Consider the following 576,716-nt stretch of genomic DNA (forward strand, 5'->3'; position numbering starts at 1 on the left):
TTCTGACCTAATTGTTAAGAGGTGTTCAAGCTTGGAGGCCTCGTTGTGAGCACTTCAATCCTGCCTTTGCTGTGGAACAACACACTGCTCCAGCCGCTGGTCTGACAATGAAAGAAGCCATCACATTTGACATTCGGCCACCCTAGTAGTGATTCAAGGAACAATAATAGCTCAGCTATATGTGCAGGACATCCTGTGGCCACATGTGTTGCCTCTCATGGCAGGGCTTCCAACTGACATGAGATAATAGTGGCTAGCACACAGATAGCAAGGGCTTCCCAGGAATGTCCCTTCCAGATTACAACGCTTTCTTGGCCTGTCTGGTCATCAGTTTTATCGCCAGTACAGCATTTATTGGACCAGCTGGGACATTTATGGGACAACAGCTTCGGCCTACAAGTGTGCAGGATCTACAGGCCCAGCTGTAACATATGTGTGCAAATGTGCCGCAGGATACCCAATGGAACCTATATGCCTCCACGCCCAACTGTGTCACATCTTGTATCCAGGCTAGAGGCAGGTCAACAGGGTATTAGAGACTCCTTCCAATTGTACCGTGTTCCCCCAAAAATAGTATCTTTTCACTCATATATTTTAATGACTTACATATATCATCATTACATTCACACAAAGAAATCTTCATTCGATTCCAATAACACCTTGGTGTGTTTTTTTTTGTCATTGAGTGTTTTTCATCTTGTTTTGTAGCTTAGCTTCACAATTCACATCCAAAGCTACTGTACATTCAAAATTCTTGATTTCCTTTAAGATATCTGCATGATGTGATTAGTTTCAGTCTCTCTTGTACCTCTTACACAGGACTCTACTATAGTATACTATGTATAGACCCTGAACCAGCAGGGACTGCAGTGAGACATCAGCTTGTCTATCTAAAGGTATGTTAACATAAGACGGAGTTGCTGCAGAGTTGTCACTGTGCACTTGCATATGGAAATTCTGCCGTATTTTACAGTGCCATCAAAGTGGGCGAGATTTTGAGAAATCCAATGATGTGAACTAACCTGTGGTGTTGAATTTAAACCCTGCTGCCTGACAATTTATTGTGTGGCTATCTACCACGATTGCACCCTTTGCAATGCATAAAATTGCTGCAAAATCAGCTGTGGAAATTTTTCTGTGAAAAATACAGCTTGTGTGGCTGAACCCTTAAGGTTTCTTCCTTTTGTTTTTATGACATTTTTTCCTACTTTTTGGGTACTGACAAATTGTAGCTTTTTTCATAAATTCATAAATGCATTTCATACACTTTTCCAGTCCTGTGGAGAAGTCTGTGGGAAAATGCATGAAAAAAAAAAAAACTACACCTACAGCATACAGTGCTTTGAAAAAACATCAGGGATCAAATAAAGTTTGCAGTGTCTTGTATTTTTCTATTGACTTCCAGTTAATGTCTGTCTCAGCATTAAAAAAAAAACAACAGCTGTACCCTTATACCTTTCAAAAAGGACCATAGTATGCTCCATATAGACACTGAACCAGCAGGAACTGCAGTGAGGAAAGAGGTCATAGTCTGTAAGAGCTGAAATATAAACTAGCAATTTGCTGGGGTTGTTTCCAGGGGTTGGCATAGGCCCCTTAGTTCCAGTGAAGAGAAATCTCAATGCTTAAGCATACGAAGACATTTCGAACAACTGTGTACTTCCAACTTTGTGGGAACAGTTTGGGGAAGGCCTTTCTCTTGCCCAATGCTCAAAACAAGGTTAAAAGGATGGTTGGGTAAGTTTGGTGTGGAAGAACTTGACTGACCTCGCACAGAGCCCTGATGTCTACCCCATCAAAAGCTTTCGGCATATGACGTGGGCAAAAAAATGTTCAAATTTCATATGTATCATGGAATAAATGGTGCTATAATAAAAAAAAACATCAATGTGATATTTTTATAGAGTAGGTCTTTATGGATTCAGAGACACATAATATGTTTATTTTTTTATTTTTATTTTTACAGTTTTACACAATAAAAGGGTTTTTGACCCCCAAAAAATCATGTTTTTGTCTCTCCCTTTTCTGAGAGACATGTTCTTTTTACTTTTCTGGTGATGGTCCTGTGTGAGGGTTCATTGTGCAATATGCTTTTTATGGGGCTGGAGCGGACTGTAAACTTGAAGTAGCCCTGGAAAAAAACTACAAGTGGCCCCATGTTCTAGGCAGGTCCAAATTGACAGAAGAGAGGGCCAATATTAGTAGGCTGGTCCAACCTAAATAGGCAGGGCCAGCAATACCACCTGCCTCAAGGGTTCTCACAAAAATTGCAGTGATGTGTAACTTTGCACTACCTCAAGATCAATAGTGGGAGCCCAGCCTGGGTTTTTTAAAGCCCATACCATTTACCATCCATGGGTCGGGAGCCTTCCTTATTTTTGCACTATATTTTTTGCACTTTAAAGTTCTACAACATTCAAGCACTTTTTACAGGTACAACAATGTGATCCTTTCTGCACTTTAAATGGACTTTATACTGTTAGCCAGATAGTTAGTATCCTTATGTTATTGCTCATACGGACTGCTTCGGAGGACGCTGAATACTAATACTTTGCCCTGTGTTAGTGTAGAAAGCCTAGGTATTGTAATGCATATTTGCATATGCCCTTAACCTTTTTCTCTCCACAGACTTGGGAGGGGAAGGAGCCAGTATGTCCTGTGTCTTTGGGATCATGTGCTGTTGCTACACAGGGAGGACTAAGTGGTAAAGTCACAAGCAGTCTTAACATCTTTAAAGGGTAACCCCACTGCCAAAAATCGAAGTTAAGAGGGGATCAGCCCTCACTGGAGCTACGGAAGGTAGGCTGGTTCCTCCTCCTAGTTCTAGGTGCCTTAAGGTACTGCACACTGCCTTAGGGAAAATGTGAAGCTACCAGTTCAGACATCAAGGTGATGAAGCATAAAGCATTATTAGACCTTAGTGCTAGGAAGGGATTACAGGATGAAGCCACCCTTCTATTTGCGGGCATCTCATAGTATTGTGAAGGGATTATAGTACATGACACCCCACACTGCCAGTGGTACTAGGGCTCGTTATCCACACAAAATGAAAGTATTTGAGCGATTGGTGCAGTCATTTTGGCTTTCTGGTTTTTACTGAGCGGGAAACAGGAAATAGACACCCTACTCAAACGGGCAGAGACCTGTAGGTAGCCATTGCTAGTTCAGCTTTTATGTATACGGTATTAGGAAAAAGTCTAAAGCAGCACTCTAACTTGAAAAGGGAACCCTGGAGCATCCCCTAAGCACAAGCCAAGGGCGGCTTGTTTTTAAGTAAGGGGATATGTAACACCCTGGAGTGGTGTTACTATTCTTTCACTTTCATCGGTGTATTTATTTCTAGGTCCTTCACAAGTGTGCATTGATCTTATTATTCTGAAACTGTTGTTCATGTAATACGCCTGGTTCACCAGCAGGTGACAGCGTATATGGCAGAGATATCTTTAGTCAGAATGGAACTTACCATTCCACTCTCCCCCCTTTTGGGCAGAAGTGGGCCAGTTCTGCTTCCTACCAGAAGGGAGGGGTTGAAGTACTAGATTGTTCCAGTTTATACTCCATGCTGGAGCAAAGAAGACCTGAAAGAAGTAGCAGTCAGAGAAAAAATGTTCTTGGGCTGAAAATAAGTTATTTGCTGAGTGTCAGGAGGGGAATAACAGCCAAAGACACCCCATCCAAGGATACTAGACTAGATCTAAAGTACAGAAACAGAGTTTAGTGCAGCACAGGGCAAGAAAGCAAAGTATTTAAAGGGGTTTTCCCATCTCAGACAATGGGAGCATATTGCTAGGATATGCCCCCATTGTCTGATAGGTGCGTGTCACACCTCTGGGACCCGCACCTACAATGAGAATGGAGCAGGGAAATGAACGGAGGGCGCACTGCACATGCTCAGCCGCCCTCCATTCATTTCTATAGGGCCGCCGAAAATAGGCGAGCTCTGGCTCAACTATTTCCGCCTGCCCATAGAAATAAATGGGAGCGGGGGCCACACGTACGCTGTGCACTCCCATTCACTTCTATGGGAGCAGTGCTTGGTGGTGGACGAACCCCAGGAAATCCGCGGTCCTCCAGCCACAGCTCTCCCCTCTCCTTTCTTGTTGTAGGTGTGGGTCTCAAGAGGTGGGACCCGCACCTATCAGACAATGGAGGCATATCCTAGCAATATGCCCCCCTTGTATGTGATGGGAATACCCCTTTAAGCAAGCATGTCAGTACAGCAGAGAGAAAGCAGAGTTATTGAGTTTGTCTGCCAGTTTATGCTGGAACCAAGACAAAGCCTGCAAATCGTTTGGATGAAAGTTTATTCAAGTAAAGCTGCCATTAAACTTCACATCAAGGTCTGGACTCCCGCTGTATCCATGTAGGAGCACCGTGACACATAGAGACTATTAAGGGCGGCTCCAGAGCACTCGGCATTCCACTAAACCTGGGACACGATAGGGACATACTGTATGTTTTCAATCATGTAGATTGTTACAGTCTACAGAATGCATTAGGTACTGCATATATAAAGCCTACTATCATTAATGAGTTTATCTTTCGATATGTATCTAGGTTATGCTGTGGTTTAAAGGGGTTGTCCGGGTTCAGAGCTGAACCCGGACATGACCATAATTTCACCCAGGCAGCCCCCCCCCCCCTCCTGCTCCAATGCTCTCCCTTGCCCTGCGCAGAATCGTGCATGGCAAGGGCTCTTTTATTTACTATAACACACTGCTTTGATGGGCGGGCTTTAATGCTGTCCTAGCCGTTTTACAGGCTAGGGCAGCGCTAAAGCCCGCCCATCAGTGCCGGTGACGCCTCCGGGCTCACCGCTGGGCGGAAGCCTCTTCCTGGCAGCCTGAAGGAGAGCCCCATTTGTCACCGGAACTCCACAAAATGCCTTTGACCTGTGCGATTCAGCTCAGGGCAAAGGAGAGCATCGGAGCATGAACTGCTCCGATGCTCCTGTCGGGGGGGGCTGCCAGGGTGAAATTCTCGGAATGTCCAGGTTCAGCTCTGAACCCAGACAAACCCTTTAAAAGATGCACATGGGAGACTAGAGAAATCTGGCACAGAGAAACCTGTATAGGAGAGGCAAAAGCTGATGTAGATACACCTAATTAATATCTTCTACCACTGGCTGAAGAATAGTCTGAAAAATCTGGTTGCTGGACAAAATACAGCAGTTTCCTTATATATTATTATATCACTCCTGATAGCAGCAAGAGCTGTAAGGGATTTCTGGCCTGAGCTGTGGGGAACTTCACATCTATCAGTGCATGTTTCTTATCATGGCAGCCGTTTGGCTATGTTCACATAGAATTGTTGGCCTCTATTTAAGGTTGTGTTCACATCTATAATGGAGGCTACATTAAGAGCTTCTGTCGCACATTCCATTCAAAAATCCAGAAAAAGCATGTGCTATTTTCCTGGTAAAATGGCAGACACCTTATTATGGTCAATGAGGTCTGTCAGGCTGTCATATGATGGATCCATAGTAGGTTAAATTCCATTCTTTTTTGCCTTTAATGGAACAGAAAAATGGACAGCCCAATGCATATGTTAACACGCCCCTACACATTGACAAAGAAAAGCTCCCAACATATACAATACATGGAGGCCGTGATGAATGCCTAACAGTGCAATCCATCACCTTTAGGATTAATGGCATCTGTTCAACAGATGCGACATCAGTTTTTCAATAACTTTTAATGATGTATGCATTGATGCCAATATAACTCATAAGTGACGTATGCCACTGTTAGGAATCCATTTAATGTATTTTTCACCCTTAGGCTATCATGGCATCCATTTAATGGATATATCATCCATACATCCATTTAATGGATGATGGAGTCCACTGTACAATCCCTGTGCTTCTGCAGAATGTCATCCTGACCTTTATGTTTTTCTTGGAGAAAATTTGCTTTTTTGCTAGCCTTCTTGACACCACGAATCCTGTGCCATGCCAACAGTAAAGCATTTTGAGACCATTCATGTGTGGGGTTGCTTCTTATCCAAGGGAGTGGGCTCACTCACAATTTTGCCTAAGAACACTGCGATGAATAAAGAATGGTATCAACACCCTCCAAGAGCTATTTCTCCCAACAATTTGGTGATGAACAATGCTTTTTTCAACATACTGGTCACCATGTCACAAGGCAAAAGTGTCTCAATAAACAAAACATTGAAATTTTGGGACAATGGTCAGAAACTCTCCAGATCTTAATCTCATTGACAACCTGTCAGTCCTCAAAAAATGGGTGGACAAACACACAGAAACGGTGATCAACTTCAAGCACTGATTAGGCAAGAATGGGTTGCCATCAGTCAGGATTTGGCCCAAAACCTGATATCCAGCATGTCAGGGCGACTTGCAGAAGTCTTTCAAAAGAAGGGTCAACGCTGGAAATATCGATTCTTTGTCAATAAACTTTAAAAAAAACTTATGAAAAGCTTATAGTTGTATGTCAGTATACCATAGAAACATCTGCCAAAAAGATAGAAAAACACTGAAGCTGCAAACTTTGTAAAAAATAAAATTTATGTCAGTTAAAAACTTTTGTCCATGACTGTAGGCTACTACTCTGTTCAACCTGTTTTTCTGCAGTATACTTATGTATACCAGCTAGAGGGAGACCAAAATGACACTGGCTAATGGATCCCTATGGACATGGCTAGCATGTATGTTGGGTGGACCCATCTATGTATATTGGGTGGACCATCATGGACCCGTCTGTGAATGGACTCCAAATTGTCAAATAACAGCTTGTAACTGATTGATGGCCTGGAAGAAAGTCCCCTAAAGATATGAAGTCCCCAGTCTCTGTACAGGGCTGTAGAATAAATGTGTGCTATGCAAGCAACAATTGTTAATAATTCTGTGTTATCAGGTTACTGTTGCTTAAGGTAACAATGCGGGTAACGATTGCAGGGAATTGTAATGTATGAGATTCACTAATACTTCAAAGTGACCTCAAAAAGTTGATGGAGATGAGTTCAGACATTATGGAAGTAATATCTGTTTAATTTACAAACATCAGTTGCATTACTGATATCAGTCCAGGTAAGACAAAGAACGCTGTATTACACATGTACACCTATTTTTTTTGTAAATACAAATTTATAAAATGCTGAACTTAACAAATATTTTTTGTACAGAGTGCCTGTTGTTTTCTTTATTTAAGGAAAGAAGAGCACAGCCCACTACCAACCATTAACAATCATGTACTGTAGTTTAGCAGCAGCATATTAACATGGGAACCACGTAATACTATGGTAGTCTTATTATAGGGAAATAAAAATCACAATTGAGAACAGTATAAACTGCTCCATAAGACAGATAAAACTTCATGGGGGAGGGGATAGAAAGGGTTTACTAAAGCCTAGAGACATCTGTATGCCTAGAACACAATTTTAGTTTTATGTAAAGATACATTATATTTATATTATAGCTAGGGAAAAATACTTCTATATCATTTCGATCTAATGTGAAGACACTCTAATGTACATTTTCTGGCATTGTTTCCAGAGTTTGACAACATTCCGGTTACACAACCACATTAGCGAACACATATCAGACAAAACAAATCCGTCAGACACTATTTGCTATGTTACTTCTATAAGAGAAAAAAAATCCTGACTTTGAGTCATTTTGTGTTTACCAAAATAGAAAAATATCAGGACAAATATAAATTAATATATATTAAAGCATTGCAAAAAGGGATAACCTAAAAGTGTTAAGAATGATGTACTCTGATACAATAAATATGTTTCATTCATATTCTGAATACTGTTTTATAAACATTTTGTAAAATTATTCCTAATTAAAAAACTACCAGACTTTTTTTTACTAATGGCCCAGTTAATTTTTATATTACAATAAAAAGATAATACTGGAAAATGGCTAGATGAAGACTTCTTTAAGCTTCTTGTGCTATCATGTGACAATAACATTTTTGGAACCAGAAATCTACTCTGGGCTAATGTCCGTCCCCATTACTGTTCCTCATCAGATGACTTGGAATGCGCAAAGTTCCTTAATACGCTTTAGCTGATCAGGTAGGGTAACCTCAATGCAAGAGACAGAATCAACTTGATCCCTTATCATTCACAGCTTGTCTTTGATTAAATGTGTGGCTCACCAATCGGCAGGGCTCATCAATGCTGATATGTTAACCACTTTATGACTCCTTGTCTGGGATAGATTTTTAGACTCATTTTCCAGCATCTAATGATGAGCAAACCCTGTCGAACAGCAGTTGTAGTTCTCTTCCATCACGAAACATCTTCGTAGACTTTAGAATTATTGTTCTTCTCTTCTCTGTGAGAAGTCTTGCTTTAGACTTTTTCATTTTTGAATTGCCAGTGAGGAAAATGTCATTTTCTTTTTTTTTTCTTAATAAAAATATGTCTGTTTCTGTATTTTACAATATATTCCAAATATTTTCCACTATCAAGTTTGAATTAGTCCAACACGGTCATAAAAGGTATACAACGTTTTCAAAGGGCTTCTGAAGGTTACATATTTAGGAGGGGCACTTTGTACAGCCACATTTTATGACTTTCTCAATTTCGTCCACAAATGAGGTGCCATCAGTGCACTCGAAAATGTATTTCCGTCGCTTACTTCTCAGTGGTCTGCAGCACTGACCATTTGTGCATCCTCCTCTGCATTCTAGTCGCGATACCTTCTCGGTCGTCTGGCAAGCAGCGTAACCTTGCTGCTTTTGGTAATAATCTCTGATCCGTTCCCCTCGGCAAGAGATTTCTATAAACAAAATGAAACCACATTTTAGCAAAGTTGTTTTCCAATTTAATAACATTGTATTATATTTAAAATACCGTACTATTTCCAATTTAGGCGAAATTTGGTCAAATATTGTGAAATATACAGTTCACCCACTGAATACAAAATTGTAAAGGGGTTATCCCATGGGTAAAGGCTATGTACACCTTTAAGGGCAATTTTTTTATTAGTCCATTTTACTCCTTATGTGCTAAAAATCTTTTTTTTTTCAAATAGTCTTTATTAAAAATATGGAGTCATTTTCTCTGTACAGAGCTGAGATGCTCTATTACCAGAATATGAATTTTCTCTCTGCTCAGTCAGACAGGGAGCTCTGCTCTGCCACCTTATAAACATTTATTAAAATTCAATCCTTATCTTACTGATAAGAATGTGGCTTAAATAAGTGTTTATGACCTCTTAGTAATTTAGAGAAAAGGTTTATTAGATGACTGGCACAAAGTAAAAGTAGGATGCACACAGCTAGAAAAAAAGTTAACCCTTTGTGACAGAACGTCTCAATATTTCTAATAAAGGCCAATTGAAAAAATTATTTTTAGCCCCAAATGAGTAACATGCAATCATTAAAAAAATTGTCTCTGAAGGTGTCCATAGTCTTTAATGTAAACATTTTTAAATCAGACATCATTTAGTACATGACAATATCGCATTAACAAAGCTAGAACCAACCCTGTACACCACATGGATCCATTCACTATTCCTATTGCTCTGCTAGATTTATATCAAGCTGGCAGCTCAGGGTGTGTCCTTTCTGCTGCAGCTCTGTCTCTATCACAGCTCAGGAGGCAGTTGAATGATGGAACTGAACACGTGCGTCCTGCAGCGTTTCAAAGAAAACATTTTAGAATGAGTTGGAAACAAGGAGAAGAGTCACAGGGCAGTTTGCTGATGTCGTCTCCCTGCTCGGCTTCATTGACAGATCTTCTCCTAGTTTGTGTATATATAGAAACCTGTCAATCATGCAATGCCAGGCAGGGAGAAGACGACAAAGAGCTGCCCCCCAAGACTCTTGTACCTCTTCCTGGCTCATTTTAAACTACATTTTCTTGAAAAACACTGGCATGTTTCAGAGTAAAATATAACTGTCTACAGTATAACTAGGGAACCTATCCTTGTGTCCTATAGCTCATACACTTGAGTCTCCATGGTAAAAGACTTCAAACTAATTCTGTGGAAGTCTGATATTGTTGGCATGTGTTATTTTGCACCAACTTTCCCCTACTTCTTGTTAACATACAGTTCATAAATTAGTAGACTGAAGGGAGAGTGACTGTAGGATCAGACTACACTGGGTTTGTTTGTTGTCTGTTACCTTGGTGATGCATTGGTCTGCATAGTAGCTGTAGACATACAATGTTTAGGCTATGTACTTTTTAATAAAGACTATTTGTAAAGTTGCTTCATTTTTTTTATTTTACATCTTTGCGGGACAATAAGAAGTGGACATTAGCTCCCTCAACCATACCATTGCATAATATATCTAAAGTCATGACGGACCACTGGCCACCAGTCTACTTCTATCATGTTACAAAATATTAAATGACTGTATGTTGCACTTGTCTTTTGACTCATTTCAATGGCCATAATTTCCTTAAATAATTCTCATAGTCTGTAAGCAATAAATACAATATTATTACAATGACAACAAAATTGGTGGCTTAAATCTTAGTTTTTAAATGCAGAACTACACATTTACTGTGTAGCCTGAACAGCTGGTTCTGTTTTCATGAGGGAACTGTTTCGGAGAGCATGCAATTTAATTTATTAGACCTCCAGCTCAATATTATTCAATCTGTTGCTTAATACAAGTAACATTCCACTAGATTCATAAATTACTAAAGTATAAACCAGCTAAAAATGAGCCATCTGTTAATCACTTCCCTGGCCCTGTTCCCCATTTTCCCAGTCACATTGATGCCGAAAAAACAATAAATAAATGCCAGCTGAGGAAAGAGAAAGGGGAAGACATTGATATATGGAGGAAGGAGACACCACAATGAAAGGAGGGAGGAAAAAAAATATATGATCCCTTGTGTTTCGACCGTCTCACCTGTGGAATTCTCTGTGATAAATCAGTGAAGGCTGAAGGGTGAAGAGCAGAGTTTGAGATAAGGTAAAGTGTGGAATTATTGTCCATTACAGAACATACATAAGAAAGGGAACATAACAGTATACAGGAAAGTACACATAAAGGAAAGGGGTTGCAAGAGAATACGAAAAAAAAAAAATGCCCACTTTCTTCCAGAAACACTGCCATTCTTGTCTATGGGATCTGTCTGGTATTGATGCACTGCCGCATTCACTTGAATGGTGGCTGAACTGTAAAAATATACATAGCCCAAAGGTAAAAATGGCGCTGTTTATGGGGGGAAAAAAGCAGCTATGTTTTTCTAATCTCATACAACCCCTTTAACACACTATAGTAAGCATGTGAGACATTTAGCTGTGACAGTAATTAGGACAAAAAACATCACATAACACAAATGTTAATATAAGACAATTGTAACTATTTAGTGAATACTAACAAAAATAAACATTAATAATTCTAAACATAATTAGCTAGGTAAATGTAGATTTCAGTTTTGTTGACAAATAATAAAATAGAGGAATAACTTACTTTTTATGAGTTATCAAAAAATTTAATTTTATTCACTAATTTATTTAATACATAAGAAAGGCAAATATTCAAGGTGTGACTTGTGTTTTGTGTTATTAATGAAAATGATTATGTCAATAATATACTATATTAAATTACAATTTCCTTTTTTAAAGAGGTTGTTTAATATTGATGACCCATCCTCAGGATTGGCGAGGTCCAACACCCAGCTGAGGAGGCTGCCACGTTCTGGCGAGTGCTGTGGTCTCCTCGCAGCTCACCAAGCACAGTGCTGTACATTGTATGGTGGCTATGCTATTCACTTGAATGAGACTGAGCTGCACCTAGGCCATGTGATCAATGAACCTGATATCACCGGCCTGGGAACGCTCTGATCTTTTCAAATAGCTGGTAGTCAGACCCCCGTAGATCTGATATTGATGACTTATCCTGAGGAAATGCCATCAATATCTCAGAAAACCCCTTTAATCTAAATGACCAATAAAGTACCACAGTCTTAAATTCAAACGTTTAGGCCCTGTTTGTATTTTGTGCTACAAAGTTTGCAATTTTTGGCAGCAACACTGTTTATGCCATTGGCCATACCATAACCCCAACAGAAATCCGACTGACCCCATATAAGCCACTGATATCCATAAGAATCTGCTGAAAAATTGACCTGGTGCAGCTGCCCTAGCTCTGTGCAAAAAGCAGGCTACTATGATAATGTGGCAAAATCTTAGATTATATTCACCCGTGCAGAAATGTAAGAGACTAAATTGGGCTTATACAAATCCATGTGTTTTTTGTTCAGTAACTAGGGAAAAGATTTCTCAGTTTCAAAAATTTCTGCAACCAATCAGCCTCATGTGAATGTCCCCTTGGCCATACATATTAACCTCTGGTCACATTACCACCATAGCATCTGAAAAAACTGAGCAAATTGATCCCAATGTATCCTGGTGAATCCTAATGACATGATATGGATGCAGACTACAGCGTTCTTGTCATTAAAGGTTTCCAGAGAGCCGAAAAAGTGTCAATGTGAACAGAAGATGGAATTAATTCTGGTATTTTATGCATTTAAATATGTTTAGTTGTAAAAAAAAACAAGACTGGTAACAAGAAAGCACACTGAGATAGATAAAACCCCAACAAAACAGAACTACAGTTGGTTAGTTTTGAGGACAGATGAAGTGTGATTTGCATGACATTGTAGATCTTCAGCCCCTTCTCCTCTAAGGGTTCTTTAAAAGAATTATACAAAAAAAATAGAACTATACAGGATGGTTCACTCTGTAAATGGTATAAATAGTGTAAACATTAAATGCCGAGTGCCTATACCAAACTCGTGCCGACAAATACAATAAAAATTAAAAAAAAGTTATAAATTGAATAGTTACGGCATAAATATTAAAACTCATTTTAAAACAAATGTAATAATAATGATGAAATAAATATTACGTTTTAAAGCAAATTTAATAATAATAATAAGTTTGGCAATACACAAACAAATAATAGAATAAAAAGAAACAGAAATAGTAAAATTGACGCAATTATCATCATTATTATTATATTATTCGTTTTGAATTATTTAGTTTTAATATTACTGCCTGGAGAGCATGGCCCTTTCGATAAAAAGAATAAAATAGATAAAAATATAGTTAAGCCTCCCACAAACAAAGTAAAAAAAATGACATAAAGAGATAGACATATGGGTGATACTAAAAGAGCAGTTTTCTTCTTTCTGAAGGAGAATTATTTTGCATACTTTTTCCCAGGGAGCATTGCCCTAAAGACCCTCTTTCAGCTGGATCTCCACTACAGTCATCACCATAAGGAGTCCTCAGATCAAATATCAAAGGTCCTTGTTTTGGTAGCAAAATCAGAGTTTCAATCTTAGCTATGTAGATTTTCATCCACGGGTTTATAGATCACTGATGTAAAGTTTAGGAGAACCAGGTAACAGGCAATACGGCCTCATTTATAGCTCCAACGTTTGCTACTCAGAGTTCCTAAACTTTTTAAAGGGATGGTCTTGTGACCACTGCTGATTGGAAACAATTGCTAGAATGAAGTGGCTGCGGCCACATGGTTGACCACTATAGCCAATGCACCTACTGATCAGCCATTGATGGTGCATCATAGCAATATGTCTGTCCTAATTCTGAGACTATGCATTTCGTTACACATCACCCTGGTTAGTAATGATCATCTGATCATCTTGACATGCATTTTATGCCAGTTTTGAGAAAACATTATGGAGTATATGTATGCAGTATTACGATCACTGTGTCTCTTCTTTCTATAAGTCAGATGAGTTACCTTTATCACAGCTGTCTCCGGTGTAACCAGTGTTGCACTCACAATAGGCTTTGTCCAGACCTGAAACCCTACACTTCCCATGTTTACACTTAAGAGACTGGCAAGGGTTAATCGGTTCTTCAGCTTCGTCACACAGGACTCCCCCATAGCCGGAGGAACATTTACAGCTATAGGAAAATGCATTGATTGGCAGACAGGTTCCATGGACACACCTGAAAAATAAAGCAAAGCACTATTTATAATACTGGCATACCCAGGTAGCAGCGGATGACCCTTCATTTTACTTTTTCTCTGCTTTTATTATTTTGTACCAGTTTAAAGGGTCATAGTGTGCTCTTCTCCATTCACATCCAGAGCAGCTTCCTAAGTTCTATGAGCTGAATTTGGAAACCCATTGATTTGCCTACGCTTCTTATCAATCATTAAACCTATCCTCCTTTATCTAGCAACGTACTGTTACATGACCTCCCATAATGCTCTGCTCTCTAGTAACAGGAGTTATGCAGAATTTTGATTGCAGCTCTGAATGTGAAGTAGAAACATCATGTGGCTGGTTTATGTCTTGAAATCTAGTAGCTGCATTTCTTCAATACCAATATCTCACTTTTGCAGCTCATTAAGGTTTTATCGTGAAAACTAGTGATGAGCGAAGTTTTAAAAAATTCAAATCGGCTGCTTCGCTGAACTTTGACAAGAAATTCAAATTCGTTACGAGGTACTTTGTCATGATTTGCATTACATTGTATGTAGTGGGCACAATGATGGGGAAGGCGATCGCGCCACCCCACGTTATTGAACCCCACAGATGCCATGTTCATCGCTGATTACGGCTTCTGAGAGTCACATTGACGCCTTTCAGGGGTTAATCAGTGGTTAAAAAAAATACATACTCACCTCATCCATTTGATAGCTGAGAGGCAGTCATGGCCATCTTGATTGAAGAAAACGCCCCAAATATTGTGCGCGCTGACGTGATGACGTCACCACGTCATCATGCTGGCCAGGCGTGGTGACGTCATCACTGATGATGTCACCGGCCCTGGTCAGCGTGCTGACGAGGTGATGTCACACTTCAGCGCGCGTGACATTTGGCGTGTTTTCTCAATTCTTCAATTAAGATGGCCGCGATGGCCTCTCTGCAATCAAATGGATGAGGTGAGTATGTATTATTTTTTACCGCCACTCCAGGAAATATGGATTCGTTACCATGAAGCACCAAGAAATTTGGACTCGTGGCAAATCAAATTTTTCCTGAAATTCGCATCGAATTCCACTTTGCTAACTTGAATTCGTTCAACACTAGTGGTAACTCACTCAAGTATAGTGAGATAATGCATGAAGATTACAGGTAGTCCCATGTAAAACAATAAATAAGACCTAATGGTATCAGAACGCAATTTGACAATCTCGGCTTGGCTACATTTGTCATGTGACAATACAGAGAAGAATAACATACAATGGCCCTACATCTGGAAACCATCTCCGACTAGTAGTCGCCACCACCAGAATCCTCCCTTAAAAAATGTTAGAGAGAATTTCACACCCTTCTCAACAATTATAATACACAAATAAATTGTCTCCAAGCCTGCGCTGTAATTCTGCCAAGAGCAGCATATGTGCTAGGTACTGCAAACATCTTTCAGCTGCGAGCTGTCAGAGCGGCATAAATTCTATATAAAAATGACATAGACGCTGGGGGGGGGGGGGGGAGAAGAAGTTTAGAATTGATAAGAAACGTTATGCCAAAACTTTCAAAAACAGACATTGCTCTTAAAAAGATAAAAGAGAATCTGTTCTAGACAGAGATTTGTCTGGCTGCTGCAAAAAATGTATCACGTCCTGAAAAACGCGTTCCGGTAAAAAGGATGATGCTGGGGTTCTGATGTCTGGCCGGGTTACATGTGCTGTCAACTGCTCAGTTAGCAGCCTCCATTGCAGACTCTGTCACGTATGATGGAAAAAATAGCACAGTATACGTGCTGTATATTTTACATAAAATGACAGACATCTTGACGGAACCCAATGGACTCCATTATATATCTGTGGTGCCTCTGGGCACCATTGGTGTCCCTCACAGCTTGAATTCTGTTTTTCTGCTTCCTATGATGGAACTTAGCCTAAGGCCCCATTCACACTACCATATTTTTGGTCCTCATCCGGGTCCGCAGAAAATGCGTACAGCACACCGTGTACTGTCTGCATCCATATGTCCCTTCCATAGACCCGCAAAAAAGATAGAACATGTCCTATTCTTGTCTGTTTTGGGTACAAGAATAGGCATTGTTGCAATGAATCCACAAAATAAAAACGTCATCCTTATTTTTTGTGGATCCACGTTTTGCGGACCGCAAAATACATGCGGTCATGTGAATGAACCCTAAGGAATAAAAAGTGAGCAAATTGTTCCGTTTTGCAATTTCTGGTTCACTTCTGAGGAATTTTAAAGTGAGTGGGGATATGGAAAAAAGTGGTGTCAAGTTAAAGATGGGGCCTCATCAATCAGGTATAATGTTATAGAGCAAGATAACAGCAGATGTCATTTATTGATGCAGAAGGCAGTCCTCCTTAATGATTGACAGCCTTCCCTGTAAGCTTACTGAGGTAACTGTCAATTTTTGAGCAGCACCACCCACTTGTTTAATTACCAGGTTATATAATGCTTTGGAATACATACTGTATATATTCCAATCTATTTTACACTGAACAAAAATATAAACACAACACTTTCGGTTTTGCTCCCATTTTGCATGAGCTGAACTCAAAGATCTGAAACATTTTCTACATACACAAAAGACCCATTACTCTCAAATATTGTTCACAAATCTGTCTAAATCTGTGTTAGTGAGCACTTCTCCTTTGCCGAGATAATCCATCCCACCTCACAGGTGTGGCATATCCAGGTGCTGATTAGACAGCATGAATATTGCACAGGTGTGCCTTAGACTGCCCACAATAAAAGACCACTCTGAAATGTGCACAGTTTTGCCTTACTGGGGGAGGGGGTCAGAAAACCAGTCAGTATCTGGTGTGGCCACCATTTGCCTCATGCAGTGAAACACATCTCCGTCGCATAGAGTTGATCAGGTTGGGTGACATGTCCGGTGAGTTTGCTGGCCATGCAACAACTGGGATGTTTTCAGCTTCCAGGAATTGTGTACAGATCCTTGCAATATGGGGCTGTGCATTATCATGCTGCAACATGAGGTGATGGTCGTGGATAAATGTCACAACAATGGGCCTCAGGATCTCGTCACGGTATCTCTGTGCATTCAAAATGCCATCAATAAAATGCACATGCGTTCGTTGTCCATAACATAAGCCTGCCCATACCATAACCCCACCACCACCATGGGCCACTCGATCGACAAGGTTGACGTCACCCACACGACGCCACACACGCTGTCTGCCATCTGCACTGAACAGTGAAAACCAGGACTCATTCATGAACAGAACGCCTCTCCAACGTGCCAGACGCCATTGAATGTGAGCATTTTCCCACTCAAGTCGGTTACGATGACGAACTGCAGTCAGGTCCAGACCCCGATGAGGACGGCGAGCATGCAGTTGAGCTTCCCTGATATGGTTTCTGACAGTTTGTGCAGAAATTCTTAGGTTATGCAAACCGATTGTTGCTGCAGCTGTACGGGTGGCTGGTCTCAGACGATCATGGAGGTGAACATGCTGGTTGTGGAGGTCCTGGGCTGGTGTGGTTACACAAGGTCTGCGGTTGTGAGGCCGGTCGGATGTACTGCCAAATTCTCTTAAACGCCTTTGGAGACCGCTTATGGTAGAGAAATGAACATTCATTGCACAGGCAACAGCTCTGGTAGACATTCCTTCAGCCAGCATGCCAATTGCACGCTCCCTCAAACGTTGCGACATCTGTGGCATTGTGCTGTGTGATCAAACTGCACATTTCAGAGTGGCCTTTTATTGTGGGCAGTCTAAGGCACACCTGTGCAATATTCATGCTGTCTAATCAGCACCTTGATATGCCACTCCTGTGAAGTGGGATGGATTATCTCGGCAAAGGAGAAGTTCTCACTAACACAGATTTAGACAGATTTGTGAACAATATTTGAGAATAATGGGTCTTTTGTGTATGTAATTTTTTTTTCAGATCTTTGAGTTCAGCTCATGCAAAATGGAAGCAAAACCGAAAGTGTTTATATTTTTGTTCAGTATAGCTTGTGCATGTAAAATGCCTTATACCTCATGTGTGACCTAACAGAGAGCATCTCAGGACAGTCCAGGGGGCCAGGATACATTAATGCAAGCCAGATCCAGCAGTACCTGAAGAGAGATGAACTAGCCTCTGCTTTACCTGCACACTGCACATGTCCCTGATGGTACCAACATTGATTGAATGGAATATCCTTGCTATAGATGTTAATAAAGCCAGAAAAAGGGGCAGCCACCATGATTATTCAGGAGAGCAGCAGCTCCCCCAGGACTGTACAGGAGAGCAGCATCACCTCCATGACTATTCAGGAAAGCAGCATCATCTCCATGACAATTCAGGAGAGAAGCATCACCCCCATGACTAGTCAGGAGAGCAGCATCACCCCCATGATTATTCAGGAGAGCATCATCACCTCCATGACAATTCAGGAGAGCAGCATCATCTCCATGACTAGTCAGGAGAGCAGCATCACCCCCATGATTATTTAGGAGAGCATCATCACCTCCATGACAATTCAGGAGAGCAGCATCACTTCCATGACTATTCAGGAGAGCAGCATCACCTCCATGACTATTCAAGAGAGCAGTATCACCTCCACAATTCAGGAAAGCAGCATCACCCTCATGAGTATTCAAGGGTAATTTGCGGCATGTCCTGTATATAAAACTTTTTATATAATGCAAGAACAAAGACTATATAGGGACAAGTCTAAAAACAGTATAACGTTTGGTAGAAGGTTCCCTTTAAGGCAAATAAACTGCTTTTTTCTATGTGTTGCTGAATGTTTTTGAAAAAAATAACTCAGATGAAGACCCTCCTCTAGATTAAGCATCCAGTCAATTAATATATCATCTCTTGTCTCTAGCAGTATATCAACAAACATGCTACATACTTGTGTCCTAGGCAAGGGTCGTTGGACTGCTGGTCGCAGAATGGTCCTGACCAGCCTCCCTCACACTCGCAGGTGAAGCCGGACTGACTGCTAGCTACACATGTTCCATGTATGCAGACTTTCTTGTTGCAGGGCTCACATCCGGGGACTATTCCTGTTTGCAGATTGAGCATCTTGAAGTCTTGCAGCTCGTTATTTAAGTACAAGTTCCGTATGCAGCCTTGGAAATAAGTGCCATTGTGTCCAGAAGATTGACGTAGCACAGCGACATTGTTCTTTATTGGCATACCTGCATTGTCAGAAAGTACAACGTTAAATATACACCACACAGCAACATTGTGCTGAAATAAACAAGTCGAATATTAGAAATGGTGGCCCAGTGGTTAGTGTCATGGCACTGGAGGCATTGGTTTTAATCCAACTGGTTAACATCCCTGTTGAATTTGTTGTATTTTTAAGGTCCCCCCTGGATACTTGAAATAGGTGAATCTGGTTCCATACAATTGTGTGAAAGGGAAATATGTTCATAAATCATACCCAAGACAGTAAATGATGTGAGCAAAAACATGTATTGCTTTTTCATATTTCATTTCACATGTAAATTACATATGCTGTTGTATTACACCGGAGGTGTGAGGCCTATAGTGGTACTGCAGTTCTACAAGTCTTTGCTTACCCTGCATTCCCACTCCCGGTACTACTCACATCATATGGGCAGCTGCTGGAGAACTACGCCAGATTAATATCTTAGATATTTCCAAAATACCGCACATATGGGGAGATTTATCAAACTGGTGTAAAGTAGAACTGGCTTAGTTACCCCTAACAACTAATCAGAATCCACCTTTCATTTTTTACAGCTCCTTTGGAAAATGAAAGGTGGAATCTAATTGGTTTCTATGGGCAACTAAGCCAGTTCTAATTTACACCAGTTTGATAAATCTCTCCCATAGTTTCTATATATCTATACAGTTGCTAGGTAGAAGCCAGAGTCTGAGTGATTCTCGGTCAATTGATCTTTTCAGTAACATCTGCCATCCATATCATAGTATCAGGCTTCATTCACGACCTTCTGTTGCAGGATTCATTAAACATTCCAAACAAAATAGTGCAGCAAAATGCTGGTCTCACTGATGGAAACCTTACAGAGCCCATTATAGTCAGTGGGGTCTGTCAGAAGCCGTTTATATCCGTCATGCATCTGATCCAGTGATTCAATTATTTTCGTTGTTCTGCTCCGATACTGAAGCAGAACATCAGAAATAATAGCGGAGCAAAGCCTAAAAGACTCCATTGGTAAAATACCCAGTAGATTAGAGGGCCACTGACCAATTCTCTTTAAATTTTAGGCTTGTTTCACACTACCGATACAGCTTTCCGGCAGGCAATTCTTGCATAGAATGCCGGGAATTGGGCGGAAAAAAACGCAGTGGATTCTCGGCATATTTGCTGGGTTGCGGTCAGATCTCCACCAGATCCCATTATGGTTAATAGGGCCGGATGGCATTCCAGCAGGATCTGGCAGTCTGTTCCCAGCTGGAACAACCTGCCGGATCTGTAAATGCGAGTGTGAAACTAGCATTACTTGAAGCACAGAGTGCCTATCGAGTAATGACTGATAAGTAAATTAGGGACTGTTGTAAGGCAGTAGACCACAAAACAAATTAGCCAGTAACCAATAGATGGGTTTCCATTTCCCTTCTAAATTCAAGAGCTGTACACGCTTGCTAATCTCTCTCCAGTGCTCGAACCCAATTGTTCTATTTATTGGTGACGGCATATGGTCCTGTCCAGTTAAAGGGTCTGTCTGGCAAACACATGCTCAAATACTAGGCAATTCAGAGTTATTAGTAGAAGTTCCTCCATTCACACATCTACCCAGCTATTAGCAACAGAGAAGAGCAAATATAAAAATCTTTTACTCTGGAGGACACAGAAGGTTTTCACAATTATGAACAGCTCACTGATTTCAAAGGGATCTACTATTTAATACTTTGCTTCTGCTGTGATGGTGTGCAGGGTAACTAAACCCTTGCTGCCGGTTCCCTCACAGATTACTGCAATGGGTCACCCTGCAACCAATTTACTGTCAACCAGTCTACCAATTTTCAAAAAGAGTTGCCCAAAATTGTTCTAGTTCATCTTGGTGCATAGGCGGGAGATTGTGCATGGCTGTGTTGTAAGCACCTCTGTCCACCATGCCATCCTGGAAATTTTTGGAGGTCTGAATCCAATGTCCCTTTTCTATCATGCTTTCTTTAGAATAGCACATTATGTTATAGTCTGAATTCTCAGTTTCCCCCTAGTGTTTCATCATAAAGCTGCAGATGATCATCCATAACATTATAAGAGTACACTATCAGTTATCTTCACTCTTCACTTTGTCTTGTTCGTGAAGAGGATTAGTTTAACAAACCAGCAGTGAAAGCTGAACCATCCATAACATTCCCTCCACATGTCTGATCAATACACTTCAGGAAGGGTTTGATGTGTGATCCAGGGGTCAGAAAACATATTAATCACAATGACGGGTGCTTAAAAAATGTACCTATTATCAGTGACATGACAAACCAATATCTTTTACCTCCTACGTAAAGCGGGGACTCGAAACCCAGAGAAGATTGTTTTGACAAATTAGTAATGGTCTTGGGGTTTCCGCCATCCACTATTAGTGACAATGTTTGATCCAGGCTTACAAGCTCCACAATGTGAAAATTCCCGTCATTTATTGTCTCAACGCTGTAAAGAGAAGAGGGAGATGTTTCAATCTACATGAAAAATCACTGTTAAGTTAGATCCCTTTGTAATCTATAAATTAGCAATTTAGTATTCAGCTTACACCGGTGCTACCAGGACACTTATGAGGAATCAGAGATGTAACTTAAAGCTTCTGGGCCCCAATGAAAAAAATTGTAAAAGGGCCTCTACCTTCCATGAGCCATTTGTTGTCTTTTCAGAAAGGCCTTTTATTTTAAGGAGTTATGCAGGTCCAAATTTATGGCCCATCCGTAGGATTAGATAGGTGGAGTTTTGACTCTGGGTGCCGCACCGATCAGTTGTTTGATGAGTTCACAGAGCTCCAGTGGGTGCCACATTTCCTTCTATGTTTGTTAGGCACAGCATCATACTTCTAATAGTGGTTTTACCTGGTATTACAGTTCATAACAGCTTTAATACCAGATATAGCCACTAATAAAATTAAGGGCTGATTGGTAGGGTGCAAAGAGTTGGACCTCCACCAATCTAATATTGATTGGAAGTCCCAGATTAAAACTTAGGTCATTTTAAAGGTGGTAACCTTGGACCTGTACCTTTGGGTCCCACCACAAAACGAATAAATCAGAAAACGCATGACATTTTTTCAGCGGTCATCAAGACACGAAATGCGACAAAGAGATCTAAAACTTACTGTCGGGTCTCAGCTTGTGGAACATGTACCTCAAAGGGCATATGCATTGTCTCTTGTACTGTACCTATGCCATGCTTTTAATAGGCAGCACAATCTTGAGGATACCTTGGTGTAGTTTGTTTGCATAAGGAGTCATTTTATCCAGGACAGTGATTTAGAATATCATTATCATTTCTTCTGTTACCGTGCATTTAAAATGGGGTATGTCCTAGAGCCAAATTTATCATATTGTTTTAGGACAAGAATGTCCTTCCATTTACACAGGACAGTTTGCAAGAATGACCTGATATCAAAATATGGTCCTATGGAGTATCGATATCTGAAGACTCCCTGATCATTGGGTTATATAATTACTATATAACAAGTCCTGATCTTATTTCTTATTCTTGGTGAATACAGGACGCCGTTCCCCCTGCTCTCTGCTAACAATAGTGTTTTTCTCTCCATGTCTATTTACTGCTAGTTGGAAGCCAGCACAGTAAGTTAAAGTGTCACGCTGTGTAACAGCCTCTGAAACTGCTGTTTTATGGCCATGGCTCTATGGTCTGTACCTGATTTAGTAATTAATTCATTGCTGGTGTAGCAATACACACAATAAGCCAAATCAGGGAGGCCAATCTGTTCCAATCATCAGAGCCTCATATTCTTCTCCTAATGATGGGAAGAATTACTGCATGGGAAGCTGACTCTGGAGTGATGCTGGAAAGCCCACGGAGGTGGAAGATCTGCCAAGTAGAGGGTTATGGGGCAGCGTAGCACAGCGCACACCACAGGGTTTAAATGATCACTGATGACAGAATGCTACTCAACTTGTCCGATTTTAGATGTTTGACTACACTTTAATACAATTTCTGCTACATCTTTATAAAATACATGTCTCCAAGCTGTTTTGAAGTCATTTAATACTATGACATATTGCTTACTAGGACAGGCTTCTGAGATCCCACAGATCCAGAGAATAAAAGGAAGAATATCTTTTGACATTGCTCTTGCTAAGGGAGAGATGCAACAAAACTACATGGGTCTTGGACAGAGCATGATTGGAAACATTGCTGATCAATGAAGGAGTCAATGCTCATTGCCCCTTCATTCTAAAGACTGTGGGGTCAAGATAGTCAGATCCACATTGAAGAGTAAGGGATGGCATATCCTATCAGGAGGAAAAAAGCATCAGACCCCTTGGAGTTCAGCATGCCCAATCAGGGTTGGACCGGCCCACCAGAGTACCAGAGGATCCTCTAGTGGGCCCAAGCTCTGACAATAATTGGCTCCTAATAAAATAGGGCCCTTAAGGTCCTATATACACAAAGTGTGGGCCTTCAGAATCATTTCCTCTGGTGGGCCCAAGAAACTTTAGTCTGACACTGTGCCCAATCTTTTGCTTACAAGGGAGATAAGCCACTACCAGAGGTGTCTGGTAGCAGCTTATTCTCCTCCTCCTGGGAACACCAGCTCAGCCGAGCCAAGTGTTCATGTGGATGGAGATTTTAGGAGGGACACCTATAGGTTAAACGAGAGTTTGGCGGACAGCTATCTAAAGGGTATGGCCACCTCAGCCTGGCATGGTGGATAACAGAGATCCATTCTATAGCACAGTGTATAATTATATTCATCATGCTATAGGTTTAGCCACCTCGTTATTTTAAGAAACCCGATGGACTTTCTACAGCCTACAAATGGCTTTGATCTAAGCATGGATACAAAACACGGCAATGAACCAGCACTAGAGATGGGTCAACATGTGGAAGTCATCTACAATATCATTGTGTGTTACATAATGAGTTTTATGATTGGATTACGTTTGAACAGATTTGTAAAAAAGAAATTTCGTGAAGGCAAGTGAATAAGGATTGGCATGGTCTGCAAACATGCCAGTGCCAGATGTTTGGAGCTCTCTCTTGCTGTGGAGAGAGGCACATCACACCACTGCGCCGTGCTTGCAAAGCTTTTTATATGGCTGTGTTTATATTGTACAATGGCCAAAAGACAAGTTTTAATGCTTATGAAACACCTAAAGAAAAGAATTTGGTGGATTCGGAATTTTGAGGCTGGTCACTCCACGCTAGCTTCACTCCATCACTAAGGTTGTAATAATGACGACTGCATGCCACCTGCACGTTCTCCTTTTCTTGTACTGTGGCCACCAGATTCCCTTCTCCAGCAACCTTTTATTACTCTCCAATCAATTAAACACAGTCTAGACGAGGCTGAGCAATCTCAGTTGTCATTAAGGCCAGTTACAATGTCATGAGGGGAGAAATTGAATGAGGTGACTGACGTACAAACCCTGATGGAGGAAATGTCTTAACTCATGGAAAGAGGTTGACTGGCATTAGTGCATTTAAAGGGCATTTGCTCCAAAGTTAAAGAGTTGTCTACAGAATTTTACCTTTTTTGAACAGAAGCCATGGTGGCTATTCATTTTCTCTAACCCATGGCATCAGCTGTTATCAAAAGATTGGGCATCCATGATATGCATGACGAACATTGGTCCATTCTAGCAGGTTGAGTACCAAGCAGAAGACCCCCACTATGATGTCCATATGCCCTAATAAAACATATTACTAAGCCTCTAAGAGTTGCAAATACATATGCGTATATATTCAAAATCCAGATCGAGATTTATACTTTAAGTCATCTTAGCTGAGTGGCCATGCCCAAGAGGGTAACATGACCATGAAGCGGGATTCCTGATCCCACATAATGACTAAGTCCGACACTTTTACATACAACTGCTCGCTCCATATAACTAGTACATGTAAATGTGCCACTGATCACCCAATGAATGAGCCAAAGCCAGTTAATCGGGTGACCACATCTTTTATGCAGCCCATAAAATCACCATTTGCCATCAGCACATTACCCTGTGTGACCTCTGCTCACAATGATAGTAAAAGTTCAGTTCCGACTGACTATTACCTGTTCATCAGCCCTTATAAAATGGCCTTTATAGGGGCATTTAATGGATATCCCTAATGTTAAGATCTATTTGATGATAAACTATCTTCATTACAGTCATAAAACTACATCTTTACAGAGTAATGTAAATGTAGAAAGCCATCAGATTGTGATGTGTTTCCAAATAAATGAAGAAGACAACATTTCTTCTCTAAAACAAATCAGTTGTACCGATCACCTGCCATCCGGCTCTATGCTTCACACCCAGGTAACTAGTCTACTACATTATAGGGTCACAGGACTGACTCAATTAATTTAGTTAACTTTTACCACCATAGGAAGAAATCTGTGACTAGCACAGAGGAACAGCTATAAACCTACCTGTAGATAGCAGATGCCGGGTAATTTCCAGTGTCATAACTAACCCGCACTCTGCCCCGGTAAACTTCCACTGCTACATGATCCTTGTCACCTTTGTAGAGGAGGATCCCACTGTCCTCATCTGTGGCCACCTGGAACAAGAACCACACGCATCAAGAGCCCATTCACAATATTACTTGCCTTCAATTTTTTTTTTTAGTAGTCAGAAAAAACAATTTTTATTATTGCATTGTACTCATTTTGAGCTAAATTTTTTTTTTTTAAATTGGTCTTTATTACAAATAAGGCGTCTGGATTTTCTCTCTGCTCCGTCAGCCAGCTAATCTGACGGGCTCCTTATTTCTGATCTCTGACATTATAAACACTTATTATAGCTCAGTTCTAATCTTACTGATAAGAAATTGGCTTAAATAAGTGTTTATGACCTCTTAGTAAATTAGAGATTAGGGTTATTAGATGAAAGTGAAAGTACGATTTACACAGCTAGACAGTTAACCCATTGTGACAAAGCAGCTCAATATTTTTAATAAAGACCAATTGAAAAAATGATTTTTAGCCCAAAATGAGTAAAATGCAATCATAAAAAAGGTATACATAGCCTTTAAGTTTAGACCTCCCAATGTTTAAAAATTCATAATACCAGGAATACTTCCTTCAAGGGATTGTTGCTAGGTCAGTTGTAGGAAAGTCTCTTGCTTGGGACCCCCCTTCGAATAGCTACAGAAGACAGCTACAGTACAGAGAAGCACTCACTCTTGGGAGCAAATATATATTTAATGGCCACCCATTTGTTAGAACAGGGATCATATAATACAACATTACACCTTCAGCTTTCCCTGCCAAAAACCCCCATCTGATCTTTGAGTGGAAATTTTTATTTTCGATTCATCTCATTAGCAAGAGCTCATCACCTCTGAGGGGCTGTCCCCACAAGAAAATAAGCACCCACCTACCTATTGATTGACAGGGCCAGACATATAGCCTGACAATATGGGTCCTGTTAGGCTAGATGTCTGCTATGACACCACTACACTTCCGAGTAGAAGCGCAAGCGCAGTTACTGCTCCTAAAGCTAAATTTGGGCTTCAGCGTCCGGCGCATGGCCTAGATTGTCATGGCAAGTCTAGATGTCTGGCCCTGTCAATCAACAGGTAGGAGGGTGCCTCTTCACCTATGGGAACAGACCCTCAGAGGTGAGGAGCATTAGAATCAATTCTAGAGGATAAAAATCTCTCCTGATCATGTGATGGACAGGGCTCTTTACAAGAGAGAGTAATGATAAACGTAACTTTAATGAGTCCTATGATCAACATCACATCTCCAGGACAGGATTTCATTCCCTGGAAGTAAGCCATGAAGGATTCTATACAATGATAGCAAACAGAGATATTTTGTTGTTTTTTTTTTGCTGGTCCTAAGATCCCCCTTTTAACATCCGCAATGATCCAGTTTATTTGACTTTACACCTGGTTAATATCGTATCATCCGTGTGATATAAGATATAATTCACTTTAAATCCATACACTTATTTATATGGTTTATGGAGTATTGTGACATGTTCTTTCTTTTACTCTGACATTCATCGACATCTGTATGATGTTAATAAAGAAAAAGCGGATTTCTGGAGCCGCAACAGAGGATCTCATTTCACAAGGAATTTCAATGTGTTCGTCTTATTAAACCTCCCCTTTATGTGCTGCTAAGATTCGGATCTAAATAAGGGTTTTATTGCAAGAGTGCTCACATGATACTGATATCTCCTCATGTTAAAAGTTCATGCATGTGTACTAGCTGCATACTTAGAGCAGTTTCTGTATGCTTCAGATAGCTGGAGCATATGATGACCCCACTTCAGACGTAATATGGCTGCATATTAGATTCCATATTAAGGCTGCAGCACTCAGACCCCTATGGTCCTACTGAACAAAACTTGGATTACAACAGAGTTTTAGGCTTCTGTGCACAGACAGATCGTCTAGGACTAGGTAATGCAGACCGCAATATGTGGTTGTGGTCATCTGAAGTAGGCCTCAGAAAAGAAAAAGCCCAGTTAGAAACATAACTATTGGTTGATTTGCTTTAAAGGGAATGTGCCATCAGAAAATGACCATTTGATTAAATAGCGCTTGTGTATAAATATATATATATATTTTATTTATTTTTTCCATGTCCCTGGCTATAATTCCAAAATGTATATAATCCTGCAAGTTTCACACTGGCTACTAGGCGATATTCCAGACTTCTGCACAGGTCACAGAGCATGCCTAGAAAACTCATCCACAGAAACCAATGAAGTCCCCTTCAGTCCATTGTATCTATGGCCTATGTAGTTGCTTTAAAAAAAAAAAGGAAGTCTTAACATATTTTAGGCATAGTGGCCAGTATGAAAACAGAGTCCATCAGAAATGAGGGGAGCTAGAACAAGGGCAATCAGAAATGAGGGGAGCTAGAGCAGAGGCAATCAGAAGTGAGGGGAGATAGAGCAAGGGCAATCAGAAATGAGGGGAGCTAGAACAAGGGAAATCAGAAAGGAGAGGAGCTAGAGCAAGGGCAATCAGAAATAAGGGGGCTAGAGCAAAGGCAATCAGAAGGGAGGGGAGCTAGAGCAAGGGCAATTAGAAATGAGGGGAGCTAGAGCAAAGGCAATCAGAAAGGCCGGGAGCTAGAACAGAGGCAATCAGAAATGAGGGGAGCTAGAACAGAGGCAATCAGAAATGAGGGGAGCTAGAGCAAGGGCAAATCAGAAAGGAGGGAAGCTAGAGCAGAGGCAATCAGAAATGAGGGGAGCTAGAGCAAGGGTAATCAGAAATGAGGGGAGATAGAGCAAGGGCAATCAGAAATGAGGGGAGCTAGAACAAGGGCAATCAGAAAGGAGAGGAGCTAGAGCAAGGGCAATCAGAAATGAGGGGAGCTAGAGCAAGGGCAATCAGAAATGAGGAGAGATAGAGCAAAGGCAATCAGAAGGGAGGGGAGCTAGAGCAAGGGCAATCAGAAATGAGGGGAGCTAGAGCAAAGGCAATCAGAAAGGCCGGGAGCTAGAACAGAGGCAATCAGAGATGAGGGAAGCTAGAGCAGAGGCAATCAGAAATGGGGTGAGCTAGAGCAAGGGTAATTATAAAGGAGGGGAGCTAGAGCAAGGGCAATCATAAATGAGGGGAGCTAGAGCAAGGGCAATAAGAAAGGAGGGGAGCTAGAGCAGAGGCAATCAGAAATGAGGGGAGCTAGAGCAGAGGCAATCAGAAATGAAGGGGCGCAACTCGTCTTTTGTTTTAGCAATCTATGGGGGTCTTAGCACCTTAACCCCTCTCAATAAAAACTTCTGACAGCCACTATGACTTTAAGAGCAGCAAACACAATATAGAAACATACTATATATAGTCAATTTACCTTTCCTAGAACTCCAGCATTATGTGGTCCATTACCGTGGTTACATTGACTTAGCTGAAATAAGCATCAAATATATTGGTGGTGGCCACCATAGTGGTGGACACCAAAAACGTTATGTCTATGTTTTTATATGTGTGCTCTGGAATGGGAGCCATCTTTAAAGACCCTACCACCGACGGATATAGTAATGCATCGGTAGGGAAGTGGTTATCCATACTTATCAGACTTTGTTCAGCCAGATCACCTGTTTGCCGATTCAACCCTCGGTGCATTGAAGTGCTGATTCACATATACAGGGTGGGCCATTTATATGGATACACCTTAATAAAATGGGAATGGTTGGTGATATTAACTTCCTGTTTGTGGCACATTAGTATATGTGAGGGGGGAAACTTTTCAAGATGGGTGATGACCAAGTCGGCCATTTTGAATCAAACTTTTGTTTTTTCAATAGGAAGAGGGTCATGTGACACATGACTTTTTGGGAATTTCACAAGAAAAACAATGGTGTGCTTGGTTTTAACGTAACTTTATTCTTTCATGAGTTATTTACAAGTTTCTGACCACTTATAAAATGTGTTCAATGTGCTGCCCATTGTGTTGGATTGTCAATGCAACCCTCTTCTCCCACTCTTCACACACTGATAGCAACACCGCAGGAGAAATGCTAGCACAGGCTTCCAGTATCCGTAGTTTCAGGTGCTGCACATCTCGTATCTTCACAGCATAGACAATTGCCTTCAGATGACCCAAAAGATAAAAGTCTAAGGGGGTCAGATCGGGAGACCTTGGGGGCCATTCAACTGGCCCACGATGACCAATCCACTTTCCAGGAAACTGTTCATCTAGGAAAGCTCGGACCTGACACCGATAATGTGGTGGTGCACCATCTTGCTGGAAAAACTCAGGGAATGTGCCAGCTTCAGTGCATAAAGAGGGAAACACATCATCATGTAGCAATTTCGCATATCCAGTGACCCCCTTAGACTTTTATCTTTGGGGTCATCTGAAGGCAATTGTCTATGCTGTGAAGATACGAGATGTGCAGCACCTGAAACTACGGATACTGGAAGCCTGTGCTAGCATTTCTCCTGCGGTGTTGCTATCAGTGTGTGAAGAGTGGGAGAAGAGGGTTGCATTGACAATCCAACACAATGGTGGGCAGCACATTGAACACATTTTATAAGTGGTCAGAAACTTGTAAATAACTCATGAAAGAATAAAGTTACGTTAAAACCAAGCACACCATTGTTTTTCTTGTGAAATTCCCAATAAGTTTGATGTGTCACATGACCCTCTTCCTATTGAAAAAACAAAAGTTGGATTAAAAATGGCCGACTTCAAAATGGCGGCCATGGTCACCACCCATCTTGAAAAGTTTCCCCCCTCACATATACTAATGTGCCACAAACAGGAAGTTAATATCACCAACCATTCCCATTTTATTAAGGTGTATCCATATAAATGGCCCACCCTGTAGAATGAAACACTTTTTTGTCAGGAACGCTACAAATGATTTGTAATCAGCAGAGTTAACTCTACCAGATAATATGACTGGTTTAATAGGGTTGATCCTACTGAACGGCTCTTTAATACTACACAGTCTGCATCCCAACAAACCTGTAGTGAGATGTTCGTCTGAGAGCGGATTCTTGTGGATGGGATTTGTAGAAATACTTCTTTGCTCACAAAGTTGATGCTTGTGAGTTTTTCACACTTGCTTCCTTGGTAGCTGGAGGTGCATTGACAGGACGGATCATTGCCCTTCATAATGCACTGACCTTCATTCTGACACTCATAGTTGTCACATGGACTTGTACGTGGTAGAACCATAGGAGGTGGGAATTCACAGAACAGACCACTGAAAGAGAAGATGTACAAATTGACTATCACAAGACATAGACAGATCATCGCTATGGCAGAGACCTTAATATTCAAGGATCCAGTCCCCAAGGTTTGGATGCAGGCTCACCTGTAGCCATCTGGACACACACACGTGTACCCATTTATTGCATCTGTGCACCGTGCCCCATTGCGACACTTGTTGTCCTGGCAATCATCATAATCTGTGTCGCAGTTATCCCCCACATATCCCGGGGTGCAGTCACATCTATGAAATAGAAGATCACATATGGTCAGATTGTCTACATGTGTCAGGAAATATAAATTCTTGAGTCGTTCATGGAGTGCTATGCCCCTGTCAGGGACGTACACGACAATGGAGTTTGGTCAACACCGTACATCGCAATTACTCGCCTTTACTCTGAACTTACTTGTATCCTCTCGGCGTCACTATGCATTTAGAATCATGCTGACACGGGTTTACTTCCGGGGAACAGAAGTCTAGCTTTTCTTCACAGAGTTCACCTGAAATACAACATAATCAGCACTTAATATACTGCACATCCTTTATTTCTACATGTCCATTGTACACAGAAGAAATAAAAGCTCTCATAATAGCTAGCGAGCCTCAAGTACCCTGAAGCAATGTGTTATTAATGGAACGGTAAATGTGTGAATGTAGACTACCATATAACCATATTATAATATAAGAATAAATAAATCAGGGAGCACCGCTGTAGAAAAAAAAAAAGCAAATGCTGCAGTGCCAGCGGCTGAAGGGCGATCCCTCAAGCCCAAAAATAAAGAAACTCTGCGGCACTTCTGTGAATGTGTGTTTATTTACCTGGTATCATGCGATGTTTCAGTCCTCTCAGTGGGACTATTCTCAACCACTGCTTGACAATAGTCCCACTGAGAGGACTGAAACGTCGCATGATACCGGGTAAATAAACGAACATTCACGGAAGTGAGGCGAAGTTTCTTTATTTCAATATTATAATATAAAAAGGCAAAATGTACGCTATAAATTACGAATTATAGGATAAAACTTTTCAATTAGCAATTACAAAAGACATGGTAATAGTAGATTCATTTGAATATTTTATGAGAGGAATGCATGTCATTATCTACTGTACTTTTATATAATATCTGTCGAATATCTATCTATTTATCTTATATTTTTCTATCTCATATCTATCTATCTATCGTCTTATATTTATCTATCTATCTATCTATCATTTCTTCTATCGTCTTATATTTATCTATCTATCCATCTTATATTTTTCTATCTCATATCTATCTATCTATCTATCTATCTATCTATCTATCTATCTATCTATCTATCTAATATCTATCTATCTCATATCATATCTATCGATCTATCTAGACCACATAAGAAGACACCATTGTGAAAGATTACACATGGTAGGGGGCACCTGTTATAGATTTTATATTGGGTCCACAATACGTAGACCTCTATTTGGGGGACACAATCTTTAAGGATGTGGCAAGGACACATAATTTACTACTGCGTTTCTACAAGTATCCCTCAGCTCACTGCAGTTTGTGATGACGCACTTTAGGCATTTCTGACAGCTTTATGAAGAAGCATGTAAAGCACTGGAGGAACACCTGCTTTAGCTTTCCCTTGTCGCTATGTACTGAAACACAAAACGTATCTTTTTATGAAGTGGAATAATTAACTTAGTGCAGCAGCATGCAGTCTCTGGATTATGAAGCTCTGCAATAGATGGCATGACTCCCATGAATGACTTGTAACATAAAATATATATTAACAAGCTTTACATCTGCTCTACGGCATTGCAGTGTGCGCTAACATTAGCCCTTTAAGACGAACTATCCATATTGCATAATCATAACAAAGTGGTTATTCCAGGAACTATGAGCAACATGGATTGCAAATAATAGGAGCCCAGTGTTATAAGAAGAACGAGATGGGCTTCTACCAAAGTGATATGTCCAGTCCTTAGAAAAGCAAAGCAATGAGCATGTAAACATGCAAGGTATGGATATGGATTATGGGTACTGTATGTGGGGAAGACCTAGGGCAATGATGGTCAACTTAACATTCAATGTCTTGGTTCCCTGTATGCTACAGAGAGGTGACTGCACAAGCATGTTTAGTATCCCTTATAGTCTCTCCGCTGTAAGCAGGGGGCCCTGGGCTCCTGTACATTGGATCAATGAGGGTCCCAACAGTCAAGACTCTAATTGCTCAAACATTTATGGCACATGAACAGTACTGTATGTGGGATAGCAGAGCGTGCACAGAACTGTGTACTGTGAAAATGGAACCAAGGGCCAACGGTAGGCACCAGCAGTGGCCCACCACTGATCTAGGTCAACAAGCAATTCTGAAAATTGATGTAAGTACAGTACGAATTTCCTATATTTTATTGAACCATTTGTATAAAGCCTGCTGACAAGAAGTATAAGGCCTACTGACAAAAAGTACTCTCTCTCAGAGGCTTATGTCCTTCACCTCGTCACAGATGTATGCTGATCTGGGGCGCTCCAGTAATTTATGATTTATTTAGCTCTTCATATGGCATCCTATTACCATACTGATACCGTTGGTCCCCTGATGAACCTTTGATTATCTAGAAGGGTAAACACGTTGGGACATTGTATGTTGTGTCAGAAAGTGATAGGGCTGTATAAGGACAGGTTAGCCTGTACAGAGTGCACCTACCTTTAAGGTGCATCTCTGGGCTGAGCAGTATTTGTAAGGGCATGAACAGGGACAGACATATTATATCTTGATTCTCTGTCCCAGATGTATTTTATTGTCCTCATTTTTTGCTAACCGTCCATTGTATTTGACAGCTTTTTGTACTATAGTTATCATGGTCCAGTTTGGACCACATTTATCTTTAGTATTTTAATTGTATGTAGATTAAAGGTTAAGTTTCAGGAAGTTGCCCTCACTGATTTATGTGCTGTTATAGCAACTGTCCTCTGTAATATCCGGATATTCAGTGATTCTGTTGTTTTCTACTGACAGAAGCAATGTCCAGCGCCGGACTGGCCCACCAGAGTACCAGAGGATCCTCTGGTGAGCCCAGACAATATTAGGCCCAAAATGTCCAGAAGAAAAAAAATCATTTGGAGCACCCTTTGGAGCCAATAACTTGCCTCTAGGGTCTATTTCTTTGAATCAAAATCTATTAGACTTTGTCGATGATATGTGATTTGGGCCCCAAGAAACATTTTCTCTGGTGTGCCCAAAGAACCCCAGTCTGACCCTGGCCATGAGCTTTATAATAGATGAGTAAAGGAAGTTCGAGATGATAAGATCGGAATGATCTGTGCATGACCTCTCCTTAGGTTAGGCTATCAATGTGTGATTGGTGATGTCTAAATCCACTTAGCCCCAGTTATCCTCAGAACTTTATATAATTGTGGCTGGGGTCCCATTGGGGCACCTTTTTGTGTTTCTTATAAATTGGTGTCCATGACTAGATTCCCACCAGTCACACATCGATGGTTTTTCCCAAAGATGGACTGTCCATATTTTTCCCAGAGAACCCCTATAATTTTACAAATTGGGTATAAGACAACATCTAAAATAAAAGATATCAAAGCAAAGCTTGGGGATGTGCGATCTAATTCTCTTTTTTCTTTTTTTAATGATGTAAAATAAAAAATACATTAATGTACAGGAGAACTAAACCTAAACAGCTGATTCAAGTGTGCACTATTAAAAGCTGCTAATATCATCCACTCATATGACATGAAAATAGATGTTCCTACTAGGACTAAAGATATATGTGATATAAAGTAGTAATCATTGAGGCATATGTTTTCAGAAGTCCCTGTCAATAAACAGATTGAAGAACACAACAGTCAGTCTCTCCACAACTTAAAATGAATGACAACAGGGAACAATAGATTACATTCAACTGGAAAGGAAATTTAGAAAAGACAGTCTTAGGTTTGGCATCCCTTTAAATAAAGATATGCCATGCAACTGAGATTAGGAGAAAAGCATTAAGAGAAACACTGACCTTTTTCCACCTCATTCAGATTAGCAGCTTGTGCAACAAAGACAGAAGAGACAAGATACGTATGTGTTTATTGGAAAACGGCACAAAATGTAGAGACAGAAGCAACAAGGACAAGAGCAGAGAAGCAGACACAGCAAGCTTAGCTTTATCTAGTAAGAGAATATATTGTACAGAGGTAAGGGGGTCCACACTCATCGACTGGAATGAAAATGGTGACAGCAAAAGGTTTATGATGGAAGACGACTGGGGTCGTTAGTGGTGAATGTGCTAAACCAGCCAGTTACTCATCGGAAGACCTATACATACAAGTCCATACAATATATCAATACAGTAAAGGTCAGGTATCTACATCTACTCCATACAATATAGGTTACGTGCACACAGTTTAGGTCAGGTTAGATACATACATGTACTTAAGGTTGGTTTTGGTTATGTACTGTACATACAAGTCCACACACTATAAGTCAATTACATACACATGTCCATACATTAGAGGTCACCACAGTGAAGTTTGCTAGAATATGTAGACCACTCATAGCTACCAAACCCTTTACTGCCCTTGCCTGATATCACTTGATAATTTTATAGAAATAATAATGAAACTCTAAAGAAAACACATGATAAGATGGCCCATTGGGATCCATTACTGTATACATACAATTATGAATAAGGGGTGGCTCTGAAGATACTGTATGACCTATGAAGCCATTATTATAATGACCATATCTCCATGATCTCACCTGTGTATTCTGGTGGACAAAGACAGGTGTAGTTGTTGATTCCATCCACGCAAGTGGAATTATTTTCGCAGTCATTATCTTCACAGTCATCAATGTTCACCTCACAGTTCTCACCTTCAAACCCATCTGGACATGTACACCTTAAAGAGAGAAGTTTCATAGAACAACTTATTTAAAGTCATTGGCAATCTGAAGAATGTGGACTCTGATTTCCATATGGTCTCTGTCATTCATTTCAAGTTTTATAAAATATACAAAAGTATTCCTGTGATTCTTAAGCATGGCCATACAAACCCAGATTTTAAGCCTCATCTAGCAGATGAGAACTAATCCACGTTGGATAATACCCAGCTAGAAGCATAAGGTGAAGCTCCCAGACCCAATGCAAAATGTGTAACAGACCCTCAACTATCATCTGTCTTTTAAAATACTGGTATCTTCTTACGTGTCAGAGGGAGCCTGATGACGCTGAAGGGCCAAGTTGCAAATGATACCTATGCTCACATATAGCTAAGCCCTTCAAGCTTGCACTTCCAATGATCAATTGAAGTCAACATGTTGAAAAGGCTACTGACCATTCCCTATCACACTGTCAGGTTTAGAGACATCAATTCAGCTCATGTATGGATCATTAAGCTGAGCATAATGCTCAACTGTAGAGTGCAAATGGTGCTGGTAAGGTAACCTAGCTGAGCTAGCTCCACAGTGTAACTAGTGGATTCCACTGATGTTAAGATAAGCAGACTTGTGGTCATAAATTATGGAGCTAAGGATGCAAAAACCTATGATGGGAAGCTTTCTACAAAAGAAAATATAGCTGTCCATGATATACCTGCCATATTTTTCTCTCGGCATGTGGAAGCAATGAGGGAAGGATACTATGGAACAAATTGCCAACATATGTGTAAAAGTGTCATTTCCTCGACCTGATTGCCTTTTGGAAATAGGTATGAAGAATGAAAAATATGTCTGGCTCCTAGCTAATGTAACATACAATATACATAAGGGTATGATAAATGCCACCTACAGTCCATTTAGACTAATGGCCTGTACATCATGGGCAAGATAGAAATGTACACTTGATACCATAAGGGTATGGGGTACACAGAGTTACAATATTTTCTAGTCTTTATTAGATGTTCATTCGAAGAACTGCAGCTCAGTTGACATAGGCTTACAGGGAACCTGAACATGAAGTCTGTCCTACCAGCAATATGTTATAGAGCAGGAGATGCTGAGCAGATTGATATCTGGATTTGTGGCAAACGATTCAGTATAACTTGGATATGTTCATTGAATTTCCTGCTGTTCATATATTTAGGAGTCCGGTGGGCGGTCATTGATGCCTTCTGTGCATACAGTGATACCTGTCAATCACTGAGCACGGCCACCACTGGACTCCTAAGCATAGAGAGATCAGTATACATAAAATGCAAGCTATACTGTCCAAAAATCTATATATCAATCTGCTCAGCATCTCCTGCTATAAAACACACTGAACTTCATTTCCAAGGTGACAGATTCCACCTCTTACTGCAACACATCTAATTACTAAACATACAAGAATTTCAAAGAATGTGTAAGTAGATGGTATAGTAACACTAATAAAATAACAACAAACTATTACTACTGACCAAAAGCCATCCTTCTCCCCTTCTTTCAAGTGACATGTTCCACCATTTTTACAGGGACTGTTGAAGCAAGCATGGATAGGTATATCACAGTCCTGACCCTAGAAGCATGAAAGGATACAACATGTATTAACCTAAAATGCAGAGTCAAGTTACCACGACAACAAAAAGTTCTTCTACTAACATTACCTTGAAACCATAGGGACATGTGCACCGGTAGAAGTCAACGGGGTCGTTTTTGCAGGTACCCTCATTTTTGCATGGGTTGGATAAACATGGATTACACTTGGCAAGGACTTTGACATCCACAGGTCCTAAACCAGAAGACGAATATAGCAATATTAAAATGAAAGCCTAAAATTTTAAAATCTAGATCTCAGTGACTCTCTAGCTTGAGTAAAACCACAACTCACAGCATGTTCCCATGAAGTCAGTGCTTGCTGAGAGTTATAGTTTGCAATGTCTAGAGAGCCACAGGCTGAGGACTAATGATCTAGATGACAGAAGTTTCTGAATGAGACGCTATCAGTGGAACACACTCGTTTCCCCAATGTATTAAAAAAGTTCCAAAAGTTTTAGCACAGATTTGTCAGTAGGTTCATGGCTGGTCAGGGCGGTGCAGATTGTGTAGTTATGTCGTCATATTTTTTTGAACACTTACAGTGATATAATAGACAATCAATAGACAAGGATATCTTCAGACAGCAAAGTCAATGATTTCAACTACAACTGAAAACTGGTTTGCTTTCAGTTGACTTGAAGATATAGCACAAAGACAGGGGTGTGGAAAAGTGACATGCGTGTTTATATTTAGGGGTACATCTTAGGGGAGGTAAGTAGGAGAAAGTCTGTTTTGATATCTTGGGGTTAGGGGTCCATGACCCTTACCTGCAACAAGAAAACCACATGGCCCTGGAATTTCTAGGGCAAGGATTATCACAAGGCCAAAAGTAAAAGAATGAGTGTTAGTTTTAATACATACACCAAAAGCATTTACTAAAAATCTGTAAATGTTAGACTTTTTCCCGAATGGGATCTATTTGGGTCTAAAGTGTGGTGAAATATACTGAGATACTGAAGAAGATATTACCATGACACGTGAACTTCTTGGATGGTGTAGTAAGGAGAAGTTTGTCAGCCATGTCTCCAGGTCCAGTGCACCGTGCAATACCAGGCTCCTTGTATTCTGACTTGACCCAGTCTGACAACCATTGCATGTTACAGTCACAGTACAGAGGGTTTGCCCCAATTGCCCTAGAACAGGATGAATGGGAAAGATTTCTCTTAGAACAACTCAACTGCAGATGGAGCATTGTGAAATATAGGATCTATTTCAGGGTTCCTGCTGTTTGTATTTTTAGTATGTCAGGTCTAATTTCTGCAAATGTACTCAAGTAATTGTCACTTTTTATTACAGGAAAGGAAGAAATTGTGTGGGATGTAAAAAAAACATACCATTCTTTATGAATCTAAATGGAATAATTCAATAGGAAAGTGAACATGGAACATCAAAGAACATCTGTAAACGACAGCATGTTATTCAATATTCCAAAAGTCTGAGCTCATGTCAAGGTATATACATGTAGTAATATAGGGAGGCTTCTTAGCAAAATGAACTAAAAGATAGCATTGCTTCATCAAAATTATATACAGGGGGATACATCTAGATGCTCCTTTCCTCACGGTATCAACCCAACAACAGAACTTGCAGTTTATTACTTTCCTTTCGAAAAAAGTGTTCATATTTTTTGTGCAAACAACTTACAAGTGTGACAGAGATGACAGATCACCAAAAGCCCCTTGAGGAATAGTAGATAAGTCATTGCCGTGGAGCGACCTGTAGGATACAAGAGCATGGTTGGTCAGCGGCAATCATCAGCTATATCTGACAATATATTATAAACAATACTAACGGGATGAAAATCGGTTTTCTGGAATATATTCATGGATGTTATGGATATTTGTATGAGGGATAGAAGTGAGCCACTACTTACAAGAGCCTGAGGGAGTTAAGACCATCAAAAGCCCGGAGAGGAATGCATCGAAGACGATTGTAACTGAGAATCCTGAAGAAGTAGAGGAAGGTAAAGCTCACAGTATTAGAAGAAACTTCTATTTTCTGTCACTACGCACTTTGTAATGGAAATGTGATAAATTACTTACAGAGTGAGGAGCTGAGTCATGTTACTGAAACTCTGGTTAGAGACAGTGCCGATTCTGTTATTGCTCAGGTCACTGAAAAAGACAAATCCATTAAGTCACCTTAATATGGCCCCCTATGTTGTTAGAGGACACGTAGACACCACAGAAGTTAGTAATGATGCTGTAGTATGATAGGTGCCAACACAGGGGTGTAGCTAGGTGAAGGGCTGGCGCTACGGGCCAGACTTCTGTTCTCACAATATTTAATTATTTATAATTATTACAATTATTTCTGTGTTGTTTTTAGAGTTGTTATATCTTCATCATTATGGCTTTTGGTTAGAAAGATAAAGATGGCCGTGTGTGTGGCACTACTGCTAATCCAGTATCACGACCACATGCCCACAATGCAGCTGGCCTTCATGCCATATCTCAGAAATACTTTTATTATTACCCATCAGCCAATATTATTTTATTACTTACTCACTTTAAACATCACTTGCCGTCCCCAATGGGGCTCATAATCTAACTTCCTTATCAGTGTGTCTTTAGAGTGGGGGAGGAAACCGGAGAACCCAGAGTAAACCCACGCAAATATAGGCAGAACATACAAGCTCCATGCAGATATTGTCCTTGGTTGGATTTTAACCTATTACCCCAGGGCTGTAAGGCGCCACCATATCTATACTCACATGAGCATTAAGTGCTTGTAATTGGACAGCTCCTTTGGCACCAGAGTAAACTGGTTTCCATCCAGGTACCTAGAAGAAGAGAACAAAGCGAAATCCATCACGGTGCACGAGATTTAAAAGATTTCATTACATTTTGTGGAGTTCCCAGAGGCTGAAAGATAAATGATGGTGAGAACACAATAAAAAATACAACAGTACGAAAAGTCATAAATTAATTTTCTGAGTCAGTAGCATGCATAATGGATTCACATAAAGGCTGATTACTTTTTTGCTATTTTATAACAGATGACATAAACCTAGAGACTGAACAAGTAACAATTCACCTGTGAACAATAAGCTGCAAAGCAACGGTACAATGGAATGATTTATGTAGGGACACAGCTAAAGACTATCCTTGAGGAGTAAGATAGACATGTTCCTGATCATCCTGGCACATATGTATTTAATAGACATTGCTTAGACTACACTAATATAATGAGAAGTACCTGATCTAGGGATGCTTACACTCTCACCCCTCCCCACCCCCTCAATATACACAAATCATTACATTTTCAAAATACTGATAAACTTTCTTGCTTTCTGTTTTTATTCCTCACGATTTTAACATCAGTGAATATGACCATTCTTGTTGCATCCAATGGCTGATATAACCTGTCCTGACCATGTCCTGCTCACATAAGCGGATGACTCCTTTAACATCTTGAGAAGCTGCACTCGCCTAGTATGCAGAACCTGCCAGAGTATCTAGGGGCTGTGTGTAAGCAAGAGGGAGGTAGAACCAAAATTCAGGAGACAGTTGGGTAAGTTTTAGGAGTGTACACACCACAGGTCCTGGACTGCAGTAGGTATCCTGGACTGAGAAACAGCAGAAACAGAGGTATCTACAGACTTAGGCCTCTTTCACACGACCGTATGGCTTCTTCAGTGGTTTGCGGTCCATTTTAAATGGATCCGTTGTTCCGTTTTTTGTTTCCGTTGTGTTTCCGTTTCGTTTTTTTCCGTTCCGTTTTTCCGTATGGCATATACAGTATACGGTAATTTCATAGAAAAAATTGGGCTGGGCATAACATTTTCAATAGATGGTTCCGCAAAAAACGGAAGGGATACGGAAGACATACGGATGCATTTCCGTATGCATTCCGTTTTATTACGGACCCATTGACTTTAATGGAGCCACGGAACGTGATTTGCGGCCAAATATAGGACATGTTCTATCTTTCAACGGAACGGAAAAACGGAAATACGGAAACGGAATGCATACGGAGTACATTCCGTTTTTTTTGCGGAACCATTGAAATGAATATACGGACCGTATACGGAACGCAAAAAACGGCCCACAAAACGGAAAAAACAAACGGTCGTGTGAAAGAGGCCTTAGAAAGTGGGAACTGCTGAATGCAGAGAGGAAGTGCTGTAAGTTAAAGACACAGTACAGAGAATAAGCTGTAGGACAGCCCCAACTCCGGGGAATTGGACTGCAAGAGAAGAACACGATCTCAACACAAGCAATGAGTCTGATGGCCACTTTACAGGGGCCAATATTGCAGGCGATTGCTGGGAAGGAAGCGTTCCTTTCCGACAATCTGCTGATTGCTAGAGGAGGAGACTGCTGCATTTTCATGCAGCAATCTCCTCCACGGTATGGGGAGGAGTGATTGCTAATGCCATCGCTCGTCTCCATACTGACTCATTGTTTGCCGGCAGCAGTTGCTCTTTACACAGCACAATCTGCTGCTGGCAAACAACGATTTTTGTGACCGCATGAATGATGCGATTACCGTTTGCTCGTTCATCAGATAATCGGCGGCACTTTTCCACCGCCAGATAATCACCAATGAGCATTCCTATAAATGCTTGTATGCGATCATCTGGGTGAGAATTGGCCTGTGTAAAGGGCCCTTGAGTCATCAAGAACAAAGGGCACCTAGTATAAGAACTGTATCCTAAGGAGAATATTTAAAGATCTGCATTGCTGTGGTTTCTCCAGTGGAATAGTGTTTCTAGAGACTGCTCACAATCAGGAGTTTTCTAGATATTTTAGTTGTGTGCCGATGGCATCCGCCATATTACTGTTTGAATCATACTATTATCTTCAGTAAAGAACTGCTAAAGTCTACCACCTGCCTCTGTGTTATTGTCACCATTAACTGCAGCATTTTAAACCCATAAAAAGTATTACTATGTAATGAATAGGGCATTTCAAATAAAGTATTCCCTCACTATATAAGCAATAAAAATATATATTTTTTAATGTACTACAGCAGGGGTGGCCAACCTGTGGCTCTTGAGCCGCATGTGGCTCTTTGCTTCTTCAAGTGTGGCTCTAGCTGTAGAGCTGGGAAGCAGTCAGGCGGACTCACTCTCCACCCCATGCTCAGATCTCTTTTCCTGATCAAGCACTGTAGCTTCAGCTGACTGTCCACTACGTCCTGATGCACAGTGTGAGAACGTAGTATGTGGGGTGTCCTGATCTGGACAATGGTGGTCTGGTCTGAGCATGGGGGTCTTGGTCTGAGCAATGGGGGTCAGATCTGAGCATGGGGGGAAGATCTGAGCATAGGGGGTCTTGTTTGAGCATGGGTTGGTCAGGTCTGAGCATGGGGGGTCAGATCTGAGAAGGGGGAGATCTGAGGGTTTGACACTGGGAGTGTGATTTGTGTTGTCTGATCCGAGCATTGGGGTTCTTATTTTGGGGGTCTGATTTGGAGGTCTGATGAGGTTTGGGGATCTTATTTTAGGTCAGATGATGATTGGGGATCTGATTTAGGAGTCTGATCTGAGGTCTGAAATATTTTTATCAGACTTCAGATCAGATGGAAAAAAAAATTTGTCTTATTTTTCTTTGTTAAAACCTAGGTGCATCTTGTAGGGCGAAAAATACGGTGACTCGTGTGTAAATGTATAGCTTGTGGCTCCTGATAGTCATACTTTTTATTTTTTTGGCTCTTTGTGTCTGTGAGGTTGGCCACCCCTGTACTACAGTATATTTTCAACTCTGGTTGCACCCCTTACTATTTCACCTGCAGTTGAAATTCTGGTCCACCTTCTCTTGATTTGAGTGGCGGACTTACACTAGCTAAGGTGGTATTCACTGTGAGATCCAATACATTTTTCTCTCTACACAACCGGGTATACTACTATTTAGTTCATATAACACATGCTTCGGAGGACCGACATGAGCAGTAGCTTCCCTGCTCTCTTCCTCATCTTAGTGCGGGTGTAGTGAGTCCCAGACACCTTTCATTCATTCATCCCAAGTATATAGCTTTATCTCTCTAGACCAGGGGTGCTCAACCTGCGGCACTCTAGCTGCTGTAAAACTACATCTCCCACCATGCCCTGCTGTAGGTTGATAGCTGTAGGCTGCCCGGGCATGCTGGGAGTTGTACTTTTGCAACTGCTGGAGGGCCGCAGGTTGAGCACCTCTGCTCTAGACAGTGGAGAAGTAAATTGTCAGGCGTTACATAGTGTTACAGTGGAATCTCTGTTGCTGTGAGTGAGGGACTATTTTCTATGCAGGAGAGGAAGTGGTGAATGACTCCAACTAATTGCAGTGCATCCTGGGAGATGCAGGTAATGATGTTCTGATGGGATGAGCTGCTGCCCACCCACAGAAAGTGAGGAGGCCAGAGCTGCAGAGAGGTGAGTAAAAGGCGTGAAAATTACTCTGGAGAGCAGCCATTTTTACACTGATTCCGTTACAATAATAGCATGCATTATTCCATATGTTTAAACCTTTTCATGTACATGGCTGGACTGCACTGTTAAAAAAGTAAATACTCATCTAGCTTGCCTGCTCTTCTAGCAAACTGCTGAATAGGCATGAGTTGGGCAGGCAGGCGCTGGCAATCGCTATCACCAGCTGTGCTCCTTGGCTTCATTTACATCTGCTGATGTCTATTACCAGTGTCATTGCCATGAATACTACAATGAACATGGTGGTGACTGATCAGCCCTTACATCATATTAGAACTCTGGGAACTAATCAGGATGAGTTTTCAGCCTCTGTTACATTGGTTTTAATATCCAATGGGCCCAGATTTTTTCCACAATCAGATGACCATTCATACTGATTCACTGCACATGGGGCTGACATATACAGCCCACCCATCAATGGTACTTACAGCTCTGTGACATCCTTGGGTATTCCCTTGGGTAATGCTTTTAGACCTTTGTTACTGCAGCGGACTACCGTGTCTAGACAGGCACACTCAGCTGGGCACCGAGCAAGTGGTGAGCAAGTGTTTTCATCATTCCCTGGTGTATACAAAGGAGTTGAATGATATTATTATTATTATTATTATTATAATATTTACGCTAGTGAAATGTTTTTAAGACCTTATCCAGACGGTTGCCAGACAGTCAAGTCATATAATGCCTGTCTGAATGAGGCCTTATTGTCTTACATGAACTACAGCGAGTAGACTAGAATATTGCCTCATTTTTACCTTCATCACAAGTAAAGTCCTGAATGGCGACATCTTGGATTGGAATCTCCTTGAGGAAGTAAGGTTTTTGGCATCGAGGGTTTCCAGTCACAATACGTTTCTTTCTCAGCCAATTTCCAAACCAGGCCAGGTGGCAGTTACAATTGAAAGGATTGCCCAGAAGGTTCCTACAATGCCAAAGAATTAGATTATGCTAGGCTTGAATATAACATATATACATTCTGTAGGACTGCATAACATATACTGTACAGTACCAGTATTTCTGCTAAATATTACATTTTCTGGTTTCTTCAGACAAGCAAAAGATGTTATGAATTGGTTTAAGACAGTATGAAGCAGAGAAGTTGTTTCCACCCTCACTGCCCATGGAAAGTAAGTTGTGGACAACATGAACTGGGTCCCAACTCATCCTTGGTCCTGAGTATCTACAGGGCCAGTGGCAGACTTTACCACCACGAAAACTAAGCAAATGCTTGAAGCCTCAGAGATCAGGGGTCATCTGCTGTCCAGAAGTGGTTGGCTGAAAAAAAAAACAAATGTAGTAATAGAGTAATGAGCGAGCACTCATACACTTGGCAACCAAATTGACATGTGCAGAAAATATTTATTATATCCCCATAAAATACAAGTAATAAAATTTATAAGAACAATGTAGCAATAATATACAACATTACAATCACATATATTGTGGTAGATATGATCAACACTATATTCATATGACTCAATAGTGTCGATAAATTCAATAATATATATCACACCAAGAAACTTCAAGTATATGCTGTTATTTGGGAAGAGGGGGTATTATCTTCTAGCGCTCTATCCCAATTTGGGAAACTGAATGTCACTAAAAATGTTGTAGGTGTATTCACTGGGAGCGCAATATGTTCATAAAGTGTCCACAGGAATCCTGATAATGTGAAAAGTCTCTTATAGCTGATCCTTTTAAGCTCGATATGAGCTTTGGATTGGAGAAAACTTTAAATCGATGTTTGGCTTACCGTCTAGCGTCTGCTGTCTCCCTATTGCTTCAATGGAGCTTTAAATATTTGCCGGCTTATTCAATCGCTCCATACAGCAAGCTGGTTTAAATTTCGCAGGAGTTCCAAAGATCGCAGGAGTTGCCACTCTGTTCCGCAATTTCCTTTGGTGCAGCTTTCGACGATAAGAATAGTTAATCCTTTACTGTAGAGATTTTCTTCTGTATGGCCATACAGTATTATCGGAGGCTTTTCAATGCAGGTACATCACTTGTTTCACCATACGCGTTACGGGTAGATTCACTCTCCCTTCCTCAGTGGTCAGTAGATTCACTCTCCCTTCCTCAGAGTTGACCACTGAGGAAGGGAGAGTGAATCTACCCGTAACGCGTATGGTGAAACAAGTGATGTACCTGCATTGAAAAGCCTCCGATAATACTGTATGGCCATACAGAAGAAAATCTCTACAGTAAAGGATTAACTATTCTTATCGTCGAAAGCTGCACCAAAGGAAATTGCGGAACAGAGTGGCAACTCCTGCGATCTTTGGAACTCCTGCGAAATTTAAACCAGCTTGCTGTATGGAGCGATTGAATAAGCCGGCAAATATTTAAAGCTCCATTGAAGCAATAGGGAGACAGCAGACGCTAGACGGTAAGCCAAACATCGATTTAAAGTTTTCTCCAATCCAAAGCTCATATCGAGCTTAAAAGGATCAGCTATAAGAGACTTTTCACATTATCAGGATTCCTGTGGACACTTTATGAACATATTGCGCTCCCAGTGAATACACCTACAACATTTTTAGTGACATTCAGTTTCCCAAATTGGGATAGAGCGCTAGAAGATAATACCCCCTCTTCCCAAATAACAGCATATACTTGAAGTTTCTTGGTGTGATATATATTATTGAATTTATCGACACTATTGAGTCATATGAATATAGTGTTGATCATATCTACCACAATATATGTGATTGTAATGTTGTATATTATTGCTACATTGTTCTTATAAATTTTATTACTTGTATTTTATGGGGATATAATAAATATTTTCTGCACATGTCAATTTGGTTGCCAAGTGTATGAGTGCTCGCTCATTACTCTATTACTACATTTGCCTTTAAGAGAGGGTGGGGTGATTCCCTCTATATGAGCTTGCAGCACCATACCTTAACTACTTGCTAGTGAGCCACCACAACCTACCACTATTTTTTGAAAAAAAAAAACAACTAAGGGGGAAGACATAACGCCTGTAAAGCTGCTCAGCTGCACAGAGGCCTGTGGAGCCCTTCCCAGCTGTAGAGCAGTTGCAGAATAACCCAGGCTGCTGAGAGTAGGGCTTAGCGGGACAATGGGGAGGAGCTTAGTGGAATGACATGGCAGAACTTAGTGGTATGATGGGGTAGAGCTTAGTTGTGTAACAGGGAGGAGCTTAGTGGTCCAATAGGTTGCCTCCAGGCATAACTTTGCTTGGGGACCCAGACATGCCAAATCGGCCTGCCAGGTTGCATACATTTTGTCTCCTTTCAGTGGCATGGAAAAGTCATGTCTAATGATGCAAATAAACAGTATGATGCAGTAGGCTAGGATTACTAGACTTGTGGTTGTTTGGCTTTACTATGGACACTAAAATGTGCCCACATTACAGCAGTCTGAATAAGCCTAAGAATTTAAAAAGGCCCCAATGCAAAGTCTGTATTGCTGATTTCTGTGTAAGAAGGACTTCTTAGCTCCTCAGGCACCTGGGCCTAGCTGAGGCTGCTACCTCTACACTTCCTATGCTGTGGCCCTGAAGTTGAACACAATGCCCCATCTACAACAGACCAGTTCTACCTGTAGCTTCTCAGTGCCTTGCAGTGGGTTAAATGGTGCAGTGGGTACTGTGTTAGTGTCAAGAATTCCAAAATTATATACAATCAACATTTATGTTTTCGCACTTTGGGCCATGACTTCCCTTCCAGGGATCCACATATGCAGACAACAGTATCAGATTACTGCTGTGAATCCATTCCAGCTCATTTAGCAGGTTATTTCAGTACCCCGTCCTCCTGGCTGTCACAGCGCTCCTCTCACACAATGCAGTAATATGATACAGGGATGAAGGCGGATTACTTTTTTGTTATTGGATTCTAACCGACAGGCGCAATTCCATTAATTTGTCATCTCGTGATTTCCATCTTTGGGTGGCTTCACGGTGCCGCTCTCCAATTCAAACTGACAGCTGAGTTGATTACATGCCAGTTATAAAAATGAATTCACTTGCAATTCTTGATACCCCTGGCATCTCACCACTTTATTTTTTCATCGCCGGCCTTCATAAACATGTCATCTTTAATTTTCACAAATTAGCTGCTAGGTGTAGAGTGTCACATTTCATATGCATGAGGTAGTAAGGTTTTCAGTGGCCGCTGTGTTACATGTAAATGGTTCTCAATTTACTGCAATGGCAATGTACTCTCCCTCACTTCAAAAAGCTGGAAATACCTGACAATCACCCCCGAATATATAAATTTTAGCACCAATTATAGGCCAATATTTAGCCACGTTTAGACAGAAAATAAAATTTTTGTGCCAATTCAAAAAAAAGTTAGGATGAGAACCTGTGCAGGGACCCCCTCTCAACAGGTCAAACATGGGACAGTTTGCCTAGTAACCTCCTATTGCTTTTAACTTTTTAAGCTATGGACATCTTTGGGGGCATATTTTTCTATTCCATTTCACTCATTTTGGAATAAAATATATTTTTTAATTAGTCTTTATTAAAAATTTTCAACAGTTTTTCTTCTACAGCTTTCACTTTAAGTGCATTTTGCAGACTAGCAGGCTTCCTTTTTACACTGAATCCATCAGAGAGCAGCTCTGAAGGCTTAACTTGTAGTCCTCATCTCTGAACTCCTGACAGCTCCTAAACACTCATTATAGGTAAACTCGTAATAGCTTAAATGAGTGCTTATGAGCTGTCAGGGCTACAGATTGAGCCTTCAGATCAGCTTTCTGACAGATTCGGTGTAAAACAAAAAGCCTGCTACTCTGCAAAATACACTTAAAGTGAAAGCTTTAGAAGAAAAAAACTGTTGAAAATTTTTAATGAAGACCAATAAAAAAAAGATATATTTTTTTGTCCCAAATGAGTGAAATGCAATCATAAATACAATTGTCTCCAAAGTTGTCAAAATAGCCTTTAAATTAGGAAACACTAGGCAAATTCATAGATTATTATATTTTTTTTTAAATAAAGATAACAATACCGAAGTATAGCTCGATCTGCTAATCCACCTAGCATATATATACCAAGTATGTACCATATGACCAGCTTAATATAAAGCAAGACACTTTATTACATTAATATTGCATATATATTGCCCCTAAAAAAAAAAAACATAAAATCTTATACCATTAAAATGGATAAAAAAAAACATCAAAACATATTACATATACATAGATGTGTGTTCACACACGGTCTCGGTCCCTCTGCCTTACTGCAGTGCGGAGCTCGCGCACTGCTAAATTGTAATAGAAAAAAGTTCCTTAGCGATGTCAATATAATCAATAGCCAGTGGCGTAGATAGAAATTACTGGGCCCCACAGCAAACTTTTGAATGGGTCCCTCCTCCCCCAGTAATTTTTTCGCAACCTTGTAATAATGTTGAGGGGGCCCTGACAAAATCTTTTAGTCCTCCTGGATGGGCCCCTTTTGGGTCAGGGCCCCAAAGCAGCCGCTTCCCCTGCTTCCCCTATAGCTACGCCCCTGTCAAAAGCCCCGGAGAAGACACTTGTTACTTGTAGTAGTATGGTGATCCACGTGTTACTACAATCAATCTCCAATAGTTTTTCAAGTTAAAATATAGATACAATGTCTCCTGTTTATATATAAAAAGGTATCAGGCTCTCACCGCACCTTGGATGCACCGATTTATCGATGTATACAGACGTATAGTGTTGCTGCTCTGTCCTGCGCTAGAGCCGGCGCTCTCTGAATTGTAGCGCTAATGGACCTTTGATACTTATTGGAGATATTGTAGATAGTTGTGGATAGTATGCTTGAAACTTTTTAGTCATCTTCTCGAGATTTTTTAAATATATACAGGTGAAACTCAAAAAATGTAAATATATCGCACAAAGTTCATTTATTTCAGTAATGCAACTTAAAAGGTGAAACTAATATATGGGATAGACTCATTACATGCAAAGCGAGATATTTCAAGCCTTTATTTGGTATAATTTGGATGATTATGGCTTACAGCTTATGAAACCCCAAGGTCACAATTTTGAGGTACCCTTTGCTCAGGGGATATGGACTAATTAGCTGACTAGAGTGTGACACTTTGAGCCTAGAATATTGAACCTTTTCACAAAATTCTATTTTTAAGCTGCATTAATGCAATTCCTTTTAATTTGCATTACTGAAATAAAGTTTTGTACGATATTCTAATTTTTGGAGTATTCACCAGACACGTTTCGAAACCTGGAGTGGTTTCTTCCTCAGTGGTGCTATTTGTAATCAGGGAGAGGGACAGAACCACCTTTTATGCTATGGTGATTCACAAAACTGGACCAGATTGGGTTTCACCAGTGTGATTGCTAAAATCTGGGACCGGACCATGTGAAGTGTATTGTTCAGATATCACGTTTTTTTCTTATACGAAAATACATTGCATTTAACATATTTAAAATAGGACAGATATTACATATGTACTAAGTCTGTTGCGGCACATACTTTCCATATCGCATCTCTCTATTAGAACATTACGTAGATGCGTTATCTGTATGTTGGGCAAACAACATCAAGAGTTTTTAGCTAGTTAATGCCTCCCGGGAGTGGTTTCTATTTTAAATTCCCTACCCCATATCTGACGTTCAGGTGTTTCATTTATCTTATTTCATTCAGCCATTTTGCTTGGCCTTATTTCAAAGTATAGAATATTGTTGTGTCTTATAATTTCCCTATTAGGGCACATATCATATTCTCCAATCTGCCTAAATAATAGAATATATTTCTGATATACATTATACAATATATTTATTCAAGAGTGTGAGTATATGTCTTAGGTCTTTATTTTCACCGCCCAGATTGAGCCATATAAAGGTATACACTCTGGTAAGGAACTTTCCTCACTCTGGTTACACCCTATTCAAATGCTGCCGTTTTTTCAATGTTAATTTATAAACATGTACATACATATACTATTTCCAAAATGGACTATCACCCCCTTATTTAATATAATAACTGAGAAAATATAACAAAAAAGGAAAAAAATGTTTTCTTTTTTTTTTCTACTTCTTTTTGGGGAGAAAGAAATGTAGGAGATCCCGTCGTCGAGGGGGCCGGTGGAGGAATGCAGGGCACACCAGTGTGTTTATATCAGTGGTGTGTCTTGAATTTCCCCCAAAGGTCCCATCATAGAAAACCAATATGGAAAGTATGTGCCACAACAGACTTAGTACATATGTAATATATGTCCTATTTTAAATATGTTAAATGCAATGTATTTTCGTATAAGAAAAACGTGACATCTGAACAATACACTATCTTCACATGATCTGGTCCCAGATTTTAGTATTCACACCGGTGAAACCCAATCCAGTCCAGTTTTGTAAAACACCATAGCATAAAAGCTGGTTCCGTCCCTCTCCCTGATTACAACTAGCACCATTGAGGAAGAAACCGCTCCAGGTTTCAAAATGCATCTGGTGAATACTCCCTTGCGATATCAACTTATATATTTAAAAAATCTGGAGAAGATCACTACAGAGTTTCAAGCACACTATCCACAATGATGGACTATCTACAATATCTCCAATAAGTATCAAAGGTCCATTAGCGCTACAATTCAGAGAGCGCCGGCTCTAGCGCAGGACAGAGCAGTAACACTATACGTCCGTATACATCGAGATATCGGTGCATCCAAGGTGCGGTAGGTAAGAGCCTGATACCTTTTAATATATAAACAGGAGACATTGTATCTATATTTTAACTCGAAAAACTATTGGAGATTGTTTGTAGTAACACGTGGATCACCATACTACTACAAGTAACAAGTGTCTTCTCCTGGGCTATTGATTATACTGACATCGCTAAGGAACTTTTTTCTATTACAATTTAGCAGTGTGCGAGCCCTGCACTGCAGTAAGGCAGAGGGACCGAGACCGTGTGTGAACACACATCTATGTATATGTAGTATGTTTTGATGTTTTTTTTTTTTTTTATACATTGTAATGGTATAAGCTTTTATGATTATTTTTTTTAGGGGCAATATATATGTAATATTAATGTAATAAAGTGTCTTGCTTTATATTAAGCCGGTCATTTGGTACATTCTTTTTGTAAAATAAACCTTAAAAACCTAAAAAACTGTGAATTCATTTGCACTAAATTCTCCCCGTGTGGAGGCAGCCTCATATAAGTGATGGAGAGATGGTATGCTGTGCAGGCCCTGCTACTAATATTCCATTTGCTGCAAATGAAACAGGTGTTTGCTGCAGAACAAGTCTTACCAACCCCAAGCAATTTTCAGATATGGGCAGGTTAGTAACAACTAAGATTACTTGGCATAAGGTGAACAGATCACTGGTGGGAAGGTATGCTTCAGGCTTTACTTACAATGTAGACAGAGAATGCAGCGTATCAAATGCTCCCGGGGCCACTGTGACAATCTGATTGTCATAGAGAGAGAGTAAGCGCACAGAACTCAGACCGGTAAAGCTGTCATTATTCACACAGGTAATGTGATTACTTCTCAGCATCCTGCAAGAAGCCAGAGAAAAAAAAAAGTTGTAGCTTTTTAGACTAGAAATATAATGTATTTACCATCACCTATGAACCATAAGAATCAGACATATAGTAATGGATTGTCCACATAACACATCTTGTGTGCCGCACCCAACAGAAAGTAATGACTTACAGAAATCTATCTATCTATCTGAGTTCTTCTAACTGATGACCTATCCCTTGCCAATCAGCTGTTTGAGAAGGCACTGGTGCTCACAGTAGACTAGGCCATGGGACATGACATTCATCGGTCATATGGCCCAGGCGGGGCTCAGCCCCATTGATGGGAATGGGGCTGAGTACAATACCAAGCATAGCTTCTATACAATGTACAAAGCTGTGCTTGGTGAGCTAAGAGAAGGCCACGGCGCTACTGCAAGCACTAGTGTCTTCTCAAAAAGATGATCAGTGGGGGTCCTAGGTGTCGAAGCCCCACCATCAGAGGATAGGTCATCGGTTAAAAAATCTCGGAAAACCCCTTTCAGTTCTCCCCCACTGGCATCCCTTAATGAACAGAAAGATCAGTCTGCTAGATTTCAATATGCCCAGGGTAACTCATCAAAGCGTACTGTACATGTTTATTATGGAAAGGGGTTGGGAGGGACAGCTGTCCCACAATGAAGCATTCAGCTGACAGTTATCTAAGATGTATGGCAAGCTGTAGACCCCTAAAATGAATGATTGAGGACAGTACGTGTTCACTTTTAGTCCCAGTCTACACACATAGGTCAATAATAATTAAAATTAACCCCGGCAGCAAATGACCTCTTCGCTGCCACCTACAGACTGGCTTGTCCAGTTCTTGACCTTAAGGGCCCTGTCATGGCTAGGCCAATTATCATGTCAAGGTCTGAATCCACCCAGAGATCCTCTGAGACTGATTCTTATAATATCTTGACTACTTATCTAATTAATGAAGAAAAACATAAAACACTCCTTGAAGAGAATAGTAAAGGACTAAATCACGAAGGAATTAAACCATGGAGATTATTAAAGCCTATAGTAATAAGTACGGGTTCTAGATGTTTGGGGTTCCACCAACAATAGTTTATCTATCGTTTATGGAAATGCAAGCTACAGTAGGTGGTAGAGTAATAGTCAAATACTGAAGAGAACTTGCAGAACAAAGTAAAAAGTCTCATAACATGATTCGGTTGGTCTTGTTTTTTGTGAAGGTTTGACTTAAGATAACTCATTGGAGAACTAATTAACTGTAGTTTTAATTTGAAGAAGTATAAGGCTTAAAAAATGCTCAACCAGATTTTTGTATTAAAGCTTTAAGAGATGTAACGTGGGCCCCAATGAAAAATCTGTACCAGGGCCCCTCACCTACCATGTGTTAGTTATAGTAATGGTGTCTTCTTATGTGGCAGAGGAGCCTTTGGGCTCTCTTAGGCATCAGGAGCTGGATGCAACTGCTACCTCTGCACCCCATACAGCTAAGTCTAGTTTCACACTAGCGGCAAGGAACTCCGGCAGGCTGTCATAGTTTTATTCTGGCCGCCTCTTGGTATGCTCTGCCGTGCTGCCGCCAGAACTCCGGCACACCCCCATTATAGTCAATGGGGCTGGAGCGGTAGTCCGGGGGCACGCGTGCACTAGCAGCAGCACGGATCCGACAGGCTGTTCACCCACCGGAACAGCCTGCCGGAGGTCCTTGCTTCTAGTGTGAAACTAGCCTAAGCCCCTGAAACCCCTTCTGAAGTGGTATAATTACTTGTTGATAGAAAACATTGAGACTATGTTGAGACCACATAGACTATCATTAGTACTACAACGCAGACATTTCACTACATAAGTCTCTTTTCTCAATTTGCAAAAAAAGCTGCTGATACATACAATGATTTGACCCCATCCAGGCCTTTGAACATTTTACGGTGTACATTCTCTATTCGGTTACTGGTCAGGATGAGTTCATTCACTCCATTTGCCCCATCAAAGGCTCCTTCCTCAATATCCGTGATCTTGTTGTTGCTCAGATTTCTAAAAAAGTAAGGAATAAAGAATAAATTTAATAATATAAAGAAATGTAGGAACGAACATTGGGTACAATGCCAATGTAACACATAAAAGTGGTTGAACTTCAACATACTGCAAAGCGAACATTTCTCCCTGGCAAGGAGAACATGACCTTATAAAATCCATCATCTTGATTCCCTCTGTCATATTGGATGAAGATCTGTGATGAAGAACTGTGCATTTCCTTTGTTGTTTCCTCTGTATGCATTTAATTTGGCAATGTGTATTATCTATCTCGGGTTTTAACCCCAGTTTTCTACATTCAAACCTTTTTCATCCTGTTAGTCCTTAGGTTTGGACTCTCATATGGCTTTATTACTACATTAGATGTGATTAAAAATCTCCTACCATTCTATGTCTGCAGCCTCAAGGCCAACTGTTAGGTTTCCCTGGTTACAGACTACAAACAGCCCTGTGTAGTCTGATCCTGTAGTCATATTTGTTTCCTCCATCTGCCCCTAACTTCTTATATATGTACAAGGTAGGTCAACACATAGTAAAGTGCAGATTAATGGGAGTATGACTGAACGTTATGACTGTTTGTAGTTTGTTACCATGGAGTCACATAGATCTGCATTGTAGCAGTAGACAGAGCAAATTTTTTTTTTTTAATGAAGCCCATTTACAAATCATCTTCTTTTTAATTTTATTGTTTTATTACTTAGAAAAATAATTAAAAAAATGTCATTAAGGAGGACCTATCCAAGAGCTATTAAACTTATATCTAGATACATGTTATATGACTTATTTTTTAGATGAATGAATGAGTTTCTCACTATACAGTATACTAAAAGCCAATACAATTGGTTCTCTCAGTTTCCTTTAACTCAATAGCAATAGACTATATCCGCAATACATGGAATGACTGAAAGGCAACTTTTGGTTTTCTCTTTAGTTGTAATCTATGTAAAACTCAATGACCCAAAATGAGCACCAGACCCCCCGAACCAGTCAATTAGGTACAAATTTAAGGGATTGATTGATTTATGTGTATTCTGCATGAGAGAGAAAATAAACATCTTCTATATCCTAACACTGAACTTTACTGGTGAAGCCAAGTTAAACATTGGAAAAGACGGCATCTTTCCAAATTCTGCTTAGAGGGAATCTGTCACAAGGAAATTTACTATTAAACTAGGCATGATGCCTTGTAGGTCTAGCTCAGCTGAATGTAATGATACCTTTCACTTAGTGATCCCTTGCTTCATTCCGGAGAGAATGTACTTTAAACCCATATGGAAATGAGCAGTTCAGTGCACTGATGGTGGGCCGAAGCCACGAAGTGCACCCTTGCTCATCCTGTTTCCTCTAACAGCCCCTCCTTCGCGTTTGTCAGGTGGGATGACTGAGCTGATAGAGATAGCAGGAGGAGCAAGGTTGCAGAGAGTGGCTTGAGCCCGCCCTCAGTGCACTTAACTGCTCTTTTGTATATGGATTAGATACACAACACCTACCACCAAGTGGGGAGGCAGAGCAACACTGAAAATTGTAGGCAAACTAATAAGTTTGAAGTTAAGACTTACATTTTTCGCAACTGGGGGAGTTTCTTGAATATACCAGTTGCTTCTAACACTGTAAATTCATTGTTGTTGAGACGCCTGAATGAAAAAAAAAAAACATTAAAATTAGTAAAACCGTCTGAAAAACTTGTGGATATACAGTTATCACTCAGTTGAGATAAAAAATCCCAATCTTCTGGAAACAATCACTATGTCTTGAGCATTGCTGTCTCTTGGGCAGTGAGCCTGTTAGGAAATGGTAGTAAAGTAGATGCCAGGGATTGAGCTCCTCAACCAGTTTGTGGTCAAGTTCCTCAATCACAGTCAATTACTTCTAAACATTTTTTTCATTCTCATATATGACCCTATACAGGGGTGTAGCTAAAAGTTCACGTCCCTGGTACAAGACTTCAGCTTGGGCCCACCTTCCCTCAGTTCTTTGTGGTCAGGGCCTGGGAAGCACAAAGCCTTCCTGCTGCCTGAGGCAAAAATTGAAACTGTACCCCCCCCATGCCAAATTCTTGACCTAACCCCTTCTCTCCAGCCAGAGCGGCAACTTGACCAGCATGCACTTTCTATAATACTAGTGTCTTCTTATGTGCACAAGGGTCTTTGGGCCCCCTCAGGCTCCTGGGCCCGGTAGTGACTGCTACCTCTGCACCCCCTATAGCTACGCCCCTGACCCTATAGAGTAAGGGTACTTTCACACTTTTGGCAGAGGAATCCGGCAGGCAGATTGCATTTTAAGACTGATTAGGATCCTGATCCGTCTTACAAATGCATTGCAAGAACGGATCCGTCTGTCCGTTTGTCATACGGACAAACGGATCCGTTTCGATTTTTTTGTAAATTTTTTCGGTCTGCGCATGCGGATTCGGCATTCCGGTATTTTGAATGCTGGATCCGGCTCTAATACATTCCTATGGGAAAAAATGCCGGATCGGCATTCAGGCAAGTGTTCAGTTTTTTTGGCCGGAGATAAAACCATAGCATGCTGCGGTTTTATCTCTGCCCTGATCAGTCAAAAAGACTGAACTGAAGACATCCTGATGCATCCTGAACGGATTGCTCTCCATTCAGAATGCATGGGGATATGCCTGATCAGTTCTTTTCCGGTATAGAGCCCCTGTGATGGAACTCTATGCCGGAAAAGAAAAATGCAAGTGTGAAAGTAGCCTAAATAGACTGGACCCTATAGAGTAAATAGACCCTAAAGTGCACTGCATAAGAGATACTGAGCCAATACTGCTGGACACGATCTCGCCATGTCACCATAATCAATGCCATTATAACCAAAGAAGATGTACTTACAACTCAGCAGTGTACTGGGGGATGTGGTCTGGGATCTTAGTGAGCTTCTGGTTTGAACAGTCCACCGTGGTGCCTTCACAGCGACACTTCTCTGGACACGCCAGGTCAGCAAAGCAGTCCCCGCTCAGCTTGGACCTATAGTCCTCTGTACCTGTGAAACAGGTTAACAAATTACAAGTGACCCAAAAGACAGGGGACACACGTAAATTGCCACTGCTGCAGAAATTCCATATTAGGGCAAGGAACAGGAAATGGTAATGAACTCAAAGGGGCACACTAGTTCTCTAAAGACAGACACGCCATGGCTTGAGGGCACATAAAGGTTCTCCACAAAAGGCTTCGGGGGTTGCTGGAAAATAGAAACGAGACTTGGGAAAACATGACAGGGTCACATACGGACTTGGAGCTTTGCACAGCCGTACTTTCTGCTGGTTCATAGTTTTATCGTTAAATTTCCATAGTGTTGTTTTCTAGTATTAGCGGTACATGCTCTTATATGAATAACCTTCACCAGTAACAAATAAACCGATCCAATTATTAGTCAAGACATATAGCATAACAGTGACCAGGATAGCTTTACAGTTTGAGCAGGCTTTGTTGTAGAGATTAGTGAGCTCAACCAGTTAATTTTACTGTTCTTAGGCTTCTTGCTGACAGCAGAGTTAGCACTGCAGAGCTGGTACCCCCACTGCCAACAGCGAGGCCGGGTATTTATATATATTTCCTAGGTGTACAAGCCTCAGCAGCTTGCCATGCTGTAGAAAGCTGCGAGACGTTCCATGGTGCTTGACAGAACCATGTTTTACTCATACCTGACAATCACATGGTTAGATCAAGCACAACAGAAAATCTCGCTGGGTTATCATAAGTGCATCCATAACACCAAAGAGAAGACCAAATAAAGGAGAGAGAAAGGGAAAAGGCAGGGGTCTGGTCATCAGAGGGTCTGCTTGGGTGTACTACTTGTATGCAGCAGGTCATTCTCATTCTCCAGAATGCAAATCCCCACAGCAACAGTATTAATTGTACAGACCAAGCGAGGACACAAGAAAATGCAGAGCTGAAAGGAAAAAAAAGCTTCTTTTTTTCTTTCTCTGTTTTCCGCAACATCAAAACCAGACATGGGTACGACAAAGTAAGAGCGTCTCTCTGTTAAAACACCTGTTCCTCGTAATGCACGGGATGAGACCACGCTATTGCACGGCAAGGTAGAGCTAGAAGTCCCTCCACAAGAGTTTTATGTGCCGAATAGAATGAAATGATTGCAGTTATTTACTCGGAAATGTTTTTTCTTTGGACTGGAATAGGTGAATTAACAGAGAATTTAGTACATACATCCACAGTTATTTCGGTTTCTTTGGGATAAGGTGAAAAAAAACGTCGTGCTGGAAAAAAGAGGATCAGAGAGACGATTAAGCTGAGGAGAAGAAATATTACTTACAGCCCAAGTGGTGAATGCCTGAAAAGTAAAGGTAATCAGGAGGAAAGAGAGCAAGACATAAACACCAGAGAAGCAATTCACTGACATTTGGTGTAAATTCAGAATAAAGGCACAAAGGACGTGTAGGATGAGGTATGAGAGATACCGGAGGGATGGAGTGTGTCTGAAAACACGATGGGGTCCACATGCTGGTCATGGACAATGTAGATGGATGTACAACTAAAGAACACAATGTACATAATCATCAAATAGACAGAAGTGAAATTCATGAAGATGTTTAAAAGAACCTTTCACAATGACTGCCAGAGACACATTGAGAGGACGGTAGGCCCCATAACCAAGCTCATCATGTCAACCCCTGCTGGTACCCCTGTGAATACCCCCTCCTACAGTGGTAGCAGAAGGCCTGGTGTCCAAAAAAGCCCTTTCACTACCGAATACTTTAGATTAGGGATTTGGTGGTTGAAGGGTTGGGGGGCTTTCAACTGACTTCATTGCCTATAGCAACCAATCAGATTTCACCTTTCATTTTTCAGCACGCCTTTTGAAAATGAAAGGTGGAATCTAATTGGTAAGCCAGTTTTCCTTTACACCACTTCTGATAAATCTCCCCCATAGTGTGAACGTATCTTTATACTTGGTTGTCATGTCAGGAACATATCCTCATACTTGGTTGTCATGTCAGGAACATATCCTCATACTTGGTTGTCATGTCAGGAACATATCCTCATACTTGGTTGTCATGTCAGGAACATATCCTCATATTTGGTTGTCATGTCAGGAACATATCCTCATACTTGGTTGTCATGTCGGGAACATGTCCTCATGCTTGGTTGTCATGTCAGGAACATATCCTCATACTTGGTTGTCATGTCAGGAACATATCCTCATGCTTGGTTGTCATGTCAGGAACATATCCTCATGCTTGGTTGTCATGTCAGGAACATATCCTCATGCTTGGTTGTCATGTCAGGAACATATCCTCGTGATTGGTTGTCATGTCAGGAACATATCCTCATGACTGGTTGTCATGTCAGGAACATATCCTCATGATTGGTTGTCATGTCATGAACATATCCTCATGACTGGTTGTCATGTCAGGAACATATCCTTGTGATTGGTTGTCATGTCATGAACATATCCTCATACTTGGTTGTCATATTGCCATGGTCAGCTGAACAGTAAAATATCTTTAAAATGACTCATTTATAGTAAGTGACACTTTGGAAGTCATGTCAAGTCTCCTGTCTCCAGTTAAAGGCTGAATTTTCAATTTTTGGCTAGAATTTAAATGTTATTGAATTCAATTACATTCTAGCCAGCAGATATATGTGAGAAAGGGAATAGATGAAGAAGCATAGTTTCTGTAAAGTATTTAGTAGATGCAGCCGTTGCCTCTCCTTTATTCGGTACATAACAAAGGCTTTTTTTGATCAGATCCACATTGAGGAAAATAAATGTATCTATGCTATTTTGACTTGGAAAAGACCTCTAATTCAAGAAATTAATTAGGGTCTTGTAAAGCACAGTCTCTTTCAGCACGCGGGCCAGCTGGAAGCATTTCAAGTGTACAGGTTATTCCAGGCCTCTTGAATTTAAGAAAAAAAAGGCCTGGGAATCAAACACTTGCTTCGTAGAATGGGTCCTGCCAGAAGTGTGCTGCCCGGGACTGGAGAAATGGTTAACACCGACACTCACTACAGTACATTTCCTCGCTTATTGCCTTCTAGGTCAGTATAACATCACTGCACTTAATACAGCACATTAGGACTCACCATAGGCTGTAGAGGGAATCTGCCCTGCCTCGAATATTCCCATATCCTACTGAGCCCACCATAAAAACTTAAGGCGTTTATTGAATGGGATTTACACGTTTGAAAGTAGTCCTCGACCTGTATTATCAGGACTGACAATACAGCTTTATTTTTGGTCAGCCTGGCATATGAAATAGCTTCACACCCGTCTAACCTTATTTTACTATTCAGAATCTTAAGAGGTAGCGATGAAAAAAGCCTTAATGCAATCCCTGAGAGCAAACTGCACGAGCCGCCTGAGATCGCAAAGAACAATCCCGGCCCTTATTTACAACCGGACAATAATAATTCACAAATGACACAGAAAGGGATGGGTCACACCACCAACCACATAACGTATGTAGATATAAAGGTTACAATCTTCTGAGGTTTATGCACATGTTAATATGCAAGAAAAACGCAGTACACCTAAAACGAGACACACAAGAATAAACTAGTACAAACAGCAAATAGAATCTATCTATCTATCTAAACATCTATCTATCTCATATCTAATCTATCTATCCATCTATCTATTGTTCTATAATCTATCTATCTATCTATCTATCTATCTATCTATCTATCTATCTATCTATCTATCTATCTATCTATCTATCTATCTATCTATCTGTTATTTCATATCCATCTATCTATCAGGGGCGTAACTACCATAGCAGCAGACCATGCGACTGCTATGGGGCCCAGGGCAAGAGGGGGCTCAGTTTTGGTTGGGATCATCTCCTCTTCTACTGGAGGTGAACACTTGGTCAGGATTCTACCCTCTAAAGGAGCAACTTTTAGCAAATGAGGCAGTGGAAAAATGGCCCATGGGTAATTAAAAGGGGTTTAGGCAGAAACCCTTCTGTCCTGTGTGGGGGGCCTAGTTTGATCCTTGTTATGGGGCCCTTACTTCTCTGTGTACGCCACATCTATCTATCTATCTATCTATCTATCTATCTATCTATCTATCCATCCATCTATCTATCTAATATCTATCTATCTAATCTATCATGTATTGTCTGTCTGTCTATTTATCTATCTCATATTAATCTATCTCTTTAGATATCAATCTATCTATATAATATCTAATCTATTTATCTATCCAACCATCCATCCATGTCTCTCGGTCCTATTTGTTATATATACATTCCTGTAACTATGCAATTGAGGAGGTTCTTTTCGATTCAGGACACATTGCTCAGTATGTGAAAAACATGCAGGGAAATGGATACTCAAAGGCATAAAAACAGAAGCCAGAGAAGTAAGAGTCCCTCAGGAAATTAAACATCTGACAAGTGCCTGTCTACTATGTCACATCTGTCAACGGATCGAAGAATGGTACAGTCACTTCATATTGACTTTTATAGTAGCCTGCGGAGGAAGAATTATTTATGAAATGTGAGGATTTTATGAACGGGTCATTATTTTGCTAGTTTTTATTTCGTTGTTTTGAAGATATTTTACAAAGTCTTCTGCTAGACCTTCACTTGCAGACCAAATAAAAGTTCAAAACGAATGAACACGGAACTCTAGCTCATGAATTTAGTATTTTTGTTCTCCTGAGAAATAGTGTCAGGGACATCATGAAAAATAAAACACCATTTAAGTACTGTAGGTTTACCTAAAGTAACTATTTTTTTGAATCTACAGTTGTCCATTTCTTTTGGAGGAGGGCATGGATGTAGCCACAGGGAGTATAGAAGTATCAGTTGCATCCAGACCCTGACACCTGAGGCCCTTCTGCATAAATCTGGACATGCTCTGTGTTGTTTCAGACTTTGCACTGGGGCTCAGGAACTTTAAGCTGTGCCTCTAAAGAAGGAGCTCCTTACTCAGGCCAGTTCCCATCTTCCTCTATGTTTACACTTTTTTTTTGTCTTTAGTAAGTGCGGGTCATGGGTAGACCTGAGCTGGTGGGATGCCAACCATCCAGAAATTTCTGGACAGTGTGAGGTAACTTTTTTCCTGCGTCCGTGGAAAAAATAATAATTATGTGTCCGTGATTTTTTATAACCCCTAACACAACAAAACACAAAACACCATGTAAAACATAACTAATACAGGGCTCTCTATTGGTAAATTATTAAGAATAAACAGACAAGGAGCACCATGCATACAGGTAGCGATCTTCGATAGAGGTGCATGCAAGACCTTATCTGGTAAGGACATGATAAGGGAAACCCTACTGCAGTTTTGCAACCTACCTGGGATGAAATATTGCTCTTTAGCTACATACACAAGAGAGAGAAACAAAATAGAAAGTTGCATCTGAATTGCAGCCGGCGGACAGATGTCACTTACTGGTTGTAATAGAATTGAAAAGAGACAATACTGATGTAAAAGTAAAATAAAATCTCAAATGGTGGTATGACAGCAACGCACACATCTGGTCATAAATGGCCACAGGACACAGACAGCAAACAACTCTCTACTGGAGTCTAAACCTGAATTTTAAAAAGTAGTAAAACATGAGACACCTGCAACAGCTGGATACCATATGACAAGAACAGGAGAGGACACGGCCTTCAAACTTCGATTAATTTCTGCTCAACAAAAGCCCTTCTTCATTTATTTTTATGATTTTGTCTGTTTTTCAGCTATGTATCTAGATGGTACATAAGAGAATACAGATGTAGCAGTGCTAAATTGGTTTTGGGCTATCCCTTGGCTTCACCATAAACATGATCTCTGCGGCCCCAACCATAATGAACATTCAGGAGGCCCCAACCAATTTAGACTGAGCTAGATTAAAATGAATGGAATTTGCTGACATTTTTCCTATGTGTATGGGCAGGCTGGATGACGTAGTAGGTTGACCACTTTGATTCTAATATCACAATGAATTGTGCCAAATCACAGGCTTAGCTTTGCTACGTCTGTATGCCTCCCATGCTGTAAAATAAGAAGTTAACAGCAGGGAAAACATTCTGTACAGTAAAACTTGATATGTAGAAATAATTATATGAGCCAATGAATTAAGAATCTCCATCAAGACAGCCAAGAACAAGTCAATATATACAAAGATAAATTAAGTTACGTTACAGAAAATGTTCTCAGTGCCAAGTCAATAGTTTATGTAGAAGATGGCACAAGTCTTAACAGAACATTGAGTTACGTCCCTCCCTAGATATGAATTGTCTTTTATCAACGTCGATTCAATGATCACACACAGGTTCCTTCCTTCTCATCACAAAGAACCTGACTGGAGAAGCTTCTATAACTCAGGGCAGGAGAGCAGCTGCTTTGAGGAGACATCTACTTGTTACTTGGCAAGAGAAAGGAGTTAAACTAAGTGAATTACCTGAGCAGCGGAATTTCTTGCTTTTGATCTGCCCAATCCTTTTGTTTGCCAGTCGACGGGGGCTGGTGCAGCGGGCACCACTGGTCTCAATAGGGTTTGTGTGCAGATAATCCGCCAGCCACTTCAGATGGCAGTCACAGATAAATGGGTTCTGAGCCAAATGCCTTTCAAGAATGAATGAGAATGATTTAACATGTTATTCGCAAATGACATGGCATCTTTTTTTTTTTTTTTTTACCATGAATGCAAAAGAGAAGATGGACTATTTGGAACAAAACCATTCCCCATAAACCAGATTTCCCATACATACAATCCCCACCACCACCAACCACAACATGATGAATACTCACAATGTCTGAATGGCACGCAGTGGTGCAAATGTGCCCTTGGCAATGGTTTGAAGTTTGTTGTCATACAAAGAGAGGAGATTCAGGTTGTGTAGGTCCTGGAAAGCACCTACTCTCAGACAATTTATCTTGTTGGCATTGAGCAATCTGTTGAACCAAGGATAATGTGAATTACAAAGTTGTCTCATGTTCTTTCTGGGGAAAAGTTCAATGACAACATTTTTTGCTTTTTCAAATCCGTTGTGAACTGTACCAAATAATCAGCAAAGGGTTCAGTAGAGTTCAGCAAATGTTAGGAAAGTAAAAATGACTGTTGATGTTTCTCTGGTTAAATAATGTCATAGAATGTTGTGGACCTCAGTGTCCCATTACTTTAGAACAAGGTTCCTGCCCTAATGTAAAGGGACACTATCATCAATTTATTTTATCACATATTAACAGCCTTTATGTGAATATTTTATGTAATTTGTAAAACGAGTGGATGGTTTTCTGGAAGTAATGCCATGTATTCTACTTCCGGTCCTGGCTCTTTATCTTCCTCCTTTGTTTGGGCTTTCAGCACGGCAAAGAGCCTTGCCTCACTCTCTCAACCATAAATTAGTAGCCAAATTGACCCTAACTGGGCATAGATATATTTAAACAATTAATATATACCAAACCTTTCGGGCTAAATACCAACTTTGCCCAGATATTTAATGTGTAGTTACATTTTATCTACACATTAAATATCTGGGCAAAGTTGGTATTTAGCCCGAAAGGTTCGGTGCATATTAACTCTCTCAGCCAGACCATCACGGTGGTCAGAGAAGGAAGGGGATGAGTGACTCAATTAGAGCATCACACATTACACTAAGAGCAATCATCTTCTGTGAATGTGTTGGCCTATCGAGAGAACAACAAACAGAGCTGTTATACTGTTACCTTAATTCTACTAATCTACTATTAAACATGCAAATAACATCTTTCTTTTACAGCAGCAGTAAACTTACAATGGATTACCTATCTATATGGGAGTTTTATTTCTCTGTCCTGACATCATAAAGTAACATCAGTGAGAGTTATCGATACCCTAAATGCCTTCTTAACAGGCTGGATCCATTTGGTTCTGATCATCCTCAAAGCTGGATGATTCTTTAGCTCAGGATTACTGTGCAAGGAAATCAATTAATTTTAATGGACCAATTTGTGGTCATCGCCCCCACTGATGGAAGGTGTGAAAGACAATGACTGATTGAGTCAGAAATTTATCAGGGCAAGGGTACAGCTATAATGGTGCAGAAGTGGTAGTCACATCTGGGCCCTAGTGATTGAGAGGTCCAAAAAGGCCCTTCTACCATATAAACATAAATGGCACATGATAAATCAGGAGCCATGTTAAGATTTTTATTCAGAACCAAAAGCTTCAAGGTACATCTCTGCATTAAGATTAGTGAAGTCTACCTGTTCACTGAGCAAGTGGCCCAAGCTTCTTGACCCTCAACCAGTATTATCCACTGAGATCTCCAAATCACTAATCTGAAAATACTGACACTGTATAACCCATTTAACACAAGTATCTATATTTTCTTGAAATTGTATAAGCCAATTCTCCAAGACTCAGTAGCTTAGATGGCCCACAGACTGTTTGCAGATGTCTTTGCCCTGCAATGGACAAGCATTTACAATGGTTGTTACTTGACTGACAGATTTTGACAACGAGAGGTAACATTACTTTTCCAAAGCTTCGGGAGGGGGCAATGACATTCTTAGTCTATCTTTCCATGGACTGTAAGACTAAAGAAGAAGGACACATTTCATAAAAATTTCTTAAAGTGGTTGTTTGATGATTATTATATATTAAATTACCTTGTCAAATCATGTGAACCGTATATTTTTAATAGGAATCATTTGCATAGTCACAAAAAATGACAGGTTAACAATGAAGATCATTGTAGACATTGATGTTATATACTTGTTATGGCGCCCCCTGGTGTTGTTATCATTTCCTCTCAGAACATACATATGCTGTTCCATGCGGGTCAGAATAAGCCATTTCTAGTGGGCAGATTCTCATAGCAACACTAGGAATCAAGGGATTGAGCTATTGGGCCTGTGTGACCACCATCACTAGCCACTTTTATTAGTACAAAAAAGCCGCAAAATGTGGTGCATGCCATATTTCGCTATAATTTTCAATTTTTGGGACTTTTTATAAGTGGTGAGAAAGTGGAGCTTAGTGAGAGGGGGCATGGCCCAACAGATTTACTATAATTGTTTCCAGAAACTTGCATAAATTATAGTTCAAATCCATTGGTTTGATTTTCATGGTGCAAAGACTTCTAGAAGGCATGAAGAGGTGTGAACCTCTGTGTATTTCACTCAACTGGATTTTAGACCGACAGGCACAGGAGACACCAGTCTTATCAAATCACACTCATTAGGTGGGAATCAAAATCACAGCAGGGGGCGCCATAACAAATATGTAACCGCAATATCTATACAAAGGAGTATGCAGTTTTTAAATGATTCCAATTTCCAAATATTTTTTTCTGTTTAGACTGAACTTAGTAAATGAATGCTTATTCATGGGACAATCCTTTTATAGAGGTCACCACCATAAGCCTCCTGAGATGACCCAAGAAATGTCAAGGTCAATTCTAGAGAGGTCTTCTGAGAGGGAATGACTACACCCCCAAGTCAGTAGATAACTGGGCTGGACCTTGTAACTTAGTGAAGCCTAAACCCCTTCAGATATATACATGCACAATATTCCGGGTTTGTAGTTGTCATGGAGGGAGTATATCTGGCCTGTAGAGTTGCTCTTTTTGCTGGTTTGCTTTTATTGCTTTCATTTGCTTACTTTACATTATACTGTTTGTTGAAGCAGAAAGTTCTGTGTGGTTTCCAAGGTACTGTCGGATATTCTAATTCCTTTCAAGTGTTTAACCGAATGGATGTGCTAAGGGAGAGTTTAGTAACAGGTATAAAAATGTTTTGCTTGTAGGTTATACCTGCTCATGGTAGATGAGAAAATCTGCCAAAGAGCCTTCAGGGTAGACCGAGATCAGTCACAATGGCCACAAGCCAGTGATTACTTCAAAGGAAAAGGTGGAGTAATCACAGGTCGGGCGCGTTATCCCCACATGTGGCAATATGCTGTTAAATAGGTGCCAGGAGGTAAAAAGTTCAGGTCAAGTAAGCAAGACGGCAATCCTGAGATCATGATATGGAACAGTAAACATAAAGGAAACATAAAAGATGTCTACGCTGGAAGGCTATGGCAAGAAAGACTAGAAGGCAAATATCAGGGCATCTGAATATAGAAGACGGGTATTTACTCTAGGGCATCTTTATGTAATATGTGTAGGGTAGACTGTTCTTCGTTCGGTTGGCATACAGATATAGCAGAGCCGTGTTTGCATTTGCCAAAACCTATTCATCACAATGTACATCTTACATATTTTAACTAATCTGTAGTTGTAAAGATTACTTTCAATTAGCAAGAGCTAGGAAAATGCATGTAGCATTCAATGTCCAGCATTAGTTTCTACTCCAGTCACATGGCTTTTTCAAATTAAGCAGACATTTTCCACCCTCAGTTTGGGCAGCATAGTGCAGGTGACAGGCTCCGCTTAAAGGGGTTGTCTCATCTCAGACAATGTGGGCATATAACTAGGATATGCCCCCATTGTCTTATACCTATCCCCTGTGTCTTGTACCTATATCGGGAACAGAGCCCCACAAAGTGGCAGCTGGAAGATTCCGGCTCCGGCCACCACCATGTGCATGACCGGCCACTGCTCCCATTCACTTTTTTGGGCCCAACGGAAATAGCCGAGCAAGTGCTCTGCTATTTTCGGCAGCCCCATAGAAAATGAATTAGGAGGGCTGCGCGTGGGCAGTGCACCCGCCACCACTTTTGGGGGTCCGTTCTCGGTATAGGTGCGGGTCAGACCCACACCTATCAGACAATGGGGCATATCCTAGTGATATGCCCCCATTATCTGAGATGAGACAACCACTTTAAGCCCTGTTTGTGGCAGAGAGGAACAGGAACACAGCGATTGTCATATAGACTGCAGTCATCAACCATATATACACATATATTTTTTTTTCCAGCTTCCCAATATATCATATAGAATATTATACGGTGTTATTAGAAAGTACAGGTTGTATCTAAAAAAATCAAGCCCTCACACAACTATGTGAACTAAAATACACAAAACTTTATATGCCAGGACTGCTCTTCCTGCTCACTGCAGATAATTAGAGCTAAATCTTCTAAACTGGACGGAAAAATGAAATCTGGGCTGAATGTTATGGAAAACAAGTATCTTCTTTCTAGGAGGCAGTTTTCTCTAGACATGGCTGCTTGAACCTGCTCTACTATTATTCTTCCAGTGACACAAGCAATAAGATGGTGTAGAGAAGTCCCCACTGATCTCGATGATAAATTCCATCTACTGCGGGTCAGATGTTGTCATGCGGTAAACACGTATTATTTATAAGCATGTGAAAACAGTGTGTTTCTCATTTATGGCTTAACGGTCTGGTTCTGGTATAAATTAAGACAATTTGTGGTTTTTTAATGACCTGGCTTTCCATCCATCACATAGACAGATTGCCAGCGGTGGCAGACACGAGAGCGCATTGCGTCATATTCCAGAGGTTAAAAATGACAACAGTAAAAATATTTGTATTCAATTAAGTTATAATTCACCCTTTTACAGCGGAGACAGTAAATGACGGAACAGATTCATTTATGAAATTTTACAAAAAAAAAAAAAAAGAGACAAAATCCTCAGGGAATTACAGTATAAATTCTCATATACTTACAGTAACTGCAATGAAAATAATCCTTCAAAAACACGTTGGGGGAGTTCTGTGATTTTATTTCCGTAAAGAACCCTGGAATTAGAGAGCAAAGCCAATCAGGAAAAAGGGCAGAGAGCGTCCATATTTAATTTTATATTGCACAATATTCTGTACGCACATTACATTGACTCACATCAGTCCTTGTCCAATTGCCCTATCTTGGCCCTACACACATATATGCATACAGGCTATACCCAATTTTATAGGAAGCCATTTAAAGGGGTTGTCCCACAAAACATATTGGCACCTGGATCTGAATACTTTTGTAATTGCATGTAATTAAAAATTTGGTATAGCCACTGATCTATTCAATAAAACGTATCTGTATAGCACCTCCTGCTGTTTGTCACACATCCATTCAGTTCACTTGTTGTATACGATTGGTGGAGCCCTATTCTTGCCTCCTACTTGTCCCAAGAAAAACGGTCACTTTTTATGGCTGATGTAGTAGATGGGGCACGTCAACCTCTAAAGTAGGAGCACTCTTCATCAATCTGCCATACTATAGTATTTGGCAAAAAAATGGATTATAATATAATAGATACAAGCAAATGATGAGATTCTAGTAATTTAACATCCCTTAAATTCCAACTGGATTGACTGGACGGAGTTCACTCCTGTACCTTGCAAAGTAGGGCCAAGTACATGGGAACAAGGCTCTTCCCATCACCTATGTCAGTGGGGAAGGCACAGGATTAATTTGGTGTATTCTCAAGGAGGGGAGAAATGTGAAAGGAATAGAAAAGGTATAAAATATTAAAAGATGCAATATTCTTCAGTGCTGTCCTACACTGATTCTCATTTTCTGCACTGAATGCTGGGGACATATAAAAGCTGTCATGCTAGGAAACCTGGAAAATTATTGTTGCGCTGAAGCAAAAAGTCTTTGACAAATCTTTCCCTGCGGAATAAATTTATCAACATCAAGCAAAATGAGGCTCGGATAATGTCTGCTAATTTGTCTAAGTGACTGGTGTTTATGGTGCGGCTGCTAGACGTAGTAAACTATTACCTCTCAGGTGGTGTGTGGGTATTAATAACTGTCTGCACTGGGGTATTCACATGGTGTGAAGTCTACAGACATGTAAAGCAGGAAGAAACTAGACAAAATGAAGACGTTTTTGATTTCAGAAGCTCGGGAAATGTACACAGTTCTGATTTGGGGCAAGAAATGACATCAGATGGATGCTAGACAACTGCGTAAAGTGGTTATAATATAACATGGCACAGATTATGTCTGCCAGCACTGCTACTATATGACAGTGCGCCATAATGGGCATCGCTGAGCTGTGAATGATGGTGGGCTTATCTTTACTGCTGAGCAAGCTCAAGCAATTACAAAACTGTAGCAACATCATTGCCTAAATCTGAATGCAGCCATCCTGGAGGGGACTTCACGGACATATTAATTTATTAAAACGGCCCACATTTCTAAATCCTAAAAAGGTTGGAGGTATATTTCATGTTCATATTTCTCAAGTCCAAAAGTATGCCTAGATATGCATTCCTCCATTTGTGTGTGTGATGTATGCATTCCTCCATTTGTGTGATGTTCTGCAATCGTTTTTAGCATGGGAGAAGAAAAATCAATGCATGGTAGAATTATGAAATGGCACAGCATCTGATTTATGATCAGCTCATGAACCCAACCAGACAGCCGTTAGTCAGACCTCAGTTTCATGGCAGACGTTTATTCTTCAGCTAATAGTTGATGTCAGTATGGGTCAGAAGTGAGGTTATTGCTTAGAATTGGTGAACATTGGCAAGGCAAAAAATTGGAATTTGGCCATAGCCTAAGGGTCATTTATAAAAAGACAGGTGTGGGGGGGCACACTACAAAAGGGAACACCAAACAACAAATAAATAGTACACTTTATTCCACTAAATTGTGGTATAATCCTAAAAACATACCCCTAAAATACAAATAAAATATAGACCATATACAAATCTATAAAAATGCACACAAGGGAATGACACGGTTAAATACCCAAATAGCAGCTAATGAACTTGAGCGGCACACCAATATTGTCCACAATCGCAGAATGTCCCATAGGTATCCAAATCTAGTGGATTAGTGTAACACAGTTCTTACTGGGTTACCCCCAATTCAAGCCTGTGGGGCCCAATAGTTTGCTGGGTATGGCCTATGATAAACGGCTCACTACCGCTGCCACAATACCTGCACGTGCTGTCTCTGCTCAGACTCAGCTCGGTCTTACCGGTCTTCACTGCTAATCCTGCAGCGGTGGTATGGAAGGCCGCACACCCGCAGCGTCCCACGAGGTGTGCTTCCGCCTGCACGTATCGTCCCACGTGACCGGGTATCCAAGGAGACCGGATGCTTTGCTGTTGTGACGTCAGTATGGTTAACTCCACCCCCATCTATAATTGACGGAGTGGATTCACCCTTGATATGGCTATACATCTGTGCATTGCCATTTGTATATATTTCAGCAATTCATTCCATAAAATATAAATATAAAACAATAAATTATTGTTTTATTTTTATTGTTATTATTGTTTTATATTTATATTTTATTGTTTTATATTTATTGTTTTATTGTTTTATATTTATTGTTTTATATTATTATTATTGTTTTATATTTATATTTTATGGAATGAATTGCTGAAATATATACAAATGGCAATGCACAGATGTATAGCCATATCAAGGGTGAATCCACTCCGTCAATTATAGATGGGGGTGGAGTTAACCATTTATAAAGAGTGAGGATCCGTTCACTCAGTAGGCCACTGAGGAAGGGGCGAGGGACCCCGAAACGCGTCTGGCGGTAGTTAGAGTGAGCGTTGATCCACCGCATACCAAAGAAAATAAAGCCGGCAAAGAAAAGAAGATAAAGTGAACTGAACAGCGCCGCTGTGAAAGCTGTCGCACAATACTGACGTCACTACAGCAAAGCATCCGGTCTCCTTGGATACCCGGTCACGTGGGACGATACGTGCAGGCGGAAGCACACCTCGTGGGACGCTGCGGGTGTGCGGCCTTCCATACCACCGCTGCAGGATTAGCAGTGAAGACCGGTAAGACCGAGCTGAGTCTGAGCAGAGACAGCACGTGCAGGTATTGTGGCAGCGGTAGTGAGCCGTTTATCATAGGCCATACCCAGCAAACTATTGGGCCCCACAGGCTTGAATTGGGGGTAACCCAGTAAGAACTGTGTTACACTAATCCACTAGATTTGGATACCTATGGGACATTCTGCGATTGTGGACAATATTGGTGTGCCGCTCAAGTTCATTAGCTGCTATTTGGGTATTTAACCGTGTCATTCCCTTGTGTGCATTTTTATAGATTTGTATATGGTCTATATTTTATTTGTATTTTAGGGGTATGTTTTTAGGATTATACCACAATTTAGTGGAATAAAGTGTACTATTTATTTGTTGTTTGGTGTTCCCTTTTGTAGTGTGCCCCCCCACACCTGTCTTTTTACATTCAATTTCTCACTCGGTCCTGAGGGTGGGACCTGGGGGTGAGCACCTTTTCCATATACTGAGCAGGTGAGCCGCTGTACTTCTTCTATATAAGGGTCATTTATACTTACAGAGAGTTGAGTGAGCGGAGGCCTTGGAAGGCATCTGGAGCTATTTCCGATATCTGGTTGTTGCTTAAATCACTGCAATTAGAAATCGTGATTAGACAACATTCAGATTGGAATCTCAAGTTAGATATAAGATTTCAGTGATCAGAAAAATGATCCAATAACTGATAGAGTCTTCTTCTGAAACACCACTGGGGGAATGGATCAAAGACTGGTGTAAGTGTTTGCATTCCCCCGTGTATGCAAAGATATTATCAATGATCGAAATAATTGCGGATAATTTAGACTATAAAAATTACAAGCGAACAATTTATTGTTAAAGCTACAGCTACATGAAGACTACTGACTTGTGACAGCTGCAGTCCACAGAAGTGCGTGCAATGCAAAGTATTCCTTTGGTCTGCAGCTGTAGCTGAAGTTGAAAAGTTGCACTACAAAAAGTCTTCATTACTGTGAATTAAACACATGAATGTTTCTTAAAGGGAAATATTAAAGTTGCACGAGTCATGGTAATGCTGTGACTACAACAACACCTAAATGATATCAATACCAAAGGGTTGAAGAGGTTGTCCATTCCTTTACTATCCTATCCTCAGAATAGTGATATCAATATCTGATGGTTGGGAGTCTGACACTCCACATCCTCACTGATCAGCTGTTTCAGTGTAGCTCTGGCACCAGAACTACTTGTGTAGTACATGTCCATTTTGTAGTGAATGGAGATGGTTACAGCAGCGCTGCTCCCACTGAATTGAATGGGAACAATGCTGCTTTTACAAGCTCCATCCAGTGCACAAGGCATGGAGCTGTGTAGTTCTGGCACTAACTTCCAGCACCAGACCTATGAAAGAACAACTGAGCATGCAGGGTGTTGGACCTCCGCTGATCAGATATTGACGTTATACCCCATTAAAGGAAGCTTTCATATATGCAGTTTTTTAAATGCGGTTTTTCAAGCCAATCTCAGGAGTGGATCATACAATCATGTTTGAAAATTTCTACTCTTCCTAGTTTTGCCTTCCAAAACTGCATCAAAACAGCATGAACATGTGAAAACGCACTAAATACGTAGTTGGACTCATGGAAAAGAAGTTTAGTTTTTGGAATCTACTTGGCTCCTGCTTTCCCATGCATAAAAACTTCTAACATTATGTGCAGGTTTCTTAAATACTGAAAATGAAAAGACTTTACAAGGTTATCCTGCCGCAATACATTATTACTTTATGAACTGCTATATAAATTGATCTTTTATACATCTCCAAATGTTGACAAATTGCATCAATTTACACCTAAAAGTAACTTATGTAGCTACTTTTATTACAGGATTAATTCATGACAACATGTAGGCAGAGCTGGCTTAATAAATAACAGTTAGGTATTAAATGCCTATAAATTAATGTTACAGATGATTAACAGACGAAGAAGACCCACGTCTCCAGCATTCTAACCATAATATTTGCCAATCAACCATCTGTGAAGAGCTCGCAAGGAATATTTTTGGATGCGTGTGACCATCATTAAGGTTCCAGTTTAGAATTATTACTTACATTCTCCTCAGCTTTTTATATGGTGAGAAAGCCCCCGGAGGTATGACCTTGATTGCATTTTGTTCTAGTCTCCTGCAGAGGAAAAGAATGTTGAGAACATAACTCTTCAGAACTTAAGAATAGCTTTAAACTCATGGGATAAGGACTTGTGTCAAAATAACTCCTCACAGAACATATCACCAAGTCTTGATGATGATGCCTCCCTAATGCCTTCCCTCTTCCTCATATTCACATATACATGTCACAATTGCATTATAGCCGAGTTAAGAAGTCCAAGACATTTTTAACATTCAGATCTGAGACTTCAATTGGTTGGATTGAAACTTTTGCACAATTTTTTCAATACTTATTGTCCATTGATAGCCTCCAGTCTTTTACTGGGATGAATGATGGACTAGAAGAGAAATCATATACCCTTGGTATACCTTATTCTTAGAATTGCTAAAAAATATTTTTTTTTAGGAATCGTATCTCTGAATATTCGCTCAGTCTTCATCTAGGTGCCATTTCTAAATATTCATGGGAATGAAGAGGCTGAAACAGATCGTGTTTCATGGTTGGTTTCAAGAAAACAAAAAAGGAATTGTGGTTCTTAAAGATGATTTGTGAGACGCTGAGCTCTGTACTGGATATCTGCCAGCCTTGTATTAATCTGAACAGCTGTAGGAAGAGATGTATTAATCCTACAGCACTTGATGTATACATGCATAGCCTGTGATGTAAACATTATCTGGAATGATTTTTAGGGAAGATCTTGATCAAGGCCTGATAAGTAGTGTGCACTGTCGGCAGAAATGAAGTCATGAAACAGATTCTTCCCCTGATGAAATCCTCTAGAATACCAAGCAGGAAAGTCAAAATGATGAATGTTTTGGGATACGCTTTGCATATTTTATGCTCGATATTTGGCTGCATGATGTTATATTGTACACCAAGGCACCAAATATTTAACGCTACATAAGGCCTTTTTCAGATGGGTACCCATAATTAGGTATCCATATTTTGGATGCAACAGCCAGAGCCCCCACTATAGATGTGTGAGTATGACCAGTTAAACATGGGTATTATACAAGGGTCTAACTATAATTCATAGGGCCCCATAGCGAAATAAGATGGGACGCCCACCAACTAGCGTATGAAAGATAAAACAGCAGCTTAAGTAGCAGTAATTAAAGGTATGTGTAAAAGCACCATATATGAGAAAACCCACATTAGAGCCAGAGGCCACCATATTGTTAATCCTCACAAAAAGGTGCAATGTTCTTGAACCTGACAAGTACTTTCTCTAAAAATAAAGAGAGAGAAAAAGATCCTAAACAAGACTAAAATAAATCAAATAAGATCCTAATCCGAGTGGATTGCAAATAGGTCATGGATGCCTAGAAATGGCAGAGGGTGAAGATGATAATATGGAACTCAGATATTATAAATGACAGAATAGCGTGTCCAATTATACAACAAATGGGTCCAAGGTGATATACGAGATAAACAAAATAAAGGGATTAGAAGTGGCACTGTGAGAGCATGTCACAAGTGAGAGCCCTTCAGTAGATGACAGACGGGTTACACCTTCAGGCTTCAAACTCTGTGGAGCAGAATAAAGTACAAAGGGAAGAGAATGATGGCTATTATTTCCAAGGATATAGCTCTATAATCATGACATGACTATCTTAGTGATCGTATAACAGCAAAGCCAAGTCTCATCATCCTTGAAGCCTGCTGCAAGTGACACCTTTCATCCCTTTTATATGCTTTTCAGAAGAAGAAGCCAAGGCGTGAAAACACTGTGGCCCTGATTTATTATACCTTCACTCCAGAATTCTGGCATCAAAAAGTCGCAAAATAGGGCTTTTGCACTCGCTTGCACATAATTTATGCGATTGCCCAAATATTTTCTACTTTTTACACTCACTTGCGCAAATTTTTGCATGTGTACACCACTCACTCCAGTTTTGTAATATGGGTGGGAAAGTGGGCGTGGTGAGCTATGTTAATGAGTTTCACTCCACATTTATCATTGAAACTTTTTTAAAAAGTCGCAAATAAGTCGCAATCTCACTCCAGGAGCAGGGTGGAGTAGGAAAATTGGAGTAGCTTCTCTAGACAGAAGTGTTAGGTTTAAGGACAAGCCAAATTTATCAAAAAACATGCAACATTTGATAAATGTAGCACAAAGTACTCCAACACAGACTGAAGCAAAACTGACTTCAAATATTCTCCTAATGATAAATTCCCCCCTGTGTGTTCTAGCCTTAAAACTGTCTTTCAAAAATGCACAATTCAGGAAAAGTACCATCATGTATGACCTAGTATTAAACTGAAGCCTGCACATAAATAATGTAATCATCCAATAAACCAGAAAGCTTTGCATTAAGTGAAACATGACCAGAGCTGTCAAAAAACAGACATAACGATGATTCAAAATGTTACCCGTATAAGGCTGGAAAATGGGTTCAGAAAACTCTTTTTTATATTCTAACTTTGCTTTTATAATGCAATAACAACTGTCAGAGAAAAGGACATAGGGGGAAATGTATTGACCCATGTACGCCAGAAAACTTCTGGTAAAAAGTTGCAAGGTTTGGCACATGTCATGGTTGCAGAAAATGTTGTGATTTTTTTTGGGAAGGGGTTGGGAGGTTTTGTTTGGGGGAAGGGGTACATAGAACATCCACAGGATATACCATACACATTTGATTTTCAAAAGAAAGAGCAGAAATCCAACTTCCAATATAAACGTGGCAGCTTTTATTAAGATTGAGTGCATTAAAAACCAAAATGGAAGTTTTGGATCATGAAATACTGATCCTTACTCATCTTAATAAAAGCTGCCACGTTTGCATTGGAAGCTGGATTTCTGCTCTTTCTTTTGGATATCGATTTCACGCTATGTTCCCAGCGTGCTCCATGCTTCCCCATTATTCACAGCCGGTGAGCGCAGCTCCTTCTCTTTTTCACATTTATACACATTTGATTGGTAGAATCAAGCCAATAGCATTGATGGCTTATCTTTCAATATCGACGGCTTACCTATTGAGCTGCTGTACCAGGTACAGCCACATTCATATGTAATTTGCCCGTAGCAAAGGGGATGTGAGTTTGCTGGAGAACTGCTTCCCCTTCATTCTTTTGATCGGGGGCCCATAGGCTTTGACCTTACCAATCAAACCTTCATGGCCTATCCTAAAGATAAACCTTTAGTACCAGGCACAGCTACATTTGTATGCACGCTACTATGCATTTGTAAAAAAAACTAAGAGGGTATGGGCTCACTGAAGTGCTGCATCTCCTTCCTTCTGTTATCGACAGGGGTTGGACTGCTTACTTATCAAATATTCATGGTCTGTATGGATGTTAGTTATGCATTGGAAAACATCTTTAACTCCCATAGACTTTAATGGACAGACCCATGAACATGTCTGGTGACCTGTCCATTACAAGGGTGTTCTCAATTTGTAAAGTGATAGTAAATCCTAATTTATGCCACCACTTTATGATTGTGGGGGGCCTGAAACCTTAGAATGAAGATGCCACAGCACTGATTAAGTGCTGCATCCTTTTCAACGTTTTCCCTGCACAACCACGCTCTCAGCCAAACAACTGTGAAGGGAATTGTAGCACGGGGCCATTTACTTGACCAGGTGGCTGGTCACCTCGGCTCCAGGAAAAAACAGAGCTATGACCTCTCAATTTTAAAGATTACTTGTATCTCAGAGGTCATACCCCCCACAATCCTAAATTAATGGTAAATCCTAGCGATATTCCATCACTTTACAAGAAGAGAATACCTTGTTAATGCTCAACTTGGAAGGAGCCTTCCACCTGGTGAAATAGGGGTCAGAAGTGTCTAATTGTGGAGGCCTCAGAGGTAAGACCCCCCACCTGATGTACATTATTAGGCTGTAATACACAAGTGATAGCCTATGCCCTTGGTTAATTACCTACACTGAGAGGAATGTTATATTTAGACCTGAAAATATAATGAAACAACACAAAATTATTATTAAGGCCAAATTATTATTCTGTGTATTATATTTAGTGTTGCATTGTGTTATTGTAGTGCTGTTCAGTTTTAGATCATTTAAAATCTGTGTATGTCTGAGCTTTCATATTCACATCCTGCACCATATGAAAGCAGATATAAAAACCAGTATGACAAGAATTTTATTAGGTGTAATACATCAGTGTCCTGACAAGGTATTCTGAACGCTAGGATATGTCGATTACACGGGGAGCAAGAAGAAATATATAATACGATATTATCCATCTAGGATTTCTTTGTCAAGTGAAATATGTTGGGATGGGATTTTTTATGGTTTTTCATATTCTTACATTTGGTAGTCTGCCACAGTTAACATAAGTACTATATATTAGATACAAAAAAAGGAATGTAAGGCTGGATTTCTACTCTTTAATTCAAGGGAGCGGAAGGGTGTTGTATGGACAAGTGATCTAGACACAAGGCAGGGATGAAGTGACTCCTGTATAACAAGGCTAACGAGAAATGAAAAAGACAGTAATGGGTGTGTTCACACATGGAAGATATATTGCAAATTTTCCATTGTGGAAATGTGGAGGAAAATCCACAGAGTATTACAGAACCAAGAGAGTGGATGACATTCTACCAAGTCTCATCCAAGAATTGCAGAAAAATATCTGCAGCGGAAAATTGACCTGCTACCAATTTAAGTTGCGGATTCTCTTTGCAGAGGAATTTACGTTTCGTGTGGACAAACCCTGAGAGAGTAACAGATAGAGGGACACAGAAAAAAAAATTGAAATAGAGATTGCCGTAGCCATGCACATGGCAGAGATGTGGAGTCTTACAGAGAAGTGTGGAGCAGTAGGCATGGCACAAGCTGTCTCATTCTGACTACATATAGCACTCAATTATGACATTCAAAAATACCTATATAGATGTATTATGGGGTCCTAAACATCTCTAATTATAGGAGGGTGAATATGATAGATACCAACCCCTCCCAATCAATGCTCATTTTCTCAAATAAAGGGAAACCACTAGCAATTTGCCTTTGCAACAATTTCAACCATATCTGGTAAACTTGCCCTAAAATGGAAGGAACCCTTTCGTATTTGGAAGTAATCCCTTCGAGATGACAAGCAATCGGAAGGGACAGAAAAGAAAGAGACTTGCATAGAAGAAAGGACTAGAGGGAGAGCAGTTTTGGTAATTCACATTAAAAATGACATGGACTCCCCATGTATCACACTGCACAAAGTATATAGGAGATCAATAAGTGATGAATGATAAGCGATGCATTGGTTTAGATACAGCGATGCGTCGAGGTGTACAGCTCAAAGGCTACACTATTAAAAATTCAGAACATCCACTTGTGAATCCTGATCTTCCATCTCTCTGCAGACATAATGCTCCAGGCTTTGCTTTGTCCATATAAATTCACTTGACTACTAAGCAGGTAAATCAAAGACACTTTAATAAAAGCTCTTCACAGCCCTTGCTGGAAACTAGAGGATGCACCATCTGGGCAACATAATTGAAAGCAGGAAAGGAAATTGAACCAACAGTGATCTTTGGTTGACATCTATGGTCTCCTTGCTTTTGCTTAACAAATACATTTTAACCTCTAGACTGCCTGTGTATAGCCAAAAACACATGGCGATATCACGAGATGTGCAAGTGACAAACTCAACTGTGCAGCATCTTGCATCTGCACCAGCTCCTTACACTATCACTGTACAGTCAGGTTATGTAGTGAGGTCTAAACTGATTTGAGGTAGTACAGTTTTGGAAAAATAATCATACTATGTTATTAATATTTCATGAAGGTTTTGGTATATATTTTGGTATATATCCCCTGCCATTTTTATTACGGTACCCTTAGTTTTGCGCATACACTTTACTGTAGCTGTTGGGCAAATGCTCATTTGGTGGACATCTATTCCACCTGATCCCCATACAAATGCATGCTTAGCTGGGCTCAGACAAGTATATACGTGTTCTAGGTAGGGAGAGGGAAATAAGCTTCAGACAGAAAATAATTCTGGCAGTGCCTTATCTCCCTTGGGTGCAAAGGAGTTCAACATGCCCAATCTATAGTTCCTCTGACATCTGGGAGAGTTGGGACAACTTTGCAATTGAGGCTCGAAAATGGCACTATGACATCATAACGGAGGTCTGTCTGGCGCCGATGGTGACAGTCATATTATGGATGTGACACCACTGTCATTATCACTATTCTCCTTCTATGATGTGTATGGTGCCAATTAGGCAATGCTAGTACAAATGCAAAGTAAAAGCTTTAACTATTTGTGGACCATTCATTGATCATAAACTGGGAGATCCACAATTACCTCTACAAAAATGTTTCTGAACATCCTTACAGAGATGGCAGCTGAGGGAACAGAAAGCTCACTGTCAGTGACAGCAGGGCTCTCCATCGAGAAGGTAGAGATGTTTTTTTACCATTCCTGCTCTACCCAGCGCTATATACATGGTGCTCCATGAGCACTGTGTATAGCGATCATGAAGAGGCAATGCCGCTAATAAAAGATAATAAATAAAAAACAACAGTTACGGAAGGGGGGGACATAATTTTAACAAGAATTTTATCTGCACGTTATGCTATAAAAAAAATTGAAACTATGTGAAAAACTTAATATTTTTTCCTTTTTATTAATTTTCCCAGATAAAAAATAAATAAAAAATAAATGCTAAAAAAAATAATAGAAACATAATGTCTCATATACAATATCACCGGAATAAAACAGGATAAAAAAAAATAAAAATTTAAATATATCTTGTAAGGAAGGGGGCTAAATGGCCTAGTCTTGAACTGGTTGTCCTTATCTATCAAAATGCGTCAATGAGTGGCTTCATTCAGGTAAGCAACCTCTGTAGGGTATTTCTGATTTGTCTATTATATTATATTATAAATTTTGCTAAATGAATGAATATTTTAACCAGTGACATACACAGAGAACAGAGGCGCACACCAAAGATAAACATGAGGTGAATTTTAGGTGCTGCTTGACACCATCATATCACACCAGGTTAATAATTTCCATGTCTTTAGTACATTTTCTGCATACTTGCTTTATAACATTAGAATACCTGTAGAGACCACATCTTGTACAGGTTCTCACCACTTATTAAATTGAAGACAAGACTAACCTGAAATGGGCCCCATCTCTTCAGGGGCCCCATAATAGCCTCATGGACTTCATTCGTGGTGTGTACTAACGTGGTTCTGACTATATTCACTATTCCTAAATATGTCTATTTGCATAACTAGAGGGACTGTCCAGTTTCGAAACCTGTTTACACTGTGTGGGTCCTTTGGCGACAAGTTACACACAAGGGTCTCTTACTGCTATGAGATGTGCCCTTGATCAGCTATAAAGTTCAATGTTCAATCTCAAATATTACATGGGGTCCATTGACATCCATAAGCACCCACTAAGTGTAATGGATATCAGAAGTCCTTCTTATATTTTTGTCCTAGCTAGGTACTATTAATGGGCTGGCCTAAAGCACACACGCTATATGTTTTGATAAGTCTTGTAGTTGATGTGTTACTAAAATGTAAAAATAGGATAGAACTACACTTACTAGACAACCATCATCATCATATACGTCAATAAAAGCATTAAAAAATTCACTGTACACAAGGGATACAAGTCAAAACCTTACATTTCTGTTATAGTCTCAGGGAGGTTGGTCGGAATCTCAGTTAAGCCTTTTCCTCGACAGTCCACAACATTATTACTGCAGGTACAAGCAGCTGGACAGTGCAGGACACTACAGGAGGACACCATGAACGACTGCTGACCTGCAGAAGAAATAGATCATTCACATTATTGTACAGAGACTATACAAGAAATTCTCTCTGTGATGCTGAACTGAAAGTTTTCAAATGTGGATTATCGGGAAGCTAAAAATATTCTTTTGCATTTAGACAAAGCCATCCTTGCTACGGAAATGCTAGATGAAAGCGGATTTAAGTAAGAAAAAGAGACTTGCCTTCATCCTCATCTGAAAGATATGTACAAGGAAAATAAACAGAGAAAACACAGTCAATTGTGATTTTTTTCTTTTTTTCGTAGACTCTATTATATGAAAACTGGGTGGAATGTTCTTGTAGATCATGTTTAGACAACCACAATCCCAACTGTCTTCTATGTCTTTACAATGGCCATACGCTGCCTTTATGCTTTGTGTATGAGTAGTATGAAATGCAAAAATAGAGATGAAGATTTAAATTTCCTACACATTTTACAAATTTGCAAAAACTGTAGAATTTTAGAAAATTCTTGTATCAAAGTTTTACATGGCCATAATGTTTAAATTAATTATATTAATGATATTTTTTTATAGTATAAAATTGCTATGTATTTGGAGGTCTAATTTATTAAGTTACGGTTTGGCAGAGGAGAATCATAGCAGTAAGATTCTTAAGATTATTACATCTCAAAATAACCAGTGACCAATTTTTTAAATTTCATTTGTAACATAAAACATTACCATTCCTTCCACCCTTACCATTGCATATGAATTCTCGCTTCTGAACTTCAGCAACATTGTGTCCTCTCAGGTGAGTGGGCCCCATGCACTGTGTGTACAAGCCAACGCGGGATCTCTGTCGTAACCAGTCAGATAACCAGGCCAGGTTACAATCACAATATAGGTTATTGGAATGAAGTCGACTGTGGGAAACAAACAAACAAAAATACAATTCAAAAATATATTAAAAGCAAAAATTATTGCAATGTTCTAGAAGTAAAACATTGAATAAACCACAAATATGCATTGTATTTGTTAGTAGACTTTAGTAAAGAAATCTAGAGCAAATCCCTAGAAAAGTAATAAGAAACAGGGCCGTGTTTGCCAACATAAAAAAATGCAGTCTGTCCAGTTTTGTCATTTCTTTACAGTCAGTAAAGAAAATCTACTAAGATTTCAAACTAGTTGCAGATTCTGTAGCTAAATAGCTGAACAAAAGCAGGGTGAAAGAAAGAGAAAAAGAAAAGACAAAACAAGTCTCAAGTAAATTGCTCTATAGGGGCAGCATACTGACAGCAAGAGTGAAAAAAGACCCATAAAAGATTTGGCTCCCAATTAGAAATATCACTAAGTCTTGCTTTATTAGTCTCTATAGAAACTGGCTGCAAAATCCTTTTAACAGGTCACATTCATTTTCTACTGAACAAGGCAGAAAAATAATTCAATATAAAACATCCCCTTGTATCCTTTTTCTGATTTCCTCTCTTTTTGTTTAATCAAAGAAAAGGGGATTAGTTGCTTTTAGCCCATCGGGGCCTACGCTCAATACGGCGGTTGAAATTAAAGGATGTAAGTGGCGACACAAAGACATTTGCTATTTCGAGATGGGCACAAGATCATGGCCAAATTCCAAGGGGAAGATTACATTTACAAATTAAGACAAAGTTTAGGCAAAGTTTTACAGTAGTTTCTCTTAAATTGGAAAAATGAACATATTCTATCCTTATTCTGATTATGAAATATTTCATATTTCCAAATTCTCCATTGAGAATGAGAATGATTCATTATACTCTTCCTTCCGTATTCAGATTTTGTAATATTTAACATTTCAACATTCCCCATTGATTTTTTCAGCCTTAAGGATGCTAAGATCAAGACTGTCAAATGAATGATCTTAAAGGGGTTGTCTTACTTCAGCAATTGGGATTTATCATGTAGAGAAAGTGAATACAAGGCACTTACTAATGTATTATGATTGTCCATATTGCCTCCTTTGCTGGCTTTATTCATTTTTTTCCATCACATTATACACTGCTCGTTTTCAGTGGTTACGACCACCCTGCAATCCAGCAGCGGTGGACGTGCTTGAATATTATAGGGAAAAGCACTGGTATCTCTGGTGGCCGGGACCGTGGCAGTGCAAATAGGCAAGCTACACAGCAGCTCCCATTCCAGCCACCTAGTATCTACGCTGCAGCGGTGGCTGTAACCACTGGAAACGAGCAGTGTATAATGCGGTGGACAAATTAATCAAGCCAGCAAAGGAGGCAATATGGACAATCAAAATACATTAGTAAGTGCCTTGCATTAACTTTCTCTACATGATAAATGCTTATTGCTGAAGTGAAAAAAAACCTTTAAAGGATAAATAGCTAACTATTTGCAAATTTCACAAGATGAAGAATCACCCTGACATTCGACCACGCAATTTTAATTTTTTTCCTTTAAATAACATAATCCTGACTAAAATATCTGTAATGGACATTGAAACGCACAACTCCATCTCTATGGCTAATTTCATGTAAGTTTGTCAGAGACATTTCACTTTTAATTAGGTCTATAATAAAAGACTAAGATTTACCAATTTATCATATGTGACAGCCAATCAAAGTCTGTGTCCTTAAATGAAATGTGACCTGCCTAATATGTCAAGGCAGTCTTTACTTATTCATTTGGAAAGTACATTTCTTCAATGTCAATTACAGAACTAGAAGACCTAGCAAAAAAAGTTTTAAAATGACGCAAACAATCATTATTTTTCAAGGCTTATTGTACTGGCAGATGAGCCAAATAATAAAGAAAAAGGGAACTTGATATCGAGAGATTTTACGCATAATCTTCTATTTGTTCTACAAAATGTCATATTTTTTATTTTTTCATCATTTATTTTTGCACTCATTTTATTATCTTGCATTTTCTCAAAGCGAACTACCTACTTGGCGTTGTTATGGGAAAAAAAGATGAATCAATATAATTAATAAAAAGGTAATTTACTGTAAAAAAAAAAATATAGATCATATTTTTGAATTTCAGCCATCCAATGCACTAGAGATCTAAAAAAATACAGTAATGGTAAAAAAAAAATCCTGCACTAAATTTTAATTTCCTTTACAAAAGCATGATAAACTTGATTCAGGAAAATGCACAATACACACTAGAGATCCATTAATAACAATCTTACTTACAAAATTCGAAGTTTTGGCATGTGGTTGAAGCTCGCCACTGAAAGTCGAGTGATGTTGTTATTGTTGAGGGTGCTGTAAAATATGAAAGGGGTGAAGTTAGATCAAGGAAAGCAATAGCGAGTTTGTAATATTTGTATTTTGTTTTTTGACAGCTTAAAGTTTAGGGCTCGAAAAAGCTCTTCAATATATTTCCCCAGCATTGGGTAATTGTGCACAACAACCACATTAATTGCAGCCAACCCTAAAAAAAATATATTGTTGGATTAACCTAAAGTATTTGAAAGTCTGAACTGCATTCCCCACGGGCATTTTCTACTTATTTAATGTGCTGCTAATGAAAACTGTAGTTGTGCAGCCCAATTAATACAGCGCTTAGTAACAGAGCACCATCAAAGCACTCAAAAATGAGATGCATTTTAGGAATGATAAGTCAAAAAAGGGTCACGATATATTACCGCAACTTCTAACAAAAAAGCCGCTATCTATGATAACCGTTCTTACTCCAAATTGTGATGTTATGTCGAAGGACATATCACAGGCGGTTAGGATAAGAAAGCTTACGTTCATTGAAAATGTGTGATTGCCAAGAATTTCTTACAAAAAGATATGCTCTAATGCATTAATAATTCCTCAGGATATATTACAGGTGGTTGAAAAAAAAAGAAAATATTAATAGACATTTTTGGATTAATTGGATGAAAAATGAAAGCATTTTCATTCATTGCAATACAATACATTTATCTATGTTTTATTGAAAAGATCAGATTAAAATTAATAAAAATTGTAAAAATTCAAATCAGAAAAATTAGAATTTTGTGATATTTACAACCCCCTAAACATTGAAATTCCCCAAAATTGAAATTAACTGCGCTAGAATTTCCTAACATTTTCTGTCAAAATTGAATAACCTCATTTATAAAATTAAAAAACTAGCATACTTCTATAGCAGTAACACAGCAAGAGAAAATAAAATTAAGCAATATACAATTATATGTCTTAGTAATCCTCAAACACTTGCCTTTGATTTGAGTAATCATATTTCCGCTTCTTTGGAGGTAAGCAATGTATAGAGGCGCTTCAGTGGCGGACCTTGTCACACAGGCTGAAGTGCGCATTGTGCAGGGAGACCGTGAGTGTGTCTTCCGCTTATCAAGGGTGGACTCGCCCTTAAAATTTGTAGACTATTCCATTCCTCCACTCCTTAAACATGTCCCTCCCACTAACGTCAGCAGATTTTTATGAGTCGCAGTGGGCGGGGGTGCGGGGACATAAATCCACCCACTATATGCTGCAGTAATTTTTCAAGTCAAAGTCTGACAAATATTTAAAATAGTTTCTTGATTTTATCCAAATTTATCATCACCGTACTACAAAATTCATGTAAAATTTAACATTAAATCAGGTCTTAAAAAAATACAACTTAACAATCAAAATAACATAACTGTGTGAGATGATATGGGTTTTTGTATTTATTAAAAAAATTTTTTAGTCTAACTTAAACTCATGGCAGCCATTTTACCACAAGTGTGCTGCAGTAAAATATGACTTGAATAAGATTATAGTGGGAAATGCCAATAAATTTCCAAGTTTATACTTTAAGTCAACATTGGTCTAACAAGTAGACAGATTTTTGTCCTTGATAGTCATCCTGTAATTTAGTAATTTTATATGATCTGTACCCCGGCCACATAATTTATACTATAACTACTTAACATCTATTTCTTGCTAAGAATCCTGCAAATGTTTTTGGCCCTCATTTTTCTCACTCACAGCAATTTTATGTTTCCTGTTCTAATACAATGCCAAAATATTACAAAGTGCTGTACAGAAATTGACATCACTCTCATCCGTCCCTGTCAGTTATGGGGTCCCCAATCTAACTTGGCCCACACCAGGGACAATTTCCTAGAAATTAAGATAATTTGTCAGTATGTTTTTGGAGTGTGCGAGGAAATTAGAAAATCTAGAGAAAAACCACACAGACATGGGAAGAACATATAAACTCCATATGGCCGAGACAAGCCAATACTGGCTGTAATGCTCACTGCTGAGCTTTTATACAAAGGCTATTCCATAAGCGTGAAGCTCATACCAAGATGGGCAACCAAAAGGTCCCAACTAGAGATGAATGAATTGATGAGTGTATAGACACATTTTTTTTTAAAACTTCAGATTCTATAGAATTCGAATGTCTTGTGTTTCGAAAGAGAAAAAGAGAAAGAGAGAGAGAGAGAGACCAGAAAGACCAGAATCTTGAGCACAGCTTTTCAGGGAGATTTGATGCAGGTAGAATTGAATGGGGTCCAAATCGGATCTGAAACAATTTTTTTTTTAATTCCCTCACTAGTCCCAATTCTTTCTTCCATGTTCTAGTATGACAGGTGGTATAAAGGCTAATTAACAAAAAATATCCTTGATATGGTTTTGACCCTAGTGGCAGTTAGTTTGGTTATATCAGTCAGCCATATAATGTAGAGGACTCACAGACAACATATGACTACCCAGTTAGGCAACAATGAGTTAGTGGACACAATAAATAAGATTTTTAGTACGATTAAATCTAAAAAACATTATTTTATCTTTTACATTCACCCTTTTTATAGAAGTGCATTTAAGAATAGCAAGAAAATCAAGTTGTCATATTGGGCACACCCAGTAGGCATCTTTTCCATTATATGAGTACCCTAGCCAGAACCTTCAAAACTGAGAAGATAAACTGAAATTTGGAAGTTCAACGCAACTCTAACATGGTGAAAAAACCATCTTATTCTTCCACACCTGATTGGACACTTGTGAGGCAATATCTTGCAGAGAGAGTTTTTATGTTTTTTAATATTATTGTGTTTTGTTGTCAAAATTAATGTTGTCTAAATAATGTAATTTTCTTCATTTAAAAAAAGAAAAAATGTTCAGTAAGGTCATAATGGGATTTTACTCAAGAGACTTACATGGATAGACTGCATGTGCAATGTAAAACAAACCAGGTTTTCGGCAATCTGAGATACAATATGAAACATACAGGACTATGAAATTTGCAAATAAATCTTGAAATAAGTCATAACTCATGATGGTTTTATGTGAGCTTTGGAAACCTCTTTGTGCCGGTTTAATTTAGCGAAACCTTGGAACTTATTTTTCTTAACATAAAAGGCTGTATGCGTAGTTTATGAAATAATTATTGAAGCCGTACTATTGCAGATACTGTTACGTTGCAGCAAAAAGCTAATTTCAGATTTAATTTGGACTTTCAAAACAGAAGTTTCTTTATTCTACATATGTTTTAAGATTGTATTCATAAAAGTGCGAGCGACCTTTGGTGTGGGCATGTGAATGGTACACGCACTGTTCTCGATTGCCATCTATTTACCCAGTATCCACTATATCAGTTGTACGCTAATGTGTATGGTTGTGTACCGCAGCACAGACAGACAGAGAAACAGATAGGGACAGATAGATAGATAATAGATACAGGTGAAACTCGAAAAATTTGAATATCGTGCAAAAGTCCATTTATTTCAGTAATGCTAATTAAAAGTAATTGCATTAATGCAGCTTAAAATTAGAATTTTGTGAAAAAGTTCAATATTCTAGGCTCAAAGTGTCACACTCTAGTCAGCTGATTAATCCATATCCCCTGAGCAAAGGGGACCTCAAAATTGTGACTTTGGGGTTTCCTAAACTGTAAGCTATAATCATCTGAATTATAACAAATAAAGGCTTGAAATCTCTCACTTTGCCTGTAATCAGTCTATCTCATATATTAGTTTCACATTTTACGTTGCATTACTGAAATAAATTAACTTTGCACGATATTCTAATTTTTCGGGTATCATCTGTAGATAGATAGATATTATTTTTTAAAAGAGGCAGCATTCCAAATTCCATGGTGGCGAAAAACACTGGAGATTCCTTTTATTCACCAATGCAATTTTGCAGCTCTGCTCAATGGGGCCTTTCTCAAGCCATATTGAGAAAGACCCCATTGAGCAGGGCTGAAACATTGCATGGGTGAATAAAAAGACTCTAATGTTTTCACCATTTGGAGTGCTGCCTCAGTTTCTTTTTAATATAATTAGCAGGGCATTGTCCTTGAGTCCTGGATTGATAGCACCCGCCAATTTGGAGCTGTGCTGCTTTCTTCTGAAATGATAGATAGACAGATTGATAGATAGACAGACTGACCAACTGATCGATCTATATGCAGTAGAGTTAAATTTCCACTCCTTAGGCCGAATTACTATATAGTCAATGGGCAGTGCACGGCATGTGATATTTGGGTCAACTATCTTTCCTTGGTTCAACCTAACCACTACCTTAAACCAATGAACTTGGGATATCATAAAGCCAATGCTTAGAGTGATCACATGATACAGGTCAGATAAATAGGGAAGAATACGTGAGTTTGACCTCACTTTCTCCTTGTGAACTGGTCATCAATATATATATATGTAGTGTCTGGTCATGAAAAGTTATAGTATTTACTACGTTCTCAGACTATATGGGGCTACTTTTAATTAATTTTACAGGTTAATTTAAAAAAAATTGCATCCCTGTCAAATAAATATATATATATATATAGATAGAAAAAATTGAGAGCACCAACTGTAAGTAAAATGGAGCGGTGCTATGTCCCAGGGTATAGGCTAATTACCCAAAAAATAATAAAGAAAATTGGACAGCACTCCAAAACTATAAAAATATGAAAAGTTTATCAGTGGCACTGCACTGTTCCACATGGGTAAAGAAACTTTTCATATTTTTATAGTTTTGGAGTGCTGTCCAATTTTCTTTATTATATATATATATATATATATATATATATATATATATATATATATTTATATACACATGCATGGATCAGATCTGTCCCAATCATGGGACATACTATATTCAGAAGAATGTCTCTACATATGACAAATATTTAAGGACACTGTATGTACAGCTGGACGTATATCATGTACATGTATGTGATTTATAATGAGCAATACCTTAAAAAGTATTTTAATAGTTTTTGTTAGTACAGCATAAAAAAATTCATAGCTGTCTCTGATCCGCATGGGGTAGGTCTATGTTGCCTTCTAAATGAATGAATTATGACATGTCCCGACACTGCCGCTTTTTATAAAAGTAAAAAAATATCCATATAATTTTTTACTAAAATAGTGAATATAGTGATCTAAAATCCTATAAAAGATTGTACAGACAGATATACTGTACCAAAAACTGAGAGAGATAGACAGAAACAATAGACATAAAGGAAAATGTACGCGATCAATGCTATGTGTGTAGCGCATCAATCTGCATTATAAAAGATGGCGCATATGAGGCATCTGCAATGTACGCCATTGCGGCATTCCCTCCCCCAGCTCTTTCAGGCGTGGCTAGGCTGGCGCAATATGATAGTATATATACATAGACTGGACAGATCTTTCCTATAAGTCTGAGGTCACACTCGTATTGTACAAAAGACCCCTTTAATACTATGCTTGTGTCTACAGTGTTGGACTTAATGCTATTGTCTATGTTAATGTGGAAATTATAGTATCATCTATGGCAGGGCTGGCCAACCTGCGGCTCTCCAGCTGTTGTAAAACTACAATTCCCACCATGCCATGCTGTAGGCTGATAGTTGTAGGCTGTCTGGGCATGCTGGGAGTTGTAGTTTTGCAACAGCTGGAGAGCCGCAGGTTGGCCAGCCCTGATCTCTGGCATGTGTCTATAAGTTGTGTTTACTTTTCTGTGTTTTTGGTTCATTTCCGCTTTCTCAGCACTGTTTAATTGTTTTTTTGTAATTATTCTTGAAGAAAATAAATCTATTTAAAAAAATATATAAAAAGACCCCTTTAATACATGACCCACCCAAGTATATTATTGCTAATATATAGTACCATCTTTATTTATACTTTACCAATATATATAAGAAATTATAAGCAATGCTTCTCTAAATTAAAAAAGTCAGTAAGTTGGATGGAGTTAGATTTAATACTAGAGTAATTGGACAGGATGGCTCAGTGGCTAGCAGGTGCCTTGCAGCACAGTGGTCCTAGGTTTCCATCCAACCTATGACAACATCTGTATGCAGTTTTTATGTCCTCCCTGTATTCACGTGGGTTTCCTCCCACACTGCAAAGACGTAATGATTGGGAACTCAGATTGTGAGCTCCACTGGGGAGAGTGACGGATGACAATATACAGTATTTAAAGCATTACAAACTATGTTGGTGCCATATAAGCGTCAGAGGAGACAGAGTAACCTGTTAAATGATTTATCTTTAGGAGAAGTGGTACAATTATAAATATGGAATCAATCAAGAGACATGTTTTATGTTATTTTTTGTTGGTTTTTTTTTTGCGTTTCTTTCCTTCTCTCTATTTATTTTTGTTCCTTTTTCACTCATTTTTTTTGTGTAGACATTTGAATGTTATGCCATGAAACATATTTGCCTATTAAACAAAATATTTACAATACCAAAGCAAAACATTATATAGAAATAGATACAAGGTAACAATGCGATGATAGCGAGCAGGGATTGACTTCCCAGACACGGTAGTACAGCACATACAGACAAGCTCATACACAGACGCTGCTTCTTCTACTGATCCCAAGATATAAGATGTACTCACAGCACTTCCAGGTCGCGCAGGGCTCTGAAGGATCCATCTTCGATGCAGCTGATCTGGTTAAAATCCAGTTGTCTGTGAACAGAGGAAGAGGGATCGACTTAAGACTCAAGCAACGGCATATGATGTACAGAGCTAGGCCTCCCTAGCTTAGCAGCTCTTCACCATGCACAGAGCTGATGCCCTTCTGTGCTGCGGCTGCTCGGGATAGCAACAGTAGCTCTGAAAAAGCTCTAGTAAATAATAACTGCACCTTATATTAAATGCCAAAGGAATGCAATTTCATTACTTCAAGTAAAGCCATCCATTAGAAGCTCTCAGCGTCATCTCGCTGAAACAATTTCATTAAGGTAAAGGGACTGTAAATCACTTAGTGTCACATGCATCCCCTCAGTGACCTAACCGAATCCATTTATCAGAGGAGCCAGCTGCATGTTAATTTTACTATCTTTGGCAAGAAAGGGGAAGATGCTATTCTTGTTTAATATGGCCTCTTTGCTTTAAGCCCCTGCGCTGTTTCCTTTGTCAGGGACAAGTTCAGTCCAGCTGTCGGGGAGTATTTTTAGTGCAATATCCAATGTAGGAAGCCATGATACATTTAAGGTCACAATATGAATAGACCTCTCCAGGGTAGAATGAGGTCTCTTTAATCTATTTCATAATCCATCTCTACAGAATATCCTCCAGTGACTTAGTGTCTTGGGAAATAACAATACTGTAGAGTTTGTCGCACTTATCCGCTGACGTCATCGATCAGATGCAATAATATGGAGATGCAATCAGGTGAAAGCAGATAGGAAGAGTTGATTAACTTCAGGCTAAGTCATATCTCTGTGTTTTTGTGAATCAGGTTAAAATACAGGGGGCTAGAAAGACTATTACCTTCTTGTATGTGTATGCAGATGCATGATATCAGTCAGTAATCATGAAACTTAAAGTAGTATTCTAGGGTCATTATTTTGATCAAAAATGGGGTCGGAGTGAGTCAAAGTAACAAATCCTCCATTACTCACCTGACTGATGCCATTGCTGTTCAGCGGCTGCTCCAGTCCCTGCATCTCTCCACTTCCTGGTCTCAGGTTCGACGCACTGGAAATGGGTTTTACTTCCTGTTTAGCCAATTACTGGCTGAAGCGGTCAGCTCTGTGGCCATTGATTGGCTGAGCAGCGGTTCAAGCCATTTCCAGCATCTTGAGCTCAGACCAGGAAGTAGAGAGGAGTGCAGACCAGAGCAGTGGCCAAACTCAGCGGCAGGGGATTGGTGAAGTGAGCAATTATGTTTTTTTACTGTAACCCACTCCGACCCCATTTTTAAACAAAATGATTAGTGTTGAGCAAATCAAAATTCACGAAGTGGACTTCGATCCGAATTTTAAGGAAAATTTGATTCCTGCAAAGTCGAATTTCCATGTGGTAATGAATAGATTTTCCCTGAAATGGCTGAAAAAAGAAAAAAATCATGCTTGCCTCATCCATTTGAGCGCAAAGAGGCTGCCACAGCCATCTTGCTTGAAGATTCTTTTCAAAATCTCGTGAGCGGTGATGTATGACATCACCACACTAGCCCATGTGATCTCATCATTACGTGCCGTGCAAGATTTCGCTCTGGATCTTCAAGCAAGATGGCCGCAGTGGCCTCTTCGAGCTCAAATAAATGAGCTAAGTATGATTTTTAATTTTTTTATGAGCAACCTCTAAAATGCTTTAATATTGATCTGAGATGCCGCGATCAGTGATGAAGGCGGCATCTGAGGGGTTCAATGATGGGGGCAGCGCAATCGACGTTCCCGGTCATTGCACCCGCTTACAAAAAATGAGCTTTGTGACAAAATAATTTGTATGGACTAAAATATGTATGTATATGTATGGCAGTATCTGCAAAACAATCGTTAACCAGATCAGGGGCGGACATACTGCCTGTGCAGCTAGTTCAGCTTCCCAGGGGCCCAAAGAGGGAGGGGGCCCATCCCAGTGCCAGTAAAGGTGTTTTTTTAATTTATTTTATTATTTTCTTCACTCGCTTCCTCTGCCAACAGGATCACCTTGGGGTAGAGTTCGGAGGGGAGGGGGGGGGGGGGCATTTTGCAGGGGGGTGGGACTGGATATTATAGAGGACTGGAGGGTAAGATGTGATGTTATTTACATAGGACTATGTGTTGGAGGGGCTGGAGGAGAGGATTTAAGTTATTTACATGGGGAAACATTCACTGTAATTAAATATAATGTAGTAGGTGTGTTCCATATTTCCATCACTGCAAAGTAAATCTACTTAAAACATAACTTTTAATTAAAATGTTCAAGATTTATCTTAAACATTTTAATTAAAAGTTATGTTTTAAGTAGGCTTATTTACATGGGACTGGATATTATAGAATATTGGATGCTGAGGGGTGATGTTATTTACATGGGACTGTATATTAAAGGGGCTGAAGGAGGGGATTTAGGTTATTTACATGGGTCTGTATGTTATAGAAGACTGTAAGGAAGAGAGGTTATTTACATGGGGCTGTATCATATAGAAGACTGGTGGGAGAGGACTGCCCTAGCCTGTAAAGCCATGCATCAGTGCCGATGACGTGGAACACTGCTAGGCTGAAGTCTCCTCCTAGCAGTGTAAAAATGCAAACAAAACAGCCCTTGCCAGGGGAGAGCATCGGAGCATGAAATGTCAGAGGGGCTGAGTGGGGGGAGAAGGGGATGTGTCCGGGGTCAGATCTGAACCCGGACAACCGCTTTAAAGGGCATCTGTCAGCAGTTTTGTACCTATGACACTGGCTGACCTGTTACATGTGCACTTGGCAGCTGAAGACATCTGTGTTGGTCCCATGTTCATATGTGTCCGCATTGCTGAGAAAAAGAATGTTTGAATGTATGCAAATGAGCCTCTAGGAGCAACGGGGGCGTTGCCATTACACCTAGAAGCTCCGTTTTCTTCCCATCTGCCACTCCCTGGCAGTGAAAATGTAATCACAACTGGCCATGTCAAAGTACTTAGGGCGCGACAGTTACAGAGAGAGCGGAGCCTCTAGGTTTAATGGTAACGCCCCTGTTTGCATATAATAAAACATCTTTTTTTTTTCAGCAATGCGGACACATAAGAACCTGGGACCAACACAGATGCCTTTAGCTGCCAAGCGCGCATTTCAGGTCAGCCATTTAATTGTGCAAGAGTATGAGGGAGTCCTGAGGGATAGCTGAAGGCCTAGGGAACATTTTACTGACAGCTATCTAAAAAATATGGATTTCAGTGGGGGAAGAAAGCCGGCACTAAAGTGCCTAGGACAGCATAGAGTCTAAATATGTCCCTGGCTCCACAGCAGCATGATGTAGTGTCAGACATCACACTGCTACTATGAAGGGGGGACAATATCTGGACCTGTGAGGGGGCACATATCTGGACATACAGAAACTACTGTGAGGGGCACATATCTGGACATAACTACTGTGAAGGGGGCTCATATCTAGATATAACTACTGTAAAGGGGGCACATATCTGGGCTTAACTACTGTGAGGAGGCAAATATCTGGGCATAACTACTGTGAAGGGGCACATATCTGGGCATAGCTACTGTGAAGGGTAACATATCTGGCATAGCTACTGTACCTTGGAACTGAACCCGAGTTCGGTAAAAGGTTTTTTACAGTAGAAATTAATTTACAAAGTTATTACCCAAAATATTGTGAGACTTTGCGAAGTAATATCTTCGGCTCATCGGAGCCAATACTTTCTAATACTGTATGGAACGCTCGCTGCGTACAGTATTCAAACGAAAGTTTATGTGAATCGACTTTGGATAAAACATCAGAAGTCGATTCACTCATCCCTAATTACTATTATGTGCAGGTAAAACGGGGAATAATTACTATGTGAGGGCATTAAGGGGACTAGGTGTGTTAGAGGTGTGGCCTAGTATGAAAAAAATATATTCATATTGTAAACATATTGACCCATATTAACAAGATATTTTTTATTTGCATGTATATGTTTCTATCTGTATGTGTGGTTTTGGGGGGGGGGGGCAGGTACATTCCTTGCACAGGGGCCTTCTGCTGTCTGTGTCCGCGCCTGCACCAGATGATTGTTTGCTCAACTGCCGCTTGACCATCAACCATCAGGCAGCAGAAAGGCCAGGTGCACCCCTGCTAAAACCCATTTGAATTTGTCATGAGCCAGTTGCACCATGTTTTCTACAGAGTTGAAATCTCCCAGCATGCCTTATTTGTTAAAGGATAACTGGCTCCTCTGCCAATTCATTGAGGCCAAAACTGCTTTCCCTCACTTCCTATACACACTTGCTGTAGACAGCAGCTCCCTGCCAGCCAATCAGATTGGATTACTGAGAGAAACACCTCTTTACTCTGAAGCCTAATGCAGGCATGCAGTGTGAAGGACCGCCCCTCCGTCTTCTGTTTATATCAAAGGGAAGACAGACAAGCCATAGCAACGGTCTTTTAAAGGAAAAAGTGGAAAGGGACAGAGGACATTAATGAAAGCTGTTATTATAGGTAATGACAGACCTTTTAGCAATCATTGACAGACTAACTCAGGTATACATGCCTAGATCTAATAAACTAGCAAATTAAAAAAAATATGACAGTTACACTTTAAGTATCTGCATGTTGCTGGTGTGTCTTCCTAATAAAAGGCACTGTACAATTCCAGAGTAATTGCGATCTGTGACCTGTCCACTGTAATCAGGCTCGGACTGGCCCACAGGGGTACAGGGGAATCCCCCGGTGGGCCCCTGAGCAAGGTGGGCCCCTAGTCTCCCACCCCCTGCACAAGTGGCACATAACACAGTAGACTTACTGCACTACATACATATATTCTATGTACAGCACCTCAACCAGCCTATGTTCATATAAAAAACTTGTTAGATTATTTATTATATTTGAATGTATCTGTACGGTGGGCCCCCAAAATAAATTTTAATGGTGGACCCTAGGTACCCCAGTCCGACACTGACTGTAATTACATCCCAGCACAAGACTCACAGGGAGTGTAGCATCAGGTCTCTGCCTCTACTTCCCCCTCCAGCTCGAACGTCAAGGTTCCAAGCCTGCTTGAAGCCCTGCTGGAAAACCCCCCTAAGACACAGCATCATTGCTGACATCACAGCTACAGGACGGTTTCCAGGAGAATGACCACCGCCTTGCAACGCTTCTGATGTAGATGTGTTGACATCAGGATAGAGAACAAACACAGATTAAAATGTCACGTGACCGCAGTGGAATGTAGGAAAATGGGGCGTTACAGATAAACTATAACTATTAGTAAGTGATACCTTGTGTTGTTTGTTTACTGTCAATTGATGAAAATTGCAAAACTGGAACACCCCTTTAACTTAGCCCTGGCCAGTAACTGTACATAATACATGGATGCTGATGGGTGGAGGGGCCCTTTAATTCTTATGCCGGTTTCCATACTATGGACATTTTTGTTTACCACTGAAGGTATAATGCACTGCACAGCTGCTCTACATGTATAATGTTTCCTGGCTTCTTCATTGCTCAGAATGTAAAAAAAAAAAATGCTATAAATGCTGTAAGAAACCAAATTGTGGCTTTAATACATTTCCTATCCAAGTTGGTGACTGTAACTGCGCTTAATAGTTTAATGTTGTAGGATCTCAGGAGACCTGCAGCATCAGAACATCCTGGAAGTGGAGCATAAAATGGAGAAGACCACCCCAACACAGCAGGTGGTGTTTTTATTGAAACTGTTATTTTTTATATGTTTGGCATTTAACGCAGAATTAATAAAACATTTATATGGTGGTTTCCTTGCAAATTCTTCTTAATTACAACCTCGCGCTATTGGAATCACATGAGCGGGATATATTATAGCAGACATTTTGTTTCAGTATACTTTAGAACATGGATGCTCAACCTGCGGCCCTCCAGCTGTTGTGGAACTATGACTCCCATCGTGCCCTTCTGTAGACTGATAGCTGTAGGCTGTACGGGGATGCTGGGAGTTGTAGTTTTGCAACAGCTGGAGGGCCACAGGTTGGGCATGCCTGCTTTGGAACATTACTGCGACACATTGGGCCTTGTGATTGGCCATTATTTGTCCTTATAGAGGTTGGCCCAGAATATGCCATCATAGTCAGATATCTCCAGAACGGAGCCCCCAAAGTGAAGGAGATGGTGATTTTGTTGTAGGAAATCCCCTAGGGGTGAATGTAGCTCTCGGGGGCCCATTCTGGTTCCCTGATGTGGAACTCGCACCTATCTGACGTTGATGATATATCCTATGCCATCAATGTTGGAGATGAGACAACCGCTTTAAATAATGTTTGCAAATCTGATTACTATTACGATAAGGGCTAATGCACACTACCGTATGTATTTTGCTGTCCGCAAAACACAGATCCGCAAAAAAAATGTATGACTTGCGAATGACGTACGTGTTACAGCCCTTATTTTTTTTGCGGATCCATTGTAACAAAGCTTGTCCTTGTCCGCAAAACCCACAAGAATATGATAGGAAATGTCTTTTTTTTTTGTGGAACGAACATGCGGAAATATGGAAACGGAATGCCCATAGAGTCATTTCAGGTTTTTTTAACTGAAGCATTAAAATGAAAGGTTCCGCATACAGACCTGTAAAAAAACGGAACGGAAACGGAAAAAAATATGTTTGTGTTCATGAGCCCTAAGAGACAGAAAACAGAACTTCCCCACTTTGCCTCCTTTCTGTCCACAGTTTAATGCCAATTCAGCCTTGATCTAATGAACATCCCTGGTAAGGGACGGTTGGCAGGGGTGCTCTACATGATAATCAGACATGTAGTAGTTGCCGGGCTGAATATCCATAGAAACCAGTCCGGCTCAGCTGTGTGGCTCTAGGTCTGAATCAGCACCATCCTGACATTAGAGAAGGGAGAAGCAGCTTTGGCAGCAGTAAAATCAGATCATCCCCATCTCAGCCAGCATTAATCAGATTTTTCCTAAAATCTAGTTAGCGAGGAAACCATTTTATCAGATGGCCAGAGCCCAGAAACCTAATGATTGGTCAAATGATGCCATCAGTAATGACCCATTGTCATAATAATAATTGGGGCAGATTTACTAATCTTGTCTAAAAAGCAGACAGCGTAAACTTAGGCTAAAGATGGGCCAAATTTATCACAGTCACTCCAGCTGAATGATACATGTCTATGATTATAGAAATGTCTACTAAATGTCAAACACATAGATAAGTAGATAGATGAATAGATAGACAGACAGACAGACAGGTAGATAGATAGATGTGAGAGAGATAGACATTAAGATAGTTTGATAGATACAGTTGGCTAGATAGATGAGATAGATAAATAAAATAACAGATAATAGAGATCTGACGATAGATAGAATAGACAGATAATAGACAGACAGACCGAGACAGACAGATAGATAAATAATTATATAGATAATTAAATCGATAGATAGATAGATATTAGTGTTGATCGAGCATGCTTGGCACATGGCGGTATTCGGCCGAATACCGCATGTGCTCGAGCGCAATGCTCGAGTCTACTCCCCGCACGTTTGTTCGCTGCTACGCAGCCAATAAACGTGCATGTGCCGTAAGTACTGTCCTTCACTGTAATGCCGTAGCAATGTTGGTTACTGGCATTACATTGATTGGCTAGCCGTAACGCATCATCGGGTGCTATATAGCACCCGATGACATGTGTTCGGCTCAGTGTTAGTCAGGGAGAGCTGTGCTGAAGAAAGGAAAGATAGTGTAGAGTGTGAAATATATATTTTTTTAAGTTGAAAAACTTGTTAGAGACCCAAAAGTCTATTAAGGACTATTGTTGTGTGTGGCAGCAGCAATATATATTTTTAGCGCAACCTGCGCTAAATTGCTAATACTTTACAGACCCAAAAGTCCTTTTAAGGACTATTGTGTGTGGCAGCAATATCTATCTTTAGCGCATCCTGCGCTATACAGCGTGCAAGTTAGGCCGCTGCAGACAGTGACATTATCTGCGCTACATCTCCTGTGTAACGTGTGCGCATCCCAAAAATATCTCTGACATCCAGTGTACTTTTTCCGTAGATGGTGTCCGCTGTGGACAGTGACATTAGCTGTAATTTTTTTTTTGTGCACATCCAAAAAAATATTTCCTGTAAAAAAAAATTAACCGCTGCTGACATCAGCAACATTATCTGCGGTATTTCTCCTGTGTAACGTTTCCACATCCGAAATACCTGTGACATTCCCTGTAATTTTATATTAGCCGCTGCTGACATCAGCAACATTATCTGCGGTATAGCTCTTGTGTGACGTTTCCACATCCCAAATACCTTTTTTTTATTTTTTTTGCGCATACACTTACAAATCCTACGCTACTGTACGTATGACATACTTTCAATCATATATAACATTTAATATGAAGAAGGTGAGCAGTAAGGGGCAGGGAAGTGGCCGTGATGCTGATGGTGCATGCAGAGGCCGTGGCCCTGGGAGCGTTGAAATTGTGCCTGCTGCCAGAGCACAAGAAAAACAATCATCCATGATACCTAGCTTCATGTCCCAGTTTGCAGGGCGGCGCAGGACAACGCTCTCGAAGTCAGACCAGTGCAATCAGGTGGTCGGTTGGATTGCAGCAGATAATGCTTCCAGTCGGTTAAGCACCACCCTGTCTTCCACCAAGTCCAGTCTCAGTAGCCAAGAGTCTGGTCAACACAATCCTCACCCTAAACCTCCTTGCTCCTACCATGGAGAGTCATGCCAAAGAAGTAATCCCACACTTGGATATTCCAAGGAGCTCCTTTCAGCACTATTCCTTCATTTGGGCCTCTCGACCAGCCCGCTTGAAGAGGGACATGAGATCTTGTGCCCTGATTCCCAAACTCTTGAGCATCCACAATCACAAAAAGATGACGGTGGGGAACAGAAATTAGTGTTTCACGAGGTGGATGATGATGATGAGACACAGTTGCCAATAGGTTAACGGCAATTAGTGTCTCAAGAGGTTGATGATGACGATGAGACACAGTTGTCAATAACTGAGGTTGTTAGGTCAACAAGTCAGGAGGATGACCAGAGTGAGGCAGTGGAAGAGGAGGTGGTGGACGATGAATTCACTGACCCAACCTGGGAAGGTGGCAAGCCGAGCGAGGACAGCAGTACAGAGGGGGAGGGATCCGCAACACCGCAACAGGCTGGAAGAGGCAGTGGGCTGGTAAAAGGGAGAAGGCAGGCCACACCAAAAGGGCCTGCAACTGTTCCCCGGAGCACACCCTTGACGAAATCTTCCTTGCCAAGGGATAGGTGTTCCGCAGTCAGTCGCTTTTTTGAGGTAAGTGCGGACGACAAAAGAATTGTAATTTGCAAGCTGTACCATACAAAAATGAGCAGGGGCATGAACACTAGCAACCTCACTACCACCAGCATGATCTGCCACATGGCATCAAAGCACTGTAATAGTTGGGCCAAACGCCTGGGTCCACAATCTGTGTCTGTGGGTCACACCACTGCCTCCTCTTCCCCTGTGTTACGTGCTGGCTAATCCCCTGTCAAAGGCGCAGGCCCGGATGCCTCCCGTCCTGCACCTGAACCTTTGCAAGCACCATCAGCGACCACATTCACTTCTGTGTCCCAGCGTTAATGGGCAGAAGAGGAGGAAAAGGATGAGGAGATTAAGAGTCATCCTCCTGATGACGACAGCGAAGTCTTGCCTGTTGGGACTCTGGCACACATGGCTGACTTTATGTTAGGCTGCCTTTCCTGTGACCCACGCGTTTTACGCATTTTGGACAACACTGATTACTGGTTGTTCACCCTTCTCGACCCCCGCTACAAAGAGAACTACTCATCTCTCATTACTGTGGTGGAGAGGATGAGCAAAATGGTGCAATACCAGAAGGTCCTTGTGGAAAAATTGCTCCAAAAATTTCCAGCTGACAATGCTGGCGCAGAGTACGTAGTTCCTTGGGCAACCAAGGAGGGAAGACGAGAGGAACACACAGCAGTTCCAACAAAGGCAGGGCAACACTCTCCAAAGCCTGGGACAGTTTCTTGACACCCCGCCAGCACCCTCACCCTAGTGTCACAAGGAGGGAAAAATTTTGGAAGACGGTAAAGGAGTACGTAGCAGATTGTGTCAGCGTCCTCAAAGGTCCCTCTGTGCCTTACAACTACTGGGTGTCCAAGCTGGACACGTGGCACAAACTGGTGCTCTACACCTTGGAGGTGCTGGCCTGCCCTGCAGCCAGCGTTTTGTCATAGCGGGTATTTAGTGCTGCTGTGGGGCATAATAACTGATAAGCGCATCCACCTGTCAACTAAAAATTCTGACAGGTTGACTCTTATAAAAATGAACAAGGCTTGGATTGTCCCTGACTTCTTTACTCCACCAGAGGAAAGCGCCTGAACATAAAGGCACTTTAAATGTGTTTTTTATAATGTACTGAATACACTGTATTCCCATGCACCCTTTTCACCACAAAAAAGGGTATATGGTTCTATCTTCTTTTTCTTGTCCTCCTCCTATTCCATTATATCAACATGCTTATTAGTCTGCCAGTCTGCCCTCGCTCCTAATGTAGTAGAGGGTCAGCTCACCTGCAGGCCCTCGCATATAATGTTTTAGAGGGTCAGCTCACATGCAGGCCCTCGCATATAATGTTAGAGGGTCAACTCACCAGTAGGCCCCCAACCATAATGTTTTACAGGGTCAGCTCACAAGCAGGCCCTCACCTACAATATTTTAGAGGGTCAGCCCACCAGCAGGCCCTCACCCACAATCTTTTAGAGGGTTAGCTCACCTGCAGGCCCTCACCTACAATCCTTTAGGGGGTCAGCTCACCTGCAGGCCCTCACATATAATGTTTTACAGGGTCAGCTCACCAGCAGACTTTCACCTACAATCTTTTACAGGGTCAGCTCACCTGCAGGCCCTCGCATGTATGTTTTTGAGGGTCAGTTCACCAGCAGGCCCTCAATCATAATGTTTTACAGGGTCAGCTCACCAGCAGGCCCTCACATATAATGTTTTTGAGGGTCATCTCACCAGCAGGCCCTTACCATAATGTTTTACAGGGTCAGCTCACCAGCAGACCCTCGCCTACAATCTTTTAGAGGGTCAGCTCACCAGCAGGCCCTTGCATATAATGTTTTTGGGGGTCAACTCACCAGCAGGCCCTCAACCATAATGTTTTACAGGGTCAGCTCACCAGCAGGCCTCTGCCCATAATTTTTTTAATGGTCAGCTCAGCAGCAGGCACTCTCCCATAATTTTTTTGATGCTCAGATCAGCAGCAGGTACTCACCCCTAATGTTTTAGAGAGTCAGCTCTGCAGCAGACCCTCACCCCTAATGTTTTAGATGGTCAGCTCAGCAGCAGGCCCTCGATCGTAATGTTTTAGATGGTCACCAGCAGGACCTAGCTCCTAATGTTTTTGCAGATCACCAGCACGACATTAATCATAATTTTTCAAGGGTGTGTATGATGCCATCCTTTATGTGTAATAAAGGGTTTATTGGAGTGCCGGTTCCTTGTAATTTTTGGCAGCACTTGCACTTTATATACAATTAAATATACAGGAAAGAATGTTTCCTAAGAATTTTTCCTCTAAAATCGATTAAATCTTCAGTTTTGTGCGTATTATTGTCAGTCTGTAAAAGTGGTGTACTACTCGGACAACATTGTTCCCAGCAGCGACCTGGGAGTCCAAGATGCATCCAGACATCCTCCCCGTGCTGTTCCAGAATCATTTCGGTGGTGTTTCCATCAATTTCTGACCTTTTCAGAGCAGGGGGTGCCTGGTTTAATGCTTGGGTTCTCCCATTGACTTCCATTGTGCTCGGGTGCTCAGTAGAGCACCCAAGCATCCCGATGTGTTCGGCCAGAGCACCTGAGCACTTTGGTGCTCGATCAACAGTAATAGATATTCTTCTGTGATCATTTATACTGCACCACAGATAGACAGATAGATAATTAGATAGATAAATAGATAGATAATAGATAGATAATAGATAGATAATAGATAGATAATAGATAGATAGATAGATAGATAGATAGATAGATAGATAGATAGACAGATAATTAGCTAGAGAGATAGATATGAGATAGATAGATAGATAGATAGATAGATAGACAGATAGATAAAAGATAGCAATAGATAGATAGACAGACAGATAGAAGATAGATAGATAGATAGATAGATAGATAGATAATTAGATAGATAGGGAGATAGATAGAGAGCGATAGATAGATATTCCTCTGTGATCATATATACTGCGGCAGAGAATAAGTACTGAATGGACATAATTGTAAATTATAAGGCGCGGGGTGAAGACGACACAAGAGCACTGAGGACACTCTCCCTGGCGGCAGCAGTTCTTTCTCCCTCTCTGCAGATTAATTCTGGCCAGCAATTAAGGGAATTGGCTTTTTATTGGAGTGATAATATAGATGTACAGTACAATACTTTCACCTCCCACACTATCTATCAAAGTCGTTTCAATTGCTCGGTGGCATGAAATGCTCCTCTTAGTACAGCACCAAAGAGGAATTGCTTCCAGACAAATTGGCAAAATCCTTTCATGCCATCAAATTTGCGTAATGCAGTCTGTAGGTTAATTTGAAGAAGGGCGAGCGGCGAGTATGGCCGTCTCTTATTATCCTTAGCTGTCAATAGATAAATCACTGCTGACACAGCATCTTGTAAATCATCCTGCAGAGGAGAAATCATTGAGGACAATCATCTCGCTTGGTTTTTACAAGATGCCAGTGGAGTATGAAGCACTTAGCGGCGTTTAGCACGGCTGATCTGAGATCGTCTCTTCTCATCGCCCATTTTCAGTTAGGTTTTATCTCGGCAACTATTAACAAGTTAGAAAAGGACATGGACCTCAATGCAAGGGCAAAGGCAGATTAGGAAACCTATCATCTGAGGGAGGTAGTAATCTCCATGCTGCTAAAGAACATTTATCCTAAAAGAGAGAAAAATCCGTATGCATCTGTTTCTGGGAAAGCTGGGTGGCAATATGATCACTAGTTTAGACCTCGTACACACAGTGAAGACTGAACAGAGGTAAATGGGCTCAGTGCGGCACTATAGTCAGAATCTGCAAGCAATTTATGGTGCCTTTCTATGGCGCAGTATTCTGTAGGCATTCTCCTCTAAAAGCATTACTTCTGTTATATGGCATCCAGCGGGATATGGCACCATTTTTTTTTTCTTCAGAAAACAATGGGGCACAATTATTAAGACCGGTGTTTTAATAAAGCCCTAAACTGGCAGAAGATCGCCGTTTTGAAGAGGCGCTGGCCTCTCCCTAATGTTGGCACATCCAGCGCCAGTTCTAAATGTAAGACAGCTGTTCCTGAAATACGCCTAACTTAGGCATATTTCAGCTTAGTAAATGATCCCCAATATCTGTATGTAGACTAGCCATCTAAGACTAACCTCCTCTATCTAAAGTAAAGACCCCTAAACCCAGCAGTCAATTATCATGAATAAACAGTTCATTCCCAATAATTGCCTGCTTATTGCAGGAACTGAGACCTGTATCTACAGTCCATGCAGCAATCACTTCCACATTTTGGGGATGAGGGATCTCTAGAGTGATCATTCCTCTCCATACAGATTCAATGTCTCTGGGCCGCAGATCGCTGTTTAGACAACACTATCTGCAGCCCAAAAATGACAAATTAGGTGTTTGCATCAGTGATGCCTTAGACAGGGCAATTATCGAAGGAATGCTCCTTGGAGTGCTCCTTCCCGATAATTGCCCCAATCACTGGTCCCAATAATTTTTTGGGAATAAATTTTAGACACCGCTCTTAATAAAGCCCCTGCGCTGGCGGTGGATCACTGAAGTTATGTAGAGGCGCCGGCCTCTCCATAACTCCGGCGCATGCAGCGTCGCTTCTAAATGTAAGACAGCTTCTTTGCTGTCTTACATTTAGATCCATTTTCTGCGCCTAAAACAGGCGTAGAAAATGGTAAATGAGATAGGCCTGCCGACTTGTCCCTTTCCCCGCCACGCCCAAATTTTTAGACCTGGCTTGAGCGGGGAAAACTCGCAAATTGCTCCTGAAATACACCCAATATAGGTATATTTTAGGTTAATAAATGACCCCCAAAGTCTTTTTATCTAATGCCTGCAGCCTCCCTCTGTATATAGAAGATACTTACTTACTTGTTCCCTGCAGCTCTAGATTTGCGCGCCTCCATGCTCCGGTCCCCAAACTCTGTTACATGGACATGGACACACAAGTGGCACATCACTGCTGAAGCCAGTTATTGCCCATGCACCTCCGGATGTAAACAGTCTAGGGACTGGAACATGGATCCTGCGGAGGCAGCACGAGGCACAGGAGCGGCAGGGAGCAGGTAAGTATGAATCTTCTATTTACAGAGGCAGGTTGTGGGCATGCGATAAAAAGTCCTTATTCCAAGAGAACGCCTAAGATCAAGATCCTCCACTACCTGAACCTTCCACTCCTGTTTCCAATACTTCTCTCAAGTTCTCTGAAATGTGTTACCCCAGAAAATCAAGTTACCACCCAACATCGACAAGCATGCCCGAAAAACACATCATTTTATGCAAATGTCATCTAAAGGTCCCCTTATGTCACCCCTAAAGCCAGATCAGCAAGCGACTGTCGGGAGGGAAACGTTCCCTCCCAGCAATCGCTTGCTAACTAGCGGAGGTGACCGCTGCTATTACATGCAGCAATCTCTTCCACAGCATGGGGAACAGCGATCGTTATGCCATCGCTCGTCCCCATACTGTCTAGTGGTTTGCCGGCGACAGAGCGCTATTAGACAGCACGCCTAAAAATCAGAATTGCCCCATGAATGAGCACTTGCTTGGTTATCGGGCAATCGGCTGCAGTATTACACTACAAGATGATCGCTAACGATTGTTCATGTGAGCGCTCAGTAACGATTATCGTCTGAAATATCGTCCAGTGTAATACAGCCTTAACTCCTCATAGATTGTCAGCTCTTGTGAGCAGGGCCCTCGTTCCTATTGTTTGACTTGTCCATTAGTTTTATCTGTACATGTACCTTCTGATTGTAAAGTGCCTTAGAATATGTTCAGGACACTGAAAAAGATGGTAGACAGCAGCGACGCAGTTTTTTTTTTTTTTTTTTTGGGGGGGGGGGCAGAGGTAGCAGTTTTGTGTAAGTGGACAAAAATGGAGAAAATAAAGAGAATACGGTAATTGTGAGGTCTGCTGACCTAGTGTGATGCCCTTAGCTCTCTCAATACCCTGGTATTTACCCGTAAATGCCACAATTAAATGACGGGATCTCTGTTTTTCTGAAATAAACCTAAATGTGGGCTCTCGGGAGCGCGGCGGCGATGGGCAGTGCTGTAGGTTGATTACTTAAGCACTTTATGGTCTCACTCTCCTCTGATTGCCTTAAAGTGCATTACATTAACGAAATGAAAAGGAGCCATTAAGAATTTACTGGTTCAATTAACCTGAAAAACGCCACTTCAGCTCCCTACATTTTATGTTGAGGAATATGCGAAGGAAATTCTATTAGCGGCAGTATGGCAGCTGCCACCGATGCGGCTAAAGGTCAGAGGGGCGCATTATATTGTAGCATTCAGGCATGGGGGCTCTGTACAATGACTAGGGCGACACTGGGTTACCTCTGTTCACATACACAGCACGCTGCTCTGAACCCGTGTAAGGTGACACGGCAGTTATCACGGATGAAGGCTATCATTGCTCTGCCACCTATGTCCTTTAAGGTATTGCAAAACTACAACTCTCAGCATGCTCCGGTCCCTTCGACTCTAGCAGACCATTGTTCTACACGTTAGGTTACATGCACACGAACGGTGTTTGTTTCCGTGTCCGTTCCCTTTTTTTTGGCGGATAGGATGCAAACCCATTCATTTCAATGGGTCCGCAAAAAATGCGGACAGCACACTATGTGCTGTCCGCATCAGTGTGTCCGTTCCGTAGTCCCACAAAAAAAAATAGAACATGTCCTAGTCTTGTCCGTTTTAGGCATTGTTACAATGGATGTGCAAAAAAAATGGCATATGGATGTCATCCGGTTATTTTTGTGGATCCGCAATTTGCGGACCACAAAACACATACGGTCGTGTGCATGTAGCCTTACCCTGATGACTCAAATATGCAAATTTTATATCACAGCTGCAGGAGTAGCCTTGTATTAGAGTAACTAGACCAAGACCGTCCACTTACTCCTCTTCCTGTCCAGACACATTTTCTCTATTTTTATTTTATTTTTTCATGCGTTTTTGAAAGCCACAACTTTTTTTCTGTTCGCTAATGGAAATAATTTTTGTGCCTTTTTTGGTGATAATGTATATGGTCCTTTGTTTTTATGTAATTTTTATTTTTGTCTCTTGGTTTATTTTTTATACCCATGAAAACCGAAAAAAAGGGAAAAAATTGCCTGTTTTTCACATTTTTATTTTATTATGAATTAAGTTTTCATATAGAGGATGTATGTAATATGGTAGCTGGGGTGGGGATAGAAGCTGCAGTGTGGTGGTGGTGATTTTTAATCAGTTTTTCATTTTGTCTATATATTTTTATTTTTCAGTCAAAGCCTTTGGGTGACGTTTAATATTACATTTATTTTTTATTGCTGATTTCTCCTGTGACTAGGGCTGACATTTTAGCCTCAATTACTGACTACTGAAACTAAGTAGCAGAACTGATCTGGGGCAACTAAGGCTACTTTCACACTTGCGTTCGGGGTTCCGCTTGTGAGATCCGTCCAGCCCCAATGCATTCTGAGTGGATCCGGATCCGCTCAGAATGCCTCAGTCTGGCACCGTTTGGCCTCCGTTCCGCTCAGCAGGCGGACACCCGAACGCAGCTTGCAGCATTCAGGTGTCCGCCTGGCCGTGCGGAGCCAAACGGATCCGTCCAGACTTACAATGTAAATCAATGGGGACGGATCCATTTGAAGTTGACACAATATGGTGCAATTTCAAACGGATCCGTCCCCCATTGACTTTCAATGCAAAGTCTGGACGGATCCTTCTGACTAACTTTCACACTTAGAATTTTTTCTGAAATATAATGCAGACGGATCCGTTCTGAACGGATCTCATCGTTTGCATTATAGGAGCGGATCCGTCTGTGCAGACACCAGACGGATCCGCTCCGAACGCAAGTGTGAAAGTAGCCTAAGACCTAGAATCTCGTGCAGACAGCCAACCGCCTGCAATCACATTTTTGCCAGGATCGGAGCAGGAAGTGGCATTTACTATATACAGCACTCGTTGAACACTGTGTATATGCAGCCACCCAGTTATAAGCAGTGATTTGTTGCCTATGGTAATGCATCAGTATTAGGCTAGGTCTACACGCCGACATTTGTCGCGCGACAATAAGGCGCGAGACAGATAGGGCACAACTACACTGCAACATTTGTCGCGCAACATTTTGTTGCACCAATGTCGCACGACAATTTTTATAATGATAGTCTATGGTGTGGCACTGCAACATGCGTTGCGACATGCTGCAACTACGACAGTTGCAGAAAAATCCATCTCAAATGGATTTTTGGCGACTGTCGCGTCGCAGTCACAGCATGTCGCATGTTGCAGTGCGACACCATAGACTATCATTATAAAAATTGTCGTCGTCTAGACCTAGCCTTATACTTGTGCCCCATGTATCCCTAATGGTTGTTAATAGTCACTTATTACTTAAAACTGACAGTCTCCCCCTGAGAGAAAGAGAACAGACATTTTAGATGGTTGAGAACCACTTTCAAGGCAGTGCTTGGATAAAGACAGCATGGTATTTGCTTGTTTATGGCAAAAGACTGCTGGAGAAAGGGTTAATTGCCTCTGGAGCCCGCCAAACTTTTATATGCACCCCGCAGAAAGAATTAAAGGGGTATTCCTATCTCAGACAATGGGGGCGTATCGCTAGAATGTGACCCCATTGTCTGATACATGCGCGTTCCACCTGTTGGACCCGTACCTATCTCGTAAAGGCAGCCAGCAAAGTGAAGGAGGGAGCACCGCGCATAAGTGACCGCCCCTCCTTTCATTTCTATAAGGCCGCCAAAAATATATACGGCTATTTTCGTTGGCCCCATAGAAGTGAATGGAAGCGGTAGCTGCACAAGCACTTTGCCGGAGTCCTTTTCGGCTGGGTTTATGAGATAGGTGCGGGTCCGACAGATGGGACCCTCACCTATCCTAGTGATATGCCCCCATTGTCTTAGATGGGAAAACCCCTTTAATGAGTACGGCATTGCACTACTGCAAAGTGTACTAAAAGTAAGACTCAGGGAGGATTACTACCATCATTCTTACTGCCTATACACTGGTATTGGGAAAAGCCTGCTCTGAAGTATACAGCACCTCAGAACGGTGCCTTTTGCTGCCATATGTACTACTACTCCCAGCAACTATTCAGGAAAGAGAAGCTTTTTTTGTTGTAACCAAACAACCATGGTCGTTGTCCACACCATCCATCTGCCGGCCCCTACTACTGTCCTTCTGCCTTACACCCAGCTATTCAACATCAAGGGCATCCCAGCCACCATCAGGCAGGAGCCCCAAGCTCAGGGTGTGGGGAAGAAGGGTTGATCCCCCTAAATCACTGCATGGCCCAAGGAGCGCTAGAGAGAGAGGTATTACCCACAGTGAGGACTGCCACCACCCTAATTCCCACCACCACCATTCCCATCCTCTCCAACTCTGGCCACTACGCCTTTCCCCGCGGGGTGGAAAAGGCGGGGACAGTAAAAAAGCGTCCCTACGTTTTCTATGGAGAGCCCAGCTGTCGCTGACAGAAGCACGATAAGCGTACATTCAGGAAAATCCTCTCAGAGTTGTATGCCGACTGCCAGGTTGCCTATGGCCGGTCAGAAATCGGTTAAGTACACAGATGCAGCAGGTTCTATCGTAATCCTGAGGCAGATCAGAGAAAGTTGTGTTAAATTAACAACTCAGCTCTGCTATGTCTTTACATCTTTTAACCCCATAATGACTCAGACTATTTTTTTTCTTTTTTTTTTATCTTCTCGCCTTCCAAGAGGCGTAACTTTTTACATTTTTCACGTAGTGATATGGGGGCTTCTTTTTTCAGGGACAAGTTGTATTTTTTAATGGGCTGGAATAAAAAATATAAAAAACATAATTCAGCCATGATTTTTTGGACTTTTTTTATGTGTTCAATGTGCACTAAAAGAAAGAAAAACTTCTTCGGAGGGTCAGTACGATTATATGACGATACCAGATTTATATCGTTTTTATTACCTGTGTTGTCTATGTTTGCTTTGCTGTATCCTCACAGATATAACTTTTTGTGCTTCCATTTACAGAGCTGTGTGAGGGTTTGTTTTTGCAGGACGAGCTGTAGTTTTTTTATTTGTTTGCGGGCACGGCTGTTCTCTCATGGCTGAGGTGGTGATCTATATCCTTCAATGTAGTGCAGAAGTACAACTCTCAGCATGCTCCGGTCCCTTCAACTCTAGCAGAACACTGTTCATACACGTTACCATGATGACTGAAATGCGCATATGTTATATCACAGCTGCCGGAGTAGCCTTTTATTAGAGTAACTAGATCAAGGCCGTCCACTTACCCCCCTTCCTGACCAGACACATTTTCTCTTTTTTGTGTCTTTAGTACAAGCGTTTTTGAAAGCCATGACTTTTTTTTTTCTGTTTGCTAATGTAAATTATTTTTTGTGCCTTTTTTCACGGATAGATGGGCCTTTATTTCTATGTCATTTTTATTTTAGTCTTTTTTGGATTTATTTTTTTATACTCAGGAAGATGTAATTTTTTTTACATCTTCCTGAGTATAAAAAAATAAATCCAAAAAAGACTAAAATAAAAAACACCAGTTTTTCTAATTTTAAAAAAAAATACTTTTTCAAATGATGTCTCCTTTCCTTATAGGTTTTCATATAGGGGATGTGTGGGCTATGGTAGCTGGGCTAGGGATAGAAGTTGCAGTGTGGTGGCGATTTTAATCAGTTTTTTATTTTTTTATTTTGTCTTTATATTTTTTAAACTCCCTAATGACTCAGACTATTTCTTTTCTTTTTTTTTTTTTTCTCCCCACCTTTCAAGAGCCATAACTTTTTACATTTTTCATGCACATAGTGCTTCTTTTTTGAGGGACAAGTTGTATTTGTAATGGGCTTGGGGTTTATTTATGTGCATTAAAAATAAAACAACACCTTTCTTTTGTGGGTCAGTACGATTATGGCGATACCAAATTTATCTCGTTTTTATGGAATAGCTTTATATGTTGTTTATGTTTGCATTGCCGTATTCAGCTGTAACTTTTTTGTATTTCCATTTACAGAGCTGTGTGAGGGCTTCTGCAGGGCGAGCTGTAGTTTTTTTTATTTGCTTGGAGAACATATGTTTTTATCACTTTTTATTCAATTTTCTTTTTGGGGGGCTGGATGAAACAACCCCCCCCCCCCCCCCCCCCCCAGCAATTAGCCATTTTTATTTTTCATGATGGCATTCTCTGTAACAGAAAAAATATTTTATTGATTATTATTTATATAATATTTCTTTATTTATTTACTTAATTGTTTATATTTATACTATATTAGTCTATATTATATTATTATTATGTAATATTATTTATATTTTATTTATTATTAAATTTTATTGTTTACTTATTTTTATATTTTTTTGCTTTATAAGTACTTTTTCTTATAAAGTCCCCTAAGAGGACTTTAATTTGCGACCTCATCTCTTGTACCATAGATTGCAATAGAATACTATTGCAGTCTATGGTATTTTTACTGGCTGCCCCTAAGGCCCCAGTCCGTCATAGAAACTGATTGGAACACCCTTACTAACTCGTGCCTTTGCTCGGATACATTTCTATAGGTCACAGGTCTGTGGGGGAGACTGGAGTAAAGGGAAACTGACTTAGTAGCTCACAGCAACCAATCAGTTTACAGCTTTTATTTTTCCAAAGGAGCTGTGAAAAATGAAAGGTGGAATCTGATTGTTGCTATTCTTTTACACCCGTTTTGATAAATCTCCCTGCGAGCGTCTCTACCGACTAAGCCACCTGCGCCTGTCTTTACTTCACCATTAGTGTACACTTTCTTCAGTCCCTCAGAACCGAAAATCAACAGCTGTGCGCACCAGATACAGCCGGGAACTGCGGAACAAGGCTGAAAAATGACAGGACGCCCAAGCAGCAAATATTTCATCCATTTTTCATGCAAGAGTAAAGGAAGGGGAAAGGGAAAAGGACCCAAAGTAAATGAAATAGGCGGTTTATAAATACGTATCTCTGCCTGGTACGAAATCATCATTGTCAGTATCAGAAGCCATTTACTAAATCATTGGGAATCAGATAATAAGACAGCGGGGCCATAAGCAGCGATGACTGATCAGCACGTCGGGCAGGAGTGAGGCGATGGATACAGATTATACGTGGTTCCATATATCTCCATTATCCACTCCCCTTGGTATATGTCTCTCACACATACTGTTCTGTAGGAATGAAGATTGATAGGAAGCCTGAGAGACACACATCTCCTGTTTGCACAGAATCAAATACATAAAAGATGTAGCAGAGCTGAATTTGTCATTCAACACCTTGCGTCTTTATCACTGCATATTCTTAGAATGCTTTAGACTTGTTTGCAGTCTTCTATAAAACCACATGTCGCTAACAATTCAGTTCTGCTACATCTGTATGTCAAAGGGTTCATACAGTATACTACCCTAGCCAGGTTATATACAGTATAATATATATATAAAAAAAAGGGCATCTTCACTCGGCAAGTGAAGCCACTGCGGGTCATTTACTGAAAACTGGCGTTTCACAAGCCCGTCTTAATAAAATGCTGAATGGCGAAAGATGCAACCGATTTATTAGGCCTCTTCATACATTTCTTGCATCTGCGAGGTCCGTGCGCCGGAAACTGACACCTTCTCCAGGTACTAGTTATAATTTAAGACATTTTTCTGGCGTAAATTATAATAAATATAGAATTTAAATATGCTGTGGTGGACCCGCCCTTTTCTACTAAACTCCACCCACTTACAAAAAATAAATGAAACTGGCAACAGCATCATAAAACATAAAAAGTTACAAAATTTTGGTGCAACATGCCATTTTCACCGAATTTGGAGACTTTCTTACACCAAAAACAGGCATAAAACATTTGTAAATGACGGACATTATTACTGAATCCTTCTTGATTTTGGGTCTTCAAATACCTCCACTATAGGGCACAGACATAGCAAAGTTTTCCTTCACATGGGACAAAGGTCTGGAGGGGAACCCTCCCTTCCCACCTAACACCTGGAGCACACGTCCTTCAATACCCCTCCTGCTTATTGCCCTGCACAAGGGGAACATTGATTTTTAATATGAATTTATGGCACGATTTATTGGCCAAGCTGTACACAGGGGTGTAACTATAGTGGCTACAGAGGTTTCAGTTGCACCAAGACCTTGAAGGCTAGGGGGAAGGGGGGGGGGGGATTTTTCATTGAGCTCCTGGAGCTACAAATAGGTTATCATGCCAATTAGGGAACATGGATGTCATAAAGGAAGGCCCCCCACACACAAGACCCCAGAATTGAAACACTCATATTACATTGCTTTTATATTGCATGGACGGCCGTTCATCTGAATTAATACTACATTTCTCCTGCAATGTCCAAAAATACCTGGCTGACCGTGGCTTTCCCCACCAACATTACACATTATACATTGAGTATCACAGTGGGGCATGGGTAGCCATTCAAACGGTAAAACATCACCAAGCTGGCATTTACAACAAGATGCCAATACTTTTTTCATGATACTGTGTGAGGGACACATAAAGGGGCATTATACTGTGTGAGGAACACGTAGGGGCATTATACTGTGTGGGGGCACATAAGAGGCATTAAACTATGTAAGGGACACATAAGATGCATTATACTGTGTGAGGGATCACATCGGGGAATTATACAGTGTGAGGGACACATAAGGGGGCATTATAATGTGTGAGGAACACATAAGGGGCATTATACTGTGTGAGCGACACATATGGGGGCATTTTACTGTGTGAGGGACACGTAGGGGTATAATACTGTGTGAGGGACACATAAGGGGGCATTATACTATGTGAGGGACACATAAGGAGTAGTGTTGATCGAGCACCAAAGTGCTTGTGTGCTCTGGCCGAACACATCAGTATGCTCGTGTGCTCTACCGAGCAGCCGAGCACAATGGAAGTCAATGGGAGAACCTCAGGCATCCCCTGTTCGGAAGAGAAGAGGGTGTCTGGTTCACAAAAAAAGGTTAGAAATTGATGGAAACCCTTCAAAATGGTTTGAAAACAGCATTAAGAGGATAGCTGGATGCATCTTGGACTCCTATTATCTACAACATACAATAGACAACCACACAAAGGCTATATGCCAAAAGCCACGTATGTGCAAGCCATCAATCTATCTATGAGACAGATGACAGGATTAGTCAGCATATCTTACAATGGCAGCCTTGTGCACTATGAGACATTCCAAACCAACTCTGTTGAGCAGTGTGCCCCACTTACTAGCGCCCCAACAAGATGAACAGCGCCATCTATTAGTTTCATAGTCTTATGACAAGAGTAATCGTCTTGTCATAAGACTATGAAACCAATAGATGGCGCTGTTCATGACTCATGAACAGCACCATATATTGGTTTCATAGTCTTGTGAAAAGACGATTACTCTTGTCATAAGACTATGAAACCAATAGATGGCGCTGTTCATGAGTAGTGTAGATCACACATTTTTCATGCAAATGGTTTTTCAGCTGAAAAACAAGGCATAAAAAAAAATATGTCTTTCCCATATGCCCATCTTTATGCAAATGAGTTTTTACATGACAAAACTGTATAGAAAGGTTATTGAATATTATGAGGCTTACTGGCTCTCAGTCAGATGAGAGCTGGTTTGGAATGTCTCATAGTACACAAGGCTGCCATTGTAAGGTATGCTGACTAAGCCTGTCATCTGTCTCATGGATAGATTGATAGCTTGCATATACCTGGCTTTTGTATGTGTGTGGTTGTCTATTGTATGTCGTAGATAATAGGAGTCCAAGACGCATCCAGCCATCCTCTTAATGCTGTTTCCAAACCATTTTGATGGGGTTTCCATTCATTTCTAACCTTTTTTTGTGAACCAGACATTCTCTCTTCTTCAGTGCAGGGGGTTACTGGTTTGATGCTCAGGTCTCCCATTGACTTTCATCGTATTAAATTGTACTCGAGCACCCGCAGTATTCGTCCGAGCACTCGGATGTGCCGAGCATAGCGATGCTCGAGCCGAACAGCAGTTCGGCCGAGCATGCTCGTTCAACACTAATAAGGAGGCATTACACTGTGTGAGGGACACATAAGGGGGCATTATACTGTGTGAGGGACACATAAGGGGGCATTATACTGTGTGAGGGACACATAAGGGGACAATATACTGTTTGGGGCACACATAGGGGTATTATACTGTTGTGGGGGCACATAAGAGGCATTACACCATGTAAGGGACACATAAGAGGCATTATAATGTGTAGGGGACACATAAGAGGCATTATACTGTGGGGGGCACAGCAAGGTGCATTATACTGTGTGTGGGGCATATACAGAGGTATTATACTGTGTGATGTGTGCATATATGGGGATATATCAGGAGCATATATATACAGGGGAATTATACTGTGCAAGGCATATAAGGAGGCATTATAGTGTGTGGTGGCATATGAGGAGGCATTATAGTGTGTGGTGGCATATGAGGAGGCATTATAGTGTGTGGTGGCATATAAGGAGGCATTTCTAGATTTTAATAATGCAAAACATTTAGAACCTGAGATATAAAATTCCATATACAGTATATATGGCAACAATTCTTTTTTGCTTCTACAGTATCTGCAAAAATAATAAAGATTAATTGAATAAAATAAAAATAAAATAAAAAATATCTATACTAAAATACAGCAAAAATAGATTTACAGTGCTCATAATTCCACTCTATATGTTCAGGTTTGTAAAAGGGGAAAAACTTTTACACAGGACTCCATAAACATCTCCCAGTATAACGATGAAAATAAGCAGCCACTTGTTTAGCTGCAGGGAAATTAAATGCTTGAATTTATCTTACAAAGAGTTAAAATGTTTATGGTATCTCTTAAAAATGCTTATGAAAAACAGGACAGCAAGAACTGGAATCGCATGCTCCAAATTTTACATGCAGGAATGATTTCCTGTGTAAGTCTTCTGCTGGTTTGCATTTATCAAACAGGTCAAAATACAGTTTGAATGTCATAAAACATTACAATTTTGTGGGGTTAAGGCATGTGCTGCATTACAATATGTCATAAAGGCCAAATGATACGGCTCCACAGGAAAATACTTACAGATTTTTAATATCTACCGCACCACGAAATGCTTTTCTGGGGATTGCTTGGATCTGGTTCTCACTGAGGTCACTGAAAAAGAAAAAGATAAAAAAAAAACTATTGAAACAAAACCTGGAAAAGTTAAAAAAAAAAAAATGGTCAAGCTAGATGTATCAATTTCAGAAAAAAAAAATCATACGTTCTGACAAATCATTATAGTTTGTTTTCAGAAAATAATCTTTATATAAAATCTTTAAATAAAATATAAGTAAAATAGCGTGTATAAATAATTACAGAGGTTGGATCTAAAACTAAAATTATTGATACGGTACATAGAACATATATTAAAAGTAATTTCGCCAAATTGAACGAAATATATACTTATCCTTCCAGACAGGCTAGAGAATAAATAATAAAACAAAGGACTAGGGTTTATATATTGCTGCATAATAATGTTTCAGAAAAGTATGTTTAATACAATAAAAATATACATACGTTAAAAATATATTTGCATCTATAAATATAATAAACTGGAAAAATTATTTAAAAAAATAATAATTATATATATATATATTTTATTTATTTTTTTCATTTTATTTTACATGACTTTTACAAGATTTTATGCTGCTTTCCCTGAGCCATTCTGTAGCTGTAAGCGGGCTGTGCTAGGCTGACAGTCAATCTCATAAGTAAAGGCAATAATGACCTTCAGCACTCTGAATGTCACTTTGATTTATATGTCCCTTAAATAAAAGTGTAGTATACATTAGCGGAGCACTGATTAATATACAGGCTAACCATAACAACTATGCAAATGTTAATCAGAAACACAAAAAGAAAGTTATGAGCAATCTCTACCCCTGATACTCCGTGTCGCTGGCCATATGTTAATTGTTACACCAAGTGCTGTTGTACAGATGTGTAAGACATTCGAGTTATGGACTATACTGTGTTATATCTGGACAGAAATCCAAACATCGGAACAACTCAGAATCATAGAAATACTGGAAGTTATGGCAAGAGTTTCCACTGCGTAATAGCAAGTACTGGGAACTGTGTATAATATATAGGGTATATACTGTGTGTAAGATGTGAGATTTATCTTCATTTATTGTACACACTTATGTAGCGCTGACATATTCCGCAGCGCTTTACAGACATCACGCTGTCCCAAGTGGGGCTCACAATCTAAGTTTGTCTTTGGAGTGTGGGAGGAACCGGAGAACCCGGAGGAAACGCACACAAACACGGGGAGAACGTACAGACTCCATGCAGATGTTGGCCTTGGTCGGATTCTAACCTAGGACCCCAGCGCTGCAAGGCACTAGTGCTAACCACTGAGCTACTATGCCGCACAAAGGTAGGTAGGTACGTAGGTAGGTAGGTAGGTAGACAGACATAGATAGGGGATAGATAGATTTAGACATAGATAGATGATAGATAGATAGATAGATAGATAGATAGATATAGACATAGATAGATGGATAGATAGATAGATAGATAGATAGATAGATAGATAGATAGATAGATAGATAGATATTAGATAAATAGATAGATAGATAGATAATAGATAGATAATAGATATACTGTCCCAAATACTCAGCAGTGAGGGACATCCACTTTAGGAGACTCTCTGATCTCTGCCCAGACTTCAGCTCCATGGAGGAGGAAGAGAACAGTGTGGACATAGCAGCACAATATATCAGTGCCTGCCACAGACTGAGAGGAGCATGATATGCCATGGACTCTGATACCCTGACCCGGGGCGTGTCCGCACCCCTTACCCCTCTGTCATGATATGCCACGGACTCCTATACACCGACCCCGGGTGTGTCCCCATTCCTCAACCCCCTATTTCCCACATGCTTTGGCAATACTAATGTATAATAGACCTGCCAATAAAGCTTGATTGATTGAATGATAATAGATAGATGGATAGATAGATATAGACATATATAGATAATATATAGATAGAAATGAGATAGATAGATATAGACATATATAGATAATAGATATATAGATATATAGATAGATAGATAGATAGCACAGATTTCACAGATTATGTCGCTGCCGTCCTCCCCTGCTAATTAATTCCTATGAAGCAGCCGTGCGACGTGCTGCAGTGTATAATAGGTGCGCCGCCATATGCTGAGGGATATTACCTAGCGCACTACTGTCCTGGAATAAGAGAGACATCTTGCCTAGAGCCGTCAGACAATAAAGGCCGGTGGCTATTATTCTAAGCCATTGCATCAAGTCATTACAATAATGTCCTTGCGGTAATGCCATTGTATTTCTAGATCCCTTTATGACTTCCCTTTAAATGCTGCTTCAGCGTTCTCAAAAAGAAGCTTCATTATGGAGAAGACAAAAAGAAGACGGCGCAGGACGAGTCTTCTGTGTTTTTGCTGTTGTGTTCCCAGGGGACGCACCGTCCACCCCAGAGGAGCAATAAATCCATTGGGGATGGCAACCCGCCTGCAAATTTAATTACTGGTAATTTTATTCCCTCGTCTATGGTTTAACCTTCCTAAAAGTCTGAGAGTGACATCATAAATCTCCCCTGCCATCCGCTTATGGCAAAAGCACTGACTAATGCGTAATGACTAATGTGTCCCCATCTCTTTTGGGAAGGCGGGGGCAGGGTAAACTGCTGATCTACTACTGGGAAGAGACACTGATGCCGCCCTCTTATCAGAAAGAAGGGGTCTGCAGAAATAAAGTGGCAAGATTGATGCCCCCCCCCTCCCATTTACGGAAAATCATATGATTTCCTCAATGTCGGAGGTGGGGAAAACATAAGAGCTGTCCTGTATATGATTTAATATGCAGTACCGTAAAAGAGCGAGGACGGGATAAAAACGACATCTGTAATTTATAATAATGCGGATGGAATGAAACGGGAAGATACCAGACAGCGGGCGGCGATACAGGAGGCACAGAAAACTGCTGGAATGAATGGTAAACTCACCTACATGTCATTCATTCAGCATGGAATAATACAGCGCCCCCTCTAGTCCAGGGTCGGGAAAATCCTGTGCTCAATGCAGTATGTAATCAATGGATAATATCTACCCGCTGATCATGGAAATCCATTAACAGGCTGTCTATCTATCTATCTATCTATCTATCTATCTATCTATCTATCTATCTCATATCTATCTATCAATAAAGCTTTATTAGCAGGTCTAAAATTATACATTAATATAATTCTATACTAATTAGTACTTATGAAGAAAGATCGATAATAGATAGATAGATAGATAGGAGATAGATAGGAGATAGATAGATATTCTGCATTAGTTCTGCACTTTATCTATCTATCTATCATCTATCTATCTATCTATCTATCTATCTATCTATCTATCTATCTATCATCTATCTTCTTTTATTGGCAGGACTAAATACATTTTAGCATTGCCAAAGAAAGTGGGAAATAATTGAGTAGGGTTGGGGGATGGGGACACATCCAGGGTGGGGATCTAGGGTAAGTTTGGGGAATAAGGTTGGGAACACATCCAGGGTGGGGGTATAGCAGTCCATGGTATATCAGGCTCTTCTTAGTCCATGGCAGGCAGTAATATATTGTGCTGCTGTGGCCACTGTGTTCTCCTCTTCCCCTAGCAGTATGGAGAGTCTCTCTTCCTCCTCCATGGAGGTGAAGTCTGGCAGAGATCAGACAGTCTCCTGAAGTGAGAATCCCTCACTGCTGAGTATTTGGGGCACCACAGCAGAAAAAGAGCATCATCCTCCACGGCCTCCTGGTAGCACTGCTGGCACAGTCTTCTCTCCCTGGGTTTGTACCTCTGTCGGTGCCACCCGGATTCAAAGATCAGGCTGTGGGTGCTCAGTCTGTAGAGGCTCAGGATCTGTCAGTCTCTGGGGTTGGGGAGTTTCTCCAGATATGGGGCAGTTTGTGCTCCCCCTGCAGGCCCTTGTATACTGTGTGTACACTCTATGATGTTTTTATGTGTTTCCTCCAGACGCTGATATACTCTTCTTTGCTCTTTTGTATCGTCCCCAGTCAGTCTGTCAGTCTATATTGGTTGGTGGCTTGGTCAGGCTGGGTTTAGGTGACTTTTTCTGGGGTGCTTTGTTGATGCAGCAAGGCTTTGTAGTGGTAGGAGCTGAGTTTGATGCTATGCAGATGGGCTCTGAATGACTGCGCCCTCTTCTGGACATCAAGGTATAGTGGGAATCTGCCCAGCTCTTCTCGACATGCACTGTTAGAGGTCCTCCGATGGACCTGGAGAAGGTGTTTGCAGAATTCTAGGTGGAATATTTCTGTTGGCCCAGATTCCCACTTTGACAAGTCTGGGTATAGTAATCCATCTATCTATCTGATATCGATTTATCTCTGCATCTATCTGTCAATCAATAAATCAAGCTTTGTTGGCAGGTCTAAATTTATACATTAGTATTGCCAAAGCATGTGGGAAATAGGGGGTTGAGGAATGGGGACACACCCGGGGTCGGTGTATAGGAGTCCGTGGCATATCATGACAGGGGGGTAAGGGGGACACGCCCCGGGTCAGGGTATCGGAGTCCATAGCATATCAGGCTCCTCTCAGTCTGTGGCAGGCACTGATATATTGTGCTGCTATGTCCACACTGTTCTCTTCCTCCTCCATGGAGCTGAAGTCTGGGAGTAGATCAGAGAGTCTCCTAAAGTGGATGTCCCTCACTGCTAAGTATTTGGGACAGTATATCAGGAAGTGGGCCTCATCCTCCACCTCCTCCAGGTGGTACTGATGGCACAGTCTGCTTTCTCTAGGCATGTAGCTCTGTCAATGCTGTCCGGATTCGATGGCCAGGCTGTGGGCGCTCAGTCTGTAGCGGCTCTGTATCTATCTATCTAGAAAAGAAAGCCATTACACTACTTTATTCACTGAAATTAGATGTGCTGCTGCTTCTTTTTCTTTTCTAACTGGTAGTTGGTGGGTCCTATCTAAACAGCTGGCACTCCGTTCACTACTACACCGACAGTGCTGCTGACTTTGGAATATATCTATCTATCTATCTATTATCCATCTATCTACTGTGATGATTCACTCTGGTAGTTAGGATTACCGGGTGCAGCACAGAGGCAAAGTACAAGTTCTTGGTTCAAAACATCAGTGTTTATTCACACGTGAAAGCAAAACAAAAACGTAAGTTGCCTGGTGATTGTTCACACACATGAAAAGTTCATATATAAAACAGTCACCTTTTCTCCTGGGTGTTACTTCACGCCCTGTTGGAAGTTCTGCCTTGTCCACAGGCAGGCGTTAGGCGGCCTGTTCGCCCTTACAGGGGTCTGAGCCCTCCAGCCCGGGTCAAGCCGCGGATCCCAACACAGCCCTCAGATCACAGCACACAGACCTCCTGAGCTCCACTGTCAGACCGAGGTAAATCCACCACACCTGGCAGTGCTGGCTGGTTTTTATACCTGGCAAAACCCAGCCTGGAACGTGGGCAGTAGTCACCCACCCAGCACTTTGACTACTCCCAGTAAGAGCCGTCCTAGATCAGTTATTACAGCCATACTAAGTATCAAGGTGTCAAACAGCAACTGCTGCTGACACATAAAAACCGGCTCTTACTCCACCGAGGCCAGGAACCTCAGTGACACGTACCTATCATCCATGAGGATTCCTTGTACCTTCTTACACTACCTATTATCTATCTAGAAAAGAAAGCCATTACACTACTTTCTTCACTGCAATTGAATGTGCTGCTGCTTCTTTTTCTTTTCTAAATGGTAGTCGGTTGGTCTCATCTAAACAGCTGGCACTCCGTTCACTACTACACCGACAGTGCTGCTGACTTTGGAATCTATCTATCTATCTATCTATCTATCTATCTATCTATCTATCTCTTATCTTTTAATCTATTTCCTATATATCTAGATTATATATCTATCTATTTATTTATATGTATGTCTCTCTTTTAATCTATGTCCTGTGTATCTACCTATCATCTGTCTACGGTATCTATCTATCTATCTATCTATCTATCTAATCTATCTATCTATCTATCTATCTATCTATCTATCTATCTATCTATCTATCTATCTATCTATCTATCTATCTATCTATCTATCTATCTATCTATCTATCTATCTATCTATCTAATCTCCTGTAGTACTCTTTGCTATTTCAGAGGCTAGTAACAGATTCCAGAGAATTGTTCTATTCTGTACTATGCATGTAACCTTTTTATAAACTGAAAGTTAATTGAATCTGACACTACAGAAAAACCTTTCATTCCACCCGGTGACATGGATCAACAATACTATTCTCGGATATCACAGACAAACATGTCTATTTCCGCAGCTCGGCGCTCTATGCATGGGAGAATCTGATTAAAATGTCACTGTACAGCTTCTAAGCAGATGTTTTACCAATACGGGGAGAACAATGGACGACACAAAGAGACGGCTTATAGAATCAAATACCCCATTGATTTATTCCCGTACCAAATAATGCATGACCTAAATCCGGTTATTTTCATTGAATTACGTGACTTTACCGTATGGACTGCAGAGTCAGGGTAATATTTGTAGATTGTATGTATACTGTACAGGATCACTCTCATCCCTTCATTAAGATACAGATGCAGCAGAACAGGATTGCCAGCTAACTCTGCATAGTTTGTGCGTGAGAGGACAGAAAGCAGATGTACTGTAGCAAAAACTCGACTCTGCTACATCTAGGACTGCAGGTGGATCTACGCCATTACTTACTGCATTATCCTAACTCTGTAAATGTCATCTCATATAGAGATAAGTGACGACTTCAGCTCTGCTACATCTCAACCATAACCCTATGCTTTAACCATATGCTACAGGCAATCATCATAAAAGGGTCATATATTCTATTTCAAATGCAAATGGAAATCACGGAGCGGCGTAATACTGTATACGCAGTACATTAGGGTAAAACGACATCAATCATCCCCATCTGAATAGATTATGCTTGCTCGTTAGCATAAAAAAAACTCTCAATCCTCAGTCTCGTCATGGAAGTCAATTCATTGACCACAAAATCAATTCTGTCCTGCCCTCTCTCTTTCCAAAAGTGCACTTAAATCAATTTGTTACAAGTGCACCGCATAAAATTAGATGTGGACAAAATGCGCTTTGTACTGATGTCATTATTGGAATACGCCCGCAACTTCTGGCTGCCTTATATAATAATAAGAAGGGAGCGCTCACAAGATGGCCCCCGCCCCGCCCACCATCTTTTCTAAATTCCTCAGCACTAAAGCCTGTGTATGACATCTGTTCCCAATATAACCCTTCATTTGCTGAAATAAACAAATGATCAGATATAATATATCTCACATAATGGGAGAAATGTATAAAAACTAGTGCAAAAATGACGGTTGAAAGGGTTGCCCATAGCAACCAATCAGGTTGCAGCTCTCATTTTTCAGAGGACCTTTTGAACATGAAAGAAGCTGTGTGATTGGTCAGGCAATTTCCTTTATTATTTTGCTGTAGCCATTCTGATAACTCTACCCCGCTGTACTGGTTGCCCTTTGTCATGTCTTACATACCCATATTGCAGGGGATTGACCAAAATTAGTGCATGGCAAAATGTAGGAAAGATGCCCATAGCAACCAATCAGATTCCAGCTCTTATTTTTAAGAGGACCTTTTGAAAATGAAAGAAACAGTCTGATTGGTTGCAATGGGCATCTTCATGGCAAAATGTAGAGGACTAATTTTGGTCAGTCCTCCACATTATGTGTGCATAAGACATGACAAAGGGCAATCAGTACGGCGGGGGAGAGTTATCAGAATGGCTACAAAGGGACAATAAAGGAAATTGCCTGACCAATCAGACTGCTTCTTTCATTTTCAAAATGGTAACTGGAAAATGGGATCTGGAAGCTGATTGGATGAAATATCCCTATGATGCCATTAGTCTGGGACATTGTAGCACTAGTATAATATATATAATAGGCTCTTGCTCCATGGCGACATATCGCTTGCAGAGCAAAACTCACATGTGTTCTGTTCATCACGTCTCAAAAGTAAGGAAGCAGCCATATAAAAAGAAAACAGTTTGGCAGATGCACATGACAGTGGGGCCACTGTTCCCGTGTTGCAGACCGCAAACCGCGAGTCTACAAAACATGAGCATCGGCCGTATGCACTGCTCATTGCAGAGTGGACCCATGGACTTCAATCGCTCCACTATCTGCAAGATGTGGTTAATGATAGGACATATTTTTGCGAGCGCGGAGGCATAGACCTGAAAGCCCATGGAACCATGCATAAACCCTTCCGTGGGCTTCCGGTCTTTGCCACCACGCTGCAAAAGAATATGTCCTGAAGTCAATGGGTCTGCACCGCTATGCGGCGTGCACAGGGCCGGTGCCCCTGTTTTGGGACCCACGGCCCTGCGGTCGTGTGCATGAGGCCTTAGACTCAATATGTGGGGAAAGGGGAAAACTGTCAGGTTGTGTCACAAACTTGGCACATAGTTTCCAACAGTAAGGATGTCTCTAATTTTCAGAGACAGTCCCAGAAAATTTGGATGGGGGACGCCTCCAGGTACTGACTGCATGCCGCAAAGTCCGGGGCGGGAACCGGAGCGGGGTGGTTTGGAAGTCTGGCCTTAGAGGGACGAAGGAGGGGACGATGTTGATGCACTACTTTTGTAGAAGCACCGCCCATTGTATGTGTTGCCCCACCCATTTATACAGAGCTCCACCCATTTTGTATGTCATCTTCCCCCAATGTACTTTGGGTGCCAGGGATGCATCTAATTTCCTGCATCTCGTTCATTTATAGTACAGGGAGGGCTACTTTTTGGACGTAAGCGGCTCTCCATGCTGTGCCTGGGAGATTTGCCAACTCTTCCGGAAGTCCGGAAGATCTCGCCCTTCTCCGGAAATCTGTGTGTGTAGTCCGTATTTTGAAGCTGTATAGTAAATGTATAGAACACATGTGTAAAGGAAGAGTAGCTTAAAAAAATAACCCATAATGTGAGTGAAAGATATGCCGGATTATCAGACTGTCTACGTTATCAGACATGAGGATCTGCACAACTTAACCACGTCTAGGAATAAGAAGCGCCATGCTGTACTTGTCACGTCAGGGGCATCTGTGTGTAATGGAAATGTAACAGCTAAATGACAATGATGTCCCCACAATAAAAAGGCCGGAGACGACAGCGGAAAATGGACGACCCCTGAAAGCACGAGACACTACGGTAAACCATCAGTCATGTCATTCACACATTCCCAGTCATGTTGTAAGGGTGCGGGGGAAGCATCCGCCATGTTGGGGAGAAAAGGATTCACTACATGATCACTTGTTGTAACAGTGAGGAGGATGGGTACAGCGCAGCCATTGGAGGGGTTAGTAGAGCAGATCTGTGATTAGGGGAATCGAGGACTGCTGCTCCGGTTTCTCAGCGTGGGCACGCAGGTCGGGTTAAAAAAAAAAGACCTTCAGGTGCGCGCCACCATGACTGCAATGTAAAAGATACATGTAAACACCGCTATACTTACTATATGAAAATGAGAAGCTTTTTGTGCTTATTTTAGATCAAAATTGTGTCATGCCCATCTACCAACAACAAGGTGGCTTCCACAGATGGCAAGGCCAAAATTGTAGCCTTTAGATGCCGCGATCAGCGATGAACGTGGCATCTGTGGGGTTCAATGACAGGGGACGGTGCGATCGCCGTTCCCCATGAAAGGAATTTCTTTGTGCAGCCGAATCGAATTCTTCAGAACTTCGCTCATCTCTACCCATCATCTTTGGCAGTTGCTATTCGAGCAAATTCTGCTACTTTCTGAATATTGCCTCACAGCGGAGCTATACTCAGCATCTTCGGCTGCTGTGCTACATCCTGTAAAGCTCCATGTAAAGGAACATGACCTGCGCTAAAGACGTAAGTGACAAGTACTAATCACTAGAAAGCCGCCCGCCATCGACTGATACAATCCAGTGCGCTCAACCGGTGAGGAATACCACAAAGACGGAGAGCTGTAATGACATAAACATGGCCTCCGGATGTCATACCATGATGGGGCTTCCCCCTGTAGGAATCCCGAAAGTACAAAGCCCTTCTACATCACAAAGGTGTCTCACATTGCAAGCCCTTTATTCCCCATGGCTCCTTCCCTGTGATCTTTACAACATCTTTGTGATGCCACATGTTTCGCTCAGTCTTAATATTGTGTTCACGTACGGGTCCTCATTAGATTTCAGGCACTCGCATCGCATGAGGGGGCAACATCTGTCGAGAAGGCTTCAAAAAAAAAGCATTTCAAATCACGTACAGAGCTATATATCTCAGCTGGACGAATGACACATGGGCTCCACATGGACATGAGGTTGCACATAGGCTTCCTGGAAGACGACGTGTTTCGAGTACAATGTAATGATGGATCAGGCTGCCCCCCTCAATCATTTCGACTGGATCCACTTCCATCTACGCTGCCATTCAAAGACGTGCCGCCACCTCCCCTCAAGGATATTATGCTGTTCTCAAAGGGTGACAGACATATGATGGAATTTTACGGAACAGGCGCAAGGACAAACTGCTTTGCAGAGAAGAATGTAATGGTTAGTTTTAACAAAAATGAATTGCTGTTCTGGCAAGACCATTGAAAATTAAATTACCAGACCTTTTGTATCCATTATAATTGTTTGACGGAATAAAAGTAAGAGACAATTAAAAGTGACAGGTGCGCAGCTTTCTGGGCGACTTTAAATCAAATCAATAACCTCCTGCACGAAAGCTTTACGAGATGGATTCCTGAAATTATTTCCATAATGGAGGACCTAAAACTAAATGTTTCTTTTTTTTCATTCAAGTCTATTAAAATGTAAAAGGATTTTCGTACGGCTTAAACAATGAAAGCAGACCTTAAAACGCGGGAAAAAGTCCCATCCATTAGTCAACTGTGCCGGTCACTGTGGGCCCGACCAATGTAAAAGTGTGTTTCCTAATTACCGAGGCTTGAGCTGTAATCTGCAGCCTTTAATTTATATGGGGCTAAGCTGCAATACCAGACATGGCCTGTGGACATGGGTGGTGCCGTTTCTGGAAAAGATAACACACTTTTGTTCTAATGTCACACAATCCCTTTAAAGGGTCTAGCCAATATTCTGTACTATGTCTGTAGATAGCAGGAGAACCTTAAAGGGGTTGTGACTAGTGTTGAGCGAAATTCTGTTTTAAGTTCGGCGTCTAAAGTTTGGCTTCCGGTTAGCGGAGAATCCCGATATGGATTCCGAATTCCGTTGTGGTCCGTGGTAGCGAAATCAATAATCGGCCATTATTGATTCCGCTACCACGGACCACAACGGAATTCGGAATCCATATCGGGATCCTCCGCTAACCGGAAGCCGAACTTTAGACGCCGAACTTAAAACAGAAGTTCGCTCAACACTAGTTGTGACACCATTAAATACTGTTTTAATATAATTCAGCATGGAAAAGTGTGTACTTTTGAAGTTTACTTGCGGTCCACATAACACAGATCCGCAAAAAATACAAATGACGTCCGCGTGCAGCCGGCCCCTAATAGAACAGAACAATCCTTGTCTGTAATGCGGACAATAATAGGACATGTTCTATTTTCTTGCAGAATGGGCATACGGAAACATAATGCACACGGAGTAACTTTAGTTTTTTTGTGGACCCATTGAAATGAACAGTTCCGCATAGGGTCCACACAAAAAAAACGGAACGGACTCGGAAAGGAAATACGATCATGTGCATGAGTCCTTAGAAAAATGCTCCAGTTGTGAGATATTCTCTTTACTTCATGACGGTGAAGGTGAAGGTCCTGGTGTTTACTCTTTATTAGTAGGATGCACGTCCACCGAATGAGGTGGTCGCACATGCTCAATTCCATCCTTCAACTGCCATCAGTTATATCTAGTGTTAAATGTGTGCGACAGTTATGGGGATAGAGCTGCAGTAGAAAGAACATACTCTCTGAGTTTTGATAGAAAAAGAGCTGCAGCAGACAGGGCATGGCCCCTGAGAAAGAACATGCCCCTGAGCTGCAGCAGACAAGGCATGGCCCCTGAGAAAGAACATGCCCCTGAGCTGCAGCAGACAAGGCATGGCCCCTGAGAAAGAACATGCCCCTGAGCTGCAGCAGACAAGGCATGGCCCCTGAGAAAGAACATGCCCCTGAGCTGCAGCAGACAAGGCATGGCCCCTGAGAAAGAACATGCCCCTGAGCTGCAGCAGACAAGGCATGGCCCCTGAGAAAGAACATGCCCCTGAGCTGCAGCAGACAAGGCATGGCCCCTGAGAAAGAACATGCCCCTGAGCTGCAGCAGACAAGGCATGGCCCCTGAGAAAGAACATGCCCCTGAGCTGCAGCAGACAAGGCATGGCCCCTGAGAAAGAACATGCCCCTGAGCTGCAGCAGACAAGGCATGGCCCCTGAGAAAGAACATGCCCCTGAGCTGCAGCAGACAAGGCATGGCCCCTGAGAAAGAACATGCCCCTGAGCTGCAGCAGACAAGGCATGGCCCCTGAGAAAGAACATGCCCCTGAGCTGCAGCAGACAAGGCATGGCCCCTGAGAAAGAACATGCCCCTGAGCTGCAGCAGACAGGGCATGGCCCCTGAGAAAGAACATGCCCCTGAGCTGCAGCAGACAAGGCATGGCCCCTGAGAAAGAACATGCCCCTGAGCTGCAGCAGACAAGGCATGGCCCCTGAGAAAGAACATGCCCCTGAGCTGCAGCAGACAAGGCATGGCCCCTGAGAAAGAACATGCCCCTGAGCTGCCAGCCTGAAGAGAATCTAGCCGAACAACTGGAGCAATAAATGGGGAGACTTCTGAATCCATGAGCGGTACAGGACTAGTTCCTTGTTAGGCCTGCGGTGTGAATTTCGGCAGGCTGTTCCGGCATAGAAAAGCCTGCCAGAATTCTCCGGGTCTGGCGCTGCCGGATGGCGATGGAATGCCTAAGTATAATGAGGTCAAGCAAAGATCCGGCCGCATTTCGGCAGACAATGCAGAGGATAGGCCAGACACAAACCACCGCATGCTGCGCTTTGTGCCTTGATGATTCCCGACATTGTGTGCTGGAACAGTGCAACGGAATTCACACGAGAGGTGTGAAACTAGCCTTAGGCCTCATGCACACGACCGTTGTGTGCATCCGTGGCCGTTGTGCCGTTTTTAGTTTTTTTTCGCGGACCCATTGACTTTCAATGGGTCCGTGGAAAAATAGGAAAATGCACCGTTTTGCAGCCGCATCCGTGATCCGTGTTTCCTCTCCGTCCTAAAAATAGGACCTGTCCTATTTTTTTGACGGACAGCGGTTCACGGACCCATTCAAGTCAATGGGTCCGTGAAAGAACACGGATGCACACAAGATTGGCATCCGCGTCCGTGATCCGTGGCCGTAGGTTACTTTCATACAGACGGATCCGAAGATCCGTCTGCATAAAAGCTTTTTCAGAGATGAGTTTTCACTTCGTGAAAACTCATATCCGACAGTATGCCGGACAGTATGCCGGATCCGTTTTGCCAGATGACACCGGAAAGACGGATCCGGCATTTCAATGCATTTTACTGACTGATCAGGATCCTGATCAGTCTTACAAATGCCATCAGTTGGCATACGTTTTGCCAGATCAGGCAGGCAGTTCCGGCGACGGAACTGCTTGCCGGATCACTCTGCCGCAAGTGTGAAAGTAGCCTTAGATGGGTGATATGTTTTACGTTATCCTCATGAGGTTGGAAGTTCTGGTGACAAAAACACTTGGGACCAGATGTCGCCAGCCTGGCAGAGAAACTAGTAGTAAACCCATAGACCTACAATGGAAACAGGAACAATCTTTATATCAAAATTACAGACGTTCCTGAGCATAAAAGGCCTCCCATCGTCGCCCCTGCTGCAGACGCCCTTTGTCTTAGATTTAACCCTTCCAATGTGTTTTGGCTGCGCAAGATTCTAATGAGCTTCTCCATACACCACCCCACAGATTAGAGCGTTCCCGGCTCTGATTGCATACACACTCAAGTGTCCTCTTCTAGGAGGCTGCTGGGCAGTTCATTAAATCAGCCCCTGCTGCTTCTCCCCTGGAAGATGATGGAATGCTAAGTGCCATGGTAGGTAGGTCAGGTCAGTACTAACGCTTTGATCCAGCCGGTGCTGTGTGCAGAACTCAGACATGAAAATACAGCGAGGAAGTGCCAGGTATTTCCTGCCGCTGATCCCCACCTATTGTGCACCGCAGACACAAAACTGAAGCATCACATTGTGCGCTGCGGATTTTCAACTTCTGACCTGGAAAACAGATGCAGCAGAGCTGAATTCGTTCAGTATTTTGGGATTACAATATTTGGCGAGCGGAGGAGACTGATGTTAGGCCCCTTTCACACGGGTGAGTTTTCCGCGCTGGTGCAATGCGTGAGGTGAACGCATTCGCACTGAATCCGGACCCATTCATTTCTATGGGGCTGTGCACACGAGCGGTGATTTTCACGCATCACTTGTGCGTTGCGTGAAAAATCACAGCATGTTCTATATTGTGCGTTTTTTAACGCAACGCAGGCCCCATAGAAGTGAATAAGGGGCTGCGTGAAAATCGCAAGCATCCGCAAGCAAGTGCGGATGCGGTGCGATTTTCACGCACGGTTGCTAGGATGAAAGTCTATTCACTGTGTTATTTTCCCTTATAACATGGTTATAAGGGTAAATAATAGCATTCTTTAATGCATCGTAGAAGGTCAATTGAGGGTTAAAAAATAAAAATAAAATATTAACTCACCTCCTCCAATTGATCGCGTAGCTGCCGGTCTCCTGTTCTTTCTTCAGGACCTGTCAAAGGACCTGTGGTGACATCACTGTGCTCATCACATGATACATCACATGATCCATCACCATGTGAAGAAGTCCGGGTACCAAACATGCCGATTTTTCTCATGCGCGTGGAACTCGCGGGGAAAAATCACGCATGTTCACACCCGCATCTTTTCCCGCAACGCACCCGCAACGCCCGTGTGAACCCAGCCTAAAAGGTTCGGATGCGTTCAGTGAAACTCGCACCATTTTGCAAACAAGTTCAGTCAGTTTTGTCTGCGATTGCGTTCAGTTTTTTCCCGAGTGGTGCAATGCGTTTTGATGCGTTTTTTCACGCGTGTAATAAAAAACTGAAGGCTTACAAACAACATCTCCTAGCAGCAACCATCAGTGAAAAACGCATTGCATCTGCACTTGCTTGTGGATGCGTTTTTCACTGAAGCCCCATTCACTTCTATGGGGCCAGGGCTGCGTGAAAAACGCAGAATATAGAACATGCTGCGCTTTTCACGCAACGCAGAACTGATGAGTGAAAGAAAAACGCTCATGTACACAGACCCATTGAAATGAATGGGTCAGGAGTCAGTGTGGGTGCTATGCTTTCTCGTCACGCACTGCACCCGCGCGGAAAACTTGCTCGTGTGAAAGGGGCCTTACATTTCTCTATACAGTTTACAACATAATAGTGGAGCTGTTCTACCCTGTTGTAGAATGGGAAATTAATAGGACAGAGGCTAATAGTAAGACATTATCAAGTTCTTAAGGTTGTTATCCAGTAATATATATATATATATATATATTTTTTAATTATCCAGTAATATTTAAAAAAATTTATGTCGTCTTGCCCACAGTGGCAAGTATTAAAAGTATAGGTTGATGATAATTTTCTTATCCTTACTGGGCGAGTGCCGTGCTCCTGGTGTAAATCTGTAGCGCGCACTTCAGGTATCACGTGCCGTACATTGGGCACTTGATCCTAGTCCCATCGCAACCCACAATGCTCATGGTTTGAGTTTGTGCACTCAGACAGCCTCAGGCGCAACATTGTGGGTTCAAACGGGGTTAGGATCACGTGCCCAATGTACGGCACGTGATACCATAAGTGCCCACTACAGATTTGCACCAGGAACCCGGTAAGGACAAAATAACTATTATCAGCCTATACTGGAGTGAGTGAGATGACATGAAAAAAAATTATTACTGGATAAGCCCCTTAAAGTTGTCTCATCACAGACGGAATGGACACAGAAAGAAAATATGGTCATGTGCATGAGCCCTTAAAGGAATTTTCCAGGATATGCCATCAATGTCACATAGTGGCAGGTCTCACATCTTGGACCCGCTTCTATCACCAGAACAAGACTCCCTCGAAGTGAACAGAAAGCAGCCTCGCATGCGCAGCCACATTCGTCCACCACTATGGGAGGTCCGGCGAATGTAGAGATGGCCGCGCATGTGTGGTGTGCTCTCCTCCGGGACCCATTGTCTAAAGAGGAGGAATGTCCCAGAAGGGCTAAACGTCTTAAGGGTTTTTTCTTAAGGTACAACCACATGTTCAGGTTTTCTGATGCAGTTTTGGAAGCCAAAACCAGGAGTGAGTTCAAAAGTCGTATCTGTCCTGTATCATTCCTCTCCTTTTATGACCCTCTCCTGATTTTGGCTTACAAAACTGCATGCAGAAACCTGACTGTGTGGCTGTACCTTTAGGGTCCTTTTACAAGCGTTCCTACAAGCATTCAATCCCGATAATTGGCCCATATGAAGGTGTCACTGATCAACTGACAAACAAGCCAAGCACTTGTTTACTGTGTGATCACATCTTCAATGCGGTGCCAAAAATCATAATTTGTCAGCTGCATATCGGGCTGTGTAGACAAGGGATTTGCTGCTGACAATATGCAAAATGAATGGGGGGTCAACGGTCATCATGACGATCATTCATCCCCCTTTCACTTTGCAGTGCTCTGTGTGAAAGGCCCTTTAAATGAGTGCCGATTGACTTGTATATTGTTGATCGGCATTTTCATACTGTCCAGCATCATCCTGGGAAGAGGAATGCATTTACTCGACCGTTTAGTGTTTTGCGGTCCGCAAATTGCAGATCCGCAAAACACGGATACCGGCTGTGCGCGTTCTGCATTTTGCAGACCGCACAAGGCCGGCGCTATATAGAGAAAGCCTATTCTTGTCCTCAACCAAGGCTCCATATTTTTTGCGGATGCGGACAAGAATAGGCTTGAAATGAATGGGTCCGCACTCCGCACCCATTCCGCAAAATTGCGGAACGGATGTGGATCCATTTATGCGGTTGTGTGAATGCACCTACTTAGGAACAATTCTCCCCGGAAGCATCATGAGTCGAGCATCTAGGACTAGGTCATTCCTACCTAGGGTATGACAAGTGACAGTATAGGGTTGGAGTTCAGAAGGAAATAACATTATAACCTCCCCCCCTCCCCCCTCCAGTCTCTAGAATAAAAAGGCTGAGTTTAAATACAGAGCTTGAAAGTTTCCATACTGGATGCTACATAGATGTGTTGTCCTGTCCTTAGCTGCTGTGGGGCACAAGATGCTGCTCTAACAAGGGAAATACTGATAGACTAAGAACATAGGAACATGCATGAGCATATGATTCCATACTTACCAACACAAAAGTTGGTAAATTTGGCGCTTGAAAGCCCCACCGTTGGAATATCCCATACCCACACAGGAGTACCTACTTATGAGTAGGACTTACATAAGCCCTGCCTATTTTCCACCTTGGACAACCTAAATTTGCTGGTAGGTTCTCCGAAAATTAGGAACAGTCCCTGCAAATTTGAGACTGTTGGCAAATAGGTGATTCATGAGCTCTGATGACAATTAACAGAATAGATTGTTGTCTGATCAGCAACATTTATAGCATATTGATAGGAACTTCCTTAAATTTCAGACAGGTGTGGTCCCATCTCTGGTACCCTCTCCACTCTCAAGAATGAGGTCCATTCCTTTCCATTAATTGATTAGAAAATTTCAAAATTGCCAATTGAATGCACTTGGCTATTTTCAGAAGTCCCATATCGGTGAATGTAGAGTGGCCAGGCATGACTCGCTCTCCATTTAATCCAAGGCCTCGTTCTTGAGATAGGACATACATGGCATATCCTATCGATAGGAGATAAATGTCCCAGATGAGAATGCCCCTTTAAGCTTTATAAAAATCATTATAAATTTTATTGTTAGGACTGTTCAAAGTGAGATGAATGGCTTTATCCGCATAGGACGGGATTCTTTTCAGTAAGAGCATTAATTCTAAGAGACACTAATGTTATAACTAATAATAAGGTACATGTAGATAGTAAACATGTAATATGGAGTTCATTTGATTTAGGGAATTTAATGGACTTTATGTGGTCAGGAAGGATTCTCCCCACCCCAGGAGGTATAACAGGATGCAGGTATATCTGGATTGAGACATAGAAAGGTTTGAGCAATGACCGGTCTGATATAATTATGTAACCATAATAATCTATCCAGGAATTTTTAGAATAAAGAATACCGCCTGATCCCTTCTCCAGACCTTTGCTGTTTCTATCACCCTTAAATGACCAATTTTGTCAAGGACAACCAAGATTGTAGGTGAAGTAGTGGAGTAATTAGACTTCCAGAAATCCTTTTGTAACTCCCCAAAGCCTATTAGTTTTAACAATGTGTGAGCACTGAGTATGTATCCCGAAAGGGACATGAGAGAGTAGCCGTAGCCATGACAGGCCTCCGACTAATTTACTTGACATTGACTGGAAAGTACTTTCTTAAATGAAAAGGCATTCTTAAGTGCCAAACCTCTTCTTCTCAAGCACTCAAGAGGCAGCCCTTAAAAATAATAACAAAAATCATCTAAATCTTAAGTTTCTAAATGGCTGCCTTGAACTCTGACCTACTGACTTTCACCTTTCCTAATGAAGATTTTAATTAAAGCCAAGACGCCATTGCTGAGTGTGAAAGAAGCTGCGTGAAGTACAGGAAATGAATAAACGTTAGTCTAGTCTCCTTAACTCTCTCAAGTTCTCTTCCTCACCCCCCCCCCTCCGTCCAACAAACCTCACAAGGTGTCTATTGTGGCCTCCTCTCTCATGGCCTACTGGGGTGATAGGCATGGCTGCCTCCTGCTGCCCAGTGTGGAGTGAACTTCTGTCAGTTTTACTATTCTCCTCACACTGGGGGAAAAGCCAAAGGAAGGAGCCAGACTCTGGTAAAATGCCGACAGTCACACTAAATGTTAAAGAGCATGAAATTTATCTGACTTCCAGAAAAGATGTGCCCTGCCCCGCCATTCCTGCTATTGCTGAGCCAGCTGCTCGGGGGACCACCTATTCTTCCCTTTAAAAACAAATATTTGCTCTAATTGTCTCCATCAATATACAGTTTCCTTATTTTCCCCCTTCCCTTACTTGTATGCGCTGCTTGTTTACACCCACAGAGCACTTTTGTTCCTCACCAGACACTGGATTTTCCTTAAAGAAGCTGTGTATGCGTGATATAATTTGGCTTGTGGGCTGCTGTAGACACTGAGAATGTGGCTTTTACAACTGAGAAGAAATACATTGACCTAAAGACCATGTAATAGACCTAGGAATTACATTCCGTGAATGTGCTTCTATCGGTGTCAGTCTTCACTGTCATTTTAGCATTCTGTTCACAAACCAGCATGAACAGGATGAACAAATGATATAGTTAACTTCCAGATGGGTGTTTGGATCTGTACTTCATATGTTACTTCATATAGGCCCTAAGAGTAGGTTCATACCTCCTTTTAACCTATGTCGGAGCTCACCAGATCCTGCCTTTTACTGCAGGACTCCATTGACTGTAATGGGATCTGGTGGAGATCCAGCCGCTTTGCATTAGTTTTTGTTTGGCTGAAACTCGACACTCGTGCCGGAAAATGGAAGAATCCCATTATAGTCAATAGGGTCCAGTGGTGAACGGCAATGTCTGGCTAGGCCGGATACGGTTCTCTGACGGAACAGCCTGCTGGATCAGTTAAACAGAGATGTGAACCTATATTTGTTTTATTCTTTATGTATTTAAGCATTTTAAATGCTTTCTCGGGGACGGTAACCTCTGAAGCCAATCACTGGCTGGCAGTAGTGACATTCATGTAGGCGGCACGTCCCACTTCTGGAAGCAGGTGCCATTAAGTGGCCCTAAGGAGTTGTTTGTATCCTAGATTGCAAAATATCTGCCCAGGTAATTCCCAATAGAAGAACAGTCTCTGGACACCACAGAAGGTAACTACTAGTAGCAGGACAGTCTCTATACTCCACAGGTGGTTACCACTAGTAGCAGTACAGTCTCTATACTCCACAGAAGATAACCACTAGTAGCAATACAGTCTCTATACTCCACAGAAAGTAACCACTAGTAGCAGGACAGTTTCTATACCCCACAGGTGGTAACCACTGGTAGCAGTACAGTCTCTATACCCCACAGAAGGTAATCGCTAGTAGCAGGACAGTCTCCATACTCCACAGAAGGTAACCACTAGTAGCAGGACAATCTTTATACCCCACAGAAGGTAACCACTAGTAGCAGCACAATCTCTATACTCCACAGAAGGTAACCACTAGTAGCAGGACAGTCTCTATACTCCACAGAAGGTAACTAATACTAGCAGTACAGTCTCTATACTCCACAGAAGGTAACTAATACTAGCAGTACAGTCTCTATACTCCACAGGTGGTTACCACTGGTACCAGGACAGTTTCTATACTCCACAGAAGATAACCACTGGTAGCAGTACAGTTTCTATACTCCACAGGTGGTTACCACTGGTAGCAGGACAGTCTCTATACTCTACAGAAGGTAACCACTAGTAGCAGGACAGTTTCTATACTCCACAGAAGGTAACCGCTAGTAGCAGTAAAGTCTCTATACTCCACAGAAAGTAACCACTAGTAGCAGTACAGTCTCTATACCCCACATAAGGTAACCACTAGTAGCAGGACAGTCTCTATACTCCACAGGTGGTTACCACTGGTAGTAGGACAGTCTCTATACTCCACAGAAGGTAACCACTGGTAGTAGGACAGTTTCTATAGTCCACAGAAGGTAACCACTAGTGGCAGGACAGTTTCTATAGTCCACAGAAGGTAACCACTAGTGGCAGGACAGTCTCTATACCCCACAGGTGGTTACCACTGGTAGCAGCACAGTCTCTATACTCCACAGAAGGTAACCACTAGTAGCAGTACAGTCTCTATACTCCACAGAAGGTAACCACTAGTAGCAATACAATCTCTATACTCCACAGAAGATAACCACTAGTAGCAGTACAGTCTCTATACTCCACAGAAGGTAACCACTAGTAGCAGTACAGTCTCTATACTCCACAGAAGGTAGCCGCTAGTAGCAGGACAGACTCTATACCCCACAGGTGGTTACCACTGGTAGTAGGACAGTCTCTATACTCCACAGAAGGTAACTACTAGTAGCAGTACAGTCTCTATACTCCACAGAAGGTAACCACTAGTAGCAGGACAATCTCTATACCCCACAGAAGGTAACCACTAGTAGCAGGACAGTCTCTATACTCCACAGAAGGTAACCACTAGTAGCAGGACAATCTCTATACTCCACAGAAGGTAACCACTAGTAGCAGCACAATCTCTATACTCCACAGAAGGTAACCACTAGTAGCAGTACAGTCTCTATACTCCACAGAAGGTAACCACTAGTAGCAATACAGTCTCTATACTCCACAGAAGATAACCACTAGTAGCAGTACAGTCTCTATACTCCACAGAAGGTAACCACTAGTAGCAGTACAGTCTCTATACTCCACAGAAGGTAACCGCTAGTAGCAGGACAGTCTCTATACCCCACAGGTGGTTACCACTGGTAGTAGGACAGTCTCTATACTCCACAGAAGGTAACCACTAGTAGCAGCACAGTCTCTATATTCCACAGAAGGTAACCACTAGTAGCAGGACAATCTCTATACCCCACAGAAGGTAACCGCTAGTAGCAGGACAGTCTCTATACTCCACAGAAGGTAACCACTAGTAGCAGGACAATCTCTATACTCCACAGAAGGTAACCACTAGTAGCAGCACAATCTCTATACTCCACAGAAGGTAACCACTAGTAGCAGTACAGTCTCTATACTCCACAGAAGGTAACCACTAGTAGCAGTACAGTCTCCATACTCCACAGAAGGTAACCACTAGTAGCAGGACAATCTTTATACCCCACAGAAGGTAACCACTAGTAGCAGTACAGTCTCTATACTCCACAGGTGGTTACCACTGGTACCAGGACAGTTTCTATACTCCACAGAAGATAACCACTGGTAGCAGTACAGTTTCTATACTCCACAGGTGGTTACCACTGGTAGCAGGACAGTCTCTATACTCTACAGAAGGTAACCACTAGTAGCAGTACAGTCTCTATACTCCACAGAAGGTAACCGCTAGTAGCAGTACAGTCTCTATACCCCACATAAGGTAACCACTAGTAGCAGGACAGTCTCTATACTCCACAGAAGGTACTAACCACTAGCAGCAGTACAGTCTCTATAATCCACAGAAGGTAACCACTAGTAGCAGTACAGTCTCTATACTCCATAGGTGGTTACCACTGGTACCAGCTCAATCTCTATACTCTACAGGTGGTTTCAGGGCTGGTTTTAGACAAAATGTGGCCCTGGGCAAAATCAAAAGTGGGGCCCAAATCTTGTAATATTGTGCTAAAAACAGTCCGACAGCTGACACCCCCGCCGATCAGCTGTTAGAGCAGACGCCGCGTGCTGTTCACTGCTGCTTCTTCATTACCTCCCAGTAGAGCCAAGTATATATAATGATCTCCTCCCCCCATTTCCTGGTGCCCCCAGCAGTGCGGACATTTAGTATAAAAATTTCAAAAACGCCTCCCTCCCATCCCCCCGCCGCTGTCAGCGATGCAGACCAGATTTACTGTATCTGTGGCTTGTGTTGCTGCGTCCTGATGCATGCGGTCCCAGTGACATCACCACTCCTGCTCCGGGTCTCACGTGATCATGTCATTATGCGAGACCCAGTGCAGGAGGTTGCGTTGATGTCATTGCGGCTTCTTGCGCTGTTCTAATGCCTCACAGGCTTGAGGCCTAGTGGCCTGAGGCTTGTGAAGTTGGACGGCCATGAGTGTCCCCCCTTTATGGGTAGCGACGTGGCACCCTAGGCGGATGACTACCCTCCCCTATCCTTCCTAGCAGGCTGGCTGTACACGAGTGCAGGGTCTAGCAGGCTGTCTATTTACAAGTGCAGGCCAGGGCCTAGCAGGCAGGCTGTGTATGAGTGTAGGGCCTAGCAGGCTGGCTGTATACGAGTGCAGGGCCTAGCAGGCTGGCTGTGTACGAGTGTAGGGCCTAGCAGGCTGGCTGTATACGAGTGCAGGGCCTAGCAGGCTGGCTGTATACGAGTGCAGGGCCTAGCAGGCTGGCTGTATACGAGTGCAGGGCCTATCAGGCTGGCTGTATACGAGTGCAGGGCCTAGCAGGCTGTCTGTATACGAGTGCAGGGCCTAGCAGGCTGGCTGTATACGAGTGTAGGGCCTAGCAGGCTGGCTGTATACGAGTGCAGGGCCTAGCAGGCTGGCTGTATACGAGTGCAGGGCCTAGCAGGCTGGCTGTATACGAGTGCAGGGCCTATCAGGCTGGCTGTATACGAGTGCAGGGCCTAGCAGGCTGTCTGTATACGAGTGTAGGGCCTAGCAGGCTGGCTGTATACGAGTGCAGGGTCTAGCAGGCTGTCTGTTTACAAGTGCAGGCCAGGGCCTAGCAGGCAGGCTGTGTATGAGTGTAGGGCCTAGCAGGCTGGCTGTATATGAGTGCAGGGCCTAGCAGGCTGGCTGTATATGAGTGCAGGGCCTAGCAGGCTGGCTGTATACGAGTGCAGGGCCTAGCAGGCTGGCTGTATACGAGTGCAGGGCCTAGCAGGCTGGCTGTATACGAGTGCAGGGCCTAGCAGGCTGGCTGTATACGAGTGCAGGGCTTATCAGGCTGGCTGTATACGAGTGCAGGGCCTATCAGCCTGGCTGTATACGAGTGCAGAGCCTAGCAGGCTGCCTGTATACGAGTGCAGGGCCTAGCAGGCTGGCTGTATACGAGTGCAGGGCCTAGCAGGCTGGCTGTATACAAGTGCAGGGCCTATCAGGCTGGCTGTATACGAGTGCAGGGCCTAGCAGGCTGGCTGTATACGAGTGCAGGGCCTAGCAGGCTGGCTGTATACGATTGCGGGGCCTAGCAGGCTGGCTGTATACGAGTGCAGGGCCTAGCAGGCTGGCTGTATACGAGTGCGGGGCCTAGCAGGCTGGCTGTATACGAGTGCGGGGCCTAGCAGGCTGGCTGTATACGAGTGCGGGGCCTAGCAGGCTGGCTGTATACGAGTGCAATGCCTAGCAGGCTGGCTGTATACGAGTGCGGGGCCTAGCAGGCTGGCTGTATACGATTGCAGGGCCTAGCAGGCTGGCTGTATACGATTGCAGGGCCTAGCAGGCTGGCTGTATACGATTGCAGGGCCTAGCAGGCTGGCTAGGTCACACCCCCTGCATTATCCAGGGTGGTCACATCTACGGTTGGCAGCACTCAGTCTACCAGACCAGCCAGTGATAGCGGTTCACAGCAAAGGCGGTGGTCCATAACCGCTGGGACAAGAGTTAAATCGCAATTACCTGGTATGATGGCATTTTTCAAGCCAGCCATGATATCCGCTTTATATCCTTCCTTCTCTGCGGTCCTCCATTCCCCCAAAGCCAAAGTATATATTGCCTTAAAGTACATAAAATACCTAACTGCATGTTAAACAAGCGGCATATCATGTTACATAAGTACCTACTAGCGCTACGTCTGCCTCAGGGATATGTGACTGCTACCTAGTGAACGAGCTGGAGATGGACGCCTGCAGTGTATGCGGGTGACAGGTAATCTGTAACCATAACTTCAGCTGTATAAGGGTGCAGGCTACCCCGTCCCTGCGCTCCATTATCAGCTGTCACATGAGGAGAGAACAAACCTTGCCAAACCGAAACATTAAGGTGCAGGGATTTCCTTCTATTATTAATAAACGTGATCGCTTCTAGATAATTACAGCACAAAGCTCTCTGTCTGCTCAGCTGCAAGGAGACCGCTGATTATTCACAAGGAAAAGCTCAGATGTGCCTGTCATTCCACTCTTGGCCACCTAGGGGCACTCTAAGGCTTTCTAATCATGAGCACTGGCTTTAATAGGATTAGTTAGGGAGATATTATTTTTTTAACACTTCCAGAATATCCAATAAAATCTGTAAAATTAAATGGAAGAAACACGGCGGTTTATAGGATATCTGTAATAATCCCTAAATGCCAGAATTAATTCCAGTCTGTTCTCACTGTCTAGTTGAACAATATATATATATATTATGTGTGTGTGTATATATATATATATTATGTGTGTGTGTGTGTGTGTATATATATTAGATAGATAGACAGACACAGATGTAGCAGGGCTAATACGGTTGCTTTACATCACAGTAGCATGCCATAACCATATCATGATGACACAATGACCGCTCAGCTCTGCTACATATAGTGGACTCAGCTACACCAATATAAAACCCAGTCATTTGGTTTCTTGATCTGAAAGCCTGCCAGTACACATACACAAGAAGCCCCATTTACCTGCCTCTTCTCATCTTATCAAGGCTGAAGATCTCAGCTCCAGCCACAAAAAGGTAGAAACCGTGACCACTGGAATTCAAGCTCATGTTAACGTTCAGAGGCCTGAGCCGTAGTGTTCTTCTCGTCACCAGGTATTCCTACGGCAGTGCAAGCTTTTTTGCGTTCAGTATACTGGCCGTTTTTTTAGTTCAGTATGCGTTACTTATACCATTCATTTCAATAGGGTCAGCAAAAAAAACTGAAGTGTCTCCGTGTGCATTTCGTTTCCGTATTTCCGTTTTTCCGTTCCGTTCAAAGATAGAACATGTCCTATTAGGGTCCATTCACACATCCGTATATGTTTTGCGGATCCGCAAAACACGGACACCGGCAATGTGCGATCCGCATTTTGTGGACCACACGTGGCCGGCACTTAATAGAAAATGACTATTCTTGTCCGCAATTGCGGACAAGAATAGGACATGTTCTATTTTTTGGGGGGAACGGAATTGCGGACCGGGAAGTGCGGATCCGCAATTCCGGATCCGGGCAGCACATCGTGCGGCCCCATAGAAATGAATGGGTCCGCAATTCCGTTCCGCAAAATGCGGAACAGAATTGCGGACGTGTGAATGGACCCTTATTGCCCGCAAATCACGTTCTGTGGCTCCATTCAAGTCAATGGGTCCGTGAAAAAAAACGGAACACGTGCGGAATGTACTCCGTATGTCTTCTGTATCCGTTCCGTTTTTTGCGGAACCATCTATTGGAAATGTTATGCCCAGCCCAATTTTTTTCTATGCAATTACTGTATACTGTATATGCCGAACAGAAAAACGGAACGGAAGTTTTGCAACAGCTGGAGGGCCGCAGGTTGAGCATGCCTGGACTAGATGTATTGGCATTAGTCTGACCTCCAGTGGTTCTTTATCAGTATGACAGGTTCATATTCACAAAGGCTGGTCTAATTAGTATGTGAAAGAAAATGTGGCGCAAGTGAGCTGAAATTAGGCGCACATCTCCATATTTTTGAGTCAAAATGTGGCGCAACTCACTACTCAACACAGATGCAGAAAAGTACTCCAGCCCTGGGGTGGAGTAGAAATTAGACCCAAATTAGGCCCAAAATAAGGCGCACCTACATAAATAGTTTGGAAAATAGGCGTAAAAGTTAGAAAACTTCTAAATTTGTCTTAAAACTCAAAAAAGGCGAAAGAAGTGCAAATGCCTCCAAAACAAGCGTATGTTCCGTAGTAAATGAGACTGTCACAGCCGCAGACACTATAGTAAATGTGCCTCATTATCATTGCTTGCTGTCCCCAGTGGCGCTCACAATATGTTCCCTATCAGTATGTCTTTGGCGTGTGGGAGGAAACCGGAGTAGTCAGAGGAAACCCACACAAACACGGGAGAACATACAAACTCCATGCAGATGTTGGATAAGAACGCAGGCCATCAGCGCTGTAAGGCACCAGTGCTAACCACTGAGCCACCGCGCAGCTGATAATTGGATATCCTGGCAATCAGTTATAGGAGAAAAGTCAAACTTTCTGCCATTGAACAACAAACATCACCCCAGGTTCATTTAACAGGCACATTGAGGAGCTGCGGCTTTCCCCCGTGGCCAGCTTGACTTGTTAAATGTCTCCTAGAAGCTAGAAACACCATAATGCTTTGACTTTAGAAAGTACCTTGCCCTGCAGCTGTTATTAGCTAGACCTAGACTGGTGGCCCTCCCCTGACATCTACCTTATGTTGGGAACGGATCAAATTAGTACCATATGTTTTCAGTTTTTATTTATTATATTAAATTATTAGGAAGTGTAAGGGTTAATGATAGCATTCCTCTCCAAGTCGCCCCGTACTGTTTTGGGGTGGAGTAGTGACAGAGTGATAGTCCAGACATCTCAGTGTGTTGTGCTACTTCTCGGGATGAGCGAATTTGTGTTTTCAAGTTCGGCGTACAAGGTTCGGGTTCAGGTTATCTAAGAATTCTGTTATGGAATTCTTAGATAACCAAAACCTTGTACGCCAAACTTGAAAACACAAGTTCTCTCATTCCTAGCTACTACTATTGCGGCATGCCAGGTTTGTCGTAGAGGAGGACATGTGGCGCCGGCTCCGGAGCGAGAGCCATAGCCGCCGGGTGCCTGCTTTTTCATACAGCAGACACCCGCGGCTGATGTCCGCAAACATTTAACTCCACAGATGCCTTGGTCAAATGTGACCATGGCATCTGAGAGTGCTAAAACCTGGAAGCGCGCGCATCTGGATGAGGAGGGCTTTCCCCTGGCAGAGATTAGGGAAAGCGTCCTATAGTAATAATGAGCCTTATTTAGCCTGTACTAGTCTTAGGCCTCTTGCACACGAACGTGTGCGCCACGTGGCCATGCTGCGGGCCGCAATGCACGAATACCCACCATGGGTCCGCGATCCAGCTGTTCCGCAAAAAGATAGGACATGTTCTATCTTTTTGGGGAACGAAAATACGGGACGAAACCCCACAGAAGCACTCCGTAGTGCTTCCGTAGGGTCCCATTCCGTGCTTCCATTCCGCACCATTTCTAATCTCCGGATTTGCGGACCCATTAAAGTGAAAGGGTCCGCATCCGTGATGCGGAATGCACACGGAACGGTACCCGTGTATTGCGAATCCGCAAATGCGTTCCGCAATAGGGGCACGGAGCGCTCACGTTCGCGTGCAATAAGCCTTAGGGCTCATGCACACAAACGTATTTTCTTTCTGTTTCCGTTCAGTTTTTTTTTGCGGACCGTATGCGGAACCATTCATTTCAATGGGTCCACAAAAAAAAACAGAAGGTACTCCATGTGCATTCCATTTCCGTATGTTCATATTTCCGTTCCGCAAAAAAACTAACATGTCCTATTATTGTCCGCATTACGGACAAGGATAGGACTGTTGTATTAGGGGCCGGCTGTTCCGTTCCGCAAAATACAGAATGCACACGGACGTCATCCGTATTTTTTGCGGATCCGTTTTTTGCGGACTGCAAATGCATACGTCGTGTGCATGAGCCCTTAGGGTGAGTTCACATCACGTTTTATGTATCCGTTTAAAATATATGTTACAAATAAAAGGATACAAAAACACAGCACACCAGGTTCTTGCATCCTGCACAGTCCAGTAAAAAAACAAAAAACTAATGCTAAAAAAAAAGTATACTTCTTTATAATGGAACTCTATGGTGAGTGGATGCCACTGTACGGCATCAGTCTGAGACATCCATTTAACATTTATGTTTTTTGTATACGTTAAAAGGATGGTAAAAACGTGATGTGAACCCAGCCTTACAGACTCATTATTTGTATATCACAGTTCATGCCAGCAGGTGGCAGCACTGAACTGTGATATGGTGATTTTTGTATAAAATAATGGAGCTAATTCCATTATTCTATACAAGTTGCAATCTGATGATTGCAAGTTGTGGTCCACTTGGGGACCTTAAAAAAAGGAAAAAAAAGTTTTGAAAATACAGTCCTGATCAAAAGTTTAAGACCACTTGAAAAATGGCAAAAAAAATCATATTTAGCATGGCTGGATCTTAACAAGGTTCCAAGTAGAGCTTCAACATGCAACAAGAAGAAATGGGAGTGAGACAAAACATTTTTTGAGTATTCAATTTAATGAAAAAACTGAAACAGGCTGTTTTTCAGCTGATCAAAAGTTTAGGACCACACCTCAAAAAAAAAACTAAACCCCCCAAAACAGAAATCCAACTTCCAAACATGAACTCAGTAATGAGTAGCTCCGCCGTTATTGTTTATCACTTTCAAAATTCGTTTCGGCATGCTTGATGCAAGCGTTTCCATGAGGTGAGTGGGAACATTTCTCCAAGTGGTGAAGACGGCCGCACGAAGGCCATCTACTGTCTGGAACTGTTGTCCATTTTTGTAAACTTCCCTTGCCATCCATCCCCAAAGGTTCTCAATTGGATTTAGATCAGGGGAACACGCAGGATGGGCCAAAAGAGTGATGTTATTCTCCTGGAAGAAGTCCCTTGTCCTGCAGGCATTGTGTACTGTAGCGTTGTCCTGTTGAAAAACCCAGTCGTTACCACACAGACGAGGGCCCTCAGTCATGAGGAATGCTCTCTGCAACATTTGGACATAGCCAGCGGCCGTTTGACGCCCCTGCACTTCCTGAAGCTCCATTGTTCCACTGAAGGAAAAAGCACCCCAGACCATTATGGCGCCCCTCCACTGTGGCGCGTAGAAAACATCTCAGGTGGGATCTGCTTGTCATGCCAGTAACGTTGGAAACCATCCGGACCATCAAGGTTAAATTCTTTCTCATCAGAGAATAAAACTTTCTTCTACCTTTGAATGTCCCATGTTTGGTGCTCTCTTGCAAAGTCCAAAAGAGCAGTTCTGTGGTGTTCAAGGAGACGAGGTCTTTGAAGACGTTTTTTGTTTTTGAAGCCCTTCAGTCTCAGATGGTGTCTGATGGTTATGGGGCTGCAGTCAGCACCAGTAAGGGCCTTAATTTGGGTCGAGGATTGTCCAGTGTCTTGACGGACAGCCAATTGGATCCTCCGGCTCAGTGCTGATTAAATTTTTTTGGGTCTTCCCCTTGACTTTTTTGTTCCATAACCCTCAGGATCATTTAAGAAATTCCAAATGACTGTCTTACTGCATCCCACCTCAGCAGCGATGGCGCGCTGTGAGAGACCCTGCTTATGCAGTTCAACAACCCGACCACGTTCAGAAAGGGAGAGTTTTTTTGCCTTTGCCATCACAACGTGTGACTACCTGACAGAACATGACAATGAATCCACATCTTTGCACAGATTTGGCCTTTTAAAGGCCTGTGGTCCTAAAATTTAGATCAGCTGAAAAACAGCCTGTTTCAGTTTAATCGTTATTCTTAATTAATTTAATGCTCAAAAAATGTTTTGTCTCACTCTCATTTCTTCTTGTTGCATGTTGAAGCTCTACTTGGAACCTTGTTAAGATCCAACAATGTAAAATATGATTTTTTGCCATTTTTTAAGTGGTCTTAAACTTTTGATCAGGACTGTATAAAAAAATGTACAAAATATAAAAATTCTAATCACCCTTTTACCTAAATTAAAATCAAAATAAATTAACAATTTAAAAATATAACATCATGGGCATCGCCACGTGTGAAAACGCTCGTACTGTTAAAATGTAAAAAAAAAAACATACAGTGAATGGCGTAACGAAAAAAATATTAAAATGGGCGATTCATTTTTTCATCACTTTACTTCCCTAAAAAATTCACCAAAAAGAGACAGCTCTATCAGAGTGCAAATCCGCACCAAACGCGGGTGTGAACGTAGCCTTTATTGGATGTTCATGCTTTCCTGTGTATCCATTGTTCTCCACTGGGAGTTCAGTTTCGCCTCCAAAGCAGAATGGAGACTGAACTGATGCATTCTGAGCGGATCCTTATCCATTCAGAATGCATTAAGGGAAAAACTGATCCGTTTTGGACCGCTTGTGAGAGCCAATGACGGATCTCACAAACGGAAACCAAAACGCCAGTGTGAAAGTAGCCTTAATGATAACAATAAACATACTGACCAATGTGGTTCAAAACCCTGACGCTCGTTTCGCGTATAGCTTCCTCAGGGTTCCGAACCACATCGGTCAGTATGTTTATTGTTATCAGTACTTCTTGAGGTCTATTTAATATTTATGGCACTTTGCACTTTAAAATTAAGCCTTTATTGGATGTTCATGCTTTTCTGTGTATCCACTGTTCTCCACTGGGAGTTTATGATGTTTGCCATATGATGTGGATTTATACAGGACTGCCATGATTAATGGTCACCAAGGAGTCTGGATGTGTGATATGTAACTCATTGATTGTGGTTCTTGTCATTCCTGTGTATTAATGCCGCCACCATTCTTTTTTATTAATGTATTGTTTTATATGTATTGAATAAAGTACAGTATCCCTTTGATTCATTATATGCGGTGCCCTGTGATGTGATGTGGTTCCCAATAAAATGATCTAAAAGAAGTTCACACCTCAGAATGGTATTACCAAAAACTACAGATCAGCCCACAAAAAATGATCCCTCATACATATTTTTTTTTCAAATTTTACCATGTTTGGATTTTATTTTCCCGCTTCCCACTACATTGTATGCAATATTAAATGGTGGTATATGAAAGTGCAACTTGTCCCACAAAAAAACAAGCCCTCATACGGCTATGTGAATAGAAAAATAAAAATGTTGTGGCTCCAGGAAGGCAGGGAGAAAAAAACAAAAACGCAAAACTCCTATTTGATAGGAGTGTCCCTTAAAGAGAACCTGTCACCAAAAATCCAATGCAAACTGAAAGCATTATCTTATGGAGCAGAAGATGAGCAGATTGATATATATTTTTGTGGGAAAAGGTTTAGTAAAACTTGTAATTTTTCCATTTCTATCTGCAGCCCTGTGAGTACTATCGGTACAGGAGGAAGGTGTCAGCAGTGACTGACCACTATCTCTGTGTGCACACTAATACAGTGCCATCAGTCCCTGATATCACCTACGTCCTGTACCGGCAGGAGGTGGAAAAAGCAGAGATAAAAACTTATAAATTACAAGGTTTGCCAAAGCTTTTCTTACAAAACTATATATCAATCTGCTCAGATCCTCCTGCTCTATAACATAGTGCTGTCAGACTGCACTGCATTGTGTGGTCACAGGTCCTCTTTAATCATTTGTCTGAAAACCTGGTAGTAAGTATTCATTTTCCCTGCAGGGAACCACAGTGAAAATAGCACAGTGCCCATTCAAAGTAACAGGTGATCTGTGTGATACAGGACAGGTCCTCCAGAGCAAGACAAACTCTTTGTACGCAAGAAATACATTCATACAGTGTACAAATAACACTTCCACACAATGCCCACATAGCAGTACCATAAAGTGCCCATAAGGCTACTTTCACATCTGCGTTATGTATTACGGTTTGAGATCCGGCAGAGGATCTCAAAAATGGAGCAAAACGCTTACGTTCAATAAATCAGGATGCGCCCCGTGGCCGTGCTGCGGCCCGCAAAATGCGGGCCGAAATGCACGAACACCGACCGTGGGGCAGCCGCAGCGGATCGCGGACCCATTCACTTTAATGGGTCCACGATCCAGCCGTTCTGAAAAAAGATAGGACATGTTCTATCTTTATGCGGAACGGAAGTACGGGACGAAACCCCACAGAAGCACTCCGTATTGCTTCCGTAGGGTTCCGTGTTTCCGTTCTGCACCATTCCGCATCTTGAGATTTTCGGACCGATTGAAGTGAATGGGTCCGCATCTGTGATGCGGAACGCACATGGAACGGTGCCTGTGTATTGCGGATCTGCAAATGTGGTCCGCAATACGGCAACGGAACACCTACGGTCGTGTGCAGGAGGCCTTACATTGTTTTTAGTGCCGGATCCGGTTTGTTCCGTTTTGCAGTCCGGACACAAAAACGCAGCTTACATCGGTTTTGTGTCCGGTCACAAAATGGAGCAAACCGGAACTGTTTTGTCCCCATTGACAATGCATGAGGACAAAACGGAAGCATTTTGCTCTGGTTTTCAGATCCTCTGCCAGATCTCAAAACCAGAATACAAAGTGCAGATATGAGAGTAGCACTGCCATATAGTAACAATTCTGAAACATTAGACTACCGGTGTACAGTAGCTGTGTCTTGTTAGCCTGCTGTTCCATAGGTGTGGGCACCCTGTCCATCATTGCCAATGGTACTGTAGCTCCTACAGTAGATACTATCAATGCAGCATATGCGACCAACTGGGCAATTGACCCTACATTGCCTTGCTTTGGTTAAAATACTAGAAGAATCAACCAGAGAAGTTTATTTGCAAGACAATCCAGGAAGATATGATGGTAGAAACCAGAAAGACTTGCAATCTGTTGAGAATCTGGGTAAAGTTAAGCAAATATACAGCACCATGTCCTAATCCTTCAATCAAATAGTGAGTGTTGGTCAATGATAGACATCTCTCCCCTCTGTCCAGTTATCGGAAGATGAGCCCTGATGCAGTGGGATCATATTCTTCCACAACTACATGGGGCCACCTAGAAGTAAGTGCCTTTAGGACCATAGGATTAAACCTTTACTATGCATTGTCTGTTGGTGTTTGGACAACATCTTATTTAGATTCGAGGTTTGTAGTCTGACAAAATACCTGATGCATTTTCCCAGCAATAATCTAAGAACAAACAGGAATTTAAGCCCAAGCGGTCTTAATAACAGTAGGAAAAAGAAACCTTCTGTTGGAGTTTTACCGAAAGTATTACAGGAACAGATTATTTCCTGACCTAAGAATGAAATCACACATAATAGCTCAGCAGGGTTCAGCCATTTTCAGAATCTCCAACCCTAACAGGTAGACACCATGCAGGCTTGATAATCACGGGGCCTCAAATGCTAAATCAACAAGCATTGAAGTTCTTAATGTCACCTGTGCAAACAGGGGTCAGACACTCAACGGAGAAGTCAAACGACTTTAGACCCGTTCTGTTTCCTTAGTCGACATGGTGGGGTATTATGTTTGGCGAAAATGTGCATTTGAAAAGTCTGTCTGAGATTAGGAAAAAAAAGAGTCTGCTTTTTCTCTAGAAACAGCACCACTTTTTCTGTGGACTGTGTCTGGTACTGCAGTTCACGCAAATTTGAGTAAATGGGGCAGAGTTGCAACATGAGACAAGAGCGGTACTGATTTTCCAATCTCAGTATCTTTACATTTTGTTTTTGTATTAAAGGGGTTGTCAGAATGAGCACTCCCACACAGACGCACGTTACCGGACCTATGGAGAAAAGCACACTTACCTATCCCTGCCACTGTGTTCTGGCTACTTTGGGTCCCGCTGCCATTGGCACACTTTGGTCCCACATCTTAACATCCGGCTTGGCGGGGATCATATGTGCCTCATTAGCTGCATTGGCACATGTGACCCCCAGATGTTGACAGGTGGGACTTGAGTACATGTGTGGCAGCGGGGAACTGAAGAAGTCAGAAAGCTGGTTCGGGAGGAGGTAATTGTGCTTCCCTCTGCATTTCAGAATACGTAGGGTGTTTAGCCGAAAAAGACCCCAAACATGGACAACCCCTTAAGAAGAACCAGATGAACATTGACAAGACCCACCAATTTTGGCCAGAGCTGCCATCCTCTAAGGCAGCGGTCCCCAACCGCTGGGCCGTGGCCCAGGACCGGGCCCTGGAAGATTGTTTTCCGGGCCGCGGCAATACAGAGGAGCGGAGACGTCCGTGATAGGTTAATGGTCTATGACGCACTGGCCGTTGCCAGGGGCGGCCCTAGAGACTGTAGCCCTGGTGGACTGGCTTGTATTCAGGGTACCAGGGAGCGCGCAGACTTAGGGCTCATGTTCCGGTAAAATTCAAAAAGCTCCTTCCGGTGCCCTCAGCGGGAGGATGAGGCGGCTACGGGCAGCAGGTAACCAGTCAGACTGTAGTGAGTTGGACAGGAGGCAGACAGAGAGGGTGACACATAACAGGTTCCTGTCTCCTGTGCATCACCAGGTTCCTTTCTCCTGTGCATCACTGAGTGTCGTTCCGCGATCTGCCCTGCCAGTGTCGCGCCTCACATCTGTGATCCATTCATTACACATGGTGGGGGATATGCGAGCAGCCGGCATGGTGATAGTGTGGACAGATGTGGAGGTCTGTCATCTGTGCACTTACCCGGAGCAGACACATTGCAAAGAGACCGAGACTTGATGAATGGGCACTGATTATCTGTCTACACTGTAGACTCTACAGTGTAGACACCTGTAGGGTCACCTATTATTAATCTGAGGTACATGGTGCTATTACATTAGTACCCCCCATGTACCTCACATTAAAAGTAAGTGGCCCCAAGCACCTCAAAAAATAATAGGCTGACCAGCACCCCCTAAGCCATGGATAACACATGCACAGTCAGATTAGCTAAGGGTGGATGTGTATGGAGGGGTCTAGAGGTCTAGATATCAGCGGTCAGCTGACAGCTATTGAAGATGTATGGCACTTTCCTGCATCTCACTCTACAGAATGCGTATCTGCTACATTGTAGTAAGGATTCTATACAATGACATAATTATTGCTAAATAGAACTGAAGCATAGTACCTGAGAACAAATCTAATGGACTGCATGGGATGGGATAAACATATTCTATAAATGAGTAAACCCATCTAAAGAGTGGGAAAATTGACACGTAACAATCCTGATGTCAGAGGAATTATTGTACAATGCTCTTGCTCAATATAATCTGACAGTTTTGTACACACTAGTTTGTCTCTAACTGATTGCTCTGCCTACCACACACATTTATATGCTGGGTTTTAGCCAGCATTTAGCTTTCTTTGCACTGCTTCCTTTGATGTGTGCATTTCTGCAATAGAAGAATAGGGGTCTGACATGTTTGGCCTGTCCCTCATGCAGGCCTGGGGAATAAACACCGTACTAAAGCTGTTCTAGAACACCTCATCTTCTTCTTTATTTGCGTATGTCTATTAACTAAGACGCCACATTCCAATTCAAGACCTTCCTGACTTACATCTGCTCCTCATAATGATTAGATGCCACCCATAAAGCACTGGACCATGATGATCCAAAATTTAACAAATATAATCCCAATTCTGGATTAGCACGAAATTGCTAGATGGTTTAGCATTTTAGGAATTCAAATCTTAAAGGGGTTGGCCCATCCCTCAACTTGGTGGCATATCTCTAAGATATGCCACCAATGTCTGATAGGTTGGGGAACCACCTCTGGGACTCACATCTTTCTCTTGTGCACTGCACAAGCGCCGCCACCCTCCTTTTACTTTTATGACAGTGCCAAAAGTAGCCAACCGCCGACTCAGCTATTTCCAGAACTCTCATAGTGGTGAATGAAGAGGAGGCCATGCTTGCACTGTGCATTCTCCATTCATTTCTACAAGAGTTCCACAAATAGCTGAGCACGATTACCCAGCTCTTTTTAGAACTTCAATAAAAGTGAATGGAGAGCAGTGATGGTCAGTTCACAGTGTTCGCCCGATGAAGGCCCCACGGCGGCTGTTCTCGGAGCTGCCTGCTCCCGGTGACCGCATTTGATTTCAGAGGTAAGGGCTTACCTGTGCATCGCTGGACGGGTGAGTCAAGACGGCATCCCGCATGTGTTCGTTGGCGAACACTGCGAACTGACTATCACTGATGGAGAGCACACCGCGCATTTTACGCACTTATATATCGCTGCTATATTCCGCAACGTTTTACAGATATTAGCATCAAGCTGTCCCCAATGGGGCTCACAATCTAAGTTTCCTATCAGTATGTCTTTGGAGTGTGGTAGGAAACCGGAGTACCCGGAGGAAACCCATACAAACACAGGGAGAAGATACAAACTCCAGGCAGGTGTTCTCCTTGGTCGGATTCGAACCTAGGACCCCAGCGTTGAAAGGCACCACTGCTCCCTACATTTGGACATATCCTAGCAATATGCCACCAAAATGCGAGATAGCCAACCACTTTAATAAATTATGAGGGTGTCATGTGTGTACATCTGTGGTTAATGGTCTACATGTGGGGATATGCCCTGTATGGCTTGTGAAGACCTAGGTAGACCTTAATAAAATAATCCTCTAAAGTCTTTCAACATCTACATTAAATAAAGTTAACACTTAAAGCATCATGATGGACAAAGAAAGGGATGCTTCTCAATAATCTTGAAGAAAGGGATCTAATGCATGAAACACTGTGTTGGAGAGAATGTCACCTGAAGCATGGTTGGCCCATGGTTAATTATCTTCCAGAAATGCAAAATTGCTGCATAGATTAAAAGTGATAACTAGGTTCCTGCTATGGATCTCTGTCTACTAGTCAGATAGCCTACTGCTTTTGCTGTGGAGGATCTCTGGTGACCGTGTATTGTATGGCTACCCACTGGTTTCAGTGAGCGCTATCACCACTATATAATCTTTAGGCAGCAGGACCCTCACCCAGTTAATTATCAGTACCTGCTTCATTAAAAAGGGATTAAAATGTGTTTCCAAAGTAGAAAACCTCTTAATATACCAGAAATCTGAGCACACATCATAGTTAAAACTCTTTATGCCTGTGGTCACTTTTAGATATAATAACAAAACCTAAGAAAAATTATATTTTCTGGGTGGAATTACATTCTAACAGTTATTCTGAGCCTCATTTTTGGCTCAACATTAAAGTTAAAGCTTGGATTTCTGACAGTATACATCACCAGCACAGTGCAATAAACGCAAGGCCCACCATGTACTTCATCACCCTCCAAATTTGAAAGCAGTTTAATGGATTTTTTTTACATTATTGCCTCCGAGCTCTTGTAAAAAGAAAATACACAGAACACATAAAGTCTGAAAGACCAGTAAGCCGGCCGTCGGATAACCCACTATAGGAATAACAATGTGTCCCTTCCAGGTGGGAACGTGTTGAAGCCAAAATGACCTTTCACTACAGCATGTACCTGCTTGCAGATAAGTGCACTCCAGCCTGCATGGAGATTTCCAGTTTTATGGCTTCACAGAGGTAAAAGAACAAGTGTCAGAACAGATGAGGAACAATGTGAGCGGGACATGGAAGTGTAAAACATGTAGCGAGGTTCGAGCAGGACAGGTGTGTCTCCTGCGGTGTTAAACTGTAAACATTTAACAAGTCTCTTAGCCGGCCTACCGGAATGTGCAGCTCCGGGCGGTGTTGTGTCATTGCATTAATAATGTAGCCCTCTGAAGAGTACAAATCCTGCACATGGATCAGGTTAATCTTTTATAGAAAAAGTTAAAAATAAATAAATGCAAAGATATTTATGGATTTTTATTTCCCTTCCAGCATCTCGTAACAAGATTTCTAACAAAATTCTAACTGGACTTGTTACGAAACAAAACTTTAACAAAATTCTAACTGTCCCTACTACAAAAAAATTCCAGCAAAATTTTTAAATCTTTAAATGTTTTTGGAAATGTTGTAGAATTATTGATTGATGTCATGTTGCAATAAACACAAGCTGTACTTAATAAATGTCTGAAAGAGTACCACGTGTGGATGTGCGGTTTGCGGTTTAGCTCTCACATACTGAACACATCTGTGGTAGGAGCAAAATTGAAAAACAAAAAGGGTGTAAAAAATGGCAGCCTCTATTATTTACAAAAACACTGCTTTATTTCAGATGCTCGCTGTGGGTGGTATGCAATAGTCACAAGGATATTTTGTCTATGAGCGCATTACAGTCTTTACAGTACAATGAAAAGATATTTCTGGAAATTATTCACTATGATATTTTTCCCTGCAAAAATATGCTCAGCGATGTTTATTTAGTTTTATGGCTAGAGATGAGCGAATTTCCTAAAATCATTCATTCGAATCGGTCACAAAATTCTATTCAGGTACATATGGATTCTCCTAAGGCTACTTTCACACTAGCGTTCGGGTGTCCACTTGTGCGCACCGTTTGAAGGGGCTCACGAGCGGCCCCGAACGCATCTGTCTGGCCCCAATGCATTCTCAGTGGAGGCGGATCCGCTGAGAATGCATCCGCCTGCCAGCGTTCAGCCTCCGCTCCGCTCAGTGAGCGGACACCTGAATGCTGCTTGCAGCCTGGCCGTGCGGAGGCGAGCGGATCCGTCCAGACTTACAATGTAAGTCAATGGGGACGGATCCGCTTGAAGATGACACAATATGGCTCAATCTTCAAGCGGATCCGTTCCCCATTGACTTTCAATGTAAAGTCTGAACGGATCCGCTCAGACAACTTTCACACTTAGAAAATTTTCTAAGTTTTAATGCAGACGCATCCGTTCTGAACGGATGCGAACGTCTGCATTATCGGAGCGGATCCGTCTGATGAAACATCAGACGGATCCGCTCCGAACGCTAGTGTGAAAGTAGCCTTAATCAAATGTACTTTTAATACCCAGAAAATGCTCTCTCTCTCTCTTTATTTCTCTCTCTCTCACTTATTTGACTGACAGATAATCAGCAGAGCATGCATGTGTTTTCAATGGGGAACATGTCAATGCAAGATATGTCCAATCCTTCTTTCCCCCAACATATGTTATTGATGGGGAGCTGGGACATCCTTATACACTTTAGGTGGTCAGCCTGCTCCACTAAAATTAGCTTTAAGCACTTTAAAGGGGTTGCCTGAGATCAAACAATTTCTAGCCAAAGTGCATTAAATAAAAAGACAAAGGGGGTCATTTGTGAAACAGAAGTATGCCTAAATTAGGCGTATTTCTGGCGCAGATTGCAGCGCAAAGGTCCTTTGCATCGCAATCTGTGACTTCTCACTGCTCACGCCGGATGTAAAAAAGTGGTGTGCGGGGAAGGGGACAGGCCGGGAGGCCTGTCTCATTGACCATTTTCTACGCCTGTTTTAGGTGTAGAAAATGGTCTAAATGTAAGAAAGCAAGAGAGCTATCTTACATTTAGAAGTAGCGGTGGATCTGCAGTCTCTTCATAACTCCGGCAGATCCACTGCCAGGTATAGGGCTTATTAAGACCGGCGTCTAAAACTCCGGTCTTAATAAATGTGTTTCAAAAGATTGATGACGTCATGTCAATAACACATGCCCACTGCAGCCAATCATCCATGTGGCCAAGTAAGCAAAGCCCAGAGGGGAGGACCAGAGAGGTTGTGCTGGAACAGCAAATATTTACTGGGTAAGTAATGTGTTTTTTATGGAATTCTCCCCAACTAAATTTTGTCATATCTCAGACAACCCATTTAACATCCATCTTAGGCCTCATGCACACTTTTCATTTCCGTTTTTTGCGTTTCGTATATGGACCGTATACGGAAGCATTAATTTCAATGGGTCCGCAAAAAAACGGGAATGTATTCTGTATGAATTCCGTTCCCGTATTTCTGTTTTTTCGTTCCGTTCAAAGATAGAACATGTCCTATTATTGTCCACATAACGGACAAGGATAGTACTGTTCTATCAGGGGCCAGCTGTTCCGTTCCACAAAAAACGGAATGCACACGGATGTATTTTTTGCGGATCCGTTTTTTAAGGACCGCAAAATACTGAAAAAGCCATATGGTCGTGTGCAATAGGCCTAAGGACAAAAAGGGCCAGATGTTTTTATGTTCCACCTACACAGTCAGGAGGCAGTACAGAGATCTCTCCCATCATCTATTTATCCCCAGGACTGTGACGAGGGGACATCCTCTGCGCCTCGAGAAAGGAAGATTTCTATACAAACTATAGAACTCTCTGCCTGAGGAGGTGGTGATGGTGAGTTCACTAAGAGAATTCAAGAGGGGCCTGGATGTATTTCTGGAGGGTAATAATATTACAGGCTATAGCTACTAGAGAGGGGTCGTTGATCCAGGGAGTTATTCTGATTGCCTGATTGGAGTCAGGAAGGATTTTTTTTCCCCTAAAGTGAGGAAAATTGGCTTCTACCTCACAGGGTTGTTTTTTTTTGAAGGATAACAGGCTGAACTGGATGGACAGATGTATTTTTCAGTCTTACAAACTATGTTAATATTTTACTACATCTATGGTATGGTATGTATGTCCTTGTTTATGTACATTGAGTAGGGGTTTACATTAAAGAGAAAGATCTCCCAGCATTGAACTGGGTTTCCTGGGGCCCACCAGAGGAAATGATTCTGGAGGCTCACCCTATGCTAAAACTTAGTGACCCTGCTTTGTAAGGGACTCTATTTTACAAAGGACCCATTATTAATTCAGAGCTTGGGCCTACCTGAGAATCCTGTGGTACTCTGGTGGGCCAGTCCGAGCATAGAGGCTCCAATACAAAGATTAAAATATCCCCCATTTTGATCCCTAGCCACCCAAGAAGGGAGGGTGTTCACTTTCCCTATAATACCCTTTAAGTGACCCATGGGCCTATTCACCTATCCTTTGACCTACTTCATAAGAACACCCTGAACAAGTTGTAACCACCCAATATAAAAAATTATGTCTCAAACCGGTCTGAAATTCCTCTCTGCAAAATCTCAATAGAATAGTTAAAGTATTTCTAGACATTTGTTCATCATTTAGGCACCAAGCACACAGTCATATTCCTATTTTAAAGGGAACCTGTCACCAAGTTCGGACATATAAAACCAAATGTACCTTAATGCTTGTTTAACCTGATAGTTCCCAGCGTTCGATCTATAATCTTCTCAGGACTAACGTGTCCTATTTTATCGCCCTATAACGCTTTCCCGCCTTTTATGCTAATTAACAAAAAAGAGTCATATCTTACATGCTTGACAAGAGAAGAGTCATATTTTCCCTGAGTCAAGCTGCTCAGCTCCGCCTAAGAAATGCCCCTACAGATAAAATCTCGCTGAGCTTCCTTGCTTCAAGTCAAGGTAAGCACGCCCCCTAAATGTCCCCTCTTTTGTTAGATTGACAGCCTGCAGTGTTGCCGGGAACGCATAAGTCTCGCGCATGAGCGGTGTGCTCCTTGGTAAGGCGCGATCCTGTCTCCAGCTGCCGCTGTTAACCGGGTCTCAGCGGCACAGTGCGCATGCGCGAGACTTGTGCCATCCCGGCCGCGCTGCAAGCTGTCAATCTAACAAAAGAGGTGACGGTTAGGGGCGTGCTTACCTAGACTCGAAGCAAGGAAGCCTCATTTGCATACGACCTGCGGGGGAATAAAAGTTGTTTTACAGCGATCATGCGCCTCAGACATCTTACACAAGAACATCATTAGAAGCCGGATGTTAACAGCTTTAAGGTACTGCTGGCGGTTTATGATCCATTTTGGTGCTGACAGGATCCCTTTAATTAATTTTAAGGTCAAGTAAGATAAATAGAAGAAACTGACTAGTTGTAAAAATTTTAGGTAATTGTCTAATTGTAAAAATGAGAAAAAAACACATTTATTCCTTTTATTTCAGAACTTTTGAACTCTGGGTATTTTCAAAGCTCTAATTCAATCGGTAAAACCTCATGCCCCACCTCATGCATTATTCAGGTGGAAAATACTTACTGTACTTTCAAAGTGTTGTCTTTTATGACTTTCCTTTGAAATTGTAATAATTAATAGGCCTATGAATAAAATAAGTTCTGCAAAAACATTCAAAGTCACCATTTATTTTCTACTCTACAACATAAAAACACTTTCTGCACTTGGTTTAATTAATAGACTTAATTATGGCAGCCAGCTCCATGATCCGTAAAATTAAATCGTAATAATGTTGTGGGATGATCTATAGTGCAATGGCATGATAATATAATTAATATGACACAGTGACATTGCTCTCGAGCTGTCAATAGTTAAGACCTCTCCTGTAGAATAGTTTTTTGCCGTAAATATGCTACCAGTAGTTAGATGGTCTTCATAACTCCAAATGATGTGAGAAAAAGTGATGGGTTTAATTGACTTACTGCAGAACAAAATATATAAGACTTGGCTGTAGGATTGGCCAGTTGTCAATAGTGATAATTGTGATCAATCTGCTGAAACCTATGCTGAAAGCCTGGAATGTAAAAAAAAATCCTACTAGAGCCAGGGAATGATGTTTCAGCAGAATCATAAATTCTATTTAAAATAATAAAACATAAAATATGATCTCAAAACTATAGAAAATTATTACATCTAAAAATAAAATATTATATTAAACAATTGATTAATAATGAAGTATGGAATTTTCAATACTTGGAATCTACAGATTCTTACATAAATCCAGAATGGACAGGTGAACCCTAGTTTCTCAAGAATAGAGGCCCCAGGAAAGCAAGAAAGACGGCACTACTATGGAGTTGGCAGCAGAATGAAAAGAACTGTAACGAATAAACAAAACAGAACAGACATGGGACAAAAAAAACTAAGATGGGGCCTTGAAGGTGCCACCAGAAGGACATTTTTGACCATAACTTTTAGATCTACAATACAGAAGAAAGGCGATTTTCTAGTACAAAGCAAAAAAAGATCATGATTTGATCTACGGCTTCTGCTGATGGCCCTTGCAACCTTGACTTTGAAATGAACTCGGGAACTTGACACCAAGATTTCTGAACAGTTGTTTGACTTTGAGCATAAGATGATCAAGAAAATATAAACTGTTCTTGAAAATCATAACCAATGGAATGTACATGCTTTCTCATACTTTTTTTTAATTGCCAAGGGCCTATTACAATATTTGGAAAACTCATGACGTATTGCATAAGCTTATGAAAAATGCTGAAAGGGAGATCCCCTACATGTCGCCAAAGACACCAAAAATGTCTGATTTTAAAGGGGTTCTCCTGTATTTAGATAGTGAAGACCTATCCTCATGATAGTTCACTAATATGAGATTAACGGAGGTACAACTCCTAGCATCTCCGCTGATCAGCTGTTTGAGTAAATCATGGCACTTATCTGAGCTTATCTGAGCTCCAGTGAGCTGTGTGGCCTCCAGTAGCTTACCACACACAGCGCCATACATTTGATAGTGGCTGTGCTTGGTATCGCAGCTCAGCTGAACAGGTCTGAGCTGCGTCTATGACATGTGACCGATAAATATGACGTTGCATGCCCTAGGAAGAGGCCTGAGTGTTCACATGTCATGTCATGTCCTCTTCATACAGCTTATAGACATTAATCATGAGAGTCAGATTCCTGCTGATCTCATATTGATGATGTATCCTGAGAATAGGCCATCAATATGTAAATCCTGGAAAACCCCTTTAATTGCATAGACTGTTTGTTACTGATCACATGCTAAGCGGTAAAACATTTGAGATACAATAAAAAGCCATGCAAACAATGTAAAGCAAGTAAAGTGCAATGGAATATCACATCCCATCTTCACGAAAATCATACTCTTCACCCTAGAGGGAAATAAGCTTTACTATACACAAAAACTCTTGTAGAGATTTATGGTTTAACCTTTCTTGCCTAAGTGAGCTAATCAGAGAGTTGGAAAATTGCCCAAACATATTGACGTTATGATAAATCAGAGCCATTAAACTTACAGTACTGGTTGATCCACTTTTAAAGGGCATCTGGTACAAATTAGGAAATACATGCACCCTGACAGTAATCCAAAATGTACTGCTACTCATGTAGATTATATTGGAGACCAGGGCTCCAGAGTGCCTGTTAATGACTCTTCAAGATATCTATATTATTATTATTATTTTTTTTTAAAGAGGAGCCGTCATCTCTCCTGACCTGTCTGTTTTAGTGAATAATGTTTCAGGAAACAGCATAAACAGCATTTGACCACTGAGGCCAGTGATTGGATGTTCAATCACATGAACATGACGTCATCACTCCAATCTGATGGGGATTGGAAGTCTTGGGACCCGAAATGCAGCGCAGAAAATGAGGGCTGTTTAGCCGCTGAGTTATTTTCTTTCTCCTTTATTTCTTTCTGTCTCCTCCCATGAGAATTTTAACAAACCTTTTAAGGAAAGGATCACTTAATAAATTTGTTTTATGCCTACCATAGGGGCAGGCCATTTCATTTTTCTTACACCAATCGGCGGAAGTTGAACTGACCCATCATTCATTTTTTGCAGTCCAAACCCTCCATAAGCACGAACACTTGGTCAAGTGTAAGTGGGGTAGAAGGCAGGAACTTATCTCTCAAAGCAACAAAGGATCAGATATGTTGAAATCCCACACCATGCCTGATCCTACATTCCCCCGAATCTGAAATGAGGGAGCAGCTTGGAGACCTCATTTCCATTACATTATGAACCAACCTAGCCAAAATTGGTGGATTTTGACAACTTAGATCTAAAGTTTATGACCAACTTTGATGACCCAGTCCTATATCACCTCAGTTCTGCCAAATCCTGGGTATGGGAATGGTATTTTGCAGGATTATGAGCCAACTTTGCTGAAATTGGTGGTTTTGAACAACTTTGATCTAATGTTTATGACTAGCTTATTTGACTAAATCCTGTACCCCCACAGTACTGCCGAATTCTGGGTAATGGTCCCTCACTCCTCTGTGTGCACCTCTATTGTGTTTTTATTTTCTTCTCTACCTATCAATATTATACAATTCATATTTATAGTGTAACTGTGGTTTTAGCTTATCTTTAATATAGTGTAGGGACAGGGATGGTAAACGTTTTTGTAATATACAGTACAGACCAAAAGTTTGGACACACCTTCTCATTCAAAGAGTTTTCTTTATTTTCATGACTATGAAGGCATCAAAACTATGAATTAACACATGTGGAAATATATATAACAAACAAGTGTGAAACAACTGAAAATATGTCATATTCTAGGTTTTTCAAAGTAGCCACCTTTTGCTTTAATTACTGCTTTGCACACTCTTGGCATTCTCTTGATGAGCTTCAAGAGGTAGTCCCCTGAAATGGTCTTCCAACAGTCTTGAAGGAGTTCCCAGAGATGCTTAGCACTTGTTGGCCCTTTTGCCTTCACTCTGCGGTCCAGCTCACCCCAAACCATCTCGATTGGGTTCAGGTCCGGTGACTGTGGAGGCCAGGTCATCTGGCGCAGCACCCCATCACTCTCCTTCATGGTCAAATAGCCCTTACTTTCAAAGTTTTCCCAATTTTTCGGCTGACTGACTGACCTTCATTTCTTAAAGTAATGATGGCCACTCGTTTTTCTTTACTTAGCTGCTTTTTTCTTGCCATAATACAAATTCTAACAGTCTATTCAGTAGGACTATCAGCTGTGTATCCACCTGACTTCTCCTCAACGCAACTGATGGTCCCAATCCCATTTATAAGGCAAGAAATCCCACTTATTAAACCTGACAGGGCACACCTGTGAAGTGAAAACCATTTCAGGGGACTACCTCTTGAAGCTCATCAAGAGAATGCCAAGAGTGTGCAAAGCAGTAATCAAAGCAAAAGGTGGCTACTTTGAAGAACCTAGAATATGACATATTTTCAGTTGTTTCACACTTGTTTGTTATGTATATAATTCCACATGTGTTAATTCATAGTTTTGATGCCTTCAGTGTGAATCTACAATTTTCATAGTCATGAAAATAAAGAAAACTCTGTGAATGAGAAGGTGTGTCCAAACTTTTGGTCTGTACTGTACTTTATTACCGAAACATGTTTCTTTGTACTGGAAAACATGATGAAAAGAGTCTTCTTAGCAGAGCAGTAACAGAGAGTTACTAAGAAGAGTCTGTCTTCAGTCTTCGGTTCTACTGAGCGCTGAAGATGCCTGTGTGTATGTAACAAGTCAGACAGGCAGGATTATGGATAGTGATAGGGCACATGTCCATAGTCAGGGACTGGGGCACTGAAAATAGTCTTTACACCCTGTTTTTTAGTACAAAGAAACATCTTTCCCTAATGAAGTATATTACAAACTTTTTTAAATCCCTGTCCCTACACTATTATTAATAAACTGAAACAACAGTTACACTTTAAACATTGGACGCACTTTGTGTTTAATGCTAATAGAACATTAATTAATTTATCAATTTATAATTATGTTAAATACAAACAAAAAATATTTGTTTCATGCTATCACTACATTTTAGGCACTGTAGCCCCAGGGCCAATAGGACTTGAATACCTTTGGGTCCGTCTCCACTCTGCAATTATCAGTTACTTTATCTCATCCTTTCCTGCGTAGCTCTAATGTATTACATAAACCAATTATTGTTTTAGAGGAACATGGATAATTTAAATGAAAAAAATAGAGGGCATCCACCAAGATATAATATTACATTTCCATTACATTGAGGTAATGGTTGTGTTGTTATTCACTGAAGGAAAATAAAACATTCATTTTCGACTTGTACATCCAAAACCACGACTGACAGCAGCACAAACCAAACCAGGCTGCTCTGCCTTCATGCTTCACTGAGCCTGTGGAAATGTATCCAAGTCCTTGCTCTGTTGGAGGATTGTGTTTTGCCTTTGTGCAAATGTTGCACCTGCACATTATCTTGGAGGAGCCCTACAGATCAAGTGTTTTTGTGACTGTAGCTAGTCATCTGTGTCTGTCTCACAGCGCTCTTATTCATAACGCAGACCCTTTTCCAGTTAATTAAGAAACCATCAGAAAAAATCATTCAGTCATAAGCACAGAATGTTCTCCATGGGAAGCTACTCCACACTGAAAGTTGCATACAAAAACACATTGGTGGTGTGACCGAGAGCCAGGCAAAGAAAGCATCTATGTGTTAGCATTAATCCAGGCTGCATGACCTGGCCTCTTTCCTTCCTTCTGTATGTTCATATAGACCCAGCAACCAGTTGGGTTCTAAAGCCATTGGACAATGCTACATAATAGACCACCAGAAGAATGCGGAAGCACCCATTTTTGTTATCCCTTTTGAGCATGAATTATCTAGCGACTATTACGCTACATATATTGCCTTTTGCCTATTTTCAGTCCATTATATTTTTATCGTGCTAATATGTTTATAGTAACAGAAGATTAAAAGCAGATCACCAGACAGACCCCTTTATATTATGGTGTAAGATGCTGTAATAATCATTTCGGAACAATTTCCATACATAGCTTGACTTTTGTCTTATATAGCAGACACCTGCCAGCAGCGTCCATGATTGGAAATACCTCCTCAGATGCCATGATCAATTGTGAACATGACATGTGATCGTTCATTTATCGAGAGCAGACTGCTCCCTGTGACCGAATTCCCCCCTTCCTCCTGCAACAGGTATTTGTGGAGCCTTGTGAAAGATTCCAGACATGCTGTAGCAAACTTCCTACCTGTGGCAACCATTATAAAGAAATAATGGTGTGCCAATAATGTATCTTTATCAGGTTATTTTATTAATGATGACCTAATTATAAAGGTTCTATAAAAGTGACGGGTTTCTTTTAAAGCAGTACCATCAAGGAGATTGTCTGAGATTTTAACAAAAATTGGCAAATAGCAGAAAAGTTGATAAAATAAAAAGGAAAAACATTTGTCATCCAGCAATGCCACATCACCGCTGCAGCCAATCACTGTCCTCAGCAGTGACATGCCGTACATATAGGCAAAACATTTTCAAGATCTTTTGTGCTTCAAGAAGTCAGAAACATTTACAGGTCTTGTAAACTTTCAGCCTGAAAATGTCCACCTATTATGTGCACATGATTTATAAGAATACAAAGACTCCGCAGGCAAGAGGCGGAAGGAAGCATAAATGCAATATTTCTGTATCAATGCAAATTGACTTAGTCTTCCCAGCTCTAAACAGGCGGCTATTTTAGGCTTCTAATAAAAATAAAGACTGTTTTCCCGGAGAATATTTAACTGCTTAAAAGATTTTCCAATTGATTTTCTAGTTTCATATTCGGCCAAAGCCATGAACCAAGATTCTATAAAATAGTTGTCAAAATAAGAAGTCAACATTGTACCATCTCTGTATTGAAATGTTTTGTAAAAAAAAAAGTTCTCTAAAGTGGTAGAGGAATATGCCCCTTATGGGATACAAAAGCTCAAATGTTCTGAAAATAAAACTTATCAAGTATATATACATTGGAGGAGTAGACACTGTAACTGCTATGGGGCCATTGGCGAAAAGGGTTCCAACCTCGAGTAGTCCATCTTTATCATCCATCTCCTTCGACCATGGACACTATAACTTCTTGAGGGTACTCCTGCCCCACCATTATATTAGTTTAAAAGAAAAGGGCTACTATGCCAGGGGGTTACAAAACCCTTTAACAAAATAACTACAATGGCCCTAAAATGGGTGAGGTTGATGGAGACTAACATCATAACTGTATGTGAGCACACAGGTACACGTCAAGGATGTATGTACTATAGGTGAGATATGGCTGCTATGGGACCATGAAGTGGCCCATCACAAGTTAGGGATATACCTCTCCCCTTAGATGGTTTAGATTTGTGATGGAGTCCTCGTCTTCACAAATGTCATAAAAAAATCAAGGGAGGATGCAACCATCTCAAGGGTCAAGTTGCCCTCCTCTTCTCCATAGGATGGGAGTGGTCAGTGACTGTGATTTTGATACAAAAGCAAGAAACAGGTAGATAGCTCCATCTTGAGTTAGAAATCTGTTTTACACTCACATCCTTAAAGTTTTCATATACATAATGAAATAAATAAGCCGAACAATAGTCAATACATTACTACACGAAAATGTAAACAAGACGGTAAGATGGTCCAATCAATAATTCATGATGTTAGAGAGTTAAGGCATGACAGGAGCATTGTCTGCGTCCAGTCTTTATTCTAGTTTCTTCAATGAAGCTCCTTCTTTGTGCACTATTGTTGCCTGATTAAGCCTCTTGGTTGCCACTTACTGATTCCAGGGCTGCTTGTGTCGGCTTCTTATGTTCTAGCCTGGCTGCTACTGCCTTTACTAATCACAGACCACAGGATTATCCCTGCCTAGCTAGCCAAAAGACAACAGGTCGATAAGTCTATTTGACACAGTCTGGTGCTATTGTCTCTGTTGTAGGTTAAGAGCATTCATTTATATATACTAGACTTTTATAGACTCAAGATGAATAGCTGGAAAGCAGCAGAAAGCAAATCACTAAGCCAATTTTTATGTGTTTGGGAAAAAATGGTCAAAAAAGAGTATTCAGTCAGTCATTCATTCAAACGATGCATATATCTATAAACATGAGATTTGGGATAGATAGATAGATAGATAGATAGATGATAGATATCAAATTTTTGCATTCTTCTCTAGATCTTCTCCTCCACACAATCCTGTCTTTGAGCTCTACAGGCAATTTTTTACTCCTCATGGCTTGTTTTTTTTCCTCTTATATGAATTGCCAAGTGTGATACCTTATTTAGACAGGGGTGTATCCTTTCATTCATTTTTAATTATGTCCAATCAACTGAATTTACCAAAAGTGGACTCCAATCAACTTGCAGAAACAGCCCAAACATAATCATGAGAAATGGAAGAGCTACATTTCAAGTGACATGGCAAATGTTTAGTTTTTCCTTTTTAATAAATGTACCAGAATTTCTAAAATTCTGTTTTCAATAGATTTTTATTTAATTTTATCACAAGGTGGCAACATAACAAAATACGAAAAAAAATGAAAGAGTCAGCAAACTTTCCGAATGCACGATAGGTAGATAGATAGATAGATATGAGATAGATAGATATATACCTTCAGTAAACTATGTAAAATGGATAAAAGTGTTTTATGGAGAACGCTGGAGAGCAAAGATGATAATTATTTTTTAGAGCTCATTCAATTTAATTTATTTTATGTCTGTAATCCTGAGGGGGAAGCAAAAAAAGGGATTAAACATGTGAATTACACACCTCAATTTCCTCCTGCAAATCCTTAGTAAACAAATCCTGTTTTCCCTGGTGCAGGCCACAGCTGTTCCCCCTTGCAAGGAGTACACAGGGGAAGTGGATTACACTAGCACTATGTACTTAGCGGCCATCAGCTACCGCAATATTAGACCTTGGGCACGTTAGTTAAGAGCTTGCTCCCCGCCAATGAAGGGCGATGTATAATGAGTGCACAAATGCACTTTCAAGAGCACATCTCAAAATCTGTTCTTTATAAGATGCCTCCTGGCTGCAATATTCCTATGTACACTGACAGTCAGCAGGGACGGGAACACAGATGTGCTTTGTTTGCTTTCTAATGGATTCTGACTCAAAAAGAGGAAATCACCATAAGAGCCGTATAAGATTTTACAATGTGCCTGTCCTGTGGCAATGTATTCCGCTTATCTACAATCTCGAAATGTTCACTGTATCACTTGACTCGAGAAATATTGCCGGTAACTTTAGAAAGGAAGAGAGACATATTTTCCTTGGAATGATTATATCATATCGCTCCTTATCTTTTCTAATCAATTTATGGGAAATGTAATTTTCCGCCTACTAACCTCATATAACACGGTCTTAAGTGTAGGTGCAATGACACTTTTATTATCTTTATGACAAGTGCCTCCTGTGCACCTGATGCTATCCCATTACTTAAAAAGGATGGTGGGGATTTATCAAAACTGGTTGTACAAAGTAGAACTGGCTTGTGTAATAATAGCAGTCTAATAATGCTGCCAATTGCCCGATTGCTCGAGCATTGGTCAATCTAAATCTTTTGACATGTTAAAAAATAATGGTTTGCAGGTGGCAGATCGTGGTGCCTAATAATGATCTGCCGCTGGCAAACCCCTATACAGCATGGGGACGATCAATGGCATAGTGATCACTCCTCTCCATGCCGCGGAGGAGATCGCTGCATTTAATAGCAGAGGTATCCTCCGCTAGTGAGCAGGTGATTGCCGGGAGGGAACGCCCACCACATCAGGCTGTGTAATACAGCATTAAAGGGGTTTTCCAATCTCAGACAATGGGTGCAGATCGCTAGGATATGTCCCCATTGTCTAATATGTGCAGGTCCCACCTTTGGGACCCGCACCTACACCAAGAACGGAGCCCTAAAAGTGCATGCGCAGCTGCCCTCCGTTCATTTCTATAGGGCCACTGAAAATAGCCGAGCGCGGTTCCCTCCCATTCACTTCTATGGCGAAAACGCTTGGTGATTACCAGAGTCCTTCAGCCACCACCTTCCCCGCTCTGTTCTAGATATAGATGCGGGCCCCAGCGGTGGGACCCACACCTATCAGACAATCCTACCAATATGCCCCCATTGTCTCAGATGGAAATACGCCTTTATACTTTAGGTTTAGTATTAGTAAATGACTGTATTTTTTAAGATTCATTCTTATACCCAGAGGCATGCCATGCCCCTCTGCTGTAGTAAGACACAGCCCTGCCGCTGACAAGCTCCTGCATTGTATTCTGATGCGTGAAATAGTAATATATCGAACAATAGCTGGTGTGTGCGAGATGGAGATGTAATAAGAAGCAGTAGAAGCAGACCACCAACTGAACTGGCAGGTCATAACCAGCCCCCCATACATGATTTTGAACTTTTCAGCCCATGAACCATGAATGAAAACCAGACTTTGCAGAATCATAGATATGTTCCGAGTTATTTATGATGGAACTGGGCATGTGTGGTATAATAAGAGACACTAAGAGATGTTGTTTATCCAGGTTTTGAACCCAGTTAGTGATGAAGAGGTCAAACATCTGAGGTTCTCAGATCCATTCGTTTTGGAGGTTCTGCCATACTTCCCTGGTGCTTGACCTTATCGTCACATGCTCAGAGCTTTCTCTACTAACATCGGAAGCCAGCATTGTACAGTTACTATGTGACTGTAAAAATTTCAATGAGTTCAATAAATATTTATTGAAAAAATGGTGAGGAACTGAAGCATATTAAAGAATTACATAATTCCATTGATACAGTTTTTCCCTAAAAGTAAAAGTAAAAGTTCTATCATTCAATCCTTGAAAGATTTGCGGTTACAGTATTTTACAAAAATACACAATGTGAACCTGGCCAAGAACAAGCCATATCAGAGTAGCTTATCAAAGTGGCTTATAACCAGCAGTGCACCTTCAACTATACATTGGGAAATAGGTGATATATTAATACTAAACTGCTGCCAGCTTATTAAAGGTTATTAAAACTCATCATGCCCATTTAATCCTGTAGTTTTGTACAATCTAAACGAGAGAGACACTTCCATTAATAATACACTGAGCACATGAAAAGCACACAGGAGTAAGGGGCATCACCTGTACTGTAACATCAAAGTGAAGCACACACTTAAGCCGCCCAGCTCGTTCCACTTTATTCCACTTCGTTTGACAGATCACCTGCTGTTTTGGGAACATTTGCTCTGCAAACTCCACTTTTAGTGACCTGACTGTTGTTCTGGCATCTGGAAAAGAATTTGGAAATTTGGTTCTTGGCTGTCGTCTTATGTTTACATGCTCTCTGGACTATATTTAAATCCCATATGGCGACAAAATAGACAGCACATGCTCGGTTCCTTGAGATGTCACAGGGATCTTGTCACTGCCAGATGAGTCTCATTACATTTATTACTAATTTTGTATGTCTCAGGCTTATGCAATGGTGTCAGTATGGGGCCAACAATACACAAACGTCCAATATGGAAATCTGCAAGGTTGAATATTAGTCATATAAGATATTTAAAAAAGTCCCGCTAGACAGCTGAGGCTGATTGTAAAATTACTTTGGGAATCTATTATATAAAATAAACCTCAAAGGACCATTTTATAGGCAAGAACCCAAAGGGCACGTTCCACCGTGCCATGTAATATCTTACTGTATGGTTTATTGGGGAATATGTCTTAGCCTCTACCCGTAGATGTTTTTAGATGGCATCTAACCATGTAGGGAAGCAGTGTCAAACTGGCATCTCTTGCCCCCAACAAAGAAATAGGCTTTTCTTCTGAAGAACCTCTGGGACACATTACTGTTTCAGGTCCTGGGCCCACCAAGGGATTTTTTGGTGCAGTTTGGCCTTGCCAGCATTAGAAATATCCAATGTACTACAAGGAGAGAATTCAGCTACCTCAAGATGTAACCTCAAGCCAGAACAATTTCTTTAATTGATGGCTAACCAGATGCCATATATCTATCACTGGTAGTTATGAAATCCTCACCTAATTTGCTTCAGCCAGTCTTATCATGTTAAATGTTTGAAGCCACCGTGCTGTGCTCAAATGTTTTTGTTGGTACCCAAATCATCCATGTCTTCCGACTCAATCTACATAGACATAGTGTGGAACTTCTTCCCTGTTCCAAGCATGTTTATCATTCCTTCCCTAAATTCCTCTATGCACTGCTACCTCTATAAATCCAGCTCCCGTTTCATATCATTGCACACCAATGCACAACCACAATTGCTCTTTTCTTAAAATGAGATCATACAGTAATTTTCTGGTATTTTTTAATATTACACATAATTGTGATCAGTAAAGCTTGACCCGATCCTGTCAGATGGAACAATTACAAAAGATAATGACAACAGTGGAAATTGATTAACCCCTCTAGACATGAGGAAGGAGGTCATCTAACTTATAGTTATCCTGGAACCCAACGGCAATCACCTCTCAGTTATCAATTAACAGTTCCACCAGTATGACTTAATGGAGAAATTTACTGCTTAATGCCCTACATATGTAATCAAAGGTTAGTTTCACACTAGTGTTAAAACTATTCGGTAAGATGTTCCGGCAGAAGAAAAGCCTGCCCGAGTTTATTGTATCCTGCATAGTTGGATAGGGCCAGATAATCTCCAGATCCCATTGACTAGAATGAGAACCGGTGGGGATATAGGCGATTTCCGGCATGAGTGCTGATATTCGGCACTGGTTTTTGTCCAGCCGCATCCCGGCATTCATGCCAGAAACTGGATAGATCCCCACCGGGTCCAATTATAGTCAATGGGCTCTGGTGGGGAAAGGCAGTTTACTTTCGTTGTGAAATCAAGGAACAATGAACCTGAAACAATGACCATATAATAAAAAATATTCAGCGCTGATGGTGTATTGTTCATCATTATAATTGTTAAAAAGGTTGTCTGATAAAGACAATTCCTTAATAATGACATTATAAAGGTTGGCTTCTGCTCTGGCAGAGCAAGTCCATCCATGCAATGCATTTGAATGAAGGCCATTCATTTCAAAAAAAGGAAATCACCGGAAATTAGAGAAGCTGGAGCTGCCGACACCAGCTGATCACTAGATCTGCTTCTGTTTAAAAAGGAATTATCTTCACGAAGCAACCCTTAAAAAGGCTCTCTCATCAAGATAACCAATGCCTATATGCCCTATTCAAGCATATGGACATTATACAGGGGGGCCCTCATTCAGGACCCCTGTTGCTGTGCTATTACATAAATCATCTCTGTATAAGTGTCTCTCATTCTGGAAGACTCAAGCCATTCTTGTACTATAAGGATGGCCATTCATCTAAATGGGTGCTATGTGATACAACATTTAAGGAAATGTCTGTCTGGCAATGAGTTTCTCCAGCAAAATCAATTATTTGCCAGGGGCCTGAAGTAGGTCCCGGGGTGATCAACTGATTATGAAAGGAAATGTTTCTGATCACCTCATTACTTTAAAGTTCTGGGTACAGCAGCAAAATCCTCAATAACTACAAAGAACACTCTTGTAAAACAAGCACACTAAAGGGTGACTGAAACAGCTCCCCTACAGGGAGAAAAAAGCATTACATGGTACCCATTTAAACATAGACAGTCCATTAATTCAATTGACTATGGCAGTCCTTTAGAAAGTAAACTGCTCTCTGTTGGCTTTCCATACTGTAGCAGGTCAAATAGTTAGAGGTTGACTATGTCAAAAAACTTTATATATATCTCAAATAACATCAATGTAAATCACAGTCGATAAATTTGTATTTTCTTTAGCTAAGAATAATGTCCGACTTGGCAGCAGGCCTGGACTTGGAGCACAATCTGCCAAATAAAGTGTACATCTGTGTTCGAGGCAAGTGTATTGTGTGTGCATGCAGATGAAAAAAAGTATTCTTAAACTCATCAGCTTTGAGAAAAAGAAAAGGAGAAGAATAGAATAGTCTTGGGCAAGCGATATGAAAGAGTATGCTGGCTCCGTTACAGCTCCGGGAAGGCTGAAGAATAAACTGGAAGTCTCTGATGGCTTCACAATGAAATCATCATCCACTTTCTGGAGAGATAATTACTAGGTGAAGATGTGACAGACAGGCAGTCTTCATCGGAAAAAAAGAGAAAGAACTTCCTAGATTAGTCCAATTGAAAATGGCAGACACCTCCCCGTTACTCGACATATTTATCACTACTGTCAAGCTATAAACACACACAAAGAATCTGAAAACTATGCAACAAATTCATGAGACGGATGCATTTAAATGAGAAAGCACTAAACTGCCCATCTATCAATATTATAACAACTGGCTGCAAATTGTCAGTGCTGTGTATTTAGTGTCGCCAAGATGTCTTCTGTCTGGATGTGTCTCATTTGCACAAGGTATTCGATAAAAACCAGAAGTTCATGTTATTAGAACAGAGACCTAATGCAGTAGAATTACAATAACCTGGTATCAAATAGAATACCGTCTTCCAAAATTTTCCCATATGCAGTACTGTGCAAAAGTTTTAGACAGGTGTGAAAAAAATGCAGCAAAGTAAGAATGCTTTTACAAATAGAAGTGTTAATAGTTAATTTTTATCAATTAAAATGTAAAGTGAATGGACAGAAGAGAAATATTAAATAAATCAATATGTGGTGTGACCTTTGCCTTCAAAACAGCGTCAATTCGTCTAGGTACACTTGGACACAGTTTTTGAAGGAACTCAGCAGGTAGGTTGTTCCAGACATCTTGGAGAACTAACCACAGATCTTGTGTGGATGTGGGCTTGTTCAAATCATGGCAGCAAATGTTCAACTCCCCAGTTCTCCAGAAGGGTCACCACAGTGGAAATTAAGTATTACTCAGTGCCCATTGAAATTAATGGGCTGTATGTGGAATGAATGGACAGGTTGGGTTCTCCAGAGGACGAGACAGCTGCAGTGATTGCTTGTCCCCATAGAGAATCATAGTTTCTTGGCAGCAGATCCCTGATTCCCTGATGATCTGCTGCAAAGAAACAACGACTTTGGTGTCCACAAGAATGATGCTTTCACCCAATGAACAAGTGGTTGTTCATCGTTCACCTTAACACAAGGTAATTATCAAAAATAAACATTTCTAAGTATGATCTTTCTTGATAATTGCCCCAATCGTCTGCCCATTTTAAAGAGCCTTAAAGGGGTTGTGCAAGAATGGGGAGGGGGTGGGTTGGCCAACTCTCCCACTTGGCCAGACCTGTAAAGGGAAGTTTACTTACCTGCTCCCCAGCAATGGATCCTCGCTTCTTTTCCCAGCCTGTGATGATCCGCTGGGCTCCCTCGCTGGAAAAAAATCTGGTTTGACTTGAGTGCAGCCAATCACTGGCCATGGTGGTGACTGGATCGCCTTGAGTCATATGACCAGTTGTCAGGAATTAAAGGCAGCCGGTGATTGGCTGCAGTCATATAAAACTGGATGTTTTCAGTGAGGGAGCACAGCAGAGCATAGCAGGCTTGGAGGAGAAGGAGCAAGGGTCAATCGCTGGGAAGCAAGTAAGTAAGCTTCTCTTTACAGATCCGGTCAAGGAAGAGAGGCATAAAACCCATATTCTTACACAAACCCTTTAAGTCAAATTTAAATGAAAATAACAAAATCCTTTGATCATATTTGGTTGCTCATCCACATGACCAATCTGCTAGTTCACCAGTCAAATAAACAGGTCAGGATCAGGACCATTGATTTACAAATCCAGTTTTTACTTTAATTCAACTATTCAGTCATAAACATGACATCCTCAGCATTCAATTTTTTCTTGGACTGTTGGGTTCAGTCATTTTCTGTTGAAAGTTCTTAATAGTGAAACTACTGAGCTAGCAATAGTGTGGTATAAACTTGAGAAGGGGTGACAATTGGGAAAAAAGTCTACCATTTAGAACAAAGCTTCTCAATCATCTTCTCCAACGACCTCCCCAGACAGAACAGAGTGATGCCTTGGCCTCACCATTGATCGATTAGATAGAACAATTTGTAAAATACCTAAATGTATCCCATTCCTAACCTTTATATCTCCTAAACCCAAAAGAGCATTATAATAAGCACAAAAAGAGTCAATTATGTTGTTGAAACAGAGGTTGGTTCAGCCATAGAAAGTCCTGTGCAGTGTATGACCACTTCTGCCCAAACTGACACTGTGGCTAAGCCACACCAGCAACTGGGAGTGCCTCATCAGTGAGGCTCACCTCATAGTTTGTGAGGCACTTATATAGAGCACCACAGATCTCAGTCGGGGGACTGCACCTGAAGCTGCCATCTTATCTTCGGATTTCATGCTCCATATTGAAACAATAATTGCTTGTACAGATCAATATTTGCTTGTACAGATCAAAGCAAATGGTGCCATGGTCTTTAATGGGAATAACTCAAGAAAGCAATTCAAACTTACAGTATTTCACTTTAACTAGATACAATGGTTTTATGCAAAATATTGAAATGATAAAAGAGTAGGTAGGTGTGTGTGTGTATGTGTGTGTGGGGGGGTGTAACAAGACACATTGCCTGGGTACGAGGAACCAAGGGATTGACACTAAGCCACTCTGCCTTGGCCAGGGCACTTAGAGCACAGCCACATGGTCAGGTTTCCTTGATGCAGTTTTGGAAGCCAGTTGTATCTGTCCTTTATACCGTCCCACATTGTTTGCTTCCTTGCCTGTATGCAAACCTGTCATTTGTATATTACACCCTGTAGAGCTCACTGCAGTTCATTTACAAAGTGTAGAAATATAAAAGGTATTTAAAATCCTGAAGGCAGCAGTTTTACCCTTCTAACAAGCACTCAGTGATTCCATTCACAGCTAAACGATTGTGACTTCTCTTTGCGTTTACTGTTCCGAATCCTAGTTTTACCTTGACACCAAGGCTCATCCGTCACACTCATTTCTCCAGCGTGGCAGAACAAGCCAGAAAATACAGACATTCTATATGTCTTAGATACTTTGTTTGTGGAAGATAAACTCAACGGCATATTGTAATTACACTCTATAGGCACTTCAGAGTCATTTTGTAGGATAGTGTGTACCTTATTTAATGTGATCTCTCACCCTCAATCAAGGTCAATGAGATTTATAATCGGTAATTAGTGTTGGGCGTGAATATTCGTATCGCGAATATCGCTACTTCGAGAATTCGCAAAGATGTAGAATGCAGTGCTATATATTCGTGTTCTCGAATATTCTAGTTCTTTTTTTCATCAGTAACCTCCCTTCTTGCTTGTGGGCCAATGAGAAGGCTGCAATATCTTTGTCTGAGCTTAGCAACATCCCTAGCAACCAATAGGAAAGTTCCCTACCCCTTACTATATAAGAACCTCCCTAGTAGCCATTTTCTGTAGTTTTATGGAGTTCTGAGAGAAACAGAAGTGACATTGCTGTGCTCTGTGCTTTACTGTCTAATAACATTAGATAGTTAGTTAGTTTGCATATATATATATATAATACAAATAGTTAGTGGGAGATAGTCAGTGTAGGTTATATCCTGACATAGTGTAGCTGATAGGTTCTGCTGTCCATACATACATGCTACAGACATAGCGCTGTGATGTCACAAGTTCACAACAATACTTGCACCAATCACTAATATGTAGTCAGACCTGCTAAAATGTGAAGTTGCACGTATTGCGCAAAAATATGCGCATCATTAATTGCCAATTTACGCAATCGCAAATAATCTTCTGGCGTGCCAACCATTGCCAACCATTTTCTCCAGTCTAAGGAAACTTCTAGCAGCTTGAAAAATTTAGCAACAGTGACCCACGCCTGTATTGCACGCGCATTACGTGAATATTACATTGCCGATTTTCACAATCAAGAAAATAATCGCTAATTCTCGAATATATGACGAATATTTTCCCAAATATTCACGAAATATCCCAAATTTGAATATTGCCCCTGACGCTTATTACTATCGGTAATAAGACACTCCATAAGAGAAGGAATCTGAAAAGCTTATAATTCAGCCCTCATAAAATAAATATGAATAAAAATATTTTCTAGAATTTACTCTGGAACACCATTATATGGGCTTTCTGGTTTGTATTGACATCCTTTAAAATAATAATAATTTATGTAGGTTTCTATTTCACGTTCTGGGCTGTGGTCACATGACCATGTCCATGCTGCTCCTATTTCCTGTGATGTTATGTCCATGGGCAGGGCAGTGATAGGTGAATGTCTATGTAACTAGCTGGCGGGAGGAGCCATAAACTATCTGGTGTTGTTAGGGGCAGTGATAGGGAAGTGTCTATGTAACTAACAGGGTGAGAGGAGCTATAAACTAGCTGGTCGGTTAGGGTCGGTCCTGGAGCTGTGGCACAGAAAGGAGAAGAGCATCATGGGTTTGGTTGGATGCAGGAACAGGAAGTGCTACATACAGGATGGAGGCAAACCAGAGAAATTGGTTTACATGGTGAAAATGGGCCAATCGAGTCCAATAAAAAAATCTAAAAAGTATGCTCAAGATGTACAGGTAAGCAACTACATGAGCATATCTATGAAAACCATAGTAATTGCCCGGAACCCCTTTAAGTTTTAAAAAAAAAATCTAAATAGGCTTAAATTCTGTGCGGAATAATTTCTTAATATATCTATATTGTAGTTGATGCTCCATTTTTTATACAGAGCTCCAAACAAAGAGCTAACTTGATAGAGTTTAATGATAACCTTCTGGCTGGCTGCAGCCACCACTACGGGAGCTTAGGAGATTACTGCATACTGTTATACATTGAACTCAATAATAAAACAGTATACAGTAAGCTCGTAAGCTCCCCCTAGTGGTGGCTGCAGCCAGCCTGGATTTTATTATTTTAATCAATGCAGTGTATTTGGAGTTCTGTAATCAAAAAATGGTTCTTCGATTACTATAAACACACACACATATATATATATTTATGGCCATGAAAGGGGTTGAAATGTGGTAGAAGGATGAGAAAGCAAGGAAATATCCTCAAATCTCTACTTACATTTCCCCTCTAAAAGAAAGCAACTATGTATATGTGTTTTAATTTTAAAGCGCCAAAATGGCTAGTTGCTTGTTCTATGCCCATTTGAAGGGTAATAGGGAGGGGTGGTAACTCTCAGGTACTTATTCCACCAGCACTGGCTCTGGAGAGGTTTAATACTGTGTTAGTTCAAACCATCCATGAGAAAATTGATTAATTTTAGCCTCTCTACCTGGACCCGATAGCAGGCACAAGGACTGTGTCTCATAACTGAACAATAGAGAGAGTAGACTCCATGGAAAATGGGGTAGACTTACACTAAAGTACCAAAAATTCAAAACAGTATAGGTGATGGGCAAGAGAGAATGAGATAGAAATAGTGACAGCAGGGTTCACGCTAGATGTGATGATTGAGTAGTGAAGATTAAATCAATATGACAACAGTGGGAGGAAAATTAGATATGTTTATTGACGACGGGGAACGTATGAAATCAATACAGTGATGTCAGGGGAAAATGAAGATATATATGGTAATGTTGGACTTTTCAAATGCCTTTCAATTAAGATCTGATAATATTATGCTGAGCAAGCAACTCATCTGATGCAGCCATGATAAAGTTGCATGCCCAGCTGAATATTTATTATGTTACTCAGAATTTAATTATGAAGATGTACATAGTAAAGGCCTCATGCACATTAGTGTAATGACAGCTGAGTTTTAAGCTGTGCAATCATATGTGTATGGGGAGCTCCTGACAGAGGATATTGGGGGAAAGAAGGACCAGACACGTTGAATTTAAGATAATTCTGTCTATTTCCCCCCTCCACAATGAAAATACATACGCCCTTGGCCGACTGAGTGTGTTTGTGTATAGAGGAATCGGGAGATATGAGTGTTTAGTAGGGATCAACCGATATTGATTTTTTAGGGCCGATACCGATAATTTGTGAACTTTCAGGCCGATAGCCGATAATTTATACCGATATTCAGTGAAATTTCATTTTTGAAAAAAATAAAAAATTCCTACACAAATCTGCTGGAAATGAATATTTTTATTGTTAATGTGTATTTTTTATTTTTTGGTAAATCTTTCTTTTTTATTTATACTTAATATTTTGGTGGTTTTTTTTTTACTAACTTTTAGCCCCCTTAGGGACTGGAACCCTTGTCCTATTCACCCTCATAGATCTCTATCAGGGTGAATAGGAGCTCACACTGTCCCTGCTGCTCTGTGCTTTGTGCACACAGCAGCAGGGAGCTGAACATGGCAGCCAGGGATTCGATAGCGTCCTGGCTGCCATGGTAACTGATCGGAGCCCCAGGCTTACACCGCTGGGGCTCCGATCGGAGGAGGAGGGGAGAGGGGACCCTGTGGCCACTGCCACCAATGATTAAAACTGGAGGGGCTTGGGTGGGAGGGCGCACTGCGCCACCAATGTTTTTAAAACTGGGGTGGGGGGCGCACTGCGCCACCAATGTTTTTAATACGGGGTGGGGGGCGCACTGCGCCACCAATGATTAATACTGGGGGGCTTGGGGGGGGCGCACTGCGCCACCAATGAACATAAATCTCTAATTTATTCATATACAGGAGGTGGGAGCTGGCTGCAGAATCACATAGCCGGCTCCCGACCTCTATGAGCGGTAGCTGCGATCCGCGGCACCTGAGGGGTTAACTACCGCGGATCGCCGCTACCGCTCATAGAGGTCGGGAGCCGGCTATGTGATTCTGCAGCCAGCTCCCGCCTCCTGTTCAATTTGAATGAATGAGTAAGTTAACATCATTGGTGCAGTGGCCACAGCCCCTCCCCTCCTCTTCCCATCTGTCTCATCATTGGCGGCAGCGGTAGTAGCATCACAGGGGGGAGGGAGACACTGCTTCCTTCCCCCCTGTGCTGCTGAGGGAACACGGAGAGCGCCGAGAGCAGCGCGATCTGTGTTCCTCATACGTTATCGGAATAGCTGCAAAATAGATGCCGATAACTGTCAAAATCCTGAATATCGGTCGATCCCTAGTGTTTAGTCACTGCTATTGAAGGTGCATGGGCATCTTAATACCTCAAGTAGACAAAAAAAGGGGAAAAAAAGTCAATTGAACACATAAGAAACAAAATCTCATAAGATCATTTGGGTAGTCACTGCATTTAAGGTCCATGCATACTACTATATTACAGATGTGTAATATAGTGCCAACAGACTGCTATGGGTTCATTTTGTATCTTTATAAGTCTATGATTTCATACGAATTGTGCAAATAGTAAAGGAGCTGCCCCATTATAGACTGACGCCATATGGTAATATTACACAACATCCACTGAAATCAATGGGGAACCATCCAATACATGCAACGTTCTCCAGAGCATGAGCGTTTTGCATCAGTTTTCCTCTCTGGCCCATGGGGGACCTGCATATGAACTACATGGTTTACACCAAATCTTTGCATTTATCTTTGCAATCAAAGAAGCCCTTCTATTAAAGGAGTTTTCCGGGTCTGTCCTCAGTACAGGTCATCAATATCTGATTGATCGGGGTCGGACTCCAGACACCCCCCCAATCAGCTGTCTGAAGAGGCTACAAAGCTCCATTGAGTGCTTAGACATTTTCATAAGCCAATGATGTCATGTTCTTCGGTCACAAGGCCTAGGCACAGCTCAATCCCCTCCAAGTGAATAGGCCTGGGCTACAATACCAGGCACAGCCACTATACGATGTGTGGCGCTGTGCTTAGTAAGCTGTAAGGAGTTAGTGGCGCTCATAAGAGCACCGTGTCGTCTTCTAACCGCTGATTGGTAGCTGTGCCAGGAGCCCTGAGGATAGGTCAAAACCCTTTAAACACAACAGTGTACAGCAGAGAGTCTGCCCTTTATTACAGATATCTCATATTTTAGTGTATACTTGTATTTTTATAGTGTATGTATTTTGCATGGTGTTGGTTGCAATGAGCCGCCATCTATGTATCTCTCTCTACTCATCACATTTGCATTAGGTGATTTTTTTTTCTATATTGTTAAGTTTCTCCCACTCTCCTAGTAAACAGCATTATCTTATAAATGAACCTCTTGAAACCACAGCTCCTTCAAACCAATATATGCTTGTACCTTGAAGTAAAATCAATAGGTATTTTGCTGCGCTCTGCTAGTCTTGCTTGCCCCTCTGAGCCGTGTGTGTGAACCAAACAAAACAATCATATCATTTTCAAGGCCCTTTTACCAACCGCGTTTGTGCTGAAGCAGCTACAGAAGACAGTGACAAAGAGGTGCTATCTGCAATTGCCAACGTCGTGCGCGATACACCAGGAGGAATCACTGGAATCAGACTGAAAAAAAATATTAAACTTTCAAAAGCAAAGAGTAATCTAATAACCTGTTGGGGCCTTCGATAAAACTAGTATCGGAGATAACAGAGAGAATTTCAAATAGTATAGCAGAAGTATTTCAAATGTACCTACAGCCAGGGTCGTACAGGCCCATCAGAGTACCAGAGGATCCTCCAGTGGGCCCAAGCTCTGACAATTATGGGCCCTTAAAGGGGTTATGTAGCAATTAATATTGATGATCTATCCTCCGCATAGGTCAATATCTGATTGGCGGGGGTATGACACCTGGCACTGTTTGATGAGGAGGAGGCTCTTCATACGAGCGCCGCTTCCTGGTCTTTACACTACACATAATCCCCTGTGCAGAAGAAGCATTCCGAGATGAAGTGCAGTGTAATGAAACAGCTGATCGGTGGGGGTGCTGGGCGTTGGACCCTGAGGATAGGCCATCAATATCTAATCGGCTGATGCCTAAGCCCTCCTCATGGTCGCCAGCCAGGTACATAAAGATCTGATACTCTCAGCATTAATTAATGTAGGAGCATCAGACACTTATGCATCTCACCAGCGACCACAGGTGCCCTCCTGAATTCAACTGTATTGCTGTCCTCAGGATGATGGTACAGTTTCATACTGCGATGTGGGCGGCAGTATTTTGTGCTGCACTGTGCTATTTGGTTCTGCTGGGGCAGTATTTAGTGCTGCACTGTGATATTTGGTTCTGCTGGGGTGGTATTTTGTGCTGCACTGTGCTATTTGGTTCTGCTGGGGCAGTATTTTGTGCTGCACTGTGGTATTTAGTTCTGCTGAGGAGGTATTTTGTGCTGCACTGTATTATTTGGTTCTGCTGGGGTGGTATTTTGTGCTGCACTGTGCTATTTGGTTCTGCTGGGGCAGTATTTTGTGCTGCACTGTTGTATTTTGTTCTGCTGGAGCAGTATTTTGTGCTGCACTGTGGTATCTGGTTCTGCTTGGGCAGTATTTTGTGCTGCACTGTGGTATTTGGTTCTGCTGGGGCAGTATTTTGTGCTGCACTGTGGTATCTGGTTCTGCTGGGGTGGTATTTTGTGCTGCACTTTGGTATTTGGTTCTGCTGGGGCAGTATTTTGTGCTGCACTTTGGTATTTGGTTCTGCTGGGGCAGTATTTTGTGCTGCACTTTGGTATTTGGTTCTGCTTGGGCAGTATTTTGTGCTGCACTTTGGTATTTGGTTCTGCTGGGGCAGTATTTTGTGATGCACTTTGGTATTTGGTTCTGCTGGGGCAGTATTTTGTGCTGCACTTTGGTATTTGGTTCTGCTGGGGCAGTATTTTGTGCTGCACTGTGGTATCTGGTTCTGCTGGGGCAGTATTTTGTGCTGCACTTTGGTATTTGGTTCTGCTGGGGCAGTATTTTGTGCTGCACTTTGGTATTTGGTTCTGCTGGGGCAGTATTTTGTGCTGCACTTTGGTATTTGGTTCTGCTGGGGCAGTATTTTGTGATGCACTTTGGTATTTGGTTCTGCTGGGGCAGTATTTTGTGCTGCACTTTGGTATTTGGTTCTGCTGGGGCAGTATTTTGTGCTGCACTGTGGTATCTGGTTCTGCTGGGGCAGTATTTTGTGCTGCACTTTGGTATTTGGTTCTGCTGGGGCAGTATTTTGTGCTGCACTTTGGTATTTGGTTCTGCTGGGGCAGTATTGTGTGCTGCACTGTGGTATTTGGTTCTGCTCGGGCCATAGAGGGAGGTCTGCTCAGGACCCCCCTTTCTAAGCCAGATCAGGCGCCTCTATGGTCTATGTGGACAGACTATTCAGCTACACCTAAAAACCCAGCAATTGCTAAACCTGAGAAATCCAGCTATGGAATTTACCATCCCAGCCCTTCTACCTCTGAAAATCTTGACGCATTTTTACATAAAGCTGGTATTTTTTGAAGTGGAAACCTTACAATAGAGGAAATGAGGTTGGCACTCAAAATGTTAACAATGTACTCAACTACTTTTACCCTGAGAGAAGAATTTCTATTTAATCCTCAGCCGCACCCCTCCAAAAGTGTATGTTGCATTTGGAAGGTCACCCCCTAATTGCTAGTTTAACTATGTCCATTAAGATCGGTGTGCTTTTCCATTCCTAAGAATTGCATTACAGGTCTTGTTTTATGATTGTGTTCATTTCAGAAACTAAACTGCGGGGAAATGTAGCTACGGGTTATTTATTCCTTCACATTAAACCATTACAAAGCCTGTGACGGACTCATTCTGTGGAATGTAGAGTGATACACTAAGTAATGGAGGAGCAGACTGGGTATTAGTATTCCTACTATTCAAGAGCAATTTCTTTCCTCAGTATACAGCATGAAAATATTAAATATAATATATTTATTTGCCAATTTTAAAGGGTCTGCCTAGTGATGTAACTAGAACTGACTGGGCCCCACAGCAAATTTTTGAATAGAGCCTCCCCCACTTGGTCTCCTTCATGCAGACTTCAGACCGGTTTAGGGTACTTTGACACTTGCGTTAAAGTTTTCCAGTATTGAGTTACATCCTCGGGGCTCAATACCGGAAAAAAACTAGGATAAAAATCAGTTTTATCCTAATGCATTCTGAATAGAGAGCAATCCGTTCAGGATGCATCAGTTCAGTCCCTCTTAAGTTTTTTGGACGGAGAAAATACCACAGCATGCTGCAGTTTTCTCTCCGGCCAAAAATACTGATCACTTGCCGGAATGCCGGATCCGGCATCACTTTACATTGAAGTATATTAGTGCCGGATCCGGCATTAAGTGTTCTGGCAAAAGGGATCCGGCTTTCCGGTCTGCGCATGCGCAGACCTTTAAGAATGCAAAAAACAAAAAAATAAATTGCCGTTCCGGCGACGGAACTGCCTGGTGGAATCCTCTGCCGCAAGTGTAAAAGTACCTTTAAAAAAAATCTTCTCCTTCTGCAGGAGCTCTGGTCTTTGTGCAGCACGACATCTACACACTACACTGTGACCTGACGTTTGCACAGTGTCAGGTCATACTGTGCTCCTACGCACACTACGTCCCGACCTGAAGCTGTGCGCTGTCAGGAGTTAGTGCAGTGCAGGCGCGCGGAGAACAGGGAGCCGTGAGTAATCATAATGCTAGGACTAGGAATACTATACTCACTGCTCCCTGAAAATAAATCCATTTGTCCTCCCCCCGGGCTGCTTCCCCTGCTTCCATGGTAGCTTTGCCCCTGTTTCTACCTTATTGCAACAACTGGTTTCCATATGCCCTATGAGAACACCTGGACATTATTGAGGGCGATCGCTCCCCGCTCGGAATACCCCTCCTTAACCCACACTTTGGGGACCCCATTCTGGAGAGAAGAATGAGTCCCAAAGGTGGGACCTGCACCTATCTGACATTGATAGCATATTCTAGTGATATATATCTTAGATCAATGTCCCAGATGGGCCAACCCCTTTAAAGTGAAAGTCCAAGTTTTCCATCTTAAATATTATATCTAAGTTCTATTTTCAAGTCTGTTCTCTTATTCTGCATAAGCTAGTCGATAGGGATGAGTGAATCGACTTTCGGATGAAACATCCGAAGTCGATTTGCATAAAACTTAGTTTGAATACTGTACGGAGCGAGCTCTTTGTACAGTAATAGAATGTATTGGCTCCTATGAGCCGAAGTTATTACTTCGCATAATAACTTCATAAATAATTTTCTACTGTAAAAAAAACAGTTCCCAAACTCAGGCTTGGTTCCAAGTGGTAACTTGGAACCGAACCAGAGTTCGGGAAATGTTTTTTTACAGTAGAAATTCATTTATGAAGTTATTATGCAAAGTCTTGCGAGACTTCGCTAAGTATTAACTTTGGCTCATAGGAGCCAATACATTCTAATACTGTATGGAGAGCTCGCTCCGTACTGTATTCAAACAATGTTTTAAGCCTATCAACTTCGGAAGTTTCATCGGAAGTCGATTCGCTCATCCCTACTAGTTGTCTCTGAGTGTATGACACCAGATCCCTACAGGTCAGACACGGAGCACTATTATCAAGTATGTAATTCCTTTTTTTCCCTGTGGTGACACTGCAGAGGATTTAAACACGTTTCCCCGAGAGCTTACAGCTTATGTTTCCAAAGTACAAGTTATCACACTTTTTGTCAATTTGTAATTAACACAGCCATGAAATAACCAGAGATAAGGACCCCATACATGGTAGTTTAACATTGGCTAGGCATGACAATTTTGTTGACAGCGGTGTTTGTTGAGAGAGTGTATGACAGGATCCCAAAACTCCCCTGACAGAACATGTCCGTGGAAAGAAGGATTTGGTATGCTGTAGGAACATTCGGCTGACAGCTATCTAAGGTGTATGGCCACCTTTTACAGCATCAGGGGAGCGGTTATCATATAAGTCAGGCATGCCAGAAATAGTCATTTACTTTAACAATTGTTTGCCTAAAAGTGGACAACACTTTTTAAGAAATTGTGGTCCGTTCTTCAAAAAGGATCAATGTCATCTTAACACATTAACAAAACTTCACATCAAACAAAATAACACAACCATGATAGTTTTACCAGCTGTACCCAAAACCTGGCACTCTCCTGATATATTACTTTACACATCTGAAGACCACGTATTTCCCCTAAATGTTGATATATTGGACTTTGTACATTGTTGTACCAGGTTAAAGGCAATATATAATCATCCACGTGCATCACAACTAGCCTGTGTTGTGTACCTACAGCCTTATAAGAATACAGAACACTTCAGGTCAGCCTTGTAGCACAGCCGCTCTCAGGCCAAGCATGTCTCCTGCCTTATGTATTATGCATACAGTGTTTTATGCTTTCAAACTTCATTTGCTTTGCTAAGCGACTCACAAGTACAACACAGATCTTCCAACCAGACACCGAGGAGGGGAAACTTTCCACTGGTCCAGGTTCAATAGAATGATAAAAATTTGACAGCAGTTCTCCAGATCTGAAGTAGTTTTGAAGATCTAGCAATGGAAACCAAATACTTGTTGTATGTTGCAAAGTTTTAGATCTTTGTTAGATACAAGGATAGGCTTCGGTAACTCACAGCCTTGGAGAGATGTCCATATATGAATCTCTCCATTAATGGGGTTATACCATGACATGATTGATGTAAAAAATTAAAATCAGACATCATATAGTAGATGACAATGCCTTTCTAAAAAAGCTAGGACCAGCCACTGTACCACATATAGGTCTAGAGATCTCCCCATTCAATTGCTCTAATTGCTCTGCTAGATTATCTTCAGCCCGGCAGCTCAGGGGTTGTGTTCTCTCTCCCTGTTTCTGCCATAGCTGCTAACTGAACATATGGCTAGTGGCAGTTAAAGATTTAAACATGTTCCACCAGCTCAGCGAGATGAACAAAAAATAAAGAAAAGAACAAACAGCAGGGGGCACTATACAGATACATTTTATTGAATAGCTAACTGGCTATACAAAATTTTTAATTACATGCAATTATTAAAGTATTCAGATCCAGGTGCTGGATTGAAAAATGTAGAATACACTTCCTGACACAATCCCTTTAAATTCAGTATCGGAACCAATTTGTCCTTGACATCATGGAGATATAAGCTGCTGGTTCTCCAGCAATGTGAATCTTGTAGGCTGTCTAACTGACATGTCATAGAAGGTTAATTTTGGAAAGTTATTTTACTTTAGCATAATTTATGCAAACTGGAGAACAGAATGCTGATTTTGGAGAGTCCAGGTAGTAAAAGGTGGTAATGAATTACATGTCTTGTTCACTATGGCCATGCAGATCTTTATATACTTTATTCCTTATGTTAGAAAATGCTAACCAAATTTTATCACAGCCTGTATGATAGTTTTTAACTACAATATTCACAATCCTGCTGGCTGTCAATGGAAACTATCAACAAGTGTGTCAAAGACATATAAAACAGCTTAGCTGAGCTCCCACAGAGCAGCGGTACAGGTGGTAGTCTTCTCTATATAAGAAGACTGTAGAGGGCCTGTTGTTGTGATGACACTTCCCTGAATGCAAAGCATGGAATGTCGGGAGATTTCAACTCTGAAGCCAACAAAACTATGATTGCAACTCTGGAGTGTAATAGAAGCTGTAACTCAAGATCATTAAAATGTGAACAAGATCATTCAACCCAATTAACTTTTTCTTTGGAATGTTTAGTCATAATGAAATCCTCATCATTGTGGTTATAACAATATCAATATTTTCTATAGATCTAAAAAATGTAGAATCTAAAAGTTTAAAAAATGTAATTTCTTATTATTCTTGAGCCCTTGAGGTAGCTGTTGAAACTCAGCCTCAACACATATTTTTGCAGCCATTATAGCAAAATGTTAAAAGCAATGGGTCTACTAGCAAAATACATTCCTGAAAGACACTACTTGATATAAAATTCACCTACCCTGTCCTACAGTGTAAAAATGCTAAAAAAGCCATAAATTATAGTACCGGAGTGAAAAAAATTAGTAATGAAAAGCCAGTCTCCATAAACAAAACCACTTTCTATGGCAGCGCTGAACTCGGCTGCTTAGCGATATAAGAGGTGTTAAGCTTTGTGATTTAATATTCGCCCATTCAGAAGACAATACATTACCCTTTCCTCCATGTAACACTAATAATAATACATTTGTTGCCATGGAAATACCTGCAAAGGAAATAAAAAATCTCTGCCGCTAAATGTAAAAATTCTCACTTTGCAGCATTCTTTCGACTTAAACAGACAAATTGCAGAAACAGTTGGGGCTCAGACATAAAAATATCCTCCTAAAATTCTTTATTCCTGGACCTGATGACAACTGCATATAGCCTGGATTAGGGCATGTGCCTTCTTATGGCTTTAGCGAGAGGCTAGCACCTTTCCTCTCTTCATATTGAAAATACATAGATGCTCTGCAGAATCGGGAAATCTGGAGAGATAGCTGTCTGGACATCTTAAATCTCTCGCCGCTCTAAATTGTACTCAACAGTCCAAGTGTAGCACTTAGGGTGGCCATACACATTAAATGCATTTTGACCAATTGTAATCAATTTCAAGTTGAGCATGGATTGTATGGGTGGGGGTTAGGGGACAGAGATGAGACAAAAATGAGTTCCAGGACACCTCAGAATGTCATCCACAAAATTTCAGACCAGTTGGAGAACTTTTGTTTCAGGTAGAATCGATTCAGACCGGAATTTAATTGGTTGACCAGTTCAGCCAACTTGAACCAGAATAAAATTTTCAGTGATTCTTTCATCTCCACTCTCAGCCAAACAAGCATTCAGCTGGCAGCTATAGACAGTAAAGTCTGGAGAATTAGGCACAATCATTCATTTGAATGGGTGCAGTCACAATGTAATGCTACATTTCCCCCGAAGGAGTCACTCTACATACAGAAAGTATGGTTATCAATCTAATGACTTGAAGTGTAACAATAACAAACCAGTGTAAAGCTACAAAAGACTCAATGATAAATGTATTGTTTATTGTTGGTGACAGGATGCATTGTTCCCATGTGCATGATGACATTGAGTTTCGCTAGTTGTAGTTCAGCTTGACCATTTTCCACTTTTATGTTACAAACTAGTTCATAGTATATATGAAGAACGTAACAGTGTTAACATTTTAATGATAATAAAAAGATCATAAAGAGTAAATGTAGCTTCATGAGGGGATCCATGAAGTGATGATCTAGGTTCTCAACTTCACAACGTTGCCCCCAAAGGGGTACACACCTTGTTTTAAGTTACTCGCACTGCAACACAGAGTATGATCATAGCCCTGGAGGTACATTGGTATACATTATTTGAGTATATGAGCACATAGGAACACTAATCTAGATGTCCTTGACATTCTTCAGTTAGGATAAGACATCTCCATCCTCCATATATGTATGTAATAATATCTATAGATGTTTTTCAGGGAATTGTTACACAAATGGGTGGCATACAGTCATTTTACCACTATATATAGAGTAAAACCACTCCTTTGAGAAGAATATCGCTTGATCTAGATCAGATTACCTCTGACAGTTGTTTAGTTCCATCAAATTCAATGCATACTTGCAATCTTCTTTGAGCGGACCTTTATAGAAGACCATTTTTCATGAAATGCATACACATTCTCCAATAATACAAATGCAGTTTCACTTTTAAATGTGTGTGAAACGTTCACTGCAGTTTTGGAAACATAAATGGCCCCTAATCCTTTTCTTAGGATGATAGACCCCTGTAACCCTTTGATAACTTTCAGACTACAGGGCAATAATCATTAAACCCTTTAGTGCTGAAGTTGTTGATGGGAATTAACAGCTTCCCCATACTGCTGTTGGTAACAATTTTGTTTTTGCCCTTGGCCATCTAATCAGTCTGTGGTCCTAGATTAAGGCTGTCAGGTTGTGTCAGTATTTCCCTTGTGAGTGCTTACTAGACTACCTTTCATCCTGTGAGCTTTACTCAAATGTCACATACGTCTCCAGGGAAAGAAGACTTCCTACTGGGAACCAAAGACTGCAAAATGTCATCAAAAGGAAAAGGGAAAAGAAAGAAAGCACTTCATAAACATGTGGGTTTTATTTCATAAGGAGGTGGACACTGCCCTTGAACGCTGCAGGTCCCATACATTTTATACAATCAAGCAAATAAAACTTAAAGGATTTGTCTGGGAAGATGCCTTTTTAATACAAAATGTATAAAGGGTTAAAATAATGAAAGAAGCATTACTCAACTCACAAATTCCCTTCAATTGTGTTCTAATGCTTACTAAGTCCCCTCTGGTCTCCACCTCCTGGTCCTGAAGTTCCCACTCACCCGATCACTGGTCACAGTGGTGACCCACTTCAGCCAGTATTTGGCTGAGTGGGCGTCTATGGCCATTTCCTGCGTACCAAGACTGGACCAGGAATTGGGCACCAGCAAAGGCCCTACTATACTCACCATACTCATTAAGTAGTCCTTCAGATTAAGTCCAATATCTTCACCATTCATAGAAAAACGTGGTGGCCAAATATAGTCTAATTAATGGTCAATATGCTCTATGCAAGATTTTTTTTTTTGATACAGCACTAGGACTTTTGATGGCCAAAAAGTTCCAACAAAAATAGAAGGTGGACCAGCTGGAGGAATGGTCATCCTTCTCACTAACAACAATTAAAAAAGAGAATTGCCTACTATAGAATGAGTGAAAGACCCCTTCTGCTAATGTGTAACTTACCACCCTCCTCTAGATACAGCAGTTTCAAAAATAGATTTAAAACCCTGCCATTGACCACAATGTTCATCACAGAATATAGTCATGTAGTTATAGAATGAGTTTGTATTAGAAAAGAAGAGGAATTGTTTACTGTTGTTCCACTAAAACTTTTAGCCATAAATGCATCAGTGTTGGTTCCATTATCTCATCAGGCTTGTGTGGCTATAGCTTAAAATACTGTTATACTACATACATTCATTAATATTTAGTCGTTTATAGTTCTCTGGGTTTGGAGCTCAATTCTTTCCATTCCAATAATGAACATGTTTGTGGAACATGTTGGAACCCATCATGTGTGTTTGTCATGGAATAGATCCAACACTGTTTTGTGGTCTCCATTATAAAGAGCCTTATATTAGAGTCTTTAGAATAGAACAGGTCAATGAAAAGATGTGTCATGGTGGTGGGACATTTCACACCCAACATGGTTCAAATTAATGCAAGCTTGTGATGTTACCTCTGAAGAAAAAATATCTTCAGCAGAGCTTAACAACAGCAGAAGAAGTGTACTCAGGGGTCACAATAACTATGTAGAGATGTAATACTGTATACAGGAAAATGTCACGAAGAAACTTTAGACAGACATTAACTTGTTTGTATTAAAGTCATCTCTAAAAACAGCCTCCTGACTCCTAGGTATCCTGGTCATCATCAGCTGATATTACCTGTCTCATGCAATGGCTTCTGCTAAGGAAATGTATTGTTACATGTTGGACATTTAAAGAGTTTGTGTAAGAGATGCTACTGATAGGTTTTGAGCTATCTGATGCCCAGCCAGCAAGTATGACCATTTATTAGAATAGGATCCATACATGACACATACAGTGGGGGCCAGATAATTGCCAAATGTCCCATCATACAGACACAACCTCTTGTTGTCATTTATGTATTATATGCAGCAGATGATGATAGACTTTTTGCTCTTACTCAGAGAAAGGTGTACTGAATGATGACCCCTCTCTATAACACCCCTATGCACTAATGGTTATAGGCTTTCTTTCTGAAATAACCCCTTAAAGACTACCTATCAGTAGGACCAACCTTATTAAATCAGGCATATTCCCTGGTACGGTTGATCGTATTGATTAACATGATATCTGTCTTGTAAAAATTGGTGAAAATGTTCTTGAGAAACAAAGGAGGACTTGAGTGTATCGAAGAGCGTAGCCAGCACTAGAAAGCTGAGGAGCTAAGGTACACCAAGGTGCTAGGCCCTACCTCGCACTACTCTAAAGGCTGAATTTGCAAAGACAATAAAGAAATGTTATTCATTTTTATCTTTTTATGGGACTGGTGCTAGTCAGTTTCACAAAACAGCAGGGTCAACCCTACTGTATAACAGATCTGGTTTAAAAGAGCTGATCCTGCTGGCAGGTGCTCTTTAAGCTTGGGGCGAATGCTCCTGTTATTTTGTTAGGAGGAGAAAACCAGCTGCTAGACCCCATTCACACTGCTTATTCCCTGGGAAGCTATAAAGCAGGTACAAGTCTTATCTTTATTTGTACTGACAGCAAATGTCAGGGGACCGTGTGGCCATTTCCGGCTGGGGTGAGGCTGCCTGTGCTGTATTTTAAGATTACTGATCCAGAAAACTCCTTGGCACTATGATGAAGACTGTACCTCACACATCTGAAGCTCTGAAAGCTTATTAAGTTGCTGATATAGGCTTCACTTTTTAACTGGGGACCTTTTTTTTTTATTGCTCCTTTAAGAATGCTTGGAAATACGATGTCACTATTGCACAGAACTACAGGGATATCTATATATCCCAAATGTTTTCCTTTCAGCTTTGTTTGGTGATATAATTGAACAATTTAACTTTGATTTACCCTAATTTGTTCTCATTAGTGCATCTAAAACCCATCCCCGGGAGTGTATCATGTAAAGAATTAAAGCAAGGAACAGAGCCCCAGAGCAGATTCATCAGCACATTGTTTGCAACACTTGTTAAAATGTCTTGCATTCCATTCATTTCTCCTTCCCATTGATGTCAATGCAACATTTCATGCTTGAAGAATCAATGGAGAGTGTGAAAAGTGTTTGATGGGGCTGGATTTCTTAAGAGCAATGAGATTAAGATAACTCTGCACAACATGGGTTTATGCTAATGCTGGGAGCTATGCATTGATACAGGATGATTCATTGCTTTACAGCGGATCACACAAATATTTGTTATACAGCAAACAAGCATGTAAATCTAAAAAACAAACGTAAACAAGTTAAGCTTCATTATGTTTGTCTGGTGACCACAGGGGTACTGTTGTAGGACGGTAATTGGAATGCCACTGTAATCTTCTTAACGGGGGCACTCTTCAATATGTACATTTTTTGTTCGAGACAAAGAAAGATATCTAAACACTTATGGGAAATAGTACACATACCTAGAACATACCAACTCTGTGTGTGTATATACACTGAACAAAAATATAAACACACTTTCAGATCTTTCAGATGTTCAGATGTTTTAGATCTTTGAGTTCAGCTCATGCAAAATGGGAGCAACACTGATCCCATTTTGCAAGAGCTGAACTCAAAGATCTGAAACATTTTCTACATACACAAAAGACCCATTACACTTAAATATTGTTCACAAATCTGTCTAAATCTGTGTTAGTGAGCACTTCTCCTTTGCCGAGATAATACATCCCACCTCACAGGTGTGGCATATCAAGGTGCTGATTAGATAGCATGAATATGGCACAGGAGTGCCTTAGACTGCCCACAATAAAAGTCCACTCTGAAATGTGCACAGTTTTGTCTTGCTGGGGGAGGGGGGGGACCAATCAGTATCTGGTGTGGCCACCATTTGTCTCACGCAGTGCAACACATCTCCGTCGCATAGAGTTGATCAGGTTGTTGATTGTGTCCTGTGGAATGTAGGTCCACTCCTCTTCAATAGCTGTGCGACGTTGCAGGACATTGGCAGTAACTGGAACACGCTGTCGTATACGCCGATCCAGAGCATCCCAAACATGCTCAATAGGTGACATGTCGGTGAGTATGCTGGCCATGCAAGAACTGGGATGTTTTCAGCTTCCAGGAATTGTGTACAGATCCTTGCAATATGGGGCGGTGCATTATCATGCTGCAACATGAGGTGATGGTCGTGGATGAATGGCACAACAATGGGCTTCAGGATCTCGTCATGGTATCTCTGTGCATTCAAAATGCCATCAATATAATGCACCTGTGTTCGTTGTCCATAACATACGCCTGCCAGTACCATAACCCCACTGCTACAATGGGCCACTCGATCCACAATGTTGACATCAGCAAACCGCTCACCCACACGACACCACACGCTGTCTGCCATCTGCCCTGAACAATGAAAACCGGTACTCATCCGTGAACAGAACGCCTCTCCAATGACGCCATTAAATGTCAGCATTTGCCCATCAAGTCGGTTACAACTACGAACTGCAGTCAGGTTCAGACACCGATGAGGACGACGAGCATGCAGATGAGCTTCCCTGAGACGGTTTCTGACAGTTTGTGCAGAAATTCTTTGGTTATGCAAACTGATTGTTGCTGCAGCTGTCCGGGTGGCTGGTCTCAGACGATCATGGAGGTGAACATGCTGGATGTGGAGGTCCTGGGCTGGTGTGGTTACACGTGGTCTGCGGTTGTGAGGCCGGTTGGATGTACTGCCAAATTCTCTGAAACGCCTTTGGAGATGGCTTATGGTAGAGAAATGAACATTCATTGCACGGGCAACAGCTCTGGTAGACATTCCTGCAGTCAGCATGTCAATTGCACGCTCCCTCAAACGTTGCGACATCTGTGGCATTGTGCTGTGTGATCAAACTGCACATTTCAGAGTGGCCTTTCATTGTGGGCAGTCTAAGGCACACCTTTGCAATATTCATGCTGTCTAATCAGCACCTTGATATGCCACACCTGTGAGGTGGGATGGATTATCTCGGCAAAGGAGAAGGAGAAACAGATTTAGAGATTTGTGAACAATATTTGAGAGTAATGGGTCATAGAAACATAGAAACATAGAAACATAGAATGTGTCGGCAGATAAGAACCATTTGGCCCATCTAGTCTGCCCAATATACTGAATACTATGGATAGCCCCCGGCCCTATCTTATATGAAGGATGGCCTTATGCCTATCCCATGCATGCTTAAACCCCTTCACTGTATTTGCAGCTACCACTTCTGCAGGAAGGCTATTCCATGCATCCACTACTCTCTCAGTAAAGTAATACTTCCTTATATTACTTTTAAACCTTTGCCCCTCTAATTTAAAACTGTGTCCTCTTGTGGTAGTTTTTCTTCTTTTAAATATGCTCTCTTCCTTTACCGAGTTGATTCCCTTTATGTATTTAAAAGTTTCTATCATATCCCCTCTGTCTCTTCTTTCTTCCAAGCTATACATATTAAGGTCCTTTAACCTTTCCTGGTAAGTTTTATCCTGCAATCCATGTACTAGTTTAGTAGCTCTTCTCTGAACTCTCTCTAGAGTATCTATATCCTTCTGGAGATATGGCCTCCAGTACTGCGCACAATACTCCAAGTGAGGTCTCACCAGTGTTCTGTACAGCGGCATAAGCACTTCACTCTTTCTACTGCTTATACCTCTCCCTATACATCCAAGCATTCTGCTGGCATTTCGTGCTGCTCTATTACATTGTCTTCCCACCTTTTGGGTCTTTTGTGTATGTAGAAAATATTTCAGATCTTTGAGTTCAGCTCATGCAAAATGGGAGCAAAACCGAAAAAGTGTTGTGTTTACATTTTTGTTCACTGTAATTATATATATGTATATATAGAAAAGGAAAATAATGGCGGCACCGGAAAAACACAAGGAGGGTGCTAAGTCCAGGGATGTAGCAGCTTACCCCGTCATCCACATGGGTGAATAAACACCACTATCTTTTACTTGGAGTGCTGTCCATTTTTCATCTTTATATATATATATATATATATATATATATATATATATATATAATAGCAAAAAGACAGCACTCCAAAATCAGTAAAAATGAGGAAAATACTTTTATTCACCCATGAGGATACGCACATGGGTGAATAAAATTATTTTCTTAATTTTTACTGATTTTGGAGTGCTGCCTTTTTGCTATTTTGTATACTGGGCAATAGTCTAGTCCCCTCAGGCGCGCACCTTTTTTGTTTAAGTTGGATTTAGTGCTGCCAGATTTTTGCTTTATGTGTATATATATATATATCATACTTGAACCTCAACAGGTTCATTCTGCCTAGAAAGCGATGCAAGTGGGAGGGTGACAGTATAACGTGTCCTATGCATGGAAGGAGTAGGAGTAGTTGCATCACCCTAATGACAGACTGCGCTGTGTTTTTAATATTGCACATGAGTATGTTTATGATATATGATTTTGAACAGTTCATTATATTTTATGGTCCTCACAGTAATTCTGTGCGTCTCCAATATATACAGGGAGGTACACAAATTCGATGCTATATCACTACAGCAGGTAGGTAGACTAATAATATTGAGGTTTAAATGGCCCTTTACATTGCCTGATGTTCGAGAAGATTATTAGCAATGATCTGCCTGTGGAAAGGCGCCGCCGATTACCCAATGAAAGAGCAAAACGCTTGTCCAGTGGGTTAAAGATTGTTGGTGCAGTCACCTAAGGCCCCATTCACACGACTGCTTTTTGGTCCACATCCAATCCGCATTTTTTTTGCTGGATGCGAACCCATTCGTTTCAATCGGGCCGCAAAAAATGAGGACAGCACACCTTGTGCTGCCCGCATCCCTATGTCTGTTCCGTAGCCCGGCAAAAAATAAAAAAGGAACATGTCCTATTGTTGTCCATTTTGCGAGCAAGAATAGGCATTGTTACAATGGGCCCACAAATAAAAACGACGCAACATTGACATAAAAAAGACGTCATCAGTAGTTTTTGCGGATCAGTGTATTGCAGACCACAAAAAACGGTTGTGTGAATGTACCCTAAATCATTGTTTGCCGGCAGCAGATCGTGACGTCTAAACCTAGCCTCTGCTGCTGGCAAACAATGATTCTGTATGGGGACGAACGATGGCATTAGCTATCGCTCCTCCACTCATGAGCAAGCAATTTTCAGGAAAGAATGCTTCCTTCATGAAATCACTTGCTACATCGGGCAATGTAAAGGGGAATCAGGTGCTTTTAAAACTTTAGGGTTACTGACCTACAGACACTTCAGTATCAGACCCAACATGCCAACGAGCATGGAAATTTACACGTTTTTTTCAACAGGGCAGAGGGAATAATTTACTGCCAAACTTCTCAGAATTTATTGCTTTGTAGAAAATAAATTTTGGAAAAGTTATATATTTATAACTTGTCACTCCACCCCCAAATAAAATGTAATCAAATGTCACTAAAAATATCCATCAAATGTCACATCACTTGTGCCTTTTTATGCCATAAAAAAAATGGCATTGCAGCATTTATAAATATCCCCCCCCCCCCATAGTCCTAGATGGTGTCTGGATGCCTTTCCTGTAAGACAGAGGGTTTAACATTCAATATAATGACTAATCCTGCACAAAATATTTCAAAATTTGTAAAACTGCCTTAAAAAGCTACAAAGAGTAGATTAGTTTTAGTCTAAATAAGTGTGAAATATTGGGCAAAAATTTCTTTGCAAATATTTTTGACACACTAAAACTGATACAGGCATTCGGATTTGAGATGAAAGCATTGGTGAAACACAATATACATTGTGATAACATCTCATCTCTAATCTTCTTGTACAAATGAGCTTTTGTATGAGGCACCAGACGTCTTAGTCGCGAAATACTGTCCCGTTGTTTTCAAATTACCCACTTGATTTTAAACTCATTTAGGGCAAGTTCCAATCTGTGGCTTTCCAATCATTAAAAGTTCTTAGTATGTCACATAGCACAGAAGAGGGGGAAGTATAAAGAGCGCTGTTCACTGAAAGTAGAAAAATGGTGCACATTTTATGATGTACTGTATGCTCACAGTGTGGTCAAATTTTATATACTCTGATCTCAGACCAGAGTTGGACTTTCTTTAACCTGGGGCAAAGACAGTATACCTAACACCAATCACCTAACACCTAAGGCACATACCTCATGAGCTATGCTTCGGTTATAAACCACCAAGTCTCTGAATAGACAAAATTTTGTAGTATATCACATTAGTGGAAAGTGACACATTTTCCACTTTAGCACTTCTGTGTAGTTCCCCTTTCCCTAACTTGTAAATGTTTAGAAACCTCCTCAGTCACCAGTAAAAAATATCGGACTAATATAAAACACCAAATGCTAAACAGAGAAGAGATGGATGTAGCTGTAGATTCTCCGAACCTGGCCACTCATTAAGCATGGAGAAGGAAATTAATTACAGAAACCAGCAGAGGAAAGGAAAAGGCCTATATGGTTACTGCAGCTGCCTAAGGCTACATTCACACCACCATTCTGTTTTTCGCGGATCCGCAAAAAACAGAAGCCGCCCATGTGCCTCCCGCAATTTGCGGAACGGAATGGGCGGCCCATTGTAGAAATGCCTATTCTTGTCTGCAAAATGGACAAGAATAGGACATGCTATATTTTTTGCAACGGATGCGGACAGCACACGGAGTGTTGTCCGCATCTTTTGCGGCCCCATTGAAGTGAATGGGTCCGCACCCGAGCCGCAAAAACTGTGGCTCGGGTGTGGACCTGAAAAACGGTCGTGTGCATGAGGCCTAAAGCTGGCCATACACTTTCAATAGCAGTGTGCCAAATAATTGACTGATAACTACAGGGGAAAGAGAAGGAAGCCACTGTCACACATCTCTGGTGGTGTCATTTCCTGGGAGAACAAAAGGATTGGGCAAAAAAATTCACTTCATCCGATCCTTCCCTCCACCAACATTATCTATCTGGTAGCGTCGACAGCTCCTCATACACATTTGATTGTCACCTGAGAATGGCATGTTCGACCAATAATTAACTATTGTATATGAGAACCTTAAAAGGGTTATTTATCCCTGGTGACTATTTCTGCAGGCCCCCCCACTGGGGCACGGTACACATTGGTGCCATGTTACTGCTGCAGCCATGTGATCTGTGTCAAACTAGATGTTGAAGTGGGGAGACCCAAGACCTGCAGAGGAATGGAGCCAGAAGCCAGCGGTGGGGATCAGGCAAGTATGATTCTCTCCACGGGTCTGGTCAACCTGGGTCTGCAGAAAAGGTCCCAAAGGGTGAACAACCCCTTTAAGTAGAGATTGTATTTTTTTCACTATAGGAATACTTTATTTGGCCATTTTTGATTGACCATTAATCGCAGTCATTTAATGATGATGCACATTCAGAAGTATGAGGATAATACCCAGTGCTTCACAATGAAGGTACTGGTTGTATATTTTCATTAGACGATCAAGCATCTTCCCAATGATACGCACGGTTACAATTGATCATTCCTTTCATGGGATCCTCTGTTATTTTGGAACAATAATAACAGGATAAAAATAAAATATTGGATCATTTATCATTTTTGAGAAAACTCATTACGTTTGCGGCCAGCTTACAGAACGATTGGTCTCATATATTTTATAACTGCACTGTTAAACTGTCTACACTGCAGATGGATGATACATTTCTTATCCATAAGACCTGTAAATAACCACAATTTTTCTAAGGATTGTCATAATTCTTAGATAATTTTTTTGAAGGGTGATTTATTTATTTTTTATTATATAAATGAAATTAAACTTATATTAAAAGATACATTAAATACAAAGAAATATTCACCAATGTGAAAATGCCAATGTACTAAAATTAATTTAACAAACATGGCAATATCATCTACAAGTTTGCATTAAATGCATTCTTCAGAGGGAGAAGGATCGGCAGCTGGGCTAATTAATTTAGGTTACACAGAGCTTAAAATATGCAGTAAACAATTAATAAAACAATAGAGCTTTGCTTCTAGCAGAATCGCTAGCATTCCAGATCTTCAAAATGTCACAGAATATAATAATTAGAACACAACGCTATTGAAGAAATTGCTTTATTGATCAACCCTCACCATGTCAAGAGGAGGAAAATTGGATCCAGCATGAAGCCAAATCCCGGAGCCCACATAATTTTGGTATTTTAAAAACAAAAATTTTATAAAAATGAAAGAAATTAAGAAATAAGTGGGCAGTTTGTGTAACTGTATAGCCTCTATAGAGTGATTTCTGTTGTAATATTACAGTTTCTATCACAGCAACAATGATGTGTCAAAATAGACTAATTGATTAGGTGCATCGGGCTCCACAAAAAATTATTCTAAGGGCCCACCTTCCAACAGTGCAGAATATTTGAGGGTCTTTTAATTGTATAATAATCATTGGTGTCATCACTGTACACAGAGGACAGATCATCCAATAGAAATTAGACCCTATTTTCAAATATTTGGCTTAAAAGTCAGCTACAAATCGGGTTGTCTTCTCTTGGACCTTTGGAACCCATTATTATATCAGTGCTTGGATCCAACATAGGTTTCTCTGGTACTAAGGTGGGCCAGTTTGACCCTGCATACATCTTCTGTGCTTTGTATCATCCTATAGAAAGGTTTGCTGTTTTGGGTTTCCAGAAAAACTGGTTGAGAACCTCCTTTGATTCCTACTTGCCTTAAACATCTCTATCTATCTATATCTATCTATATCTATCTATCTATCTATCTATCTATCTATCTATCTATCTATCTATCTATCCATCTGTTTATCAGAAAGACATTTTTTGGGGGGACAATTATTTTGTAATATCATACTCATCATACATGTAAAGATGTAATCATATCACAAATCAGAGCATTTAATTTGTCTTATATGGAACATTCTTGGCCAATAATATAAAAAATAAATTCTCAATTGAATAGTGATTTCAAATGGTGTAGTAATTGAAGCACCAATATTGTTCATGAGGTCAGTAAAAACCCATTGATCCAAATTATGAAAATTTTAAGATGATTAAGATAAGATAAATAGATATGAGATAGATAGATAGATAGATAGATAGATAGATAGATAGATAGATGATAGATGGATATTAGATAGAAAAATTCCCTTGATTCTCATATACAATAATATATTCATATATGATGTAGAAAATCTGCACACAATGCTTTATATTTCCAGCACAGGTGTTCCACACAAATAATCCAGTGACACATTGTTGATCCTCTACAACTTTATGTATGTTACTCTCATATAGAATGTTTTTTAAAAGATAAAGTCAATTTCATGCGTTCTCATCAGCCGGATAGAAGGAATTTTAAGAAAAACATTTTAAACTTTTGACTGCCTGCATTGAAATATGATTGGACTTTTGACGTTGACAGATGCTTCTAAAGCACTTTCACGGTTCTGGATCATTCATGGGTTTTGATTTCAGCAAATGAAGACAGACGCCATAAGACAGGCAGGCCAAATGTTACATTACCGTAGGCTAAAATTAAAACATCATGGGCGTGTAACGCATATCCAGAGCACGCTAACAGGTACTTGCAAGTCGTTAAACGGATGGAAACATACTAGAAAATGTCTATGGAAATAAATGCTTACATGTTAGCAAAAACAAGTTTATCTTTATACTATCATAATATATATATATATATATATATATATATATAAATTGTAAAAATCCACGGCACTCCTTAAAGGTGAAAAAATTTGCTATTTATTCACACATGTCATACAGCAACGTTTCGGTTCTCTCTCAGAACCTTTTTCAAGCCAAGTGAATTATAAAATGCAACAGTGCCTACATTTATACATCATGAAATCAATCAGTACAAATTGATCAAACTGTGAACGCCCCTTTTAACAATGTTAAAATTAATTAATTCTAAAACACTCTTCAATGTGAACCACAGCATAAGTGCAATGTGCGTAGTCAGTAGCAACCATATAGGTTACCATATCTGCAGTACAAATCTTACTGTCAATATATTATAATAATGACATAGTTATATAAAGTGCATTGTGCATTATATATATATATAAAATTAGGCAGGAAATGTAATTCAATAGCTAGACTTGGCTTCCAGGTCAAGTTGTCTGGTTGCATTATGTTGACTCCTGAGCCACCAGCTTTATGATATTGTAGAGACCTAAATTGTGTTGTCTACAGGAAGACAGTCTAGGAAATAATGAGTGCTGGATAAAATTATCTCTCATGAGAAAATTTGAATCTAGAAAAAGACATTTCATTATTGACTTCTTGATTGATAGTCCTGGTGAAAGGCTTAATTCGGACCTCTGTCAAATTCAAACTTCTCCAAGCCTTGATGGTTCTTCCACAGAGCTAAGTAATATAGACAACCATTTTGGGTATCGATAAATTAAGCCCAACTAGTTTTCAGTTGTCACTTTCTAACCGGTTTACTATGGGGACCTTTTTAAAAGGGATATCTTATGCAAAATATTTATCAACTATCCTATGGTCTGTGGAGGCCCAACAATGAAATTCCTATTTAAAACTAGAGAAGATATCCTGAGCCCAGGTTCCAGAGAACTTTGAATGAAGCAGTGGTCTCACATGGGCCTGTCACATCATTTAGGTGGGGCCACCATAGAAACATAGATTTATGATTTTTCTGTTCACTTTGTACATGATCCTTCTATTTTCCCTAGTTTAAAAATCCTGAGGGAAGAGCATGAAAAATTTAGTGGGGAGATTTTTATCTGAAAGTTATGTGTGATAAACTGGCCATATTGGGGGTAAAGCAAGCACTGGGCCAAGTCTGGGTTGATATAAAAATGTTATTGACCTAAAAACACTCTGTATTGGAATTTCTCAACCATCTAACTAACTTTCTGTGTCTTAATTGGTGAGACATCCTCTCATTTTCATTGACATACAATACACTTCCCATACAGTGGTGGAAGAATATTTTGCTTTTCTATACAGGACTGAACTCATTATGAAACATTTCACAGTGTACATTTAGTTCCATCTGGATTTGTTAAAAAGTGATTTAAAAAAGTCATTGTTTACCAAAATATAGTCGTAGAATTTTTGGAACATCAGTTTTATAAAAATACTATTTAATATAACACACAATTACTCTACTTTCAGCCCAATACACCCCTGTAGACTGCCACTTAACCAGGTTGAACTCAATATGTTTTACATTTTACAAAGTAAAACAATTTTAAAGTACAAAAACAAAATCACCAAAAGAAAAGAAAAACTTGATTAGAATGTAACCTGAACCTGTTTCTTCTTGATAGAACGCCTTCAATAATCTATGCCCACTGATTTTAATTAAGTTTTAAAGCAAATTTCCGTTCAGTCACTGAAATAGATATGCTTCATTTGGACTTGTTTATAAAAGCTAATGATTTGATGGTGTCTAGATCTACTATGGATCATATAATCCAGACTGATCTAACCACAGCAATCAGATAAGCGCAGGAATGAAGAAATACGGCTGTCACACCACATTTGTACACACTATCAATGTCAGATGTTTGCAAGATTTACTGTGGTTATTCATCATGTTTCCAATTTTCTCTCCCAGTTCATATTGGTCGTAGAAAGTGGGCAAAAAATGTAATCTCTGGTTTGCTTCCATTGAATTCAACAGCAAATACTGTATAATTTTCCTTGATCTTTCTGTTTACTAGATGTAGCATACATTAAATATCATGGTTTATATATCATGTGCCTTAGGTGCAAACTTGTTGAGAAGGTACATGAAGACTTCTGTTGAAAAGTACACATTTTTGAAAACTCTAATTCAAAGCTGTAGACATAGGGAATCCATTTACAAAATTATAATGGCCGTAATGTGCATCAAATTCATTGTGAAACATATGGTAGATATCTACTAACTATTAAAAAGTTGTCTACAACGTATTCTTTTAATTAATGGGTGATTTTAAGGAGAAGAAAACAAACATGACCAATGACCACTTGGTGAGATCGAACAGTTGCAATAACTGATCCTATAATCTATTTGGTCAGAAATGTGAGCCATCATCTTAAATGGAGTTCAGTATGTTTGGTCCGTAAATTGAAAAAAATCCAGTGGCTTACTATAGCTAATGTTAGTCAAATCAACCTTTGGATATTTTCAGCTGGGTATGGGTCTGCATGATGGACCTCTGTTATGATAGCACCAAGGCACACCATATTTGCCCCTAGAACAAATACCTCTTTGAAAAGTAATTTATACTGAATTTATAAAAACAAAACCTCTTTGTGTCTCCATAAAAAATCTGACACAGAATGGGATCCTAGCAGGTCGTAATGTTGTACTATGGACCTGTAGTACTGTTATCTGCATGAGGATCAATTTTTCTTAAAACTGAAAATGGGTGGAGAACAAAAATCTTTATGGACACTTGTAGATCTATTACATCAAGTTTATCCTAAAATCATAATATAGTGTATGTAATATGTTGATGGTAAGGTTGGCTGTCAAAGTATTGACATCCATTATTTGATTTTACTGAAGAACTTGGATCATATATGTGGTTCATAAGTCTTTATGAAAGAACTGTCAAAAAGATAGCATTCCTATAAAATCCACTTTTTTGCTTTATTGTAAAGTGGCTTTAGTAATGGATTGAATGTTTACTGCTGGAACATTCTAGAAAATCTGTAACATTCTGGAATACACCATAGGGACTGTGGAAAAATGTACATTCAGACTATGGTATTCGCATGGGCAGTGATGTCATAAGGATTCTTGTAAAGTTAACACCTGCTACTCAAGTCCCAAGGTCCCTGAAGTTTGGGGAAAAGGAAGAATTGAAAAGCCATTTTGCTTAATGACTGTCAATTACATGGAAAACATTTTGGTTTTCTTAAACAGTTGACTCGAAAAGATCAATCTGGATTGACTAATTTTACTATTAGCACTTGTGTCAAGAATAACAGTGTGGGAAAATTAATTCTCTCTGACAAAAACAAAATCTGTGCCGTTTCATGCATGTGGATACTCCAGTGTGTGCTCTAAGCCAGCTGCTCATGTTGGGTACTGTATCGGAACAATGGGGTATTTTTTCAGACTTCACGGAGACAAAATTAATTATAGTGTATTGAAAATATAGCAGTAATTCCTAATGGGAATTTAAGGGTAATAAATATCATTACTGTATTTTCCATAAGATCACAATGATTTATTTTACGTAAAAGAAGCAGAAAAATAGGGTGTCCTGGGTCATCTATAACAAGTTTTGCAAAGGAAAATGGTAGCAACACTTATTGAAGCCAATATCATCAAAGCCTATTTAGCTCTTTATTTCTGACTTTCTAAATTGCAATATAAAGAAGGGCTGAAGTATCGATAAGTTCTCAAGGGAACTTAAAATACATTATCAAGTGTCCCTGCCAACTAGGGGATAGAAATATGGGTAGGGTAGGGAACTAATCGGAGTTATCTCTTACTTTACTGGAATTGAACAGTTTGACTCAACATTACTAGATTTAGTAGGTGTTTCACTACTGAATTTGTTTGGTTCATTGTTTACTATACTGTAGGTAATGTTAGCTTTTGTTTCTATGATTTATTATAAGCTGTTTGGACAATTAACAGACAACAGACAAGATTTATTCAAAATGGTCAAAAGAGGAGCCTCTGTCGTAGATCTAGGAAAAAATACTGGACAAAAAACTGCAGCATGCAGTGGTATTGTGTCCTGGTGACTGCTGGACTCCATAATGGCAACCTGTTGGACTCCATTTTAGTCACTGGGATCTGATGGCCATTGTTGGTGTCTGGAATATGCTGAATCCGAAGCTGCAGTTTTTACATTCCTATATTGGAAAAGAAAAACTAAACAGAACCGCAGAAGGGAACCTACCCTAAGTGAAAAATTAAAGAATTGCCCATAGCAACCAATACGTTTTCAACTCAAGATTGTTGGTAAATCTGAAAATACCTGGGTCACCATGAGACACTGGCAGAGTGAGAGGACATAAGTACAATCACTGAGATCCCAGCAACAGGCAAAATAACATAGACATGTGCCACTGGTCACTGGTGTCCTGTGCTAGTAAAGTCTATGTTGCTGCTTTCATTATCAAAAGGGTCTATCAAAAATGACTGGTTGCTATGAGCAGCACCCCCACGTGCACTACTTTTGTTAAGTGTCCCGTCGTGTTTCTTCATATCTAAAAAAGGTTGTTGGCTGCAGCAGGTTAATACTGAAGCTGACATCAGATTTAAAAAGGTTGCCCAAGATTAGGAAAAAGGGTCATTCCCCCCCCCCAGAAACAGAAGCACTCTTCACGGCCCGTATCTGATATTGCAGCCTATTCCCATTATAGAGACAGGTCACTTTATTGAAGGGTTAATGTGTGGATCCTAATATGCATTATATAATGCTCACAAATATAGCTTCATTTCATCTTTGGGGACTTTTTGTAGATTACTGAAGCCATGTTAGCATACCCTACTCTACCATAACCATGCCATGCCCCCTTCCCCATGTGGCTAACCTCCTGATGAGGCCTGGCTTCAATATTCTACAAACTGACCTTGAAGAGGATAAAAAGATATAATAGTGGCATATATTATGCATTAGGAGTCACATGTTAACACTCAAAATAAATTTGCTGACCCCTTTAATGTGAATGAAGATGATCTGCAATACCAGATGTGGAAAAAAACAACTTTAACTTTTTCTCAAAAAACAAACAAAAAATAAAACAAAACAGATCCTATTTAATAAACTCGTATTTAAATAAAGTAAGTAAGTATATATTAAAAGTTTTTGGTTTTGGATAAAAAAAGTACCAGAATGAAACCCTACATCTTCTGAAAAGTATGGACTCTTTTAGTGGACTGTGGCAGAAGAAAAGGCAAAATGAAGGAATTTACAAAGTCATAATTCAGCAGATAGTAGTAGTAGAAGTGACATGTCTGAATGTTGGGTAATTTCAGTGGCATTTTGCACTACATTTATCTTGATAGGCAGTCACCCTTCACATTAACACCTGCACAGCTCCCGTCCACTTCTCTTTCAACGTTCAATACCACAGGTGTTAGCAATTTAACTTCTGCTGTTTGCGTCAATGCATTTATTGTGTTTGATATCTTTCTTTATTACTCGCAGCGCGCTCGTCGCTTCTAATTCCATTTCAGCTTTCAGTTGACATTTAGCATTTGTACATTTTTTTTATAACAAGTGTCATTGATGTTGATGTCGCAGCGCACCTTGTTGCAGAGTCCCTGCTGGCAAATTCCTTCTTCATTACACCGAATACTAGCCCAAACGATAGGTTATTGTGTGCAACATTTGCTGTTTGTTTGAAACAATTAGATGTTGCAATAGTCTATTGTAAAATAATACCGTTCATAGAAAATAACCGCAATTAACGGCAATTATGTGAGCCAAGCTCCTGTATTACAATTGTCTAAATGCAGGTGCAATAAGTATTTGTGAGCTCTACTACTTTCAAAACAATTTACAATTTACAGGATAAGTGCATTTCGACCTAAAAATCCTCTAGGCAAGCAGTTTAGTGAACTATCTGCAGGTGATGTGTCACTTTAAATGAGGGTGCCCATACAGGACAGCATTCTGGAAGGGTTGTTAGGAAGCAATAATTAAGCACCTGAGAGGTGACAACCTAAATAAACTGTGTAGATTGATAACCAGTAGCTGAGAATTAACCCTGGATTTCCAGTTGTACCAGATAGGGGGAGGGCAGCGTATTTGAAGCTATCATGAGTTTTGAGAACATTTTGTAGGCCAACCATGGATGTAAGTGATGGTGTTGTGAAAGTGCCCAAGTGATAAAAAATTGGAGTAATGACCATTAGGAACGCATTTGTATTTGGAAGCCCCTAAACCTAACCCCCTTTTGAAGACTATGGGAACTTAAATTTCTGACCTCATTAAATATGTTACCATAGAATTTTCAAACCCTGAAGTTTGATGTCAAACCTCCTAAGGATGAAAGTGTTTCTGAAAAATCCCCAAAAATATATATATTTTTGGGACCCTAAAGAGACAATCAATAGGAGACAATTGTAATACAAGGGTACAGTTGTACCCTACTACCTACTATGTGCCATTTATAATACTTGTGTCTTCTTATGGAGCAGCAGGGCTCTTTTACCCTCTAACTGCCACTATATACATTACTGTATTGTCAGCCGAACCTGCTGAGAGCAGGGGTTCTGGAGTTTGTTTAAACTATCCTCTGGATAGATCATCAGCATCTGACCAGTGGGGATCCGACACCCGGGACCCCCGCCGATCAGCTGTTTGAGAAGGCAGCGGCGCTCCAGGAGTGGCGCGGCCTTCTCACTGTTTACCACAGGCCCAGTGACATCACGACTAGTATCACTGACCTGGGCGCTGCTAAGCTCCGTTCACTTGAATGGAGCTTAGCCGCGCCCAGGCCAGTTGATACTAGTCGTGATGTCACTGGGCCTGTGGTAAACAGTGAGAAGGCCGCGCCACTCCTGGAGCGCCGCTGCCTTCTCAAACAGCTGATCGGCGGGGGTCCCGGGTGTCGGACCTCCACCGGTCAGATGCTGATGATCTATCCAGAGGATAGATCATCAGTTTAAACAAACTACAGAACCCCTTTAATGTGCATGGGGAGATCCCAATTCTTCCTCAACAGATGATGTTGGGGGAAGGGGGATCGGGCAAACAGGATATTTTTGCCCGACACTTTCATCCTCACAGAAGATGCAGTGTCTGGCAGATGTCTGGCAGGGGCTTTCTCCTCTCTCCCCATTAACAACACATACATGCTCAACTGGACATGTACTGTATGTGTATGTGGGAATCGGGATAAAGTTTGTAGAGAGTTATTGAATACAGTTATGTATGGCCGGCATAAGACACCAAGATCATGGTGCGACGGCTACCTCTCCCCCTACTGTAACTACATTCTTAACTTAAAGCCTATTTTAATGCAGCAAATATAATGTGATGCTCAGAGGAAGGTGGATCAATACAACTAATCGGGGCACTCCTTGCGCTCTCGAAGCTCATGAGCTCCTCCTCCATAAGATTTGCCTGGGCAGCAGGTTCTTCACCTGGAATCAAACTAGTCCACCCCTTCATCCTCGTAGAACAGTACACCTTCCACTCATCTCTGGACAGACATTTGATGTAGGACTTCTTGAAACTCATGTATGCCAAACCAAACCTTTTTCTATATGGGAAATCACTTTAAGTAATCAACATAATTTAATGGTGGAAAATGAATGGAATCTCCATTGCCATGAACTTAGCAGTGCCTGCCGTTGAACATTTTCTGTAAATTTCGCACCACTCAATAAAAAATGCAACCTCTCTCTCCTCTCACTTGCTCAATTCCCTCTCCCATTAATCCTTGTACCATGACTCCCTGGAAAGCAATTGAGTCTAAGTCCCTTTAAAATGCATTAATGGTTAAGTCAGATGTGCCAGCTACTGTGTGCGCTGTTCACTAATTTACATCTCTACTGAGATTTATCTGTGACACATGTGTTAGGGGTCATCCGGTGTGCTTTTTTTTGAGCTTTTTCTCACCTTCGAGCTTTACCTTGTACAATTTGTTATGTGTTCCAGATGTTTTAGTAATACGTATGACATGCATTGGAACAAGGCTGTAATATAGCTTAGTGTTCCCATAGCTGACAATTGTATGTGCATTATTTCTGTCTACTAGGCTGGTCACTAACATGACAGAATATGCTTACTCATTGAGTTTCGACACCACTTAAATGTCAGTTTTGATTTTTTCATGCACTTTATTGAATTGTCATCTATGATTCATTGCTATGTATCTGGTGAATGACAAATGATCCAATATTTTACAATCAGCACAGCATTTAAAATGAAGCCCGTGTCCCATAAACCAAACAATTAACCTTAACAATGTGAACATATTCCTGTTCATGACCAGTGTGTTTGATGGGCCTCACAGTAAATTACCATTCACGACTCATCAAGTGACAAACACCTCTCATGAATACTATTAGCAATTCATCAAATTTTAAGACTACATTTATTAGTCTTTCTTCAGGTTTGATATTAACTTTGGAGTCGCACACAGAATGTCTTCATTTATATGTAAGGACCTGAGATGAGAGTGGTATGGTACTTGCATGGTATCATTACCTTCAATAATCTACATACTGATAATGGACAGCCATTATGCCTCCCACTGGGATTTGTTACCCAGATTTCCTTGTGGACAATGGTTTTAATCATTGCATATTTAGGGTGATTAGCTATTTGGTATTTAAAAGGGTTGTTGCTTGAAGACAAACCCTTCTTTATATGTCCTATTTGGGCATATGGGCACCATGAAAAGGAGGTTCCACACTTGGAACCCCCTCTAATATTAAGAGCGGAGAACTCAAAGTGTGGTTCTCACTTTGGCAGATTTATGTATTAAATGGAAACCCTTCACTGGGATGGCTTAAATGTAATATCACACTTCCCCAGTAGTGGCCACTGTCTACAACTAGTTTCGGCATCTCCAAGCGATCACAGCTGATCACTGAGGGTTTCTGATGCCAGATCCATGCTGAACATTTACAAGCTGGACCAGCATCTAAAATGGCTCGTATTCATGAGGAAATCAATTAAAGGATTTCTACTGATGGTCACATCGGTTGAAGTCTAACTTTCCTATAAATAGGCGTGACATTGATAAGAAAAAAGATAAGCAGTTTTTTTAATAATTTTTTTTTTTAAATAGTAGGAGCACAGGCCACAGCTTGGGACATTCTTCTGGACATTCCTAGTATTAAGATTCTTCCAAATATAACAAACGGTGGGTGTTCCAAATGAGTTTAGTGTAGGGGGAATGAGACATAACAGGAAAACCCCTAAATCCCTAAAGACTTGCTAATGACAATACTAAAAATATGACTAAATTATATAAATATTTCACTATGATTGTACATAGCTCTTATACACCCAAAGTATAATGAACAGTGAGAACTGGTTGCTAAAAGCACAGTTACAGAGCCATCAGTATGAATTAAGTGACTTTCCTGTACTATAGTCCAGATTTGGTCCCAACATTTTGGCCAAGAGCAAGTAATAACAAGAAAGTAGCAGTGCTATTCGTTTCTGACAAAATTACGTATTCAGAGCAGAACAGGATGGATCCCATTAGTGGAGTCTATTAGGCACGGTTGGTATCCATCATGTGAGAGACTCTTGACAGTGTTGTGGCCTCAGATGAGAATAGAGACTTAGCCAGTGAACATTTTTGTTTCTCCTCTTTTAGGTGTCAGTAAGGTTATCAGATATTACTGCAGATTGGCGGATCAATTGAACTTAACAATTGCTTTCTTCTGGATACCAAAAGTGTTCTTGTGTCAACCTCTTGATATAAAAGGATGAACAATCATCTCAGAGCAAAATAAATGAAAGGTATTTTGTGAATAGACATGTCCAGAAAAGTACCTTTGTTCATATGCTCCACCAACTGGTCAAAATTGCCCAATAATGGAGCTTCCCTTTAAGAGATAATTCACGATCTTAAGAACATTTCACATAAAAAGTAGATAACTAGCCCCATGTGTACCGTGCCTTAAGATTGGCTCTGAAAGCAGATTAAGTTACAATACACATGAGAAAGAGATGTTCTCTAGTCAATTTTATGGAACTCCACATATTCATCATAGCCAATCCAGTCTGGTTCTCTTTAGAAGAAGACATGCCACATTGCTTTAAAGGTTATGTACATTCCTTAGAAAAATGTGCAGTTTAACCTGATAATTGATTTCGGGGCATTCCCAAGTGTTGTCAGTGGGATACTACATTCCAGGCAAGGCTTGATCTCCACCCTAAAGAATAATTTCATGGATTATCACAGACTGAGTCACTTGGCTTCCTGTAATCTAGTCCATAGCTGTAAAAGGATTTATGTTATGTGACACAGTGAGGGGTTTTGTCTGGGAAGGCAGGTATTTTCCTCCCAACATGTGCGGCTGGGCTGGTTTCCATCCAGGTGAGGTCAAATACCGGACCGGAGTTTAAGTGCCGTTCCAGGTTTTGGAGGCACCTGGCTGTCCTTAAATAGACAGCTGGACTAAGCAGGTGAGTCTCTGTGTTGGGATCTGAGGTTTTGTGCCAGACTGGAGGGCTGAGACCCATGTGCAGGGGGAACAGGCCCCTTAAAGCCTGCTGTGGACTACTGGAGACAGAACTGCCAACAAGGAGACTTGTGCAATATGAACTTTCCATTGTGTGTGAATTAACACCAAAGACTGAAAAGTGACATGATGTTCTGTGCAAATTGAACTTTCCATTTGTGTATGAATTAACACCAAAGACTGCAAAGTGACGTGCTGTTTTGTGCAACTGCCGCAAGTGTGAATAAACACTGAAGTTTGAGTTAAGAACTTGTATTTTGCCTCTGTACTGCGTCCGCTTACCCTATCTACCAGAGCGAAACTCCACAGTTACCAGAGCCACATGGCGAATTCATGTTTGCACTCACATGTGTCACTTTGTGTATTTCTTGTAATTAAATACTGGGCTCATTCTATTGCTCAATGATGTAGCTGGTAACAATCATTATGGATTAAATAATACAATTCAGTCTGCTTGTGACTGCTAAGGTCCGTAACCTTATTATATTGCCAAAGATATGTGTCAAGGAGGTTGGACACATGACCAAAAAGTTAAAATCAGCAGTAGCTGACCATCAAGACCAGCCTTAGGGGTGTGTGACCTGAGTGGTTGACCGCACTGAAGAGGTCGCCATTGGGGACCACACACTTGAGGCTTGTGATCCCTATAATTCTTAATATTACAACTGATAGCATTTGTTTTCATCTAGTGACAATAAATTGGTACTATATAATGGGGTTTCCACACTGAAAATATTCTACATTGGATCTAAATACTTTTGTAATTATATGTAATTAGAAATTTATTATAGTTATAGAGTTATTCACTGAAATCTATCTGCATAGCCAGGGGCGGATTGGCCATAGACCTTACAGGGAAATTTCCCGGTAAGACGATGCCCAGGGGGCCCCCTGTGTATAGCGCCAGCTGCTGTTTGCTCCTTTTCTAATTTCTCTGTCCTGCTTACTGAGAAGGAAGCACATGCTCTGTTCTATCCTTCAACTGCCACCAGTCACACCCCCTGTAAAAGTGCACCCCTGCTCCATAAACTTCCAGCTGAAAATAAATCTAGCAGAGCAATTGGTACAATGAATGTGGAGATCTCTGGGTCCATGTGAGGTACAGGGCTGGTTCTATATTTGTTAGAAGGAGACATGTACTATATGATGTCTAATTTTTTGCATAACAATCATGGGACCCCTTTAAGTAATGTACCGTATGATTGCATTTTTTCTGCTACCTAGGTACTTTGCAGTATATTACTCTTGTAGTGCACTGTACAGCATTAGCAATGCATGGAAGTGTTATTTGCCCAACATATGGCACTGTTATTTAGACACCATATAGTAAGCCAAATTGGCAGTAACTGCACCAACAGAAGGCACCTCAAGGCACCATCCAAAGTAAAGGTCCCTTTTCACTACCCGCATATGTGCTGAGAGAGAAGAAGAATGCCTATTCTGTCTGCCACGTTTGTTGACATTGTGGTACCTCTGGATATTTGAATGGGGTCAACTTTAGTCCCTTCCGTCTTTGGGCACTTTAATAGCCACAGGTAATTCTTTTATGGTATGTGTGGCCTATATACACGATTCATTTATTCTCTAAGACCAGTTAATCAGATTTGCGTAAATGATAGAATGGGGCATGTTGGGGCATGCTACTTTTATTATATTAAGCCGGTTTTGACTGTGCCGTTTCTTTTAGCCCTTATCGTATAAGAATTGGAGGGCTCTTCCCATAGAAGTGCAGCTACAGATGCCACGTGGCTAATGAATACAAGTTACATTTAAAAATCGATTACTATTTAAAGGAGTTTTTAGAGACTCCCAGGACCCCCAATTAACAACATAGGGACATGGCCTCTTTATTGTTTCTGTAGGAACAGTGCCACACACACAAACGAGCATATGGCTGGTACTGCAGCTCAATGCCATTCACATATAGAGATAAGTCACTGAGCCAATGCAACCAAATAAGCATCACCACAATTCTATAGGTCGGACTCCCACCTAATATTTAGGGTTGGTCATCAAGGGGTATGCCCATCGTAGACATTGATGGCTTACAGTCTCCTGTCCCCCATTAAGCCAGCTGAGGGGTGACTGCACATGCATGGCTCTATTCAGTCACTATCTTGGGAGTTCAGAAAACAGCTGAGCAGCGACACTAGGCGGGACTGGGGTTGGGTGACCCTCCTTGTGGAGATAGGTGCGGGTCTAGAGACAAATTTGCCAAAAATGTATAAGATGACAAAGTCCCTTTGAGTCCTGGAAAACTCAAAATGTTTTGCATTATTGAACACTTTACTATACAGGAATCCTCCAGATCCGAAGTACATGCTTCATGAACATTATGCCGGAACTGCAGTAAAGACTGACACAAGCAGAGTATTAGCAGAAAGGATGCATGGAAATCCAATTCTGCCTAACAATACGGATTTATAAGCATCATAATCATTATAACTGTGGTAATTAGTGGACATTATTCTGCAATTCATTCCTTTAGTAAACTAAGGAGAAACAATTCCAGCTGCTTCCCAGTCATCTGGAGGGGAAGTGTCTGCCTTACTTGTATATATACGGCGTCCTCATGTAAATAAAGAAAAGTGCGCTGCTGGGACCAAATCGTCTAATCACGAACGGCAAATACCTGTTCTGCTTTCCTCATGTCTCTAGCCAAGTATGAAAAGAAGCTGAAATGCGTCTGACAACAAGGATGCAAAACAAACAGCGTTCCGCCACAGGGGGAGTCGTGCATTTACTCCGGTGTACACACTACAATACAGTAAAATAATGTATGAAACCCACACAACAGACCTGCAATTCTTTGTAATGTTTTTCCATGCTATTGTAATGTTATGCCATTCGTTCCAGCATAAGCTGTATGGTTGGCAATGGCTGGAACAGTGAAAACCACCCTGTTCCTCCTCTCTTGGTAAAAGTAGGCTGGTCTCACTTCCTAACTAGAGGAGGAGTTTGAATCCAGACGGTGTGGAGAAAGGAAGCACATGCCAGAGCTCCTACTCCAAAGGACCATATCCTATTCTTCTGTGAGAGGGATCATCAAAGCCAGGACAGCTTTTTGGAAGCTTTAGTGTGCTTCGTCAACAGAGTCATCAGCAAAACAACAGCTTCACAAACCCTGCTGTCCGTGAGGGAAAGCAAGTCAGATACCCATCACCTAGAACAACCACCAGGCCAGACAAACATCAAGCCTGTAGCACATCATGGACATCTGTATCACATCTTGGACAGACAGTACATTACATTACCCCTGTCCATAAACATCAAATAAAGCATTATCAGATTTCCACCCAAAAAAATCATTTCATGGATTGTCACAGACTGAGTCACTTGGCTTCCTGCAAGTACCATCAATTACAGTTATCGTATCGTTCTGGGAATGAGGTGCTCATCGAGTTGTACGTGGTGCTTTTTATCCCATTAACCCCTAGAAGAACTTAATTGATAACAAATGCGTGAACGTCCCATCAAAATAGATCTTCAAGATTAACTCATGAAGTGTATTGCAGTGAGCACACGAATACCAGTTATACTAAAGGTGATTCGACCAACACCTATCCCTCCTGAGCTTCCCGTACACATGCACACTGGGCTCAGATGAGTATGAAGGGGAAGAAATGAGAGGAAGACACCTCTGGCGGTGGCTTATCTCACCGATTCTTTACTTTTCCAAAAGGGATGGTACAGGGCTGTGCCTATTTTGCCTGGCACATTTATTATACCTTACACCGGAAAACTGGTGTCAATTATACTTAAAATCTATGCAAGATCCTGGCTGGTGTAGATTTCAGTTCTGGCGCATAGGTAGCCCAGGATGCACCACAAATTTTAAGAGACCAGTACCTCTTGAAGAGTTTTCTGAGATTTGCTAACTGATGACCTACCGACCTACTGCGAGCCTCAGAGCCTTCTCAAACAGCTGATTGGCGGGGTTCGGATCCTCACTGATCAGATACTGAGTGATGACCCATTTAGAGGATAGGTCATCAGTTAAAACATCTTGGAAAACCCCACACTAGTGCAGGATTAGGATGGGGTATAAAATGCCAGTCTTAATAAATCTACCCTATGGTGTATGGTCCGATTAAAAGGGCTGTCCTTTGACAAAAACGTATCACCTAATATCTGGATGTTCTATCTGCTGTGAATGAGAGAAGGCATGCGCTACTGACAATCAATGGCAATCCCTGTACACTTCCGTTCCTGCTTCAAGCCATGAAAAAAAGAACATTCATCACATTTACCAGTCGATGAACTTGCTAGCGCCTGAGCGCATACATAGCGAGGCCCGGAGTCGCTTCACAAGAATTTAAGTTCCCTTGTTGGTGAACATGCTGAACCCTGCAGAAATGATTTCATCTATTCGTATTAGAACATCAAGCAAATAAAAAGGAAAACCATGTTCTTTTTCAAGCTGTGTGATTCTGAATAACGGAGCTGGACAGGAAAGGACAGAGCATTCACGGCTGGTTTCACTGGTCTGAACACGCTAGTTCAGCAGAATGCATCTTTTCAGAAGACCGGGCTGGGAAAATGGATATCATGCCTTACAGACAGCTAGTGATGTAACTATAACGTACTAATGTACTGTGCCGTCTATATAAAAGCAATTTCCAGCCATTGTATGTAATGACCATGTACATTATCCATCACTACATGAACTGATGAGAAGATTATATGTTAAAGAGCATTTCCACTTTTAATTGTCAATTTATATGTATGGCACCTGTTGAGTAACTTTATAATATATTACATTGCTTTCCTTCTGATCTTAAGTAATGCCCTGTATTATAGCCCAATGAAGCAGGTTATTATCTTGTCTGCTTAACGAGGTAATCCCATCGTAGTTTTTTTGGGCGTATCCACAGGATATGCTATAGATGTCTCATAGGTATGAACACCACCTCTTGGATTCACACCTATCTCCAGTAAAGGGGTCACAATCTGGTGAGGCCGCTTCTCACAGTCGCGTCAGGCAGTGAATGAATGGATAGAATACTTACCAACATTACAGTTGGTAAATAAGGGACAAATAGACCCCATCCCAGGAATGCCCCACAAACAGATTGGGACCACCCATTTATGGGCAGAGTGGGCTTATACTGTATGAGCCCTGATCATTTTTGGTCTGGGACAGCCTGAATTTGCAGATTCCTTTCTCTGAAAATGAGGGACATTCCCTGCAAAATCAGCACTGTTGGAAACTATGGGATAGGTGCTCCATGTTAATGTGTTGGCTAGCGGTTGAATCACCAGGCATAACCAATTTCTAGGTTCTCAAGGTAGATGAGAGTCTCAGAGGTGGTACATTTGTGGCATTTCATGAGGATATGCCATAGATGCCTGACATGGGAATGCCCCTTTAACTAAACTCCCGAAAAAGGTTTTTCAGAGATTCTGATACTGATGACCTGTTCTCTGGATAGGTCATCAGTATCTAATCAGTGGGGGTCCAACACCTAGAACATGGTATCGCGCTCAGCCCCATTCACATTTATGGATCTGAGCTGTGCCTAGGCCACTTAACCGGTGAACATGTCGTCACTAGGCCTAGGAAAAGCAGTTCGATGGTTCATGCGCCGCGGCGAGCGCCGCTGCCTTCTCAAACAGCTGATCGCGGGGGTCCCGGGATGACCAGAGGATAGGTCATCAGTATTAAAATCTCTGAAAACTCTTTTTATGCAATGTTCTATGCACTTTCTTTAGTTATAGACTTTCCCATAGCAATTCACCATACACCCCCTGGTGTAAAGACTATTCTATCCATGTTGCAAGTCGCCAGAGCAAACTCTGAACAGACACTGAACAAGCAGGAGATGTATGAAAACATGGAGGAAGAATGCCCATGGAAGCATGCAATAAGCCCAGAAGATCTGTACCCCAAGCAGGTGGAAAATCTGCAGTGATCCAGGTTGTACATTGTTAACTGCAGGATGGAACGGGCCAGGGGTTTTGGACTGAAAGGAAGCAAATGCACTATACCGGGTTTTTAGTCCACTCTCTTCATTCATTCTTCCCATGTATGAGCACATCGCTATAATGAATTATGATCATTATAGGGGATGCAGAGGGAGCAGTCGCCCCTGAATCCATATATCCCTCTACCAAATAAGAAGACGCCAGTATTATAAATGGCACATGGAAGGTGGTGGGACCCAGGCGTATGGGACCCATATGCCTCTGATTTGAATATATCATCCTTCCTTTATACATGGCTGCTTATTATAACAGAAGAGTCATCTGTGTAAGGGTTAAGCAGCTACCATTGAAGAATGTGAATATTGTTCCCATAACCTCCTCCTGGCAGTGCACATCTAAATAAAACCTTACAACATGACGCAAGCTAATTCTTCCAGTATAAATCACTGCAATGATCAAAGCCGACCTAATATCAATACTTCTACTTTCAAGTTAAAAAAAATAAAATAATTGGAATTTCAACAAATAAAAAAAGTTTCATTTAAAAGTCCGGAAAAAAAAGTTATTACCCACTCCTTTAAAATGTTTCCAGCTATTTCTCGAGCAAGTAAAACTTCTGCCGCCAGCTTATTTAACACTGTCACTAACAACCCTGCCAAAGAGACTCAGCCTGGAATGTACTAACAAATAGGAAACACATTCTTAAGGCTTCAGGATAACGCGTTTCAGTGCAGGAGTGACATGACTGTACTACAGAGTCCATCATCCCCTGCTCTGTAGTAGGCAGCCTGTCAGGCTTGAAAAGGTTCCCACTCATAAAGTCTCATTTCACATATCAATATTAAGTCCTGTGACATGTAAAATAACAAAACAAGCAAACATTTATTTAGGTTTTTTCTTTCTTTTTACAAGGTAATTGCTTTCTCCTTCCCGCTGAGTGCTATTATTTACTCTACAAGGCACCCCGCAGATCACTGTACAATGCACTCAGTAAATGCATGCCGCCTATCCTGTGTGACTGCTGTGGATGGACGCTCCACAGGATCTGGGTCTCATAAAACAGGAGTACATCCTGAATTTATTTATCTCGCCCCACTGTATACATATCACTATTAATATCGCTATAACTTTTTCCAGTCTCTGAGATGTCCATACTCTCAACAGTCCATTTGTGTAGAACATACCAGTTCAGGGTTTCTTAGACTAGTTGGCCCAAACTGCACAAACTCTCACCTCTCGTGATATGTCCATTTTGGTATATTTTGGGTTATATAAGGAAGTTAGGGCACTAGATATATTGCAGTTTCAGACTGAAACTGAATCTTCCGTTTCAGTTTCCAGAGTATATGTCTGTGTGGATGGGGGCATTTACATTTCCTGCTCTGCACACAAACATATGATTTGAACTAAAAATGTATAAATTAAAGACAACCATACTCCTTAGAGCTATGTTAGACAAATCCACTGATTTTGGTGCGTTCAGCCAAGCATCTAATGCTTATGGGGCCACCAGACTCTCATCCAATGGCTGATGTTGAGGAGGTAAGGCTATGGCTCATTGGATGTCAACTGCTCAATCCTTCTGTTCTTGTGGAGATAAGCCACTACCAAAGCTGTCTGGTGGCTACTTTCTACTCTCTCCCCATTCATTACGCTATAACAAAAGCTGACCATACTCATTAGAGCCATGTTGGTCAAATCCACCGTTTTTGGTAGGTTCAGCCAAGTATCTAATGTGTATGGGGACACCAGGCTCTCCTCCAATGGCTGTTGTTGTTGTTGAGGTAAAGGTTTGGCACATTGGATATCAACTGCTCAATCGTTTTGTTCTTGTGGAAATAAGCCGTTACCACAGTTGTCTTGTGGCTACTTTCTCCCCTCTCACCATTCACTACACTACAACTTTATAAGCTAAAGCCGACCATACTGATTAGAGCCATGTTGACCAAACACACCAATTTCTGTGGGTTCAGCCAAGCATCTAATGTGTATGGGACCACCAGTCTCTCGTCAAATGGCTGATGTTGGAGGAGATAAGAATCAGGCACATTGGATGTCAACTGCTAGATCCTTTTGTTCTTGTAGAGATAAGCCACTACCAGAGCTGCCTGGCAGCTGCTTTCTACCCTCTCCCCATTTACTACATATGCATGCTCAGCTGATAATGCATATGTATGGAAGGATCGGGAGAGATAGCTGTCAGCCAAGTGAGTGTTCGTCCAGCATTTTATCTCACGCATATGGTCAGCTTAATACTGAGCTACAGAAGTCCAATACCTTAGTATTAAATCGTCCATAGCATAGAAAAAAACACCATGGTTCCTAAAATGCAGAGAGTAATAGCAGCTTTTCCCCTGTCATGTTACATTATTTGTTCAAGAAATAGCATTGTCAAGCACTTTCAAATGACCTTTAGTTGGTTTAGATCTTGTTTGCTCTTCAAAATATTCAGCAAATCACAAAAATCCAAAGTCAACAATGCAAACAGCAACCTAGAGACACCTAATGCTAACCCACGTCTTTTGGTTCTGCCAGTAGTATAAATGGGTTAACGGAAAAGGTTGATGATTGTTTAAAAATTCACATTACCAAAGCGGATTACATCGCATCTACTGAGGGGATCAACAATGTAAGCCTACCCTGAACCATTATTGGAGAAACAAAGCTTTCATTTTAAGCCTTTGATAACAAGCATAAAATGGACAAAAGGAAAAATTCTTCTGATGTAAGAACAAGGCAAACACTACATGCTTTTCATACAGACTCATTTAAAAAATCCGTGCAACATGCACATTTACGTTCAGTATATTGACAAACTGTCTCCAGAGAACAGGCCCAACATGAGGACCTGGTGTAAGATCAGCAAGATAAAAGAATGGTCAATATCAAAAAGACTACTGACAGTTATTAGAGCCATCAAACAGACCTTTTCATATATCCTACCCAGGGCACATTTTGCTTTTCTTTTTGTAGCTGCAAGCTTGGTAAATGAATGCTTCGCAGTATAAGAATGCATTCCTTTGTTCATCCCTCATGATAAAACTGAAGACCCTCAGGGAAGGTTAGAATGAAGAGCCTCCTGAAACAGGTCAATGTAGTCCACATGACGAGACACTCACTACACATACACACTCGGGTGATCTGAAGAGAAAAGACTGGGGAAAACAAGATTAAAATCTCATTTCATTGATTTCTTTGCCTTTCAATGAATTAAGGATGACAGGCCTGGACTATGAATTCATCATTGTATTGGCCAGCCGGTAGGAATGAGATCTTGTTGAGTGCCATGTTTTATTTTTACAGTTTACATCACTACATTTTGAAGGAAACTGTAGAAAGAAAATCCAATGTCATGACAACTTTAGAATGACTGAAAGTCAAAGCCACAATAGCTATTATGTAACTCAATCTAGAGCAAGGGCATTTTTATAGTGCATATAGAAGTTGTCTAATATTAAGTGATGTTTAACATGTGAAAACAAGAATATTTTTATAGTGTATATAGAAGATGTCTCACATAAACTAAAAAATTCTCGACTATGAAGTGATGTTTAACCAGTAAAACAAAGAAAATTCTGTTGGAAACAATTGCACAAATCTTCAACAATTAGTTAACACAGTGGCCCCTAGAACTTCTAGATTGTAGAGGTTACTAGGGGTTGTATCTTGCTTTTGATCTATGGATACTTCAGACGATAAACTTGGTATCATCCTTTCAAAAATATTTCCTCATAAGACTGTTTTTCCATACTGCCAAAAAGACAAAATATAAACAGGGGGATAGTTACAAATGGCACAAAGGTTGCAGTTGCACATGAGCCCTAGTGCCTAATGGGACCCAAAGCCTATTTTTACATAAGAAGACAACAGCATTTTAAATGACATTTGGTTAGTGTGGGAGGGCCATTCTTACAGTATTTACATTGGAGCTCTGCAAGTTCAAATTATGTATCTGTAAATGAAATATCACATGTAGATTAAATGGGCTTTCTAATGAATATAACCGATATTCGTATGCCCTATCAGACTATTTAAACATCATAAGGGGTGTTGCCTGCTTGAGATCCCCTTCTATGAGCTAGAACTAAGAGGCACTCTGTACAAACAGCTCCCTTCAGGGATGACCATTTGAAATGCCGGTAGTATCAAATTTCCCCTACAGTGGCCCTGGCAGGGGAAACTCCCTATGGATGTGTCTTCTCCTGGCCAAATCAGTTGTTTGCCAGTGGTGCCAGGAGACAATTGGCTTATTGCCCCAGCGGTCAAATTTTGAAACAAATTCAAAGACAACCCCTTCAATTAGGAGAGTTTCTGGAGATCTGCGTCTTGGTAATTACCTTAATAGACAACTCAAAGATGAATTTAACACAGTTATGTGGGTGAAACGAACAATGAAGAGAAATATAATATTACTTCAGAATTCAGACCGAAAATATGTACATAGCAGAGCTACTTTTGACTCCTAGCCTATCTAGTTGCTCCAAGTCTCACAGGAGGCCCAGCTTAGGTTAGCCTCATACCCTTTCTGCAGAGTTGATGTGAGCTTTTGATAGGCCTCAACCTCCTTATCAGTGCAATGGAAGCAAGAAACCAAGAAAGAAGTGGAATTTCTGTCCTAGAAATGTGATGGCTTGAACTAACATCAAGAAGGGGACCTCAACAGCCCAATGAACATTGACCCATGTCAAGGACTGGCATCTTGTTGATGGAACCCTATTGATCATGTAAGGGAAACATGACCGCCTGCAACCCACTGTGTATTCGACTATGTCACTGTGGTTGATGTGGTACTCATCTTCATATATTTCTGTCTGGTATGTGGATCAACCATCTAGATATAACCCTTAATGGACAGTATTATGAGAAGAGTACCATACTGACAAGGAAGATGTTAAAAGGAAATACTAATGAATTCTAATGAATTTCTTCCATTGTAATGCCTGTCACAAGCACACAAGTGTAAATTGTACAAATTTAGCAAATTCTCCAAATTAAGAATTCAGCAATATCCTGGCATCAGGCTTTCATTAACATAATACGTCTTATAGGCTTACTTGAAGCGATTCCTCTATAGACTACCAATTTACATTACCTGAGGCTGAACTTAAAGTAACCACGATTATGCTTAATTATGCTAATCGAGCAAGAATGAGCTTCTGTCTCTCGTGCCTACCAAGCGGGCGTAGAGCATAATTCAGTTTTACAGTAAACAGCTGGAAATGCTTCCAATGAGAATTATATTCATCAGAGGCTTTGAACAATCACTCTGTGATACAGGCAGGGGTAGCAGATTGGCCTTCTCTTTCATATGGACAACTTTCTATTCCAGTGTCGCCAAATAGAACGGTCCAGAAATCTGATTAATGTGAGATAGAGCCATTGTCTCTCCATCTGGTGGGATTTAATCCCACGCTTCTAAAAATTGCACACATACAAAAATATGTTGTGTTCCCCAAGATGTCTGGCCTTGATAAGCCAATTATCACATGTATTTGTGTTCTTCAGAAAATAAGATAGACTGAAATCATAAGGATTTTATGTATCTCAATAGTAAAATAATCCTAGGGCTTTCATGCGGCAATAAAATAAAATGTACATAAGAGACATACAGATATGATGATGAACAAGATTTGTCCACTCAGCGATAAAGATACATTTCTAGATGCATTTATTCCAAAAGGAAGTTTATGTAAGCTTATTTAGGTTGTCTTAGTTAAGTCTCGATAAGAAGACTGACATAAAAGGTAGGGTTCTGCATCTGTCATCTGCTTTTAAAGTTACTAAAAAGTTATGAAGTTACATAGTTGTTGAGGTTGGAAAAAGACAAAAGTCCATCAAGTCCAACCTCTAATCCTGCTATATCGATCCACATAACAAATCCCTGGATCAGTGTCCATATTCCTTTTAAAAAGGGGTTGGGCCAAAGGGAAAAGGTGTGTAGAACAAGAGTTCTATACATTGTCATTAAAGTCAATGTTATTTTGAATTAAAAAGTCATCTAAACCTTTTTTGAAGCCATCTACTGTATTTGCTGTGACCAGCTCCTTTGGCAGGCTATTACAGAGATTTACAGCCCTTACTGTGTAAAGAATGCTTGTCGTCTCTTGTGACTGAATCTTTTTTTTCTCCAGGCGTATTGAGTGGACCCTTGTTTTTTGAGGGGGTTTTACACAGAATAGCTTCCCTTGATATTTTTTGTATGGTCCATTTATATATTTTTATAGATTACTCATGTTCCCCCTTAGACGTCTTTTTTCAAGCCTAAACAATTTCAGTTCATTTAAATTTGCTCATAACTAAGATCTTCCAAGCCCTATATGAGTTTAGTTGCTCTCCTCTGTACTTTTTCTAACTCCAGGGCATCTTTTTTATGGACTGGTGCCCAGAACTGAACTGAGTATTCTAGTTGAGGACGCACCAACGCTTTGTATAGTGGCAATATTACATCCCTGTCCCGCAGGTCCATACTTCTATTAATACAAGACAAAATACTGTTGGCCTCAGAGGCAGCTGACTGGCATTGCATGCTGTTATTTAGTTACTAATACACCCAGATCCTTCTCATCAAGTGACTCTCCCAGTTTAACTCCCCCTAGGACATATGCTGCATGCAGATTATTAGCCCCCAAGTGCATAACTTTACATTTATGTATATTGAAGTTGGGCAAGGTTTCTGAAAGAATCTTTGTACATGAGGGGCACCAAAACATTCAATATGAAGATAGAACGTCCAACCACGGGAAGTTCATTCCTGTGAACCCTGGCTAATCTATAAGGAAAAACAGGAACTGTCTACACTGATGACTCCACCCTATGCCAGTCACTGTACTTTCAAAGTTACTACAAAGTTATGGAGTTGTGCAAGGGTTCTAGAAGAATCTCGGTACATGAAGGGCACCAGGACATTAAATATGAAAATACAACATCCAACCATGGGAAATTCATTCCTGTGAACCCTGGCTACTATAAGAAAAAACAACAGTCCACACCGATGCCTCTACCCTATGCAAGTCACTAAACTGTTTGGCCATCACTTTCACTCACAAATCTGTTCACAGTGTCGCTCTTCCCTACTTTTCCTCCTTCATCTCTGTCAATCACGCTACCCATGCTCTGCGTCCTGCCAACAGTCTAAGACTAGCATCCTCCATAATTCACATCACCCCGTTCTGTCTCCAAGACTTTTCTCATACCATACCAGTTCTGGTTGTCTCTTTTAGAAAACCCAATTATTGTATATTGGAAATTCTGCTTGTGTAGAATGAGGTTCTTCTGTCCAGGACACTACGCTATTAGCAAGATCCATCATGAGCTGCAAAGAACTCTTGAGGAACTTGCATGTCAATTCATCACATCCATCCATTGATTTCACTGGTATCATTATAATGTTTCATTTCCCCTGTGGAGGCACTGTAGGGTAACGGAACACTTCCTGCCCGTTTCCCTTAAATGATCGATAGGGTTCAATCAATGAGATGCCCAGTGATCAGCTTATTGTTGGGAGACCTTTAAACACTAGAGGAAAATCCCTCTAATGAAAAAGTAGTCTGGGCGCAGGATTCCCACATTTAAAATATATGACTATGAGCGGAGTATAAATGTATGCATAAATAATATAACACACAGAACTAGGGTAAGTAGATTAAACATTAATGAGAAGGAGGGAGTCCCTGCCTCAAGATGACGACGTTAATGACACATCAGGATTCGGGCTAAGATGACATATACCATGCCAATGCAGAACCTTTCTTTAGTCCATATTTTATACAGTACCTTGCCAAAGCATTCAGAGCACTAAAATAATGAATCAAAAGCAGGGAATGTACGCAGCCCTGTGATAATGAAGACAACTGTCAACTGAGGCCATAAACTAACAAACTGGGCAGGGGGCCAAATGTTTCTGTGACTACAGTGACACGTTTTTCCACTGTATATGACATAAATCAGCAGAAGAAAGTCTGTTAATAGATAGGACCTGCCTATGGTAGCTAAATGCATCTGTATTATTATACTACAGGTGGAGCAGACTTGGTGCCATATAATTTTTCTTTTAAATATGACAAATGAAGTAACTAGCCATAAACCTGTACCTGTCAGTAGGTAAGCATTTGTCAGCATATTTAAACCATGATGGAGCAGGTCGTACAACATATGGCTCAATGGCATGAAACAGCATGTATGTTATGTGACGAAACGCATACTTCCCACAGTGACCATGCAATGACCTCTAGATGAGGGAGTTACTCCTCTTAAGGCTGAGCCCAGCAGGATATCCCTTTGAAGTGGAGCACGAGTTATCGGTCACACTGTACGGAGCTCTGCACATATGGTACAAGCCAGACCACTTCATTATTCCCCAAGAGGAACCCTCAATCTCTTCATCTGTCTACAACATATTAATGAAGGAATGACAGAAAGGTGGAAAACGGCCAAATTGTCACAGCGCTTCTTCCCGGATACGATGGTGTGGTTGAGATGGAAGAAGGTTTTCTGTTTCAAACCACATTCCCTGTTGCTTCCATGTTAATAGTCTATAGGCTATTTTATAGCAATCTGTAATGTGGTGGTCATGTGCAAATGACCCATTTTTGTACACGCTTGCTGTTAAATAGCTGGAAGGTCCTCAGGGAATAATAATTTCCTCAGCAGTTTTGGATTACTCTCCTGCTAACCCCAGTCATTACAATAGGGTTATGTTAGGGGCCTGCTAATTAAGGCTGTGTTCGCATTGCTATCAGACGTGCCATTTGGTAAGTCTGCCTGAATTCTTGGTAAATCTTGCTAGAAGACAGTAAGAATAGAAGCATTGATGATACCCGGTGGTCCTCATTACTGTGTTCTATCGGCTTCGGTGGAACCCATTATATGACAGATCAGGCCAAATAATGTGGCTTCTACTATGAACTGAGAACACAAAATGAAAGTGAACATAGCCATAGAAGCCTAACCTTTCATAAGGTTTTCCCACAGTAGGCAATGATAAAATATTGGCGGATATTAGATACCTGTCGGAACAGAGGCGTTCGTCCACTCAGAATGGGTGTACCTGATCCCAATTCCTGGCCCAGATGTGGCTATGCCTGCCCTGTCATTACCCATGAATGGAAGGTAAAGAAAAATGCCAGGAGAGTGCCTCTCTGTTGTCTGCAAAGGTGAGGGTCCCAGCAATCAAAGTGAGATGCCATAAATGTCTATAAGGCATCATGCACACAGTCATATTACAGATCCACGTAATCTATAATACAGCAGCCATAACAATCTGTGGGTCTCTACTGTACTTCCTCTGTCGTACATATCTTGTCTATCAGATGCTGTATTACAGAGAGATTCTCAGTACAGGCTCCTCACACGTCATTGTCACGTGCATAAGGGTAAAGGAAATAATGGGATATTGTGTCATCAGAAAACAATCTGTTGTTAAATCAAGTTTTTGTGTTAAACATGTTTTTTTCAAGATTTTTAAAAAAATTTCATTGTAACTATATTTTTAAAAGAGTCTTAAAAAGGTTTTCTAAGAATGTGTAACTGATGACACCCAGGACCCCCGCTGATCAGCTGTTTGAAAAGGCACCGACGCGTACAGTAGCGCCGCTGCCTTCTCTCTGCTTACCAAGACAGTGTCGCACACTGTACAGCGGCTGTACTTGATATCACAGATCACTTCAATGGGGCTAGTCCATAGACTGCGCCTAGACAGATGAACGTGACATCACGTGGCCTAGGCAAATCTGCGAGAAAGCCGCAGCGCTACTGTGAGCACCGGTGCGTCCTCAAACAGCCAATCAGTGGCGGTCCCAGGTGTCGGACCCCCACCGTTCAGATACTGATGACCTATCCAGATGATAGGTCACCAGTTAAAAAATCTTGATAAAACCCCTTTAAAGATCTGCAGTTTTCCCAGTGACCACTAGTCCTAAAAAATATGCTAACTCTTTCTGTTCTGTAGAGATCCCTTTTATGTCATCTCATTATCATCACAAGTACAATGACAATTACAAGTAACACCTATATTTAGATTGCAAAGGAGCCATCATTCACAATAGCTGATGGTCACAGCTTATCTAATCCCCCTCCCTGCACACTGACCTCTGCACAGGTCACAGATGCCTAGAACATTTTCCTATAGAAGTCAGTGAGGTCTCCTGTCTATTGCGTCTATGGCCCATGGTGGCTTCTGTAAAGCATATCTCTAATTGATTTTAACAAGAGCTCAGGCAAGATGGCTTCCCCCATAATAATATGCAGGAGATACAAAAATGTTTTATAAAATCCAAAAAAGCAAAAAAAAATATATATATATATCTGGTATTAATATTTATATAGCTTGACACATTCTGCATATTGAAACAGCCAGGACCCCTCCCCCCCCCATAATAGGCTACCGTATGTAGAAATCTTTAAGTACGATCCGTGTAGTTTACAAACAGCTCTTTAAGAATAAGTGAAAATTGTTCTAATGTAAACTACTGTAATTAAATGACCTCTGTTCTGCTTCTTTGCCAGTCGTCAATAGACTTTTGTGCTCCGGTTATCCCACTTAGTCTGAGCTTGTTGTAACTTGCAGAATGGCTGAGAGGAGATTACCACCTTCATACTCCCCCCACCTGGTGGGTGCCCCAGTATTAATGGAGAAGCATTTACTAAGAGAATATGGTCTTTTATAAACCAAACATCTACAGTACAAGAACACTCTTCTGACAGCTTGTCTCCTGTCACTAACCTAGAAGACGCTCTAAAGACTTCAGCCTTTCACACATGATGACAGGAGGTATTTCCCCTCCCCGCCATGAAGATGCCTAGTTTTAGGCATCTTGTGGCTCTCAATGTATCACCTAGAAGGGTGTGAAGGATTGTGAGCTTGGACTTGTAGTCGAACATCTGAATTGCTGGAAAAACCTATGGGAATTCTATGCCAATGAATGATATCTATAATAAAACACAAAATACATTACAGGAGTATATACTGTATTTAGAAAAAATAGAATTCAAATTATAGAGCACAAAACATATATTGTTTCTTAAAACATTGTACTGTAATGCTTTTATCCTGTCCTGTTAGACAAGAGAAGCATGTGGAACCCTGTAAGCCTGGATTATTGATATATTTTAAGGAAAACTCCAGCTGTGACTTAAAAAAATGGTGTTGGTATATAAGTACAAATGTGTTCATTGTGTAAGACTTGCTCTTCCTGTATTCACTGTTCAGCTGGCCATAGACTTGAGATGTTTGTTGGTGGAATTTGTTAAGTTCTAGGAGCCCTTCTGATAATCCTATATCCATGGGGACAGCACACCTTTTCCTTGACGTTTCCCTCTCTTGAAAGCGAAGTACAGAACAAGCATGTTAATGGGGAAATCAAGGAAGATAGCTATGGCTAAACAATTGTTCATCAGACAACTATCCTTAGGAGGCCATACACAGGAGTTAGCCGTCATCAAATACTTTGTTTGGCCAACAACAACTATCTTTCTCGATCCCCCAGCTTGGATCGACATGCATGTGCCCTGAATGGGAAAAGGGGAGAAGGCCTCTGTAAGAAACCTCCTGCTGGTGACTTATCTTCCTGAGAACAAGAAGATTAATCATGCTGAAATCCAACATGCCTTTCCCTTCTCATCCCTGATATTTGTCTTCAGAGTCAGGAGGCCCCATACACATTAGATGGTCGGCGATGAAACTGGCGGGTTCAGCTGACATACTGTGAGTCTAAGGGCTGTAATACACCAACAGACTATCAGACCAATAGTGGTCTGTATAAAAAAAGATCTGTGTGTGTAAACGGCCATCTGACCAATGATTGGTCAGATAATCTGTTGGTGTAGTACAGCACTAATATGCCTGGCTGGTGTCAGCATTACAGTATAGTTTCTACATTCAAACAGTACTTGCAAAGAGGTGTCACATTACAGCTAAGCCCCACCTTAACAGTAACTACTAAAAATGTCAGCTAGGAATGATTCATCATGTGGTATGATTAAAACAATACATTGTTTAGGCCACTGTTACATGGGGACATTTCGTAAATTTGCAGCATTATCCCAATACAACCTAAATTTTTCCTTATAGGAAATAAAGTTGAAGAAAACCTTCCGAACATCACAAATATCCAGCCGGGTTAGCTGACTTGGAAACCCTGAAGATGCTTTGCAGTAATTCCACAATTTTCACATGTTGCTGGGAAGCCTATAGATTTTCATTCTACAATTTTGAAGCTCAATCATCACTGGTGTCCTATTGAGGACTTCATAATTGTAGCATTATGTGAAAATAATACCCACCTTGCCCTAGAGTCATAATATGAAGTTGAAAAACATTCAAGCTCCTAAATTAATACATTCAGTTCATCTACTTAACCATAATTGCCGTTTAGGACTATAAGGTTGGCCACACACATTCAAGAGCTGTTGGCCAAAAAATTGTTTGGCCAACAGCTATCTCTCTTTACTCCATCTGGACTTTCCCATACACATACATGTTCAGTTTGGGCAAACATGTATGTGTATTCAATGCAGAGAAAGGAGAAAGCCACTGCCAGACAACTCTTATTTCCTAGGAGAGCAACAGGATCATGTGAAAATATTCACTTTGCCCAATCCTTCTCTACTCTGACATCATCTATCAGGGGAGAGTCGGGAGCTCCCCCCACACATATTAAACTGTTGGCCAAACTCAACATTCTTGGCAGGTTCGGCCGACAATATACTAACGTGTATGGGGTCTTTAAAGCTGTCCATACACCTTCAACATCTGTTGATCAAACACTTGTTCAGTTGACAGCTATTCCTCCTGACTTCTCAATACACATGCACACTCAGCTCTCTCAATGAGGTGAGGGTAATAAGTTGCTGACAGACACCTCTGGTTTTTTTTATCCCTTGTGAGAACAAAGGATTGGGCATGTTGAAGTTCAATTTCCATATTCTTCTCTGCCCAGCATCATCTGTCATGGAGGATCGGCTCACCTCCATACAGATAAGATAGTCGGTCAGCAGGTTCAGCTGACTTTGCTCTTACATCTATGTGCATCTTTAGACAGTTGGGTGACTTCTGTGATGACAGTCATATTGGTTGTCACCAAGCTTTTCTACAAACACATATAATGAAAAAAGTAAAAAATAAGTGGACAACCCAAGGACATAGACTGTGTATCAACACTTGAATGCACAATGTAATGTCCTGAGCTGTTGCCTATTATTTCCCCAGTGGCACAAAGATCCTGAGTACAAACTATAGACCATATGTCTGTTTATCATCACATCCTGTGACTTGTAGTTCCAGACAGCAATAAGCTGAACACCTCTGTTGTACGTGAAGGTGATGGCTGAGTGCTAATGTCACATCCTTTCAGTGAGACGAAACGAGTTCCAAAAAAAGATGCAAACACTAATGTTAGCTTAATTTTAAAGTAACCAAGTTACCTTATCCTTTGTACATTTTGTACAAATTGGTTAGAAACAGTATAGCGCCGGAACCGTAATAGTAAAATGTACCGCAGCCTTGTGCTGACTCCAGAATTGTATCCTGTAATTGTCTTTTGAGCTGCAACGATGGCGATTTCCACAGAAAAAAACGGTCCGGCCAACATGACATTGATACATGAACACATAGCTCTACCTTGATTCCATTTTAAATACAATTATTGTCAGTTTCCTTTGAAAGTTCTTCCCTCGGCTCAAGCAGTGCACACGAGGCGAAAACTTTCTACAAAGAGAATCGGCGCGCTTCGTACATTTTTACCAAGCTATTGTCCTTGCCTATGGGAGGACAAAAGACAGCAAGGCAATTAAATGTGGCTCTACAGTTCATCTGGGTTCACAGCACGCTCGTATGCGTCTACTAAACAATGACTGCTTCACAAAACCGTTACATCGGTATGTGCCCACGACAAAAGCCCCAAATCCTGCAGGTAGTGGTCTGGCTGCAGATTACTATTAATATAATGATATTGATATGAAGAATAGTTTTAGTTTTAGGGGGTTAATATAGAGGGTGCCGAGGTTGTGGTTATACTAGGGCCATGGAAACTGAGGGGCTGGTAAGGTTCCTCTACTCCATATGTGGAGATCAGCACTATACTGTGATAGTAGGGGACCATGTTAGAGTTTTTGCATTGGAGCCCAGGAGATTCAAGTTAAATCTCTGTATGCACATACATTACAGTTTTACGAATTGAAAAATCGACAATAAATGATCCTCTGACCATACTCTCATTTCTCTCCTGTTCCTCTGCCAGATTTCCCAACTTTTCCTATGAACAGGCAAAACTGATAGCGGATGGGAACATAAATGTGTACAGATGTTCAGAGGAGGCAGAAGATTTCCAATGTGTAAATGGTTGAAAGATCTCCTGTAAAATCCCCATGTGTCCACAATGCAAAATTAGGGCCCATTTTCATGGGCAGATTATTGAACTTTTATACGAATGCCTGTTTCCAATTACTGTCCTGTGTAAATGTGTTGCCGATCACCCAACAAACGACCGAAACAATTTTTGTCAGTGTAAACCATTGTTTATGCGAAAGATAAAATAATAATTTGTGGGCAGCACGTGGCCATGTGTAAACAGGTATGTTCTGCTAACAAACAATGATTGTGTATGGGTATGAATAATCGTAGTAGTGATTGTTTATCTTCATACAGACTGGTGATTGCCGCGATCTGTGGCTTAATTTGGCTTATGTAGTTTGTCCATCCAATGATAAGACAGACAATGGGACAAAGCTTTATTTTGAGAAAGGACTTGAAACATCCTAAGAATCATGTCTGTCAGCTTTAGATTTTGATGGCCTGAAGGCAGGAACCTCTCTCAACACCCTGTCATATAGCGCCATGGTAGACTTCACTCTGACTTGTAAGTTTCCCGTAGACATCTTGGCAGTTTTTGATAAGGTGAATGTAGGCAAGAAAGACATGTCTCTGAAAAACATGTTCACACAATCAGCATTTGGTCACTGATTTCCAGCATTGATGGAATTTATGAGCCAAAACCAGGATTGGAGCCTACACAGAGAGAAGGTATAATGGATAGATCTCCACCTGTTCTGTGTTGTTGACCAGAACCTGGTTTAGTCTCAAAATCACTGACCAAACACTGACTTTGTGAAGAAGGCCTAAAAATGGGAATATTATTACAAGGCAGCTGTAAAAGTCAAACATAGGCAGTCTGATTTCCAAATGCCTTTAACTGCTTGGTAGTCAACCACAAAAATTATATAATCAGAACCAGGATAACACAGTGGGATCCATGTATAATGTTATACGTATAGTAGTGCTAAAGGCTACTGCTGCTTGTTGTTGGAGGATGCCATGTAACATCACATCATAGCCAACCAATTAGATTTATAGATAGAAAAAGGAAATTCACACTTCTGCAATATCCTACAACACTATGAGCAGGACAGTCTGAAAAAACCCTCACTCTGCGTACTTGTTCACACATTAAATTTTGTATGTGACTGGCCAGGCCGAAAACCACGCAAAATCTTTTTGGAAACTGTCACCCTTTGTTGTCATTGCTAATCTGCGCTTCCGTACATACCACTATGGATTATTTCCTATCTTGGATAATGTCCCTTCTTGAGGAATTTTACACGTAGACTTCGCCAAAAACCACGCTTGCGGATTAACCAGATTGAATAGGGTTAAAGCCATGGTCGGACCTGCTGCATTCAAAATGAAAAACTGTGGCAGAAACCCGAGGTCTAGCCTCGAGTTTCTGTGGCAGATTTCCACTGCAAGAATCCGCCAAGTGAATGTACCCTAGAGGTGAGCATTGTATCACCTTGTATTTCTAGACTTTCTAGAGATCATACAGTAAATTTGTGTCGGAATGAGCTAAGTTAACGTCTGTGAAGACCGCCAGAGAATTCCTTGCCATATTTGATTTCCTTGTGATAAGTGGTGCCCAGACCGCATTTCCCAGACCTACTTCTCTAGAGGAATAGCAACAGGAATACATATGTTAGTGGAGAAGTTAGGGATGATAGCTAAGGTGTCCTGTGTCTACATATCTATATCCAAGAAAATGGAAAAATAGAAAAGGCCATTGTATTCTAGGCATTTTGTTGGCTAGTTTTGACAAAAAAATAAATAAAAAAAATCTATGATTATAAATTCTCAGAGAGCAAAGACTAAAAAGAGAAAACCATAGTAATATGTTCCTCCTAAAACTTCTAAACGTCAAAAACACACAATACTCGCTGCTGTAAGGTTGAAAGTGGCTCGGTCATCAGACAGACCCACAGGCACTCTGCATAATTTGACTTTCTCTGCAGGCTGCGGCGGCTACAATGCTGGAGAGACGCAGAGTTGTATCATAAAGCCTTTTTTTTTTTTTACCATGAAACCACCTCTATCAGTTTACACGGTGAGATCAAAGGCAGCGGACATATCAAAGAACTGCTATAAACAAACATAAAGCCGATGTTCTGAACGTGTCATGTCACACTTAAGGCAGGAAACGGCAAAACGACGGTTCTAATCCGAAGATATTGGACACCGTCACTGCCATAAAATGTATAATAATATAGCTGTCCAGATCTTGCTGTCTACAAGACTAGACATCTTCCATGTCAACAATAGTCATGGATTAGCTGGCATCTTGGTGCCAGATTCGAGCTCCTTCTAATCATCCTTTGTGTTTCCCTTTTCTTTTTATCTTATTATTCTAACGCTTCTCCCATTCATTTTTAATCTGATGTGGAACTGCTGGCTATTTGTTGATATTTCCACAAAGGAAGCAGTTATCTGTGCGTCTGCCATAGCAATAGGTCCACATGAAAGCATCAACGCTGCCAAATTCCTTCCTGCTAGTTGTTCTCCGACAGTGGACACCAGGGTGTTGGCACTCACATCTCACTAGGCCCACAACAGCAGACAAGCATCATCATGAAGTCATTATCACACTGTCTTTTGTAGCTCAACCTCTTAGGAAATTCCCAAGTGACCTAACCCCATCTTGTACCGTTCTCCATTTCATTAATTATTTAGATGATATTTATGGCATATCAATAGGCGGCTGGACTTCTTGCACACAATAATCTATATATCACCATCCAAAGAAATAATAGATGAAACAGCTCATACTGTATGTCATTGTGAAATCCATAGGAAAGGGGATTGTATAGACGACCGCCATTCTGCATGAATTAGAATTACGTCCTGCTGAGCTATATGAATAAGGGATCTATCTGAAGATTTACAGTAAATAGACAAGCCTTCCAGACCTACTGAGAAAATATTTCATTGGCGCCAAATGCAACTTGCCTCCAATAAACAGGAAAAATAGAGAAAACATGATTAATGTCATTGAGTTCCAAAGGTAAAATTTATAATGGGTCCCACTATCATCGCATACAAATTACAGCACTGCCTGTGTGCAAATCTGCACCACTTATAAACATATACAGTACAGACCAAAAGTTTGGACACACCTTCTCATTCAAAGAGTTTTCTTTATTTTCATGACTATGAAAATTGTAGATTGACACTGAAGGCATCAAAACTATGAATTAACACATGTGGAATTATATACATAACAAACAAGTGTGAAACAACTGAAAATATGTCATATTCTAGGTTCTTCAAAGTAGCCACCTTTTGCTTTGATTACTGCTTTGCACACTCTTGGCATTCTCTTGATGAGCTTCAAGAGGTAGTCCCCTGAAATGGTTTTCACTTCACAGGTGTGCCCTGTCAGGTTTAATAAGTGGGATTTCTTGCCTTATAAATGGGGTTGGGACCATCAGTTGCGTTGAGGAGAAGTCAGGTGGATACACAGCTGATAGTCCTACTGAATAGACTGTTAGAATTGGTATTATGGCAAGAAAAAAGCAGCTAAGTAAAGAAAAACGAGTGGCCATCATTACTTTAAGAAATGAAGGTCAGTCAGTCAGCCAAATAATTGGGAAAACTTTGAAAGTAAGGGCTATTTGACCATGAAGGAGAGTGATGGGGTGCTGCGTCAGATGACCTGGCCTCCACAGTCACCGGTCTTGAACCCAATCGAGATGGTTTGGGGTGAGCTGGACCGCAGAGTAAAGGCAAAAGGGCCAACAAGTGCTAAGCATCTCTGGGAACTTCTTCATGACTGTTGGAAGACCATTTCAGGGGACTACCTCTTGAAGCTCATCAAGAGAATGCCAAGAGTGTGCAAAGCAGTAATCAAAGCAAAAGGTGGCGACTTTGAAGAACCTAGAATATGACATTTTCAGTTGTTTCACACTTGTTTGTTATGTATATAATTCCACATGTGTTAATTCATAGTTTTGATGCCTTCATAGTCATGAAAATAAAGAAAACTCTTTGAATGAGAAGGTGTGTCTAAACTTTTGGTCAGTACTGTACATTTTTGTTTTAAATAATTCATTAAAACTTATTTGACGCCATATAGCAGAGCCCTTTAAAGGGGTTTTCCTGAGATTCTGATATTGATGACCGATCCTCAGTATAGGGCATCAATGTCAGATCAGTCGAGGTTCAAATCCAGGCATGTGATATCACATTTATCCCTCAAGTTGTCTAGGAGAAGCTCAGCCCCATTTAAGTGAATGATTCTGAGCTATAATACCAAGCAAAGGCCATTATCCAATGCACGTGCATGTGCTTGGTATGCTGTGAGGAGGCCGCGACACTCACTGGAACACTGCAGCCTCTTCTAATAGCCGATCAGCGGGTGTGTTGGGAGTTGGACACCCATCACTCTGTTATTGATGACTTGGATGATGATAGAGGATAGATCATCTCAGAAAGCCCCTTTAATTTAGGGCCACTAAAAAAAAGGCGGGCCAGCAGGTGAGCCCTAACACAGTATGCCGACAGACAAATGGGTAGCTTACTGGGCTGACTGGCAGAGAGAGCCCAAGTGGCTGCTTCCACTAAAGCTTACTAAGAAAAAAAAGTCTTGCATGTGGCTCTATGGGGTCCCGTCAGTCTCCTACATATGGAAACAGAAACAAGGAAGAAAAAAACAAAACAGAAGTAATTTGTGCTGTCGTGGTTCTCAGGGGATACGGTTCTGCTTAAGGAAATCCAGTTGGCATAGAAAATCTTACAGGCAATGATTCCTGGGGAAAAGTATGCACATTAGCTACCCTCCAGAAAGAAGAAAACTGTCTCTCTGGTGCCACCTATTGGTAGGTACTTCTTTCATCAGTGTCTAACCACAGAAACGTTACACAGACTAGTCATATTAGATTGGTGTCTCTGACTTAGTTGACTAGCGAGTCCGTTTTGTTCCTTCTGAAGAAGAGCTAATTTGCATACTGACATGGCTAAAATACTAATTTGGTAGCAGCAATGATTTTTTTTATTCTCATGTTTTTGAAGGGACAAGTGGGAAAGAGGGGGGCTTAATGATTTTTTTTTTTTTTTTTGTGGAGTTCTTTATAATTGACCACAGGAAGGTGCTAGCGCTGCTTAGTAAACACGCGCTCTGAAGACTTTTAACCAGTGTCCTTCATCGCACCAATAGATCTTAACGACAGACAAGCCAAACCTATTATTCCAGTGCAACTCTAGATTTTGTGTGACCAAGCGAGCAGGACGGGTGCACAGGTATTCACTTTGACCACTGTGGCACACACAAGTCAATGGAAGATTCACACGTCCAGATGTGGATCCAATTACAGCCACTGAAGGAATCCATGGAATTTACATGATAATATCTGCAATGTCCTTTACAAGGAGGTCACCAGAAGCCAGGACACGTGTAATTATCACCTCACACCTTTAATTAGGTGTCAAGTCAGTTAGTGTAGAACCTGTGCCCCCAGACCTTGCTTTCAGTAAGCTGGCCACCGATGTGGACATTACTAGTGTTGAGCGCAAATATTCGAATCACGAATATCGCCGCTTCGAGAATTCGCAAATATTTTGAATATAGTGCTATATATTCGTATTCGCGAATAGTGTTGATCGCGAATATTCCAATCGCAAATTTTTATCGCGAATATATTACATTGCCGATTTTCGCAATCAAGTAAATAATTATTGGAGATCTCGAATTCTCGAATTTGCGGCTCAATTTATGGTGAATATTCGGCCAAAAATTTGCGAAATATCGCGAATTTGAATATTGCCTATGCCGCTCATGACTAGACATTACCCTGATATTTCTCACGTTCCAATATTTTTCATCATGCCCATTCACTTAGTGGCAAACTTTCATTGACCCTCAGTGCGTTCATCACACTATGATGAACAGAGAGACCATTAGCATTTGCACCCATTAGTCCATTAAAGAGAATCCAGTTAGCATGTTTGCCATTGGAAAAGATTTCTGGAGGTCAAAATGTTGTGAACTCCGGCGTTGTAATCCAGTCACAGCATCCGGCGTACATGCCGTCTTTCAGCCGGACAAAAAATTCTGCATGCAACAATTTTTGTCCTTCCAAAAGTCGGCATATATGATGGAAAGCGGATGGATTACTGCCAGATCCCATTACAGTGAATGGGGATCCAACGGTGCACGGTGGTATCCGGCTCTGCCAGATACGGTAAACTCCCGCAGTCTGTTCCACCGCTGGAACAGATTGCCGAAGTTCACAGCGTGCATGTGAACCCAGCCTTACAGTATGTCGTAGCCTACATCGGCACACACTGTGGGGGAGATTTGTCAAACTGGTGCACAGTAGAACTGGCTTAGTTGCCCATAGCATAGCAACCAATCAGATTCCACCTTTCATTTTCCAAAGGAGCTGTGAAAAATGAAAGGTGGAATCTGATTGGTGGCTATGGGCAACTAAGCCAGTTCTACTGTACACCAGTTTGATAAATCTCCCCTATATTTTTTTTACAATACAATGCTAGCATTTACCGAAAAAACAAAACATTAAATATTTAAAAAACTAAGGCTACTTTCACACTCGCGTTTTGTGCGGATCCGTTCAGATAATCCAACCTTCTGCATCCATTCAGAACGTATCCGTCTGTATTATCTTTAACATAGCCAAGAGGGATCCATCTTGAACACCATTGAAAGTCAATGGAGGACGGATCCGTTTTCTATTGTGCCAGAAAACTGATCCGTCCCCATTGACTTACATTGTGTGCCAGGACGGATCCGTTTGGCTCTGTTTCATCAGACGGACACCAAAAGCGGAATGGAGACTGAACTGATGCATTCTGAGCGGATCCTTTTCCATCCAGAATGTATTAGAATGCAAACAGATCCGTTTTGGACCGCTTGTGAGAGCCCTGAATGGATATCACAAACGGAAAGCCAAAACGCGAGAAAGTACAGTAGCCTTATTCAATAGTTTTCCAAGTTGTACCAATTAATGAAAAATTAGGGTAAATTTTGACCTTCATTAATTTACTAACTTGAAGAGCAGCTTTAAGAAATACTCTCTCTGGAGGACCTGACACATCAGTGCATTACACGTTTCAATGTACTCCATGTAATTCTCAGTTTCATCTGCAGAGGCGCTGCAGGAGAATGTAACAGTTGCCCTCACAAATTACAGTTGATCTTTGGGTTTCCCATGCAGTGCGATCATCTTATTTTCTGGGAGTCCTTGTAACATAAAGTGATAATCCAAAGCAGCCAAAGCCTTCAACAATAAATGTCCTCCTGTCTACGGCCACAGTCAATGGGTGGTATTAACATGCTGTACGAGCTCAATAAATGGGACTGCATTGTCAAGGATTAGCATTCTATACTTTTCTATTATTATCATGACATTTTTATGTTATAAAATTTTTAGAATTTGTCTCAGTTTTTCAAAAATAAAACATTTTTTTTTTATCTTCTGATACATAAAATAATGCAAACTCCTACAGAATAAACAGAATGATGCCATACTCTAATATAAAATTTAAATAAATCTTTAACATAACATAATAAAAAAAAAATTGTATGTGCAGTTTAATTGGACATGACACATCACGAAATGCTGCTATCCAGGAGCCTGGTTTATTGTATTAGATGATCCTGATGATCATAACGGATAGCAAATCACATTATATAAAAGGAACATGGTTCTGCACATCCCAAAATCAACATGAATCAGGACAAATAACTCCATTAGTCATATTGAATCATGCAGCACAATTATCCCATTCCCATATCAGTAAATATCGCCATTATGTAAAAAGACAAAAACTCCTAATAGAAAATGATACAAACCAGGGTCCTGGAAGCAGCGACACCCCACTGTATGTTTCGCCCAGCTTCTTCTTGGGTGGCGTCACGCTGATCCCGATAAATGTTGATTTGGGGTTGTGCAGCAGCATGTTCCTTTTATATAATGTGATTTGCTGTTCATTATGATGTTGAGTATCATCTAATACAATAAGCCAGGCTCCTGGGTAGCTGCGTTTCGTGATGTGTCATATCCAATTAAACTCTACGTACAAGGTTTTTATCTTTAACCATGTTAGAATAAAGATATATTTAAATTTGATACTGAAGTATGGCATCAGTCTGTTTATTTTGCTGGTGTTCATTAGTGATGAGCGAATCCAGGTCCATGAAGGGGACGTCGATCCAAAATTCAGGATAAATTTGATTCGCGCTTCTCGGAAGAGAATCAATTTAAACGGAAATAGTGTAAAAAAATAAAATAAAAATAAATGATTGCTGCGTCTGATATTAATAACAGAGTGTAAAATAATAAATAAATAATACTTACCTGATCCATTTGCTTGCGATGGGCCGCTGGCGTGAAGATGTCATGTCGGGCTGCGCAAGATTTCACTCCAGACCTTCACGCAAGATGGCGGCAGCCGGCCCATCACGAGCAAATGGATCAGGTAAGTATTATTTATTTATTTACTTATTATTTTACACTCTGTTATTAATGTCAGATGCCGCAATCATGTATGAACGCGGCATCGCTGGGGTACAATGACGGAGAGCGCTAAGTAATTTGTCACAAAGCGGATTTTTTTGTAAAATTTGTCGAAAAAGCCGAATCGAATTTCTGAATGCTTCGCTCATCACTAGTGTTTATTAGTGATGAGCGGCAGGAGTCATATTTGAATTTGTGATATTTTGCAAATATTTTGTAGAATATTCGTCATATATTCGCGAATTCGTATATTCGTTATATTCTACTTTTTTTTTAATGCGAAAATCGGCAAGGTAATGATCGCGTAATATGCGAATATTGCGCACTCAATACAGGCGTGGGTCAAAAATGAATATATAGCACTATAGAATATAGTGCTATATATTTGTTTTTTAGAATATTCGTCATTTTTTTCCATCTGAAGTCATGATTCCTCCCTGCTTCTTGCTTGTGAACCAATGACGTCATTGGCCCACAAGCAAGAAGCAGGGAGGAATCATGTGTTCAGATGGAAAAAAATGACGAATATTCGTCATTACAAATATATATCACTATATTCAAAATATTCGCAAATTCTCGAAGTGCTGATATTCGCAATTAAAATTCGCTATTCGAATAGTCGCGCTCATCACTAGTGTTTATGTATTTTATGCCACACACTATGCTACTGACCAAAGTGCCCAAGATGTATAGGTGTTATACATGAAATAATGTCTAAAACACACTTGTCGTATTCGACATACATTATTTAGCTATTAGCAATTAGCTATTCTCGAAGTGAATTCGTAGGAAATCTCGGGAGAATTTTCCAAATGTATTTCTGACTTTTGATGGGAGTTTTGATAACTGGAAACGAATTGTAGATCTTCAGACGACCGATTATAAATTATAGATTGTTTTTATAAATATGTGCGCACGTGGCTCAAACAATGAGGAATCTCCCAGTACACATTCTCCATTATCTCAGCAGCCATAGAGTCATTTCCTCTTTGAGAAGATCACTGTCTCGCTCTGCTGAAACATTCACTTACCACTCAATGTATAGGAAAAGGCATTATACGTGTGAGCTGATTTAATTAGTGGCCTAGTACAAATCACTGCTTGCTGGACTGGCCCTGGGGAGGCCGCAGCTGGTTGAGGTCGATGGCTTGCAGTGAGCATCACCCTACTTTTCAGCTCATCAATAGAACATTAGGCACATAATGGCCATCAAGGCCTGACGCCGGGGCTGAGATAATTCAGTCACAGGGCCACTTGTCTTATCAATGCTTCTTCTACTTCTGGCACAGTGAACGCAAGGCTTATCTAGCTTCACAAGTTGACTTAATGCTATGTTATTATGGTGTTCCTTCACACTCCTTCCTTGCAAATGGTGGAACAATCCGTGAGAATTATACGACTTCAATTTCAAATTCATCTTTCAAATTAATATATTTTTGAAAAAGTTAAAAGAGCACTTATTCCAAAAAGAACAAGTAGTCATTGAGCCAACCGATGGTTGGTATCTCTTGTGGTCACAACCAGTATGGCCTCCCTCCATTACTATTCCCAATGGGGTTATCATGATTTCTCAGACTCTGCATGGTAAAAACATACATTTCTTCACAAATATGGCTGTGCAACTATATAGATTTTCAGTTCAAAAAAATTCTATGAACTTTGCCCTTCCGATTGATGAGAGGACATATATCTAACTTGCTTCAATATTCTACTATTATCATGGTTAGTGACACTTGCTGGATCAGGAGGGAACAGCTATACCTACTAGTTTAATATCTGACTCATGCTTGCCCCTTTCTCTGCCCCAGCAGACCAGGAGAGCATAGAAGAACATCTGATGATGTCATCAATGGTGTCTTTAACACAGAGGCAGTCTCTGTTGTTAATGGGGTTTTCCAAGTGTTTGTTATTGATGAACTATCCTCAGTATCTGATCGGTGAGAGTCCAACTCCTAACATCCCCACCAGTCAGCTGTTTGAAAAGGCCACGGTACTCCAGGGAGCATTGCAGCCTCCCTGCAGTTTACCAAGCACAGTGCCCTTCATGGTATAGCCACTGTGCTTGGTACTGCATTCACATGTGACTAATGGAAGTCAAGTTACTGGCCTAGGAAGAGGCCACAGTGCTCACCGGAGTGCTGCAGCCTCTTCAAAAAGCTTATGGATGGGGATCCCAGGCGGTGGACCCCACCAATTACTTACTGATGGCCTATCCAAGGGTCTTGTTTAGTTTGGCCATGTCACCCTCTCACCAACAACCACTGTATATGGTCCAAAGAGCATTGTTTCCCTTCTCTCCCACAAAAAAAGGAAGTATAGGACAAACGTGGCCCAGTCTGGACAGCTTGGTGGTGTAAGCCATCTCCAGGAGGAAAGTCCCTCCTTCTCTTTTATACACAGCCCTGTTATAGTAGACAGAAGAGGGATCAAATCTCAAATGTGAAACAGGCCTTTGTGTTTGGTAAGAGGTAAAGTCTGAAGATTAGCAATGACGCCATATACGAGCCATGTATTAAGAGGATGTCTAAATTTTGTACCTAAGAAATGAGGGCTTATTTTACAACCAGCACTTTACACCTCTTGTTAAATAAGACTATCAAGTGCCTATCACTTTACACCAGATTAACACCATACAGGCCTTAATGTTTCTACACCTGAGACACATCAATAGAACCAATCATTCCATGTAATTAGCATTACACATGCGGTGCACTGACTATAAGGCCGTTGCATGGCAGCTGCGTTGCCTTGCCAAGTGATGAATATTAAACTTGGCTCTCTCCATCATCTACTGAAGCCATATAAAATATATCTGTATTATCACAGACATTATTACTGCGAGGGCAGAAGAGGATTAAAGCTTTCTCATGACCCTGAGTTATATGATCCACAATGAGAACATCAATCGGGAGGGCGGCGGCTGACATGAATTTGCATCAGAGCCAGGCTATTATTATACTGACATTCCTATTACAGCCAAACTTCATCAATGACTACCAGACACTCCAGTAAACAAGTGCGGGGTCTGCACGTATACGCAAAGTTTTTGTTATCTACTTTAAAACACTCCTGTGTACTGAAGATATTAACTACTGTAATGTGTAAAAATAATAGAGCTGACTCACAAATTTCTATTAAAGGAAAAGTCCACTTTGGAACAACATTTTGACAAAACCCCACATTTTAAATCTATAGAAAATGTAGAAAATCTTTGCAAATACTTTGCTCTACCTATGTTGTACTGCTTTTTATTATTCAATCAAAATGACAGCTAAATTCAGCATTTTGGTGGCTTCCTGTTACTGAAGCACTGCATTCTGGGAGGTCAGGTGATGTTCACATAGGTAGGGATCAGCTGTTAGGTCACATGACTGAACAGAATTTACTTATAGGTTCCAAGAAGGATCCAGCAATGCTTTTAACTATTGATTTGGAAATGAGAGGAGAAGAAAATAACATAAAAAATCGGTAGAATATTACAAAGTTAGGGTCCATTCACACGTCCACAGAATGGGCCCGCAATTTGCAGAACGAGTGCGGACCTATTTATTCTCTATGGGGCAGGAATAGATGCGTCCGCATCCGCATTTCTGGAGCGCCCCCCCCCCCCCTCCCCCCGATCTTCCGGTCCGCGGCTCTAGAAAAAAATAGAACATGTCCTAGAATAAGCAGTTCTATGGGGGTGCCGGCCGGGTGTATTGCGGATCCGTGAATGGCCCCCTACTCAAATTTTTATGTAGTGAATTTGAAAAGTTATATTTTAATGCCCATTTTGAGCAATTAAGCTGGGGATACGCATTCACTAGCTGTGGGTCGAATGACAACTATCTCTCCCCACTCCCCAACAATTCGTCCACAGACATTCACCTGATTAATACACTAATTCAATACTTGCTTTTTATGGTCTGATCAGATATTGATGACCTATCCTGAGGCTAGATGTCACGAGGGTGTCACGACCTGTGGTGCCTGGGGTCAGAAGGTCGCAGCGGGTGGCTACTCGCCCGATATCAAGGGATCGCTCCATGAATGGATTCCGGTCCAGGTTTTCCTGTTTTGGTTTACTATCCTTTTTGGCCTATCTAGGTATCGGTAGTTTTCCTTTCAGCTGTTCTTTGGTCTGCCACTCCCAGACACTATAGTAGACTAGAGTAGTCTCTCTTCCTACTTCCCTAGTTGCCAGATATAGACCTTCCTTTCAGGTTATCTGTTCTGACCTCAGGTGGTGTTGCTGTGGAGTTGCTGGACCAGTTGGAACCAGTGTGCGGTTGGATCTCCGGTCCTCTTCAGTTTGTTGTGTACTGTTTGTTGTCTCCCTTCGGGGTTATATGTGGTGTTTGTGTTGTTTGTCCACTCCCTGTTGTTATCCTAGGTGTCAGTGGTGAGGACTAGTGCTCCCACTGCCCTACTCACTACCTAGGGCTTCTTCCAGGGTAAATCAGGGATGAGGCACGTGATTGGCGTACGGGTGAGCAACCCGTCTAGGGACGTCATGGTAGCCAGGTGCCAGTGCTAGGTGAGTTAGGGGTCACCACTCCTCCCTCTCCCTTGTGTTAGGGCACCCGGTTTCCTTTCCCTCTGCGTCGCACGTCTGGTACGTGCCATACCAGACATGATACTAGACCATCAATATCAAAATCTCAGACAACCCTTCTAAAGGGGTTTTCTGAGTGATAAATTTTTTTACATTAGGTGCAGACTGTATTAAAAAGAATAAAAGAAGCACTACTACCTGCCGCTCCCGTTCCGACGCTTACCAGGTCCCAGATGGTCTCCACTTCCTGGTCACAGCTTGACTCAGGAAATGGCAGGTGAGATGACTGCACAGCCAATCACATGCCAGAATGGTGTTGCATCTTTAGCCGGTGATTGGCTCAGTGAGCCTCTCTTGCTATTTCCTGTATATTGAGCTGGGACTAGAAATTGAAAACCATTAGTATTTCCCCAATTAGCCAAGGGGGTGATTAAAAAATACAGCCGGGCATTTACAGAAACAAAAAAAAATATATATATGATGTGAAATATACTACCTAGATGTGGTAGAGCAATTAGTGATATATAATACAATAAAGACAAATGATGGTTACATGAAGGTGAAGTGATGATAGTGCAGTATTAGGCTACTTTCACACCGGCATCAGGATGTCTTCCGTTCTGGCAGCATTCCATTTTGTGACCGGACACAAAACCGCTGCAAGCTGCTGATTTGTGTCCGGTCATAAAAATGGGAAAAAAAATGGATCTGGCACTGAAAACAATATAAGTAAATGGTGACGGATCAGTTTTTTTAGGAGCCTAAAAAAACTGATACGCCACCCATTGACTTTCAATGTATTTAGTGACGGATCCGTTTTTAATTTTTTCATTTTTATTTCGCACAACCGCATCCTAACGGAATGGATGCCTCCTGATGTGCATAGTCAAAACGGATCAGATTAATACGGCTATTGAGATCCTCTGCCGGATCCCAATACCGGAAATAACAAAGCAAGTGTGAAAGTAGCCTTAGTACGGTGTGGTCCCTGTCTTTCCTTACAAAGCACAATTCAGCGGTTTTCTAAGCAGAGCATTTCAAGTGTAATTGTTTGATGTTCCTCGGAGAGCCTCGCTCCTTCCATCATTTCATTTACACAGGAAGCACGGAGTTTTTAATGCCAAGGCAGATCATGTCGCGGTTACAAACACATGGAGATATTTTGACAAACACAAGCATTAGTGAGACTGTAAGAGACATGACAATCATGGGATAAAGCCTACGAAGAAAGCCGACTGGTAATGCGCTGAGATTCCTAAATCGCACTACATGTAAAATTCATTGAGCGCTGACATAACACATCAGAGAGGGAGCCGAGCCGCTCGTCTCACAGAGTACATAAATTCCTTTTGTGAGTCCTATAAAGGAAATTTTCGACAACGAGGATATTAAAACTCCCAGGATACCCACAATAAAAGCTTCCGAGGATTTCACAAGTTTTTCCTGGTGTTAATTAAATGATCATTTAACACCGTCATGTAAACAGAGCTATTTCTTCTTCAGTGATGGGGGGGAGCCTATTATAAATCCAACCCAATAAAGGACATGGGGCTAATGCCCTACATCAAGTTCCCACCACACTTTAAGATGCCTCATGGTGTCTAAGGTTAAGCATCTAGACACAAAACAATGATAAGGCCTAGTCAACTTCCAGTTTGGTTTTCCCATCGCCCAGTGACCTAGGTAACACTTGGAGAGAGGAAGAATAAATTTAATTTCTACAGCATTTTGTGAGGATTAGGAACAATTGTTGGCCAACGATGACTTTTCACCCTCTCGTTTTCTTTCTTCTGAGCTGCATTCCCTTTGGTTCTAAGAGAACATTTTGTTGGTTTAGGGAGAAGAACAAACAGCTTGAAAACAGGGGAGCTTTCCATTATCTGCGGCAAAGCAATCAACTGCTCTTTAGGGATTTTTCCAGCTATTCAGTAAGTCCAAGCTCCTTAAAGTATAGGGTCACCTCTGGTGAACCTACCAGAATACATTACAGCGCTACATAAAGGGTTTCCTGTAAAGTCCTGTAAATATAAGTCCTTGAGGTTACTATTTGTTAAAGTTTCTTAGTAATGAAACACATTTCGGAGGGTTTTGGATATGTGTAACATAGTACTATGTGGCACAATACCCGGATCCCCGGTTCTCGTATTGAAATGAATTTAACCTAGCCATACCCATTAGACTGAACCCACTTATTTCAGTGGGACCAGTAAACCATCTAATCCACAGACATTGGGGAAAGTAGAATCGGACAGTTGGATTTCAACATGTCCCATTTGGGTGACAATCCTTATGGAAGCTTTAGTGACAGCCATAAGGATTTGTGGGATATTAGTAGAAAGTCTGTAGCCATTCTTAAAATAACTGAATATTAATTATTAACCCATATTATGGAATATTAAAGGGGTTATCCTATGATTAATGTAAAAATGAAAATCAGACATCATATAGCATGATAGTCTCTTTCTAAGGGTACTTTCACGCTAGCGTTTTTCTTTTCCGTCATAGGGGTTCAATAATACCGGAAAAGAACTGATCAGTTTCATCTCCATGCATTCTGAATGGAGAAAAATCCGTTCAGGATGCATCAGGATGTCTTCACTTCAGTCACTGAATGGAGGAAATACCGCAGCATGTGGTATCAGTTGCCGGAATGCCGGATCCGGCATTAATTTACATTGAAATATATTAGTGCCAGATCCAGCATTAAAAATACCGCAATGCCGGATCCGTCCTCCCGGATCCGTTCTTGCAATGCATTTGTAAGACAGATCCGGAACCGTCTACAAATGCTGTCTGTTTGCATGCAGATTGACGGATCACTCTGCCGCGAGTGTGAAAGTAGCCTAACAAAGCAGCCCTGTACCTCACATAATTATTTCTACAATTTCTCTGCTTGATTTATTGCAAGCTGTCAGCTCAGTGGACACTAGTGATGGGCGAACATCTGCCGGGACGGTTCGCGAACGCGATCAAATGTTTGCGAACCGCAAGTTCGCGGCGGGTCCCATTCATTTTAATGGCAGGCGAACCTGAAAAAACCTTCAGCTCATATTTGCAGCCAAGAAATAATTACTAGAAGTGCACAAATAGTCCCACAGCATGGACAGTGACATACCAGATGTATTATTCGAATTTGCGATCTCCATTCATTATTTTTTCCAATGCGAAATATCGGCAATATAATTTTCACGTACGCGCATGCGCAAATGGACTATACAGTACCCAAATGCACTATAAAGAAAGTATATTGGTATATCACACCCCGCTTCAATCAGTTTTTTTGGGGGGACGACTGGTATATTACACCAGTAGAAATTATTTGTTCCAATATATACCTGCAGTATCGCAGCAGAACCGCACACAACTGCCGCACAATACAAATGCACTATAATATACTGTCTAACATAGAAAGTATATTATAACATTGTACAAGGAAGGCAATCCATTAGAATATACATAAAGATAAAACGTAACCTTTAATAATGTTACTATGAGGGTCCATTCACACGTCCGTAAGTGTTTTGCGGATCCGCAAAACACGGACACCGGCAATGTGCATTCTGCAATTTGTGGACCGCACATCGCCGGCACTATAATAGAAAATGCCCAATCTTGTCTGCAATTGCGGACAAGAATAGGACATGTTCTATTTTTTTGTGGAAACGGAAGCACAGATAAGGAAGTGCGGATCCGCAAAGGCGGATGCGGACAGCACATTCCGGCCCCATTGAAAATGAATGGGTCTGCACCCGTTCCGTAAAATTGCGGAACGGATGCGGACCCATTTTGCGGACGTGTGAATGGAAAAGATATCCCTCAAAATGAAAATAAATTAAATTATTAAAGTTAAGCAAAAAGCATAGATGTGGTAGGCAATAACAAGTGCTCGGCGGCACTAAATCAGAAACCATATGTCCTACCACAATCCGGGGGGCTCCAGTGCACATCTATGAATCCAGGAGGGAAAACAAAAAACCATCTATCCTTGGGCCTAGATGATGATGTGGTATTGAAGGACAGGGTGGGCAAAGAACTGTCCCTGATATTGCCCTAGAGGGGGTGCTATTCTGGCCCTGATAGCCTAACCACAGACCACCCGCCCTGATAAGAGCGACCCCGTCTGGAACCTGATCACTACATAGATCTATGTGTTTTTTACTCATTATAAAAGTATATTATAAGTATATCGCACCCCTCTGTGTATCGCACCTATCGATAGTACACCTATGCCAGTCCTTAAAAGGACTTTTGTGGCCCTATTTGCTTGCGTTTGGTGTCCCTAACAGTCTGTCCCTGCTCCACACAGCAACCTCTCCCTACACTGGCAAAACACTGGATGTAAAATGGCGGCCAGATCAGGTTTATTTATAAGGTAGGGGGTACGTCCATGTGCGGAAACGTCTCAGTTGGCTGTCCTGTACCACCTGATGGATGTGTCATGGGTCAAAGTTCTTCACAATGTAAAATAATATGGCGGGCGCGAATTTCTCCATATGTTCGAATGTTCGGCGAATTGCGAACACGCAAAGTTCACCGCAAAACGACCGCCGGGCGAACCGCAAGGCCATCTCTAGTGGACACGTCCTTTCTCAGGAGATATGTACTTTCTACTGCAGCTCTCTATGCCTGTAACATCTCAGATGGTGTGTTATTTCTGCTGCAGATTTCTCCCTATCACAGCTCGGGTGGTGTGTCCTTTCTGCTGCAGATTTCTCCCTATCACAGCTCGGGTGGTGTGTCCTTTCTGCTGCAGCTTGCTCCCTATCACAGCTCGGATGGTGTGTTTTTTCTGCTGCAGATTTCTCCCTATCACAGCTCAGGTGGGTTTGTTCTTTCTGCTGCCGATTTCTCCCTATCACAGCTCAGATGGTGTGTTCTTTCTGCTGTAGCTCGCTCCCTATCACAGCTCAGGTGTTGTGTCCTTTCTGCTGCAGCTCGCTCCCTATCACAGCTCAGATGGTGTGTTCTTTCTGCTGCAGATTTCTCCCTATCACAGCTTAGGGGGTTTGTTTTTTCTGCTGCAGCTCACTCCCTATCACAGTTCAGATGGTGTGTCCTTTCTGCTGCAGCTTTCTCCCTATCACAGCTCAGGTGTTGTGTCCTTTCTGCTGCAGCTTTCTCCCTATCACAGCTCAGGGGGTTTGTTCTCTCTGATGCAGATTTCTCCCTATCACAGCTCAGGGGGTGTGTTCTTTCTGCTGCAGATTTCTCCCTATCACAGCTCAGGGGGTGTGTTTTTTCTGCTGCAGATTTCTCCCTATCACAGCTCAGGGGGGGTGTTCTTTCTGCTGCATATTTCTCCCTATCACAGCTCAGGTGGGTTCTTTCTGCTGTAGCTCTCTACCTATCACAGCTCAGGTGGCACAATACAGATTTTATTGAGTAACTTTTTATTCAATAACATTTTTATAATTATTTATAAAATTTATAATTATAAATTTTTTAATTACATGCCATTCCAAAAGAATTCAGATCCAGGCACTGGTTTGAAAACTATAGAATATTTTTCATGGGACAGCCCCAAAAGGGGTTATGCAATGATTGATGTAAAAAATTAAAATTCGACATCATACAGTACATGACAATACATTTCTAACAAAAGTAGAACCAGCCCTGTACCTCACATGGGTCCAGATATTTCCTCATTCACTGCTCCAATTGTTCTTCTAGATTATCTTAAAGGGGTTATCCAGTAGCTACACAGCCCCCCCCCCCCATGTGCCAGGCCCCCTTTGTGGGAATATACTTACCCCGCTCCCCGCTCCCTGCGCCGCTCCTGGTCCCCACACAGCCACTGCTGCTTCTCCCTGTACACGGATGAAAACATCCGGTGTCGGGGGGCAACAGGCGGGGACGGGGACGAGCCTCTCTAGTGTCACTTGCCCCCATCCCCACCTGCCATTGGCTGCTCCCCCCTGACACCGAATGCTTTCATCCGTTTATAGGGAGAAGCAGCAGCGGCAGTGCGGAGACCAGGAGCGGCGCAGGGAGAAGGGTAAGTATTTTCCCAAGGAGGGGGCTGTTGTAGATACTGGATAACCCCTTTAAGTCTAGCAGCTTAGGGAAGGGGGGGTGTCCTTTTCACTGCAGCTCTCGCCCTGTAACTGCCACAGCTTCTAACAGAACATATGGCTGGTGGCATTTGAAGATTAAACTGAGCGCGTGCGACCAGCTCAATGAGTTGGACAAAAAATAAATAAGGAAAAGAACAAACAGCAGGTGGCGCTCTACAGATACATTTTATTGAATAACTCAGGGGCTATGCTAAAATGTTAATTACATGCAATTACAAAAGTATTCAGATCCCGGTGCTGGTTTAAAAAAATGTAGAGTATTTTTCGTGACACAACCCCTTTAAGGCACATTTCCTCCTGCAAGAAAAAAGACGACCAAGATGCATTCCTGAGTTATCTAATTTTCTCAAGATTATAAAAACAGTGACTACTATGAAGCTGAGAAAGACATTTAGCAGAGAAAAGGTTATATAATGTATATGTAGACTCCATTTAGTCAAAGATAAGGCTTTCAAGTGCCTTCATGAATGGTCTCCCTGAACCTAATAATGCCAGATTAATAGATCGGACGCGGCCCTTCGCTTTCTCACTACTTCCGTCATCAGGATTCAGTTTCCTACTTAACTAAACCTTGGTGGTTTCCTATATCACAGGAAAGACAAAACCCTAAATGCCTGGAGCGTTGTGTAGACGGCTGGGCTGCGCGGTAAACTACGGATACTACAAAGTTCACAGACTACATCAGGACGACCCGGAAAATAAAATCAGCACAATTAACTTCTCCACCAAACCAGGTGCTTTCCTGATTGTGCTCAACGACAGGAAAAAGATTTCTTCACCATGAGGCCCGGCTCAGTTATGCGTGATGACTGTTAACCCTTCAGTGATATCAGCTCGAATGAAAGCAGCAGAGGCGTAACGTGAACCTGCATGGCCCCCAGTACAAGACCTGGAACTGGGCCCCTCACCTTCCGTGTGCCATTTATAATACGGGTGCATTCTTATGGGGCAGCGGGATTTCTGGAGCTATGCAGGCACCAGGACCCAGGTGCGACTGCTACTTCTGCAAAGTAGGTCTGCAAGCTGAGGTAGTAGTCTGACATGAAACTGCAACCAGATCCGCGGCTAAAGAAAACACAGAGAAAGAGGCTTAAAGTAGAAGTTCTTGGAAATCATCATAGAACCAGCTTCGTTCATGGAAAACTGTAAAAAAACAAACAAACCTGCAATTGTGTTCGCCCCAGGAACGAAGACGCAATAACACAAAGGGGTAGGGAGTATTTTGCTATGAGAAAATGCACATTGGCCCAAAAATACTCACAATCCTCATTTTTTTAGTGCCCTGCGCTATGCATGGACCTGTACCGTTTTTGCAGTTTGGACCCGTTTTACATTACTTGTTCCACTGTGTGCGCCATAATCTCCCCTAGAAGCAATGCTTTTAGGTAGAAGTAAATGAGCCTCTAGGAGCAATCATGGCGTTGCCATTGCATTTAGTGGCTCAGCTCTCTCTGTAACTGCAGTGTCCTCTGGACTTAGATTGACAGGGCCAGACAGGGTAAACGGGATCATACCTTGTCCTGTCAATCAAAGTGCAGAGGGTGCGGCAGTTGCAGAGAGAGCAGAGCCTTCAGGTGTAACGTTAACGCCCCCGTTGCTCCTAGAGGATCATTTGCATATATTAAAACATTATTTTTCTCAGCAATGAAGGCACATATGGACATAGGACCAACACAGATGTCTTCAGCTGCCAAGTGCACATGTAACAGGTCCGCCAGTGTCATAGGTACAGATCTGCGGACAGATGCCCTTTAAGGTGACCATAAAGTTTAGCTGGCCACCAAATTTTCCTTTGTCCACAAGTACTCCTTCAAAGACATAGACAGTGACGTTTGGATTTACACTGCCTGTCGGGCATGTTATCGAGGATGGCCACTCGTACCAACGCTCATTTCTGGTAATCTGCCAGGGAGAGAAATGCTTGTTCATCATGTGGACACCTCAATCATCGTTTCACAGCACTCGGCTGCCCAGGAACAATTGATCTGTATGGGGATGAGTGATAGCAGTAGATATGGCTCATCCCCACACAGTGGAGGTGATTGCTTCAGGCAGTTTTTGGGAAGGAACGCTTCCTTCTGGACAATCACCTGCATCCATCGGGTCATGTAAGCTTACCTTTAGCCAAGCATGCATGTCTCGTGAATGGATGGTCAAAATCTCTCTCTCGGTCCAGGTCCTGCAGCCACTCCATTCGTTTCCTACACATATTATATATACTGTATGTCATTTCACATTGCATAGTGTCATTGTATAATACTGTTGATAGGGCCCTGACAATAAAATCTTTCAGTCCTCCTCCTGGGTTTGGGCCCTATAGCATTTGCTTCCCCTGCTTCATCTATAGCTATGCACCTAGTTATCTCACTTGATAAACTGAGCTTCTCCTCTGAAAACCTTAGCTCTGCTACATCCGTACACTGTGATTTCTATATACAAGAAAATAATAAAAATATTTTTTACAGAATCTAAGTAGTCACACGTTGCCCTCACAAACCAGAAGCAAGGAAGACAAATTAACTACAGTACTTTGGATTCTGGCAGTCAAGATGCTCAAAACACATGCCCAGAAATTAATAAGACTGGTAAATTAATGCCAGTTTGACACAGTCCACTGCTTCAGAATATGCCAAAAACATAGAATGATTCGGACGTGACTGGAACAAAGAATGAAAATGAGCAACCTTGTTTTTCCCAGGATGTTGTCTTTTTTCTGTTTATTGAAAATTCCGGGAACTGAAGATATATACGCAATAGTCTTAATAATCTTCAACTCTTCAAAGCAAACTAGCCAACACTCATAATAAGGAAGCTATAGATCCCAGGTTCTCTGGAATCACTGAGTCCACTGAAGTAAATATTGAAGATCTGTGGTCAATAATCCCAAGATATTAGAGCATAGGGAGTTGGTAACCTAAAGTGTAGCCCCAAGCTGATTTTATCCATCTTCTAGGAAAGTCTATAGTAGCCATAAGCTGACCATCTAGTGTGTATTAGATGTTCAGCCAAGGTTCATTTGGCCTATTTGAGGCAACAACGAATAGAGGTTATTGAACTGCAACATGTCTAATCAATTGTTCTCAAGGGAGATATGCTATTGTCCATATCTAGAACACGTGCACTCAGGGCATAGATATGTATAGTGAAGTTGGGTTTTTGGCTGACAACTACTGAAGATATAGGGTCACCTTAAAGGGCATCTGTCAGCAGTTTTGTACCCATGAAATGGACTGTCCTGTTGCATGTGCACTTGGAAGCTGAAGGCATCTGTGTTGGTCCCATGTTCATATGTGCCCGCGTTACTGAGAAAAAATATGTTTTGATATATGCAAATGAGCCTCTAGGTGCAACGGGGGTGTTGTCATTACACTTAGAGGTTCTGTTCTCTCTGCAACTGCCGAGTCCTTTGCACTTTGATTGAAAGGACCAAACAGTGTAAACGTGATCACTCCTGGCCCTGTCAATCAAACTGGAGATGACTCGGCAGTTGCAGAGAGAACAGAACCTCTAAGTGTAACAACAACGCCCCCTTTGCACCTAGAGGTTCATTTGCATATATTAAAACATAATTTTTCTCAGCAATGCGGGCACATATGAACATGGGACCAACACAGATGTCTTCAGCTGCTAAGTGCCTATGTAACAGATCAGCCAGTGTCATAGGTACAGATCTGCTGACAGATGCCCTTTAATACTCTTTCATCATTTCTGTAAATGGTTATACAACCAGCTAACCAAATTGTCCAAATTAGGATAAATTCAGCCCCATCGAAATAGCCAGGGCATGAAGCCAAACTTAGAACATGGTAATTCCAGGAATGGTCCATGATATCTGTGCTCTCATTTTGGATTTACTAAGTCTGGGAAAGTATCTGCACTGCCAAAGATATTGATAAAAAGCTAAGTGCCCCTGACAGTTTAAGCTAGGACATAGAAAACCATACAGTAGCTTAGCAGTTCGCTCACAATTTGAGCTCTGCTACATCATCTGTAGTTCAACTTCCCATTTGTATCATACATTCACTAGTTAAAACAAAAACCCGCTGCAAAAATCTATCCATGAGAATACCAAGTAAATGATTTGTACTGCGTAAATGATCCTTAGAAGAAGAAGGTGAAAGCTGAGTCAGGGATAAGGTGGACAGCCGGTTTAATTTATCATCTAAATAAAATGGACTGGTCCTGTGACAGGGTAGTTAATAGTACAATGACTCTTCGTAGACTTTGCAGAGTGCAGCTGCTTCCCTCTTTATATATTAGTCAAGGGACTCTCTTTATTCCTTCGTCAGCATCTCAAATCCTTTCTGGAAAGAAACTTGTTTTTCCAATGTTGATTGGCAGTTGATGGTGAAACAACTTCTTTCTATAGCCACAGATTAATAATACTTGAGAAAAAAACAGAGAGCACAAGGCCAGTAAGCTGCCGTAAGCCGTCAAATGCATTCGTTGGCCTACAGGAAACTTTCATGTTGAGTCTTTTCTCATAAATTTTGGGAAACAATCACTTTGCAAGAATATATATATTTTTTCTACTGAATGTATTTCAAGTTACAAATGTCCACATTTTTATATTACTATAGATTGACATAATACAATTCAGAGGCAAAATATTGGCAGACTGGGACTGTAAAGTGGCCCTGTAAAAAAAACTAAAAGTGGCTGCACGTTGTAGGCAGGACTAAATTGACAGGCAGGGCCAACACAAGTAGGAGAGCCAAAATTATCATATTACGTCACAAAACACCGCTCCAGCAGAGCCAAATACCACTGTACAGCGGCACAAAATACCTCCCCCAAAAACTGCCACTCTGTGGTGGCCAACGCCAGCTGCCATGTTCTGTCCTTCTACTCCAGTTACTTTTGGATGGCAGTACAGTTGAGTCTGGAGTGCACCGGAGGCTGTCGGCCAAGTTCTTAAGAACTTGATGCTCCCAGCATTAATTAGAGTTGAGAGCGTCAGATCATTACTTACCTGGCTGGTGGTCATAAAAATGGTTTGGGGGAAGCCTGGGCATTGGCCCACAGTGAAGTTTCATAAAATGTAGTGACTAAGCTTTCAGTGAAAATTTCAAAGGCTTTAATCGGTGAGGGTCTGAGAACTAAGACCACCACCAATCGCTGGAACGAGGAGAGAAAGGCTCTCTCTCATAGTGTGCGCTCTCTCCTCACAGCAGGAAACGGAAGCTAGACGGGCCCATAGGCTTTTTGTTGAGTCTGTTTTGTTTCCTCTCGTGGAGAGAGAGCGTGCCATGTGAGCACTTTTCTCTCTTCATTCAAGCAATCACTGGAGGTCTCAACACTCAGATGCCCATCGGTCAGAAACTTTTTAACAAAAGTTTTGTGAACGCTTAGTGACTCTTAAGAGTTTCTTCCTATAGTAGGACATAATAGAACATATCCTAAAACATTGACTGGCCTTCCATGGAGAGGTGGCCGTATAAGTCATTCTCTACTGAAATGAATGGGAATTTTAGAAACCGTTTAGTAACCTCATCCAAGGGCGTAGCAATAGTTAATGCAGAGATGGCAGCTGAAGAGAGGCCCTGGTGCCTTAAGGAGCCATGGGGTCCCTCTGTCACATAGAAGGACACCAGTATCAGAAATGGTACCTGGTCGTTGGGAGCCTAGTTCCATATTTTTCTTTGCATATCGCGTAACGTGTTCAGACTCTCATTTACAATACAGCTGCCTTTTGGATACTGCAGTAGACTTACATAGACCACAACTAATGGCTGTAGCTTTAATGCATACGTTTTAGAACTGGTAACCTCACAAGTTATTATCTCCCAGTCATTTCAGCAGGAGAAGCTTCCTGTGGGGCTGGAAGAAGTTACGAGCAATACAAAGTATCATCAATTCCCCTTTGTCACTAGCTGATAACTGATAATGTCTCACTGGTTAGAAAACAGGTCATTTACACAACCCACATATTAGACCGAATGAATCTTTCCACTCTGCCCAGCAAAGCATCAGATAAAGGATTTATGCTTCACTCCCACTAACAATATACATTTCATCTGCAATAAACGGAGGGCTCTCATGCATGAAGCTCTCCGGCTCAGGGTTCCATTGCTTTCAGAGGACTACATAAGAAGTTAGCAGAAAAATAAATCTGATGATATTGTTTTTACAGCAGAAAGTTCTAAATAGAAGTAGAAAACGATTTACAAGACGGGCAAATGGATGCCTCATGTATCTTAAAAGAGGCTTTACAGGGGGTAGACGCTTTGTAACAATGGATATTAACAGTGTCGCCTTACATTGCACAGATCAGGAAATCTCATTTTGACATCTTATCCCCTATCCACCAGATCGGATCAGCAGGAGTTCAACTGCTGGGGCCCATGTTCATCACAAGAATGGCCATGCTCCCCCATTTGAGGGCTCTGCGGTCAGCTCTGTGGGGCTGCCAATGATAGGCGAGTGCTTATACGTTATCTCCAATAGTTCCAAAGGGTTGGACACACATACGTCCATTCAAATGCTTCTATTGATTGGTGGTCGGCGCCCCGCCAATCAGACACATCCCCTATCCTGTAGATAAGCTGTTGTAGTGGGACAATCCCTTTAAAAACAAGTCCCTAATAAGATCTTGTTGGAGCAACCAATGACTTTTGAGCAACAGAGGCAGCTTTTTTTTTTAGGAGAGGCCTTAACCCTGTGTTTTTTTATGGGGTTGTCACCCCCTGACATTCGTAGTTTATATAAGTACACCCCATACGTAGTGTTCACCTCTTTCCCAAATGACGCACCCACCTCAGATTTGAGAAGGTTGCTGTTCACCAAGTTCCTAGCAGCGTTTTCAGGCTAAGAGGTCCATGTCTCCCCTCAGTTACATACAAATAATGGATTGCCATCTCGCTGCTGCTTGAAAAGGTCTTTAGTGTCCTCTTCAGAGAACAAAATCAGCGGTAGCTATCATGGCAGATCACTGTATGACTAATGATGTCAATCTGTCGGACAACGGTAACCGTAGCAACAGTAACCTGCAATTCCAGCGGTACTGGGGCTGAATTTATTGTGGCAGGGGCCAAGCGGACCTGCAGAATAATGAAGCTGGGGACTATAATATGTGACACATCCACTTCCCCGTGCTGTAATCTGAGCTGACACCATGAATTCACCCATGTTTGTAGTAGAAATTGCTTAAACCCAAAGACAAATATGACGATTAATAAAGAGGAATTTCATTGTCATTTTCTAGACGACCAAATGGATTAAATGTTACAGAAGGACACACACATAGATACTAACACAGCCTGCGCCACAGTCAGCAGGATCCATGAGAAATTTGTATTGTATATTAAGAGGGTTGTTACTTCTATGTAGCACGTAGTGTCCCCCTGGCTGTCGTAAAAACCACAACTCCCATCACCCCCTGGCAGGAGAAGGCTCTCAAGGCATGAGGGAAGTTGTAGTTTTACAACAGCTGGAATGGCAACGCTATAGTCAAAGCTGTTATTGAAAAAGTCTATATAGTTGGAAAAGCTCTGTAAAATTTAAATTTCCTGAAAACATATAAATAGCACACAAAAGCAGTAAGGGGAAGTTCACACAATCGATTTTACAGCGGAATTTTGGCACGGACAGCTGCTCTGAAATTCCAATGACAACCTGAAAGTGGCCGCATCTTCTTTTCACTTCTCATAAATTTCAATGGGAGGCACCTCTGAGGACGCGGCCACGACGAGAATGGACATGCCTCTTCTTAGCGCGGCCATGGTTTTAACCCGCCATTTTGCAATCCTAGGAGCTGCCCCCCATTGAAATGAATGAGAGGCAGAAAGGACTCGGCCGCCGGTGGGTTTTAGAAACATCATGTAATTCCATACCCTATAGGACATGCACACAGCGGCCTGCAGAAAAGATCAAAGGCTGCATAGCAATGATAAAACTTAGACTCTTTACAGCTGCTACTTGTCAACAACACACTCAAGTAATGCTCCATTTTTTTTCTCAAGTACATTTTCCACAGGGGCAGACTGGGAACTTAAAGTGGCCCTGGAAAAAATACTAAAAGTGGCCCCGCTTTGTAGTGGGGTCCAAATTGATGGGCATAGCCAGCAATACCATATTGTGGCACATTATACCACCTCAACAGAGCCAAATATCACAAAATACTGCCGCCAACAGTACAAAATACATCCCCAAAAACATCCACTGGCTGACTGTGAGAAGGGTTCAGGTGGCCCCCTGGGCATCTGCCCACAGGGAAATTTCCCTTAAGGTCTATGGCCAATCTGCCCCTGATTTCCCATGTAACAGTGCAGCACTAACAGGTTCACACAACCCATTATAATGGACAAGGCCAATCTGGAATGGGACCCCTCATTACCCCATTCCCATAGCATTGTAGTGCTTAGTACAGGGCTACATCCTCATCCTTCCTTCAGTCACTCCCAACTCAAACCCTCACTGATCCCATTTTTCTCTCAAAGTACACTTCCATCAGAAAAAGGTATTGTTTTTAAACTCAATGTTCATAGAAAAAAAAATTCAAGAATTTTTTGGATGTTTTTCTTTATCACTTCGGCAGAACTATACCATTGAAAGTTAAATACAAAATATCGTCCTTCTGTAGCAGTCGGCACAGAGAGATAAAACTCTCACTGCATATAGACAGGTAAGGCTTGTTTTACATTTGCGTTAAAACAGTGCCTGGTACTCACGGATCCGGCAGGCTGTTTCCGGCCAGACCAGCCTGAGAGACCCGTGAATACCAGGCGCTACCGAGGTTCCGTCCAGCCTCATTCACTTTAATGGGGACCAGTGGAGATCTGTCCGCAACCCAGCAAATAAGCCAAGGGGCAGCAGCTTTCGTCCAGTCGCCCTCGTCCTATTTGCCGCGTTGTGGCCGGATCTCTGCCAGTCCCAATTATAATGAATGGGGCTGGACGGAACCTCGGCAGTGCATAGTAGTGCCCAGTATTCACAGATCCAGCAGGTTATTCCCGGCCAGAATAGCCTGCCAGATCTGTTTTAATGCAAATGTGAAAAAAGCCTAATCCATTGCTTAGTTTACTGCTGCTATGAGGGAAAGTGAAAGTCTGCCAGAATAATAGTAGATTGTAGAATTTAGGATAAGAGTATGGACAGCTCTATTGTTCTCTTGATAAGCCTAGATAAAGATGTTCACAGGAGAGCATTGCTCTTATCAGTGTAATTTATGATGCTCTAATTCAGTCACACACCTCCTTTCCTTGTGATCAGAGTGATGGTCTGACTGAGAGAGTCAAGTGAGACTGTTTGCTGTGCTAAAAGTCCCAACAAAGGAGGAAGTTAAAGAGTCAGGACAGGAAGTAGAATACATGGAGTGACTTGAAAAAAGTATATCCAGGTAACTATCCACAATTACATAGACTATTCACATACAGGCTGTTAATATGTGATTTAAAAGATTTGATGGTAGCATCTCTTCAAGCAATGGATGCACATACATTGAATCCCTGTGAATATTTTATTATATCTTTTCATGGGACAACACAGAAGATCTGACTCTGTGATACAATGTAAAGTAGTCAGTGTACAGCTTGTATAACAGTGTAAATTTGGTGTGCCCTCAAAATAACTCAACACACAGCCATTAATGTCTAAACCACTGGCAACAAAAGTGAGTACACCCCTAAGTGAAAATGGACAAATTGTACCCAATTAGCCATTTTCCTACCTGGTGTCATGTGACTCATTGGTGTTACAAGGTCTGAGGTGTGAATGGGGAGCAGGTGTGTTAAATTTGGTGTTATCGCTCTCAAACTCTCTCATACTGGTCACTAGAAGTTCAACATGGCACCTCATGGCAAAGAACTCTCTGAAAATCAGAAAAAAAAAATTGTTGTTCTACATAAAGATGGCATAGGCTATAAAAAGATTGCCAACACCCTGATACTGAGCTGCAGCACGGTGGCCAAGACCATACAGTGGTTTAACAAGACAGGATCCCCTCAGAAACAGACCTCGCCATGGTCGACCAAAGAAGTTGAGTGCAAGTGCTCAGCGTCATATGCAGAGGTTGTCTTTTCAAAACAGATGTATGAGCACTGTCAGCATTGCTACAGAGGTTAAAGGGGTGGGGGGTCAGCCTGTCAGTGCTCAGACCATATGCTGCACACTGCATTAAATTGGTGTGCATGGTTGTCGTCCCAGAAGGAAGCCTCTGCTAAAGATGAAGCACAAGAAAGCCTACACACACGCTGAAGACAAGCAGACTAAGGACACGGATTACTGGAACCATGTCCTTTGGTCTGATGTGACCAAGATAAACATATAAGGTTCATATGGTGTCAAGCGTGTGAGGAGTACAAAGACAAGTATGTCTTGCCTACCGTCAAGCATGGTGGTGGGAATGTCATGGTTTGTGGCTGCATGAGTGCTGCTGGCTGTGGGGAGCTACAGTTCATTGAGGGAACCATGAATGCCAACACGTACTGTGACATATTGAAGCAGAGCATAATCTCCCTTCAGAAACTGTACCGCAGGGCAGCATTACAACATGATAATGACACCAAACACCTCCAAGATGACTACTGCATTACTAAAGAAACTGAGAGTAAAGGTGCTGGACTGGCCAAGCATGTCTCCAGACCTAAACCCTATTAAGCATCTCTGGGGCATTCTCAAACAGAAGGTGGAGGAGCGCAAGGTGTCTAACATCCACCAGCGCCGTGATGTCATCATGGAGGAGTAAAGAGGATTCCAGTGGCAACCTGTAAAGCTCTAGTGATCTCCATGCCCAAGAGAGTTAAGGAAGCGCTGGAAAATTAGGGTGGTCACAAAAAAATATTGACACTTTGAGCACAATTTGGCCATTTTCAATTAAGGGTGTATTCACTTTTGTTGCCAGCAGTTTAGACATTATTGTCTATGTGTTGGAGTTATTTTGAGGACACACTGTTCTACAAGCTGTACACTGACTACTTTACATTGTTTCAAAAATTCCTATCTTCTGTGTTGTCCCATGAAAATATATAATAAAATATTTACAAAAATGTTAGGGGTGTACTCACTTTTGTGAGATACTGGTATACTACAGTGGGCAACCTTGTTAATCGTCATGATTTTCCTGTAAAAATCGTTGGTTGTTACGATAAAAAATGTCAGTTAAATATATTATACAGGAGACACACACAGTGATATTTGAGAAGTGAAATGAAGTTTATTGGATTTACAGAAAGTGTGCTATAATTTTTTAAACAAAATTAGTCAGGTGCATAAATTTGGGCACCACAAAAAAGAATTAAATCAATATTTAGTAGATCCTCCTTTTGCAGAAATTACAGCCTCTAAACGCTTCCTGTAGGTTCCAATGAGAGTCTGGATTCTGGTTGAAGGTATTTTGGACCATTCCTCTTTACAAAACATCTTTAGTTCATTCAGGTTTGATGGCTTCCGAGCACGGACAGCTCTCTTTAAGTCACACCGCAGATTTTCAATTATATTCAGGTCTGGGGACCGAGATGGCCATTCCAGAACGTTTGTACTTGTTCCTCTGCTAAATGCTTAGTGGATTTTGAGCAGTGTTTAGGGTCGTGTCTTGTTGAAAGATCCAGCCACGGCCAAGCTTCTGCTTTGTCACTGATTCCTGACATTGGTCTCCAGAAATCTGCTGATACTGAGTGGAATCCATGCGTCCCTCAACTTTGACAATATTCCCAGTCCCTGCACTGGCCCCACAGCCCCAGAGCATGATGGAACCACCACCATATTTTACTGTAGGTAGCAGGTGTTTTTCTTGGAATGCTGTGTTCTTTTCCTCCATGCATAACGCCCCTTGTTATGGCCAATAACTAAATTTTAGTTTCATCAGTCCACAGCACCTTATTCCAAAATGAAGCTGGCTTGTCCAAATGTGCTTTAGCCCACTCAAGCGGCACTTTTTGTGCTGTGAGGCGGAGAAAGGCTTCCTCTGCATCACTCTCGCATACAGCATCTCCTTGTGTAAAGTGCGCCGAATGGTTTGAACGATGCCACAGTGACTCCATCTGCAGCAAGATGATGTTGTAGGTCTTTGGTGCTGGTCTGTGGGTTGACTCTGACTGTTCTCACCATTCGTCGCTTTCTGTCTATCCGAGATTTTTCTTGGTCTGCCACTTCGAGCCTTAACTTGAACTGAGCCTGTGGTCTTCCATTTCCTCAATATGTTCCTAACTGTGGAAAACAGACAGCTGAAATCTCTGAGACAGCTTTCTGTATCCTTCCCCTAAACCATGATGGTGAACAATCTTTGTCTTCAGGTCATTTGAGAGTTGTTTTGTGACCCCCATGTTGCTATTCTTCAGAGGAAAATTAAAAGAGGAGGGAAACTTACAATTGACCCCCTTAAATACTCTTTCTCATAATTGGATTCACCTGTGTATGTAGGTCAGGGGTCACTGAGCTTACCAAGCCAATTTGAGTTCCAATAATTAGTTCTAAAGGTTTTGGAATCAATAAAATGACAACAGTGCCCAAATTTATGCACCTGCCTAATTTTGTTTAAACAATTATAGCACACTTTCTGTGAATCCAATAAACTTCATTTCACTTCTCAAATATCACTGTGTGTGTCTCCTATATGATATATTTAACTGACATTTTTTATCGTAACAACCAACGATTTATACAGGAAAATCATGACGATTAACAAGGTTGCCCAAACTTTCGCATTCCACTGTAGCTGATGTGCTAACTAGTGTATTGATCACCCTGATGAAGACACGTGGCAGTCACCATTGATTTGTGTCAGAAAAGTGCTCAGCAGGAAGCATTTCTCTCTCGGATAGCGGTAGAGTTGTTGGACAACACTGTCATGAGCATTTAGGTCACCGCTGAACAAATTGAAGAGTAGCGGGAAGAGTTTCAATCCCTGGTCTATCCTTGGAATCTGCATGCCATAAAGAGTTTTGACTATATTTTTCATTTTTTACATATGTTTATGGTACTCCCTTTGTCTATAACACTCCAGGTGTTACAATTCCAAGCTGATGACTGTCAGGAATTTTTGGGGTTGTATTTTTTTTTATATTTGCAGAGAAACTAGTTGCAAACCACTGGTCTACACATATGGAAACACTGCATATTCTGTGGTTGACTCACATTCATAGTGATAAGAGAAGACAAAATGGATATAGGTGTCCTGGTATTGCTGGGCATTACTGTACAGTCAAATAGGATACACAAAATCACCATGCTAATAGTGGATTTTCATTTTTTTTCTATGATATATAACCGTTTCTGCACATTTTGAACCTATCTGGCATAGTAAAAGTTTGTGACAATGGAAGCAACTGTAGGGGATGTATATTTGGCTCTGAGAAGAGCTCAGTACTGCAGCTGACGAATATGAGTTAAAGAAGCACTCCCTCAAAAATTATCCAGCCTGTTAAGGTCTCAATGATGTAATAAATACTAGCTAATAAAGTTTTTGTTTTACTGGTGTCTATATTTCTGAGATATAACCTACCTTCTGGACCTCAGCTTGTGTCATTTAACCAACACTCTCACTCAGCGTCATGTGTGCACAAGAAGTCAGTTTCTCTATTTCTATCCTACGGGTGCCTTGATGTCAGTTCCATAGGAATGAACGAGAAACGGAATTCCTTGTCCCCAACATAGACTGCTGTGTCAGTTAGAAAGTCAGAGTGTCGGTCACATGATGCCGCTGAGAACCAGAGGGAAGTGGATAACTCACCGCTATAGACAGTGGTAAAAACATTACCTTCAATGCAATTTACATTTTCTTTTTTTTTTTTGAGATACCCCCTTACTTTCTCCTCCCGTCTTGGGTTCGTCCTTTTGTTAGGATATCTCCTGACCTGTTCTAACTAGAACTTCCCTTTAACGCCCATTACAGATTGGATTTGTTTGCATGTTAATTTTGATCAATTTTTTTTTTTTTATATATCTATAATTCACTATTTAGCTGCTATATGTAATAATATTTTCTTTTCTTTATATTATTATTTTTTTATTATTTATAATTTATTTTTATTAGTTATCGATAATAGTTCCACATTAATAGACCTTTATAATGGAATTATCTAAACTGTTCTGTTTTTTGTTGAACATTGCACCGATGGAACTCTTGGGTTCCATGGCTGTACAGACTGTATGTATAGGTGGGCCCGCATGTGTGAGCCTCTCTCCCTTTATGTCTATGGCCTGGACGCAGCCTGCTATACAGGGGTTAGGGGTCATGTTTTCTTTATAAGTGGGCGGTCCCAAAGGTAGATATTTAATAAATGTCTTAGATGAGAATACCCCGGTAAAATATCAAACCTAGCCAGAATACAAGAATACAACATGAAAACAAGCACTTTCCTCTTGTTCCAATATTTTGATGTCTCTTTTCAACTTTCTAAGCAGCTTAAGCAGCAGCAACAAGTCCTGAACTACCTAAACTTATGTCATGGTTGTGCCTGAAATATTAAACATGCACATTTTAATAGCTCCCAACTTTTATGACCTCAGCCAGATTAAACTATCCGTATCAATCTATGAATAGACCCTGAATGAGCGCTCAGAAATCACAAATAATCTGAATAGTGTTCCTAAAATCCTATCCATTTATTTATTTGCATTGAGTTGTCTGGGTAATTAGGTATAAAATACCTCCAAGAAAATTCTATCCAAAAAGAAAGGACCCTCCGACTCATTCAGACAGGAACCATTTTGCTTCTCTCTTACTTACGCCCCCCATCTGTCAACAAGTGCTTGTAATTTTATTACACTGTCCTGTCGTTTATGCAGAGTTGGTATTATTTTACAGAGTTCTGTTAATGGACTGGATAAATGGAAATGCTATTTAAACTGGTCTCCAGATCCAACAAACACAGCTGCAACTGTACTTCTGTTTCTAGGCAAGCTTCTTGACCTGACCACGCGGTGCTCATGAAGCCAGTCCAAAGGGAAACCGGAGCAGGCAGCAAAGGGAAAGCATAGTAGACCGCTGGCGGCAATCAACCGTGGCTAATCATAATTCATATACACTCAAGCCTCTTTTTCTTTCATATTGCTTTTAGGCTACAAAACAAGCATGCAGTCCCTTTCACCTGGCATCTCATTTACAACCAGAGGTCAAATAATGATTAGTATGCACAGAAGCTGGGAGGGAGAGAAGGAGGGGAGGGGGTTGAACACAGTACCCATTGGCCCAAGCCAAAAAGTAAGCCAGCAATGAACCATGTTATCCTAAACTAATGAAGAGTTCTCCTATACTTGGCTTGGAGATCTTACATATAGTAGTCAATTTGCTTTTTATTAAGACCATTTAGGATTATTCACAAAATAAACTGTAAACTGCAAGGTTTACCCTGTACAGCAAAAGTGACAGCCAATGTAGCTTTTCTGCTTTCATTCATGAGCAGTGCCCCAGAACAGCCCACTAACAAAGGTTAGATTGTTGTAATGTTGTGTTGTTAAGTGAAATGTTATGATTTACTGCATTTGTATAGGGTTAACACATTGGATCATCCCCTCAGGTTGACAGGAGATGGACCTGGGTCCGCCTCCTGGTTAGTGAGTATTGAGAGACTAGATGTGCTATGGAGAGGACCTACATGTGTAAGTTCCTAAGAACTAGGCCTGAACTCAAAGAAACTTCATCTCTGAAACAAGCTACAGCCAAGAAAGTGACTTTATCGAAAGTGCTCCAGAGAGAAAAAGTTAGAAAAAGCCAGAGGGGTGATTTGCCACTGTGAGTACTATTACCACACTCACGACCAAAACTACCATTCTCATCTTCTGCTCCCCTCTCGTAGACTGTCTGCAACACAGGCCCACACATATGGCTGTATGATGGCTCTGAACAAGGTCCTAGTAGAAGTCTATGGAGCCAAACTGGCATGTATATGATATATCTGGTTCTTTATGAAGACATTGCCTCTAGGGATGAATACCTCCATAATATTGTGCCACTTGGGGCAACATACAGTGGCATGATAGTACCTACATCTCTGATATTGTGCCTTTTGGAATACCATCCAGTGGCATGATAGTGCCTACAGCTCTAACATTGTGCCTTCTATAGCAACATACAGTGCCATGAGAGTGCCTACAGCTCTAATATTGTGCCTTTTGTAGCACCATACAGTGCCATGAGAGTGCCTATAGCTGTAATATTGTGTCTCCTGAAATATACCCACATGCCTTAGATTGAAAAATAATTCATGTACATGTTATACTAGAAAGCATGGACAATATGGACCATGTATTATAACTATTTTTATAGATATAATATGTGGTGCATTATACAGCATTGATTTGATATATTTGTAATGTATCTTTGAAAGCAGAGATGTGCTTTTACTAGATATGTCTTTTATGGTCTGATCAGCAATAACCCTTGGGCAGAGGGAATCTAACACTGCAGATACCATAGTTCTGTGCCCTCATTCTTTGCAGACTGGATTCCCTTTAATGTACAATCCTGTACGCCACTGAAAAGCATTATGAAATATAATATGGAGACTGGCCACACCTGATGTCAGCACATTGAATGTCAGTTACTAAGTGCAGATTTCAGACCTAGTTATGTGAGTTTGCCAAACATTCTGTGATTCAGACTTCCGAAGGATTCTCGAGTGAACGTCTTGCTATGTTGCATTACAGTCTAGATCTGCTTTACATCATGTTTGAAAAGGCGCTTACCTCAAAAAATATCAAATACAACTCGGTGCTCAGTGGTTTTTGGCACAAGACCACTGAGGGCGTTGACTGGTTGCAGTGGTGATGTGCCATGTATAGCTACTTCACGGCTGCCTCCAAAAAATACAGAATGGAGGTCTGGACCAAAGTAACAGCTCTGAGATTAAGTGGTGAGTGTACAATCTTTTAGTATTTTATTACATTTAGGGGCACTAAGGAGATTTTCATATATAACATAGTAACATAGTACATAAGGCCGAAAAAAGACATTTTTCCATCCAGTTCGGCCTGTTATCCTGCAAGTTGATCCAGAGGAAGGCAAAAAACCCTGTGAGGTAGAAGCCAATTTTCTCCACTTTAGGGGAATAAAAAATTTCTTCCCGACTCCAATCAGAATAACTCCCTGGATCAACGACCCCTCTCTAGTAGCTATAGCCTGTAATATTATTACACTCCAGAAATACATCCAGGCCCCTCTTGAATTCCTTTATTGTACTCACCATCACCACCTCCTCAGGCAGAGAGTTCTATAGTCTCACTGCTCTTACCGTAAAGAATCCTCTTCTATGTTTGTGTACAAACCTTCTTTCCTCCAGACGCAGAGGATGTCCCCTCGTCACAGTCACAGTCCTGGGGATAAATAGCTGATGGGATAGATCTCTGTACTGACCCCTGATATATTTATACATATTAATTAGATCTCCCCTCAGTCGTCTTTTTTCTAAAGTGAATAACCCTAATTTTGATAATCTTTCAGGGTACTGTAGTTGCCCCATTCCAGTTATTACTTTAGTTGCCCTCCTCTGAACCCTCTCTAGCTCTGCTATGTCTGCCTTGTTTACAGGAGCCCAGAACTGTACACAGTACTCCATGTGTGGTCTGACTAGCGATTTGTAAAGTGGTAGGACTATGTTCATATCACGGGAATCTATGCCCCTTTTGATGCAACCCATTATCTTGTTGGCCTTGGCAGCAGCTGCCTGACACTGGTTTTTGCAGCTTAGTTTGCGGTTTATTAAAATTCCTAGATCCTTTTCCATGTCAGTGTTACCGAGTGTTTTACCATTTAGTATGTACGGGTGACTTGCATTTTTCCTTCCCATGTGCATAACCTTACATTTATCAGTGTTAAACCTCATCTGCCTCTTCTCTGCCCAAGTCTCTAATCTATCCAGATCCTTCTGTAGTAGTATACTGTCCTCTTCAGTGTAAATTACTTTACACTGTTTAGTGTCATCTGCGAAAATTGATACTTTACTATGCAAGCCTTCTACAAGATCATTAATAAATATATTGAAGAGAATAGGGCCCAATACTGACCCCTAAGGTACTCCACTAGTGACAGTGACCCAATCTGAGTATGTACCGTTAATAACCACCCTCTGTTTTCTATCACTCAGCCAGTTACTTACCCACATACAGATGTTTTCTCCCAGTCCGAGCATTCTCGTTTTATATACTAACCTTTTATGCGGTACAGTGTCAAATGCTTTGGAGAAGTCCAGATATACGACATCCATTGATTCGCCGCTGTCAAGTCTAGAACTTACCTCCTCATAGAAACTGATTAAATTAGTTTGACATGACCGATCCCTCACGAAGCCATGCTGATATGGCGTTATTTGCTATATGTTGGACAAATAAACGGAACCTGGCACCATGAAGTTCACTGATAAACCAGGTAAAACGCTTCGTAGGGCTCAGCTGAGTGTGATAATACCTTTAAATTACCGAACCGTTACTTCATTATGTAAAAAAAAGGTGGGCCTAAATAATTCTGCACGATTGCTCCTCCGGCCTCCTCTGATAGCCCACCCCTCTCCTTCTTCATTGACATAGGCGAGATGGCTATGCAGCAACCTGTCCCTGTCAATCAGGAAGAATAGGGAAGGGCTGGCAGAGGAAGCAGGAGGAGCAATGGTCCACACAAACCCTTGAGCCCGCCATTGGTGCACTTAACTACTCATTTTCATATGGATTAAAAGTCCTTTTTCTCCAGAACGAAGCAACAGATCGCTAAGTGAAAGGTATCATCACATTCAGCTAAGCTAGTCCTACTAGAGATTGTGTCTAGTTTAAAGGAGCTGTGCCACTAATATAGTATACTTATACTAAAGTCATCAGCCTACCATTGCACCCTGTGGCAAACCAGTTTCAATTTTCAGTTGCTGTTTGTTACATCCTTTATTAGAGCCTTATAATGCAGGACGTAAGAACAAGGGGCTTGGGGAGTGTCACATGATATGCAGATATCAGGACCCATCTCACTGCCCTAAGGCATGATAGGAGAGAAGACAAACCAGGAAGTAGGAGTCAAACATGGGCGATAGGAGAAAACTCCAAATGATGTATATTTGAAAAAAATAAATAAAAAGTTATGATAATAATCCAAGGAGGAATGAGAGTTAGAGTAATTGATGAAAATACCCTTTACAGTGGAAAGTAGTTTATGGCACAAACTGTGAAGAAGGTTGACAGCTATTACTCCCAATTCCCACATACAGATGCATGCTCGACTTGGCCTGAGTGCAGGTGTTTTAAATGGTTAGAGGGGAATAAGCTACTGCCAGGCTATCAAACCCTCATGAGATGTTTGTCTGCTCCTGCTAAAAGTGGTGGGCTAGGCCAACATTCATCTAACCTTTAAATAAATTGGATAAATGTCTTGTCTACAGCCAGCTTTATTTTTTGAAAAGCTCTTGTGAGATACTGAACACATCCATTGCTTAGCTCTATATGGTTGCCACTGAGCGTTTTCCTTCTACTTGTTCTAACACCGTTGAGTTTTCAGTGTTAACCTTTGTCCTATATATTCAATTGTCATCATGGGCAGGAATGTAGATAAAGATCAGGGAAAGACATGTGGGGATTTAAAAGGTGCATCTAATATGAGCTCACCACTGAGAAATTGTGCCATTCATCTACGTGAAGACTTCATCTGTAAAGAATTTTGTTTGTTTTATGAACAAGGGTTTTATTCAAAAGTGAAGGAAAATAAATGCACTCAGGCGGCCATTGCTCCCAACACAATGTTAAAGGTAATATCATTGTTTATTACCGGTTACTTAAGAAACATTGACATGTGCCGTACATGTAATATTCACATTCCTAATTGGTTTGGTCACCCAGGGGCAGCCAAAGACACGCAGGGGAAGATTTATCAAGACTGGAGTTTCCTACTGCAGTCTCGATCGCCTGTGTGGTGGAGGGAGATGGCCTTTTGATAAATTAGTCGCAAGTGGTTAGCACTGGTGCCTTGCAGCGCCGGGGTCCTAGGTTTGAATCCGACCAAGGACAGCATCTGCATGGAGTTTGTATGTTCTTAACGTGTTTGCGTGGGTTTCCTCTGGGTTCTCCGGTTTCCTCCCACACTCCAAAGACATACTGATAGAGACCTTAGATTGTGAGCCCCATTGGGGACAGTTGGATGATAATGTCTGCAAAGCGCTGCGGAATATAGTAGCGCTAAATAAGTGCATAAAATAAATCAATAAATTTATGGCCCTTCATGCATCAGAATCAAATCAACATCAGTCATGAGCTGATGTAGACTTGAGTTACAATTAAGGGTAGTTTTTTTCATAAATTATAGTAAATTCGGAGGGCAGTAGAGACCAGGTCCTAGCAATAAGCCCAACACCTGTTTATCGACACTTTAGAAAAATTACAAATTATACCACAAATACGGTGTGCAACATAATCTTCTACTTTTTTACACTGAAAAGGTTGAATAAATCTGCTCCATTGGGTCTCATTTGGTAAAACGGTCTAACAGTAAGACTGTTAGCAATTAATCAGAGCTCGGCTTACATTTCTTAAACAGCTTGGGAATAAAGAAAGCTAAGCTCTGATTGGTTGCTATGGGTGACATATGTAATAAATGAGGCTCAATTTACATGGACTTCAATAGTTGATCACACAGCACTTCCACAGGGTTCTCTAAAAATCCACCAGTTATTGCGAATCATAAAATTAGCATATTTACATGAAATCTAGTAGACAGTAGGACGATATCGTCTGATTTTAGAGTGGCAGTCCACCCCCTCAAATACAGGCTCCTGTGCAACTCTACATATTGCACATAAGGTATATCCAACATTGCTCTGCCTAGAACACCTTATAGCAGTGGTCAGCAACCTCCGGCACTCCAGCCGTTGTGAAACTACATTTCCCAGCATGCACACTTGCTTGGTTCTTCTCAAAACATCCACAAGAGTAAGTGGAGCATGCTGGGAGCTGTAGTTTCCCCATAGCTAGAGTGCCGGAGATTGCTGACACTTGCCTTATAGAGTCAGTTTTTATAAGATACTATCATAGTGGTCAACGGTCTGGGGGGGAACAGATGGTCCAGAGAATTATGTCCTGAATTATGTTGCCAACTATACAGTTGCCAATAGTCATGAATTTGCAGAGACTGTCCCTAATTTTCAGAGCCAAAAAATGGGCAGGGCTTATGTGAGCCCCACCCATAAACAGGCAGTCTTGCCCAGTTTGGGTGCATTCCCAGTGGCGGGTCTATTTGTCCCTAGAATACAAACTGCAATGCTGGTAAATAGGTAGGCAACAATGGATTATCTGACCCGCACTCTTCTTCATCTGCCAATGTCCTCCTGGTCGGAAGCCTATGGCATTCTGTACATGGACTGCAAGGTGGCAGCTTTAACAATCAGATAGGTAAAATCCACGGAACTCACATGGTGAAATTTTATTACAGAAATCAGGGTCTAGTGTAGATAAAGTGATCATTTCAAATCTCGCTCAATATATGCGAAAGATTAGATATTATCACTTTATCTACACTGGACCCTGATTTCTAGAATAAAATAATTCTTTAAACTTCATCACGTGAGTGCCGTGGATTTTACCTATCTACATTGGAATTACTTCTCCACGGAGTGCAGGTTTCCATTTTGCCTCCTAGCTTTAACAATCAGATATAACCACATAAGGGACACACGTACCAGTGTAAGCAATCATGTCTGTGAATTCTCTAGATATAGCTGTATACGGGGTCCCATAATAACTATCACCTACAGACAACTCATCAAAATACTGGAGTTAGAAATTTTGCCATAGCCTGGATCATGAGGAATGTCATGTTACCATGTAGCCAAAACGATGGAAGCTGTATATAGATATCTTACTGACATGATAAACACGTACCCAAATAACTAAAACATAACTTAATCATATAGCATCAATAATCACAATGACTGTACGAGTTTGACTGGCACACAGCTATATATAAGACCAAAATGACCATCCTCGCTATGGCAAACTGTACACAGCATGAAAAGAAAGCAAACTTTCCATGATTCCTTTGGGAGCTGATACATAATAGTGCAATTATTTAGGCCAATCCTCAGGAGAAAACCCATGTGAACTTCAACCTGAATTCTCACAACACATAAATGGATGTCCATGAAATAAAACCCTGCCGAGTAGAAGCAGATCTATTCATTCAAATATTCACACCCTAAGATTGTGCTCTCCATGCTCCTATGTACAAGTTCAACAAAGAATGGCCTTCAGAACACACAAGATACAAGAGGACTGCGGATGTCAAAATTCTGGACCCGCTTTAAAATTTTCAATAGTCCAATTTTTATTGAACTGTTCAATATAATACACTCAGGGTACTTTCACACTATGGTTATTCTTTTCCGGCATTGAGTTCCGTCCTAGGGGTTCAATACCGGAAAATAACTGATCAGTTTTTATTCCTAATGCATTCTGAATGGAGAGCAATCCGTTTAGGATGCATCAGGATGTCTTCAGTTCAGTCTTTTTGCCTTTTTTAGGACGGAGATAATACCGCAGCATGCATTCCGGAACACTTGCCGGCATTTTTTCCCATTGAAATGCATTCATGCCGGATCCAGCCCCGAGTGTTCCGGCAAAACAGATCCGGCATTGCGGTCTGCGCATGCTCAGACCGAAAAAAATGGGAAAATAAATGCCGGATACGTTTTTCCGGATGACCCCGGAGAGACGGATCCGGAATTTCAATGCATTTGTCATACGGATCAGGATCCTGATCTGTCTGACAAATGCCATCAGTTTGCATCCGTATTGCCGGATCCGGTGGGCAGTTCCGGTGACGGAACTGCCTGCTGGAATCCTCTGCCGCAAGTGTGAAATTATCCTCAGTATTGTTCTTTGCTAAATCTGACAGTTTGATAACGACTTCATGGGGGACATACCAGAATATTTTAGTCCATAAAGGAAGGTCTAAAACGGACAAATCTCAAGACAAGTATACCATATTGGGTACCAGATGCCTTCACCTTCAGGCCACGGTTTCAGGAAATTGTTAATATTGTACAGGTAATGCTCAAAAAGTTCAATTATATCTAAATTTTGACTAGGTAATTTACTATGTGGTTCATTGTAGACCACTTTTACTGACTTCTATGTATCCATCAGCCATCTGTATAACAAACAGACAAAAGTGGTGGTTCCTGACTTTTGACTCAACCTGAAGATGATAAATTGCACTGAATGATAGAAGATTCCTACATAACATTATTGCTTTGGCAAAAACAACAAATGATTAAAAAAAAATCAGCTATGCCCGAAGAGACAAGAAATGGAACAGATGATACACAAAAGTTTTTTTTCCTCCTGAACAAAGCAAACAATAAAGGAGCAGGTGTACTTACAGTCTGTAGAGTTTTGGAGTTCCCAGAAAAAGCAATTCTGGTAATACCTGAAGACTATTTCGATTTAAGCGTCTGAAAGAGAGTAAGAATGAAAATTCAATATAAAGTACAAAAAAAAATGTTACAACAGAATGACAGGATTAGGGCTCATGCACACAACCATTTAGGGTCCATTCATACGTACACAAAACCACAACACCGCCATGTGCAAATGGCCTGCACTATAATAGAACATGTCCTATTCTTGTCCGCTATTGCGGACAAGAATAGGACATGTTCTATTTTTTGGCGGAACAGCGGACCGGAAGTTAGGGGGCCGCGGAACGGAAGTGAATGGGTCCGCACCAGTTCCGCATAATTGCAGAATGGATCCGGACCCATTCATACGGATGTGTGAATGGACCCTTATGGTGTGCAGTCCGCAAATCGCCGATCTGCAAAACATGGATACTGGCCGAGTGCATGCCACCGATTGTTTTTTAAACTCCTGCAGAAATGTCCTATCGTTGTCCTCAAACAGTATAAGTATAGGACATGTTCAATCTTTTTTCCGGGGCCACGGAACAGACACAGGGATGCGGACAGCACATGGTGCGCTGTCCGCATCTTTTGCGGCCCCATTGAAATGAAGATCGGATGCAGACCTAACATACAGTCATGTGCATAATGTGCCTGAAAAAAAAAAGATGGTTGGTATGCACAGTGCCACTGCAGATTTTCCAGCTTTATTTCCATATGAAGATACAGTAAGTAGATAGCATACAGTGTCCAGATAATAGAACCATATAGTGCCTACGTCGTCACATCCAATGCCTTCAGCTTTCAGAGCAATGACACTTTTGGGGCTTATTAGTGCCAAAATTATGAAACTTTTTGCATTTTTACAACACTCACTTCAGTTTTTGAAAGTGGTTGGGAAGGTGGGCTTGGTGGGCCTAGTTATGTTAATGAGTTTCGTAACACATTTATCTTTAAAGTCTCAAAAAAGTCACAAACTCACTTCAGCATACAAAGAATGGGTGATGTGTGATAAATTCGGTGCAAAGTACGCCAATGTAGATTCCAGCAAAACTGACTTTATCCTCATGCTAAATTCTCCTAATAACAGCATAATCCAGTGCCCATGTGATCACAGCATACAGTGCCCAAATAACAGCCCCATTAAGTATAAAAAAAACTTACTATACAAATAAATATTAACAGTGTCTTAAAGAGGACCTTTCACCACTCCGGACATGCCTGTTTTAATAGCTTCATGCATCCCCCTATTCTTATGACTCTATGTTGTGCCATTCCTTTATTATTTCTACTAGAAGTTATGAATGAATTGCTAGCAGTCTGCAGGAAGGGTACAGAGGGGCGGTGACAAGTTGGGGGTGTGTCCCTGCACAGACTCACTCTATCCAATCAGTGCTGCCATTTTCTGGCTGTGCAGGTATACACCCCCAACTTGTTACCACCCCTCTGTACCCTTACTGTAGACTGCTAGAAATGCATTCATACCTTCTAGTAGAAATAATAAAGGAATGGCACAACTTAGAGCCATAAGAATCGATGCTCCGGAATTGTTATCCCATGGGGAATGCATGAAGCTATTAAAACAGGCATGTCAGGAGTAGTGACAGGTCCTCTTTAAATGGTGGCAATAATAGTGCGCTATAGTGCTGAGATAATAGCACTGTACACTTGGCTTCTGTAATAATAGTGTGCCTCTTGATCTGGGTCATCTGGCAAGTAAGCATGTCCCTCCTCAATCAGGCACTTGCTCACTGATCTATCCACCCACTCATCTGCTCACTCAACCTCCCATAGGCGAGGAAGCTGTGGGCCTAAAGGTGAGATCACAAGCATCTTCTGTCAAACAGAGAGTGTTTTATGCTGGAAATCTTAACTTCATAGACCTCTATAAGACCCTATTGTAACTCTGGACTTGTCTGATTTCACACGGAGTCTATTCTGCTGGATCTCTTGATGATTTTGATAAAATTAAAGTCATGGCATGATCCAGAATTTCAGAATTGGGCACCACATGGAGCAAAGTAGTGCCATCTGTGTGCAGAATATATGCCTTATACATAGAAATAAGTATACAGATAAATCCACACTTCATTACACACACTCGCTGGAAGTAGCCTACTTAATATGTTCAGTTAGTGAATAAATTATGTGCACATGTACATCCATAAGGTAAAAAGGTGACATTTTATGGGAACCAACCAGAGTCCAAATTAAGTTTTAATAGCAGATCATTTCAGTTTCCCCTGCTCCATTCCAGATATATGAGTTATTAGAGGCCTATCGCAGCAGAACAATGCATGCTGTGAAATGCTAGGAATGTCTGCTAGGAATTTTTGCCCCCTAGCTAAACAATGAATAAAATTAAAGAACAGGGCAACAAGAGGAGGCAAAGACCACATTGCCTGGATATACGACTTCAGCCCAATCTGTACTAGAACGTAAGGAGAACCCAGCAAATGCTGTCGAGGAGGGATCCGAACAAAAATAGACATGGGAAAAATAAACAGCCTTTCTGGCCGGGAATTTGTGAAAAGGTCTGGAAAGAGTTTCTCACCATCATTTCAAATTAATGTCCACAGAAGGAGTTCTACTAGTCTCCATGGTATAATGTGCTATACGCTGCAAACTTTAAAGAGCTTCTCTGATTGATGCTAATGGTTCAAGCTAAATTAATTTATTGAGCAGGCATGCCAGCATTGCATTGTATCACCAAGATACATAGATATTAAATGATACATAGTTCTGAATAATAGATAGATATGAGACATAGATATGTGATAGATTAGATAGATAGATAGATTAGATAGGATAGATAGATAGATAGATAGATAGATAGATATGAGAAATAGATAGATGATAGATAGATAGATAGATAGATAGATAGATAGATAGATAGATAGATATGAGATAGAATAGATAGATAGATAGATAGATAGATAGATAGATAGATAGATAAATAGAAAGATAGATAGATAGATAAGAAAAAGATGGTCAGCAGCACTCTGTAGGATGCCAGGTGCAAATCCCAATCTACTACACTGTTCCCCATCCAGGGGCCGGAGTGATGCCCGTTTTTCGCCAATTCTAGATAGATAGATAGATAGATAGATAGATATGAGACATAGATATGAGACATAGATATGAGATAGATAGAATATATAGACAGAAAGATAGATAATAGATAGAGATAAATAGATAAATAGATAGATAGATGGATGGATAGATAGACAGATCTGCCGATGAGTACTCTGGAATGAATAGAAAACTTTCAAGAGATGCTTTATAATATGTTTATACAGCTGCTGATTTGTCATTCAGCAACTTGTATTTGTCTATCAGCCGTGGATACAAACTCACTGCAAAGCAGTAGAACCTATGCTGTTCTGGTTGAAATCCATTGTTTTATTTAGGCTCTCGGTTTATAGAATTATCAAATGCTGATAAAAAATTATCAAAACTGTCACAACTATGTGAACACATACAACATGTATTTATCCATGGACAATCGACTGTAAGAAAACCTAAAGCAGAATTTCTGGCTTTGTGCTGTGTGGTGTAAATAATCATTTTTGGTATTTGTTCCATGACCTCTTTCTCGTTCTTCAACTCACAAAGGCTTGTAGTCCATTTGATAATGTTCACAAATGAGATCTAATGTTTGATATGTTCTTCCAACAGATTTCTCTTATTAGATTTCCAAAACTCTTTGTGCAGAAAAATTGGTCCTATCGTGGCCCTTTGTTCAACCGATTCAATTATATAAAAAAGTTAAGAGCAGCTTGTCTTTTCACTTGGGAATATAAGCAAGGTCTTTTCTTCGCAACCCCTGTTTAGAGAATGCATTGAAAGAACTATATTTGTAATGTATCTCTAGGTTGCCTTAGAAATGGTTCTGAATTCCAGGGTCCCAAGGAGATGAATTGGTTGTCAGATAACAATGTACCTCCATCAGATGGACTTGGCAGTTGTAAATAAAAAGGATTCTTTCGACTTTTCCTCACAAATATGAAATATTTACCCTGGGCCAACAACTGGGGACTGCCATAAAAGAAGCGTTCATATAGAACTTGGTATCCATTCAAAAAACCAAAATCTTCAGTCTTTCTTCTCACAATTCTCAGACAGTGACTTCCTACAGAAATCTAAGTGGACTTCAGCACAAAGAGAACAACAATCCATGATATTACAGGCTTAGCACAGTTATAATAGCTATAATCTAACTTGAAAAATGGGTCCTGCGATGTAAAATGCAATTCTTCCTCCTAAGAAGTTGGATAAAAATAGTTGTAAGAAGGCCTTTTGCCCCTAAGGCGAAAGGGAAACCATGATCATCTTTCTGACTGTAGTATCTAAACCAGACAGTGGTATCCAATTCAACCAGTAGCTTGGGAACCACATTTCGTTCAGAAACCACGTCACCTTTAAATACTGTTGGGTATCAATGGTATTAATGAGACTTAGCATCAAGGCCACTACTATGTCAATGGTAGATAAAAAGACTAAAAACCACATAATTTCTAGCTGACACAAACTAAACAGGAATCATAACTCTAAGTAAAGATCAAAATCAGATGCTGGGCAACACTGTCTTTGATATAATAGTATAGTTACATAACTGGTTGAAATGAGACCTGTTGGTGGCCATACACAGTAATCTGAAATTGATCAAAAGGAATGACCTGATGATCGTTGGGTGAAATTTCACAACAAACGGTTGTTTTAGCCTACTGACCACAGAATATCATCATCTGAAAAGAAGTTGGCTGTGTTTGAAATTTGTGTCCTATAGTCAGCCAAATGATCTTGCATTCAAAAAATGAACATTCATCTCCCAGTTTCATCGAATATGTATGGCCAGTTTGAACAACTATTATGTCCAATATGGACTAAAATGTGTATGGCCGTGTCTGTAAAATGATTGTTCACCAGATTGTTTGTTTAACTGCTGTTTAACCATCAACCAACTTCTGTCTAATATGGATGGCCAGCTTTGGTCCACCAGCATAAACCTTTTACACATGCAAACCCCACCTGATCCAGACAAAATCTAACTCCTGAATTACCTAGACCATTAAAGTGGAAAAACTGATTCCTGACTCTGTACTGACATGAGACAGATCAACAGATCATTATTCTACATTGATACCTGTAACTATTTATATTGTGTTTTTCATTTTATTTTGTATTTTGATGTAATCTGTTTTCTAAGCTTCTTCTACAGGACCAAGAGCTGCTGCCCATGGTGTTCTTATGTTTTTGGTTTGCCCCTTGACACTACTTTATCTCACATATCTTCAGCTATGAGAACCTGCTAGAACATTTAAGCTTTTTATAAACATTAATGTTGGCAAATCCTAATGCAATTAGTGAAATCCACCAACAATCAAATGGTTTCCTTCTAACTATTCTGCAAAAGCAGATGTTGGGAGAAACGAGGGTCGACCATATTGAGTTTCATCATTCTGTTGTTTAGCTGGTAGAAACACTGCTGCCAGAAGGGTCTGCTAGTGGTTTGTCTTCTTCTCCCCATTGAAATGAACATGTTAACATGAAGAAGATTAGTTAACTAGTTTTCATCCAACAGTTATGCAGCCACTATCCGGCTTTACTTTTATACGTGTGAATTATATGTTTCCAGCCACATGTGAGTAGCCATTTCTATAGATAGATCACGATAAGCAGCCAAGAAAAACATCCCCGTTTTGTATGGTCAACCTATGATCATTCAGGTAAAAGGAAAGCAATTTGCATGTCCATTATGAAGAAGAGAATAAATACTTATATTAACAAGAGACATAAAACACTATTTTCCACAAACAGCTGAGAAAGCAAACAGGTTCCTCTAGAAGAAAGCAGATGGAAGAGACTCTCAGGTCAATGCAGTAATAAGGACATTTGTGAGGAGTACATAAGGGTAGAACTGCTAGCAGACATTGTCCAGGCCACTCTATTGACTAACCTGCCTATGTGTGAAACATATGAGAAAGTGCTGGAAGCTTAACGCTGCACAGTACAATAACGAACAGCAGGAGATATGGCCGCAATTTAAACAAAGATGGTGTACTCTCTGAAATTCTAATTTACTGACAACAGCCCTGCATTTTCAGACAAGGTCTTGTTACCCAGTGGGGTACCTCAGGAATCTGTTCTGGGACCCATATTGTTTAATATCTTTATCAGCAAAATTGCAGAAGGCCTCGATGATAAGGTGTGTCTTTTTGCTGATGACACAAAGATTTGTAACAGGGTTGATGTTCCTGGAGGGATACACCAAATGGAAAAGGATTTAGGAAAACTAGAGGAATGGTCAAAAATCTGGCAACTAAAATTTAATGTTGATAAGTGCAAGATAATGCACCTGGGGCGTAAAAACCCAAGAGCAGAATATAAAATCAGTGATACAGTCCAAACCTCAGTATCTGAGGAAAGGGATTTATGGATCATTATTTCAGAAGACTTAAAGGTAGGCAGACAATGTCATAGAGCAGCAGGAAATGCTAGCAGAATGCTTGGGTGTATAGGGAGAGGAATTACCAGTAGAAAGAGGGAGGTGCTCATGCCGCTCTACAGAGCACTAGTGAGACCTCATTTGGAGTATTGTGCGCAGTACTGGAGACTATATCTCCAGAAGGATATTGATACTTTGGAGAGAGTTCAGAGAAGAGCTACTAAACTAGTACATGGATTGCAGGATAAAACTTACCAGGAAATATTAACCACCTCCGGACCGCCTAACGCAGGATCGCGTTCCGGAGGTGGCAGCCCTGCGCACAGTCACGCATATACGCGTCATCTCGCGAGACGCGAGACTTCCTGTGAACGCGCGCACACAGGCGCGCGCGCTCACAGGAACGGAAGGTAAGAGAGTTGATCTCCAGCCTGCCAGCGGCGATCGTTCGCTGGCAGGCTGGAGATGTGTTTTTTTTTAACCCCTAACAGGTATATTAGACGCTGTTATCAAAACAGCGTCTAATATACCTGCTACCTGGTCCTCTGGTGGTCCCCTTTGTTTGGATCGTACCACCTGAGGACACAGGTAGCTCAGTAAAGTAGCACCAAGCACCACTACACTACACTACACCCCCCCCCGTCACTTATTAACCCCTTATTAGCCCCTGATCACCCCTAATCACCCCTGATCACCCCATAGAGACTCCCTGATCACCCCCCTGTCATTGATTACCCCCCTGTCATTGATCAACCCCCTGTAAGCTCCATTCAGACGTCCGCATGATTTTTACGGATCCACTGATAGATGGATCGGATCCGCAATAAGCATCCGGACGTCTGACTGATGCCTTACAGGGGCGTGATCAATGACTGTGGTGATCACCCCATATAGACTCCCTGATCACCCCCCTGTCATTGATTACCCCCCTGTCATTGATTACCCCCGTGTAAAGCTCCATTCAGACGTCCGCATGATTTTACGGATCCACTGATAGATGGATCGGATCCGCAAAACGCATCTGGACGTCTGAATGAAGCCTTACAGGGCATGATCAATGACTGTGGTGATCACCCAATATAGACTCCCTGATCACCCCCCTGTAAAGCTCCATTCAGATGTCCGCATGATTTTTACGGATGCACTGATACAGGATCGGATCCGCAAAACGCATCCGGTCGTCTGAATGAAGCCTTACAGGGGCATGATCAATGACTGTGGTGATCACCCCCCTGTCATTGATTACCCCCCTGTAAAGCTCCATTCAGATGTCCGCATGATTTTTACGGATGCACTGATAGATGGATCGGATCCGCAAAACGCATCCGGACGTCTGAATGAAGCCTTACAGGGGCATGATCAATGACTGTGGTGATCACCCCATATAGACTCCCTGATCACCCCCCTGTCATTGATTACCCCCCTGTCATTGATTACCCCCTGTAAAGCTCCATTCAGACGTCCGCATGATTTTTTACGGATGCACTGATAGATGGATCGGATCCGCAAAAATCATGCGGACGTCTGAATGAAGCCTTACAGGGGCGTGATCAATGACTGTGGTGATCACCCATATAGACTCCCTGATCACCCCCCTGTCATTGATTACCCCCCTGTAAAGCTCCATTCAGACGTCCGCATGATTTTTACGGATGCACTGATAGATGGATCGGATCCGCAAAACGCATCCGGACGTCTGAATGAAGCCTTACAGGGGCGTGATCAATGACTGTGGTGATCACCCCATATAGGACTCCCTGATCACCCCCTGTCATTGATTACCCCCTGTCATTGAGTACCGTCCCCTGTAAAGCTCCATTCAGACGTCCGCATGATTTTTACGGATGCACTGATAGATGGATCGGATCCGCAAAACGCATCCGGACGTCTGAATGAAGCCTTACAGGGGCATGATCAATGACTGTGGTGATCACCCCATAAGACTCCCTGATCACCCCCCTGTCATTGATTACCCCCCCTGTCATTGATTACCCCCCTGTAAAGCTCCATTCAGATGTCCGCATGATTTTTACGGATGCACTGATAGATGGATCGGATCCGCAAAACGCATCCGGACGTCTGAATGAAGCCTTACACGGGCGTGATCAATGACTGTGGTGATCACCCCATATAGACTCCCTGATCACCCCCCTGTCATTGATCACCCCCCTGTCATGATCAACCCCCCTGTCATTGATCAACCCCCCTGTCATTGATCACCCCCCCTGTCATTGATCACCCCTCTGTAAGGCTCCATTCAGATATTTTTTTGGCCCAAGTTAGCGTAATTTTATTTTTTTTTCTTACAAAGTCTCATATTCCACTAACTTGTGTCAAAAAATAAAATCTCACTGACTCCCCATACCCCTCACGGAATCCAAATGCGTAAAATTTTTTTAGACATTTATATTCCAGACTTCTTCTCACGCTTTAGGGCCCCTAGAATGCCAGGGCAGTATAAATACCCCACATGTGACCCCATTTCGGAAAGAAGACACCCCAGGTATTCCGTGAGGGGCTTATTGAGTCCATGAAAGATTGAAATTTTTGTCCCAAGTTAGCGGAACGGGAGACTTTGTGGAGAAAAAAATAAAAAATATCAATTTCCGCTAACTTGTGCCAAAAAAAAAATTTTCTATGACCTCGCCATGCCCTCAGTTGAATACCTTGGGGTGTCTTCTTTCCAAAATGGGGTCACATGTGGGGTATTTATACTGCCCTGGCATTCTAGGGGCCCCAAAGCGTGAGAAGAAGTCTGGTATCCAAATGTCTAAAAATGCCCTCCTAAAAGGAATTTGGGCACCTTTGCGCATCTAGGCTGCAAAAAAGTGTCACACATCTGGTATCGCCGTACTCAGGAGAAGTTGGGGAATGTGTTTTGGGGTGTCATTTTACATATACCCATGCTGGGTGAGAGAAATATCTTGGTCAAATGCCAACTTTGCATAAAAAAAATGGGGAAAAGTTGTCTTTTGCCAAGATATTTCTCTCACCCAGCATGGGTATATGTAAATGACACCCCAAAACACATTCCCCAACGTCTCCTGAATACGGCGATACCACATGTGTGACACTTTTTTGCAGCCTAGGTGGGCAAAGGGGCCCATATTCCAAAGAGCACCTTTAGGATTTCACAGGTCATTTACCTACTTACCACACATTAGGGCCCCTGGAAAATGCCAGGGCAGTATAACTACCCCACAAGTGACCCATTTTGGAAAGAAAACACCCCAAGGTATTCCGTGAGGGGCATGGCGAGTTCCTAGAATTTTTTATTTTTTGTCACAAGTTAGTGGAAAATGATGATTTTTTTTTTTATTTTTTTTTTCATACAAAGTCTCATATTCCACTAACTTGTGACAAAAAATAAAAAGTTCCATGAATTTACTATGCCCATCAGCGAATACCTTGGGGTCTCTTCTTTCCAAAATGGGGTCACTTGTGGGGTAGTTATACTGCCCTGGCATTCTAGGGGCCCAAATGTGTGGTAAGGAGTTTGAAATCAAATTCTGTAAAAAATGACCTGTGAAATCCGAAAGGTGCTCTTTTGTATATGGGCCCCTTTGCCCACCTAGGCTGCAAAAAAGTGTCACACATCTGGTATCTCCGTACTCAGGAGAAGTTGGGGAATGTGTTTTGGGGTGTCTTTTTACATATACCCATGCTGGGTGAGAGAAATATCTTGGCAAAAGACAACTTTTCCCATTTTTTTATACAAAGTTGGCATTTGACCAAGATATTTATCTCACCCAGCATGGGTATATGAAAAAAGACACCCCAAAACACATTCCTCAACTTCTCCTGAGTACGGAGATACCAGATGTGTGACACTTTTTTGCAGCCTAGGTGGGCAAAGGGGCCCACATTCCAAAGAGCACCTTTCGGATTTCACAGGTTATTTACCTACTTACCACACATTTGGGCCCCTAGAATGCCAGGGCAGTATAACTACCCCACAAGTGACCCCATTTTGGAAAGAAGAGACCCCAAGGTATTCGCTGATGGGCATAGTGAGTTCATGGAAGTTTTTATTTTTTGTCAGAAGTTTGTGGAATATGAGACTTTGTATGAAAAAAAAAAAAAATCATCATTTTCCACTAACTTGTGACTAAAAATAAAAAATTCTAGGAACTCGCCATGCCCCTCACGGAATACCTTGGGGTGTCTTCTTTCCAAAATGGGGTCACTTGTGGGGTAGTTATACTGCCCTGGTATTCTAGGGGCCCAAATGTGTGGTAAGGAGTTTGAAATCAAATTCAGGAAAAAATGAGGAGTGAAATCCGAAAGGTGCTCTTTGGAATATGGGCCCCTTTGCCCACCTAGGCTGCAAAAAAGCGTCACACATCTGGTATCCCCGTACTCAGGAGAAGTTGAGGAATGTGTTTTGGGGTGTCTTTTTACATATACCCATGCTGGGTGAGATAAATATCTTGGTCAAATGACAACTTTGTATAAAAAAATGGGGAAAAGTTGTCTTTTGCCAAGATATTTCTCTCACCCAGCATGGGTATATATAAAATGACACCCCAAAACACATTCCCCACCTTCTCCTGAGTACGGAGATACCAGATGTGTGACACTTTTTTGCAGCCTAGGTGGGCAAAGGGGCCCATATTCCAAAGAGCACCTTTCGGATTTCACAGGTCATTTTTTACTGAATTTGATTTCAAACTCCTTACCACACATTTGGGCCCCTAGAATGCCAGGGCAGTATAACTACCCCACAAGTGACCCCATTTTGGAAAGAAGAGACCCCAAGGTATTCGCTGATGGGCTATAGTGAGTTCATAGAACTTTTTATTTTTTGTCACAAGTTAGTGGAATATGAGACTTTGTAAGAAAAAAAAAAATAAAAAAAAAAATCATCATTTTCCGCTAACTTGTGACAAAAAATAAAAAGTTCTATGAACTCACTATGCCCATCAGCGAATACCTTAGGGTGTGTACTTCAGAAATGGGGTCATTTGTGGGTGTTTGTACTGTCTGGGCATTGTAGAACCTCAGGAAACATGACAGGTGCTCAGAAAGTCAGAGCGGCTTCAAAAAGCGGAAATTCACATTTTTTGTACCATAGTTTGTAAACGCTATAACTTTTACCCAAACCATTTTTTTTTTTACCCAAACATTTTTTTTTTATCAAAGACATGTAGAACTATAAATTTAGAGCAAAATTTCTATATGGATCTCGTTTTTTTTGCAAAATTTTACAACTGAAAGTGAAAAATGTCATTTTTTTGCAAAAAAATCGTTAATTTCGATTAATAACAAAAAAGTAAAAATGTCAGCAGCAATGAAATACCACCAAATGAAAGCTCTATTAGTGAGAAGAAAAGGAGGTAAAATTCATTTGGGTGGTAAGTTGCATGACCGAGCAATAAACGGTGAAAGTAGTGTAGGTCAGAAGTGTAAAAAGTGGCCTGGTCTTTCAGGGTGTTTAAGCACTGGGGGCTGAGGTGGTTAAAGGACCTTAACATGTATAGCTTGGAAGAAAGACGAGACAGAGAGGATATGATAGAAACTTTTAAATACATAAAGGGAATCAACAAGGTAAAAGAGGAGAGAATATTTAAAAGAAGAAAAACTGCTACAAGAGGACATAGTTTTAAATTACAGGGGCAAAGGTTTAAAAGTAATATCAGGAAGTATTACTTTACTGAGAGTAGTGGATGCATGGAATAGCCTTCCTGCAGAAGTGGTAGCTGCAAATACAGTGAAGGAGTTTAAGCATGCATGGGATAGGCAAAAGGCCATCCTTCATATAAGATAGGACCAGGGGCTATTCATAGTATTCAGTATATTGGGAAGACTAGATGGGCCAAATGGTTCTTATCTGCCGACACATTATATGTTTCTATGTTTCTTATGGACTGTAAAATATGAAAAAATACACTACTGGGTGACAGATTATAAGGAGACATTTCAGGGACAGCTCAATGGTTATAGTGGAAGTGATGTAGAACAACCTGTATATGCATTTAACACCAAAATCTTGCATTAAAGTGATAGAAGCCTTACACACAAGTCATAAAACTATAAAAGATAAAAACTGAGAATCATCAGTTTTTATCTTTTACAGCTAAAAATTGAGAATCATCAAAATCATATGATGATAGACACCACTAATTATTTCTACAGCTAGTTTAAAATTTTAGGCACAGACAAAACTCCTGGCAGGATAAAATCCTTCAACCTGAACAGAGCTAAACATTTCTTTCAATCTATAGAATCCACACATTTACAAATCCACCTATACTGAACACTATTGTATTAAAGGGTTTCTGCACTTTGTTTTAACTGATGATCTATCCTCTGGATAGATCATCAGCATCTGATCGGCGGGGGTCCGACACCCGGGACCCCCGCCTATCAGCTGTTTGAGAAGGCAGTGGCACTCCAGTAGCGCCGCAACCTTCTCACTGTTTCCCGCCAGCCCAGTGACGTCACGACTAGTATCAACTAGCGTGGGCTCGGCTAAGCTCCATTCAAGTGAACAGAGCTTAGCCTTCTCAAACAGCTGATCGGCGGGGGTCCCGGGTGTCGGACCCCCGCCGATCAGATGCTGATGATCTATCCAGAGGATAGATCATCAGTTAAAACAAAGTGCAGAACCCCTTTAAGCTAAATTTCTAAAATATCGCACAGTTTTACACACTTGGTTTATATCCTTCCTTTGTATCAACTTCTAGTACTGCAACTCCCCATTCCGCCATCCACAATGATACCAGACAGAGCCGATGGACAAGAGTGCCACCCCTCCTGGAAAAAAATAGCTTCCCCCCCGAACAAAATTATTAGAATTTTTTGGACAGAATTCTCTTCTTAACGTCCCTGTGGACATTATTGGGACATGTCCTATTCATTGACCCTCATCATGAATTTAATTATGAAATTATGGCCAGTCAATACAACCAAGAGTGATGGCAGCTATAATGTTTTGGATCTTCTAACTGGTTGATCCATTAGGTTTTCTGCATAACGTCAACTCATTCTTCTCTCTTTAACTAGCCCAGTTCACTTTAGCTGATTCTTAATATATAGCAATTATAGGACCATATGCTATTACTTGTCTTTTTGAAAATCACTTATTATTATTAGCTGGTGACTCAGCAAATTGAATAATGGGTTATCCCATTGCTCTGGCATAACCTGCCAATACTGCCACCTGCCAGGTTGTTCAGTTTTTTTTCTTTCTTTTTTTTAAAATTTAATTTGCATCACAGTCATCACTGTGTTTCGGCTACATAGCTCTCTTTACTAGTCTTCCAATCTCCATCTCCCACACGGATGGGTTTTAAGTGAACCACTGAGACAGCTCACTGTGTGTCTCCTAGTGGTCCGTGACCTAGCAATGACATGCCAGTCAGTGGCTTCAGTGGGACACATGATCCTGTCCACGCAGAGATTGACAGAAAGGGACCAGAAGAACAGTGAAGGGAGCTAGGAAGCCAGAATGGAGCGGTTGGGAGCAGGTAAGTATAGATTCTATCACAGGTACAGCTGGCTAGGGTGAAAATAAAAACAAAACAAAAAAAAACTGGATAATCTCTTTAAAGTGCCCATACGCATCAATGTGTTATTGGCCAAATCCACAGTTTTCTAGGGGACTAGACAATATTCTAATTTATACAGGAAGCTCCCAACTCTCTCCTGACAGAGGATATCGGGGGGAGAACGATTGGGTGAATTGAATTATTAGCCTGATCCTAAAGCTATCCTGAGAGATAAGCTTCCAGCAGAGGGGTATGACAGCGGCTTTCTCCTCCCTTCCCATTGAAAATACATACATGTTCAGCAGAACCGTGAGTCTATGGGGAAGTTGGAATGGAGTCAGAAAAGATAGTTCTACTGACATCTCTTGAAGGTGTATGGGCACCTTTTGAAGGAACAGCTATAGTCCAAATTTCAGACCAGAGAAGTAAAAAATACTGTTATCAAGCATGTGTAAACTTCAGACCTACAGCTTGACATACAGTTTTAGTTATGTTGAGGGCAAGTTTATAAATCAATGACTTTTTTCATGTAGATCGACTTGATCACTGCAACTCAACGTGAATAGATTATCTAATAGTAGATAAAACAGCAAAGACACATCTATACCTACAGCACAAGCTAAATAGATATGGGCTGTTGTTTGCTCTGACCGGAGTGTGAAAGTTACTCAAAGACTAATCAACACTAACATGACAACCTTCCCCTGAAGCATAAACCGCCCCTATGTGGGACAGTGTATTTTGAAAGCTAAAAGTTTAAGGAATTTACCACACAGACTGTTGTGTGAACACACAATAAAACAAAAATGTACAAAAAATATTTTCAATACTAGTGCATTGTGTACAGTCACATATATAGTTATTGGCTAATAGAATTTTTAGTTAAACTTTTATTCAACAAAAGAATTTCATGCTTTCATTTTTCCTACACCTAACCATTTTCTGGGTTATTATAAGAGATAAGCGAATTTATGAAAAGTTCGATTTGGCTGATTCGCTGAATAAAATAAAGAAATTCATTTTGTGACAAATAACTTCATCACAAAGCGCATTTTTTTTGTAAGTAGCAAGTGCAATGACAGGGAGCAGCAATAGCGCCGCCCCCTGTCATTGTACCCCTGAGATGCCGCGTTCATACATGATCACGGCATCTGAGTGTAAAAACGGTGTGAAATTAACATACTTTTTTTTTTCATCAAACTTACCGCCTCCATTTGCTTGCGATGGGCAGGCCGACGCCATCTTGCTTGAAGATCTGGAGCGAAATCTCACTCGGTGCGAGATTACTTCATCACGCACGGGATTTCGGCCGGGATCTTCAATCAAGATGGAGGCTGGGGCCCGTCGTGAGCAAATGGAGGAGGTAAGTATGATTTTTTTGTTTTTTACACTATTTAAGATTAAATCGATTCGCTGACAGGAAGCACGAGGACATCTGGCTTCAAGGCAAATAGAATTTATCCTGAAATTCTGATCGAATTCCACTTTGTGGGATTCGATTCGCTCATCTCTAGTTATTATCAACCCCCTTCTTTATTTTTATATATATGCATTATTTTAATAAAACTGAATTGTAGTGCAAAAGAGAACCCACAAAGCAATGCCACTGACTAAAATGGTGAAATCATAAGTCCTATATGTATAGTTAGGCACAGCTATAGTAAGTATAGCCTGGTTTACAATGAGGTCTATCAGTGTGGTCAGTAGATATAGTTAAACATACAAATAGTTGGTTGAACCCCTGTCTGGCTTGTCTGATATATCCTAACATTCATTTACGTTTCTGTTCCTCAAAAAGTACTTCCAAATCCAAATTCCTTAGGTGTTCTTTGGGCGACTATATGGTGTCGCCAAATAGAGTTGTATTGCAGTGTTTTACTTCCCTAGTACTTCTAGGGTAGAATATCTCCATAATGTGGCATCCAAAGGAACATATGCTATCCAACTATCTAAATAGAATTGGAGGACTAATGAGATACAGTGTAGTGTCATAGAAGTCTATGAATCCTCTACTACTTTTTTATAGGGATTTTGCTAGTCATGTCCATGAGCCCTAAATGTACAAATACAAATGCTAGTTACTGTATCAAGATGTTTAGGCAAAGAGCATGTATCAGATTATTTTTAATATTTTTATTAATATTTTTTTACTTTTTTTCAACTTTGGCTTTATACTAGTCAGCTGTAATAACGTAAGCCAAATGAAGTAAAACTATTCCTACATAACAAAAATAAAAACAAGCTCTAGATGGCTGATCTCGAGAAGCCTTTCCTACAGACACTTTTCCCCAATCACACCTTACTGTCATTTATAGCTCTTATCTGGGACATGGCAGGAATGTCTACATTAAACATTCTAGTAATGATGTCACCAAACCAAACATTGGGAAAAACAAAGAAAACTCATCTATGAGGCACCACTAGAAAGACAAGGTTGGCCTCCCTGTTAAATTAGTTTATGATGTGCGTCTTTTCAGGAGAATTCAAATGTAGGATTGCTTTTAGAGCCTCCTAGTGATAGGGAAAGTTCCTGACAGGTGCATCCTTTTTTTGAGGTCTCTACTCCATTTTAGGATTTATAGAGCTACATAGCCTTGGTACGGTATGACATGGTAAGTTCTTTACCCCACCCTCAAGTCTAGAACCATGACAGCAGACCCATCCATTGTTGTCAAGATCCGGTAAGACCTTTCGATGTACCTGTGAAATCTAACATGCCAGAATCTCATCTCTCACAATATCTGCCAGTGTCAGGGAAAAATTGAGAGGTCTATATAGACTTTACATTTTTGTAGGACCCTACCAACATAAATGAACTGTGCATGGGCACTTGATCAGATTAGATCATTTTTGGTAGAAACTGAGAACTATCTAACGTGTATAAGAGCTATGAGATCCTCTCGGCATCCATTTTTGAAGGGCAAGATGCATGAGACTTACTGTATTTTTTCAGACAGTTAGCGTTCATGCACACAACATTATTTTCCATCCAAGTTAGATCCGCTTTTTTAGCAGATTGCATATGGGTCTATTGATTTCTATGGGTTCTCAAAAAAAACTACAGCACATGAATGTTATCTGTTTGTTGTCCACATACATATGTCCATTCCGCAAATTATAGAACATGTCCTATTCTTGTCCTTATTGCAGACAAGAATAGTAATTTCTAGTGGTGGGAGGGAGAAATATGCGGATTGCACATGGAAAATATCCATTTTATGTGGATCCGTGGTTTGCGTACCGCAATATGGACACGGTCATGTGCATAAGGCCTTAATTTAATTTTCCCACTTAAAGAAAACTGTTATAAGCTTTAGGAATTCGACAGCGCAATTTTTGCCATCAAAAGTATCAGAAACCTGACAACTAAATATATATGTCAATCCTATCCCTTTTACATGAGCTAGCTACGATTTTTATTACTCATTATTATTCACATTAGGACATAATCACTGGTATAAATCAGATAAGAGAAGGTAAAAAAAACTGGCTTATCCAGTTTTTCTGCCTAGTATCTATTAATTAAGAAGGACAATTTCCTGGAAGACTGCCTTCAACCATGCTAGCTATTTAGGTCTACATAACGCCTACTGATCGCTCCTAATTATATGGTAGAAGTACTGACATATAATCTTCAATATTCTGCCCCTAATTTCCTACTTTAAAACAGTTATGTCATACTAAATGAGTAGCTTGGAACTTTTAAAGGAAAACAAAATCATTCAAAATAAAATTACCTTCCTATAGGAAAAGCTGAATGAAGAAAGTAATTAAATGTCTTGCCTGGCTGTAGTCTAGTCTTTTTTTACACTCTTACATACTGGGGACTTCCAACTTCTAAATTTAACCTCCCTGATTCAGCATTTAGGAGGGTAGAATATTTTACATACAAATTAGGAATTCCCAGTTGGATTCTTTCATTTCTACATTTTCTACATTTAGGTAAAAGCTCTTTAAGCACAGAAAAAAATTGTTACGCCTTCAGACAGAAAATACTTACAGTCTATCCAGCTCTTTTAGATCTTGAAATGCTCCCCTTTCAATAGTACTAATCTTGTTCTCCATAAGCTGCCTGTAAAAAGGAAAGTGAAGATGTGGTTAATACGCCACTAATCAGCAAAGCATTAACATCACATCAGTCTTTAGTCATTGACAATGGCCTGCACAGCTTCATTTCACATTTTTATCAATTCCCACATTCTAACTCCAAAATGAAAAGTAATCTAAAGTTACTTAAAGAAATTCTGGAAAAAATAATAAAACAAATAATAATTTTGTATTCAATTTCAGCAATTAGGAATATTTTAGGAAATTCAACTTGAGAAAAGAACATGGAACATTAGTAAAAGCCAAATAAAACAAAAGTTTAAAAAATGAAATAAAAGTTGTTACTTTGCCTTTAACTCATACTTTGTCAAATAAAGCTACTACGTTCCTTTTTCTAATTAATTCATAATTGAGAAAAGTTTTCAAAAATTCATAAATCACTTGTTGGTGGAACATCAAAAACTTCTAAAAAGTGTTCCCAGAATTTATAATTAATCTTTCCAAAAAGTGTGTAAATCTTATGCCTCTAAGAAAGTAGGAATTTTTGGGGATTTCTAACTTGTCAACACTAACTTTTTCTTTAAAACAATAGTCCGTAGAGATAACACTGTGCAGAATACCCTTTAATTCTGCAAAAAGTGTTTGAACACTGACAATTATAACTAATCACTTGCAGATGCCAGTTGTTATGTTAATAATATGCATAACCAACTTTCTAAATCCTTCAAGATGCCTCTAGAATTGAAAAAACATTGTGATTTCCACACATTATTGCCCAATATCCAGAAACTTCAAAAACTATTACTCATGTTTTCTCATAATTAAGGCAATATGACTTTTTTCCATTAAATGTAAATTTTTGCACTTTATTTTTGCACTTTATTATGTTCAACATAATATTCGATCTGAAAACATTTTAGACACCGCACACTATCCAAAAGATACACACGAGATTATAAAATACTTACAAGACGCGTAGATGTCTCAAACCCGCAAAATCTGTCTTCGTTATTCTTGTGATATTATTTCCATTTAGATCTCTATGAAAAAAAAAGTGTTGTGAAATATAAGTAGTGACATCATAGTCTTATTTAGCATATATACTATGGTTATGTATTATTTTTTTTTTGGAAAAGTTGAAAACCATCTTTTTTGACAACAGGTCAATATTATCTTCAAAGATAACTACGTTCCAAACTTCACCTGATAAAACAACACATTTATAAGCCTTATCTCAAAGAAGGCTCCTAAAGCTTCTTATTGAGCGACTTTGAAAAAAAAAAAAAGATCATAAAATAAGTTTAGTTAGACATTAAACAAATGTCAACAGTACAGGCAACCATCAAAGAACTTTTTTTAATCACAGTGTTTTTTTATGGCTTTTTTACAACATTAAAATGTGATTGTATGGATTTACGATTTGAAAGAAAATGCTACCACAAGTAAGCATAAAAAGTACAACATAACAAATCCAAAAAAGTCACAGTCATCATCATCATCATAAAGCAATAAAAAAAATTGTATTGAGAGAAGGAAAAAACAGCAGGAAGGCTGCTTATAGGATTTAATGGCCTGATTTCCTAATACAAACAAGGCTGGGTTTAAAAAAAAAGGCAGTATTAAGTCTTTGAACTTCAAAAGATTCTTAACTATGCAGGAAAAAGTTTAACTCTTGGGCTATTTTAAAGAAAATCACCAGCACACTGCTTAAATTAGATAATAAGTGTTATTTTAACACTTATATACTGTCTGCATAGTGACACTTTACCCAGTATCTCAGTTCACCATCTCAAATTAACCTTGCCCTCATGTGGGCCAGTGCAACTAAACAGAATTCCACATTTACCCCACTGTCATAACAACCTTCTAAATATATGTATCTTTTTTTTATTAAAAAGAAAAGTTTTAAAAAAGTTTTAGCCCATCTCCTTCTGAATGTTTTTGAATTCCTTCTCGACACTCCAATTATTACACTTTAAAACATCACACCCTACCTTATTGGCTATGCGGTTCTATCATCTTTATATTGCTATGGAAATTAACCTTTTTTATGGGCACTGACTGTCATCAAACATGTCTGAATGAGATGGAAGACTGCTGATTAGTCTGTACTACACAGAAGCCTTAAACAAACAAAAAAGTTTCGAAGAGGGAAACTTCCCCAGACAATAGCAGGCAATGACATATTTTTAGTACAATATTATTCAGAGATTATATCTACATGTCAGGACATTCAATGCAATATTTGTCTAAACTTTGACTTGTCAACATCTTACGAGGGGGGGGCTTGGATTCCAGTACAGTCTGCTGGATTGATGAAAATTATATTTTTCCTCAATATATGAAAATTCTGACTTTTACTGGTTGTATGTTATTGGTCGGTAGAGCATTGCTTGGTTTTTTAGGATTTACCATGGACAAATATTTATAATTTTTTTTTGATTGCAGGGTCTGTGTCTGATTCCAAAAACTATTCTTGGGTTCTTACATATCTGTAAGGCTTCTACTTTAGAATTTCCTAGGATGCTGTTCTTAGTGGAACTGACAACCTTCTGATAATACAATCAGAGGGAACTTTTTTGCCCTGGCATGTTATCTGCCCGACAAGTCTTCCTTTACTTAGCTAGATATTTGTATATTAATCATGGCCAAAAAGTGCCATTTACATAGCCGAGCCAAATGATGCTGATAAACTGGACACTTTGTCATTCCCATGATTGACGTCACCCACGCTGTGTAATGTACTCTGCTCTTGTGAGATTTAAGTGCTCTAGTAATGTGTTGTAGGCAAAGCCAATGCTTGAAAGATTTACATCTGTGCACACTGGGAAACTGTTTCAGGATGAATGATCCTGCGTCCCATGGCTGGAGAGAAGTGGTTCCGCCGTGAAGAGTAGGGCTATTGCGCCATTTGTTATGTCACATCATGCATAAATGTTGATGATGGTAGAGGTCGAATACTGCTAGGGCTGTAGAGCGTTTCTGAGGGCAGCATGGCCCACTGAAGTAAGGACTTTGAATTTTAGTCAAATTGAGCATGGCATTTGCCTAATAAAGTCTCATATGCACTCATTATCACATTAAGACTGTCTACATTCTCTAGTATTAGGCAGCATCTTTGAGACTATGGTAATCAGATGCCTTCCCTGGTTACATCCATATGAAAGACATTACACATATCTGCATAGTGTTTGTATGTTCTCCCGGGGCTTGAGTAATTGTGCTCAGGGGGCCTCTGCTTTTCTTCCAAAATCCAAAAACAGATAGATAAGTTAATTGGCTCCCTACGAAATTGTTCCTTGAGTGTGTCCAAGACAAAAAGTACCAGCAATTATATCCTGGGTACTGCGTTGAAGCCTATGTTGGTGCTATCTCAATAACTGATAATAAATAATAAGAGGAGATATATACTCACAGTCGTTCAGTATTCCTGGGAATGTTGCGTGGTACGCTGCGCAGAGCAAGCCCATGACAGTCCACCGTGGTTCCAGAACAAGTGCACTGAGCCGGACATGGCTGAGGTGCCACTTCACTCAGGATCACCAACACTAACCCCACCGAGATGGACAGCTTCCAGAAACCAAAGCCACACATTTTCTTCTTCATAAATTCCGAGAACATTTAGTTAAAAAAAAAAAAATTCCAAAAACCAAATGCCAAAAACTTAGAAGATCTCACAGAAAAATGGTTAATGTTTTTTTTTTTTTTTTTTTTACCAGGATGCCAAGCTCTCTTGAGGAACTTGTCTTAATTCACAAGTTTGCAGTCTGGTAGAGGTGGCACAATACTTGCTTATCCAAAATGCATGACTTGTGCACATATCACAGGGCCACAGAAGAAAAAAACCCAACTTCTCTCTTTCCTGAGCTTTTATATTCCCGTCAGTGGACGCTGCGTTGAATGTGAATTGTGCCTTCAGCAGTCAGAGCAATCCTCCAGGCAGTGAATGAATTTCTGCATCTCCGCCAGGCTCTCTGTTGTGCCCTTGTGTTACTCTGATATCCTTAGGCTTGGTGTATGCAGTTTGTGCCAGGCTGGTATCTGTGCACAGTAAGTTAGTTTCATTGACTGCATAGCATGTCACTCCAGCCTTGTATATACAGAGCATACTCTATGCATGCTGCCTCTCTGAGCCTGTCTGCTAACTAACTGCACATTGCAGCCTGAGAGAGAGGAGGAGGTTCTAAACAAACACACTGCTCTTAAAGGCACAGTACCTTACAACAGGCACTTTCAAATCCAATAGCCTTGTCCCACTTAAACACACAAAACCACATTTCTTTGCAGATGAATGCCTCCTACAGGGCTGCAATGCAATCCGTCACCACCACGGGAAGATCCTTTCTTTCTTGAAAGCACAGGAGGGTCTTGGTGGAGAGGGGGGGGGGGAGCTCTGATAGGGAGCAGACTTGGAGGCAGAGTCTAAGTCATTTTATTATGCCTGGCTGTTCACCATATTATCCATCTGCCACTCCAAAGTCAACAATGATAGGTCTGCTTGTGATGAACCCTTCTACAGATCCTGATCAATGAACCAATCTGCTGATCATCAGATGTCTCTGTGCAATGTTATACTAGTGTTTGGGCTGATAAAAAAAGTGTCCCTTTGAACTTAGGAGCCTGTTTTTTTATCTCTTTTCCTTTAAGATATAGATTTTTTTTTTTTAAATGTAGTTTTTTTTTGTTACAGTTTTCACAGTTCACAGTTTCTAAATGAATTTGTATAGTTTTATGTTTATTTTTCATTTTTATTGTTTATATATATATATATATATATATATATATATTTAAGTTATCAATTTATAAAAGAACTATATTTTCATATATTATTATTATTAGTAGTTGTAGTAGTAATATCATCATCATCATATTAGTGTTCTTTATATGTAAACATATTGATTTTTTATCCAAAGAGAAATTACTCGATCGACTCTAATGTCCTTATACGGCCCCAAGAGTGGATTGGCCATAGACCTTAAAGGGCAATTTCTCAGTGGGCCGATGCCCAGGGGGCTCCCCAAGCTCTCCTATCTGCTGCTGGTCCGGTACATAATGACCTATCAGCGGTAATTAATGCAGTGAGAATTAGGTACCCGTCTCGTTGGGTACATGAGTTGTGGCCCGCATCTCACCTCCTAAGCCCCCTGCTCCATACCTTAATCAACGGCAACTGGAGGAGGAGGAGGACAGAAAACGGCAGATATTAATGGCCACCACAGAGGGACAGCTTTTTGGGCAGTATAATGTGCTGCACTGTGGTATTTGGTTCTACTGGACGGTATTTTGTGCTATGGTATTGCTGACCCGGTCTACTTGTGTTTCCATAACTTCTGTCAATGTGGACTCCCCTACAACATCAGGCCACTTCTAGTTTTATTTTCCAGGGCCAGTTTAAGTTCCCAGTCCACCCTTGTACAGCCCTCACAATATATTTTTCACCCACCGGTCATTTTTCATTACATTGTCAAAAACACTTTATTTGGCATAAATTGGACCTGCTAGGAGGGAAATTATCCAATATCCTGGATTACTGGATGGTTATAAAAAAAAAGTGTAAAAAACTTGTAAATGCAAAGATCCTCTTCTCAGTCTTTCGTTTTTGTGTAATTCTACATTATATTTTAGTTCTTACTTTCTAAGCCAGGTTATCATACTTTCTGGCTTATCTAGTGCCAGATAAAAGGAATTTCACTGTTTATGTCCAGATAACATCACAAGGAGCAATTTGTATATGACTAAGGGAATATACTTCACAGGGAATTATCTATCATTCAAGATTTTTCAAGTTACCAAATGCATGTGTATAATTACACTGAAAGACAAAAAATAGATTTAAAAAAGAACCTGTCATCAGGGTTAGGCCTCAAGCACATTACCGTAAGTGTTTAGCGGTCCTCTATCCACGGATCTGCAAAACACAGATACCGGCCATGTGCACGCCACATCACGATGCGGACACATTGACGTCAATGGGTCCACGTTCCGCATGTTGCAACAAAGTATAGGACACAGAGGTGGGCGAACACTGATGCTTTTCCGCATCATGATGCAGCATGCACATGGCCAGTATTTATGTTTTGTGGATCTGCAGTTTGCAGACTTCAAAACACTTACATTCGTGGGCATGAGGCCTTAGGCTCATAAACTGCAACCAACTTGTTATCCAGAACGGTGACAGATTCACAACGATGTTTTAAGAAGTCAGGAAAATATTTTTGATACTGACGAGTGATGGGTGAGGAGAAACACCTTGGGAGAGTCATGGTGGCCAGTCCCTCTGAGTTCCTTTATTCAATGATGTCTCTCAGACTGGGGACATCATTATAAGCTATTGGTATCTGGTGCATGCACAGTGCACCTCTCTTCATTGCCCTGGAGATGACTTGTAATGAATTAAGGCACACTTACTCTCAGTGGAGGTGAAGCCTCCATGGTATGAGGACGAGGGATTGCTATTGCGATCATTACAGCTGAATTGTTTCTGGGCAGCAGATCGCTTTCTAAACAGCACGATCTGCTGCCCAGAAGCGATTATTTAGGTGCCTGAAAGTCAGGATCACCCGATGAACGAGCATTTCGCAGCACCTTTACACAGGCAGATTGTCAGGAATCAGCATTTGCAGGAACGTTCATTCCTGATAATCTACCCAAACATCTGCCCTTCTTAAATCCACATTTACTTGCTGGACATCAATCAAGGTGTGGCTCTTCCAAGAAGAAGTTCCTCCTCCATGACTCTTGAACACCACTAGAATACAGCAATCAAACTTAAAAGGATAGGGATGCTCAACCTGCGATCCTCCAGCTGTTATAAAACTACAACTCCCACCATGCCCTTCTGTAGGCTGATAGCTGTAGGCTGTCCGGGAATGATGGGAGTTGTAGTTTTGCAACAGCTGGAGGGCCGCAGGTTGAGCATGCCTGGCTAAGGAGATAAGATGACACGATCCTGGATTACATATTAGTGGTAGTTTGGGGAAGGGGGGGGGGGGGGGTAATCCTGATGACATGGTCCCTTTAAAACATAGCCCATAAATTAAATTTAAAAATGTATATTGTAAATCATAAGGCACAATCTGCTATACAGGTCAGATTTACAAAAAAATAGTCTGATAATATAGGCCATATTACAGACCCAGGTTGTACACGGCCATGTGATTATACTGTTATATATACTATTATACCTCTTTGTGCCTCTGCTGTTATAAAATAAATCATTCCATGCTCCATAGTTTTCCTATAGAGGAGAAAAGGTGACTTTTAAAGGCATCGTATGCCAGCACACAGAGGGGCAGGGTATAAAACAGCATAAACCTACAGGCAGTCTAAAGATGGGCCAAATTTGTCACATGTTGGATGATAAATGCTTAACTTCATACCACCTATTGTTTGCCTTACTTTGTGACATTTTTTGGTGCAATTTTAACCCTTTGGTACCACCCCTTTTTTAAGCGGCTCAGCGGTCACATGCCATTCCTGCACACATGACCACTGTGGCCAGTGATTGACTGCAGCGGTCACATGAGTGGAAACGGCACAACATGATTTCTAATCCTGTGGGGACTGGAAGTGCCAGTGGATCAACATGACCTCCCTCCTGCCTTCTTAATTCAAGCAGATTTAACATGTCGTTAGATGCTGAAGCCATTGTTGCGTGTGAACAGGAATCAGCTGTCAGCCTAAGAGTGATTGGCCTCCCAAGGTTAGATTCCGGTTCATGTTACAAAGAATGAATTTGCATCATTTCCAGTCATAATTCATAAAATATTATTAAACCATCATAGAATTCTACATCAACCAACTTTGAACTGCTGTTTTTTCCACAATTAGTATATCAGAAGAGAAGCAAATACATTACACTGAACAATACGTTCACCAAAAGTAACATTTTCGAACTGAATAATGTAGAATGATTAGCCTTAGGAATGCTACATATAGAAAATGCACACAAAGAAATATTTCAACATCCCCCTTCCTTCATCTCCTTCTTTCCGTTGATCCAATTTTGTCTCATATTACAGCTGAAACTAATAAATATATAAAGAAATCTTCTCTATGTGACCCTGGAATATAGCCATGTCCCCCTCCTCCACACAATGTTATGTCTGGCTGTAAGACAACTGGCTGGAGCATGAACCTCATGACTGTCCTGTCTGCAGTAGGCCACAAATACCTTTAAGATCCGCCTCTTTGATATCCACTTCCACCTTCAGTTGGTCTCCTGCAGGAGATTAAAGGGGTTTTCAGCATAGCTCATTAATATCTGATCAGCAGCAGTCCATCTGTCCCCGCTGATTATCTGTTGGAAGGGGACAAGGATCTCTGGCGAGTGCAGCATCCTCTTCCTTGGCCTGTGACGTCATGTTCTGGCCATTGTGCAGCTCAGTCCCATTCAAGTGAATGCAATGCTGCAATACCTAACACAGCCACTATACAATTTATGGCACTGCGCTTGGTATACTATGAAGAGGTTGCAGTTGAGTGAGCACCAAGGCCTTTTCAAACAGCTGATCAGCTGGGATGCTGAGAGTCAAATATTCACCAATCTGATATTGATGATTTGTATCTGATTCAGGATTCATGGGATTCTCTATCTCCTTATGGAGAGTGCCTAATCGACGTGAGGAGTCATAGACCAGGCAATGTTTTTCTGGAATTCTGGGAAGATGGTATGCAAATCAGCTCTTAGCAAGCCTGCCTCTATTGATACCAGATGGAAGGTAGCTTTCCTAGAAATCAATGTTTAGGCCTTGAAGACATTAATTAAGCCCGTACCTCATCTGCAGACAGCTGTTTTGTGAGCATCTAGAAAACCCTACAGAATGACAAATGGCAAGAACATTATATCCTACTTATTTTTACAATTTATTATTAGGTTTAGGGTTCCATTAAAGCTCTAAGATGTATTAAATGCTCGTAAGCTGCAAATAAAAACTTTAAAAATGTTCAGTCCCAGATACTGTATGTGGAAAATTCAAATGTCATTTTGCTGTGTACCACCCTACAGGCAGCTTTAGATGGGCAGATATTTTACCACCATGACTGGCCAAGGAGATGTCTGCTGATACCTCTTTGTGAGTTCTTCCATACTTTACTATGCATAGTCCAGATGGCAAATTGGTGAAAAAACACATAAAGCTATTCGTGGTCAAATTATTATTTTTTATATATGTATAAGGTTTACATTTTCTTATTACACATAAAAAAAGAAAACCACTGAATATCATCACTCACTGATCTGTAATGGGAGTAGCTATTACAAGGTGCTTTTTGGGTTTTGTCTAAGGTAGTGCCACTACCATTGCCTCTTGCTATCTGTACAAGGCTGTTGGGATCAGTAAGACACTGCAGATGGTATGAGTGGCTGTATGACGGATAATTGAGGAGAACATGTACAATTCTCTGTTTATGTCTTATACAGTAGCTGGTTTAATAAAGTGGTCCCCAACAAGAGACCTCTACTGACAAGGTATGTATGATTGTCTCTCCAAGCAAAGAAGAAGATCATGCTAGGAGCATCCTTATAGAAAGAAGAAACTGCAAAATCTCCTCTTAAGTTCCTCTACTGAAGAGACACCATATTACCAAATCAGGGTACAGACATTACTCTACTTAATAAGCTAAACTAAAACTATAAGATCTCTTTAAAGGGGTTCTACAACTGCGATGCCACTGTAGAAATAAAGTTTTTTGTCTATAATATTGTATCTGGTCACATATTTTGCATAAAAACTTGGACTTTGGGAGCAGAATACTAGGACTATGTCAAGTTATTCAAATTGATGATATTTAGCATTTTGGGACATATTATAGATATCTTTCAATTCAATGATGTTTAGTCGTGAAATTTATTGGAAGTTGGAACATGGAGTGGGTTGGAGAAAATAATTCATTTTATGGCAAACTTAGAAGGTCTCCTTGAGGTCTTTTTTCCTATCCCTCCAAAGTGGGTCCCCTATAAAAAAAAAATGGGATGGTTGCCATAGTCATGTAAAGAGCAAAGCAGAAGGACTTGAACCACCAATGGTCAGAATTGGGTGAAAATTGTAGTAGGAATATTGTACATTTTGATTCTTTCATGTATGACTGACTGCTTTTGGAGAGTTAAAAAAAAAGATCTCAGACAACCCCTTTAAGTCCAGTTCCAGTTCTGTAGTATACTGTTTCCCCCAGACAATAAAGAAAGTGGAACAGCTGAGAAACTGATCTTCAAAAGCAAAGTAATCATAGCACCTGTATTACTTGCATCACTGGTTCTTAAAGGGACAGCCCTTCCACTCTCAGCACGCCCGCCACTCCACACTGCATAACTAAACACAAGCTGTCAGTGATGTTGAAGACAGAGCTGCTGTGCCAAAGCCTGAGGGCAAAGCTACAGGGCTGCATGCCAGTTTCTTTCTGTCACAGTCCTTTGGAAAAATGGCTTCAAGGCTTATATGACTTAGGTTTTATTGTTGTTTTTCTGTTTTTACAATGTGTTAATATTCATTTGAAGAGTGCTAAGCTGTGTACTTGTATGGAAGGAACGTATGGATTTGTGCACAGACAGGTGAATGTGTCCATTGTATTGATTTGTTGGCACTTTATAATAGATTCAATTTCTCATCTGTTTTTGGAAGGATCTATTAGGGTAGAGCCAAACATTGAGGGTTTTGGTGCGGTATTTGAAGCCAAAATCAGGAGTGGATGATAGGAGAGAAAAAGTTAGTACAGATCCTACTTCAGTTTTTTTCATCCACTCCAGGTATTGGCTTGAAGAACTGTATCATGTGTGGCCGTTCCCTTAGGCTAGTTTCACCCCTGAGCTAAAGCGATCTAGCAGGGGTTAACTCTGTCGGAGTTAACCATACCTAGCCTAGCCGGATAAGGCCGAGCCTGTTGACTGTAATGGGATCGGGTGGGGATCTGGCCTGTTTCTGGCATGATTGTCGCGTTTTGGCTGGACAGAAACTGGTGTACCCACAGGTTTTTTTTCTGTCCGAATCCCAAAACTCAAGCAGGACACAGTCTGAATATTCATGGGATCAAATTATAGGCAAGAGGCTCTGGTGGTGCACGGCCCTATCCAGCTAGGCCGTATATGGTGAACTCTGCCGGAACAGCCTGTCCGATAGCTTTAGGCCGCTTTCACAGGAGCGAGTTCAACGCATTGAACTCGCAGAGGGTGTCTGCGAAAGCTCCCACACTGACCTCCTTTGTACTGACGGAGAAGCATAGTATTATACTGACATAATGCTGTCTGTGTTATACAATACATTCCAGGACTCTAAGGCCCCTTTCACACGAGCGAGTATTCCGCGCGGATGCGATGCGGGAGTTGAACGCATTGCACCCGCACTAAATACTGACCCATTCATTTCTATGGGGCTGTTCACATCAGCAGTGATTTTCACGCATCACTTGTGCGTTGTGTGAAAATCGCAGCATGCTCTATATTGTGCGTTTTTCACGTAACGCAGGCCCCATAGAAGTGAATGGGGTTGCGTGAATATCGCAAGCATCCGCAAGCAAATGCGGATGCGTTGCGATTTTCACGCACGGTTGCTAGGAGACGATCGGGATGGAGACCCGATCATTATTATTTTCCCTTATAACATGGTTATAAGGGAAAATAATAGCATTCTGAATACAGAATGCATAGTAAAACAGCGCTGGAGGGGTTAAAAATAAATAAATAATAATTTAACTCACCTTAATCCACTTGATCGCGTAGCCCGGCATCTGCTTCTGTCTCCTTTGTTGAATAGGACCTGTGGTGAGCATTAAATACAGGAACAGGACCTTTGATGACGTCACTCCGGTCATCACATGATCCATCACATGATCTTTTACCATGGTGATGGATCATGTGATGACCGGAGTGACGTCATCAAAGGTCCTTGACCTGTAATGAATGCTCACCACAGGTCCTGTTCAGCAAAGGAGACAGAAGGGGATGCCGGCATCGCGATCAAGTGGACTAAGGTGAGTTAAATTATTATTTATTTATTTTTAACCCCTCCAGCGCTGTTTTACTATGCATTCTGTATTCAGAATGCTATTATTTTCCCTTATAACCAGGTTATAAGGGAAAATAATACAATCTACAGAACACCGATCCCAAGCCCGAACTTCTGTGAAGTGCAGAATGCAATGCAATGCAACCCCCGTCAGTGCTAGGGAGGTCAGCACGGGAGCTTACGCAGACACACGCTGCAAGTTCAATGCGTTGAACTCGCTCTTGTGAAAGCGGCCTTAGTGTATATGTGAAAGTAGCCCTAGACTACCTGCACACGTTGCATATTTGGATGCAGAAAACACAACAACCGCATATAAATCCACACTATTTATCACAGTTTTGGTGCATTGTTTATGCATTTTTGTAGTGGATTTCATTTTTAGATTATCAACTCCATTGTAGCCTTTGGGGAAAAACCACTGTACACACGGTGTGGAATTGCACAAACGATCGACATGCTGCGGAATCCGCTCGGCAGGTCAATTTCAGCATGGAGCTAAATACGCAAAGTGAACATGAGATTTGTCAGGTCTTGTTCACTTTGCTGGTACTGACTTAGGCTTCATTCACATTTCTGTTTTTCACTGATGTGTGACGTCTGCATTTTCCTTTGGCTGAACACGTGTCCATGGATTTTAATGTGTCTGTTCACACAAAAGTATTGCACTACTTTGGTCTGTGATGTGGACTAAACCGGCCCATTGTAGTCTACGGGTCTTTGAAAAAAAAGATGAACACAACACGGATGGCTTTTCACTGACCACTGGTAGGAGATGATTTGGAAATTAATCCGTGTCCGTGGAATACGGATGATACACGGAGGGCAAAAAACAGACACATGCACCAAACACGAACATCTTCACTGACTGAAATTTTCACAAATGTCATACACACACGGAAATGTGAATGAGGCCTTATCCTGTAATTTTTTCCACACGAAAATCCACGTGGAAAAACCGCACATAATCCTTAACATGTACAGATCCCCTTAAGGTGCCTGTACACGTTTGATGGGGTCTTTGATGTTATTTGTAAAGCCAAAACCAGGTTTAAAGGAGAAAAAACGCATTAAATGCTTCTCCTCTTTTTAAATCTGGTCCTAATTTTATCTTAAAAAGCCTGACGGTAATGAGCCCCCTAAATGTCAGAGCTACAACCATCTAGTTCCCCTGATGGCCAAATATTTCTTTGACAACATAGTCTTGCATTCATTCTCTGTGATAAAAGGGAACGATATACAATGATGAATGATGATACATGGCTCTTATCGTCAGAAGCATTCATTACGTGGCACAATTATCAGCCTGATCTTTGGAGCAAGCAGAGATGTTGGACTGTGGGTGGCCGGCTTTATACATGGAATTAACCAACACTCATGTAGAAGCTTGAGTCAAAATCCGGGGAAGTGATTGAGCAGAAGTACCGTGCTGGATTCTAAACGTGCACGGGTAAATGTATGGATGAGGCATAGTTACTGTACAGCTCATCGTGATGTCGCAATGTGTTAGCTCCATTTCTTTTGCACTTAAAAAGATTTTCCAGGAAACATATTAATGCATAGGTAAGAAATCCATGTATGAACCGTGGAGGATCCTGGGGGTCATCATATGTGGCTGTTCCCTTAGGCCAGTTTCACATCTGAGCTACAGCTATCTGGCAGGCTTTTCCGGCAGAGGAACATCCTGCTGGAGTTCACCATATCCAGCTTGGCCGGATAAGGCCGTGCACTGCCAGAGCCTATTGACTATAATGGGATCGAGTGGGGACCTGGATGGTTTCTGGCATGAGTGCCCCGGACACAAAACTGGTGTACCCACAGGTTTAAATAATGTGTAGGTAATAAATCCATGTGTGAGCCGTGTGGGGTCAGACCAGAAGAATGGGGGACCATGGGCCTTAGCTGCACACGTATGGATCTGTCCTATTAAGTTATGCACTAAAGAAACTATCCCAGCAGTGGTGTAACTAGAAATGACTGCAAATTTTTGAACGGTGCCCCCCCCCCACCCCATCAACTTTTTTGCAACCTGTTCGCAACCCCATCCTCCCGTGCAACCACCACTCCTGTGGCCAGTCAGGATCCTTCTCTCAGACGAGGCCCGGCAGCCGATCAGTCCATTTCCTACGGTGTCTCTGTATATAATTATATAATGTCATTGTATAATACTATTGAGGGGGTCCTGACAATAAAATCTTTTATTCCTCCTCCCGGGTGGGCCCCTTCTGAGTTCTGGCCCCAATGCAGCCGATTCCCCTGCTTACCCTATAAGCTACGTCTATGCACCCCAGCTTTGCTACATCTGTTCCTGCAATGTTTTATTCAAAATGTATAGACCCCAAGCACTGAAATAGTCTTTCCGTGAGGTCATGAGCAGACAAAAACCAAATAGCCATAAATATTGTGCAAAGATACAGGTACTTTTGTAAGTTAATGAATCATGATTATTAATTCACCGACTCTCTGTATACTTGCTTAGGGTAAGATGTCATGCTGTACATTTTGGCTGCAGGGTGATAGAAATCCTGTGGTGTTATTGGAAGAATTTCATCAGCGCTGATGTCATTTGCTGGAATGGTGATAATATGCAGGCTCCCCCTAGTGGTGTGCAGGTACATTACCTCCTAATTATTCCAAGCTTTTATTATCCAAAACACTTTTATTACTTAGCCTGGTATAATACAAATGCTATACTAGTGCTACATGGACTCACTGGCACACTAATGAGATGTATCCCTGTACGACAACCTGATTTCAAACAGTATCAGTAGTTTCACTTTAAAGGGGTTGTCCAGTAATAAATAATTTTTTACCGATGCCTGCAGCCTGTCTCTGCTATGGAGAGAGTCATACTTTTAGGTTATGTTCACATCTGCACTGGAGTCAAGAGTGGTCAGCACTTTCAACCTCGTGGGACGCCCACAAGGGAAGGAAGAAATGACGAAGGCTGACGAAGGCTGGACGGGCCGAAACCGTCCATTGTTACATTGTTACAGAGATGAAATAAAGGATACATGAATTAAAGATCAAGCGCCCGCTCGGATTTATTTGCCACATCTGCATTGGAGGCTTCGTTCTTGGCCTCCATCACAGAATTTGTTAAAAATAGTGGAGAGAAAAGACTTGCATGCATGACTTTCTTCTCTGCCTAAAAAGAGGTCTCCCGAACGAATCCCATGATAGTCAATTGGGTCTGTTCAGCTACATTTGCCTCAGTTATGTACAAAATCTGGCACTTCTGTTGCTCTGCTCCTATAATGGATTAGAAAAACAGAAAAAAACTTACTCTGATGTGGAAGAGGCCTACCTGCTCCTCCTTACTCTGGTCCTGTACACTGTCTCCTGTGTGTCCATCTTCTGGTTTACAGTTTACTAGCTTTCTCCCAGGCATTGATCAGCCAATCACTGACTTTAGTGGTGATGTGTCTCTTGTGGACACGTCACTGCTGAAACCAGTCATTGGCTGCAGTGGAGCAGGTTACCATGCCCATGCTGGGAAGGAAGTAAACAAGCCAAGGCCTGGATGATGGACACTCTTTCCATAGTGGAATCAGGCTGTGGAAAAACTGGGCTTCACATATAAAAACACAAAGGATTATATTCATCCCCCTCCATACATCAGGAAACTGGCATCAAAAAGTCAACAAGTTCCATACACACCATGAGTGCGCAAAATGTGACTTTTTGGGGGTTTAAAGACCATCTTGGGGTAGCTATAGTTGGCTCAGAACATTTATTATAATATCTTTGCCAGGAAACTGGTGTAGATTTTAACGGAAATCTACAACACCAACCTTGCTGGTGAAGATTTCCATTTTGGCACATGGACCTGCACAGATTTCCAACAATTATATTTCTTTAATACTTCATCCCAACTTCTCACCCTCCCATATTCCACTGAGACATGTGCAATCCATCGCAAATCAGGACCTAAAATATCCCAGTAAGATGTAATAATTATTAAGAGGTGTGCGTTCCTTAATAATTGTGGGACATCTGATGCCAGCGGGGGATAACTTAGGTCATTTAATACACAGGTCTGAATAAATGTCCCCCAAAATGCTTTATGTAAAACGCTAAAGATGGAAATGTGCAATCTTAAGTGGTGTAAGTTTAGCCTAAACATCGTGTAAACTCTGACTATTTCACAATGAAAGATTTCCATGACATAAAACTTTTTTTCTATTATTGATTGCATAGAAGCCGAGATGAGTGAATCGCTCAAAATCTACCCAAACGGAATGTGTACCAACTGGCAAAAAATTGTGTATGACACACCAAGGTCTGCTAGGACTCTAGATTTGTTTCTCTTTAGTCTCTACCTTTAAAAAAAAAAAAATTCACCCGGATCAAATCACCAAAAATTTCGATTCGGATGTAACTCTAATTTTTACTAAATTTGCATCAAATTTGATTAGTTTAGAATTAATGCTCACCTCCTCACAGAAGTGAATCTCAAAAGTTACATAGTTAATACGGTTGAAAGAAGAGATATGTCCATCAAGTTCAACCAAGGGATAGATGAGCATGCGAATCCAAGAAAGGAAGAGAGACTCAGCTGCATGACCGTGTTGGAAGATTTACCATCCACTTCTATTGTATGTGATCCATAGCCAGATAACATTTCTGCCACACACAACTTTGGCCAACGTATTCCTATGGTATCAGAGGGCTATACCTCATTTACTGCATGACCTGCATAAACACTCTATAGGGGGCAAGGAAAACCTATGACATCAGAGTCTGACAGGTTATATGGACACATAAGGCACTCACTTATACATGTATGTAAATCACTTCCCAATATGTGCTGCCTTGTTGTATTTCCTTATGACATCTCGTGTGATTTACAGTATGACCACCAGGTATGGTAACATACATTTGGGAGCATAGTTTGGAAACATAATATCCTGCACCAACGCTATGTGAATAATCCTTAATTAATTCTCACAAATATTCCAGTTTGGAGGAACTGGACACTTAAGTTGCCCAGAAGGCAGAAAGAAATATATTGAAAAAACCTACAGTGCCCCCTCCCTGCTTAAAGTCAGACTCCTCCTGAGACAATTTACTGTTTGCAAGGAAACAAAAACAAATGCTAAGGAGGTGAATCACTGTGGGAGGAGACCCACAAAGTCTGAGCAGAAACCATCACTCCTCTGAGCAGCAGGGTGGCTTTGTTTTACAAAGAGGCTCACCAACATTCCTCTTTGGCAATGATGGGGCACAGCTTAGACTACTGACAAAATATATTCTTCCCCTGAGAGCTTGAAGGTAGAGAACTTCCTTCCACCATGTAATTAATTACCAACCTAGAATAACCAACAAGTGATTGCAATGTCTAACCTTGACAGCTTGTTGTATTAGATACGTAAGACATCAAGACTTGTTTAAAAAGTCAAAAATTACACCAGTGGGCAAGGTTGCCAAGGCCATGTGGAATAAACCTGACACATGTAGAAAATGTATGGGGACAATTTTTTTTCATTTTTCTTTTCAAATTATATTTGTTTTCCAAAATAGAAAAATGAGAAATAATTGCAAAATTAAATTATTGATATATCTGAAAAATAATATGCACAATGGAAGCTTTTGATGTTCCATTGACTGATGTTCTGAACATACAGCAGATAACCAGCTAATTGAGATTATGACAGTATGTTGGATGAGACTAATGGCATGTGCTGTTCGTTTCAATTATGATGGCAGTAATTAGAAACTCTCCTTGTGTGTTATTCATCACTGCCTATTATTGCAAATGGTTTTCAGTCTGCCTGGTAACCATATTATGTTGTAAGTTCCGGGCATGCATAGCCAGCAGAAGGGTGAAAATGCCATAGATGCAGCTCATTTGATAGCTGTGGGGGCCCTGCACCTGGCTGGTCACATCACTTGGATGGGGAATCAAAGATTATGGAAAGAAGATTGGGGGAAACCTGTCCATGTTGGTTAGGTGTGTGGTGGAGTCGAGTGTGGAGGCTCCATGTGCCCCCTTGGGTAGCCTTAGGCCATTATTGACATAAAATAATTCTCATAGGTTAACAGATATTTCCACCAACTCCATCATTGATGTCTGTCCAGTTCTCTGGCTATGCTAAACTGCTTCAAGCAATAGGTATGGGCTGAGTAAAAACGTACAAACATACATTTTTATGGAGTTTTTATTATCAACTATAACGTGAATATGAAGATTTATTCTGCCAAATTCTGCTTGAGTGTGAAGTGTTCCCTGCATTGAGCTGCTTCACAACCCAACCTGGAGACTCCTACAGTTGTCACTCAGAGTGGAGGGAAGGGGCTGTGAAGCAGCTCAACACAAAGAGCAGAGAACATTTCACAGTGACGCTCTGCTTTTAGTGCACTAGAGCAGAATCTGGCAGATTAAAACTTCATATTCACACTAATCCTGATGATAAAGCTCCACACATGGTTGTCCTGCTCTCCCCAGCTCCTACCAAGAACTGTCAATAGTTTATCATTATCAAAATTGCTGACAAGCTCCCTTTGAAGTGATAGAAGGATAACTGGCTCCCAGACACCTCCAGTGCTAAACGTTTGCTTGTTCATTGGGTAATCAGTGGCAGTATTCCACTGCCAGATCATCGCTAACGAGTGTTCATACAAATGCTTGTTAGCGATGATCTTAGCTCAGACCATTAACTCAGACCATTACCTGACTTTTTCACTTAAAACTTAAAAAAATAAAATAAATTGTTGGCGGAAATAGAATTTTATTTTAATAGAACAAGGGGGAGCCTGTTCAGTGCTTGGACTGGTCAAATCCATTTTTTAGGATCCAAGCTTTTCACAACATTAGATGTTGAGGGGAACATCTGGTAGCAAGTCAATAAGTTCCTTTAGATTCGTCAGTATCCTATAAAATCTAACCAACTGGTTCAAGCTGGCCAAACACATCCGATACGGTAGCTGTCAGCCGAACAACTGCCCCACGCATATGCACCTCTGGTGATGACTTATTTCTTCTGAGAAAAAAAAATTTGAGCAGATGAAATTCAACATTTTTAATGACATCTGGTGTCAGATGAAAGTTGGGAGGCCTCCTATACAATAGATGGTCAGCCTGTCCCACCTAAATCAGGGGATTCAGGTGACATTAATTTAAAGGGTTGCTACAGGACTAAAGGGACGATTCTTGGCCAGATAATCGCTAACAAGCATTCATCTGGCGGGGTGTAACAGTGCCGCCGTTTACCCGATAAATGATCGAAGCGCTCATTCATTGGGTAATAGCATCATTCATACAGTCACAAAAATGGTCGTTTGCCGGCAGCTGATCATGCTGTTTAGAGATGAGCGAAGTTTTAGAAAATTCGATTTGGCTGTTTCGCCGAATTTTACAAAAATATTTGCTTTGTGACAAATTTTTTTGTAAGTAAGATTAATAATGTGATAATGCCACCCCCCATAATTGTACCCCTTAGATGCCGCGTTCATACATGATTGCAACATCTGAGAGTAAAAACAGTGTAAAGTTAACATTACATTTTTTTAATCAAACTTACCTCCTCCATTTGCTCCCGATCGGCCGGCCGCCGCCATCTTGCTTGAAGATCTGGGGCAAAGATCATACGTCACGGCGCACAGGATTTCGGCCAGGATCTCCAATCAAGATGGCAACGGCTGTCCCGTCGCGAGCAAATGGAGGAGGTAAGTATGATTTTTTTTGTTTTTTACACTATTTCAGGCTAAATCGATTCGCTACCCTACCACGAAGCAGGGGAAATTCGGCTTCGCTGCAAATCAAAATTATCCTAAAATTCGGATTGAATTCCACTTCGGTGGATTCAATTCGCTCATGCTGTTTCTGTGTATGGGGACGAGTGATGGCATTAGTGATTGTCCCTCCCCATACTGTGGAGGAGATTGTTGCATGTAAATAGAGCGGTCTCCTTCACTGACGAGCAATCGCCTGCAAAATTGGCTTGTGTAAAGAGGCCTTCAGGGTTGTATTACACCAACAGATTATCTGACCGATATCTGACTATTATCTGCCCAATCAGACCAATAGTTGGTGTGTATAACAAAAGACCTGTGTATGTAATAGGCCATCTGACCAATGATTGGTCATAAAATCTGTCAGATAATCTGTTGGTGTAATACAGCCCTTAGATATTGATGACCTACCATCAGTATAGGTCATTAATATCAGCACCAGAGACTATACAGTGTGTGGAGGTGGAAGCAAACAGCTCAGTACACTGTGTAATGGCCATGGCTGGGTACGGTGGTCATCGAAATCTGTAGCCCAGACAACTCTTATAATGTGCATGGCTTTGAGTCTCATTTGACACTCTGAAAGAGCAGACAGATATGGACACGTGACCTCACTGACTATATATCTGTACCACATTGCGCAGACAGGTCCATTTACAACTGTAGTTATCTACAGCAAAAGATAAGAAAAACATAAACCAAAGATAAAGAGAACAGAAAGGCATCATTAACTGGGGTGAATATAAACAGTAGCGTGATGAAATTCTGCTATATTGTCCATGGACATATCATGGATATCGGCTGGACTTCAAATATTTAAGCACAGGAAAGCGAAGGAGAGCCTGTGGACAAGCAATTGGTAGACAAGGTTACTAGCGGTTCTTTTTGTGAATTACTGTTCACTGGCATCAGGCATATTAGAATCTAGATAGCTCATAGTCCAAACCTTCTACTCATGACAGGAGAGGAAAATTAGTCTACTTTTACCAAACAGGCCAAAGTAGATACCGTTGGGCCGCTTTAGTAGTAGGTAAATATGATAGAGGTACAGATGTAGCAGAGCTAATTTGGTGTAACTATTTTGTGCACCATAGAAACTTGAAGGGAAACATAAAATTGTTTTATTATATATTAACTGCCCGTATGTGAATATTTTATGTATTTATTTTTTATTTTTAAAGAACGGGTGAATGGTTTTCTGGATACAGCTTTTTGAAGTCACTCCATGTGTTCTACTTCCTGTTTCAGCTCTTTAACGTCCTTGCTTGTTTGGACTTTTAGCACAGCAAACAGCCTTGCTTAACTGCCTCAGTCAGACCATCACGGCGGTCAGAGAGAGAAGGGGGGCATGTGACTCAATTAGAGAATCACACAATACATTAATTAAAGCAATGCTCTTCTGTGGGCACCTTTATCTAGGAATTTCAGGAGAACAACAGCGCTGTCATACTGTCATCCCAATTCTATACTAACTATTATCATGAGGATAATAGATTATATCATCGCCTCACAGTAGCAGTAAACTGACAATGGAGAAACTATCAATATAAAACGTCCTATCATTTGTGTTGACTGTTATAGAAGGACCATATTTTGTATGTTTTTTTTAATAAAAACTGCCAAATATTCTAAAAAATGTATTGATGAATATTGAGTTTATAAATTTTTTTAAATAGAAAGGTCCCTTTAGTTACAGTTAAGATGACTTAGTAGGTTTAATAATATTTGGATTTTTTTATTATTATTTGTGACATATAAGGTGATGACATATCTAATATATAAAGCTGAGTGTATGTATGTGTGTGTATGTGTATGTATGTATGTCCGCTAAAGGAATCAGCACCATCGCATTTACAATCATGAAATTTGGCACACAGGTACATCAGGTGTCCAGAAAGGTTTTAGACCGGGTCTCAGCTCTCTAGCACGTACCGTTCCTGAGAGATTCCCAAAAAAGGCATTAAGACTAGGGATGAGCGAACCCGAACTGTATAGTTCGGGTTCGTACCGAATTTTGGGGTGTCCGTGACACAGACCCGAACCCGAACATTTTCGTAAAAGTCCGGGTTCGGGTTCGGTGTTCGGCGCTTTCTTGGCGCTTTTTGAAAGGCTGCAAAGCAGCCAATCAACAAGAGTCATACTACTTGCCCCAAGAGGCCATCACAGCCATGCCTACTATTGGCATGGCTGTGATTGGCCAGTGCAGCATGTGACCCAGCCTCTATATAAGCTTGGGTCACGTAGCGCTGCACGTCACTCTGCTGATACAAGCGTAGGGAGAGGTTGCTGCTGCGACGTTAGGGCGAGATTAGGCAGATTAACTCCTCCAAAAGACTTAATTCAGTGATCGATCTCCAGCTGTGGATCATTGAAGTGCTGATATTGAATTGCTCATATTGAATTGAATTGTTTTTATATCACTTTTTTCTGGGGTGATCGGCGGCCATTTTGTGGCTTGTGGTGCGCCAGCACAAGCTACCACCAAGTGCATTTAACCATCAATAGTGTGGTTATTTTTTGCTATATCCTACATCAGGTGCAGGCTGAGCCTGTGTCACCCAAGTGCATTTAACCATCAAAAGTGTGGTTATTTTTTGGCCACATACCACATCAGGTGCAGGCTGAGCCTGTGTCACCCAAGTGCATTTAACCATCAATAGTTGGTTATTTTTTGCTATATCCTACATCAGGGTCAAGCTTTCATCAAGTGCATTTAACCATCAATAGTGTGGTTATTTTTTGGCCATATACTACATCAGGTGCAGGCTGAGCCTGTGTCACCCAAGTGCATTTAACCATCAATAGTGTGGTTATTTTTTGCTATATCCTACATCAGGGTCAAGCTTTCATCAAGTGCATTTAACCATCAATAGTGTGGTTATTTTTTGGCCATATACTACATTAGGTGCAGGCTGAGCCTGTGTCACCCAAGTGCATTTAACCATCAATAGTGTGGTTATTTTTTGGCCATATACTACATCAGGGGCAAGTTGAGCCTGTCACCCAGCGCCTAAAAAATAGGCCTGACATTTCTATTCCTCCAAATCAGTACTGTTTTAGCTGGTCAAGTTATTTTTAGTGACCGTAAAAGCACAGTTTTTGTTCTGGGTTGAAAAACAATTCCCAAATTTGCCATTCTCAAAATTAGTAGTTTCTGCTATATCAGGCCTACTTTAAATCTATCCCAAAAAGGGTATATTACATTCAAGGTGCTGATAGTGTCATTCTGAAAAACTTAACACACACGCTACAGTGCAGATACAAGCCTAATTCTGTGATTAAAGGTATATCTGTCACACAGCGCGTAAAAAATAGGCCTGACATTTATATTCCTCCAAATCTTCCAGTGGTGGGTGACGTGAAGCCTGATTCTCTGCTATGACATGAAGACTGATTCTGTGCTGACATGAAGCCAGATTCTCTGTTACGGGACCTCTCTCCTCTATCTGGGTGCCAGGGCCTAAATGTATGACAGTGGCCTCTTCCAGTGGTGGGTGACGTGAAGCCTGATTCTCTGCTATGACATGAAGACTGATTCTGTGCTGACATGAAGCCAGATTCTCTGTTACGGGACCTCTCTCCTCTGTCTGGGTGCCAGGGCCTAAATGTGTGACAGTGGCCTGTTCCAGTGGTGGGTGACGTGAAGCCTGATTCTCTGCTATGACATGAAGACTGATTCTGTGCTGACATGAAGCCAGATTCTCTGTTACGGGACCTCTCTCCTCTGTCTGGGTGCCAGGGCCTAAATGTGTGACAGTGGCCTGTTCCAGTGGTGGGTGACGTGAAGCCTGATTCTCTGCTATGACATGAAGACTGATTCTGTGCTGATATGAAGCCAGATTCTCTGTTACGGGACCTCTCTCCTCTGTCTGGGTGCCAGGGCCTAAATGTGTGACAGTGGCCTCTTCCAGTGGTGGGTGACGTGAAGCCTGATTCTCTGCTATGACATGAAGACTGATTCTGTGCTGACATGAAGCCAGATTCTTTGTTACGGGACCTCTCTCCTCTGCCTGGCTGCCTGGGCCTAAATATGTGACAGTGGCATGTTCCAGTGGTGGGTGACGTGAAGCCTGATTCTCTGCTATGACATGAAGACTGATTCTGTGCTGACATGAAGCCAGATTCTCTGTTACGGGACCTCTCTCCTCTGTCTGGGTGCCAGGGCCTAAATGTGTGACAGTGGCCTCTTCCAGTGGTGGGTGACGTGAAGCCTGATTCTCTGCTATGACATGAAGACTGATTCTGTGCTGACATGAAGCCAGATTCTCTGTTACGGGACCTCTCTCCTCTGTCTGGGTGCCAGGGCCTAAATGTGTGACAGTGGCCTCTTCCAGTGGTGGGTGACGTGAAGCCTGATTCTCTGCTATGACATGAAGACTGATTCTGTGCTGATATGAAGCCAGATTCTCTGTTACGGGACCTCTCTCCTCTGTCTGGGTGCCAGGGCCTAAATGTGTGACAGTGGCCTCTTCCAGTGGTGGGTGACGTGAAGCCTGATTCTCTGCTATGACATGAAGACTGATTCTGTGCTGACATGAAGCCAGATTCTCTGTTAAGGGACCTCTCTCCTCTGTCTGGGTGCCAGGGCTTAAATGTGTGACAGTGGCCTCTTCCAGTGGTGGGTGACGTGAAGCCTGATTCTCTGCTATGACATGAAGACTGATTCTGTGCTGACATGAAGCCAGATTCTCTGTTACGGGACCTCTCTCCTCTGTCTGGGTGCCAGGGCCTAAATGTGTGACAGTGGCCTCTTCCAGTGGTGGGTGACGTGAAGCCTGATTCTCTGCTATGACATGAAGACTGATTCTCTGCTGACATGAAGCCAGATTCTCTGCTATGGCATGAAGAGACTGATTCTCTGCTGACTTGAAGCCAGATTCTCTGCTATGGCATGAAGAGACTGATTCTCTGCTGACGTGAAGCCAGATTCTCTGCTATGGGACCTCTGTCCAATTGATATTGGTTAATTTTTATTTTTTAAATTTTTATTTTAATTAATTTCCCTATCCACATTTGTTTTCAGGGGATTTACCTACATGTTGCTGCCTTTTGCAGCCCTCTAGCTCTTTCCTGGGCTGTTTTACAGCCTTTTTAGTGCCGAAAAGTTCGGTTCCCCATTGACTTCAATGGGGTTCGGGTTCGGGACGAAGTTCGGGTCGGGTTCGGATCCCGAACCCGAACATTTCCGGGAAGTTCGGCCGAACTTCTTGAACCCGAACATCCAGGTGTTCGCTCAACTCTAATTAAGACCCTTATCAGCCAATAGAAGCTTGCAGGCCCTTAGTCTTCACATACACACAGTTTTAAACCAGGTTTCCATAACAACCCAGCCATTTTTCTTCATAGAAACATAGAATGTGTCGGCAGATAAGAACCATTTGGGCCATCTAGTCTGCCCAATATACTGAATACAATTCACTGCTGTAGGCCAGCTTTAAAGGGGCAGGGCGCTGTGGATGACACTGCTAAGGGAGTGGAGTGCTGTGGAGGTCACAGTTCAGCGGCAGGTAGGGTGACCATTCAGGCCACCCTCAAATAATAGACTTAAAAACTCCACCCCTGGTCTCCCTAAGCCACACCCCAGCATGGTTAGACCACGCCCCTTTACACTCTGCAGCCGATGGGGATTGAAAAAATGAAGGTAAAAATCAACTTCTGTCAGCTGCAGGGGTGGGAAGGAGGGTGACTTTCTCCCTGCAGCTTACGCTCAGACAGCACAGTGCTGCTGTCTGAGAGTAAGTTGTTCAAAACGACATCCCTGTGTCCATCCAGGCCCTGCACCAGATGGAGGACAGGGAGTCTGAAAGTCGGACTGTCCGGTCTAAAACTGGACCTATGGCCACCCTAAAGGAAGACTACTGTGGAGGTCACAGTTAAGGGGATGGTCTGCTATGGAGGTCAGTGTTAAGGGGCAGATTGCTGTAATAGTCACTGTTAAGGGGGCGGGGTGTTGTGGCAGTCACTGTCAAGGAGACGGGGTACTGTGGAGCTCACTAATAAAGGGGCGTCTGCTGTGGAGGTCACTGTTAAAGGGGCGGGCTGCTGTGGAGGTCACTGTTAAGGGGGAAGGATGCTGTGAAGATCACTGTTAAAGGGCCGGGTGCTGTGGAGGTCTCTGTTAAGGGGGTCGGGAATAGTGGAGGTCAGAGTTAAGGGAACTATAACCTATGGTCAGTGTTAAGGGGCGGGGTCTGTAGATGTCACTGTTAAGGGGGAGAGCCCCTGTGGAGGTCACTGTCAAGGGGGTGGGGTGCTGTGAAACTCACAGTTAAAGGGGCAGGCTGCTGTGAAGGTCTAAGTTAAGGGGGTGGGCTGCTGTGGAGGTCCCATATTAAGGAGACTGGGCACTGTGGGGGGGTCAGTGTTAAGGGGTGGGGGGCTGTGGAGGTCACTGTTATAGTGGATAGTGTTGATATCTTTTAATAACACACACAAACATTAAATGAAATAGATGAAATATACCCATGCAAAGCCGGGTCCGTCTGCTAGTAAGGTAATAAAGTTACTATTTATCACATATATTTTTTTGGGGGTGGGTGTGTGCAAATGAACTCTTTTTATCTATGCAACTCAGTTACAAGTACAAAGCTCTCTTGTCTGAAGCTGATTTTGAATATGAACACAAGAGCTCCATGGGGAGCATTGCTCATGGGGTAAGTTGCAATTTTAAAAGTTATGAAACAGGTCAAGTGAACAAGCCCTCAGGCAAGCTGATTTAATTGAATTAGTCCCCTTTCCACTAAATTTTAGATATTTAGGTTGTCATTATGTCTAGAGATGAGCGAATTTCATATTTTGAAATTCGTTCACACTCTGTTTGGTGGTGAAAGCAGAATTGCATTATGTATTCCGTTACCACGGGCCATAACGCAATTCTGTGAGGGAATGCATAACGGAATGCCTTTAGAGGCATTCCGTTATTCATTTCATCATAATAGAAGTCTATGGGCCGCAAAACAGATCCATCCCGTTTCCATTATGCAGGGGAGTCCTGTTATAGGTTATTTGAACATAGGCTGGTTGAGGAGCTGTACATTGAATATATGTATGTAGTGCATTAAGTCTACTGTGTTATGTGCCACTTGTGCAGGGGGTGGCAGACTAGGGGCCCACCTTGCTCAGGGGCTCACCGGGGGATTCACCTGTACCCCTGTGGGCCAATCCGAGCCTGCCCGCAGCTTAAAAGCTTGCTGATTGGCTATGCTGCAGCAAGCTTTATTTATCATCCGAACCCCCGAACACGTACTTTCACGGCAAAGCCCGTGTTCGAGTACCCGGACACCGTAATGTTCGGTACGAATCCGAAAATTACAGTCCGGGTACGCTCATCCCTACTCACTTCTTATAGAGGACAACCCTATATCTTAGGTATCATTTTATACAGTATATGCTATGTATTTTGGCTCTCTAGTAGACAACTGCAGTTGTCAGAGGCTGTAGTTTATTTCTTGTAACAACAGTCACAGAAATCTGCAGAGCTTGCACTGTCTAGCAAAGGGATTTGAAGGGGATACAGGCTGTCCTTAAGTAGACCAACTGTGTATGGAGACTTAGTGGCAACTTCCAAAAGGTGGCGCTTGTGAGATGGTTCTCTTTCCCTGGGTGATACCTCTTTTCATTTTATTTTCCCATGGAGCATCGCCTCTAAGTCTCCATACATAACTGGTCTCCTCAAGGACAGCCAGCATCCTATGGATGCATCCAAGGCAACAACTCAGTCAGCCAGAATCCTATTCCGTACTGATAAAGGCCAAGCTCCCGGAAACATCTGTCTGTGGATGAATATTTAACTTGGCTATTTTCATTTGTCATGACTTGTTAAAAAGTAGGACTTTGACTCATAGGGAGCCACTTACAAAAGGTGGTGATAGTGAGATGGTTCTCTTTAGCTGGGAGATACCTCTTTGCATGAGAAAGGCATTCAATTCCTTAAACACAAAGGGGGAATTTATCACACCCTTTACTCCAGAATTCTAGCTTCAAAAAGTCACAAAATAGGGCAGGTGACTTCTTTGACTTATCTGCAGAAGAAAGAAATTATGAGACATTTGGCATTCTTCTACCACTCTACCACTCCCTCCAGTTTTGTAAAGTGTGTGTGTGTGTGTGGGGGGGGGGGGGGGGTAGGTTACCCATGTTTTTTAGGTTTCTCTCCAGATTTACCAATCGCACTTTTCTAAAAGTTGCAAAAATTGACAGTAATCTTATTACTGTAAATGGATGGGGTAGAAAGTGGAGTAAAATGCCAAGGTAGAAGTGTTAGTCTTAACCCCTTAAGGACACGGTGATTTTCTATTGCGTTTTTGTTTTTTACTCCCTGCCTTTCCAAAACCATAACTTTTTTTATTTTATTTTTTTCTGTATGACAGCTAGTTTTTTTGGGACAAGTTGTACTTTCTAATGGCCCCATTTTATATTGTATACGATGTAGTGGGAAGGTGGAAAAAAATTACAAATGGGATGGAACTGGAAAAAACACAATTCCACCATAGTTTTATGGCTTTCGTTTTTATGGAATTTCCATCATTTTGCGGGTCAGTACTAAGGATGAGCGAATCAACTTTGGATGAAACATCCGAAGTTAATTTGCATAAAACTTAATTCTAATACTGTACGGAGCAGGAGCTCTGTCCAGTATTAGAATGTATTGGCTCAGATGAGCCGAAGTTATTGCTTTGTGAAGTCTCACGAAACTTCGTGCAATAACTTAATAAATTAATTTGTACTGTAAAAAACCAAGGTACCACTTGGAACCGAACCCGAGTTCGGGAAATGTTTTTTTACAGTTCCAAATAATTTATGAAGTTATTGTGAGAAGTCTTCGCGAAGCAATAACTTCGTCTCATCGGATGTTTCATCCGAAGCTGATTCGCTCATCCCTAGTCAGTAGAATTACAGCAGTACCACATTAGGACTTTTTGATCACGAAAGTGGGCAATACCAGGTATGTATTAGAACTACTGGTTTGCTTATTTTTCTTTTTGATATCTTCATATAATTATTTAGTCAATATGTTAAGCTGGCCATAAAGATCAGATGAATATTGGCTAAACCCATGTGTATAGGGGTCTCATGACTCTCCCCTGATGCAGGAAGTTAGATGCATCCAAGCAGAAAGTTGGATACACTACAACTCCTAAAAATAAAAGTTCAAGATGTGCACCATTCACTCATACTAGAGATGAGTAAATTTATTGAAATTCATCAAATTGTCCAATTCATCAAATAAAAAACAACATTTTGTTTTGTGTCCAAATTGAATCTACGCAAATCAAATATACTCCAAGTGGCTTAAAAATTGGTATATGACACTCTGAGGTCTCCTAGGACATTTTTTTATATCTTTTTATCTCAGATATCGGGGGAGATCGGGCTGTTAGATTTCAATACACCTGATCATTTTGTTCTCTGGAGGATAAGTCACTATACTCTATTGTCATGAACATGTAGGTATCTAGGTTGGTCAAGTGAAATAGCTGCCAGCCGATGGGTATCTCAGGTATGGCCAGTCTTAGGGTAGGTTCACACTGAGTTTTCTGGAGGAGGTCTTGGGGCAGATTTTCCTGTAGGCTTTTCAGGAAGTCAAATATGGATCCAGTGGAATCCAGACAGAAGTAGATCCTTTATATTACTGGCTTTGGCTGAAAAACTCTGAGACAAATCTGCCTTAAAATGTAATGACCGGCGTCACGCAAAGGGAGGGAAATGGGAAGGCCCTGTCCAAGGGAGAGGGAAAGGTGGTGACCCCTGACTCACCTTGCGGCTGGCACCTGACTGCCCTGACGTCCCTAGACGGGTTCCTCACCCGTACGCCGATCACGTGCCTAAACCCTGGCTTTCCCTAAGATGAGCCCTGTGTAGTGAACAGGGCGGTGGGATCACTAGTCCGCACCACTGACACTAAGAGGAAAACACCAAGGAGAGGACAGACAATACAGACAAACATATAATCCCAGGTGGGCGACAACAGCAGACCACCAAGGCCCAACAGGGATCCGGAGGGTAACACTCTGGAACAACAACCAGGGATCTCAGCTACTCAGCTCCAGTGGGTCAGTATAGAAGTCCAGGCAGGAAGCTTTATATCTGGCAACCAGAGAAGTGGGAGATGGGAATATAAGGAGGTTGGGATTGCTGGACAAGAAACAGCTGAGGAGGAGAAGCTACGGATCCCTGAGTGAGCCAAAAAGGATTGCAAGGCAAACCCAGAAAGCTACCATTACGAAACAGCACTGTCTTTGTACATCGAACGCGCAGCCACCCGCTGCGACTTCCTGACCCCGGGTATAACGGAGTCAGACGTGGCTCTTGACACCCTCGTGACAGTACCCCCCCCTTCCACGAGGGGCCTCCGGACACTCAGGACTAGGTCTCTCAGGATGAGAGGCATGAAAAACCCGAACTAACCTGTCGGCGTTTACCTCAGACGCTGGAACCCACATTCTTTCCTCGGGACCGTAACCCCTCCAATGCACCAGATATTGAAGAGAACGGCGGACCCGACGGGAATCAACAATTTTGGATATTTGAAACTCTAGATTACCATCCACAATAACAGGAGGGGGTGGCAGTGGTGATGGTTCTAGGGTTGGAACATACTTTTTGAGTAACGATTTATGGAAGACGTTATGAATTTTAAAAGTCTGAGGTAGCTCCAGGCGAAAAGCCACGGGGTTAATGATGGCTACCAACCACACATAGTCATTCACTCCTAGGTCCGGACCTGGCGACCGTTTCTTATCAGCCATGCATTTATATTTACCTCCCATATTTTTCAAATTAGCTTGCACTTTCTGCCATACAGATGAAAGAGACGACGAAAACCGTTCCTCTTCGGGAACCCCAGAAGACCCCCCCCTCTTTGAAAGTACAGAATTGGGGATGAAAACCATATGCACCAAGAAATGGTGACTTGCCAGTAGATTCCTGACGGCGATTATTTATGGCAAACTCGGCTAACGGTAAATATGATGACCACACCTCTTGGTTTTCAGACACAAAACATCTTAGATATGTCTCAAGGTTTTGGTTGGTACGCTCAGTCTGTCCATTCGACTGAGGATGGAAAGCTGAGGAAAAGGACAAGTGTACCCCCAAACGGGAACAAAAAGCTTTCCAAAACTTAGAAATAAACTGGGTTCCCCGATCCGAAATAACATCGGAAGGGACCCCGTGAAGCTTCACGATTTCACTGATTAATACCTGAGCAAGAGTCTTTAGCATTAGGTAGTGCGGGTAACGCAATGAAGTGTACCATTTTGCTAAACCTGTCCACTACTACCAAGATAACTGTTTTACCCGCAGACAAAGGTAGGTCAGTGATAAAATCCATTGACAGATGTGTCCATGGCCTATTGGGAATGACAAGTGGCAATAAAGACCCTGCAGGATGTGTATGAGAGACTTTCGCGCGCGCACAAGTAGAACAAGAAGACACAAAATCCATTACATCCTGACGCAACCTTGGCCACCAAAAACGACGAGACAATAGCTCCAAGGTTGCTTTACTACGTGGGTGCCCAGCAAGTGCCGAATTATGATGTTCCTTTAATAATTCGAGACGCAGGTTCAACGGTACAAACAATTTCTCTGAGGGGCAAGAGACCGGGGCGTCCCCCTGGGCCTCTAACACCTTCCCCTCCAGAACAGAGTGTACCACAGAGACAACCACTCCTCTTTGTAGAATGGGTACCGGATCACTCACATTACCCCCTCCAGGGAAACAACGCGATAATGCATCTGCCTTGGTATTTTTTGCCCCAGGACGATAGGTAATAACAAAGTTAAACCTGGTAAAAAAATAGCGACCACCTAGCTTGTCTATGGGTGAGACGCTTAGCTGATTCGAGGTACAGAAGGTTTTTGTGGTCCGTAATCACAGTGACGGGGTGGATTGCCCCCTCTAAAAAGTGACGCCATTCTTCAAACGCTAGTTTAATAGCTAATAGTTCCCTATTGCCAATATCATAGTTCTTCTCTGCTGCAGATAGTTTTTTAGAAAAGAAAGCACAAGGACGACATTTGCCAGGAGACGGACCCTGAGACAGCACAGCCCCCACTCCCACCTCTGACGCATCTACTTCAACAATAAAAGGCTGGGAGACATCAGGTTGGATTAGTACAGGTGCCGAGGTAAACCTCTCTTTTAGAGAGGAAAAAGCAATTTTAGCGGCGTCAGACCATTTAGAAAAATCTGTCCCCTTCCTAGTCATGTCAGTAAGGGGTTTTACAATCACCGAATAATTTTTAATGAATTTTCTATAGAAATTTGCGAAGCCCAAGAACCGTTGCAGTGCTTTGAGGTTCTCAGGAAGATCCCAATCTAAAATTGCCTGGACCTTCCTAGGATCCATACGGAAACCTGAAGCAGATAATAAATACCCTAGAAACTGTATTTCCTGAACGGCGAAAACACACTTTTCAATTTTAGCATATAATTTATTTGTCCGTAGGACCTGCAGTACCTGTCTGACATGCACCTCATGTGTTTTCAGATCCGACGAATAAATTAAAATATCATCTAGGTATATCACCACAAACCTGCCGATAAGATGACTAAAAATGTAATTAACGAAATGTTGGAAGACAGTAGGAGCATTGACTAGATTTTCATAATGCCCCTCAGGGGTGTTAAAGGCTGTCTTCCACTCATCCCCTTCCTTGATACGAATCAGATTGTAGGCCCCCCTAAGATCAAGTTTTGAGAACCGCCTAGCACCTGCAATCTGATTAAACAGGTCAGGAATGAGAGGAAGAGGGTATGGGTCTCGGATAGTTATCTGGTTTAATTCGCAAAAATCTAGGCAAGGACGCAGGCCCCCATCTTTCTTTTTAACGAAGAAAAACCCTGCAGCCACGGGTGAAGAAGAGGGTCTGATGTGTCCCTTAGCCAAGCTCTCGGAGATATAATCTTTCTCTCTGGACCCGAAAGATTATATAACCTGGTCTTGGGTAATTTTGCACCGGGAATCAGGTTAACCGGGCAATCATAAGGACGGTGAGGTGGTAACTTCTGACAACCCTTTTCAGAAAAAACGTCCTCAAAGTCCGAAACAAATGTGGGTAGGGTAGTTTTGGAGGCGACTAAGCAATTGCTATTTAAGCAATTTTCTCTGCACTGCTCACTCCACTCCAATATCTCCCTGGCCTGCCAATCCACCACTGGATTGTGCGCTACCAACCAGGGAAGACCCAACACCACCGGAGTGGGAAGCCCCTATAGAACATAACATGAAAGCAACTCGTTATGGTGGTCCCCTACCCGAAGGTGTAAGTTATGGACAGTGTGAGTGAGGTTTCTCTGAGACAGAGGAGCAGAATCAATAGTGAATATGGGAATAGGTCTCTGTAGCGTACAGAGAGACAAACCCATAGTGTGGGCAAAATGATCTATCAAATTTACTCCTGCTCCACTGTCTAGAAAAAAAGAAATAGTCTCTTTCTTAACGCCAAAAACAACAACCGCTGGCAACACAAATTGCGATGTTCGTATGGAGGAAACGTATACCCTCCGGCTGACATCCTCCACACAGCCTGGGGTTAGTAGTTTTCCGACGGTCTTTTGTTTTTGAGGAAGGAAGGACAGACATTAATAAAATTACCCCTCTCCCCACAGAAAAAACAAACCCCACGCCTACGGCGAGCCTCAGGAGGACGGACCTGACGAGTAGTTCCTCCTAGCTGCATAGGCTCGTCTAAGTCCGTACAGACTAACTGCTGCTTGAGAGGGGTTACCAATTGCTCTGGATTTTTCAATCTGTCCCTAAGACGTCTATCTATTCTGATAGAAAGGGACATCACCGCATCAAGGGAAAAGGGAGTCTCATACAGCGCAAGCGCATCCTTAATCCTTTCGGATAACCCAGAGCAGAACTGACTGCTGAGAGCCGGGTCGTTCCACTGGGTATCCGTAGCCCACCTACGGAACTCTGCGCAATACTCCTCTACTGGCCGCTCTCCCTGTAGGAGTCTCCGTAATTTTGATTCAGCCAGTGCGACTCGGTCAGGGTCGTCATATATGAGACCCAAGGCCTCAAAAAATTCATCCACTGACCGGAGAGCCTGGGAATCAGTGGGTAAAGAGAACGCCCAGGATTGCGGGTCCCCCTGCAGCAGGGAAATAACAACCCCCACCCGCTATTACCAGAGGAGCAGTTTAAAATATAACTTACAGGCCTCACGGAACGTCACAAATTTGTCCCTTCCCCCAGAAAATCTGTCAGGAAGAACAACCTTGGGTTCCGCAACAACCTGGATACCTGTAGCAACCGCTGGGCTTGCGGTCTGTTGCAATTGCTGCTGTTGCTGGAGGACCGACGCCTTCAATCCTGCCACCTCCAAAGACAGGCCTTGAAGTTGCTTTGACAAAGCAGCAATTGGATCCATACTGGATTCTAAGTAGGTAGAAAGAAGTTTTTTTGTTTTTTTTTACCTACACAAAATAAGGGCCAGATATAATGTTATGACCGGCGTCACGCAAAGGGAGGGAAATAGGAAGGCCCTGTCCAAGGGAGAGGGAAAGGTGGTGACCCCTGACTCACCTTGCGGCTGGCACCTGACTGCCCTGACGTCCCTAGACGGGTTCCTCACCCGTACGCCGATCACGTGCCTAAACCCTGGCTTTCCCTAAGATGAGCCCTGCGTAGTGAACAGGGCGGTGGGATCACTAGTCCGCACCACTGACACTAAGAGGAAAACACCAAGGAGAGGACAGACAATACAGACAAACATATAATCCCAGGTGGGCGACAACAGCAGACCACCAAGGCCCAACAGGGATCCGGAGGGTAACACTCTGGAACAACAACCAGGGATCTCAGCTACTCAGCTCCAGTGGGTCAGTATAGAAGTCCAGGCAGGAAGCTCTATATCTGGCAACCAGAGAAGTGGGAGATGGGAATATAAGGAGGTTGGGATTGCTGGACAAGAAACAGCTGAGGAGGAGAAGCTACGGATCCCTGAGTGAGCCAAAAAGGATTGCAAGGCAAACCCAGAAAGCTACCATTACGAAACAGCACTGTCTTTGTACATCGAACGCGCAGCCACCCGCTGCGACTTCCTGACCCCGGGTATAACGGAGTCAGACGTAGCTCTTGACACCCTCGTGACACAAAACTTCCTCCAAAAACCTTAGTGTGAACCTACTCTTAGGCTGGCCATACATGAGATACCCATCGGCTGACAGCTATCTTGCACCACCAAAAACTCAGTGTATATCTACCCTTAGTGTTTTTTGTTCAATTCAATTCATCATCTTTATATCAATCTGGAATTTTTATCTTGAATGAAGATCAAATATTGAGGTCCACGTATGTCCGCATAGGTTCCTACTTTTTCCATGACTGTAACACACATGCTCTATATTTTGGGTGCATATGCTATTGCATATGCTATTGCATTGGGTTACACGTTTTTTCAAGTGCTGAGTTCTTCGATGTATTAGAAGAGTAGCTATATCACTAATGCTACTGTTGTCATGTTTGTTGGAGAAGTTTATGTGTAAATAGAAAAGAAATGAGAGGTGAGTATTACACAGCAATCTGTCATTGATAGACTAAAAGTCTATGTAATTGTTGCTTCATTTTTCATTCTCAACAGTTTTTCATTACGCATCCCTGCCTCGGGGGACAATTGTCATTACAAGGAAGGGATGATTGGACCTGACAAGCTTCTTCTACTGGGACTATAACTAACAAGAGAAACCCTTCAATTACTCAATGACATAATGTTAGCTTTTTAAATCCTAGTCTTAGTAATTTTTCACGGCCACATACACTAAAATGAAGTGTTGAAAACCGGGCAGTGTTATTTTTGCAAAGAATCTAACTTGGCTAATATGTGTTTACCAGCTGATATGATTTTATCATTCTTCTGGTGGAGGATACGTGAGTTCTGTTCAAGGGAACATAAGTTTACACTGCAGTAATCTCAGTTAGATGTAAAAAAAAATGCCAAGTGAATATTTTACATAGCTGAGAAATAGGAGGATTCCTCCACTGCATTCTTCATCTAGATGTTATTTTCTTACTCACGTACTTGGGCTGTGAATCAGAGCCAGGGATAACGCAAGAGATGACAGTACATGTAGCTCCAGGCCCCAATGTCAAATACAGTAGGCACGCCTGGTATTAGATTTAGATCATAGACCAATTGATAGTTTAACACTATAGCCAGGAATTTTTGGATGTTTTGCTACTCTGGTACCAGAATATTTTTCACACTTTGGACATGTACAAATAAAATGTAAATTCTAAATAAAATAAAAAATTATAGTAAACTCCTATGATCATAGATTTTCAGAGGTACTTTATCCCCTTCGTGACCATCAATACGCCTTTTTACAGCGGGCATTAAGGGTTCTATTATAGTCTCCTTGTGGGATTATTAAATGGTTAAGAAAAAAGTTGAAAAAAATTAATTAAAAAAAATCCAGGAAAAATAAATGCTTTTCAATGGAAAAATTAATTGGAAAAATAAAATCTCCACATATTTGGTATTGACGCAATTGTATCAACCTTCACTGCGCAGTTATCATGGAATTTATCCTGTACGGAAAAGACCGCAAAAGAAACAAAAACACGACCAAAAAATGGAATGAAAAGTGATGAAAAAGTTTTATGTACACTAAAATGATACAAATAAAAACTACAAGCTGTCCCACAAAAATCAAGCCCTCACACAAGTCCATAGAAATTAAAATAAAAAAGTAATGTGGTGATGCAAAAACATTTTTAAAGAAATTGTTGAAAAGTAGTAAAGCGTAAAAAATATGTATTTGGTATCACTATAATTGCACCAGAGAGTAAAGTTCTCATTTTATTTATGCCAGAAAATGAATGCTGCCAAATTTATAATGTAAAAACTCTGTGTTAGTATTGCTGTTTTTTCCCATCTCCTTCCCAGAAAGAGTTAAAAAAAAGTAATCAGTAAGTTATGTGTACCCCAAAAATGGCACCATTAAAACTATAAGGGTACTTTCACACTTGCGTTGTTTAATTCAGGCAGGCAGTTCAGTTGCCTGAACTGCCTGCCTGATCAGGAAAACTGTATGCAAACACATGCCATCAGGATCCTGATCAGTCTGACAAATGCATTGCAATACCGAATCCGTTTTTCCGGAAAAACGAATCTGGTATTTAATATTTTTCACATTTTTAAAGGTCTGCACATGCGCAGACCTGGAAACCGGATCCGTTTTACCGGAACACTTGATACCGGATCCGGCATTAATACATTTCAATGGAAATTAATACCGGATCCGGCATTCAGGCAAGTGTTCTGGAATTTTGGCCGGAGAAAATACTGCAGTGCACTGCAGTATTTTCTCTGTCCAAAAACCGTACAGTGACTGAACTGAAGACATCCTGATGCATACTGAGCGGATTGTTCTCCATTCAGAATGCATTAGGATAAAACTGATCAGTTTTTTTCCGGTATTGAGCCCCTGTGGCGGAACTCAATACCGGAAAAGTTTAACGCAAGTGTGAAAGTACCCTAACCTGTCCCGCAAAAACAAGCACTCATATAGCAAGTCCTCTTTAAGGCCAAAAGTAGGCTGGTCACAAAGGGGTTATACACACAGGCACCTTCATGCAATTTTGCGTTACAGTTTAATTTGTCTTAGAAATGCTTACAAAGTCATATTTGTGGCTGCGAATTTGACCCAGGCAGAAAGTTCATTCGTACTAGAGATGAGCACATTTCTGTAATTCATGCCACTTATGCCTAATATGTTTCATGCACAATAGGATGATCAGATGTCCTCTTTGCCCTGGACATGTCTTTTTTTTTGGGACCTTAAAAAAATGTCCAGCAGGGATGTCCAGGAATGTCCGGACAATTGTCAAGAGGAGCACACTTAAACTTTGTTTTAATGTGCCTGTGTTTTTTTATTTTTTTTTTAACTGTCAGCGACTGTACAGGAGGCCAGGGAGTGGTGACTGTAGCGCTGCTAGTGCTGTTATTACTCACCGTTCCCTGGTCTTATGCTCTGGGTGCTGCGCTGGACTGAGTCCTGACTAGTGTTTATCGCGAATATTCTAATGTTGAATTTTTATTGCAAATATCGGCACTTTGAGAATTCGCCAAGATATAGAATATAGTGCTATATATTCATAATAGCAAATATTCTAGATTTTTTTTTTCCATCAGTAACCTCCCTTCTTGCTTGTGGGCCAATGAGAAGGCTGCAATATCTTTGTCTGAGCTTAGCAACATCCCTAGCAACCAATAGGTAAGTTGCCTACCCCTTTAGTATATAAGAACCTCCCCAGCAGCCATTTTCTGTAGTTTTTTTGCAGTTCTGAGAGAGAGAGCAGTGTCATTGCTGTGCTCTGTGCTTTCCTCTGGATCCTATTCCTTATCCAATTACATTAGTTAGTTAGCTCATATATATATATATAATACAGATAGTTAGTGGGAGATAGTCAGTGTAGGTTAGATAGTGATATACACTGCGTGCAGAATTATTAGGCAAATGAGTATTTTGACCACATCATCCTCTTTATGCATGTTGTCTTACTCCAAGCTGTATAGGCTCGAAAGCCTACCACCAATTAAGCATATTAGGTGATGTGCATCTCTGTAATGAGAAGGGGTGTGGTCTAATGACATCAACACCCTATATTAGGTGTGCATAATTATTAGGCAACTTCCTTTCCTTTGGCAAAATGGGTCAAAAGAAGGACTTGACAGGCTCAGAAAAGTCAAAAATAGTGAGATATATTGCAGAGGGATGCAGCACTCTTAAAATTGCAAAGCTTCTGAAGCGTGATCATCGAACAATCAAGCGTTTCATTCAAAATAGTCAACAGGGTCGCAAGAAGCGTGTGGAAAAACCAAGGCGCAAAATAACTGCCCATGAACTGAGAAAAGTCAAGCGTGCAGCTGCCAAGATGCCACTTGCCACCAGTTTGGCCATATTTCAGAGCTGCAACATCACTGGAGTGCCCAAAAGCACAAGGTGTGCAATACTCAGAGACATGGCCAAGGTAAGAAAGGCTGAAAGACGACCACCACTGAACAAGACACACAAGCTGAAACGTCAAGACTGGGCCAAGAAATATCTCAAGACTGATTTTTCTAAGGTTTTATGGACTGATGAAATGAGAGTGAGTCTTGATGGGCCAGATGGATGGGCCCGTGGCTGGATTGGTAAAGGGCAGAGAGCTCCAGTCCGACTCAGACGCCAGCAAGGTGGAGGTGGAGTACTGGTTTGGGCTGGTATCATCAAAGATAAGCTTGTGGGGCCTTTTCGGGTTGAGGATGGAGTCAAGCTTAACTCCCAGTCCTACTGCCAGTTTCTGGAAGACACCTTCTTCAAGCAGTGGTACAGGAAGAAGTCTGCATTCTTCAAGAAAAACATGATTTTCATGCAGGACAATGCTCCATCACACACGTCCAAGTACTCCACAGCGTGGCTGGCAAGAAAGGGTATAAAAGAAGAAAATCTAATGACATGGCCTCCTTGTTCACCTGATCTGAACCCCATTGAGAACCTGTGGTCCATCATCAAATGTGATATTTACAAGGAGGGAAAACAGTACACCTCTCTGAACAGTGTCTGGGAGGCTGTGGTTGCTGCTGCACGCAATGTTGATGGTGAACAGATCAAAACACTGACAGAATCCATGGATGGCAGGCTTTTGAGTGTCCTTGCAAAGAAAGGTGGCTATATTGGTCACTGATTTGTTTTTGTTTTGTTTTTGAATGTCAGAAATGTATATTTGTGAATGTTGAGATGTTATATTGGTTTCACTGGTAAAAATAAATAATTGAAATGGGTATATATTTGTTTTTTGTTAAGTTGCCTAATAATTATGCACAGTAATAGTCACCTTCACACACAGATATCCCCCTAAAATAGCTAAAACTAAAAACAAACTAAAAACTACTTCCAAAAATATTCAGCTTTGATATTAATGAGTTTTTTGGGTTCATTGAGAACATGGTTGTTGTTCAATAATAAAATTAATCCTCAAAAATACAACTTGCCTAATAATTCTGCACTCCCTGTAGTGTAGCTGATAGGTTCCAGTGCCGGGTGTTAGGTAGTGTGATAGGTTCTTCTGTCCATACATACATGCTACAGACATAGTGCTGTGATGTCACAACAATACTTAGTGCTTCAATCAGTAATATGTAGTCAGACCTGATAAAATGTCAAATTGCATGTATTGCGCAAAAAATATGCACATCATTAGTGCCAATTTGCGAAATGGCAAAAATAATGACAAGGTCACGAATACTAGAATTCATGAATTTATTGCGAATATTATGTGAAAAATTTGCGAAATATCACGAAAACGAATATTGCTTATGCCGCTCATCACTAGTCCTGACAGCATTCAGCATGGGGAAGTAGTGTGCACAGGCGTGCAGTGTGCTCTCACGCTGAGCAACATCAGGTCAGTACGGAGCAACAAGAGGACCATGCTGGATCTCCAGAGCTATGTTTCATTTATTTATTTTTGTTTAATCTGAGGTCTAACTGATGGAGTGGCGGTGTTATAGGGGCTATTACCTTGGGGTCTGATCTGGGGTCTGATTGATGGAGCGGGGAGTGTTATAGGGTGCTATTACTTTGGGATCTGATTAATGGAGGGGGTGTTACAGGGGCCATTACTTTGGGGTCTGATCTGAGGTCTGACTGACGGGGTTGTGATATAGGGGCCATTACTTTGGGGTCTGATCTGAGGTCTAATTGATGGAGGTGAGTTTGTTATAGTGGCCACTACTTTGGGGTCTGATTGATGGATGGGGGAGTGTTACAGAGGCCATTACTTTGGGGTCTGATCTGCGATCTGACTGATGGGGGGGATTGTGTTATACAAGCCATTACTTTGTATTCTGATAGGTCTAAGTGGGGGGTTGTGATATAGGAGCCATTACTTTGGGGTCTGATCTCAGGTCTAATTGATGTAGGAGGGGTGTTATAGTGGCCATTACTTTGGGCTCTGATTGATGGAGGGGAGAGTGTTATAGGGGGCATTACTTTGGTGTCTGATCTGAGGTCTGATTAAAGGATGGGGGAGGTTATAGGGGTCATGACTTTAGGGTCTGATCTGAGGTATAATTTATGGAGGGGCTGTTATTTAGGGACATGACTTTGGGGTCTGATTTAAAGGATGAAGGGATAGGGATTATAGGGGCTATGAATTTGGATCTGATCTGAGGTTGATTTAAGGGATGGAGAGATGGGGTTAATGGGTGGCCATATTAATTAGGTATATAGCTGGGGGGGGGGTTCAACACCCTGAACCCCCACAGATCAGCTGTTTGGTGTTTCTCCATCACCAGAAGTCAGTACAAGAGATACTACAATATTGTAGTGGAGGGAGCTCACTACCACAGTGCTGCTCTCAACTCTTTGGGCTAGCTGAAGTTTTTGTTCTTTTTGGGATGCATACAAAACTATATATTTTTTTTAAACCTTACATTTCTGCCATGGTTTATTCGATTTTGCATTTATGGCATTCATTGTGCATTAAAAATACTATGATAATGGTGTGAGGGATCATTTGTGGGCTTTTTACAGTTACAGTGCCACTATCAGAGCCCAGTCTTGTAACAAGTCGTGCACCTGTGTGTCTATCACATGATTTTCACATATTTTATCCATTGGAAATACACATTGGAGGTTCCAGTTGAATGGCAGCAAGCATAGATCCTGAACATAGTTAAGAATTGATACAGACAGCATATTGGGACATTGTATAACTTTTCACTATACAATAATTAGTGATACTAAACAATATTTAGTATTTAGGATGAGTGAATCAATTCTAAGCAAAGCAGATTTCTTAGGATTTCTGCCAAAAGAATTTGAAATTTTTTTCATTTCACTTCGGACAAACCACGTAAAAATGGCACTTTGATGGAGTACTGCATTTTCTTTCTCCCTCCTGGTTTTCCCACACCAATTTTAAAGTTAAATGACACTGAGTGCCATCTTCCTTCTTCCTCCTGGTTTTCTGCACCAATGTAACAGTTAAATGGCACTAGTCGAAAGTGGGCGGAGGACTTTCTCTGATTGGCACAGAGGTTGAAAAACAGCCTGATCAGCAAGCAGGTCATTCTACTGAGAAAAAGGAATAATCTGTGTTCAGCTTGTTACCGGTCAGGATGTTTTGAGGCAGTGTCTGATAAAAAGCTATTGCAGACACAAGCCACTAATGTAATGTGATAGGAGCACTATAAGAGGAAATATAATTGTGTATATTTTAGGGACTTTGATCAGGAAAAGCATATTCCTGCCTTAAAAAACCCTACAAGAAAATAAACCATTTTTTTCTGTATATGAACAGTTAACCAGCTTTTCTGATTAAAAAAAATCTTTATATTTCTACAGTTTATAAGCTTATTGGCAGCACCCCAAAAGCATACATTCTGCTTCAAACACAGCAATTGCATATTCTTTCTTCTAAAAAAAAAACAAAAAACTGTTTCAATTTACAGTTTGTAATTGGTCATTCAGTGCATTATACTTGTGCTATTGAATGCATTGCATAATACTGCATGATAACGGGTAGTTACAGCAAAAACAATTCTGCAATAATGTCATTTGTATACTTGTAATATTGAACGTGTTACATATTACTGCAAGATAGCAGGTAGTTACAAGCAAAGTAATAATGCAATAACACCATTTGCATACCAGTGTTAATAAATGTGTTGCATATTACTGCAAAAAAAGGTAGTTACAGCAAAAGCAATTTTGCAATTAAGCCATTTTTTACCAGTATTTTCAAATGTGTCGAATATTACTGCAAGATAATGGGTAGTTACAGCCAGATAAAAAATGTGATAACATTGTTTTTATATCTGTGTTGTTGAACACTTTTTATGTTTACCGCAAAAAAGTGGATTTTATTACACTGCCAGATACCGTGTAGCTCAAACACTTTTTACTGCAAAAATTGCATTCTTATACCCATGTTATTGAATGCACTACTACATCACACTATATAGTTCAAAGACATTTACTGCAAAAATTGAATAATTATACCCGTGTTTGTGAACACTTTCTATTACTGCAATATACCATGTAGTTCCAAGACATTTAATGCAAATATTGCATTGCTACCATTTTATTTTGTCAATGGCAGTGTGCAGTGTGTTTGTAGAAGAGAAAGGAAATTTAATTACACATCTATCTTTAAATTACAGAACAAACACTTGTTAGTACCAAAACAATTTTGTTAGTACCATTTAATAATCTGTGCTTCAAACTCGGCTATTATTTTTCATTTATCGGCCTCAAAATAAAACATGTGCCTCATCATTCAAGAGTCAGAATGTGGGTAGTAGCAACAGAAGCAACACCAGCCATGCCGCCATAAGTAGTAGTAGTAGGCCACAGTCCTCCCTGGTATCAAATTGGTGCCACATTTTTATTGAGAACAAAAAGGATGAGATTGTGGACTGAACACTATTATTTCTCCAAAAAGCCAACCCCCGTCTTCTACTGTAATGTGGTGAAGAATATGCTCCTTGCAATTCTCACTGTGCAGCAAGGTGCACACCACCATGGACACCTGGTACATCCAGGCTCAGACTGGCCCATCGGGGAGGTGGGGGATTCCTCGGTAGGCCCCCAGTCCCCTGTGCCTGGAGATAAGACAGAGGAGTAATTATTTCTCTTGTTTCTCAGGAGAGATAATTATTGTAGCCACTAGGTGACAGTATCGCACAGTGATGCAGCCTCCTACTGGTGTAAATTGTACAGGAGGCCCCGCAGTATCTTCTAAACTTCCCGGGCTGCTGGCAGTGAAGGAGGAGAGAACATGTCTGGCCATCCTCCTGCCCTCCCTGCTGTCAGAAAACTGGTTGCTGGAGAGAAGGACTCCTCTGCGGTGCTGAGCTGATTTCTCAGGTGTTTGACAGTGGTAAGCTGTAGTAGACTGTAAGGGGCAAATTTGTTTATAGTAGACTCAGATCTGTGTATGTGTGCTGCTCTCTGCAGAGTTCAGAGTGGCAATGGGGCCTCCTCAAAGGGCCTGAGCAAACGGCAGGTGTCACGCATGAGCTGCCACTGGCTGACATCAAAGTTACACAGGGGAGTACTCCTGTCCGCCTGGATCATCAGGAAATCATTGATGGCCTTTCTCTTCCAACATATGGAGGGTAGAATTCCAACGGGTGGAAACGTTGCATATACGCCTATGTTGGGGGATGCCGTTCTGCCGCTGCAACTCAAGGAGGGTGTGCTTTGCGGTGTACGAGTGTTTAAAGTGCATGCAAAGTTTCCTGGCAATTTTTAGGATGTCTTGCAGATGGTTGGAAGACTTCAGGAAATGCTTGACAACCATATTGAACACGTGAGCCATGCCAGGCTCAGCCCTCCTTGACGCAGCGCGGACACAATGTTCTTCCCGTTGTCGGTCACCATGGTTCCGATTTTCAGTTGTCATGGAGAAAGGCAGGATTTTATTTCTTGCTGAAGGGCTTGGAGCAGTTCCTCCCATGTGACTCCGTTCGCCCAGGCAAACGAGGTGCATAACAGCGTGTCACCGCCGTGCCCTGCACATGTGGTATGCTGGAGGGGCACTGTAAATTGTCCCTGCAGTGGAGGCTGAGGACACGGTGGAGGATCAGGCGGCAAAGGCAGACATTGTCACTGGAGCAACAGCGTGGCAATGTGGAGGTGGAAGCGGCGTCACCTGGCCAAGTTGCTGGTGTGGCTGTGCAGGAACCACATTGACAGAGTGGGCTGTAAAGGACCGTAGTTACAGCTTGACACATCGGCGCTGCCGTGCACTTTGGCAGACAACGACAGGCTCAAGGACTGGCCCACCTTCTGTTCTACATGTGTGTGCAGGGCTGGTACTGCCTTTTTGGCAAAGAAATGATGGCTTGGGACCCTCCACCTCAGTTTGGCGCAAGCCATCAGTTCTCTAAAAGGTGCAGAGTCCACCACTTGGAAAGGGAGGGACTGCAGCACCAGCAACTTGGACAGGAGCACGTTCAGCTTCTGCACCGTTGGATAAGTGCATGCATACTGTTGTCTCTTGGCAATCACTTCGATGATTGATTGCTGACTTGGGTTGAGAGAACCCGAACCCAGACTTTTTCACTGAAGTTCGGGTTCGGTGTTCGGGTGATTTTATTATTTTCCGTTATAACATGGTTATAACGGAAAATAATAGCATTCTATTATTAAAGGGCTTCTGTCACCCCCAAAACCCTTTTTTTTTTTTTAGCTTGTTAAAATCCTTTTATAACGACTATTCCCTACATAGGGCTTATACCTTGGTCTGTGGCTTCTTTTCCTTAAAAAACGAACTTTTAAAATATGCAAATCACTTCACTACCAGCAAGTAGGGCATCTACTTGCTGGTAGCCGCCACAAAAAACCGCCCCCTCGTCCTGTTGATTGACAGGGCCAGCGAGCGCTCTCCTCCTCTGGCTGGCCTTGTCATCATTTCAAATCCCGCGCCTGTCTTCGTTCGGCGCAGGCGCTCTGAGAGAAGGAGGCTCGCCTCCTCAGCACTCCCTCAGTGCGCCTGCGCTGATGACGTCTTCTCTTTCGGTGAGGTCATCGGCGCAGTCGCACTGAGGGAGTGCTGAGGAGGCGAGCCTCCTTCTCTCAGAGCACCTGCTTCTTCAGGACTTGCAAAAGGACCTGAGATGACATCACCGCGCTCACCACGTGGTGAGCATGGTGATGTCATCGCAGGTCCTGCTGAGTGAAGATAGAGTACTCCCCTGTGTAACTTCGATGTCAGCCAGTGGCAGCTCATGCGTGACACCTGTTGTTTGCTCAGGCCCTTTGAGGATGCCATGTTATTTTCAGTCACCAGGACTACGGGATGAACAATGTCATTCCACTGCTTCATGTCCTGGAACAGATGCTGGTAAATCTGGCTGGTCAGGGGACTGGAGAGGTGACACCTAGATCTCACGGCCACATGAGCTCTGTGGGAGCTTAACTGGAGGAGGAGGAGGACATTGAAGCACAAGCAATGTGTAGCGAAATGGGTGGTTTTTCTACACAGGTGACAGGAGAGACCCGCCTCAGCTCCTATTCTCATGCTGCCACCCGCCTGATGCCACACATCTGATGCCAAGTGCTCCTTCTTTCACCCACCATCTTCAGCGGGTACTGGTATTGCCACCTACCTCCACACTATGTCAACTTGCCACTCTGTGGTCTACTCATGCTGCTGCAACCTCCACACTCTGTCACTGTGCCACTCTGTGGTCTCCTCATGCTGCTTCCACCTCCACACTATGTCAACTTGCCACTCTGTGGTCTCCTTATGCTGCTTCCACGTTACCACTATGTCATAGGGCCTCTCTGAGGACTTCTCATGCTGTTCCCACCCTCCCCACTTCATGACTGGGCCACTATTTAGCCTTTTTTGCTTGTCATCATTTATTTGACCCTTCTTCTGAACTGTCAGAAGGAAGGAAAAATGAGATGCACAACGGATCCTCTCTGTGTAGCAGCTCCCTGGCTAAGAGCGGTGCGCTCTGATTGGATGCGCTCACAGCCAGGGAGAAGAGAACCGCCCCCAGCGAAACTGCGAGTTTCCGCCTAGTATAACCGAGTCGGATCATTATAATATAAGGCGCCGAAATTAATGGGGCAACAGCGGACGAACTGGGGGGGGGGGAGTCTTTGGAAAAAATAAAGTGCCATGGCATCAGTGGGGGCCGCTATAAGGTAAGACCATAATTAGACTAGGGCTAAACTAATGAAAGGTCCTCTTTAAAGGGGTTAAAAGGGTTTGTCTCACTTCAGTAAATGGCATTCATCATGCAGTTAATACAGGGCACTTACTAATGTATTGTGATTGTCCATATTGCCTCCTTTCCATCACATTATACACAGCACGTATCCGTGGTTATTACCACCGTGTAATCCAGCAGTGGTGGCCATGCTTACACACTATAGGGAAAGGTTGGAAGTAGGCCAACACCTTTACCTATAGTGTGCAAGCACGGCCACCGCTGCTGGATTGCAGAGTGGTCAAAACCATGGAAACGTGCTGTGTATAATGTGATGGAAAAGAGTCAATATGGACAATCACAATACATTAGTAAGTGCCTTGTATTAACCTTCTCTACATGATAAATGCCAATTGCTGAAGTGAGAGAAGCCCTTTAAGTGTGCTACACTTAATAGGGATAGGCATAAATGTATTGGTGTGTGCATTGCGTGTTTCCTATGTGTGATTGGTGTGTGCTATGTATGATCTATGCATCAGTGGTGTATGTGCAGTATGTGAAATATGCATCAGTGGCATGTGAGCCATGTACAGTCGTGGCCAAAAGTTTTGAGAATGACACAAATATTCGTTTTCACAAAGTTTGCTGCTAAACTGCTTTTAGATCTTTGTTTCAGTTGTTTCTGTGATGTAGTGAAATATAATTACACGCACTTCATACGTTTCAAAGGCTTTTATCGACAATTACATGACATTTATGCAAAGAGTCAGTATTTGCAGTGTTGGCCCTTCTTTTTCAGGACCTCTGCAATTCGACTGGGCATGCTCTCACTCAAGTTCTGGGCCAATTCCTGACTGATAGCAACCCATTCTTTCATAATCACTTCTTTGAGTTTGTCCGACTTAGTGGTTTTTTGTTTGTCCACCCGCCTCTTGAGGATTGACCACAAGTTCTCAATGGGATTAAGATCTGGGGAGTTTCCAGGCCATGGACCCAAAATGTCAACGTTTTTTGGTCCCTGAGCCACTTAGTTATCACTTTTGCCTTATGGCACGGTGCTCCATCGTGCTGGAAAATGCATTGTTCTTCACCAAACTGTTGTTGGATTGTTGGAAGAAGTTGCTGTTGGAGGGTGTTTTGGTACCATTCTTTATTCATGGCTGTGTTTTTGGGCAAAATTGTGAGTGATCCCACTCCCTTGGATGAGTAGCAACCCCACACATGAATGGTCTCAGGATGCTTTACTGTTGGCATGACACAGGACTGATGGTAGCGCTCACCTTTTCTTCTCCGGACAAGCCTTTTTCCAGATGCCCCAAACAATCGGAAAGAGGCTTCATCGGAGAATATGACTTTGCCCCAGTCCTCAGCAGTCCATTCACCATACTTTCTGCAGAAGATCAATCTGTCCCTGATGTTTTTTTTGGAGAGAAGTGGCTTCTTTGCTGCCCTTCTTGACACCAGGCCATCTTCCAAAAGTCTTTGCCTCACTGTGCGTGCAGATGCGCTCACACCTGCCTGCTGCCATTCCTGAGCAAGCTCTGCACTGGTGGCACTCCGATCCCGCAGCTGAATCCTCTTTAGGAGACGATCCTGGCGCTTGCTGGACTTTCTTGGACGCCCTAAAGCCTTCTTAACAAGAATTGAACCTCTTTCCTTGAAGTTCTTGATGATCCTATAAATTGTTGATTGAGGTGCAATCTTAGTAGCCACAATATCCTTGCCTGTGAAGCCATTTTTATGCAACGCTATGATGGCTGCATGCATTTCTTTGCAGGTCACCATGGTTAACAATGGAAGAACAATGATTTCAAGTATCACCCTCCTTTTAACATGTCAAGTCTGCCAATCCAATCAGCCTGACATAATGATCTCCAGCCTTGTGCTCGTCAACATTCTCACCTGAGTTAACAAGACGCTTACTGAAATGATCTCAGCAGGTCCTTTAATGACAGCAATGAAATGCAGCGGAAATTTTTTTTTGGGATTAAGTTAATTTTCATGGCAAAGAAGGACTATGCAATTCATCTGATCACTCTTCATAACATTCTGGAGTATATGCAAATTGCTATTATAAAAACTTAAGCAGCAACTTTTCCAATTTCCAATATTTATCTAATTCTCAAAACTTTTGGCCATGACTGTATAAGTGTCTTGTGTCCCACATGTGTCCAATGAGTGATTAGTGTGCGCTGCACGTGTCTTGTTTCTGACTGACTTAAGTGCAGGATATCCATATATGTGTAACTTCTGCCACATGTATGTTTGTGCATTTTGCTGTGAATGTCTGCTATCATACTTTATGTTTAATATTTCTGTTATCACTGTAAGTTCTCATGAACACGACCGTTGGATGTTTTGCAGTCTGCAGATTGCGGATCCGCAAAACATGGATACCGGGTGTGTGCATTCCACATTATGCGGAACAGAACAGCCGCCTCTAATAGAACCGTCCTATCCTTGTCTGTAATGCCGACAATAATAGGACATGTTCTATTATTTTGCAGAACGGCCATGCGGACATACAGACACGGAATGCACACAGAGTCATTTTATTTTTTTTTTTCCTGCCCCACTGAAGTGAAGTGAACAGTACAGACATGGAAATAAAATAAGTTAGTGTGCAGGAGCCCTAAGGTGGGCCAGCTGAATCAGTTACACTGGTGGGCCCTAAGTACCCCAGTTCGACACTGGGTACAGCTGTTACGGGCAGGGACAGTAAACGTGTTTCATGGCTCAATATGTCAATGTTTGTCACAGCAGCGGTAAGGCAGCATTGCAGCAACAAGGCCAGGTCCTATTGACACCTTCACATTCGAGTCATCCTGGTTCCCACACCAGGTGCTTATCGTCCTCCTCCATGTCCTTCTCCATGGATATCCTCCTGTCCCCAACAGAAGGGCATTGCATCTCTCCCACTCCTACTTCTTCCTATCATATGTTTAAAGTGAAGCGTTGATGAGCTGATCAGCCTTGGCGAGAATAGCCACACAGCTGATCAGCAAACATTCTGTCTCTATTCCAACTCCAACCAAACAAGGTTGTCAGCAACAATGGCACAAGCATTATGTCCATGCTGCATTTGGAGGAAATGGCAGAGTTCTTTGGAAAATGAAAGCTGAAATCTGACTGATGGCTATGGGCAACTATACCAGTTTTCTTTTTCACCAGTTTTGATAAATCCCTCCCCATGTATTTTGAGGGAGCTTGAGGGAGCTTTATTAGTAGCACCCATTCTCAACAAATTACGGTAATGCTTAAAAAAGGTCCATATTATGTTCTTGCACAGTGTCCTTTTGCTCTCTCTGTATCTTTTATATGCATAATATGTCTGTACAAGTAATGTTATATGTTTTGTGTGGTCTTATTTTGTAGTATGTTTCCATAACTACACATCTAGTCTCTACAAGAAAGGTATGACTATGGTATTCAGTGATACATCGCTAATCATGTCTCCTGTTATGTGACTGGAACTCTCATAGAGCAGTATTTGTTTTTCTATATCCTGCTTTGTTGACCAACCACTGGTTGATGCCATTCATTATAGTGTAGATGATGACACCTTGTGGTGGACATGGTTCTGCAATCACACATAAAGCATCCTCCTTATGATAAACAGGAAAAGGTTAAGGTCCAATCATACATGAAGATACATTTGAAAAAAAAGAATGAATGTCGATATAGTGAGTTTTAACATTCCTAACCCATGCTTTATGTATAATAATTAGTGTTGATCGAGCACCAAAGTGCTCGGGTGCTCGAGTAGAACATCTCGGGATGCTCGGGTGCTCATCCGAGTACAATGGAAGTCAATGGGAGAACCCGAGCATTAAACCAGGCACCCCCTGCTCTGAAGAGGGGAGGGTGTCTGGGTCAGAAATTGATGGAAACATCACCGAAATGGTTTGGGAACAGCATGGGGAGGATGTCTGGGTGCATCTTGGACTCCCAGGTCGCTGCTGGGAACAATGTTGTCGGAGTAGTACACCACTTTTACAGACTGACAATAATATGCACAAAACCGAAGATAAAATTGATTTTAGAGGAAAAATTGTTAGGAAACATTCTTTCCTGTATATTTACTTGTATATAAAGTGCAAGTGCTGCCGGCACCTCCAAGGCGTAGATCGCCAGTTCATGCCACGTGTCCAGCTTGGACACCCAATAGTAGTAAGGCACGGAGGGATCATTGAGGACACTGACGCGGTCTGCTATGTACTCCTTCACCATCTTCCAAAACCTTTCTCTCCTTGTGACACTAGGCTGCGCATCAGGGTGAGGGTGCTGGCGGGGTGTAATGAAACTGTCCCAGGCCTTGGAGAGTGTTGCCCTGCCTCTATTGGAACTGCTGTGTGTTCCCCTCGTCTCCCCTCCTCGGTTGCCCAAGGAACTACATACTCTGCCGCCAGCGTTGTCAGATAGAAATTTTTGGAGCAATTTCTCCACAAGGACCTTCTGGTATTGCAGCATTTTGCTCATCCTCTCCACCACAGGAATGAGAGACGAGAAGTTCTCTTTGTAGCGGGGGTCGAGAAGGGTGAACAACCAGTAATTGGTGTTGGCCAAAATGCGTATAACGCGAGGGTAACGGGAAAGGCAGCACAACATAAAGTCAGCCATGTGTGCCAGAGTCCTAACAGACAAGAGTTTGCTGTCCTTATCAGGAGGATGACTCTCAATCTCCTCATCCTCTTCCTCCTCTTCTGCCCATCCACGCTGAACAGATGGAATAAACCTGCTATGAGTACTACCCTCTGCCCATGATGTTTATTTGTTCATTAAGTATTTTTATTTTAAAGAAAGGTGATTTGATTATTTATTTTTTTTATACTTTTTTTTCACTTTTTTTAAGTCACCTTAGATTACCTATAGTGTTGATTGATGTCTATATAGACACCATTGAACACTTTATTTGCACTATATTAATACAATGCTGGCCTGTATTGGTATATTCAGCTAATAGGCACCGAAGCCTGCTTGATGCTTCAGCATATTAGATCAATGTAACAGGTTCCAAGCTCTCAGCCGGGGAATGCTGTTACCTGAGCGGAAGTGCGCAACTTCCACTTCCGGACTGTACAGATGCCGTGGTCACATTTGGCCTCGGCATCTGAAAGGGAAAATGTATGCGATCATCCTTATGGCTGATCACATACATGTACCGCGGGTCTCTGCTATTTAAAATAGCAGAAACCTGGCGGCTATAGTGCCCATGTTTGGCGGAGGTCCTTAAAGGGTTAAGTACATGCAAAGCCTATTCAGTTATAATATTAATGCATTATATTGAAGATATTCCAATGGACATGTCCAGACCTGTTCGGACGCACGCAGGTTGATGTTAGCAGTATGTATATAAGGCAAGCTGGACAGATTTTGATAAAGTGATCTGTTATAGTGCTATCAGTTTTGAAACTTAAGATGGATAAACACAAATGTGTTAACGATCCAGAAAATTTCTGCTACATATGTGGCAAATACAATATTTATGATCAGCGCAAGAATCTGACAAAGCGAGGGCGTCTTGCAGTTTGGGATGCATTTGTGCTAGTAGTGCAGAACTTCCTTTGGAACAGACGAGCTGCAAACTATGCTGAACTAGTAGACGACATGCTTACAGCATATGAACAACTTGGCTGCATTTCTTACATTCCCATCTTGACGTTTTCCCACCCAATTTGGGACACGTAAGTGACAAACATGGAGAGCGGTTCCATAAAGATATTTCTACAATGAAGAACTGGTATCAAGGCCGCTGGAATCCCAATATGATGGGGGACTACTGCTGGGTTTTGCAACGGGAAAATATGACCGTTCACAAACGCAAAAGCAGATGCCTGAAGCACTTTTAACAGTACTGGGCCTTGCTCAAGTAAGACTTTTAAACTGAAAAACGAGACTTTTAGAATTTTGTTTATTCCATTACATTTTCATACACTGTTCACTATGCAAACTTTGATGTAGATCAGGTAATTGTTGAAGTAAAACTCGTTCTGTTCAAAATGATTCAATTCTTTCCAAGTGCTTAATTCATTTAGGCATACTTATGCATAATATAACTTTGTGACGTGTTACAACAATTCTGACTTCGGATTTGTAATACGCACATCCGATTTAGTATAGGACTAATGGTTTTTGCCTAGTAGCAGACGAAAAGCTTTTTTTGTTGCGTGGTGTAATAGCGGCATCGCCGCTCACCATATGTGTTCATTCCTCAAAGTTTCATAAAACCTCACAGAGGTCAGACATCCATGCCCACTCATCGCTTGTGAAGAGGGGAAGCTGACTGGAAAGGGGAGGACCATGTTGCAGCTGGTATTTCACTACTGCCCTCTGCTGCTCACTGTAACGGGGTTCCGAAGGTGCACTCGTTCCCCTAATACCCGCAGACCTGTTGCTTAGCTTTAGGAATGAGGATCTGTCTTTGACCTCATTCCCAGGGCGGCTTTACTGCTGGGTGGCTCCCTGCTCCTAAGTCTGCCTTGAGCGCCGAGCTGATCACTCGGTGCTCAACTGGTTGGTCTGTCGGTCATGTGACGCTGGCCACGTCACATGACCCTCACTCCCCACTATAAATACAGGCAGCCTGCTAGCCACAGGTTGCCTGTTAATTTCTAGGTTCCTGGCTATTTGTTGGACTACTGAATACTCACCTGATTCCGTTCCCTGACGATCCTTTGCCTGCTCCTCCTGTACTGCGTCTCTGTCCTGGTATTGTGACCTCGGCTCCCACCTGACTACTCTCTTTGGACTCCTCTTGTACTTCTCTACTCTCCTGGTATTTGACCTCGGCTTCTCCTGACCATTCTTTGCTTAACCCTTTGTACTGCGTAGCTCTCTTGGTTCTGACTAGTGTTGATCACGAATATTCGAATTTCGAATTTTTATCGCGAATATAGGTACTTCGAAAATTTGCAAAAATTTCGAATATAGTTATATATATTCGAAATTTCGAATTTTCACATTTTTTCGATTTTTTTAAATTTATTATTTTTTTTTTTTTTTATCAGTTCACATGATCCCTCACTGCTTCTAGCTTGTGGGCCAATAAGAAGGCTGCAATATACCTGACTTTAGGAGTAGTAGTGTTTGCGAATTTTGCTCTATATTCGTTTTTTTTGAATATTCGCTATATTGCTATATATTCTTGTTTTAGAATATTACGAATATTCGAAAAAACGAAGTTATAGCAATATAGAGAATATTCGAAAAAAATCGAATAGAGCAATTTAGCTAATATAGTGATATAATTTTTGTCTAATAGTTGTAAGTTGAAAAATTTGCAATAAAAAATTCGAATCCGAAAATCCGAATTCCGAAAATTCGCATATTACACAATCATTACCTTTCCGATTTTTTGAGTAAAAAGAAAAACGCGAATTTTAGAATTTGCGAATTTTCGACGAATATTCTACAAAATATTCGCGAAATATTGCGAATTCGAATATGACCCCTGCCGCTCATCACTAGTTCTGACCTGGTCCGTTCATGTTCCATATTTTGTCTTGTCTGTCTTCCCTGCATGTATCCTAAGTTAGGGACTGTCGTCCAGTTGTCCCCTGTCATCAGGACTCGTGAGGCAAGTAGGCATGGCCAGGGGTGAGGGTGGAGCGCAGTGGTCACTATCCTTCCCCCTGTGTGTGTGTGTGGACGTGACCTTTACACTCACAAAGCCTGGCCAACATGTGGAACGTGGAGTTCCAGCGAGTGCTCACGTCGCACAACAGTCGGTGAGCTGGCAATTGTAGGCGCTGCTGCAGCGTTGCCAGACCGACAGCTGTAGATGACTTTCGGAAATGGGCACACACGCGGCGCACCTTCACCAGTAGCTCAGGTGAATTGGGGTAGGTTTTGAGAAACCGCTGAACCACTAAGTTGAACACGTGGGCTAGGCATGGTATGTGTGTGAGCTTGCTGAGCTCCAAAGCCCATAAACAGGTAGGAACTAGTGGCCCATAAACAGGTAGGAACCAGTGTTAGGGACCACTCATAGAGGCGACCTTGACGTGGTGAGTGGCTTATTACGCTTTGGCCAAAATGTACATCAATGCCTCATTCAACATCCAGCATAGAGGCAGGGCAGAGTGCTGGTTGCAGAGTGCTATTGCATTTGTGTTTTTGCGTTTGTATGTGTATTTCGCCATAGCGATGTGCACCTGCATACAGGGTTGTGCTGACTGAATCCCCCACATTTTTTCTTTGTAGTATATATTGGAGGTGTGGCGATCTCCATGCAGTCATGCACACCTGACCAGTTAGTCTGCCTTGGAGGCTGGTTTTAAAGTCAGTATAAAACTGAGTCTACTTTTACAGCGCCTACCAGTAGCCATTTGGCTCCAGGAGAAGTATATAGTGGGCTCAGCATGCATGTTGGTACTTGCATCCCTGGATCCGATGAAAGCTGTCACGGCACCAGACAAGGTTAAAAGCAGAGTGTGCCTGGCGTGCATGCTGTACCTGCGCTCCCTGGACTTTGTGTGGCTATCATGGCCCATAAACAAGTAGGAACTAGTGTTAGGGACCACTCATAGAGGCGACCTTGTCGTGGTGAGTGGCTTATTACGCTTTGGCCAAAATGTACTCCAAAGCCACAGCTCAGTCTGGTCCCTTAAACCCTGCCATAGCTCTGCGGCAGTGTTCTCTTTGTCTCCTAAGCAAATTAGTTTCAGCCGCTTCTCCACTGCAGTGCTGCACTGCTTCCAGCTACTGACTGATGGCTGACTGGTGATGCAAGAGGAGAATTCAGAGGTGGAAGCGGAGGAGGAGGTGGAGGAGGAGAAGAAGGTGTTGCAGCCACTAATGTAGGTGGTGGCGGAAATCCTGGTGTAAGTAGGGCCCGCAATCTTTGGCGTCGGTAGCACCTGTGCCATCCCAGGGTACGACTCGCTCCCGGCCTCCACAACGTTCACCCAGTGTACCGTCAGGGAAATGTAGTGTCCCTGGCCAAAAGCACTTGTCCATGTGTCAGTCGTTAAGTGGACCTTCCCAATAACTGCGTTGGTCAGGACGCGGGTGATATTACGGGACACATGCTGGGATGGCACACCGAGAAAAATAGTGGAGGCTGGGGACTGAGTAACAAGGGGGCCGCCGCCATCAGACTGCGGAAAGCCTCAGTGTCCACAAGCCTAAATGGCAACATTTCCAGAGCCATCAATTTAGTTCAAAGGCCTGGGGTATGGACATCTGTACGCTGCGCTGGGACACAGAAGTGAATGTGCAAGCTGATGGTGCTTGCGAAGTTCCAGGTGCAGGGCGGGAGGCCTGCGTCTTGGACAGGGGATTGGCCAGCACATAACACAGGGGTAGAGGAGGCAGTGGTGTGACCCGCAGACACTGATTGTGGACCCAGGCGTTCGACCCACCTATTAGGGTGCTTTGATGCCATGTGACAGATCATGCTGGTGGTGGTGAGGTTGCTAGTGTTCATGCCCCTGCTCATTTTGGTACGGCACAGGTTGCAAATGACAATTCTTTTATCATCCACACTTTCCTCAAAACAGCGCTAGACTGCAGAACACCTACCCCTTGGCAAGGAAGATTGCCGCAAGGGGATGCTCCGGGGAACAGTGGCGGGCCTGTTTGGTGTGGCCCGCCTTCTCCCTTTTGTCACTCCACTGCCTCTTCCAGCCTGTTGCGGTGCTGCGGATCCCTCCCCCTCTGTACTGCTGTACTCGCTCGGCTTGCCACATTCCCAGGTTGGGTCAGTGATTTCATCGTCCACCACCTCCTCTTCCACTTCCTCACTCTGGTCATCCTCCTGACTTGTTGACCTAACAAGAACCTCACTTATTGACAACTGTGTCTCATCCTCATCATCCATCTTGTGAAACACTAATTGCCGTTCCTCACCGTCATCTTCTTCTGACTGTAAATGCTCAAGAGTTTGAGAATCAGTGCACAAGATCTCCTCATGTCCCTCTTCAAGCGGGCTTGGCGAGAGGCCCAAATCAAGGAATGGCGATGAAAAGAGCTCCTCGGAATATCCGAGTGTGGGATCACTTGTTTGCCAATACTCTCCATAGTGGAAGGAAGGAGAATCAGGGTGAGGATTGAAGCTAGGTATTGTGGATGAGTGTGTTTCTTGTGCTCTGGCAGCAGGCACAGTTTCACCGCGCCCAGGGCCACGGCCTCTGCGTGCACCATCAGCAGCACGGCCACTTTCCCGTCCCTTACTGCTCTGCTTAAGCATATTAAATGGTATATATTCTTGCAAGTATGTCACACGTACAGTAGCGCAGGTTTTGTAAGTGTATGCGCAAATAAATTACACTGAATGTCACAGATATTTAGGATGCACAAGCGTTATACAGGAGATGTAGCACAGGTAATGTCGCTGTCACCAGCGGTGAAAAAATTACACTGAATGTCACAGATATTTAGGATGCGCAAACGTTATACAGGAGATGTAACGCAGGTAATGTCGTTGTCAGCAGCAGCCAAACAAATGCACTGAATGTCACAGATAGTTAGGATGCGCAAATGTAACACAACAGATGTAGCAGAGGTTGTGTCACTTTCAACAGTGGCCAAACAATTGCATGCAATTTAGTGCAGGTTGCGCTAATAATATATAATGCAGCCAGATGAAACAATAGTCCTTAAAAGGACTTTTGGGTCTCTAACAGCTTTGAACACTAAACCCTGACAAAAAAAAACAACAACAATTCCTGTCCCTACACTATCTGTCCCTTCTGCTGCAGCTCGCGTTGCACATACAGTAGTGGCCTCCAAATTTCTAGAAGAAGTTTGGAACCAGGGCTCTTCTTAGAGCTTGCTATCCCACCAAACCAAGTAATCAGGGGAGAATGGCCTTGGTAAGAGAAGTGACCATGAACCCAATGGTCACTGGCTGAGCTCCAAACCATCACTTCTCCAATCTGGGCTTTATGGCAGAGTGGGCAGAAAGAAGCTTCTCTTCAGTAAAAGACACATGAAAGCCTTATGGAGTTTGAAAAATGGCACTGTCACTAACTTACCTGTCTGGGCTCCAGCGCTGCGGTCTGGGGCTCGGACACAACCACACCGTGTCAGACGCGGTGCCGGGCCGCATTTCCCTTGATGTGTGGCCTAACCAGCCCTGGAGACACAAGTGCATCCTCACTCACCTTCCTCCCCCCAGCGCACGCACTCTGGAGGAGATCCCGGGTACTAATTTACTGTTTATTAGAATTAGGGGTGTGTTCTGGATGCAGGCTGAGTGGGAGCTCACCCTTCCTATCTCTAGGATGCTGGTGTTCTGGTCCAATGGGCGCCGAGGCCTTGGACCTATCAGGTGACTCGGCACTCTATTTACATCCCCTGCTGGCAATACATGCTTGCCAGGTATAGGTTTACTCCTTTGATGTGCTCCTGGTTCTGCCTGTGCATATTGGATTGTTTGTTATCTTGACCTGGACTTGCCTCTGACCTCCCTCTGTCTAGTGATTCTGTACTGTGTTACCCATCTGTTTCTGACTTTGACTTAGCTATTTTGACTACCCCCTTTCCTCTGATTTTGTACCGCATTGTCCTCCCGGTTTAGACCTATTTCTGTACAAACCATCTCTGTGTGGTTGCGTCTCTTTGTTTCTCTGGCTGGATGGCACTTAGCAGTACAGGGATTGTCGGCCATTTGCAGTCTTGCTGCTTAGGGCTTGCACTGCAATTAGGCAGGAAAAAAGGGATGGGTTCAGTTAGGGCTCACTGTTTGTGTGTTTATCTGCCTTTAGGTGCTGACAAGCACCTAGAGGACTTTCAGACTGTGAGAAACAAGATTTCTGGTCTGATGAAACTAACATTGAACTTTTTGAACTCAGTCCTAAACATCATGTCTGGAGGAAACCAGGCACTGCTCGTCACCTGCCCATTGCCATTCTTACAGTGAAGCATGGTTGTATCGGCATAATGCTGTGGGGGTGTTTTTCAGTAGCTGACATAGGAAGACTGGGAAAGCAGAATGGAGCAAAGTACAGAGATATTCCTAATGAAAATGTAAAGGGGTGCCGAACGCGTACTCGGTCTCCCATCAGCCGCAGACCTGCTGCTTAGCTTCGGGAGCGAGGATCTGTGTTTGACCTCGTTCCCAGGGCAGCTTTACTAGCTGGGAGGCTCCCTGCTCTTAGGTCTGCCTTGAGCGCCGAGCTGATCCCTCGGTGCTCGACTGGTCGGTCTGTCGGTCATGTGACGCTGGCCACGTTACATGACCCTCACTCCCCACTATAAATACAGGCAGCCTGCTGGCCACAGGTTGCCTGTTAATTTAGGTTCCTGGCGTTTGTTGGATACCTGTAAACTTACCTGATCCTGTTCCCTGTCGATCCTTTGCCTGCTCCTCCTGTACTGCGCATCCCTCCTGGTATTTTGACCACGGCTTCCACCTGACTATTCTTTGTGGAGTCCTTTGGTACTTCTTGACTCTCCTGGTATTTATGGCCCCGGCTTCTCCTGACCATTCTTTGCTTATACCTCTGTACTGCGTTGTCCTCTTGGTTTTGACCCGGTCCGTTCACTATAACCACTGTATAATGAATCCTCTGGTGACCCTGACTGACCATGTCTCTAATCTGACGCAGATGGTGCAGGAGCTAGGGGAAAAACTCAGTTCTTCTGAGTTAGGGCAAGGTTCTTCCACTCCTCAGGCCTCCAGTCCGCATTTTGAGCCCCAGATAAAGCTCCCAGAACCCTTTTCTGGAGATCGGAAGAAGTTTCTCTCTTTTAAGGAGAGTTGCAGACTTTACTTCCGTTTGCGCCCCGTGTCCTCTGGCCCAGAGAGTCAACGCGTGGGCATTATCATTTCCCGACTACAGGGTGATCCCCAGGACTAGGCGTTCTCTTTACCTGCTGATGCCAGTTGTTTAACTTCTGTGGAGGGGTTCTTTCAGGCCCTGGGTACCCTCTATGATGAACCAGACAGGGCTCTGGTAGCCGAGATGGCTCTAAAGGCACTGGTTCAGGGCAATCTACCTGCGGAGGATTATTGCACCCAATTCAGAAGGTGGTGTGTCCCCTCAGGATGGAACGAACCAGCCCTGAAGAGTCAGGTCAGGTCTGTCTGATGATTTAAAGGATCTTCTGGTCAGTTATCAACTTCCAGAGACCTTAGAGGAGATGATGACCCTTGTTGTCCGACTTGACCGACGGGTTAGAGAGAGACGACAGGAAGGACAGTTCTCTTCCCAGATGGTGGTCCAGCCAGAGGCCTATCCCAGAGACAACGCTGAGGTCTCCACCGAGGAACCCATGCAGGTTGGCATGACCCGAGGGAATCTTCGCCGCAGACGTGGAGAATGCTTTTACTGTGGAGATCCTGACCATTGGATCAACCAGTGTCCTAAGAAGGTCCTCTCTGTCAAGTTTCCTAAGGCAAGGCAACCTAAAGGCCAGGTACACCCTGATTTTTCTAAATTTAAGCTTTTGGTACCCATTATGATTTCTCTGGGGGTAGATAAATGGCCGGGTAAGGCCTTTATTGATTCTGGCTCAGCGGCCAGCTTTATTGACTCTGAGTACGCTGTAAGATTGGGTATTCCAATGTTTGCTTTACCAACTCCTATCCATGTCATGGCTATTGATGCTACTCCTCTTATTGGTGGTACGGTGAGCTCATGTACCCCAGAGATTTCTCTAACCGTGGCTGTGTGCCACTCAGAGAGATGTTCCCTTTTAGTCCTGGAGAACCTACCGGTTCAGGTTGTATGTTGCTGATGACCAGCAATTATGGGTTAAATTTCTTCCATTGGCTGAATTTGCTTTGAATAACCGTGTCAATTCTTCTGCTGGGGTTTCACCTTACTGTTGTAACCATGGTTTCCATCCCCGTTTTTATTCTGGGTCATCCGTCTCCTCCTCTAACCCTGAAGCGGAAAGGCTCTCCTCTGAACTGTGCACAGTTTGGGCCCGGGTTCAATCGAACTTAGAAAAGGCTCAAAGTTCTCAGAAACTCAAGTCTGATAGGAGACGTTCAAGGGGGGTGGATTTTCAGGTTGGGGATAAGGTATGGTTGTCCTCCAAGAATCTCTCTCTTAAGGTAGATTCTAAAAAGTTTGCTCCTCGTTTTATTGGACCATATAAGATCACGGAGGTGATTAACCCGTTATCATTTAGGTTGGAGCTGCAGGAGTCATTCCACATTCATAATGTGTTCCATAAATCTCTACTTAAAAAATATTTTGAACCGGTAGTACCATTGAAAGCCTCGCCTCTGCCGTTTCTTGTTAATGATGCTGTCGAGTATGTGGTGTCTAAAATAGTGGATGTCAGGAAGGTGCGTAATTCCTTGCAGTACCTGATTCACTGGAAGGGGTATGGACCTGAAGAGAGATCTTGGGTACCTTCCAGGGAGGTTCATGCTCCTAGACTTGTTCGAAAATTTCATTTAGAACACCCTGAAAGGCCATCGCCTGAAGTCTTGGGTCCGGTGGCCCCTCGTAAAAGGGAGGGGGGTACTGTTGACCCCGGCTTCTCCTGACCATTCTTTGCTCATCCCTCTGTACTGCGTTGTCCTCTTGGTTTTGACCCAGTCCGTTCACTATCCGTTATTTGTCTTGTCTGTCCTTCCCGCACGTATCCTAAGTTAGGGACTGCCGTCCATGTGTCCCCTGTCATCAGGATTCGTGAGGCAAGTAGGCAGGGCCAGGGGTGAGGGTGGAGCGCAGTGGTCACTATCCTCCCCCCTGTGTGTGTGTGTACATAACCGCTACAGAAAACCTGATCCATAGTGCTCTGGACCTCAGACTGGGCTCAAAAGTACTAATAAATATTTAGAAAGGCCCCACCAGCAAACTACTGGAGCTCAGCCTTTCAGTTCCCAGCTGAAAAGGAACGAATAAATCAATAATAATTTAGGCTGGCTCACAGTATTTTTGCATATATAAAATTTATTAACCCACTAAATATTAAACAAGACTTGATTTAGTGTCAACATAACAGCATAAATACATGTATAGATATATATAGTGCGGAGCTCACGCACAAACCTATACAGCTGGAGTACTCCAAACAAGTGAAAAAAATTAAGACCTTTTGGCTAACGTATAACTGCAAGATTCGTTCAATTTAACCACTCAAATGTCCATATAGTAATGTACTGATTTACCAGTTGTTGGAGGAGTGGATTGCCATCGGTCGGAAGCGGTGCAATTACCATCGACAAACGGCATTTGAGTGCAGAGCTTTCTTCGTAGGAGATCGCAGAAAGGACATTTTGAACCTCTCTGGTTCCAACAACTGGTAAATCAGTACATTACTATATGGACATTTGAGTGGTTCAATTGAGCGAATCTTGCAGTTATACGTTAGCCAAAAGGTCTTAATTTTATTCACTTGTTTGGAGTACTCCAGCTGTATAGGTTTTTTGCGTGATCTCCGCACTATACATATCTATACATGTATTTATGCTGTTATGTTGACACTAAATCAAGTCTTGTTTAATATTTAGTGGGTTAATAAATTTTATATATGCAAAAATACTGTGAGCCAGCCTAAATTATTATTGATTTATGGGCTCAAAAGTAATCTTCTAATAAGACAATGACTCTAAAAACACAGCTAAGACAACACAGGAATGGCTTAGGGAAACTTTGTGAATGTCCTTGAGTGGCCCAGCCAGAGCCCTGACTTAAACCCAATCGAACATCTCTAGAGAGACCTGAAAATGGGTGTCCACTGATGGTCCCCATCCAACCTGACAGGCCTTGAGAGGATCTGCAGAGAAGAGTGGCAGAAAATCCCCAAATCCTGAAGACTGGAGGTTGAAATCACTGCCAAAGGTGCTTCAACTAAGTACTGAGTAAAGAATCTGAATACTTACAGTATGTTAGTGCAAGATTTTTTTCCCCCAATAAATTAGCAAAGATTTCAAGCATTTACCCTCACAACCATAAAGGCTGCAATACAACTGATTGAAAAAATATGGGACTTATACTGTTATAGCTGGCTAAGTGTACATCTATACACATGACAGCTGCCCCAACACACCCAGCACTGCTATATCTCTATATGACAGGTGTCCCAGCACACTCAGCTCTGCTATATCTCTATATATGAGCAGCTGTCATGTGTATAGATGTACACTTAGCCAGCTATAACAGTAGAAGTCTCATATTTTTTTCAATCAGCAGCAAGGCATCTATTATGGTCTTGTGGTTAGATGCTTTGCCTCTGATACAGAAGGTCGTGGGTTCGAATCCCAGCAGAAACCTTTTCTGAAATACAAGCACTGACTCCATATATGGACATACAGGGCGGGACACAGGAAGAGGCTGACATGGAGGTAAGTAGAAATGTTTATTTTATTTTTTTTAATACCCGACTGTTACTGCCATGGGGGGAGCGGGGGGCACTTGATACTGGCACATGGGGGGAGGCACCTGATACTGGCACATGGGGGGGGGGAGAGAGAGGCACCTGATACTGGCACCTGGGGGGGAGGGGGGGTTGGCACCTGATACTGGCACATGAAGGGGGGGAGAGAGGCACCTGATACTGGCACAAGGGGGGAGGCACCTGTTACTGGCACATGGGGGGGGGGGAGAGGCACCTGATACTGGCACGTGGGGGGGGGGAGGGGTTGGCACCTGATACTGGCACCTGGGGGGGAGGGGGGTTGGCACCTGATACTGGGACATGGGGGGGGAGAGAGGCACCTGATACTGGCACATGGGGGGGAGAGGGTTGGCACCTGATACTGGCACCTGGGGGGGGAGGGGGGGTTGGCACCTGATACTGGCACATGGGGGGGAGAGAGGCACCTGATACTGGCACATGGGGGGAGGCACCTGATACTGGCACCTGGGGGGAGGGGGGTTGGCACCTGATACTGGCACATGGGGGGGAGAGAGGCACCTGATACTGGCACATGGGGGGAGGCACCTGATACTGGCACCTGGGGGGGGGAGAGAGGCACCTGATACTGGCACATGGGGGAGAGGGGTTGGCACCTGATACTGGCACCTGGGGGGGAGGGGGGGTTGGCACCTGATACTGGCACATGGGGGGGGGGGGGAGAGGCACCTGATACTGGCACATGGGGGGAGGCACCTGATAATGGCACCTGGGGGGAGGGGGGGTTGGCACCTGATACTGGCACATGGGGGGGGAAGAGAGAGGCACCTGATACTGGCACATGGGGGGGAGAGGGGTTGGCATCTGATACTGGCACCTGGGGGGGGGGAGGGGGGGTTGGCACCTGATACTGGCACATGGGGGGGGAGGGAGAGAGAGGCACTTGATACTGGCACTTTTTTTGTGGGGGGGGGGAGATGGCACTTTGATACTGGGACATGTGGGGGGGGGGGGAGAGAGGCACTTGATGCTGGCACATGATGGGGGGGCATCTATGGGGACACTTACTGGCACATTATTGGAGGGCATTATGGGGGACACTAGGCCGGCAGCCTATCAGAGGCCGGACACTGAGGGGCATCTACTGGGGCACTATATATGGGGCATTTTATACTGGTACATTATGGGGGGCACTAGCAGGAAGGGGGAAGAGGAGCACTATGGAGGCATTTACTGGGGGCACTATATAGGGGTATTTTATACTGGGACATTATGGGGGCACTATGGGGACATTAGCTCAACTGGGGGCATTACAAGGGGGTATTTTTGCACTGTCACATTATAAGGAGAATTATTACTACTGGGGGGGGCATTATGGTGGGCTTTATTACTCCCCCATGGTATGACCCCCTAGTAGCAGCACCAGCCTCTCTCTGCTCTGCTATCCCTCTGCCCCTTCTCCAAATCCTTGTTATGAAATCTTTCTCATTAGGATAAAGCACAACATCAGCTCCGCCGAGCCCCCGGCCAAGTGGTGTCCGAGATCCCCAAGGGCCAAGTAACTGTAAGTTTTCATGTGAAATATGTTTATGTTATACACATATAGCATCCACTGTGCCACACAATATACAGTATACCGCTACACTGTGCCAAAGGAGTGGGGTTTACACAGGAGGAGGGAGGTGTGAAGTGCGCTGGGGGGGCCCTTACAAATATTTGCTGTGGGGCCCAGTCACTTCTAGTTACGCCCCTGGTTAAACCTCATCTGCCACTTATCTGCCCAAGCCTCCAATATATCCAGATCCCTCTGTAGTAGTATACTGTCCTCTTCCGTGTTAATTACTCTACACAGTTTAGTGTCATCTGCGAAAATTGATACTTTACTATGCAAGCCTTCTACAAGATCATTAATAAATATATTGAAGAGAATAGGGCCCAATACTGACCCCTGAGGTACCCCACTAGTGACCGTGACCCAATCTGAGTGTGTACCGTTAATGCTTTGACATGACCGATCCCTCATGAAACCATGCTGATATGGCGTTATTTGCTTATTTCCGTTGAGATCCTCCAATATAGCATCTCTTAGAAAACCTTCAAACAGTTTACCCACAACAGATGTTAAACTTACTGGCCTATAGTTTCCAGGCTCTGTTTTTGGACCCTTTTTGAATATTGGCACCAATTTGCCATGCGCCAATCCTGTGGGACATTCCCTGTCAGTATAGAGTATGCAAATATCAGAAATAAGGGTCTGGCTATGAAATTACTTAATTCCCTTAGGATACGGGGTGTATGCCATCCGGTCCTGGCGATTTGTCTATTTTAATCTTTTTAAGTCACTGTTGTACTTCTTCCTGGGTCAGACAGGACACTTTTAATAGGGAATTTACTTTTACATTCTGCATTTCATCTGACAGTTTATTTTCCTCAGTGAATACATTGTTGAGAAAAATATTTAACAGTTTTGCTTTCTCCTCGTCGCTCTCTGCGACTCCCCCCTCATTACTCTTTAAAGCGCCGACAACTTCAGATTTATACTTTTTAACATTTATATAATTGAAGAACATTTTAGGGTTAGTTTTACTCTCTTTGGCAATTAATCTCTCAGTCTCTAGTTTGTCCGCTTTTATTTGTTTTTTATATGTTCTATTTTTTTCCTTATAGTTTTTCAGTGCTTCCGTGCTATCCTCCTGTTTTACTTATTTATATGCTTTCTTTTTGTCATTTATTGCTTTCTTTACAGTTCTATTTATCCACATTGGTTTCTTTTTGTTCTTTAACCTTTTATTCCCATATGGTATATACCTCTCACAATGAGATTTTAGGATGCTTTTAAAGATATCCCATTTTGTGGCTGTATTTTTATTTTTGAGGGCTTTGTCCCAGTTAATTAGGCCTGTGGCCTCTCTTAGTTGGCTAAATTTTGCTTTTTTGAAGTTTGGTATTTTTGTTCCTCCCTGTAGAAACGCTCTTTTGAATGATAATTGCAAGGTTATTACTTTATGGTCACTATTTCCCAGGTGTCCCCCAACCTGCACATCTCTTGTTCTGTCAGGCCTATTGGTTAATACTAAGTCCAGTATGGCCGTCCCTCTAGTCGAGTCCTGAACCAGTTGGGAAAGGTAATTGTCTTTGGTTATTGCCAAGAACCTGTTTCCTTTATGAGATACACTAGTTTCAGTTTCCCAGTCTATATCTGGGTAGTTGAAGTCCCTCATAATAACCACCTTATTATGATTTGCCGCCTTGTCTATCTTGTTTAGTAGTAGATTTTCTGTGGACTCTCGTATATTAGGTGGTTTTTAGTAAACTCCTATTAGTAATGTATTATTGTTTTTAGCTCCATGTATCTCTGCCCACAGTGACTCCACATGTTCATGTCCCTCACTTATATCTTCACGGAGTGTGGGCTTTAGACAAGACTTTTCATAGGCAAACCCCTCCCCCTCTCCGGTTTTGACGATCCTTTCTAAACAGACTGTAACCTTGTACATTAACTGCCCAGTAATAGCTATCATCCAGCCATGTCTCAGTTATTCCCACTATGTCATAGTTCTCCCCACACATCACTAATTCCAGCTCCCCAATTTTATTAGTCATGCTTCAGGAATTAGTATACATACATTTGAGAGGTTTATGTATATTTTTTACCCTACACCTTTCCTTCTGAACTGTTCTAGTCCCTCCTTCCATTCCTCCCCCAGTCCCACCACCTTGCCCCCGGTCTCTATCTGCACTATCTTCCCCTCCTATAATGTAATTTTCCTCCCCCCCAGTCCCTAGTTTAAACACTCCTCCAACCTTCTAGCCATCTTTCTCCCCAACACAGCTGCCCCTTCCCCAATGAGGTGCAGCCCGTCCCTACGATAGAGTCTGTAGCCGATAGAGAAGTCGGCCCAGTTCTCCAGGAACCCAAACCCCTCCTTCCTACACCAGTTCTTGAGCCACTTGTTAATTTCCCTAATCTCCTGCTGTCTTTCTTGTGTGGACCGTGGTACAGGCAGTATTTCGGAAAATACTACCTTTGAGGTCCTTGCCCTAAGCTTTTGACCTAAATCCCTGAAATCATTTTTAAGGACTCTCCACCTACCTCTAACTTTGTCATTTGTTCCGATATGGACCATGACCGCTGGATCTTCTCCAGCCCCTCGCAGTAATCTGTCAACCCAATCCGCGATGTGTCAAACTCTAGCACCAGGAAGACAGCACACTGTTCAGCGATCACGGTCTTTGTGACAGATTTCCCTATCTGTTCCCCTAATAATTGAGTCTCCCACTACCAGCACCTGTCTGGCCTGCCCTGCTCTCCTGGTTCCCTGCTTACTGGAGCTGGCATTCCCCTGACTGGCAGAGGAAGTGTCCGGCTGCAGCAGTGCTGTCCCTGGACTGACATCCCCCTCATCTGCCAAGCATGCAAACTTGTTGGGGTGTGTCAGATCAGGGCTAGCCTCCCTGGCACTCTTCCCTCTACTCCGCTTTCTAACTGTTACCTAGCTAGCTACCTCACCTTCCTCAGCCTCCTCTCTGTCACCCTCACCCTCATCTACCCCAAAGAGTGCTTGCTCGATGAGAATAAAACTCTTTTGCAAATTGTCAATGCCTCTCAGTTTTGCAACTTACCCGTTTAGAGACTCGATTTGCGATTCCAAACGGGTAATTTGCTCACATCTTGAACAAAGATATACACCCTCGAACGACTGTTTCAGGACGGCATACATCATACAAGATGTGCACTGGACTACGTTGTCAATTGTGCAACACATACTAAATGGGGATTACACCACAAAAGCGAAAAATACAATATAATGTAGTAATAAGAAGTAACATAACATAGTAACATAGTACATTACTTATATACTCCATCGTACTTCCTATCTTAACCATTCCCTCTCTGTCTCTAGTGATCAAATAATTAGAACCACCAAAGATTTTTTTTATTCATTTATGACAGCTGTAAGCCTGCAAGGGGAGCAGCGTACGGTTCTGGACATTCACGGAGGCACAGATGATATAAAGTTCACGTCACTTTTTATTTAGGGTCCGATTTCAGGAAGTTTACATCAACACATGCTTTTTAGTGGAACCCAGGATTTCAAGTATAGCAGTAACAAATCACAAAACAAAAGCCTTCTCGTCTGGGACAAACTAATAACACAAAGAGTTTGTCTCACCTAGGCTACAGTTGGTAGGCTGACGTTCACACAGCATGTAGTTTGCTCACTGGTCCTCAGTATTCACAGCACTGTGTTCTGTCCTTGTAGGCTTCTACCTAAGTGAGCCACAGCACTCTGTATATAGTAATCTAACGAGGTTAACTGTCTTAAGGTGTTTCAGAGCATCACAACAAACTGGCCTGGAAGGAAGGGAACAGTTGCTCCCTCTACCAACCTTAACAACCGTTCCGCATAATCCAGGCCCCACGTATTTCCAAAAAGAATCCTGCCTAAACAAGTAAGTTTGTTCCAGTGGCGTGCCCAGGGTGTTTGGCACCCGGGCGGGTCATTTCTCTGTCACCCCCCCCCCCCCCCCCCCAATACTTGACCACATACCTCTTACATCCAGGGACATCTCCTATCATGTAGACCTTCTCTTTCCTCTTCTCCTCCATTAGACCGCCATGGGAAATTCTTTCAGCCGCATCTCGTCTCTACAGAGTTTGTAACACAGACACGTTAGATTTCTCAATTTTTCCATCAACCTCGCTATGCTGGTGTCCCCACAGTGTTATCCTGCTGCCACCCCCAATACCTGTGCCCGTTGTGCCCCCCAATGCAGCAGGTACTATACTGCTGAAAAAATAGTGCCCCTAATAGACATAATTTATCAAACTGGTGTAAAGTAGAACTGGATTTCCAAAAGGGCTGTCAAAAATGAAAGGTGGAATCTGATTGGTTGCTATGGGCAACTAAGCCAGTTCTACTTTACACCAGTTTGATAAATGACCCCAAATAATCCTATAGTGTCTACAGCAGCTATAACGTCCCCTAGAATTCCCCAATAATAATAACACCCTATATTGTGCTCTAGGTAATAATCCCTCTATAGTGTCCCCAGAAATAATAGACTGGCCTCTACAGTGCCTCCCCAATAGCAAGGCCCCCATGCTGCCCCCCACACAGTAGTGTCCCCACACAGTAATTTCCCCCACACTGCCCCCCACACAGTAGTCCCCCCACACAGTAGTGTCCCCCACGCTGCCCCCCACACAGTAATTTCCCACACAGTAGTCCCCACACAGTAGTCCCCCACACTGCCCCCATACAGTAGTGTCCCCCACGCAGTAATTTCCACCACACTGTCCCCTACGCTGCCCCCCACACAGTAGTGTCCCCCACACAGTAGTGTCCCCCACTCTGCCCCCCACACAGTAATTTCCCCCACACTGCCCCCACACAGTAGTCCCCCCATACAGTAGTGTCCCGCACACAGTAATTTCCCCCACACTGCCCTCACACAGTAGTGTCCCCCACGCTGCCCCCCACACAGTAGTGTCCCCCACGCTGCCCCCCACACTGTAATTTCCCCAACACTGCCCCCCACACAGTTGTGTCCCCCACACAGTAGTGTCCCCCCACGCTGCCCCCCACACAGTAATTTCCCCCGCACAGTAGTGTCCCCCACGCTGCCCCCACACAGTAATTTCCCCCACACAGTAGTCCCCCCCACACACTAATTTACCCCACACTGCCCCCACAGACTAATTTCCCCCACATTGCCCCCCACACAGTAGTGTCCCCCATGCTGCCCCCACACAGTAGTGTCCCCCACATTGCCATCCCTCCCATAATAAATTGCACCCCCTACTGTGCCACACAGTATCCCACCATATTCCCCCCACGTCCCCCAAAGTTGCCAAATTATAAAATAAAATAAAAGTTTGCCCCCACACGTCCTCTGTCCACCCCGGCCCCCTCATGTCCCCCAAAGTTGCCACATTATAATATAAAATAAAGGTTTGCCCCTACACGTCCTCTGTGCACCCCGGCCCCCTCATGTCCCCCCAAAGTTGGCACATAGAAAAAAAAAAAAGAAGGAAACCCTAAAAGCTAAATACTTACCTGCGCTTGCTTGCACAGTCCCGGCACTGTGCTGCTGAGTCCCGGCACAGGCGCGCACGATGACGTCATTATGCGCGCCTGCGCCGGGATTTCACTACCGCATAGGCTTCAGGCCTACTAGGCCTGAAGCCTATGGCGGTGATCGGCGGCGGGGCAGGGAACTATGCACTCCGCTCCCTGCCCTGCTGCAGTATGTGGGACTGGGTCACAGGTGTCAGCGCTTCAGCAATGAGCACTTCCATCTGTATTGATGAAAGCGCTCATTGCTTCTGGGCCTGCTGGCACCCCCATCAGAGCCGGCACCTGCTTCCCCCCCGGGCACGCCACTGGTTTGTTCAGGCCACAGCACTCCCTGGATTACACTTACTTCACCCAGGTGAGAAATCTGGGTGAAATATACCTTCCTTCCACCAGTATTCCACCTGCATGACCACACACCATATAGCTCCATTTCTACATCTTACTGCGGTTTTCATGCTCTCACTCTAATCAAATGCAAATAGCTCTATTTCCGCATTCAAACCCATCGGTACTAAAGTGTTTCTGCTCTTGACATACTTTTGATAGAATCCCCTCCTCGTTTATCCATTGCATGGGGTGTAAAAAATCCCCAAATAATGAAAAACAAGTTGGAATAGAAAACAAAGATGGATCATATAAATACAAGATTAGACAACACATCACTTGCCATAGCCGGGGGGCAATATATGCAATCACACGTCCATGTAGAAAAATCTATATTGGCCGCACAAAAACAACAAAAAAAAAAGATAAGGAGAACATATGTATAACATTCAGAGAAAATTTGAGGGGCACCCACTATCAAGACATTATGTAGAGAACCACAAGGGAAAATTTGGAGGGTCCACATTTTGTGGCTTAGAGATGGATAAATGAGGAGGGGATTATATCAAAAGTATGTCAAGAGCAGAAACAGTGTGATTATCGGAGAGGAGGTGTGCGGTATCCCATATACTATTTATACTGTGAAGTTTTCTTTTTAAGCAGCAGGGAGTGCGGTACTGCTGCGATACGGCAGCACAGACAGACAAAGAGCGCAAAAGCGCAAGTTGAATAGTGTTAGTATAAAGCTTATACATACACACATTGCCTAGGCTAACAATTCTAACTAGAAGTGGGACATATTGCTAGCCCTCAAGGGTACCCAGACCATTATGGTGCCAAAGAAGGGTGCTAGCTGTCCTAAAATAAAAAGATCCCCAGCTGTGGGACTTTAGTGTGCCAGAGTCCTGGAATCCACAGTTGGATAGATATGATCCTTTGAAATGTGGCTCTACTCCAGAGTCGCAAAAACACAGAACCCAGGCTCACCTTCGCTCAGGTACTGTTAAGTCCTAAAGGTGGGTACCATACTTAGGGAACATTGCATTAAATGAATCTCTCACTTATGGAAGCATAGGTAAAGAGTACAAGGAGCTCTTGTATGTTAGAGTCTTTATTTGGGTGCTCTTCTTGAACCATTGCACCATGGGCCAAGTCCCATGTATAGTCAGGCTCCTAGATATTCTAGCTTTGCTAAAGAACTTGAGACCTGGTCAGAACCCACAGCCGCTAGCTTGTCACCTTCTGGAGCCTATATGCAGGTCCCGCAGACTGGAGTATTCTGGACAGCTGTATATCCAGCAGGAACTCCTTACGTGGTCCTTTTGTGACTTTCTGTGGTGGAATCTGGAACTGCAGAATCCTGGATCTTACTCTACCAGAGATGGGGAAGCCAATTATCAAGCCCACTCTGTACCCAGTTTGGATCTCCCCGGCTTTACAAAGGCAGCGCATAAGAATGCCCTGACCCAGTAGAAATGGAATTCACTGGGCTCACAATTACAGTATGCCCAGCTCCTCATGCTATGACTGGAAGCAGTAGCATGTTGGAGGAGGTTGGATTCTGGTGGTATGGTTAACTTAATTTAAGTCTGCCCTAAAGGTTCTGCTGGCCATCTGGGTTGGATTCTGCCAACCCAGGGCATTGGTCTGGCAGGGGTGCCGGGCCTTGCGAGCCGCAGCCCACTGCTATACAGGTAGTTGCGTGGGCGAGTTGGTGGTGCAGCTTGTCGGCAGCCTCTCCCGCTAGGAGCAAGGGGAGCTAAAGCCCTTGTTCCTCTTAGGATGACTCATGGGTTAAAAAGAACTGGAACACACATAGGACCCTGATCTTTCTCAAGTTCTACTTGTATCTTTCTCACTGGAGACAGTGGTGACAGCGAGTCTTCCGAGATGGTAGTCTTTCCGCCATCTTGAGCACATGGCCGACTCTTCTGCCTTCTGCGCATCAGCGAGACAGCAGCTTCTGGCGACAGGCAAATGATTCTTCTGGCCCTAAGGCCCTTTTGTCTTTGCAAAATAATTAACGGGGGCCTGGTTGAAGGAACTAGACTCCCACACCCAGCGGAGCATCAAACAGACATGTCTTGCCTGCTTCAGGGGTTGGCATTCTCTCTGACATTCCACTCTGGAGGGGCAGTACTTCAATGCACGTGGATGCAAAATGGCTGATTAACCCCTTTTGTACACAAGCACAATGGGATGGAGCATTTCTGGGCCTTTGCAACAAAGTGATGGGGAATGTGAAATCCCCACACAGAGTTTTGTTAACACAATATGGCTGTAGCTTCCACTGTTTCTCCTCCAGCAAGACAATAAAGTCTCTTTTAGGGCCCACACACAATTAGGCCAAAGATAGCAAGGCACAGAGGCGCAATCCTTTTTGTGATAGCAAGTTTGATGCAGCGACCCCCTGAGGAGACGTTGTAGAGGATAACAGTGGTGATGGCCCTGATGAAGTGTTGTGTCATGGTGTACTCCGTCAGGCTGAGGATTGGTGCAGTGGAAGTACAGAAGGATGAGGCCAGAGTTAATCGTCACAAAGTCTTTTTTACTAAATGCAATGTAGAACTTGGACCACATACATACAGTAGCAGCAGGCTTTCAGTGCAATTCTTCTCTGGCACCAGGAAGGAATCTGGAAGCAGGTTGGATGGCTGCAATTCCACAATTAGGTGATACTGGCCTAGTGGTCGTTTGGTGATGGGCGGCTTGTCTGTAGTCTGTCACTTTACAAGAATAAAACAGTTCACACTGTTGTCTGGAATCTCAAGGCTTCACTTGAGGACAATTGGAGTAGTTCTCTCTGTAGAATTTGGTAACAGGAGCAGGGGCTCCTCAGGTTGCTCTCTATCTCTGGACAGGAACTCTTCCTCTTGGCTGGGATCAGGACCAGCCTACTCCTACCCAGAGGGGGGGAACAGGGTGGTTAGCCCTGTTTCTTGCCAACCCTTGCCATCCATTCCTTACTGGGAACTATGGCCAAAGGCAAACAATGAACATCAGATGTCCAAGGCCATTGTCCACGCTGAACCCCTCCCTTACATTTCTGTGGAGTGACCAGGTTAAGTGCATAAATGCTTATACATACAGGGAGTGCAGAATTATTAGGCAAGTTGTATTTTTGAGGATTAATTTTATTATTGAACAACAACCATGTTCTCAATGAACCCAAAAAAACTCATTGATATCAAAGCTGAATATTTTTGGAAGTAGTTTTTAGTTTGTTTTTAGTTTTAGCTATTTTAGGGGGATATCTGTGTGTGCAGGTGACTATTACTGTGCATAATTATTAGGCAACTTAACCAAAAACAAATATATACCCATTTCAATTATTTATGAAACCAATATAACATCTCAACATTCACAAATATACATTTCTGACATTCAAAAACAAAACAAAAACAAATCAGTGACCAATATAGCCACCTTTCTTTGCAAGGACACTCAAAAGCCTGCCATCCATGGATTCTGTCAGTGTTTTGATCTGTTCACCATCAACATTGCGTGCAGCAGCAACCACAGCCTCCCAGACACTGTTCAGAGAGGTGTACTGTTTTCCCTCCTTGTAAATCTCACATTTGATGATGGACCACAGGTTCTCAATGGGGTTCAGATCAGGTGAACAAGGAGGCCATGTCATTAGATTTTCTTCTTTTATACCCTTTCTTGCCAGCCACGCTGTGGAGTACTTGGACGCGTGTGATGGAGCATTGTCCTGCATGAAAAGCATGTTTTTCTTGAAGGATGCAGACTTCTTCCTGTACCACTGCTTGAAGAAGGTGTCTTCCAGAAACTGGCAGTAGGACTGGGAGTTGAGCTTGACTCCATCCTCAACCCGAAAAGGCCCCACAAGCTCATCTTTGATGATACCAGCCCAAACCAGTACTCCACCTCCACCTTGCTGGCGTCTGAGTCGGACTGGAGCTCTCTGCCCTTTACCAATCCAGCCACGGGCCCATCCATCTGGCCCATCAAGACTCACTCTCATTTCATCAGTCCATAAAACCTTAGAAAAATCAGTCTTGAGATATTTCTTGGCCCAGTCTTGACGTTTCAGCTTGTGTGTCTTGTTCAGTGGTGGTCGTCTTTCAGCCTTTCTTACCTTGGCCATGTCTCTGAGTATTGCACACCTTGTGCTTTTGGGCACTCCAGTGATGTTGCAGCTCTGAAATATGGCCAAACTGGTGGCAAGTGGCATCTTGGCAGCTGCACGCTTGACTTTTCTCAGTTCATGGGCAGTTATTTTGCGCCTTGGTTTTTCCACACGCTTCTTGCGACCCTGTTGACTATTTTGAATGAAACGCTTGATTGTTCGATGATCACGCTTCAGAAGCTTTGCAATTTTAAGAGTGCTGCATCCCTCTGCAAGATATCTCACTATTTTTGACTTTTCTGACCCTGTTAAGTCCTTCTTTTGACCCATTTTGCCAAAGGAAAGGAAGTTGCCTAATAATTATGCACACCTGATATAGGGTGTTGATGTCATTAGACCACACCCCTTCTCATTACAGAGATGCACATCACCTAATATGCTTAATTGGTAGTAGGCTTTCGAGCCTATACAGCTTGGAGTAAGACAACATGCATAAAGAGGATGATGTGGTCAAAATACTCATTTGCCTAATAATTATGTACAGGGTGTATATACATTGCCTAGACCTGTGATGGCTAACCTCTGGGACTCCAGCTGTGGTAAAACTACAACTCCCAAGTTGCTTGCTTGGCTGTTCTCAGAACTCCACAGAAATTAATGGAGCATGCTGGGAGTCGTAGTTTCACCACAGTGGGAGTGCTGAAGGTTAGCCATCACTAACTTAGGCCTCTTTCACACAGGCGTCATGTTTTTTGGCCGGATAAGATGCGGGTGCGTTGCAGGAAAATGCATAATTTTTCCGGGCAAGTGCAAAACATTGTAATACGTTTTGCACGCGCGTGAGAAAAATCAGCATGTTTGGTACCCAAACCCGAACTTCTTCACAGAAGTTCGGGTTTGAGTTAGGTGTTCTGTAGATTGTATTATTTTCCCTTATAACATGATTATAAAGGAAAATAATAGCATTCTTAATACAGAATGCATAGTACAATAGGGCTGGAGGGGTTAAAAAAATAAATTACTTATTTAACTCACCTTAATCCACTTGTTCGCGCATCCCGGCTTCTCTTCTGTCTTCTTCTTTGAGGAATAGGACCTTTGATGACGTCACTGTGCTCATCACATGATCTTTTACCATGGTGATGGATCATGTGACGGACCATGTGATGAGCGCAGTGACATCACCACAGGTCCTTTTCCTACTGCACAGCAAAGATGAAGACAGAAGAGAAGCCGGGCTGCGCAAACAAGTGGATTAAGGTGAGTTAAATTATTTTTAATTATTTTTAACCTCTCCAGCCTGTAACGGGGTTCCGAAGGTGCATGCGGTCCCCCATTAGCCGCAGACCTGCTGCTTAGCTTCGGGAGCGAGGATCTGTGTTTGACCTCGTTCCCAGGGCGGCTTTACTAGCTGGGTGGCTCCCTGCTCCTAAGTCTGCCTTGAGCGCCGACCTGATCACTCGGTGCTCGACTGGTTGGTCTGTCGGTCATGTGACGCTGGCCACGTCATATGACCCTCACTCCCCACTATAAATACAGGCAGCCTGCTGGCCACAGGTTGCCTGTTAATTTAGGTTCCACCTGTGGTTTTGTCTTTCCTGGCGTACTTACCTCCTGCTGAATTCCTGATGATCCTCTGCCTGCTCCTTGTGTACTTTGCTGCTCTCCTGGTATTCTGACCCCGGCCTCCTCCTGACGATCCTCAACTGACTACTTTGGTACTACACGAATCTCCTGGTATTTATGACCCCGGCTTCTCCTGACAATTCTCTGCTTGCTCCATTTGTACTTTGTAGCTTTTCTGGTATTGGTCCGTTCACGTTCTGTTGTTTGTCTGTCTGTCATCCCTGCACTTAGTCCAAGCTAGGGATTGCCGTACAGTTGTCCCCTGTCATTAGGACTCGCGAGGCAAGTAGGCAGGGCCAGGGGTAAGGGTGGAGCGCAGTGGTCACTTCCCTCCCCCCTGTGTGTGTGTGTACACGACCGTTACAGATTAACAGGCCCAATAACCACTGCATAATGAATCCTCTGGTGACCCTGACTGACCATGTCTCTAATCTGACGCAGATGGTGCAGGAGTTAGGGGAAAAACTCAGTTCTTTTGAGTTAGGGCAAGGTTCTTTCACTCCTCAGGCCTCCAGCCCACATTTTGAGCACCAGATTAAGCTCCCAGAACCCTTTTCTGGAGACCGGAAGAAGTTTCTCTCTTTTAAGGAGAATTGCAAACTTTACTTCCGTTTGCGCCCCGTGTCCTCTGGCCCCGAGAGTCAACGCGTGGGCATTATCATTTTCCGACTACAGGGTGATCCCCAGGACTGGGCGTTCTCTTTACCTGCTGGCGCCAGTTGTTTATCTTCTGTGGAGGGGTTCTTTCAGGCCCTAGGTACCCTCTATGATGAACCAGACAGGGCTCTAGTAGCCGAGATGGCTCTAAAGGCACTGGTTCAGGGCAATCTCCCTGCGGAGGATTATTGCACCCAATTCAGAAGGTGGTGTGTCCCCTCAGGATGGAACGAACCAGCCCTGAAGAGTCAGTTTAGGTCAGGTCTGTCTGATAATTTAAAGGATCTTCTGGTCAGTTATCAACTTCCAGAAACCTTAGAGGAGATGATGACCCTTGTTGTCCGACTTGACCGACGGGTTAGAGAGAGATGACAGGAACAACAGTTCTCTTCCCAGATGGTGGTCCAGCCAGAGGCCTATCCCAGAGACAATGCTGAGGTCTCCACCGAGGAACCTATGCAGGTTGGCATGACCCGAGGGAATCTTCGCCGCAGACGTGGAGAATGCTTTTACTGTGGAGATCCTGACCATTGGATCAACCAGTGTCCTAAGAAGGTCCTCTCTGTCAAATCTCCTAAGGCAAGGCAACCTAAAGACCAGGTACACCCTGATTTTTCTAAATGTAAGCTTTTGGTACCCATTACGATTTCTCTGGGAGTAGATAAATGGCCGGGTAAGGCCTTTATTGATTCTGGCTCAGCGGCTAGCTTTATTGACTCTGAGTATGCTGTAAGATTGGGTATTCCTATGTTTGCCTTACCAACTCCTATCCATGTCATGGCTATTGATGCTACTCCTCTTATTGGTGGTACGGTGAGCTCATGTACCTCGGAGATTTCTCTAACCGTGGGTGTGTGCCACTCAGAGAGATGTTCCCTTTTAGTCCTGGAGAACCTACCAGCTGAGGTGGTACTAGGGTTGCCTTGGCTCCGACTACATAACCCCACTATAGATTGGTCCAGTGGGGAGTTGGTGAGATGGGGGCCTAGGTGTGACTCGTGCTTGTCCGTGGTACAGGCTGGGGTCTCAGTAAAGTCTGATACCTTACCCACTGTTGTTAGGGAATACTCTGATGTATTCTCATCACCAACCCCGGAGGTTCTACCCCCCCATAGACCTTATGATTGTACCATAGAGCTAGTAGAGGGTGCCAAGTTTCCTAAGGGGCGAATTTATAATCTTTCTAAGCCCGAACGCAAGGCCATGGAAGATTATATTAAGGAGAGCCTTGGTAAAGGGCATATTAGACCTTCTGTCTCTCCTATGGGGGCAGGGTTTTTCTTCGTTAAGAAAAAAGATGGTGGTCTTAGGCCATGTGTCGATTACCAGAGATTAAATAAAATCACTGTCCAGAATAGATACTCCCTCCCATTGATTCCGGATTTATTTAACCAGGTTCTGGGGGCAACCTGGTTTTCCAAAATTGACCTGAAAGGGGCATACAATCTAATCCGAATCAAGGAGGGAGACGAATGGAAGACGGCGTTCAATACTCTGGTAGGACTTTTTGAATATTAGGTGATGCCTTTTGGACTCAGCAATGCCCTAGCTGTGTTCCAAAACTTCATGAATGACATTCTTAGGGAGTTCTTAGGTAAATTTGTTATTGTCTATCTTGACGACATTTTGATATTCACTCCTGACTTCGAATCCCATGTGTCTCATGTTAAACAAGTATTAGAGGTGTTGAGGGAGAATCAGCTATCCGCTAAGCAAGAGAAATGTGTCTTTGGTGTACAGGAGATTCTGTTTCTAGGGCATGTTCTGACTCCTCACGCCTTCAAGATGGATCCTGGTAAGGTACTAGCAATTAAGGAATGGGTAAGTCCTTCATCCTTAAAGGCCTTACAAGGCCCAATTACTATCGTAAATTTATTATGAATTGTTCCGTAATTGCTAAACCGTTGACCGACCTTACTAAGAAAGGGGCGGATTTGGAGAATTGGTCTACTGAGGCCATTTCTTCATTTGAAAAATTAAAAAAGGCATTCAGTAGCGCTCCCATTCTGATCCAGCCTGATCAGGAGAAACCTTTTATTGTGGAGGTGGATGCGTCCAAGGACGGCGCAGGAGCAGTCCTTTCACAAGGTCCTGCTACCCTCACTAACCTGAGACCATGTGCCTTCTTCTCTAGGAAATTCTCTCCCACGGAGAGAAACTACGACGTAGGGAATAAGGACCTGCTGGCCATTAAATGGGCATTTGAGGAGTGGAAGCATTTTCTGGAGGGGGCAAGGCATTGTGTAACTGTTGTCACTGACCATAAAAACCTTATGTTTCTCGAGTCTGCTAAGAGGTTGAATCCCCATCAAGCCAGATGGGCTCTGTTTTTTACTTGTTTTGATTTTTTCATTACGTTCAGGCCGGGAAGTAAAATTGTGAAGGCGGACGCATTATCTCGGGATGTCAAGTCCTACGTGTCAGCCTGTGAGGTTTGTGCCAGGTCCAAGACACCTAGGACTCGCCCTGCTGGTAACCTACGATCCCTACCCATTCCCAGTAGACCCTGGTCCCATATCTAGTTGGACTTTATAACTGACCTACCGCCGGCGGAGGGTAAGACTGTAGTTTGGGTAGTGGTCGATAGGTTTAGCAAGATGGTCCATTTCATTCCCCTGTCTAAACTCCCGAATGCCAAAACTCTGGCGTCAATTTTTGTGAAAGAAATCGTTCGATTGCATGGTATCCCAGAAAATATTGTTTCTGACAAGGGTGTGCAGTTTGTGTCCAAATTTTGGAGGGCCTTCTGTCAAAAATGTAAAATTTCATTGTCTTTTTCCTCTGCCTACCACCCTGAGAGTAATGGGCAGACTGAACGCCTTAATCAGTCTGTGAAACAATTCTTGAGGTTGTATGTTGCTGATGACCAGCAATTATGGGTGAAATTTCTTCCATTGGCTGAATTTGCTTTGAATAACCGTGTCAATTCTTCTGCTGGGGTTTCACCTTTCTTTTGTAACCATGGTTTCCATCCCCGTTTTCATTCTGGGTCATCCGTCTCTTCCTCTAACCGTGAGGTGGATAGGCTCTCCTCTGAACTGTGCACAGTTTGGGCCCGGGTTCAATCGAACTTAGAAAAGGCTCAAAGTTCTCAGAAACTCAAGTCCGATAGGAGACGTTCAAGGGGGGTGGATTTTCAGGTTGGGGATAAGGTATGGTTGTCCTCCAAGAATCTCTCTCTTAAGGTAGATTCTAAAAAGTTTGCTCCTTGTTTTATTGGACCATATAACCCGGTATCATTTAGGTTGGAGCTGCCCGAGTCATTCCACATTCATAATGTGTTCCATAAATCTCTACTTGAAAAATATTTTGAACCGGTAGTACCATCGAAAGCCTCGCCTCCGCCGGTTCTTGTTAATGATGCTGTCGAGTATGTGGTGTCTAAAATAGTGGATGTCAGGAAGGTGCGTAATTCCTTGCAGTACCTGATTCACTGGAAGGGGTATGGACCTGAAGAGAGATCTTGGGTACCTTTCAGGGAGGTTCATGCTCCTAGACTTGTTCGAAAATTTCATTTAGAACACCCTGAAAGGCCATCGCCTGAAGTCTTGGGTCCGGTGAACCCTCTTAAAAGGAGGGGTACTGTAACGGGGTTCCGAAGGTGCACTCGGTCCCCCATTAGCCGCAGACCTGCTGCTTAGTTTCGGGAGCGAGGATCTGTGTTTGACCTCGTTCCCAGGGCGGCTTTACTAGCTGGGTGGCTCCCTGCTCCTAAGTCTGCCTTGAGCGCCGAGCTGATCACTCGGTGCTCGACTGGTTGGTCTGTCGGTCCACCTGTGGTTTTGTCTTTCCTGGCGTACTTACCTCCTGCTTAATTCCTGACGATCCTCTGCCTGCTCCTTGTGTACTTTGCTGCTCTCTTGGTATTCTGACCCCAGCCTCCTCCTGACGATCCTCAACTCACTTCTTTGGTACTACACGACTCTCCTGGTATTTATGACCCCGGCTTCTCCTGACAATTCTCTGCTTGCTCCATTTGTACTTTGTAGCTTTCCTGATATTGACTCGGTCTGTTCACGTTCTGTTGTTTGTCTGTCTGTCATCTCTGCACTTAGTCCAAGCTAGGGATTGCCGTCCAGTTGTCCCCTGTCATTAGGACTTGCGAGGCAAGTAGGCAGGGCCAGGGGAAAGGGTGGAGTGCAGTGGTCACTTCCCTCCCCCCCTGTGTGTGTGTGTACGCGACCGTTACACAGCCCTGTTGTACTATGCATTCTATATTAAGAATGCTATTATTTTTCCTTATAACCATGTTATAAGGGAAAATAATAATGATCGGGTCTCCATCCCGATCGTCTTCTAGCAACCGTGCGTGAAAATCGCACTGCACCTGCACTTGCTTGCGGAGTCTTGCGATTTTAACGCAGCCCCATTCACTTCTATGGGGCCTGGGTTGCGTGGAAAACGCACAAAGAGGAGCATGCTGCGATTTTGACGCAACGCACAAGTGATGCGTGAAAATCACTGCTCATCTGCACAGCCCCATAGAAATGAATGGGTCCGGATTCAGTGCAGATGCAATGCGTTCACCTCAGGCATCGCAACCGCGCGGAAATCTCGCCCGTCTGAAAGAGGCCTTATGCTATCCTACATCCTCACTATTCTGCACATACTGTAATGCTAAACATGAAAATGACTTTGAAAATCTGATATTGATATTTATCAAGCTTTTTATGTCACTATTGTGGCTTTAAAAAGTGGCAAATTATGGCATATTCCATTATTTGTGACTTTTCAAGCTTCTCACCACTTTTCTAAAATGATGAGAAAAGGGGTGGGGATAAGCAGCAGTGGCAGAGCTTACTGCAGTACGCAGGCCTGCAGGGTATAGCGATGTGAGGTCACGGTTACTTGGGCAAACGAGGGTTGCTATGGGTTACTCACAGTTTGTAGGATGACCCTGGGCAGCGTACAGCAGTGATGGAGAGGCTGGCACAGAAGTCCTCTGGGGCGTTCTCTGTACATGGGGACCAGGCCTGATGGTGGGTGAGGTGCCCTGGATGTTGCAGATGTTTAATGTGCCTAGGGCAAGGTCCTTTTAAGGTTCGTGACGCCAGTGCCTGTAACGGTGGCACACCGGTTGATAGTGGTAGGAGTAATAAGTGAGGAACACGTTGTTGTGGTGAACCAAACTTTCTTTACTGGAAAACGTTTAACTTTATACAGTCTTTTATAGGTTCAGTTCCACATAGCAGTATCACATCACAAGCAGGCTTTTACATCAATGGCAGGCAACAATGTTCTTTGCAAGATACTCAGAGGGTTAAACAACACTCACAGACCAGGCTGTACCTTCTCCTCAGAAATACTGTACACTGTTCCTCAGAACTCCTGTCTGTCTTTATCCCAAGGCCCGTATGCCCTAATGCTGGTTTTATCCTTGGTAGCAAACTTCCTCAGGTATATATCCTTGCCTCAAGTATAAATCCTTCTGCCCTTCAGCTTACTTGTCTAGCTGGAATCCTGGCTCTGCTTGGCTTGTGGGAACTTGGTATCTAAGGAGGCAACTCTTCCCCTGGTGTCAAATCTTCTGAGATAACTCTGGCTCAATATCCACAGGCAGGCTGATCTTCACACTTGCTAGCCTCCTGGTGTCAACTAGAAGCCTGGGCTGTCTATCTGCATGTCAGGATGTGGCCCTTAGCTTCTTTCTGGCTAAGGTGCACACTCCCTTCTGTCTCTACACAAACTCCTGACTACACAGACTAACTCCTCCCTGTCTGGTTCTGAATATATATACTAGGGGCTCCCTAGCTCCCTCTAGTGCCTAGAATGTTGAACTACACCATAATAGGCCTGCTGCACATATCACAGGGAAAATACACATAAAATACATATTAAAATACATTAAAATGTACTGTGAAATGCACTGCCACTGTCCCACAGGAGGTGGAGAACAACGTGGCCCTATGGACCCTTGTGTAGTGCCCACATTTACCTAGTGGGACACTACATACACCATTGCTGTAACGTTGCCCGTCCTCGGCGCAACACAAGGGGCCCTGCCCAGCTGGAAACTGCGCCTGAAAGACAAAAATACTGCAAAGCAGGAACACACATCTACATTTGCAAATACATATATATATATATATATATATATATATATATATCAGGCAGCTCGCTGGCTAAGGAACAAGTCCGGTGAAAAGGGGCGTCGTTCTCTTCTCTCAGGATAGTATAAGGGATCAGGGGGCGCTGACCTGGTGCAGCTTATCAAGGATACCAGGATAGTCCATAATAAAATATAATAGTCCCATAAAACAGCATCTCAGAGACCCACATAAACTAGAGTCATCTCTGGGCACATTTTCTTGGATTGAGATTGCACATAAAAGTCCACAGAATTTAAAATGGCATATAAAATAAGTGCTGTAATGTCCCTTATTCAACCTGAAAAGGGGGTTAAAAGGCTTAAGTGCAAATAAAATAACAGGCACAACTTGACTTTGAAATACTTGGAGCAGGCAGGGGGTCCTGTAAACTGGATGGCCTTGGAGCATTTGGTATTTTCAGTGACCTACCACCACCACTGAGCCGTGGGAAACTGGCAGCAGCTCATAGGGCCAAAACAAAGGACTCCTGTTCTGAAAGGGTTAAATCCACTTGTAATAAGGGTCCCTCAGCAAAAGAAATCAGCATGATGGCCTAGCAGGCCTACTCACAAGTGTGTATCAGTTCCACTTTGTACATCAGTGGCACATCCCGGTTCTGCTTGCAAACTGGGCCGGACACGAGGGTCCACATAAGGATGGGCCCACAAAATAGTATTGGGCCGCAGCTGAAGCATGAATGGTCCCCTTACTGGTATAGGCCCCATAGGCCTAGGGGTAATTATGGTCGGTGGCTGCATGGACCCCGGCATGGTTACAGTTGTAAGCCCCGCTGGTCTAGGTACAACCGCAGCAGGAGGCTCTGTGGGTTCAGGTGTCACTGATTTCATGTGATGGTGTCTGGCATAAGTAAGTCTCCTTGGCGCCGCAACAGCAGCTGCAGTCACAATAGATGACCGGCTGGTAGGGATAAGCACCCTTACCGCTGGCTCAGAGACGTCTGAGTCCTTAGTTGCACTTTTTCTTTCAAGTGGCAGAGATGGTATCCTGGAGGCGGCAAGTTGGCGCAGGCCTCTCACTTGGAGCCCAAGTCGCACAATCTGGTCCCCCACGCTCTCGGACGTTGCGTCGCTGCAGGGATTTTCCGATGTCACCACAGGTTCAGGTAAGGACTCCGGACTGTCGGGCATGGCCGCCGCAGGTTCCGGTGCTGCTGTCACGGAACCATGAACCAGACGTACAACAAGAGATAAGTGAAAATAAGAAGGCTTTATTGAAAATAAAGCTGTAAAGCAAAAGTCCAAACGGATGGTGAAACCGAGCAGAGTCTTTGCGAAGCCAGAGGTCAGGAACCAGAAGGGTAGTCAGACGAAGCCAGGATCAGGAACCAGCAGGGTAGTCAGACGAAGCCAGGATCAGGAACCAGCAGGGTAGTCAGACGAAGCCAGGATCAGGAACCAGCAGGGTAGTCAGACGAGGCCAGGATCAGGAACCAGAAGCAGCAGCAGTCTTAGAAGCATGTGAACACAAGAGGACCAAGCAAGGAACTGAAGCCACAGACCTCCTATATATATGAGCTAGGCATCCAGCTCCTCCCAGGGGAAGGAGGAGCCGCAGGGTGGAAGGCTACAAGAAACCCAGGACCCAAGATGGCCGCCAGCACATGTCAAACGAAGGAGAGCAGCAAGCAGGTAAGACCATGACAGTACCTCCCCCTCAAGGGCCCCTCCTCCGCGGAGCACAAAACGGTTTCTGAGGGAAGCGTGCGTGGAAGGCTCGGAGCAAGGCAGGAGCATGGACATCTGCGGAGGGAACCCAGGAACGCTCCTCTGGACCATAACCACGCCAATGGACCAAAAACTGCAACCGACCGCGGACCAGGCGTGAGTCCAGGATATTGCTCACCTCATATTCCTCACGATTGCCCACTTGGACCGGACGAGGCCGAGGAACCGAGGAAGTGAAACGATTACACACCAGTGGCTTCAACAGGGAGACATGAAACACGTTGGAGATCCGCATGCCAGGAGGAAGCGCAAGGGCATAGGCTACCGGGTTTACCCTGCGAAGCACTCGGAAGGGACCAACAAAGCGAGGCGCCAGCTTGGGAGTGGGCACTCGAAGGTTGAGGTTGCGGGTGGACAACCATACACGGTCTCCGACCTGGTAGGAAGGAGCAGGCGCTCGTCTGCGATCAGCCTGGAATCTCTGGCGCTGCGCAGAGACCTCAAGGGACTTCTGGATCTGTACCCAAGAAGCACGTAGGACGGAAAGGTGATCCTCCACAGCCGGAATATCCTGGGGAGAGAATACCTCCGGTAACACGGCAGGTTGGAACCCATAATTGGCCATGAAGGGAGACGTCCCAGAGGAAGAGTTCACCGCCGTGTTCCTGGCAAACTCAGCCCAAGGCAGGAGGTCAACCCAATTGTCTTGGTGATCGGAGACATAGCAACGAAGGAATTGCTCCAAGGCCTGATTGGATCGTTCTGCGGCCCCATTGGACTGAGGGTGGTAGGCCGAGGAGAAGGAGAGATGAATCCCCAACTGGGAGCAAAAGGCGCGCCAGAACCTGGACACAAACTGACTCCCCCGATCCGACACAATCTCCTTAGGCAAACCGTGCAACCGGAAGACCTCCCTGGCAAAAATCGTGGCCAACTCTTGTGCAGAGGGTAACTTCTTGAGAGGAACACAGTGGCACATTTTGGAAAACCGATCCACAATCATGAGAATGACCGTATGGCCTCGGGATGCAGGGAGGTCCACAATGAAATCCATCCCCAGGTGTGACCATGGGCGCTCCCCGGTGGCTATGGGTTGCAGAAGGCCCAACGGAAGGTGCCGAGGGGACTTACTCTGGGCACAAACGGAGCATGCCGCTACATATGCGGCGATGTCGGAACGTAGGGAAGGCCACCAGAACAGACGTGAAACAGCCCAGGACAGCTGATTCTTTCCAGGATGCCCCGCGGTCTTGGAGTTATGGTAGGTTCGCAACAACCGAGTGCGCAACTCCTCAGGCACAAAACATCTGCCGTTGGGTCTCCCAGAGGGAGCACCAGATTGAGCCGCCAAAATCTGCTCACCCAGGGGAGAGGTCAGGCTGGTGCGAATGGCGGCCAGGATCTGATTCGGAGGTATGACCGAAGTCGGAATCGACTCCTCCCTGGACAGCTCGGAGTACTGCCGTGATAAGGCATCCGCCCTGATGTTCTTGGAACCGGGTAGGTAGGAGACCACGTAATTAAAACGTGACAAGAACAGAGCCCATCTGGCCTGACGTGGTGTCAATCTCTTGGCCTCAGAAAGGTAGGTCAGATTCTTGTGGTCCGTCAGGATGAGAACCGGAACCACCGAACCCTCGAGCAAGTGCCTCCATTCTTTAAGGGCCTGCACGATGGCCAATAACTCCCTGTCACCAATCTGATAGTTGCACTCCGCGGAAGACAGTTTCCGGGAGTAAAACCCACAAGGAAGCAGAGGACCCTCTGGTGTTCTACGCTGAGACAGAAGGGCGCCTACTCCCGTCTCAGACGCGTCCACCTCGAGGACAAAGGGCAACCCAGGGTTGGGATGCGACAGAATCGGAGCCGACACAAAGGCGGACTTTAGGGCCTCAAAAGCTCGGATGGCCTCGAGCGGCCAGACCTGGGAATTACTGCCCTTCCTGGTCAGATCCGTGAGAGGCTTGGCCAGCATGGAAAAGTCCCTGATGAACTTCCGATAATAATTGGCGAAGCCCAAAAAGCGCTGCAGGGAACGAAGACCACTGGGCTGGGGCCACTGTAAGACAGCCGAAACCTTCTCAGGATCCATGGAGAACCCCTCAGCGGAAATGATGTAACCTAAGAAGGTTACCTGGGATCGGTGAAATTCGCATTTCTCAAGCTTACCGAACAGCTTGTTCTCTCGTAACCGTTGCAACACTCGTCTGACATCCAGAATGTGAGCCTCCATGGATTCAGAATATACCAAGATGTCATCCAAATAGACTACCACACACTGCTGCAACAGGTCACGGAAAACATCGTTGATGAATTCCTGAAAGACTGCGGGCGCATTGCACAACCCAAAGGGCATAACCAAGGATTCGTAATGACCGGTCCTGGTGTTAAACGCGGTCTTCCACTCATCGCCCGCCTTGATCCTTACCAGGTTATATGCCGCCCTCAGGTCGAGTTTGGTAAAGACCGTGGCCCCTTTAAGGCGATCGAACAGCTCGGAAATCAAGGGTATCGGGTAAGCGTTCTTGATCGTGATGCGATTGAGACCCCTGTAATCGATGCAAGGCCTCAACTCACCGCCCTTCTTTTTCACAAAGAAAAATCCAGCCCCTGCCGGGGACGAAGATTTGCGAATGTGTCCGCGTGAAAGCGCCTCCCTCACGTACTCCTCCATGGCCTCATTCTCCGCTACCGACAGTGGATAGACTTTGCCACGAGGAGGAACGGCACCAGATTGTAACTCTATGGCACAATCGTATGGGCGGTGCGGAGGTAGGGCAACCGCGCGCACCTTATCGAATACATCCCGGTACTCCTCGTATTCAGGAGGCAACAGAGAGTCCGAGGAAGTACACAGCAACTTGACAGACCCATGGATGCAACTAGCCCCACACTGCGGTGACCACGAGAGGATCTCGACCGATCTCCAATCGAAAGTCGGATTATGCTTCTGGAGCCAGGGGTACCCCAAGACCACCGAGTAGTGTGGAGACGAAATAACCTGGAGGCAGACCGACTCTCTGTGAACGGCACCAATGGCTATTCCCACTGGAAGGGTCTCATGAGTCACGTGTGGCGGCAGAAGGGGTCTGCCGTCTATCGCCTCAAGAGCCAGTGGGGAACCTCGAGCCTGCAGAGGAATGGAATTGGCGGCAGCGAACACACTATCAATGAACAAACCACCAGCACCAGAGTCCACCAACGCCTGGGTCGTCACCGAGCCCCCGACCCAGGAGAGGACAACAGTGATCAGTGGTTTGTCAACACGGGAAACCGGGGACGAGGAGACTCCACCCAAGATCTGCCCCCGACAGGATCTCAGGGTACGAGCGTTTCCCGGACGGTTCGGACATGCCAACCGAAAATGCCCACCGAGACCACAGTACATGCATCGGCCCTCGCGTCTCCGGAGTGCCCTCTCCCCCTCGGACAGGCGAGCAAACCCCAGCTGCATGGGTTCACCCCCAGACAAGTCATCCCCAGGAGGCGTGGGAGGAGAGGGAGGCACGGGTGGGACAGCAAACGTAGGCACCAATCTGTTAGAAGACCTCCGCAGGTTCTCCTTAAAGGAAGGTCTCTCCCTGAGTCTGGTGTCAATCAAAATCAGGAAAGAAATAAGAGACTCGAGCTCAACTGGTAGGTCCTTAGCTGCAACCTCATCCTTCAAGGCATCCGAGAGACCATGAGAGAAAGCAGCGACCAGAGCCTCATTATTCCAGCCCACCTCTGCTGCCAGGGTACGAAACTCAATGGCGTATTCAGCTACGGATCGTGAACCCTGTCTGATGGACATAAGGAGCTTCGCAGCAGAGGCAGCACGAGCCGGCACATCGAATACCTTCCGAAGAGAAGCAACAAAACCGGAAAACTCGGCAACCACCGGATTGTTGTTCTCCCATAAAGGGCTGGCCCAGACCAAGGCCTTGTCCGAGAGCAGCGAGATCAAGAAGCCCACCTTTGATCTCTCAGTAGGAAAGGCATGTGGCAGCAACTCGAAATAAATGCCCACCTGGTTCAGGAAACCTCGGCACTGAGTTGGCTCTCCCCCAAAGCGCTGTGGAAGAGGGGCAGAACCGGTCATACCCCGAAACACCGCAGGCGCAACAACAGGTGTCGGGGTAGACTCTGGCGCAACAACCGGAGCGGCAGTAGGAGCGAGCCCAGGAGCGACAACCGACCCATCGGCAACGGGAGCGAAATGAGCCGTGCGTTCAAGCAGGGTTTGCAACGCCACAGCGAACCGACCCAACAGGTGATCCTGCTGATCAAGTCTGGCAACCAGCGTGGGTAGCGAGGATGGCCCTGTACCGTCAGAATTCATGGCTTGGTCCTAATGTCACGGAACCATGAACCAGACGTACAACAAGAGATAAGTGAAAATAAGAAGGCTTTATTGAAAATAAAGCTGTAAAGCAAAAGTCCAAACGGATGGTGAAACCGAGCAGAGTCTTTGCGAAGCCAGAGGTCAGGAACCAGAAGGGTAGTCAGACGAAGCCAGGATCAGGAACCAGCAGGGTAGTCAGACGAAGCCAGGATCAGGAACCAGCAGGGTAGTCAGACGAAGCCAGGATCAGGAACCAGCAGGGTAGTCAGACGAGGCCAGGATCAGGAACCAGAAGCAGCAGCAGTCTTAGAAGCATGTGAACACAAGAGGACCAAGCAAGGAACTGAAGCCACAGACCTCCTATATATATGAGCTAGGCATCCAGCTCCTCCCAGGGGAAGGAGGAGCCGCAGGGTGGAAGGCTACAAGAAACCCAGGACCCAAGATGGCCGCCAGCACATGTCAAACGAAGGAGAGCAGCAAGCAGGTAAGACCATGACAGCTGCATCTGCCCTTTTTCCCTTGAGAATATCGTCCAGTGCAGCGTGGAACCGCTCCAGATTCTCCAGGTCTTTGATAGTTTTCTCCCGGTGGGGCAGTTCTGGTGAGGGATACAGACTCACCCATTTCTCTAAGACAGTAGGTTGCCAGAACACGTTCGGGCCCCGCTCTTGGAACGTGTTATGGGTCGGTTCCGTTGGATGCTCCGGTTCGTGTCCTGAACTGGTGGGCTCATCGGGCTCCTCCCAATCTTCTGATCTTGGCTTGGGACGTGTCACGGCAGTTGCGTAGTGGCCTTGCAGGCCCTCGGCAGGGGTAATTTCTACCTCCTCTCCCTCGCAGAGGTTATGAAAATGTTCAGAGAGGTAATTCCGTTTGACGGATCTTCGGTTCACATATAAATCTCTGCCGGTCGTATAGTCTTTAATAAAACTGAAGACTCGGTTCTTGTCCACCCCCATTCTCCTTTCCAGGCGGGGTTGGGTGTCGGTGTGGCGCTCATAGACATTCTTTGCCAGTTCCTCAAAATATATCTTGGTGCGTGTGGTCTTCTTGATAGCGGCTTCCCACACCTCATCGTGCCATCAGTGCCGACCACTGTAGACTGGGCCTGACAAAATCCCTGCACGAGCCGAAATAGGGCTCAGGCTGTGATCCTGGCTCCCTCTAGTGCCTAGAATGTTGAACTACACCATAATAGGCCTGCTGCACATATCACAGGGAAAATACACATAAAATACATATTAAAATGCATTAAAATCTACTGTGAAATACACTGCCACTGTCCCACAGGAGGTGGAGAACAACGTGGCCCAATTGACCCTTGTGTAGTGCCCACATTTACCTAGTGGGACACTACATTACCATGGCCTGCCAGATTTACTGTAACTTGTCAGTGATTTAGGGTCCATTCACATGTCCGTAGTGTATTGCGGATCCGCAATACACCCGGCCGGCACCCCCATAGAACTGCCTATTCTTGTCCGCAATTGCGGACAAGAATAGGACATGTTCTATTTTGTTCGGGAGCCATGGACCGGAAGATCGGAGCCACGCTCCGGAAATGCGGATGCGGAGAGCACATAGTGTGCTCTCTGTATCCATTCCGTCCCCATAGAGAATGAATGGGTCCGCACCCGTTCCACATAATTGCAGAACGGATGCTGACCCATTCTACGGACGTGTGAATGGAGCCTAATTAAGAGGATTATTTGCATCCCACTCCAGCATACAGGAAATCAAGACTGACATATGGGAAATGTCCCCCACTGAGTTTAATGAGATTTTCTTTCATTAAAAAGAAAATGCATGTACATCCAGCAGTAATATGCCAACATTGCAGGGCTCCATTCAACTTTGTAACCTTTTCAGTGACTGCGATATCCTGATGAAAACGTTCCCTATGTCCATCACTGAGTGCACTGCAATTGGCCACTTCCTGACTGAGCCATTTACCCCCCTTCCTGACCAGACACATTTTCAGTTTTTTTAAGGCCTTACGCAGACGAACGTATTTTCTTTCCATGCCGATTCCGTTTTTTTTGCGGACTGTATACGGAACCATTCATTTCAATGGGTCCACAAAAAAAACGGATGTTACTCTGTGTGCATTCCGTTTCCATATGTCCATATTTCCGTTCCGCAAAAAATAGAACATGTCCTATTATTGTCCGCATTACGGACAAGGATAGGACTGTTCTATTAGGGGCCAGCTGTTACGTTCTGCAAAATACGGAATGCACATGGACGACATCCGTATTTTTTGCGGATCCATTTTTTGCGGACCTCAAAATACATACGGTCATGTGCATGAGGCCTAATGCATACGTCTTAAAGCCATAATTTTTCATTTGGTTATGTAAATAATTTTTGCACCTTTTTTTCGTTGACACATGGGGCATTGTTTTTGTCTTTGTTTTGTAATTTTTTTTATAAAAATAATAAATGTAAAAAAATTAATCTTTTTCATATTTTATATATTTTTTTGTTAACAACACAAGATGCAACCAAAATGTTTATTATTTCTCCTTTACATTATAGTCATTATGATATAAGGGATGAATGGGTTATGGTCACCAGGGGTGGGGCTAGAAGCTGCAGTCTGGAGTGTGGTGGTGTTTATTTTTATTTTGTCTTTTTTTTTAATTTAATACATTGTGCTCCCCCCCCCATGAGGTCATTTGGTAGACCTTTAACTTTACATTTTTCATTGCTGATTTCTCCTGTAACTGGGGTAAACATATTAGTACCTGTTACAGGGGAATACAACCCCCAGAGAGGTTATACATGCTTGTACAACCTCACCGCCGAGGTGATCTGGGTCTGATAAGACCCAGGCAGGTCAGCAGACTCCCAGCCATGGCCGTCATATGACCACTGGGGCCGGAGCAAGAAGCGGCTTTGCCTCTTCCTGATCTTCATACACTATGCCCATTAAGCGCTGTGTATAGAGCCATGGAAAAGGTAAGGATGGTGAAAAACCATACCTGCCTTCTCTAAGAGGAACCCAGCTGTCACTGACGGCGGCCTCCCTGCTCCAGCAGCTGCACGATTAGTTAACCACCAAGAATGTTCAATCGGGAAGTGGTTAATAGGGAAGACATCTGATTTGGGAATAGAGGAAATAAGGGACATTCTGCATCACTTTTTCTTGGATGCAATTAGAAGTTCATCTACAAACTTTCAACTCTGACATTTCCTAAAAATGAAGTTGACACAATTTTGAAAGCCTTCCATGCTTCTCTTTCATTGTCCATCAATCAACTCTCAAATTTTCATTTTTTTTCAGTGTTTTTTTTTAAACTTTTTTCCACTTCCAAACAAGAACCAATCTCATATTCTCATTGTTATTTTCGTTTTCAGCACCACTAAATTATGTAAAATTACTTAATTATACTTTTGTCACAAAAAACGTCCTGATTTTTGTAGAACAGTGTTATTTATCACCTATTTAGATATGCTGCACAAATTTGTGGCACTTACGTGGAGGGAATCTATATGATAAAAGAGGCAGATTTTCTCAGTCCTCTCCTGCATAACGTAAACGGGAAGGATCCGTTATGCAGGCCATAGACCTCTAAAGGCATTCCGTTATGCATTCTGTCATAGAATTGCATTATGGTCCGTGGTAACGGAATCCATAACGCAATTCTGCTTTTACCACCAAACGAAGCGCAAACAAATTTCATAATATGAAATTCGCTCATCCCTAGTGATTACCTTTTTTTATTTTCAGAGTCAATAACTTGGATATTTAGCCCATAGGATACCAGCGCCATGGGTCAGAAATCCCACAGCTGTACATGTACGGCGGGCTGCGCCCACCCGATTGGCGGCAGGCGTCTGGAGGTCACTGATAGCCGGACCCCTGGTGTATGTGCCGGCATTAACGTGCGGGATCCTGCCGGGTGCGGGGTGCGCTGCTGTGACGGGGACCCGATGTCAGGGAAGGCAGCCCGATGCCTTCCTAAGGCATTGTGGCTGCCTTCCGTGACAGCCTTTGAGATCCAGCCCCCTGGATCTCACAGGCAAGCAGGCTGTAAGTGTATTACACTGGTAATACACTTACAGCCAATGCATTACAATACAGAAGTATTGTAATGGATTGTAAAGGGGATCAGACCCTGAAAAGTTGAAGTCCCAGAGTGGGACAAAAAATAAAGTAAAAAAAGAACTTAGAAAAATAAAGTTTTACAAAAAAAATGTAAAGTTTCAAGTAAAAAAAAAAAAGCGGCCTTTTCCCAAATTAAAGTAAAAATTATTGTAAAAAATAGGGGAAAAAAGTAGATATATTAGGTATCGCCGCATCCGTATCGACCAGCACTATAAAAATATCACATGACCTAACCCCTCAGGTGAACGCCGTCAAAAAAATAAAATAAAAACTGTGTTAAAAAAAAAAGTTTTTTTGTCACCTTACATCTCTAATAGTGAAACACCAAGCGATCAAAAGGTGCATGCCCCCCAAAAAGTACCAATCTAACCGTCACCTCATCCTGCAAAAAATTTAAAAAAAAATTAGCCCCTTCCTAAGACAATCGCTCAAAAAAAAATAAAAAAAATATGGAGACACTAAAACGTTTTTTTTTTGCTTCAAAAATGCTTTTATTGTGTTAAACATAAAAAAAGTTGACATATTAGGTATCGCCACGTCCGTAACAACCTGCTCTATAAAAATACCACATGACCAAACCCCTCAGGTAAATACCGTAAAAAATATAAAATAAAAAAAGTGTAATAACAAGCCATCAAAACGTTATACGCACCCCAAAATAGTGCCAATCATACCGTCACCTCATCCCGCAAAATTATACCTACCTAAGACAATCGCCCAAAAAAAAAAAAAAACTATGGCTCTCAGACTATGGAGACACTAAAACATGATTTTTTTTTGTTTCAAAAATTATATTATTGTGTAAAACTTAAATAAATAAAAAAAAGTATACATATTAGGTATTTCCACATCCGTAAGGACCTGCTCTATCACATGACCTAACCCCTCAGGTGAACACTATAAAAAAAAAAAAGTGTTTTCCTTTAATAAAAAGTGTTTTCCTTTAATTTTTGTGGAACACCTAAAGAGTTACCAAAGTTTGTAATATCAGTTTTGAATATCTTGAGGGGTGTATTTTACAAAATGAGGTCTTTTTTTTTTTAGTTTCTACTCTAGGGACGCATCAGGGGGTCTTCAAATGTGACATGGCAACTTAAAATTATCCCAGTGAAATCTGCCCTCCAAAAACCATATGGCGTTCCTTTCCTTCTGCGCCCTGCCGTGTGCCCATACAGCAGTTTATGACCACATATGGGGTGTTTCTGTAAACTACAGAATCAGGGCAATAAATGCTGAGTTTTGTTTGGCTGTTAACCCTTGCTTTGTTAGTTGAAAAAAAATGATTAAAATGGAAAATTTGTCAAAAAAGTGAAATTCTGAAATTTATTCTATATTTTCCTTTAATTTTTGTGGAACACCTAAAGGGTTAACAAAGTTTGTAAAATCTGTTTTGAATACCTTGAGGGTCGTATTTTCCAAAATGGGGTCACTTTTTGGGGAGTATCTACTCTAGGGGCGCATCAGGGGGTCTTCAAATGTGACATGGCAACTTAAAATTATCCCAGTGAAATCTGCCTTCCAAAAACCATATGGCGTTCCTTTCCTTCTGCGCCCTGTCGTGTGCCTAAACAGCAGTTCACAACTACATATGGGGTGTTTCTGTATACTACAGAATCAGGCTAATAAATATTGAGTTTTGTTTGGCTGTTAACCCTTGCTTTGTTACTGGAAAAAATAGATTAAAATGGAAAATCTGCCCAAAAAGTTAAATTCTGAAATTTCATCTCCATTTTCCTTTAATTCTTTTGGAATGCCTAAAGGGTTAAGAAAGTTTGTAAAATCAGTTTTGAATGCCTTGAGGGGTGTAGTTTCTAAAATGGGGACATTTATGGGTGGTTTCTATAATGTAAGCCTCACAAAGTGACTTCAGACCTGAACTGGTCCTTAAAAAGTGGGTTTTGGAAATTTTCTGAAAGATTTTAAGATTTGCTTCTAAACTTCTAAGCCTTCTAACATCCCCAAAAAATAAAATGTCATTTATAAAATGATCCAAGCATGAAGTAGACATATGGGAAATGTAAAGTAATAACTATTTTAGGAGCTATCACTGTCCGTTTTAAATGCAGAGAAATAGAAATTTAGAAAATTGTGAATTTTTCTAAATTTTTGGTAAATTTGGTATTTTTTTATAAATAAAATTGAAATATTTTGACTCAAATTTACCACTGTCATGAAGTACAATATGTGACGAGAAAGCAATCTCAGAATGGCTTGGATAAGTAAAAACGTTTTAAAGTTATCACCACCAAAAATCGGCTTGGTATTTAAGGTGAAAAGTGGCTCGGTACTGAAGGGGTTAAATTTAGTTCATATTGGGGATTTATACTTTTGATGATTTCCCTGCACTGATATACTTGCGACGCTGTAGACATTTGTATTTGATGGAGACAGGTGCCGATATCTGATAACTGGTATTATCCGGGCACTATTTTGTACGTGATATCACATGGATGTAGTGCCACTTTGCATCACAACTATATCAGATTGCGTAAGATTTGCTTTATGTGTCTCTGATGTAAATATTATTCCAATTTTCCCCTCGTGCTGCCATCTCCTATTGGTTTTATTCTGATTTTAGATGCAATTTGAGATTATTTAATAAAGATTTGGGCTCTTTATATTATTCCATGGATGTCGTATACCCTCTTTTTTATATATTTTACAATGGCACATTATTGAACAGATAAAACTAAGCAGCCAGATACGAATGAATGAAGCTCCAATTAGATACCATGTGAGAAGTGAAGTCCACGCACTTTTTCATGTGGTCAAAGTCTGTGTTCATCATCAGTCTCTTGTGTATCAAACTGTGAAAATAAATAAGCTGAATTATACAATTCTGAGGACATCACGCTGCCTCTATCATTCCAAATCTCATTTGCAAAGTTTTGTGTGGTGTCGCTAATCAATTTGATTAGCATTGGACCAGATAAAAATATAATCAATGATGTGATTAACCATTCTGTTTACTCCGATGCATGCTAAGTGCTCTTCCCGTTATCAGAATGCCGTCTAGCATGTGTCACATTATACATTCATACCTCTGCTGCCTGTTTATGACACCTAATTTATATTTATGACACACCATTTATTTTAATAGGAACATGAGTCAATGGACTGAAGGTGAAGAGTTTGTTTCATGTGCCATGGCACGGTTTCATGGGAAGGTTCATTAACTATTCTGAAGGCAAATCTGTTCTGGTCTTTTTGTTATAAGCTGACATCAAACTGAGAAAAAATCTTTTTAAAATTTGTCAGCATCCATCTCTCTCTATATCCCAGAGGCTTAACGCAAAGCACTTGGACTCCAATACAAAGTCTGTAGGAGGAACTCAATGTGCCAATGTGCCCCGGTTGTGACTGCTACTTCTGTGTACCCTAGAGGTATGCCTCAGGTGGCTATGGTACCATCCTTTTAATGGGTTGTCCCATGAAAAATATTCTGCTGTCTTCACACCAGCATCTGGATCTGAATACATTTGTAGTGGCATGTAATTAAGAATTTTGTATAGCCACTGAGTTATTCGCTAAAATCTATCTGTATAGCGCCACCTGCTATTTGCTCCTTTTTCTTTTGGTCAGCTCCATCCTTCAAGGGCTTCATGAGTTGTGATAGATGCTAGCTTGATATAATAGAAAGATAAATGGGGAGAGCTCCAGAGGGCTGGTTCTAGCTTTGTTAGAAAGAGATTATCATATACGTTAATCAGGGCATGACCTATTTAACCACCTAACTGTTTTCCCTGATAGTGTTGATCGCGAATATTCTAATCACAAATTTCTATTTATTATCGGCACTTTGAGAATTTGCGAAGATGTAGAATATAGTGCTATATATTCGTAATCGCGAATATTCTAGATTTTTTTTCCATCAGTAACCTCCCTTCTTGCTTGTGGGCCAATGAGAAGGCTGCAATATCTTTGTCAGAGTTTAGCAACATCCCTAGCAACCAATAGGAAAGTTGCCTACCCCTTGCAGACATTTTCTGCTGTTTTTGCAGTTCTGAGAGAGAGAGCAGTGTCATTGCTGTGCTCTGTGCTTTCATCTGGATCCTATTCCTTATCCGATTACATTAGTTAGTTAGCTCATATATATATAATACAGATAGTTAGTGGGAGATAGTCAGTGTATGTTAGATAGTGATATAGTGTAGCTGATAGGTTCTGCTGTCCACACATACATGTAGTGTACGGGGGCTGTAATGCCCGTCACTACAGAAGGGTCACTTGTGTGCTGTAGTTTCCCCTTATTTATGGGGAGGTTGGTATAAGTCATCTTCATAAAATATAATGTAATGTAATGCTATGTACTTTCCTGTTACTGTAAAATGTGCATGTACAGGCCTGCTAGGGGTGTCATTCCAGCTCTTAGTCACTAGAGGGAGCTAGGGAGCCCTAGTTTATATAAGGCCCAGTCAGGGAAAGGAAGAGGAGTTGAAGTGGGAGCTGAGGTTGGAGATTAGACCATGTCTGAGTTAAGTCCAGGCCTGGAGCCTGCAGACCAGGAGAGGGTATTGCAGTCCCTGTAACCGGGTTCCAGATCCAAGGAGAAGGTTCCCCTCCTGAGTTTATATATGCAAAAGCAGGAACACCACCGTTAATCAGCCTGAGGAAACTGAGAGAGACAGAGGCAAGTCCAGAAAAGCAAGAGGTACTAAAGACAACAGAGGAGGTACTTGATAAGGATAAAACCAAGGATATACGCCAGAGCTAGGGCATCGGGCCTTGGAGAAGAGTTTCTATGTTCCAGGATCAGTCAGGAATAGAGTGCAAGCCGCCTGTACTGCAAGTCCTGTGTTTAACACTCTGAAGTCACCTTGCTATATTTTGCCTGTATCAAATGTATTGAAACCAACTGTCTTCAAAGGAACTGCGCTTCCATCTATGTCCATGCATGATGACTACTAAAGTTTGAGTTCTGTTTTAACATCAAGTGGTTCCTCAGTTATTCCTGCTATCAGCAAACGGCGTGCCACCGTTCAATTGGCACTGGCGTCACGAACATTACTTATCATTACCTGCCCTTGCAGAGAGTCAGCTGTCTCAGGTTAGAGTCACGATTGCACTACAACACCCAGGAACATTTTTAAACCTAACTTGAGTAATTTCCACGTCTCTTTTGGCGTCACGAACAGGATGCGCACGCTTTCTAGTGCAAGAATCGTGAACTTTGTGCCTTATACAGTTGCCCTGTGATCAAAGTGACAAATTGCCTGCTTATTTAAAGTGGACTTTGTGGACTGAAAAACATACCAAAAGTGTCCCTAAAACCTCCAAAAAGCACTGTGCAGTGTTGCGCTATCAAGAGGGAGGAAATCGCCACATTGGAGTGGGGTTTTATGGACTTTTTACCATCCTGCTTGCTGTCAGTGAATAGACAGCGTTTTTTGCTAAAAGATGGCCGCTGAGCTTGCTGAATTTAATGCTGCGTCATCTTCATCCCGAAAAGGCGGGAAAAGTTGGCGCCTTTTTACTGAAAAAGCGGGAAAAGGTTCAAGGTCAGGCGCCACCGCCTGTCTGGACATTTGCATGTCTGCCAGCATGGACTCCGCCTTCCACATACTGGAATACCTGGGGGGCGGCCTCCCAGTGCAATGGGAGGATCTGGCTGAACTTATTGGCGCCACCCTGTCGCTCTCCGTAGAAGGATCGAGCATGTTGGAGAGTGAAGACTGCTCTGCTGGGATGTCCGCGCCTGAGTTTCTGAACACGACTGATATTGGTGTAGAGCCAGAAGAGGCTCCACCGGCCTACTCTCCGGGATGGAGAGACCCGCCTGCCCGCCACCGGGGAAAGAACCAGAGCACTACTATGGCTTTTGGAGAGATTTCTTTCAGCCCTCTTTCAAGTGGTCCGCATTAATGGCAGAGATCCGGGGGGCCGCCATAAAGAAGAATACCAAAACTAAAATATACTATGAAGAACTAACCAAGAATATTCACGAGTGGCACACCAATACCCAACCCCGCCTGGAAAGGAGAAAGGGGTTGGTGGTGTCCTTTGACAAGACCCGTGGCTACGGGTTCATACAGGACTATGTTACTGGCAGAGACTTATACGTCAACCGGAGATCTGTCAAGAGAGATTACCTCCCTGCGCATCTGCATAATCTCCGCGAGGGAGAGGAAGTAGAGTTCACCCCTGCCGAGAGCCTGCGAGGCCCATATGCAACTGCCGTGTCCCGTCCCAAGAGAGAATCGGAGGACTGGGAGGCAGAAGAGGACTATTCTGGCTGCGAGCGGGCACCTGAGCGCTCTCCAGAACCAGCCCATCACGCGTTCCAAGAGCGGGGCTCTTTCATTGGTCCTAATGTATTCTGGCAGCCCACCGTGTTGGAGAAATTGGTGAGTCCCTATCCGTCCCCCGAGCTGCCTTGCCGGGAGAAAACACAATCCAGGACTTGGAGAATCTCAAAGGACTCCGCGTTACCCTGGAGAATATCCGGAAGGGTAGGAGACCCGATACGCCACCGGAGCCTGCAGCGGCCGCGTCTGATGCATCCTACACTGTACCTGCGCCGGCGGCGCCAGCAGAGGACAGCGATTCTGACACTGAAAGTATAGGTGACCAGATCGTCCGGCTGGAGGAAAAGTTGCGGGAGCTGCGCAAGATTGCCACCGCCAGGATCCAGACGCCGCCTAAGAAGGACGAGGTAAGGGTGCCTGTCACCACCCGTAAACCACCTTCTGCTAACATTGCTCCGTCAATGTCCCAAAGAAGTCCCGCTAATCCTGTGACTTGCTGCACAGAGCCCACCGCTTGCGGCGGCGGTATCAAGTCCACCCCAGCCTACAATAATTATGCCTGGACCGGTACGGTCCACAAGAGTCTTTACCCCTAGGCCTATGGGGCCAATACCTATTAGGGGTCCCTTCACTTTGCAGCTGCCCCCTGACACTGTAATGTGGGCACATCCACCTGTAGAGAACTACTACAGCCCTTATTTGCCAGCAGAGCTGGGCAACTATGAGGCGCCCTTGTGAATTAGCCTGCTAGGTCTTTGATTTATTTCGCCAAGGGATGATTTTGAAAGTTTAACCCTTCCAGGACAGGAGTCCTTTGTTCTGGTCCTTTGTTGCTGCTGCCAGTTTACCCACGGCTCAGTGGTAGTGGTCACCCACTGAAATAATAAAGTCAACAAAGCCAAGTTTGTTTCCAAGACCTCCTGCCTGCTTCTGCTATCACACACCAAGTTGTGCCTGTTCCGTTGTTGCACCTTTTACCCTTAACCCCCTTTTCAGGTTGATCAGGGATATTACTGCACTTGTTTTTTGCTGTCATTTTTATTGTGCAACGGAACTCCAAGGATACGTGCCCAGTGATAGACTCAAAAGTACCTGAGCCTCTGAGATCTTTGTTTTTAAGGAAATGTACCCAGAGATGGACTCCACTGCACGAGAGCCTCTGCGATTTATAAGAAAGGAACCTGGGTACGGACTCATATTTGTTCTTTGAGCCTCCAAGAACTTTTATACTGTTTTATCTTTTCTGCTGTTCTATTAAGGACAATTTGCACATATGGACTATCCTGGTAATAATGTTACGCTGTGCCAGGTCAGCGCCCCAGTTCCATTCACTATCCTGAGAGAAGAGAACGACGCCCCTTGTCACTACCCTTCACCTTTGCCAATTGGACCTGATATGAATGTATATGCAGATGAATTACGTATATGTATGCCTGCATGTGTCTTTTTCTATTTCAGGTGAGGATTCCAGTTGGGCGGGTCCTGATGGAGTACGAGGTCGTACTCAGCTTAAAGCAGCGGGGTATGTAGTGTACGGGGGCTGTAATGCCCGTCACTACAGAAGGGTCACTTGTGTGCTGTCGTTTCCCCTTATTTATGGGGAGGTTGGTATAAGTCATCTTCATAAAATATAATGTAATGTAATGCTATGTACTTTCCTGTTACTGTAAAATGTGCATGTACAGGCCTGCTAGGGGTGTCATTCCAGCTCTTAGTCACTAGAGGGAGCTAGGGAGCCCTAGTTTATATAAGGCCCAGTCAGGGAAAGGAAGAGGAGTTGAAGTGGGAGCTGAGGTTGGAGATTAGACCATGTCTGAGTTAAGTCCAGGCCTGGAGCCTGCAGACCAGGAGAGGGTATTGCAGTCCCTGTAACCTGGTTCCAGATCCAAGGAGAAGGTTCCCCTCCTGAGTTTATATATGCAAAAGCAGGAACACCACCGTTAATCAGCCTGAGGAAACTGAGAGAGACAGAGGCAAGTCCAGAAAAGCAAGAGGTACTAAAGACAACAAAGGAGGTACTTGATAAGGATAAAACCAAGGATATACGCCAGAGCTAGGGCATCGGGCCTTGGAGAAGAGTTTCTATGTTCCAGGATCAGTCAGGAATAGAGTGCAAGCCGCCTGTACTGCAAGTCCTGTGTTTATCACTCTGAAGTCACCTTGCTATATTTTGCCTGTATCAAATGTATTGAAACCAACTGTCTTCAAAGGAACTGCGCTTCCATCTATGTCCATGCATGATGACTACTAAAGTTTGAGTTCTGTTTTAACATCAAGTGGTTCCTCAGTTATTCCTGCTATCAGCAAACGGCGTGCCACCGTTCAATTGGCACTGGCGTCACGAACATTACTTATCATCACCTGCACTTGCAGAGAGTCAGCTGTCTCAGGTTAGAGTCACGATTGCACTACAACACCCAGGAACATTTTTAAACCTAACTTGAGTACGCTGCATACATGCTACAGACATACTGCTGTGATGTCACAACAATACTTAGTGTACCAATCATAATATGTATTGCTCAAAAAATATGAGCATCATTAGTGCCGGTTTGCACAATTACAAAAATAATTACGAGATCACGAATTCTAGAATTTGCAAATTTATTGCGAATATTATGCAAAAAATTCGCGAAATATCGCGAAAACCAGTATTGCCTATGCCGCTCATCACTATTCCCTGATTCTAGCTTGGGCTGTGGGAAAAGTAGCTAGGCTCGGGCAGAAAATGGAGGGGGGAGGGCTGCTTTAGATGCTGCTATCTCCTGAATGGTAGCAGCTATAAACATGCATCTGTTCTTGTTTGAAAGCTGACATTCAAGGCTTTCCTACAAGACCAAAATGACAGCATTAGCCCAAGCAACAGAGGAGAAATCACTGTTAGAAATCGAGTCAGGAATGATCTTGGGCAAAATCTGCTTTTACTTTCACTTTAAGCTGCATTCACAGCATCCCGATTTCTATCAGTGATATATTTCCCTGTGCTGAACATATTACTGTCATTCTGGTGTTGTCTGAAAGCTTGAAATGTCAGCTTTCAAACAGTAGAAAGCCCATGACTCCCTGTCAGTGTGGAGGAGAATGAGGGAGCAGCTACAGAGCTGACAGGATGCAGGAGGAAAGAAAGAAAACTGTAAAAAAGATATAATGATATAGTATTATCATTTATGTACTGATCCACATAATAAAGTTATGTTATTTTTACCACACAGTGAACACCATAAAAAAATTCCACAAAATAATGTAAAAATTGCTGTTTTTTTCTTTCCTCTGAAAAATAAAATAATAAAAGTTATTTAATACCCTATATAACCCAAAATGGTTCTTAACTAATCCCACTAAATTTTTTTTTTTTTAGAAGTAATTAAAAAGTTATGTCTGCTAGAACACAAAGGGGGAAAATATTACTGGTCCTTAAAGCTAAAATTAATGATGTCACTAAGGGGGTTAAAAATGCAATAGTGTCCCCTGAGTTGTACGCCAAAAAGATTTACTGCAGACACTAATAAATCTACATAAAAAAAGTTACATTTTTGGGAGGGTTTTTCCAATTTTAACATGAGGAAGTTAAGTCAGAGACATTTTTTTGCTATCATTCAGTATTTCCTGAATGAGAAGTATCTATTGTAAGGATCTGTTGTGTAGCAGACACATGTCTGTGCCCATTTGTATACATAGATAGTAGCTACAAGTGTAGAGTAAAGAGTACTTTGGACTATGGGCATTTGTGGACATTTGCCCTTATTGCTACTATGAAAAGCCATCAACTCACTACTTTATTGCATTTTGAAGGGTGAACTTGCACTGATTTATGCCGTTGTGTGCACTTATACTGTTTCATATTGTTGAACTGTATTTATATGTTTATTGTAATATATCCTGCTCATTTGCACTAAGGTTGCACAGCATTTTGGTAAAAGGTTAATGCATGACCAGCTGGCCGGTTTTCCACCTGTCAAGCTGGTATTTTGCTCATGCTGCAATGATAATTGCAGGTAATTTTGTCACACAACTTAAAGGTTTCCTCAGTCAGCTGGTTCTAAACGTGGCTGACTGAGGAAGTGGAAGGAACAGAGTGCAACACTGCAGGGCATAGGCAGGCTCTGACTGGCCTACAGGGGAATCTGCCCCCCATAACTTTTTTTTTTATAGTTATGTCTTTGGAAATATTTGGAGTCTCATTTTTTGAGGTACGATCTTTAGTCTTTGTTAATACCATTTTGGGGTGTACATGACTTTTTGATTACTTTTTATTCAAGTTTTTGGGGAAATAAAGAGATGAAAAAACGGCAAATCTGGAATTTTTTTCATTACGCCATTCATCATATAAGAAACTTTTTTTTAATGTATAGGCGTTTTGGAATTTCTTTTTTACTTTTTTTATGTCTTCAAGTGGACTCCAATTTGCAATCATCAGCTTGGAATTTGTATAGAATAATTAAATTTTTCCTTTATTCTATATGGAAATAGGTATGTTAGAGTTCAATGCTGCCACCTGCTGGCCTGAACTATAAGATATAGGTAATGAGCCTGGAAGCTTAGTACAGGATCAGGCTCATTACCAGCATAGAACACTTTCCCTGATTTCCACCGAGGGAAAGCTTTCCTGCCCCGGGAAGTGTGAGTTTTAGCTCTCTTAGATGTCGTAGTCACATTTTATCACGGCATCTGAGGCGTTAAATTTCCGTGGTTGGCATTAACATTATTGCGGACATTAGCCACAGGTTCACCTTTTTTTAAAAGAACATCTTTAAAGACCCGACATCCGCTGTACATGTGAAGCAGATGTTGGTAAGGGGTTAAAGGGTTGTCTCACTTCAGCAAATGGCATTTATCATGTAGACAACGTTAACGGTTAACTTACATCTTTGGAGGCAATTTTTGTTCAAGATTGCATTTTACTCATTTTTGGCTAAAAATCATATTTTCTATTAGCCTTTATTAAAAATAATGAGCCGTTCTGTCACAAAGTGTTAACTATTTTTCTAGCTGTGTGACTGGTACTTTCACTTTGTGCCGGTCATCTGCTAAACCTTCTCTTTAAACTACTAAGAGGTCATAAACACTTATTTAAGCCACATTCTTATCAGTAAGATAAGAGCTGAGTTATAAGAAATGTTTATAATGTCAAAGAGCAGAGATAAGGAGCCGTCAGCTCCCCAAATGACGGAAAAGACAGAAAATCGACAGGCTGCTACTACAGCATCTCAGCTCTATACATGAAAAAATATTCCATATTTTTAATATAGTTGAAAATATGATTGATGATAATATGATTTTTAACTCAAAAAAATTACAATAATAAAAATATTGCCCCCAAAGGTGTACATAGTCTTTAATACAAGGCACTTACTACTGTATTGTAATACCATATTGCCTCCTTTGCTGGCTGGATTCATTTTTCCATCACATTATACACTGCTCATTTCCATGGTTACGACCACACTGCAATCCAGCAATGGTGGCCATGCGTGCACACTATAGGAAGGAGAGAATTTACTGTCTGAACTTGGTGCGAATCACAGTTCTAAAATATTGTGCACATACAGTATTTCTTTCTAGATTTATGCCTTGTAACCTAAGCTAGCGAGTAAGGAAAGGGTTAACACTGTAGGAAGTTTTTATTATTGCCTTGCACAGACTTTAATTTAGACCTTTAGTGTTGGAAGTTGGTAATGGAGTTAACTTTTAATTATTGTGTTTTTAGATCAGCTAACACTGCTGTCTCTGATATATTATAGTAAATTTAAATTAGGATTGTTCTTTGATTTGTTTGATTAATTATACACAACGAGGCTGTGTGGATAGAATATAAATCAACACTTTATAGCTCGTACATTAGCCTAGAATATTCATGTACAATTAAAGTGATTTTACACATGGTAATTTGTTGCTAAGAATACTTTGCCCTGAACTCACCAAGAGTGAAAATGTTATGTAGATGTGTAGCTGGCATCTTATAATACTAATTATATATACTGCCCTCTAGAGGCCACTGGCAGTGGTTGTTTTTTCTTAGATTTCTGTGATTTGCACCAAGTTCAGACAGTAAGGCTACTTTCACACTAGCGTTGTTTTAATCCGGCGTCTAATTCCTACACCGGAACTGCCCGCCGGATCCAGAAAAACGTGTGAAAACGGATTACATTTGAATCCTGATCAGGATTTTGATCACAATGAAAAAACGCATTGGAAAAACGGATCCGCCATTTATGGACTTTAACTTTTTTTTCACATTTTTCGGGTTCAACATGCAAAAGCCGGATCCGGTTTGACTGAACACACAGCGCCGGATCCGGCGTTAATGCAAGTCAATGGGAAAAAGGCCGGATCCGGCGTTCAGTCAAAGTGTTCAGGATTTTTGGCCGGAGGTAAAAATACAACATGCTACGTTTTTCTGAAAAGCCTGATCAGTCAAAAAGACTGAACTGAAGACATCCTGATTAGGGATGAGCGAACCCGAACTGTATAGTTCGGGTTCGTACCGAATTTTGGGGTGTTCGTGACACGGACCCGAAACCGAACATTTTCGTAAAAGTCCGGGTTCGGGTTCGGTGTTCGGCGCTTTCTTGGCGCTTTTTGAAAGGCTGCAAAGCAGCCAATCAACAAGCGTCATACTACTTGCCCCAAGAGGCCATCACAGCCATGCCGACTATTGACATGGCTGTGATTGGCCAGTGCAGCATGTGACCGAACCTCTATTTAAGCTGGAGTCACGTAGCGCCGCACGTCACTCTGCTCTGATCAGTGTAGGGAGAGGATGCAGCTGCTGCTGTTAGGGCGAGATTAGGCAGTGATTTAGTCTTCAAAAACAATTACTGAAGTGATCGATGTACAGCTGTGTATCATTCAACTTCTGCTATTTAATTGCTCACTGTTTTAAGGCTGCCCAGAGCGTTTTTATGTCACTTTTTTCTGGGGTGATCGGCGGCCATTTTGTGTCTTGTGGTGCGCCAGCACAAGCTGCCACCAAGTCCATTTAACCATCAATAGTGTGTTGTTGTTTTTTTGTTATATCCTACATCAGGGGCTTGGCTGTGCTTGCTATTTTATTGAGGGGTGAAATACAATTGCCAAAATAGCAGTACCCTAAATCTGGTGTTTCAGCTGTGGCTAGCCAATTGTAATACTGTCTGCTGTCTGGCAAAGGATATATTTTTTTCTGGGTTGAAATACAAACCGGATTCCAAAAAAGTTGGGACACTAAACAAATTGTGAATAAAAACTGAATGCAATTATGTGGAGATGGCAAATGTCAATATTTTATTTGTAATAGAACGTAGATGACAGATCAAACGTTAAATCCGAGTAAATGTATCATTTTAAAGGAAAAATACGTTGATTCCAATTTTCACGGTGTCAACAAATCCCAAAAAAGTTGGGATAAGTAGCAATAAGAGGCTGGAAAAAGTAAATTTGAGCATAACGAAGAGCTGGAAGACCAATTAACCCTAATTAGGTCAATTGGCAACATGATTGGGTATAAAAAGAGCTTCTCAGAGTGGCAGTGTCTCTCAGAAGCCAAGATTGGCAGAGGATCACCAATTCCCACAATGTTGCGCAGAAAGATAGTGGAGCAATATCAGAAAGGTGTTACCCAGCGAAAAATTGCAAAGACTTTGCATCTATCATCATCAACTGTGCATAACATCATCCGAAGATTCAGAGAATCTGGAACAATCTCTGTGCGTAAGGGTCAAGGCCGTAAAACCATACTGGATGCCCGTGATCTCCGGGCCCTTAAACGACACTGCACCACAAACAGGAATGCTACTGTAAAGGAAATCACAGAATGGGCTCAGGAATACTTCCAGAAACCATTGTCAGTGAACACAATCCACCGTGCCATCCGCCGTTGCCAGCTGAAACTCTACAGTGCAAAGAAGAATCCATTTCTAAGCAAGATCCACAAGCTCAGGCGTTTTCACTAGGCCAGGGATCATTTAAAATGGAGTGTGGCAAAATGGAAGACTGTTCTGTGGTCAGATGAGTCATGATTCGAAGTTCTTTTTGGAAATCTGGGACGCCATGTCATCCGGACCAAAGAGGACAAGGACAACCCAAGTTGTTATCAACGCTCAGTTCAGAAGCCTGCATCTCTGATGGTATGGGGTTGCATGAGTGTGTGTGGCATGGCCAGCTTGCATGTCTGGAAAGGCACCATCAATGCAGAAAAATATATTCAGGTTCTAGAACAACATATGCTCCCATCCAGACGTCATCTCTTTCAGGGAAGACCCTGCATTTTTCAACAAGATAATGCCAGACCACATTCTGCATCAATCACAACATCATGGCTGCGTAGGAGAAGGATCCGGGTACTGAAATGGCCAGTCTGCAGTCCAGATCTTTCACCTATAGAGAACATTTGGCGCATCATAAAGAGGAAGGTGCAACAAAGAAGGCCCAAGACGATTGAACATTTAGTGGCCTGTATTAGACAAGAATGGGAGAGCATTCCTATTTCTAAACTTGAGAAACTGGTCTCCTCGGTCCCCAGACGTCTGTTGACTGTTGTAAGAAGAAGGGGAGATGCCATGGTGAAAATGGCCTTGTCCCAACTTTTTTGGGATTTGTTGACACCATGAAGTTCTGATTCAACATATTTTTCCCTTAAAATGGTACATTTTCTCAGTTTAAACTTTTGTTCCGTGATTTATGTTCTATTCTGAATAAAATATTAGAAGTTGGCACCTCCACATCATTGCATTCAGTTTTTATTCACGATTTGTATAGTGTCCCAACTTTTTTGGAATCCGGTTTGTACAATTCCCAAATTAGCAATTCTCTAAATCAGTGGTTTCTGCTGTATCAGGCCAAGTTTAAATCTATCCATAAAAGGGTATATTACATTGAAGGTGCGGATAGGGTCATTCTCAATAACTTCAAACGCTACCGTGCATCTCCAAGTCTAATTCTGTCCGTAAACGTATACCTGTCACCCAGCGCCTAAATACTAAGGCCTACAATTTATATTCAGCTAAATCTGTGTTTACTGCTGTGGCTGGTAAAGTTATTTAGTGTCCGCCAAAGCACAGTTTTTGTTCTGGGTTGAAATACAATTCCCAACTTAGCAATTCCCTAAATCAGTGGTTTCTGCTGTATCAGGCCAAGTTTAAATCTATCCATAAAAGGGTATATTAGATTGAAGGTGCGGATAGGGTCATTCTCAATAACTTCAAACGCTACCGTGCATCTCCAAGTCTAATTCTGTCCGTAAACGTATACCTGTCATCCACGGCCTAAATACTAGGCCTACAATTTATATTCAGCTAAATCTGTGGTTACTGCTGTGCCTGTATTAGTGTAATACGGTACCTAAGTAAATAGCCTGATAGTGTTAGGTGCCTGTAAAAAAAATGCCTGAATTTGAATTCAATACATTGGGCCAAATAATTTTTTTCTTATTGTGGTGAACGGTAACAATGAGGAAAACATCTAGTAAGGGACGCGGACGTGGACATGGTCGTGGTGGTGTTAGTGGACCGTCTGGTGCTGGGAGAGGACGTGGCCGTTCTGACACAGCCACACGTCCTAGTGTACCAACTACCTCAGGTCCCAGTAGACGCCAGAATTTACAGCGATATTTGGTGGGGCCCAATGCCGTTCTAAGGATGGTAAGGCCTGAGCAGGTACAGGCATTAGTCAATTGGGTGGCCGACAGTGGATCCAGCACGTTCACATTATCTCCCACCCAGTCTTCTGCAGAAAGCGCACGGATGGCGCCTGAAAACCAAGCCCATCACTCTGTCACATCAACCCCATGCATATCAGGGAAACTGTCTGAGCCCAACTTATGCAGCAGTCTCTTATGCTGTTTGAAGACTCTGCTGGCAGGGTTTCCCAAGGGCATCCACCTAGCCCTTCCCCAGCAGTGGAAGACATAGAATGCACTGACGCACAACCACTTATGTTTCCTGATGATGAGGACATGGGAATACCACCTCAGCACGTCTCTGATGATGAAACACAGGTACCAACTGCTACGTCTTTCTGCAGTGTGCAGACTGAACAGGAAGTCAGGGAGGAAGACTAGGTGGAAGACGATGCAGGGGACGATGAGGTCCTAGACCCCACATGCAATGAAGGTCGTGCCACTGACTTTCAGAGTTCGGAGGAAGAGGCAGTGGTGAGACCGAGCCAACAGCGTAGCAAAAGAGGTTGCAGTGGGCAAAAGGAGAACACCCGCCGCCAAGAGAGTCCGCCTGCTACTGGCCACCGCCATCTGGGACCGAGCACCCCAAAGGCAGCTTCAAGGAGTTCCTTGGCGTGGCAGTTCTTCAAACAATGTGCTGACGACAAGACCCGAGTGGTTTGCACGCTGTGCCATCAGAGCCTGAAGCGAGGCATTAACGTTCTGAACCTTAGCACAACCTGCATTACCAGGCACCTGCATGCAAAGCATGAACTGCAGTGGAGTAAACACCTTAAAAACAAGGAACTCACTCAGGCTCCCCCTGCTACCTCTTCTGCTGCCGCCTCGGCCTCTTCCTCCGCCTCTGGAGGAACGTTGGCACCTGCCGCCCAGCAAACAGAGGATGTACCACCAACACCAACACCTCCGTCACCAAGCATCTCCACCATGTCACACGGCAGCGTTCAGCTCTCCATCTCACAAACATTTGAGAGAAAGCGTAAATTCCCACCTAGCCACCCTCGATCCCTGGCCCTGAATGCCAACATTTCTAAACTACTGGCCTATGAAATGCTGTCATTCAGGCTGGTGGACACAGACAGCTTCAAACAGCTCATGTCGCTTGCTGTCCCACAGTATGTTGTTCCCAGTCGCCACTACTTCTCCAAGAGAGCCGTGCCTTCCCTGCACAACCAAGTATCCGATAAAATCAAGTGTGCACTGCGGAACGCTATCTGTGGCAAGGTTCACCTAATCACAGATACGTGGACCAGTAAGCACGGCCAGGGACGCTATATCTCCCTAACTACACTCTGGGTAAATGTAGTGGTGGCTGGGCCCCAGGCGGAGAGCTGTTTGGCGCACGTCCTTCCACAGCCAAGGATCGCAGGGCAACATTCTTTGCCTCCTGTAGCCTCCTCCTCCTACTCGGCTTCCTCCTCCTCTTCTTCCACCTGCTCATCCAGTCAGCCACACACCTTCACCACCAACTTCAGCACAGCCCGGGGTAAACGTCAGCAGGCCATTCTGAAACTCATATGTTTGGGGGACAGGCCCCACACCGCGCAGGAGTTGTGGCGGGGTATTGAACAACAGATCGACGAGTGATTGCTGCCGGTGAGCCACAAGCCCGGCCTGGTGGTGTGCGATAATGGGCGAAATCTCGTTGCAGCTCTGGGACTAGCCGGTTTGACGCACATCCCTTGCCTGGCGCATGTGCTCAATTTGGTGGTGCAGAAGTTCATTCACAACTACCCCGACATGTCAGAGCTGCTGCGGTCCGTCTGTGCGCGCTTCCGGCGTTCACATCCTGCTGCTGTTCGCCTGTCTGCGCTACAGCGTAATTTCGGCCTTCCCGCTCACCGCCTCATATGCGACGTGCCCATCAGGTGGAACTCCACCTTGCACATGCTGGACAGACTGTGCGAGCAGCAGCAGGCCATAGTGGAGTTTCAGCTGCAGCACGCACGGGTCATTCGCACTGCGGAACAGCACCACTTCACCACCAATGACTGGGCCTCCATGCGAGACCTGTGTGCCCTGTTGCGCTGTTTTGAGTACTCCACCAACATGGCCAGTGGCGATGACGCCATTATCAGCGTTACAATACCACTTCTATGTCTCTTTGAGAAAACACTTAGGGCGATGATGGAAGAGGAGGTGGCCCAGGAGGAGGAGGAGGAAGAGGGGTCATTTTTAGCACTTTCAGGCCAGTCTCTTAGAAGTGACTCAGAGGGAGGTTTTTTGCAACAGCAGAGGCCAGGTACAAATGTGGCCAGACAGGGCCCACTACTGGAGGACGAGGAGAACGAGGATGAGGAGGAGGTGGAGGATGAGTGTAGTGTACGGGGACTGTAATGCCCGTCACTACGGAAGGGTCACTTGTGTGCTGTCGTCCCCCTTATTTATGGGGAAGTTGGTATAAGTCGTCTTTATAAAATGTAATGTAATGTAATGCTATGTATTTCCCTGTTGCTGTAAAATGTGCATGTACAGGCCTGCTAGGGGTGTCATTCCAGCTCTTAGTCACTAGAGGGAGCTAGGGAGCTAGTCTATATAAGGCCCAGTCAGGGAAGGGAAAGGCAGTCTAAGGTTGATAGTCTAGTCTAACCAGAGATTAGACAATGTCAGAGTCAAGTCCAGGCCTGAAGCCTGCAGACTAGGAGAGGGTAATGCAGTCCCTGTAACCGGGTTCCAGATCCAAGGAGAAGGTTCCCCTCCTGAATTCATATACGCAGAAGCAGGAGTTCAGAAGTTTCTAGAGTCAGTGCTGGGAGAGACAGAGGCAAGTCCAGAAAAGCAAGAGGTACTAAAGATAACAGAGGAGGTACTTGATCATTATAAAACCAAGGATATAAGCCAGAGCTAGGGCATTGGGCCTTGGAGAAGAGTTTCTATGTTCCAGGATCAGTCAGGAATAGAGTGCAAGCCGCCTGTACTGCAAGTCCTGTGTTTAACACTCTGAAGTCACCTTGCTATATATTGCCTGCATCAAATGTATTGAAACCAACTGTCTTCAAAGGAACTGCGCTTCCATCTATGTCCATGTATGATGACTACTAAAGTTGGAGTTCTGTTTTAACATCACGTGGTTCCTCAGTTATTCCTGCTATCAGCAAACGGCGTGCCACCGTTTAATTGGCACTGGCGTCACGAACGTTACTTATCATTACCTGCCCTTGCAGAGAGTCAGCTGTCTCAGGTTAGTGGTCACAATTGCACTACAACACCCAGGAACACTATTAACCCTAACTTGAGTACGCTGCACCTCTCTTTTGGCGTCACGAACATTTCTCATCATCACCTGCCCTTGCAGAGAGTCAGCCGTCTCAGGTTAGTGTCTATTGCACTACAACACCCAGGAACATTTCTAAACCTAACTTGAGTACGCTGCATGAGGATGAAGTATGTTCACAGCGGGGTGGCACCCAACGCAGCTGGGGCCCATCACTGGTGCGTGGCTGGGGGAAAACGCAGGACGATGACGATACGCCTCCCACAGAGGACAGCTTGTCCTTACCTCTGGGCAGCCTGGCACACATGAGCGACTACATGCTGCAGTGCCTGCGCAACGACAGCAGAGTTGCCCACATTTTAACGTGTGCGGACTACTGGGTTGCCACCCTGCTGGATCCCCGGTACAAAGACAATGTGCCTACCTTACTTCCTGCACTGGAGCGTGATAGTAAGATGCGCGAGTACAACCGCACGTTGGTAGACGCGCTACTGAGAGCATTCCCAAATGTCACAGGGGAACAAGTGAAAGCCCAAGGCGAAGGCAGAGGAGGAGCAAGAGGTCGCCAACGCAGCTGTGTCACGGCCAGCTCCTCTGAGGGCAGGGTTAGCATGGCAGAGATGTGGAAAAGTTTTGTCACCACGCCACAGTTAACTACACCACCACCTGATACGGAACGTGTTAGCAGGAGGCAACATTTCATTAACATGGTGGAACAGTACGTGTGCACACCCCTCCACGTACTGACTGATGGTTCGGCCCCATTCAACTTCTGGGTCTCCAAATTGTCCACGTGGCCAGAGCTAGCCTTTTATGCCTTGGAGGTGCTGGCCTGCCCGGCGGCCAGCGTTTTGTCTGAACGTGTATTCAGCACGGCAGGGGGCGTCATTACAGACAAACGCAGCCGCCTGTCTACAGCTAATGTGGACAAGCTGACGTTCATAAAAATGAACCAGGCATGGATCCCACAGGACCTGTCCATCCCTTGTGCAGATTAGACATTTATAACTACATCCCCTTAACAATATATTCTTGTACTCCAGGGCACTTCATTCAATCCTCTTTTTTTAATTTTACCATTATATTGCGGAGCAACCCAAAGTTGAATGAACCTCTCCTCTGTCTGGGTGCCGGGGCCTAAATATCTGACAGTGGCCTGTTCCAGTGTTAGGTGACATGAAGCCTGATTCTCTGCTATGGGAGCTCTCTCCTTTGTCTGGGTGCCGGGGCCTAAACATATCTGTCAGTGGCCTGTTCCAGTGTTGGGTGACATGAAGCATGATTCTCTGCTATGACATGAAGCCTGATTCTCTGCTATGGGACCTCTCTCCTCTGTCTGGGTGCCGGGGCCTAAAAATATCTGACAGTGGCCTGTTCCAGTGTTAGGTGACATGAAGCCTGATTCTCTGCTATGACATGAAGCCTGAATCTCTGCTATGGGACCTCTCTCCTCTGTCTGGGTGCCGGGGCCTAAAAATATCTGACAATGGCCTGTTCCATTGGTGGGTGACATGAAGCCTGATTCTCTGCTATGACATGAAGCCTAATTCTCTGCTATGGGACCTCTCTCCAATTGATATTGGTTAATTTTTTATTTATTTTATTTTAATTCATTTCCCTATCCATTTGTTTGCAGGGGATTTACCTACATTTTGCTGCCTTTTGCAGCCCTCTAAACCTTTCCTGGGCTGTTTTACAGCCTTTTTAGTGCTGAAAGTTCGGGTCCCCATTGACTTCAATGGGGTTCGGGGCGAAGTTCGGGTCGAGTTCGGATCCCGAACCCGAACTGTTTCGGGAAGTTCGGCTGAACTTCTCGAACCCGAACATCCAGGTGTTCGCTCAACTCTAATCCTGATGCATCCTGAACGGATTACTCTCTATTCAGAATGCATTAGGATAAAACTGATCAGTTCTTTTCTGGATTTGAGCCCCTAGGACGGAACTCAGCGCCGGAAAAGAAAAACGCTAGTGTGAAAGTACCCTAAATTCTCTCATCTTTTAACTTTTTCTTCACCCAACGTCTATTGTTAGCTAAGGCTACTTTCACACTTGCAGTAGCCTTTTCTGGCAGGCTGTTCCGGCAGGGGAAAGGCCTGCCGGATCCGTGCTACTGCAAGTCCGCTCCGGCCCCATTCATTATAATAGGGGCGAGCCGGAGGCAAACAAGCCGAGAAGTGTCCGAACAAAAACCGCAGCATGTTGTAGTTTTTGCCCGCCCCCATTATAGTGAATGGGGCGGGAGCGGACTTCCGGCGGCACACTGGACTTGCGATAACACAGATCCAGCAGGCTGTTCTGGAGGAAAAGGCTACCGCAAGTGTGAAAGTAGGCTTAAAGGAGTTATATATAAATTATCCTCTTTCCAGTAGCGCCATACTATAAAGACCATGTAACTAACAAGTTAACTCTTAGCACTGTAATAACATGGTGCTGTGATGGTGTTGGCTTAGAAGCTCGGCCCGCTTCATAATGTAAATGCTAGCTCTATTCTACAGCTGCCACCCTGCTCTAACTGCCAGGATCTGAGATAACTCTGAACCCTGAACTTTAACCCCTGAGATGCTGTGGCATCTGAGCAGTTAGATGGAGGGTGGTTTCTCTGTCCAATGATTGGCATACTGCTAATGCAATCGAGGGGGAAGGGGTTCTCATGGCAGTTTGGGCCTTCTGAAGGTCCCCAGGTCTGCCACGTTATAAAAGTTGTTACACTATGCCTCTGGCAGAAGTATGGCAGTGTGTAGTATAAGTGATCGAGCTAATGTAGGTTTATGTCCCCTAACGGGACTAAAAAATTTAAAAGAAAAGAAAAATGTAGAAAAAAATATTTAAGCATAAAAAACAAAATAATAAAATGTCCAAAATGTTAAAATATGTCTTTTATCACATTACATATAATAAAACTAAATAATAAAAAATATATTACGAGAACTACAAGAAATAAAAAAAGGTTAAAGCTCTGCACGAGCAAAAGCGCTACAAAGTGTCTGAACATGAAGCAGGCATACTCATCTAGTAGCCATGTCTTTCTCTCTCTCAAATTGGAGGCCTACGGAGGTACAATAATACCCCACAGACTTCTATGACTGTCATAGTATAGTAACGCGCAACAAGTAGTTTGTGCAGAGCCGTGCGAGACTTGATTGATGCCGTTCCTGGGCTTTGATTATGCAGATTTGGGCAATCTTGTTGATATGATTGCTGAAATGAATGTTTTGAGTTGTCCTATTCAAATATTATCCAAAGCACCACTTTCATTTGAATGAAAATACCATCTAAATTGTATTTTGTAGGTCGCCTTTTTCATCTTGGAAATGAATGATGGGTAAAGCAGCAAGATGCATGAAATACTTATAACATCAGGAAATCCATTCAAGTCTAAGTACTTTGTTTACTTTCTGCTGCCGTGTATCTGAAGCACAATGTGAATTAATTAGGAGCTGGGACACCGGGGCGATTCAACGAGCTGCTCTATAAAGTCTACACTTTTGAAACTGGATGTTACATAGGTTCTCAATGACTTATTAATTATGCCGTACAGCTGCTTGAGATAAACTGAACATTTTTATAAACAAGGTTCCATTTTAGAGCCATCCAAGGGTCAAAGATATGAACGGAAATAAATCCACTTTTATAAGATTTTTTCCTATATGGTCAGAACCTAATACAATTTGCAATATCTATTCAGCTGCTTGTTAGGAGGAGTACATTGCTAACAGTCCTTAATAGGAACTCCTCATGCATACTGTATATCTGTATTGTGGATCTGTGGAATTGTGGAATTGTACAAAGCCCTGGGCCATATTTGCCACTAGTTTTTTTTTTTACAAATGGTCACTTGGACCAGTGGTTGTCTCTGGGTTTACACGTGTTTTTTTGTATCTAAACTATAACATTTATTTCTTGTCTCTGAAATCAATACCTCAAACTCACATCACTAAAAATATCAGCCATGTCTGTTCCTCTAAGAGAGATTCCTGAAATGATAATAAATGTAAATAATAAGTTAGAATAAAGACAACCCACCTATTGAACCATACAAGTAGGATAAAATAAGGCGGCAAATAAGTTTTAAAACCTATAGATACATGCAACAACCTATCCATGAGTAGAACGGAGTTATAAAGTGTATAGCAGACCGGCTAAACAGCCAAGCACGTAGGCATCCTGCTGGGAGACCAATGTGTACACATCATGAATAAAGGCAAGACATGATAGGACTAGGATATGAAATATAGGCATTGTCATCTGACGCAGCTCCAACAAATGATAAGGGTATATTGAGTTATCCATCCTATAGACATGTGATGCAGGGAAGAGCCCAGCACCCTCAGCAGTGAGGCATGCTGAAATGGGAGTAGAACCAATGTGGGCCTATTAGGGTACCCAAGATACCAGAACTCTATAGCCAAAATATACTAGCATAGCTAGTTATAACCAGCTAAACATATACATCAAAGAGCAGGATGTCCATTGGTCCCCAAATCCGAATGCAGGCACAGTTATCTTAATATAGAGGCAAGGCGAGAGGATGTATATTTACCCATGAAGTATATCATATTGAAGTATAGAAGTACATTAAGGTCAGGCTGCATAACAAGGATGATGACAAATACACCCATAATATCGAGCCCTGATGGTGAGCCATATCGGTTTAGCCTAGCTCTGTCAGTACATGCAGGCGCAGTACAGCAGTAAGCGCCTCTAGTCATCTAAGTGCCTAGACATGCGCAATGGAGGGCATTGGCCTGCCGGATAGTGTTGAGCAAACTTCTGTTTTAAGTTCGGCGTCTAAAGTTCGGCTTCCGGTTAGCGGAGAATCCCGATATGGATTCCGAATTCCGTTGTGGTCCGTGGTAGCGGAATTAATAATTGGCCATTATTGATTCCGCTACCACGGACCACAACGGAATTTGGAATCCATATCGGGATTCTCCGCTAACCGGAAGCCGAACTTTAGACGCCGAACTTAAAACAGAAGTTCGCTCAACACTACTGCCGGACTATAAAGTCCGGACGCATGCGCAGGGGGAGATAATATTACCCCAATCCTGCTCCTTATCATCACACGCATGCGTAGGAGCAGGTAAATTCCTACCATGGATACAAGCGCATGGTCAGCGAGATACCGGCAGGGCACTGTCACATCTAATAGCGCAAGAGAGCACAGCATAAGAATGCGCATCAGCAGGCACAGTGCTCACCAGATTGCAAAGTCCAGACGCATGCGTATTGGGGACACAATAGCATTCAAATTCAGATACTGCACGCAGGCGCAGAGGTAGAAAGTCCTCTACAGAGAAATAAGTATTTGGACATGCGCATTACCAATACAGCATCGCAGGTACTATCAGCACACGCAGGCGCAGTACAACTATGAGTTCCGATGTAAAAGTCCTTACACATGCGCGCTGAGTGCCAGCAATCATAGATGCCGAGCGCTCTAAGTCTGAGCGCAGGCGCAATGCCCAAACACATGCGGATTGGACAATAGCCCCAAGGGAGGAGTTACCAAAAATTTACTTGCAATAACATGGATAGCGATAGGCTGAATCCAGTATCTAGCAACAAAAGAGCTACACAGTAGCCAGCGCGACCGTGACGCTGACAGGGAGGCTTTAAAAGCCTGGTCCCGCCCCCTTCACAGTTCACTGCCCAAACCCCTGAAGACGCCAAGTGTTTGGCGAAACATGTCGGGGGGCAGATTGTGATCTACATGTATGTTTTAGCCAGCCAGTGAACTGCATAAAAACAGTACGATATGCAGCAATAGCAACACAATAGGGAGTTCTAGTAGGACTTCTACTCACCCCAGGAGAGTGCACTGTGAGACTAAGAGTGTACGTGCTATAGAGCACGGGGCACCACATGCAATGGAGGATGAAGTCAGATAGCATGGAGTAAAGCCCACAAAATAGCCCCACTGCAACACTAAGAAATACTAGCAACTGGAAATGCAGACATGGCTGATATTTTTAGTGATGTGAGTTCGAGGTTTTGATTTTAGAGACAAGAAATAAATGTTATATGTTAGATACAAAAAAACACGTGTAAAACCCAGAGACAACCACTGGTCCAAGTGACCATTTGTAAAAAAAAGCGAATATTGTGTCTCAACACGTGTTCATGGGTCAACCGTGCAAAATTTATATTTGCCACTAGGCACTCGAGGGCAGAAAAAAATGATGGGCAGCACTTTAATGACTTTCTTTTTGTCCACTTTAATTCGCTGCTTCTGGTGGTCGACATTTGTCTCACATTTTGCGATCCTTGGAGGAAACGGGGAAAGGAAACTGTTTTGAGGAATACTGCTCTGTGGTGCACATCTACACTTCAAGCCTGAGCCAGGGCTGGTAGAGTATTACAGGTTACAGACAATTAGAAGCTGCAATTTTTTAAACATGTAATGCTGCTACCTCGTGGCTAGCCTCCACTCAGTCCTTTGTTGAGTGATTGCTGTGGAGCTGGAGGTCTAGTCACCTGGTGCACCCAGTGTGCTGGTAAAGGAAGGGTCCTCCATGACCCACAAAGGACCTTAGTTGGTGATAAATGGTTGTCTAAGTTCTGGTGGGACTTTTTGCAATGGTCAAAGCCCCCAGGCCTCAGCAAGGCTCTGTTAGATGTATGCTGTTTGCTAAGTTGCTGGTTGTATCAATAAGGTAAAAGTTCCTCTTTAAATAAGTGTTGAAGATTAAAGAGGGTCAACCCACCTTACACGGCCTCCATGCACTGCTGTACAGGCTTCTTCCATATTGCTTTGACGTGTGCATGTGCCCTTAGACAGAGATAGGGGTGCTACAAAGCAACATAATTCACATCTCAGATGCTGCAAGCTTTCTTTTCTACTTTGATACTAAAGGGGTTTTCAAGAATGAAAACATCACCTATCCAAATGATAAATGGTGTTTTCCACTGGGACTTCCACTAAGGCCTCATGCACTCGACTGTTGTTCTGGTCCGCATCCAAGCCGCAGTTTTTCTGCGGCTCGGGTGCGGACCCATTCACTTCAATGGGCCCGCAAAAGATGTGGACAGCACTCCGTGTGCTGTCTGCATCCGTTGCTCAGTTCCGTGGCTCCGCAAAAAAAATAGAACATGTCCTATTCTTGTCCGTTTTGCGGACAAGAATAGGCATTTCGACAATGGTCCGCCTGTTCCGTTCCGCAAATTGCGGAAGGTACACAGGTGGCTTTCGTGTTTTGCAGATACGCAATTTGCGGACAGCAAAAAACTGAACGGTCGTGTGCATGAGGCCTAAGGCTACATGCACACGACCGTATGTGTTTTGCGGTCCGCAAATTGCGGATCCGCAAAGAAAAAAAGATGACGTCCGTGTGGCATCCGTTTTTTTTGCGGATCCATTTTTTTTGCGGATCCATTGTAATCATGCCTATACTTGTCCGCAAAATAGAAAAAAATAGGACATGCACAATTTTTTTTGTGGAGCTACGGAACGGACATACTGATGCGGACAGCACATGGTGTGCTGTCCACATTTTTTGCGGACCCATTGAAATGAGATGGGTCGGCATCCTATCCGCAAACAAAACCGGAATGGACACGAAAACAAACAACGTTCGCGTGCATTTAGCCTAATAATGAGAAAAAGGGTCTGCAGTCCCCTTTTTGAACAGACAGGAGGTATTACAAGTGTGATGCTGGTCCATTCAAAGTCTGCGGGACTGAAGGATGTAGCTTAGCATCGTACTATCTCTAGAGCCCCAGAAACTTTGAATGGAGCTTTAATGCATATGCACGACCGTCATTCCTTTCTGATGGGGGGGACGGGAGACCCTTGTTCTTGTCATCAAGGGGGGTCCAAGCAGAGGGACAGCCAGTGACCAGACTATCCTGTGGATAGTGATACGTTCTAATTCTAAGGAAGCCTCTTTAATAATTTCTGGACCAGAATCTTCTCCTCGCTCTTCAAAAAGAGGTTCTGCAGCATCATGCTTTTATATTGACATAGAACATATGTGACTCGTTTTGCAATGTATAATGTCCTGATTACGGATGAGCGAACTTGTGTTTTCAAGTTCGGCGTACAAGGTTCGGGTTATCTAAGAATTCCGTTATGGATCCGCTACCATAAGTTATGGTCTGTGGTGGCGGAATCCATAACGGAATTCTTAGATAACCTGAACCTTGTACGCTGAACTCGAAAACACAAGTCCGCTCATCCGTAGTCCTTATTTCACCTTGTAATATGGAGCTGCACATACCCTGTGAGCCCCTGTGTACACATGTGCATGAGGCCTAAGATCTACGATTCATTATTCCAATGGCAATAATAACTGTGTCAATAATGCTACTGGATACTCTACTATAACTATGAATATAATATTCATTATATATATTTTCCATGACTTTCTTTCATAAGTATATTAGTCTGGATAATAATTCCAATGTGGTGTGCGTCCGTCATAGCACTAGGTCATGCAGAATTGTGAAGTCAGCAGGATGGATATGGGAAAGAATGCCTTTTATTCAGCCCTGAAGCTGTAGTATATCATCCTTCGAGCTGCAAGAGAGAGTCATCCTTCTTTATTAAGTACATAATTACTACTCCGTTCATCTGCTATCCCATATATTAACTGCAGTTGTGTTCACTCTCAAGTGAGGAAGTTTGGCAAGTGTTCGTACCTTGGGATTACATATTGCATGAATGCAATTTTTAAAGAGAGCCATTCAAGGATGAAGATCGCACACGTTCACCAGCAGTTGGCAAGAAATCTGACTTTGACAGATGACTGTTTATATAAAAGCTTGATCTTAGATTATACCCTTTCATTGGCTCATCTGCCGCTAGAAAATTAAACATATCCAGTGCCTATATCATGAATGAAGTAGAATTAGACATGTAATTGGTTCATGTAAAGACGGTTCTGATCATTTTGGGCAGGAAATGCCAACTTTCTGCATGAGTGTTATGTTTAGCAACAAATCCAACCGTCATTACCCATTCTACACCATTGACAATCCATATTCTTGGGTTATTTACTCCAAATCTGGATTGCCTAATAAAGAACAAGCTTGGTTTTCTCTGACCTCTGGCAAATACATTTCCCTTGTAGCAACATGTATGTCAACTATTTGGATGAATTGCCGGGACGTGTAGAGCAGCGGTCCCCTTAACAGAACAGCTCTCACTTCTAGCTCGTAGAGATAGGTGCCAAATGCATGACCTCATTTTATGATGTCCCTATGGCTAATCATGTTCATATATATAGTTCTTGCTGTGAAAGCGCCATCACTTGTTGGTGCCAGCTGTACCACTCAGATGCTACGGTCAACAGCAACAATGGCATCTGAGTGGCAGATAGATGTCCCCTTGTCCTGCAGAATGCTGGGGCGGTGATAGGTAATCATGGTAGGGGGATAGGCACCTTCTAAAGACCATGCCCTATTGATTTTGATAAACTTTGTTAAAGATAGGTTATCAATATTTGATCAGTGGTGGTCCAACTCCAACACCGCCTACTATCAGCTATTTAAAGAGGCTGCAGTGCTCTGGTGAGCCTAGGTGTCAAGGTAATAGAGTAAGAAAATTTAGACTAGCCACCTCCAAAATCACAAGTGCACATCCATAAAGCTAACCTACAAACAGCAAAGAAAATATGGCGGCACACTGTTATACATGCAAACAATGGAACTAGGGATTAGAGATTATTCTGGATTACATTTTTGCTATACTGTATCTACTATACATGTAACAACGTAATCCAGAATAGTTCTTAATCCCTAGTTCCATTGTTTGCATGTATAACAATGTGCCGCCATATTTTGTTTGCTCTGTATGTAAGGCTACTTTCACACTCGCGTTTTGGCTTTCCGTTTGGGAGATCCGTCATGGACTCTCACAAGCGGTCCAAAACGGATCAGTTTTGCCCTAATGCATTCTGAATGGAAAAGGATCCGCTCAGAATGCATCAGTTTGCCTCCGTTCAGTCACCATTCCGCTCTGGAGGCGGACACCAAAACGCTGCTTGCAGCGTTTTGGTGTCCGTCTGATGAAACTGAGCCAAACGGATCCATCCTGACACACAATGTAAGTCAATAGGGATGGATCAGTTTTCTCTGACACAATCTGGCACAATAGAAAACGGATCCGTCTCCCATTGACTTTCAATGGAGTTCAAGACAGATCCGTCATGGCTATAGAAGACATAATACAACCAGATCCGTTCATGACGAATGCATTTGGTTGTATTATTGTAATGGAAGCATTTTTGCCGATCCATGAAGGATCCGCAAAAAACGCTAGTGTGAAAGCAGCCTTAGCTTTATGGATGTGCATCGGCAACTTTGGATGTTCTAGTCTAAACATTTTTGTAGATTGTTTGGAGGGTAGCTGCCTCCTTTATATTAAGCACTTCCCGCCCATCTGCCTAGGGCTTCTAAGCAGAGTATGAATGTAGCTGGTTTTGTAGGCTTAAGGCCCCTTTCACACGGGCGAGTATTCCGCGCGGGTGCAATGCGTGAGTTGAACGCATTGCACCCGCACTGAATCCTGACCCATTCATTTCTATGGGGCTGTGCACATGAGCTGTGATTTTCACGCATCACTTGTGCGTGAAAATCGCAGCATGCTCTATATTCTGCATTTTTCACGCAACACAGGCCCCATAGAAATGAATGGGGCCGCGTGAAAATCGCAAGCATCCGCAAGCAAGTGCAGGTGCGATTTTCACGCATGGTTGCTAGGTGACGATCGGGCTGGGGACCCGATCTGTATTATTTTCCCTTATAACATGGTTATAAGGGAAAATAATAGCATTCTGAATACAGAATGCACAGTAAAATAGCGCTGGAGCGGTTAAAAAAATAAATAGAATTAACTCACCGAGTCCACTTGATCGCGTAGTTGCGGATCTCTGTCTTCTTTTGTAATATTGAGCTGCCGGCTAAGGACCTGTGGTGACGTCACATCACATGATCCAATCACATGGTCCCTCACCATGGTGATGAACCATGTGATTGGACCATGTGATGAGCACAGTGATGTCATCAAAGGTCCTATTCCTGTGCACAGCAAAGAAGAAGACAGAAGAAAAGCCGGCTGCGCGATCAAGTGGATTAAAGTGAGTTAAAAAAATGTTTATTTTTTTTTAACCCCTCCAGCCCTATTGTACTATGTATTCTGTATTCAGAATGCTATTATTTTCCCTTATAACCATGTTATAAGGGAACATAATACAATCTACAGAACACCTAACTCAAACCGGAACTTCTGTGAAGAATTTCGGGTCTGGGTACCAAACATGCCGATTTTTCTCACGCGCGTGCAATATTTGCACTCGCGCAGAAAAATCGCTCATTTTCCCGCAACAGCATCTTATCCGGGCAAAAAACATGACGCCCGTGTGAAAGAGGCCTAACCCTTTTAGGACCCTGCCATATTTTACCTGGACCAGGCCATATTAGAAATTCCCAAAAAGTGACTCCATTTTGGAAACTACGGGATAAGGTGGCAGTTTTGTAGGTACTATTTTGGGGTACATATGATTTTTGATTGCTCTATATTATGCTTTTTGTGAGGTAACGTGCTATTGTTATAGAGCAGATTGATACGGATGCAAAAATACCAAATATGACTACTTGTTTTACATAATAAAGGATTTTTGAGAAAAAAATCATGTTTTTATGTCTTCATTTTCTGAAAGCCATTTTTTTTTTTCTGCCGATCGTCTTGTGTAGGAGCTAGTTTTTTGCCGGAAGAGTTGACGAAACGCGATAAAAAAGGCTATTTCCGGACTGCATAGAGCCTTTATATGGGTGTAGAACACTGTGCCTTGCAGTAACACGCATAGGGAGTCTGCTGGGGTAGTGAAATAATTCTGTGAGTCAGTATGACATGCGTCGCTATTAGAATCACTGCACACTTCACTTATTTGGGCAGTCACGGAGCCAAAACTGACCAAATAACTCAAGTATTAACTCAGCCTTACAGGTCAATGTTAGAGTCAAAAAGAAGTGCACTTCTTTTACACCCTTGTCAGATGATTCTAAATAGATGTCTACAGAACCTGTTCTATTAAACGCTTATACAAGTAGAGCCCCCCGACAGAGTGGAGAGGGTGTCAGCAGTAAGTTTGTGTTGACATCACTGATAATTTTGCACTTCCTCTGATCCGTCAGAACAATAACCCCCAAAAAACAGATCCTGTCTGGGGAGCATCTGCCTTCACTTGGTCCGCATTTGCTCAGTAATCCATGAGTATTGGTAATGCCAAAAACAAAACAGGAGTGGATCTAAAACAGAGATGACTCGTGAAGGTAATATTTGCATGTCTTCTGTGTTTTGTACCCACTCCTGCTTTTGGCTACCAAATCATAAGCCAATTCTGATGCGACCATACAGACCTTACAGCTGCTACACAGACAGAATCCGTTGAAAGGTCAAATAAATGGTGATTTCAAGAAGGTCAAACAAGGACAATAGCGACCCCGTAATGGGGTGGGGAGGGTGGTAACTGCATGAGCAGACCACCAAGTGGCACAATGACAGGGTCTGGAGGTGGTGGCAGCATCAGGAGGCCACAGAGTGGCACATGACAAAGTGTGGAGGTGACAGCAGCAGTATGATTAGGCCACAGAGTGGCACGGTGACATAGTGTGGAGATGGCAGTATCAGGAGGCCACAGAGTGGCAAGGTGACATAGTGTGGAGATGGCAGCAACAGCAGAAGCATGATACCATAGAGTGGCAAGGTGACATAGTGTGGACATGGCAGCATCAGGAGGTCACAAAGTGGCACGGTAACATAGTGTGGAAATGGCATCATCAGGAGGCCACAGAGTGGCATGGTGACATAGTGTGGACATGGCAGCAACAGCAGCAGCATGATACATAGTGTGACATAGTGTGGAGATGGATGATCTAATCTGATGCATCAGGCATTGGTGGGTGGAAATTCTGGCTGATCCATGCCTGATTCAGCTTGACAAAAGTAAGTCTCTACACATTTTGGGTGGACAGGAGAGTTCTTCTTTGGGTAACTATGGCCCCCGCCACATTAAACACCCACTCTGATGCCACACTACTGGACGGGCAGGACAGCTTTTTCAGAGCAAACTCGGTCAGTTGCGGCCACAAATCAAGTTTGGCTTCCCAGTAGTCCAGCGGATCTTCTATGATGGCTGGCAGGGTGCTGTCAAAGTATGCCACCACCTGCTGGTTCAGGTCCTGCTCCAGGTCTACCTGCTGCTGCTGGTGAGTAGTTTCTTCACTACTTGCTGGTGAAGAAAGCTGCTCATCAACGACTCTAGACTGAGGCTGCTGGTGCTGCTGTCACTTGCGATGAAGTCGAAGATCCAGTCAACCAATCAAGAACCGCTGGATTGCTGGTCAAGACATGATCGCTAGCTGATATGTGGACCTAAGGCCTTGGGAAGAAACCCCTGCTGCCACGCCACCTTACTTTGCTGCGACCTGTGCCTGCACCAGAATCATTTACGCCTCTGACACTCCCCTGTGCAGGGCCTGGCACTTCTCTGTCTGACATACTTTTAGCTGAACTAAATCAATTAAAAGCAAATTTAAACACCCCTAAAAAGCACCAAATATATTTTTATTGTTTTAATGAGATAGGCAACTAAAGGATTTCAAATTGGCAACAAAACAATTTCAGCGTAAATAACAGCAAAAGTGAACTGCCTATATATTTCTCGTATTGGATTAAAATAGGCCACTAAATGATTTCTAAGTAAATAACAGAAAAAGTGAACTGCAAATATTTTTCTCTTTTTCTCTAGAAATATGGCAATAAACGCTTTCAGCGCAAATAATACCAAATGTGAACTGCGTCTATTTTTCTCGTATTGTAGTGAAATATGACAATAAACGCTTTTAGGGCAAATAACACCAAATATGAACTTAGTCTATTTTTCTCTTTTTCTCTAGAAATATGGCAATAAATGCTTTTACCGCAAATAACACCAACTGTGAACTGCGTCTATTTTTCTTGTATTGTAGTGAAATATGACAAGAAACGCTTTTATCGCAAATAACACCAAATGTGAACTGCGTCTATTTTTCTTGTATTGTAGTGAAATATGACAAGAAACGCTTTTAGCGCATATAACACCAAATATGAACTAAGTCTATTTTTCTAATTTTCTCTAGAAATATTGCAATAAACGCTTTTATCGCAAATAACACCAAATGTGAACTGCGTCTATTTTTCTCTCATTGTAGTGAAATATGACAAAAAAAGCTTTTAGCGCAAATAATACCAAATGTGAAGTGCGTCTATTTTTCTCGTATTGTAGTGAAATATGACAAGAAACTCTTTTAGTGCAACACCAAATATGAACTAAGTCTATTTTTCAGTTTTTCTCTAGAAATATGGCAATAAACGCTTTTATCGCAAATAACACCAAATGTGAACTGCGTCTATTTTTCTCTCATTGTAGTGAAATATGACAAGAAACACTTTTAGCGCATATAACACCAAATATGAACTAAGTCTATTTTTCTAATTTTCTCTAGAAATATTGCAATAAACGCTTTAATCGCAAATAACACCAACTGTGAACTGCGTCTATTTTTCTCGTATTGTAGTGAAATATGACAAGAAACGCTTTTAGCGCAAATAACACCAAATGTGAACTGCGTCTATTTTTCTCGTATTGTAGTGAAATATGACAAGAAACGCTTTTAGCGCATATAACACCAAATATGAACTAAGTCTATTTTTCAAATTTTCTCTAGAAATATTGCAATAAACGCTTTTATCGCAAATAACACCAAATGTGAACTGCGTCTATTTTTCTCTCATTGTAGTGAAATATGACAAGAAACGCTTTTAGCGCAAATAATACCAAATGTGAAGTGCGTCTATTTTTCTCGTATTGTAGTGAAATATGACAAGAAACTCTTTTAGTGCAACACCAAATATGAACTAAGTCTATTTTTCAGTTTTTCTCTAGAAATATGGCAATAAATGCTTTTAGCGCAAAAAACACCAAATGTGAACTGCGTCTATTTTTCTCGTATTGTAATGAAATATGACAAGAAACGCTTTTAGCACAAATATCAGCAAATATGAACTAAGTCTAATTTTCTCTTTTTCTCTAGAAATATGGCAATAAATGCTTTTAGCGCAAATAACACCAAATGTGAACTGCGTCTATTTTTCTCGTATTTTAGTGAACTACGACAAGAAAAGCCTTTAGCGCAAATAACAGCAAATATTAACTTAGTCTATTTTTCTCTAGAAATATGACAATAAATGCTTTTAGCGCAAATAACACCAAATGTGAAGTGCGTCTATTTTTCTCGCATTGTAGAGAAATATGACAAGAAACGCTTTTAGCGCAAATAACACCAAATGTGAACTACGTCTATTTTTCTCGTATTGTAGTGAAATATGTCAAGAAACACTTTTAGCGCAAATAACAGCAACTATGAACTTAGTCAATTTTTCGCTTTTTCTCTGGAAATATGGCAATAAATGCTTTTAGCGCAAATAACAACAAAAGTGAGGGTAAAAATTTCTCGTATTGTATTGAAATAGGACACTAAATAATATCAGCGCAGTTAACAGCAAAAGTGACCTGCGTATATATTTATCTTTTTCCACAGATAAAAGCCACTAAAGCCACATTTTTCCTATGACTCTCCCTAGCATCTGCACACGTCTCTCCCTGCCTGTGAAATGATTCCTCTCACTATCTTTTCCCTGCACTACTTCTACTACTGATTCTTTCCTTTTTTTTTTACAATTAGTTTTTCTTTCACTCTCCCTAGTGCCACTGCCTGCATGCACGTCTGTCCCTGAACAATGTATGATAGTGAATAGCAGACTCTAAGATGGCAGCCGTATTTATAGGGCTGTGACATCACCTGGCTGCTGATTGGCTGCATGCATGGCAGTATGGGTCATCTCGCCTTCCCAGAGTTCCTTGCCCCATGTTCTCACACGTGTAGCCGCCATTTTAGCCGCCATTGTAGCCAACTAGCCTCCATGTTAGGAAAAAATGCGATTTGTTACCACGAAGTGCGAGGAAATTCGCATTCGTTCAGAATCAAATTTTTCCTGAAATTCTGAACGATTTCGACTTCGTCAGCTTCGATTCGCTCATCTATATTTATCCAAATATATATATACAGATGTAACCTGAGGCTACTGTACCTACAATCAGAACAAGTGCAACAGATTATACTAACTAAAATAACCTAATAGCTAAAAATAGAATACATAAACAAGAATTAACAGTAAAACAAAAAATATGTCACTGCGCCAACTACGTCACAGTGAGGAATCCGGCATCAGGAGAGCGGCCTTCACTCACTGCGCCTGCGCCGAATACAGAAGTGAACGGCGCAGGCGCGGGATTTCCTCAACGATGCATGGAACTTGGACATCAATCAAGAGGAGCGGGACGGGCAGAACAGAGGACCTGGGCGGGATAAAGGGTGAGTAGACCGAGCCTCTAGGTGCTGAATCGACGCCCACATAGCACCTAGAGTCTCATTAGCATATTGTAAAAGTGTGTATTTTAGCAAAACGGCTGCAGGGACAAATGTAAAAAACATACTGTTATGTAGTGCTGACATTAGCACATCGCTATATCAGTCAGCTACATAACAGTATTTCTGATGGTAGAAACCCTTTAATAGAAAATGCCACTGGCATACAGTGCACCAAAATTATCAAGAGGTAATAATTCTGGTCTATCGTCGGGATTTCCATGTGCCAGAAAAAAGAAAATGCCTGTAAGGGTGGGTTTGTACTAGCGTTATGGCATTCCGTTATAGGGTCCGTTTATAAAGGAACATGACGGATTGCCCACACGAAATGCAAAATGGAGGCCTTTAACCACCTCAGCCCCCATAGCTTAAACACCCTGAAAGACCAGGCCACTTTTTACACTTCTGACCTACCCTACTTTCACCGTTTATTGCTCGGTCATGCAACTTACCACCCAAATTAATTTTACCTCCTTTTCTTCTCACTAATAGAGCTTTCATTTGGTGGTATTTCATTGCTGCTGACATTTTTACTTTTTTTGTTATTAATCGAAATTTAACAATTTTTTTGCAAAAAAATGACATTTTTCACTTTCAGTTGTAAAATTTTGCAAAAAAAATGACATCCATATATACATTTTCCTCTAAATTTATTGTTCTACATGTCTTTGATAAAAAAAAAATGTTTGGGTAAAAAAAAAATGGTTTGGGTAAAAGTTATAGCGTTTACAAACTATGGTACAAAAATTAGAATTTCCGCTTTTTGAAGCAGCTCTGACTTTCTGAGCACCTGTCATGTTTCCTGAGGTTCTACAATGCCCAGACAGTACAAACACCCCACAAATGACCCCATTTCGGAAAGTAGACACCCTAAGGTATTCGCTGATGGGCATAGTGAGTTCATAGAACTTTTTATTTTTTGTCACAAGTTAGTGGAAAATGATGATTTTTATTTTTTATTTTTTTTTCTTACAAAGTCTCATATTCCACTAACTTGTGACAAAAAATAAAAACTTCTATGAACTCACTATGCCCATCAGCGAATATCTTGGGGTGTCTTCTTTACAAAATGGGGTCACTTGTGGGGTAGTTATACTGCCCTGGCATTCTAGGGGCCCAAATGTGTGGTAAGTAGTTTGAAATCAAAATGTGTAAAAAATGACCGGTGAAATCCAAAAGGTGCTCTTTGGAATGTGGGCCCCTCTGCCCACCTAGGCTGCAAAAAAGTGCCACACATGTGGTATCGCCGTACTCAGGAGAAGTTGGGGAATGTGTTTTGGGGTGTCATTTTACATATACCCATGCTGGGTGAGATAAATATCTTGGTCAAATGCCAACTTTGTATAAAAAAATGGAAAAAGTTGTCTTTTGCCAAGATATTTCTCTCACCCAGCATGGGTATATGTAAAATGACACCCCAAAACACATTGCCCAACTTCTCCTGAATACGGACATACCACATGTGTGACACTTTTTTGCAGCCTAGGTGGGCAAAGGGGCCCATATTCCAAAGAGCACCTTTCGGATTTCACCGGCCATTTTTTACACATTTTGATTCCAAACCACTTCTCACGCATTCGGGCCCCTAAAATGCCAGGGCAGTATAACTACCCCACAAGTGACCCCATTTTGGAAAGAAGACACCCCCAGGTATTTCGTGATGGGCATAGTGAGTTCATGGAAGTTTTTATTTTTTGTCACAAGTTAGTGGAATATGAAACTTTGTAAGGAAAAAAAAAAAAATAATAAAATCATCATTTTCCGCTAACTTGTGACAAAAAATATAAAATTCTAGGAACTCGCCATGCCCCTCACGGAATACCTTGGGGTGTCTTCTTTCCAAAATGGGGTCACTTGTGGGGTAGTTATACTGCCCTGGCATTTTCCAGGGGCCCTAATGTGTGGTAAGTAGGTAAATGACCTGTGAAATCAAAAAGGTGCTCTTTGGAATGTGGGCCCCTTTGCCCACCTAGGCTGCAAAAAAGTGTCACACATGTGGTATCGCCGTATTCAGGAGAAGTTGGGCAATGTGTTTTGGGGTGTCTTTTTACATATACTCATGCTGGGTGAGAGAAATATCTCGGCAAAAGACAACTTTTCCCATTTTTTTATACAAAGTTGGCATTTGACCAAGATATTTATCTCACCCAGCATGGGTATATGTAAAATGACACCCGAAAACACATTTCCCAACTTCTCCTGAGTACGGCGATACCAGATGTGTGACACTTTTTTGCAGCCTAGATGCGCAAAGGGGCCCACATTCCTTTTATGAGGGCATTTTTAGACATTTGGATCCCAGACTTCTTCTCACGCTTTAGGGCCCCTAAAATGACAGGGCAGTATAAATACCCCACATGTGACCCCATTTTGGAAAGAAGACACCCCAAGGTATTCAATGAGGGGCATGGCGAGTTCATAGAATTTTTATTTTTTTTGGCACAAGTTAGCGGAAATTGATTTTATTTATTTTTTTCTCACAAAGTCTCCCTTTCCGCTAACTTGGGACAAAAATTTCAATCTTTCATGGACTCAATATGCCCCTCACGGAATACCTGGGGGTGTCTTCTTTACGAAATGGGGTCACATGTGGGGTATTTATACTGCCCTGGCATTCTAGGGGCCCTAAAGCGTGAGAAGAAGTCTGGAATATAAATGTCTAAAAATTTTTACGCATTTGGATTCCGTGAGGGGTATGGTGAGTTCATGTGAGATTAAATTTTTGGACACAAGTTAGTGGAATATGAGACTTTGTAAGAAAAAAAAAAAATTTCCGCTAACTTGGGCCAAAAAAATGTCTGAATGGAGCCTTACAGGGGGGTGATCAATGACAGGGGGGTGATCAATGACAGGGGGGTGATCAGGGAGTCTATATGGGGTGATCACCCCCCTGTCATTGATCACCCCCCTATAAGGCTCCATTCAGATGTCCGTATGTGTTTTGCGGATCCGATCCATGTATCCGTGGATCTGTAAAAATCATACGGACATCTGAATGCAGCCTGACAGGGGGGGTGATCAATGACAGGGGGGGGTGATCAATGACAGGGGGGTGATCAGGGAGTCTATATGGGGTGATCACCCCCCCTGGAAGGCTCTAGGGAGACGCCTGTATGTGTTTTGCGGATCCGATCCATCTATCAGTGGATCCGTAAAAATCATGTGGACGTCTGAATGGAGCTTTACAGGGGGGTGATCAATGACAGGGGGGTAATCAATGACAGGGGGGTGATCAGGGAGTCTATATGGGGTGATCACCACAGTCATTGATCACGCCCCTGTAAGGCTCCATTCAGACGTCCGTATGCGTTTTGCGGATCCGATCCATCTATCAGTGGATCCGTAAGAATCATGCGGACATCTAAATGGAGCTTTACAGGGGGGTGATCAATGACAGGGGGGTAATCAATGACAGGGCGGTGATCAGGGAGTCTATATGGGATGATCAGCGGTGATCAGGGGCTAATAAGGGGTTAATAAGTGACGGGGGGGGGGGTGTAGTGTAGTGTAGTGGTGTTTGGTGCTACTTTACTGAGCTACCTGTGTCCTCTGGTGGTCGATCCAAACAAAAGGGACCACCAGAGGACCAGGTAGCAGGTATATTAGACTCTGTTATCAAAACAGCGTCTAATATACCTGTTAGGGGTTAAAAAAATCACATCTCCAGCCTGCCAGCGAACGATCGCCGCTGGCACGCTGGAGATCCACTCGCTTACCTTCCGATCCTGTGAACGCACGCGCCTGTGTGCACGCGTTCACAGGAAATCTCGCGTCTCGCGAGATGACGCATATATGCGTGACTCTGCGCAGGGCTGCCGCCTCCGGAACGCGATCCTGCGTTAGGCGGCCCGGAGGCGGTTAAGGCCTATTGCACACGACCGTATTGCTTTTTCATCCTCCGTTGTTCCGTTTTTTGCTTCCGTTGTGTTTCCGTTTCTGTTCCGTTTTTCCGTTCCATTTTTCCATATGGCATATACAGTATACAGTAATTACATAGATAAAATTGGGCTGGGCATAACATTTTCAATAGATGGTTCAGCAAAAAACGGAATGGAAACGGAAGACATACGGATGCATTTCCGTATGTGTTCGGTTTTTTTTGCGGACCCATTGACTTGAATGGAGCCACGGAATGTGATTTGCGGGCAATAATAGGACATGTTCTATGTTAAAACGGAACGGAATAACGGAAATACGGAAACGGAATGCATGCGGAGTACATTCCGTTTTTTTTGCGGAACCATTGAAATGAATGGTTCTGTATACGGACCGTATACGGAACGCAAAAAACGGCCAGTAAACGGGGAAAAAAAACGGCCGTGTGCAAGAGGCCTAAGAGGAATTCCATATTGCTCCATCCTAATCGAAGTCTATGGGCAAGCATAACGGATCCGTCTGGTTATACAGGATGGAGCAAATTGATACTTGTGACGTTTTTTGTTTTTGTACAACGTTGATACATTCCCCCTTGTATGTCTTGATTAAAACATTTAGGGGGTTATTTATTATTGATCCTACGGTATGAAACACTGACAGTTTTATCATCATTCATGCCGTTTTTTTTTTTTTTTAAATGACTAAAATCGACTCCAGCTCCTAGCTGGAGTTCTAGGATCACAGACTGCTGGAGGATGTCCTTAATTTATAATGAAATTAAGTGGATTCTTCAGCAGCACAGGGGTTATCAAGACCAGTGTAGAAAATACTGGTCTTGATAAATGACGCCCACTCCAGGATTGGAACCTCCACAGACGTAAGGTATAAGGGAAAGATTTTCACCTGTTCTATGTTTAGAGCCGCACATGATTTTGGCTCACAATCACTGATGAAAATCACTGACCACTGATGTGTGAATGAGGCATTAGTGAAAATTCATTAAAAAAAACTTGAATATCTTACCCAAATGATATGGAATTATTTGTGTGTGTAGAGACTTCTTCCTACTTAACCCCTTCCCGACATATGACGTAATAGTACGTCATGGAGGCAGGTGCGTTCCCGCATTTTGACGTACTATTACGTCATGGTGATCGGGCGGGCACCGGAGCGGTGCGCTCCTGATCATTGCAGGGGCCCGCTGCAGTGGCGGGGACCCTATGGGTGAGAAGGCAGCCCTATGCCATGCAGAGGAAGCCCAACGGCATCGGGACCTGCCTTCTACGGGTGCCCAGGAGCAGTGATGGCCAGTTCGCCGTGTTCGCCCGCGAACACATGCGGGCTGCCATCTTAACTCACAATTCCGGCGATGCACAGGTAAGTCCCTACCTGTGCGCAAGCCGGTCTGAAACAAATGCGGTCACCGAGAGCAGTCATTTCCGAGAACAGCCGCCGGGGGCCTTCATCAAGCTGTTCTCGGAACTGCCTGCTCCCGGTGACCGCATTTGTTTCAGACCGGCTCCTGGCACAGGCACAGATAAGGACTTACCTGTGCATCGCCGGACTTGTGAGTTAAGATGGCAGCCCGCATGTGTTCGCGGGCGGACACGGCGAACTGGCCATCACTGCCCAGGAGATCCAGCCTCAGGGTTGGTCTCCTAGGCAACCTGTTAGGCTGGGTTCACACTTGAGCGTTTTACAGCGCGTTCAAACGCGCTGTAAAACGCTCAACACATGAAAACCAATGCTTCCCTATGGCCCTGGTTCTCACTTGAGCGTTTTACAGCGCTGAAAAACGCGCTGTAAAACGCCCTACGCTCAAACAAGTACTTGAGCTTCTTTGGGGCGTTTTGACGCGCGTTTGTGGCCATAGGACATTGCAGTCAATCACACAAACGCGCGTCAAACGCGCGTTTACTATTGCAAAAAACGCTCGTCAAAAACGCGCGTCAAAAACGCGCGTTAAACGCGCATATTAAAGACTCTCAGGTCTGAACCCAGCCTTAGTGTTTTACTCAGTGTAAGGCCTCTTTCACACGACCGTTTTTTTTTTCCGTTTTGCGGGCCGTTTTTTGCGTTCCGTATACGGTCCGTATACGGAACCATTCATTTCAATGGTTCTGCAAAAAAACCGAAATGTATATTTCCTTTTTTCCGTTTTTCCGTTCCGTTTTAACATATGCCATACGGAAAAACGGAACGGAAAAACGGAACGGAAACGGAAACACAACGGAAACAAAAAACGGAACAACGGATCCGTTTAAAACGGACCGCAAAACACTGAAAAAGCCATACGGTCGTGTGAAAGAGGCCTAAGGCCTCATGCACACGGCCGTTCCGTTTTTTGCGGTCCGTAAACCGCGGATCCACAAAAAACGGAAGCCGCCCGTGTGCCTTCCGCAATTTGCGGAATGGAACGGACGGCCCATTGTAGAAATACCTATTCTTGTCCGCAAAATGGACAAGATTAGGACATGCTATATTTTTTTAGCGGGGCCACGGAACGGAGCAACGGATGCGGACAGCACACGAAGTGCTGTCCACATCTTTTGCGGCCCCATTGAAGTGAATGCGGCTCGGATGCGGAACACAACAACAACGGTCGTGTGCATGAGGCTTAATACCCTAACAGGCAATGCATTAGAATACAAAAGTATTGTAATGCATTGCTGAGGGGATCAGACCCCCAAAAGTAAAGTCCCAGAGTTGGACAAAAATAAAGTTTAAAAAAAAAGCAAAAAAATTGTTTTTAATAAAAAAAATTATGTTTCAAGTAAAAAAAGAAAATAACACCCCTTTCCCCTGATTTTATATAAAAAAATAGAAGAAGAAAAAAAGAAAACACACACATATTAGGTATCTCCGTGTCCGTAACGACCGGCTCTATAAATATATCACATGATCCACCCCATCCGATAAACACCGTAAAAAAATAAAAATAAAAACTGTTTAAACAAATCCATTTTTGTCACCTTGCATCACAAAAAGGGCAACAGCAAGCGATCATAAAGGCATATGCCCCCTAAAATGGTACCAATAACACCTTATAGTCACCTCATCCCACAAAAAACGAGCCCCTACAATCGCCCCAAAAATTTAAAAACTATAGCACTCAGAACATGGAGACACTAAAACATCATTTTGTATAGTTTCAAAAATGCAATTATTGTGTTAAAGTGAAATAAATAAAAAAAGTATACATATTAGGTATAGCCACGTCCATAACAACTAGCTGTATAAAAATATCACATGACTTAACCCTACAGATGAACACAGTAAAAATATTAAATAAAAACATTGCCAAAAAGCTGTTTTTTGTCACCTTACATCACAGAAATTGCAACACCGAGCGATCAAAAAGGCGTATGCCCCCCAAATTGGTACCAATAAAACCGACACCTTATCCCGCAAAAAAAGAGCCCCTACCTAAGACAGTCGCCCAAAAAATTTAAAAAACTATAGCACTCAGAACATGGAGACACTAAAACATCATTCTTTTGGTTTAAAAAATTCAATTATTGTGTTAAAAACATTTATTTTTTTAAAATGCTTTATTATGTAAAACTGAAACAAACAAAGATAGTAGACATATTTGATATCACCGCGTCCATAGCAACCTGCGCTATAAAAATAGTGCATGATCTAACCTGTCAGATGAACATTGTAAAAAATTTAAACTGTGCCAAAACAGCCATTTTTTGGTTACCTTGCCTCACAAAAAACGTAATATAGAGCGAAAAAAAACATATGTACGCCAAAATATTACCAATAAAACTGTCACCTTATCCCCTAGTTTCCAAAATGGGGTCACTTTTGGGAGTTTTTACTGTAGGGGTGCATCAGGGGGGTTTCAAATGGGACATGGTGTCTAAAAACCAGTCAAGTTAAATCTGCCTTCCAAAAACCATGAGGCAGTCCTTTCCTTCTGTGCCCTGCCGTGCGCCCTTACAGTTTACGACCACATGTGGGGTGTTTCTGTAAACTTCAGAATTAGGGTAATAAATGTTGAGTTTTTTTGGGCTGTTAACCCTGTGTTAAAGAACAAAAAATGACTTAAAATGGAAAATCTGTCAAAAAAGTGAAATTTTGAAATTTCATCTCTAATTTCCTTGAATTATTGTGGAACACCTAAAGGGTTAACAAAGTTTTTAAAATCAGTTTTGAGTAACTTGAGGAGTGTAGTTTCTACAATGGGGTCATTTATTGGAGGTTTCTATTATGTAAGCCCTACAAAGTGAATTCAGACCTGAACTGGTCCTTAAAAAGTGGGGTTTGGAAATTTTCTTAAAATTTTTTGTAGAAGTGGGACGAATCCAATTTTTTTCAAATCCGAATCCGAAAAGGTTCTTGAATATATTGAATCTTTCGAATCTCGAATCCTACGAATCCTGTACATAAGAATTGTGTGAACGGTTTAAGAAACAAAGTGATCTGTGGATGACACACTATTATGGGGGATCTGTGGATGACACAGTTATGGGGGATCTGTGGATGGCCCTGTTATGGAAGGGATCTGTGGATGACACTATTATGGGGGATCTGTGGATGGCACTGTTATGGGGGGGATCTGTGGATGGCATTGTTATGGGGGGGATCTGTGGATGGCATTGTTATGGAGGGGATCTGGGGATGGCACTGTTATGGGGAGGGGGATCTGTGGATGGTGCTGTTATGGAGGGGATCTGTGGATAGCACTGTTATAGGGAGGGGATCTGTGGATGACACTGTTATGGAGGGTATCTGTGGATGACCATGCTATGGGGGATCTATGGATGACACTATATAGCATCTTGTCAGACACGTCGTCATGGACCGCGCCATTTTGTGGGCGCGGTACATAGACGACGTCTTTCTGATCTGGCAGGGAACTGAGGAACAGCTTCATGATTTTTTCAAACTACTGAACACTAATTCCAGAAATATAAAGCTGACCTATTCATATCATAAACAAAGGGTTGACTTTCTGGATGTATCAGTGTTCCGAGATTTCGGCGGTCACCTTAGGACTGATGTTTTCCGTAAGGAGACGGCCGTCAATGCGTACCTACACGCAACCTCTCTACATCCCAAGAGTACCATCTCTGCAATTCCCGTTTCTGCGCATTCGTCGGATATGTTCCGACGATGCGACTTTTGAGAAACAGGCCAGTGACTTGAGGGACCGGTTCCTCAGGCGAGGTTACAGCCACCGGTCCATTAAAAAGGCCTACTGGCGCGCAAAAACTCAGTGCCAGTCTCAATTGTTACAAAATAAAAAGACGCGGGTACCAGATAAAAAACTTAGATTTATCAGTACCTATCACTCATATTGGGATGAGATGAGGAATTGTCTGGCCACACATTGGCCTATTCTACGCACGGACCCAGTCCTGGAAAAATTGCTGTCCGCACGACCCCTTGTCACGGCACGGAGGGCCAATACCCTGCGTGACAGTTTGGTAAGAGGATACTTACAGCCGGCTGTTCCGCAGCTTTTTGCCGGACAGGGCAGCCCCAGGAATGGTTTCAGACCATGCGGTGGGTGCGCTGCTTGTCCAAACATGGAGCGCTCCTTTGAATTCATGAATTCCTCTGGCACCAGGACGTTCAGAATTAACCAGTCCCTCACGTGTTCCAGCACCCGGGTGGTGTACTACGCTCGGTGCCCGTGCCCAATGATTTATGTGGGGTTGACTACACGGGAGCTGAGGGTCCGCGTGCGGGAGCATGTGAGGGACATTTTAAAGGCGCAAGACCTAGAGGAGGTTGAGGCCTCCAATCCCATTGCTAGGCATTTTAAAGCATTCCACTCATGCAATCCTAGGTTTCTTAAAGTGAGGGGAATCGACTGTGTCCGGGTGGATTTGTGTGCTGGCAATATATCCAAGAGGCTAGCCCAACGGGAGAGCCGCTGGATTTGGACCCTGGGGACCTTACGTCCCAGGGGCCTGAATGAAAATTTGGGTTTTTCTGCTTTTTTGTAACCGCTGGGTCCACAACTGTGGATTCCATCATTTCATTTAACAGTATATGTGTATTTTATACTAATGTTATTTATTCATTTATTTTTCTTTCATTTTGTCTCTCTTTTTAGCACTTCATCAGTTTTTTACAGGATGCCACATCCACGACTTCTTATTTGATCTATTATTGTGTTCGATTTTTGTAATTTGGTCCTTTTTTTCATTTTCCAACACGTTTGGATGTATATATTGCACATTTGTATCCATGTCGATGTATTTACATGTGCTCTTGGTTACATCTATGCGGGTTTCTCCTTCCCCCCTTCCCCCCCCCGCCCTCCCCTTTTCCTCTCCCACTTTATTCCCCCCCCCCTTCCCCCCTCCCCCCCTCCCCCCCTCCCTTCCTTTCCGTCCCTTCCCTTCCACTTCTTCTTTTTTTGTTTTTTCTTCCTTCTTCTCTCCTTTCTCCTTCTTTTTCTTTTTTCATCTTTTTCTCCTTTTTTTGCCCTTCCGTATCCAGGAGGGCTATATATACAACACATTTTCCGGTTGTTATTTCCACCGGCGATGTTTTTTCACCTGCACTTTTTATTGGGTTTTGCACTTTGCACTTTATTCGCAATTACCAATATGTTTGTAATTTTGGTTGTGTTGCTTTCTTCTATACAAATCTCTTGATTGTTATAGACCTCTTACCGTACATGGTATTTTATGTCATTGCAACACATGTATATATATATTCACTAATATGCATGTATTTATGTGATCTATATGCTTATGTACATATATGCATATCTTTACACATGCACCTTCACTTCTTTCACGCTTCCTTATTATTTTTATGTTTCTTTATTCCTATTACGGTTATTCATATCATTTCCTTTTATTATTTTTCATCATTACTTTTTCCGCTGTTCACCGTATGTATTTATGTATTTATTCAATCATGTATTCATTGATTATCACAATTATGATGTATATGAGAATCATTAATCATGTTGATATTTTTGTGTATGTATTTGTGTACTTACTGATAATCATGTCCTCACGTTGCGTCATTTCCGCCCGATCATTTGATTCGTCATGTGGGGTGGGCGTGGCCCGACGGGACGCCGGCTGCGGGATAGCCGGACGTGTTTGCGCTGGAATGTCCGCGCGCCGATCAGCATACACACCTGGGGACAAGTAAGTGCTGGCTCCTGATTGGCTCAGAGAGACTTTAAAACATTTAATTCACAGTGATGGCGTTACCCCCTGACGAAGGCACGCCGAAACGCGCGTTGGGGTAGCACCATCCTGGTTGTTACACTTCTGGTCCATTTTAGGTGAGTCCCTCCTGCATGTCCACCCTCTTGATTTTTCTTACCTGGATGTTCACTGATATTTCAGGTTTGCATCCCGTGTTGCTATTTATTATAGCTGCTTGTTTTATTCACTTCATTATCATCATTTTTTGGTTCATTATTGGCTCTTTGCAGTTGATTAGTGACTCACCATTTACCATGTATATGCATGTGATCCTAGGGTAGGTTATTATACCATACACATCCCTAGTGATCCTTTGTATTTATGTATTTTTGACCAGAGTGTCCCTCCCAGGGTGGCGCCGTTTTTTCCTTCCCTGTTCCTTTCTGTTCCCTGTCCTCTGGCATCACATGCATGTAATTGCATTTTTGTTTGTGTCTTGTTACATTATAATAAATGTCTACATTTATATTATTTATCATCTGGCATTTTTGGTTCCATTTTCTTCTGTTATTCTGCCATTGTACTCGGGAGCTTGTGCCGAGTTATTTCTCGGGGGCGTTATTTGTGGATATATTAGGTGGGCACTGTCCCCCCTTTTTCACTCTCCAAACCCCTGGGGTCTTTTTCGTTTTTCTATATGTGTCATCCACAGATCCCCCCCATAACAGCACCATCCACAGATCCCCCTCCCATAACAGCCCCATCCACAGATCCCCCTCCCCATAAAAGCGCCATCCACAGATCCCCCTATAACAGCGTCATCCACAGATCCCCCTCCCATAACAGCCCCGGCCCGGCAGTAACTTTTACTTTAACTTTAAATCAGGTTCAGCGAATCTTTATTACCTTACAATGAAGCTCCAGTAACAGGCAGAGCGGGCGGCGGCGTAACGTCACTCACTCACGTGACGCGCCTGCTCCACCCACTTTATGAATGAAGCAGGCGGAGCAGGCGCGTCACGTGAGTAAGTGACGTTACGCCGCCGCCCGCTCTGCCTGTTACTGGAGCTTCATTGTAAGGTAATAAAGATGCGCTGATTTAAAGTTAAAGTAAACTGCCCGCTCCCGCCTGCATAGCAACGAATCGGCCGATTATTCGATAACGGCATTCGTCGACAACGAATCCCGTTATCGACGTCGGGATTCGAGTCCACAAATCCCACTAATCCAGCAAGATTCGAGGAATTCATGGATTTAACGGATTCGTCGTCCCACCTCTAATTTTTAGAATTGCTTCTACAATTCTAAGCCTTCTAACTTCCCCAAAAAATAAAATGATATTTACAAAATGATGCAAACATAAAGTTAGGGATCGACCGATATTGATTTTTTAGGGCTGATACCGATACCGATAATTTGTGAACTTTCAGGCCGATAGCCGATAATTTATACTGATATTGGGGGTATTTTTATTTTTGAGGAAAAAAAAATTTCCTACACAAATCTGCTGAAAATTAATATGTTTATTGTTAACGTGTATTTTTTATTTTTTTGTAAATCTTTTTCATTTATACTTAATATTTTTTAGGTTTTTTTTGTTGTTTTTTTTACTAACTTTTAGCCCCCTTAAGGACTAGAGCCCTTGTCCTATTCACCCTGATAGATCTCTATCAGGGTGAATAGGAGCTCACACTGTCCCTGCTGCTCTGTGCTCTGTGCACACAGCAGCATGGAGCTGAACATGGCAGCCAGGGCTTCAATAGCGTCCTGGCTGCCATGGTAACCGATCGGAGCCCCAGACTTACACTGCTGGGGCTCCGATCGGAGGAGCAGGGGAGAGGGGATCCTGTGGCCACTGCCACCAATGATTAATACTGGGTGGGGTGCACACTGCGCCACCAATGAAGATAAGTGTTTCAATCATTCATATACAGGAGGCGGGAGCTGGCTGCAGAATCACATAGCCGGCTCCCGACCTCTATGACCGGTAGCTGCGATCCGTGGCACCTAAGGGGTTAACTACCGCAGATCACAGCTACTTGTCATAGAGGCCGGGAGCCGGCTATGTGATTCTGCAGCCAGCTCCCGCCTCCTGTATATGAATTAATGAAAGACTTATCTTCATTGGTGGAGCGGTGGCTACAGCCCCTCCCCTCCTCTTATCTTCTCTCCTCTCATTGGCGGCAGCGGCAGCAGGAGCACAGGGGGAGGGAGACACTGCTTCCTTCTCCCCTGTGCTGCGGAGGGAACACGGAGAGCGCTGAGAGCAGCGCGTTCTGTGTTCCCAATACGTTATCGGTATATCGGCAAAATAGATGCCGATACCGATAACGGTCAAAATCCTCAATATCGCCCGATAATATCGGTAAAACCGATAATCGGTCGAACCCTACATAAAGTAGACATATGGGGAATGTTGAGTAATAAATATTTTATGAGGTATCACTTTCTGTTTTAAAAGCAGAGAAATAAAAAAATTTAAAATTGCTAATTTTTCTAAATTTTTGGTCAATTTGGGATTTTTTCATAAATAAAGGTGAAGTATATTGACCCCAATTTTCTGACTAACACAATATATATATATAGAGTAGCGGTGCACGTGTCTCAGGGCCAGCGTCCCTTGTAGATAAGGGGAAAAGAGACTGGCACTCGCTTGTTTAGATAATCTTGCTGTGATTTATTGTCACATTCCAGTGACGCGTTTCGGCATACAATCTGCCTTTGTCAAATTGTTTGACAAAGGCAGATTATCTAAACAAGCGAGTGCCGGTCTCTTTTCTTCAAATTTATGACTGTCATGAAGTACAATCTCAGAATCACTTGGATAAATAAAAGCGTTGCAAAAAAAATATAACATGTCCTATTCTTGTCCGCAAAACGGACAAAAATAGGCAGTTATATCAAAGGCCGCTTCCATTTTTTTACGGTCGTGTGCATGTAGCCTAAGTATAAGAGCAGTGAGTGGAAAGGGGAAGTCTGATATCATCTAGCGGCCTTACAGAGACAGCAACTGGTGTCTGGATTGTAACTCCACTGTATCTGTAACATGGCAGACAAGGATAAGAACTTTTTGTTAAGTAGGAGAATATGAGGTCTGTAGAAGAAATGACTGGGTTTTGAGGAGAAAGGTTCTGCACATGAGTTATAGTTTTACTTTTCCCTGGAGGTGAGTTTTATGTGTTGCACACATCGGCACTGGGTTACAGATGAAAGAATCCCTTACTCTGCTTTATTCCCCAACTGGTGGTCACCACACAGTTGATTATCACCCTAAATGAATCACAAGACCTCATGATCTATCTTCAAGATTTATTTTAGAGTTAGCCTAAGGCCCCTGCGTGAAGTGCATGTTATGTTACAGTAACATATGCCTTTTGCCATGTGCGCTGTAATTTACATAATCTTTGTCCTTATGGCAAATGTTCTTGTTATAATTTTGTACATTAATTTGGAAGCATACAGTGTCAAAATAATATTTAAACAAGCTGCTCTCATTTTGCCTTGGGGAAGGCTCCACGAACTGCTTGTCCACAACAATCTTGCTAAACAGAAATCTTCATGCTGGCAGCTCTCATTCAGCTATGTTCTGAAATTAGTGCAATTAGTAAAGGGTTAATCTGCCTGTCTTGGACAATTTGGCTTTAACAAATCTATTTTTTACCATGCATAACACATGGCTGGTTAATATAGTCTTATATATCCAATTACACATGGCAGCTGATAAGAGAGGCAGATTTTCGAGCCATTAATAATAAAAGTCACGTTTTACAATGTAAGATTTGCAAGATTCACAGCATATAATGACATATATTGATGAAATTAGTGCAGGGGTACTGGAAAATTGTATTGCCCACTTAAAACTATTAAGAATGTAGAATGCAAACTTTTTTGTTGTTTTTATTTCTCGCAGCTTTTTCTTTGTGGAGGGAGGGGGTGGAGCACTATAGGGAACTGTAAATTGACATATTTATAAAACAGATGAAATTGTAATCAATTGTGAATAATTTATTGGTAGAACTTGCCTAATAAACTTTTTATATATATATTTTTTTACAGATTTTATTTCTATGTTGCACTTCATGCCATATGTTTACATGCCTAAAGCTTAGGTTATGAAGTCCTCATATCTAATCTATTTTCAGGACCTATTAACAGTAATATATGAAGCCTCCGATGAAGCCTCTTTCCGATTGTTTGGGGCATCTGGAAAAAGGCTTGTCCGGAGAAGAAAAGGTGAGTGCTACCATCAGTCCTGTGTCATGCCAACAGTAAAGAATCCTGAGACCATTCATGTGTGGGGTTGCTTCTCATCCAAGGGAGTGGGCTCACTCGCAATTTTGCCCAAAAACACAGCCATGAATAAAGAATGGTACCAAAACACCCTCCAACAGCAACTTCTTCCAACAATCCAACAACAGTTTGGTGAAGAACAATGCATTTTCCAGCACGATGGAGAACCGTGCCATAAGGCAAAAGTGATAACTAAGTGTCTCGGGGACCAAAACGTTGACATTTTGGGTCCATGGCCTGGAAACTCCCCAGATCTTAATCCCATTGAGAACTTGTGGTCAATCCTCAAGAGGCGGGTGGACAAACAAACACCCACTAATTCTGACAAACTCCAAGAAGTGATTATGAAAGAATGGGTTGCTATCAGTCAGGAATTGGCCCAGAAATTGATTGAGAGCATGCCCAGTCGAATTGCAGAGGTCCTGAAAAAGAAGGGCCAACACTGCAAATACTGACTCTTTGCATAAATGTCATGTAATTGTTTATAAAAGCCTTTGAAACGTATGAAGTGCGTGTAATTATATTTCACTACATCACAGAAACAACTGAAACAAAGATCTAAAAGCAGTTTAGCAGCAAACTTTGTGAAAACTAATATTTGTGTCATTCTCAAAACTTTTTGCCACGACTGTACACTATCAGAGTTGCCTCTCCTGGGCAGGAAAATGTAGAATCCAGCTATATTATGTTCTGATTAGAAGCCCTGGGCAGGTGGGCAGGTGGGCAGGGAGTGCACTGTCCAAATGGGAGATGCAAAATGTACAAATGTACAATGCAAAAAATTAACAATATTTGTAAAAGCAAACAAGGACTACAAGTAGCAGCACACTGCCATGTACAAAAACACATGCAAACACTGAAAATATGAATACATGTAAATTGCATTACTGCTATACTTACTATATGAAAATTAGAAGCAGCTATGGTAGCATGCACCTGAACCCTTTTCCACATTTTTTGAGGTGGTGGTCTAACTTTATTTTTTGCATTGTACATTTGGGGGCAGTGCCACCTCCCTACGAATAGAGTGGGACAAGTATTTAACTACGAAGAATTTTGACTGTCTTCATTGTCTGCAGCACCTGATATTTTTGTCAGTTTAAAAAAGTTCATGACTGGAGGAATTAAAGTAATTTCTTAGAAAAATTACTTCTACCTTACCATACTCCTTACTCCAAGGACTGTTTTGTATATTATCTCCAAATCCGTTGCTGCCAAGGACCATTTCCCCGCCACAAATGAATGCGAGTACAACCTCACCCGCGATCTTCCCTCCACACACATATGTCGATAATGTCCTGCAAATAAAAACATCATAAGTCTAGGCATTCAATGACATTCAAATGGACACCATCACTCTTCAAAAATTCTCCAGACCTGTCATTCAACAGTCCGTGTCTTACCACAATGCCACCATTCCTCTGAACAACTTCTCCACCAATCGGACATTCCTCCACACCCTGCAATATCCGACCACACCACCAAAATACCTGGAAACGTAGCCCACAAGTACAACAAATCCGACTTCACATCTTTCATAAGGCCCCTGGAGGCAGTCACTTCTATATCTTTGCCCCCGGCATGAGTAACCAAGACGTCAGAAAGCCTCTCTAAAGAAGCATGAAATTGAATCTTAGAAACAAATGGCTACACAACATGTCTCAAACCGCAGTCCATCTCACTAAAGCCAAATCCTTTGCAAAATGCAACTGGCAACCATACTGTCATGCCCCACTCTGACGATGTGCGGAGGTCAGCCAGGATTGCAGCACGAGTCTAGTATTTGTTTTGATGCTGTGCTGGATCCGCCTCGCATCAGGTGCACTGGGTGGAGTCATTAGTTTAAATAGTCTCCAGCTAAAGTGCTCTGAGCGGATTATACTCATCATTGTGGTCTTGGAAGCTAGGAAGGAAGGTTGGCTGTTTGTTCCTGCTCTCAGCAGATAAGTGTCTTTTCTTGTTTGGTTGTTTATGTCATCTTACCCGTCCAGGTTCTGTGCGAGCTGGCAGCTCCTTTCTCCCCACTTCACCATCTCAGGGAGTTCAGGGTTCTGTTAGTATAGGCTGGTGGACACAGCAAATCTACCATCAAGATTTGTCTGTGGGCTGAGCATTGTAGGGAAAGAGGTCAGGGATAAAATTAGGAGGTGACCCTTTCCCTGTCTCTCGTCCAGAGCCTGGTTGGTGTGTTATCTGTTAACTGTGCACGTCCGCCGTGACACATACCTTTTCACATCCACTCTAACCACCTCCAGTAGACAAGAATGCCTAAAAATCCAAACCAGGCAAGGGCCATGCCCTGTAAAAGCAACACAAGATATACATCAGCTAAACACAGGCACACAAACAAGTAAGCAGAAAAAACACCAGCATTACAGGATCCTTATCAGCAAAATGTACAAGGAATTATAACAACTGAGATCTAATGTACAGACAGAGCTGATCAGATTCCCAACGACCTATCTTCTTAATGTGATCCATGCAAAGACCCCAACAAGCTGCCTCTGTAGTTGCCCCAATGTGAAAAGAATGAGTACTATAATCCTTAGCCAATAGACACCTCACCACCAAACATTTACAAAAAATAGCCACAAACTGAAACTGAGAGAGAGATGAACCATCTATATGAATCAATAAGGGATATAGCCACACAGACAACAACAATTAGACATACCAGGGACCCCGACAATTCATATAACTCATTCCAGGCCCCCTTACCCACCTGATCAGTTCTGGACCTCCGTAAGCAAGTGAACATCACCCTGGGATAAATCACCTGCTGATAGCCTAGACTTAGCCACCAACTCAGACATCCAAAAAGACCCAAAAAGACCAATGAAAAAGCCAAGCGAAAAAGGATTTCATACTGGGATAAATATTCCACCTCCACTTTGTGATCCAAACAGACTAACAGCTCAAACAAGACTGGCCACAGGGAATTGAGTATGTTGCCTCCTTTGCTGGCTTGATAAATTTTTCCATCACTTTAAACACTGCTCGAATCAAGGAGTTATGACTAGGGATGAGCGAACCCGAACTGTATAGTTCGGGTTCGTACCGAATTTTGGGGTGTCCGTGACACGGACCCGAAACCGAACATTTGCGTAAAAGTCCGGGTTCGGGTTCGGTGTTCGGCGCTTTCTTGGCGCTTTTTGAAAGGCTGCAAAGCAGCCAATCAACAAGCGTCATACTACTTGCCCCAAGAGGCCGTCACAGCCATGCCTACTATTGGCATGGCTGTGATTGGCCAGTGCAGCATGTGACCCAGCCTCTATATAAGCTTGGGTCACGTAGCGCTGCACGTCACTCTGCTGTTACAAGTGTAGGGAGAGGTTGCAGCTGCGACGTTAGGGCGCGATTAGGCAGTGATTAACTCCTCCAAAAGACTTCATTCAGTGATCGATCTACAGCTGTGGATCATTGAACTGCTGCTATTCAATTGCTCACTGTTTTTAGGCTGCCCAGAGCATTTTTCATTCACTTTTTTCTGGGTTGATCGGCTGCCATTTTGTGTGTTGTGGTGCGCCAGCACAAGCTGCCACCAAGTACATTTAGCCATCAATAGTGTGGTTATTTTTTGGCTATATCCTACATCAGGGTCAAGCTGAGCCTGTCACGAAGTGCATTTAACCATCAATAGTGTGGTTATTTTTTGGCCATATACTACATCAGGGGCAAGCTGAGCCTGTCACAAAGTGCATTTAACCATCAATAGTGCGGTTGTTTTTTGGCCATATACTACATCAGGGGCAAGCTGAGCCTGTCACAAAGTGCATTTAACCATCAATAGTGTGGTTATTTTTTGGCTATATCCTACATCAGGGTCAAGCTGTCATCAAGTGCATTTAACCATCAATAGTGTGGTTATTTTTTGGCCATATACTACATCAGGGGCAAGCTGAGCCTGTCACCAAGTGCATTTAACCATCAATAGTGTGGTTATTTTTTGGCCATATACTACATTAGGTGAAAGAAAGATCCCAGCAGACGAGTCTTCAATGTTTGCAAAGTTTTAATGCCTGTAACAATAGTCCATCAAAGGGACGCGTTTCGGCTCAATTGCCTTTCTCAACAAACATCTGTTTGTTGAGAAAGGCAATTGAGCCGAAACGCGTCCCTTTGATGGACTATTGTTACAGGCATTAAAACTTTGCAAGCATTGAAGACTCGTCTGCTGGGATCTTTCTTTCATCACACGTGGTAATTATCCTATCCCGTGCGGCGAGCACCTCAGCGTGTGCCGGCCAAACTCCTTGCTATATACTACATTAGGGGCAAGCTGAGCCTGTCACCAAGTGCATTTAACCATCAATAGTGTGGTTATTTTTTGGCTATATCCTACATCAGGGTCAAGCTGTCATCAAGTGCATTTAACCATCAATAGTGTGTTTTTTTTTTATGGCCATATACTACATCAGGGGCAAGCTGAGCCTGTCACAAAGTGCATTTAACCATCAACAGTGTGGTTATTTTTTGGCTATATCCTACATCAGGGTCAAGCTGAGCCTGTCAACAAGTGCATTTAACCATCAATAGTGTTGTTTTTTTTATGGCCATATACTACATCAGGGGCAAGCTGAGCCTGTCACCAAGTGCATTTAACCATTAATAGTGTGGTTATTTTTTGGCTATATCCTACATCAGGGTCAAGCTGAGCCTGTCACAAGTTATTCTCAATAACTTCACACACACACTACTGTTCAATTCCAAGTCTAATTCTGTGTGTAAACGTATACCTGTCACCCAGCGCCTAAAAAATAGGCCTCAAATTTATATTCATCCAAATCTGTCATTATTGATTTAGCTGGTCAAGTTATTTAGTGTCCGTCAAAGCACAGTTTTTGTTCTGGGTTGAAATACAATTCCCAATTTTGCAATTCTCTAAATTAGTGGTTTCTGCTGTATCAGGGCTACTTTAAATCTATCCCTAAAAGGGTATATTAGATTCAAGGTGCTGATAGGGTCATTCTCAATAACTTCACACACACGCTACTGTGCAGATCCAAGTCTAATTCTGTCCGTAAACGTATACCTGTCACCCAGCGCCTAAATAATAGGCCTCAAATTTATATTCAGCTAAATCTGTCATTACTGGTGTGCCTGTATTAGTGTAATACGGTACCTAAATAGATAGCCAGATAGTGTTAGGTGTCTGTAAAAAAAGGCCTGAATTTGAATTCAATACATTGGGCCGAATAATATTTTTCTTATTGTGGTGAACGGTAACAATGAGGAAAGCATCTAGTAAGGGACGCGGACATGGTCGTGGTGGTGTTAGTGGACCCTCTGGTGCTGGGAGAGGACGTGGCCGTTCTGCCACAGCCACACGTCCTAGTGTACCAACTACCTCAGGTCCCAGTAGCCGCCAGAAATTACAGGGATATTTGGTGGGGCCCAATACCGTTCTAAGGATGGTAAGGCCTGAGCAGGTACAGGCATTAGTCAATTGGGTGGCCGACAGTGGATCCAGCACGTTCACATTATCTCCCACCCAGTCTTCTGCAGAAAGCGCACAGATGGCGCATGAAAACCAAGCCCATCAGTCTGTCACATCACCCCCATGCATATCAGAGAAACTGTCTGAGCCTCAAGTTATGCAGCAGTCTCTTATGCTGTTTGAAGACTCTGCTGGCAGGGTTTCCCAAGGGCATCCACCTAGACCTTTCCCAGCGGTGGAAGACATAGAATGCACTAACGCACAACCACTTATGTTTCCTGATGATGAGGACATGGGAATACCACCTCAGCACGTCTCTGATGATGACGAAACACAGGTTCCAACTGCTGCGTCTTTCTGCAGTGTGCAGACTGAACAGGAGGTCAGGGATGAAGACGATGCAGGGGACGATGAGGTCCTAGACCCCACATGGAATGAAGGTCGTGCCACTGACTTTCACAGTTCGGAGGAAGAGGCAGTGGTGAGACCGAGCCAACAGCGTAGCAAAAGACAAAGAGGGAGTAGTGGGCAAAAGCAGAACACCCGCCGCCAAGAGACTCCGCCTGCTACTGACCGCCTTTCATCTGGGACCGAGCACCCCAAAGGCAGCTTCAAGGAGTTCCCTGGCATGGCACTTCTTCAAACAATGTCCTGACGACAAGACCCGAGTGGTTTGCACGCTGTGCCATCAGAGCCTGAAGCGAGGCATTAACGTTCTGAACCTTAGCACAACCTGCATGACCAGGCACCTGCATGCAAAGCATGAACTGCAGTGGAGTAAACACCTTAAAAACAATGAAGTCACTCAGGCTCCCCCTGCTACCTCTTCTGCTGCTGCCGCCTCAACCTCTTCTGCTGCTGTCGCCTCGGCCTCTTCCTCCTCCTCTGGAGGAACGTTGGCACCTGCCGCCCAGCAAACATGGGATGTACCACCAACACCACCACCTGCGTCACCAAGCATCTCAACCATGTCACACGGCAGCGTTCAGCTCTCCATCTCACAAACATTTGGGAGAAAGCGTAAATTCCCACCTAGCCACCCTCGATCCCTGGCCCTGAATGCCAGCATTTCTAAACTACTGGCCTATGAAATGCTGTCATTTAGGCTGGTGGACACAGACAGCTTCAAACAGCTCATGTCGCTTGCTGTCCCACAGTATGTTGTCCCCAGCCGGCACTACTTCTCCAAGAGAGCCGTGCCTTCCCTGCACAACCAAGTATCCGATAAAATCAAGTGTGCACTGCGCAACGCCATCTGTGGCAAGGTCCACCTAACCACAGATACGTGGACCAGTAAGCATGGCCAGGGACGCTATATCTCCCTAACTGCACACTGGGTAAATGCAGTGGCGGCTGGGCCCCAGGCGGAGAGCTGTTTGGCGCACGTCCTTCCGCCGCCAAGGATCGCAGGGCAACATTCTTTGCCTCCTGTCTCCTCCTCCTCCTACTCAGCTTCCTCCTCCTCTTCTTCCACCTGCTCATCCAGTCAGCCACACACCTTCACCACCAACTTCACCACAGCCCGGGGTAAACGTCAGCAGGCCATTCTGAAACTCATATGTTTGGGGGACAGGCCCCACACCGCACAGGAGTTGTGGCGGGGTATAGAACAACAGACCGACGAGTGGTTGCTGCCGGTGAGCCTCAAGCCCGGCCTGGTGTTGTGCGATAATGGGCGAAATCTCGTTGCAGCTCTGGGACTAGCCGATTTGACGCACATCCCTTGCCTGGCGCATGTGCTGAATTTGGTGGTGCAGAAGTTCATTCGCAACTACCCCGACATGTCAGAGCTGCTGCATAAAGTGCGGGCCGTCTGTTCGCGCTTCTGGCGTTCACATCCTGCCGCTGCTCGCCTCTCTGCGCTACAGCGTAACTTCGGCCTTCCCGCTCACCGGCTCATATGCGACGTGCCCACCAGGTGGAACTCCACCTTGCACATGCTGGACAGACTGTGCGAGCAGCAGCAGGCCATAGTGGAGTTTCAGCTGCAGCACGCACGGGTCAGTCGCACTGCGGAACAGCACCACTTCACCACCAATGACTGGGCCTCCATGCGAGACCTGTGTGCCCTGTTGCGCTGTTTCGAGTACTTAACCAACATGGCCTGTGGCGATGACGCCGTTATCAGCGTTACAATACCACTTCTATGTCTCCTTGAGAAAACACTTAGGGCGATGATGGAAGAGGAGGTGGCCCAGGAGGAGGAGGAGGAAGAGGGGTCATTTATAGCACTTTCAGGCCAGTCTCTTCGAAGTGACTCAGAGGGAGGTTTTTTGCAACAGCAGAGGCCAGGTACAAATGTGGCCAGACAGGGCCCACTACTGGAGGATGAGGAGGACGAGGATAAGGAGGAGGTGGAGGAGGTGGAGGAGGATGAGGATGAAGCATGTTCACAGCGGGGTGGCACCCAACGCAGTTCGGGCCCATCACTGGTGCGTGGCTGGGGGGAAACGCAGGACGATGACGATACGCCTCCCACAGAGGACAGCTTGTCCTTACCTCTGGGCAGCCTGGCACACATGAGCGACTACATGCTGCAGTGCCTGCGTAACGACAGCAGAGTTGCCCACATTTTAACGTGTGCAGACTACTGGGTTGCCACCCTGCTGGATCCACAGTACAAAGACAATGTGCCCACCTTACTTCTTGCACTGGAGCGTGATAGGAAGATGCGCGAGTACAAGCGCACGTTGGTAGACGCGCTGCTGAGAGCATTCCCAAATGTCACAGGGGAACAAGTGGAAGCCCAAGGCGAAGGCAGAGGAGGAGCAAGAGGTCGCCAACGCAGCTGTGTCACGGCCAGCTCCTCTGAGGGCAGGGTTAGCATGGCAGAGATGTGGAAAAGTTTTGTCACCACGCCACAGCTAACTGCACCACCACCTGATACGGAACGTGTTAGCAGGAGGCAACATTTCACTAACATGGTGGAACAGTACCTGTGCACACCCCTCCACGTACTGACTGATGGTTCGGCCCCATTCAACTTCTGGGTCTCCAAATTGTCCACGTGGCCAGAGCTAGCCTTTTATGCCTTGGAGGTGCTGGCCTGCCCGGCGGCCAGCGTTTTGTCTGAACGTGTATTCAGCACGGCAGGGGGCGTCATTACAGACAAACGCAGCCGCCTGTCTACAGCCAATGTGGACAAGCTGACGTTCATAAAAATGAACCAGGCATGGATCCCACAGGACCTGTCCATCCCTTGTGCAGATTAGACATTAACTACCTCCCCTTAACCATATATTATTGTACTCCAGGGCACTTCCTCATTCAATTCTATTTTTATTTTCATTTTACCATTATATTGCGGGGCAACCCAAAGTTGAATGAACCTCTCCTCTGTCTGGGTGCCGGGGCCTAAAAATATCTGACAGTGGCCTGTTCCAGTGGTGGGTGACATGAAGCCTGATTCTCTGCTATGACATGAAGACTGATTCTCTGCTGACATGAAGCCAGATTCTCTGCTATGGGACCTCTCTCCTGCCTGGGTGCCTGGGCCTAAATATGTGACAATGGACTGTTCCAGTGGTGGGTTACGTGAAGCCTAATTCTCTGCTATGACATGAAGACTGATTCTCTGCTGACATGAAGCCTGAATCTCTGTTATGGGACCTCTCTCCTCTGTCTGGGTGCCGGGGCCTAAAAATATCTGACAGTGGCCTGTTCCAGTGGTGGGTGACATGAAGCCTGATTCTCTGCTATGACATGAAGACTGATTCTCTGCTGACATGAAGCCAGATTCTATGTTATGTGACCTCTCTCCTCTGTCTGGGTGCCGGGGCCTAAATTATATGACAATGGACTGTTCCAATGTTGGGTGACGTGAAGCATGATTCTCTGCTATGACATGAAGACTGATTCTCTGCTGACATGAAGCCTGAATCTCTGCTATGGGACCTCTCTCCACTGCCTGGGTGCCTGGGCCTAAATATCTGACAATGGACTGTTCCAGTGGTGGGTGACGTGAAGCCTGATTCTCTGCTATGACATGAAGACTGATTCTCTGCTGACATGAAGCCAGATTCTCTGCTATGGGACCTCTCTCCTCTGCCTGGGTGCCTGGGCCTAAATATCTGACAATGGACTGTTCCAGTTTTGGGTGACGTGAAGCCTGATTCTCTGCCATGACATGAAGACTGATTCTCTGCTGACATGAAGCCTGATTCTCTGCTATAGAACCTCTCTCCAATTGATATTGGTTAATTTTTATTTATTTTATTTTTATTTTAATTCATTTCCCTATCCACATTTGTTTGCAGGGGATTTAACTACATTTTGCTGCCTTTTGCAGCCCTCTAGCCCTTTCCTGAGCTGTTTTACAGCCTTTTTAGTGCCGAAAAGTTCGGGTCCCCATTGACTTCAATGGGGTTCGGGTTCGGGATGAAGTTCGGGTCGGGTTCGGATCCCGAACCCGAACATTTCCGGGAAGTTCGGCCGAACTTCTCGAACCCGAACATCCAGGTGTTCGCTCAACTCTAGTTATGACCCCTCTGCAATCCAGCAGTGATAACCATGCTTGTACAGTACATTGTAAGAAAATGTGCTAGCCTATTTGCACTTCCATGTTTCTGGCCTACCAGAGAGGCCTTTTCCTACAGGGTGCAAGAACGGCTACCACAGATGGATTGCAGGGTGGCCAAAACCCCTGGAAACAAGCAGTGTATAATGCAATGGAAAAATGAATCAAGCCAGCAAAGGAGACAATAAGGACAATCACAATTCGTTAGTAAGTGCCCTGTATTAATTTTGTCTATGTGATAAATGCCATTTGCTGAAGTGAGACAAACCCTTTAACTTATCCAAAAGAGACTGAACCTCATGCAGTTGCCCCTTCCTGCTCCTTCTATAGTACCCCACAACCACCTTCAGATCCTTTAGCTTATCAGCTGGGAGCCAACATTCCATGTGGTCAGTTTCAATCACAATGCCCAAAAACTTCAATAAACCCGAGAACTGGGTGGGGCTGACAAACCAAAAAAAGATCTAGATAGTGAAGCACAGAAGACCACCCAATCCCTTGCTTCACAGCCCATTCCAAAAGAAATCACAAAAAAAAAAAAAACTCTAAATAGGCACAAGAAATCAAGTACCCCATTGGAAAACATCAATCAACATAATACTGGTCTTGCCAATAGGTGCCCAACAAACTGAAAGTGTCTAGGTTAAATAGAAGCAAGTGAAAATCTGCTTCAACCCCTGTCTTAGATATGACAGCGCCTTTTCCAAATCCAGGCTATTGCCATATCAAAAGAGGTAAAAGAAACCAAAACAAACCTCTAATAGAAGATCCTGCTGCATAAGGCAGATGACAAATCAAATGATATTTGAAAGTTCCTTATTTGGTATCAAACCCAATAGGGAAACTGCCTCCCCTGAGGGTCTCAACAGGTACTCGCCAATATGAGCCAGCCCATTGTCAGGAATAGGCTGCTCAGACCTGCCACTACGTCAGGCTGATCTTCCCACAGACAGGTGCTCCAAGCCCAGCACTGCTCCAGCGTCCAGAGGAGGAGGCAACATGGGAAGAGCTCTACCTCCTTCCTCTGCTGGGGCTCCCAACCTGTGATGGACCTGAGGAATCACCTCAGGACTAAGCCATTCCAAAGGCCTGGAATGCCACATGCTAGTCATAGCCACACCAGAAGGACCTGCAGCCTGACCACTCCTCCATTTCTTATCCCACTGACTAGTTGCCCCACAAAACCACTGTAGCAGGTCCTCCACAATCCCCAACGTGGCCAAAGACATCCAGACTGCAAAGCAAGTCAACCAACTGTCACTAAAGTTTGTTGGTGCGCAAACAAAAGCCAAGTTACTTCCTCTCCCAACTAATAACCCTACTGTAGTCCCATCCCTGGTCATGTATCCCTAGCCACCATCCACAATATACTAATCTCCCATGCATTAAAGTAACACTCCCCCAAAAGAATGCCCCTTAACAATTCTTCTCAACTACAACAAAACTTCTACTATCCCCTGACCTCGCTTAAACCCCCTAATGCGCCAGTGTCCATTCGTGTTGCACTTTAAAAATTCTGGAGCATAGTTTCTTAGAAGTGCCACTTCTCTCCCTATGCTCAGCTACCAGGACAATGGTGGAGACTGCGCGGGATGAGAGTTTTATAGAGCTGTGACATCACAGGGGATGGCTATCTGTGGAATTGGCTGGCTGCACGTCATTATGGGTGATCTCATGTTCCCGGGCTTCTTACTTTCACTTTGTAACACGTGCAGCCGCTATTTTAGGAAAAATTGATTTGTTACCTCGAAGCGCGAGGAAATTCGGATTCATTGCGAATCAAAGTTTTCCTAAACTTTGGACCAAATTCCCTTCGCTCAACACTATTCATAATAATAAAATTACAATAGAATAAAACAGAGAAAAGCCTAATATGTTTAATTAACCGCTTGTTCACCGCACGTTGACTATATAGAGATCTAGCAGCCGTTAAAATAATTCCTGGCATGTTAACACACAAGCTTATTGTGCTGGCTTACAATGCCTTGCAAAAGTATTCACCCCCCCCCCGTTGACTTTTTTTTTTCGTATTTTGGTGACTCACAACCTGGAATTAACATTGATTGCTTGAGGATTTACATTGTTTAATTTACAGAATATGCCCACAACTTTGAAGATGTTTTTTTTTTTTTTATTGTGAAGCAAACAACAAATAGGACAAAATAACAGAAAAAGTCAATGTGCATAACTATTCACCCCCCTAAAGTCAATACTTTGTAGAGCCACCTTTTGCGGCAATCACAGCTCCAAGTTGCTTTGTATAAGTCTCTATGAGCTTTCCACATCTTACCACTAGGATTTGTGCCCATTCATCCTTGCAAATCTGCTCAAGCATCTTCAAGTTGGATGGTTTGCGCTCTTTAAGTCTGACCACAGATTTTTTATTGGATTGAGATCTGGGCTTTGACTAGGCCATTCCAACACATTTACATGTTTCCCCTTAAACCACTCAAGTGTTGCTTTAGCAGTGTGTTTGGGGTCATTGTTCTGCTGGAAGATGAACCTCCGTCCTAGCCTCAAATCACACACAGAGTGGTACAGGTTTTGCTCAAGAATATCCCTGTATTTAGCACCATCCATCTTTCCCTCAACTCTGACCAGTTTCCCAGTCCTGGCTGCTGAAAAACATCCCCACAGCATGATGCTGCCACCACCATGTTTCACTGTGGGGATGGTGTTCTATGGGTGATGTGATGTGTTGAGTTTGCGCCAGACATAGAGTTTTGTTTGATGGCTGAAAAGTTCAATTTTAGTCTCATCAGACCAGAGCACCTTCCTCCATACATTTCCTCCCACATGCCTTTTCGCAAACTCACAATGTGCCTTTTTGTTTTTAACTGAAAGTAATGGCTTTCTTCTGGCCACTCTTCCATAAAGCCCAAGTCTATGGAGCGTACGGCTTATTGTCGTCCTATGTACAGATACCCCAGTCTCTGCTGTGGAACTCTGCAGCTCCTCCAGGGTTACCTTAGGTCTCTGTGCTGCCTCTCGGATTAATTGCCTCCTTGCCCGGTCCTGAGTTTTGGTGGGCGGCCGTCTCTTGGCAGGTATGCTGTTGTAACAAAATAATAACAAAGACAGGTGCACTCTGCGGTCTTACTAAACCCTCAAACTGATTTTAAAATTGAGAGATTAGCCAACATGTCCTACGTTGTAGGACATGTCTGAGCCCGAGCACCGCGCCAAGGTTTCTCAAGTAGCTCGGGACCTAACACTCACCTACCTATTGCTAGCATGGTTACATGCTGGAGGTAACTGTGAGTTGTTTGTGAGTCGGCCTCATGCTCCTGCAATTTGCCCACTGGCTCCTGGTATTGCCCACATGGCATAGGTAGGTAAGTGTTAGGTCCCGAGCTACTTGAGAAACCTTGGCGCGGTGCTCGGGCTCAGACATGTCCTACACCGTAGGAGATGTTGGCTAATCTCTGAATTTTAAAATCAGTTTGAGGTTTTAGTAAGACCGCAGAGTGCACCTGTCTTTGCTATTATTTTGTTATATTGTTATATTGATTATCACATCCACATAATTGCTATCTTGTGTAGGATGTCTATTGTGGTACTTGTGGTTCGCTGCGGGCATCCTCCACTGTATGCATTTTTGCTGGGTTTTGTCATTAGCAACGTGCCACAAGTGCAGGATTTGCTCCCCTGTATATATATGCACAACTGCATGTGGGTTTAAGCACTTCCTGCCTGTTTAATACCACGCCATTCTTTTCAGTTAGTATATACAGGTGTGCTGTTGTGCCATGTTCTTTCCATTTGGTTATGATAGATTTGATGGTGCTCCTGGGAATCATCAAAGATTTGGATATTTTTTTATAACCTAACCCTGACATTGTCCCTTACTTGTTTGGAGAGTTCCTTAGTCTTCATGGCAGTGTTTGGTTAGTGATGCCTCTTGCTTAGGTGTTGCAGCCTCTGGAGCCTTTCAAAAAAGGGGTGTATATGTAATCACAGATCATGTGACACTTAGATTGCACACAGGTGGACATCATTTCACTAATTATGGGACTTCTGAAGGTAATTGGTTGCACCAGAGCTTTTTATGGACTTCCTAACAAAGGGGGTGAATATACAGTACAGACCAAAAGTTTGGACACACCTTCTCATTTAAAGAGTTTTCTTTATTTTCATGACTATGAAGGCATCAAAACTATGAATTAACACTTGTGGTCTGGGCTGAGGTGTACATGAGCGTGGAGTAGGGAGGGGTGCCTACCAGCCCTCCATGATCTATCTGGCTGAACTGTGCCCGGAGCCAGTGCGGGGTAGGCCTGAATAAGTGGGCCACCCAGGAGAGTGCAATGAAGGAAAGAAGGGTCGGGAGGGTGGGGCACGAAGCGACCGTCCCCAGGGTGAGGCCGCTTGGGATTATATAGAGGGCAGCCCCACCCACAAATCCAGGCTGTAACCAGCCTTACCACTTGTGGTCTGGGCTGAGGTGTACATGAGCGTGGAGTAGGGAGGGATGCCTACCAGCCCTCCATGATCTATCTGGCTGAACTGTGCCCGGAGCCAGTGCTAGGTAGGCCTGAATAAGTAGGCAAAAAGACTACCAACACTGTTAGGAGGGAAATATTTATTTGAACCGAACGACACAGGAGGTAACAAGGGCCTGAGCGATTCAGGCAGGAGCTGGGCTGTGAAATGACCTGAGCGATTCAGGAAGGCACCGGATAGTTAGTAAAGTGACAGTCCAGGATGACAGAGAAAGAGCGAGCCTGGGCGATCCAGGATGAGAGAGGCAACGTGGGCCTGGGCGATCCAGGATGACTGAGGCAGAGCGAGCCTGGGTGATCCAGGATGACAGAGGCAGAGCGAGCCTGGACGATCCAGGATGACAGAGGCAGAGCGAGCCTGGACGATCCAGGATGACAGAGGCAGAGCGAGCCTGGACGATCCAGGATGACAGAGGCAGAGCGAGCCTGGACGATCCAGGATGATAGAGACAGAGCGAGCCTGGGCAATCCAGAATAACCGAAACAGAGCGAGCCTGGGCGATCCAGGAAGACAGAGGCAGCGCGAGCCTGGGCGATCCAGGATGACCGAGGCAGGGCAAGCCTGGGAGATCCTGGATGACAGAGGCAGAGCGAGCCTGGGCGATCCAGGATGACAGAGGCAGAGCGAGCCTGGGCGATCCAGGATGACAGAGGCAGAGCGAGCCTGGGCAATCCAGGATGACAGGAACAGAGCGAGCCTGGGCGATCCAGGATGACCGAGGCAGGGCGAGCCTGGGAGATCCTGGATGACAGAGGCAGGGCGAGCCTGGGCGATCCAGGATGATAGAGACCGAGCGAGCCTGGGCGATCCAGGATGACAGAGGCAGAGCGAGCCTGGGCGAACCAGGATGACAGAGGCAGAGTGAGCCTGGGCGATGCAGAATGATAGAGACAGAACGAGCCTGGGTGATCAAGGATGACAGAGACAGAGCGAGCCTGGGCGATCCAGGATGACAGAAGCAGAGCGAGCCTGGGCGATCCAGGATGACAGAGACAGAGCGAGCCTGGGCGATCCAGGATGACAGGCGCAGAGCGAGCCTGGGCGCTCCAGGATGACAGAGCGAGCCTGGGTGATCCTGGATGACAGAGGTAGAGCGAGCCTGGGCGAACCAGGATGATAGAGACAGAGCGAGCCTGGGCAAGCCAGGATGACCGAAACAGAGCGAGCCTGGGCGATCCAGGAAGACAGAGGCAGAGCGAGCCTGGGCGATCCAGGACGACCGAGGCAGGGCGAGCCTGGGTGATCCTGGATGACAGAGGCAGATCGAGCCTGGGCGATCCAGGATGACAGAGGCAGAGCGAGCCTGGGCGATCTAGGATGATAGAGACCGAGCGAGCCTGGGCGATCCAGGATGACAGGAACAGAGCAAGCCTGGGAGATCCAGGAAGACAGAGGCAGAGCGAGCCTGGGCGAACCAGGATGACAGAGGCAGAGCGAGCCTGGGCGAACCAGGATGACAGAGGCAGAGTGAGCCTGGGCGATCCAGTATGATAGATACAGAGCGAGCCTGGGTGATCCAGGATGACAGAAGCAGAGCGAGCCTGAGCGACAGTGGCGTAGCGTGGGTAACCAGCACCCGGGGCAAGCCAAGTATTGCGCTCCCCTCCAACCTGTGACCACGCCCCTTTTTTTAAACAAATAATGTAATAGATGTCACTTGCAGTCCTATGTAACACCACAGATAACACGGTGATAACTCTGAGTTCAGATAATGTAGTAGATGTCACCTGCAGTCCTATGTAACACCACAGATAACACGGTGATTACTCTGAGTACAGATAATGTAGTAGATGTCACCTGCAGTCCTATGTAACACCACAGATAACAGTAATAACTCTCTGAGTACAGATAATGTAGTAGATGTCTCCTGCAGTTCTATGTAACACCATAGATAACACAGTGATAACTTTCTGAGTACAGATAATGTAGTAGATGGGTGTGAGGCCCCAGAATTCAGAACACACACAGTGTGACCTCAAGTCTGGGGCCAGGCTGAGGCAGTGTGGGACAAATTCTATATACCCCCTCCCCCCTACCCTACCCTACCGTGAAACAGATATTTGGATGGACATTACATACATTGCTATGAAATATATAGGAGAATACAGCACCATACCTGTTACATCCAGTGACATCTCCTGTGATGTAGACTTTCCTCAACGTCCTCATTCGGAGATAGGACCATCATGACACCTTCTTTCAGCCACGTCTCGTCTCTGCAAAGTTTTGCAGAAAATGTTTTAGATTCCTCACTTTACTATCATCCTCAGATAACAGACGTCCCCTTCCCCTGTAGTGCCCATAAGTATAATGCTCTCTGTATAATTATAATATATAATGGCCCCCTCTGTATTATTATTATAATGACCACCTCTGTAGTATTATAGTAATAATTATGGCCCCCTTCAGCCCCTCCAGCATACAGTCCTGTGTAAGATACAACACTCCCCCTGCCTTTAGTCCTTCTTGCAAACAGTCCCATGTAAAATACATCACTCTCCCTTCTGCTCCTCCAGCATACAGTCCCATGTAAGATACAACCCCCAGAGGATGCCATCTGCCCATCTCTCCTGTCCATATAACAGGCCTACCAGTATTACCGCTTCATATACCGCCTGGTCACCCCACACCTAACAGTCTGAGTCACTTGTCTCCGTGAGTGTTAGGTGGGGTGACCAGGCAGGCAGGTGGTATATCAAGGGCTAATGCTGGTAGACCTGGTATATGGACAGCAGAGATGGGCAGATGGCATCCTCTGGGCAGTACTGTCTCTCTGGTCTTCCTTCACCAGCACCCTGACTGCCACGGTCCTGCTTGGCCTGGCTCTCATGGCACTTCACTGCCTGGTGCTCGGCTATCAGCACTGAGTGACTCAGTCAATGTTGCAGTGTGACTGAGTCACTCAGCGCTGATAGCCAAGCACGAGGCAGTGAAGTGCTATGAGAGCCAGGCCAAGCAGGACCGTGGCAGTCAGGGTGCTGGTGAAGGAAGACCAGAGAGACAGTACTGCCCAGAGGATGCCATCTGCCCATCTCTGCTGTCCATATACCAGGGTAGGCCTGGTATATGGACAGCAGAGATGGGCAGATGGCATCCCAGAGAGGCAGTACTGTCTCAGTGTCCCTGGTCATCCTTCACCAGCACTCTGACTGCAGTGCCATGGTGCCATCTGCTTGGCAGCCTTGGCCTGGCTCTCATGGCACTTACCTCATATTATCATATATTACCCCTAAAGCCTGCCTGCCCTCAGCCCATGCCAACAAAGTAAACTACTGACCTAATTACACACTCAGGGTGGGACTTTGGGAATCTGGGACAGTGACACTGACTGTCACTCACTCTGTCTCAAGGTCGCTTGAATCCAGGGCCGGCGCCACCTATAAGCAGAGTAGGCCACCGCGTAGAGCGCACTCTGCCTGGGGGCGCCGGCGCTCTCTAGTCCGAATCCCGACTAGCCGCCGCCCGCGCCACGCCCCCTACTTGTGATCCATCCATCTAAGTTCTAACATCTTCTCCTGATTCCTAGCCGCCGCCCGCGCCACGCCCCCTACCTGGCTGTCATCGATCTGACTCCTCCTGTTCGGCTGTTCCTGTACTTGCCGGCCGGCCGGATCATGGTGTATTGTGCTGCACTGCTGCCCCTGCGAGGGCATGCGTTTGTTCAGTCACTTAGTATTACTTAGTGGGGGCACTGGGGGGAAAATTACGTAATGGGCACTGCCCATTAAGTAATTTGCCCCCCAGTGCCCCAACAAAGTAATACTGCCCCCACAGACAGTGCACAACTCACTGCACACTGCCCATTATGTAATTTGCCCCCCAGTGCCCCCACTAAGTAATACTAACTGCCCCCACAGACAGTGCACAACTCACTGCACACTGCCCATTACGTAATTTTCCCCCCAGTGCCCCCACTAAGTAATACTAACTGCCCCCACAGACAGTGCACAATGCCCTCCATTATGTTATTTGCCCCCCAGTGGCCCACTAAGTAATACTGCCACAACTGTGCACTGTCTGTGGGGCACTATTACTTAGTGGGGGCACTGGGGGGCAAATTACGTAATGGGCAGTGTGCAGTTGTGCACTGTCTGTGGGGGCACTGGGGGGCAAATTACGTAATGGGCAGTGTGCAGTGAGTTGTGCACTGTCTGTGGGGGCACTGGGGGGCAAATTACGTAATGGGCAGTGTGCAGTGAGTTGTGCACTGTCTGTGGGGGCAGTTAGTATTACTTAGTGGGGGCACTGGGGGGAAAATTACGTAATGGGCACTGCCCATTACGTAATTTGCCCCCCAGGGCCCCAACAAAGTAATATTGCCCCCCCAGACAGTGCACAATGCCCCCACTAAGTAATTCAAGTTGAATCACTGTCTCTAGGCTCATGGCTGGACTACAGTCTCCTACTGATTCAGCTGCAGCCATGATCTTCTGCTTCTTCTTGCTGCCTCCGGCTCCTGGCTCTGCAGTCTGCACTGTCTTTCCCGCCTGGAAAGTGGGCGGAGCCTATCGGGAACTGCCGTGCATGCCCTGCCCCCTCTCGCCTCCTCACTCTGCTCTGCAGCCGGACGCTGTGTGAAGAAAAAAAAACACAGCTTCGGCGATTTAACTTGTGCCAGCCCCGCAGACGGCGCCCCCTGCAGAGTGGCGCCCGGGGCAACGGCCCGCCCAGCCCCCCCCCCCACGGTACGCCCCTGCTGAGCGATCCAGGATGACAGAAGTAGAGCGAGCCTGGGCGATCCAGGATGACAGAGGCAGAGCGAGCCTGGGCGATCCAGGATGACAGAGGCAGAGCAAGCCTGGGCGATCCGGGATGACAGAGCGAGCCTGGGTGATCCAGGATGACAGAGGCAGCGTGGGCCTGGGTGATCCAGGGAGACATCAGATAATGTGAGAGTGCGACAAGAAGCAGGGAAGACAGACAAAAGACGTATGCGTGATACCTGAAGAATTCAGGAAGCTGTTGAGCAGCTACTTGGCTGATCGGGAGGACTGGATATCAGACAGTACCGCAGCCCTGCTTGTATTAAGAAAGATTTGCCCAAAATGGTACATTAGGAAACCGGAAAATAGCACGGCAACAAACCCCACTACCAAGACAACATTCATGGAGTCTTCTACACTAGATGGGATAACTTGTGTTACATCTAGTAGCAGCAATGGAAAGTGCAGTTTCTGGCACCAGTCGAGGAGGCATAGAGCGATTGTGCAGCAATTGATTGGCACTTTTGGGTATAGGGGTCCACTGGAGGTTCAGACTTGAACTTGACCTGGGCTAGTGGTAGTATAGGTGATGGGAATAAGAGCTGCAGTCCCTGACCCCGCAGCAGTGTCCGCAAGGCAACACCTTACTGATCACACCGGTGTCTGGTCTCTCAGCTGCTTTCTTGAAGCTCTTTTTTTTTTTTTTTTTTGGTCTCATCTATTGTACCCAGGAGTAGAAGCTCTGGCATTATAACTAATTACAGTTGTAGATACCCCCAGGTCAGGCGTACTGAAAAAGTACTTGTACCGATTAGATTATTTATTTTTTTTTTTTATAAACACCGCTTTAGGAGAGCCGGGAAGAGAAGGAGGAAGAGGGAACAGAGGACCGTGGACGGGGAGCAAGGAAGGATGAGAGTGACGAAAATGAACGAGAGGGAGGACCCGACTCGAAGATGCGAATTGCCGGGAAAAGAGGGCCGGAATGTGCCGAGGACGGGGTCGTGTGATTTGGTGACTAGAGGAACTAAAAACTAATCTGGTGACAAGCCGAATGGACCTGAGTGAATCGAGTGAGGTCCTGAGTGACTCAGGATGAAGTACCTGACCCTGGGCGATCCTGGACGTGTACGTGCCGTGATAGAAAAGGAGACCCGAGCGACATGGTGGAGACATGGGCCTGAGCGATTCAGGCAGGTGCCAGGCTGTTAAATGTCCTGAGAGATTTCAGGAAAGGCACCGGAAAGGTATGGGGGGGAAACTAAGATGGACCCTGATGGTGGCTGACGTCTGAGTTATTTTAGGAAAAGACAGCCAGTACGTGGACCTGAGCGATTCAGGTGGACACTGGCCAACAAGAATACCCGAGTGAATCAAGCTGAAAATTAACCCTGGAGGTGCAGGTAGAAGACAAATTGGAGAAAGTGTCCGTGTAAGTAGACCAGACGTGCTCAGGAAGGCCTGGATGGAACGTGAGTGGACGAACCAGGATGACAGGGACCGAGCGGGCCTGGGCGATCCAGGATGACAGATGCAGATCGAGCCTGGGCGATCCAGGATGACAGAGGCAGCGTGGGCCTGGGCGATCCAGGATGATAGAGACAGAGCGAGCCTGGGCGATCCAGGATGACAGAGACAGAACGAGCCTGGGCGATCCAGGAAGACAGAGGCAGCGTGGGCCTGGGCGATCCAGGATGACAGAGGCAGCCTGTGCCTGGGTAATCCAGGATGACAGAAACAGAGCGAGCCTGGGCGATCCAGGATGACAGAGACAGGACAAGCCTGGGCGATCCAGGGAGACTACAGATGATGTGCGAGAGCGAGACAAGAAGCATGGAAAACAGACAAAATGACGTGTGCGTGATACCTGAAGAAATTCAGGAAGCTGAGCAGCTACTTGGCTGAACGTGAAGACTGGATATCAGACGGTACTGCAGCCCTGTTCATTTTGGAAAAATTTATCAGCACCTAGGTATAGACAACAAGCTCATAAATTAAGTCCTGAACCCGAAATGGTACATTAGACAACCGGTACATTAGACAACTTCAGGTAGGGCTGACCGCTCCCGCTGGGCAAACCAAGCCCAGCGGGAGCGGTCAGCCCTACCTGAAGCGCCGTGGACGCCGGCCCTGCCGAAAAGCCCTAAACAGCAAAAGAAGATCGCACGCTGCGAAGAGGCTTCCCAGGAGCTGAAGGAGGGAGGAAGCCCCGGCCGAGCCCAGCTAGGCAGGCCGGACGGACGCTGCCCCCGGTCGATGAAGCTGGAGAGCCGTGACTTACCCGGAAGTGACGTAGGCTGGGAACCCCGGAAGTGACGGAACGGGCTGCAGGTAGAAGCACGAAGCGACCGTCCCCAGGGTGAGGCCGCTTGGGATTATATAGAGGGCAGCCCCACCCACAAATCCAGGCTGTAACCAGCCTTACCACATGTGGAATTATATACATAACAAACAAGTGTGAAACAACTGAAAATATGTCATATTCTAGGTTCTTCAAAGTAGACACCTTTTGCTTTGATTACTGCTTTGCACACTCTTGGCATTCTCTTGATGAGCTTCAAGAGGTAGTCCCCTGAAATGGTCTTCCAACAGTCTTGAAGGAGTTCCCAGAGATGCTTAGCACTTGTTGGACCTTTTGCCTTCACTCTGCGGTCCAGCTCACCCCAAACCATCTCCATTGGGTTCAGGTCCGTTGACTGTGCAGGCCAGGTCATCTGGCGCAGCACCCCATCACTCTCCTTCATGGTCAAATAGCCCTTACTTTCAACGTTTTCCCAATTTTTCGGCTGACTGACTGACCTTCATTTCTTAGAGTAATGATGGCCATTCGTTTTTCTTTACTTAGCTGCTTTTTTCTTGCCATAATACAAATTCTAACAGTCTATTCAGTAGGACTATCAGCTGTGTATCCACCTGACTTCTCCTCAACGCAACTGATGGTCCCAACCCCATTTATAAGGCAAAAAATCCCACTTATTAAACCTGACAGGGCACACCTGTGAAGTGAAAACCATTTCAGGGGACTACCTCTTGAAGCTCATCAAGAGAATGCCAAGAGTGTGCAAAGCAGTAATCAAAGCAAAAGGTGGCTACTTTAAAGAACCTAGAATATGACATATTTTCAGTTGTTTCACACTTGTTTGTTATGTATATAATTCAACATGTGTTAATTCATAGTTTTGATGCCTTCAGTGTGAATCTACAATTTTCATAGTCATGAAAATAAAGAAATCTCTTTGAATTAGAAGGTGTGTCCAAACTTTTGGCCTGTACTGTATATGCACATGCCAATTTTCTGTTTTCTATTTCTAAACAATAGTTTTATTTATATATTTTTCTCATTTCACTTCACCAACTTAGACTATTGTGTTCTGATCCATCACATAAAATTCAGATTAACAAAACAATGAACTTAAGGCTGACGTAACAAAATCTGAAAAAAGTCAAGGGGGTGAATATTTTTGTAAGACACTGTAGTTTAACAATGTGCTAAGTTTCTAAAGCTTAAAAGTTAGCAACCAGTTACACTGTCAGAAAAATGCATTAACCCACTGATTTTGGTGCTTGCTACATCTGTATGTCTGGGTGGTCAGCATTTATTTGGGCACATACATTTCTTAATGTTTTTAAAGAAGGCAGGAAAGTTTTTTTTTACAGGTCCTGCCTTCTCCATTGCCTCATATACCGTTATCAATGACCTCTGTGTATAGATTTCAAGAAGCAGCAATACCACTTCCTGATCTGGTCCCAGTGATCTTGTGATCATTGGCGTCCTGGTATCTGCACGAGCTACTGGGTGTTACCAAGAAAATACAAATAAAGACAAAATAAATTTATAAATGCCACTACACACCACAATGCAGCTTCAAGCCTCAGCGACTATATCCTATACATCCTATATATTAAAATGACTATTATGGAAGGTGACATAATTTGAAAAAGTATTTTAGTTGCAAGTTGTGCTATTAACAAAAAAATGAAAAATAGGTTATTTTATCCCTTTTATTTACATTTTTATGGGTATAAAAATAAAAACAAACCAAATACTAAAATAAAAAATTAAAATAAAGCCACAGAAATCACTAAAAAAAGGCACAAAAATCATTTATATAACCGAACAGAACAAAATGGATGCACTAAAAAAACGAATAATGCGCCTGGTCAGGGGGATAAATGGTCCGATCTTAAAGATTAAACTGGTTAATGAAAATACTAATAATTCCTCACCGTTCAAGTCTTGTATACTATATATCTAGGCTTGTCACCAAAATAATTGTTTACGAACTAGATCCTTAGAAAGGCTGTGTCATCATTGCGTGCAGGGTTGGCTATTATGTTTCACATATATCTGCCCAGACGTAAAGATAACAGGCTTTGGATGCCAGTTCCCAGTACACTTTCCCACGTCCTCAGCTTTTTCTATTGCTTTTCACTTATTTTTCTTGGAGTTTTCCTCCTGTGTCTGTATAACATATTAATTTCTAGGTTTAACACCAAACACATAGAATACACATTTCTACTTGTAGCATATAATTTACTGAAACCATATAATAACTCTGCTTCATACAGAAACACTAAATATGGTGAAGATTTTCGGGGGGAAGTGAGTGGCAAGTAACATGATTATATTATGCATAAAAATGATTAGTGACCTGAAATGTGTGATGCAAAACATCACTGTAAGGGGAAAATGCAGCTTGTAACACTGGTGTCACGGATGGTGTACAGGGAAACAAGACAATACAATATAATCTATGACTCACTGGATCCACAACTAAGGAATAAAAGGGAGACCCCTGCATGAGACCTGCCACTCTCCCTTACTGCTCAGCCTATGCGAACACCCCAAAGGTGGATGGGCGCATATCCACGTACCTCGACTATCTTACACCTGACGACCCTACAATAGTGAGGGGACACGACCACTGGCTCCCTACACAGACACGGAGGGAGTCAGGGTCACCTGGATCCAGAAAACAGAAAATCACAAATACATAAACAGCACTTATCTTGCAGACGACTGGGAACTGGGAACTAGGAAGTAGGAACAGCATGCACACACACTCCAGGAAGTTGTAAAAGCCGCACACTACTGCATTATGGGGAGGAACTTAAAGGGAAGCAATCAGTCCAACTGCATGAGTCTTGAAATCAGGAGAAAAAATCAAAATGTCATCCAAATACACTAATACAAATTTTCCCATTAAATGATAAAAAATGCTGTTCACGAAATGCTGAAAAACGGCTGGGGCATTCATCAAACCAAAAGGCATAACCAAATTCTCAAAATGGCCCTCAGGGGTATTGAAAGCCGTCTTCCATTCGTCTCCTTCTCTGACCCTGACCAGGTTGTATGCCCCTCTTAGGTCTAATTTTGAAAATACTTTAGCCCCAACAACCTGGTTAAACAGGTCCGGGATCAGAGGAAGCGGATAAGGGTCACGAATAGTGATACTGTTCAGCTCCCTGAAATCCAGACAAGGTCTTAAAGAACCATCTTTTTTCTTAACAAAGAAAAAACCAGCGGCAACAGGTGACTTCGAGGGTCGTATGTGTCCTTTTCTCAGACTCTCAGAGATATAAGCACGCATTGCGACCCTCTCAGGTTGGGAAAGATTGTATAAACGAGACTTAGGCAGCTTGGCGCCTGGGATGAGATTAATAGGGCAATCGTACTCCCTGTGCGGAGGCAAATCCTGAACTCCACTCTCAGAGAAGACATCCGAAAATTCAGAGAGGAAAGGTGGTACAGTCTTAGTAGAAACCTCAGAAACAGATGTCGTGAGGCAATTCTCTCTGCAAAAGTCACTCCAACCATTTATTTGCCTCGCTTGCCAATCAATGGTGGGGTTATGTTTAGTGAGCCAGGGTAGCCCCAACACTAGAGGAGTAGGCAAACCGCTAAGGACGAAACATGACACATCCTCAACATGAGCATCACTCACAATTAAACGGATATTGTTATGCCCTTTAATGATTTCTGAGAAAGTGGAGCGGAATCAATAGCAAAAACAGGAATATCCTTTCCCAAAGTGCATACCTGGAAACCATGAGTTATTGCAAATTGATTATCAATGAGATTGACAGCTGCTCCACTATCTACAAAAATCTCACAAAAAATGCTCTTGCTCTCTAGCGCCACCCTAGCAGGCAGGACAAAACGGGAACTACAAGCAAACGGAAAACCTTCAATTTCCGCCTCAACCCTGCCAATAGATTTTTTCCTTTTTGTTTCTTTATTACTCCCAGAAAACTGCCTGAATCTCCTAGAGGGACAAACATTTGCCAAATGATTAATACCTCCACAACAAAAACAAACCCTCCCATGCGGGCTGAATCTTCTATTGTCAGAGGCAATCAACCCCAGCTGCATGGGCTCCTGCTCAGAAGGGGCTGACAGCGACTGAGACCCCTGTGCACCGAATGAGACCGCTGCACTGTCCCGGGACTGAGTATGACAGGAAGGAGAGATCTCTCCTCTCTCTCTAAGACGCCTGTCAATACGAACGGCCTGAGACATAGCAGAGTCCAAGGAGATAGGCCTCTCATGAAAGGCAAATGCATCTTTCAATCCCTCTGAAAGACCATGGCAAAATTGACTTCGGAGTGCAACATCATTCCAACCAGTATCAGCTGCCCATCTCCGAAATTCTGAGCAGTATATCTCTGCGGATTGTTTACCCTGGCATAACAGACGTAGTCTAGACTCAGCCAGAGCAATACGATCCGGATAATCATATATCTGACCCAGGGCTAAAAAGAATTCATCCACTGAACGGAGGGGCCATGCCCCCTCCGGCAGCGAAAAGGCCCAGGACTGAGCGTTACCCCTGAGCAGCGATATAATGATCCCCACCCTCCGTTCTTCATCACCAGAAGAATGGGGAAGAAGGCGAAAATGGAGTTTGCAAGCCACTCTAAAACGCACAAAATTCTCACTACCCCCGGAGAACGTATCCGGGAGCGAGATCTTAGGCTCAGAACAAACTCCATGAACGCAAGCTGAACCGGTCACTTGAAACTGAGAAAAAGTCTTACGGAGATCAGCTACCTCCAATGAAAGACCCTGGAAGCGTTCAGCCAAAAGTGAAACCGGATCCATGCTTGAGACGGTTTTGGCGGCTTATAATGTCACGGATGGTGTACAGGGAAACAAGACAATACAATATAATCTATGACTCACTGGATCCACAACTAAGGAATAAAAGGGAGACCCCTGCATGAGACCTGCCACTCTCCCTTACTGCTCAGCCTATGCGAACACCCCAAAGGTGGATGGGCGCATATCCACGTACCTCGACTATCTTACACCTGACGACCCTACAATAGTGAGGGGACACGACCACCGGCTCCCTACACAGACACGGAGGGAGTCAGGGTCACCTGGATCCAGAAAACAGAAAATCACAAATACATAAACAGCACTTATCTTGCAGACGACTGGGAACTGGGAACTAGGAAGTAGGAACAGCATGCACACACACTCCAGGAAGTTGTATAAGCCGCACACTACTGCATTATGGGGAGGAACTTAAAGGGAAGCAATCAGTCCAACTGCATGACAGCTGAGATAGACTAACGAGATGAGGAACTGAAACCAAAACAAAGAAACTCAAGGAGGAGGATCTGGAAAGCTCCTGTCAGAGCTTCTCAACTGTCTGGTTGTGACAACTGGTTTTCTAACATTGTTCAGAAACAAACTAGCAGTAACATTGATCTTAAAGGGTATCTTCACCGTCAAATACCATTTAACAGTTTGTAAATATATAGCAATAGTTATCTTGTACTGATCCTGAGTTTACAGTCTGTATTATATTTCAGAGCTGCATTCAGAGTTTCTGCTCTGGAGTCTGCAGAATTGTAAATGTAGCTCTGAGCTCAGAATCAGTACAGAAAAGTAATGCTATGTATGCCGATTACTTCTATGTGTAAACTTTTAAACTGTGCTCAGAGGTGCATGTAAAACTGAAATTGACTCATGAAGACTGGTATCTTCTCTCTGCTTCAGACAATCGCTGGTTTGAGGACCGTATTTTTCGCCCTCTAAGACGCACCGGCCCATAAGACGCACCTAGGTTTTAGAGGAGGATAATAAGAAAAAAAATGTTTCCATTGCAACTCAGGTCAGACCAGCAATCAGACCCCTAATGTTAATCAGACCATATCAGCCATCAGTCCCCCATGTCAGCCATCATGTCCCCATGTCAGCCATCATGTCCCCATGTCAGCCATCATGCCCCCATGTCAGCCATCATGCTCCCATGTCAGCCATCATGCCCCCATGTCAGCCATCATGCCCGCCATCAATCATGCCCCCCCATGTCAGCCATCAGCCCAAATAAAAATAAATAAAAATAACTTACCTCTCCTGCTCCTGGACGGCGCCGCTCCTCACCACCAGCACTCTATCTCTCTTCTTCCTGGTTCTCGGCTGTCAGCTGTGAAGGCTGCGCACAGTGAGGTCACATGGTGCGCAGCCCTTACAGCAGACAGCCGAGCGGAGAACCAGGAAGCGGTGAGTACAGATCCTTCACCGCTTCCCGGTCCTCCGGTACTAATGAAGCGCTTCCAAAATGGAAGCACTTAATAAGTATTCGCCCCATAAGACCCAGGCAATTTTTTTTTCGCCCAGCCGCTTGGTCTGCCTTATTATAGCACCGGCCCTGCATGTAATGAAATGTATGTCCCACCTAGTGGTGCCAATACTGGCAATTCTGCATTTCTTCCTTCTGTCATTCCAGGCATGTTATTCATAGTATTCCTTATGGAAAATTACTGTGAGAAAGCCGGAGTTGTTCGGATGATACATAATTTACACTAGAGTGGTCTTTGTAGCGCAATAGACTGTGGAAACAGAGGTACCCAGATTGGACTCCTAATAGAGCCCGATCCAGATTGGCTTAAATAGACACAAACTTTTTATAGATGACCAAGTCAGTTACTTTTGTGACAACTTTTAGTAACCAGTATAGCAAAATCTAAAACATTGTCACCAGATACATCCCCATTATGGTACAGGATGAAGGGCTTAGTGACGTGTTGTCAGGGGTGTGAGATTTGTGTCAAAAAGAGCCAGAAGTCTTGGCTCCTTATTTTCTTGACACAAACTCCACAACACAACTGTGGCCACAAATCTGTAGGGTCATAAAAATGCAGCCTGATCTACAAGGTCTACCCCTTTGTGAACAAGTCCCAACAATACACCTCACTTGCTACTGGAAAAATGCTCAATAGTGTTGAGCGCGAATATTCAAATTACGAATTTTAATCGCAAATATCGGCAAATATTTTGAATATAGTGCTATATATTTGTTTTTCGAATATTCGTCATTTTTTCCATCTGAACACATGATTCCTCCCTGCTTCTTGCTTGTGGCCCATTGAGTCATTGGCCCACAAGCAACTTAAACAGGGAGGAATCATGACTTCATATGGAAAAAAATGATAAATATTCTAAAAAACAAATATATAGCACCATATTGAATATAGTGCTATATATTCGTTTTTTAGAATATTCGTTATTTTTTTCCCATCTGAACACATGATTCCTCCCTGCTTAAGTTGCTTATGGGCCAATGACTCAATGGGCCACAAGCAAGAAGCAGGGAGGAATCATGTGTTCAGATGGGAAAAAAATAACGAATATTCTAAAAAACGAATATATAGCACTATATTCAATATGGTGCTATATATTTGTTTTTTAGAATATTTATCATTTTTTTCCATATGAATTCATGATTCCTCCCTGTTTAAGTTGCTTGTGGGCCAATGACTCAATGGGCCACAAGCAAGAAGCAGGGAGGAATCATGTGTTCAGATGGAAAAAATGACGAATATTCAAAAAATTAATATATAGCTCTATATGTTATAGTGCTATATATTAGTTTTTGATCCATGCCTGTATTGTTCGCGTAATATTTGCATATTACGCGGTCATTACCTTGCCCATTTTCGAGTAAAAAAAAAGAATGTAGAATATAATGAATATTCGAATTTGCGAATATTAGAGGAATATTCTACAAAATATTTGTGAAATATCAGGAATTCGAATATGACCCATGCCGCTCATCACTAGTGTTCAATATGAGCTCATATATCAATTGTAATACAACTCATTATATCTATACAGCATATTGTAATGCGTGTCTTAAACAATATGTAGGGCATACATCAAACGCCCTGAAGGAGAGCATACGCCACCATTTATGAGATGTAACCTTGGATAGAGTGAACATTCCTGACCTGTCCAGACATTTCAGGGAAGTCACCAGTAGCAATGTTCTGCCCAGCAGGGTTTAAATTTAATTCAATTTCACATCTGTTTTAGTTTTGCTATTTCTGTGGTGATTAATGTGGTAATAGTATTGCAATTAAATTGTATTGCACCTTGTTTTTTTTGTTTCAAAGACTGCTGCATTGTGGGTGATGCAAAGCATTGTGGGAGGGCAAAGCATCCTCGGAAAGAGAAGTCTCCAGGATACAGTACAGAGCTGTCCTGCATATCTCCTTCTTAAACTCCTCCACCCTGTTAAAAGCATATCTAGTGAGAGATCTATCCTTGTTTCAGGGACATTATGTTATGCAGAGCTGTTCAGTCAGTTGCATTGTTACTCAGGGAAGTTATTAGCTGTTAGCTAGCCATGTAATCTTATGTACAGGCAGCCTTTTTACCATGTGTTTCAGTGTTATGTTAATGTTACAGTACATGCTATGCCATATATTTATTTATGTTATTTGTATTCTTATAGTTTTACCAATCAAATCAATCAAATACTCCTGTTTTGCCAATAAACAAGTTAGACTACAAAGAACAGTCCTCTTATTTGGAAGACAGGAATGGTTTATGCTGAATGTCAGACTGCACGCTGTGTGAACGTGTATGAAGACAGAACAGTAAAACAGATGCTAGTCACCAGTGATAGTGGATCTGACTGTGCGGAGCCGCCATCACACGCGCGGTCCTGCGTACAAGATTGCAGCGGTTGCCATACAGTCACAAGAAGTGAGAGTGCAACCCCCAGCAAGTGCAGCACGACCCAGACCACGCTGAAGTCCGTTCCTACCTAGACTCAGTCTGCACAGAGACATTAAGCAGCCAGTAAAAGGCACACAATGTCCGCTAGCCAGGCATCATTATACAGGACCAGGTCACAAGCAAGCTGCTCTAGCAAGTCCTCAATAAGAGAAAAGGCTGCTCTTGCCCATGCAGAAGCTGAGGCTGCAAAAGTAAGATCTTCCATTGCTGCACAAGAGATGCAACTAAAGCTAAGGCAAGCAGATCAAGAAACAGAAAGAGTATGCGTGCAAGCGTCAATAGAAAAAGAGAGAGCGTCACAGGAAGAAGAGAAAGTACACCTGCAAGCATCAATAGAAAAAGAGAGAGCATCACAGGAAGAAGAGAGAGTACGGCGTCAAGTGTTAATGGGAAAAGAAGGGTACTCCTACAAGTGTCACCGGAAAAACTAGCCGCAGAGAAATAAATGGCAGCCGCAGTAGCCAAAGCAGAGTTCCTAGAAGCCTTGCAGTTCCCTGAATCCGAGAAAAACACCCAAGTACCTGGGCCAGACCTAGATGAACAAGATCCAACACAGCGTGTCTCAGAATAGGTCCATCAGCATCCCAAGACAGATGACGACTATGATCCAGTATATCCACCAGCTTATACAGAGTGTCAAAGATCCTACCTTGAACCACAGTATCTCAAGCAGGACGGTATGCGACAAAGAGATGCTGACCAGAACTACCGCCCTACAGAACAAAAGCTACCTTTGCTTCGACTTAAAGGGACAACCTTTGCAGAACGGTATTATACAGACTTCCCTAAGCCAGAAACCCCTAAACGGTAGGGTGATACACCACACATGCAGTATAAAAACAACACACCGGGTAGTATTGTCACTAACCAGGCCGCCATGGACTTTGCTAAGTTCTTTGCTAAACAGGAGCTGGTTACCAAAAGACTTATAAAGTTCACCGATCGCCCCGAGAACTGCAGGGCATGGCGAGCCTCCTTCCAGAACGCCATAAGAGACTTAGATCTTTCCTATAGTGAGGAGTTAGATCTCTTGGTAAAGTGGCTTGAAAGCGAATCTCCTGAACATGACAAAAGAATCAGAGACATTAACATAAACTAACCGGGCGAAGGCCTAAAGATGGTGTGGGAAAGACTTAATGGGTGCTATGGGTCAATAGAAGCTATAGAAAATGCTTTATATAAGAAAATTGATAATTTTCCCAGAATAGTGGGTAGGGGTTACCAGAAGCTCAGGGAACTCAGTGACTTGTTGATAGAGGTACAGGTTACTCAGGCATAAGGAGATCTGCCGGGGCTAGCATTCCTGGACACTGCCAGAGGTGTCAATCCGATTGTCCAAAAACTCTCTTACAATCTACAAGAGAAGTGGGTCACGCATGGTTACCATTATAAACGGTTTCATAATGTACCATTTTCCCCCTTTGTGTTGTTTGTAAACTTTGTCGCCAAACAGGCGAGGTTTGGAAATGATCCCAGTTTTGACTTTACACTGTCATGTCCCACTACCCCTGGGTCAAACCTCATAAAACACCAGTGGCAGTCCAAAAAATGAACGTTGCCTCCACAGGTTCTCCTTACAGGCCGTTTAAGTCTTCTCAAGAAGAGAACAAACTCAAAGATCTTACCAAAGAATGCCCCCTGCAAAAGAAACCACATTCTCTACTAAAATGCAGAGCCTTCAGGGAGAAGTCTTTAGAGGACCGCAAAGATTTCCTCAAAGAAAACAGCATCTGCTTCAGGTGCTGCGCTACAACATCGCACTTCGCCAGGAGCTGTAAGGTCAGTCTGACATGCACAGAATGCGTTAGCAAAGGACACAACGCGGCTTTACACCCTGGACCACACTCTCAGGTATCACCCCAAGCAGAGGAGCATGACAGGAAGTAGATAGACACTGACTGAGACACTGCAGTATTAACTTCTCACAGTACAGAGATCTGTAAAGGACTCGCAGGAGGGAAGTCCTGCTAAAAAATCTGCCTTGTCAGAGTTTATCTGGTTGGCCTCAGAGATAAAGCGATCAAGGTATATACAGATTTAGATGATCAAAGCAACAGGTCTTTAGCCACCTTCTTCGACACCTTCAACATCGTAGGGTCCGGTTCTCCCTACTCCTTAAGGACATGTGTAAGTACCGTTGAGACGGTGGGGAGAAAAGCTACTGGGTACAAGGTAGAGTCCATAGATGGTCAGACCTGCTTGTCCCTGCCAACGATACTGGAGTGCAATCACATATTGGACAACCGGTCTGAGATACCTACACCAGAGGTAGTGGCATACCACCCCCACCTGAGTATAGCTCACCTGATACCAGAAATGGACCCAGAAGCCCAGATAGTCTTACTCCTTGGAAGAGACATACTACGAGTTCACAAGGCTAGAGGACAGATTAACGGTCCCCAAAACGCTCCATATGCCCAGAGACTTGACCTAGGATGGGTCATCATAGGAGATGTCTATCTAGGAGGAGCACACAAGCCAACCTCAGTCAACAGCATGCTCACCAGCACACTTGAAAATGGATGTCCTTCCCTATTCCAGCCATGTCAAAGCAGTTTCCTGATAAAAGAATTGCCATACAGTGCTCCTGTGCCCAGTTTTTTCACAGATCCCTCCTGTGAAAACCACGCCTGCGATGGTGAGCAAGATCACTTAAGGTGCACAGTTTTCCACAGGACAAGAGAAGACAACAGTGTCGCAATGTCCATAGAAGACAAGATGTTCTCGGATATCATGGATCAAGGAATAGTAAAAGACAAGTCAAAAAGCTTGGTCACACCTTTACCTTTTAACCCCCGAAGACAATGCTGACCTAACAACAAAGAACTTGTCTACAGTCGATTTATCTCCCTCAAACACAAACTTCAGAGGACACCAGAGACGAGAGAACATTTCTTTACCTTCATGGAAAGAATATTCCAGAATAACCATGCAGAAATAGCACCCATGCTCCAAGACTCCGAGGAGTGTTGGTACTTACCCATATTCGGCGTGTTTCATCCTAAAAAAACAGGGCAGATACGAGTAGTATTCGTCTCGAGCGCCAGGTGCGAAGGCATCTCGCTAAACGATGTCTTACTGTCTGGTTCAGACCTCAACAACAGACTTCTGAAGGTACTTCTACGCTTCTGCAGAGATTCCGTAGAATTTATGGCCGACATACAACAGATGATCCACTGCTTCTTTCTCAAGGAAGAACACAGAAACTACTTGAGGTTCTTCTGGTACCGCAACAACGACCCCAATGAAGACATTGTAGAGTACCGAATGAGAGCGCACATCTTCAGAAACAGTCCTTCCCCTACAGTCGCTATCTACGGTCTCAGACATTCAGCCCAATAGGGTGAAGCAAAGTATGGGTCAGATGTCAGATCCTTTGTGAAAAAAGATTTCTAAGTAGACGACTGCTTGAAATCCACACCCACGAACGAGACCGCAATCAGTCAACTGAAAAGGGCTCAAGAGATGCTCACTGTATCTATCTGTAGGTTGCACAAAATCGCCTCCAACAGCCATGAGTTAATGGAAGCCTTCTCACCCCAAGACCATTCAAGTAATCTAAAAGACTTGGATCTTAGCACCGACTCCCTTCCCATGCAGCAGAGCCTTGGTTTGCTCTGGGATTTGAAGGCAGACACAATCACCTTCCAAATCAGCAAGGAAGAAAAGCCTAGGGCCGGCGTCAGCACCCGGCATACCCGGGCCCACTGCTCCTGGGGGGGCCCACTGCGCTGCTATGAGTGCTTTCATCAATACAGAGGTAAAAGCTAATTGCTGGAGTGCAGAGAGCTGCAGTCCTTTCACATACACACCTTCAGATTGGAGCAAGGGAGCATCCTCTGGTGGGCCCTCTGATAGTCACATGAGGCCAGCTGCTGCTGTCCCCCTTACAAGCTCCTGTGCTTCGGAGCTTTGGACACGCCCCCTATTCACTCCAGCAGAGAAGACATGTTGCCTTACCAGCTTCAGACACGCCCCCTCTACACAGAACGCGCTGCCTGAGGAGGAGAGAGACCACAGCGGCTGGAGCAGAAGTGTGAAGACAGTCTGTGAGTGAGTCTTCACTGTGACTGTCTTTTCTCTGTGGGACAGGACGGGGGGAGGTCAGGGAGCTCAAGCTGCTGCTGGATGCTGAAGCAGACCAGCATCTTCAATGCTATTTAGTTGTTTCACAATCTCATTAAGCAGTTTGCCTCCATGACACCTGCCCCCCATATCCTGTCCTTCTCTTATCGCACTCATCCTCATGGATCCCCTGGTGCTTCTTTCCTCCCTCATGTATCCAGAGCTCCTGTCCCACCCTCCTATCTCCTATTGCTGCCCTGCAAAGACCTCCTGCCACTACTTCTTGTATGAATCCCCCTTAGAGCCCCTTCCACCTACTTGCTGTGTCCACCCCTCTTGTCCATCCAGGGCCCTGGGCCCATGTCTCACTCCTCTACCTCTCATTATTGGTGGTGCCTAAACCGCATTCACCATAAAAACCTTCTAACGTCACTGTGCCCCCCACTCCGTACTGTGCCCCTTATACACTGCATTGTGCTCTCTTACCATACCCTGTACAGTGCCCCTAGTTATTCCCTATGCTGTGCCCTCTTATACCCTTTTATCCGTTCACTGTATGGTAGTGCTATCCGGTCACTGTATGGCGGTGTTATCTGGTCACTGTAGAGAGGTGTTATCCGGTGACTGTATGGACGTGGTATCCAATAACTGTATGGCAATAACTGTATCTCCTTCCCTGCCCACGCCACCTTTTTTAGACCTGGCATGAGTGGGGAAAAGTTGCAGATTGTGGTGCTAAGAACCTTTGCGACACAATCTGTGTCAGAAATACGCCTAATATAGGCATATTTCTATTTAATAAATGACCCCCTAATTGTATTATTACTCCAGGGTTGGGCTAATATCTTTATAGTATATAGATTCTAGTGTATTATACTGTGACCTGTATTTTCCAATAGATAAATGATCTTTGGGAAACACAGTCCTCATCCCTGACCACCAGGCACAGGTTGTGCGCTCTCTCAGTACATGGCGCCTCCCCTCTCTGCCCCACTGCTTCGCTGTGTACTGGTGCGAAGCAGTGGGGCAGAGAGACATTTTTGCCATCCGTTTAATGTATACCAAAAATGTATACATTAACAGATGCCTCAGACTGATGCCATACAGTGGCGGCCGTTCACCATACAGTTCCATTGTAAAAAAAAAACATATACGTTAAAGAGGACCTTTCACCGATTATTACACTATGAACTAAGTATACAGTCATGTAGAGCGGCGCCCGGGGATCTCACTGCACTTACTATTATCCCCGGGCGCCGCTCCGTTCCCCTGCTATGCCCTCCGGCATCTCCGCTCACTAAGTTATGGTAGGCAGAGATTTCAGTCACTAAGTTATGGTAGGCGGAGTCTGCCCTTGTTCTGCTCTAGCGCTGGCCAATCACAGCGCAGAGCTCACAGCCTGGGAGGTTATTTTCTCCCAGGCTGTGAGCTCTGCAATGCGATTGGCCAGCGCTACAGAAGAACAAGGGCAGACTCCGCCTACCATAACTTAGTGAACGGAGATACCGGAGGGCATAACAGGAGAACGGAGCGGCGCCCAGGGATAATAGTAAGTGCAGGGAGATCCCCGGGCGCCGCTCTACATGTCTGTATACTTAGTTCATAGTGTAATAATCGGTGAAAGGTCCTCTTTAACTTATGCATTTTTCACTGGACTCTGCAGGATACAAAAACGTGGTGTGCTGCACATTTGTATACCTCAAACTGATAGGAAAAATGTGATGTGAACCCACTGGGAGGGAGAGGCGGGGGGCGCAATTAAATTTGCTGTGGGGCTCAGTCATTTCTAGCTACACTACTGCACAGCTTCTTTTTCTCCTCCAGGCCCGGCCCAACAGTCATGCCATGACATGTGTCTCACTGCTGCAGCGGGCCTAAGGAGAGAAGGAGCGCAGGAAGATGAGCTGTTATTAGTGAATGACAGGACCGCCGGCTTCCCTGTGCTCCAGCAATGATCGGTATGTGAGGGAGCCACTGGCGGGTCATTACACTGTGAGGGCCCCTTACACAGTATAATGACCCCCAGTGCCCCCCATTTAGTATAATGATCCCCAATGAACCTCCATTCATTAAAATGATCCCCAGAGCCCCCATTCAATATAATGACTCCCAGTGACCCCCATACAGTATAATGATCCCCAGTGCCAACTCCATACAGTGTAACCCCACTGGGGGGTCATTATTCTGAATGGGGGGGTGACTGGGGGTCATTATTCTGAATGGAGTGCCACTGTGGGGTCATTATACTGTGTGGGGGCCACTGGGGGGGGGGTCATTACACTGTGTGAAGGGCCACTAGTGGTCTTTATATGGTGTTGGAGCCTCAAGGGGGCCCACTGGGATTTATCACCCAAGGGCCCACATGAACCTGGAGCCAGCCCTGGAAAAGCCCTTCACATGTAGAGTTCTGTTTACCATAAACAGCTTATATGATCCTCTGGGTTTTGTAGCGCCTGTTACCATCCAAGGTAAAATGATGCTTCCCCAAAGAGACGTCTGATTGGGTCATGATTAAGAACCATCTCGTTCGAAACATGTAGACCGCATTGGGGCTTACATTTTGAGGGTTCCATTACCGCTGTACACTTGGTTTGTGGAATAAACACCGTCAAGCAAGAAAAACAAGGTGCTGGATTTTCTTTTCCCGTTTAAGTTCAAATGCTTGGGTCTCATCCCATCCGTGCACTCTTGAAACTGCTGATGCAGGTGAGCTGGACTTTTACTATTATTTGTCTGATTGGGATGATCTGCTTCCCATGGAGAAAAAGGACCTGTGGACAGGTTGGAAGAAGTCTCTCAAAGTTTTGACCAGCCTTCATGTAGCACGACCCTATGCTTCCGTGCCATCAATTGAAGTCAAGATGCAAAGACTATATATCTTCTGCAACGCTTCAGTCAAGACGATTGCAGCAGTAGCATATTTAAAGACCATTAACGCCAAAGAACAATGCCATAGAGGATTTGTCATGAGCCGAACCAAACTGGCGCCACTCGCGAACACACGATTCCGAGACTGGAGCTCTGTGCTGCTGTGCTTGCAGTGGAGTTGGCTGAGCTTACAACATCAGGAATGAACCTGGAAATCGAAGAAGTCAAGTTTTATATGGATAGCAAAGTAGTCATAGGATCTACAGGTGAAACTCGAAAAATTAGAATATCATGCAAAGTTCATTTATTTCAGTAATGCAACTTAAAAGGTTAAACTAATATATGAGATAGACTCATTACATGCAAAGCAAGATATTTCAAGCCTTTATTTGTTATAATTTGGATGATTATGGCTTATAGCTTATGAAACCCCAAAGTCACAATTTTGAGGTATCCTTTGCTCAGGGGATATGTATTAATTAGCTGACTAGAGTGTAACACTTTAAGACTAGAATATTGAACTTTTTCACAAAATTAAAATTTTAAGCTACACTAATGCAATTCCTTTTAATTTGCATTACTGAAATAAATGGACTTTTGCACAATATTCAAATTTTTCGAGTTTCACCTGTATTTGCAACGAAACCAGACGCTTTTACATCTACGTCTGCAATCGGGTGCTAAGGATCAGGAGATCCACTTGTCCTAAACATGGGCACTACGTGCCTACACAGCATAATACTGTGGACCACGTGACTAGATCCGTTGCACCAAGCCACCTTAAAGACACAACATGGTTTACGGGTCCTGCATTCTTGTATCATTCAACATCTTGCTGTACCAGAGCCGACACGTTTGAATTGGTAGACCCAGATGCAGATTAAGAAATCCGACCTGAAGTATCTGTTCTACGTATGGTGACTTCGGACCACCAACTCAAATCTCATTGCTTCGACAGGTTCTCCACCTGGATGTCGCTTATTCGTGCTATAGCCTGTCTAGTTAATTTAGCTCAGTCTTACAAATCGACATTACCTGTAAGCCAGAAGGCCTGCAAAGGTTGGCATCACTGCAAACATGCCTTTACTGCTGCTAATTTAGAAAAGGCCAAAAACATAATAATCCGCACTATACAACAAGAATGTTATGCTAAGGAAATAGACTACCTCAGCAAAGGTCAAACAGTCTCCAAGGATAGCGCTCTGAAGAAGCTTGTAGGAGCCGAAGGTAGCAGAAAATTCTGGCTTCGCACATACACAGTGGGCCGGAATATTCTTCTACCTTCGGCACGTTCACACTACGGGGGACAAACCCCCGGCAGAGCCAATCAGGGGCCGAGGTGAGAGACACACCTCCCACGTCACTACCGGAAGTGACGTGGGTAGCAAAAAATTCCTGGTAGTTTAAAATTCCGGAACACCTGAGGTCGGGAGGAAGTCAGGAGGACTCGGTAGGAGGGTCACTCATTCACTATGCGGCTCCGGCGATGCCGCTTGCATAGTAAAGAATTAGATTCGGATCGGCAAGCATCGGACAAAGGGGAAAATTTTTTGGGCATATTTGTGTAAGTTAACTATCACTAGGCAAACAAGGCATTTTGCCGCCCTAGGCAAATGCCTTGTTTGCCTCGTGATAGATATGCCTCTGGCTACACGACACACTAGAGGTATTCACGCCAGTGCAAAGCGCTGGTCAGTTATATTTACTTGTATGTCCAGCAGAGCCGTCCATATAGAAGTGATCGAATCCATGGACATGTCAAGCTTTATAAACACACTTCAACGGTTTATTGCCATTAGAGGGCCGTGAAGCATATTCATTCGGACGGGGCACAAATTTTGTTGGAGCAGTGAAAGAACTTCAAATTCCTTCCAACTTGGACACTGCCAACGTGGAAAGATACTTAAATGAGCAAGGATATACCTGGACCTTTAATCTGCCTCATTCTTCTCACATGGGCGGCATCTGTGAAAGGATGATAGAGATAGTGTCACGGGGTTCCGAAGGTGCACTCGGTCCCCCATCGCCCGCAGACCTGTTGCTTAGCTTTGGGAATGAGGATCTGTGTTTGACCTCATTCCCAGGGCGGCTTTACTAGCTGGGTGGCTCCCTGCTCCTAAGTCTGCCTTGAGCGCCGAGCTGATCACTCGGTGCTCGACTGGTTGGTCTGTCGGTCATGTGACGCTGGCCACGTCACATGACCCTCACTCCCCACTATAAATACAGGCAGCCTGCTGGCTACAGGTTGCCTGTTAATTTCTAGGTTCCTGGCTATTTGTTGGACTGCTGAATACTTACCTGATCCTGTTCCCTGACCATCCTTTTGCCTGCTCCTTCTGTACTGCGCATCCGTCCTGGTATTGTGACCTCGGCTCCCACCTGACTACTCTCTTAGGACTCCTCTTGTACTTCTCTGCTCTCCTGGTATTTGACCCCGGCTTCTCCTGACCATTCTTTGCTTAATCCTTTGTACTGCGTAGCTCTCTTGGTATTGACTCGGTCCGTTCACGTTCTGTTGTTTGTCTGTCTGTCATCCCTGCACTTATTCCAAGTTAGGGATTGCCGTCCAGTTGTCCCCTGTCATTAGGACTCGCAAGGCAAGTAGGCAGGGCCAGGGGTAAGGGTGGAGCGCAGTGGTCACTTCCCTTCCCCCTGTGTGTGTGTGTACGCGACCGTTACAGATAGCAAGAGGCTCACACATGAAAGTTTGACCACATTCTTGGCGGAGGTCTCAGCCATCATGAATGCAAGACCGTTGACTACCCTTTCCAGTGACCCTGAAGATTTGACTATCCTCACTCCTGCCATGTTACTCACACAGAAGACCAGCACCCCGAATGCTCCTCTTGGAGATTTTGATGACAAAGACCTTTATAGATGGCAATAGAGGCAGGTGCAAAGTCTTTCTAATGCCTTCTGGGACAGGTGGAGGAAGCAGTATATCTCTACCTTACAATCAAGAAGGAAGTGGCAAACTAACAAGCCGAACATCAGACCTGAGGATGTCGTGCTCATGAAAGACAGCCAGTCGCATTGGAATGAGTGGCCATTGGGCCTCATCACCAACACATTCCCAAGCAAAGATGGGAACGTACGCAAGGCCGAGGTCAAGGTTTGGAAGCTTGTCGAGTGTAAGCTATTCCTCAGGCCAGTAGCGGAACTTGTTTTGTTGTTTTCTCCAAAAGGGACTTAGTGGTGGCATCTATTGATGCCAGATGGGGAGTGTTCTGACCAGCAGGGTTTAAATTTAATTCTATTTCACGTCTGTTTTAGTTTTGCTATTTCTGTGGTTATTAATATGGTAATAGCACGATCTAGCATTGTTAAATTGTATTGCACCTTGTTTTTCTTGTTTCAAAGACTGCTGTATTGTGGGTGGTGCAAAGAATTGTGGGAGGGCAAAACATCCTGGGAAAGAGAAGTCCCCAGGACACAGTACAGAGCTGCCCTCCTGCATATCTCCTTTTTAAAGTCCTCCATCCTGGTAAATGCATATCTGGTGAGAGATCTATCTTTGTTTCAGGGATAATATGTTATGCAGAGCTGTTCAGTCAGTTGTATTGTTGCTCAGGGAAGTTGTTATTAGCCGTTATCTAGCCATGTGTAGCCATCTTATGTACAAGCAGACATTTTACCATGTGCTTCAGTGTTATGTTAATGTTAAAGTACATGCTATGCTATATATTTATTCATGTTTGTATTTGTATTCTTATAGTTTTACTAATCAATTGATCAAATACTGCTGTCTTGCCAATAAACAAGTTAGACTACAAAAGAACACTCCTCTTATTTGGAAGACAGGAATGGTTTATGCTGAATGGCAGACTGCACACTGTGTGAATTTTTTTTGTTACAGTCTTTATTAAAGGTGTTATCCCATGATTAATGTAAAAAATAACATCATATAGTACATGACAACCTCTTTGTAACGAAGATAGAACCATCCCTGTACCTCACATGGATCCATACATCTCCCTATTGCTTCAATTGCTCTTCTAGATTGATATCAAGATTTATATCAAGCTGGCAGCTCAGGGGGAGTTTCCTTTCTCAGGGGGTGTGGCTTTCTTCTACACTCTCTCCCTATAACAGCTCAGGAGGCAGTTGAGGGATGAAACTGAGCATGTGCGGCCATCTCTTTAAGTAGGACAAAGAAATAAGAAAGGAAAAAAATCTGCAGGTGTCACTATACAGATTTTATTGAATATCACTCTGGTTATACTAAATATTATTTACATGCAAATACAAAAATATTCAGATCCAGGTGCTGGTTTGAAAATGGTAAAATATTTTTTGTGGGACAACCCCTTTAAAAGATGATGTTTCAACAGAGATATCGTGTGCTGGACTTCACATTTCCATTATGTATCTCCTGACTCCAGATGCAGAGTGTCTTTTTTGCGGGCTTTTTACATGATAATGATAATAGCTACTGAAAGCTAACTGTACAGAACAGGAAATCATGACATATTATTAGACCTAGGGGCCAGTTTGAAAATTGCAGGATTATATATATATATATATATATATATATATATATAAAAAAAAAGGAAAGATAGCGGCGGCACTGGAGACAAGCAATGTGGGTGCTATGTCCAGGGATATTGCTGCTTACCCCAGATGAACAAAAACGAAGAAAGGACAGCACTCCAAGTAAAAAATATACTGGTCTTTAATCACCCATGCAGATGGCAACGTTTCAGCTCAAACAAGAGCCTTTTTCAAGCAATGAACACAGTGTATGCTGGGGTATATAAAGTCCAACCCCCATTACATCATAATACAATCAATCAACAATAAAATATACAATTTAAAGTGCAAAAGTGCATATACAATATCCATATGTAGATACAATTGTGTAATACCCATAGGTAAAAGATGCTATAATAATACATCAGAAATATAATATATAATGTACATATTATGACCTACAGAGAGGTAATTGGTGATTAGGGACAGGTGTACACAATAGTGCAAGAAATGAGAATGATGATGCTGCAAAGAAAGAAAGAAAGTGTTGACATACCCAGCGCCGTCCATCGCATCAAACATGTCGCATGTCGATAGAACCGGCGTTCGGAAACAGGTAGTGCGCAGACGCCAACCGCGTCCAGTCACGGGATGACGTCACCAACAATAGTTGCGGAGACACGCGCACGGACATGCGCACTACTGCCAAGAAGCTCGGTCGGCCATATTACAAAAGGTCATTGTGTCCCACCACTGTGTATGCGCATGTCCATGCATATATAGACAGGACAGCGCAACACGGGAATACAAGCCGTGCTATACAACATGTATATAAAGGGGGGGGGGCAAGGAGGGGCACTGTAGCTCAAAAAGAACACAGATCCCACCATCCCAGGGGCGAACAGCGGAGACCGCAACACAGGTGTCGCGATCCTCACCCGGATCACCCATAGATCTCCCACAAACCAAACATGTATCAATATGCCGCAGTGTGGACTGACACAAAATGTAAATAGATGCGATGAAAAACTAGCCACCTCCACTTTATCTTCCCCTTTTTTAGGGAACAGTATGGATCCAGAAAGGAAAGACGTGGGCGGACCAGAAGAGGGGGTCGTCGACACCGCAGAACCGGTCAAGCCCAAAATCAACAAAACCAGAGCACAGACCACAAAGTCATTGGTGAACAAGAGGAGGTGACGGTGATTAACCTGTCATCCAGGACGCTCACTTCGGCTCAAGTGAGTGTCCTGAATAAAGGACTTTCGTTTTGTCCTATGTCTGTGCCTAACTGGTTTGAACTGGACACTGACCTTCATGCTTTTTTTCGCAGGATTAAACTCAAAGTGTGGTTTAACTCTAGGACACGGATCGCGGCGCCTCAGGTTAGCGAGTTCTCCCTGGGCCGCCTCGATCTGTCTCTGAAAAGTAACTTCACTCCATGCATCAATGAGGCCTCGATTGATGCATTTATTACTGCAGTTAAGTCTGATGTCTCTGCCTATAGATTGAGATGTAACAATGTTGCCTTTAAACATCCAAACCTATCTAGGTTTGAAATTGAAGCGTTAGATCAACTAAGGAAAGATTCCTCACTAACAGTCAAGCCTGCGGACAAGGGTGGCGCAGTGGTCATCATGGACACCGGTAAATATGTGGCTGAGATTCAACGTCAGCTGGATGATACCAATGTTTACTCTGTTCTCCAATGTGATCCCAAGTTTGAGATTGCTAGACTTATCCAGAGATGTTTGGCAGACGCCGTGTTGGCGGGCACTATTGATGAGGACTTGTGCACTTTTCTCACTGTAGATCATCCGGTGACCCCGGTTCTATATATACTTCCGAAAGTGCACAAGTCCCTTATTGATCCTCCCGGACGACCTATCGTCTCCGGTTCGGACTCCATCTCTAGTTGTATTGCTATTTTTCTGGATAAGGTTCTACATGAATTTGCAATAGGGGCTGAGTCGTATGTACAAGATACGACCGACTTCCTATGCAAGTTGAATGAGATTGACTTTACCGGTGTCCATGAGGTCCATCTGGCATCCTTTGACGTCACTTCACTATATACCTCTATCAATCACGATTTAGGTATTGACGCCATTTCCCGTATGCTTGACTCTTCACCCTACACATTGGCTGCTAGGCAGCTCATCATTGATTTATTGCAGATAGTCTTGAGGCATAACTATTTCCTGTTCCAGGACACCTTTTTCCAACAAAAAAGAGGCGTGGCAATAAGGTCTAACTTGGCACCTACCTACGCCAATATCTTTATGAGATGCTTTGAGGAAGATGTTGTCTATGTGTCACACCACCGCAGCCAATTGCTGTGGTGGTGGAGATACATTGACGACATCTTCCTCATATGGACTGGTAGTGTCACCCAGTTACTTGAGTTTCATCGGTTTCTAAATGGTGTTGACAGGGATCTGCAATTCACGTTGGTCCATTCAGATACTGAATTGCAGTTTCTTGATACCACTGTCACATTTGGTGAGAGCGGGATACACACTCAGCTCTACACCAAGCCAACTGATAAAAATACCCTCCTCTGTTATAACAGTGGCCATCCACGCAATACACTCAAGTACTTACCCTTTTCACAATTTCTCAGGGTCAAACGAATTGTTTCTGAGCCTAACAAACTAGACTCCTCCTTAAACAATATGGCCAGTAAATTTAAAAAAAGGGGGTACCCTACCAAATTATTGGATTCCCACATCAACAAGGTCCGTGATTTGGATAGAAGTAGTCTTCTAAAAAGGAAGTCATCAGAAGGATCCTTGACTCGGATTCCTTTTATTTCCAAATTCACGGAACAAAGTGAAGAGATCAACTGTATTATTAAGCGGCATTGGGGTATTTTGGGAGGTTGCCATAGGTTGCCATAGTGAGATCCAGGAATTTAGATCTCCCCCCCTATTCTCATATTGTAGGTCCAGAAGCCTACGGGATCAACTGGTTAGAGCAGATATTGGCCCTAGATCTAGGTCGGTACAAACTGCACTAACCACATTGGGCAAGGGTAGCTTTCCCTGCCTGTGCTGCACCGACTGCAAATACATGGGTAAAGGCAGTGCCTTTATTCATCCTACCACTGGAGTTCTACACCCTATTCGCTTTCACCTTACATGTAATTCCTGTTACGTGGTTTATGTCTTGATCTGTCCATGTAAGTTATTATATGTGGGTGAAACTTCAACCGATCTTAAGACGCGGCTCAACAATCACCGTTTGTCCATACGTAAAAAGAGAAAGGACCTCCCTGTTGCCAAACATTTTACAGAATTTAAACATTCTGAAAAAGATCTGAAATGTTGGGCCATTGATCATGTACCCATGCCTAGACGTGGGGGGAACAGGGTACGGATTCTTAAAAAGAGAGAGCTTCTCTGGATTTACACTCTCAATAGTTTGAGACCCAATGGGCTTAATGTGGATTACAATCCGGGGATTTATGTTTAAATGAGTTGCTTGCCCTCTTTTGTTCTATATGTGATATGCGCCTTTTCTCTTGTGCTACATAGTGTATTTTGAACACTACTAAGCCATGTTTCTAATTCTTTCTTTTCTTTTTTATATTCACAGATTTGAATGATGCTGCGGAATCAAGATGTGTGACGTACCCGGTGCACATACATTGTATCCACATGTCCTCACTTGTCTATATGAGTGCTCTCATTGTGACTTGTATTTTTGGTTCGGCTAGTTTTTCATCGCATCTATTTACATTTTGTGTCAGTCCACACTGCGGCATATTGATACATGTTTGGTTGGTGGTAGATCTATGGGTGATCCGGGTGAGGATCGCGACACCTGTGTTGCGGTCTCCGCTGTTCGCCCATGGATGGTGGGATCTGTGTTCTTTTTGAGCTACAGTGCCCCTCCTTGCCCCCCCCTTTATATACATGTTGTATAGCACGGCTTGTATTCCCGTGTTGCGCTGTCCTGTCTATATATGCATGGACATGCGCATACACAGTGGTGGGACACAATGACCTTTTGTAATATGGCCGACCGAGCTTCTTTGCAGTAGTGCGCATGTCCGTGCGCGTGTCTCCGCAACTATTGTTGGTGACGTCATGCCGTGACTGGACGCGGTTGGCGTCTGCGCACTACCTGTTTCCGAACGCCGGTTCTATCGACATGCGACATGTTTGATGCGATGGACGGCGCTGGGTATGTCAACACTTTCTTTCTTTCTTTGCAGCATCATCATTCTCATTTCTTGCACTATTGTGTACACCTGTCCCTAATCACCAATTACCTCTCTGTAGGTCATAATATGTACACTATATATTATATTTCTGATGTATTATTATAGCATCTTTTACCTATGGGTATTACACAATTGTATCTACATATGGATATTGTATATGCACTTTTGCACTTTAAATTGTATATTTTATTGTTGATTGATTGTATTATGATGTAATGGGGGTTGGACTTTATATACCCCAGCATACACTGTGTTCATTGCTTGAAAAAGGCTCTTGTTTGAGCTGAAACGTTGCCATCTGCATGGGTGATTAAAGACCAGTATATTTTTTACTTGGAGTGCTGTCCTTTCTTCGTTATATATATATATATATATATATATATATATATATATATATTATTTTTTTTTTTTCTATTAAAAGTAAAAAGTAAAAATACTGTTTGACACAAAAACATTTTATAAACAATAGGCAATTTTCTGATGGCATATTCTCTTTAAATCTAAAATTGAGTATAGATAGAGCTATGGCCCTACATAAAGCAGGGACTAGGAGTAGGCGAGAATCTGTGTGCCATCTCACAGCAAAGATTGAGGAGGGGGCACAATTTTTTATTTTTTTTTAAATGCAGTGATTCATTGCCCATGTCATGTTTGTTGTGTTTTGGTACAAGCACAGCAAAAATTGAGAGACTGAACTGCTAGGTCCAATGGTTCTTGCAGAACAAATGTGTGCAGGACCTTTTAATGCTGAAGGAGCTGCAGTTACATGATTATCTGTGAAGGTCTTGATACCACTTAATAAAGCTACAATACAAAGCTGCACAGAAGAGGAGAGTTTAAAGGGAACCTGTCACCGGGATTTTGTGTATAGAGCTGAGGACATGGGCTGCTAGATGGCCGCTAGCACATCCGCAATACCCAGTCCCCATAGCTCTGTGTGCTTTTATTGTGTAAAAAAAACGATTTGATACATATGCAAATTAACCTGAGATGAGTCCTGTACGTGAGACGAGTCAGGGACAGGACTCATCTCAGGTTAATTTGCATATGTATTAAATCGTTTTTTTACACAATAAAAGCACACAGAGCTTTAGGGACTGGGTATTACGGATGTGCTAGCGGCCATCTAGCAACCCATGTCCTCAGCTCTATACACAAAATCCCGGTGACAGGTTCCCTTTAAGCTGCCCAATATAACTGTCTGGGGTCATTGCCTTTGTTCTAAAGCCCTTTTTAGCTGGGACAGCCAACATCTTCAAAAGAACTGTCAGGGCCAGATCTGCTCCTATTGTGCTCATCTTGGGAACTAGTGATGCTACTGATACTGTTGGCACAGGCTCCAAACGTGCCAGACCTGGGCCAAGTTCAGCTGCCGCTAGCTCTGTGCAAGTATCTCCCGTATGGCATTTTTTTTCTTGCAAGATCTGTATGATTAAAATAAGCCTTGGGTGTTCAAACACAAACATAGGTACCAGGGCTCCATTGCAGCACATGAGGCAGCAGCACCAATCCTGTGGGAAAATAGAACTGGCTAGCATTCTGAATCAGAACAAGTCTGTCCTCCTTCTCCCTGTCTTCTTTGTGGCAGCCAACCTGCATAGCCAAGCCATGCAGAGTTCTTGGCATCATAATCAGTAGAGATGAGCGAATCGTAGCTGACCAAGTCGAATTCGTTCAGAATTTTAGGAAAAAATTGATTCTGAACGAATGCGAATTTCCTTGCACTTCGTGGTAACAAATCGCAATTTTTCCTAACATGGCGGCTACAATGACGGCTAAACGTGTGAGGACATGGGATGGGATGACCCATAATTCCATGCATGCAGCCAATCAGCAGCCAGCCCGGTGATGTCACAGCCCTATAAATACGGCGGCCATCTTAGATTCTGCCATTTACCACTGTGCTTTGGTCAGGGACAGGCGTTTAAGAAGGCACTAGGGAGAGTGAAAGAAAACCTCATTGTGAAAAAAAATGCCTTTTTTTATAAGTGCGCGATAAGAATAGGGAGGAATCATTTCACAGCATCTTAGTGCAGGGACAGACATTGCAGGAACTAGGGAGAGTCATGCAGAAAACATAATTGGGAAAAAAATGTGATTTACAACAACAGGGAAAGATTATTTGGGGATCCAAATAGCCATTATACGGCTCTGTCATTAAAGCAATTTGTTGTAGGGGTGCAAGTGTTATGTTGAAAAGCCTTTAGTGGCTTATATCTGTGGAAAAAGAGAAATATATACTCTGTTCACTTCTTCAGATATATATGGTGAAAGCATTTAGAGCCCTATTATAGTACAATACAAGAAAAATAGACGTCGTTCACATTTGGTGTTATTTGCGCTAAAAACAATTATTGTCAGTTCAGTACAATACGAGAAAAATAGATGCTGTTCACATTTGGTGTTATTTGTACTAAAAGCGTTTCTTCTCATTTTTCCAGAGAAAAAGAGAAAAATACACGCCATTCACATTTAGTGTTATTTGCAGTAAAACCATTTATTGTCAGTTTAGTACAATACAAGAAAAATAGAAGCTGTTCACATTTGGTGTTATTTGCGCTAAAAGCATTTCTTGTCATACTTCTAGAGAAAAATACACGCAGTTCACATTTGGTGTTATGTGTGGAAAAAACATTTATTGGCAGTTCAGTACAATACGATAAAAATAGACGCTGTTCACATTTGGTGTGATTTGCAGTAAAAACATTTATGGTCAGTTCAGTACAATACAAGAAAAATACACGCCGTTCACATTTGGTGTTATTTGCGCAGAAATAATTTAGTGGCCTATTTCAGTACAAAAATATATTTGTCGCTTTTAGGGGTGTTTTAATTTCTGTTTAATTTGTTTAGTTCAGCTACAAATATATCCGGCAGAGAAGTGCCAGGCCATGCACAGAGGAGTGGTAGAGGCCTGAATGTTTCTGGTGAAAGCAGAGGTCGCAGCAGAGTAAGGGGGCTGGCAGCAGTTCACATTTGGCGTGATTTGATTTAAAAACATTTATTGTCAGTTCAGTACAATACGAGAAAAATAGACGCTGTTCACATTTGGTGTTATTTGCGCTATAAGTGTTTTTTGTCATATTTCTAGAACACATTTGGTGTTATTTGCGCAGAAATAATTTAGTGGCCTATTTCAGTACAAAAAGAAAAATATATTCGTCGCTTTTACGGGTGTTTTAATTTCCGTTTAATTTGTTTAGTTCAGCTATGTCAATCAGAGAAGTGTCAGGCCATGCACAGAGGAGTGACAGAGGCCTAAATGTTTCTGGTGCAAGCAGAGATCGCAGAGTAATGGGGCGTGGCAGCAGGAGTCGCAGCGAGAGGCCTGAGCTCCCGGTGTCATCTAGCGGTCGACCAGCAACCCAGCGGTTCTTGATTGGTTAACTCGGTCATCCACGTCATCCCAAGTGACATCAGACACCCCCAGCCAACAGTCGGTGGGTTCGTCAGACACAACCCTTAGTTGACTTGGCCCGGGAGCAGGCCCTGTGCCCTTACCTGTCCTCAACCTGCCTCTGTCCTTTTCAGTTCCCTCACCGCGAGAAGTATTATATGCTGTAGACTCGGCTCCACTTTTCAGTGCGGAAGAGCTACTAGAGTACAGTCAGCAGCTACTGCCCAGCCAAGATCTGGAGGAGACATCCGCTGCTTCCTCCGCTAGGCGGGCAAGTAGTGATGAGGAGAGTGGCGCAGGAGTTTGTGTTGCGAGGGGCAGGTTCCTGACCCAGAGACTAGAGATGGCCTTGCGGTTCGCTCGGCGGTCATTTCGCGGTGAACTTTGGGCATTCGCGATTCGCCGAACATATGGCGATATTCGCGCCCGCCATATTCTTTTACATTGTGAAGAACTTTGACCCATGACACATCCATCAGGTGGTACACGACAGCCAATTGAGACATTTCAGCACATGGACATACCCCCTACCTTATAAATAAACCTGATCTGGCCACCATTTTACATTCAGTCTTTTGCCAGTGTAGGGAGAGGTTGCTGTGTGGAGCAAGGACAGACTGTTGGGACATAAATCGCTAGCTAATATGGCCACAAAAGTCCTTTTAAGGACTGGTATAGGTGTACTATCGATAGGTGTGATATACTGAGGGGTGTAATATACTTATAATATACTTTCTAACATAGAAAGTATATTATAGTGCATTTGTATTGTGCAGCAGTTGTGTGCGGTTCTGCTGCGATACTGCAGCCACACAGAGTGACAAGCGCTATTGAAACAAATCATTTCTACTGGTGTGATTTACCAGTTGCTCCCCCAAAAAAGTGATTAAGGCAAGGGTGTTATATACCAATAATATACTTTCTATATAGTGCATTTAGATAGTGCAGCATTTGTTTGCGGTTTTGCTGCGTTACCGCATCTACACATACAGTGACAAACGCTATTGGAACCAATCATTTTTACTGGTGTGATTTACCAGTTGCCCCTCAAAAAATTGATTTAGGCAGGGGTGTTATATACCAATAATATACTTTCTATATAGTGCATTTAGATAGTGCAGCATTTGTTTGTGGTTTTGCTGCGTTACCACATCTACACAGAGTGACAAACACTATTGGAACCAATAATTTCTACTGGTGTGATTTACCAGTTGCCCCCCCAAATAAATTGATTGAAGCAGGTGTGTTATATACCAATAATATACTTTCTATATAGTGAATTTAGGTAGTGCAAAATTTGTTTGCGGTTTTGCTAGGTTACCGCAGCTACACAAAGTGACAAACGCTATTGGAACAAATAATTTCTACTGGTGTGATATACCAGTTGCCCCCCCAAAAAAAGTGATTGAGGCAGGGGTGTGATATACCTTCTTCTGCAAATACTGCTCTTCTATAGGGACTTGCACCAGGTGCACCAGGCCGGAGCCTAACTGTGAAGTTGCAGAAGGTGCATGCGATTACGTCAAAGGACGCACCAGACTGGGTTGAGTGGCTCACTCAGCCTTCTGCTTCTTGACCCTCCTCATCCTCTCTATCTGCACCCTCTTCACTCTCTGCTGTGTACACCCCCAAATACACCACCACCACCACCACCATATCCCCTCCGCTTGAGTCAGAGGAATTATTTTCCCATCCATTACAAGACCATACCGATGCGCAGCCATTCTTGGCATCGGATTAGGAAGAGGAGGCATCAACGGTCGCCACCCAGCAGTCTGATGACAGTACCCAGATCTGCCCAAGGTAGCTGTTGCTGCCTACTCCGAGATCTCTAATGTCAGTGGTGGTGAAAGTGACGATGATGACGTGTCGATGGATGTCACGTAGGTGCCCACAAGAGAGGAAGAGGATGGGAGTTCAGAGGGAGAGACGGAGCAGCAGACAGGAAGGAGAAGGAGGAGAAGCGGGCAGAACTTACAGTGCACAGGAGGCAAAAAGCAGACTGCTAATGTATCTGGAACGAGCCATCCAACATGCATGGTCACACCTGGCGCTCTTAGGACACCGGCACATGGCCCCGCAGTGTGGGCTTTTTTTAACGTGTTGTCTGTGCTGTCAACGCATAAGTTGCGGTAAGCCCAACAGCAGGAGCAGCCAGAGGAGCTACAGAGTGATGAGGAAGATGAGGCAGAGGACCCAGACACACCGTGTCAATATGCCGTGGAGATGGAGGCAGGGAGTCCCTCCGAGTCACTTGCACAAATGGCCAAATACATGCTCACTTGTTTGCGTAGTGACAGCCGGATTTTCAGCATTTGGCAGAGGGATGACTTCTGGCTCTCCACCTTGTTGGACCCTCGCTGCTGGTCCAAAATGGGGGCCTTTTTTACATCCGCTGAGAGAGAGGACAAACTGAACTACTATAGAGACATCCTATGTAGTCAGTTTGCCGTTGCCTATCTGTGCAATCGTCCATCCTCTTGCAAGTCTGGCCAGGGGGGCCCTCTGCGCTTACGTTCCTCTGCCATGGCTGCTCTAGCAGGGTGGGGGGGGGTAGGAGCAGTTCCAGCTTCATCAGCAGCAACTTGAGTCTAGAGTCGCTGATGATCGGCCTTCTTCACCCGCCTATTGAAGAAACTACTCACCAGCAGCAGCAGCTAGACCTGGAGCAGGACCTGAACCAGCAGGTGGTGGCATACTTGTACAGCACCTTGCCACCCCACATTGAAGATTCGCCGGACTACTAGGCAGCCAAACTGGATTTGTGGCCGCAACTAGCAGAGTTTGCCCTAGAAAAGCTGTCCTGCCCGGCCAGTAGTGTGGCGTCAGATTGAATGTATAGTGCGGCGGGGGCCATAGTTACCCCAAGAAGAACTTGCCTGTCCACCCAAAATGTGGAGAGACTGACCTTTGTCAAGATGAATCAGACATGATTTCCACCCACCAATGCCTGATGCATCAGACTAGATCATCCATGGTGCCACACCAACACTTTGACAAAAGAGACCAGTTTCTTCTGGCTACCTGCCTCAGCTACTATTCTGATGCTGCCACCCGCCTGATGCCACAAATCTGATACCAAGTGCTCCTTCTTTCACCCACCCTCTTCAGCTGGTACTGGTATTGCCAAGATGCAACACCATACACTATCATTATAAAAATTGTTGCGTAACATTGGTGTGACATCAATGTTGCGCAACACATGTATCAGTGTAATTGTCATCTATGTGTCGTGCGATTTATTGTCGCGTGACATGTCGTCGTGTAGCCCTAGCCTAAAGCTGACCTACAGCAGTGAAGAAAAATGGCTGAGTTGTCATGGAAACCTGGATTAAAACTATGTGTATGTGGAGACTAAGATAGTGAAGGAAACCACGGCACTCGTTTATAGTAGTTTTGAAAATTTGTATTTTTTATTTCATAATATTTTATATCATTTTCATTTCATCATTTATCATTCTATTTTTGTCGGCATCCAGGAATATAATTTGCACAGACTGGCCAAAGTTTCGGTCCTAGTATGGGACCTTGATCACGGCCTTAGTCTTTGTTGCATGTTGCCTGTGTGGGATGCGCAACACATGTATCAGTGTAATTGTCATCTATGTGTCGTGCGATTTATTGTCGCGTGACATGTCATCGTGTAGCCCTAGCCTAAAGCTGACCTACAGCAGTGAAGAAAAATGGCTGAGTTGTCATGGAAACCTGGATTAAAACTATGTGTATGTGGAGACTAAGGGCCTGCAAGCTTCTATTGGCTGATAATGGACATGTGACTGTGAGTATGGCAGTTAGGATGTGAAGAGAGAGACTTGCAGGCTTGTATTGGCTAATGAAGGTCATTTTTTGGGATTATCTCAGAGAGCTGTGACCCCCACAAGATTTCTTTCCAGGTAGCAAGGGATGTGTATACCAAGTTTTGTTGAAAACGATGGTTGTGTTTTTGAGTGATCGCGGAACGCACATGCATACGTCCTTCTTTATATATATAGATTTTGCCAATGTATTTTATAAAAATAGGGGAAGCCAGGATTTACCTCCGCATCAGGAATATGATTGTCCTATCAATCTTATTCCCGGAACTAAGTTGCCCAAATCTACGTTGTATAACCTTTCTGGACCCGAAAGAACGACCATGAGAGAGTATATTAGCGAGAGTTTGGCTACTCCAGTGGCCGCAGGGTTTTTCTTTTAAAAAAAAATAGGGACGGAATTCTTAGGCCATTTCTGGATTTCCGTGAGCTCAATTGGATTACTGTGCGTGATCCTTACCCCCTTCCTTTGAATCCTGATTTGTTTAACCAGATTGTTGATGCCAAGGTTTTCTCCAAGTTGGACTTAAGTGGGGCATATAATCTGGTCAGGATGAAGGAAGGGGATGAATGGAAGACAGCTTTTAATACCCCAGAGGGTCACTTTGAGAACCTGGCCATGCATTTTGGGTTGACCAATGCTCCTGCGGTTTTCCAGCATTTTGTGAATTACATTATTCATCACTTGGTGGGGAGGTTTATTGTCGTTTATTTGGATGACATACTAATTTATTTTCCAGATGTGGAGATACATCAGGATCACGTTAGACAGGTGTTACAGATCCTAAGAGATAATAAATTGTACGCAAAATTAGAGAAGTGTGTTTTTGCTGTACATGAGGTGCAATTCTTGGGCTACCTGCTGTCATCTTTAGGATTTCGAATGGATCCAGAGAAAGTCTGTGCTGTATTGGACTGGGATCGGCCTGAAAATCTGAAGGCTCTTATGCGGTTTTTGGGGTTCACCAACTATTACCGAAAAAAATTTCAGAACTATTCGACAGTGGTGAAACCCTTAACTGACATGGCTAAGAAAGGGACGGATGTTTCAGTGTGGACTAATTCTGCATTGCAAACCTTTTCTGCGGTTAAGGAGTGCTTCGCTTCTGCCCCTGCCCCTATATTGATGTATCACAACCTTTCATTGTGGAAGTTGACACGTCCGAGGTGGGGGTAGGAGCAGTCTTATCGCAAGGGCCCGTCACCTGGTAAATGGCACCCATGTGCATTTTTCTCTAAAAAACTCTCTGACTCTCTCTCTGAGAGAAATTACAATGTGGGTAACAGAGAGTTGCTGGCCATTAAGTTGGCTTTTGATGAGTGGTGTCATTGGTTTTAAGGGGTGATTCATCCGATCACGGTGTTCACAGATCACAAAAATCTGGCCTACCTGGAGTCGGCTAAACGACTGAACCCGCGGCAGGTCAGATGTTTTTTGTTTTTCACCAGATTCAATTTAATTGTCACTTACCGTCCTTGGGTTAAGAATGTCAAGGCAGATGCCTTGTCACATAGTTTTCCTGGAGGTGGCGATTTAGAATTTTCAAGTCCCATACTGTCGGAAGGGGTGGTGATATCCTCTCTATACCCTGACCTAGAGGTGAAGGTGTTAGAGGCTCAGGGAGACGCACCGGAGTCTTGCGCCTCTGGGAAATTGTTTGTTCCATCAGAATTGCGTCATAAGGTGTTTGAGGAACATTACAGTATGGTTCTTACGGGACACCCTGGAAGTAGATCCACTGCCGACCTCATCTCTTGTAGATTCTTGTGGCTGGTGTTGTGTAAGTGTGTTGAGGACTATGTGTCGGCCTGTAGTATCTGTGCACGCGCTAAGGTGACATATACTCAACCTTCTGGATCTCTACTTCCGTTGCCCATACCGTCCAGACCATGGACTCACTTGTCTATGGATTTTATTACTGATCTGCCTAATTCGTCTGGAAAGACAGTTTTTTTGGTGGTAGATGATCTTTTTAGTAGAATGGTGCACTTTATAGCATTGCCTGGCCTACCTAATGCTAAAACACATGCGCAAGTGTTTGTTGACAACATTGTGAAACTTCATGGCATTCTCTCTGATGTGGTCTCGGATCGTGGGACTTAGTTTGTGTCCAGATTCTGGAAGGTGTTCTGTACACGGCTAGGGGTACAACTGTCTTTTTCTTCTGCTTTTCATCCTCAGATAAAAGGGACAGACGGAGCGCACTAATCAGAGTCTGGAGACTTACTTAAGATATTTTGTCTCGGAGAACCCGGAGGAATGGTCCTCGTTTTTGTCTTTGGCAGAGTTTGCCAGAAACAATCGTAGACAGGAGTCCACTGGTAAGTCGCCATTTTTTGGGGCATATGGGTTTCACCTGCAATTTGGCACATTCTCTGGTTCGGATACTTCCGGTATCCCTGAGGAGGAATGTTTTTCGTCATCATTGTCTTCTATATGGCGGAAAATTCAAAATAACTTGAATATGGGCAATAAGTATAAACCTGTGGCTGACAGGAAATGTATGAATGGTCCAGACCTAAGTGTGGGTGATTTTGTGTGACTGTCAATAAGAAATATTAAGTTGAAGGTTCCTTCTTGGAAGTTGGTCCAAGGTTTATTGATCCATATAAGATCACTGCCATTATTAATTCTGTAGCTTTTCATCTCAAACTTCCCCAGGCTTTGAAAATTCATAATGTGTTTAACAAATCTTTGTTGAAGAGATATGTTGAACCGTTGGAGTCAGCCCCTTGCCACCCGCTCCTGTCATGGTGGACAGCATGGAATTCCAGATCCCCAAGATTATTGACTCTCGAGTTCTCTGTAGATCTCTCCAGTATCTTGTTCACTGAAAGGGTTATGGACCAGAGGAGAGGATGTGGGTACCGGCATCTGACGTGAATGCCAGTTGTTTTGTGAAAGCCGTTCACAGGTCTCATCCGAATAAGGTTGGTCCTGGGTGCCCAGAGGTCACCCGTAGCAGAAGGGGGGTACTGTCACGGACGTTTCTGCGACAGGTGGCAGGAGATCGTTGAGACTTGCAACACGTGGTTTGATATGACAAGTTTTCCGTTTGGATCAAATAGCATCTGTGTTGTTTCTAGTGCTTGCCACACCTTCTTTCCCCAGGTGTGGCTATTATGGTCATTTAACCTTCTCTATTTATTGTTGTTTGTTCCATTATGCTATGCGGTTTATAGCTTCTGTTTGAGTTGTGGATTGCTGGTGTGTGGATCCCGACTGAGTTCCTGGTGCTACCTTAGCCACTTCAAGATAAATGTTTTCTTTCCCTTTTGTATTTTGTTTGGGTTATTTTGTGGGTTGCATTTCCCTGTCATTTGTATTAAGGCCTGAGGGAGACTCCTATTTGTTCTTCCTTTTGGAGGAATAGGTTGTCTCGGTCCTGACATTAGTACCAGGGTCCTATAGGGTGAGTTAGGACATTAGGTATTCCTGTGTATGAACTCACCTACCTCTGGTGTCTGTTCATACTGGTAGTTAGTCAGGACTTTGATTAGGGTTTTACCAGGAGATGTCCATCTCCTTTCCCTAGTTTCCAGGTCTTATTCCCTCACCCCTTTCCCTCTTATATTCGGTGTGGTGTTTCCCTCCCACACCCGAATGTATCATTGGGCCAATTTGGATTAATTTATTTGACCCATCTTCTGATCTGTCAGAAGGAAGGAAAAAAAGACGCACACCGGATTCGGTCTATGTAACAGCTGTAAGGCCTGCATGACATGGTCCCTATTTTGCATCAGAATTGGCTTATGATTTGGTAGCCAAAAGCAGGAGTGGATACAAAACACAGAAGACATGCAAATATTCCATCTCTGTTTTGGATCCACTGCTGTTTTTTTGTCTTTTTGGCTTTAATCAGTGACTTCAAACACAAACTTACTGCTGAATCACACCCCACTCTGTCGGGGGGGGGGGGGGGGGGGGGGCCTCTACTTGTATAAGCGTTTAATAGAATCAGTGAATTGGTGTAAAAGGAGTGCGCTCTTTCACCCTATAGTAAGATCTTGGGCCTCTGGACGGTTCTTTATACCTAGCGCTAACATTGACCTGTAAGGCTGTGTTCACACTTGATTTATTTGGTCAGTTTTGGCCCCTTAACTGCCCAAATAAGTGATGTGTACAGTGATTCTAAGAGCGAAGCCTGTCATCTACATGTCATACTGACTCACAGTATTGTTTCCTACCACAGCAGACTTTCTATGCGTGTTACTGCAAGGTACAGTGTTCTACACCACTATAAAGGCTCTCTGCAGCCAGGAAACAGGCATTTTATTACGTGATATGCCACAAATAAATTTGGATCGGACCAAATTTTTTCGGAAAATTTGGTGAATGCCTGAATCAATTTGTTTTTTAATTCGTTCATCTCTAGTTGGTGCACGAACACAAGGCTTGCTCCCTGTGAGTATAAGATGAGTAGAAGTTCCTTATGTTTTGGCACTCAGATAAAATCCATAATGCTTTATTTAGTCTTGAAACATGTAGAAAAATTAAAATCAACTTCTCTCATGCATTTCTGGTTGTAGAACCACCTTTAACTCCTTAAGGACTCAGCCCTATTTCACCTTAAGGACTTGGCCATTTTTTGCAAATCTGACCAGTGTCACTTTAAGTGCTGATAACTTTAAAATGCTTTTACTTACCCATGCCGTTCTGAGATAGTTTTTTTGTCACATATTGTACTTCATGACACTGCTAAAATTGGGTAAAAAAAGTTAATTTTTTTCCATAAAAAAAATACCAAATTTACCAAAAATTTGGAAAAATTAGCAAATTTCAAAGTTTCAGTTTCTCTACTTCTGTAATACATAGTAATTCCCCCAAAAATTGTGATGACTTTACATTCCCCATATGTCTACTTCATGTTTGTATCATTTTGGGAATGATATTTTATTTTTTGGGGATGTTACATAGCTTAGAAGTTTAGAAGCAAATTTAGAAATTTTTCTGAAATTTTCCAAATCCCACTTTTTATGGACCAGTTCAGGTCTGAAGTCACTTTGTAAGGCTTATGTAATAGAAACCACCCAAAAATGACCCCATTTTAGAAACTACACCCCTCAAGGTATTTAAAACTGGTTTTACAAACTTTGTTAACCCTTTAGGTCTTCCACAAGACTTCATGGCAAATGGACATAAAATATAAGAATTTTGATTTTTTTGGGAAAATTTTCCATTTTAACCCATTTTTTCCAGTAATAAAGTAAGGGTTAACTGCCAAACAAAACTCAATATGGGTTGTCCTGATTCTGTAGTTTGCAAAAGCACCCCATATGTGGTCGTAAACTACTGTTTGGCCAAACGGGAGGACATAGAAGGAGGGGAACGCCATATGGGTTTTGGAAGGCAGATTTTGTAGGCCTGGTTTTGTTTATACCATGTCCCATATGTGGTCGTAAACTACTATTTGGCTAAACGGCAGGACATAGAAGAAGGGGAACGCCATATGGTTTTTGGAAGGCAGATTTTGCTGGACTGGTTTATTTACACCATGTACCCTTTCAAGCCCCCTGATGCACCCTTAGAGTAGAAACTCCATAAAAGTGACCCATTCTAGGAAACTACGGGGTAAGGTGGTTGTTGTTTTGGAACTATTTTAGGGGTAAATATGATTTTTGGTTGCTCTATATTATACTTTTTTGAGGCAAGGTAACAAAAAATTTAAATTCTAAAATTGTTTCTACATTCGCTATTTAGTTTTGTGGAACACCTAAAGGGTTAACAAAGTTTGTAAAGTAACTTTTGAATACCTTGAGGGGTGTAGTTTCTTAGATGGGGTCACTTTATTGGAGTTTCTGGTCTAGGCTACATCGGGGGGGCTTCTAATGGGACATGGTGTAAATAAACCAGTCCATCAAAATCTGCCGTCCAGAAACCATATGGAGTTCCCTTCGTTCTATGCCCTGCCGTGTGGCTATATAGCCATTTATGACCACATATGGGATGTTTCTGAAAACTATAGAATCAGGGCAATAAATATTTAGTTTTGTTTGGCTGTTAACCCTTGCTTTATTATCGGAAAAAAAGGATTCAAATGGAGATTTTGCCTAAAAATGGGTGTTTTGGCACCGTTTTTATTTTATATTTTTAACGCTGTTCATCCGAGGGGTGGTCAAATGTTATTTTTATTGGGCAGATTCTTATAGACGCGGCGATACCTAATATACAATAGCCTGGGAGCTACCGTTTTTTTTTTTTTGCTGGGCGACTATCTAATGTAGGGGCTCATTTTTTGCAGGATGAGATGGTGGTTTTATTGGCACTAATTGGGGGTGCATATGACATTTTGATCGCTCGCTATTACACTTTTTGTGATGTTAGGTGACAAAAAATGGCTTTTTTTTTTTACACGTTTTTTTTTTTTTTTTTACGCTGTTCATCCGGGGGGGTTGGTTTAAATGTTATTTTTATAGAGAAGATTTTTACGGACCCGGCGATGCCCAATATGTATGGCTCTCAGACTTTGGAGACACTAAGCAGGCATCCTCAAACTGCGGCCCTCCAGATGTTGTAAAACTACAATTCCCACCATTCCCTGCTGATGGCCGTAGGTTGTCTGGGCATGCTGGGAGTTATAGTTTTACAACATCTGGAGGGCCACAGTTTGAGGATGCCTGCACGAAAACAAATATTTTTTGGGGAAAAAAAATTGTTTCCGTGTCTCCAAAGTCTGAGAGCCATAGTTTTTTATGTTCTCTAGGGGACTGTTGGGGATTATAAAAATGTAGTACTCCATGGAAGTGTGATACTCCCTGAAGCAATCGATAACGCAGAGGCCCGGATGATCGGGGCACGTGTCGCACTGAGTGGTGGTGTCCTTCCGTATCCCCCTCCTGCGACACACTCTGCACTTTTTTTGGGTTCGTCCCTTCTTTCCAGTATGAGGGACCACACCTGGAAAATGTTGGCCAGGGACAATCCGTGCGCCTCCAATTCCCGAGGTACTCCGGCCTGCTCTTTCCCGGTCCGAAAAGATCAGGTCCTTGAGGACTGCCTCATAGAATTGGAGGAATGTCCCTGTGCTGCCAGCTCTTCGGGATAGTACAAAAGAGTTGTACATGGCAACCTGCACCAAGTAGACCGCAACTTTTTTGTACCATGCCCGGGTTTTGCGCATGGCATTATATGGCTTAAGGACTTGATCAGAGAGATCAACGCCTCCCATATACTGATTGTAGTCGACGATACAATCGGGCTTGAGGACCGTTGCCGCGGTACCTCGCACAGAGACGGGGGTGGTGCTGTTACCGTGGATTGTGGACAGTATAAGGACATCTCTCTTGTCCTTATACCTGACCAGCAACAGGTTTCCACTGGTAAGGGCACGGGTCTCACCCCTGGGGATAGGTAGCTGGAGGGGGTAGGCAGGGAGGCCGCGTTGATTTTTCCGCACGGTCCCACAAGCGAACGTGGATCTGGCAGCAAGGGACCTGAACAAGGGAATGCTAGTATAAAAGTTATCCACGTACAAGTGGTAACCCTTATTTAGCAGTGGGTACATAAGGTCCCACATGAGTTTCCCGCTAACACCCAGAGTGGGGGTACATTCTGGGGGTTCAATACGGGAATCTCGCCCCTCGTATACACAAAATTTGTAAGTGTACCCTGAGGTACTCTCACAAATTTTGTACATTTTGACGCCATACCTCGCCCGCTTAGTGGGAATGTATTGGCGGAAACTGAGTCTCCCCTTAAACGCAACAAGAGACTCATCAACCGCGACCTCCCTTCCAGGTACGTAGGCCTGCACAAATTTAGCCCCGAAACTGGGCAGGATCACCTCGGGGGGGACATGCTGCATTATCTGAATAATGCAGACATTTCTGGATGGCCTCAAACCGGGGACGTGTCATGGCCATACTGTAGAGTGGGTTCTGGTAGAGGACGTCCCCACTCCAGTATTGCCTGACACTGGGTTTTTGCACTAGACCCATGTGCAGCACGAGGGCCCAAAATGTCCTCATCTCAGCTGCACTGACCGGCGTCCAGCTACCGGGTCTAGCCAAAAAGGAGCCCGGGTGCTGTGCAACGAACTGTTGGGCGTACAGGTTCGTCTGCTCCACCATCAGATTCACAAATGGGTTACTGAAAAAAATACGAAAAAAGTCAATTTCAGTAAACCCCACTGTGGGAATCTGGATTCCTGGATTGCCAACAAAATCCTGAATCTCGGGCTTAAAATCCACTGGGGGACACCAGCTAAGTTCATCGGCAGGGGGCTCCGTTGGGCTTATTTGGTGGGCCGGGAAACCAGGGTGGCTCGTACTAGGGTGGGCCACAGGGTCCCTAGCATGTGTGGCCCCTGGCTCTGCCTGGCGGCTTCTCCGCTGCCTTGGGGGCTCATCGTCATCAGATGTTGATGAGGAGGATGCGGATGACAAGAGGAACGTGGGGTCATCCTCATCCTCACTGGGGCACTCTGAGTCGGAGGCAATCTGGGCCTCCTCCACCGAAAACATCCGGCGGGCCATGGGTATGTGTGTGTGCGTGTGCATGTGCGTGCGTGTAAACCTTTATTGTATGCACGGGTGTTTGCGTACTAAAAAGTAAAAAAAGGGGGCAAGTGGCAGGGGGGGTCTAGGGTCTCAAAGCTGAAACAAAAAAAAAGTTTAGATAAAAGTTTTTAGTTTTTTTTTCCTAACTAACTTTTCCCTTCTATCCCTGCCTAACCGTGCCTCTCCCTCACTGACCCTAACCTACCTGGAGGGCGATGGGTGCAGGAGGGTGATGGGTGCCGATGGGGGGGATCGCAGGAGCCTGGTGAGGACGGTGCTGCAGGGTGCAGGTGCTGAACAGGAAGAGGAGGGGAGAGAGGAGCGCTGGAAGTTTGAATCTCGCACCTCTCTCCCTGCACCAATCAGCACCCTGGACAGCAGGCATCAGCACCATGGCCAGACCTGCGGTTTTCTGCGATCGCCGATACGGGGGGGGGGGGGGTCACATGACCCCCCCCCCCCCCCCCCCCGGCGTTGTGACAGGATGCCGGCTGAATGATTTTAGCCGGCATCCTGTTCGGATTAACCCCCAGCGCCGCAATCGCAATTTAAACTTAGGACGTACCGGTACGCCCAGAGTCCTTAAGGGGTTAAAGGACATCTGTACTTATGAAACAGGCTGACCTGTTGCATGTACACTTGGCAGCTGAATATATATTTGTAGGTCCCAAAAATTATGTTTTAATATATGCAAATGAGACTCTAGGAGTAATGGGGACATTGCTGTTACACCTACAGGCTGAGCTCTCTCTACAACTGCTGCGCCCTCTGCACTTTGATTGACAGGACCAGGCAATGAAAACGTCATCAAGCCTGGCCTTATCAATCAAAGTAGAGAAGGTACTTCAGTTGCATAGACTGCTGAACGTCTAGGTGTAACAGCAACATTATTACCCCTACACCCCTTACCCTTTCCACGTCTACACTGTACTGCTGCTGCTCCCAAATAAACCGAAGACTTTTTAAGGCTTGTTCAACTGCAGAACAAGCCACTGTTTCTTCTAAAAATGAACACTCGTCTGTATATAATTATGGGCAGGCAATCTCCATTAACGCATCATTTTTGGACGCTTGCACAGAAAAAGTCACTGTTTCTTATGACATTAATGTGTTTATAAATAGGGGCAGATCTGCTCCCATTCATTTTTGGACACTTGGACGCAACAAGTCAGTTTTTTTCCCCAATAACACTAATAAGGGAAAATGTTGGAAGGTTTCTAAAATGAAAAAGCATAACACTTGCAATGGTGCAATGTGTTTTTAAACACACTAATTGTTAACACCATCAACCATGCATTTACTCATAGCAGTATATATGTTAGTGTAAGGGCTCATTCAGACGGCCGTATGCTGTCCGCAAAAATACTGAATGCTATCCGTTTTTTTGCGGATCCGCAAAAAAAATGAAACATGTCCTATACTTGTCCGTGAAAACCAGGACATGGCCCCATTGAAGTCTATGGGTCCGCAAAAATACTGAATGCTATCCGTTTTTTTGCAGATCCGTTTTTTTGCGGATCCGCAAAAAAACGGATAGCATTCAGTATTTTTGCGGACAGCATACGGCCGTCTGAATGAGCCCTAATCCTGATGTTATTTGCTACTACTGTCATTGCATTAAAGAGCCTAAAAGGGTGGTATGGGGAGGAGAGATAGAGCAAAATTTTGTTAAAAAATTTAAAAAAGAGATAATAAAATTATACATAAAAAATCTGCCATGAATGTGCTATGAGACCTCAGAGTGTCATATACCAATTTTCAGGGGAGCGCCAGCATCTGAGCTGAACAGTGAAGCAGGGAGCGGACAGCTCCCTGCTTCACCATTAAAGGAAACTGTCTGTGTCCTATTGATGCAGAGACAGCTAAGAGCGGGACATACCTCAGCTGTTCCGAGACTGCAGGAAAGCCACTGAAATACAGGACTGTCACGCCAGATCTGGGATGGTTGGGAGGTATGTACATTTTCTATCACCATAATTTTTGAGTAGACCAGCTCTTTCTTGAGTGATGTCAGAGCTGTGCATTGTATTCTGAGCCAATCAGATGTCTTCTCATGCTGCTCTGCCTGGCTTTTCATAACATGCAGTCCCACACTCACTGAGGGAGAGATGCTGCAGCTGCATCCCCTCCACTTCCTGTTTAGTACTACTATTTACCCTCAACACCTTATTGAAGATGGACAGAATTTCTTACCATTTAATGAGAATCTACAGGACGTTATATAATAATTTTCATAATATTTTGGGGAACAGTAAGTTCATCTCACTAAGTACATCATAGTTTGTAATATACACAGAGTATATAAGGAACTCATTTTAGGCTTGTGATTTCCAGGCAATGCTGAATCACCATTAAAGCTTACCGCCAGAGCCGGCGTTTTTTTTTTAAGTACGGCGGGCCTTCCCCCACACCGGGCGGCTGCCGCACTGCCCAGAGAGAGGGACTGACAGGAGGGAAGCGCCTCTAATGTAGCATTGCCGAGCTCACTTAGTGTGCACTTCCTTTCAGTCCGGCCGGGTACAGGAAACAAATGCTCCAGTACCGCGGACCGAACAGAGCTCGGCAATGCTACATTAGAGGAGAGGTGAGGTGGGGTGGGGAAATGGAATGAGAGTGACAAGGGAGTGGGGGAGGGAAATGAGAGTGACAAGGGAGGGGGGGAGGAAATGATGAGAGTGACAAGGGAGGGGGGAATGAAATGATGAGAGTGACAAGGGAGGGGGGAATGAAATGATGAGAGTGACAAGGGAGGGGGGAATGAGAGTGACAAGGGAGTGGGGGGGATGAGAGTGACAAGGGAGGGGGGGAGGAAATGATGAGAGTGACAAGGGAGTGGGGGGAAGAATGAGAGTGACAAGGGAGTGGGGGGAAGAATGAGAGTGACAAGGGAGGAGGGAATGGAATGAGAGTGACAAGGGAGTGGGGGGGGAAGAATGAGAGAGTGACAAGGGAGGGGGGAATGTAATGAGAGTGACAAGGGAGGGGGGGAAGAAATGATGAGAGTGACAAGGGAGTGGGGGGGAATGATGAGAGTGACAAGGGAGTAGGGGGAAGAACTAGAGTGACAAGGGAGTGGGGGGGGAATGAGAGTGACAAGGGAGGGGGAGTGAGAGTGAAAAAGGAGGGGGGGATTGAGAGTGACAAGGGAGGGGGGGAAATGAGAGTGACAAGGGAGGGGGGATTGAGAGTGACAAGGGAGGGGGGGAAATGAGAGTGACAAGGGAGGGGGGGAATGAGAGTGACAAGGGAGGGGGGAGTAAATGAGAGTGACAAGGGAGGGGGGAATGAGAGTGACAAGGGAGGGGGGGAGGAAATGATGAGAGTGACAAGGGAGGGGGGGAGAATGAGAGTGACAAGGGAGGGGGGGGAGTGAAAAAGGAGGGGGGGATTGAGAGTGACAAGGGAGGGGGGGAAATTAGAGTGACAAGGGAGGGGGGATTGAGAGTGACAAGGGAGGGGGGGAAATGAGAGTGACAAGGGAGGGGGGGAATGAGAGTGACAAGGGAGGGGGGAGTAAATGAGAGTGACAAGGGAGGGGGGAATGAGAGTGACAAGGGAGGGGGGGAGGAAATGATGAGAGTGACAAGGGAGGGGGGGAGAATGAGAGTGACAAGGGAGGGGGGGGAGTGAAAAAGGAGGGGGGGATTGAGAGTGACAAGGGAGGGGGGGAAATGAGAGTGACAAGGGAGGGGGGATTGATAGTGACAAGGGAGGGGGGGAAATGAGAGTGACAAGGGAGGGGGGGAAATGAGAGTGACAAGGGAGGGGGGGAAATGAGAGTGACAAGGGAGGGGGGAGTAAATGAGAGTGACAAGGGAGGGGGGAATGAGAGTGACAAGGGAGGGGGGAATGAGAGTGACAAGGGAGGGGGGGGGAAGAGAGTGACAAGGGGGGGGGAAGAGAGTGACAAGGGAGGGAGGGGGGGGCGTGAAGAGAGTGACAAGGGAGGGAGGGGGGGGCGTGAAGAGAGTGACAAGGGAGGGAGGGGGGGGGTGAAGAGAGTGACAAGGGGGGGGGGGGAGTGACAAGGGAGTCCCCAGAGCCAGACTGCAGCCAGAGACCAGATCACCTTATTGTCCTGGTGGTAAGTAGACAATGCAATATGTTTATTATGTAATTGTTTAGTTATTAATACTACATTGGAAACTAATTTACCTCACATTAAGGCTCCATTCACACGTCCGCAACGTGTTTTGCAGATACACAGAGCCGCGGATCCGCAAAACACGGAAAGCGGCAATGTGCGTTCCGCATTTTGAGGACCGCACATTGCCGGCACTAATAGAATATGCCTGTTCTTGTCCGCAATTGCGGACAAGAATAGGACATGTTCTTTTTTTTGCGGAACGGAAGTGCGGACCCGGAAGTGCGGATCCGCAATTCCGTGTCCGGGCAGCACATCATGCTGCCCCATAGGAATGAATGGGTCCGCAATTCCGTTCTGCAAAATTCAGAACGAAATTGCGGACGTGTGAATGGAGCCTAAAAGGACACTATAGTCCCAGAACCAGTACAGTATAATGTAGTGGTACTGGTGTCTATAGCCTGTTCCTGCAGAGAACAGACACTGTGCAGTACTGGTGGTAAAGGAGCACTATAGTGCCAGGAAAACAAACTCATTTTCCTGGCACTATATAGTTGTTAGGAGTGGGGCACCCTTGTGTCCCCCTCCCACTGGACTGAAGGGGTTAAAACCCCTCACTGGGAACTCTTCTCCCCGATCCTCCTCTCTGCTGCGAATGCGCATGTGCACGCATTCAAAACTATGTTCCGCGTCTTCCCACTGTAATTTTCACAGTGAGAATCACGGAAGCACCTCTAGCGGCTGTCAGGGAGACAGCTACAAGAAGGTTGATTGAGGCCTCATGCACACGACCGTTGTTTTATTCCGTGTCCGTCGTTCCATTTCTCGTGATTTTCTGCGGACCCATTGACTTTCAATGGGTCCGTTGAAAACTCGGCTAATGCACCGTTTATCATCCGCGTCCGTGATCCGTGGTTCCAGTACGTAAAAAAAATATAACCTGTCCTATTTTTTTCACGGAAAACGGTTTGCGGACCCATTCAAGTCAATGGGATCGTGAAAAAACACGGAGGCACACAAGATTGTCATCCGCGTCCGCGTCCGTTTTTTTCCTATCATCATCATCATCATCATGACAAACTTGACTTTTTTACTTTCCTTCATGTCTGGTGATCCCCCCAAAAAAAAGGAAGACACACGGAAACAAAAACGGAAACAGATCACGGAACAATGGAACCCCATTTTGCGGAACGGAACACAACAACGGTCGTGTGCATGAGGCCTAACCCTAAGGGAAACATAGCAGTTCTTTTAATTTAAATGCTGAGAAAAGGGGTGGAACATGATATGGGCAGCCTAGGGCGGCAAAAATCCTTGCACCAGCCCTGCTTACAGCACGTTGCATTTCTCACATTCTCGGCAGCAGACTAGCTTTTATGTGTAGATGTTTTACATTAAAGCTGGCATACAAGCCTTTACATAAAGCACAATTTGTTATTAGCCATTTTCCTACTTGCAAATGGTCTGCACTACACCTTTTTTTTCTGGACACTTGGAAAGAGAATATTTTAGAGGGATTGAGGTCTTTGAAAGTTAAGCTTAGGCTTATCCTGTAAGTGGTTGTTCAATATTGGATCACATTTCATCATGCTCTGAAGCTTATTTAAAATCTTTCAGCAACATTGCATCTGCTTATGCATTGCGGAACTTTTCAGGTTGAGCTAATGGAAATACACTTTTAATTTTTGTATAAACCTTTCTAAAGTTTCTTATCGTATTCAATGAGCCCTTATGGTGATACTTTGGGATAATATGAGATTTAGCGAAAATTTGCTTCTAATATAAAAAAAAAAACAACTATAGTTCAGAACAAAAGGAGCAGGTTTCTGTGAAAATTCCCCAAACAATAATATATAAAAATAGAAAGATGCATTACTCAAGATTAGGAGACCAGATTTACACAAGAAAAGTATGTTATGTTTTGGGACACCTTCCCTATATGGTGGCAGGGCGGTGCTTCCATAGAGGCAAGGGGGGCAATTGCCCCCAGGCCCCCGAGTCCTTAGGGGCCCCCCGCGCCGGCCCGCAACTAACTATAGGCAGGACAGTGACAGTCACATGGAGATGAGCGCTTCCATTGCACTCATCTCCAGTCATCTGTATCGCCGTCCTCAGGACAGCGATACAGATGGCTGTGCAGCAGGGCAGGGGAGGGAGAGGTGTGTCCCTTCCCCTTCCTTTGATAGGCTGCAGGCACTAGGCCGGCAGCCTATCAGAGGCCGGAGCAGGCGGCACGATGACGTCATCGCGCCGCCTGAGCCCTGAGCCGTACAGCGTGTGACACAGGCCGGAAGAGGCCTGCATCACATCGCTGCCAAGGAGGTAAGTATTAGTGTTTTTTTTTTTTTTGTCAATACTGGTGGCTACTGGCACATGATAGGGGCTGCTCTGGCTACTGGCACATTATAGGGGGGCCCTATGGCTACTGGCACATGATAGGGGGGCCTACGGCTACTGGCACATGATAGGGGGGCTCTGGCTACTGGCACATGATATAGGGGGGGCTCTGGCTACTGGCACATGATATAGGGGGGGCTCTGGCTATTGGAACATGATATAGGGGGGGCTCTGGCTACTGGCACATGATATAGGGGGGGCTCTGGCTACTGGAACATGATATAGGGGGGGCTATGGCTACTGGCACATGATATAGGGGGGGCTATGGCTACTGGCACATGATATAGGGGGGGCTATGGCTACTGGCACATGATATAGGGGGGGCTCTGTTTACTGGCACATTATTGGTGGGCACTATAGGGGCATCTACTGAGGCCACAAAGAACAGTTATTTTATATGGGGGCTCTGTATAGGGGCATTTTATACTGGGACACATTATGGTGGGTACTATGGGGAAGGGGGGAGAGGAGCACTATGGGATCATCTACGGGGGCACTGAGAAGGGGTATTTTATACTTACAAATTATGGGGGACACTGAGGGCATCTACTGGCATTTTATACTGTTACATTATGGGGGGCACTAGGAGGGGGGAGAGGAGTACTATGGGGGCATTTACTGGGGGCACTATATAGGGGTATTTTATACTGGCAGATTATGGGGGCACTATAGGGACATTAGCTCAACTGGGGGCATTACAAGGGGGTATTTTTTGCACTGTCACATTATAAATAGAATTATTACTACTGCGAGGGGGGGGGGGGCATTATGGTGGGCTTTATTACTCCCCCATGGTATGAGCCCCCTAGTATCCCTCTTCCCATTCTTCAAATCCTTATTATGAAATCTTTCTCATTAGGATAAAAAACATCTGCTCCGCCGAGACCCCCAACCAAAGTGTGGAAGTGGTGTCCGAGATCCCCAAGTGTCAAGCCAAGTAATTGTAAGTTTTCATATGAAATATGTTTGTTATACACATATAGCATACACCGTGCCCCACAATATACAGTTTCTTCTGTAAAAGTCATCAAGTGTCATGGGGGGGGGCCTTATTGTTTTTTCGCCCCAGGGCCCCATTTCACCTAGAACCGGCCCTGTATGGTGGTATGCTTACTCTTAAACCAGTTTTGGAATTGAAACGCTTCCTTTAAATACCCTTGGGGATGTTTTCTGCAGACCCCTCAGTATGGCCAGACCCGCGGTGGGAATCATGCTTTATCATAATACCCACCAATAGGTTTTTTTCTCCATTGCTCCCCCTCGAGCACTACAGGTCTTGAGTCTCCCCACGTCAACATCCGGTTTGACTTGGGTCACGTGGCCACTGTAGCCAATGACTTGCCACAGCAGTGATGTGTCACTCATGTGTCATGTCACTGCATCACGTGATGCATGGATTACATGTCACCACTGCAACTAGTCATTACCAATCAAACTGAATGCTGAAGTGGGGACACCTGAAGCGCCCAAGACGAAGGGGGTCAGGTAAGGCTACTTTTACACTCACATTTTAGCTTTCTGTTTGTGAGATCCATTCAGGGCTCTCACAAGCGGTCCAAAACGGATCAGTTTTGGGCTAATGCATTTTTTATGGAAAAGGATCAGCTCAGAATGCATCAGTTTGCCTCTGATCAGTCTCCATTCCGCTCTGGAGGCGGACACCAAAACGATGCCTACATCGTTTTGCTGTCCACTTGACGAAACTGAGCCAAACTGATTCGTCCTGGCACACAATGTAAGTAAATGGGGACGGATCCATTTTCTCTGGCACAATCTGGCACAATAGAAAACGGATCTGTCTCCCATTGACTTTTAATTGAGTTCATGACGGATCCGTCTTGGCTATGTATACAAGCGATGTATGCGCTTGTATTATTGTAAGGGATCCCTTTTTGCAGATCCATGACGGATCCGCCCAAAACACGAGTGTGAAAGTAGCCCAAGTATGATTCCTACTGTGGGTCCAGCCACATTGGGGGGTCTACAGAAAAATTCGATATATCTCTGAAAAATCTTCAATTTTAGCAGTGACGCATAGGAATTAAGACATGACTCTACATAGTAACATAGTTGTTAAGGTTGGAAAAAGACAAAAGTCCAACAAGTCCAACCTGTAATCCCGCTAATCCATTGAAACAAATCCCTGGATCAGTGTCTATCTTCCTTTTAAAAAGGGGTTGGGCCAAAGGGAAAGGTAGAACAAGATTTCTATACATTGTAATAAGCCTCAATGTTATTTTGAATTAAAAAAGTAATCTAAACCTTTTTTTAAGCCATCTACTTTATTTGCTGTGACCAGTCCTGTGGCAAGCCTATTCGAGAGATGCACACCCCTTACTGTAAAGAATGCTTGTCGCCTCTATGACTGAATCTTTTTTTCTCCAGGTATAGGGAGTGACCCCTTGTTTTTGAGGGGGTTTAACACAGAATAGCTTCCCTCAATATTTTTTGTATGGTTTGTTTATATATTTGTACAGGTTAATCATGTCCCCCCTTAGACGTCTTTTTTCAAGACTAAACAAATTCACTTCTTTTAATCTTTACTCATAACTAAGATCTCCCAGGCCTTTTATGAGTTTAGTCGCTCTCCTTTGCAATTTTTTCGAACTCCAGGGCATCCTTTTTATGGACTGTTGCCCAGAACTGAACCGTGTATTCCAGTTGAGGCCACACCAATGCTTTATATAGTGGCAATATTACATCCCTGTCCCGCAGGTCCATACCTCTTTTAATATAAGACAAAATTCTGTTGGCCTTAGAGGCAGCTGACTGGCATTGCATGCTGTTATTTAGTCTATGATCTACTAATCCACCCAGATCCTTATCAACCAGTGACAACCCAGTTTTACTCCCCCTAGGACATATACTGCTTGCAGATTATTAGCCCCAAGTGCATAGCTTTACATTATTCGATATTGAACCTAATTTGCTATATTTATTCTGGCATTGTTAGCCAATCAAGGAGGCACAGAAACAGGACATCCGCCCACAATCAGCTTGTCCCCAAAGGCCTTTATTCTGAGCAGGAGTTGTACAATTTAGGAAATTCCTTTGAAATAGCTTCTCCAAGTGCTGATGTCATGGGTCACAGTTACAAGTGCTGCAAGTACTTTTATGAACGAGATGCATAAGGTCTGTTGAGTATCATGAAGTACTCTCCCACTTTATACTTGTCATTCACAATCCCATAAATATAAAGATAATTTTCTGTATCTTATACCACCACCTGGTTAGACAATAATATCTATTTTTTGAGGATTACATTAAAACTCTAAGCGGGGGGCGGAGCTAGCACCTGTGCTGCATGGTCGCATTTTGCTGAGCTCCGTTCATCTTCTTGCTGTGGGACCCGCATATATGAGCCTTGAGTCCTGAAAATGGTGAGCAAGATCTAGTGACCCTATGCCGCTGACCAAGTGCCTGAAACCAGGTACAGGGGTGGCTAAATACTTAAAGAAACAAGCCAAAGGGCCTGCAGCTAAAGAATCTAAGATGGCGGGGGGCGGAGCTAGCGCCGGTCCGAGATGGCCGCTTGAATCCGAGCTCCGTCTTACTGACAGTTCTCAGCACCAGCAATCTTTTGCCTTCCACCCGAAAATGGTGAAAATAGGTAACCCCAAGGCAGGGGAACACCCCAGCTCTAACAAAAGTCATGCCCAAGGGGGTGACATGGACAGATTCATCAAAAAAGCGGCTGCAGCTTTCGTCGCCCGCGACTCCAAGATGGCGCCGACTCAACAACAGAAAGCAGGCCAGCATGATAAATCAGACGAAGAGAGCGACACCGAAGAGCTACAAGGTAGGGGGGCCCTTCCGATCACCAGGAATTACCTGAAGAATACCTAAATAAAGCTCTGGAGCCCCTGCTCAGCGAATTTGCAGCAATGCGCCAAGATATGAGGCAAGTGGGTGAGCGAGTCGAGACGCTCGAGAATAACCAGGCCCAGATGCTGGATCACCAGAGGGCTACAACAAGCTCATTTCGTAGATGTGGCACTTACCTGAACGAGATGCAGAACGCCTTAGAAGACCAGGAGAATAGGGGACGCCGGAATAACCTGCGGATAAGAGGAATCCCTGAAACCGTTCTCCCCGGCGATGTTCCTGCTGCTGTCGTTTCCCTCTGTGCCTCCCTCCTTGGCCCTGAATTCGCCCCAGAGATCACAATTGAGAGGGCACACAGGGCCCTGCGGCCTAAACCGAAAGTGGACGAACCCCCAAGGGACATTATCTGCAAGTTTTTGAACTTTCAGGTTAAGTCTGCCGTTCAAGAGGCTGCCAGAAATAGATCCGACATACTGTTTGAAGGAGCGCTAGTATCGATCTATCAGGACCTGGCCCCTTCTACCTTGAAGAAGCGCAAACATCTCAAGCCTCTAACGGAATGGCTGCGGGCTAATAAAATCCTGTACAAGTGGAGCTTTCCGTTTGGCCTTTCTTTTTCCCAAGGAGGCCGACGTTTCAACATTACCTCACATGCTGACCTAGAGGCCGTCTATGACCATCTTCAAATCTCACCTATGCAAATAGAAAACTGGGATCAGTTCCAAGACCTCTTTGCCTTACCTGAAGTTCCAGAAGTGGCAGCCTTCTCCCTGCATCACACTCCCAAGGCTCATAAAACGGGGAAGAGAAGCCGTCAACTGACACCCAAGAGACTGGCTCAAGAATGATACTCCCGATCCTCCAGCTACAACCATGGACAGGGGTGATATTCATTTACAGGACCTTAGTGGATCTATCCAGAGAATTAGCCTCTTTCTGTATAGCTTAGTCTGTTTCTGCTAGTAGATCCACTATATAGGCTCTTATTAGTCATGTTTAAGTTAGCTTCTATCAGATAATGCTCCCACAATACATGTCTACCTGCTATCTACCCCTGTCTATCTCCAGTACCCAGTGGGCCTTCCTTAATCCTTACACCCCTAGGCTTTTCTATCATAGCCTTACTAGGCCCTTATTTCTCACCCCATTAAGGTTCCTGCCAATTGCTTGTTTAAATTCTAACCCGTTTTCGGGTTGCACCCATATGTGCTGAACGTCATGTAAACTGGTCTTCGACCAATTTTCCCCCATGCTTTACACTAGTGGTTCTCATTCCACTCCATGTTATTTTTTGTATTTTTCTTTTGTTCTCACTGTTTCCCCTGTCCCGTTATTTTATTTTAGGTACCTGACACAGACTTCCTTGATCAATCAGCGGTACATGCAGGCTGGCGGGTTTCCAGCTTCTCCTCCGGGCGGGGCAGGACCTCTTCAGATCGTGAGTGTTCTCTCTTGGGGGACCAGCACACACTATATTATCACGTTGTCACGAGGGTATCGAGAACCACGCCTGACTCAGTTATACCCGGGGTCAGGAAGTCGCAGCGGTTGGCTGCACGCTCTATTTAAGATAGGGCTGTTTTCCTTATGGTAGCTTTCTGGGTTTGCTTTGCAAACCCTTTTGGCTCACTCAGGGATCCGTAGCTCCTTCTCCTCAGCTGTTCCTTGTCCAGCACTCCCAGACCTCCTTATATTCCTCTCTCACACTTCTCTGGTTGCCAGAGATAGAGCTTCCTGCCTGGACATCTATTCTGACCTTCTGGAGCTGTGTTGCTGCGTTCGCTGGTAGTTGGTCCAGAACACTACCCTCCGGATCCCTGTTGGACCTTTTTGGTTTATTGTGGTCGCACACCTGGGTGTATGTGTTTGTCTGTTTTGTCTGTCCTCTCCCTGGTGTTTCCCTCTTAGTGATAGTGGTGCGGACTAGCGATCCCACCGGCCTGTTCACTACCTAGGGCTCATATTAGGGAAAGCCAGGGTTTAGGCACGTGATCGCCGCACGGGTGAGGAACCCGTCTAGGGACGTCAGGGCAGTCAGGTGCCAGCCGCAAGGTGAGTTAGGGGTCACCACCTTTCCCTCTCCCTTGGGCAGGGCTTTCCCTGTTTTTCCTCCCTGTGCGTGACGTCGGTCATTACATTATCTCTGGCCCTTATTTTGTGTAGGTAAAAAAATAAAAATAAAAAATTAAATATTTTTTTTTTCCCCTACTTAGAATCCAGTATGGATCAAATTGCTGCTCTGTCCAAACAATTTCATGGCCTGTCTTTGGAGGTGGTAGGATTGAAGGCGTCGGTCCTCCAGCAACAGCAGCGATTGCAACTGACCGCAAGCCCAGCGGTTGCTACTGGTAACCAGGTTGTTGCGGAACCCAAGGTCCCTCTCCCTGACAGATTTTCTGGGGGAAGGGACAAGTTTTTGACATTCCGTGAGGCCTGTAAGTTATATTTTAAACTGCGCCCTTACTCCTCTGGTAATGAAGATCAGCGGGTGGGGGTTGTTATTTCCCTGCTGCAGGGGGATCTGCAGTCCTGGGCGTTCTCTTTACCTTCTGATTCCCAGGCTCTTCGGTCAGTGGATGAGTTTTTCGGGGCCTTGGGTCTCATATATGACGACCCTGACCGAGTCGCACTGGCTGAATCAAGATTACGGAGACTCTTACAAGGAGAGCGGCCGGTAGAGGAGTATTGCTCTGAATTCCGTAGGTGGGCTACAGATACCCAATGGAACGACCCGGCTCTCAGGAGTCAGTTCTGCTCTGGGTTATCCGAAAGGGTTAAGGATGCGCTTGCATTATATGAGACCCCCTTTTCCCTTGATGCGGTTATGTCCCTTTCTATCCGAATAGATATACGCCTTAGGGACAGGTTGAAAAAACCGGAGCAATTGGTAACCCCTCCCAAGCAGCAGTTAGTCTGTACGGACTTAGACGAGCCTATGCAGCTAGGAGGAACTACTCGTCAGGTCCGTCCTCCTGAGGCTCGCCGTAGGCGTGGGGTTTGTTTTTTTTGTGGGGAGAGGGGTCATTTCATTAATGTCTGTCCTTCTTTCCTCAGAAACAAAAGACCGTCGGAAAAACTACTAACCCCAGGCTGTGTGGAGGATGTCAGCCGGGGGGTATACGTTTCCTCCATACGTACATCGCAATTTGTGTTGCCAGCGGTTATTATTTTTGGTGATAAGACAGAGACTATTTCTTTCTTTCTAGACAGTGGAGCAGGGGTAAATTTGATAGATGCCCATTTTGCCCGCACTTTGGGTTTGTCTCTCTGTACTTTACAGAGACCCATTCCCATATTCGCTATTGATTCTGCTCCCCTGTCTCAGAGAAACCTCACCCACATTGTTCATAATTTACACCTTCGGGTAGGGGACCACCATAACGAGATGCTTTCAGGTTTTGTTCTGGAGGGGCTTCCCACTCCGGTAGTGCTGGGTCTTCCCTGGTTGGTAGCGCACAATCCAGTGGTGGATTGGCAGGCCAGGGAGATATTGGAGTGGAGTGAGCAGTGCAGAGAAAATTGCTTAAATAGCAATTGCTTAGTCGCCTCCATAACTACCCTACCTACATTTATTTCGGATTTTGAGGATGTTTTTTCTGAAAAGGGTTGTCAGAAGTTACCACCTCATCGTCCTTATGATTGCCCGGTTAACCTTATTCCCGGCGCAAAATTACCCAAGACCAGGTTATATAATCTTTCGGGTCCAGAGAGACAAGCCATGAAAGATTATATCTCCGAGAGCTTGGCTAAGGGACACATCAGACCCTCCTCTTCACCCGTGGCTGCAGGGTTTTTCTTCGTTAAAAAGAAAGATGGGGGCCTGCGTCCTTGCCTAGATTTTCGCGAATTAAATCAGATAACCATCCGAGACCCATACCCTCTTCCTCTCATTCCTGACCTGTTTAACCAGATTGCGGGTGCTAGGTGGTTCTCCAAACTTGATCTTAGGGGGGCCTACAATCTGATTCGTATTAAGGAGGGGGATGAGTGGAAGACAGCGTTTAACACCCCTGAGGGGCATTATGAAAATCTAGTTATGCCTTTCGGTCTGACCAATGCTCCTGCCGTCTTTCAACATTTCGTTAATGACATTTTTAGTCATCTAATCGGCAGGTTTGTGGTAATTTACCTAGATGATATTTTAATTTATTCGTCTGATCTGAAAACACATGAGGTGCATGTCAGACAAGTACTGCAGGTCCTACGGACGAATGAATTATATGCTAAAATTGAAAAATGTGTCTTCGCCGTTCAGGAGATACAATTCCTGGGTTATTTTTTATCTGCTTCAGGTTTCCGTATGGATCCTAGGAAGGTCCAGGCAATTTTAGATTGGGATCTTCCTGAGAACCTCAAAGCACTACAACGGTTCTTGGGCTTCGCGAATTTCTATAGGAAATTCATTAAAAATTATTCACTTATTGTAAAACCGCTTACTGACATGACTAGGAAGGGGACTGATTTTTCTAAATGGTCTGACGCCGCTAAAGTTGCTTTTTCCTCTCTAAAAGAGAGGTTTACCTCAGCACCTGTACTAGTCCAACCTGATGTCTCCCATCCTTTTATTGTTGAAGTAGATGCGTCAGAGGTGGGAGTGGGGGCGGTGCTGTCTCAGGGTCCGTCTCCTGGCAAATGGCGTCCTTGTGCTTTCTTTTCTAAAAAACTATCTGCAGCAGAAAAGAACTACGATATTGGCAATAGGGAACTATTAGCTATTAAACTTGCGTTTGAGGAGTGGCGTCACTTCTTAGAGGGGGCAGTCCACCCCGTCACTGTGATTACGGACCACAAAAATCTTCTGTACCTCGAATCAGCTAAGCGTCTCACCCCTAGACAGGCTAGGTGGTCGCTATTTTTTACCAGGTTTAACTTTGTGATTACCTATCGTCCTGGGGCAAAGAACACCAAGGCTGATGCACTATCTCGTTGTTTCCCTGGAGGGGGTAATGTGAGTGATCCGGTACCCATTCTTCAAAGAGGAGTGGTTGTTTCTGCGGTACACTCTGTTTTGGAGGGGAAGCTGTTAGAGGCCCAGGGGGACGCCCCGGTCTCTTGCCCCTCAGAGAAATTGTTTGTACCGTTGAACTTACGTTTCGAATTATTAAAGGAACATCATAATTCGGCACTTGCTGGGCACCCGGGTAGTAAAGCAACCTTGGAGCTATTGTCTCGTCGTTTTTGGTGGCCAAGGTTGCGTCAGAATGTATTGGATTTTGTGTCTTCTTGTTCTACCTGTGCGCGCGCAAAAGTTTCACATACACGTCCTGCAGGGTCTCTATTACCACTCGTCATTCCCAATAGACCGTGGACACATCTCTCAATGGATTTTATCACTGACTTACCTTTGTCTGCGGGTAAAACAGTTATTTTGGTAGTAGTGGACAGGTTTAGCAAAATGGTACACTTCATTGCGTTACCCGCACTACCTAATGCTAAGACTCTTGCTCAGGTATTCGTCAGTGAAATCGTGAAGCTTCACGGGGTCCCCTCCGATGTTGTTTCGGATCGGGGTACCCAGTTTATTTCTAAATTTTGGAAAGCTTTTTGTTCCCGTTTGGGGGTACACTTGTCCTTTTCCTCAGCTTTCCATCCTCAGTCGAATGGACAGACTGAGCGTACCAACCAAAACCTGGAGACATATCTAAGATGTTTTGTGTCTGAAAACCAAGAGTTGTGGTCATCATATTTACCGTTAGCTGAGTTTGCCATAAATAATCGTCGTCAGGAATCCACTGGCAAGTCACCATTTCTTGGTGCATATGGTTTTCATCCCCAATTCTGTGCTTTCAAAGAGGGGGGTGTCTTCTGGGGTTCCCGAAGAGGAACGGTTTTCGTCATCTCTTTCATCGGTATGGCAGAAGGTGCAAGCTAACTTGAAAAATATGGGAGGTAAATACAAATGCATGGCTGATAAGAGACGGTCGCCAGGTCCGGACCTAGGAGTGAATGACTATGTGTGGTTGTCTACTAGGAATATTAAATTGAAGGTTCCCTCTTGGAAACTGGGTCCTAGGTTTATTGGCCCTTACAAAATTGTAGCCATCATCAACCCCGTGGCTTTTCGCCTGGAGTTACCTCAGACTTTTAAAATTCATAATGTTTTTCATAAGTCGTTACTCAAAAAATATGTTCCACCTCTAGAACCATCACCGCTGCCACCCCATCCTGTTGTCGTGGATGGTAATCTAGAATTTCAGATATCCAAAATTGTTAATTCTCGTCTGGTCCGCCGCTCTCTTCAATATCTGGTGCATTGGAGAGGTTACGGTCCCGAGGAAAGAATGTGGGTTCCTGCGTCTGAGGTAAACGCTGACAGGTTAGTTCGGGTTTTTCATGCCTCTCATCCTGAGAGACCTGGTCCTGAGTGTCCGGAGGCCCCTCGTAGAGAGGGGGGTACTGTCACGAGGGTATCGAGAACCACGCCTGACTCCGTTATACCCGGGGTCAGGAAGTCGCAGCGGTTGGCTGCACGCTCTATTTAAGATAGGGCTGTTTTCCTTATGGTAGCTTTCTGGGTTTGCTTTGCAAACCCTTTTGGCTCACTCAGGGATCCGTAGCTCCTTCTCCTCAGCTGTTCCTTGTCCAGCACTCCCAGACCTCCTTATATTCCTCTCTCACACTTCTCTGGTTGCCAGAGATAGAGCTTCCTGCCTGGACATCTATTCTGACCTTCTGGAGCTGTGTTGCTGCGTTCGCTGGTAGTTGGTCCAGAACGCTACCCTCCGGATCCCTGTTGGACCTTTTTGGTTTATTGTGGTCGCACACCTGGGTGTATGTGTTTGTCTGTTTTGTCTGTCCTCTCCCTGGTGTTTCCCTCTTAGTGATAGTGGTGCGGACTAGCGATCCCACCGGCCTGTTCACTACCTAGGGCTCATATTAGGGAAAGCCAGGGTTTAGGCACGTGATCGCCGCACGGGTGAGGAACCCGTCTAGGGACGTCAGGGCAGTCAGGTGCCAGCCGCAAGGTGAGTTAGGGGTCACCACCTTTCCCTCTCCCTTGGGCAGGGCTTTCCCTGTTTTTCCTCCCTGTGCGTGACGTCGGTCATTACACACGTTCACAGTAATAATTAATTATGGCTGACATCCATATAGCATCCTATAATGTAAAAGGGTTCAACTCGCCCTCTAAGAGAAGCCAGATTTTCTCCATCCTGCGCAAGGAGGGAGCGGATGTGCTGCTCCTCCAAGAGACACACTTCAGATTTAACCATTACCCCAAAATGGAATTTTCTCACTACCCCACTTGGTTCCATAGTGGGGGGGCTGCTGCCTCGTCTGGAGGAGTTAGTATTGGTTTTAAGAGGAAAATACCTTTCAAACCTACCAATCACCTCCAAGACCCAGAGGGCAGATTTATCATGGTGAAAGGTTACATAGGTTCCCAAATGTACTCCTTCGTGAACCTGTACGTTCCTAATAACAACCAGGCTAAATGGCTCTCTTCCATTGCTCAAACAATTTCCTCTTTTAAGGAAGGTATAGTTTTAGTGGGAGGAGATCTTAACACAGCCCTTGACCCGCAGTTAGACTCTTCCTCACACAAAACTCCCCATTCTAGGTGCTCCCTAAAGCTCATTAAGAACTTCTTCTGGGATCTCCATTTGGTGGACGTGTGGCGTACCCTATATCCTAACACCCTGGACTATACATTTTATTCTCATGTCCACGGCTCATATCACCGTATAGACTACATCTTCGTATCTAAAGAGCACCTACAATTATGCCAAAAGGCTAGCATTGGGTCTATACACCTATCCGACCACGCTCCTATATACCTAATGGTAACCTCCCCTATGCAAAAACCCAAGAGTTTTAGTTGGAGACTGAATGAATCCATCCTAGGTAACACTGAATCTGTTGAAAAAATAGCCACATTATTGGATGAATACTTTAAACTCAACTCCCTTCCAGAATTATCTCCCCAAGTTACATGGGATGCTCATAAACCCTTTATTAGAGGCGAATTTATTAGCATTGGCTCCCATTTAAAGAAACTGCGGGAAGGCAAAATAAATAATCTCCTCTCCACAATAAGGAAGCTTGAAGTAGGCCATAAAAAATCCAGGACTGAGATTCAACTTCAAGAACTATCCAAAGCCAGAGCAGAACTGAAGGCCCTATTACAGAGTAAATCAGCAAAGTATTACCTTAACTCCCAATACAAGTTCTATGCACATGGCGACAAAGCCACCAAATTTTTAATAAGCAGAATTAAGGCCAGGAGGGCAGACAATTATATACACCAACTCTCCTCACCGAAAGGCAAGTAAATTTTCGCCTCATCAAAAATAGCGGCCCAATTTAGAGACTTTTATGAAGCCCTTTATAATATCCCTTCCTCATTTTCCCCATCTGCTCACTCCTCATTAATTGACACCTTCTTGAAACCTCTGTCATGCCCAACCCTATCCGTTGAACAGAAACACTCCCTAGAGGCTCCATTTACCATCAAGGAGCTATCCATAGCTTTGGCCCAAATGCCCCAGGGTAAAAGTCCAGGACCAGATGGCCTTCCCGCCTCTTATTACAAAACTTTCAAGAAACAACTCCTGCCTTACCTACTCAATGTTTGCAACAAAACCTTGCAAAATATCTCCCTTTCTAGAGACATGACGACTGCGCATATTGCTTTGATTCCTAAAGAGGGGAAGGACTCCAAAGTGTGTGCTAATTATAGGCCTATATCTTTACTCAACATTGACCTTAAGCTTCTAGCGAAACTTTTGGCTAACCGTTTGGCAGTCCTTCTCCCTCTTCTGGTACATATGGACCAGGTGGGCTTTGTCCGTGGTAGGGAAGGCAGAGACAATACGGCTAGAGTTATTAATATACTTTGCCATGCGAAATGCACTTCTTCTCCACTAGTACTTCTCAGTACTGACGATGAAAAAGCGTTTGATCGTATAAATTGGAACTACTTAAGTCACGTACTAGATCTGTTCGGCCTGCCTGGTCCATATATCAAGGCGGTATTTGCCATGTACGAGCAAGCCACAGCACAGGTCATGGTCAATGGTGACCTCTCCATTCCTTTTCGAATACATAACGGTACACGCCAGGGATGCCCATTATCCCCCCTTCTATTCATCCTAGCTATGGAACTTTTTTTAATAAAACTTTGGGCAGACACTAGGATTGAGGGAACGTTTTTGGGAGGCAGGAGCCATAAACTCGCCGCCTTTGCAGACGACGTCATGATTATGACCTCCAACCCTAGAGTTTCCCTCCCTTTAATTCAGGAGCATCTAAGGAGCTACAGTGAGGTTTCGGATTTTAAGATTAATGAAAGTAAATCCATTATTATTAGCACGGGCCTATCTCATCAACTCAAACGCTCCTTGATGGTAAACTCCCCATTCAACTGGTCATCCCCCACTGTAACTTACTTAGGAGTAAAGATTAGCTCAAACACCTCCGATCTCTTCTCTCTCAATTTCACCCCCATGAAATCTTCCTTATTTGAAGCATTAGATAAACTCAACAAATCAGCCCCGACACTTTTTTCGTGGTTTGGCAGGAAAAACCTTCTTTCTTCCCTTGTCATCCCCCGCCTCACTTACCTTCAACAAGTCCTACCAATTCCCATCCCAAAATCTTATTATACCGCCCTTAGACAAAAATTTAGTGCATTTATATGGAACGGCAGAAGAGCCAGACTCTCTTATTCCTTCCTGTCCCGATCTAGAGCCACAGGTGGAATTGGCCTGCCAGATCCTGAACTTTATGGGAGAGCTATATCAATGACTAGAGTCATCGATTGGTTGAGAAATTCAAAAAACAAGTCCTGGGTCGCATTAGAACAAAACATCATTGGTATGCCAGCCCGTGCTATATGCTTAGGCTCTGACCCTCCTCCCTCCATTAGTCTCCAGTCATACCCAATAATCAAAGCTACCATCGAAACATGGAAATGGTGGAACCAATCACATTGCTCAGTCCCTTTCCCTTCCCCTCTGACCACAATCAGTGATATTCTAGGTTCCGCCTCTTCTGGACCTCGCAACACTTTCTCCAATTCAATTAGATCTTCAACAGTCCCTATATTACACCTCCTAGAGCCTCAAGGCTTAATGCCCACATCCAACACTATCAAATCACTACTTAAGCCTCAACCCTGTGACCTTACACTTATTCCGCTTATTAAAACCTTCATTCGAAAAAACAATTCGAAAGGTGAACTCCAACGGCCTCTTACCTGGTTTGAAGCCTTAATAATAAACCCAAATCCCCCAAAAAAAACAATCTCACTTATCTACAACAAACTGAGATCCCCTCCCCTAATTTCCAAACCGGCTTTCATTCGTTATTGGGAGAAGGAGACGGGCTTGGATATTCCTATTCAAACCCTTCCTTTATTATTTGAAGCCCCTCATAAATTGTCCAGGTGCGTAAGAGCCCAGGAAAACGGTTACAAGATATTGTCACAATGGTACATTACGCCTATTAAGTCAGCACGTTTCACCAGACCCTCTTCTAATAAATGCTGGAGATGTCAAGAAGAACCAGGCACCTTCCTCCACATATGGTGGTCGTGCCCCCCCATTAACAAATGGTGGAAAGAGATCTTTCAATTATGCAACCAAATTTGCTCATCCAACGTGACCGTTTCTCCATACGGGGCTCTGCTCACTCTTTTTGACAAAACGGCCTCTTTGGCTCCTTCTTACCTTTTTAAGCAGCTCTTGCTAGCGGCCCGCTTGTTGATCCCCAAATATTGGCTGCAAACAATTGTTCCCACAATGGAACAGTGGAGGCTTAAGGTCGACCAAATACATCGATTTGAAGAACTAGCCTCGTGGGAATCAAGAACCCACTTGATATTCATGAAAAGATGGGCCCTATGGACACAATACAGGTTCCCTTCCGCCGCTATAAATTCAACATAGATGAGAGAACCTAAACTCAATAGGTCACACTAAATAACCCCTCTAACCTCCAGTCTTGTCCCTACGAAAATCCAGGTTCTGGGACCTATATCATAACCCACCCCTTCATAAAGATCCGTAGTGTCCATCCACATGGAATCCTGAACCTCCTTTTTGCTATGTATTGCTTGAGATATATAGAATAATTAGGCTGGGTTTTTTGCATTCTGAAATGTAACAGTCCTCTGTCTAATCCTGCACAGTCTAAATTATTAATGCTTTGTATGTGCTCGGTACCATATTACACCACTGTTGGTGTTGTTCACATTGTATTTTCTTGATTTGAAAATAAAGCATTTAAAGAAAAAAAAAAAAAATCTAAGATGGCGGTGGTGGATAGTCATGCTCCAGAAGAGGTGGAGGAGGGTATGTCTGATGGGGACAGAGAGGAGAATCTGAGGGCTCTCGATGCTTACCAGTGTCCAGGCCTTTTATCAAATAGGCCTTGGCAGAAGCCCTGACTCCTCTTAAACATGAGATCACAGTGCTGACGCAGGAGATACAACATATAGGCCACAGAGTGTAATCTTTGGAATCTATATAGCTTGCTTCCCTTGAATACTGCTCAGCGGTGACGCAATCTCTCTCCTCCTATTAATCGCATATCAACTCCTTATAATCGCCGATGGAGGATCAGGAGAACCAGAGCCGAAGGAACAACCTCTGTTTTAGAGGTATTCTGGAATCAGTGTCCCACAGTATAGCACTACTTTTTGGGGTTCAATCCATTCCCCCCCATGGAAAGTCTATTTGGCTTAATGTTATACTTGATTGGGATTTCTGCCTATAGCAAGGTTTATTGCTGTTTTGGTTTATGTTTTGTTCCTTTTATGTTCCTTTTCAGGCTCAGAATGTGTGGGTACGCTTTGATTCATCCCTGACATATGATGTAGGAGTTCACTGCTCTCCTCGGGGCTGCCAAACTGCAACACTCTTCCAACTTACGACAAGACTTCCATGCTTACTGTTTGATTTTTCCTTTAATATCTTTGTCATGTCCCATGGCTGACCTTTGTTTAGTTTCAGATAAGGTAAAGGGACAACAATCCCATCAAAGAGATTCCAAGTTTTCTCTCTTCTGTGGAAGGAGAAGTGCTCTGTGTTCTTCCTCCAGGAGAGAACACTTCATAAACAATCCCTTGCCGCTCAACACCTTTCAGAACTCACCTCCTTTAGGACAGATCTTAAAAATCTTCACAATGAGAGATCAGCAAAATACTGTATTACCTATCCTCCCAGCAAAAGTTCTTCAACCGTGGCAGCAAGGCCTCTAAATTTATAATCCACCACGTCAAACGCAGGAAACTTGTGAGCTTTGTGACTAGCATCAAATCTCCACAAGGTAAACAACTCTCTCAATGACCGCCATCGCTAAACATTTCAGACTCTTCTATGAGTATTTATATAATTTCCCCCTCTTTTATGAGTATTTATATAATCTCACCCCCTCCAGTGGAGATACTGTATGTCCACCCAAGAAAGGGATATCTCTATTAGTGCTTTCTTAGATTACCTTAGACTTCCATCGCTATACTCAGATCAGTGGGAAGCACTAGCAAAACCCTTCCCTCTGTATGAACTCACCTTAGCTCTGAAATTATCTCCTAGTGTCAAATGCCCGTATGGCCTGCCTGTTACCTATTATTCTAGTTTGCAAGACAGTTTCTCCTACCCATCTTCAATTTAGCCTTGCAGAACCAGCCCCTATCTGCTGACATGACCAGGGCTTTGATCACTATTATTGTCAAGGAAGGCAAGGATCCTACATCTTGTGCTAACTATCGCGCTATATCCCTACTGAATACCGACCTCAAACTTCTGGCTAAAATTTTTGCCACCAGATGGCACTCTTTCTTACTGAGCCTTATTCATCCTGACCGAGAGGGGAAGATAACACCACTGTAGTTCTTGACATCTTATTTTACTCCTCTCATAAAGCTATTCCTTTAATGCTTCTCGGTCCTATATTAGACACACTTTACTAAAGTTTTTATTTCTAGCTCCGTACATTGATGCTGTTTTCGACATGTATAAGCAGTCTTCGGATTCTGTTATGGTCAATAACTCCATCTATGCCCGGTTTACAATCCAAAATGGGAAAAGACAGGGCTGCCCCTTTTCCCCTCTTATCTTTGTTTTAGTAATGTAAACTCTTATGAAGTCTCTGAGACAAGAAGAGGATATCAAAAGACAAAAAGTAGGTACAAAGTTGGCAGAGTTTGCGGAAGACCTGTTGATCCTTACAAATCCTATCAAATCCATGCCCTTAGTGATCTCCCTGTTACGAAGTTTTGGCTCTTTATCTAACTTTAAAGTAAATCCTCACAAATCTCAAATCCTCCATACTGGCCTTTTCTTCCCATGTCTTGGCCCTCTAACAGGACTCACCGTTTAATTGGACAACCCAACACTTGACTTATCTGGGTATCAAATTATCCCCTCATCTTCCAGATCTTTTTTGACTTAACCATATGCCCCCTTTGCAGGCTATTGTTGCCCAGTTGGACTCTTTGTATTATCCATACCTTTCCTGGTTTGGTAGAAAAAACATGGTTATGTCTTTAGTGCTCCTTAGACTTACTTATTTACTTCAAGTGCTCCCAATTAAGAATCCTGGGTCGTACTTCCGATCTCTGAATAGTCACATACGCAGATTTATATGGCAGGGTAGATGATCTCCTTCTCTACCTTATCCCAACCTAAGCAATTCGGTGGATCTGATCTACTAGATCCCAAAATGTACATGCAAGCAATACACTTGTGTAGGGTGGTGGATTGGCTCAGATCCTCTACCCATAAACAGTGGCTTCCCTTAGAAAATATATACTTCCCCTCTTCTCTTAGGGCCTTTTTGCTGTCAGATCTGCCGCTCCCAGCTCTGGCCTCTATTCCAAACCCTTTGGTGCATACAACTCTGAAGACCTGAGAGTGGTCTTCTTCCACCCATGGGGCCCTCTCTCCCTTCTCCTCTTCTCCAAGTTAGAAATGTTTTATCTCTAGCTGCCATTAGAGACACTTTTCTGTTAGGTCTTTCACCTTATTGGTAACTGTGGGGGCTTGCTCTGGTAGACACTTGGTAGCTGTGCAGGAAGCAGGTACTCAGACAGGATAAAGTCTGATTTAAGTGTTTTTATTTCACACATATATTTAAACATAAGCATAGCCTTAACAAATAGGCTCAAACAAACCCTGCTCGGCTGAGCAAGTACCCAATACAACAAGACAGTCCCTGACTATACGTGGGATCAGCTACCCGGCCCACAGGTACAAATGGAAAGTATTGGGTGGCACATGCAATACCTTCTGTAGTTCAGCAGTCAGCTTCTCAAGGTATGGCCACACTGCTCAGCTCTACACTGAGCTTTAAATTAAACCCTAGTGACCCATGTGACCCGCAGGTGTGGGCTATGGAAGCCCAGAACCGAAGCCCGGGTGGAGTGAGGGTCCCACTGCCAACCTCACTCACTCCAGTACAAGCAGGTCCCAGTACATATTTTACAAATCTGTCTATGTTAGTTATGGCCAACACAGACAAAACTGTTTATCCTGTGTCTGAGTTAACCCCTCAGTTCCCAGAGACACACCCAAGGCTTACCACACACAGTTTAACCATTTCAAAGGCAGATATCGGTGCTTCCAAACCATGCCCTTCTCACATAATGGATTTACTAGAGGCAAAGGGATGTGTCCACTCTGAATCCTCCCTTCAACTTGAGCTTAACATACCTGCCTCCAGTAGTTTTTTCTTAATTTTCTTAACTCCTTAAGGACCGGGCTCATTTTCACCTTAAGGTCCAGGCCATTTTTTGCAAATCTGACCAGTGTCATTTTATGTAGTGCTAACTTTAAAACGCTTTGACTTATCCAGGCCATTCTAAAATAGTTTTTTCGTCACATATTGTACTTCATGACACTGGTAAAATGGAGTAAAAAAAAAAAATCATTTTTATTTAAAAAAAAAAACAAATTTGCCAAAAATTTGGAAAAATTTGCAAATTTCCAAGTCTCAATTTCTCTACTTCTATAATACATAGTAATACCTACAAAAATAGTTATTACTTTACATTCCCCATATGTCTACTTCATGTTTGGATCATTTTGGGAATGACATTTTATTTTTTAGGGATGTTACAAGGCTTAGAAGTTTAGAAGCAAATCTTGAAGTTTTTCTGAAATTTTCAAAAACCCACTTTTCAAGGACCAGTTCAGGTCTGAAGTCACTTTGTGACGCTTACATATAAGAAACCACCCAAAAATGACCGCATTCTAGAAACTAAAACTGATTTTTCAAATGTCGTTAACCCTTTAGGTGTTCCACAAGAATTAATGGAAAATAGAGATACAATTTCAAAATTTCACTTTTTTGGCACATTTTCCATTTTAATATTTTTTTTCCAGTTACAAAGCAAGGGTTAACAGCCAAACAAGACTCAATATTTATGGCTCTGATTCTGTAGTTTACAGAAACTTCCCATATGTGGTCGTAAACCGCTGTACGGGCATACGGCATGGCGCAGAAGGAAAGGAATGCCAGACGGTTTTTGGAAAGCAGATTTTGCTGGACTGTTTTTTTGACACCATGTCCCATTTGAAGCCCCCCTAATGCACCCCTAGAGTAGAAACTCCAAAAAAGTGACCCCATTCTAGAAACTACACCCCTCAAGGTATTCAAAACAGATTTTACAAACTTTGTTAACCCTTTAGGTGTTCCACAAGAATTAATGGAAAATAGAGATACAATTTCAAAATTTCACTTTTTTGGCAGATTTTTCATTTTAATAATTTTTTTCCAGTTACAAAGCAAAGGTTAACAGCCAAACAAAACTCAATATTTATGGCTCTGATTCTGTAGTTTACAGAAACCCCCCATATGTGGTCGTAAACCGCTGTACGGGCACATGGCAGGGTGCAGAAGGAAAGGAATACCATACGGTTTTTGGAAGGCAGATTTTGCTAGACTGGTTTTTTAACACCATGTCCTATTTCAAGTCCCCCTGATGCACCCCTAGAGTAGAAACTCCAAAAAAGTGATCCCATTTTAGAAACTACGGGATAGGGTGGCAGTTTTGTTGATACTATTTTAGGGTACATATGATATTTGGTTGCTCTATATTACACTTTTTGTGAGGCAAGGTAACATGAAATAGCTGTTTTGGCACCGTTAAAATTTTTTGTTATGTACAACATTCATCTGACAGGTTAGATCATGTGGTATTTTTATAGACCAGGTTGTCACAGACGCGGCGATGCCTAATATGTATACTTTTTTATTTATGTAAGTTTTACACAATGATTTCATTTTTGAAACAAAAAAAAATCATGTTTTAGTGTTTCCATAGTCTGAGAGCCATAATTTCTTTTATTTTTTGGGTAGGGTATGATTTTTGCGGGATGAGATGACGGTTTGATTGGCACTATTTTGGAGTGCATATGACTTTTTGATCGCTTGCTATTACACTTTTTGATGTTAGGTGACAAAAAATGGCTTTTTTTACACCGTTTTTATTTTATTTTTTTACAGTGTTTAACTGAGGGGTTAGGTCATGTGATATTTTTATAGAGCTGGTCGATACGGACACGGCGATACCTAATGTGTATACTTTTTTGTATTTATGTAAGTTTTACACAATACCAGCTTTTTAAAACAAAAAAAAAATTATGTTTTAGTGTCTCCATATTCTAAGCCATATTTTTTTTTATTTTTTGGGCGATAGTCTCAGGTGAGAGCTCATTTTTTGTGGGATGAGGTGACGGTTAGATTGGTACTGTTTTGGTGGGCAAACGCCTTTTTGATCGCTTGCTGTTGTACTTTTTGTGATGTAAGGTGACCAAAAAATGGTTTATTATTATTTTTTTTTTTTACGGTGTTCATCTGAGGGGTTAGGTCATGTGATATGTATATAGAGCTGGTCGATATGGACGCGGCGATACCTAATATGTATATTTTTTTTCCCCTATATTTTACCAATTTTTTTTTACTTTATTTGCGGAAAATGACATTTTTGTTTATCTTTACTTGAAACTTTTAATTTTTGGGTGGGAAAACTTTATTTTTTCAACTTTTTTTTAACTTTCTTTTTTATCCCACTTTGGGACTTCAACTTCTGGGGGTCTAATCCTTTACAATGCATTCCAATACTGTATTGGAATGCATTGGCTGTATGAGCATTGGCTGTATGCCTTCCATGCCATCGGGTCCCCCCTACAGCCCCACGGGGACCCGATGGCACCGCCGCCCGCAACCGCCGTCGCAACATGTAAAAGCCGCAAACTGCAGGTCTGAGTTGACCTGCGGTTTGCGGCGATTGCCGACACGGGGGGGGTCACGGGACCCCCCCTTGCATTGACCCAAGGTGCCTGCTCAATGATTTGAGCAGGCACCTTGTTCCGATCACCGCCCGCCGGGTGTCGGTGATCGGAAATACACATGACGTACCGGTACGTCATGTGTCCTTAAGTACCGGGACAACATGCTGTACCGGTACGTCATGTGTCCGAAAGAGGTTAAGAAGGAAACCATCTACTGGGTCAAATCTCTTCCAAATCAGAATTCTCTCACCTGGTTCGAAAAGCTATTGACTGGTTCCCGGTACCCCTCTAAATTGATATCTATAATATACAGATGGATCCGGCTTCCCACAGGTATATTTCATCTATTTCATTTAATGTTTCTGTGTGTCATTAACCCCTTAAGGACCGGGCTCATTTTCACCTTAAGGACCAGGCCATTTTTTGCAAATCTGACCAGTCTCACTTTAAGTGCTCATAACTTTAAAACACTTTGACTTACCCAGGCCGCTCTGAGATTGTTTTTTCGTCACATATTGTACTTCATGACACTGCTAAAATTGGGTCAAAAAAGTTAATTTTTTTGCATAAAAAAATACAATTTTTACCGTAAATCTTGAAAAATTAGCAAATTTCAAATTTTCAGTTTCTCTACCTCTGTAATACATAGTAATACCCCCAAAAATTGTGATGACTTTACATTCCCCATATGTCTACTTCATGCTTGAATTGTTTTGGGAATGATATTTTATTTTTTGGGGATGTTACAAGGCTTAGAAGTTTAGAAGCAAATTTTTTTTCAGAAATCTTCAAAATCCCACTTTTTATGGACCAGTTCAGGTTTGAAGTCATATTGTGAGGCTTAGATAATAGAAACCCCCCAAAAATGACCCCATTCTAGAAACTACACCCCTCAAGGTATTCAAAACTGTTTTTTCAAACTTTGTTAACCCTTTAGGTGTTCCACAAGAGTTAATGGCAGATGGAGAAACAATTTTGAAATTTCTATTTTTTGGAAAATTTTCCAATATAATCAATTTTTTCCAGGAGTAAAACAAGGGTTAACTGCCAAACAACACTCAAAATGGGTTGCCCTGATTCTGTAGTTTGCAAAAACACCCCATATGTGGTCGTAAACTACTGTTTGGCCGAACGGTAGCACATAGAAGGAGGGGAACACCATATGGGTTTTGGAAGGCAGATTTGGCAGGACTGGTTTTGTTTATACCATGTCCCATTTGAAGCCCCCTGTTGCACCCCTAGAATAGAAATTTCAAAAAAGTGACTCCATCTAAGAAAGTACACCCCTCAAGGTATTCAAAACTGGGTTTACAAACTTTGTTAACCCTTTAGGTGTTCCACAAGAGTTAATGGCAGATGGAGAAACAATTTTGAAATTTCTATTTTTTGGAAAATTTTCCAATATAATCAATTTTTTCCAGGAGTAAAACAAGGGTTAACTGCCAAACAACACTCAAAATGGGTTGCCCTGATTCTGTAGTTTGCAAAAACACCCCATATGTGGTCGTAAACTACTGTTTGGCCGAACGGTAGCACATAGAAGGAGGGGAACACCATATGGGTTTTGGAAGGCAGATTTGGCAGGACTGGTTTTGTTTATACCATGTCCCATTTGAAGCCCCCTGTTGCACCCCTAGAATAGAAATTTCAAAAAAGTGACTCCATCTAAGAAAGTACACCCCTCAAGGTATTCAAAACTGGGTTTACAAACTTTGTTAACCCTTTAGGTGTTCCACAAGAGTTAATGGCAGATGGAGAAACAATTTTGAAATTTCTATTTTTTGGAAAATTTTCCAATATAATCAATTTTTTCCAGGAGTAAAACAAGGGTTAACTGCCAAACAACACTCAAAATGGGTTGCCCTGATTCTGTAGTTTGCAAAAACACCCCATATGTGGTCGTAAACTACTGTTTGGCCGAACGGTAGCACATAGAAGGAGGGGAACACCATATGGGTTTTGGAAGGCAGATTTGGTAGGACTGGTTTTGTTTATACCATGTCCCATTTGAAGCCCCCTGTTGCACCCCTAGAATAGAAATTTCAAAAAAGTGACTCCATCTAAGAAAGTACACCCCTCAAGGTATTCAAAACTGGGTTTACAAACTTTGTTAACCCTTTAGGTGTTCCACAAGAGTTAATGGCAGATGGAGAAACAATTTTGAAATTTATATTTTTTGGAAAATTTTCCAATATAATCAATTTTTTCCAGGAGTAAAACAAGGGTTAACTGCCAAACAACACTCAAAATGGGTTGCCCTGATTCTGTAGTTTGCAAAAACACCCCATATGTGGTCGTAAACTACTGTTTGGCCGAACGGTAGCACATAGAAGGAGGGGAACACCATATGGGTTTTGGAAGGCAGATTTGGTAGGACTGGTTTTGTTTATACCATGTCCCATTTGAAGCCCCCTGTTGCACCCCTAGAATAGAAATTTCAAAAAAGTGACTCCATCTAAGAAAGTACACCCCTCAAGGTATTCAAAACTGGGTTTACAAACTTTGTTAACCCTTTAGGTGTTCCACAAGAGTTAATGGCAGATGGAGAAACAATTTTGAAATTTATATTTTTTGGAAAATTTTCCAATATAATCAATTTTTTCCAGGAGTAAAACAAGGGTTAACTGCCAAACAACACTCAAAATGGGTTGCCCTGATTCTGTAGTTTGCAAAAACACCCCATATGTGGTCGTAAACTACTGTTTGGCCGAACGGTAGCACATAGAAGGAGGGGAACACCATATGGGTTTTGGAAGGCAGATTTGGTAGGACTGGTTTTGTTTATACCATGTCCCATTTGAAGCCCCCTGTTGCACCCCTAGAATAGAAATTTCAAAAAAGTGACTCCATCTAAGAAAGTACACCCATCAAGGTATTCAAAACTGGGTTTACAAACTTTGTTAACCCTTTAGGTGTTCCACAAGAGTTAATGGCAGATGGAGAAACAATTTTGAAATTTATATTTTTTGGAAAATTTTCCAATATAATCAATTTTTTCCAGGAGTAAAACAAGGGTTAACTGCCAAACAACACTCAAAATGGGTTGCCCTGATTCTGTAGTTTTCATAAACACCCCATATGTGGTCGTAAACTACTGTTTGGCCGAACGGTAGCACATAGAAGGAGGGGAACACCATATGGGTTTTGGAAGGCAGATTTGGCAGGACTGGTTTTGTTTATACCATGTCCCATTTGAAGCCCCCTGTTGCACCCCTAGAATAGAAATTTCAAAAAAGTGACTCCATCTAAGAAAGTACACCCCTCAAGGTATTCAAAACTGGGTTTACAAACTTTGTTAACCCTTTAGGTGTTCCACAAGAGTTAATGGCAGATGGAGAAACAATTTTGAAATTTATATTTTTTGGAAAATTTTCCAATATAATCAATTTTTTCCAGGAGTAAAACAAGGGTTAACTGCCAAACAACACTCAAAATGGGTTGCCCTGATTCTGTAGTTTGCAAAAACACCCCATATGTGGTCGTAAACTACTATTTGGCTAAACGGCAGGACATAGAAGAAGGGGAACGTCATTTTTGGAAGGCAGATTTTGCTGGACTGGTTTATTGACACCATGTACCCTTTCAAGCCCCCTGATGCACCCCTAGAGTAGAAACTCCATAAAAGTGACCCCATCTAGGAAACTACGGGATAAGGTGGTTGTTGTTTTGGGACTATTTTAGGGGTAAATTAGATTTTTGGTTGCTCTATATTACTCTTTTTGAGGCAATGTAACAAAAAAATTAAATTCTAAAATTGTTTCTACATTCGCTATTTAGTTTTGTGGAACACCTAAAGGGTTAACATAGTTTGTAAAGTAACTTTTGAATACCTTGAGGGGTGTAGTTTCTTAGATGGGGTCACTTTTTTGGAGTTTCTAGTCTAGGCTACATCAGGGGGGGCTTCTAATGGGACATGGTGTCAAAAAAAAAACTGTCCATCAAAATCTGCCTTCCAGAAACCATATGGAGTTCCCTTCGTTCTATGCCCTGCCGTGCGGCTATATAACCATTTACGACCACATATGGGGTGTTTCTGCAAACTACAGAATCGGGGCAATAAATATTTAGTTTTGTTTGGCTGTTAACCCTTGCTTTATTACCGGCAAAATGGATTCAAATTGAAATTTTGCCCAAAAATTGGTGTTTTGGCACAGTTTTTATTTTATATTTTTAACACCGTTCATCCGAGGCGTTTGGTCAAAAGTTATTTTTATAGCGACGACTTTTACGCACGCGACGATGCCCAATATGTATGGCTCTCAGACTTTGGAGACACTAAGCAGGCATCCTAAAACTGCGGCCCTCCAGATATTGTAAAACTACAATTCCCACCATGCCCTGCTGATGGCTGTAGGTTGTCTGGGCATGCTGGGAGTTATAGTTTTACAACATCTGGAGGGCCGCAGTTTGAGGATGCCTGCTCTAAAACTAATATTTTTTGGGGAAAGAAAAATTGTTTCCGTGTCTCCAAAGTCTGAGAGCCATAGTGTTTTATGTTCTCTAGTGGACTGTTGAGGATTATAAAAATTTAGTACTCCATGGAAGTGTGATACTCCCTGAAGCAATTGATAATGCAGAGGCCCGGATGATCGGGGCAAGTGTCACATTGAGTAGTGGTGTCCTTCCGTATCCCCCTCCTGCGACACACTCTGCACTTTTTTTGGGTTCGTCCCTTCTTTCCAGTATGGGGGACCACACCTGGAAAGTGTTGGCCAGGGACGATCCGGGCGCCTCCAATTCCCGAGGTACTCCGGCCTGCTCTTTCCCGGTCCGAAAAGATCAGGTCTTTGAGGACTGCCTCATAGAACTGGAGGAATGTCCCTGTGCTGCCAGCGCTTCGGGATAGTACAAAAGAGTTGTACATGGCAACCTGTACCAAGTAGACCGCAACTTTTTTGTACCATGCCCGGGTTTTGCGCATGGCGTTATATGGCGTGAGGACTTGATCAGAGAGATCAACTCCTCCCATATACCGATTGTAGTCGACGATACAATCGGGCTTGAGGACCGTTGCCGCGGTACCTCGCACAGGGACAGGGGTGGTGCCGTTACCGTGGATTGTGGACAGCATAAGGACATCCCTCTTGTCCTTATACCTGACCAGCAACAGGTTTCCACTGGTAAGGGCACGGGTCTCACCCCTGGGGATAGGTACCTGGAGGGGGTAGGCAGGGAGGCCGCGTTGATTTTTCCGCACGGTCCCACAAGCGAACGTGGATCTGGCGGCAAGGGACCTGAACAAGGGAATGCTGGTATAAAAGTTATCCACGTACAAGTGGTAACCATTATCCAGCAGTGGGTACATAAGGTCCCACACGAGTTTCCCGCTAACACCCAGAGTGGGGGGACATTCTGGGGGTTGAATACGGGAATCTCGCCCCTCGTACACACGAAATTTGTAAGTGTACCCTGAGGCACTCTCACAAATTTTGTATAGCTTCACGCCATACCTCGCCCGCTTTGTGGGAATGTATTGGCGGAAACTGAGTCTCCCCTTGAACGCAACGAGAGACTCATCAACCGCGACCTCCCTTCCAGGTACATAGGCCTCCATGAATTTGGCCCCAAAGTGATCGATGACCGGCCGTATCTTATACAGCCGGTCATAGGCAGGATCACCTCGGGGTGGACATGCTGCATTATCGGAATAATGCAGACATTTCCGGATGGCCTCAAACCGTGTACGTGTCATGACCATACTGTACAGTGGGGTCTGGTATAGGACGTCCCCACTCCAGTATTGCCTGACACTGGGTTTTTGGACTAGACCCATATGCAGCACGAGGCCCCAAAATGTCCTCATCTCGGCTGCACTGACCGGCGTCCAGCCACCGGGTCTAGCCAAAACTGAGCCTGGGTTTTGAGCGACGAACTGTTGGGCGTACAGATTCGTCTGCTCCACCATCAAATTCACCAGTGGGTTACTGAAAAAAAAACTAAAATAGTCTATTTCAGTAAACCCCACTGTGGGAATCTGGATTCCAGGATTGCCAGCAAAATCCGGAATCTCAGGCTCAAAGTCCACTGGGGGACACCAGCTAAGTTCATCGGCAGGGGGCTCCGGTGGACTTATTTGGTGGGCCGGGAAACCAGTACGAACCCCAGGGCGGCTCGTACTAGTGTGGGCCACAGGATCCCTAGCATGTGGGGCCCCTGGCTCCGCCTGGCGGCGTCTCCGCCGCCTTGGTGGCTCATCGTCATCCGATGATGATGAGGAGGATGCGGATGACAAAAGGAATGTGGGGTCATCCTCATCCTCACTGGGGCTCTCAGAGTCGGAGGCAATCTGGGCGTATGCCTCCTCGGCCGAGAACATCCGGCGGGCCATGGGTGTGTGTGCGTGTAGGTGTGCGTGTGTGGAAACCTTTATTCTATGTGCGTGTGTGTGGGGGCAACGGGTGTTCACGTACTAAAAAAGGCAAAAAAAAAAGGGCAAGTGTTAGGAAAAAAAAAAGTTAAAACTTGCTGATCAGTGGTACAACGCTGATCAGCGGTCGGTGGGGTGGTGGGGCGGGCGATGCGCTAACACTGGACGGACGCAAAAAAGTGCCGGCCAGTCAGCGCACGCAAAAAAAAAAAAAAGTGGTGGTGAGGAAGGGGGGAGGCTGGTGTGGGGTGGGGGAGGGGGGGTGGGGGGGGGTGGTGGGGGGGTGGGGGGGGGGGTGGTGGGGGGGTGGGGGGGGACAAGTGGCAGGGGGGGGTCTGGGTTAGGGTTAGATGGATAGATGGAAGTTTGGAATAAAAGTTTTTTTTTTTTTTTTTTTCCTAACTAACTTTTCCCTTCTTTCCCTGCCTAACGGTGCCTCTCCCTCACTGACCCTAACCTACCTGGGTGGCGATGGGTGCAGGAGGGTGATGGATGGCGATTAGGGGGACACAGGAGCTCGTTCTGGACGGTGCTGCACGGTCAGGGTGCTGGACAGGAAGAGGAGGGGAGAGAGGAGCGCAGGAAGTTTGAATCTCGCGCCTCTCTCCCCTGCACCAATCAGCACCCTGGACAGCGGCGTTCAGCACCAGGGCCAGCACCGCCTCTCCAAATCCTCGGACTGCGATAGGTGGTGTAAAATTACGCCACCGATCGCAGTTTTTTTCCGGTTCATCGGGTCACAGGACACCCGAATGGACCGGAAACGCAGAAAACCGCAGGTCTGAATTGACCTGCGGTTTTCTGCGATCGCCGATACGGGGGGGTCAAATGACCCCCCCCTGCGTTGTTACGGGATGCCGGCTGAATGATTTCAGCCGGCGTCCCGTTCCGATTAACCCCTGCGGCGCCGGAATTCCGAATTTAAGTCAGGACGTACCGGTACGCCCTTGGTCCTTAAGGACTCGGGAAATAGGGCGTACCGGTACGCCCTGCGTCCTTAAGGGGTTAAAAGATATCCACAGTATCCCCCACAACAGAGACCTCCACAGCACCCGCCCCTTTAACAGTGACCTCCATAGCGCGCGCTCCTCTAACAGTGACCTCCACAGTGTCTGCCCCTTTAACAGTGACCTCCACAGTGTCCGCCCCTTTAACAGTAACCTCCACAGTGTCCACCCCTTTAACAGTAACCTCCAGTGTCCGCCCCTTTAAAGGGAACCTGTCACCGGGATTTTGTGTATAGAGCTGAGGACATGGGTTGCTAGATGGCTGCTAGCACATCCGCAATACCCAGTCTCCATAGCTCTGTGTGCTTTTATTGTGTAACCTCCACAGTGCATGCCCTTTTAACAGTGACCTTCACAGTGTCCGCCCCTTTAACAGTGACCTCCACAGCACCGCTCTTTTAACAGTGACCTTGATAGTGCCCGCCCCTTTAACAGTGGCCTCCACAGTGCCGTCCCCTTTAACAGTGGCCTCCACAGTGCCCGCCCCTTTAACAGTGACCTCCACAGCGTCCGCCCCTTTAACAGTGACCTCCACAGTGTCCGTCCCTTTAACAGTGACCTCCGCAGCGCTGCCCCTTTAACATTGACCTCAATAGTGCCCGCCCCTTTAATAGTGGCCTCCACAGTGCCAGCCCCTTTAACAGTGATCTCCACAGTGCCCGCCTGTGGCAAAACCAACCTCGCCACTGGGTTTTGGAGAGGCCTGTTTAAAAGCCTCTTGCCTCAGGATTATGGCCCATACTAACTTTTAAACCCTTGGACCTATTCAAGTAAATTTTGGATAGGTTTGTCCCCAAGTTATACTGTTTAAATTGATGTAAGTTATATGTATGGACAATGTAAACTCACAAAGTTGTAACAATTTATAATAAGTGTAACTTGTCAGCTTGGGAGGAATATGCTGGGTGTGTTTCTATTGTGCCATTGTCCCATTGTGTGTTTAAATGGCGATGTCTGTCCTGTTGTATCCACATGTGTATTGGCGATTTCCCTTTGTCCTGAGAGATAATTGGATTGCTCCTCGGTTGTCTCCGGGACAGAGAGGAGGAAACCATGATGCATTGTGGGGATATGTTGTATCTGTCCTGTGTCGCAGTCTCCCTTCTGGTCCTCTGGGGGCGTGAACGATTGGTTGCTGTACTTACATTGTATGTGTTGTAAATTACTGATTGGTTGTATTTCAAACCCTTGTGGGCAGGTTCCAGTTTGGAGTGCTATTTTGTATCTAGTTCGGGGGTTTGGTGTTCTGCAGTAGCTGTGCCTGTCTCTCAGAAAGGGGCATATCGCCTAAACGGATTTTAGCACCTTGTCTGCTGAAACGGCCCGTTACATTGGTGGCAAGCAGCGGGATCGTTCCTACAGCCAGAAGGACAGCTACAGGAGACACCATTTCTTTGGATTTTACAACTTAAGGGCAACGCATGTCTCAGTACACGACCCTAAAAGCACCAGGATGGAACCAGCAGTGGAGTACAGATACTCTGTTGAGGAATTTGACCGTATGATGTGGTTGCGGCTGAACTTCTTCGGACCCAATCCAGCTGAGAAATACCTACTATACCGGGCAGAAAGGGACGGTCAGCTGCCACGTTGTGTGGACCTCCATCGGAAGTTACAGTTGCGGGACAGAGGGAGCTCAGTCTCCTCTCTCCAGCGGCAGAGTGTCCAGCAGGGAATTGGGAGCCCAGTCTCCATTCCCCAGTGGCAGTGTGAATTGCAGGGAATTGGGAGCCCAGTCTCCATTCCCCAGCGGCAGTGTGAAGTGCAGGCAGAGGAGAGCAGCGTCCTCCCTCCCCAGCGGCAGGCTGAGTTACAGGGGGCAGAGGTGGTTGTTCCTGCCCCCCAGCAGCAGAGTGATATGCCGGGAAGGCAGTGTGATATGCAGGGAGAGGAGAGCAGCGTCCTCCCTCCCAGCGGCAGGCTGAGTTACAGGGGGCAGAGGTAGTTGTTCCTGCCCCCCAGCAGCAGCATGATTTTTTGGGATTTGGGAGCCCAGTCTCCATTCCCCAGCGGCCGTGTGATTTATTGGGAATTGGGAGCCCAGTCTCCATTCCCCAGCGGCAGGTGGAGTTACAGGGGGCAGAGACAGTCGGTCCTGTCCCCCAGCGGCAGAGTGTCCAGCAGGGAATAGAGAGCCCAGTCTCCTTTCCCCAGCAGCAGGACACAGTATTGGGAGTGGAGATGGTCGGTCACCCTCCCCAGCGGCTGGAAGTATGTATGGGAGAGGAGCTCGTTACCCCCTCTCCCCAGCGGCAGCTTAACGCACCAGGGGGAGACAGTAAGCCCCACAACAGTGCAGATGGGATCGTGGTCTCTGCACCTACAGCACAGGGGGTAGGGACAGTTGGTCTCCCCCTCCAGCAGCAAAGCTGGGTATCCAAAGGGGAGACAGTCGGTCTCCCCCTCCAACAACCAGGCTCCAACCAGGCTTCTTCCGTGGTAGCGCTGGCACCAGGGCAGAGTACCGCTGATCCCTGCCCACAAAGCAACCTCCACTCCAAGCCAGGGAGCAACACAGAGACCGGGAGTACCAGCTTCCAACATAATCTTGGTGGACTCACTGGACAGAGACAGGCTACCAAAGTCAACAGGTCCAGTATTGGGTTGTGGGTGGACTGCCAGACTAACTCAGGTACTGACCGTGAGGTCAGGTATCTGGTTAGTCTTCCCTGGGGGGGGGGGGGGGGGGTGTGGCGAAACCAACCTCGCCACTGGGTTTTGGAGAGGCCTGTTTAAAAGCCTCTTGCCTCAGGATTATGGCCCATACTCTTTTAAACCCCTGAACCTATTCAAGTGAATTTTGGATAGGTTTGTCCCCCAAGTTATACTGTTTAAATTGATGTAAGTTAAATGTATGGACAATGTAAACTCACAAAGTTGTAACAATTTATAATAAGTGTAACTTGTCAGCTTGGGAGGAATATGCTGGGTGTGTTTCTATTGTGCCATTGTCCCATTGTGTGTTTAAATGGCGATGTCTGTCCTGTTGTATCCACATGTGTATTGGCGATTTCCCTTTGTCCTGAGAGATAATTGGATTGCTCCTCGGGTGTCTCCGGGACAGAGAGGAGGAAACCATGATGCATTGTGGGGATATGTTGTATCTGTCCTGTGTCGCAGTCTCCCTTCTGGTCCTCTGGGGGCGTGAACGATTGGTTGCTGTACTTACATTGTATGTGTTGTAAATCACTGATTGGTTGTATTTCAAACCCTTGTGGGCAGTACTATGCTTGTGGTTTATGAATAAAAGAGGCTGTACTTGAAGTACAGTCAGACCACTGCTTGACCCTCAACACGGAGCCTTGTCTCGTTATTGGGGGGATCCGCTGTATGCTGTTAGAGACCGATTGCCAGGAGTGTAAGCTGATTCCTGTTCGTCTGCTAGCAGCTATTCGTGAGGTTCCAGTTTAGAGTGCTATTTTGTATCCAGTTCGGGGGTTTGGTGTTCTGCAGTAGCTGTGCCTGTCTCTCAGAAAGGGGCATATCGCCTAAACGAATTTTAACACCTTGTCTGCTGAAACGGTCCGTTACACCGCCCCTTTAACAGTGACCTCCACAGCGCCCGCCCCTTTAACAGTGACCTCCACAGTGACCTGTCCCTTTAATGCTAGGGCTACATGGCAATATGTGTCACGCAACATTTTGTCTCAACAATTTTTATAATGATAGGCTATGGTGTCGCACTGCGACATGCAACATGCTGCGACTGCGACACGACAGTCTAAAAAAATCCATCCGAGATGGATGCATGTAGCAGCATAGTTGTGCCTTATGTGTCATGTGACTTATTGTCGTCCTGTAGCCGTAGCCTAAAGCTGACCTACAGCAGTGAAGAAAAATGGCTGGGTTGTTATGGAAACCAGGAGTAAAACTGTGTGTATGGCAGTTGGGATTTGAAGAGAAAGACTTGCAGGATTGTATTGGCTAATGCAGATAATTTTTGGGGAATATCTGAGGAACGGTATGTCCTAGAGAGCTGAGAACCGGTCTAAAACCTTCCTGGACAGCTGATGTACCCGTGTGCCAAATTTGGTAAAGAACAGTTTAGTCGTTTGGTCGTGCATAAAGAACAGACAGACGTCTAGGCAGACAGACAGACAGACACTAATTTTTATATATATATAATATATAAAATGCTTAAGCTCCCATCCACTGATGTCAAACTGGCTGTAATAGGACTGTGGGAGAAGGATTTGAGGAAGCAGTTCTCTCCCTCTGAGGTTTTTTCAAAATTTTAAGCATTCCTCACAACCTTTTAAGCTGTATTTGTGTGCAGGAGAATGGATAGAAGGTCTTGTCTAGATGGTACAGAACCCCAGATAAAACTTCTTTGTTTGGCCCTAATTTCAGCTCAGGGGTGTGTCCTTTCTGCTGCAGCTCTCTCCCTGTAACGGCCACAGTTTCTAAAATGAAGATTTAAAGAGGACCTTTCATCAGGCTAGCTCTAGTCTAATTATTATCCTACCTTATAGGCGGCCCCCACTGATGCCATGGCACTTTTTAAAAAAAATTTTCTCTACAGAACCCACCGTTCGTCCGCTGTTAGCCCCGTATATTTTGGCGTTTTATGTTATAATAAGGTGACTCGGTTATACTAGGAGGAGACTATTTTCCCTGGGAGTGGTTATCTTCTCCCTGGCTGTGATCGCATCCAATCAGAGCGCCCCGCTCTTAGCCAGGGAGAATGAGCTCAAGTTCTCGCGAGGTAATATAATATAAGGCGCTAAAATATAAGGGGCCAACAGCGGACGAACGGGGGGGGGGGGGGGTTCTGTAGAAATAAAAAAGTGTCATGGCATCAGTGGGGGCTGCCCTATAAGGTAGGATAATAATTAGACTAGAGCTAGCCTGATGAAAGGTCCTCTTTAACCCCTTCCAACCCGGGCCTGTTTTCACCTTCCTGCCCAGGCCATTTTTTGAAAATCTGACATGTGTCACTTTATGTGGTAATAACTTTTAAACGCTTTTACTTATACAGGCCATTCTGAGATTGTTTTCTCTTCACATATCGTACTTCATGACACTGGTGAAATGGAGTAAAAAAAAAAAAAATTTTATTTATAAAAAATACCAAATTTTCCAAAAATTTAGAAAAATTAGCAAATTTCCAAATTTCAAATTCTCTACTTTTATAATAGATAGTAATACCTCCAAAAATATTAATTACTTTACATTCCCCATATGTCTAATTCATGTTTGGATTATTTTGAAAATGACATTTTATATTTTTGGGACGTTAGAAGGCTTAGAAGTGTAGAAGCAAATCTTAACATTTTTAACAATATTTCCAAAACCCAAATTTTTCAGGATCAGTTCAGTTATAAAGTCACTTTCTAGGGCTTACATATTAGAAACCACCCATAAATCACTACATTTTAAAAACTACACCCCTCAAGGTATTCAAAACTGATTTTACAAGCGTTTTTAACCCTTTAGGTGTTCCACAAGAGTGAATGGCAAATGGAGATGAAATTTCAGAATTTAAATTTTTTGGCAGATTTTTCATTTTAATCCATTTGTTCCAGTAGCAAAGCAAGGGTAAAAAGCCAAACAAAACTCAAAATCTATTACCCTGAATCTGGGGTTTACAGAAACATCCCATGTGTGCTCAAAAACGGATGTATGTTCGCACAGCAGGCTTCATAGTGGAAGGAGCATCATATGGCTTTTGGAGAGCGGATTTAGCTGGAATGGTAATTGGAAGCTATGTGGCATGTGAAGACACTCTGAGGTGGCCCTACAGTGGAAACCCCCAAAAAGTCACCCCATTCTGGAAACTACACCCCTCAAGGAATATTCCAAGGTGTGTAGTGAGCACTTTGACCCATCGGGCGTTTCACAGAATTAGGGAACGCTTGGCTATGAAAATGAAAAATTACAATTTTTTCCATAAAAAGTTGCTTTACACCAACATTTTTCAATTTCACAAGGGGTAACAGGACAAAATGCACCCCACATTTTGTTCCCCATTTCCCCCCGAATACGCCAACACCCAATATGTGCTCATAAAAATATGTATGGGTGCATGGCAGGGTCCAAAATGGAAGTAGCGCCATAGAGCTTTTGGAGGACAGATTTTGCAGGATTGACTTTTGGGAACTACACTCACCTAAAGAATTATTAGGAACACCTGTTCTATTTCTCATTTGCCTTCAGAACTGCCTTAATTCTACGTGGCATTGATTCAACAAGGTGCTGATAGCATTCTTTAGAAATGTTGGCCCATATTGATAGGATAGCATCTTGCAGTTGATGGAGATTTGAGGGATGCACATCCAGGGCACGAAGCTCCCGTTCCACCACATCCCAAAGATGCTCTATTGGGTTGAGATCTGGTGACTGTGGGGGCCATTTTAGTACAGTGAACTCATTGTCATGTTGAAGAAACCAATTTGAAATGATTCGAGCTTTGTGACATGGTGCATTATCCTGCTGGAAGTAGCCATCACATGATGGATACATGGTGGTCATGAAGGGATAGACATGGTCAGAAACAATGCTCAGGTAGCCCGTGGATTTTAAACGATGCCCAATTGGCACTAAGGGGCCTAAAGTGTGCCCAGAAAACATCCCCCACACCATTACACCACCACCACCAGCCTGCACAGTGGTAAAAAGGCATGATGGATACATGTTCTCATTCTGTTTACGCCAAATTCGGACTCTACCATTTGAATGTCTCAACAGAAATCGAGACTCATCAGACCAGGCAACATTTTTCCAGTCTTCAACAGTCCAATTTTGGTGAGCTCGTGCAAATTGTAGCCTCTTTTTCCTATTTGTAGTGGAGATGAGTGGTACCCGGTGGGGTCTTCTGCTGTTGTAGCCCATCCGCCTCAAGGTTGTGTGTGTTGTGGCTTCACAAATGCTTTGCTGCATACCTCGGTTGTAACGAGTGGTTATGTCAGTCAACGTTGCTCTTCTATCAGCTTGAATCAGTCGGCCCATTCTCCTCTGACCTCTAGCATCCACAAGGCATTTTCGCCCACAGGACTGCCGCATACTGGATGTTTTTCCCTTTTCACACCATTCTTTGTAAACCCTAGAAATGGTTGTGCGTGAAAATCCCAGTAACTGAGCAGATTGTGAAATACTCAGACCGGCCCGTCTGGCACCAACAACCATGCCACGCTCAAAATTGCTTAAATCACCTTTCTTTCCCATTCTGACATTCAGTTTGGAGTTCAGGAGATTGTCTTGACCAGGACCACACCCCTAAATGCATTGAAGCAAATGCCATGTGATTGGTTGACTAGATAATTGCATTAATGAGAAATAGAACAGGTGTTCCTAATAATTCTTTAGGTGAGTGTATATCGCATATAAAGACACCCTGAGGTACCCCTACAGTTGAAATCCCCACAAAGTGACCCAATTCTGGAAACTACACCCTTCAAGGAATATTCCAAGGTGTGTAGTGAGCACTTTGACCCATCGGGCGTTTCACAGAATTAGGAAACGCTTGGCTGTGAAAACGAAAAATTAGTATTTTTTCCTAAAAAAGTTTCTTTACACCCACATTTTACAATTTCACAAGGGGTAACAGGACAAAATGCACCCCAAATTTTGTTCCCCATTTCCTCCGAATACGCCAACACCCAATATGTGCTCATAAAATGATGTATGGGTGCATGGCAGGGTCCAAAAGGGAAGTAGCGCCATAGGGCTTTTGGAGGACAGATTTTGCAGGATTGGCTTTTGGGAACTATGTTTTATATAAAGACACCCTGAGGTACCCCTACAGTTGAAATCCCCAAAAAGTGACCCATCGGGCGTTTCACAAAACAAGGAAACGCTTGGCTGTGAAAATAAAAAATGAAATTTTTTTCCAGAAAAAGTAGCTTTACACCCACATTTTTCACTTTCACAAGGGGTAACAGGACAAAATGCACCACACATTTTGTTCCCCATTTCCCTCCGAATACACCAGCACCCAATATGTGCTCATAAAATGATGTATGGGTGCATGGCAGGGTTCTAGAATCAAACAGCTAAATATGTATTTTGCTGACCTGAATTGGCAGACATGGATTTTAGCTGCCATGTCATATTTAAAAAATTTCCAGAGGTCCCCAGAAATGAAAAATCCCATTTCGGAAATAGCACCCCCGTACGAACATTTTAAGTGGTGGAAAGGGTACTTTTTACCAAACAGGTATCTCACAGAAGGCAGAATTACTTGAGATAAGTATTTCATAGCACACATTTGTAAAAATTACTAGCAGACCCCAATTTTTCACTTTCACAAGGAGTTAACCGCCTCCGGACCGCCTAACGCAGGATTGCGTTCCGTAGCCGGTCGATTCATTCCTCCTAGACGCATATACGCGTCATCTTGCGAGATGCAAGATTTCCTGTGAACGCGCGCACACAGGAGCGCGCATTCACAGGAACTGCAGGTAAACGAGCTGATCTACATCCTGCCAGCGGCGATCATTCGCTGGCAGGCTGTAGATCCGATTTTTTTAACCCCTGAAAGGTATATTAGACGCTGTTTTGTTAACAGCGTCTAATATACCTGCTACCTGGTCCTCTGGTGGTCCCTTTTGCTTGGATCGACCACCAGAGGACACAGGCAGCTCTGTAAAGTAGCACCAAACACCACTACACTACACCCCCCCTGTCACTTAACCCCTTATTAACCCCTGATCACCCCATATTAGACTCCCTGATCACCCCCCTGTCATTGATCACCCCCCCTGTAAGGCTCCATTCAGACGTCCGTATGTGTTTTGCGGATCCGCAAAACACATTCGGACGTCTGAATGGAGCCTTACAAAGAGGTGATCAATGACAGGGGGGTGAACACCCCATATAGACACCCTGATCACCCCCCTGTCATTGATCACCCCCCTGTAAGGCTGTTTTTTTGTTTTTTCTTACAAAGTCTCATATTCCACTAACTTGTGACAAAAAATAAAATCTCACATGAACTCACCATAACCCTCACGGAATCCAAATGCGTAAAAATTTTTAGACATTTATATTCCAGACTTCTTCTCATGCTTTAGGGCCCCTAAAATTCCAGGGCAGTATAAATACCCCACATGTGACCCCATTTTGGAAAGAAGACACCCCAAGGTATTTCGTGAGGGGCATGGCGAGTTCATGTAAAATTTTAGTTTTTGTCACAAGTTAGTGGAATATAAGACTTTGTAAGAGAAGAAAAAAATAAATAAATCATTTTCCGTTAACTTGTGCCAAAAAAAAATATTCTAGGAACTCGCCATGCCCCTCACGGAATACCTTGGGGTGTCTTCTTTCCAAAATTGGGTCACTTGTGGGGTATATATACTGCCCTGGCATTTTAGGGGACCTAAAGCGTGAGAAGTAGTTTGGAATCCAAATGCGTAAAAAATGCCCTGTGAAATCGTAAAGATTCTCATTGGAATTTGGGCCCCTTTGCGCACCTAGGCTGCAAAAAAGTGTCACACATGTGGTATCGCCGTACTCAGGAGAAGTTGGGCAATGTGTTTTGGGGTGTATTTTTATATATACCCATGCTGGGTGAGAGAAATATCTCTAAAATGACAACTTTGTATAAAAAAATGGGAAAAGTTGACTTTTAGAGAGATATTTCTCTCACCCAGCATGGGTATATGTAAAAATACACCCCAAAACACATTGCCCTACTTCTTCTGAGTATGGCAATACCACATGTGTGACACTTTTTTGCAGCCTAGGTGCCCAAAGGGGCCCAAATTCCAATGAGAATCTTTACGATTTCACAGGGCATTTTTTACGCATTTGGATTCCAAACTACTTCTCACGCTTTAGGTCCCCTAAAATGCCAGGGCAGTATAAATACCCCACAAGTGACCCCATTTTGGAAAGAAGACACCCCAAGGTATTCCGTGAGGGGCATGGCGAGTTCCTAGAATATTTTTTTTTGGCACAAGTTAACGGAAAATGATTTATTTATTTTTTTCTTCTCTTACAAAGTCTCATATTCCACTAACTTGTGACAAAAACTAAAATTTTACATGAACTCGCCATGCCCCTTTCAGGTGCTCAGAAAGTCAGAGCTGCTTCAAAATGCGGAAATTCACATTTTTGTACCATAGTTGTAAACGCTATAATTTTTGCGCAAACCAAGAAATATACACTTATTGCATTTTTTTTTTATCAAAGACATGTAGAACAATAAATTTAGAGAAAAATTTATATAGAAATGTAGTTTTTAAAAAAAAATTACAACAGAAAGTGAAAAATGTCATTTTTTTGCAAAAAATCTGGTCAATTTCGATTAATAACAAAAAAAGTTAAAATGTCAGCAGCAATGAAATACCACCAAATGAAAGCTCTATTAGTGAGAAGAAAAGGAGGTAAAATTCATTTGGGTGGTAAGTTGTATGACCGCGCAATAATCCGTGAAAGTAGTGTAGTGCAGAATTGTAAAAAGTGGTATGGTCATTAAGGGGGTTTAAGCTAGGGGAGCTGAGGTGGTTAAATGAGAAAATGCACCCCAGTATATGTTCCTCATCCCCCCCCCCATTTTGCAAACACCCCATATGTGCTCGTAGCCTGCTGTATTGGCGCACAGCAGGCCGCTACAGGCAAAGTACAATTTGCAGGCCTGAATTGGCAGACATTGGTTTAGCTGCCATGTCGCATTTAAAAAATTTCCAGAGGTCCCCAGAAATGAAAAACCTCAAGAAGTGACCCCATTTTGGAAAGAGCACCCCCGTATGGACATTTTAAGTGGTGGAAAGGGTACTTTTTACCAAACAGGTGTCTCACAGAAGGCAGAAATACTAGAGAAAGGATTTCAAAGCACACATTTGTAAAAATGAAAAAGTACTAGCAGACCCAATTTTTCACTTTCACAAGGGGTTAAAGGAGAAAATGCGCCCCAGTATATGTTCCCCATTTTCTCCCCATTTGCAAACACCCTATATGTGCTCGTAACCTGCTGTATTGGCGCATAGCAGGCCGCTACAGGCAAAGTACAAAATATGGTTTTTGCAGGCCTGAATTGGCAGACATGGATTTTAGCTGCCATGTCGCAATTAAAAAATTTCCAGAGGTCCCCAGAAATGAAAAACCCCAAGAAGTGACCCCATTTTGGAAAGTGTACCCCCGTACGGACATTTTAAGTGGTGGAAAGGGTACTTTTTACCAAACAGGTCTCTCACAGAATGGATTATGTAGTGGTTGTTGGAAAGTGGGTATGCAAGTGAGGTGGACTAAATCAGATATATGGAAATATTACAGGGAGCATAAAGGATGAAATAAAAAATCCATGGATGAGTGGTAGGTTCGGAAGCATTCTTTCATGCAGAGGCCAGGTTTATCAGGGCAGGTGTCGCACTGATAAATCGTGTCCTTTCGTATTCCCCTTTTGTAACAAACCCGATATCTTTTTTGGGTCTTTCCCCTCTTTGCTGTTTGTGGGACTTCACCAGGGAAATGTTGTCCTGGTACAAAACGGGCACCATGACCTCCTGAAGTACTCGGGCCCTCCCCTTCCTGACTTTGGAAAATTAGGGCCTTGATTACCGTCTCTTGGAACTGAAGGAAAGTTCCTGTCTGGCCTGCAGTTCGATGTAAAATGTACGCATTGTACATTTCCATCTGTACAATGTATACGGCAAGCTTTTTGTACCACACCTTAGTTTTACGCATGGCACTGTAGGGCTTCAGAACTTGATCGGATAGATCAACCCCTCCCATGTGCCTGTTGTAATCAAGGATGCAGTCAGGCTTGTTGACAGGGGTAGTGGTACCTTTCACTTGGGCAGGAGAACTGGTGTTTGTGTGAAGGGATGTCCTTGTACTTAACCGCCAGCATGTTCTCATGGAGGAGAGCCTTACTGTCACCTTTTCGGAGTAGTTGCCCTACCAGGGATCTAGAGAGCCCTCTCTGATTTTTTCACACTGTGCCGCAAGCCACAGTACCTCGGGCTTTTAGGGACATGAATAGGGGTATGTTGGTGTAATAGTTATCTACATAGAGGTGATAACCATTATCCAGCAGTGGGTGCAGTAAGTCCCACACAATCTTGGCAGTAACTCCTAGGACGGGGGACATTCAGGGGGTTGTATCCGGGAATCTTTCCCCTCATAAACCTGGAACCTGTAGGTGTACCCAGAGGTACTCTCGCACAGCTTGTACATTTTTATTCCGTACTGTGCCCGCTTGCTGGGCAGGTACTGGCGAAATTTAACCCTTCCTTTAAAATGTACAAGGGACTCGTCTATGCTATCATTGTAATGTAGGAATTTCAAAATGGATTCAAATCTTGAGAGGGACATGGTCATATTGTAAATTGGAGTGTTGTACAAGACATCTGAACTCCAATATTGTCTCATTTCATTTTTGTTTTACAATGCCCATATGCAGCAACAGCCCCTAAAACTTCATAATGTCTGCTGCATTTTACAGGGGTCCAACCTAGGGGTCTAGCATATGAGGATGTTGGGTTTTGAGAAATAAACTGCTGGGCGTACAAATTTGTTTGGGTCACACTCACGATCAAATTTATGAATTTGTCAGAGAAATAGATTTTTAAAAAATCTATTTCTGTGAAGCCCATGCAGTTAATCTGGATTCCAGAGTTTCCCACAAACTCTGGAATTTGGGGCTCATAATCCTCAGGCGGTGTGGACCATAGGGGTTTACTGGGGGGGGGGCTACTTCATCTCTCCTGGGGCGTCTCCCTGAGGGTCCCTCATCACCGGATAACGATAATGATGAAGGAGTTGAGGAGTAGAGGAATGTGGCATCCTCTTCTCCTTCACTTGCAGACTCAGTTTCAGAGGCAAGGATGGCGTATGCCTCTTCAGCGGAGTACATTCTCTGGGATGAACTGGACATTTTTATTTTTATTGGTGTATGTAAAGTGAAAAGTGTCAGGGGGGTGTATGTAGTGATTTAACACGTGAGGGAACTTGTAATGAATTAATTAAAATAAAATTTATGATAAAGAAAAAAGAAAAAGAAAGAAAAGAGAAAAAGATAAGTGAAAGAATTAGATAAAAATTTAGAAAAAAAGGCTCCAAAAAAAATGTATATATAAAAAAAAAAAAAGGCACTAAACCTGAGCAGACGCAGTCAGTAATTGACAGTACTGACCGGCGCTCAGCAGGTGCAGGACCCACGCACGCAGACGGCACGTGTGCAGGTTCAAAATTCAAAAATACTACTAACTAAAAGTGACATATATATATAATCAATGAAAAAGACCGGCACTCGCTGTTGATAATTCTTTCTTTGTATTTATTCAGTCACATGTACAGGCAATAAGTAGTGACGCGTGCGTTTCGGTGCTGCCACACCTTCCTCAGACTTATCATCATACAAAGAACATTTCATGTTTAAATAGAGCGCCCAAACACAGAGAAATGACATCACACAGAAAACCACACCCACCAATCAGTGTTAAAACGAAAACATATGAGTTCCTTTAAATTCACTTTAGTTTGTTCCTTACTTCTTTCTTCCTTCATTATGTTCGCTGTAAATAATATATAAAAAAAAAAAAAATCCATTTATTTTCTTACAAAGGATATTTTTGTCAAAAAATTATTATTTATTATTTTGTTTTTTATTTTTTATTTTTATTTTTTGTTTTAAAGTTTTTTATTTGTTTTTAATTGCACTATTGCAATACTCAAAAATATAACATTATAGAAAAATTATTATCCTGAGAAAAATATTATTATACCAAGGTGATCTATCAGAGGAAGCTTTGTACATTATACTCCCGGTTGAGTCCGTGGGGCTCAATCGTTCGTAATCGATGTATCCAATAAGCCTCCCTCTGCAGCAATAACTTGTTCCTATCTCCACCCCGACGTGGAAGGGGTACACTGTCTATAATCTGGTAACGCAACTGTGCCACTGTGTGTCTATGTGCATGGAAGTGAAATGGTACAGGAAATAATAAATTTTGCTTGCGGATGGTGGACTTGTGGTTACTAAGTCTGTCTTTCATCCTAGTGGAAGTCTCTCCCACGTACAATAGACCACAGGGGCACTTTAAAATATATATAACAAAACGACTGTCACAGGTGAAGAATTTTTTTATAGGTATGCGTTCGCCAGATTGTGGATGTGTAAAGTGTGTACCCTTAATCACACTAGAGCAGTGTACGCAATTTAAGCAGGGAAAAGTTCCCATTTTAGGAGTAGCCAGTACTCTCTGTATAGGTGCAGTTTTACTACTTCCAATGTCAGCCCGTACTATCTTATCACGTATATTTCTGGCCCTTTTGAAGCACATCATAGGTGGTAGTTTAAACTCCACTACTTGTGGGTATGACTTTGACACTACATTCCAATGTTTATTTATTATCCCTCTCAATCTCTGAGACCATGGATGATACTGAATTACAAGTGGAATCCGTGGTTCTTTTAGGGGCTTATCCTGTTGTTTTATCTCAACTCGGTTCCTTTGTTCTTTTAATAAGTGATCGGGATAACCTCTCTCCTTAAATTTCTGGCTCATTTCGTCTAATCTTTCCTTACATAATTCAGCTGTGCCCACTATGCGCTTAACCCTTTGAAATTGGGAAAAGGGGAGGGATTTTTTTGTGGCTGCTGGGTGGTTGCTAGTATACATAAGTAAGCTATTTCGATCTGTATTTTTTGTAAATAGATCCGTGTATAACCCACCTGTGTCTCCCTTAATTACCCACGTGTCTAGGAAAGAATTTTTTTGTACATCAAAATGCAGAGTGAATTTCAACTCAGGCCAGACAGAATTGAGGTGAAGAGTAAATTGTTGAAGGGATCGAACGTCACCCCGCCATACGCAAATAATGTCGTCTATAAAACGACGCCAGAATTTGCAGTGTTTTCTATAGAAATCATTAGTATAGACGAAATCCGTCTCAAATTGTGCCATATAACAATTTGCGTACGGCGGTGCGACGTTCGATCCCATCGCGGTCCCACGCCGCTGCTGATAAAAAGAATCCTGAAATAAAAAGTAATTTTGTTCTAGAACAATCCTCAATAATGTCAAGAAAAATTCACATTCTGCATTGTTGTAATGACTTGGTTGTAACAATGTATCAATTGCTTTCAAACCTTTTTCGTGTGATATTGATGTGTATAAATTACATACATCAAAGGTAACAAGTAAATCATCTTTTTCTGAATGCAGAGTTTTAATTTCCTGCAAAAAATGCTCAGTATCACGCAAGTATGATGGAGACAATTTAGTAAATGGCGTAAAGATTTTTTCTAGAAAAATTGCCAAAGGTGAGAGGATTGAGTCAGTAGATGCCACAATGGGACGGCCAGGCGGTTTAACAATGGACTTATGTACTTTTGGTAACGTATAAAAAACGGGAGTAATTGGATGTTGGTTAACCAAAAATCCGCCCAATGTGGCATCAATGACCCCCTCCTCTATGGCAGCATTCACAACAATTTGTATCATTTCTTTGATGCGAAATACAGGATTTGTATTTCTGTAAAATATAAAATATACTGTAAAATCTGATATGTATCTGTGTCATTTAGTTGCGACAAAATTTCTGAAACATAATATGCTTTATCAAGGACCACCAGAGCACCCTCTTTATCCGCTGGTTTGAATACCAGAGACTTATCCTCCAACAATTGATCAAGTGCACGTTTTTCCTCCAAAGGTAAATTGGATTGTAAATGCATATTGCCAGTCTTGCATTGTTGCAACAATGTCTCAACATCACGTTGCACTAGATTTATAAAAGTTTCAATAGGATGGTGTAGACGCGGAGGTGAAAATGTGCTCCTGATCTTCAGATTAAACATTTTAGCTGTTAGGGAACCAGTACCAGTCTCAGAATGAACGGATTGAGGGACCATGTGTTCCGAAGAAAAATGGGCCTTTAAACGTATATTACGGTAAAACCGTTGTAAGTCAGTATCAAGGTTGAAAGTATCAAGGCTTCCAGTGGGGCTAAATGATAAACCCTTTTGTAATAAGTTCATGTCGGCCACACTCAGATTTTTAGAGGACAGATTGAATACTAAGTTTTTGTCCTTACCTGGGACCTCGTGATCCGTGGAGCGTCTGCCTCGCCTATGATGGCGCCCGGCTCGCCTTGTCTTGGCTTGCGTGGTCGTCGGCCTAAAAAAGGCGCCCGATATCCAGTAGAGACGTCGCTTCCAGAGCCGGAAGAAGCCGAACCCACTCGCCGGTCTCTCATACGAGAAAATGGAACCGCGACACCTTTTGCGTCCTGCCACCTGTATACTCGGTGGTGCAGATAATCCTCTGTATCCCGAAGAAACTTGGATCGCTTTGTAGCTTCGATCCTGGAGCGGAGCTCGCTGCATTGTTTGTCAAGTTTGTCCTGTAGTGCGGTGAATTCTTCCGGCTTCAAGCAGTTATTCAGCTGTTGCTTAATGTTGTCAATGCTCTTTTAGCGTTCGTCAATGGCAACGGTCAGATGATCAAGAGTAAGTACAATCAAATCCAAAGAGCATTTATTAAGTATTTGGGCAAAACGGGTGCAATAGTCCAAGTTATCGCCAAACAGAGTCGGCCGCAGTTTAACTCGGAGTCCTCGAGGTATTTTTTCAGTGCGGTGATATTCCGCCAATGTTGCGGCATGCAATTCTAATGAGATAAGGTGTTTCGCTTCCTTCTCAAGATCCCGACTTTTCAATTCACTTGAAGGAATTTTCAAAAAATCAGATGGGGCGGTGATCTGTGCCACAATGTCTTTCGCCGCATCATCCGTATAAGCAAAGGTATTCATTTGATAATGGAAATTTAGCGTGCTCGTACCTGAAAGCCGTAGATAATATAATAATCACAGGTCGGAACTGCTGTATATGGTCACGGTGCACGAGTCTATGGGATGGCGTCCCAATGTAGAATCAATGAAAAAGACCGGCACTCGCTGTTGATAATTCTTTCTTTGTATTTATTCAGTCACATGTACAGGCAATAAGTAGTGACGCGTGCGTTTCGGTGCTGCCGCACCTTCCTCAGACTTATCATCATACAAAGAACATTTCATGTTTAAATAGAGCGCCCAAACACAGAGAAATGACATCACACAGAAAACCACACCCACCAATCAGTGTTAAAACGAAAACATATGAGTTCCTTTAAATTCACTTTAGTTTGTTCCTTACTTCTTTCTTCCTTCATTATGTTCGCTGTAAATAATATATAAAAAAAAAATCCATTTATTTTCTTACAAAGGATATTTTTGTCAAAAAAATTATTATTTATTATTTTGTTTTTTATTTTTTATTTTTATTTTTTGTTTTAAAGTTTTTTATTTGTTTTTAATTGCACTATTGCAATACTCAAAAATATAACATTATAGAAAAATTATTATCCTGAGAAAAATATTATTATACCAAGGTGATCTATAAAATACAGATCGAAATAGCTTACTTATGTATACTAGCAACCACCCAGCAGCCACAAAAAAATCCCTCCCCTTTTCCCAATTTCAAAGGGTTAAGCGCATAGTGGGCACAGCTGAATTATGTAAGGAAAGATTAGACGAAATGAGCCAGAAATTTAAGGAGAGAGGTTATCCCGATCACTTATTAAAAGAACAAAGGAACCGAGTTGAGATAAAACAACAGGATAAGCCCCTAAAAGAACCACGGATTCCACTTGTAATTCAGTATCATCCATGGTCTCAGAGATTGAGAGGGATAATAAATAAACATTGGAATGTAGTGTCAAAGTCATACCCACAAGTAGTGGAGTTTAAACTACCACCTATGATGTGCTTCAAAAGGGCCAGAAATATACGTGATAAGATAGTACGGGCTGACATTGGAAGTAGTAAAACTGCACCTATACAGAGAGTACTGGCTACTCCTAAAATGGGAACTTTTCCCTGCTTAAATTGCGTACACTGCTCTAGTGTGATTAAGGGTACACACTTTACACATCCACAATCTGGCGAACGCATACCTATAAAAAAATTCTTCACCTGTGACAGTCGTTTTGTTATATTTATTTTAAAGTGCCCCTGTGGTCTATTGTACGTGGGAGAGACTTCCACTAGGATGAAAGACAGACTTAGTAACCACAAGTCCACCATCCGCAAGCAAAATTTATTATTTCCTGTACCATTTCACTTCCATGCACATAGACACACAGTGGCACAGTTGCGTTACCAGATTATAGACAGTGTACCCCTTCCACGTCGGGGTGGATATAGGAACAAGTTATTGCTGCAGAGGGAGGCTTATTGGATACATCGATTACGAACGATTGAGCCCCACGGACTCAACCGGGAGTATAATGTACAAAGCTTCCTCTGATAGATCACCTTGGTATAATAATATTTTTCTCAGGATAATAATTTTTCTATAATGTTATATTTTTGAGTATTGCAATAGTGCAATTAAAAACAAATAAAAAACTTTAAAACAAAAAATAAAAATAAAAAATAAAAAACTAAATAATAAATAATAATTTTTTGACAAAAATATCCTTTGTAAGAAAATAAATGGATTTTTTTTTTTTTTTATATATTATTTACAGCGAACATAATGAAGGAAGAAAGAAGTAAGGAACAACTAAAGTGAATTTAAAGGAACTCATATGTTTTCGTTTTAACACTGATTGGTGGGTGTGGTTTTCTGTGTGATGTCATTTCTCTGTGTTTGGGCGCTCTATTTAAACATGAAATGTTCTTTGTATGATGATAAGTCTGAGGAAGGTGCGGCAGCACCGAAACGCACGCGTCACTACTTATTGCCTGTACATGTGACTGAATAAATACAAAGAAAGAATTGATTCCACATTGGGACGCCATCCCATAGACTCGTGCACCGTGACCATATACAGCAGTGCCGACCTGTGATTATTATATTATATATATATATATATTATATATATATATATATATATATAGATATAGAGCTAGCTAGCACCAAAAAAACACAAGTGCTGATGAGCACTTGCCAGTCACAGCTCGCACACTGAAAAAGTGGTGCAGAGCTAAAAAAAAGCCAACAAAAAGCCAAAAAATGCCAAAAAAAACTAATAAGGACGGAGAGGGGGGTGAAGGGGGAAGGGGGAATGGGGAAGGGGGGGAGAGAAGGACAGGGACAGGGAATGGGGATTTGAAACAGCTGCAGATCAGCCAAAGATCACTACATCTGTTCCAGATGTTGTTCTTTTTCTTCTTCTTCAAAGCACTGAGTGAAAAGCAGTGATTTATGGGGTAGTACCACAAGTCCCAGCGAGCACAACGAGCAGCACAGAAGGGCACAGGTCCTCTCTGTAAGCAGTCACCAAGCTAGAATGGCTGCCTGCAGAGAGGCACCAACGGTTCTTTCTGGTGCATAGCGCTGCCATTGGCTAGAGCGTTATTCCAGCCAATCGCAGCACTGGGAGGAGACATCAGTGTCTGATGTCCCCTCCCTGACCTCGGAGGTGACATGGGCTGATGTAATGAGCCCCAATCACCTCCGTCCAAGCCACCAGCAGCACCACAGATTGGATGAAACGTGTATAGCGCTGCCATAGGCTGGAGCGTTGCTCCAGCCAATCGCAGCGCTGGGAAGGGACACCTGTGTCTGGTGTCCCCTCCCTGACCTAGGAGGAGACATGGGATGATGTCATCAGCCCCCTCCCACCTCTAGCCGAGCCCCACTGCAGCTCCATTCATTGACGCCACAGCGATGGGCTGGTCTTCACTAGCCAGCCAATCGCAGCGATCGAGGCTGCAGGGGGGCGTAATAACTACTATTCTCCTTCAGCTAAGATGTCTGACTGCCGATTATTGCAGTCAGCTTACTCCGGTCACCGCTAAAGATGTCCTGAACTATTCGCCGGTGAACAGTTCCCGGCAAACATCGCTTCTTCGCGTTCGCCGCGGCGGGCGAACATATGCGATGTTCGGTCCGCCGCCTATACGTCATCATTGAGCAAACTTTGACCCTGTACCTCACAGTCAGCAGACACATTCCAGCCAATCACCATACCCTCCCTCCCAGACCCTCCCAGACCCTCCCACCTCCTATAAAAAAGCAATGACAGCATTAATCTTAGATTCATTCTGAAGCTGCAGTGTTAGTTAGAGCAGGGACAGTGCTGCTGCTGCTGCTGAATTAATAGGGAAATCCTTAGCTAGGCCAGTGTTCTGTGTCCACTCCAGTCCTCAAAGACTCATCTGCTGTAAGGACAGCATCCTGACAGCACCCCAAAAAGCCCTTTTTAGGGCTGGTACATCAGTCTGCTTTATATATATATATTGCAGTTGCCACAGGCCCACAGACTGTACTGTGTGCACACCACTCATATCGGGTGGCACAGTACCTTGCAGATAAAAAAGTCATTTAATTTTTACCTTTTAATATAATTGCAGTTGCCTGCCAGTGTGTGTCAGGCCCACAGACTGTATGTGCCCACTGCCAGTGCCCACCACTCATATCGGGTGGCACAGTACCTTGCAGATAAAAAAGTCATTTAATTTTTTCTCTGTAATATAATTGCAGTTGCCTGCCAGTGAGTGTCAGGCCCACAGAATGTACTGTGCCCACTGCCAGTGCCCACCACTCATATCGGGTGGCACAGTACCTTGCAGATAAAAAAGTCATTTAATTTTTTCTCTGTAATATACTTGCAGTTGCCTGCCAGTGAGTGTCAGGCCCACAGACTGTACTGTGCCCACTGCCCACCACTCATATCGGGTGGCACAGTACCTTGCAGATAAAAAAGTCATTTAATTTTTTCTCTGTAATATAATTGCAGTTGCCTGCCAGTGAGTGTCAGGCCCACAGAATGTACTGTGCCCACTGCCACTGCCCACCACTCATATCGGGTGGCACAGTACCTTGCAGATAAAAAAGTCATTTAATTTTTACCTTTTAATATAATTGCAGTTGCCTGCCAGTGTGTGTCAGGCCCACAGACTGTATGTGCCCACTGCCAGTGCCCACCACTCATATCGGGTGGCACAGTACCTTGCAGATAAAAAAGTAATTTAATTTTTTCTCTGTAATATACTTGCAGTTGCCTGCCAGTGAGTGTCAGGCCCACAGACTGTACTGTGCCCACTGCCCACCACTCATATCGGGTGGCACAGTACCTTGCAGATAAAAAAGTCATTTAATTTTTTCTCTGTAATATAATTGCAGTTGCCTGCCAGTGAGTGTCAGGCCCACAGAATGTACTGTGCCCACTGCCCACCACTCATATCGGGTGGCACAGTACCTTGCAGATAAAAAAGTCATTTAATTTTTTCTCTGTAATATAATTGCAGTTGGCTGCCAGTGAGTGTCAGGCCCACAGACTGTACTGTGCCCACTGCCCACCACTCATATCGGGTGGCACAGTACCTTGCAGATAAAAAAGTCATTAAATTTTTTCTCTGTAATATAATTGCAGTTGCCTGCCAGTGAGTGTCAGGCCCACAGACTGTACTGTGCCCACTGCCCACCAATCATATCGGGTGGCACAGTACCTTGCAGATAAAAAAAGTCATTTAATTTTTACCCTTTAATATAATTGCAGTTGCCTGCCAGTGTGTGTCAGGCCCACAGACTGTACTGTGCCCACTGCCAGTGCCCACCACTCATATCGGGTGGCACAGTACCTTGCAGATAAAAAAGTCATTTAATTTTTACCCTTTAATATAATTGCAGTTGCCTGCCAGTGTGTGTCAGGCCCACAGACTGTACTGTGCCCACTGCCAGTGCCCACCACTCATATCGGGTGGCACAGTACCTTGCACGCATAGTACCAATAATCTAAAAAAAAATGACAGGCAGAGGCAGGCCACCCCGCAGGGGCCGTCGTGGTCGTGGTGCTATGATTTCCTTTGGCCCAGTGTTCAGAGGCCACGTACCCTGAACTCGAAGAGTCCTGAGGACATAGTTGACTGGCTAACACAGGACACCCAATCTTCTACAGCTTCCGCTCGGAACCTTGACGCACCATCCTCCTCCAGCTCAGCTTCGGGCACCTCTCAAGTTACCACTCGCCCACCCGCCACCACCACCAACACTAGCACCACAGCCGCTTCACTTGATCTGTCAGAGGAGTTATTTACACATCAGTTGGAAGAAATGAGTGATGCGCAACCATTATTGCCAGAGGATGTAGATAACAGGGATATGTCTCAGTCAGGCAGCATTACACACATGGACGTACGGTGTGATGATGATGATGTTGTACCCACTGCTGCTTCCTTTGCTGAGTTGTCAGATACAAGTGAAGCGGTTGATGATGACGATGTGTCCGTGGATGTCACATGGGTGCCCGCTCGAAGAGAAGAAGAACAGGGGGAAAGTTCAGATGGGGAAACAGAGAGGAGGAGGAGACGAGTTGGAAGCAGGGGGAGGTCATCGCAAGGAGCTAGTGGCACAGTCAGACAGCATGTATCGGCACCCAGGGTCAGCCAGACAGCACGCCAATCAATGCATGCTGTTGCCACCCCCAGAATGCTGTTCTTGCAAAGCTCAGCAGTGTGGCATTTTTTTGTGTGTCTGCCTCTGATAACAGCGATGCGATTTGCAACCTGTGCCAAAAGAAACTGAGTCGTGGGAAGTCCAACACCCACCTAGGTACAACTGCTTTGCGAAGGCACATGATTTCACATCACAAATGCCTATGGGATCAACACATGATGAGTACAAGCAGCACAGAAACTCAAAGCCACCATCCTCCTCCTGGTCCAGCATCTTCAGCCACGTCAACCACTGCTGTCCTCCTTGCCCCCTCTCAACCACCTGCCACTCCGCCTCTCACCTTCAGCAGTTCCTGCTTATCTGCCCACAGTCAGGTATCTGTCAAGGAAATGTTTGAGCGTAAGAAGCCAATGTCACAGAGTCACCCCCTTGCCCGGCGTCTGACAGCTGGCTTGTCGGAACTCTTAGCCCGCCAGCTTTAACAATATAAGCTGGTGGAGTCTAAGTCCTTCAAAAAATTTGTAGCTATTGGGACACCGCAGTGGAAGGTACCCGGACGAATTTTTTTTTCACAAAAGGCAATCCCCAACCTGTACTCCATTGTGAAAAAGGAAGTCATGGCATGTCTGGCACACAGTGTTGGGGCAAGGGTCCATCTGACCACTGATACCTGGTCTGCAAAGCACGGTCAGGGCAGGTATATCACGTACACTGCGCATTGGGTAAACTTGCTGACGGCTGCCAAGCATGGAATGCATGGCTCTGCAGAGGAGTTAGTGACACCGCCACGACTTGCAGGCAGGCCTGCTGCCACCTCCTCTACTCCTCCTACTCCATCCTCTTCGCTAACCTCCTCGGCTGAGAGTCCTCTTCTGCTGCTGCATCTTGCTCCACATCAACTGCACCCCCCAGCTCCCCAGGGGCTATTCCACATCCCGGATACGACAGTGTCACGTCGTCTTGGGGTTGACTTGCCTGAAAGCAGAGAGTCACACGGGACCAGCACTCCTGTCCGCCCTGAACACACAGGTGGATCAGTGGCTGACCCCGCACCAACTGGAGATCGGCAAAGTGGTGTGTGACAGCGGAAGCAATTTATTGGCGGCATTGAATTTGGGCAAGTTGACACATGTGCCGTGCATGGCACATGTGTTGAATCTCATCGTACAACGCTTTGTGCATAAGTACCCAGGCTTACAGGACGTCCTCAAGCAGGCCAGGAAGGTGTTTGGCCATTTCAGGCATTCCTACACGGCCATGGCGCACTTTTCCGATATTCAGCGGCGAAACAACATGCCAGTGAGGCGCTTGATTTGCGACAGCCCGACACGTTGGAATTCAACACTCCTAATGTTCGACCGCCTGCTCCAACAAGAAAAAGCCGTCAACGAGTATTTGTATGACCGGGGTACTAGGACAGCCTCTGCAGAGCTGGGTATTTTTTTGCCACGTTACTGGACGCTCATGCGCAATGCCTGTAGGCATTGAGGAGGTGACAAACCTAGTCAGTCGCACCGAAGGCACCATCAGCGGCATCATCCCATTTGTTTTCTTCCTGGAGCGTGCCCTGCGAAGAGTGCTTGATCAGGCCGTAGATGAGCGTGAAGAGGAAGAGTTGTGGTCACCATCACCACCAGAAACAGCCTTATCATCATCGCTTGCTGGACCTGCGGCAATGCTGGAAGAGGAGTCTGAGGAAGAGGAGTCAGAGGAGGAATGTGGCTTTGAGGAGGAGGAAGACCAACCACAGCAGGCATCCCAGGGTGCTCGTTGTCACCTATCTGGTACCCGTGGTGTTGTACGTGGCTGGGGGAAGAACAGACCTTCAATGAGATCAGTGAGGATGAGGAACGGGACATGAGTAGCTGCAGTATCCCAGGGGGTCAGTAGCCGCTTTGGGTATGCGGGGAGTCGTAGTGCAGGGCAACCCACTAACCTGGGATTCACTGTCGTCTTCAATCTGGGTAAATACTGGAACAGGCAGTTCATAAATGTCGTGCCGCCAGTGCCAATTGAACGGTGACACACCGTGTAGTGATAGGTGGAATAATGGAGGAGTCCAGGTATTCATACAACAGGTCAACTTTACTGCATGGATTTGTAGTAGGCTGAACAGCCAGAGAATACAGTTCCAAAGTTATTCCACACTTTACCATACAGTTAACAGTAGTGGTTCAGGCTTTTACTTACAACAAGGTTAACTTCGAGACAGGCCTCCTAGGTTCAGGGATTCCCTCTTATGCTACTTGCAGCAATATCCTCAAGGTCCGGACACCTAATTCCTGGTGATAACCCTTGAGCAAATAATTGGTAGAGGTCTTCTTCCCTCCTGCTGGCAGGCTCTATCTCTTGAGTTCTTCAGGTATAACTAACCTGGGAAGCTGGGTGGGTATGACCCTCCACACCAGTAGTGCAATCTCTGCACTCTTGACTGAGCCCTGAATCTCTCAGCACTCTCTCCAGAAACTCCTGACCAACTTCCTAGGCTAGGCCCTAGCCTATTTATACTGAACTGGGGGCTCCCTCTGCTGGCTGTAATAATGATTGCCTGCAACAGGCCTAACTGGCTTAAAGGGAAATACACCTCACAATCTAGCAGTGTCGGGTAACCTACCCGTATGCTGCACACCCCCAGACTTTAACGTGAGTAAGGCCTCGTACTCACACACACCTTCCTGAACCGGCATAACATGGTACATAACATAAGCATTCTATTATAAATACAATAAATAATTATTTTACACAGAAAACATAACATTGGTAACTTCATGAACAAATGACGTAAGGAAAAGGGGCGTCTTCTTGCTTCTTAGGCACGGCCGCTGACCTGGCACAGCGGACTTAGGGTGAACCAGGTTAGTCCATTCTTCTTTGGTGGCAGTATAATAAAGGAACTACCCAGGGGTTTCCTGTGGGTGTATCACAGGCAAGGGCTCACGTGGAGGAGTACTTTTTTGCGCACAAATGTCAAGCAAGGTATTACCAGTAGCAACTGCTCGGGAGGAGACACCACCAGTATAGTCAAAGTCCCCTAAACGGACTGGCGGACGTCCCCTGGTCATCCGGGTGGACCTTCTCAACACAGGGGTCTCCTCCTCCCTTAGCAACGAGGTAGAAGAGAGAGGAGCAACAAGAGGGTCTCCATCAGTGAGACCTTGGTCAGGAACAACAGGAACAACTAGATCCACTAGAGGGGAAACTGGATCCGGGGCATCTTGAACCGGCTCTTCTGGAGGTGAAGATACAGTAGGTGCCGGAGCAGGCACCAGCAAGTTCAACCATGGTGTCAGAAGCCAATGCATGGGATCAGCGTCATACCTTAGATTACTGACAGCCTGCATAGGATCCTCGGGCTGTATTGATGACTCTGACACAGGGGATTCAGATCTAGAACTCTTGGCACTGGGTTCTGGTGTCAGGCAGAGTTTTAACCGGTTTCTGTGTACAATTTGGGATCCCTTGCCTTCCCGGGTGATCTCATAAGTATGAGTCCTAACATTTGGGATTGCAGTGACAACATAGGGACTTTGCTCCCATTTACTGTCCAGTTTACTTGTACGGCGGTTATTTTTTAACCATACCACAGCCCCTATTGTCAAGGGTTCTGCATGGGCTGCTTGATCATAGTCTCTCTGCTGTCGGTCTCTAGCATAATCCATACGTTCCTGAACAATAGCTTTGGCTGTATTCAATCGCCTTTGGTGCTCAGCAACCCAGTCGGTATTAGGTAATGGGTTGATGCAATCAGGTACATGTATGTCCAAGGAGTGATCAGCAGGCAATGTCCCTTGGCGCCCAAACATCAAGTAAAAAGGGGTATACCCAGTGGAACAATGTATGGTATGATTGTACGTGAACATGAGCTGTGGCTACAGATTAGGCCAATCTCCTCTGGTTTCAGGAGGCACGGCCCTCAGCATCTCTATCAAGGTCTGATTCATTTTTTCACATAATCCATTACCTTGAGGATGGTAGGCCGTTGTCCGGATCTTCTTATAGTTGTGTAAGCGGCACAGTTCATGGAACAGATGGGACTCAAAGGCAGGTCCTTGATCGGTGAGGATCTTTTCTGGACATCCGTAGGGCAGGAGGAAGTGTTTCCAGAACTGTTCGGCTGTAGTCTTGGCTGTCTGGTCTCTCACAGGCACCGCTACAACAAACTTAGTGAAATGGTCAATAATAGTCATGGCATAAGCATACCCTGAGCGACTAGGCTCCAGCTTTACATGGTCGATGGTGACAAGTTCAAGAGGACGGGTACTTACAATGGGTCTCAGTGGTGCCCTCTGATCATGGTGCTCACTTCGTTTTAAGGCACAGGCTACACACTCCCGACACCACTTCTCAATGTCTTCTCTTATGCCCACCCAGTAAAACCGCTGGCGGATCTTAGCCTCAGTCTTTTGGACCCCAAAGTGACCGGATTGATTGTGGTACATCTCCAACACCATACCTGCATCTCGTCGGGGTATGAGAATCTGGTGTACTCTTTCGTTGGACACTGGGTCTAGGCTTCTCCGTAGCAATAGGCCCTTTTGTAGGAAGAGTTGATGGCGCTGTCTCCACAGTTTGATGAGCTCAGGATCTGCACTCTTACGCCGAATCCTCTCAGGGGCTCTGCCACTAGTAATGAAGTCCAACAACTCACCCAGCACTCTACTTTCAGACTGTAGTTTCACCCACCTTTCTTCTTTAGGTTCAGGCCTACTGGAGGGTGAAGGAACTGCAGCTCTGTCATTGGTAGCTCGAGCCTGATCCTGTTGAGCAAATTTGTTATAGAAGGCCGGCATCTCTACATCTTCCCAAGCATCTCGCACATCATCAGGAGCTGTCTCTGTGGGAAGCCTGGATAAAGCATCAGCATTATCATTAGTACGTCCAGCACGATATTTTACAGAGAAATCATAGTTGGCGAGGCGAGAGGCCCATCTCTGCTCCAAGGCCCCTAATTTAGCTGTATTTAGATGTGCCAGAGGGTTATTGTCAGTGAATGCAATGAACGGGGTGGCGGCTAGATAATCTTTGAATTTTTCCGTCACTGCCCACACTAATGCCAGGAACTCCAGTTTGAAGGAACTATAATTCTGGTCATTTTTCTCAGCTCCTTTCAGGGAGCGGCTTGCATATGCTATCACTCTCTCTTTTCCCTCTTGGATTTGGGCTAACACAGCACCCCGGCCTCGCTTGCTAGCATCGGTATAAAGATGGAAAGGCTTGCTATAATCTGGATAACCTAACACAGGAGGCTCGGTCAGTTTCTTTTTTAGCAATTGGAACGCTATCTCTCTTTCCTCATTCCACTCAATGGGCACAGGAGTTCTAGGACTTTTCTTGGGTTGCCCTCTCAAGAGTTCCTGGATAGGATCCGCTATTTGAGCAAAATGGGGGATAAACCATCTATAGTAGCCTGCAAAACCAAGGAAACCCCTCACTTCCTTGACGGTAGTAGGAACCGGCCAATTACGGACAGCCGCTAACTTATCAGGGTCAGGTTGCACGCCCTCTCCGCTTACCACATGCCCCAGGTATTTTACTGCAGGTTTGAGCAAGTGACACTTGGATGGCTTTACCTTCAAGCCATATTTGATAAGGATTTCAAATACTTCTGCTAAATGTTTCAGATGGTCTTCATATGTTTTTGAGTACACAATGACATCATCTAGATACAGCAGCACTGTTTCGAAGTTTTTGTGACCCAAACACCGCTCCATTAGTCTCTGGAAAGTTCCTGGGGCATTACATAACCCGAACGGCATACAATTGAATTCGAACAGGCCCATGGGAGTGGTGAAAGCAGTCTTTTCCCTATCTGCAGGGGCCATGGGTACTTGCCAGTAGCCACTGGTCAAGTCCAATGTGGAGAAATAGGCAGAGGAGCCCAGAGCAGTTAGTGACTCCTCAATGCGGGGCAGTGGGTATGCATCTTTGTGGGTTATTTGATTAATTTTCCTATAATCCACGCAGAAACGGATACCACCATCCTTCTTCTTTACAAGGACCAGGGGTGCCGCCCACGGGCTACGACTGTCGCGGATTACATTAGAGTCTTTTATCTCTTGGATCATTTCCTTTACAGTCTGATATGAAGTAGGCGGTAAAGGTCTGTACCTTTCCTTGATAGGAGGATGTGAGCCAGTAGGTATGGTGTGTTGTATGGCACTAACCTCTCCATAGTCAGTAGCATGCTTACTGAAGGCCTGGTGGTGCTCTTTGACAAGCTGTATAATCCCTTCTTGTTGTTGGGGGGTAGTCTCGTCCCCGACATGGAGCTCTTCCCACCAGGGCACCTGTGGCTTGGTCACCGGCTAACATCCACTGACTGCAGCTGGTGGCTTTTCTGTCACTGGAAGACGAATGATGTCTTGGAAGGACACCTGGGACAGCTGAGCAACAGGGTAATGCTTAGTAAGCGCAATAGGATGATCACTCAGGTTAATCAGCCGGACAGGTACTTTACCTTGGGAGACGTTCACCAGGCACTTGGCAGCTCTCACATAAGGATAGTTCTCCAACTGGATTGGTTCCACCAGGGCTGGATAATCTCGGCCTTGGACTCCCAGGACAGCACGACACCATAAAAGAGTTTGAGAATTAGGAGGCAAAGTCACAGGCTTAATATCACGGATCCTGGCAGTACAAATTTCTCCTTTCCCATTAGCAAACCTCTGCTGGGCACTTAACACAGTAATAGTCTTTTGAATCACCCTCTTGGATGCAGAGGAAGCAGTGGGCAAAGTCTGGTGTAATACGGCAAGTATTTCTGAATAACAGTTTTTGAAGACATTGGTGCCTAGAATGACAGGATGTCCTCCTCTGTCGCCGGCCTGTACTACTATCACCCCCTGTTGCGGTAAGGTTACTTCTCCCACCTGCAGGGTGGGTTCCCAGTATCCATGAATCTTTACTGGTTTGCCATTGCTGGCGATAATCTCTACCCAGGATTCAGGCGGCTGGATCAATTGGTCGGTGTCCCAGAACTTTTCAAATGCAGGCAGCTGAATGGTAGTGACCTGGGACCCAGTATCTAATAGGGCTTCAAAGGGGACCCCATTGATCTCTATATTGATTTTAGGATGGGATCCTACATACCGTGGCATCCAATTTGGATCTTTTGGACCTAGTGTTCTACCTCCCGAGGGGTGGTCCTCAGCCTCAGGGGTTGCCCGTTTAACTGCCAGCACGTGGATTCTGTGTGTCCCACCTTTTTGCAGTATGTACACACGGGCCGCTTGCGATTTCTATTACGCCTCCCAGGATCCCTGGGGTGAGTCTCTTGGTATGGAGGTGGGAACGGCCTAGGAGGTGACAGGAACTCTTCTTCTGACATTATGGGTTTTTCCCATTCCTCTATTTTTCTGCACACTCTCTCTAGACTTTTAGTGAGGTGATTTACTTGCTCTGTCAGCATGGCGATAGTATCGGTAGCTGAAGCTTGAACAGCTTGACCGGCCTGAAGTTGGTTAGTGATAAGCGGTTTTGGCCTGCAGGCTGATGACTCAGGTGGGGTGCTCAACTCCGTAGATACTGCTGACCCCAGAATTTTTATAGCCAGTTCTTTAAAGTCCAGAAAGGCACTGTTAGGGTGCTGGGCGGACAGCATCTTTAATTGGGTCCTTATTTGCTCACTAGACACCCCGGTGATAAATTGTTCCCTTAGGGTCTGGTCCTGATTATCAGCCTCTTTGGGATCTATCTGGATTACAGCCCCTAAAGCCTCCTGAAGTGATAGGGCATAGTCACGGAGGCACTCACCGGGCTTCTGTTTCTTGCCAAAGAAGTGCATCTTTATCTCTGAGGCAGTCCTGGTTTCAAAAGTGGCCCTGAGGCGGGTGAATATCTGCTCTAGAGTACTCCGCTCAGCAGCAGGCCAGGATAATACTTCTCTGCGGGCAGCTCCCTCCAGTTGTGCTAGCAGGATTTCCATTTGCTGGTCGGCATTTATGGGGTACAGTTTGAATAATGCCAGCAGCTTTTCTTTAAAGTCTCTTAGGGTATGGGTCTCTCCTTTATAGCGGGGAAACCATGGGGCCCCAAAATAGTAAGGCATGGTAAAGGGCATCATGCTGGGGGCTATAGGATGATTAGGAGCCGCAAGCTCTCCCGGGGCCGGCTGCTCGGGAACTCCCGGTTCTGACATGTTAGCTTATTACGATGTGGCCGCTGGCGACTAAAGGGGCCGGAACAATCCCCTTCCCTCCGGTTACAAGTCCTTACCGGTATCGCCGGGTTTGCGCAGTCCAAATCTCGAGAGACTCCGGACGTCCTGAGTACGCGGTGACGTAGAAGAAGCAGGGCCGCGGCGGTGCGATGATGAAGAGGGGCGGGATTCTCTGTGTCTTTGAAGGGATCCGCCCACGAAGGTCCTCAGCAGCGCGGGAAACTTTACTCCAGGCGGCCGGTGGCCATCTTGGTCACCATTCCCTGACAGCAAGCAGGGATGTTGACAAGTGAATAAATTGTAATCCACAACACGATTTTCTTTTCCTGGGGATAGTTAAAGCACACAGTTCACACTTCTCTGCACTCCAGAAGCATGCGGATCCTGTTCGTGACGCCAAAAAGAGCGATGCAGTATCCCAGGGGGTTAGTAGCCGCTTTGGGTATGCGGGGAGTCGTAGTGCAGGGCAACCCACTAACCTGGGATTCACTGTCGTCTTCAATCTGGGTAAATACTGGAACAGGCAGTTCATAAATGTCGTGACGCCAGTGCCAATTGAACGGTGACACACCGTGTAGTGATAGGTGGAATAATGGAGGAGTCCAGGTATTCATACAACAGGTCAACTTTACTGCATGGATTTGTAGTAGGCTGAACAGCCAGAGAATACAGTTCCAAAATTATTCCACACTTTACCATACAGTTATCAGTAGTGGTTCAGGCTTTTACTTACAACAAGGTTAACTTCGAGACAGGCCTCCTAGGTTCAGGGATTCCCTCTTATGCTACTTGCAGCAATATCCTCAAGGTCCGGACACCTAATTCCTGGTGATAACCCTTGAGCAAATAATTGGTAGAGGTCTTCTTCCCTCCTGCTGTACAAGCGCGGTCTCGGCGACTGAGCCGGGTGTCAATTGCACTGCTTAGAGGCGGGGTTAGGGCAGGGGAGTTACAGCCTGGAGTGAGGGAAGGGCTACCCCCTTGACTTCTAACGTGACTTCAGGAGCTGGAGAAGAGTACTTTATAAGTCGTTTTTTTCATGAATATGCATCGCAGGAAAGCGGCACAAGACTGTATGGAAACACAATGAGTATTATCTATAAGGTACTGGTTATAGTTTATTAAGTGAAATCCACGTGAAAGGTTCGCTTTAAAGCCTACTAGGCCAACAATGGGCCCACACTGCAGAATCATTGTTTTCTGGGTCACTTAACTGTCACTGAAGTACCTCAGCACGACCATAGGCTTTGAAAAATCGTCATCGTCTGCAATTTCCCAAACGTGCGCACGAGCACAGTCATCACTACACCAAGATTGACGCATATAGGAATAAAATTTATGTCATGAGTGTGTCAACTATTGACAACTCTTTGCGGTTGTCTAAAATCTATTCGATAGACGTCCCCTGATAGGGGACGTAACAGGGATTAAACTGATAAGAATAGTACTACTTAACACACCACTCATATAGGGTGGCACAGTACATTGCACGGCGCTCGAGCAGTGCCCCAAATTGGAAGTAAGAGGACCGACCAACCATCTCCTGGTTCCTAAAATCTATTCCATACACCGGCCCCTGATAGGGGACAAAACAGAGATTAAACTTGTAAGAACAGATTTTTTTAATAAAAAAAAAAAAGGAGGATAGCCTCTGCGGAGCTGGGTATTTTTTAGCCGCGTCACTGAACGCTCATGCACAATGGCTGTAGGCTGATGCGTCCTTTTGTGGAGGTGACAAACCTGGTCAGTCAAACCCAAGGCAACATCATCGACCTCATCCCATATGCGTTTTTTCTGGAGCGTGCCCTGCGAAGAGTGCTGGATCAGGCCGTAGATGAGCATGAAGAGGAAGAGTTGTGGTCACCATCACCACCAGAAGCAGCCTTGTCGTGGTCGATTGCTGGACCTGCGGCAATGCAGAGAGAGGAGTCTGAAGAAAAGGAGTCAGAGGAGGAATGTGGCTTTGAGGAGGAGGAAGACCAACCACAGCAGGCGTCCCAGGGGGCTTGTTGTCACCTTTCGGGGACCCTTGGTGTTGTACGTGGCTAGGTAGAGGAAGAGACCTTCAATGACGTCAGTGAGGACAAGGAACGGGACATGGCTAGCTTGGTATCCAACCTTGTGCAAATAAGGAGTTTGCAGTTGTGCAAATGGACTGTCTGCGGTTGTTTGCGGTGCGTTAAATGGGGAGTTTGGTCTGTCACTGTGAAGCGGGCGTAACCCTTACACTACCTGATCGATACAACATCATACCTGATCGTATACACACACTGGATGTTTTAAAGCACGTTATTCCAAACAATTTTGGAATGTTAGGTGATTTATGCCCTTTATGGATTAAAACCCGACTCTGCGTCAACTACGTAATTTTCCATGGGAGTTTTGCCATGGATCCCCCTCCGGCATGCCACAGTCCAGGTGTTAGTCCCCTTGAAACAACTTTTCCATCACTATTGTGGCCAGAAAGAGTCCCTGTGGGTTTTAAAATTTGCCTGCCTATTGAAGTCTGGGGCGGTTCGCCCGGTTCGCCCGTTCGCGAACATTTGCGGAAATTTGAGTTTGCCGTTCGCAAACGGAAAATATTATGTTCGCAACATCTCTAGTCACCGCGCGATTCGCCGCTGTGACCGGAGTTATCCATGATGCGGTAAGTCACCGACTTTCATGACGTACTAGTACATCATGTGTTGGGAAGGGGTTAAACTGAGCGCATTCAACCAGCTGAGATTTTATTGAATAGCTCACTGGATATACAAAATTTTGAATTGCATACAATTACAAAAATATTCTGATCCAGGTGTTGGTTTGAAATTTTTTTTATATGTTTATAACACAATCCCTTTAAAGTATGCCAACCAATGTTTGGTATAGAGTCAGAGAAATGTGTCTGTCCCTGCACCAGATTATCATTCAACCTGAGCTCCTGTGACAAATCTGGTGCAGGTCTAGACAGCCGGTCTAAGTTTGCGTCATCTACAGGATTAGTAAGTCTGGGCCAAAGTGTGACAGTGAAAATATAGTGCATCAGCATATTTTATATTGAACATGTCAAATTATATAGTATCCAGCCCATATTTGAAAGGACCAATAAGCATAGAATCCACCCCAAGTGCAGCCATTGCCTGCCGAAATGCGTGTTGGGGTTTCTATACTTGGGCTAGTGTGCGCCTTCTGATTTGCAGGTAGTAATGAGTTTTGGGGAAATATTGCTGCACATTGTTGTGAAAATGACATGAAATTAGATGTCAGGAGGTTTTCGCGGATGCAGAAATGATTGAAATTCAGAAAGAAAATATTTACAAGTCAAAACGCGGCTGTTGTTAGTCGCAAATGAAAGCCTGTATTAACTCCACAGAATCACTCATCCGGGCATTGTTCTTGTTAACTGTCATTTTAGCAGAGAAAACTGATTTCTAGATTAAACACATCCCTGATGAGCTTATTAGTTTGGGTTTGTTGATGCCACAAAATGATTCTAAAAAAAATTGAAGCGCATTAATAAAAGGGAAATAAAATCACTTCCGCTGTTTCTCCGCTTGATTTTATTCATTAAGTGGAAATAAATTGGAAAAACAGGCATGCAGTCAAAATAGCTAAGCTACTTTTATGCATGAAGGTTTTGTGCTAATTTAAATTAACATTTAACTGCCATATTAGACTGCATGGGGCGGATCTGCTAATAGGCAGCTTGTTGGAATTAATTAATTCTATTTTCTTATAGAATGATACTTTACATCAGTAATAATTGGATCATAGCAACCTGGGGAACATATGAATTTCCCGAATGCAAATATCAGTCTAGTGAGCTCAGTATTGCTTAGCAACTTAGTGTCCAATGGGGTAGATTGAAAATATTAAGCTCAAAGCATTTCTTTTCTATTAAATAACTATTTGATGCACTTGTTGAAAGAACATTTTATTTTAGTATTTAAAAAAGAATTGCCCTTGAGTTACAAATTGTATTAAAGTCAATTTTCGACAAATGTGTTTTTGGAAACATTGATAAGTCCAAGACCACGAGGGATTTATTTCCCGATCTAGAAATAAGAGATCTCTAGATCCAGGGGTGCACCTAGATAATTGAAATGGCGACCCCCCCCCATGCCAAATTCAATACAACCCCCTCAAGCCTACAAAACATACAGGGTAATACAGCACCACATACCTGTTACATCCAGTGATGTCTTCTCTCATGTAGACATTCTCTTTCCTCATCTTCTCTATTCGGAGATCAGACCGCCTTGACAACTTCTATCAGCTGCGTCTCGTCTCTGCAGAGTTTGGCACACAGACATTTTAGATTGCTCAATTTTCCATCAAGCTCCCCTTCTTAGTGCTCCAACATTGTCATTCTGCTGTTACCCCTAATACTGGGCCCACTGTGCTCTCCAATACTATACTGTAGACAAAAGTCCCTCCAATAATAATAATGCCCTTATTCTGCTCCCAACAATAACAATGCCCCGGTTGTGTTACCAGTATTAATAATTACCTTATAGTGCACCCAGTAATATTAATGCCCATATAGTGCCCCCCCCACCAGTAATAATGTCACCTATAATGCCTCCAGTAATAAAATAATACTCCTTATAGTGCCCCCAATAATAATAATAATAATAATAATAATGCACCCTATTGTTGTACCTCTGATTATTATAATGCCACCACAATGTCAAATAATAATGTCTCCAGTAATGTCCCTATAATTCCCCTGGTAATATCCACCCCCCTGCCCCAGTAATGTCCACCTCACTGTGCCCGGGGAACAAAAAAAAAAAAAAAAAAGAGTCCCATTTGCTGCCACGGTCTGAGATGCAGGACTCGGGCCTCTTCTGGTCTATGGCACGTGTCCCGGCCCAGGAGATGGGTTGTGATTATGTCATTGCATTCCGGCACAGGAGGTCGCAATGGAATTTTCTTGACTGACCCGTCACATGGTGAGCTGCTCATCTTCACTGTTCAGTGCAGTACTTCAGCAGCAAAGACGTGCCGCTCACTGCAGAGATGTGTCAGATTAGTGAGTAAGGAAAGGCTTCACTATTCAGTACTGTGCTGAACTGTCAAAAGACAACTTCAGGGTCAATTTTTCATAAAAAATTCCAAAATCAATAAATAAATAAACAATTTTTCAATGTACTTTATCGATTGCCCTGTACATTTAACAAAAAATGGCAGTTACACAAATATATCCTGCATATATAAAAACCATGCAGAAATGTGTATATATACACACACCTACACATGTTATTACATACAGGCACATACTACACATCACACACATGTTATTACATACAGGCACATATTACATATCACACATGTTATTGCATATAGGCACATACTACACATCACACATGTTATTACATACAGGCACATATTACATATCACACATGTTATTACATATAGGCACATACTACACATCACACATGTTATTACATACAAGCAAATACTACACATCACACATGTTATTACATACAGGCACATACTACACATCACACACATGTTATTACATACAGGCACATACTACATATCACACATGTTATTACATATAGGCACATACTACACATCACACGTTATTACATACAAGCAAATACTACACATCACACATGTTATTATATACAGGCACATACTACACATCACACACATGTTATTACATACAGGCACATACTACACATCACACACATGTTATTACATACAGGCACATACTACATATCACACATGTTATTACATACAGGCACATATTACATATCACACATGTTATTGCATACAGGCACATACTACACATCACACACATGTTATTACATACAGGCACATACTACATATCACACATGTTATTACATACAGGCACATATTACATATCACACATGTTATTACATATAGGCACATACTACACATCACACGTTATTACATACAAGCAAATACTACACATCACACATGTTATTATATACAGGCACATACTACACATCACACACATGTTATTACATACAGGCACATACTACATATCACACATGTTATTACATACAGGCACATATTACATATCACACATGTTATTGCATACAGGCACATACTACACATCACACACATGTTATTACATACAGGCACATACTACATATCACACATGTTATTACATACAGGCACATATTACATATCACACATGTTATTACATATAGGCACATACTACACATCACACATGTTATTACATACAAGCAAATACTACACATCACACATGTTATTACATAGAGGCACATACTACACATCACACACATGTTATTACATACAGGCACATACTACATATCACACATGTTATTACATATAGGCACATACTACACATCACACGTTATTACATACAAGCAAATACTACACATCAAACACATGTTATTACATACAGGCACATACTACACATCACACACATGTTATTACATACAGGCACATACTACACATCACATACATTATTACATACAGGCACATATAACATATCACACACATTATTTCATACAGGCACATACTACATATCACACATAATATTACATACAGGTACATACTACACATCACACATGTTATTACATACAGGCACATATTACATATCACACATGTTATTACATATAGGCACATACTACACATCACACATGTTAATACATACAAGCAAATACTACACATCACACATGTTATTACATACAGGCACATACTACACATCACACATATTATTACACACAGGCACATACTACACATCACACATGTTATTACACACAGGCACATACTACACATCACACAGTTATTACATATAGGCACATACTATATATCACACATGTTATTACATACAGGCACATACTGCACATCACACATGTTATTGCATACATGCACATACTACATATCACACGCTATTACATACAGGCACCTACTACACATCACACACATGTTATTACATACAGGCACATGCTACACATCACACATGTTATTAAATATAGGCACATGCTGCACATCACACACGCTATTACATACATGCACATACTACACATCACACATGATATTACATACAGGCACAACCTGTGTGAAGTTGGCACCCCATGTTATTAAATTTTAAAAAAAATACACCATTTGTTTGTGCTGTGTTTGTGCTGGTTTGTGCCGCAAAAATGAACGTTTGTGCCGGTTCGGTTCCTGAGAAATTGCGCGCTTGATTTGATGAAACCCCGCCCACTTTCCACCCCATGTTTTTAAATAAATAAAAAAAATACACCATTCGTTTGTGCTGCGTTTGTGCTGGTTTGTGCCGCAAAAATGAACGTTTGCGCCGCTTTGGTTTCCGAGATATTGCACATTTGATTTGCTGAAACCCCGCCCACTTTCCACCCCGTGTTTTTAAATTTCAAAAAGAAATACACCATTCGTTTGTGCTGCGTTTGTGCTGGTTTGTGCCGCAAAAATGAACGTTTGCGCCGCTTTGGTTTCCGAGATATTGCACACTTGATTTGCTGAAACCCCGCCCACTTTCCACCCCATGTTTTTAACCCTGACACTAGACCCCCCAGTTGTGCTGCAGCTTGCCCCCCCTCCCCCCCACAACTTTTTTTGGTGCGCAAGCATTTTATTTTTCTGCGTACGCTGACTGTGGCCGTCACTCTTAGTGTCCGGCCACTGTTAGCGCATCGCACACCCCACCGCTGATCAACTTCAGACGGTTGATCAGCGACTTTGAATTTTATTTTATTTTTTTCACATTTTTTGGCCTTTTTTTATTTATTTTTTATTTATTTTTTGTCTGTTAGGTTTAGGGTAAGTACGCGAACAACCGTGCCCCCACACACACGCACACCAAATAAAGTTTATCACGCACACACACACTCCCCTATGGCCCGCCGGATGTTCTCGGCTGAGGAGGCATATGCCCAGCTTGCCTCCGAGTCCGAGAGCCCCAGTGAGGACGAGGATGACCCCACTTTCCTTTTGTTATCCACGTCCTCCTCATCATCTAGCAATGATGATGAGCCCCCAAGGCGGTGGAGACGCGGAGGGGACCGCCATGCTAGGGACCCTGTGGCCCACACTAGTATGAGCAGCTCTGGGGCTCGTACTAGTTTTCCGGCCCACCAGTTAAGTGGCCCCTACCGGTGAACTTGTCTGGTATACCCCAGAGCGTTTTGAGCCCGTGATTCCTGATTTTGTAGGCCAACCAGGAATCCAGATTTCCACAGTGGGCTTCACTGAATACGACTACTTTAGTCTTTTTTTCAGTGACCACTTTGTGAATCTGATGGGGGAGCAAACAAACCTGTACACCCAACAGTTCATTGCTCAACATCCGGGCTCCTTTTTGGCTAGGCCCGGTGGCTGGACTCCGGTCAGTGCAGCCGAGATGAGGACGTTTTGGGGCCTTGTGCTGCACATGGGCCTAGTCAAGAAACCTAGTGTCAGGCATTTCTGGAGTGGGGACGTCCTCTACCAGACCCCACTCTACTGTATGGCCATGACACGCTCCCGGTTTGAGGCCACCCGGAAATGCCTGCATTATGCAGATAATGCAGCATGTCCCCCTTCCCCCCCCAAGGTGATCCTACCTATGACCGCCTGTCAGTGGCGTTGCGAGGGGGGTGCGGTGGGTGTGGGCCGCACCGGGTGACACCAGTCTGATGGGGTGTCACCTGCCGGCCGCCGGAGTTTTCCTTACTTACTTGCAAGCACGTCGGCCCGGCCGTCACGTGGTGAAAGGGGTGTGACTGCCTAGTGAGTGGCGCCGCAGGAGCAGCCATCAGGCCCAGGACTCGAGTCTGGAGCTAATGGGTTGGGTGGTGAGTCACGTGACAGCAGTGACTCACTCACACAGCCAGCCAGACCTGCAACTGCCGCGCCTGAGGGAGGAGGAGGTGTGGTAAGTAGCGCAGAGAGCGCATATTGACTTTATATTTAGATGTTTTCATTTAATACCCCATTATAGTATTTATTATATTTAGGGGGGTCCAGGCAGGTTAAAGCTGGAACAGAAGGTGGAAATGCATTTTAATGCTCCATGACTCATGGAGCATTAAAGTTCATTTCCTGGAAATGCCGCAAACTACATAATGGAGGGCAGTGTGGGGGCAAATTACTTAGTGGGGGGCAAATTACTTAGTGGGGGGAAAATTACTTAATGTGAGACAGTGGGGGGGGGGGGGGGCATATTACTTAAAGGGGGTCTGCACTTTGTTTTAACTGATGATCTATCCTCTGGACACCGGGGACCCCCGCCGATCAGCTGTTTGAGAAGGCTACAGCAGCGCCGCGGCCCAGTGACATCACGACTAGTATCAACTGGCCTGGGTGCATCTAAGCTCCATTCAAGTGAACGGAGCTTAGCCCCGCCCAGGCCAGTTGATACTAGTCATGACGTCACTGGGCCTAAGGTAAACAGTGAGAAGGCCGCGGCGCTGCTATAGCGCCGCTGCCTTCTCAAACAGCTGAACCGCTGATCCGATGCTGATGATCTATCCAGAGGATAGATAGTTAAAACAAAGTGCAGAACCCCTTTAATGTGGGGCAGTGTGGGGGGGCATATTACTTAATGTGGGGCAGTGTAGGGGGCAGTATTACTAATTATGGCACTCTAGAAGGGAATTACTATTGGTGGGATTTTGAGGAGCACTATTACTATGGGGGCACTATTATTTCTTCAGGAAAGTTTTTGGGGGTATTGGGGAGCACAGCGAGCTGCAGGATAACACTGTGGGGACTCCAGGTTGGGGGATGATGATAGAAAAGTGAGGACACTAAGATGTCCGTGTGTCACACTCTGCAGAGACGAGACGCGGCTAAAAGAAGTGTCTGGACCAAATGGAGAAGATGATGACAGAGAAGATCTACATCGGAGGAGACGTCACCTGGGAGGCCCTGGATGTGAGAGGTATGTGCTGCTGTATATATAGTGTATTTATGTATGTGTACCATGTATATGGTGTATTTATGTGTATGTGTGTTGGATATATATGGTGTACGTGTCGTGACGCCTTGAGTAGGGAACCTGTTCTCAAAAATTTTAATCCGACCCCCCCCGTTGGCAATCTGTCTGCTTAGCCCCCCCTCCCACGTTAGCGGTCTGTTTACTATCCAAACCCTCCCCCCTGCATTACCACTTGGGTCAGTCAGCAGGCTCAGTGAAGGACGTGAAGGGTTGTCAGCGGCGCCGTGGTGGCAGGGCGGAGCTTGAAGGACGTCCCCTATGTGACTCGTCCCAGGGGGGGGTGACACCATTTTCTACCGCTCCGGGTGACAACAGCCTTAGCAACGCCATTGCCACCTGTACAAAGTCAGGCCGGTCATCGATCACTTTGGAGCCAAATTTTTGCAGGCCTATGTACCTGGAAGGGAGGTCGCGGTTGATGAGTCTCTCATTGCTTTCAAGGGGAGACTCATTTTCCACCAGTATGCTCCCTCTAAGCGGGGGAGGTATGGCGTAAAGCTGTACAAACTTTGTGAGAGTACCTCAGGGTACACTTACAAGTTTTGTGTGTACGAGTGGCGAGATTCCCGTATTCAACCCCCAGAATGTCACCCCACTCTGGGTGTTAGCGGGAAACTTGTGTGGGACCTTATGCACCCACTGCTAGATAAGGGTTACCACCTGTACGTGGATAACTTTTATACTAGTATCCCCTTGTTCCAGTCCCTCGCCGCCAGATCCACGTCCGCTTGTGGGACCGTGCGGAAAAATCAACGCAGCCTTCCTACCCACCCCCTCCAGGTACCTATCCCCAGGGGTGCGACCCGTGCCCTTACCAGTGGAAACCTGTTACTGGTCAGACATAAGGACAAGAGGGATGTCCTTGTACTGTCCACAATTCACGGTAACGGCATCACCCCTGTCCCTGTGCGAGGTACTGCGGCAACGGTCCTCAAGCCCAATTGCATCGTCGACTACAATCGGTTTATGGGAGGAGTTAATCTCCCTGATCAAGTCCTCAAGCCATATAACGCCATGCGCAAAACCCGGGCATGGTACAAAAAAGTTGCGGTCTGCTTGGTGCAGGTTGCCTTGTACAACTCTTTTGTGCTGTCCCGGAGCGCTGGCAACACAGGGACATTCCTTCAGTTCTATGAGGCAGTCCTCAAGGACCTGATCTTTTCTGACCGGGAAAGAGCAGGCCGGTGTACCTCGGGAACTGGAGGCGCCCGGATCGTCCCTGGCCAAAACTTTCCAGGTGTGGTCCCCCATACTGGAAAGAAGGGAAGGACCCAAAAAAGGTGCAGAGTGTGTCACAGGAGGGGGATACGGAAGGACACCACTACTCAGTGTGACAAGTGCCCCGATCATCCGGGCCTCTGCATTATTGGTTGCTTCAGGGAGTACCACACTTCCATGGAGTACTAAATTTATGTTCCCCTTCCCCAATTTAGCCACTGACAATCTGGTAAAAAACTATAGTTCTCAGACTTGAAACACTAAAACAAAAAGGCGCAAAAACGCAACCAATGTTTTTACAAACCAATAGTTTTTTTTTATTGTTATCGTGACAATGCGTTTCGGGGTTCTGCGGACCTCTTTTTCAAGTAAAAAAACAAACAAACCCCGAAATGCGTTGTCACGATAACAATAAAAAAAACGATTGGTTTGTAAAAACTCTGGTTGCGTTTTTGCGCCTATGGTCCACCCCTCCACTCGACCCCCGAGTCCAGTGGAAATATACCTCATTCATTGACCCAGACGGAGGCTTGGCCCCCGCCAAAGGTGAACGCGGACGCAATCGGCAGCACCAACCAGCGATACGTAATCACTCTTATTCACCTCCATTTCAGTTGCACCGAATAATAGGTGCAACAACAACAGGTGAGCAGTACCACTCTTCCTGTTTTTGGAGGCTCGTTTTCAACTTATTTACCCTATGAGCGCCTTTTTCTTCCTGTGGCCACATTTTACCAAAAATTGTAATAGCAAGCGATCAAAAACTCATATGTTCCCCAAAATAGTGGCAATAAAACCGTCCTCTCATCCAGCAAAAAATGAGCTCCTACCTAAGATTATCGGCCAAAAACTAAAAAAAAATGACTCAGACTATGGAGATACTAAAATGTTTTTTTTTTTTTGTTTATAAAAAGATAATATAGTGTAAAACATAAATAAATAAATAAAAAGTAGACATATTCGGTATTGCCGTGTCCGTAAGAATCTGCACTATAAAAATACCCCATGAACTAACCCCTCAAATGAACACGGTCAATAAAATAAAATAAAAATGGTGCCAAAACAGCAATTTTTGGGCAAATTTTCCATTTTAATCCGTTTTTTTTCCAGTAACAAAGCAAAGTTAAAGAGCCAAACAAAACTTAATATTTATTACCCTGATTCTGCAGTTTACAGAAGCACCCCATATGTGGTCGTAAACTGCTGTATGACCAAACGGCAGGGAGCAGAAGGAAAGGAACGCCGTATGGTTTCTGAAAGGCAGATTTTGATGGCCTTTTTTTTTGGCACCATGTCCCATTTGAAGCCCCCCTGATGCACCCCTAGAGTTGAAACTCCATAAAAGCGACCCCATCTAAGAAACTACACCCCTCAAGGTATTCAAAACTGATTTTACAAACTTTATTAACCCTTTAGGTGTTCCTCAACAGTTTATGGCAAATGGAGATGAAGTTTCAGAATTTTTATTTTTGGTAACCTTGCCTCACAAAAATGTAATATAGAGCAACCAAAAATCATATGTACCCTAAAAATAGTCCCAACAAAACTGCCACCTTATCCCGTAGTTTCCAAAATGGGGTCTCTTTTTTGGAGGGGTGCATCAGGGGGGATTCAAATGGGACATGGTGTAAATAAACCAGTCCAGCAAAATCTGCCTTCCAAAAACCACACGGCGCAGCTTTCCCTCTACGCCCTACTGTGTGCCCGTACAGTAGTTTACGGCCACACATGGGGTGTTTCTGCAAACTACAGAATCGGGGCAATAAATATAGCATTTTGTTTGGCTGTTAACCCTTGCTATGTTACTGGAAAAAAATTATTAAAATGGAAAACTTGCCAAAAAATGGCTGTTTTGGCATCGTTTTTATTTTATTTTTTTGACTGTGTTCATCTGAGGGGTTAGTTCATGATTTTTATAGAGCAGATTCTTACGGACACGGCGATACCTAATATGTCTACTTTTTATTTATTTATGTTTTACACTATATTATCTTTTTATAAACAAAAAAAAAAACATTTTAGTATCTCCATAGTCTAAGAGTCCATTTTTTTTAGTTCTTAGGCGATTATCTTATGTAGGGGCTCATTTTTTGCGGGATGAGAGGACGGTTTTATTGGCACTATTTTGGGGGGCATATGACTTTTTGATCGCTTGCTATTACAATTTTTGTGATGTAAGGTGACAAAAAAACCTTTTTTTTGCACCGTTTTTATTTTATTTTTTGACCGTGTTCATCTGAGGGGTTAAGTCATGATGTATTTTTATAGAGCAGATTCTTACGGACGCCGTGATACCTAATATGTCTACTTTTTTTATTTATTTTAGTTTTACTAAATATTTTTGAATTTTTTTTGTTTTTGTTTTAGTGTCTCAAGTCTGAGAACCATAGTTTTTTATCCGATTGTCAGTGGCTAAATTGGGGAAGGGGAACATAAATTTAGTACTCCATGGAAGTGTGGTACTCCCTGAAGCAACCAATAATGCAGAGGCCCGGATGATCGGGGCACGTGTCACACTGAGTAGTGATTTCCTTCCGTATCCCCCTCCTGTGACACACTCTGCACCTTTTTTGGGTCCTTCCCTTCTTTCCAGTATGGGGGACCACACCTGGAAAGTGTTGGCCAGGGACGATCCGGGCGCCTCCAGTTCCCGAGGTACTCCGGCCTGCTCTTTCCCGGTCAGAAAAGATCAGGTCCTTGAGGACTGCCTCATAGAACTGAAGGAATGTCCCTGTGTTGCCAGCGCTCCGGGACAGCACAAAAGAGTTGTACAAGGCAACCTGCACCAAGTAGACCACAACTTTTTTGTACCATGCCCGGGTTTTACGCATGGCGTTATATGGCTTGAGGACTTAATCAGGGAGATCAACTCCTATATGCCGATTGTAGTCGACGATGCAATTGGGCTTGAGGACCGTTGCCGCAGTACCTCGCACAGGGACAGGGGTGATGCCGTTACCGTGAATTGTTGACAGTACAAGGACATCCCTCTTGTCCTTATATCTGACCAGCAACAGGTTTCCACTGGTAAGGGCACAGGTCGCACCCCTGGGGATAGGTACCTGGAGGGGGTGGGTAGGGAGGCTGCATTGATTTTTCCGCACGGTCCCACAAGCGGACGTGGACCTGGCAGCGAGGGACTGGAACAAGGGGATACTAGTATAAAAGTTATCCACGTACAGGTGGTAACCCTTATCTAGCAGTGGGTGCATAAGGTCCCACACAAGTTTCCCGCTAACACCCAGAGTGGGGGGACATTCTGGGGGTTGAATACGGGAATCTCGCCCCTCGTACACACGAAACTTGTAAGTGTACCCTGAGGTACTCTCACAAAGTTTGTACAGCTTCATGCCATACCTCCCCCGCTTAGAGGGAGCATA

The 576,716-nt window shown here is 43.0% G+C and overlaps 1 protein-coding gene across 2 annotated transcripts; it reads right to left on the bottom strand.

Annotated features, from left to right (window-relative positions):
* Positions 1-6,994: 6,994 nt before the first annotated feature.
* On the bottom strand, positions 6,995-436,535 carry SLIT2 (slit guidance ligand 2). 2 transcript variants are annotated; one of them, XM_040419036.1, is made up of 36 exons: positions 436,414-436,535; positions 292,687-292,758; positions 291,672-291,743; positions 273,716-273,787; positions 116,734-116,805; positions 91,383-91,454; positions 84,759-84,830; positions 82,333-82,496; positions 81,484-81,622; positions 73,812-73,883; positions 72,268-72,339; positions 68,663-68,734; positions 63,851-63,994; positions 63,501-63,664; positions 56,966-57,116; positions 55,679-55,753; positions 53,976-54,119; positions 51,969-52,112; positions 44,389-44,555; positions 44,065-44,197; positions 39,941-40,009; positions 39,270-39,341; positions 39,101-39,172; positions 38,872-38,943; positions 38,197-38,360; positions 37,296-37,420; positions 37,110-37,207; positions 35,476-35,615; positions 31,139-31,232; positions 30,838-30,975; positions 30,486-30,726; positions 25,479-25,609; positions 21,375-21,529; positions 18,791-19,079; positions 13,716-13,927; positions 6,995-8,755 (listed from the first exon to the last, which is right to left on the bottom strand). In XM_040419036.1, exons 3-36 carry the CDS (start codon positions 291,734-291,736, stop codon positions 8,514-8,516), a joined length of 4,308 nt encoding a protein of 1,435 aa, XP_040274970.1. In that variant the 5' UTR covers positions 291,737-291,743; positions 292,687-292,758; positions 436,414-436,535; the 3' UTR covers positions 6,995-8,513. The 2 variants fall into 2 exon arrangements, with proteins under 2 accessions (XP_040274970.1, XP_040274969.1); XM_040419035.1 differs by lacking the exon at positions 436,414-436,535 and adding an exon at positions 295,134-295,879.
* Positions 436,536-576,716: the final 140,181 nt, after the last annotated feature.

This window comes from Bufo bufo, chromosome 2 (assembly GCF_905171765.1).
Source record: "Bufo bufo chromosome 2, aBufBuf1.1, whole genome shotgun sequence".
NCBI lineage: Eukaryota > Metazoa > Chordata > Amphibia > Anura > Bufonidae > Bufo > Bufo bufo.

Bases quoted from the DNA above. Each gene is read 5' to 3' on its own strand.
- SLIT2 (XM_040419035.1), bottom strand. From the start codon at position 295,339: ATGTTCTCGGAATTTATGAAGAAGAAAATGTGTGGCTTTGGTTTCTGG. The intron at 54,120-55,678 runs GTAAGTCTTAAC...TTACTTTTTTAG, and splicing joins CTCCCCCAGTTGCGAAAAAT to AAATCTGAGCAACAACAAGA. The intron at 30,727-30,837 runs GTGAGCCTGCAT...CTTCTCTTTCAG, and splicing joins GTGTGTCCAGATGGCTACAG to TGGTCTGTTCTGTGAATTCC.